Below are 420,278 nucleotides of genomic sequence, written 5' to 3'. Positions count from 1 at the left end.
TCACACACACACACTCAATAAGAAAACGGCACTCTCGCACTTTGCACTCTCGTTCTGTTTCACACACAGTTCGGTCTCTCTGCTAGGAAACAAATGTTTTATTTTGCTTTTCCTTGCATATTTGACATTCGCTCTGTCTCTCTCATTGCCGCTCCTTCCGTAAATTTCATTTATTTTACATTTCTCAGGCATGCACAGACACACACACACCACTACTACTTTCCCGTCATCATCATACACACCTTTCGTTTTTCTTCTTCTTCTCGCTGTTTTTTTTTTTGCTCACAGAGATTGTTTGCTGCTTTTAATTTTTCATAATCTATTTTTTTTTTGTTGTAATGTGAGGAAAAAATGCACACACTTTTCTTGGTTTTTATTTGAAAAAAAAATGTTGACTTTTCACTTCACTTGCTTGAACTTGATGTATTGTGTTTTTTTTCTGGGATTTTTGTTTTTCCTATTTCTTTTTTTTGCACTGCCAGACGACAAGAACAAGAAAATAAACTTTGCTGCTTCCTTGCTAAAGTTCAATTCACACAAATTTTTTTCTCGCTCGCTTGCTAGCAGCACAACGCACAACACGACGAATTGGACGACTTGACGAATACGAATAGACTAAACAGAAAAAGAAAAATGGATGGAAGAGTGGATTCGTACGAATACGAATAGAGTTGGGTAGTTGCGGAACGAACTAGTTCATTGGAACTATTCCGAGAAAGGAACGAACGGAACTAGTTCCAAAGACATACAATCGTAAAGATATGACAAGACGCATTTTCCAATATTAGTGTCAAATTTGTGCTATAGAGGGCTACACATTTTAATGGAAAATGCACTTTTTGATGTTCTCTCACCAAAAAATACTTAACAGCAATGTTAATTATTTTGAAAAATATGGTAACCAAAGCGAAGTTTGAGATTGTTTGAAATGAAATTATTATTTTTTTCGTGCTTTTTTTTGAAGAATTTAAATCAATTGCCGTCTTCCCCTGCCACAGTTCATCTTTAACAGTCGTGGCCCCGTTGTCATGGGTGTAATGGTCGAAAATGGTATTGTGAAAATTGGTACACCGATTTGTGTGCCGAGCAAGGAGTTTGTCGATATATTGGCATTGTCACCTCAATCGAATCAAAGAGATTTGGGTTAAAATTGAACCCACATACCCGGTGAATCACCAAAAATGATTGGCCTTCATTTTGAAGCTGATAAGTTGGCCAAGGTCTCGATGCTTGCTAGGATTACTTCCGTGATGATTTAATTAAGGCTGATTGGGCTCTAATGGTTGAACTGAAGAAACTTTTCCAAAATTTTATAAATTGTTTATACAGTTTTAATTTGTTTGCAATATGTTTATTTCCTGTTGATGTGGATGCCTAAAGATTATGATGCGGATTCAAATAAGGATCCATGAATACAAAAACAATAATGCTTTCAGGGTCAGGGTATTATAGCTTTGTGCACCCTCAAGCGTTTGTAACACCGAGAAATGTTGGTCCTAGACCCACCCTTAAGTATACCGATCGTCATATTTCGACTAACTGAGTCGATCTAGACATGTGTGGCCGTCCGACTGTCCATTATTATTTGTAAACACGATACAGGCCACAGTTATGGACCAATCTTTACGAAATTTTGCATGTAGGATGGGTTCCTCTGGCCAATGAAGATCCCTATGGTTTTTGGTAAAGATCAGTTGATATTAAGGGGATGCAATGGACCAAATACTTTATTTTTGACGTTTTTCTGGTCGCTCAAGAGGCCGCAATTCTGACCCAAACATGCCAGTTTTGATAAAGATCGGTCAATATTTAGCGGATCAAATAGACCCTGACTTTTGTTATATTATATCAATTATATTTTCGTATGTACCCGGATGCGGTAGTTACACTTAAGTATGAACAGGTGTTTAGGTATTCAAATATTATTTAGTAAACCATTACCACACTTGAGGGTGGAAATATAGCAGTGATCGCTTTGAAATGTTCCATGAGGTTCCAGTTATGGCCAAGGACAACGCCTATAATTTTCGGTGATGATCAGATAATAATTTTGGGCTGAAGTGGACCGAAAACATAATTTTTTGTGCTTTTTACGAGTCGATCTATAGGCCACAGCCCGAACAGCACAGCACAACCCACGGTGAAGGTAATCTGGACAAGCAATTAGAAGGGCTGTACTGAATATTTGTAATATTTGTTGACCTCTAGTCGGTCAAGAGGGTACTAAAAATATAGAACTACAGCAAGTCAAATTTTCGTAGAAGTTGTGTAGAGTATCATATGGTCGGCCCCGTTCGACTATACTGCTCCGCTCACTGGTTTATTAATCTATCTTTTTACTTATACATAAAATATCCTCCGTCACATCAAAGTTTTTATTTCCTCCTCAAAACAAAATCTTCCAAAAAATAAAAACACACAAAATTAGTAAGTGATTGAAAAAAAAAACTCATTTATGGTAATAAATAAATAATTATATAACAACAAAAAAGTCTTAAAAAATGTTTTATTATTATTAATTTGGTACTAACAAAACGATTGGATTATTAGTTTATGAGCTATCGTGCTCGCCATTCGCGAAACACGGCTTCGAGAAAAATGCATTAAAAGTTTGAGAATCACTCTTGCCGTCACTTGATGCTGACATAATAAATCGGCTATATCTTCAAGAGTAGATTCGAATTAACTAAAAAAAAGTTTGACACCGAGAATGGGGGACTTTGGTGCACCTTTTACATAGAATCTGACAAAACTATATATGAGAGCTATATCTAAATCTGAAGCGATTTTCACGAAACTTAGCACATATCATTCTAGACACAATTCAGTACCCTGTGCAAAATTTCGTGTAAATCGAAAGTTATATAGGGACTTTGGTACACCATTTACATAAAATACGACTAAAACGTATACGGGAGCTATATCTAAATCTGAACCGATTTTCTTCAATTTCAATAGGGTTCGTCCTTGGACCAAATGAGTGAGCTGTGCCAAATGTCATCCAAATCGGATCATAAATGCGACCTGTACTTTGTTTACAATTTAATATAAATAGACGGACGGATGGACGGACATGCATAAACAGACATAGAGAGTGATTCTATGCATACTCTCAAAAGGAACCATGTGTCTATCTCGTTTCCTTTTGCCTGTTACAAACATATGCACAAGGACATAATACCCTGTACCACAGTGTGGTGAAGGGTATAATTAGAGAGAGAACAACGTTGTTCAAATGCCCGCCAGAACATGGTATAAGACTATATGCGTATATTTGAAGCATTTGAGATCCGTATTACAACATATAGTCATATTTATATTGTGCACTAATTTTTCCAAGGACTCTTCATAGTATCCAGATTTTTATTAAGTTCATTGAAATAAGTAGTGAATATAGATTCCCTTCTTACGTTTACAAATCGAAATGCTTTTTCGCGGTCTTTCACTATTTACATAGTGTTTTCATTGCATCGGGGGTTTACAATAATCACACAACAACAACACCACATGTGTATACAAAGTTCAATAAGTTGTCGTTTAAAACGATTCTAATATTACAAAAATTACTAAAAACCTAAAATACTGTGTTATTTTTGGTTATATATAATAATAATTATATATCATATGCACATACTCTGTTCTTATTGTATATTTAATACATTTCTGTAGCAGCGACAAAAATTCGTCGTGCACATTGCTGAACACATCATATATATTTGTAGAATGTTGCCAGCCATATAAATTGTTTTTAAACTCTCTAGTTTTTTTCTGTCATTATTCCATTGCATTTCAGAGAGTAAAAAATTTAGTTCTCTTTGTAATTAACAGAAAATGTTGTTACGATATCGTAACAACAGAGCAAAAGCCATCTAACGGCCAACTTGGAAATTCAATTGTCCTATCTTTATACTTTTATGTCTTTGATAATTCCTTTCTCTGATCCAGTTCCTTTTTTGAACTATTTGAAGCAAAGGAACTGTATGGAGCAAAGGAACTATATATGGAAAAACGAAAAAAAAAAAATAATAAAAGAGAGAGAGAGAGAGAGATTCAAAAGAACTGTGGGAAGCCTCCAAGACTCCAGCCTTCATAAAATTCGCTTGTTAATCGTCGTTCTGCCAAGACTCAAGCGACGTCGTACGCAAACCTTCGCCAACAAATGGTTGGTATGTTCCAGTACTTTTTATACCCTCCACCATAGTATGGAGGGTATATTAATTTTGTCATTCCGTTTGTAACTCATCGAAATATTCATTTCCGACCCTATAAAGTATATATATATTCTTGATCAGGGTAAAATTCTAAGACGATCTAGCCATGTCCGTCCGTCCGTCTGTTGTATTCACGCTATCTTCTGAAGGAATTGAGGAGATAGGGTGCTGAAATTTTGCATAGGATTGTCTTTTGTCTGCAGGCAGGTCAAGTTCGAAGATATATCGGTCCACGTTTAGGCATAGCCCCCATATAAGGGTACCCCACCAATTTTCGGTATTTTGGGGTTCTTGAGCGCGTTTTTCAACCAAATACGCTGAAATTTGGTACATTGGGTTCTTATTGGGTACTAAATGTCCCCATAAAAAATTATACATATAGGTCCACTTTCGGATATCCCCCATATAAGGGTACCCCCCAAATTTTCGGTATTTTGGGGTTCTTGAGCGCGTTTTTCAACCGAATACGCTGAAATTTGGTACATTGGGTTCTTAATAGGTTTCAAATCCCTCCACAAAAAATTATGAATATAGGTCTATTTTTTCGGATAGCCAACATATAAGGGTACCCCCAATTTTCGGTATTTTGGGGTTCTTGAGCGCGCTTTTCAACCGAATTCGCTGCAATTTTGTACATTGGGTTCATATTGCGTACCAAATATCTCTACTAAAAATTATAAATATCGGCCCACTTTTTCTGGTAGCCCCCATATAAGGGCACCCCAAATTTTCGGTATTTTGAGGTTCTTAAGCGCGATTTTCAACCGAATTCGCTGAAATTTGGTACAGTGCGTTCATATTGGGTACCAATTATCTCTATTTAAAATTATAAATATCGGTCCACTTTTTCATTTCAAATACCTGTCAGTATACCTGTGATGGAGGGTATCCAAAAGTTCGGCCCGGCCGAACTTAACGCTTTTTCACTTGTTTAATAGTAAAGCTAGTAAAAGGGAAACATTTCAAGTCTCAGAGTACAAAATAATTTGAAAAGTTCGGGAACGCAAATCTAGTAAATATGCCAAAATTAGATGGCAATACTTCAAAATCAACATAACAGCCAATCAGAAGTAGGCATTCCTGTTTACCATTTTTACTCGGCTAAATTTCTCGAGTAAAAAGTTTACAAAGAGAAAGCCATTTTGTTTTGTGCTCTCTTAAATTTGATTCAATGCTTTACCAGTTTTATGGGTTCAGGAACGGTTTTCGAGTAAAAAGTTGCAAAACTTGTAAAATTAGTAGATTCTTTTAGGTTTTGGAACGGAGCTAAAATAAAAACGACGACTGAAAAAATTGAAAAACGTTCCACCTGCTAACGACGAATGGGAGGAGAAGACAAAATGGCCGATAAAGATGAACTCAAAATGGTATAACCGAAAGTTTACGAATGAGGTGGGATAGAGACTAAATGGAAACCGTGTTGTTTACGAATGAGGTTTAGGCAAATTATGATTAGGGATAAGTAAATCGACTTTCGATTAATCGACTTTTTGTATTGAAAAGTCTAATGCCATGTACGGACGAGCGTTGTTCCCTCTCTCATTCGTGGTTCGAGTCTTAATTATGAAGTAATTACATAGTTGAAAGGAACTACATTGAGGAACTAGTTCCTTTTTAAAAAAGAAACGAGAATGATCGATCCGCTACGTGAACTAGATTGCCCAACTCTAGAATACGAATAGACTAAACAGAAAAATGGATGGATGGAGCAAAGAACAGATACAAAAATGTAGGGTTAACTTAATCGATTTGTTGGACTAATCGTGTAATCGATTTGTGGGAGAAACAACACTGGCGTTAGACTGTGAAATTTTCATTGAAAGAAAATTTAATAGAAAAATCGTAAATAAATAAAAAACGAATAGGAATGGTAAAAGAGGATAAAAGAGAAATGATAAAATAATAAGTCGTTTAGATATAACATCAAACAATGCAGCTATCGAAATACAAAGGTTAGGCGGCTTAAGTCTAGTTCTTGCGGAAATTGGTATTTCCAGAGATATGGGCCTCCAAAGTTCCGCTAGGACCCTTGTATTTTCTCATAATTTTTTAAAATTCACTAAGGCAATATGGGTATCATTTCAAAGCATTTGAAGCCCTGATTACAAAAATTTTATAGGAGAAGGTCTTTCTGTCCAAAGGAGAAAGTCTTAAATCCCCGGCAGGCTACCCACAAACACTATTTTAATTAAAAGAAGATTCTTTCGCGTAGCCGGTGTTGCCATCTGTCCATAGGAGAAGGTCTATAATCTCCGGCCGAAGGCCGCCTACCCACAAACACTATTTTAATTAAAAGGTGATTCTGTGGCTTAGCCGGTGTTGCCATCTGTCCATAGGAGAAAGTCTTAAATCCCCGGCCGAAGGCCGGCTACCCCCAAACACTATTCTAATTAAATGGAGATTCTGTCGCGTAGCCGGTGTTGCCATCTGTCCATAGGATAATGTCTTAAATCCCCGGCCGAAGGCCGTCTACCCACAAACATTATTCTAATTAAAATGAGATTCTGTCGCGTAGCCAGAGTAGCCGGCTACCCCCAAACACTATTCTAATTAAAAGGAGATTCTGTCGGTGTTGCCATCTGTTCATAGGAGAAAGTCTTAAATCCCCGGCCGAAGCCCGGCTACCCACAAACACTATTCTAATTAAAAGGAGGTTCTGTCGCGTAGCCGGTGTTGCCATCTATCCATAGGAGAATGTCTTAATCACCGGCCGAAGGCCGGCTACCCACGAACACTATTCTAATTAAAAGGAGATTCTGTCGCGTAGCCGTATTTACATGTTTGCAATTTGTGATTCAGCCGCTTTTAATTGATACCCATATTGCTTTTTCAGTAGGATCGCGCGGATTTTTGGAGACCCATATCTCAGATAGTATAGACTTATTTGATGTGAATATTATATTTTTGTAATCAAGGCTTCAAATGCTTTAAAATGATCCGCATATTGCCTTAGTAGATTTTAAAAATTTATGAGAAAACGCAAGGGTCCCAACGGAACTTTGGAGGCCCATATCTCCGGAAATACCGATTTCCGCAAGAAAAAAAATATACTGTTATAATCAGGGCCCCAAGGACTACATGTGGTAAGAATTTCAAAACGATCCGGTAGGGGGCCCTAAACTAGGTTTGTTCCATTTAAGCTACTTGAGCTGAATTTACCAAGGTCTATTAATAAGGTCACACAGGTAGACCAGACTTCACATTATGAAGACTAAATAACGTCCACATTTTTGACATTTAACTTTAGAAATAACAGCTGTTTTCCGATTTCGATTGCTACCTAGGAATTTACCACGATTTATCATGCAAATTTAGATCCACTCATTATACCGATTTCACAAATTTCATCGATTTCAAATTTTACTTTGCTCGATTCAGAAGTCCCCATAGAGATTTTTGATCGAGCTGTTTGTTATGGATGGAAATCCTGTCCATTTGGAGCTCACGATGAAGATCGTGCGGATAAGTTCTTTCGGAATATAGAGTCCTATAAAGCACGAAAAATGTCTGATGTCTTCGGATTCTACGATGCGGAGTCATCTAGGCATCTGACTAGATAATAAAGAGGTCTCTAAAGGGCATTTTAAGAAATGTTGTTCTATTTCACGTTTACAAGGTATGTAGAGGTCTGATTAGATCAGATGATATAGATTTGAGGTTAGATAAGGTGATGAGAAGACTTCTTGAGGTCCAATTTAGTACGGATTATGTCTTTGGATTAGATGATGCAGAATCATTTAGAGTCTGATTAGGAAGTCCTTATAGGGCCGATTAGGTATTGAAAATCCGATTAAGCCATGACTTTTTTACTAGTAATCGGATTCCACGATGCGGAGTCTCTAAAGGTCCACTTAGGAAATGTTGATCAATTTCATGCTTACAATTGGTCTGTTCCCGTACTGCAAGAATCTACTAATTTTTACTATTTTTTCCGATATCATAAAGGAAAATTTGTTATCGTAGTAAAAAATTGCACATTCTTGCAGGTTCTGGAACAGACCAAATATGTGTAGAGGTCTGATTAGATCAGGTGATATAGATTTGAGGTTCGGTAAGGTGATGATGAGGTCTTTAGAGGTTCTATAAAGTACGTAGAATGTTTCTAGTCTTCGGATTAGGCGGAATCATCTAGTGGTCTGATTAGGAAGTATTGAACATCCGATTAAGCAATGACGTTATTACTCGTGATCGGATTTTATGATGCAGAGTCTTTTGGAGGCCTGACTAGATAATAAAGAGGTTTCAAAAGCCCCTCTTGTGGTTCCATTGTATGCTAATGAGGTATGTAGAGGTCTGGTTAATTCAGATGATAAAAATTTGAGGATCGATAATGTTATGAGGTTCGATTCCATTATGCGAACTCATCTATAGGTTTGACTAAATTATAAAGAAGTCTATAAAAATCCGAGTAATGTAAATTATTCAATGAGATTAGTTCCGGTGAGAGGACATTTAAGCTTCGATATGGTTATAAGAAGGCTTCTAGAGGTCCTATTAGGTACGGAAAATGCCTTTAGTCTCCGAATTAGTTGATGCTGAATTATCTAGAAGTATGTTTAGCAAGTCGTTTAAGATCCGTTTATGATTAAAGTCCCATTAGGCAATAACATTATTACTAGTGATCGGACTTCATGTTGCGGGGTCATCTAAAGGTCTGACTAGTTAATAAAGATGCCTATGAGTTCCGGTTAATGATACCCCGGAGTGGTAGATTTTTTCCCGAAAATTGCATATATGTCGATTCTAAAAAATTGTATATGATATATCTGATTTTATTTATGGAAAGAAGACCTTTCAAAGGGCTACCTGCACATCGAAACGTTTCAATGCACCTTTTATGACCTGAGAATTTTTAATTGAATTTTTTCTTAAAAAATGAAAATCCCGAATCTTAAGTGATATAGGATATATCTGATTTTATTTATTAACGGAGGAGATCAATAATTTGTTAAAGGTGCCTGGCGACTAGACGCTCTTACGAATCGATGAGGATTTGTGGTGAATTAAAAATGGCCGTAAATAAGGAGGTCCCTGGATTTTTACAGAAAGGTGCATATTTTTCGAAGCTGAAAAGTTATACAATAAGATGATACCTGGTTTTTTTTTGTAAAGTGCTTATATCACGATCCTGAAAAGACGTAGAATATATCTGATTTTAAACATTGAAATTCTTGGAAATTTCCCAGTCACTATAGATACACATTTTCATTTCATTTAGATTATATATGTCATATAAGAAATAATTTCAAGTTAAATATCTTATTTAATATATTTTATAATAGTTATAAACCAAATTTACTAATTTTACATATCAAAATTTAGAAATAGAACAATTTTCTTTTAAATTTAAATCAACAATTGAATTTTATTGTCAACTGCCATATTAACGTTGCGTTAAAATAAAGGTGGAAACACAATGTCATTTGTGGGGTATGTTCAGTGTTATGCGAATGTTTCACAGCAGTGAGCTTCTGTATGGCTGTCATAATAAAACAGACAATTTATTTTGCAATTGTTAAAAGAAAATAATTTATATTTTTATAATTTTCTTTAATTTTTATTGATAGAAAATATATTATTAAATATCAATTGTGTTAATTGGTGAATAAATTAATGGAAATTGGCTATTAACAAAGGTGAGTGTGTGTTTTTGTGTGGTTGGAGCAATGAATGTGTGCTTTGATTTGACATGTCCACATGATGGCCGTTGGTTCCACGTTCTTCCCAATATTGATGGGACTTGGCCTGTGCTTTTAAACATTTATTTGCCTTTTATTCCATTTTATATTTTCTTTAAATTCGTTTTTCTTTTTAAAATTCGTGAAAAAGAAGTGTTGCCACTTTCTGTCTATTTTATTTTGATGTTAATCGATTATAATTTGTGAAACAATTCGATCTTCTGTCATCGATTGCACAACCATGTCGATTAATCTCATGTCTCGTATCAGTTCCTTTTTTAACGCGAACGAAGACAGACGGTGACGGTCATAATGGGAATGCTGCTGGGAAGTTCAATTGAAACAATGAACCGATCAATAATAATCATCATTAAATTACAATAAATAAACAAAAAAGAAAAACAACAACAACACCAGATAACTTCAAAATGGAAATAGCTTATCGTAAAAAACAACAATAAAAAGAAAAAAAAAATTGTCTAGACAAACGGAAAGAAGGAACATAGAAGAGAACGAACACAAAAAAATATTAATTAAAGAAGAAAAAAAAAACAATACCAAAAAGTACAGTGTATGTGGTAATATATTGTGGATTTAAGTAGAAGAAGAAGAAGAAGCAGCACCAGCATAGCAGACACATAAAGTAGAGAAAGAAGGAAAAACCAACCAAACGGCGCAACACACACACACTCACTAAAAAGTTAGAGAAAACGGCAACAATCAGAAGAAGAAAAAAAAAATAAAATAAAATAAAAACGGCAGGCAACAAAGCATGGAAATAAAATGTGAAAAGATAATCAAATGTGTGAATGAAGAAGAAGAAGCAGATGATGAGAAGTGTTTAGTGGTGGGGATGATGATGATGAAGGTGGTGAATGTGTGTTTGTGTCTGTGAATAGAAGAAACAAGTGAAATAATACAACAAAAACAAAGAAATAAAACAAAAACACACACATGACATCCCCGTAGTGCATGTCTGAAACAAAAGGAAAAAATAATTAGAAATAAAATAAACAAAAAAAAAATTAAATTATCCACAAAAACGAATTAAATCAAAGATACTAGAAAAATAAGAAGCATCAATTTATGATGTTTAGAAATTAAATGTCATAGGCCAGTGAGAGAGTGTGTGTTTTTTTGTTGAGTACAAGAACCCCCCATAACAAACTGGGTTTGATTGAGAGAGAGTGTGTAACCACTACAAAGAGAGAGAGCCAAATAATATGATTGGCGTACGTGATGTACATGTTTTTATTTGTGACGGAGACGCAAACGGAATACAACGGCCGCCGCCGACATTGTGTGGTGTAGTGTGTTCAGTGAGTGCATGAAAAAGTTATATATTTAACGAGTGTGAACAACCTACCAACAAAAAAATAATAAATACCTAAAAAATAGAGGCTGAGAGAATCACTAGAATCACTGCATACATAGTGTGTGTGTGAGAGAGAGAAAATTAAAGAGTGAAGAAGAAGAAGAAGTGTTCAACCAACCAACAAGAATAATCAGTAGCCGCAGCAGCAGCAAAATAATAATAAGAAGAAGAGCAACATAAAAAAGAGGTGTGTATTTTTATTATCAAATGAATGAACCCTTCAAAAAATCATGGTCTAAAAACGCTAAAAAACATGATCGAGAGTGAAATAAATTGTATATAAAAGTTGTAATAAAAGAAAATGCTATAAGATATTAAAGAATTTAATGAAAAATCCAAACTAAAAGAAACCCAAAACAAAAAAAAAATTAAAATTGTGTGTCTATATTAAAATCCATAAAAGTTTTTTTTGTTGTTGCCTCAAACAAAGCAGCCAAACACATCACGGAGACGAGGAAGAAGAAGCAAAATAAAATAAGAATTTCAATGTAAAGCAAAATTAGAGACAAAATGAGACAAACGACGACGATGAGAAGACCACAACGAGTGTGCAAAAAATAAATGTGAATTGTTGAGACAAAGCAACAACAAAATATATTACAGACACATGCACGCACGCTTTAAGTTTATAAATATATGTACTACATACATATATAAAAGAAATATAACTTAATTGGCAATAATATAAAAAATATAATAAAATTTTAGAAGAGTACAACAACAAAAAAAGCATGGAAAAAAAAACAATAAAAAACATGAAAATAATGCAAAAATACAGTAATAAATAAATTATTATTATAAAACATTTAGAATTTAATGAATGCAAACAAAATGTCTCTTGCAAAAAGCAATTGTGTTGTTATTGCTGTTATGGCTGTCTTTGATGTGAAACTTAGAGACAGGGCTTTTAAAGAGAAATCGCCTTGCCATGAAAAAAAATATTGAAAATATTTAATTTAAAGGTTTAAATTAACAAAAAAAAACTAAATTTATATAAAAAGTGAGTGCAAAGTAGTAGTATTTTATTTAATTTAAATATTTTTTCTTTATGAACATTTTTTTTATAAATTATTTATGGGAGTTTCCCTCCCATTAAATTTGTCTATCAACAAATTAGAAGTGTTGCCATCTTCGTTGTGTCTCAACAGCAAAAAATGAGGGTAAACAGTGTTGTGCAAAAAATTGTGTGCTAATATTTTGACAAAAAAAAAAAAAAAAAAAAAAAAAATGTGATTAAAATTTTGATAAATTTTAATTTTTTTTTAGAAAAAAATTAAAAACAAAATTATTTTATAATTCTAATAAGAAAAAAATTGTTTTTGAGAAATATGAAAAATTGGACAAGGTTGTTAGTGACAGACCCTGAAGTGTTCCAAAGATTTTGTTTTATGAGGGACTATACAACCTTTTTGAAGAAAATTTTTTTTTTAGATTAAGGATACATTATGAATATTGCGAATATATTTTTTTGAGATTTTTAAAAAATACAAAATCGGCTTGGGAACACATTAGCGCAAGTAATTCGAAGAATTTAATTTGTGATTTCAATATTTAAATTTGCAAATCTTTGTTTGTGATTTCACCAATTTAAATTTCGAACATTATGAAAATTGTTTACAATTAATATTCTTTAATTTAAAATATACAGTTTTTTGTTCTATTTAAAAAAAAATCGGAACTACACATCTGAAATTCGAGTTAATTTTTATTGGTATTATTATTTTTAATTCCAAAAATATTCAAGTACATTTCGATTTTACTACTATTTTTTTTAATTTATTTTTTCTAAATACAATTTCAAATTCGAAATACATAATAAAATTAAATGTCGAATTTTCATTTCAAAATTTAAAAATAGGGGTTTCAATTTATTTTTTGTAATTAAAAAAAAATTTTTAGTAGGTATTTGGATTTTTATTTATTAATGAAATTACAATTTTTTTAGTAAAAAGTTTCGAATTTAACAATTGATACTTGAATTATGAAATTCACAAATGTTTTGGAAATTAAATAAAAACCGAAATAATTAGAATTAAAAATGGACAACTTCTAAATTTAAACGAGCCGGACATGGATAATTTTGTAGAATTTACAAATTATTAAATTTTATTCAAAATTATTAGAAATTCAAATAACTTCTTAACTTACTTCTCAAAATACTCCATATTGTAAATTTTAAATTTAATTAAAAAAATATAAAAAGTCCAAATCATTAAAATTTCATTTCCAAATGAAAAAAAATCTTTAGTTGAGGTCTGGTTGCTGATCCTTTTGATTACAGTCCTGGAGGCCCTGATTACCTTAAAAAATATTCTCTAAAAATCCACGTCTTATAGTAGGCCCTGAAAAAATATTCTTTAAAAAATTCACTCCATATAGTAGGACCTAAAAGAATATTCTTTAAAAAATCCACACCCTGAAAATTTTTTCTTTACAAAATCCACGCCCTGAAAAAATATTCTTTAAAAAATCCACGCCCTGAAAAAAATATTCTTTAAAAAATCCACGCCCTGAAAAAAAATATTCTTTAAAAAATCCACGTCCTGAAAAAATATTCTTTAAGAAATCAATTACAGTCCTAGAAGCCCTGATTACCCTAAAAATATTCTCTAAAAATCCACGTAGGACCTGAAAAAATATTCTATAAAAAATCCAGCCCCTGAAAAAATTTTCTTTACAAAATCCACGCCTTGAAAAAATATTCTTTAAAAAATTCACTCTCTGAAAAAAATATTCTTTACAAAATCCACGCCCTGAAAATATTCTTTAATTTTTTTTTTACAAAATCCACGCCCTGAAAAATATTCTTTAATTTTTTTACAAAATCCACAATCTTTAAAAAATCCACGTCCTGAAAAAAAGCTTCAAAAATCCACGCCTTATAGTAGGCCCTGAAAAAATATTCCTTAAAAAATCCACGTCTTATAGTAGGCCCTGAAAAAATATTCTTTATAGTAGGCCCTAAAAAAATATTCCTTAAAAACTCCACGCCCTTTAGTAAGCCCTGAATAAATATTCTTTATAGTAGGCCCTGAAAAAAATATTCTATAAAAAATCTACGCCTTATAGTAGGCCCTGAAAAAAATATTCTATAAAAAATCTACGCCTTATAGTAGGACCTGAAAAAATGTTCTTTAAAAAATCCAGGCATTATAGTAGGATCTGAAAAATATTCTATAAAAAATCCAGGCCTTATAGTAGGATCTGAAAAATATTCTATAAAAAATCTACGCCTTATAGTAGGCCCTGAAAAAATATTCTTTAAAAAATCCAGGCCTTATAGTAGGATCTGAAAAATATTCTATAAAAAATCTACGCCTTATAGTAGGCCCTGAAAAAATATTCTTTAAAAAATTCACGCCTTATATGAGATTATGAAAAAATATTCTTTAAAAAATCCACGACTTATAGTAGGACCTGAAAAAATATTCTTTAAAAAATCCAGGCCTTATAGTAGGCCCTGAAAAAATATTCTTCAAAAAATCCACTCCCTGAAAAAATATTCTTCAAAAAAATCCACGCCCTAAAAATATTCTTTAAAAAATCCTCGCCTTATAGTAGGCCCTGAAAATATATACTTTAAAAATTTCACGCCTATAGTCGGCCCTGAAAATGTATACTTTAAAAAATCCATGCCAATCCAGGTCCTGAAATATATTTTATAAAAAATCCGCTCCTTATAGTAGGCAATGAAAAATAATCTTTAAAAAATCTACGTCGTGTAGTAGGCCCTGAAAAATATTCTTTAAATATCCGCGCCTTATAGTAGGCCCTGAAAATGTATGTTTTAAAAAATCCACGCCAATCCAGGCCCTGAAATATATTTTATAAAAAATCCACGCCTTATAGGCCCTGAAAATATATACTTTAAAAATTTCACGCCTATAGTCGGCCCTGAAAATGTATACTTTAAAAAATCCATGCCAATCCAGGTCCTGAAATATATTTTATAAAAAATCCGCTCCTTATAGTAGGCACTGAAAAATAATCTTTCAAAAAATCTACGTCGTGTAGTAGGCCCTGAAAAAATATTCTTTAAAAATCCACGCCTTATAGAGGGCCCTGAAAAAATATTCTTCAAAAAATCCATGTAATAGTAAGGCCCAAATAGTAGGCCCTAAAAAAATATTCTTTAATTAAAAAATCCCCTCCTTACAGAAAGCCCCGAAAAAACATTCATTAACAAAAATCCACGCCTTATAGAACTTTTGATGCTCATATTTCCGGAAGTACGAATTTTTCACAAATCTTTATATTAACGTGTATATCTCAAAACGTGCTCCTATACTGATAATTTCGACAAATATATGTTTCCGGTCCCAAGAAGCCGGAGTGCCATATTACAGCTCTTTCGGTACTGTATACATTTTCAAAATAACGAAAATGGAAAGAATATACATTACGATCCCTATGACTCTACATCTGTTATTTTTGAAATATCAGAGAGGTAGGCGTTCAACAGTTCCGGAGAAATCACCCCAACCGGGGAAATTCACTGACTATACGGGTCTTCGACTTTCTGTTTCTGAATTCCATACAGAATGGGCTTTCACAAATTTAGTTGATTATCTGATGATATGTAAAAGGTTTTTATTTCGAAAAAACTGAAACCGGTTCTAGAATCGAACAATCTAACAACTATTTGAAATTAGAAGGTGCTTTTTAAAATGTATACTCCGTGAATTTTATTTCCGACTATGTATTTGATGCTGATGATGATGTAAACTCCCACTATTCTCTCTGGGCTTGGCCAACTACTTTTTTTCTTCTGTCTGTCAACTCAAGTTAAACATGATGTAAGATATCATTAATCAAACAATGCAACACACATACAAACCTTTCAAAAGTAACTGACTGACATTATGGCAGTTAATTTTTTGTCATATAGTCGAAGGCTGTTTCGAAAGGACGTATGTAGATGTATGTAGATTTGTATAAAGTTATAAATTTATTTTGTATATACGATACGTATTTAATTATTCAACTATAAGTCCTTTTTGTACCATTAATCATCGATTTTCTATTTTGTATGTGTTTTTTTTCTTTTTTTGGTATGGAGAATAATTGATTTTATGCCATTTGTGTACGGAAATTGTACAATAATTGCCTCTGTCAGGCTATTTAAACTAGGGGGAGGTAATTTAAAGTGGAAGGTCAGTGACCTTTTTCAAAATTACGTTTTTTGAGTTTTTCTATTTCTATAGTAGACCGCCAGGGGTCTTAAATAGAAGTATGAAACAACTTGTATAGAACTCTTATGATCACACTATTTTCGAGAGATATCCATCCGAGCAGAATCCATTTGCAGACAGCGAAGCTTCTAATCTCTACGAAACATAGAAGAATACTTCTATGTTTTGTGGAGATCATCCAATGGTAGCAAATGCTCTTGAGATCTAATATAAGAATTGATGGCTTCCAAAATTTCATATAATGAACACCTCTACAGATCAGCCATAATTGGAATACCTTCTAGATATGTTCAATGAATAGAAGACCTTCAATGAATAATTTACCGTCTGAATTATTTATATAGATGAATTGAAGGCAGAAATGAAGGATGTCGTCGATATGACGATATGAAGTCAGGGTGTCTATTTATTATTAAATTTGCTGATGGCTGGAATTCTATCTATAGAGGGTCAGAAGAGAGGGATTCTATCGATAGACGATCTGGTAGCTAGGATAATATATAGAATTTGTGAAGGGAGTTGAATTCCATGCCGGATTCTCAGGAGGTGCTGTATGCTGGGAATCTATCTATAGAGGGACTGAATACACGGAGTCTATCTATAGACTAACTGGAGACATCAATCGATTATGAATTTCTGAAGGCCACCAATGGCAATACGTCTATACAAACATTCTGATACATTCTGGAGTCTATCCATAGACGATCTGAGTGTATGGAAGGCAGACTAACTAAAGAAATGACAAACTCAAGAGGAAGAAAAAATTAGTTAGTTTTGTTTTTCCGTTTGTAACGTATCGAAATAATCATTTCCGACACTATATGACGATTTAAGCATGTTCGTCTGTTGTAATCACTCTAGCGTCTAAACGAATTGAGGTAGATCGTCAAAATTTTGCATTGAGTCGTCTTTTGTCTACAGGCAGGTCAAGTTCGAAGATGGGCTATATCGGTCCACGTTTAGGCATAGCTCCCATATAGCTCCCATTCAAGGGTACCCCCAAATTTTCAGTATTTTGAGGTTCTTGAGTGCGTAGTTCAGCCGAATTCGCTGAAATTTGGTACTTTGAGTTCTTATTGGGTAGCAAATCCACCTACTAAAAATTATAAATCTATATCCATTTTTTCGGATAGCCTCCATAATAAGGGTACTCCCCAATTTTTGGGTATTTTGGGGTTCTTGAGCGCGTTTTTCAACCAAATTCGCTGAAATTTGGTACATTGGATTCTTTTTTGGTGTCAAATATCTAAACTAAAAATTTTCCTGGCAGCCCCCCTATATAACGGTACACCCAATTTTCAGTATATTGGGGGTTTTGAGCGCATTTTTTCACCGCATTGGCTGTTATTTAATACTTTGAGTTCTTATTGAGTACCAAATCTCTCCACTAAAAATTCTAATTATAGGTCAATTTTTTTCTGGTAGTCCCCATATAAAGATACCCCCAATTTTCGGTATTTTGAGGTTCTTGAGGCCGTTTTTCAACCAAATTCGCTATAATTTGGTATTTTGTAGTCGTATATGGTAACAAATCTCCCTACCAAAAATTATTAATTTTTACCCCCTATTTAGTCCCCATATAACCCCCTTTTTATAGCCTCCACCATATTATGGAGGGTATATTAATTTTGTTTTTCCGTTAGTAATGCATCGAAATAATCATTTCCGATCCTATAAAGTACATATATATTCTTGATTAGCGTAAAATTCTATGACGATTTATGCCTGTCCGACTGATCTGATTAAATCCTCTATAGATAAATGAAAGGAGTCTCAATATAAGAACTGCTGCTATTTTATGTAGATAATATGCAGACTTATCGAGCTGAAAGCGGCGTTCTCTATAGAATATATTTCTAGGGCAAAATGAGGTCCACAGTGGAATTGACAAAAAAAATTACCCCAGCAGAAGTGAGAAATTTGAAAGATTCAGAAGATTCGAATATATGTCAAAGGAGGTCCCATTAAGAAGAAAAGCCTTCCCGAGGTATTTTTTATAGTTAGAAGGAATTTAAGGGCGAGAAGTATTAGGATTAGATGATTTAATTGTAACATATGATCTTCTAGAGATCCCCCCTATATAAGAGAAAACCTTTCCGATTTGTTTTTATAGTCAGAAGAGATTAAAGTTATCCAACCAAATTAGCCTATAGAAGAATTCTATTAATAGAGGAATTTCTGTCACTTTTTACTTTACTGATAGAAGTCTGCCTACTGATGTCCGCAAGCTGAAACATTGGAAAAAAAATTCTCTCTGAAATAGTCCACTAGAAACCCTTTATTTGTAGAAACCTTTTAGTATGAAGAATTTACTGGGGAATGGTATTCCCGGACAATTCTATGAACCTTCGGAAGACCTGGGTACTTCTATTGAAGGACGACTTTATGGAGAATTTCTGTAAATCAGAGTCTTTTAAAGAAACTTTTCAGAATATATATTCTTAACTGGACATCTTTTATCGTTTTAGTTCTGCAAAGGGAATTTTATCTAAAGAAGACATCTATAAAATATATTTTTTACGGAAGTCCTTGTGAAAGGTATGTAGAAGGTATTTTGTATATATAATTTACAGAAGTATGGTATTTCCGGAAGCATCCAGAGGCCTTCTGGAGACCCGGACACTTCTATAGAAGAAAGGATTGCCCAGAGCATTATTTTAATGCAGGTAATTTTAAATGTCTTCTAAAAGAAGAGTTCTGTGCTATAGATTGGAATACCCTCTGGAGGTATCTGGAAATCGGACAAAAATGGCAAAAAAATTATTTTTATAAAAGTCCTCTAAAATCTCTTCTATTTGTGGAAGAACATTAGAAAGCATTTAGTATATAGAATTTATTTTTGGATACTTCCAAGTGCCTTCTGCAGAATTTTATAGAAGGATAACTTTCTAGAGGTTTTCTGTAAACTGAATTTCTTCTTGAGGTCTGCTTAAGGCAGAATAAGTTATCTACGTATCCGCACATCTGGACTGTTTCCGGAAGAAATAATATATTATATAGAACTAGCATATGCCCGCTACTGCAAAGGCAAATGTGGGAATTATTAAAAAACCAATATTGACCATAATTTAAATTTTAGTACAATTTTAGAACCAATGTTCTCTTATAGTACCCATTTCCAAAACTTCCTCCATATCTCAACATTACACACCAATTCTGACGGCAACAGGAATCAAGTTCTATACTATACTATTCTCCGAAAAATGTCAAATTTCAAATATAGGTTCACCCAAATCCAAATTTAGTACCAGTTAGTACACATTAATATAAAATTCCATAACTACCTACCTTAACAATCATATGTACGAAGTTCCAAAACTTCCCACATAATTTAATCTTATTTCCAAATTTCCGTATCCCAGCTCTATCGGTTCAACCAAATGCAAACAGTACCAAATTTAGTACCAATTTTGTATACATTAGTAGAAATTTCCAAAATTTCCTAACATACCCCAATCCTACACCCCAATAGTGATCCTAACTCCAAATTTCAGGTTACCAGCCCTATCGGTTCACCAAAATGCAATTTGTACCAAATTAAGTACCATTTAGTACACATTAGTAGAAATTTTCAAATTTTCCTACCATACCCCAATCCTACACCACAATAGTGATCCTAACTCCAAATTTCAGGATTCCAGATCTATCGGTTCATCGAAAATTCAAATTGTACCAAATTTAGTACCATATAGTACTTTTGGTACACATAAGAACGAATTACCAAAACTATCTACATACCTCAATTCTACAATGCAGTAGTAACATTATTTCCTGATTTCTGTCCTTCAGTTCTATCGGTACATCCAAAATTCAAACTGTACCAAATATAGTACCATATAGTAGTTTTCGTACACATATGTACACATTTTCAAAACAACCTACATATGTCAATTCTATACTCTATAAATTTTCAAAACTTCCTACATAACCCAATCCTACATCCCAACAGTGATCCTAACTCCAAATTTCAGAATTCCAGCTCTATCGGTTTATACAAAATTCAAATTGTACCAAATTTATTACCATATAGTACTTTTGGTACACATAAGTATGAATTACCAAAACTACCTACATATCTCAATTCTACAATGCAGTAGTAACATTATTTCCAGATTTCCGTCCTTCAGTTCTATCGATACACCCAAATTCAAACTGTACCAAATATAGTACCATGTAGTACTTTTCGCACACATAAGTACATATTTCCAAAACAACCTACATATATCTCAATTCTATACTCCGACGTTAATGTTAATTTCCAATTTTCCGAATTCCAGCTTCATCCGTTACTTCAAATTCAAATTGTACCAAATTTAGTACGATTTAATACTTTTCGTATACATGAGTACATCGTTCCAAAACCACCTTCTTATATCGAACCCTACTCCGCAACTCTGATTCGTATTCCATATTTCAAATTTTTAGTTTTTAGTTTTAGTTCAAGTTTCACATGTTACGTAATTGTACCAAATTTGGTACATTTTAGTACTTATCGGATGTTTATAGTTCGCAAAAAAAAAAACTGTTAATACATCTATCCTGCACCACCTCAGTAACCCTCATTCTAAGTTTAAGAGTTCTACCTTTACCGGCTCGCCAAATACAAATGGTACCACATTTAGTACTTTTCGTGCCATTTTAGTACGAATTTCCAAAAAACCCAGCCTTATCCTGACACCTTCGGACTAAGAGTGATCCTCACCCAAAATGTCATACAGATATAGATTTACTGGGATATCGTATTTCCGAGCGCTTCTAGGGGTTATCTGCAGACAGACTTCTCTATAGAAGCACGACTTTCATTTTAAAAATCTGCCATAAGAAAAATTTCTTCTAGAGATGTTCTATAGGCAGGATAACTTCTGAAGGCATATCTTTCCCCAAAGAAAATATATCCCGTGTTCCGAAGACCACAACCTGCGGGGAGTAGCAGCCAACGGGACACATATGTGGACTAATTTGTTTGGTGGTTTTGAATATCTATTGGACGTGTATTCCTCCACGTTACTCTTTTACTAATATAGATTTACTGGGGTATGGTATTTCCGAACCCTTCTAGGGGTTCTCTGCAGACAGACTTCTATAGAAGAACGACTTTCCTTTTAAAAATCTGCCATAAGAAAAATTTCTTCTAGAGATGTGCTATAACTTCTGAAGGCATCTCTTTATCCAAAGAAAAGATATCCTGTGTTCCGAAGACCACAACCTCCGTGGAGTAACAGCCAACGGGACACATATGGACTAATTTGTTTGTTTGGCAGGATAACTTCTGAAGGCATATCTTTCCCCAAAGAAAATATATCCCGTGTTCCGAAGACCACAACCTCCGGGGAGTAACAGCCAACGGGACACATATGGACTAATTTGTTTGATGGTTTTGTATATCTATTGGACGTGTGTTCCTCCTTGGTCGTGTGGAGCTATTTGTTGTGCGGTGCCATTATCATCATCTGGTGCTGTTAGTGTTGGTTTTTTTTTTGTTGTTGTTGTTAAAGTCATTTGAAAATATTTGGCCCCAAAGACTCCTTTTCATCGCCATTGCCTTGCCGTCGTCTTCCAACTGCATTAAGGTTTCAACACAGCCAACACTTTTCCATGTGTCTCTGTGTGTGAGTGTGAGTGTGAATGTGTTTTGGGGCCGCCATTACAACAACGGGCAATGGGGCAATAGCAGCAACATCCAGCCATAGATACAATAGACAAAACAGCAACCCATATAGACCAAGCAATCCGACTGACGGATCCGTTCCTCCGACCGAACGACAGTCCGCCCGTCCATGCTAGCATAGTTCATAGACGCCGTGGTAGATGATGTTGGTTGCTGTTGGCCGCCTAACTGCGAGATGGTTGCTGCAGCAGAGCCATTCATTGGTGGGTACTTGCGCATTCGTGCGTTACTTTTTCATATCGTTGTTGTCGTCATCGTTGTTGTTGCTGCCTGTTTTTCTTCCAGTGCAAAAACACATTCAAGTTATAAATTTTCCTTTTTGCCAAGAGGACTTACACTTGACGTGTGCTGAGGTGGTGGTGGAGGAAGGAGATGTTGTAGTTTGTTTTTTTCGGAATAGATATGCCACAGCACAAAATCCAATTTTCCTATCTCTCTAACGTTGAGGTTTCGTTTCGTTTTTTCTCCTTCATATCTTTTTTGTTTTGTTCACTAACACAGCAGCAGCAATAACAACAACAATGGAGGAACGTTGTAATGTTTTGGATTTTTCTATTTTTTTTCATACCCAGCTCCATTGCTTTGTTGTTGTTATTGTTGCTGGCATAGCTCAGATCAGCTCAACTTTGTTTATGGTTATTATTTTCGGAATTTATTTCTTGTAATCTTTTGAGGCAATTTCTTTTCATTTTTTTTTTCTCTCTTTATTTTGCTGCTACTTCTACTTCAATATTTGCTTTGGTCTTTGCCAGCTTTAATAAAAATGATAAACAGACAGTTGGAGCAGTGGCAGCGGCATCGGAGGAGAATGCATGAATATTGGATTTAAATCTAATGTTCGAGGGATAAATAATCTAGATGAACGGTCAGGGAAATTAAATTGAATTCTGCAAGTCAATTTAATGCGGAATATGTAAAGGGATATCGATTAAAGGATCTAGAAGGCCTTTAGTGGGACCTTCAACCTCAAATTACATATAAGAGGTTTAGACAATTTCCTATATATATGAAGACCTGAAGGGATATCGATTAAAGGATCTAGAAGGCCTTTAGTAGGACCTTCAACCTCAAATTACATATAAAAGATTTAGAGAAGTTCCTCGATATATGAAGACCTGAAACACCTCTATATATGAAGAAGTACAGTGCAGATTTTCAACCTTCCAGGTCAGGGAGTTCCTATAGAAACAACAGAACTTCATAAAATCTCTGTAGATGAACTGAAGGCAGAGAGTTTATTTATAGACCTGCAGAATTGAGTCTTAATAGGAGAGTTGAAGGCAGGGAGGTTCTATAAGTGAACGAAAGTCAGGAAGCCTATAGACGAACTGGCAGAGACTATATCTAGGCGATCTGAATTTACTGAGTCTATATGTTGATGAACTAGGGAACCAAAGTTCTGGTATCTATATCGACAAGCTGTTTAGATTAGAAAGCTTGACAACCTGTAGACAAGATGAAGCAGAACTTCAGAAAATCTCTGTAGATGAACTGAAGGCAGAGAGTTTATTTATAGACCTGCAGAATTGAGTCTTAATAGGAGAGTTGAAGGCAGGGAGGTTCTATAAGTGAACGAAAGTCAGGAAGTCTATAGACGAACTGACAGAGACTATATCTAGGCGATCTGAATTTACAGAGTCTATATGTTGATGAACTAAGGAACCGAAGTTCTGGTATCTATATCGACAAGCTGTTTAGATTAGAAAGCTTGAGAACCTGTAGACAAGATGAAGGTTCGAAGTCTTTATGGGCAAGCTGAAATGTCCAGAAAATCCAGTAGCACCACAAGAAACACACTTCTTAGTGTCATTGTCCTGTGGAACACCTTCAGGTTATGTTGTGATCATCGAAGGCATCCCATAAGCTTAGAATAAGGTTCATGGAAGACCTTTAGTATAAACAGAGAGGACTCCATGTCCGAGTCCAAATTTGTCATCAATAGGTTAGCTGTTGTGGCATTTAAAACTGAAGGTATCAAGGGAACCACAGATGTGGTCGAAGGTTTTTTTGTTTTGTTTTGGGGGGCTTTTGTTTAAAGTTTTCTGAGTTCATACGTCATCGTTTAGTGGAGGACATTAGGCCGACCATTTCATAGGCTTTTTACCACTGCAAACAATTGGTAACTAAACCTAGTGCTTGTTGAGGCGCCCAGGTATCAAGCAGGCTCCATTCTAAAAAAATCCGCAACCTTACGGCATACTATTTAACATTGATATGCACAAGGCCGCTTAATAACCCAGCGTTAGGAAGTCACCTTCAGTGAAAAAGAGACCGACAACCTCCTTAACTGACGAGGCGTCAATAGTCGCTTTGTCAGTCCAAACGTCATTGGAACTCGGTATTTTCTTCGAGACTCTCCCTTACATCTGCTGGCTGTCGTTTTATTTATTTTTTTGGGCCAGCAGTGGAGGTCTCCGATAGCTTTCACACAGACAGATTTTACTCTGATTACACCCTATCAATGTAGTGCTGAATTATATCTGCAAATAAAAAATACGATGGTGTTATCTACCTAAAACTTGTAGAAGGTCTTTGGACTATTGTACCCTCATTTTAGAGGGATTTTTTAAAAGGAATTCTGTCTATAGAAGACCTTGAGAAGGTTTCGTGTTTCTAGAAGAGCCTCCAAAGGTCTTCCGTCTCTAAAGAAACCCCTTCCGAATGACTTGTGACTGTAGAAGACCTTTAAGAGTCATTTTGTATATAAAATAAATAAAATACATGGCCTTCTAACTTAAAATACATGGCCTTCTAACTTTAGAGAATACATTCAAAACGTCTCTTGGTCTGATATGTAGGAGATTTTTGTGCATTGAAAACATTTTGAAGTCTCATTAGATGTCGTCTGGACATTTCGAATGCCTGTATGTATATGGAGGAACATTTTAGTATGTCTTTGGACTGTGTACGACATCTAAAAGTTTCTCTTTTTACGTAAAACTTTTGGAAATTCTTCTGTTTAGAGGACCCTTTAGGGTGACTTCTGGAGGCCTAAAAAGGGGTTAGCTATCTATAAAAGGGTAATATTCAGACAACTGAATATTCTGGTTATTTGGCTGTAGAGCACCATTAGAAGGCCCTTTGGAGGATTTTTGAATGCCTTCAGTCTGTAGAAACATGTTTAAGGACTTTGGAGCTATAAAGTTACTTTCGAAAGACTTATGTATATGGAAGACTCTTTTTAATAGGTCGTCGTACTCAGGAAGGCCTCTTTCTATGGGAGATCTTTAGAAGTTATTCTGTTTATAGAAGACCTTCTAGGAAGATCTCTGGAATGTCCAAAAAAGAACATTTCTGTCTGTAGAAGATCATTATAGGACTTCTATCTATTAAAGAGCTTTGTAGGTCCTTATATATCTAAAATGCCTTTCGAATTACTTTGTGAAAGACCCCTTTGAAAGGTCTGCGGAATATTGGAGGCCTTCTAAATTCTCTCTGTTTACTTACGTCCTTTAGAAGTTATTCTGTCTAAAGAAGACCCGTTTGTAGGAAGACCTCTAGAGAGCCTCAAAATGATAATCAATCCATAAAAGGAAATCTTCTAGTCTACAGAATACCTATTGTTAAGCTCTTCTCTCTATAGAATAACATTAGAAGTCTTTTCTGTTTATTGAATAACTTGGAAAAGTCTTCTCTCCGCAGAAAGCTTTTTTAGACCTTTGAAGAACTTTTTAAGAACTTTTTAAGAACTTTTTAAGAACTTTTGTATATGGAAGACTCTTTTTGGTATGTCTTTGTACTGAGGATGGAGGACTTGGGAAGACCCTGTGTCTGTCAAAAATTTTTGGGTATGGGAGACCCTTTTAGGTATGTCTTCGTACTGAGGAAGGCCTGAAAATGCCTTCTGTTAATGGGAAACTTAATGTGAATGTACTTCTGCCTATAGAAGGTCCCTCAAATAGATAATCTTTCTACAAGGGAAGTTTTCTAGTCCACAGAATACTTAAAGAGGGTCTTTCGCCAGTAGAACACCATTAGTAGGCCGCCTGGGGGACCTTGGAAGGCCGCTTTTGGTAGATCTTGTATATATAAAATTCCTTTCGCAGGATTTTTTTTATATGGAAGGCGCATTAATACGTCTTCCAACTGTGGAGTACCCCTACATTTGCTATAATAGTAGAGGAATGCCTAAAAAGAATACCTATAGAGGGACTTCTGCCTGAGGAAAACCAAAAGACTCTGCATCTGTCTATAAAAAACTTTTGAGAGCCCTTGTATCTATAAAATTTCATTCGAATGGTTTTTTTTTATATGGAAGACCCTTTAAATATGTCTTCGGGCTATTAATTACCTCTAAAATTTCATCTGACTCTGGAAGACCTTTAGAAGTTGTTCTGTCTATAGAAGACCCCGTGTGGGGAGACCTCCAGAAGACATAAAAAGCATTATCTGCCTTATCATTGGACAACTTTTAGAAGAACCTCTTTCTTAGGACTTTGTAAGGTCTTAAAATTCTTCTTGAAGAGTTTATTTTTTAAATGGGGGACCATTGTTAGTAGGTCTTTAGGCTTTCCTTTCAGTGGGAGACCTTTTAAGTAGGTTTTGGGCTATGAAATATCTCTAAAAATTTCCTCTGTCTACGGAAGACCTTTAGAAGTTGTTCTGTCTATAGAGGACCTTTTGTAGGGAGACCTCTAGAAGACATAAAAACGATTATCTCTCTGTAAAAGGTAGTCTGCCAGTCTGTAGAAGGCCTTCCCTCTATTGGAAAACTTTGGAATACCTTAAAATTCCTCCCGAAGGATTTTTTTTTTAATGGAGGACCCTTTTTAGTAGATCTTCAGGCTTTCATTTCCATGGAAGTCCATTTGAAGTTCTTCTGTCTATAGAAAGTCTTCTGGGGAAACATTTAAAAGATCTACAGTGTGTAGAGGAGACATTTAGAAGTCTTCTGTCAATAGAAGACTTTTAGAAGGAATTTTCGCAATGACTCCTGTTTTGGTCTATAGAATGTTTGTTTTGTTATTCTACCTAAAAAAAAGTTCCTTATGAGGTCTTCCGTCTATAGAGGACTTTTGGGATATTTTCGATATGTATTTGGGAGTTAATTTGTCCCGACATTCAGCAGGGCTTTTGTCTATGGAAAACCTTTTGCGTTTGTCTCCTTATAGACGCAATTAGAGGTACCAGGTTTTCTATACGAAGGTTTTCTATCCGAGAAGTTATTCTATATCCTCAATATCGAAAATGCCAATAGCTGCTATGAGGATAAGTCAAGACGTTTAGGATGTCTTCAAAACATAAAATATTTTTGGGAGTTAATTTGTCCTGACTCACTGCAGGGCTTTTGTCTATAGAAGCCCTTTATTATATTATAGCTCGGCAGCCCATGTGGCGTATACGTATTGACGTAATGTATACGCACAGATGTACATCAATTCATTAGATTATATTTGTATTGGGGAAATATAAACCATAAAAAGTGAAAGGTCCTTTGTGAGAATAAAATGAAGTACGGAACACTAATGTTTACTCAGTAAGGGATTTATATTTCAAATTCGTTAATGTGTATGTCCTGAAATAAAAACCATTTTTGAGCTCAAAAAAGTATCACTGAATAACATGGCTTTCTTCCCTTATAGAATTAAAAATATCTATGAAGAGCAAATGAAACTGTGAGAAATTTAAAATGTTGTTAGGGTTCCATAAAAATATTTATTGGCCTTCTGGAGTTCTTTTGAATACCCACCCTCGTCCAGAAAAAGCAAAATCTTCATTTGATATTTAGATAATTTAAATATCATACAGAGCACTTTAGGTATTGGAGTGCTTTTTGGTGTAGTTTATTGGGTATTTGAACCATACTTTTTGTAAAATGATCGTAACTGTTGAGTCGATTTTTCATCACCCGATTTTTGATCACCTCTACACTACAGCTGATCAGCTCTATACTACAGCTGATCAGCTCTACACTACAGCTGATCAGCTCTACACTACAGCTGATCAGCTCTACACTACAGCTGATCAGCTCTACACTACACCTGATCAGCTCTACACTACAGCTATTCGCCTTCAATTACAGCTGATCAGCTCTACATTAAAGCTGATTAGCTCTACACTACAGCTGATCAGCTCTACACTACAGCTGATCAGCTCTATACTACAGCTGATCAGCTCTACACTACAGCTGATCAGCTCTACACTACAGCTGATCAGCTCTACACTACAGCTGATCAGCTCTACACTACAGCTGATCAGCTCTACACTACAGCTGATCAGCTCTACACTACAGCTGATCAGCTCTACACTACAGCTGATCAGCTCTTCACTACAGCTGATCAGCTCTACACTACAGCTGATCAGCCCTACACAACAGCTGATCAGCTCTACACTACAGCTGATCAGCTCTACACTACAGCTGATCAGCTCTACACTACAGCTGATCAGCTCTACACTACAGCTGATCAGCTCTACACTACAGCTGATCAGCTCTACACTACAGCTGATCAGCTCTTCACTACAGCTGATCAGCTCTACACTACAGCTGATCAGCCCTACACAACAGCTGATCAGCTCTACACTACAGCTGATCAGCTCTACACTAGAGCTGATCAGCTCTACACTACAGCTATTCGCCTTCAACTACAGCTGATCAGCATCAAATACGCCTATTTCCAGTTCCAATTTCAGCTGATATGAACTCAAACTTAAAACGAATGCAGAGCGTATGAGTTATGCCAATACTTATACGTCTGCTGTATTTAATGCATATACTTATTGTTGGTACTTATACGCTCCATATATTAATTTTTTAATTTCAAAATAACTGATTTAAATATTTGTTTTCGAGTTGTATTGTTTTAATTTGAATTCCACTGAGAAAAATATTGAAATATTTGTTTTTGTTGGTTTTCAACAATTCGATACTGATATTCCTCTCAACAAAATGTGACGGTAGAAGGAACATCCTTCCTATGGAGCTTCTCTAGAACAGTATTCCTCTAAAACAGGATATCTATTCTAAAGTGCTAGTGTTTCTCTGACAATAAAACCCCCTCTAGAAGTTTTTCTATGTCAAAAGTTGACCTCTGATTTTCCAAATAAAAAACAACAACAAAAATCTTAACTTAAAATTGTCGAATTTAAATTTCATTGGAAGAAATCAAAAAATTAATCAAAAACAACAACAACTGAAAATTATATATTTTTGTTTTTGATGATTGTTGGTTCTGACAGTTGAATGAACTTCAACTCTCTTCAAAAGCAGACACACACACACACCACACATACATACAAACAAACCAACAAAAAAAGATTGGACGTTGTTTTCAAAAGAGTTTCATAGCTTGGCCTGGACTGCTGCTAGAGTAAAAGAAACAAATTGAAAATGAATAGCTGAAGAATGACGCACACTTTTCACGAAATGCACTGACAGACGGACAGACAGCACCACCACTGACGTCCTCCATTCTTTTTCTTGGTCTTGGCTGTTATTTCGGTACTGAACACACATTCACTCTCATTTGATAATTGGTTTTTTGGGATTTTGTTTTAGAAAAAAAAGGCTATGAGAAACCGAAAAACATGTTGCCAAAGAGCAGCAGCAGCAACAACAACTAACAACAAAGAAAACAGACAAAAACATATCCGCCGTTTGAACGATGGATAAATGGTTCGGATGAATGGAGTAACCACAATCATTAAGGGGGGGCCCAAGACGTATGCAGACAGCCGTCGAACTTTGAAGGCAATCATTTTAAAAATAACTCCATATTTAGAATCTATAATCAGATGGAAGAACGAAAATAAACGAAATGTGGATAATGAAGAAGAAGAAGTAGAGAAGAATGGAAGAAAATTTATTATTGATGATCAAAGACGTTTTCTTATTATGGATTTCTATAGATAGTTAAACGGTATATTTTTTATTCTCTGTCTACAGAATACCTTTAGGGAACCTAAATAGGGCCTTCAATCTACAATAGGTTTCATATCGTCACACCAAGGAAGACTTCTATAAGATCTCCTGACAATGAAATAGTTTTTTTAGATCTTTCCTATATAAAATGACTTTAGAACCTTTAGATGGTTCGGTAGACAAAAATTCCCTATATGGAACCCTCATATAATGATAACCAAAGGCACATAGAAGGATATTATGTATACAAAAAATATCAAGGCCCCTCAATGTGAAGACCATTTTCTTTAGGTAAATTCGTTTAAGGGGACCCCCCCTTCCCATTCTCGGTGTCAAACAATTTTATTTAGTTTTTCGAATCTACACTAATTCAAGAATGTCCCTACAAAATCTCAAGAACTTTTGAAGATATAGTCGATTTATTGTGCCAGCCTCAAGTGATGGCAACAACGATTCTCAAACTTTAAATGCATTTTTCTCGAATCAGTATTTTTTGAATGGCGGGCACGATAACTCAAAACATAATAACCCAATCGATTTCAAATTTTGGAACGTTTCTCTGTGAGTGTAGCTATTGTATGAACTAGTATAAAGACAATCGGTGAAGATCTTCCTTATTTTGTTAACTTAGTTTGTGGTCAAAAATAGGCGATTTTCCATTTTTCTTTTTTTCAAAGTTTCGCCGTTTTGTTAATTGTTATGCGAAGTCATACGAGAGCCAGACATGTACTCTTTCTAACTCCGTTGAAATTTTCGGATTCCGATGTTCCAGTAAGGAGATGAAATGGAAAGTAGACTCACTAACCTAACCAACGATCCCCATGAGGGACCAAAAATCTCCAAATTATTAAAAATATTCATGAGACCATCTAAAGCCTTAGGAATACTTTTGAGCGCCTTATAAGGAGCCTCAATAGCCTTAGAGACCTTCGAGAGCCCTATAGCGACCTTCCAGAGCATTCGAAATACATATGAACTTTTTTTGTTGGTGGTAAAATGTTTTTCTATTGATGATTAGAGGATAACATCGAGAGCCTTATAAGAACCTTCGAGAGCTTTATAACAACCTTACAAAGCCTTAGAGACCTTGAAGAGCCTTAGGTGAACTTTCCAAAGCCTTAGAGACCTTCGAGAGCCTTATAGCGACTTTCCATAGCATTAGACATACCTACTAACTTTTTTGTTGGCGGTAAAATGTTTTAAGGATGATATCCGAATGGATTGTATCGAAGACATTTGAGTTGCTTCTGTTGATTAGACGAGACCGGAAAGTACTTTTTAACGTTAAAAATAGTCATGGGACCATCTAGAGCCTTAGGAATATCTTCGAGAGCCATAGGAATACCTTCGAGTGCCTTTGAGACCTTCGACATTCCACAGCTTTAAAAATACCTTCGAACTTTTTTTGTTAACATGTTTTTGAGGATGACTACTGATATCCGCATGGTTTGAATCGAAGACATTCGAGTTCCTCCTGTTGATGATTAGAAGTAACAGGAAGGTACTTTATAACCTTAAAGCTATTCATGAGAACTTCTAGAGCCTTAGGATTAACTTCGAGAGCCTTATAAGAACCTTTAAAAACTTTAGAGACCTTCAAAAGCCCTATAGCGACCTTCCAGAGCGTTAGAAATACCTTCGAACTTTTTTTTTGACGCTAATGTTTTAAGGAGGACTGTTGATATCGAAAACATTCCAGTTCCTTCTGTTGATGATTAGAAAAGTCAGGAAGGTACTTTATAACCTTAAAAATATTCAGGAGACTTTCTAGGCCTTAGGAATACCTTCGAGAGCCTTATAGCGACCTTTTAGAGTCTTAAATATACCTTCGAACTTCTTTAGTTGAGGCTAAAATGCTTTCAATAAAGACTACTGATATCCGAATAGATTGTAATAAACAGAGGCACCTCAAGGGTTTATTTTCGCATCTTCTACCTTCCAGGGCATTATAGAGACCTTCGGGAGCTTTATACAGGTCTTCCAGATATAATAAAAAATTAAAGAACCAGGAAGGTATTCTATAGCCCTATACTCATGAACTATTACATAGATTTTCGAGGGTCTTTCAGAGGAATACATTCGAGAGAATTATAAGGACCTTCCATAGCCTAAGAGACCTTCGAGAGCCTTAGAGATACCTTCGAACTTTTTTTGTTAATGATAACATGTCTTGAGGAAGACTACTGATATCCGAATGGATTGTATCAACCAGAGGCATCCCAAGGGGTTATATTTGCTTTTACAAAATTTCTAAGACTATTATTAATATTTGAATATATTATTTTAGAAAGAGCCGAAGGTATTCTACAACCCTATACTCATGAACTATTACATAAATTCTCGAGGGTCTTATGAATACCTTCCAGAACATTATAGAGAACTTCTGGAGCTTTATACAGTCCTTCCAGATATAAAAAAATTGTGAGCATTTCGATCCCTTTAAAGATACTATACTCATGAACTATTGCATCGATTTTCGAGTATCTTTTGCATATCTTTCAGATTAATATCTTCGAGAGAATTATAAGGACCTTCCAGAGCCCAAGAAACCCTCGAGAGAACCTTCTAGAGCCTTAGAGATACCTTCGAACTTCTTTGTTGATGGTAACATGTCTTTAAGGAGGACTACTGATATCCGAATGGATTGTATTAATCAGAGGCATCTCATGGAGTTATAGCTGATTCTAATAGATTTGCAAGTCTGCTATTAATATTTGAATATATTATTTTAGAAAGAGCCACGATGGTATTCTATAGCCCTAAAAATACTCATGAACTATTCCAGAGCCTTATATACCTTTGAGAGTATTCGGGAGCTTTACACATACCTTTTAGATATAAAATAAATTGTCAGTATTTCGATCCCTTTAACTGTCACTGATGACTATAGGAAAAATAAAGAGGTTGGCTTCTGATAGAGAATGACCCTGGTTCTCTCCCTCAGCTATATGGTTGTCTGTGCCGACTGTTGCGTGGAGAGGGATTTTAACGTTCCCTCCTCTCTTCAGTTTGCTGTGTGGGTAGTCGGCAGAGTTGAGTGGGGTTTTAACGTTCCCTCGGCTCTCTGACTCGAGCCGTAGAACTTTGCATGCTGCCGCCAAGCTTCAAGGACCGTCATCGTGCTGCCGCCAACGTTGGGGATAGTCGGCAGAGTTGAGTGAAGTTTTAACGTTTCTCGGCTCTCTGATTCGAGCCGTTGATCTTTTGCGTTTACGTGCTTCAAGGACCGTTAAATTGAAAAAAACATGTCGTCACAATTGATCACAAGTAACATGTATAATTTCTCCAATCGAGCTCGGTGTACACAAAAGTGTTCTCCTTGGAAGGAAGGGCCCTTCAGACAAAAACCATGGCTAACAACATATCTTCATAAGGGAATAGAGTCAGATATAGTTTGAAATATAATCTTACGTTTCTTTAAATTTTCAAGGTCTTTCTCTTGCCAGCATTTAATAAATCTGCAGATAAAGAAAATTTATGACAATCTCAATTTAATGGAAACCTTCTCCTCCTATATTGCTCTACAATTTCAAATATAATAATAATGACAGACAGCTACAACAATAAAAAGAACTTAATTTAATTTATAGTGTGTACAGTGTGTACAATATTTCTACTGAAATCTGCCATTCTACACTAAACCAGGTGTGGCCCACAAAATCCAACAAATATTCACCTCTTAGTCTTCTTTAATCTTACTTTAGCTCGAAGAACAGAATAAAAAAACACCAAAGCAACAGCGAACAAAAAAATGGAAAACATTTTTCACTGGAATCTCTGGATAAGGATATTAAAGTTTTTTTTTTCGATTTAATTTTTCCTACCCGTATTGTCATTGTCCTGACGTTATACGAACAATTTTCTCTAACACCAAAAAAGAACTGTTACACATGCCCAAAGATGGAATGACTTGGTTGTCCTGACTGCCTGCTCCTTTAGTTCGTTTGCCTTTAAAGGGACATTGAAAGAAGAAAGAAAAACCCCAGCAGTAACCTTATGCTGCAAAATTCAGCAGTAACTTATTTCTCCAGCTATTCTTCTACACCCAGGCCAAAGGAACGAAAAAATTGGTTGTTTTCCTTTAGTAGTTTTTTTTTTTCCATTTAAAAGGAAAAAAATAGAAAGTAACAAAAACTTTTTGGGGGCATTATATAAATAACAATAGGCCAGGGAGGAAGGAGTTCTTCCGACATTTTTGGGTGGCTTTTGTGGGCAGAACTTCATTTCTCTAAGAAACATGGAAAAACATATTTGTTGCCTGGGCTGAGGCACAAAATGTTGCTTTGGATGAACATTTGGGGAGGCATTGTTGAAAATTTCCGAACAAAAACAGAAGGATAACCACAAGGAGTAGCACCAGAAATAAATTGCCAACAGCATCAGTTCTTCGTCCTCATGTACCCTCCGTCCTCTCTCTCTCTCTGTATTTTGCTACTCGATTCGAACCTAACCTAACCCAAGTGTCATATATCATAATCTGTGGAAAAATGTGAAAAACTGTTTTTGTGTGGAGTTTTTCTTGATTGAATTTATTTTATTTAAAGATTATGCGGTCCTTTCCAGCTTCTACTAAAATAGAGAAAGAAAAGAGGGAGATAAATGAAAAATTGCTGTCAAATGCAAAGCAAGGATATATTCTATGGGTTTTTTTTGTAGAGGCGAGTTTTTGTTTGTATGGAAAAATTTAAATGGAGACAAGGAGACCTTTATTTGCCAACAGATTACTTTAAGGTTCCTTTAAAATTTTCTGAGATTGCAGGATATATCTGAAATTCATTGGAAGAATTAGCTATGTCCAACATAATGTCTTCAAAACTATTGGATATAACATTTAGAAGGCTTTCTCAAATAGTTATGCACTGCATAATAAGCATATAGAGCTACTAGGCTCTGTGGAAGACCTTCAGAGGTCAATTAAAGTCTTACAGACTTTTAGGGCTACCAGAAATACTCCCTAGGTATATACCGTTCAATGAAAGACCACAGAAGTTTGATTAAAAATTATCTTCTATGATAAATAATCCTTAAGAAGTATTCCATAGATTCTAATAGACTTTGGAGGGTATTCTTATAACTTTGGAGGTCTTGAGTGTTTAATGTGAGACCATCGCAGCACTTAATGACCAATAGTAGACTGTATAGAACCTTAACTGGTTTCATATTTCCCAAATATCATCCATAATCTTGATATACATTTGTGGATAGGTTTTTGGTGGCATATGAAGAACCTCGCATGGGTTTTGTAATCAAACTGGGTTTTGTATTATTTTTATAATTTTAGAAGCCTTCGTAGGACTTCTTGCCAGAACTCGGAGGCTTTAAAAGGTCAAAAGAAATTCTTAGAAAACAATTCTAGACCATGAACAACACTTGCATACTTTTATTATTCCTGACTTTGAAGGAAAATCTCTGATGGATTTCAGGTCAAAAGACTCAATGGATGTTATGAATATAGAAACTAATTTCCAAATGGAATGGCGCCATCCAGAGGAAAATGACAACAGTAAATATCCAAGGACACCAACCACGGCACAAAACATAAAGGAGGCGTTATTTCCAGTCGACGATAGGTGGCAGCCCCATCATCTAGGACGGGCTACAGCAGACCAATCATCTACTTAGGTGGAATAAAAACAATGAAATTATTAAACAAACTATATATGCTCTCAATAGTCTTCGGAGGATTTTGTCGCTTTAAAACAAATCCTAGACAATTTTCCAAATGTTATTTGAAATGTAGAAAATGTCATCTGCAATTGTTGGAAAGGACCTCCGAAGGTGTTTTTTTGTAATCAATATGGATTTTGAACGACTTTTATTGATTTTAGATGAAATCCATCCAAATAACACAGGCATTTTTATAACCACAAATGAGGATAACATAAAATAGAAATGGCGCCATCTAGATGAAAATGGCAAGACTAAAAAGCAAGGACACCAACCAATGCACAAAAATTCAATGAAGTGTTTTTCCTAGCCAACGATAGATGGCAGCCCCATCACCTAAGACAATTATTAACGAAACTGACACAAGGACTATAATCGAATTAGATGATGATATTTTGTGGAAGCCCTGTCCTCCCAAGATGAGTAAGGTCCTTCCACTGATTTCCAGTTCCGTTGATAAAGGTCTTTCAAGGCCTTCGGTTACACATAAAATTTTTGAAAATTTTTCTATTGATTCTATGAGACATTCGCAGGTACTATATTGCGCTTTGTCAATTTTCTATTGTACACCAAATGCCTGTAAAGGGTTTCCAATGACCTTCAAACACCTGTAAAAATTTTATTTTACAACTGAAGTGCCTCGAAAATCCTCTTCTATATATACTATACATATAAGGTCTTCGAGAACCTCATAGGTATATCCGAAGATCTTCTGCAAACTTTCTACAACCTTCAAATACATAAAAGTACAGTAACAGAATTTCTGTGGTCCTCCTTCGAACATTGAAGGTCTTTGTTAGAAAAACATAGATTTAGTCACCTGCGAGATTTCTTAAAAGTGTTCCCAAGAACATCGTAAAGTGTTTATTAGAGCTTCATAATAAATCTATTTGACATAGAAGATTGCCAACTTTTGATAAACGAAAATATCCGAAGACGAGTTTTGAACGAGAATTTTCGGCGAATTGAAGATGAAGAGGTCGTCAACTAACAACCTATTACGCCTTAGAGAGCTTAGAGGTCACTGCGAATTCAATTGAAGGCCAAAGGTTTCCGAACGATTGAATTGTTACGAAGCATACCCATTTTGTGAAATTATATTAAAACCGAATTGTTTTGAAGGCTTGTGAGGAATTTCTAAAAAAAAATGTATGTCTGTAGGAAGCTGGCCTATAAAATATTGAAGAAATTCTACTGTTTACAATTGCTGTGATTGACAACTACCCACTAATCACCTATTAGAGGTTTCTATGAGTCCAAAGACCACCAGTTAGACCTTTAAGAGCCCACAAACCACCTATTAGACTCTTGAGATCCTTTTATGAGTCCAAAGACTCTTCGATGAGGTTGCCGACTATCCACTTACTACTTATTAGACATTTGGTAGCCTCTTATAGGTCCAAAGACCCTCCGATGTGGTTGGAAACTATCCACTAACCACCTTTCAGACCTTATGGACGTTTTCTAAGTCCAAAGATCCTCCAATGAGATTGGCACCTACCCACTAACTACGTATTACACTTCTGAGAGCCTTTTATGAGTCCGATGAGGTTGGCAACTACCCATTAACCATCTATTAGGCCTTTGAGAGCCTTTTATGAGTCCAAAGACCATCCGATGACATTGCAAACTACCCATTAACGACCTCTTAGGCCTTTGAGATCTTACACATCTTCGATGTGATTGGAAACTACCCACTAACCACCTATTAGATCTTTGAGATCCTTTTATGAGTCCAAATACCCTCCGATGATATTAGCAACTACCCACTAACAACCTATTAGAACTTTGGGAACATTTTATGAGTACACAAAACCTCCACCTATGAGACTTTTAAGAGCCTTTTTTGAGTCCAAAGACCCTCCGATGACATTGCAAACTACCCATTAACGACCTATTAGGCCTTTGAGATCTTATTATGAGTCCAAAGACCGATGTGATTGGCAACTACCCACTAACCACCTATTAGATCTTTGAGATCCTTTTATGAGTCCAAATACCCTCCGATGATATCAGCAAATACCCACTAACAACCTATTAGAACTTTGGGAACATTTTATGAGTACACAAAACCTCCGATGAGATTGGCAACTACCCACTAACCACCTATGAGACTTTTAAGAGCCTTTTTTGAGTCCAAAGACCCTTCGATGAGATTGGCAACTACCCATTAACCACTTATTAGACCTTTGAGATCTTACGAGTCCAAAGACCTTCCGATTAGATTGGCATTAATCACCTTATGAACCTTTGAGAGCCTTCTGTGAGTACAAAGACCCTTAGATGAGATTGGCAACTACCCAGTAACCACCTATTAGGCCTCCGAAAGCCTTCTATGAGTCCAAAGACCCTCCGATGAGATTTGCAACCACCCTTTAACCACCTATTATGCGTTTGAGAACCTTCTATGAGTCCAAAGACCTTCCAATGTGGTTGGCAACTACCCACTAACCACCTGTTAGACTTTTGTGATCCTTTTATGGGTCCAAATACCCTCCCATGTGGTTGGTAACTATCCACTAACCACCTATTAGTTCTTTGAGATCCTTTTATGAGCCCGATGAGATTGGCAACTACCCACTAATAACCTTTTAGAACTTTGATAGCAGGTTATGAGTGCACAGAACCTCCGATGAGATTGGCCGACAATTCACCTATAAGGATACTTTTTGTTCCGAAGGATGCTCTTTTCACAGGTTGGAACTCAAGATGTAGTCTTTTGGTTCCAGAATATTCTGCATTGATAATCGAAGATCTAGGATAGGCCTTTTGAATTTTAAAGACGTTTGAATGATAATTTAGTTTGTGATGTTTAATCTATCCTTAAAATATTAAGCTCCTCCCTTTTCTCCTCTCTAAAAATCCTCCCAAAAATGTCTTAACCGAAAAATCTCCAATCTTTCTTCCAATCTTTCCAACCAACATTTGTCAATCGAACGTAAATCCCATTTATTCCAAATCATCAATATTTCGATGAATTCCAATTTTCGATGATGGTGTGGAGGAGGGGGAGGAGGAGGTGGCGCAGAATTAGAAAATAAGCCCTTTAAAATGACACAGCAGCCATGCGGAGAGGTATTGTCATTTTCGGCAAAATAGGATTTGTAGATGTCTAGAATTGACCCGAAATAAATAACTAAAAAAAAACGAAAAATAAAACAGCACACGATGAAGTGCCCATTTTTATTAAAGACTTCAAGCGAATGAGGTAGAGAACTGGGGCGGCGAAGTAAAGGGAAAGCGACAGCGCGTAACGAGGACAACGCTTTTTTTGTGCGATGTAATTTTTGTTGCTGATGCCGACCTGCCTGCCTGCGTGCATAGGTTTTCATTCTACATTTTCTTTAAATTGACACAACATCAGCCAGCCAGCTATATAGACTAGATTTATCAGAGGGTCAAGAGAGCGGGAGGGAGGAGAAGCAAATAAACCGAAAATATGGCAACATACACAAAATAAATTCCAATTTCTGTTAAAATGGCACGAACAAACTTCATTCATTCCACATGGTGGCCTGGGCCTATCTCAAGCTTCCAACCACCCACCTTTCCACCTCCCTCTCAGTACCTCCCACCCAGTCTCCTGGAGCCAAGATGGTGGCTCTATTATTATTCTTTGTCTGTTGAGGGGATTTGTGTTTTTTTTTTTTCCTTCTAACCGAAAAAATGTTGTGGAGGTAATGATGGTGGTAGCATGGTGGAGTAGTAGTAGAGCCGAGGTACCACCATTATTTTTTCCCATTTTGTCTATCTGGTTTTCCTTTAATTTATCAGAAGCAAAAAATAACCAACAACAAAACAAGGAAAACTGGCAAAAACAGCAGCAGAGCATTAAAGCCATGTCATAGAATATATGCATGAATGATGTGGCTGGCTGGTTGGCTGAGCGACGACGGTTGTTTTGTCGGTCGGATACCACATCTGTTATAAAAGACCCATTTCATGTGAACACCCTCACCCGGGAGACCGACCCACTCACCCAGCCTTTTTTGTTTTGTTTTTTTTTGGTTCAGGCATTCAACTAAAAGTTGCACACAAAAAAAATTCTCAGTTGCCGCTTAACCCTCCCGAACCCCAACGACCCCATTTAAATAGATGACGATAATGGTGGCTGGCGGTGTATGGAGCACATACACACCTTCATCGTCATCTGCACCACAGAAATATTATTAAAAACCATAGTTTGGCTATGGCTTAGCACGGTGTGTGCAGGAGGGAGGCTGACACATGCAGCAGCAATCAAGCCACAAACAATAGAGCTGTGCGGCCGATACCAACGTCAGCGTCCAAATAATTCCCAGCATCCCATTGCGCCATAGATGTCGCTGCCACAGACTTGTCGTTTCTTTTTCATGTTGTTTACTCTCTGCCTCTCCTTTATAAACAAAACAATGTCCTCTCTCTCTCTCTCTCTGCCTCACTCCTTGCAGAGCCATCTGAGAATCTGCATCGCAATCCACTTTACCACCCTCTGACCTGATGCTAACGTTGACTGCCCGCCAGCATTTAGAAACAACTAGGCAACCTACATAAACGTCAACATCGATGTCGACGCCGTCATTCTCAACAACAGCAACGTCGTCGGCGGCTACGTTTTCTTCATAACGCAAACTCAGTGTTGCCAACCCATTTACCGGGTTGATGTGATGTGAGCGAATGACAGCGGCATCTCTGTTGTTTTTGTTTGCATGGTTGGGTGGCGAGTGGCGCCCGTATGCTTTTTGAGAGACTCAGATAGGATGAGAGAGGGTGTGAGAGAGCAAAAGTGCTAAAATAAATCTATGATGAAAAGTTAAAGTGAAATTCCTAGAATACACAGTGAGAAAATTAAATCATTGAATCCGTTGTTTGGTGTCCAAGGAAATTGACACATTTTTTTAAAGGAATTGACATTCGAACACCGAACACAAATGGCATGAGGAAATTGTCATTTCGAGTGACATTTGATGTTTTATTTATTTAAAACATTCATTTCATTTCTAAATGACTATCAGAATGTGAACGATGTCCTGTATATCACGGATATGAGGAAACGGCAATATTTGAGCATAGAATAGATTTAAGGACTTCAATCCAGGAAATAGAACATCTATGCAGAGCTTCTTTACAGAACGAAAGGTCTTCATTAATCTTTAGAAAGATTAACCAAAGAAACCAAAGAAGTTCTGAAGATTACTAGAGAACTCTGACATCTTGAAAATTATCATGAGGAGGCACAAGGAGGTTCTGTGCGACCCTTTAGTTATTGGTAGCCAATGAAGAGGATACAGAAAGCTCGACATAGATCTCATGTGATTACTTGGAAACCTACTTAAATATGTTTAATATTGAATAGGACAGATATCCGAAAATCTAGCTGCAACAATTATTTACGCTTGAAAATCTCCCAAGGCATTAAAAGAAATTTGAAAATCTTCTATAAAGAATAACAGATGTCGTCTACTTATGAAATTGAAGACAAAATGGCTACATATCTAATGGTGTTTATCCGGTGGACGCCCTTTGCATTGTGGGCAAATCGTACAGTATTTCCTACTATTTTTTCATTGAATATTACTAGAACCCAAAAATCTTTATTTCCTCTTCGAATAATGTATTAATTCAATATTTTCCTTTCTATTTTTAGGTAAGTCCATATAGATGGGTCATAAAAAGTCTGCGCCCACATTTTTGTTGGTAAGTTTAGTTTATTTTGTTTAACATTCACTTCGTATCGATGACTAGCGACTCTTGTATCGCTGACCAGCGAGGCTGAGACTTGCATCGCTGACCAGCGAGACTTTTAGGTATCGCTGACCAGCGAAACAAAAATCGCGGACCAGCAAGACTTGTATCGCGCTCTAGCGACTCTTGTATCGCTGACCAGCGAGGCTTGCATTGCTGACCAGCAAGACTTGTGTCGCTGACAAGCGAGACATGAATTGCAGACTAGCGAGATATGTATCGCGGACTTGTGACACCTGTATCGCTGACTACCGAGACTTGAATCACGGACTAGCGAAATCGGTATCGCTGACTACCGAGACTTATGTCGCTGATCAACGAGACTTATATCGCTGACTGGCGGGACTTGTAGCGCTGACTAACGAGACTTGAATCCCTGATTAGTAAGAATTGTATCCATGATTAGTAGATTTGTATCGCTGACTAGCGACTCTTGTATCGCTGACCAGACTTGTATCACTGACTTACGAGGCTTGTATCCCTGACTAGCAAGACTTCTATCGCTGACTAGCGAGACTTGTATCACATTCAGCCTTCGAGAAGCAGAGCTGAATGCTGCCACAGGTTGCGGATAGTGGAAAGCCCAATACTATGCATTGGGTAACTGTGAATACTAAATAAATAGTCGCGGACAATCAGCGGGTTCTGGAGGAGAGTCTCGGAGGAAATGACCGAGTGCCTATGATCCCTGAGCTGACGTGGCGAGAATGGCGCCCCAAAGGTCTGGGTCACTACCTATTAAAATAACCCCCCTAACGCTGGGGTGCCATGCGACCTTGTGCCCATCAGTGTTTTATGGTTTGCAGTCAGGGTCACAAGGACGGAGCCTTGTTGATAGCTGGGCGCCTCAACAAGATCATTCAGGCTTAGTTGCAGAGCCCTTGCCATGTTAAGAAGCTATACCATGGTCGATCTCAATCCCTCACTAAAATCATTTTGTATGGAGCCGAATTTTTATAGGAAGCTGGTGGTTGAGAAGTCGAAGCCCTCAGTACCCCTCAAGGGTGAACTGAGACGAAGACGGAGGGTAAGGATTGTCGAAGTCAGCCCGACGGAGAGCCCGTAAAAAGCCTCCAAGAAGAGCCCGTAAAAAGGCCTCCATCCTCTGCCGAAATGTCGAAACCAATATCCAAGGTTATGACAATTGGACAATTGTTGCTGGATGCTCCAAAGGTAGCGAGCGCAAAGCAGATTCCTGTGTCGGCTGGGCCTATCTCTGCAGCAATTGTGACTACGGGAGCCCAATCTCGAACACAGCCCACAGCTGTGAAGAGAATGAGGTCCTCGGACGAAGAACAACCTGCTGCCAAGAGACACACGCAGTCTTCAGTTGCACAAAGTTCTGCTTCGTTCGCGTCGGTAGTGTCGATGGGGAAACCTACTAAGAGTGGTGAGGGGGTGGTGAAAGCCAAGCCCGCTGTCTCGAAGCAGCTAGCCCAGAAATCTTACAACGGCGCCTAGCAACTCTGCTGATCCACAGGAGGTACTGGATGATCTGCGAATAGCAATCATGGATCGAGCTGACCCTGACGAGATTATCAGTGAAGATAAATGGTTGCTAGTCGACAGCTATTTGAAAGACCTATTCCTATCCGACTGTACTGTACAGATTAAAAGACGTTTTTCTGATGTGGGGGTAGTGAAAGCCAAACCCGCTGCCTCGAAGCTGCTAGCCCAGAAACCTACAACGACGCCTAGCGACTCTGCTGCTCCACAAGAGGTACTGGATGATCTGCGAGTAGCAATCATGGATCGAGCTGATCCTGACGAGATTATCAGTGAAGATAAATGGTTGCTAGTCGACAGCTATTTGAAGGACCTCTTCCTATCCGATTGTACTGTACAGATTGAAAGACGTTTTTCTGATGAGGGGGTGTTGAAAGCCAAACTCGCTGTCTCGAAGCTGCTAGCCCAGAAACCTTACAACGGCGCCTAGCAACTCTGCTGATCCACAGGAGGTACTGGATGATCAGCGAATAGCAATCATGGATCGAGCTGACCCTGACGGAATTATCCGTAAAGATAAATGGTTGCTAGTCGACAGCTATTTGAAGGACCTCTTCCTATCCGACTGTACTGTACAGATTGAAAGAAGTTTTTCTGATGTGGGGGTGGTGAAAGCCAAACCCGCTGTCTCGAAGCAGCTAGCCCAGAAACCTTACAATGACGCCTAGCTACTCTGCTGATCCACAAGAGGTACTGGATGATCTGCGAGTAGCAATCATGGATCGAGCTGATCCTGACGAGATTATCAGTGAAGATAAATGGTTGCTAGTCGACAGCTATTTGAAGGACCTCTTCCTATCCGACTGTACTGTACAGATTGAAAGACGTTTTTCTGATGTTTTGGTATAACGTATAACCTATGTAAATCCTTTATAGGCCTTCTATGGGCTTTCATATATCAAGAGCAAATCTTCGGACGAGTTATATGGACATTGACAGACCTTCAAAGAAAATCATTGAGAGGAATTTAATGGCATATTGAAGGCCTTTATGGAACTTCTTTGAGCACTAAATTTGGCCAGTGGACGATATATTTGGCTAAAAAAGTCTTATAATCTTCAGAGAACCTCTGTGGTGGGAATAGAAGAGTGTTCGAGAGCGTTTGAGCTCTATCTAAGGGTATAACTCACTGACCCATATAAATACTTCAGAGGCTTTCTGAGGGCCTTCAGATGTCAACAGTAAATCTTCGGGAGTGAAAGATCTTAAAATTTCTTCAAGTGACATTTGTGTCCAAAAGAAATCGTGGCGAAGTCTGTAATGATTTATTGAAGACCACAAGTGGACTCCTGCGAGGAATAACCTATTTCATGTTCGATGGAGGACAACTTATATTGCTAAAATAATGTCCTTTAATTTTTAGAGAATTTCTATGATGTCAATAGAAAAGTGTTGTTCACGAAAGGAATATTTTTGAAATAAACCTCTATCCATTAGAATTGTTATTATCGTATTCCTGTTTAAACAAAACGCCATGTGTGATGCATACTTTCAGGCGTTTCATTATTACAGCTGAGCTCTTAAATTCACCACCGCCTTTGATATTCAAAGTTGTCTTGGGTCAGTTCGGCAGAATCAAAAAATTTAATTTCTTAAAGCTTATTTAACGATGCCATAAAAATCGAATAATTTAAAGACAGCTGAACATAGTATCTGTTTGCTAAATTGCCTTTCTGCCTGCTGTCCCCATGTACACAGACACACCACACCCCTGTATACACTCACCGCACAAGTCCACCTCCCACTCACCCAAAAAGTTCTCATTCAATTCAATATATTGTTGTGAAAAGAGAAATGTGAAAAATTAGGTAAAAACTTTAAAGCCGGTTTTGTTCGGTTCTGTTCTGCGCGGTCTGTCAGTCAGTCAGCAAAAATTTAAAGCCTCAAATTGCTGTTCTCTGTATGTGTGTGTGCGCCATAAGCCAATGAACAATACACCAATACATATATATGTATGTATGTATAAGAGTCTTTGAAAAATCCATTAAAACTGGGTGGGACACTACTAAAATAAATTGTGGGTGGTGGCTGGCAGCTTGGCCCACCGACCGGCCGGTTTGTTGGCCAGGAAACACAAAACCATTAGCAGGAGGAGATATGGTAGTGGCGGTATGGTTAGGAAAATGCCAAAGGAAGTATTTACAAGTTGTTTCGCATTTTTTGCTTATATACTATACCATGTACATAGCCTCTTATGTACATAAACAATAACAGTACAGGATAAGTTGGGTATATACCACACAGCAACAACTGCAACAACATCGACATCATGAAAAACAAAATTACATTGTTTTCATATAAAGGAAGGTAAAACTAAAGAGCAAAAAGAAAGCTGAGGGGGGGTAACAGGCGAGGAGGTTAGAGGAGCCATGTAAAACTTTGGGTTATTTTGTTGTAATCTGTAATGGCAGCCTAGAATTGTAGGGAGTCGCTCTCTCTCTCACACTCTCTCTCGCATTTTCCTAGATGGTTTTCGGTATAGCAACAACAATTTTTGTAATTCATTCTCATGTGACATGAACCATGAGCTTAGATGGAGAGGAGAGTAAAATCTGAGGAGAGAAGAGAACCGACATGAACATAAAAGTGCCACCATCTCTGACAGAATGAAAGAAAAATCGATAAAATCAAGGGCAGACAATATACCAAATTAACAACTACAACAACGATAGCAACAACAACAACATCGACGATAGATGGCAGCATCATGAAACGACAACAACGAAAAAGAACAAGCATTTAAACACGATAGAACATAGCGGTAAGTAAACACCACGTGGTGGGACGGCAGAAGAGAAAATCAAAACAATTGCCGTCAGAGTTGCACAGCTAAAGGAGGGGGCTCAAAGGGAAAGAGAGCGGCAAAGGCTCCAATGAAAACACACATAAGCATTGAGGGAGTTTTAGGGAGCTATATATAGAGAGATTCATAATGAGAGAGAGAAGGAGAGTACCTTGGAGAATACATTAAAACTGTTAGCTATTGAGCAAGTTGTCTGAAAACTGTTTTTAAATTGAACTTTAAAAATTTAAGAGATTTTCAAGCAATTTACAAAAACGAAGTGAATTTAAAGTCTACTTTTAAGGTGTTTTATGAAAAAAGTACCTGAAAGGAAGTCCTTTTAGGAAGTTCTAGTTTTTAAATCACCCATAAAATGCAAGTAGAATGTAAATTTTTATAGATGGTATTTTAAAAGATTAACGTTTCGAAAAGTCCACTATAGGTCCGATATATAGACATATGTCAACATTTTCCAGGTTAAAACTGCGGTTAACATCTACAGAAAACTGAGTGTCAATAACCAGCGATACTATAATCGCGCTAACCAGCAGCTCTATATTCTCGCTAACCAGCGAGATTGCTAATCAGCGATACAAGTCTTACCAGTCAGCGGTACAAGTCTCACTAGTCAGAGGTACAAGTCTTGGTAGTCAGCGACGAAATTCTCGCTACCCCACGATACATTTTTCGGCAATGAGCAAGATAAATCTCTTTGGTCAGTGGCTAGCGACACTTGTATCGCTGGCTAGCGACACTTGTATCGCTGGCTAGCGAGACTTGTGTCGCCGAATACCGAGACTTGTGTTGCAGACTGGGTGACGAGGGAGAATAGTATCGCTGATTTGTGAGAATTGTATCCCTGACTACCGAGACTTGTAACGCTCATTTACGAGACTTGTATCGCCAACTTGCGAGAATTGAACCCCTGACTAGCGAGACTTGTATCTCTGACTAGCGTGAATTAAGTCGCTGACTAGCGAGACTTGTATCGCTTCCTAGCGAGACTTGAATCGCTTCCTATCGAGACTTGTATCGCTTCCTATCGAGACTTGTATCGCTGGCTAGCGAGACTTGTATCGCTGGCTAGCGAGACTTGTATCGCTGGCTAGCGAGACTTGTATCGCTGGCTAGCGAGACTTGTATCGCTGGCTAGCGAGATTTGTATCGCTGGCTAGCGAGACTTGTATCGCTGTCTAGCGAGACTTGTATCGCTGGCTAGCGAGATTTGTATCGCTGGCTAGCGAGACTTGTATCGCTGGCTAGCGAGATTTGTATCGCTGGCTAGCGAGACTTGTATCGCTGGCTAGCGAGATTTGTATCGCTGGCTAGCGAGACTTGTATCGCTGTCTAGCGAGACTTGTATCGCTGTCTAGCGAGACTTGTATCGCTGTCTAGCGAGACTTGTATCGCTGTCTAGCGAGACTTGTATCGCTGTCTAGCGAGACTTGTATCGCTGTCTAGCGAGACTTGTATCGCTGTCTAGCGAGACTTGTATCGCTGGCTAGCGAGACTTGTATCGCTGGCTAGCGAGACTTGTATCGCTGGCTAGCGAGACTTGTATCGCTGGCTAGCGAGACTTGAATCGCTGGCTTGCGAGACTTGAATCGCTGGCTAGCGAGACTTGTATCGCTGACTTGCGAGACTTGTGTTGCCGACTGGGTGACGAGGGAACCTCGTATCGCTGACATGCGAGACTTGTTTCCCTGACTTGCGAGACATGTATTGCTGACTTGCGAGACATGTATCGCTGACTTGAGAGACTTGTATCGCTGACGAGGGAGATTTGTATCGCTGACTAGCGAGGCTTGTATCGCTGATTTGCGAGACTCGAATCGCTGGCTAGCGAGACTTGTATCTCTGGCTAGTATCCCTGACTACCGAGACTTGTATCGCTGACTAGCGTGAATTAAGTCGCTGGCTAGCGAGACTTGTATCCCTGACTAGCGTGAATTATATCGCTGCCTAGCGATACTTTTATCACTGACTACCGAGACTTGTATCTCTGACAAGCGAGACTTGTATCGCTGGCTAGTACCCCTGACTACCGAGACTTGTATCGCTGACTAGCGTGAATTAAGTCGCTGGCTAGCGAGACTTGTATCCCTGGCTAGCGATACTTTTATCGCTGACTACCGAGACATGTATCTTTGACAAGCGAGACTTGTGTTGCCGACTGGGTGACGAGGGAACCTCGTATCGCTGACTTGCGAGACTTGTTTCCCTGACTTGCGAGACATGTATCGCTGACTTGAGAGACTTGTATCGCTGACGAGGGAAACTTGTATCGCTGACGAGGGAGATTTGTATCGCTGACTAGCGAGACTTGTATCGCTGATTTGCGAGACTCGAATCGCTGGCTAGCGAGACTTGTATCGCTGGCTAGTACCCCTGACTACCGAGACTTGTATCGCTGACTAGCGTGAATTAAGTCGCTGGCTAGCGAGACTTGTATCCCTGGCTGGCGAAACTTTTATCGCTGACTACCGAGACATGTATCTTTGACAAGCGAGACTTGTGTTGCCGACTGTGTGACGAGGGAACCTCGTATCGCTGACTTGCGAGACTTGTTTCCCTGACTTGCGAGACATGTATTGCTGACTTGCGAGACATGTATCGTTGACTTGAGAGACTTGTATCGCTGACGAGGGAGATTTGTATCGCTGGCTAGCGAGACTTGTATCGCTGGCTAGTATCCCTGACTACCGAGACTTGTATCGCTGACTAGCGTGAATTAAATCGCTGGCTAGCGAGACTTGTATCGCTGACTAGCGTGAATTAAGTCGCTGGCTAGCGAGACTTGTATCCCTGACTAGCGTGAATTATATCGCTGCCTAGCGATACTTTTATCACTGACTACCGAGACTTGTATCTCTGACAAGTGAGACTTGTGTTGCCGACTGGGTAACTAGGGAGACTTGTATCGCTGACTTGCGAGAATTGTTTCCCTGACTTGTGAGACATGAATTGCTGACTTGCGAGACATGTATCGCTGACTAGCGAGACCTGTATCGCTGACTAGCGAGACTTGTATCGCTAACTAGCGAGACTTGTATCGCTGACTAGCGAGACTTGTATCGCTAACTAGCGAGACTTGTATCGCTGTCTAGCGAGACTTGTATCGCTGAATAGCGAGACTTGTATCGCTGAATAGCGAGCCTTGTGTCGCTGAATAGCGAGACTTGTATCGCTGAATAGCGAGACTTGTGTCGCTGAATAGCGAGACTTGTATCGCTGACTAGCGAGACTTGTATCGCTGAATAGCGAGACTTGTATCGCTGACTAGCGAGACTTGTATCGCTGACTTAGGAGTCTTGTATATATGACTAACAAGACTGGCACCGTTATCTTGCGAGATTTTGTATCCCTGACTTTTGTCTCTGAAAAGCGAGTATTGTGTCACTGACTAGCAAGACTTGTGTCTCTGTCTAGCGAGACTTGTGTCGCCGATTTCCTAGGCGAGCATCCCTCTCTTTTGGGGCTTAAGACTGCCGGAACTTAATCAAGGTTTCCCTTACTACCAAGACTTGTGTTGCTGACCCGCGAAACGTAAGTCCCTGAATAGCAAGACTGTATGTCTTTCTCTTTTCAGAGTTTTTTTCTGACATCTCTTCCAATAAATTGCCATTCAAATCCAAAAATATCCCTTTCGCTTTAATTCTTCTTCAATGAAAATCTTTTGTCCTATTTAATATTGTTTAAAGAGCATCAAATGCTTTAATTCTGCTTTAAGCTAAATAAATATTTAAATTTAAGAATGAATGTGATTACACAGAGTTATGTGTATATACCAGCAGTCATGCACACATTTATATATATTTTTATGTACACATAGAATACATTGCTATGTATTTTGATGACATTTATTATATACTACCTACCTACCATCTTCCCCCTTGTTTCTCCAAACTTTGCTCGTGTCTATGTACATAACAACATCCTTTCTCTCTTTCGTACGTTTATATATAAATTCAGCATCCATCTGCCCTACCTTTGCCCCAAATGCCCTAATACCTTGCCACAATGTGGTGTGGCGTTGGTTTCCTTCTACATCACGAGCAGAAGCAGCTGCTGCTGCTGTTGTCATTACTGCTGCGTTTTGGGGCTGAACTCTGCTGCAGATGTCCCTTTTGTTGTTGATCTCCGAAGTGGAATGGTTTTCCTTTTGGGCATTGTCGTTATTCTCCTGCGTCCTCCTGGGTTCACATTTATTATTAAAATTCCACCAACAGTTCTTTATTCTTTGTTGGTCCTTTTGCTTTTCTTAAGGGGGCTTTCCTTTTTTGCCATTTCTTTTGTTTTTCTTCGTTCTGTTTTTTCTTTAAACATAAAATTACGTTATTAAAATTATTCGGCACAAATAGAATACGAAATGACGGCAACAAAAACATCAACTTCAATACGATTTTGTTGTTGGCTGCTTGTGTGTGGAATGGAAAGGATGTCTGATGTTTTCGAGTTGGATGAGGTAGAGGACCTGGCAATTTTGAAAAATAACTGAAAGGATAATTTAGTTTTTGTTGTCGTTCGTTCATTTATTTGATTGTCCGTTTGGATTGTGGATTTGAATGAAAGCTGATGTAGCAGCATCAGGAAAAACAAAAAACAGCAAATGTTCTTCATATATCTTTTTAATTTATTGTCTGACAAGCAGACTGTAATTAATGTTTCAGAGATTTATCATCGCTTATTTGTGAGGGGAAAACCAAAAACAAAAAAGAAGCATTGAATTTTAAATTCAATTTCTCTTGTCTTTAAAAGTTTAAAGAGTAAAACTTTTCAAATACTGACCTTATACAAGATGAAGCTCCATAGGATATCAACAAAGACAGTCAATGAGACTTTGGCTAGCAAGACGTATGCCGCTGACGAACGAGTCTTGTATCACTGACTAGCGAGACTTGTATCGCTGGCAAGCGACTCTTGTATCGCTAACTAGCGAGACTTGTATCGCTGACTAGCGAGACTTGTTTCGCTGACTAGCGAGACTTGTATCGCTGACTAGCGAGACTTGTATCGCTGACTAGCGAGACTTGTATCGCTGACTAGCGAGACTTGTATCGCTGACTAGCTAGACTTGTATCGCTGACTAGCTAGACTTGTATCGCTGACCAGCGAGACTTGTATCGCTGGCTAGCGACACTTGTATCGCTGACCAGAGAGAATTGTATCGCTGACCAGCGAGACTTGTATCGCAGACCAGCGAGACTTGTATCGCAGACCAGCGAGACTTGTATCGCTGACCAGCGAGACTTGCGCTGACCAGCGAGACTTGTTTCGCTGACTAGCGAGACTTGTTTCGCTGACTAGCGAGACTTGTTTCGCTGGCAAGCGACTCTTGTATCGCTGACTAGCGAGACTTGTATCGCTGACTAGCGAGACTTGTTTCGCTGACTAGCGAGACTTGTTTCGCCGACTAGCGAGACTTGTATCGCTGACTAGCGAGACTTGTATCGCTGACTAGCGAGACTTGTATCGCTGACTAGCTAGACTTGTTTCGCTGACTAGCTAGACATGTTTCGCTGACTAGCGAGACTTGTTTCGCTGACTAGCGAGACTTGTATCGCTGACTAGCGAGACTTGTATCGCTGACTAGCGAGACTTGTATCGCTGACTAGCGAGACTTGTATCGCTGACTAGCGAGACTTGTATCGCTGACTAGCGAGACTTGTATCGCTGACTAGCGAGACTTGTATCGCTGACTAGCGAGACTTGTATCGCTGACTAGCGAGACTTGTATCGCTGACTAGCGAGACTTGTATCGCTGACTAGGGAGACTTGTATCGCTGACCAGCGAGACTTGTATTGCTGACCAGCGAGACTTGTATTGCTGACCAGCGAGACTTGTATTGCTGACCACCGAGACTTGTATTGCTGACCACCGAGACTTGTATTGCTGACCAGCGAGACTTGTATTGCTGACCAGCGAGACTTGTATTGCTGACCAGCGAGACTTGTATTGCTGACCAGCGAGACTTGTATTGCTGACCAGCGAGACTTGTATTGCTGACCAGCGAGACTTGTATTGCTGACCAGCGAGACTTGTATTGCTGACCAGCGAGACTTGTATTGCTGACCAGCGAGACTTGTATCGCTGTCTAGCGAGACTTGTATCGCTGACTAGCGAGATTGCGAGACTTGTATCGCTGTCTAGCGAGACTTGTATCGCTGTCTAGCGAGACTTGTATCGCTGACTAGCGAGACTTGTATCGCTGACTAGCGAGACTTGTATCGCTGACTAGCGAGACTTGTATCGCTGTCTAGCGAGACTTGTATCGCTGTCTAGCGAGACTTGTATCGCTGACTAGCGAGACTTGTATCGCTGACTAGCGAGACTTGTATCGCTGACTAGCGAGACTTGTATCGCTGTCCAGCGAGACTTGTATCGCTGACTAGCGAGACTTGTATCGCTGACTAGCGAGACTTGTATCGCTGACTAGCGAGGCTTGTATTGCTGACTAGCGAGGCTTGTATCACTTACTAGCGAGACTTGTATCGCTGACTAGCGAGACTTGTATCGCTGACTAGCGAGGCTTTTATTGCTGACTAGCGAGGCTTGTATCGCTGACTAGCGAGGCTTGTATCGCTGACTAGCGAGGCTTGTATCACTTACTAGCGAGACTTGTATCGCTGACTACCGAGACTAGTATCGATAACTAGTGAGATTAAAAATATCACTGCCTCGCCAGATTTGTGCCGGTGTTTAGCGAAGCTAGAGTCTCAAATTCATTCAACTTCTTTATTGTGAAAATGTCTTTAAAGTCAATATAATTTCCAATTGAATTGACATTGTATATTTACGAATATTTTCTGGTTCATAAAACATTAAATTTTAATTTAAGGCAGCATTCTTTGGCATTTTCAATGGAAAAAGCTTCTCTAATATAAAACGTTAAGATAAAAACGTTGAGGACTATGAACGACACGAGCACAAGACACACCAATAGTCACAACATTTCGAAGAGATACGTAGGGGAGGAAAGGACGCAGGATATTTCATCTACATCTAAAGGATGGAAAAAATATAAGAAATTGCCAACAAATGTATATAAATATGTACGTATTTTTTATATACATAGGGAATGTCAGTTTGTAGTTTGTGTTGCTAAAAGTATTTTTGTGTTCATGTCGTTTTTGTTGAGATCCTTAATGGCAGAAGCCAAAGTAGAAGAAGAAGATGATGATGATGATAAAGTAAATAACAATTTTTCCCAACTAAAGTAGAGCACAGAGCCATGGCTACAGACACACAAATACTAGGAACTTTTTGTTGCCTTTTTTTTTCTTTTTTAAGTCTGAAGTAAAATAGTATTAAAGCGGGGCGAAGACGGCAATGTGGATGTATCCTTAACGACAACATAAATCCTGAAAAATACCACCCACACGCGCCAAGTTTTACTGCAAGGAAAGCAAAAGCCATTAACACTGAAGCTCGTCTGCACACTTTCTCCCCCTCTTTCTCGCTCTCCCCCTTTTTTATCAAGAAAATTGCAAAAGTTAAAAAGAAGGAAATAAGAAACCGGTCGATAGTGACTTGGGATGTATGTACAGCTATTAATTTTCTTCATTTACTCCCACCAAATGGGAGGAAATTGTCGAAACTATATAAACTCTCATACGTTTTTCATTATTACTTAATTGAGGAAAATAGAGGAACAAAATTGGCAGTATGAAATGAAAATGTAGATGAGTAACTGAAACTTGACAACGTGACCTATCTTTACATTTTTTTGATTGTTATCGTCGCCCTCGAAGGACCAAAGAACAAGTCAAAATATAATGTCCCAAGGAAGTATGTTGGTAGAGATACGAGCTTGAATAGCCAGCGATACAGGTGGCGCTAGCCAGTGATACCGGTGACACTAGCCAGCAATACTGGTGTCGCTAGTCGGAGATACAAGTCTGGCTAATCAGCGATACATGTCCCGATAGTCAGTGAAACATGTCTCGCTAGCCATCGACACTAGTCCCGCTAGCCATCGACACTAGTCTCGTTAGCCATCGACACTAGTCTCGCTAGCCATCGACACTAGTCTCGCTAGCCATCGACACTAGTCTCGCTAGCCATCGACACTAGTCTCGCTAGCCATCGACACTAGTTTCGCTAGCCATCGACACTAGTCTCGCTAGCCATCGACACTAGTTTCGCTAGCCATCGACACTAGTCTCGTTAGCCATCGACACTAGTCCCGCTAGCCATCGACACTAGTCTCGTTAGCCATCGACACTAGTCTCGCTAGCCATCGACACTAGTCTCGCTAGCCATCGACACTAGTCTCGCTAGCCATCGACACTAGTCTCGCTAGCCATCGACACTAGTTTCGCTAGCCATCGACACTAGTCTCGCTAGCCATCGGCACTAGTCTCGCTAGCCATCGAGCCAGTCTCGCAAGCCATCGACACTAGTCTCGCTAGCCATCGACACTAGTCTCGCTAGCCATCGACACTAGTCTCGCTAGCCATCGACACTAGTCTGGCTAGCCATCGACACTAGTCTGGCTAGCCATCGACACTAGTCTCGCTAGCCATCGATACTAGTCTCGCTAGCCATCGATACTAGTCTCGCTAGCCATCGACACTAGTCTCGCTAGCCATCGACACTAGTCTCGCTAGCCATCGACACTAGTCTCGCTAGCCATCGACACTAGTCTCGCTAGCCATCGACACTAGTCTCGCTAGCCATCGACACTAGTCTCGCTAGCCATCGACACTAGTCTCGCTAGCCATCGACACTAGTCTCGCTAGCCATCGACAATAGTCTCGCTAGCCATCGACACTAGTCTCGCTAGCCATCGACACTAGTCTCGCTAGCCATCGACACTAGTCTCGCTAGACATCGACACTAGTCTCGCTAGCCATCGACAGTAGTCTCGCTAGCCATCGACACTAGTCTCCCTAGCCATCGACACTAGTCTCGCTAGCCATCGATACTAGTCTCGCTAGCCATCGATACTAGTCTCGCTAGCCATCGACACTAGTCTCGCTAGCCATCGACACTAGTCTCGCTAGCCATCGACACTAGTCTCGCTAGCCATCGACACTAGTCTCGCTAGCCATCGACACTAGTCTCGCTAGCCATCGACACTAGTCTCGCTAGCCATCGACACTAGTCTCGCTAGCCATCGACACTAGTCTCGCTAGCCATCGACACTAGTCTCGCTAGCCATCGACACTAGTCTCGCTAGCCATCGACACTAGTCTCGCTAGCCATCGACACTAGTCTCGCTAGCCATCGACACTAGTCTCGCTAGCCATCGACACTAGTCTCGCTAGCCATCGACACTAGTCTCGCTAGCCATCGACACTAGTCTCGCTAGCCATCGACACTAGTCTCGCTAGCCATCGACACTAGTCTCGCTAGCCATCGACACTAGTCTCGCTAGCCATCGACACTAGTCTCGCTAGCCATCGACACTAGTCTCGCTAGCCATCGACACTAGTCTCGCTAGCCATCGACACTAGTCTCGCTAGCCATCGACACTAGTCTCGCTAGCCATCGACACTAGTCTCGCTAGCCATCGACACTAGTCTCGCTAGCCATCGACACTAGTCTCGCTAGCCATCGACACTAGTCTCGCTAGCCATCGACACTAGTCTCGCTAGCCATCGACACTAGTCTCGCTAGCCATCGACACTAGTCTCGCTAGCCATCGACACTAGTCTCGCTAGCCATCGACACTAGTCTCGCTAGCCATCGACACTAGTCTCGCTAGCCATCGACACTAGTCTCGCTAGCCATCGACACTAGTCTCGCTAGCCATCGACACTAGTCTCGCTAGCCATCGACACTAGTCTCGCTAGCCATCGACAATAGTCTCGCTAGCCATCGACACTAGTCTCGCTAGCCATCGACACTAGTCTCGCTAGACATCGACACTAGTCTCGCTAGGAAGCTTTCAGTAACCATACCCACATTGAAATACTAATTTTTAACCTAGTTTTCTGCTCCGTTTTTCTTTCATTTCCCAGTAACTACTTGACCTGAACTCCGGGTTACTGCAAAACTCTCTCCCCTCTCTTTCTTTTGACTATTATGAACCCTTTTTGACCCAAATTTATGACCACATAAAACAACAGCAACAACTACAAAAAAGCAAATTAACAACAACGTTTGCATAAATTATGCAAATATAGGTTAAAAGCGCATACACGATAAGCATGAATATGCATGCTTGCTCTTTTTTCCTTTTTGCATGTATGAATGAACACATGAGATATCCTTTTGTCCTAGTAAATAAGGATTTTTAAGGTTTTCGCTGACCCAATTTTTCCATTACTTTGCATTTCGCATTAACCGCTGTAATGGTCAGCCTCAGGTCACCACCTAGCCAGAAGGCCGTTTAAACGTTGACACGTGGTGGGTCAACTTCATGTAGTTCTATTTCGCAAATGAAACTCATTAACCAATATTTCATCCTGGATTAGCTGTGCAACATAACGTAGGTCACGCTTGACGAACACTCAGACACATTTTACTGTTTGCTGAGAGTGCCGCAGGTTCACATCAAGTTCAAATTAAATCTTTAAATTGCGTGTCCAGTCATGATTAGAATCAACTGTTTTCCCCATATTGCCATATTTAATGAGCACCACCACGCAGATCACACTAACACCGTCATTAACGTTTCCTTAGAAATAGAAGAAAAAGAAAAAAACTAAACTTCCACGGGACAAAACTTGGACATGACCATAGTTCATGAGCAAAAGGAAAAAATTAAATAAAATTTAATGTTCAAAACCAAGTGACGACTTGTCTTCCTCTAACCCTCGTGGATTTTGACCAACAGAAAAAAAAATAAATAAAAGAACACGACACGCACCTGTAGATTTTTTGTGTTGTTATTCTTACAATGCTGAAAACATGTCGTCACGACAGTTGTTCAAATGAAATTCGAAGGACGTCGCTTAACGGGACTCTTGTTATTGGAATGTTAACGGCAAAGCAACAATTGTACCTGTGGAAGGGTGGGAAATTATAACTTAAAATATTCAATGATGATGTCGGGATATATTTTATAAAAACGCCCAAGTTAAAATTCTGTGAGTTCGTCTATAAAATTGGTTTTCCAGCGATTTTTCTATAGAAAATATTGGTAACTGCTGGACACCCAGTTACCAATTATCCATAGTCTCGCTAGCCTTCGACACTAGCCTCGCTAACCAGCGACACTAGACTCCCTAACCAGCGACTCTAGTCTCGCTAGCCATCGACACTAGTCTGCTAGTGGCACTAGTCTTTAGCCATCGACACTAGTCTCGCTAGTCAGCGACTCTAGTCTCGCTAGTCAGCGACCCAAGTCTCGCTAGTCAGCGACCCAAGTCTCGCTAGTCAGCGACCCAAGTCTCGCTAGTCAGCGACCCAAGTCTCGCTAGTCAGCGACCCAAGTCTCGCTAGTCAGCGACCCAAGTCTCGCTAGTCAGCGACCCAAGTCTCGCTAGTCAGCGACCCAAGTCTCGCTAGTCAGCGACCCAAGTCTCGCTAGTCAGCGACCCAAGTCTCGCCAGTTAGCGACTCTAGTCTCGCTAGCGACACTAGTCTCGCTAGTGAGCGACGCTAATCTCGATAGTCAGCGACCCTAGTTTCGCAAGTCAGCGACGCTAGTCTCGCTAGTCAGCGACGCTAGTCTCGCTAGTCAACGAAACTAGTCTCGCTAGTCAACGACCCTAGTCTCGCTAGTCAGCGACCCTAGTCAGCGACGCTAGTCTCGCTAGTCAGCGACCCTAGTCAGCGACGCTAGTCTCGCTAGTCAGCGACCCTAGTCACCGTCGCTAGTCTCCCTAGTCAGCGCCACTAGTCTCCCTAGTCAGCGTCGCTAGTCTCCCTAGTCAGCGCCGCTAGTCTCCCTAGTCAGCGTCGCTAGTCTCCCTAGTCAGCGACACTAGTCTCCCTAGTCAGCGACACTAGTCTCCCTAGTCAGCGACACAAGTCTCGCTAGCCAGCGATACGCGATATTGGTAACTGCTGGAACTCCAGTTACCAATTATCCCCAGTCTCGCCAGCCTTCGACACTAGCCTTGCTCACCAGCGACACTAGACTGCCTAACAAGCGACTCTAGTCTCGCTAGCCATCGACACTAGTCTACTAGTGGCACTAGTCTTTAGCCATCGACACTAGTCTCGCTAGTCAGCGACGCTAGTTTCGCTAGTTAACGAAACTAGTCTCGCTAGTCAACGAAACTAGTCTCGCTTGTCAACGACCCTAGTCTCGCTAGTCAGCGACCCTAGTCACCGTCGCTAGTCTCCCTAGTCAGCGCCGCTAGTCTCCCTAGTCAGCGTCGCTAGTCTCCCTAGTCAGCGCCGCTAGTCTTCCTAGTCAGCGTCGCTAGTCTCCCCAGTCAGCGCCGCTAGTCTCCCTAGTCAGCGTCGCTAGTCTCCCTAGTCAGCGACACTAGTCTCCCTAGTCAGCGACACTAGTCTCCCTAGTCAGCGACACTAGCCTCCCTAGTCAGCGACACTAGTCTTCCTAGTCAGCGAAACTAGTCTCCCTAGTCAGCGACACTAGTCTCCCTAGTCAGCGACACTAGTCTCCCTAGTCAGCGACACAAGTCTCGCTAGCCAGCGATACGACCCTAGTCTCGCTAGCCATCGACACTAGTCTACTAGTGGCACTAGTCTTTAGCCATCGACACTAGTCTCGCTAGTCAGCGACTCTAGTCTCGCTAGTCAGCGACCCAAGTCTCGCTAGTCAGCGACCCAAGTCTCGCTAGTCAGCGACCCAAGTCTCGATAGTCAGCGACCCAAGTCTCGCCAGTTAGCGACTCTAGTCTCGCTAGCGACACTAGTCTCGCTAGTGAGCGACGCTAATCTCGATAGTCAGCGACCCTAGTTTCGCAAGTCAGCGACGCTAGTCTCGCTAGTCAACGAAACTAGTCTCGCTAGTCAACGAAACTAGTCTCGCTAGTCAACGACCCTAGTCTCGCTAGTCAGCGACCCTAGTCAGCGACGCTAGTCTCGCTAGTCAGCGACCCTAGTCACCGTCGCTAGTCTCCCTAGTCAGCGCCGCTAGTCTCCCTAGTCAGCGTCGCTAGTCTCCCTAGTCAGCGACACTAGTCTCCCTAGTCAGCGACACTAGTCTCCCCAGTCAGCGACACTAGCCTCCCTAGTCAGCGACACTAGTCTTCCTAGTCAGCGAAACTAGTCTCGCTAGTCAGCGACCCTAGTCACCGTCGCTAGTCTCCCTAGTCAGCGCCGCTAGTCTCCCTAGTCAGCGTCGCTAGTCTCCCTAGTCAGCGCCGCTAGTCTTCCTAGTCAGCGTCGCTAGTCTCCCCAGTCAGCGCCGCTAGTCTCCCTAGTCAGCGACACTAGCCTCCCTAGTCAGCGACACTAGTCTTCCTAGTCAGCGAAACTAGTCTCCCTAGTCAGCGACACTAGTCTCCCTAGTCAGCGACACTAGTCTCCCTAGTCAGCGACACAAGTCTCGCTAGCCAGCGATACGACCCTCGTCTCGCTAGCCATCGATACGGACCTAGTCTCGCTAGCCAGCGATACGACCCTAGTCTCGCCAGTCAGCGAAGTTCTTTTAATTTTTCTAGGATCAGTGGGGTTCGGGTTTTTGTTCTAAGCATGTAATATCCTAGTCAGCGACCCTAGTCTCGTTAGTCAGCGACCCTAGTCTTGCTAGTCAGCGACGCTAGTCTTCCTAGTCAACGACACTAGTCACCCTAGCCAGCGACACTAGTCTCCATAGACAGCGTCGCTAGTCACCCTAGTCAGCGACACTAGTCTCCCTAGTCAGCGACACTAGTCTCCCTAGTCAGCGACACTAGTCTCCCTAGTCAGCGACACTAATCTCCCTAGTCAGCGACACTAGTCTCCCTAGTCAGCGACACTAGTCTCCCTAGTCAGCGACACAAGTCTCGCTAGCCAGCGACACTAGTCTCTCTAGTCAGCGACACTAGTCTCCCTAGTCAGCGACACTAGTCTCCCTAGTCAGCGACACTGGTCTCCCTAGTCAGCGACACTAGTCTCCCTAGTCAGCGACACTAATCTCCCTAGTCAGCGACACTAGTCGCCCTAGTCAGCGACACTAGTCTCCCTAGTCAGCGACACTAGTCTCCCTAGTCAGCGACACTAGTCTCCCTAGTCAGCGACACTAATCTCCCTAGTCAGCGACACTAGTCGCCCTAGTCAGCGACAATATTCTCGCTAGTCAGCCATACCACCCTAGTCTCGCTAGACAGCGATACGACCCTAATCTCGCTAGACAGCGATACGACCCTGGTCTCGCTAGTCAGCGAGGTTCTTTTAATTTTCAGTGGGGTTCGGGTTTTTGTTCTAAACATGTAACCATTTACGCAACCATAACCTACTCAACATCTTTCACCAATTTCCCTTTGTAACGGAAATAATAAAATATCTGGGCAGATTTAATAAACCAACAACAACAATTTCATTAAAATTGTATTGCCTTTAATGTCGGGAAGAGCTCAATGACACCGAACGAATTCAACGGTTCATCCTTTTGTGGAGAATAAATAAACCTCAAAGTAAATTATGGAGAAGGGCTTCGAAGGAAGACGAGAGGGGGGTATCATAAATGTTTCTCCCCTCCGCTATCTCATTTTCTACTTCAAAAAGGTGGTAATAAAAATACTGACAGCCATATTTTATGGGCACACGACACAAAATGCCATGTGTCGGCATTGGTGACGCTGATGCGCACGAGTTGGGACTGGTCTGGTTGGGTTCTGCTGGTTCTCTGGCACAGGCAGGCTGGCTGCCTGGCAGACAAACTCCAATTCTTGTCTGGGGGAAAAAAGGGCAAAGGATTACAAAAAACAGGTCTAATCGCAACAATAGTCAGTCGACGTCGTCTGGAGGATGAGAGATGTATGGCTAAGGAGGAAAGGGAAGAGGATAAGGTGTTCCTCCTCTTCCTTTCAGCATAGAATAAACAAAAGTAGCGAACAAATGAAATAATGAAACAATGTTGCGACATAGATATACGTGGAAGATATTAGCGGAAGATGGGTCTGTATGGTATATCCAAGAATAGAGTTGTTGTTGTTGTCGTTGCATGTTCGCCAATGTCGTTGTACGACCCAACATCTCTTTACGTTTCCCCCTTTTCTTTCCACATTTAAAAAAAATTACTAGATATTGAAAAGTTCTTACTTTATTACCCTGAGGTGTGGTGAGATTCACACTGCTGTTATAAGTTCGCGTGCAGACACAACGACACAGGTATTGGCCCAGCTCTCGATGGCTAACATTTTTATATAGAACTCCTGGCAAAATGGACGGGTTTTTAAGCCTAGGCAAAGGCCTTCTCCGATAATAGAAAAAATTCGCAGAACCGCAGTTCTGATTTTTTTTTTCTATAGAAAAAATTCGCAGAACCTCAGTTCGTATTTTTTTCCTATAGAAAAAAATTCGCAGAACCTTAGTTCCGATTTTTTTCTATAAAAAATTCGCAGAACCTTAGTTCCGATTTTTTTCTATAGAAAAAAATTCGCTGGAACCTCAGTTCCGACTTTTTTTCTATAGAAAAAAAAAATCGCCGGGATATCAGTTCCGATTTTTTTCAATAGAAAAAAATCGCCGGAACCTCAGTTCCGATTTTTTTCACTAGAAAAAATATCGCCGGAACCTCAGTTCCGATTTTTTTCTAAGAAAAAAAATCGCCGGAACCTCAGTTCTGATTTTTTTTCTATAGAAAAAATTCGCAGAACCTCAGTTCTGAATTTTTTTCTATAGAAAAAATTCGCAGAACCTCAGTTCTGAATTTTTTTCTATAGAAAAAAATTCGCTGGAACCTCAGTTCCGACTTTTTTTCCATAGAAAAAAATTCGCTGGAACCTCAGTTCCGATTTTTTTCCATAGAAAAAAATTCGCTGGAACCTCAGTTCCGACTTTTTTCCATAGAAAAAAATTCGCTGGAACCTCAGTTCCGACTTTTTTCCATAGAAAAAAATTCGCTGGAACCTCAGTTCCGACTTTTTTTTCCATAGAAAAAAATTCGCTGGAACCTCAGTTCCGATTTTTTTCCATAGAAAAAAATTCGCTGGAACCTCAGATCCGATTTTTTTCCATAGAAAAAAATTCGCTGGAACCTCAGTTCCGACTTTTTTTCTATAGAAAAAAATTCGCTGGAACCTCAGTTCCGACTTTTTTTCTATAGAAAAAAATTCGCTGGAACCTCAGTTCCGACTTTTTTTCTATAGAAAAAAATTCGCTGGAACCTCAGTTCCGACTTTTTTTCTATAGAAAAAAATTCGCTGGAACCTCAGTTCCGACTTTTTTTCTATAGAAAAAAATCGCCGGGACATCAGTTCCGACTTTTTTTCTATAGAAAAAAATCGCCGGGACATCAGTTCCGACTTTTTTTCTATAGAAAAAAATCGCCGGGACATCAGTTCCGATTTTTTTCTATAGAAAAAAATCGCCGGGACATCAGTTCCGATTTTTTTCAATAGAAACAAAAATTGCCGGAACCTCGGTTCCGATTTTTTTCAATAGAAAAAAATTGCCGGAACCTCAGTTCCGATTTTTTCAATAGAAAAAATCGCCGGAACCTCAGTTCTGATTTTTTTTTAATAGAAAAAAATTGCCGGAACCTCAGTTCCGATTTTTTTCAATAGAAAAAAAATCACCGGAACCTCATTTCCGATTTTTTTCAATAGACAAAAAAATCGCCGGAACCTCATTTCCGATTTTTTTTCAATAGAAAAAAAATCGCCGGAACCTCTGTTCCGATTTTTTTCAATAGAAAAAAAATCGCCGGAACCTCTGTTCCGATTTTTTTCAATAGAAAAAATTTCGCTGGTACCTCAGTTCCGATTTTTTCTATAGAAAAAACTTCGCTGGAACCTCAGATCCGATTTTTTTCTATAGAAAAAAATTTGCTGGAACCTCAGTTCCGATTTTTTCTTTTTGTATAGAAAAAAATTCGCTGGAACCTCAGATCCGATTTTTTTTTTCTATAGAAAAAAATTCGCCGGAACCTCAGTTCGTATTTTTTTCCTTTAGAAAAAATTGAGAGCCCTTAATTTAAGGCCTTAATTTTTAAAGTTCTGCCCTTTCCGAACGAAGTATGTTTTTGTGTGTAGAACAACAAAGCACAGTAATGGCCAACGACCTTAGAAAATATTGGTCGTCGTGTTTAGTTGTTTATATTTTCTCTTGTGCCTGTTTATTACTTTTCTTTGTTGTCTCGTAGAGGCCGTCCACCGTTCCTTCTTCCCGTCTCCTCAGTCCTTTCTCCCATATCTCCCATCGTGTCTTTCCTTGGAAGGTGTAATTTCAATTTTCGAAGTTCTCCCCAGTGGAATTAAATATACAGAACACGTCGGCCGATGAGAAGGCCTTAACATATTATTTTGTGAATATTATTTTTGTTGTTGTTGTGCCCCAACAACAACAAAGAAGAAGAGGCCAAAAAGGTTTCACTTGATTACTACGAAGTGGATGGATGATGGTGTGCGGTTGGGATTGTCTGTTTGTGGAAATAAAACTTTTAGACGTCATTATTATTTTTACTCGTCACACGCACACTCCGACACACACACATATATTGCCATATAATTTAAGGACCCCTATAGACCACAGTCAGTCAGACAAACTCTTTAACTTTTAACTGCTGCCTGCCAGTCATTGTTCGATTCTCATGCCATTGTCTTCGGTCCGGTCTTCTTCCAACTCCTGTGGTTTTGTGACTAAATTATGGCCCTATTATAGAGGTTGGTCATAGATCCCAGGAAGGTTGGCAGTCAGCCTGCCTGCCAGTCAGTCAGTCAATCCTGTCATACCTTAAGGCTAGACTACCCAGAATTTGGTTATAAATAAATTATTGTCTGAACGACAATTACATGCATAAATTCTAGTTGTTGTTGTTGTTGTGATTTTCGATTGAATGAAGACAGCTGGGTGGGTGGTGGTTGGTTGGCATGACATGGATTAAAGAGAAGGAAACAAAAGTCATGTAATTTAATAAATTTCGAAGCAGAGAATAGAATTTCGAATGAGGTAATTTAAGTAATTTTCTTGAAATGATAGCAATCGGAACTGTTTTAGAAAAAAATCCGATCTTAAGGTTCTGACGAATTTTTTTCTACAGAAAAAAAATCCGAACCTGAGGTTCTGACGAATTTTTTTCTATAGAAAAAAAATCGGAACTGCGGTTCAAGCGAATTTTTTTCTATAGAAAAAAATCGGAACTGCGGTTCAAGCGAATTTTTTTCTATAGAAAAAAATCGGAACTGCGGTTCAAGCGAATTTTTTTCTATAGAAAAAAATCGGAACTGCGGTTCAAGCGAATTTTTTTCTATAGAAAAAAATCGGAACTGAGGTTCTAGCGAATGTTTTTCTATAGAAAAAAATCGGAACTGCGGTTCAAGCGAATTTTTTTCTATAGAAAAAAATCGGAACTGCGGTTCTATAGAAAAAAATCGGAACTGAGGTTCCAGCGAATTTTTTTCTATAGAAAAAATCGGAACTGAGGTTCCAGCGAATTTTTTTCTATAGAAAAAAATCGGAACTGAGGTTCCAGCGAATTTTTTTCTATAGAAAAAAATCGGAACTGAGGTTCCAGCGAATTTTTTTCTATAGAAAAAAATCGGAACTGAGGTTCCAGCGAATTTTTTTCTATAGAAAAAAATCGGAACTGAGGTTCCAGCGAATTTTTTTCTATAGAAAAAAATCGGAACTGAGGTTCCAGCGAATTTTTTTCTATAGAAAAAAATCGGAACTGAGGTTCCAGCGAATTTTTTTCTATAGAAAAAAATCGGAACTGAGGTTCCAGCGAATTTTTTTCTATAGAAAAAAATCGGAACTGAGCTTCCAGAGAATTTTTTTCTATAGAAAAAAATCGGAACTGAGGTTCCAGCGAATTTTTTTCTATAGAAAAAAATCGGAACTGAGGTTCCAGCGAATTTTTTTCTATAGAAAAAAATCGGAACTGAGGTTCCAGCGAATTTTTTTCTATAGAATTTTTTTCTATAGAAAAAATCGAACCTGAGGTTCTGTGAAAAAATCCGAACCTGAGGTTCTGTGATTTTTTTTTCTATTGAAAAAAATCCAATTTCAAAAGTTTTCATATTCCTCTCTCACTCTCTCCATGGTTCAACGTTTCAAAAGTCATTGGCTTTGTGTCCGACTGGCAGGCTAATTAGCATGAAAACGATTATAAATAACAAAAAACGAATAACAATACCTACATGGAGGAGATTTTATAAATGACTTGTTAAAGTCTGAAGTTGACTAACCTTTCCGAACAACAAAACAAAATTTTAAATTTCAATCACAAAAAGTGAATCATTCAATTCTCAATTTAAAAAAATGGAAATTACAGTTATTTCTGATTAAAAATAAAAAACAAAGGTTCTTTAAGTGGACGCCTCTCTTAATCTCCTCTGGGCAACCTAACCGTTCTTTACTCTGGACAGAGGAGGAGGAGTACCATATTAATGGCAAATAAATTTTTACTTTTATTGATAAAAGAATTTTTTGTGAGTTGTTTTGTTTTTGTTTTCAATTTCTGTTTCTGAGTGCAGACAACAGAGACAGAATATAAATTTGACACTTGACAGTTTTATGACAAAGTTGTCCTCGTCCCGTTCTTTGTTTGTTTTTTATTTTTAGCCAATGTAGGCGCATTTTGACTTTGTAGGCCCTCTTCGTCTTCCTCTTCTCCTTCGTCGTCGTATTCATTTGACTTTAATAACAAAGAAGGAAAACAAAAATTCCTCTGACCAAACCCATTTAGGCCTTATCTTCTACACCATCATTTTATTCGGGAGGCTTTCATAAAATCGCGTGTCCAAGTGACATAAATTTTGTGTCAACAAACTTAAAGACACTTTTTTTGGTCACGAAATGTCAACAAAATTGAAGAGAGGAGGAATTAGTGAAAAAAAAGGAAAAAACTGACCTGAGGGTCTTTGATTTCTTTCCTATAGAAAAAAAACGGAACTGATTGTCTGTAATTTTTTTCCTATAGAAAAAAATAGGACCTGATGGTCCTTGCGAATTTTTTTCTATAGAAAAAAATAGGACCTGATGGTCCTTGCGAATTTTTTTCTATAGAAAAAAATAGGACCTGATGGTCCATGCGAATTTTTTTCTATAGAAAAAAATCGGACCTGATGGTCCTTTCGAATTTTTTTCTATAGAAAAAAATAGGACCTGAGGGTCCTTGCGAAAAATAGGACCTGAGGGTCCTTGCGAATTTTTTTCTATAGAAAAAAATTGGACCTGAGGGACTGAGGATTTTTTTCTATAGAAAAAAATTGGACCTGAGGGTCTGTGGATTTTTTTTCTATAAAAAAAAAATTGGACCTGAGGGTCTGTGGATTTTTTTCTATAGAAAAAAATTGACCTAAGGTCCTTGCGAATTTTTTTCTATAGAAAAAAATTAACCTAAGGTCCTTGCGAATTTTTTTCTATAAAAAAAATAGACCTAAGGTCCTTGCGAATTTTTTTCTATAGAAAAAAATGGACCTAAGGTCCTTGCGAATTTTTTTCTATAGAAAAAAATGGACCTAAGGTCCTTGCGAATTTTTTTCTATAGAAAAAAATGGACCTAAGGTCCTTGCGAATTTTTTTCTATAGAAAAAATAGGACCTGATGGTCCTTGCGAATTTTTTTCTATAGAAAAAAAATGGACCTAAGGTCCCTGCGAATTTTTTTCTATAGAAAAAAATAGGACCTGACGGTCCTTGCGAATTTTTTTCTATAGAAAAAATAGGACCTGATGGTCCTTGCGAATTTTTTTCTATAGAAAAAAATTGGACCTGAGGGTCTGTGGGATTTTTTTTATAGAAAAAATTGGACCTGAGGGTCTGTGGATTTTTTTCTATAGAAAAAAAATGGACCTGAGGGTCTGTGTATTTTTTTCTATAGAAAAAAATTGGACCTAAGGGTCTGTGTATTTTTTTCTTTAGAAAAAAATTGGACCTGAGGGTCTGTGTATTTTTTTCTATAGAAAAAAAATTGGACCTGAGGGTCTGTGGATTTTTTTTTCTATAGAAAAAAATTGGACCTGAGGGTCTGTGGATTTTACCTGACGGTCTGTGAATTTTTTTCTATAAAAAAATGGACTTGAGGGACTTTGGATTTTTTTTCTATAGAAAAAAATTGGACCTTAGGTTCTGTGGATTTTTTCTATAGAAAAAATTGGACCTGGGGGTCTGTGGTTTTTTTTTTAGAAAAAAATTGGACCTGAGGGTCTATGATTTTTTTTTTTGTTTTTTGAAAAAAAGGACCTGAGGATCTGTAATTTTTTTTATAGAAAAAAATAGGACCTGAAGGGCTGTAAATTGTTTTTCTATAGAAAAAAATAGAACCTGTGGTCCTTGCGATTTTTTTTTCAATAGATTAATGATTTTTTTTTATAGAAAAAAGGACCAGAATCCTTGAAATTTTTTTCTATAGGAAAAAAATGGATCAAAGATCTTCGCGATTTTTTTTCTTTAGGAAAAAATGGACCTGAGGTCCTCCGATTTTTTGTTGTATAGGCGTCCTCAGAATTGTTTCTCTTCCCAAAGGGGTCTTATCGAAGAACTGGGCGTCTTCTTATAGAAAACCTGGAGCTCTTCTTATCGAAGACCTTGAACTTTTCTTATCGACCACCTGGAACTCTTCTTATCGAAGATCTGGAGGAATTCTTATCAAAGACCTGGAGCTTTTCTTATCGAAGACCTGGAGGTCTTCTTATGGAAGAGCTTAAACTATTATTAGAGAAGTGCTAGAGCTCCTCTTATCGATGACCCGCAACTCTTCCTATAGCAGAACTGGAGGTCTTTTTTTCTATAAAAAATTAAATCGATTTTTTTCTCTACAAAAAATTAAGACCTGAGGTTATCCAAATTTGTTCTCTACAAAAAATTAAGACCTGAGGTTCTCCGAATTTTTTCTAAGGAAAAAAATGAAGACCTGCGGTTCTCCGAATATAATATAATAAAACTGAGTCCCTTAGAATTTTTCTTCGACCATTGGGAGAGCATCAGGGGACCTTTTCGATTATTTGAAGACTATTGGGACCTACTCAGATTAAAAAGAGACCATCAGAGGCCTTCTTTGGCCAATTCCTAAAATTGCACACAGATCATTAGATCGAAGTCCTTCCAAACATTTTTTAATTTTAAATTTAATAAGCGGCCATTAGGAGCCTTCTCTGGTTAATGGGAATCCTCAGAGGAGGCCTTCGCTTGTTAATTGGAGAGAAGGCTTCTGTGCTTAATAGGCTACTATCAGATACATTTCTTCTGTGTAAAAGAACCCTTTGATTAATGGGTTATTCTTAAGAATCTTTCTATGGTATCTGGTTATCGGGAAATCATCAGAAGCCTCCTTTTTATGTGGAGAGGTCTTCTTTGGTTGTAGGGTTACCTTTAGTTGCCTCAGAGACATTCTCAGGTTGATAGAAGTCCTTATGAGGCCTCCTCTAATTACTGGGATACCTTCAGTAACTTTATAGTCTATCCAGATTAATATGAAACCGTCAGATGTATTATTTGGTTATCTGATTCGAGGGCCTCTTCGATTTAAGTGATGCGAACAGAAAAGTAGAAGTTAATAGAAGTTATAAAACGCCTTCTCACTCTGTGGTGGTCCTCAGTCATTGGAAGATCATCAGAAGCTTTGTCAGCATTACAAAAGAAAAAAACAATTTTAAGGTCTTTTTAATACCATCAGATGTCTTTTCTGTTCCATGGAAAACCAACAGAAATGCGGATGTTAAGAATATTTCTGTCTTCGGAGGGCCTCTGGTTATTAGGCGGTCATCAGAGAACTTATCATTAGATCGGCATTATTTGTTTCTCTAGAAATAATTCGCAGAGCCTCAGGTTGGTTTTTATGTGGGACCATCAGGGGACTTTGGTTAAAGGGCTATCATTAGATGCCCCATTTGTTTAATAAAAGTCCTTAAGAGGATTCCTCTGGTTTCATCAGGTTGATGGAAGACTTCTACGGTTGTTAGAAGTCCTTAAGAGGCCTCCTCTAATTACTGGACTACCATTACAGATCTGATCCGTGTAATATTATAAATCTTTATTATATCTACCCTGATTAGTGGCGTCTTTTTAGAATCTTTCTCTCTGTTCTCTGGTTACCGGAGGACCGTTCTTAAATAATTGTAAGGTAATTTGGACATTTTTGTACGTTGGACCATCTGTCATATCTTTAATAGGAGCTTTTAAGAGGCTTCCTATACCTCAGAGACCTTCTCAGGTTGATAGCAAGTCCTTAAGAGACCCTTTTTCTAACTAATGGTATACATTCAGAACCTTCATGGTGTTTCCGATTATTAGAAGATTAACAGAGAACTTCATCGCACTTCGTTACATCGACATTTGCAGAGCCTCAGGTCGGCTATTTTCCTTTGAGTTTTTTCGAAATATTCTGGCCCGAGGTTCTTTTATAGATTCTTTGTAAATAGAAGACATTTCAAACAGCTCAAATTCCAGTGATAAAAACATGCGAGTGAGAAAAGCTCTTTAAAACAACAACGAAAATAATAACAGACCGAATATTCATATTTATTGTGGTTGCTGCCACAATATTTATGTATGTTATTGCTTTTGTTGTTGCTGTTGTTTTTATTATTTTCACTGTTGTTGTTTTTGTGGAGATATATGCATAATATTGAGAGCGAGTTTTATGACCTTTTCAGCAAAACAAAAAACAACCGTATTTGTTGGCTGCCATGTTGCCAAACTTCATTTCACTTGCACACAGCAAAACACCGCCACAACACAACAAAACAGACTTGCAAACATACATACACACACACACCGACCGCACACCAAACATACACAGTCCTCCATACATACATATTTTACACACAAAATCAAACTAACAAACAAACCCACCGACCGACCAACCAACCAGACTAACAAAAAATAATGAAAAACATTCAAACATACCCACTGGCTCATAACACAGAGCCATACAGTCAGTCCTGTCTGTCCGCCAGGCAGCCAGCCAGTCGTTCGGCCAAGCATACATGCTGCTGCTTGCCTGCCAACCAGCCTCGCATGCAAGCCTTGTCGTAGACTTCACACAACATTGCGGCGCATACATATTTGCCACAGGTCTCCCTCTTCTCACTCTTCTTCTTCTTAAACACTCGGCAGGGGAATTTCATAGATACTTTTTTGTTTTTGTTGCAAACATGCACATGGATGAGTGTGCGTGCGTGTGTGTGTTCGCGCGTATGTGTGAATGAAGTAAATGGACCCTGTAGGGAAATGAACCAATTTTAAACTAACTTTAAACTAATTTTAAAATAGTCACTACTAGTCCATTTATCGATTATTTTTCTTTGGACCAACTGACTATTTTTACATGGCGATGATCGCGGTAGTAGTCAGTAACATTTCAACTGCTTACAAACTAGCTATTTTTGACCGATTTATAGCTAGATTAAAAAATGCAGATAGTCATCGGTCTAAAAGAAATTAATTTGTATGTAGAATTTTCGAAATGACTATTAATTGGTATATGTTAATATAACAATTTACTAACTTAACTTGGCTAATTTGTAATTATACCAATACTGCAATGTTTGAATCTATGAAATAACGTTAGACAATATACAATTTCAGTTTAGAATTCAATATATTTTATTATAAATAGTTGGAAAGTTATATACATACATAAAATATGTCAAATAAATAATTCATCACAGAAAATTAATATAAATGACTGACTTATAGTTGTTTTTTTTTTTTTTTTGTATGCATATGTTGTGAAAGTGGCGTTTTTTTAATAATATGCAATGTTTTTTGGAGCTCTTTCTCTGGATCGACTCGAAGTGATCTCAGGGCGTCCATAAGGCACTCGAAAACATTTTGGAAATCTTTTAGGTAGGCTGATGAACATCTGAAATATAGTGAAATTAAAATTCGAATTAGACTAGTTGGTTTTAATTTATATAATAAATTACTTACTTAAATTCATGCTGAGGCGTTTCACTGATTTTAGCGGGGACTCCATGTTTTTATTGGATGACTTTGTTAGAAATTTTACAAATATTCTATATGCGCTACAAATTAAAAAAAATGTATCTATGTTTACAGATTCTTATCTTTGCTTTTTACATAATTTTCTACGATGTGACTTGCTAGGTAACATTTCAATTATATTATTAAAACACTTACCAATGTATTTTTAATTTCACACTTAAAGAGCACAATTACAATTAATTACAATCTACACGTCTTCACTCTCCGAACTTTCAAACAGAATGATTTTTCTTCATCTTTGCATTCGGTGTTGTTGGGTGGAATGCAATTCTAACGGTTTCTTGTTTTGCGTGTGTTATGTTTTTGTAGACATGAACATATTTTTGGTTTCAATGTGGTTGAGTCTTAGATGACTTTCTAGCTAATTTATAATCAGTTGATTAATAATTTCTTTATAACTAAACATTTTGTAAACTAGTTGATGAAAGTCCTACAGGGGAGTATGTTTGTAGCAATATTTGTTGTATTGTTAGACAAGGACTTTTTGCCGCCGCTCTTTTGAAATATTTTTGTTTTCCACTCTTTCTCTCTCTCCCTCTCTTTTCATATGCTCTGCTGTTGTTGATGATACTGCTTCTTCTTATACGCCAAAATAAAACATTCATTTGTTGGAAATCTCTGTTATTAACAAGGATTTATGTATGTTTCTATGTAATCATGGTGTGTGTGTATGTGTGTCTATCGCTCTGCGAAAGTGTTTATATTTCAATGTTTGTTTGTTTATATTTATGTGTATGCATGGTTGGTTGGATTGGATTGTTTTGTTGTTGCAGTTGTTGTTGCCACTCCACCGATTTGAAAATGCAAAAGAGAAACCAAAAACTTCAATTTCATATCACATGTTTTTGATGTTACAAACAAATGTCAATCATTAATACAGTGATGGTTAAAAGTTTGTGATTGGCATTAATTATTTTACTCGAAACCGATTGGGAATTTATTTAATAAACTATTTTTAAAATTAATTAAATATTTTTAAAATTAATTAAATAAATAAAAATAATATTTATTAATAAAAATTATTTTCTTTTTTCATTTTAGGTAAGTTCCAAGTGAAGATGACGAGAGAAGAATCGACTTTTCGTAATGGGTACGTAGAGATGAAAATTTAACTTAAAATGTAAAAATATGCAGAATGGTATCCCGGAGGTCTTTTGGCAATAAAAGACCTGTAGAGCATATATTCTGCCTACACGAAAGAAAGACTAGAAAGAAGACATTCAATGGATTTTTTGAAAAAAAAATCTATGACCCAGGAACAAGGTTAATAGAGGACCATCGCAGGAGTATCATCAGACACCTAATATTGATAATAGAATATCTTAATTTGTGTTCTCAGGTTATCGCGAGGCCTTCTCTATTTAGTGAGAGACCATTGGGAGCTTTCTTAGGTTAATAAGAGACCACCTTAGGCTCTTTCTGATTAATAAGATGTGATTAAAGACTTTTGGTTAATAAAAGTCCCTGAAAGGCCTACTCTAAATACATAATGAGATGTCATCATGATCATCAAAAGTCTTGTCAGTTCAACATATTTTTCAAGGTCTAATAATAACAAATACCATCAGAGGGGTCCTCTGAAACACATCAGAATCTTTCTGTGGTCTCCGGAGACAATCAGAGGTATTCTCCGTATTTTTTGGACATAATTGATCCTACTATGGTTAATAAGGACCGTCAGACGCCTTTCTCTGATTAAAAGAAAGCAATTAGAAGAGCCCCTCTGATTTATGGACTACCATCAGATGCCTCCTCTGATAAATGGCATAATTTCAGAATCATTATTAGGTCGCCTCTAAATAATGTCATGTTTTCAGAACATTTTTGTGGTCTCCGGAGATGATCAGAGGTATTCTTCGAATTTTCGAACATAATATATTTTCACATCAGGAGCCTGCCCTGGTTAACAATGACATTTAAACGCCTTTTCTTTCTAAAATAAGACCATCAGAGGCCTTTTCAGGTTTATGGACTATCATCAGATGCCTCTTCTGATAAATGATATACTTTCAGAATCTTTCTGTGACCTCCTGTTATCAGATGGCTTACCTTCTGAGACCTTCTCAGTTTAATGCAAGTCCTCAGAAGATATCACCTGATTAATGGGATACATTCAAAATCTATTTTTGACCTCCTGTTATCGGGAGACCATCTGAGTTCTCCGTTTATTTGGGGTCTTGTTGTGTTAATAAAAATTCGTCAGATGCATTCTTTGATTAATGAAATATCATTCGAAGCCTCCTTAGAGACATCTGGTCAGTAGAAGTCTTAGAAGGCTTCCTCTAAATAATTTAATGTCTTTCTGTGATGATCCTGGACCATTCGGAGATCATCAGAAACTTTTTCAGATTTTTTTAAAATATTTTTAAGGTCTAGTAAATACTTTCGGAGACTTTTTCTGTTCCATGGAAGACCATCAGAAGCCTTCCCTATTTAATGAAACATCAACAAATGATCAGATGTTAATAATATTTCTATTTCTCTGGAGCTCGTCAGAGGTCTTTTTCAGTTAAAGAATGAAAATTAGGAGAAATTTTCAGGTTAATAAGGGTTCTTCCATAGGAATCCTTCTCTGGTTAATGGGAGGAAAAATTAGAGGTCTTCTCTGGCTAAAGGAAGACCATAGAATGCTTCCTATGATTAATGAGATGTTTTCAGAATATTTCTGTAGTGGTATCCGGTTATCGGCAGACCATCCGGTCTTCCCCGTTTATTTAGATGCCATTTGGGACCTTATCTTCTTAATGAAAGACCTTCAGAGGCCTTCTCTGATTAATGGGACAAGTTTAGAATCTTTCTATGGTCTCATGACATCGGAGATCATCATAGATGTTCTCCGGATTCTGAGAGATAATTGGACCTTTCCCGATTGTTAAAAAAAAATACACCAAAAGCCTAATCGGGCTAACGAGGAACTTTCTAAAACCTTCTTTGGTTAATGATAGACGGTTCGAGGTCTTCTCTGGATAATGATATACTAATAGAGGCTTCCTCTGATTAATAAGGGGTCATCTTCAGTCTTTGGTCGTCCATTTAGGGGATTTCAGGTTAATGAGGGATCATCAGGGACCCTTTCTCGTTAATGGAATACCACCAGAGGTCTCCCCCTGGTTATTAGAATGTCAGATGTCTCCCCAGTTTAATATAAGTTATTCATAGGTCTCCTCAAATGTTTTCTATGGCCACAAAACCTCTTCTATGGCAAATCGAGAGTTTTTAGAGGTCTCCAGTTGTCATTTTGGTCATCCGTAGGCCTTCAGATGCCTTCTTTGGCTAATCGAAGGTCTTCACAGTTCGTGTGTGGCATATCGAGGTATCTAGTGGTTTCTATAGCTTATCGAAGGCCTTCAGAAGACGTATATGGCAAATCAACATAAATATTTCTCCTCTAATTAATGTGGTATTATTGGGAACCTTCACAGGTTAATAAAATGAGATGAGAGACCATCAGAGGCCTTTCTGGTTAATGTAAGACCCATCAGAGGTGTTCTTTAGTGAATGGACTATCATCTGAAGCCTCCTCTGTACAATAGGGGGCTACTCTGATTAATTCGATACTATCAGACCATCAGAGGTTGTCCCGGATATTGATAAATCACCCAGAGATCTTCCATGACTATTTGAAGGTCTTCAGAGAACTTCTAGAGGCATCCAGAGCCATTCTATAACACATCGTTGGTCTACAGAGTCTTCTATGGTCAAACAATGGCCTTTATAGGTCTAATTGATTGGGCTCCAGATAACTTCTATGGCCAAACGAAGGCCTCCAGAGCCATCGTGGGTCTTAAGAGGCTTTTATGATCAAACCGTCCAGAGTTCTACTATGCCTAATTGGGGATCTAATTGGGAAGGCCTCCAGGTTGTTCAGAAGTCTACTACGGCCAAGTGATACCCTCCACAGGCTAATTGAGTATGAGTTCTGAGGTATTCTATGGCTAAACAAAGGCCTTCTATGGCAAATCAAAATTTCTTAGTAGGTCTCCTCGGATAATTGTCGAAACTTCATAGGTCAATAAGGGACCATCATAAGCTCTGGTTAATGAAAGGCCATAAGAAGACATAACCAACAGATGCCTTCTCTGGGTAATTAGAATCTATCTTTGGTCTACGGTTATCGGCAGACAATCAGAGGCCTTATTCGGTCATTGGGAGACCATTGGGTTCATAAGACACATCAGTTGACTGCTCTGGCTAATGAGGGACCATGAAAGATTCTCTCTGATTAATGGTAAACCATAAGAGGCCTTCTATACTTAATAGGATACGAATATAGACCTTCTCTAGTTAGTAAAGGTACTTAAGAGACCTAAAAAATTAAATAATTTCCAAACCCGACCGTTTTTAAAAAGTATTGGGTATGTGGAAGATTCCCACTTTCACATCTATTTCCTTACCTCACTCCACCCTAAGACCTTGTAAATTATACAAAACTTAAAATTATTTTACATTGTCTGCCGTTTGTTTTACATAGACAGCCTTTCATTAACCAGCAAAACATGTGCCGGAATTCTCACACAGGTTGCTTGACGTCCCAGCCGGCAATTGGTCGTTCGACCGTTTTTTTCTGCTTCTGTAATTTGCATAACATTTTGTTGTTGTTGTTGTTGTTTCAACAATTATAATTTGTTCACCTCAATTTATAATTCATTTTCAATGAATTAAATTATCTTTGCTGTTTTTTTTTTCGCTGCAATTTTGATCTACGATACGTCAGACTGGTAGCAAAGGAATGCTATGTGAGGAAATGTTTGTGTGTGTGGGCCGCGTTTCATTCATTCATTCATTGAATATTGCGGCTGACCAGGTTTGTTGGTTGGTGGGCTTTTGCATAAATTTAAATGAAATTTGTGTGGGCAATTTGGGGTTAGGGATTTTTGCGTAGCGGATTTGTGGAAGAATGTCATGGAACTCTAGAAGGCTACTTTGTGAAAAAAAATCTTTAAAGGTCCTTTATTAATAAAAGGGACATTCAGAGGTTAGAGTCAATTACGACCCAAAAAAGGTATCCAGAATAATTCTATGACCGGTCGAAGGACTCCAAAGGTTTTGTATTTTTAATGCCAGGTATACAGTGGGCTTTTATGGTCATCCAAAGGCCTCCAGAGGCGCTCTATGACTAATTGAGTTTTTTCATTGGTCTTCTATGGACACACGAAGGCCCATTGTGAATTTTTAAAAGTTTTTTTTTTATGGACAAACAAAGGCTTCCAGTCGTCTTCTATATCTAATTGAGAAACCTAAGTCTTTTCAATGACTAAATGAAGCCATCCAGAACACTTCAATGGCTAATTGAGGTCTTTAGAAGCTTCCAGCAAACGAAGGCCTCCAGAGCACTTAATGACGCATCGTGGGTCTTCAGAGGTCGTCTGTGGCCAAACGAAGGTCTCCAGAGCCCTTCCATGGCTAACAGAGGTATTCTGTCAAATTGAGGAACTTCAGAAGACTTCTATGGCCAAACGAAAGGGTCCCGAGGTCTTCTATGACATATCGTGGGTCTTCAGAGGCTTTTATGATCAATGGCTAATTGAGGTCTTTAGAAGCCTCCAGAGCACTTTATGACGCATCGTGGGTCTTCAAAAGTCCTCTATGGCCAAACGAAGCCCTCCAGAGCGCTTTTATTACGCATCGTGGGTCTTCAGAGGTCGTCTGTGGCCAAACGAAGGTCTCCAGAGCCCTTCCATGGCTAACAGAGGTATTCTGTCTAATTGAGGATCTTCAAAGGACTTCTATGGCCAAACGAAAGGGTCCGGAGGTCTTCTATGACATATCGTGGGTCTCCAGAGGCTTTTATGGTCAAACAAAGTCCTCCAGAGGTCTTCTATGTCTAATTGAGAGTCTTCAGAGGTCTTCTATGGCCAAACAAAATCCTCCAGAGGTTTTATATGGCTAATTGAGAGTCTTCAGAGGTCTTCTATAGCCAAACGAAGGCATCCACAGGGTTTCTATGGTTGATTGATTGTTTTCAGAGGTCTTCTATGACACATCGTGGATCTTCAGAGGCTTTTATTGTCAAACAAAAGCCTTAGAGGTCTGCTATGGCTAATTGAGGGTCTTCAGAGGTCTTCTATGGCCAAACAAAGTGCTCCAAAGGTCTTCTATGGCTAATTGAGGGTCTTCAGAGCCAAAGAAGGCATCAACAGCCCTTCTATGGCTAATTGAGGGTCTTCAGAAGACTGCTATGGCCAAAGAAGACCTCCACAGCCCTTCTATGGCTAAATGAGGGTCTTCAGAGGTCTTCTATGACCAAACGAAGGCCTCCAGAGGTCTTTAATGGCTAGTTGAGGGTCTTCAGAGGTATTCTATTGCCAAACGAAAGCCTCCAGTGCCCTTCTATGGCTACTTGATGGTCTTCTGAGGTAATTTATGACCATCCTAAGACCTCTCCATGTTTTTTATGGCCAATAGAAGGTGGTCTTCTACGATCAATCCAAGTCTTCAGAGGTCTCCTATGGCCAAAGAAGGCCTCAACAGCCCTTCTATGGCTAATTGAGGGTCTGAATAGGTCTTCTATGGCCAAAGAAGGCCTCAAAAGACCTTCTATGGCTAATTGAGGGTCTTCAGATGTCTTCTATGGCCAAAGAAGGCTTCCACAGCCCTTCTATGGCTAAATGAGTTCCCAATATAGAACTTTCAGAAATTTCCGGTCAATAAAAGACCATCTGGATAATAGGAGATAATTTTATGGAAGACAGCCATAGGATTTCTATGTTGAAACACCTTCGGTGTTTAAAGAAGATCTTCCAATTTCTTAAAGGGCAATTATTGGGCCTTTATAGGTCTCTACGACTGTCGGAGATACTTTTGAAGTCTTATTTTTTCGATTTGCAAATCATTAGGAATCTTCTGGTCAGTAAAAACCCCCTTTAGAAACCCTACCATTGTCAATAGAAAAAAATCGGATTACTTTAGAATCTTTTTGCGGCCAATAAAGGCCTTGGGAGTTCTCAGAGGACCTACAGAATTTTTCTATGGTCAGTAGTAGACCTTGATAGGTCGTTCAATATCAATCGAAGGCTATCGGATTCCCTTTCATGGTGCATATGAGCTTTCATGGTGAAGCTTCTAGAGAATATGAAAGACTTTACAAGATCTTCGCAATAATGTCGCTTACAGAGACCTTCCTTTGGGAGTATATTTCCCTCATCACTTTGGTGACACTTTTGCTTCAGATGTCGTTTAGAAATCACTAGAAGATAATCGAATCTCAATAGAATCCCATCGAAGATCTTCGATTGCCAAGCCAAGTATTGAAGTCGTCCTATATTATGAGGGTGGACCTTTAGAGATCTTCAGCGGTCAATAGAAAAAAATATGGAACCTCATTCTATGATCAATGGAATACCATCACAGCAATAATGTGGACAATACAAATGCCTCTTAGATCATCTATGATCGATTAAAGATATTGCGTGGTCAATATGTGTCTGTCGTAGCCTTTATGAGGTTAATGGAAGCTTTAAAAAGATCCAGAAGATTTTCTATGGCCAGATATATTTAATATTGCATGGAAAGCCTATTCAAGATCTTCAATAGACAATGCCAGAGGCTATAGAGGTCATGAAAGGCTGTGGTTTGCTTAAAATCTCCTCAGAGGTCTCCTTTACTTCTTTACTTTCGAAAGAAGTCACCTGAGATTTTATGTTGCCTAAAGGGCTAAATGAGCTTATTTGGTTCCTGAACCCTGAAAAATATACCTGGTACTCCTTCAATCACAAAAGACTTTCATTCAACTTATTTTCCAATTTCGCTCACAATAATTCTCCAATATTTTACAGAAATCTAAAAAAAGGCAATTAAAATACCTGTCCAAGCCAAGTTAAGAAGAACAACACCTGTCAACCGCGCCAATGTTATTCTCCATTTCTGAACTGAAAAATTTGTAACTTTTTAATTACAATTCTTGCCATAGTTGTTGTTGTTGCTGCTACTAATTTTTTCCTCTATTACAAAATCTTCCGTTCTCAGCTAATGCAAAGAAATAGAATAAAATAAGGAGGGGGGCAAAGAAATACAAACGCACATAGATAGCTACTTACCATCCATTCGGTCATACCCTCTAATAAGCGAAACCGACAAAACTTGTTTTCCTGCCACTTCGAAGAGAGACAGCAGCAGCAAACTAGTTTTTGAATTAAATTATTTTTATTGTTGTTTTTGTTTTCTTTTTCTTGCTTTTTTTTTGCCAAAACACAAACATGAGCAATGTGTAATGGCCAAAACAACAAAAATATCTACTCCTCCAAATGAATTCTTCTCTCCACCTCATAGCGGACACAACGGGCCCAACTAAAGCCCGATTGACTGGCTGGTTAGATGGCAAAACTGGTTGGCTGGTTAGCTGGTTTTTTTTTTGGAGGTTTTGTTTTTATTTTCTTCTTCTCGTCTTCTTGTTTGCTCTATGAAATCTTCTTAATTCCGCAAAGAAAGAAAAACAAGAAACAACAACTAGAAACAAATCTTGCCTGGCTTGTTTGTAACAGAAACGTGTTTGGCGTTTTCATTTACTTTTTACTTTAAATAGTTTCTATTACTGTTTTTTGTTTGCTTTGCTATTTTTCTTGTTCTTCTACTTCTTCTCTATCTATGGTATTCTACGAGGGATGTTTTCTTTAAAAACGAAATAAAATTAACTTTAAATGCAAATACGCCAAGCAAATGAGAAATGTAACTAAATTCCCATTTGACAGCAATCAGCTGTTTAGAGTGAGTACAAACAATGTTAACATTTTAGCGTTTAAAATTGATTTTGACGATTTTCTCTAAAACAAAATTTTGGTTTAAATCTTTTTAAAATCAACCTCTTTAAATGACCGCTGCTTAAAAATAGTTACTAGAGTTGTCTTCTCGTGATTTTCTGTGCGTAATTTCAGCAAAACAAAAATGCCTTCAATGTTACATCGGAATAATAGAAGTTGAGCAAAGTGAAACCAGTTTTTTTCTTCATTAGAGCAGATTGTTTAGATCGTTGGCAAATATTTGTTGTGTTCAGGTCAGTAGTTTTTTTTTATAATTTTGTTCAAAAATGTTTGTAGTTTATTTTGTAATAATTTTTTTTTCTATTTACTTGATTTGTTCACTGGTATGCCTTAATTTTGGCGTGTGGCGGTAACATGTATCACTTGACAATTATTTGTGGCATTTTATATCAAATGAACTGAACACTCCATTTGTGAAAATTAAATTTTATTTTTTTTTTTTATTTTTTCAGTTAGTAAATCATTATAGTGGATAAAACATGTTCTGTAAATTGACATCTGTCGAAAGAAGCCGATTATTTGTGGATTCTTTAAATGGAAATTGTTCGGAGCCGTTCTTTATCATACATACATTAGTAGTGTCGATCTGAAGTATGCATTTTGGCAAATAGAACTAGAAGGAGAATACAAATATTACGTAATTCACCCTGACACCTGGTCTGCTGTTATTAAAATTTCGAGTAATGCCGTTTGGTCTATGCAATGCAAAACAAACTATTAGCACACAAAGGGTCTTCAGAGCTCATTAATAATAGAAGATATTATAAAGATAGTTGTACTTACTTCGGGTGATGCCGTTTGGTCTGTTTAATGCAAAACAAAATAGATCCAAAAGGACTTTCAATAAACGTAATTTACTTCTTTGACATTAGAAGATCAGAAGATCCCTGATAGTGAGTCTTCCCACAACATTAAACGAGCTTAAAAATCACTTTATTTATTTACAATAATGCCCTTCCCTTGTTAAAATATTTGTTTTTGAATTTTTTATGAATAATGCAAAAGCTGAACTATAAAAATGAAATGTCTATTATATATAAAATTACACCTATGTTAATCCTGCAGACAAGCCTAAAGCTTCGCAGGACACATGAATTGTTATTTTTTTATAAATCAATAAAGAAAATCTTAATTAAAAAAAAAATATATATATATAGACTCACTGGCCCGTCAGCTCGTCTATATAGACTCACTGGCCCGTCAGCTCGTCTATATAGACTCACTGGCCCGTCAGCTCGTCTATATAGACTCACTGGCCCGTCAGCTCGTCTATATAGACTCACTGGCCCGTCAGCTCGTCTATATAGACTCACTGGCCCGTCAGCTCGTCTATATAGACTCACTGGCCAGTCAGCTCGTCTATATAGACTCACTGGCCCGTCAGCTCGTCTATATAGACTCACTGGCCCGTCAGCTCGTCTATATAGACTCACTGGCCCGTCAGCTCGTCTATATAGACTCACTGGCCCGTCAGCTCGTCTATATAGACTCACTGGCCCGTCAGCTCGTCTATATAGACTCACTGGCCCGTCAGCTCGTCTATATAGACTCACTGGCCCGTCAGCTCGTCTATATAGACTCACTGGCCCGTCAGCTCGTCTATATAGACTCACTGGCCCGTCAGCTCGTCTATGTAGACTCACTGGCCCGTCAGCTCGTCTATGTAGACTCACTGGCCCGTCAGCTCGTCTATATAGACTCACTGGCCCGTCAGCTCGTCTATATAGACTCACTGGCCCGTCAGCTCGTCTATATAGACTCACTGGCCCGTCAGCTCGTCTATATAGACTCACTGGCCCGTCAGCTCGTCTATATAGACTCAATGGCCCGTCAGCTCGTCTATATAGACTCACTGGCCCGTCAGCCCGTCTATATAGGATCATTTATCCTTCAGATCGTCTACATAGAAAAAAAGTACTCGTAAGGACTTAGATTCCCTTGGTACCTGGTCTGTGTACAGGTTTAAAGTTTCGGTTAGGTTGAAGAAAAAGCAATCCATTTTTTATAGTTCGTATAGTTCGACTTCATTTAACATGCTTCGGAATGTCCGATTTGGTCCAAATATGCACCGTTTTGTTGTATGATTTGTTGTCATTTCAAAGGTAACTTCATAATGCCTCTCTCAAGTCCTGATCTCTATTTGCAAAAAAATGCTCTCTATTTTGCAATGCAAAAAAAGATGATAATCGCTTGGTGCCAAGTCCGGACTGTATAGCGGATGCATTAAAACTTCCTAACCAAGATCCCGTAGTCTCTGGCGAGTCACTGTTGAGGTGTGTGGCCTGGCGCAGTCCTGGTCGTTTATGGTCAATTGCTATTTTCAAACGGTCCAGTTGTTGACAGTAGAGATCAGAATTTAGCGTTTGGCCATATGGAAGCAACTCATACCCCACCAAATGCATAGCAGAACCTTCTTGGCCGTTAGTCCTAGTATGGCCACCATTTGAGGTGCTTCACGGCTCTCTGACAACGATCGTTTTCGAAAAGGGTTATCGTATGTGATCCATTTTTCCGTTTGGTCAAGGCTTCGCAGATGGAAACTCGATCCATCCTATTTTTTCTGTTAATTGGTGTAGCACCCAAACATCGAGCTTCTTTTTGAATCCAGCTTTGTGTAAATGGTTTTAAACTGTTATATGGTCGATTTTTAGCTCCTGGGCAATTTTACGACTGCTAAAATGCTGGTCAATTTCTATATTTCTTTGGTTTATCGAAATTTTCCACGACCGACCTAATGGATTTCTTTTTCCCCAACTTAATAGAAAGACATAGAAAGGGCTCGTAACATGTACCTATTCTGCCGATAAACAAATTTCCAATAAAGCCGTTTGGTCTTTGTTATGTAAAAATATGATATATTTTCTGTATCTGATATGCAGCATAACTTATTTCGGCTTACGCGGTTTTGCCTATTCAATGCAAAATAAAATAGTATCTGATATATAGCTAAATTTATTTCGCTTAATACCCTGTAGTTCTTGTAATACAAAAAACTGCTGAGGTTTTTGAAAGATCTCCGATAGACTTTCTATAACCGTAAAATATTTCAGAGGGCATTCGTTGGCTTTTCAGATCCTCCTAAGATCATCTATTGATTTTAGATGTGGTCCGAAAGTCTCGTAGTGACCTTCAGAAGACTTTTGTCGTGAATAATAGTCCTACAATGGTATTCTACTATCAAACAATGAATTTAAAGCTGTCCCGTTGGTCAATAGAAGTTCGCTTCATGAATGACTTATAAAATACCTTCAACATTCTTCCATAATCAAAAAGAAGGACATCGAAGTTTTTCTATATCCAATAAAATAACACAAAAATGGTTATAGGATTGGTCGACGATAAACGACGATTTCGATTATCGCCAGAAAGCCTTCAGAGGTCATGTATTGTTGATAAATAGATCTTTTCAGAGATCTTTTTTGGCCAGTGCTCGACGTCCGAATAATCGCCGAAAACCTGTAAATACCTATAAGACCACTGGAAGACATCTACTGAGCCATAGAAGATTTTCGAGGGTTCTCTATTGAGTTCAGAAGACATTGATTTTTTTAATATTAAATCTTTCAAAATATATTCAAGTCAACCGACTTTAGAAGACTCTGGTGACTTATGAAGACATCAGAATGGCTTCAATTGATAATAGAAATCCAATGTGTACACCTCTTTCCGACACGGAAGATGTCTTGATATTTTGGTGACCCTAGAGTCCTTAAAATATGAAAGTGGTTTGACCTATGGTTAACAGGGCCATTTTTAACCTCTATTGACAGTAAGAGACCTGCCCCATTCTTCATATTTAACCTGCATTGATAAAAGTATACCTATCACGACAGTAGACAGCCTCTGATGTTTTTTGACAGCAGAAAAGGTTTCTTAGTCTTCTGACGATTTTTAGGGTATACGAAGTTATGTGAATGTTGTTTTGATCGTGGCATGTCTTTTTGATCACAGAGGATCTCAACATGTATGTACATATGTATTTATCATAGATGAACAATATATGGCGTCTGATATGCATTAGAAATATTTGGAGGTCAGTATTAGATAATTAAAATCTATAAATACCTATAAGACCTCTGGAAGTTGTCTATGACCATAGACGATTGGATTCAAGTCTACTGACTCTAAAAACATTGGCCTCAATAGACAATAGAAATCTAATTTATGAAAACTTGTGTGACATATGGTCAGCAGACCCTTTTTAGCCTGCATTGACAAAAGGAGACTTCTTCTATTCCTCTCTTGGTCACAAAACTCCTGTTTTGGGTTTCCATTCACAGAAGAAAATCTCTGAAGTACCTTTTTTGACAACAGTAAAGGCTTCCTAGTCTTCTGAAGACAATGAAAACGTTGGAACATGTCATGTTCCACTGGACAGCCTTTTCAAGCATCCGAACCCAATTCTTAGGAAATGCCAATTTTGCAACAGGCCTCTCACAGGCTTAAGTGTATGTTCTACTACTGGACATGCGAACAACCCCTGCTTTCATCCTAACTAACCTAGTCTTCTGAAGGCATTTTTAGTGTATACAGAAGTTATGTGAATGTTTTAATCATGGCATGTCTTGCTGATCCCAGAGGATCTCGGAATGTACATATATATTTATCATAGATTATCTGTAAAGATTGATTTGATCATCACAAGGTCCCTATTAGACAAGGCGGACTTCTTCTGCCCTCAGAATATAATTTATATAATGATAGTTTCGGAAAGCTTACTATTGATCAAAGAAGGTCTCTGAAAGATCTTTTTGATAAAGATAGGCCTTAATGTATTTCCCATAAAAAGTCTGTCACGGTCGTAGTAATGCTTCCCGTTTGTCGCATGCGAACTTTGGATGATGAAAAACCCCGTCTTGTCTTCCTAAAGCCCTAGAAGTTCTCTGAACTTTGTAGTTTGTCGTAGAGAGGACCGTTGATGGTATTCTTTTGATCATAGAACATTTAGTATAATTATCTACCGGTCGTAGATTTTGAAGTGACCTTAGCTATCATGCATTGAAAGCCTCTGTAGTTCTTCTACAGGATATTGGAGGGTCTTCCATAAAAAATGTCTTTCATGGCCGTCTATTGACAAGGGAAAATCAACTCGCTGAAAAAATTCGATATGTTGCATCTGAATTCTTTCTGAGAAAGGGCCTCTGTCGGTCTTCTGTGAAGAACTTTTTTTGAATCTATAAATATGTTTTGACCATAGAACTCCTATGAGAATGTTAAAGAACTTTTCAAGTTTTCACTGAAGTCGTCTGGTGACCCCATATCGGCCATTCACTGATTTTCTAGGATCACGGTTGACGTCTGAAATCGATTTGAGAACCTAAAAATACCATTGCTACTATCCGCTTTGCCATAGAAATCCTCTGAATATAAAATCCCTGATTGACTTATGTTAGCCTTATAAGACCTCAGCCGTCTCCATAGTCTACAGATCACAGAATATCAACCTTCATTAACCATGAGAAGGCCTGTGAATACACCCGGATAACTTTTGTTGGCAAACGATCTGTGGTAGCTCTCCATTCTGCATTAAAAATACATTTGACAGACTTTTTCTCTAGTATCGAAGTTGGCTTCTATTGAAGATTATGAACTCTAAAGATATTTTGTAAAGTTAAAAAACCTCGATCGTTATTCGCTCTCGGTCTTAGAATATATCTGAGGATGTTTAATTCTAACATTTAATACCATTACTGGATTATTTTGATCCTATAATACGTCGGCTGTACATTTTAACATAATTCGAAGCTTCAGATTGTCTGTCAGTCGATCAGGTCTCTCAAGAATATGTATTGGTCATTAAAGACCCCTGTTGTTTTTCATACAAGCTCTTCGAAGAATCCCTGTTGACCACAGATTTGCTCTGAATGTATGACGCTGACCTCTGGCAGTCTTCTTTATTATATATTTGACAACTGACGATTTTTTTTTAAAACAAGCCTCCGAAAATCGTTCGAAGCTTCAGATTGTCTGTCAGTCGATCAGGTCTCTCAAGAATATGTATTGATCATTAAAGTCCCTTGTAATTTTTCATACAAGCTCTTCGAAGAATCCCTGTTGACCATCGATTTGATCTGAATGTATGACGCCTACCTCTGACAGTCTTCTTTATTATATATTTGACAACTGACGAATTTCTATTAAAATAAGCCTCAGAAAATCGTCTATATTGCATGCTGTAAGGAAACTCTTTTGAAATTAGGTCTCTGAGGGTCTACTACGGATCATAATCGACCTTTGAATGTTTTAATCGAAAATCTTCTGATGGATTTCTTTTGGCTCCTCAGGCCTTTAGTCAAGTCTCTTTGAAAACGGATAGCATGTGAAGGATTATCTTCTTAAACTTTAGTTGATCTATTGAAAAAAGAAGGCCTCTGTAGTTTCTCCGATATTGCCTCCTCTACGGAAATTCTTTGGAAATTAGGTCTCTGAGGGTTTACTGCGGATCATAATCGACCTTTGAATGTTTTCATTTTATAACGAAAATCCACTGATGGATCTCATTTGGCTCCTGGGACCTTTGGTCAAGCTTCTTTGAAAGCGGATAGCCTGAGAAGGATGATCTTCTTAAGATTTAGGTTGAATTCAAAGGTTTAGGTTGAATTTCTAAGACTTCGACTATCCCATGCTTTTTTTATAATCCTCAGATGATCCCCCATAACTTCTTTTGAAATCCCATCTTGTCATTTACTCAGCTGTTATTTTTGTGTCATTGTTGTTGTTGTATTTTTTTATAAAATTAATGTGCTATAATGCCATCTATCTAACCACCATCTTTCAAATATAAGACCGGAAATTATTTAGGTTTATTTTGAGTCTTTTTTTGTGTGTCTTCCATCTCCCTACGTCTTTTTTTCTGTTTGTCTACCATCATTTCAGATAGAAATTCAATCTATCTCTCAACGTCGTTCGCATTAAATCCTTGCTGCAAGGAATAACAACAACAAAAACCCAACGGGAAGAACAAAAACAATGTCGCCGCAAACCAATTTTTATCATTCATCTGTTCGGTAGTTCGATGCGTTCTTTCGTTCCTCAATTTTGGCATCTATCCCAAGTAGGATCTCGTTTAGATGGTTGAAGAAGAAGAAAAGAATAACACACACTCATACTAATGCACAGCAAAAAAATATTATCCTTTCGAGTAGAGGATATTGTCTGTCTGACGATGGTATATAGAGGAGCCCAAAGCCCTATATGTGTGTCTTCTTTTGATATTCTTCTTACCCTGCCCTGCTCTCCCTTTCGACCTGTGATTTGAAATGTCCTAAGAGTTAATGATAAAATCCACCTCCACTCTCTCCGTTTGTCGTCTCCCCTTTACTCCTCCTTTTCTAAGGACATATTACTTTTTAGTGTTATATACTCGCATATATTCATTCTGAATGAGGATTCCAAAGGATGCTTCTTCGGCTGCTGCTGCTGCTGATGATGGCAGCTTGCTTTATTTCCCATATTTTAAAATGTTTTCTTTTCCTATTCTTTTGAATTTTTGCACAAAAAATTCCTTCATGCTCATCAGTGTATATTTGATTGACAGAGACGACGGAGCGGGTTCGGTCGCGGGTGGGTTTCTAAAGATTGTTGCATTCCACATTCATGGATGCTGCTCTGCAATAATAAAAACAGACATCCAAGGCAGCAGTAGCATCAACAAGAACATTTCGTTTATGTTTACTTCTCATCCAGGAAGGAAATGTTGCAGAACTCACCCGTTCATTTACTGCTGCAGCTTCGGGTGGCATGGGTGTGCGGAATTGCAAGGTTTTTTCCACTCTCTGGGCTTTAATGTTTGTTTATATTGTATTCCGACACAAGACTGACTGACTGAGTGACGCTGTGCCGACCTGACTGCTGCATGCCTGGCTGACTGCCTTCCTTCTATGGCTGTCTGTCTGTCTCCCTGTTCGACCGTCTGTCTCTCTATTTATGCTGTGCTGGCATTCTCGTTCTCTGGTGTCGATGACGGCGGCGACGTCGACTATAATCCAAACAACTCAAATATGGAAACTTGACAACATTGCTTTGGAAAATTGTCAACAGCATTTTCCTCGAATAGATAACAGCAGGAGCAGCAGCAAACCGAACAACAGCAAAAAATGTAGACAGATGTCTATTTGGTAATTCTCTCGACTAGTTCCAGTTATGGCTTAAAGTCAATGGATGGATGGTTTGATATACTAACTGCAATAACAACAAAAAATAGAATTTATCTATTTTTTTGTTTTGTTGAAGTCTTTAAAGCCATTCGGAAGTACGATGCTTTAAATAGGAAGAATTTTCAGAAAATCGAAGTTTTAAGTTCAATATATAGTACATGAGGCTTAGAGATCTTTTTTTCGTGGGTATCTCAATGATTTCAGTGCTGGAGATAAGTCTTAAATAGCTTACAGATGGCCATAAGAGGTTCTTAGGGACCTATGAAGGGTCAACCAAAGACTTCAAGGGTCTTCTATGGTCTAAGGTCAATAGAAAACACTCAGAGGTCTTCTATGGTACTTCAGAAAACATTCAGAAGCCTTCCACAGCCAATAGAGGTACTTCAGAGGTCTTATATACTCGATAGATCATCGAAAAAAGTGTTCTTTGGCCAACAGAGGACCATCAGAGGTATTCTATATAGGGTGTCTGCAATTGCAGTGTTAGAGATATGCCTTAAATAGCTTTTAGAAGGTCGTAACAGGTTCTCGTTGACCTGTAAGTGTCAACCAAAAACCTTTCAGGGATCTTCTATGGCTAAAATAAACTCATCGGATATCAGTCAAAAATATTTGAAGGGCTTCCATAGACATTCGACGATCCTCGGAGGTTGTATATGATCGGTATATAATCGTAAAAATTATCCTTTGACCAACAGACCATCAGAGTTTTTCATTGACCAATGATAAACATTATAGGGTTCCAAGAGGATTTGAATGACCACCAGAATATTTGTATGGATCTTACAGATCTTCTATAGGGTCTCAATAATTTTATTGTCTTAGAAATATGTCTTAAATAGCTTTCAATAGAGCTCCTCCTCACCCTTACAAACCTCTACAGAGCTACTCTTCAATCATTCAGACTTTTATAGGGATCCTCCCCACCCATAAGGACCTTTACTGAGGTACTTCCCAACCAAACGATCCTCTATGAGGATCTTCCCCACCCATACGGACCTCTATAGAGATCCTCCTCACCAATACGGGCCTTTATAGAGCTCCTCCTTGCCCATACGGATCTCCTCCTTGCTCATTCGGACCTCTATAGATCTCTTTCTCAAATATGCCGGTTTCCATAGAACTCCTCCTCACTCATACGGGCCTCTACAGACTTCCTCATCACCCATACGGGCCTCTACAGACTTCCTCCCCACCCATACGGACCTCTACAGAGGTACTTCTCAACCATACGAACCTCTATGGAGATCCTCCCCACCCATACAGACCTCTATAGAGCTTCTTCTTACCAATACAGACGTCTACACAGCTCCTCCTCACCCTAACGGACTTCTGTAGCGCACCTTCTCATCCATACGAACCTATATAGAACATCTCAAATATACCGGCTTCTATAGAGTTATTCCTTGACATTACGGATCTCCATAGAGCTACTCCTCACCAATACGGGCCTTTATAGAGCTCCTCCTTACCCATACGGATCTCCTCCTTGCTCATTCGGACCTCTATAGATCTCTTTCTCAAATATGCCGGTTTCCATAGAACTCCTCCTCACTCATACGGGCCTCTACAGACTTCCTCATCACCCATACGGGCCTCTACAGACTTCCTCATCACCCATACGGGCCTCTACAGACTTCCTCCCCACCCATACGGACCTCTACAGAGGTACTTCTCAACCATACGAACCTCTATGGAGATCCTCCCCACCCATACAGACCTCTATAGAGCTTCTTCTTACCAATACAGACGCCTACACAGCTCCTCTTCACCCTAAAGGTCTTCTGTAGCGCACCTTCTCATCCATACGAACCTCTATATAGAACTTCTCAAATATCCCGGCTTCTATAGAGTTATTTCTTGACCTTACGGGCCTCTATAGAGCTACTACCTCACCAATACGGTCCTCTATAGAGCTCCTCCTTACCCATACGGATCTCCTCCTTGCTCATACGGACCTCTATAGATCTCCTTCTCAAATATGCCGGTTTCCATAGAACTCCTCCTCATTCATACGGACCTCTACAGATTTCCTCATCACCCATACGGGCCTCTACAGACTTCCTCATCACCCATACGGGCCTCTAAAGACTTCCTCCCCACCCATACGGACCTCTACAGAGGTACTTCTCAACTATACGAACCTCTATGGAGATCCTCCCCACCCATACAGACCTCTATAGAACTCCTTCTTACCAATACGAACGTCTATACAGCTCCTCCTCACCCTAACGGACTTCTGTAGCGCACCTTCTCATCTATATAGAACTTCTCAAATATCCCGGCTTCTATAGAGTTTTTTCTTGACCTTACGGACCTCTATAGTGCTCCTCCTTACCCATACGGACCTCCTCCTTGCTCATACGGACCTCTATAGATCTTCTCAAATATGCCATAGAGCTCCTCCTCACTCATACGGACCTCTACAGATTTCCTCATCACTAGACTTCCTCTCACAGATGTCGTATATGATAGGTGATAATCGAAAAAATGATTACTTGGTCAACAGAAGACCATCGAATGTTTTCAATATCCAAAGATAAAAGGGCTCCAAGAGGCTATGAATGACACCAGTAGATTTTTATAGATCCTACAGTTCTTCTATATGGTCTCAATAATTGCAGTGTTAGATATGTGTCTTAAATACCTGATAGAAGGCCGTAATAAGCTCTCGGTGACATGTAAGGGCTAACCAAGGACTTCCAGGAACTTTCTATGCCTAAAAACAAACCAAACGGATGCCAGTCAAAAATATTTGAAAGCCTTCCATAAACATTAGAGGAACCTCAGAGGTCGTAAATGATCGATAGATAATCGAAAATATCATTCCTTGGCCAAAAGAAGACCGTCAGAATTTTTCTATGATCAAGAGGGCTCCAAGGGACTCTGTGAATGACCAACGATTTTTATGGTCATTGAAGCGTGCTTGGGATCATCTAAGGTTGTGATAATAACTCCGCGGAGGTCAGTAGAAAACATTGCCATATATTCAATAGTAAACAGAGGTGCTTCAGAGGTCGTATATGATTGGTGATAATTGTAAAAAAAAATATTCTTTGGCCAACAGAAGACCATCAGATGTATTCCGAAGATAAACTTTAGATGGCTTCCAGAGGCTGTGAATTACCACCAGGTCTTAGAGATCTTCCCTTAGGTTTCAATGATTTCAGTGGTAGAGATATGTCTTCCAGAAACTGTGAATGACCACCAGATCTTCCCTAAGGTCTCAATGATTGCAGTGTAAGATATGTCTTAAATAGCTTATAGAAGGTATAATAGATACTCGGTGACCTCCAAAGATCAACAAACTACTTTTAGGACCTTCTACGACTAAACTAAACCCATCGCAGGCCCTAAGAAAACATCCAAGGCATTTCATAATTAGAGAAACCTCCCAGGTCGTATATGATCGACAGATAATCGAAACAGTTATTCTTTGACCATCAGAGTTGTTCTATGGCCAAGGATAAACTTTAGTGGGCTCTAAGGGACTCTGAATGACCAAAGATTTTTCATTGAAACATGTTTGGAATCATCTGAGGTTGTGAAAATAACATAGCGGAGGTTAGTAAAAAACAACTGAGGTCTTCTTCAACCGTCCAGAGAGATACTTTAATATGATCGGTAAAAGTCGAACAAATTGTTATTTGGCCAACAGAAGGCCCATCAAGGAGGTTTGCAATGACCAAAAATAAACTTTAGAGGTCTCCATTAGGCTCTGAATGATCACCAGAACATTTTTATGGATCCTACAGATTTTCTATATGGTCTCAATAAATGCAGCGTTGGAAGTAAGGCTTAAATAGCTTATAGAAGACCGTACAATGTTCTCGGCGACCTCTAAGGGTCAACCAAAGACCTTCAGGTACCTGAAACCTACTGGATGTCAGTCAAATACATGCAAAGGCCTTCCAAAGTCATTGGAGTTACTTCACGATGGGTTTTAGGTCGCAAAAGCTATTATTACATCTATTGAAGGAATAATAACTTTTACGACCTAAAATCCATCATGAAGTACCTCCATCGGAGGTTTTCAATGGCCAAGTATAGAGTGAGTATGGAACTTTTAACAGGAAGAATTTTAGAAGTAGAAGTTCTATCTTCGAGATTTTTTATACCGCCACAATAATTGCAGTGGTAGAGGTATGTCTTAAATTACATGTATAAGGCCTTAATAAGATCTTAATGACCTCCAAAGGTTAACAAAAGACCTTCGAGACATTCTGTGACTAAAACAACCCCCTCCATAGACATAAGGGGTACTTCAGAGGTCGTAGATGATCGGTAGAAAATCTAACAACTTATCCTTTGGTCAACAGAAACCATCACAGTTTTTCTATGATCAAGCAGAACCTTCAGGAGCATCGGAGGTTCTGTGGATGATCACCAACAATTTGTATAACAAAGAAACACTTTTGGAATCTTCTGAGGAATCCTCCTCATGTGTCTTCTCTGGTATAAAGAAACCAATTAAAGGTCAATAGAAAACATATAGTTACTGCAGAGGTCTTTAGAGGTCTCCACGGGGCCTCTGGACTACCATCAGCAGAATATTAGTACCAATTAAATATTTTGGGGACTTGCTTAGGATATATGAGCTAATCTGAAAGGCTTTCCCCAAAGAAAGGCAAATTTGAGAGGACCATCAGAGGTCTATCTGAGACCTTATTTGACCCTTAGAGACTTATAGTGTCCTAAGTCGACCAGCAAAGGCTATTTATTACTAATAAAATATACTTGCACTATCCTAACATCAAATACAATTATTAATATTAAATTTTTACCATCTCTTTCTCTTTTCAGAATATTCGAATAAATTAAAAAAATATATATCTAAACCGTCAAAGCCTTCAATTGTGGATTATTTTATACAACAACAACAACAACAAAATATTTGGAATAATTAAACAAATTTAACCCGAAAAAAGTCACGGATATATAAAACAAAATCGATTTTTTGTACAATTGGAAACAGTTTTTTGGATTAATACAACAGCAACAACAAAATTTAACAACAAAGGTGAGAATTACAAATTAAAAAATTTTTACAAATTAAAAATTTGTAAAATTATTTATTATTTTATTTGGGAATAAATTAATGTTAGTGTTCAAAATACTTTGAACAGAATTCTGTGTTACAGAAGATTTGATCGTTGGAGTGTTTTAAGATAAGAGTCTAAAAGAGTTGTTTAAGTAGAACCTAAGGATAAATATTTTAAAATAAAATTAGTGCCTTACAACCACTCAAACTGTACGGTCGGGAGCACCGTGTCGTGTCTTTATTTATTATACAGACAAGCTGCGGCTGTCTGTATATTTTCCACAGTTAGGTTAATATTAAATTCTTCAAGCAAATAATTTTTGAATTTAAAAAAATATATATTAAAATCAAAAAATATATATGACCAAAAACACCACAAGAGGTCATTTGGCAATTGAACTCTGAAGATTGCTATTAGCAACCGACAATACAGAATATCTACTGTGGTCAACACAAGGTGTATTCTGTGATTGTTATTAGGGTATTACAAGGTTTATAGGATACTTCATGTTTAAAAGGGCAGGCCAGGAGGTCTTCAAACGTCTACTATTCTCACTGCACTCCTACTATTCAACGGCCTACACCAGGGGGTCTAAATTACGAAAATATAATTATTTCTAAAGAGAAGAGTTTATTCTTACGTGCTTCTATGCACGTATACAGTCTTATGTGCATGTCTCCCCACCCATACAGTAACATCTATAAAGCTGCTCTTCACCCATACAAATCTCAATAGAGCTCCTACAAACATCTTCGGACCTCTATAGAGTTCCTTCTTACCTCACGTACCTCTCTATACAGCTCTTTTTTACCTCACGAAGCTCTATAATGTTTCTTCTCACATATTCGTACCGCAATAGAACTCCTCGCTACCTAACCGACATCTATAGTGCTCCTCCTCATCCACTCGAACGTCTTTAGAGTTCTTCCTCACACATACAGACCTCTACAGTGCTCCTTCTCACATATTCCGACTTTAATAGACCTTCTCCTCACACATACGGAACTTTACAGAGTTGCTTTTCAATCATACGTACCCCTATAAAGCTCCTTCCCACCCATATGGGCTTCTTTAGAGCTCCTCCTCACCCATACGGACCTCTATAGAGCACCTGCTCGCCCATGCGGACCTCTACGGAGCTCCTCCTTGCCCGTACGTACCTCCATAGAGCTACTCCTAACCAATACGTACCTCTATATAACTCCTCCTCAACCATACAGACCTCTATAGCGCACCTCCTCCATACCTCCATACGAACATATATATAGCTTCTCAAATATTCCAGAATCTCCTCACCCATATGAACCTATATTGGGCTCCGCCTTGATCATCTCAAATATACCGGCTTCTATAGAGCTCCCCCTCACCCATACAGACCTCCACAGAGCTCCTCCTTACCCATACTGAGCTACGGAACTCTATAGATTTCCCCTTCACCCATACGGGTCTCTATAGTGCATCTCCTCACCCATATGAAACTGTATTGGGCTTCTCCTCACCCATACGGACCTCTACAGACTTCCTTCTCACCTGTACAGCGCTCATTCTCACCCATACGAACTTTCTCTCAAGTATTCCGGCTTTATAGAGCTACTCCTCAACCATACGGACCTCTATGAAGCCCCTCCTCACCCATACGGGCCTCTACAGACTTCCTCCTAACCCATACGGACCTGAACAGAGCTCATCCTCACAAATATTCCGGCTTTATGCAGTTAGGACATCTATAGAGCAACTCCTCAACCTCACGGAGTTCTACAGAGCTTCTCCTTACCCGTACGGACTTGTATAGAGCTCCTTCTAGAGCTCATACTCACTCATTCGGCATACTTCAGAGTTCCTCCTCACATATACGGTACGCTAAAGTGCCACTCCTCACATACGAATTTTTAAATTGCTTTCCCTTAAATATATACCGATATAGAATCGCCCTTAACTGCATTATTTAGGAGCTTCTCAACTGTACGAACATTCCCCGAGCTCATTCTCGCCTATATGCCCCTCTAAAGAAACGCCCCTTAACTGTACGGACCTTGTATCGCCATAAACAACGTTACATAAGAGCACCTCTCATGTACAAACTTTTGCAGAACTCCTCCACACCTGTGCGGACCTCTAAAGAGCAGTTCCTCACGTATACGAACCTTTACAGTGATTTCCCTAACCTATACAATCCTCTTATTGCCCTAAACTGCGTTATTTTAGAGTTTGTCAACTGTACGAACATTTACAAAGCGTCTTCCTTACCTATACAGACCCCCAAGGTGCACCTGCTCATCTGTACGAACTTTACAGGGCTTTTCCTCACCTGAATGGACCTATTGTCTTATCACCATAAACTGCGCTATTTAAGAGCTCCTCGCCTATAGGGACCTCTAAGGAGCCACTTCTCACAGGTACGAACCTTTACAGTGTTTTTCTTTTCCTATGCGGGTTAATTATCGTCCTAAATTTTGTTATTTGAGAGCTTATCAATTGTACGAACATATACAAAAAATCTCCCTACATATACGACTCTCCAAAGAGACACACCGAAACTGTACGATCATTTACAGAGCTTCCTCCTTATACATATACGGACCTCTATGTGCCACTTCTCACGTGTGCGAGCCACTTATCGTCCTAAATTGTGCTATTTGAGAACTTTACGAACATTTACAGAGTACCTCCCTACCTATACGACTTTCCAATGGCTCGCTTTCCACCTGTACCAAATTTCACAGAACTATTTCTAACCAGTACAGACCACGTATAGTCCTTTACCGCGTAATTTAAGGCTGCGAAATTGTAGGAACATTTACAGAGCTCCCCCCTACCTATACGGTCTCTTTACCAGCGGCTCTTTAGGCGCTACTCACCAGTAAAAATCTTTACAGGGCTTCTCCTCATCAGTATAGTCCACTTACAGCCCTAAACTTTGTTATTTACGAACTCCTCGACTGTAAGAACTTGTAGATAGCATCATCCTCAACATATACAGAAAATCTCCCTACATATACGACACTCCAAAGAGACGCACCGCAACTGTACGGACCTCTAAGTACCACTTCTCACCTGTGCGAGCCAAGTATCGTCCTAAAGTATGCTATTTGAGAACTTTGCGAACATTTCCACAGGACATCCCTACCTATACGACTTTCCAACGGCTTTTTCTAACCTGTACGAACCTCCCATAGCCCTAAACTGCGTAATTTAAGTGCTGCGAAATTGTACGAACATTTACAGAGCTTCCCCCTACCTGTACGGTCTCCTTACCAGCTGCTCTTTAGGCGCTACTCACCAGTACAAAACTTTACAGAGCTTCTCCTCACCTGTACAGACCTCTTTTAGCCCTAAACATTGTTATTTACGAACTTCTCGACTGTAAGAACATGTAGAGAGCATCATCCTCAACTATACGAACCTCTAAAGGGTCGCTTCTTATCAGCTCGAACCACCTGTATAGACCTCTTATAGCCCTAAACTTTGTTATTTACGAACTCCTCGACTGTAAGAACATGTCGAGAGCATCATCCTCAACTATACGACCCTCTAAAAGGTCGCTTCTTATCAGTTCGAACCTTTACAAAGCTTTATTCGGAACTTGTATCGCCCTAAGCTGCGTTATTTAATTCCTAATCAACGATTATTTAAAGAACTCCTTCTCACCTATCCTCCGATCTTCCTAAGATCCGCTCCTTATTTTCACCTTCTTGATTTCCACCTCTCCTATTTACTTTTTATAAATAGATCCTGAAAATCTCTACATTTATTAGAGCAACCTATTTTTATGCTATCATATATTCGGATTGTTCGTCTAGAGAATTACAATATTTCTCAAATTTAGTTACTCGATGCTTACAAATCCCAACAATTTTATTTTAAAGGGTTATTCACATCTACGGTCCTGTCAGGAACCGCTTTTCAACTTTGGAAAACTTTTCAGAGCTTTTTCTCAGCTGTACGTACTTCTTGTCGCCTAGAGTTTCGATCCTTCACAGATCCACTATTCAGATTCCTCATTATAAATTTGCAATTCCCGGATCCCACCATTTTCGGTATTTTGAAGGTTTAAGACGCATTTTCCTACCTCGGTGGATACAAAAAAAATCTTTACAAAAAAATTAAATTTGGGTCCATGTTTTGGCATAGCCATCACACCTCACCTCAATGTTTCCAACCGCAGTGTCTGTAATTTGGCATTCGACATTCTCGGAGGATAAAACAGAGGTACAAAGTGAGATGCCGAACGATTTTAGACATCTCATGCTGGAAGGTATAAAAATCAGTTTGAATTTCCATTGCTAGCATGAAATATGTGTCTCATACATTTTGTTTAAATAGGAAAATCCCGTTACTCTTTAATTCGCAATGGTCGATAGTTCCCTTTCATTTTAGCTCTTCTATCTTTATCCATCCTCCTCTCTCTCTCTTAATTAATATGCTTAATGTGTCTCTCACTCTGCTGTTCGATTAAGTCGCTTTATTTAATGAAGAATTTCATTTCACATAATCATTATTATTTTACTTTATTTATTTTTTGTTATGATTATTTATTCACATCTCACACTACTACTTTCATTAGTAGTGTCAAATAATAATGAAAATTGTTTCTATTCTCCCCTCCCCCTCGCTCTCTCCCATTGTCGCTGGGCAAACTGAGCTGGCTCTGGCTCTCATTCATATTTATTTACATTCACTGGCAGTAGCAACAACAACGTTAGAGGGGGCTTCAAAACACATTTCAATTTCGGCCTTGTGCTAAAAAAAGAAGAAGACGACGACGAACAAAAGCAAAAAATATAAAACCCGAGAACTAAATTAAGCTGCTGCCGCAATTGTTTGTTTGTGTTATTTGTGCCTCTGCTCTGTCAGCACAAAAAAATACAAACTTTGCTTTTAATGGGATTGCTTGCTTGCTGCTGGCCTGGCTTGGCTCAGGTTTTTTTCTGACTGTTCTTGATGTACATACATACATATATACTATATGGAATATTTGTTGTTGTCATCAACTATTCAGTTTTTGTGTTCTCCCTCCTCTCCCTCTCTTCCACATTCTCACATCTTATATATTCCATTTAATACTGTGCAAATCCCTAACGGTGGCTCGCTCTCCTCAACCACCATACTTTTTTTGCCTCCAATGTAATCATTTTGTTAGTCTTCTCCTTCGTCTCTTTGATTCTCCTCTCTATGTAATATGAGTAGTGTTGAAGGCGGCAGGAAAGAGAAGTGGGGAATTTGATTTGCATAAATTCCCAGTACACAAACTATGACGGTGGCGGCGGTTGGCGACGACAAGCCCACATTTCATATGCAACACAGCACAGAAAAACACAAACTAACAACAGAGAGAATCAAAACAACAACAACAACAACCGTTCTCCATTTACGAAAAATCGATAAAAGCAATTAATGCGAAAGGCACCCTTAACACACACACCCACGCACACTGTTACATTCATGTTTAAACAAAGTTTTTTTTTCTCCACTGTAATATAGAAAAAAAATATTCAGCAGAATCTATATGTATGTAGGTATATAAGATTTGTTGGTGTTGTTGTAGTTGTTGTAGTTGTCTATACGCATATCAACAGCGGTCGGCCGACCTGTATAGTGCAATAATAACAACAACAACAACATGATGAACAAAGTTTGTGTAATTTGCAAACGTCATCATTAAATTCTTTCCGCCAACGTCATTATTTACTTTGTGCTAAATTATTATTGTTATTTATTATTATACAATGGCATAGGGTTGCCATGTACACACACACACATATATTAGGATTAGGAGGGAGGGTATATTTAAATTAAAGTACGATTTAATTTAATAGAATTCCACAGGAATCTCAGGCGCTTTTATTTATTTGATGCTTTCACTAATCATATGGCGGGTAGGGATTTCTAGATCGATTTATGGCAAACATTAAGGGATTCTTAGATGGGTTTTATTTGTAATAGAAATTAATGGTAATATAAATTAGCTTAATAAGGAAGAAAATATTGTGAAATGGGGGTTTTTATTTTTTTTTGTTTTGAGGCAAAAAACAGGGTTGCCATATTGGTATAAATAAAAAAATTTTATTATATATTATAAAATGGCATAGGGTTGTCATGTACACACAGTACATAGATTGGAGGAGGGGATATATTTAAAGTTAAGGACTATTTAATTTAATCGAATCCCATGGGAATATTAGGCGCTTTTATTCATTAGTTGCTTTCACTAATCATATGGTGGGAAGGGAATTATAAATTGATTTATGGCAAACGTAAAAGGGATTCTTAGATGGGTTTTATTTTGTAATATAAATTAATGGTAATATAAATTAGCTTAATAATGAAGAAAATATTGTGAAATGGGGGTTTTTAATTTGTTTTGAGGCAAAATAATATAGGGTTGCCATATTGGTATAAATAAAAAATTGTTATTATATATTATAAAATGGCATAGGGTTGTCATGTACACACTGTACATAGATTGGGAGAAGGGATATATTTAAATTTAAGGACTATTTAATTTAATCGAATTCCATGGGAATATTAGGCGATGCCATAAATATATAAAGAGATGCCATAAATGATATAGGGTTGCCACATTGTTATAAATATTGGGGAAATTATTTCAATTTTTCATAAAATTTTCAAATATGTATTATTTTCATTATTTATTTCTCTTAAAATTAGACAATGACCTAGGGTTGCCAAGTACACAAAGTATGTATAATGGGCCAATGTCATCATTAAATTCTTTCTGCCATTGTCATTATTTACTTTGTGGTAAATAATTATTTTAATTTTGTTATATTTATTTATTATGCAATGACATAGGGTTGCCATGTACACACATTAGGATTTGGATTTTAGATTAAAATTAAATTTTATAGAATTCCATAGGAATCTCAGGCGCTTTTATTTACATATCACCTTGGGTTTCACTAATCATATGATGCGTAGGGATTTATAGATCGATTTATGGCAAATGTAAAGGGACACATAGATAGACTTTAAAATATTCATAATTTCAATATAAACTCACTAAAAATTGTATTTTAGAAGTTGAGGGTTTATAATTTATTGTTGCATTGACAGAGGGTTGCCACATTGATGTTTAAATTGAGGAAATTTTATCAAATCCCCATTAAATTAGTTTTTTTTATTAATATAATTTAATGACAATCCAAATTTAATTAAAGGGGGATTATTGTGAGATGAGAGTTTATTATGTTTTTAATGCAATGACTTGGAGTTGCCATATTGGTGTATATATTAAGGAAATTCTTTAAAGTTTTTTAACCAAAATTTTTTACATTACCGGTTTGTTGGTGAGGGCAAAAAACATATTCCCGATCATTTTCAAGAATTGATCCATATTTTGACATAAGCCCTGTCTAAAAATTCCGCACAATTTTAGGGTTTTTGTTGTTATTTGCCATTCGATATGGCTGTAATTTTCCATTTTCGGTTGTTTGTTGATAAAAAAAAACAATTCCTCGTAGAAAATTTTCCTAGGAAGACCGAAAAGCCTGATTTTGACATAACTCTGTTGAAATCAAAATAGAGCTCGCAATAGCTTTGTCATTTTTGCCACACTACTTGGATATTTGATATCGGTTGTGATAACGGAAACGTAAATTTTTCAGCATTTTTGAATTAATTATCGGCATTTCGAGCCGAATTTTTGATGTTACGGGTTCTTGGAGTGTGTTATTTGCCGATAACTTGATATATTTTGTCATAGGTCCAACTTTTCAATTTTAGGAATTATTGATTTTTGGCTCATTTTTTCCAATCGTTACGGCATTGTTGGCGGGTAAAAGACTTCCTCGTAGAAAATTTTTCGAGGAAAGATGGAGCTCGCAATAGCTTTGTACACTTCTAGGATGGCTGGTTTTGAAAAATGGTCCATATCGGTCCATACTGCAACCCTCATATAACGTAACCGGAAAATGTTCAGTATTTTCGGTCCGATTTTTTTTTTTTTTTTTTTTTGACAAACAGGATTATTTGATAATGAAAATCTTATTTCCCGAATACCTATATACAAATCCCGTTCAAGTTTATGTATTTTGTTGGTTTTAAGCTAATTTATCAACCGAAGTGGCTGCAATTAGACACTCGTAGGTCCACGTTTGGTATTTAGATGTTCCTAAAGCCAAACCGCCGTTTTCCAATCGAAGTAATTCCAATGTTGCTTAATTTTTTTACATATACCCCATAACGGAACTACATTGAAGGACCTACCCCACATTTCCAACCAGACTAATTTTATGTAATTGTAGGTCCACATTTTGACATAGAACCAATTTAGGGTCCTGAGCGATTTCAAATATTTTGCATATTTTTCAATATTTTTTAAGTTTTCTTCACTTCAATAATTGTCTATATAATAGCTCAATTGGCCAACCTATTTGGCGTCCTATGTTCTTTCATTGATAATAATATGCCGCCCAAAATTAAGTGGTAGTGTTATGTTGATAGAATACCACCTCTCTAGGTATACTCAAATTAAATTTTATATTAGGTCATACCTATTTTCTAAGCCAGAATTTTATTTTGATTTTCTTATAATATATTTTCTCTAACGTCTTCATTGAACTTCTACATCTCTAGTGTTACCGTTTGAAAATAAATTTTCGTAACGAAATGCGCGTAAATATGGACCAAAATCAGATTTTCGGACCAATAGAAAATTCAAACGGAATTCTACTAAATTATTAGTATAAATGGGTCGACAACGCCAATACAAATTTGACACCTGGCAATATTTCTTTTACTAAAACGGCTGTAAAGATCCCTACAAGAGTCCAATAATCCCTTAGACCCAATTATTTACAATTACCATCGATGTGTTTGTGCATTTACTTTCTTTTGAAATTTCTTCTTCTTTGATGTTGGCAGGTTATTTGGGATACTATTTGTATTTCAGCAAAAATTATTATGGCAACTCTCTAACAAATCCCACATTTAAACTGTGTATTATGTAGTATATCAGGTTGTGTGCACGTGTCCTTCATACATGCACACACTCCGTTACACATTAATTTAAATGCAAATATTTTGTTATAAAACTAATCTTCCATATATAAAAACAAAGTCCAACAAAAAGTTGCTGCTACTGCTGTGCGAACCACCCTAATATTTTACTTCAGCAAAACATTTCTCTCATCCGTTACAATTTTCCCATAGAAAAACTCACAGAGAGAGAATGAGTTCTGCAGCAGAGAAACAACAATTCAGTTATGTTTTGCTTGCACGTGTTTGTTTGCATGGTGTGTTCTGCTGCTGCTCCTACTCGGTAAGCCAAACGAGAGATGATTGTTTATTTTTTTAACTGCAGTCTTCTTCCTCTGCCAACTCTCACAGTGACGGCGACGACATAGTCATGAATTACAATCAAATCTGACGGCGTCATCAATTAATGGCGTCGCCGTCACTGAGTGCGTAACAGAAACCAACGGCGCTGCTTTCAATGTACCATCCGTTAGAGAGAGATAGCGGTGAGAGGGAGATTCAGTGTTTTTCTTCTTCGTGCATAAAAACCCTGATATTAGAGTTGTTGTTGCTAGGGAGGGATGCATATGGCTGTGCAAAAAAACACCAACATTGACGGCGTCGCCGTAATTGTCAACGCAGCCGACGTCGTCCTTTAATAATGTTGTTTTGACCGTAGTGTGGGGTAGAAGAAGAAGAAGCATTGTGATAATGATGATGTTGTTTTTGTTGTTGGTGCAGGCGGTGGGTGATGAGTTGGGTGCAATTTTTTCTTGTGGATTTTTCATTATTTGGTTTTGCTGAGTTGAGCTGCGTGAGAATGGGGTTGTTGCTGACTGCCTGGTCGGTATTTTTCATTATATTTTTTTTGCTGTAGTTTTATATGAAATATTTCATGTTTATGTGTGTGTGTGCTTTAATAACATCTTCTATAGGGTTGCCTTAAAAATTGGGTGGTTTTGTTGGGTGGCAAATTGTGTGGCTTTTTTGCTGCTTCTCATTTAATGTTGGCCCTTTTACTGTTGTTTTTCACCCAATACTTTGTTTTTTTGTACATAAAACCCATTTGTTTTTGTGTGTATTTTCCCCAATTCCTTTTTCTAACTTTAATTTTCATTAAATTTCGACGAGAACTGGGTATAGATACAATTTCATGTTTATTTTTGCCATCATCCGCCTCCTCCTGTTGTTTGTTTGTAGCTATCTATGTACATATGTATGATTCTCGTTTTCGTTATTGGCATTGCTGTTCAAAGTGTTCTTACTGTTGTTGTGTTGTACATAAGGCAGCAATAACGACCTATACTGACTGTTGTTGTTGTCAAAGCTCGGGGAGCTGCTGCTGCTTCTACTGCTGTTGTAACATTAAAACTTTAAGAATTTAAGGTCGTTTGGAAAATTACCCAAAAAATAAATTTAATTTGAAACAGCCAGCCAATACGGCCAACGATTTAAAGAGGGATGAAGTTTTATGACCTTTGAATAAATGTCTGTGTGTGAACCGCTTTATATCTCAATATGTGTGTGTGTTAGTCTGTGTGTCTTTTGGACAAATTTCAATTTTGTCCACATAAATTGGTTTTTTTTGGGAATTTTTAGAAATTTGGCTTCTTTGTTGATTAAAGAGAATTAAAAATTAAATTATTCAACTGCAGTAAAAAGGGAAATAATGGATTGTGCAAATGAATAATGTATGCGGCGAGGCCTTTGAAAAAAGGTTATATTTCTAAAAAGCCAATTATTTATTTATACATATTTTGGGAAATGGTATTGGGGATTTTAAATGGAGATTTGGATATTAAATTTAATTATATAAAGACAAAAACACATTTGAAAGAGGTATTCTAATGGAACTTGAATATTATTTTGGGAAGTATAAGACTTATTAATATGGAAGTTTATGACTTTTTAAATCGTATACGAATTTTTGAGCACTCCTTTTTTCAATATAAGACTTTTGGCGCTCTACTAATACCTATTTCCATTTAACCTGATATCTTCTATAGAAAATATAAGACTTCTTTATATGTTCTCTTGAAATATAAGACTAGCTTATGTTATGTTGGTTGCGTTTTCGAGACTTCTTAATGTCAAAATATAAGAAATCAAAATGTCTAATATTTTTAACACAATATTTTTATTAGGTGTATATTACTGAAATAAGACAAGTTGAGTTCTGTTGTGCCAATATAAGACTTTTTCATAACATAAGAACTCTGAACTAATTGCTAATATAAGACATTGTCAGCATAAAACCTCCGATGTTTTTAAAATGCAAATTTTACAACCTCTGAAATCTTCAAATGTGAATATAAGACTTCTGGCGTACTTCCTTGGTCATTATACGACTTTTCAATGCCTTCTATAGTAAATATAAACTATTTTGAGGTTTTATATTGTCAATATAAGACTCTTGAGGTATTTGTTTCTCAATATAAGACCTTTCAAAGTCATCTATATCTAACATTTTCTATTTTGAAGTCTTCTGTAGTCAGTATAAGTCATCGATTAGTCTTATATTTCCAATATAAGTCATTGTGAGGTCTTATTTTGCCAATATAAGACATTGTGAAGTCTTATATTGCAAATATAATATATTGTGCAGTCTTATATTGTCAATATAAGACATTCTGAGGTCTTATATTGACAATATAAGACATTGTGAGGTCTTATATAGCAAATATAAGACATTGCGAGTTTTTATATTGTCAATATAAGGTATTGTGAGGTCTTATATTGCCAATTTAAGACATTGTGAGGTATTATGTTGCCAATATAAGACATTGTAAAGCATTATATTGTCAGTATAAGACATTGTGATGTCTTATATTGCTAACATAAGACATTGCGAGTTCTTATATTGCTAATATAAGACATTGTGAGGTCTTATACTGTCAATATAAGACATTGTGAGGTCTTACAATGCCAATATATGACATTGTGAATTCTTATATTACCAATATAAGACATTGTGAGGTCTTATATTGCCAATATAAGACATTGTGAGGTCTTACATTGCCTATATAAGACATTATGAGGTCTTATATTGCCAATATAAGACATTGTGAGGTCTTGTATTGCCAATATAAGACATTGTGAGGTCTTATATTGCCAATATAAGACATTGTGATGTCCTATATTGCCTCTTATATTGGTAATATTAGTTTTTTGAGGTTTTATATTGTCAGTATAAGGTATTGTGAGGTCCTACTTTGGCAATGTAAGACATTCTGAGTTCTTATTTTACCAATATAAGACATCATGAGGTCTTACATTGTCAATATAAGGCATTGTGAGTTCTTATATTACCAATACAAGACATTGTGAAGTCTTATATTGCTAATATACAATATGTTGATGTCTTATATCGCCAATATAAGACGTTGTGTTCTATTATATTGCCAATACAAGACGTTGTGTAGTCTTATAGTGTCAATATACGACATGTAGAGGTATTATAAGACATTGTGTAGTCTTATATTGTCATTACAGCACATTGTGAGGTCATATATTGACAGTCTAAGTTTTCTGAAGGAGTTCGTTTGTCAATAGAAACATGTATGAGATGTTATAATGCCATCATAAGACTCATGGTAGAGATTTTGAGATCTTCTATAACCAATATTTGACAATATAAGATATTTGGTGGTCTTCTATAGTCAAGGTCTTATATTGCCAACATTAGATTAAGTGTGGACTTTGTTAGTCAATATTATAGCCTTTGAAGCATTCTATAACGTATAGAAATCTGTACCTTGAGGTAGTTTATAAAAAATATTTTTTTTAAATCGTTAAAAACTTATTTTTTAAAGTCTACGCCGTGTGTTTGTCTTTACAAAATTATTTTTTAAAGTCTACACCTTGTGTTTGTCTTTAAAAAATTATTTTTTAAAGTCTACGCCTTGTGTTTGTCTTTAAAAATTTCTTAAATTGCGAACTCCATATCAAACCATTATCTGCCAATATAACTCTCATATGACACAAAATCAGAACAACTTAGAAATGTCCCACTTTTTTAATTAAATTGATTTTTTAGAAAAGCCTTTTAATGTTTAAATCTCAACATCATCCACCAAAATGCTAATATCTTTGAAAGATTTCCCACCACCACAGTTCTTCTAATGAAAAACAAAAATTCACAACACGCCTGTGGGACCTGCTAAAAACGTGTTAAATTTCTCTGAAACTCCCAATGATGAAATGTAGAGGGTTGATTCTGATGCTGCTGCAGCAGCATATCTGTCCTTATTCTCTTACCCTGAAACACACACACATTGGTGTCAGTGACATAGTTACACGTTTTGGTGGCAGAATAAACAACGAAAGGTGGTTTTGTGTTAATTTAATTAAGTTGGACATTTTTTATATTTAATTGATGAATTTTGTGACAAAAAATGTAGTAAAATTAAATGTAAGTTGTTATTCATTCATTTTCAATTATTTTTTGTTAATTTTCTTTTATTTTGGTTAAGAATCCTTTAAAATTCGATAAATTATATCTTCTCCTTCAGTTAAATGCACTAAACCTAAGGGAGGTTCACACATTGTAATCTATCATTCGTCTAAGCTTATCAAAATGTCAACAAATGAACCACCTTATATGTAAGAGTAGAGACATTAATGAGAGTGTTTGACAAACACCACTCACACACAACAATGTCAACACAATTTGTGGCGCGAGACACATACGAAACGGAAGTTTATCGTTTTTATTAAATTAATAAAAAACGGGGGGAAATACATCATAAACAGTTAATAAAAGCTGGAAATAACATGATCGATATTTTTTATTGATGACGACACTCGTTCTCAATACATAAAATTATACAAAAACAACAACAAAACAACCATTAACAATGGCAATAATTTCCTTGAGGGAGAATACAGTCATCAATAGTGCAGCTTTTTTGAGTGCAAACACCTGTCCAAAGCATGGCTATCTCTCTCCCTCTCTCTCTCTCTCTTCCCCCCTCACTCAGTCTCTTGTGATCATACTTTAAAAGCAACAGTTTTAATAGCCTTGTTTATGGCAAGAAATGAAAAAAAAAAAAATTGGGGGAAAATATATGGCGGCAGTTTCTCATTGCTTGTCTGTCATGCCGCCACTGCTGCTGCTGCTGTCATTAATCACGAGCTAACCATGTTGTATCTGCTGTTTGAGGTAGAGTTATTGTTGCTTTGTTTGCAAAATATTTATGTTGTAGCCAAGTATGTAGTAGCACTTGTTGTTAAGTGAGGGCAGATCTCGACATGCATATTTTTGTTTCCCCCCAGCAGCACGATCAAAATGTTATTGCTGCTGCATGCATGATTGTTGTGACTTGTTGTTTGTTATGTGAGGTGAGAGAGGGGTATCTTCTCTCTCACTATTATCTCCCAATGTTTTGTTTTTGGTACGTGCCTGACTCAATTGCTGTTCTACTCTTTCTTCATGGTTGATCCCCATATCATTGTTGTATTTCTTCATGCCAACGTTAAGGTCAACGACGTTGATGATGGGGCTCCCTTTTAGAAACAAAAAAAAAAAATAAAGAAGAAGATACAGCAAAACCGGAAAGAAGACAAACAATAAAAAAACACTGAAATCGTGTTTTATCATAAAAATATGTTTGTCATGTACATTATAATAATTGTATATGTAGACAATTGTGCGTTATTGTTGTTGTTGCTTTTGTGTCTTGTGGTTTGGCAGAAAAAAACCTAGACCATCTGTCTTTTTTTTGCAAGGAATATGGTAATTTCATGACAAATGTCTGCATAAAATTTAATTTATAACCATTTGACATCTTCGAAAGACACAAAAAAAACATTTGGATGATGAGTACGAGAAATAGGTTGATGTGTGTCTGTGGTTTGTTGTCTAGCATATGGTGTCATAGTGGAGGGAACAAAAAAACGAATTTTAAATGTTTAACCTTGTGGTAGTTCTTCAACAAATATTTTTTAAAAAATCTATGCCTTGTGGTAGTTCTTAATAAATATATACAGTTGTGGTCAAAATAATAGCAGTGCACCATCTACCTTCAATGATTCTTGCTTGTTGTCCTAACGTGGGCTTATTAGGAATCCCATTACTGTGAGTGCAAAATAAAATCAATAAAAATTTTGAATTAGTACTTGCACGTGTTTTTGTATTATTCAATATTTTCAAACAGTCGACACATTGGTGCAGTCAAAAAAAAAAAAAAAAATAGCAGCATCTTATAAAAAATCAGAAAAACGTACAAAAAGGTACCAAATTTGTTCTGCCAAAATGATCAGAAACGCATTAATATATAAAGATTATATCGAAACTAGGGGTAGAAAGTCTGTAGTGTCAGAAAAAAACCAGACGGATATTAAAAAACGCAAGTACCAAATATCCGCCAGTGTCTGCGACAGAAATAAGAGGCAGTATTAGTCTATCTGTAAGTGTAGAAACTGTTCGCAGAGTATTATGCGAAGGCATACTGTATGCGCGGAGTCCCAGAAAGGTGACACTTTTGAAAAAACACACGTCACAAGGCGACGACAAGGCAAGGCGTTTTGCAAAAACACACATTGAATGGCCACTTCAAAAATGCAGAAACATACTATGGTCTGATGAGTCAAAAATTGTTTTATATGGTGGTACTGGGTCCCAACAGTATGTAAGGCTCCCACCAAATAAAGAATATGATCCCCGATATACAAATAAAACGGTTAAACATGTTAGATCAGATGTGATTGTTGTTTGGGCATGTTTCTCGTACTACGGAGTAGGGTCAATATATTGGATTAAGAATACTATGGATGCCACTCAATATATTGAAATACTGCAAAATATTATGCTTCCATATGCGGAATATGATATGCCTTTAAAATTAACATTTCAACAGGACAATGATCCGAAGCATACCAGCTGACAGCAAAACGGTAGTTTCAGGACAACAATATAGATCATATGGAATGCCCCGCGCAGCCACCGGATCTAAATCCAATTGAAAATTGGTGGTACGATATCATGAAGGAGGTGGCCATAGCTGAACCTAAAAATATTAATGAGCTATCGATTGCTGATTTTTTTTTTTAAATTCACGCTTTTTGTAGTTCATAAAAAATATTTTTAAACATTTTTCTAGAAATCCAATTTTTGTTTAAATCTCGCTTGAGCTAGTTTCCAAAAATGTTTGTTTTTTATCTACGCTTGTCTTTAAAAAATATTTTTTAAAAATCAAAAATTAACAGTTTTCCTATCAATAGGTCCCTATTTCATTTGACACCTCTGAATTCAATTACAACACGTCATTTTTATTGAAGAGCTTTATGAAAATATTTTAAACCGTGAAATATTTCAAACTCCCTTTTTAGAGTTCCTCACATTTGCCAAAATTCTTCCCGTAGATCTCTAATCGATTGAATTCCATTTGCAATTTTCTTCTCTCCATTTCCCCTCAATTGCAAAAACACTTTCCCATATCATTCAAAACCACATTTTGTTTTTGCAAATTTTCCCTTGTTGACAACAAACAGAAACATATGTTTCTTTAATGTCAAACATTATGTATGCCAGTCAAATGAAAATAAATAGCAACATAAAAACCAAGTGTAATAAAAATAATCAAATCAAAAAGAAAAAAACAAGTGGATCACAAAACAGACATTTGTTCCCCTTTTTATTTCGCTTGCCACACGTTTATGCATCATCATATAAAGGAGGTAGTAGTGTGAGTGTGTGTGATTGCGTGCAGGCATGCTTTGAAATATGCGGCAGCACAGATGTTTTTAGTTGACGCCGTTGTCTTCTTCATTTTTTTGCTTTTGTGTTGATGCCGCCGCCATCGACGTCATTGTTGATTTATGCAAATGTCACATGAATACATTGACCGCATAATTGAAGGAATTTTAGAAGAGAATAACAGATGCTATAATAAGATGGATAAAAGAGAGTGAATTGAGTTGTTTAAACATAAAAAAACATGAAATTTAGTTAATTAAAATGTAATTTAATTAATTGTGGAAGTGAAAGGAAGTGGGAATAGAGGTCAATTGTGGCTATTATAGGGTTATATATAACCAATATAATAGTCCGTTTACATTGCACTGCATTTTGTTAACCCAGTGGGTTTAAATTGTCAATTTGAATGCAAATATGCCAAGTAATTGTACGTTTACATTTAACCGGATTTCGTTAATCCAGTGGTTTTTAATTGTCAATTCCTTTCCATATATGTCAAATAAATCCTCATAAAGAAGGTGGACCCGTTAAAACGTTCTAATGTACATGCCGATTTAAGTTCCGCTATTGTAAAAAAATACATCTAATATTGAATTTATTTATTTTTTTTTATTATTTTTTAAACAAATTTCTAAAAATATCTGGGGAGAATTACAAATTCTGTATATCAGTCATCACAATACTATTTTTTCTTCTTCTTTCTCATCTTTTCTCATACACTTTCGCTTAAAGCTTTAAAAGTGTAATTTCCTACTTGCTCTAGTTTTCAATTCAATTTTTTTCTCTTCTGTTTTCGTGTTCTGTAGCAGCGAAATAATGAAAAAAAATGTTTTGTATTTTTCAACATTTGGATCACTTGATGAGAAGGAGCTCTTTTCAATGAGCTGAGCGGTAAAAGCAACCAAAATTCTAGCTAGCAAGCAGAGCAATTCATTGCATTTAATGCACTGACATCAAATGGGGAAAAATAAAATAAAAAAACTCAAAATAAGGCGCGGGTAGGTGGGAAGCGCGAGAGACGCGCTATCATCGGACGTAAAAGGAACATAAAGAGTCGTAACTTGCAAAAAAGGCCATTAATACGTGTGTTCCACTTTTTTTTTGAAATGTGTGTAGAAAAAAACTTGAATGCATAAGAAGAACAAGCAAAAAAATTGCTTTCATTTCAATTTCGCTGCCACATTCTACTCCCACAAGTTGTGTGCCATTTCCACCTGCCTCTAATCTGCAAAACTTTTCACATATATTCTCCACACGCGCCCATATATACATACATATTCGATAGAGCTGTTATTATTTCCTATGTAAGTATGGAATACATTTTTCGCAACTATATTACAATGTGGATGATGATAATGACGCTCCTCATCATAATGATGATGATTATGATGAAGATTGCCATGGAATTTTAACAGATTGTGTAGAGTGAGGTATAGTAGTAGGAGGAGGACTATCTGAGAACCACCATATGTGAACATATTTCACAAAAACGGATGCATATATCCATCCATATTTCCATTTGCCTGGAAAATTATTTTCGCCTCCCATTATTACATTTCTCACATTCTTGATTCCTCATGTGGCCAACAAGAAACATGGTTGCAACAGAACGGAACAAGAAGAAGAAAAAATTGCTACAAAATAGACAACATTACATTTACACAATTTCTGCAGCTGCACCCAGGCAACTTAATCTAGATTTTCAGGTCAAACAAGGCAAGGTATTAGGCGGCAAGTGACGCCTATGTCTTATCTCTGAGAAAACCAATGCAAGTAATATCGTCATGTATTTATTTTCCTTATGTGTATACTTCGATGAAATATTGATTTTTATTCTTTAGAACTTTTGGCGCCCAATTGATAACGACACTAAAATATTAACGGCGTGGATGTCAATGTCCAAAAATGACCCAGTTTTTTCATTTCTTTTGATGAATTGTTGTAGGAATTAACTTGAGAATTTCTTATGTCAACAAAAAGCTATTGTTTAGTTTAGATAAGACAATGTTTGCATTTCGTTCTCTTATCAGTTTTTTTCGTTGGCGGTAAGTTTTTTGTTTTTTATTTGAAAGCTTTTGTTTTGATTAGTTGATTTACTATTTACTCGTCAACACGAGTGACCCTCATAGGTGGTGTTCAGTTGGTTTTTAATTAGTGATTACTGAAATGACATTAAAGTAATATTTTTGAGCCTGTCAAGTATATTTCCATTTGTATACTTCCCATTCCTGATTCCAATTTCAATGTTAATAAACAATGCGATATTTTCGTAACTAGTGATCCCTGAAATGCCACTACAATAAAACATATGTTCCGATAAACATCTGTAAAATTTTTAAAAGTCCGATCTACATAATTTGATGTTATATTTTACCCCCTTGATTAGGTACAAATCAAATTGTGATTTATCATTAAACACGTTCGGTGTAAATGTACACTAAAGTAACCCATGATAGAATTGTAAATGAAAATAATTATGTATGGTATTTTTTAAAATGTATTTAAAAAGGTTCTAAATTCCCATCTCTGGCCAATGACCTATTTACCGCTATGTGTCACTCATCTTCCTATTCTTCTCTCTCTCCCTCTTACACATAACTGTGTTTAAGAATCACTGCCAATATGAGCATTAAAGTGATTCTTAAATTTACGCGTATGGCAAGGGTACACAAAATCGCATTTGGACATTAAAAAAAATATTGAAATTATCTTCAAAAATTGAATTTAATTCGTTCCATTTACCATATAAGTCGAGGTAATAAATATTATCAGAGTAAATATTTTCAAGATATAAGGTATAGTCTGAATGTGCTAAATTTTAATTCTTAAACGGCATTTACATTAGAGCTCTTTATTGGGTTAACTTACTCTATGAGGATTTATTTGACATGTATACAATGGAATTAACAATTGAAACCCACTGGGTTAACGAAATCCGGTACAATGTAAACGTACTATTGCTCTGGCTTTCCAAAGGAGAACATTTGCTATGGGCTACGGCAAATGATAGAAAAATATATTTAAAAAAATGATGATGTAAAGAAATTTTTGATGACTAATGACTAAATTTATATGAAAATCTGGGGAATTTTAGCAACCGTATCCCCAACACGAAAACAATTTATATTACATTTTTCATTGAAATTTGTAATTGGTGGAAAATCAAACTGAAATGATTCACAATAGTCACACATAGCTAAAAATTCCCGCCAAATGAATAATCCCATTCACTTGCATACAATTTTTTTTATTGTATTTATTCATTTATATAGTTTTTTTTATTTAATAATCTTATTAAGCCGTGTGCATACCTCATTCTATTTACATTTTTATTCCAACAACGTTGCTTTTATTTAATAATAATTACGAATGAAAAATAAACAACTCTTCTCTACTTCCTTATTGAAAATAATTAATAATTGTGCATTCGCCGCAACGTCATTGAAAATGATAAGCAAACAAAAAATGCACAGCAGCAGCAGATCACTTGCATAATTTTTATTTTTGTTGCCATACGGGGAGAATGTGCATTGCAAAAAAATAAATAAATAAAATGATAATTTATTATATGACCCTGTAAAAATAACTAGGAAAAAAAGCTTCGTTGCTCCCCCCGTCTCGTACATCACATAACACGTGTGTGTCTATTTCGATGCGTTGGTGTTTGTTTTTATTATTCAATTTTTTTTTTGTTTTGTTTAATTTAGTCATTGTGAATGTGTGGCATATTACAACAATATTTACAGTATTTTTTGTAGAGGAATTTCAATGTAATTGCAATATTTTGTTTACACACACTTTAGGTGGGCAAAAAATTCCCTCCTTTCTTCTATTATTGTGTCGGCATTTGTTGTAAATATATTTTTTTGTAAATATAGGTGTTGATAGCCTTGTTTCTGTTTTATATTTTTAAATTTTGAGTGTTATATTAATAATTAATTACAAAAAAATATTCAAAAAATAAAAACATTTAAATATGTTCCAATTATAAATCTCAAATTATGGCATTTAAAGTGGAACGCTTTTAAATTTGATTGTTCGCTTTCAAAGATGCCTGTAAATTCATATTCAATCAGCTGTTACGTTTTGTGAGGGTTTATAAAGTGGCTCCTAAAATGAATAAGTATGGCAAATATGCACTGCGAATCTTTGTAACGAAATTTGGATTGAAATTCATTATACAAATCGCAAAACTTAGAACATTTCAGTCTAGAAAATCTCTCAAGAGAAATTAAAGACCAAACTTCGACAAAGTTCTGTCTCACTTGATAAAAATTATCTTTTAATTACATGTTACAATATTAAAAGGTTTTTTTTTAATTTAGTCAGTGTGTGTGGCATATAACAACAATATTTACAGTTTTTGGTTTTTGTAGAAGAATTTCATTGTAATTGCAAATTTTGCTTACACACACTTTAGGTGGGCAAAATGTTCCTTCTTTCATTCTCTATTTTGTAGTTATTTATTGAAAATATAATTTGTAGGTGGGTTTTTACCTTGTTCCAGTTTTATATTTTTAATTGTTGATAGTTGTATTTAATGTGGAACGCTTTTAAATTTGATTTTTTGCTCTCAAAGATATTCAATCAGCTGACAAAAGGGCTCCTAAAATGAATACGTACGGCTAATATGCACTGTGACTTTTTTATAACGAAAACTGTATTGAAATGCAAATTTCAGGGAACAGCTAATGCCATTTTAATGAAAATTTCACTCTTAATTGCTTTTTCATTATACAAATAATATCAAATTGAAATTTTTTCAATTTAGAAAATTACTTAAGACATTTTTAATTATACCGGTAATAATACTCTTTTTTATTAAATCCTGAAAACATATTTGTTCTTTTCCAGTCCAGGGTAATAAAAGGGAAAAATGTCAAAATTGCTGCCAGAGTTTAAAATCATACGAAAACTACAAAAAAATACCAAAATTAGTGCAACAGTCAATCAAAATTAGGCATTCCTCTTTACCATTTTTACTCGGCCAAATTTCTCAAGTAAAAAGTTTACAAAGAGAAAACTATTTTGTTTTGTATTCTCTTAAATTTGGTTGAATATTTTACTAGTTTTGTGGGTTCGGGAATGGTTTTCGAGTAAAAAGTTGGAAAACATGGAAAAATAGTAGAATATTATAAGGTCTGGAACGGAACTATTGCCATAAAACCATATATTATGCCGTGTGACATTTTCGCATCTAGTGTGCCCTAATATAATGTGACAAATTATAACCGAAATCTCTATATTAATTTTTTACTACTTGTATTACATACTTCAATGATCTCTAATAAATGCAATATAATATTGAATTACAGAATTAAACAAACACATACACACCTGCATTATCGAGTACATGCTTATTGCTAAAAAATGCTTGCCGGCAGAGAATTATGTTTAAATACAAATAAATATTTGTATATTTGCTTTAACATGGTTTTCCACATTTGTCTGGTGTATTTAATTACTGAATTTTTGACCTTGACACAAAATCACAAGCAAAAGCGTTAAATATTTGCAAAAAAAAAAAAAAAAAAAAAAAAACAAGTATATATGGAACTAAATTGCGGCAAAACAAATATTACTTGTTATAATTAGAATTTCACATTTATACATATTTATGTATGTGTGTAATTATGTATAGCTGTATATATATGTGTTAAGTTGCTGTGAGAAATATGTTCCAAGTCGAAAGAAATAATTCCGCACTTGAATGCAAATTAATATTGATATTGAGAATAGCATTCTGTTGTTGCACACGTCTTGCTTTAAGTGTGACACAAATCCATGCTCCGCCACACGACATTTTAGCATCAACTGTCATTATTATGAAGTGTCATTATCTTTCCTTCTTCCTTTATTACTCATGCTTCTACAATTTTGATTGCATTGAATATAGTTTTGAATGAGACCATTTGAAGTTATGATGATTTCAAACATTTTCGCATCTATAGTTTGGAATATCCTCTGTATAAGACACACCAAACTATAGAACCCTTACTGTTTACATATTTATAACAAGTTTACAGCACGTTTAGACTACTAAATCCACTCGATCTCAAATGTCGTTTCCATAGCGTCACCTTACAAATCCTGTGGATTTTATTTGATGTATACGCTACCGAAATGATATTTGAAATCGAGCGGATTTTGTAAATCTAAACGCGTTTTCAGCTATATAACGCAAAGTACATTGGTTTATGACTAATAGTAAGATAAACAAATAATGGTCTATTTGGGAGCGGAATAGAGAAAAAAAGCAACAAAAAATTGTTTGTTTTTATTGTAGAAATTGAGTTGGTTGGTGTGTGTGTTCATTGCTTCAATTTTTTATTATTTTTAAATAGGTTATGCTAATTAAGAAAACACAACAGAAAAAAATGCAATCACGATTCTAAACAAAAATTCTTTGTCGTGATTTTTTTTATTTTTATTTACTTATTTGTTGTTGTTTTGTTTTTTGTTTATAAAAAACGAAAAGAGTTCAATGACATTGAATAATTGTGATTGAAAGTGATTTCTTATCAAAGAAGATATTGTTTTAAAATTAAAGACAATTTTACCTCAACGTATCATTTTTAAGAATAACAGCAAATTGTAAATTATAAAAATAGTATAGAATTTACGTTTTCAAACTATTAATTCAAAATAGAATATCAGCTGACGAGAGAATCAGCTGATGAATATTTTCAGAATAAAACCAACTAATTAATATTTTTGAAGGAATCAACTGATGAAATAGTTGTATTAACTATTATTTATAAAAAATATGAAAAAGTCAAATGTTTTATAAAAACAACAAAATGGGATTCAGCCTGAATATTTTTTAAAAAACAATTTTTTTTATAAATACAAAATTATGTCATTTAAAGTGGATCGCTTTAAAATTTGGTTGTTAGCTTTAAAATATGGCTGTAAATTAATATTCAATCAGCTGTTACGTTTTCTAAAGATTTATAAAGTGGCTCCTTAAATTTATACGTACGGCAAATATGCACTGTAACCTTTTTAACCTTAAACCCACGTTGCTGAAATTGACAACTTGTAAACTTATTTGCTCGCAATTGCTTTTTCTTTATACAAATTCCCAAATTTTCAGTCTAGAAAATAACTCAAGAAAAAATAAAGCACCAAACTATGGTAAAATTTTGTCTCATTTGATAACAAATTATCTGTTTATAATCAGGACACAATATTAAATGTTATTGAATTATTTTTTTATCCAGAATCAAACAATAAAAATACATATACATATATGGCCGATATATAAATCGGCCATGGGGTCGGCGAACGTGGTCGTTTTAAGCGATTTTAATAAAATATGGACGATATATGTTTTATATATTAATTTTTAGACATACATATATTTTGGATTTCGTCGTTATAAACGATTTCGACTGTACAATAAATCAGCTAATGAATATTTTGTGGGGAATCAGCTGATGAAACAGTTTCCTACTACAGAACATTTCAACAAGAAGTCTTATTTGGAATTAGCCGATTTTTAAAAGCTGTCACCTTTGAAAATTTCATTTTTTATATAAAAAAAATATTTTATTTATTGTTATTTAAAATATATTTAACTCGTTTTAATTGTTATCATAATTTCAATTTGCCAATTTTTTGCATACGCATGGATTTTTTTTTTTCAATTCCATGTAGCTTTCAATCAGATAAAATATACATATGCACTTAGAAAAATATTTGAACACTACCACAGTCCAGTGTTGTATTTGAAGTTCTATCGATTTCGCCCAGAAATTCCAAGAACTCGATGAGTTGATTCTATTTTTATGCTATATTGATGTAATTACAACTCGATTAAGCAAATAATTTAAGGTTATGCCTATTACCATGCTATTATTTTGCATTACATTATAGGACATTAAGAAAATACGTTTTCGTCATGATGGAATAACATTTCACATGGTTGGCAACATTGCACATCGAATTCAAGTAGAAATTACGCTCTTTTGCAGTTAATCGAGACATCAGCTGCTCTAAATGTACTACCTATTTATTGTGCCATGGTTTACGTTTTGGCCACTTGTCATACGTTAACATTAAAGTTGTACCGTAATAAGCTTTCCTCACAAATATCAGCTGTTATACGACATACTATTAGGGGATCTGGCCACAGACGAATTCAATAGACTATGGTTTGTTTAAAAATCATTCAATTAATGCAAATAATTACGCCGCATGAGTAGGGTGCATTTACACCAAACATATTTTACAGAAATCGTCATTTATCTGGCATATACACAAAGAGAACTTTAACGGCGATTAAATGATGATTTATCATAAAATGCAGTCAGTGTAAATATTAAAATATGATTACTTTTGAATAGAAAACATTTTAATAGCACGTGTGCTCATCAGCTTTTTCGGTTGACCTAATAAATGGATCTAGAAATATTATTTAGATCTGCGTACATTTGATTTTCGAATTATATATCTTCTAATAAAATTTTAAACGTTGATTTTTAATCATAATTATTTTTCTTATATATATTTTTTTTATTTTTGAAATTTGCAATTCAATATCATCCCAAGTACAACGATGGAAATAATAAAAACTATGCATATTAATTAAACTTAGACTTGACCTTGTCTATCACACAAAACAACAACAAAAACTACACCAACTATTACTCAGAATAACCATGATGATGGTGATGCCGATAATGAAGTGTATATTTTCATTCTCATTTCCATTTTGGTTGTTGTTGTTTTTTTATTATAAATTTATTATTCATTTTCTGGTTAATATTACTAAATATATATGTACACACATTGTTGTTGTTAGCAACAATTGTTTTCTTGTGGGTTTGGTTTTTAGTAGTTATTCTTATTGCCATTGTTATTCACACAGTGTGCTGTAATAATCATTAGAATGCCTGTGTAAATATACTAACAGAAAAATTAATATTAAACAAAAAAATATACACCTACAATGTAACATACATACGTGTATATAACAATTTGCGTGACCATGAATAAATTGCACAATGACGTTGGATAAATTACTACACTTTTTTTTTTTGCAAAAACAAAGCAACAAAAATATAGAATTCGATTTTTTTTTGCAAAATCTCTACACGAACATGATTTGTTTTCGCTGGTCAGATTAATGTCAGAAAATAGTTGTTTAGTGTCTATAAATAATTGCCGCAAATGTAAAAAAAACAACATGGAAGTATTTTGTACAATGCAAAAAAGGTGTGTATTTTTAACACATTTTTTTTTCGGAAAAAGTAGGTCAATTCGAATGTAGACGTAACGTCGTCATCACATTAAATAACATATCGTTTGTGAGATCAAATTATCAAATAAATAAAAAAATAGTTTTATTTTATATATTATGGTCAATTAAAACTTAATAGGTAATATAAATAATGATGAATCATTTTAATTAGCTTAGCAAGGGCAATAATTTCTACATTTTATAACACTTCACTATTGGCAGTATTTGTTGTCATTTGTCATACGTTACTATTAAAGATGATAATGATAAGGTTTTGTATCAGCTGTTCTACCATCATAATAATATTGTTAAAGGGTCTGGCCACACATCACTACAGTTTTTAATAAAACTAATTTAAAAACTCCATGCATTTAATTAAAAAGGGTATTTATAAAAAAAAAAAACTATTAAAAAATAATTTATCCTTTCGAATAAATGGGATTTAATATAAAACATAATGGATGAAATAAAACATGGTCAATGTAAACTTGTTTCAAATACCAGGTCATATGTCAAGTGGTTTAATTAAACTATTGAAACATTATTTCTATCAATTAAGTAAATTTCAATATATTATATTAAAAAAAAATATCTTAATTTTTAAGAAAGGGTTTGTGGGAATTTTATTTATAATATGTTTACAATTTATATATTTTGTATGGTTGGTTAATAAGCCTTTAATTATGAAATATTGAAATTCTTTTGAAAAATTTAAAAAAATGTGATGTGAAAAATAATGATCCTGTATCTAATGGAAGAAGTAGGAAGTCATGGCATAACATATATGTTGGTGTTTGCATGATTTTATTTACAACTTCATTCCATTATATTTCAGTTTTTTTTTTTTCACCATCAAAATTATTTACAAAATTTATTTTCAATTTTTTTCTTTAGTTTTAAATTTTAATTTTCTTTAATATACATATGTTTTTGACAATTCTTATTTATTTTTGACATTGTTCTCCCATTCTCTATTTTCTTGTTTCAGACTCTTTTTGTGCTCTTACATAACTACATAACAAATAAAATAACAACAACCGGGAAAACGTCAAATAAATTAAATTAAAATACACACAAAGGACACTATACAAATTTGAAAAACAAAAAATCATCATCAAAAACAACATTTTTTACACAAAATAATTTTTGGAAAAAATCATGATGATAATTATGAATTCGTGCGAAAATGTATCGCTATCTTAATGCCCAGCAGCAATATAAAAAACGAACAAAATTACGAAATTATCATCAGCTGTTATTATATTTCGTGTTTTCGTTAAGAATTTTAACGCCGTTACTAACATTTTTGTCGCCGCCGTCGTCATTGTCATCGCATTCGCCGTCATTGTTGTGACCCGTTATGAATTTAAAAATCAACATCTATTGTTTGTTTAATCGAAGATTTATTACGCAACAATTAATCTCTACAAAATTGCAATTATAACGTAGATGTTACAAAAATAATTCACATAACGCTTGTTCGCAGAAAAAAAGAAACGGAAGACATTAGAAGAAAATATAACAAACAAACAAAATCAACCCTGATAAACATAACCCTACTTTCTCCTGCCATCATTACGTAAAACTGATACAAATCATATTATTTTTTGTAAATTATTTTAAATTCTACTTCCACCACCACACCATTATTCATTTTATATAACGAAAAAACTATTATATAAATATATTTTGTGTTATATATTTCGTTATATTTTATTTTGCTAAACATTTGCCGTCGTCGTTGTCAACAAATGCAATAATAAATAATATAAAAAATAAACATTTCTCATATATATATATTGTGTTAAAATTCATTATAAATAATATTAGTATTATAACAATATTAATAATAAATAATAATAACAACAAAACAAAAAACGTAACAAAAAACTGCCTTTAACAACCCCAAAAACAAAACAACAAGCAACAAAATATCGAATCGCTAAGAAAAAGAAAAAAAACCAACAAAATAAGATCCTCAACTCTACTACAAAAATATAAAAAGATATACCCACCGATAATCTGGCGTCATACTCTTTTAACTTAACTGGAACGCTCTAATCTAAACAATTATTATCAATAATAACAAACAACAACATTAACAGCTGATTTGAAAAGGAAGCAGAAGAAGAAAAAAAGCCACTCACACACAGCCAAAACACCAAAGGATATTTTTTCCTAACAACGAACAAGCAGAAAAAGAAGAAGAGAACAACCCAGCCCATTAACCTATCATCTTTCGTTTTTAATTTGTTGTGTTTCTGAAGCGATCAACAACAAATCATCATCCAAAATTTCTTTGATCACACCCCACCCCACCTCCGTTACAGTAAGATATGGCAACACCTCAAGTCAAAGACTTGGTGTTGCGCTCGCCAGCTGGTTCATCTGAGGTCATAACATTCACCTGGCCACTGCAAGTCGGTACCGGTTCAGATCGTCATGACAATGGCATCGATATTATTGACACAATTAAATTTGTTTGCGATGAACTGCCCAGCATCTCGTCGGCATTCGAGGAGATTAATCTTAATCATATAGACACTGCCTGTTATAAGACTATGACAAATCTTGTCGATCGTTTTAATAAAGCTGTTGACAGTATTGTTGCATTGGTAAGTACCAAAGATCTTTACATTTAAAAATATATATTTTATAACTTTTTTTTATAAAAAAAGGATAGTCCAAAAAACGTGATGAAAAGTGCAATCAAATTTTATTTTACAGAATGCAAGAGATTATTATTTTGTAATAGGTTTTTATAAGAATTCTTTACCATTTGCCACACGTCATAGTTGAAGGTTTGCTAAACGCAAATTGACAAACGCACTAATTGAAGGATCAGTGTAAATGACATTTAAATAGCGTTTGCTATACGCCGCAATTAAAGGTACCAGCACTGTTGTCACGTAAATTGACACCACTCAGCCAAATTATTTTTTGCTAGGGAGATTTTGATACCCAATGCGAACAAAAAATATCAAATTGCAACCAATTCGATTGAAAAGCTTTACATTGTACTGGATTACATACGGTCTGTTCCCGTACTGCAAGAATCTACTATATTTTACTATTTTCTTCGATAACATAAAGGAAATTTCGTTATCGTAGTAAAAAGTAGTAGATTCTTGCAGTACGGGAACAGACCAATATATGTCAACTAATAGTACTTTTACATATAACCGGATTTCGTTAAACCAGTGGGTTTCAAATGTCAAAATTTTTTACCCACATTGAAGGCTCGTAGACAAAGTCGTCTACTTAATTGGTGGTGGCGCTGTTAATACTCGACCATCGGGAGGCGGGCCAACAACTTAAAACCAAAAAAAGTCAAATTTTGCATATACTATGTCAAATAAATCCTCATAAAGTAGGTTAACACGGAAAAAATTTCTAATGTAAATGTAAATGGAGATGCCGTTTTATTGGGGACTACCCAAAAATGACGAATATTGATATTTTTGGTAGGCAAATTTTGGTCAATTTGCCCAAAATACTGAATATTGGAATGTACCTATTCAGTATTTTGGGCAAATACTGAATATTGGAATGGGTTTTATCAAATCTTTTTCAGCGATGGTGGGGTCGTTTTGCAGATGTCTTTTTACGATACTGATTGCGTAGAGGTCTCACACCCTAAAAACCCCACTTCAGTTCTTTACAAAATTCCTTAAAAAAAATTTTAAAAAGAACCACCCGGAAATTTTCTTGAAGCAAATTACACTTCATTCCTTCTTTTCACACAGAAGGAAAATTGGTTGAGTATTCTCGCTCCATTTTTCGATCTGCATCATCCCCAGGGGTGGGGTTTATTAGAGTCACATTCGACCGATATTTTTTTTTCTGTAACAAACGTCATAGAAGTACTAGCAATATATGTGCAAAATTTTCAAATCTCTATCTTAAATATACTAATGTAAATGTCCCGATTTCAATAATATTCCGCTTCAATTATTTCCAATTTTAAAGTGACCTGTAATGATGCCTATGGTCAGTTTCAGGTCTTTCTTACCAAGGGAAATCAATAATTTGGCTCTACACCTTAAAATTGCCTTGTTTGGACAATCCTTTTTCTTTTGCCTATATGTACCTTGCATTGAGTGAGATATTATTATCAGTAACCTTTCCATTGTTCTTTTTTAATTTTGTTAGGTTAGATTCCTAAAAACTTGTTTGGACAATCCTTTTTTATGTCTCTGTCTAACCCTTTCTAATTTTGCTAACCCTCTTTTCTTGCATTTCATTTTTTTTTAGGAAAAAGGAACCTCACTGCCCGCCGAGCGTCTTAATAAATTCGCTCATCCCAGTCTGTTAAGACATATATTACAATTAGTTTACAATTTCGCCGTACTCGATCCGGATAAGTTGAACAATTATGAACCCTTTTCACCGGAGGTCTACGGCGAAACCTCCTACGAATTGGTTCTGCAAATGATAAAACATGTTAATGTTACCAATGATGATACGTTTATAGATTTGGGTTCCGGCGTGGGACAAGTTGTTCTACAAATGGCCGGTTCCTTTCCCCTAAAATCTTGCATTGGTATCGAAAAAGCCGATACACCCGCCCGTTATGCCGAACGTATGGATATGTTCTTTCGCCAATTTATGGCATGGTTTGGTAAACGTTTCTGCGAATATAAATTGCTAAAGGGCGATTTTCTTGTCGATGAACATCGCGAAAAGATAACCAGTTCGTCGTTGGTGTTTGTAAATAATTTTGCATTCGGACCGAATGTTGATCATCAGCTGAAGGAGAGATTTGCCGATTTGAGAGATGGTGCGCGAATTGTTTCATCGAAATCATTTTGTCCCTTGAATTTTCGTATAACCGATAGGTAAGTTGGGAACAACCAAGCAAAGGTCAATACAATACAAATTATGTAATGGACTCTTTTTATTGGTAAAAGTAAATCGATTATAAAATTGAATCTGCAATTTGTATTGTCCTGATTTTTTGTTGTGGTATTTTTTGTTTTCCTTTGAATTAATCAAATGTCTGTTTCGGTTCTTTTTTGCAGAAATCTCAGCGATATTGGCACAATAATGCATGTCAGCGAAATACCTCCCCTTAAGGGCTCCGTATCATGGACCTGCAAACCGGTTTCCTATTATCTCCATGTCATCGATCGTACAATATTAGAGCGTTATTTTCAACGGCTCAAAACTCAAAAAGGTGCTGAAAACGATCACGTGGGTAAGTTTGTGCGACGGGGCCATTGTCTTCTAAGGCCATCCACATCATGGGCTTGGAACATCGGTTTCCTATCATCATCAATCTTCAAAAAAAAAAAAAAACCCAAAACATATTGTGCTTCAATAACTAGGACAAATGAAACAAAAATAAACAATTAAAACCAGGCTAAAAACCGTACCTCTCTCATGCTGAAAATGCTGAAACACATCACCCCACAGACAGTGTATATTGCGTTCTGCGTTATATCCAACGATTGTGAATTATTTGTGCTAATTTTCGTTTCTACAAAAAAATTACTCTCCTCTAAATTCATATCCGCAAACAAAAATCATTTCGAAATTAGTTCATTTGTTTTAAATTGGATATTCACCTGTTTTCCTTTCATAATTTTTTTTTTTTGTTCATCTCTGTTTTTTTAGTTTGTTTTTCGAAACATATGCTTGTTTTCATATCGAAAAGAAATTGAATTTTTGTGTATCGATTTTCAATATAATTTTCGAAATCAAAACTAGTTTTTGTTTTGACTGAAGTATTCCATGTCAAATAATTGCGAATGAATGATTCGCCTATATTGTCTTAGTCGTTTTTTTTTACTAACTTGTTCGAAATAATTACAAATTTTTATTATATACATACCTATTTACGATTTTTGAAGGGTGTAGGGCTAATATACAAGTCTCAGGTGTTACCTTTTCGGAGGATTATGGTATGTTTCAGGTGGCTAGACCTTCAAATGTTGCAAAAATCCTTTGGAATTTTATACCGGGTACTTGATATATGTCCTTCGCCTTTATTATGTAATCTATATCCAAAGATGTATGTCACTTTGTTGTAATATGTAAATCCTATCCTTCTTTTGCATTAATAATCCTGGCGATAACTTCCCACGTATTTATTATAAATCCGCTAAAAATATTTAAATTGACTAGGCGCACTTTTTTAATACATCGATAGTCTTTGAAAAAAAAATCTTCCAGAAGAAAGAATGCAAATGTCTTTTTACTATACTTGAAGGCTCTGGTTGCGTAGAGATCTCAGACCCTAAAAAATCGCCACTTCAGTTCTTTACAAAATCCACGGCTCGGTTCCATCAAAGTCCACATCTCAGTGTCAAAAAAATCCACTTTTAGTCCTTGAAAATTTTAAAAAGAACCAAACGGTATAATTTCCTGTAAAACAACGCTTTAGTCCTAAAAATTTATTTTTAAATCGAAGCTTCTGTCCTTGCCTTTCCTTCAGTCCTTTCCAAGCTGGTTGCTATTCATCAGAGGACAGCATCTTCTTCCGCGATGGTGGTGTCGCATTCCAGAAGTCTTTTTACTATACATGAAGGCTATGGTTGTGTAGAGATCTCAGACCCTGAAAAATCCCCATTTCAGTTCTTTACAAAATGCACGGTTCGGTCCCATCAAAGTCCATATATCAGTATCAAAAAATCCACTCTTTAGATTTTGAAAAATTTAAAAAGAACCACCCGGAAATTTTTGGAAAAATCTACGCTTCAGTCCTTCAATATTTTTTTTTAAATCGAAGCTTCGGCCCTTGCCTTTCCTTCAGTCCTTTGGAAACTATTCATCAAAAAGAATCTATCAAAATCATCACATCTCAGTGTCAAAAAATCCTCTCTTTAGTCCTTGAAAATTTTAAAAATAACCACCCGGAGATTTTTTTGAAAAAAAAACTAAGCTTTAGTCCATTATTTTTTTTTAATCGGAGCTTCGATTCATCAGAGGACAGAAGGCTCTTGTTGAGTATAGATCTCTTGCTTCATTTTTCCATTTATATTTAGGCTTTTCAGATGCTTATTTACGAGCTCCTCACCTACCTTGTTTGTTGTTGTAGTAGCAGCCCTCGTTTCGGACCATATACCCCTCTGTCGTGGAAACGCGATAGTGCCATGCATGATGTCTTCAAGTGCAAAGGGCTATGGATTTGAAAAGAAATAGTCCGTGATACTTTTGGCGGTGTCAATTCCGACTCGACGATCTTGGGATCATAGACACACAGTCAATTCCTCTGAAAGGCTCCCTCAAAACCGCCGCCTATCATACTCAATGACTTTCCTTATCGAAAACCTGTAGACTCATCCGATAGCATTCAGATATTATCCCGTAGGCGGACAAAAAATGTTTTTTATCGGATCCAATGCAATGGATGTTACAATGTATTTTTTCACCAGTTAATATACCTGGAACTGTATTGTATCGATTCTCTGTGAGTAGGTGTGAATAGTGGAACCCCATAAAACGTCTTTGTAAAATACAATTATTTAATTATCATAAATAAAATTTCAAAAAAAATATATATAAACTTTAAGAAATCTAGCCAATAATCCACTAAATTCCCAATTCAATGAAAACAAAAATCCCAAATTACATTTATTTCCATATGTGACATATATACAAACCCCTCGACCATACTAATTCCAAACATTTTTCTTTCTTTTTTTTTGTATTTTTTTCTCCATTTCCATTGTAGGCGGTTCAACACGTACCACTCGAGATCGTGCCAAACGTGAAGCCAATAATCAGGCAAATTCACAAAATTCCAATTCATCGCTAACAGCTCGTACCAATTCTCCTGCTGCCCATGCCAAAGATACAAGCAATAGTAGTTCGAACAACAACAACAATAATTCCACCAACAATACTAGTAGCAACACAACGACAACAACTAGTAGTACAACAAAAACAAGACAACAGCAGCAACAACAACAGCAGCAGCAACAACAACGTGCAGCTGAAATGGAAACATCAACGGAAAGTGATGGTGAGGCTGCATCAACAACAAATGGTGGCAACAGCAATGGTAGTGGTGGACCTGTCACCCGTAAAACTTGGTCCGATTGGGCCAGTTCAAAGGGTAAAAGTTCCCAGTCGGATGAGGAGGAGAATAATAATCAAACTACCACAACATCTTCCACGCGCACTGTGCGCACAACAACACAAAAGAAACGTAAGAAATTAACGCGCAAAGCGGCAATTGCTAGCAAAAGTGCGGCAGCAGCGGCTCAACGCGAAGCTGCGGCCAAGGAGAGGGCGGAAGCTGCAGCAGCTGCCGCTAAAGACAACTCCTCAAATCAGGATGGTAGTAGTAGTGCTAAAGGCGGAGGAGCAGCTAGTGCAGGTGGAACATCTACAGTCGGTCGTAAGGGCCGACTAAAGAAGGGCGCCGTACGTGGCAAACGTTGTGCCAATATTGCAGGTTTGGAAATTTTGCACAAGCAAACCCTACTCTCCACTTCCATCGAGGCGATGAGCAAGAAGTTACCCCCGGCCCCTGGTTGTGTTGATCAACAGCTGACCTCATTGTTGACCGAAAATATGGCTCATCGTGAATTGGATATACCAACCCAACCGAATGACACCCCATATGCATTACAAATATTGCTGGATGTTTTCCGTTCCCAATATATGGCCATGATTGAACAAATGAAATCGAAATCATTTGTCCCCAACATCAAGAGGCAAATACAATTGGAACAGGAACGCAAGCAGCGCATTAAGAATCGTGCCTCCCAACTGGACAAACAAATAAAGGTGCTAATCGATGACAGTGTGGCCTTGTTGAAAGTTCGCATGAATGAATTGGGCATTAATGTCTCGTCGCCCAATGACTTGATTGCCAAGGCGAAGGAGATAGTGGGACGCCACAAGGAACTGCAGGGCGTGGCCAAGAAAATACAAAGTCAGGTTACGGCCTGCGAAATGGAACAACGCCGCCTGCTGAAGAAACATTTACAACACCTGCCGGAATACCAAATGCTCTATGGAGCCAATGGCAAGACGAAACTACATGACGTGCCGGGCGGCGGTGAATTGTCAGAGGCCGCAGCCCATGAATTGGTGTTGAAAGAAATAGCCAACACCTTGGCTCAGCGCAAGAAATTGGTTGCCCAAGTATCTAGTATTGAAAAGGAGGCGAAGAGTTTGGAAAAAGCTGCCGAAGAACGACGAGCCACGGCTGCTCTTCTGGCCCAGGGAACAAATATCATTGTAGCCAATAATAATTCCAGTAGCAACAGTAGTAGAGCTTCTTCTTCGTCCATGGCAATGGATATTTCGGCATCTTGCAATCAACCCTTGCAATTGACCACACATAATCATGTAAATACCACAACGATATCCATTAATCATGTCGCACAAACATCTTCCTCATCATCCTCCTCGTCATTGTCGTCTGTGGCGGGAGCTGTGGGATCAGCTGTACCAACTGCTGCTGTTGCTTCTACCACCAACACCAACTCCACCTCTACCTCTTTAGTGCCAAATAATGCTGCTATCATACAACCGTCTATAACTGTTACCAAAACAACCACCGGTAAATCGGGTAGAAAAGCCCGTGATCATCGATCGCGATCTCAAGAATGGCCGGATGTGCCAGATGTGGGTAAAATTGAGGAGAGTAATCCGGAAGTGTTGGCCCAAAAGATATTGGAAACGGGCCGGAAAATAGAGGCTGGCAAATTGGCCAAACAGCAGCAGCAACAACAACAGCAAATGCAGCAACATCATCAGCAGCAACAACAACCTTTGGCTCTCAATAATCATCACCACCACTATCAAATGCAGCAGCAGCAACACCTGCATCATTCTAATATTCACCAACAGCAGCATCAACATCAACATCCCCACCACCATCCGGAGGATAAACCTTATCGTAAGAAACACGAACGTTCGGCAAGTAACGAGCATTTACCCAGTCTGGGTTATGGTGCGCCCGGTGCAGCTCAATATCCAACACAACATCCAGATGCAGCCACGCTCATGCCTGCACCCAAGCAGCGATCTTCGGCGGGAGAACATCCCATAAATTTGAACAATGGTAATAACAACCCCATGCGTTCTATGAATGGACCCAGCAGTACCAGCATTCTGCCGAAATGTGATATGCCTGGTATGCGTAAAAACCATGCATCGTCGTCATCCTCCTCCTCCGCAGCAAATGCTTCGGCAGTGGTCAGCATTCAGGAATCACCAAAAGTAGCGAATTTCGAAGATCGCCTTAAGAGTATAATAACATCGGCCCTTAATGAAGATCAGGAACAACGCAAAGCTCAACAGGTAGTGAATCAAGTACAAGTGGATATAACACCCATACAACCATCGACAGTGGCGGCTGCTAAACGACAAAAACATGCGTCGGCTCCCCCACCACCACCACCTTCGCAAAGCAATCACAACTCGTTGAGTAATATTATCAATGTGGCTACGCATAGCATGACCCACCTGAATGCAACCACCACAATATCACCCATAAATACAGCATTGCCACCACCACAAGCTGGAGCCCATAATAAATATGCTCCTGGTGGCGTAGGATCAGCATCCAAGGCCATGTTGCATCCTTTAAATACCACGTCTTCCGCAGTCATGAACTCTGCAACATCAAAAGGAGCGTCATCATCCTCCAAATATCCTCCCCACAGTGGTCATCCGAATCATGTTGGCCCACCACCACATTTGAATAGCAGCGGCGGCAGCAGTGCGAATAATCATCCCTATGGACATCCTGCTGAACATAATAATATGATAAGGAGACGAAGTTCGATTAGTGCTGCCAGTTATGAACAGTATATGGCCCAGCAACAACAACAGCAGCAGCAACATCATCATTTGCATCAAAATCTGCATCACCACCACCATCATCAGCAGCAACAGCAGGCGCTACAACAACAACAGCAGCAACAGCAACAGCCATTAATGTTGAATGCAAATAGCCACAACAACATGGCATTGGAATTCAAACAACCACCCTTGGAAAATCATTTGTCACATCAACAGCGTTCCAGCAGCCGGGAAATGTTAATCGATGAACCACCCGTACGGTCCAGTTCAGCCAATTCTGATTCGGCATTATCATATTACCCACCCACCCGGGATCGTTTAATGTCCATGGAAAGAAGTAATAGTCGAGAATCTGCTGGACAAAATCATGGCCAGCCGACACAGCAGCCACCAAGCCGGCCAAGTTCGAATTCATCTCAGCCCGATTATACCCAGGTGTCACCGGCAAAAATGGCCCTAAGAAGACACCTGTCACAGGAGAAATTAAATCAACATATGCCACCGGGATCGTCGGGTGGTATGGCTTCCAAGACCATTGGCGATCTGGTAAATGGTGAAATTGAAAGGACATTGGAAATTACCCATCAATCGATTATTAATGCGGCCGTTAATATGTCCACCGTGGGAAATGCTTCGGGTGAACGTAATCCCTATCTATTGGAGCGTAGTATTTATGGTAGTGCTCATGATTTGCACCGTGAAAGGGATCGTTCCAATGAAAGAGAAAGAGAGCGAGAGAGAGAAAGGGAACGGGAACGTGAACGAGAAAGAGAGCGGGAACGCATGATTATTAATAATTGTGCCCAAAGGCCGGAACGTGTTCATGTTAAACATATGGATGAAGCCGGTTCTGCACCTCAACAACAACAACCTCCCAATCCTGCAACAGGTTATGCTGAAATATCTTCACGAAATTCCGTAGAACCCAAATCGGCCTATACCCATAATTTAGCCACATTGGCCAATGTTGCATATCAACACAAGACAATGGTTGGAACGAATAACGCAAATGCAACCAGTGGTCCAGCACCTGTCAATTCCTCTTCTACGTCGTCAGCCTCGTCGACATCATCGACCTCTAGACATTATAACAATCGTGAAAGAGATACCTCCTCGTATCATTCAGCAAATGCCAAAATGCCCACAAATATGGTAAATTCTTCAGTGGGGGCACCATCGTCTACAGCCAACAATAATCGGGATTATCAACCGGTAGCATTGCCCCGTGCCGAAATGAAACCGTGTATTGAAGCATATTTTCAGGATGAACAACAGCATCAGCAGCAACAACAACATCATTCGTCATCATCGCATTCACACAAGTCGAACAAAGATAAACATTCGAATCGCGGCAATCGTATGAATGGCACCAATCCTCCGCTGGAAGGTAAGTCTAGAATTTAAAGGGCAGTCTTAACAGAATTCGATTTTATAGGTATAGTCTTTATAGGGCTATGATCAGGGATGGTCCGTATGACGAATTTTTAGGTTTTCGACTGTCAAAAAGGTGTAAACGTCGAAAACGTCATATACCTGTATAAAATGTAGTAAATGTAGAAAACGTCATTTATTCGAATATTATTACCATATAAAGTTATTTTCAAAAATGCATATTATTTTTACATATATTTGTCTGTTCCTTACTAGAACTAATACAAAATTCTAAACTTTTTGGAGAATTTCTTTTTTGAAATTTTATATGGATTTCAGTAAAGCATACGTAATTTCCAAATTCATTAATGGAAATAGGCATTTTGTCAAAAACTTAATGGTTTTGGGTGGGTTTCCGAGTTTCTGACTATGTAATATACGTAAAATGTATGTCATGTAAATTTCTGACCTCTCTGGCTATGATGGTTTAATGTTAGACTTTTGTAGGTGAAAACCTCTTCTAATGGCCTATAGGAGATGGAAGGCCAATCCAAAGTCTGCTATTTAAAGAAGCCAATTTATTGATCTTCTAGATATAGAAGATAGGTCTTCTGAATCATGCAGACCAAGAGAAGGTCTGCGCTTAATGTTTAATTAAAAAAAGTGAAGTTTTGTTTAAAATGAGCAACAAAAAATATTGAATTTGAAAACTCTTAATTTGGGGGCTATACGTAATCAAAAAACAATTTTTGAGATCTTTTAAATTATTTTTCCAACAATTTTCCAGGTTTGGCTGCCTCTTTGATGGCCTCACGCAAATTTCGTGAGGAGCACGAGGAAAGGCAAAAACGGGCAGCAGCTGCTTCGTCAACAAGTGGTGGGATGAATGGGAACAATAATAATAATGGTGGCCATCATAGCGAACACAATGTCAATCACAATCAAATGCATCATTATGGTAGTAGCAACAGCAATACCAACAACAATGCATATGCTGGTCAACAGCAACAACATCCAACATCGACAAATCATAATAGCCATCACAATCAACACAATGGAACTCCCATGAAGGTGGAACGTAAGTTCTAAGGAATTGTTATTTTGCCTTGTGATTTATATAAATTTAATATTTCATCTTCTTCTTCTTCGGGAAATTTCAGTTGGTGTAAAACGTACTTCACCCATGACCAATCATCATCCCCGGCCATCGAAAATACCGCATTATTCAAATGATCAAATGTCGTCGGCAGTTGGCCAGGCAAATCCATATGCCAATACAAATGGCGGCCTCAATCATCATCACCAGCAACAACAACACCATGCATCTGGTGGTTATGCTCAACATTCACCATCATCTTCGTCGTCGTCTTCACAACATAGACGTGGTAATAAACTAACTGTGGAACCACTTATGAGTCCTGAAATTAATTCAATAATGGGCGGTGATAATGTACGAGCAATGGCCTCATCATCATCGGCCAGCAATGGTAGACCATCTGTTAATAATAGCCAACAACAACATCATCATCATCAGCAGCAGCAGAACCATCATCAGCATAACAAACAACATGGTCATGGTCATTATAATCATCTACAACAGCAGCATCAGAATCAGCAACAACACCAACACCAAAATAACAACCACCATTCCCATCATCAACAGCAGCAGCTGCAACATCATCATAATTCCCTAAACTCCTCCACAATGAACAACAACAGCAATAATAATATTCCCAACAGTCATCATCAACAACAACAACAACACCACCACCATCATCATCACCAGCAACAACAACAACATTTACCACATAACTCAACAAGCAATACCTCTGCTGCAGCAGTTTTGACAAATGCCAACCCTGTTGTGGGAGGTCGTGCCGCAGATGATGGTAAGCTTGATTTTTCCAATAATATTAGCACACAACAAAGCTTTCAACAGCAACAACAAAAACATGAACATCATCAGCAACAAGAACCACAAAACACCATAACCAATACACTTGACACTAAACACAAAATTAACAACAAGAAACATACTTCTATTGATACTCTAACCACAACTAAACATGAAAGACATAGTCCAAATAATACTCATGAAATTAGTTCATCCTCCATTATTAATTACTCTAACTCCTCCTCCTTATCATCATCATCATCTACCTCCACCACTACTTCCTATAGTAATTCTAAGATAATACAATATGCTAATCCAAACTCCTCCAATAATACTAATAATAACAACAACAATACTGATATTATAAATTCCACCACCAATGATATAACACCAACACCATCATCATCATCATTATCGTCGTCATCATCTACAACAATAACAGCATCATCATCACTATCCTCATCTTCATCAGCATCATCACCACCCGAACATTCACAAACTTTCTCATCAACATCATCACCTTCTCCCTCTCCCACCAGAGCCTATAATTTAGCCGTACCCAGAACCACAACAACCAATGACCACAAACAAATTCCATTTGCCGATGATCATGATCCTTGTTCTTCCCCAACTAGCGACGAATAACGTGGCGATTAAAGCAATCTCTCTCTATGACACAACAAACAACTAAAAAAGAAATGATAAAAACAAAAACAAAACTTTGACAATAATTTTGAATTTTGTTATATAATCATGTTATTATTATTAGCAGAATTATTAGACACGATAGCAATGTTACAACAATTTATTAATTATTAATTACTTTTTTTCTTTTATAACAAAATTTTTCTATTTTGATTTATATTTTTTAACTCAATTTTTATTTTTATTACTTATATACAAAATCATTTAATGTTGTTAAAAACCTAAACTTTTATTTTTTTATATATACATATTTTTTATTATAAAACACACACACTCAGCAATATAACTATTACTTTTTTATATATATACATTTTATTTTTTGTTTCATTAATAGAACCAAAAGCTCAAGCAACAAAATTTGATTTTCATTTGTTTTATTTTTTTTTATTATCCATGTTTTTTTTCTTTTCTTTTGTGTTTTGTATTAAAAATGCTGTTGTCCATTGTTGTCGTAAACGTGTTAAATGTTTGAAAGGAAAACAATGAAAACGCGGGGTTTTTTATACAGATTAGAATTAGATTGGTCTATATTTCAAGACATTACAAGGAATTGGTGTACTACTATTTCGGATATTTCGAAATAATTTGTTATATGAAGATATTTTTGTGGCTATAAATAACATAAAATAACATATATTTTTCAGACTTTTTTTGCATAGAGTCGTCTTTTGTCTGTAGGTAGGTTAAGTTCGAAGATCAGCCCACGTTTAGACATAGCTCCCATATAAAGGTACCATCCCAATTTTCTAAATTTTGGAACATAATAATAATGTTGGTCATCATAGCGAACACAATGTCAATCAGAATCAAATGGTAGTAGCAACAGCAATACCAACAACAATGCATATTGTGGTCAACAGCAGCAACAACAACCAACATCGACAAATCATAATAGCCATCATAATCAACACAATGCAACTCCCATGAAGGTGGAACGTAAGTTCTAAGGAATTGTCGTTTTTCCTTGTGATTTATACAAAATTTAATATTTCTTCTTCTTCTTTTCGCGAAATTTCAGTTGGGGTTCTTGAGCGTTTTTTTTTTTAATTCGCTGAAATTTGGTACATTTCTCCACAAAAATTTTAAATATTAAATATAGGTCCACACATACCGACCGGCACCCACCCCTGTGTTTAGTATTTTGGGCTTTGATCGTATTTTTCCACCGAATTGGCTGTAATATAGTACTTTGAGTTCTTATTGGGTATAGGTTTTTTGTTGTTGCTTTTACACAATGGGCTGAGCTGACAGACGCCTATACCTATATGCCCATTGTATAGGTATTTTGTTTTCGTATGTGGTAACAAATCTTCCTCTCAAAATTTTTTTATATTCGCCCCCATTTTCGGGGGTAGTCTCCACATAACCCCCGTTTTTTTATATTAAAAGAGTTATCTGATTTCTCTGGGTTTTGGGTTTGTTTCTAAGACTCTGTTGTAATCATTCTACCTGCGACGGACATCGAGATAAAAAAAAACTATATCGTAAGATTCGAGAATGAGCTTTTTGGTGTTTTTAGGAAAAAATCTCCACTAAAAAAAAATTTTTGACATTTGTATTTGGTGAGCATTATGGTATACATAAATCGGTTTGTAGAAATGTTGATAAATCTCACGATAGCTCTCGAAGGGAGTAACCGATTTCATCCAAATTTTGCACTTTCTACCAAGCTTCTTAGTTCAAATTCGAAGATGGGGGAATATCGGTCCACTCTTTTACGTACCTCCTCCTTCAAAATGGTCAAAATTGTGTTAAAAATTAATTTAATAATATCATGCGAACGGACTATTCGATTTTAACCAATCTTTGTATAACCTATATATTTTACAAAGCCTAGATCAAGTCCGTAGATGGGCCATATTGGTCTACCCGTTCTGGTGGTACCTCCCTCACAAAATGGTCAACATTTACAATATTTAAAAATCTCAATATCAGGCGAATGGAATGTCCAATTTCAACCAAATTTTGAAAATCCTTTTATCTTTACGAAGCCTAGATTAAGTCAGAATATTGGACCCATTGGTCCACTCTTTCTCCACGAATGATCAAACTGTTCAAATTTTATAAATCCAATATCAGGCGAATGGAATGTTTGATTTGAACCAAACTTTGCACAACCTATTATTTTTACCAAGCCTAAATCAAGTCCGAAGATGGGACCCATCTGCCCTGGTACCTTCCCCAAAAAGGGTCAGTATTATATAAATTTGTACATTTATCGTTAATTAAGCGAATTGAATAACCGATTTTATCAACGTTAAATCCGAATCCTCTTTCATATAAAAGAATAATAAAACCTGTGTGTAACTCTGAAGACTTCAGCAAAACATAGGCTGAGGGTATATATCTGTCGGCACTGACACTTTTTTACATTTTTATAAAAATACCAGACTTTTCAACAAAACCACCCCACCGTCTAAGGTTTTTATTTTGTTTGTTTGTAAAATGCTAGACTATTTTGAAAACGCTGTGCATACTTCAATAGTTAAAGTGTCTTTTGTAGGTCTCTATAGACCGTAGCGCTTAGGAAGTTAAGGCGGATAATTTACAGATCACCTATAAGTAATTACACTTTGAGAGTCCGATCCAAGTCTTTTTTTAGTCCAAACGTTTTTTACAGACCGTCTATAACAAGATTTATTCATAAGGTTAACCGGCAGGCGCCTTACTCTTTCCATGCTGTCAACTTTTTAATCGCGAAATACAAAACAGAACAGGATAAAAATTCGAAATATCTTTCAAAAAAGTGTATTGATAAGATTTTATGTTTATATATTCTTCAAACAATAAATTTGACAGTCAATGAAGACTTTGAATTCGCCTCCTTGTTAACCTTATTAATAATCCTTGGTCTATAGTAAGAATACTTACAGATTTTATGATGGACATAACCTCATTTTATTCTTAAAACTTCACATGAAACAGACAAACAATGTCTTTTATTTAAATTTGAAATATTTCAATACTGTAAAAACTGGTAATGGTTATAATAAATTAAATATTGGCTTAATCCTAATTTTCCATAACTTCGTTTGTGAAACAAAAACAAACAACTGTAAATTATTTAATTCCCAAAAAAAACATCTGTTCATACACACATTCATTTAAAAAATTGGTAATCATTTTCTCTTCTCCCTCTCTCTCTCTCGCTCTTTATTAAAATTTTCTTTACTAAATTTAAATTTTTCATGTAAATAAAATTACATAAATTTGCTCTTTCTCACTAATCAAATCCGAAAACAACAAATGAGAATACAACAACACCAACCATTGCCACCGCCACCTATAAAAGTGGATATTCAAAATTCAAAACAAATATATATATATATATATATATCAAAACTCTACTAGCCTATTTCTTCTGTAAATCCATTACGAACAAATTCGAATGATGTTGTTACTACCACATCTCAGGGGAATTTAGTTGCAACCCATACGAATTCAATCGTTTTGAATTTTACTGAACTAGGCTGAAATTTGTTTTTAATTTAAATTTGCCGTTTGTCTGTTTCTTCTTCTACTATTTTGATTTGTGTTTTCTTGTTCTTTATTTTTGTAACAGTTTTAAAATTGGAAATGACGACAACAGCAAATACTACAACTACGACTTTTATGAATACTTCTAAATGTAGTAATAATGATAATAGTTCAAATGCATTAGGAATTTACGATTATAGACGTAATAGTAATACGAAATCACAGCCACCACCACAATCAAATATTGTTGTTCCTCCTCCATCCCAACACAACCACCATAATAATAACAACAACAACAATTTATATTATCGTCAGCATCAAAATCAAGCAATTGGAATTATTGTCGGCGATAGTTGTACAGTCACAACAACAAAAGACTAAAGAGACAAAATTTGAAAGGAAAAAATTTTTGAAAATTGTCAACAACAATCACAAGAAAAAAAGACATAAATTAGTACAAAGTTAAAAAAAATATTCCTACTATTTATGTATTAAAAACAGAGAATAATAACCTAAATTTTAATTTTTATAATGCATAAGACAAAATTTTTCGTTTTTGTTTTTCTTTTGTAAACCTTTTTTTCTGTGAGGTAAGTTTTATTTTGTATTATTATTTTTTTCATTTTATTATTATTTTTTTGTTATAAATTAAATACTTTGTATTATGTTTTATAGTTTTTGTTACTAATTGATTATTATATTATTATTTTTTAGCATGTTTTATTCTGTTTATTATGTTATATTGTGTGTGTTTAAATGTTAACAGAAGCTCTTTAGGTAGAATTAATTGTAAAAACTGATATTTAGTGCAAATTCCGAATATGGTCCTTTCATCTATAGATGCAAAATTTTTCCTATATGGGACCCTTCCATAGACAAATGTTCTGCTCAGGTATTACAAATATATGAGTTATTTAACCATGTTCTATTGAAAAAAAAATGATGGGGAGATATTTAGTGTTGAAAAACATTTACAGCTCTTTTACTGTGCATTTAAAGACGACAATTTGTATAAGTATTCTACAGGATGAGATGAAAAAACTGCAACCAACTTCAGACTGCTGTCATTGCCACTTGTCCGAAAGCTTTTAAAAATTATTCCAGTGGTAGCTCATTATACTGCTTACAGGCATACAAATGCATTTTGCTGAGAATTTTCCAAAAAAAAAAATATATATATATATATATTCGTGATGGAATTCAATCGTCATAGTGTAATTTCTTTATATATGTGGCTGGAAAATTACAAATGGCTATCGTTAAAGCACTCCAGCAATTAAATGTGAATAAATCATTTGTCTTGTACCATCTCTGGTTGCCGTGGTACTTGTAGCGTAGCCTGACGTCAAGGAAGTGGACGGAAGAAAACAGCATCATAAGCAGAAATGGTTCGAAAAGAAGCGACTGAAAGAAGCGTGAGCTGAACACATCGCAATATTCGGCAAATATTAAAAAATGAGCTCGGGGTAATGCCATTGAAATTGCAAAAAGTGCAAGAACTTACACCACAACAGACAGAAAATAGACTCAAAAGAGCTAAAGAGTTGCTGCGATTAGCCGAAAGTGGTGAAGTGCCGAATTTGAGTTTCTCCGATGAGAAAACATTCGTTGTCCAGCATTTTTTAAACAAACAGCATGATCGTGTTTACTTGCCAAAGAGGTCAGCTGAAAATGTGCACCTTCGGTTGGCCACCAGAACTCAAGCGCCGGCCATGGTGATGGTGTGGGCCGGCATAACAGCTGATGGTCGACATTCCAACAGGTCTCAGTACCATCGCATTCAGCACGCGCCCCCAAGAATGGTTACAAAAATGAAGTTCCCCACTTCATTTTCAGCGCACAATGTCCAACAAAATCTCCGGATACCAATCCGTTATACTATTGTGTGTCTGGAGTATTTTGAAAAGGTGACCAATTCGAACAAATCTAAATTTATTCTAAAATTTTATGCTTTTTCCGACATTTTTTGCTTTCATTCGAACAAATTTTAAAAAGTGTAAACATTATGGCGTTTGACGTTGTTGCAGTTTTTTTTATCTCATCCTGTATAATAAATTAAAGATATTATATAGCTTTTCTGTTCGTCTATAAAAACCACAGAAAAAACCTCAATTAGATTTCTTAAAATTATCTTTTATAAAAGAGACCTCATGTTCTGTTCTGTCTATAAAAACCACAGGAAAAACTTCAATTAGATCACCCAACATTAATTTTTATAAAATAGACCTGTAAATAATCCCAAGTCCTATCTTGAACCATAAATATGTAAAATTCTAAACGTCCTTCGTTTTATAACTATGCTTGACAATATCTTGTAAATAAAAGACCTCTTCTCATTACAGGAGACATATATTAAGTTAAGGAAAAGGCTTATCGGATAATTGTTACATTTCCATAAATTAATTGCACGTTTTTAGTCACGTTATTTATATTTTTTAAAATTATTATTGTCGTATTAAAATTTTCTAAACAAATTTCAAACCTAACCTCATAAATTGTTTAATCTCCAAAAGTGACAAAGACACTTTCTGTTTCAGCATTTATGGATATTATATAGTTCATATATTTATAATTTTTTTTTTAATTTTGGTATTTACATTTTTTTCAAACTAACCTCAAAACATACCTAACCTTAAAATAAGTTTATATTGTCTTAATAAAAATAATAATCAAATGTGTATGTCAGCAAGATTTTCTTGGATAGGTTATGCTCAATTTGATTATTTATTAGTTAAATACAAACTACAGTTTTGAATGTTCGCCAGTCATTTTTATCTTAATTCTCTGGTGCCACATGCTCAAGACTCAATTTGTAAAACAGTAAATATGAAAACATATGTAAAATTATATATTTTTTGATAATTAAAAAAGGAAAATATTGATTTTCGGACCAATAAAGGCCAGTTAAATACAAAATTATTATTTTATTCATGAGAATGCTGTAAATGTTCTTTAGAAACTGATTAATGGCAGTATATGAAAATTACGCCTAAAAGTATGCTACGATAATTGCAATATTAAGCACATGTTAATTCGTTTCGTTGTACAAAAAAAATGTGATTATTAGAAAAACTTTTAATGCAATTTATAGTATTTTGAATTTTTTAGTTTTTTTAATATTTATTTTTTGTCTAGCTTTATGTTTAAATATAATTTATTCTGAATAACACTTTTGTACTAATTTATGAAAACTATTTGTCGATTTGTGACGTTTTTTATGAATTAGCAAAGAAATTCATTAAATTGGTAAATTTGGATTGATTAGTTATACCCCGTGAAATTACCGAAATATATCTTTCCAAATTACAAATTCACTGAATTTCAATAGTGGCTTCGTGACCAATAAAAATAACTATATTCCAATGGGGAATTAAAAAATGTATATCTATTCCAATCCCAAAAATCCTACATTTTCCCACAACCCTACAAAACATACACACCACCACCCATCATATACAAATCAATTATATTTAGAATATTACTAACATTTCGGGTTTAGAAAAAATGCATTAGTTCTAAATTAAAAATAAATATATACATTTTTTTATATACTGAAAAATATAACAATAAAAATATGTTTTTTTCTCTTCTTCTTTCCTTGCTCCTTGCACCAACCACAATTAATAATGTGAAATCGAATTCCAATAACTTTGGATAGATGACGTTATTGCAGCTGATGATGAAACCCATTGGCAGCATCGTGTCAGCTCGGGTTTTGATCGTCTGGTGGCATTTGCCTCCACCGAATTGGATAAAACTCGTCGCTCCATTGATACCGATACGGTGCCCTCATCGATTAGCTGTAATACTTCACCAGATTCGGGTATCACACACAGTAGTAGTAATTCGGAAGCGGCCCGTACCTTCCTTTCCACATCGTCAACATCGTCTCAGCTGGATTTACCCATCAGCAGTGGCAGTAGTACCTCATCAAGTGGTAACAGCAGTTTTATGAGTGGTGGTCACAATAATTTACATCATCACCATTCCTCGTCCTCGTCATCACATCCCGATCATTTAAGCGACAGCAGTATGAAATCTTCCCACTCGGCTGATATGATGAATTCGTTGCCGATCACCTTGAAGAATTGTTCATCGCCACAAGATGCGAGCAGTGCTATTGATAGTCCACCATTATCGGATATGGGTTTGCCACGTACACCCAGTCCCAGTGTCACTCTGAATACACCGCCTCCTGGTGGTTTGATGACACATCAGTTGGAACAAAGTGGTGGTATTGGCGTGGGTAACAGCTTAAAAATCCCCCTCAAATATCAACGCAAATCAAAAACATCTTTGGAAAAACATTACAAAAAGAAGTTTTGTGAACGTAATTGGGAATATGATTGTGATGAAATATTGGCCTATTCCAATTCATCATCCACAGCGGCTGCCGATGCTGCTGGGACCACCACAACAAATAGCAGCGGTACAAATCAAAACAGCCACAATGGGCCCTCATTGCTTGAAGGAGGCAACTCATCATCTGGGGTGGATCAAATTGATGGTTTGCCGTTAACAAATAATAATAACAACAATGATATGCAACAACAACAACTACAACAAAATGCCACGGCGGTGCAACAACAGCAGCATCATAAATCATCGAAATTTCGTCCCAAGGGCAAAGATTGGGATTGGTCAATGGACAGTAATAGCAGTAATATAAGTACGGGGCAAAAAACCCAGAAATCATCAAACTCCATGGATAATATGATGTTGTCGTCCAATAACAACAACAACATGATGACAACATCATCATCAGCATTAGGCAATAATAATAACAACAACAACAATTTATCCCTACATTCACAAAAAGCTTCAATAATTAATTAGAAAAGTGTTTATAATCGAATTCTTATATGAATTGTCTTTAATTAAATTTTTTTCTTTGTTTTCTTTTCTTATTAATTCATTTTTCTTTTGAAATAAAACTTTGTTTTTTTTTTCTGTTTTGTATTTAATTTTGTTTCAAATAATCTACAATATTATTATTATTTATATAAGTTTCTTTTTTTTTTTTTAAAATAGTTAATTAAAAATTAGTTTAAGTACAAAACAAAAATACAACTAATTATTAAATTGTTAATTTAACTTTATGTGTTTATTATTATATAATATTGAGTTTATATTTTTCATCTGTTCCATGTTCTTTTTTTGTTCAAAATAACTCTTCGTTTTTTTCTATTCTATTTTGTTTGTTTTTAATGTACATTTTTATTAGTAATAAATTAGTAACTTTTTTTCTAAAAAAAAATGAATTTGTTTTTTTTATTTCACTTTATTTGTTATGGTTTGTGGTAATATCTATGGGTATACTTAAAAAAATTTAAAAAAACATAACCTCAAAGTAAAGGAGTGTTGCAATAGGAAATTATGTCGGCTTTGTTTATTGAATTTTTTATGATTTAATAAATAATTAATTATATTGAAATATTAGTTTTTTTTAAATCATAACGACCCGATCAGTAAACACAGACCCCATTATTTCATATTGCAACACTGTTTTAATTTTGAGGTTATGATTTTTTTGTTATCTTTAAAAATTATATTAATTCTAACCTTAAAAAATTCAAATATTAAAGTTCAATTTTTGTAATTCTCTTTATTTGGCCCATCGTATTTTTTTTTACAATAAACTATTGATATTAACATATTTAGAAAACTCATAAATCTAACCTCAAAACTGTGAAAATTTGTGGTTAACACAATAAGGGGATATTTATTTCAAACAAAATGTGAATTTTCTATTTCCGAAATTTTTTTGCAAGACCAAAACAATAATTTTATTTTGAATTACATTATTTGATTGAAATTCTTTTTTTTTTTTTAATATCATAACATAACCTCAAAATTAAACGAGCAGTTTTGTATTATAATTAAGGGATGAGAGTTAAAAAAATGTGTCTATATAATTTTAAAAATTTTCAAATACCAATTCACATAACCTAACCTCAAAAAATATAATATTTTGTGTTAATGTCTAAAAAAACAAAGATTGGTATATTTTTATTTGAAAACGATGTATTTAGAAATATTCACCGGAAACCCCATAAAGTATCAGAAGGATCTTAATAAATATTTTGGCGATTTAACCAAGTTCGTCTAACAGTCCCTCTGTCTGTTGAAATGATTATATAGCTCGCAATATTTAAGGTAGAGTTTTGAAAATGTGCACATACATTGTCATCTACTTCTAGGATGTCGGGAATTAAAAATGAAATGAAATCACTCCACGTTTTGGTACAAACCCCATATAATGGTATCCGCAATATTGGAAGTTTTGTAAGATTTTGGCCACGCATTTGAACTGAATTTGCTCAAATTTGATATTTTTGGCTTTTATTTGTGTAGCAACTCTTCTTATCAAAAATATCAGTATTAGGCTACTTTTTAGGATAGCCCACACACAAGGGTATTTGCTAAATTTCGGTATTTTAACACATTTGTAACCCAAATTGTCTGTAATTTATATTTTGGGTTCTCATTGGATATAAATTCTCCCAGACAAAAAATATTCAGAGCATAGAACATTTTGGGCTCGTTTTTTAATCGAATTGATATTTTTGGGTTTTCAGTGGATGTGAAATCTTCGCAACAAAAACTATAAACATCGGTCAATGTCTTGGTATAGCTATCATATTATTTTAGATATTTGAAGATTTCATAGACATAGACAGCAGTGTTGCCAACCATGTGAAATATTATAAGGATAAATTTGACAGATGGTCGAGACAAAAACAAAGGTTTTTGTTTTAATACATCACTTTATTATTGCAACATGGGTGTACGGTATTAGAAGTTGTTCTGTACACTGATTTTGATTGGTTCGAAAAAGTGAGATTCGGTAATTGATTAAAAATCACCTTGTTTAGCTTTCAATTAGAATTTTAAATTTTTTAATGAATTATTTTACACAATTCGCGTCTATATAAATAAAAATAAAAACATTCATAAAAAAATTATTCGAACAAAATGTTTAGGCACGAATATAAGAATATAAGAAGTGAAAACGATATCGAACAAACTGATTAACATATACATACATATATAAAAATACATATATATTTAATGCCTTTAAATGTGCCAAACATTTGTATCCAGAATTTTGAGAAAAACAGTAAAAAATAATTATTTTTAATACTTTTTTAAATTAATTTTCTTTCGATTTTCAATTTTTCTTTAAATAATACTTAATAATTATTTATTTTTAAATAATAATTATTTTTTAAATAAAATATTTGTTTTTTTATGAATAAAAATTATACTTTTTATAAAAACAAAATCTAAAAAGAAAAAAAATAATACAAGAACAAGAGAAATTTAGCAAAATTTTAATTTTAGTATTATTGTAAATTTAACAAAAACAAAAAATAAACAAATAAATTATATAATTAAAAATAAAAAAGTATATGTAGTATATCTCAACAAAATATATATAATACAACAAACAAACACCAAGCAGTATTGAAATTTATAAAAAAATAAACAAAATAACAAAAAAATTTAGAGAATAACAAAATGAAACGGAAAATATATACAATATATATAAAAAAGATATAGAAAAAATAAAACTATGTTACACAGTGCTATAAAATCAATTTTTTAATAAAAATATAAAATGACATGAAATATTTCCACAGAAATGGTTATTGGTAATAACCGATTTGCGTAGAAGAAAATTTTATCGAAAATATTAGTTTTTATAGGAAAAAATAGGTATCTTTAGATACAATATGACTTAAAAGTGGCTCCATAACAACTTCTTGCTAATTTAAAATTAAAAAAATAACAATTATACTATTTATTTATAGAAAACTTGATCGGTAACAAAGAAAATTAATCGATAACAAGTGTATTTTGTTGGGGAATGATCTATAACTCATTTAAAAAGTGGATCGTTAACAAATGTTTCGTTAGAAAAGTTAATCGATAACAAAATTTTCTATAAAAAAAACTAATCGATAACAACTTCTTCGTTCTAATGACCTATAACTCATTTTTCGATTTAAAAGTTAATCGTTAACAAATGTTTCGTTAGAAAAGTTAATCGATAACAAAATTTTCTATAAAAAACCTAATCGATAACAACTTCTTCTTTCTAATTTAAAATTAAAAAAAAAAAACAATATATTGTTTATCTATAGAAAACTATATCGATAACAATTTTTTTTTCTAATTTAAAAAAAAAAAACCATAACAATTTTTTTCTGCAGAAACTTAATTCGATAACCACTGTCCTGTGTTGGGGAATGATCTATAACTCATTTTTCTATTTAAAAGTGGATCGTTAACAAATGTTTCTTTAGAAATGTTAATCGATAACAAAATTTTCTATAATAAAAATTAATCGATAAAATATTTGTCTATAGAAAACTTAATCCGATAACAAATGTTTTTCGTTGGTGATTTATGGATCGCTTTTCAATTGGAAACTGGATCGATAACAAATGTTTCTTTAGAAAAGTTAATCGATATCAACCTTTTCTATAAAAAAAATAATAATCGATAAAATATTTGTCCATAGAAAACATAATCGATAAGAACATTTTGCATGCAAATTTTGAGGATAATTTTTACCAAGATCTATTAATAAGGTCACCCAGTTCGCGAAAATCAGCTGTTTTTTCTCAAGTATAATGTCAAAGATTTGGACTTTGTTTACGTTTTCATAATGGAAGTCAAGTCACAAAAATGGATTTTGACAGCAAACTTGAGAGGTATCGATTATCAGCTATAAAAAATGTTAATAATAATATAAATAATAACAATATTGTCTATGTAGGAGTGAATTTGCTTCTAGAAATTTTGATTGTTAACATGTTATTCATAAAAAAAACATTGATCGATAACATATTTTGCTATATTCGAATGAATCGATAATAACGATTTTAATAGATAAGCTATTCGATAACAATATTTTCTCTAGAAATGTATACTATTTTTTTTCTAGAAAAGTTCTCACTTGTATTTATAACAAATGTAATCGATAACAATATTTTATTTCCCATTGAATTGCTAGCACTGTGTAATAAAAATTGAAAAATTCTAAAGAATTTTTGACACCTCAGCGAAATATTACAGAGAATATTTATTAATAATATATTATTAAATAAAATAGAAATAAAAACAAAAATTAAACAATTTTCCATAGAATTTCCTTTTTATTAAAATTTATTTTTTTCTAACAACAAAGCCCTATAACAAACAACCAACCAACCAACAACAAACGATAACAACATACTTTAACTTAAAAGCAAATAATACAAATCAGGTAATTTTGTTTTTAATAATAAAAAAATGGAATAAGGCACAATTTTTTATAAATAAAACTATGAAAAATTAAAAAAAAAAAACATTTTAATAATATAATAAAAAACAATATACGTAATAATTATATAATAATAACGACAAGAGAAAACATGAAATAATTGTAAAGGATTTCAAAATAAAGTAACCAACAACAACAAAAAGAACAATGTGCTATTAGATAATTAAATAAAAATACCCTCTAGAAATATCAAGAAAAAATAAAACAAACAAAAAACAACAACTTAATAAATAATATTATAAAGTGTAGTATTAATAACTGAATCTATGGGAAAAATAAATATAGACACGCCAACACACTCACACACACATCCACATCTATCAAACAAATAGAATGTATTATAAAAAATAATAATTTAACAACTTAAAAATAAAAATAACAAAGAATAAAATGAAAAAAAACAAATTTAGAAAACATAAGATTAACAATTAACACAAAATGTAGTTAATTTGAAAACAAAATACATTTTATATAAATATTTAAATATAAAATAAAAACGAAAAATAATAATTCATTGGAATGGAAATATAAAAAATAAATATTTGTTATTTTTTTTTAATTCAATTAACATTGTTAATATTTAGTATTTATTATATATAGTTGATATTTTTTTATTTTCCCCTTTAATTGTTCTTTGTAATTTTTATAATCTACTCCATCATGTTCCATTCCCACCCATAACATTGTGTAAATAATAATATAACAATATTTGTTCGTCACCAAAAAAAAAACAAACAAATTACACTGTAATTAAATTCATAATTATATATTAAATATATATACACACATACATACAATCTTACTTAATCTTATATACATAATATCAATGTATATTATTATAATTAATAATAATAGTAATATTAAATACCTAATTTTAACCCATAACAAGAAGAAAAAAAAAACAAATACAGAAACCCCTTTCAACCGAACACACAAAAAAAAACCGGCAACTTATAAATAATTATATATTCAAATAAATTTAAACAATTGATAACAATGATGTATTAAAAAAATGGAAATAAATTTAAAAGTAAATAAAAAATAAAAAGAAAACTCAAAAAAATACATATATAGTAATATGAAGGAAATATATAACAAATGATTAACCGATGTTTTATTTTATCACAAATCAAATTTGGTAAGATAGAAAAAAATCCACACCATAGGGTCCACTAGTATTGGTAAAACATTTGAATGGGTTCTGAAACACACGGCGAGTTTTTTACACTTCACACATGCGCTTCCCCTCAGAAGTTACCTCCTGTTCTGCTTCTCGTGTGCTTTGAAATTTTCGAAGTTCCACAAAAAAAAACTACAATAAACGTCAACATGGTACTCTGCAGAAATAGTGTTGCCATACAATATAAATTTAATTCATGTTTAACATTGTTTCTGTCATTTCTAGTAATTTCGTTAATTCTAACGATAAATACATTATTATTTTTTAATATGTATTTCATTATTCAAAACATAAATTATATATATGAAAGCATTTGTAATATCATTAATTATTTGACTAATTTAAGAGAAATATTTGGTAACACTATCTTGAACGATCATATTTCAAATCAGCTGTTTGTGTCAGGTGAGAGATTCATTCAGAATAAATGCAACACAATTGATTTATAATGGCGTTTCATCCTCATTTTGTGATTTTAAACAAATTATTCGCAATATTAACATATTAATATATAATCATGTACATTTTTTATTTCAAAAAAGATTTTCTTTTATATAGAAAAACATGAATACACCCGACTTTCTCTATTAAAATGTAAGTGTAAAGAATTCACTTCAAAAAGGTGTAAAATGTGTCGCAGAACAGATCGACGTGTGTTCGATACATTCCTACCGTTGCACTAAATGCCAGTACATACCCGATCCTTAAAAAATCTATGTCTATCGCCCATGTGCTGCATTTCGAGTTTGCTCGAATGTGAAATATTTTCCCACATTTGATGTGCTTCATTCCGAACACCCAAAAAAATATTGGGAATATAATTCGATCATATCTTGCTTTATGGATGGAAAAAGAAATCAGATTGTACGTACTTTTCTTAGCACATACACATTAAAAAAATGCACAGTTTATATTTAACTTGTTTTTACAACATTTTATTAAAAAAAATACAGTATTCAGATTAGGTTTTCTAGTAAAATTAAAAAAATACCACCGCATTTAACGAGAAAGATAACAACGTCGATGAGGATGTTCTGGATTTTTTCTGTGACGATGAGCCCGTTGCTGACATGGATGGTGAGGCCGACAAAATGGCCGTGAATGCTGTACTTGCTATCATTTTATCGGGGAATGTCTAATAACAGATTGTTGCCAAAGGCATTGTTATCCATACCCATTATACTGCCACCACCTCCGCCACCGTAATAATTGCTAGAATTTTGTGAACTCGATATGACAGACATTACAGATTATTTAAAAACAATCTAAACTTTCACTAATTCCAGCTGTCTAAGCCTTATTTGGCTTATGTCCATCTCATGTTTGACCTGTGGTGGTATCATCCACCCCTCATTTCAACCTAACCTAAAAACAATACATTCCTAATCGTTTACGATTTCCACAACCTTTTCAGGATTATAACGTGAGCAAACATTGAAATTCTTACACAGATTCCCTAAGGCGACGTCGTTTAACTCCTTCCAATATCATTAGCCCTCTTCTAGTAGAAACCAGGTCAATTATCAAGCCAGCAGACATTTTTTCTTATTTTTGTTGTGTTTATATGTTTTTGTTGATAGTTAGTGAACACAGTTCATAACAAATTGAACAAAGCTAATCTTTCGAGCCTCACTTTCGATCAAAATTGAACACACCATTTTCCACAAAATGGGAATTGGAAAAAGTATGGGAGTTCAAAAACTCTTGGAACATATCACATGGGCGTTTGTTGCTAATAATCAAATATATTCTCTAAAATCCATGCTTTCGATACGAATAGTCTTAGTAAAAACATCCATTAAAAGTCCACACCAAAGACTTGGCAAAAATATTTCTTAACAATCCATGCCTATGTTGCTAATAGTCCTGATAAAAATATTAATACTACTCTTGGTAATTAATATTCTATAAAAGTCCACACCAAAAGGTCCACAGGTCTTGTTAAAGAAATTCTTTAAAAAATCCACGTCTATGATATTACTAGTCTTGGTAAAAATGTTCTCCACACCAAAGAGTCTACTAATCATGGTAAAAATATTCTTAAAAAATCCATGTCTATGTTATTAATAGTCCTGGTAATAATATTCTTTAAAAATCCATGCCTCTGTTTCTAATAGCTCTTGTAAAACCATTGATTAAAAACTCACCGCCCTCGTAAAAATATTCTTATACAGCCTTATTCTGGATATTCGCTAGGGAAAAATCTCGCTTGTGAAAATTTTTTCGCTTTCACATTCTCGCCTTGCCTTGAATGAATAGGGAGAAGCAAAACATGCGAGATGCGTATTCGAATTTTCGAAAATGGTAGTTGAAAATAAGACTCGTGTTGCCATATTGTAATTTAAGTTGAATTTTTTTTCCCCCATTGTAATTTAATTTTGTAATATTTTTCAATATTTTATTTATTGATTTTTTTTAAATATTTGTTACTTTTTATTGCTTTGTAATTAAAAGATATTAATTAAAGTTTGAAAATATGGCAACATTCAACGGCATGTGAAACAACTGTTTATTGTTTTGATGCAATTTGGCGCTACAACTTTTATTTAATTTCGATATTTTATCTCTCCAAATTTTTAAGTGGCCAATTATTTTACGATATGCTCCTCCACCTTTATTTCGTCCTTTAAATAATGTACACGATAAATTTTCAAAAAATATATATATATATATATATATTTTATGTAGCTTCATTATTGTTCTTTCATAATTTTTATTTGAATTTTTCACTGTTAAGCGGCTTATCAGACAAAATTGGCTATGTGGTTTTTCGATAATTTTTCCTTTAAATTTGCTGGGTGACCTTGTTAATAGATCTTGGTTAGATCCATACAAAAGTAACGTTCCGTCTCTGATTCCCGACTTAAAAATGACAGAAAGTAACCTGGCTAGGGTAACATTTTGTCATTAAGGGGACCCCCCCATTCTCGGGGTCAAATTTTTTTTCGATTTAATTCGAATCTAGACTAATTCAAGAATGTCCCTACAAAATTTCAAGTGAAAATCTCAAGAACTCTTGAAGTTATAGCCGATTTATTGTGTCAGCATCAAGTGACGGCTAAAGGGCTTCTCAAACTTTAAACGCGTTTTTCTCTTTTGCGAATGGCGGGCACGATAACTCAAAAACTAATAACCCAATCGACTTCAAATTTTTACACGTTTCTCTGTGAGTGTATAGCTATCGTATGAACTAGGATAAAGCCAATCGGTGAAGATCTTCCTTATTTTTTAACTTTGTTTTTGGTCAAAAATCGGCGATTTTCCAAAAATATTTTTTCAAAGGTCCGCCATTTTGTTAATTTTAGATCGAAGTCAATAATCCTAGTTCATACGAGAGCCAGACATGCACTCTTTCTAACACCGTTGGAATTTTCGGATTCCGATGTTTCTGTGCGGAGTTATCATGCCCGCCATCAAAAATAAGGACTTTTCTTTAATCACAAAAAACAACAACAAGACAACAACAAAAATTTATATATAAAAGAGCTTAGTGTTAAGTGAATTGAGTGAGTGAGTGAGTGACTGACAGATCATCGCCCAGACGAAACGGCTAAAGCTAGAAGCTTGAAATTTTGAGTGTGGGTTGGTGTTGGTGTGTAGGCGTGAGATAAGGCTGGGTTTTTGGAAATTCGAACTAGAAGGGTACGAAAAGTACTAAAATGTACCAAATATGGTACCCTTTGTATTAGGCGAACGGGAAGAGCTAGAATTCTGAAATTTGGAATGTGGGTCACTGATGTAAAGTTAGGAAGATGTACAAAAGCGTTTTTGGAAATTCGTACTAGAACGGTACGAAAAGTACTAAAAAGTACTAAATGTGATACCATTTGTATTTGGCGAACCGGTAGAGCTAGAACTCTGAAATTTGGATTGGTGGTCTCTGAGTGTAGGATAGATGTACCAACGGGTTTTTGGAAATTCGAACTATAAATATCCGAAAAGTACTAAAATGTACTTAATTTTGTACAATTTCGTAGCATGTGAATTGATAGAGCTAAAAACATGAAATTTGGAATGCGAATTAGGGATGAGATGTAGAGTCCATTTAAGGAGATGGTTTTGGAAGCGTGTACTCATGTGTACGAAAAGTACTATATGGTACTATATTTGGTACAAATTTAATTTGGAGATACAAATCGAGCTGGAATCCTGAAATTTGAAATTAACATTACCGTCGGAGTGTAGGACTGGTAATGTACGTAGTTTTGGAATTTTTTACCAGTTTCAGTAATTTATATGGGTACTAAATGGTACTAAATTTGGTACAATTTGAATTTTATGCGAACCAATAGAGCTAGAATCATGAAATTTGGAGTCAGGATCACTGTTGGGGTGTAAGATCGAGATATGTAGGAAGTTTTAAAAATTTTTACTAATGTGTACTAAATTTGGTACAATTTGAATTGTGGGTGAACCGACAGAGTTGGAATCCTAAATCTTGGATTTAGGATCACTCTGGGGGTGAAAGTTTGGGTTAAGTGGGACGTTTTGGAAATTCGTACTACTGTGTACTAAATTTGGTACAATTTGAATTGTGAGTGAACCGAAAGAGTTGTAATTCTGAAACTTGGATTTAGCATCTCTGTTTTTGGTAAGTAAGAAGTTTTCGAAATTCGTACTACTGTGTACTAAATATCGTACAATTTGAACTGTAGGTGAACCGAAAGAGTTGGAATCCTAAAACTTGGATTTAGGATCACTGTGGGGGTGTAGGATTGGGGTATTTAGGAAGTTTTGGAAATTGGTACTACTATGTACTAAATTTGGTACAATTTGAATTGTGGGTGAACCGATAGAGCTGGAATCCTGAAACTTTGTGTTAGGATCACTGTGGTGGTGTAGGATTGGGGTATGTAGGAAGTTTTGGAAATTCGTACTACAGTGTACTAAATTTGGTACACATTGAATTGTGGATGAACCGATAGAGTTGGAATCCTGAAACTTGGATTTAGGATCACTGTGGGGGTGTAGGATTGGGGTATGTAGGAAGTTTTGGAAATTGGTACTACTATGTACTAAATTTTGTACAATTTGAATTGAGGGTGAACCGATGGAGTTGGAATCCTGAAACTTGGATATAGGATCACTGTGGGGGTGTAGGATTGGGGTCTGTAGGAAGTTTTGGAAATTCATACTACTGTGTACTAAATTTGGTACAATTTGAATTGAGGGTGAACCGATAGAGTTGGAATCCTGAAACTTGGATTTAGGATCACTGTGAGGGTGTAGGATTGGGGTCTGTAGGAAGTTTTGGAAATTCGTACTACAGTGTACTAAATTTGGTACAAATTGAATTGTGAGTGAACCGATAGAGTTGTAATCCTGAAACTTGGATTTAGAGACACTGTGGGGTTGTAGGGTTAGGGTAAGTTGGAGGTTTTGGAAATTCATACTACTGTGTACTAAATTTGGTACAATTTGGATTGTGAGTGAACCGATAGCGTTGGAATTCTGAAACTTGGAATTAGGATCACTTGGAGTGTAGGTTTAGGTTAAGTAGGAAGTTTTGGAAATTCGTACTACAGTGTACTAAATTTGGTACAAATTGAATTGTGGATGAACCGATAGAGTTGGAATTCTGAAACTTGGATTTAGGATAACTGTGGGGGTGTGGGTTTAGTAAGAAGTATTGGAAATTCGTACTACTCTGTACTAAATTTGGTACATTTAAATTTGAATTTGGAATCATTATGAGGGTGTAGGATCGAGGTATGCAGGAAGTTTTGTTGGAAGTAGAAGGGTACGAAAAGTACTAAAATGTACCAAATATGGTACCCTTTTTATTAGCGAACGTGAAGACCTAGAATTCTGAAATTTGGAATGTTGGTCACTAATGGAAAGTTAGAAAGATGTGCAAAAGGGTTTTTGGAAATTCGACCTATAAGTGTACTAAAGGTACTAAACTTTACTGAATTTAGTTCCTATTGTATATATATTGAACATATATAGCTGGAATCTTGACATTTTAAATGGAATACAGGTTGGGAAGTGGTGTTGATGTACGGAAATGGTTTAAGACATTCGTACTTATGTGTATAAAAGTGTAAAATGGTACTAAATTCCGTACTAAGTACTCTCAGTTGAGTGTGTAGAGATGGAATCGTGATAATCGGAATTAGCTTTAAAAAATCGTACTTATTTGTACGAAAAGTACTAAATGGTACTAAATTTGGTGGAAGTTGGATTTAGGTGAACAGATAGAGCTGAAGTCTTCAAATTGGGAATTAAAATGACTGTTGGAGTGTAGGACTGAGGTAGATTATGAAATTCGTACTTATTGGTACGAAAGGTATATGTGGTACTAAATTTAGTACAATTTGGATGTTGCTTGAAAGGATAGAACTGAAAACCTGAAATTTGGAATTAAGATTTCTGTTGAAGATTGAGCTATAGCGACATCTTTGGAAACTCGTATTTATGTGTACGAAAAGTACTAAACGGCACTAGATGGATTTGGGTGAACGGAGAGAGCTGGAAACCCATAATTTGGACTAATGGTTGATGTTTGAATACAGAATTGAGATATGGAAGCATATTACCTATGTGTACTAAATAGTACTATATTTGGTACAACTTGATTACGTGTGAACGGATAGAGCTGGACTCCCGAATTTTTTAATTAAAATTACTGTTGAAGTGTAGTATTGAGCTATGGAGACAACTTTGTAAACTCGAATTTATGTGTACCAATAGTAAATAGAATAGAAAATTCGCTAAATTTTGAATAATTTGAATTTTGGTAACGGAGAGAGCTGGAAACCTAAAATTTAGAATGTTGGTCATTGACAGAGAGTTAGAAAGAAGGACCAAAGGGTTTTTGGTACTAAATTTAGTGGAGGTGACGGTATAGAGGTAGTCTTGAAAATGTATAATTATGTGTTCGAAAAGTTCTAAATGGAATTAAATGTGGAACCTGTACGTTTTTGCTAATGTGTGGATTTCGGAAAATAGTGCTTATGTGTATGAAGAGTACTTAATGGTAATAAACTTGATATTAAATGTACGAATAGAGGTGGAATTCAGAACTATAGTACAACGATTTCCATATGAAATATTTTTTTATTCCTGTTCCGCATACGAAGTAGCGGGTACTTTGCTAGTTTATTTTATAAATGACCTTGGACCGGATAGTCCACCCTCGGCAAATCTTTTCGAATTAATAAATTGAGGAAGTAACATTTCTCAAGACGATACATACTTTATTGGATTTAAAATAATTTTTTAGATATGCTGCATATGAAAAAAAAACTAATGACATAACGTAAATAAATAATACAAAAAAAAAATAAATAGGTAAAAAATAATATTATTTTTTTTTAATAATAAAATATTTTTTGATTCAGGCTCGGATGACGAAGAACAGGTAGGACAAGAACAAGTAGATCCAATGCCCTCTAATTACAATTACATATTTTCAAAAACAAAAACAACATTTTAAATAAAGCACACATGGTGTGTAATTCTATATACATACATATGTAATTATGTATAGTATATATGTATATTTATAACTTACAACTAGAATTGACTAGGATCTATACCTAATTCCAATAACGTTTTATCTAAACGTTGACTAGCCTTTTTCAAATGTTCCAATATTTTCGTATTCTTCGCAATATTATCATATTGTGCTATGGATAATGGCTTTAGGTGGGCAGTGCATTGTTTCAAATGTTCCCGCAATGATCCCTCAAATATAATATCACATTCCAAGCATTGTACTTTGGTGGTGGCGAAGGGCATCTTAATGCGATGTATGAAATCCAAATGCTGCAGCATTCTCGATTTACTGGATTTCGTTTTCTGACACAGATTACATTTCAAATAGCTCTGATGTGGCATATGTTGAAAGTAGTGTCGTTGCAGGTCGACGTGTTTGGTAGTTTTTTGTACCTGATAACAGGATAAACAGAGATACGATGATGTCCTGGGCGCATTCAATGGATGGAACTTCGTTTTAATGGCATTGGCCAAATTGTGATCATCGAAAACGTGATTACGCCAATCGGGTTGATTGTCGAATTCCTTGAGACACTCCGGGCACAAGTAGTTAATGTATTTTTGCATTTCACGTCTTTGTAATTCGGCAATTGTGTTGTTGTTGCTGTCGTTCTCGTCGATTTTAAAACGTTTCTCGGGGCATTCATTTTCTTCGGGCAGTTCTTCAAACATTTCCAGGCAAATTGCTTCCAAATCGTTGTCATCGAATTCTTCATAGTTATTTACAATGGCAATTTCACTCTCCGCCTCCTCTTGTTCTTGTTCCAAATCTATACAACTTTCGGCTAAGGCTTTTTGTAAAATATCATTCACCCTGGTGGGTGCTATAGTTGTACAAAACGAAGACGACCTCTGTAGGTCGTTGACATCCGGTTTAGGAACTTTGGAATGTATTTTCCTTTCAATCACCTCTGGCCTCTCATCGGCCATAAAAATTTGTATTTGCCTCAATGTCATTGCCCTGGCCGGACCAGCCCATTCATTGGGTGGACATATGTATTTTTTATTTTTCAAAAATTCCCCTCTATGGTAACGAATGAAATGCAGGAATAAATCCGTTTTAAACGACTTTTGGGTGACACAAAATGCACACTGAAAGTATGCAGAGTAGGGTAGATGACTAAAGCGATGACGTCGCAGCTGATCCTTGGTGGGTCCATTCTTCAAAGTCAGCGAACAATCACTACAATAATAATCACGCGTGTGAATGATGCGATGCATATTAAGGGCTTCCGATGTGCCCACATGATCCATATCAATGTGTTCCAGCCACTCGTTGAAACGTTGAAATAATTTGCCACACTGTGGACAAATGAAACGCATAAAGAACTCTCGGTTGAATCGAGGATGTCGCAAGGTTATGGCCTGGCGCATTTTCTCCATTTTATATTCATTGTCCAGTTTATTCATCCGCTGACTGTGGCAACGAAACAAATGCACCGATAGCGCCCGTTTTTTGACATACGTCCCAGCACAATAACGACACTTGAACGGCCCACCATAACTCAAGTGTGAGAAACGATGATTCTGCAGCACCACCAACGAATGTAGACCATGAGTGAGACGTTTCAAGCAAATTTGGCATTCATGGTATTTATTGTCGATGATGCGGAAACCAAAATCCGTGGCTGTCTTATTATTGTAGTCATGCACGGTGTTTAGATGTTGACGCCATTCATGTTGACTATCTGTCGTTTGGCCACATTCGGGACAAACAAAAATCATATGGCGTTCCATGGCCAAGGTTTTGTCCACCGCACCAGCTGCTGTAGCAGCGGCAGCAATTGTTTTGGTTTCAGTCATTGCTGGAGATTGAAATTTTTGTTGTCGTTGTTGGTTTGACTTCTTTGGGAGTGATTTCTTTTTTTTAGGATACTCGGGATTTTGTTATTCCTCTGGGTTATGTTGCCTCTTACATGTTTACAAACAAACTGAAAAAGGATACTAACTTCTACTACGATGACAGCGGGTGGTGGACACCACCCTCCACCCCCTCTTTAGCAGAAAGCAAATGTCAATTGTTGTCATGTAACAACTAACTACCCCATAAATAACGGTAAGCGGCAAAATAAAAATAAGGGTTGCCATTTACACACATTACACTTTCTACGGGGTTGGAAATTGCAATCCAGTCACTTGCAATGTGCAATGACTCTATTTTTTATTATTTTGAAATTGTACTCAGTAATTTCAAGTGGTTCTTCAGTCCTTTGAGATTCAAATTTTTGGGAGTCAAGGGGACGTTACATCTTATATTTATAAGGTTTAGAGGCAGGGAACTTCAAAATATTTATAAATATAAATTAATTAGCAGTTTTTGTCACTGAACACATGATATGCGAACATTTCGAAGGAAAATATTTTCATTTAAATTTTGAAAGCTGAATACTGTCAATGGCAAATGTTTCCTTATAATATTTCACATGATTGACAACATTACACATCGAATTCAAGTAGAATTTACGCACTTTGACAGTTAATCGAGACATCAGCTGATCTAAATGGATTACCTATTCATTGTGCCATGGTTACATTCATACAAAAGTAACTTTCCGTCTCTGATTCCCGGCTTAAAAAATTCAGAAAGTTCTAGGGTTAACACTTGTCATTAAATATTTAGGCAAAATCCTCTCCAAAAATTCAAAAATCAGATATTTTTTTTCACTTTTCAAATGATGATCATCCCCTAGCAGTGTGCGGTCACTCAGCATATGTTTTTCATCCCCATTTGTAAGACTTCTAAACCATGGTAGCACACTCGCCCCAAATAAAATGACCATTACGTTTCAACCACCCTTAAGCAAATGCATGCCAGAAGCTTGACTTTTTAATTTTGGATGCAAAAAAAAAATGAAATACCCTCTACATTAAGATTCCATAAGGTTGAAGTTGGACTCTGCGGTTCTGAGTCCAACTTCAACCGTAGTCAAATAGTCAAATAGACTTGATGAATAGATTCTGCGAAAATTCAACCCATACACATATCATTCGGTAATTTTTAAATGTTTAAAGGGTTTACAAACGTATCCTTTAAAATAAACTGTCACATAAAAAGTTATATATTTTTGAACATACGAATGAATTTCGAAATAGCCGGACTTCTTACCTTCCATAAAACACCAATTTTATTACAATGCCTCCAGCAGTTCAAAAGTTATGGCACAAATACCAAAATATTCAATTTTTTCCCTTTCGCTATTTCAATCTACTGCAATAATAGATGGCGTCGATGTCGCCAAATTGTGTGGTCGTTACGAACTATGAATTTTGGAAGATTTAAACGGTTATGTGCAGCTTGGAATTTACTGATTGTCTGTGTGGTAAAATACATTTAAAATACCGATCATAATTTGGTAAATTTTGCTAAAAAAATAATACCAAAAATTATTAGAATGCTTTCTATGCACTTTGTGCAGACAAGCAAATTTTATATATAATTGATAGGATGGACGGATGGGCACCATCTTCGAACCTGATTCAAATAATACGACGATGAGCAGAGTTTGGGTCAATTTGGACATTCTATTCGCTTAATATTGGATTTATAAAAAATGTAATATTTTGACACTTTGTGGGGAATATACCAGAAGGAGAGAACCAATGGATTTCATTCCCATCCTCAGATGCAGGATTGATAAAAATATTGGATGGATGCATTTTAAAGAATAATAAAGGCATGAATTTTAAAAATATTTTTATCAAGACTAGTATAAAAACATTCCTAAATTATATTTATATATAGCTTCAAATTGCATTTATCGAAATAAATGAATACTAAAATAAGGATATAAATCACTTTTTGTATTTTTCAATTAAAAAAAAACGAAATAAATTTATTCTAAAAAAAAGTAATAAAAATTCACATACAATATTTATGCTATAGATTGGTGGCCGGCTTCCTTTAACATATTATCCAAACGCTCACTGGCCGTCTTTAAATGTTCCAATAATCGTTGATTTTCAGCAATATTACATTTCACCTTCGGCAAAGGTTTTAAATTTTTCGGGCACACACGACAGTGGGTGCGATAACGAGCCAACGTCGTATACGATTTATCACATTGTAGGCACGGATATTTCTTGGCAAGTTTTCTCATCTGCTCAGCATTCAGTTCTCGCCGGGCATGCATTAAATGTACATAGTCCATGTGTTGGACCATTTTCGGTTTACTCGATTTCGTTTTACTACAAATGATACATTTCAAATACGACTGAAAGGGCATATGTTGAAAATGATGACGTCGCAAATCGGCATGTTTGGATGTCTTCAGAATTTGATGGCACACCAGACATAAATACATTGTCTTCAGACTATTAAGTGGACGGAATTTCGCCTGTACAGCATTTATCAGATTGTGGGCCTCGTAGACGTGAGAACGCCAAGTGATTTGATCGTTGAATTCATTACCACACTCCGGGCATAGGTAGTGTATGTATTTTTGCATTTGTTTGGTCAGATTGAAATTATCCGTTAACAATCCGTTGGAATCTGGAATTTCTTCAAACATTTCCTGGCATATGGATTCCAAATCCTGTTCACTTATATCGGAAAATTGTATAGTCGTCGTTTTACTTCTATTGTTAGAGAGCGGTGTTCTGTTGTTATGGGGCACAACAATGCCAGAATTCAGACTTTGATCCAATGCCATTTCGTGATTAAATTTCGATGCATGATCAGAATTACCTTCATCCTCCAAGTTAATGTCAAGCAGGGCCTTCTGTAATATATCACTTTTGGGCTGAGCTTCTCCCAAGAGACGTTGAATTTCTGTTATGGTATTTCTATCCGCGCAACCACCCCATTCATCGGGTATAACAATGTACTTTTTATATTTAAAAAATTCCCTTGTGTGATATTTCATAAAATGGAGCAGTAACTCCGTTTTGTATTCCTTGCGGCTGTAACAAAATGCACACTGGAAGTAGGAGGGGTATGGTAAATGGCTAAAATGATGTCTTTGCAACTGGCTACGACTGGGGCCGTCCTTCAGGGTAAACGAACATGTACTACAATAATAATTATTCGTACCAGTTATACGATTCATTTTCAAGTCTACCGATGTACTGGGATGTGCTGAATCCAAATGTAACAACCAAATGTGATAACGTTCAAACAATTTGCCGCATAAGGGACACAGGAAACGTATGTAGAATTCCTTGTTTATGCATGGATCTCGCAAGGGATTTTTAATGTCATTTCCACTATTTGAGCTTTGCACAATTGCTCCCTTATTCACCAATGCCGCGTGGTTACGATGCAGATGATCAATCAGCGACCGTTTTCGATAAAATGACCCACGACAATGTTTACAGCGATAGATTTTTGGATATGGCAAATGATTGAAACGATGATACTGCAATACCGCAGGAGTTTGATGGCCATTGGGTATCCATTTGAGACAAATTTGACATTCATGATGATTGCTATCAATTTCTTTGAAATTAAAATCACTGGATGTTTTATGGGCATAGCCATGGATGTTGTTGATGTGTCTTCGCCATTCAACTTGTGTGGTACTATGTTTGCCACATTCCGGACACAGAAATATCATGTGTTTCTCCAAAGCGTTGTCGTTAAGTTGTGCGGCGGTGGCCATTTTGTAGTAAAAAATAATTTATTTTAATTATTTTGGCGTTTGATATAAACATTAATTAGTTCACAATGAAATTAATTGTCCACTAATCGAAATAAAAAACGTTCCAAATCAAACGAATAGCTATAATGGGTAGTAATACCGGATAAAGAATAAAATCACAACAAAATCACTGATATGCTTATTGTTTACAGCGAACGAGTGTGTGTGTGATGTAGAAAGGCTGAGAGTTGTATAGAAAGGGAAAAGGAAGAAATAGAAACCAGGTGATAGTCTTATGAATTCCAATCAGAACTAATTCCGCTCCACAATTTAATTGCCGGCCAGAGATGGGAAATTGAGAATAGCTATACAATATAATATACAATATATTGTTTCCCTGAATATGATAAATAACCTATTTCCACTCTTAATTACGATTTCCACAATCGACTTCTTCAGACAAATTCTGCGGCGCAATTTTTTCAAATGATTGGAACTTCGCCACAACGAGAGCATATGAAACTGTCGTCTTTAGACTACACTATCGTCTTTAGACCTACTCAACTGATGCTCCAATTTGTAAAGTGCCTACCCTTATAATAGCCAACTGCCTCAATTGGCCATAAATCGTAAAATAAATAAATCGTAATTGTAAATAGTAAAATTGTATGCAAAGGCTATCGAACTATACCCCATCAATTATATTTTGCAGATTTAGACGCGTTTACTAATCATACGACCATGATAGGAACTGCAATGTTCATATTTAACCCAATGGACATGCCTTTCGAAGGGTTAAATGACATACGGCGTTGGTGTAGATACGCCCTAAAAATGTTACCGTTCTTACATTTTCCGAAAAATATGCAACTCTGTTACTAAAAGTAACGGTACATTTGCACATTTTATTTGTTTATTTTATTGTGTGTCGTTTATTGAATTATTTTTTATTAAAATTATTATTTTTTATTTTAAATATTTCTTGTTTATGTAAAATTTATCGTTTTTAAAAAATGAACCCTGATACATACGATTTAAATGAAAATGCCATTACCACACTCATGATGATGCCAAATGAAAAGTCACCAAACCCCACCGGCGGTAAACGGGGCAAAGAAAAAGAATCTGACAAGAAGAAACTAACCCTGGTGCAGGGTATAAAACAAATTTATTTCGAATATTGTGCCAACACTTCCATACATGGTGTACAATATTTGGGTGAACGACGTCCCTGGAAGGAGAAACTGTTTTGGGTTTCGGTGTTCTTTGTTTCGATTTGCTGCTGCACAAATTTAATACAAAATATCTATGAGAAATGGACGGAGACACCGGTGATAGTGAGTTTTTCGGAAAAATCAACACCAGTCTGGAGTATACCATTTCCGGCGGTTACCATATGTTCGGAAACAAAGCGAACTGTGAGGAAAGATGGTAAGTGAACTCCTTTTCGATATTATGAACATTAATAAAATAATTATTTTTCGTAGTTCCAACCTATATGCAGCTGCTAAATAAATTAAAAACCGAAGGTAATGATTTTCGACCAAACATCAACTCAACTGAATTCCAAGAATTCCTTACCCTTTTGCACATTTGTAATACCCAAATAATTGATGATCGTATGCAACGTTTGTCACAAACCCCACTCGATTATATTGGTATACTAAATGAAATGCTACCGGAATTTAGTCGACATTATTTCTATTGTAAATGGTTTAGTCACTTTTGTGAATGTAATCAATTGTTTACCAAATCCTATACGGAGGAAGGAGTCTGCTATACCTTTAATGGTTTAAATGGTACAGATCTGTATCGTGAAAACACGGTACAATATCAACAAATGGGTTTGGAAAGTACGGTGAAATATTCGGATATTGTAAATCGTACACTGAGTTGGTCATTGGAACAGGGCTATTCGTTGAACAGTGGTCTACACACATATCCCGCCAGGGTGTTGAGTGCTGGTGCCCGTGCTGGGCTATTTATTGTTTTGCAAAGTTTTAAAGAAGAACTCGATTATGGTTGTCGTGGTCCCATACAGGGATTTAAAGTTTTACTCCATTCACCCGATGATGTACCCTTGGTATCCAAACAATTTGTACGCATACCAATGGGTAAGGAAATTTTAATTGCCGTCAAACCCAATATGATAACCACTTCAGCAGGTATTGCAGAATATGAACCGAATCGTCGTCAATGTTATATGACCAAAGAAAGATCGCTAAAATTCTTTAAAGTTTATTCCCAAAACAACTGTGAGCTGGAATGTTTGGCCAATTATACGCTGAAAAAATGTGGTTGTGTTAAATTTTCAATGCCACGTACACCCGACACCCCTGTCTGTGGTGAAGATAAAATCCATTGTTACGACCGTGCTGAGGATAGCCTTTTGCTAAAAGAATTCACCGAAGGTCTGAAGGACATTCTAATGGAAGATCGTTTGGAAACCGAATGCAATTGTATGCCAGCATGTACTGCCTTGGAATATAATACGGAAATTTCTCAGGCAAATTTTGATTTGTCCGATATGTTGGAGGCAACTGGAAATTTAGATTATTTGCAAGACAATCCTGGAGCACAAATGTCGCGGTTATCGATTTATTTTAAAGAAAATCAATTTATTACCTCAAAACGATCTGAGTTATATGGTGTAACGGATTTTCTTGCCAATTGTGGTGGTATTTTTGGTTTATTTATGGGATTTTCTATATTGAGTATGGTTGAAATGATTTATCACTTTTCATTGCGTTTATGGTCGAATATGAGGCATCAAAATAAATAGGGGTTTTATTAGTAAATATATTTATATAAAATTATGTTCTTTTATTTTTTTAAACAACTAATATATATTTTTAAATTTTGTCTATGTTAAATATTTAATTTTTTTAATTTTATAACAATTTATTATCATTTGATTTTATTGGTTATGTTTTACTATATTTATTTACTTATTACTTTTTTTGTTTTTTCTTTGTTACATATTTCTATATTACCATTGTTAAATATTTTTAAATTTAAAATTTTATTTTTTTATTAACAGAAATTTTTATAAAAAATTAAATTTGTGTTTTCTTGTGAAAACACTTTATTTAATTTTACACTTCAGAAAATTATATAAAAATTAAATGTTTGTTTTCTTGTGAAAATATTACCATTTTATTTGTTTTTTGTTTTATTTTATTTCGAAAATGTTATACTGTTGTAAATTTGTAATAAACCATATTTTTATATATAAGTGCACAAGCTTTGTAATCATATCTTTTTTAATATTTCTTGTTATATCAAATATATTTGTATGTAAAATAATTATGTTGTTTTATTCAGGATTCTTAAAAATAATTTTCTCAAGAACCACCACAAATATAGGCTAGCATTTTTTTACCCTTCACCACACTGTGGTACATTTATCATCCGATTTGGATGAAATTTGGAACAGCTCATATATTTGGCACAAGGACGAACCCTACTGAAATTGGGAAACATCGGTTCAGATTTAGATATAGCTCCCATATATAATTACGTCCGATTTATGGTAAATGGTGCAACAAAGTCCCTAAATATCTTTCGATATGCACGAAACTTTCGTGAAAATCGGTTCAGATTTAGATATACCTCCCATATATATAGGGGAGAGGGGGGCACCTTTGAACACTTTTTTCTTTCAAGCCTCATAAAATGTTTTTTTATAATTTTTGGTTTCTTATAAGTTTTAACTAATAGGTACATATGTACTGTTTTAATGGACGAACTCAAAGTGTTCAAAACTGCCCCCCCAGGGGGGCACCTTTGAACAAGGCTTGACATTTTTGAACGACATGGATTTTTACAGTGTTTATGTTCAAATATGTATGTATTTTATTAATACATATCAGAAATGCATTAATTCATTAAAAAATATATAAAAAATTTTCAAAATTTTAAAAATTTAGATCAAAAGTTATTAAAACATAAAATGACTTAAAAACAAAAATTAATATGGTGAAAAATACAGTTAATTTCGTAATCTTATTAACCGATTTGAAATTTTGAGAAATCGAAGCCAAAAGTTAAAAACTTATGTTTTTACTCGAGTTTAATGGGCATGTTCAAAGGTGCCCCACCCATGGCATTTTACGGAAATTTAAAATAACTTTTTTTGTAATAAATATATATGAAAGAAAATACATAAGTTATGTTTGAAATGATTGTTGGAATGCAAAAAATTTGTTTGACGAAAGAAAACTATCACATAATTCTTCCTGCGCCCTTACAACCAAATGAATAAAAGTTTACAATCACACTGAGAAAACATGGTCACCCATGCACAAATTTTCAACAACTGAAAAAGCAAGCCAAAGTGGTTTACGCATATAGAGAACAAGATTGCCATATACAAAAATGTGGTTGCAGGTCGGAAAAATATTAAACCAAGATTTTATGAGCGCTGTTCAAAGGTGCCCCACGTTCAAAGGTGCCCCCCTCTCCCCTATATATTTTCGTCCGATTTAATGTAAATGGTGCACCCTAAATATTTTTCGATATGCACGAAATTTGGCACAACGTATTGAATTAAGTCTGGAATGGTGTGTGTTAAGTTTCGTGAAAATCGGTTATGATTAAGATTAATTTTCGTCCGATTTAAGGTAAATGGTGCACCAAAGTCCCTAAATATCTTTCGATTTGCACGAAATTTGGCATAGCGTACTGAATTGAGTCAAAAATGATGTGTACTAAGTTTCGTGAAAGTTGGTTCAGATTTAGATATAGCTTCCATATATATTTTCGTCCGATTTAAGGTAAATGGTGCGCCAAAGACCCTAAATATCTTTCGATTTGCACTAAATTTGGCACAGCGTTTTTAATTAAGTCTGAAATGATGTGTGTTAAGTTTCGTGAAAATCGGTTCAGATTTAGATTAATTTTCGTCCGATTTAAGGTAAATGGTGCGCCAAAGTCCCTAAATATCTCTCGATTTGCACGAAATTCGGCATAGAGTACTGTATTTGGCCTAGAATGACGTACGTGAAGTTTCGTAAAAATCTGTTCAGATTTAGATATAGCTCCCAAACATATTTTCGTCCGATTTATATGTCTTTCGTTCAATTTCATGTCAATGTTCGTTTGAAAAGGCGACGTCTGTTAGGTGACTATGAAGAATATACACAAAGTGGTGAAGGTTATTGTCGGCCCATTCCGACTTTACTACTTTCCTTACCGATTTAAGAATATTTTTTCAGCACAATAGGCGTGGTTTTTTAAGGGAATATTTTATTAGGCACCATCACAACTACAGACTTGGATTTTTAAAGAATATTTTATTAGGAACCACCAGAAATATAGGCGTGGATTTTTTAAATATTTTCATGGGCACCACAAATAAATAGATGCGTGGATTTTTTAAAGAATATTTTATTAGGAACCTCCACAAATAAGGCGTGGAATGTTTAAAGAATATTTTATTATGAACCACCTCAAATATAGGCGTGGATTTCCTAAAGAATATTTTATTAGGAACCACCTCAAATATAGTCATGGATTTTTAAAGAATATTTCTCAGGAAAAAACCCCTAATATAAACGTGGAGTTTTTAAAGAAATCACCCCAAGAATAGGCTTGCATTTTTAAAGATTTTCTCATGAGCCACCACAAATATAAGCGTGGATTTTTTTAAGAATATTTTATTAGGAACCACCATTAATATAGGCGTAGAGTTTTTAAAGAATATTTTATTAGGAACCACCACAAATATAGGCGTATAGAACTTCTAAAGATGTTCAATAGACATATAATAAAATTCGCACCACATTAATTGCGTTTCTCTTTATTTGATAGAAAAATTATTCTCCATGGAGTCTGGTCTATTTTCTTAATTTCATTCTCTTGATTACAAAAACAATTCAACAAAAATGTACAAAACAACATTAGACGACTAGTAAATAAAACGGGTGCGGTGAATATTAGCTTTATTGCCAAATTATTGCAAATTCTATGATTAGTATTCTATTGTATTCCGAGCGTAACAGAATATAAGACCGTAAAAATATAATAAAATTGCAGATGTCGGATCTGATGGTATTCATTTCTGTGTTAAAGTTTTAAAAGTATATCGTGTTTCAAGGTAATTGTGAGAAAACATAATACAGATTCTAGACGAATTTTTGTAAAAAAAATATTGAATACAAATATGCTTATTGAATACAAATATGTGAAGTGTTCTGTATTGTACTCTACATGTGTCCAATATTAATGTAAACAATTCAATTAGCCATTAATCTAAGGGTAATAAAATTATAGAAAGTTTTTAATTGAGTATGACGTTTTGATATACCGTTCATCATAAGGTGGAGTTAAATTTGTCATTCCGTTAATAACATTTCGAAATATTCACCGTAGACCCCATAATCTTGATCAGAATAGAATTCTATATCCATATTGGCTCTAATTTAATATATTGGCTTATCAGTGGGTGTCAAAATTTCCTATCCAAACTTATAAATTTATGTCTGTTGTCGTTTTGGTATAGCCCCATATAACTGTACCCCTAATTTAAAATGTTAAGGATTTTGGTATTTGGTACAAAATGTGTACATAAATCATACTGAATTCAGAATAGGCGACAAAAATTGGTACAGAATGGCGTGTGTTTAGGTTCCGATGTATGTACATATAGTTTCCATACATAATTGAATACACCCTTTGAAAGGTCCTCTTAATAAATAAAAAATATTCTAATTAAATAATATTCTATTTTTAGATACATACTGTCAGTCAGTAACCTCAACTAATATGAATTCCAATGCTTCCAAACACCTTCCTCGGAATGGCAAATACAACGAAATGTCGCATTTGTCTCAGTTGGCTGCCCGAAAACAATCGTCATCTCAAACAAAACACAAGAAAACCTTACGTGAAGGTCTAATAGAAATCTACTATGAATATTGTGCGAATACCTCCGTACATGGTGTACAGTATTTAGGACAAAACCGACCCTGGAAGGAAATCATTTTTTGGTTGGGTATTTTTGCCATCTCAATTTATTATTGTGCGTACACAATAGCCCAAGTCTATCACAAATGGAATGATACACCAGTTATTGTTAGCTTTTCGGAGCGATCCATTCCTGTTTCGGATATTCCCTTTCCAGCCATAACTATTTGTCCAGAAATTAGAAGAAAAGTGGCAGATGATGATGGTAAGCTAAGACAACATAATTTTAAATTGAAAAGTATTCAAAATGTTCTCCTTCCAGGTCCCAGTTTCAGCGAATTACTTAGCAATTTAACATTTGGTTTGGGTATACCAGACAACTTAACACAAACGCAATTGGAAGAATTTCTAACGCTGTTACACACCTGTAACACAGATGTCTATTCCACGAATATTCCCCGACTTTCGAATACCACAATCGATTATATTCGCATCATAAATACCATGTCAATGGGTTTCGCAGAACAAGCTGTTGTTTGTAAATGGTTTGGTCTCGAAGACGAATGCAGTGATTTGTTAACCAAAACCTATACCGATAATGGTTTATGTTATACCTTTAATGGTTTCAATGGCACCGATTTGTATCGTGAAAATACAGTACAATATCAGCTAATGGGTCTCGAGAATCATGTCAACAAGTCTGCCAAACAACGCATTAATCGAACTTTAAATTGGTCACTCGAGGAGGGATATCCCAAAAATGCTCCCCTAAAAACATATCCTGCCAGAGTGGTGAGTGCCAGTACAAGGGCAGCATTCGAGGCGGGTCTTCGTGTACTCACCGATAATATCGATTATAGTTGCAGCCTTGGAACTGAAGGCTTTAAAATTGTCCTACACACCCCCAATGATGTACCGCTACTTTCCAAACGTTTTGTACGCATTTCACCACACAAAGAAGTGGCAATTACCGTTAAGCCGGTGATGTTAACCACATCGGATGGTGTTGCCAATTATTCACCCGAGAAACGTAAATGTTTCCTAAATCGTGAACGCTACCTGAAATTCTTTAAGGTTTACAGTGAACGGAATTGTGAAATGGAATGCCTCACCAATTATACCCTGCAACAATGCGGTTGTGTTAAATTCTCTATGCCACGTACTGCCGATATGCCCATATGCAGCGAGGATAAAATCCATTGTTACATTCAAGCCGAAGATAAAATGTTATTGGAGAATTTCGGTAATCGTGATAAGGATGCTTGCAATTGTATGCCATCGTGTACATCATTGGAATACGATGTGGAATTGGCACAATCGGATTTTAGTGAAAAACAAATATTTTCGGCATTTCGTATCGAAGATGTGGCAACGACAAAATGGTCACATTTAATTGTTCATTTTAAAGAAAATCAATTTATCACCTCGAAACGTTCGGTACTGTTTGGGTTCACTGATTTCCTGGGAAATTGTGGTGGAGTTTTGGGACTTTTTATGGGTTTTTCAATATTGAGTTTAATCGAATGGTTCTATCACATTACATTGCGTTTATGGTCGAATATGAGATCGAGAAAAAGACAAATTTAGATTAATTGAAAATAAAACGAACGATTTTTTAATTCAAAAACTATTGATTAAGGGATGTAAATTATAAATACATTTTGTGATAAATAAAAATAAATATTTATTTTAAAAATATCATAAAGGCTGTTTATTTATTAAATGAACGAAGTACATTCGATATATCGCCTGAAACGGCATTTAGGAATTTAGGTTGTAATAGGTTGTAATTCAGAATTGCATTTACAAAAAAATAAATAAATCAATTCAATTCAATATCTCGATTTGCTCAAATTCTATGCTAAATTGAGATAATTTCAAACCCTCCCCTTCAAAAAAAAAAAAGTTTTTAACCAAAAATTGCAATAAGCCTGTTTTTTAGCAAATGAATATGTAATAAAACAACGATCATGTAAGGATATCAGCTGCCTCTCAAGTTTGCTGTCAAAATCCATTATTGTGAATTGACTTCCATAATTTGAGAATGTAAACAAAATCCAATTTTGACCAGAACTAAAATCAACTGTTCTTTCTCAAGTCTAATGTCAAAAATGTAGACCATGATGCAATAATAAGGTGATGCATCACAACAAAAACCTTTGTTTTTGTCTCGATTATCTGTCAAATTTTTCCATATAATATTTTAAATGGTTTGACATTAGACATCGAATTCAAGTAGAAATTCTCTACCCACTTTGACAGTTAATCAGCTGACTGTCAACATTATTTCATTTTAATACCGGTCTAAACAGCTAGCTATTTTGACTACTTATTCATTGTGGCATTATTTAGATGTTTACAATTTTTATAATAAAATGAAAACTAAAAATTGTATGTATTTTTTTATTTAATTAACATTTATTAATATAAACATTGATAATCTACAATTCATTCCTTTATAGCCCTCCAATTAACCCATAATCACATGGTAAAATGAAGAGTATGTCAAAAATTAAACCGCGTTTGCATTTTTACAATGGAATTCAATTCACAATAATGGATTTTGACAGCAAACTTGAGAGACAGCTGATATTCAGCTGGTCTCTCTGGATGACTTGAGAAATAGCAGCTGATTTTTGCTAGCTGGGATCTTGTCTGCATACGTAAACAAATAATACTGATCTAAACAGCTAGGATTTTGTACCTCGATTTAAAAGGCATAGATAGCTGCGGATTATTTTTTATAATAAAATAAAAAATTTATGTATTTTTTTATTTAATTCAAATTTATTAATACACACATTGATAATTTACATTTTATTCCTTTTTAGCCTTCCAATTGGCCCATAGACGCATAGTAAAATGAAATATAATCTCAGCTATACTCAAGAGAGAGAAACCAATAAATAGACCACCAATACCACCACAATTTGATAGCAAATCATAAAAACTAAATAGCTTCGAACGTTTGGTGGCAATAAATTGGTTGTTCTTAAAATAAATCGAAATGAGAGACAATTCAATATCGGGCATAATATCCAACCAAGTGTCCATATTTAATAAAGCCATTAATGTCTTCTTCACATCCAAATGACCCTTCGAGATTTGCATATCATATTCCAGCGAAGTACAGGATGGTAGGCAATTACATTGTGTCACCAGTTTACCGTCATCCTGATTATCCTGATACGCCTTAAATTTATTGAACAACATTTCCTCTTCGGCTGTTTTATAACACTCAATTGCATCTAAATTACAAATAGGCATATCGGCAGTATGTGGCATTGAGAATCGAACACAATCGCATTTGTGGAGTGTGTAATTGGTCAGGCATTCCAATTCACAATTATCCGCATTATAGATTTTAAAGAATTTCAAGGGCCGTTCATGTTCGAAATAACATTGACGTTTTTGCGGCGAATAGATGGCAATATCGCTTGAGGTTTGCATTAGTTTTGGTTTCACTGCAATCGAAACTTCCTTACCCATATCGATGCGTACAAATCTCTTTGATACCGAAGGCACAGTATCGGGTGAATGTAATATCAGTTTGTAACCCTGGGTTGGGCCGCGACATGTGTAGTCATTATTTTCTTTTAGATTAAATAATGCAGATCTCAATCCAGCACTACTGCCACAGCTCACAACCCTGGCCGGGTATGTATTAAGTGGGCTATTAACAGCATAACCCTGTTCCAAAGACCATGCTAATGTACGATTTATTAGTTCGGTATTTTCAATGGAACTATGTAAACCCATTGTGCGATATTGCACTGTGCTCTCACGATATAAATCGGTGGCATTTAAACCATTAAATGTATAACAGACACCTTCTTCCGTATAGATTTTCGTATATAAATGTGTAATGTTCATTGGATTCGAGGACCAAAAGTGTCCTTCGTTATTCATACTCAAATCGGGCGCCATTTCACTAAGTATTGCCATATAATCGAGAGGGGGATATTGTAAATTGGTTAAATCGATTTCAACACTACCATCCGCCTTGCCATCATTGAGATAATCCAAATCACATACTTGGGCTAGTGTTAGAAAATCACGTAATTCTTTTGAGGTTATGTTGGAGTTGCCGGAAAATGCATCTATCGATTTGAGTTGTGAATATAAAGCATTAAAACTGGGTCCTAAAGGATTGGGGAGAGAATGAGAGGGGAGTTGGATTAAAAGTGGAAGTATTATATGACTGTGTTGGAAACAGATTCCGTAGTCTATGTCTTCTATTTGTAAAAAACGTAAAAAGTTTTCATCGTTTAAAACATACTCACCTTTATTCAATGGCCGCTTAGTTTCCGGACAAATGGTAACAGCTGGAAATGGTATTTTCGATATATCCACAGAACTTTCCGAAAAACTCACGATTACTGGACGATCTTTCCATTTTCCAAATGTCTGCATGACAGATGTCACACAATAGAAAAGGGATAAAAATATAACGCACAGCCAAAATATATTCTCCCGCAAAGGCCGTTGTTGGCTAAAATATGGAACTCCATGTAATGCGGTATTCCCCGAATATTCGATGAAAGTTTCCTTGAATGCTTGACACAATGGTTTTTTCTTGTTTGAATTTGATGTGTTGATATTTGATTCAGCATCGCGGTTAACTTGCATTAACTCTGTGGCGGTAGACATGTTGGTAGCTTGAAGCTTTAATAATAAGAGTGTAGAGAAGACATTGTTATTGTAATTATCCAAGATCATTTATCATATTTAAATACATACAGTTTTAGTTTTTATAAATGAAATTATTTAATCTTATATCAAATTCATTTGCATTTTATTAGCAACCCATTTGACCGTTTCAACTTGACGCTTCTTGTGCAAAATTTAAACTGAAGGATGTCTCTTTTTTGTTTCCATTGTCATCGACTGTTGGGAGAGTAAACACACACATATACGCTCATTGTGGAAAGTGATATTAATTTTTATTTACCGGTTAGATGGATCCCCATCCACATATGGCACTAATGCACAAAATAGTACGATAACGGCGATGGCTAGACCTGTTTTCTCTTTTGTCAGTAATTTTTGATTATTTTTCTCTCACTTACGCTCTCACACACTTACTCTCAATTTAGTTCTGTTCAACACTGACATATGGTCTCACACATACTTAGTCAGTTTGGTGTGTAGAGAGAGAGCGAGAGGACGAGAATGACGTTCTCTAGAGAATTACCGGTACAGGAGATCCCCAAATAAATTAGAAAATATCCCCAACCCCATGTTATCATAAAATAATATGTACATTCATTCGGATGTAGGGAGATAGAAGAAGTATTATATATACACAAATAATAACAACACAATATTTTACATTTACGTACAGAAAAATGGCACAACTATTTTAAATCGCAAAATACAACCAGATGATTTACTGATGATTTATCATTAAACACATTCGATCTAAATGAGCTTGATAATGGCTCATTTAGACCGATCAGCTGTTTCAAGATCTATTAATAAATCGATAACACCCTGCAAGCGAAAGTCAGCTGATTTTCTAATGTCAAAAATGTAGACTTTCTTTACAATGTCATAATAGAAGTCAATTCACAATAATGGGTTTTTACAGCAAACTTGAGAGGCAGGCATGGTACAATTATAAAAGGTAACAGCAAATCCCAGCTGATTTGATTCCATCGTAATACTAGTGTCAATATGAATTTGACAAATTATGTTTTAAAAAATCACCCAACAGGAAAATTGGGAATGCATACAATTTGAAATTGTTCTTTATTAAATGTGCTCCCGTATTCAATTTACTCAATCTGCCTCATGGGAAAGTTTCAGGAAGCAAATCTTTCTTCAAGGAATAACTCGCTATTCCCAGCATTTTCATATGTGTTACACATACATATATGTGGCAATGGCTCAATTATAGGAAAGATGTGGAAGCGATAGAAATATAAATTTGAAAGATTTTCATTCATGTTTTTCAATTTTTATTTTGAGGATTCGAAAATATTTAATTTTCAAAATAAAAATAGTTTGATGATAATTTGTTTGTTTGTTTACATTTTTCCGTCAAATGAGTTGACACTAGTAGAACTTACAACAACAATTTTCCATGTGGTTGTTGTATCGTTTTTTGTACAACAACACTTGCTGTTATCTTCTATTATTATACCATGAGAGGCAGGTGATATCCAGCTGGTCTGCCTGGATAGCCTTATTAATAGGGTTTGAGCTGTTTCTTAAATTTATTGTCTAAATCAAGATCTATGAATAACTGGATAGACTTGTAAGCAAAAGAGCAAAGTGGGTATACACTTCCGGAGGAACTGATACAAAATATAATCTTGACTGATGATGAACAGGACACCACGGGGATTCCGGCCCATAATACACCGGAAGATTGCTGTAGCTCCAACGAAGGAAGTTTACACCCTGTTGACAAACTGAATGCAATTCTGATTCAGTTGACCGCAACTGAATCGATGTCCGATGATCGGAACTACCCGAGAAGCATCCGATGCGAAACACTATAAACGTGCTGTATCGTATCTCCGCAAATTCGTAGGGCAAGATGCGAATTTGCTTCGTAAGGAAATTCGAAGGAACCTATCCGCACGGTTTTCATCGTGAGCTTCAGATGGAGAGGATCTTTCTCCCGAAACAAACAGTTGAGCGATCAAAAACCTCTAAGGAGATTTCTGAAACGAGCAATTTAGTAGAGCCGTGAAGCCCAAAGTCTTTGGCAAAGTTGTGGAGCTGACTTCTGATCCGAAGCCTAACCCTAGTCAAAAGGCAATGGAAAAGGTTGTTGAGTACACCCCGAAACCAACTGGCACCCATAAGGTTGATGAAGGACTCTGTCTTAAAGCCCGATTCTACGCCAATTAACATAAGATAAAACGGTTGGTAGCAAGGTTTTTGGTAGCACCACCGTTGGTCGGAACAGGAAGAAGGTCAAGTCAGCCAAGGAACCATCGTCTTCTGGAATATTGCCCCACAGCACAAATCTGTGAAGCGCATTCGCTCATCTGAAGGTCCACAACCTTTACCGAAAAATTCGATGACTTCGCGTCTGACTGACCCACAACCACGCATGCGGCTGCCGCTAAGCAACAAAATGCGGAGAAGAAACCGAGTACAGAAAAGGCATCAACCTCCTCTGGAAAAATTAACTCAAAGGTGCATGGTCAAAGGCACAAAAACCATACAACAGATCGACCACGGTAGCTGCTGACGAAGACTTTCAAGCGACAATCATCGATAAAACTGATCCTTTTGGTAGAATTAGTGACAGTCACTGTTTGCTTTTTGAAGCAGGCCATCGATCGGCTAACTCGTGAGAACGGTGGATGGCTTTGGCGCAATTTGGGAAGAGGCTAACCTTGCTGCCGTCTCCTTATCTGAGATCCCGTCCAGACGGATTCTCTCAGCCTGGGTCGCCCCACCATATGTGCACAAAGAACTCCTGCTGAAAATGATGACACTGCAAAATCCTAACCTCACTACTTCGAGTTGGGCTGTTATCATTCCAACACCATGTAACAAGGATGGAGGGATGGTTGCAAGAGTGGCAGTTGACACCCCCTGCGCAGCAAAGGCTGCGCATCCTGGAGATTAATCGGCATCACTGCAAAGCCACCGGCGCCGAACTACTCTTGTCCCTCACGAACTCTGAAGTGGGTATTGTCTTGGTTCAGGAACCATACATATATAAAAATGCGGTTTCTTGATTAAAAAATGCCAATTTCGACGTCGACATGAATCGTAAATCTTGATAAATGCATATTATCAATAGAATTTTCTAAATTTGATGCGATATAAATCAATTGGTATATAAATGTGTAATATTCGTTGGACCAACCTTCATCATGTATATATAGATCGGGCGCCATTTCACTGTCTTACAATCGAGAGTTGAATATTTTGTGCACTGAGGTTAGAAAATTTTGTAATTCAGTTGAGGTTAAAACTGAAACTATTAAAATAAGAGGATGGGGAGAAAAATTAATGAAGTTAATTTATGAAAGCGTTTGATACTTTAATTTTGTGCTACAATTTTTAGCAATAATTTTATTTCAAATTTCAAGATAGCATATAATTACATTTTAATCACCATACACAAATATCTATACATTTTCTTTGTTCTTGTTTCAAATTATTATTTATTTATTTATTTTTTTTTTTTTGGCAACACATACAATTATACTAAATGGTTTGTTTACTATTGTTGTTGCCGGCAGGCAACGGAGCATTCCAAACAAAAAAATCTATTAAGAGACTTAGGCAGTCCACACATCTCAAAATGCACACACGCACACAAGTGAATTTTCAATATACTAATTTTTAAGTGACTTCATCGAAATTTTGTTTTTTGTTTGTTTTTTTTTTTGCGGATGAGCAAAAAAAAAAGGGCAATACTTTTTAAAAGAAGATAATTGAATAACTGACACCAAAAACATCTTTAATCTCGAATCATGTGAATTAAATTATGTATTTGTTAAATATTTAAGTGTCATAATGTTCGTACGCATTATTGTGCTATAATTCTATCCACTACTGTGGGATTATTTTATACACAAAATATATGTCTATCGAGGGATTCTCTCCCGCTTTTTGATGAGTGTGTATGCGTGAGTGACATGAACTGACAACTCAATATTTTCGGTTTGCGATGCAAAAGAGCACCCAAATTCCATACCTCAGTATAGGATTTGGCGTCCAGACAGCAATTGTTAATTTGGAACAGCGCCTGTTTTAAAAAGGTTAATTAAATAATTAATTTCTTATAATTGCAAAAATTAAATGACAAATATATAACAAAATGTTAAGATTTTAAAATTTAAGTGCAGTACATGTCATTTGTAAATTAATCGCAAAAATATTAAGAGATAAATGAAAGGACAAAAAATAATAACCTGAAATGTCTCCTTTGAAAATTTTATAAACAATATCTTGGAAATTCAGTAAAAATTATAAATAAATAGTGAATACTAGATATACTCTAGACTTATGAAAAGTGTACACTTGAAATTCCCTTATAATTTGACATTTGTTTGCTTATTCGACAGACATTCAAATTAAAGGATCATTTAAATGATACCTTTTTTGAAAAAAAAACACCTCTTCATAATCTTTTAAAAAGTGGTACGGAAAATTATGCTCTTGTCAGTTTAAACAGCTGATTACAAAAGGAATATAAAAGTGCATTTAAAAATACGTTTTTAAATCGACTCGATTAACGAAATCCAGAAATACACCCTAATTGTTTACACATACCTTTAATCATGATTTAAATGTCAATCAGCTGATATTTGTTAGTATACATACAAAATTATTAAGTGGCGCCTAAAAAATTTGCTTGCAATTTGAAAAAGAAAAGAAAAATTACAACAATGGAGATGTTTTTCATGCTCTGATCGTTTGGAAAGTAAAAAAATCACCTAAAACCACAAAAATTCTATAAATAATTTTTGTTTTCCTTTAATTTTTCATTTTTGCATTTGGCAGGCGTTGAATATAAAAACAAACAACATGTAAAAACTGTTGCAAATTTTGGTACACTGTGAAAGAGTTGTATTTTTTTTCGTACAAAAACCGCGTTGCATCTCAGTAGTATTATGATTTCGATCATGATTTAAAATAAACCCTGCCGCACAATTATTTAATTTTGTATGGTAAACCTTGGTAAATGTAGCCTGATTAAAAGTACATTTACATATACGATTTTAAATCGACTCGATGAACAAACTCCAGAAATACACCCAAATTGTTTACACATAACGTTAATCATGATCTAAATGTCAATCAGCTGATGTTTGTTAGTATACATACAAAATTATTTATTTGCGCCAAAAAATATTTGTTTGCAAATTGAAAATTAAAAGAAGAATTGCAACAATTTCATTATTTTTGCAATAAAAAATACCTCGATTTAGCATACAAAACTAAATTCACTTAATATCTCGATTTGCTCCAAATCCTATGCAAAATCGAGATAATTCCGGAAGACTCATAAGAAATACGCATTTAAAAAGTTAATCACGCCTACAGGCTTAAAAATTACAAAATGGCGCTGTGTTAAGCAAATCGAGTCGATTTAGAAGTCATAATGCGTCATAAAACACTTTTATATAAATAATCATTAAGCAGATGACAAAGAAAGATGTTCTTTTTTCTTTCAGTTCAAACAGCTGATTACAAAAAAGCAAATAATTAGAGCGCGTTTAGGCTACTAAATCCATTCCATCTCAAACTCAAACCTCAATTCTATAGAATAGTGACGTAAAATCCTGTTCCCAAATCCAGTGGATAATTTTTGACGTATACGCTATGGAATTGACATTTGAGATCGAGTGGATTTCGTAAATCTAAACCATGATGCAATAATAAGGTCATCACCTCAAAACAAAAACATTTGTTTTTGTCTCGATTATCTGTCAAATTTTTCCTTATAATATTTCAAATGGTTGGCAACACTGCAAATCGAATTCAAGTAGAAATTACCCACTTTGACAGTTAATCGAGACATCAGCTGCGCTAAATGGACTACCTAGTCATTGTGACATGATCTAAAGGAACTTTAACTAAGACTCAGTTTAGATATACGAAATCCACTCAATCTCAAATGTCAATTCCATTGCATGTACGTCAAATATAATCCACTGAATTTGTGAACATGGTTAAGATGAGGTATACGCTATGGAATTGACGTTTGAGATCGAGGGGATTTAGTAGTCTAAATGTAGTTTAAAATGGCATTTACATCAGAACTTTTTACCGGGTTAACCTACTTAATGAGAATTTATTTGGCATATATTCAAATAATTGACAATTTAAAACCACTGGTTTAACGAAATCGAGAACAATGTAAACGTACTAAAATGTTCTTGTTCTTATAACTTATTTTCAGCACCTTCATTAATTCCAGCACATAACATTTACCCCCCATAATGGTAAATACCATAGAAGATCATTTGGAAATTATACCCCTCAATGGTATCGATTCGTCTGCACCACCATTATTACCCAAAAAATCCTACAATATATCTCCACCACCGGCTGTACCAAAACGTCAACACACCAAAAACTCCATATCATGTTTAAAATTTTGGAAACAACGATTTTTTGACTACTGTTCGAATACATCAATACACGGCATACAATATTTAGGAGAACGACGTCCCACCCTAGATCGTTTTATATGGTTGGCTTTAATTTTAATTTCGTTTTTCTTTTGTATTGATTCGATAACGGAAATCTATGAAAAATGGAATGATACACCGGTTATTGTCAGCTTTTCGGAGAAATCAACAGATATTTGGAGTATACCATTTCCAGCCATCACAATATGTGCGGAGAGTAAACGTTGGCATCGAGAAGGTAAGTTTGGTAAAGAACGAAAGAAATGTCTACTTTTATGGATGACGATTTGTTTTAAAAATATGTTTAAAACGACATATAGATTAGACATTTTTTGCCGGGTTAACCTTCTTTGTGAGGATTTATTTGACATACATACATACAGTTGAATTGACAATTGAAACCCACTGGATTAACGAAATCCGATAAAATATAAACGGCCTTTTACATGTTTAAAAAAAAAAATAATGCATGATGCAATAATAAGGTGATGTATCAAAACAAAAACCTTTGTTTTTGCCTCGATTATCTGTCAAAATTTTCCTTATATTATTTAAAATGGTTGGCAACACTGCTCATCGAATTCAAGTAAACTTACCCACTTTGACAGTTAATCGAGACATCAGCTGCGCTAAATGGACTACCCATGATGCAATAATAAGGTGATGTATACCAACAAAAACCTTTGTTTTTGTCTCGATTATCTGTCAAAATTTTCCATATAATATTTCAAATGGTTGGCAACACTGCACATCGAATTAAAGTAGAAATTACGCACATTGACAGTTAATCAAGGCATCAGCTGCGCTAAATAGGTAGTCCATTTAGCGCAGCTGATGTCTTCATTGTGCCATGGGACTACCTATTCATTGTGCCATGAGTAGCTGTCATATTTTTTTATTGTAGTACGTTTACATTGAACTGGTTTTCCAACTGGTACTTCAACTATTTTGAATTTTAACTAATTTTTAAGCATCATGAAATGATCATTTTTTGGTTCAAAATCAGAGTTGTATTTGAAATTATCTCGAAATCCTATGCTAAAGGCACGTTTAGACCATGAGTTCTAATCTATTCAATTTGTAAATAAATTTACAGAATTCTAACTGTTTATACTGATATTAGAGAGCTCGTTTAAACTACTAAATCCGCTTCATCTTCTCGATTCCTCCAGGTATGACCTATGATGAACGTCTTGACGATTTCATCAATGAACGTAAATCATTTACAACGAATCTAACAAACGAAATTGAAGAATTTCTAACAATGCTACATATTTGTTTAAATGATGCTGAAGATTTTGCAAATAACCCACCACTATCCTATCCACCTGTAGATTATATCGAAGTACTGGAGAAAATGTTACCACCATTCGGTGATAATTTTGTTCAGTGTAAATTGTTGGGCAACGACACCGATAATTGTATACAATATTTTCGTAAAACCTATACCGAAGAAGGTCTATGCTTTACATTTAATGGTCTAAATTCCCAAGATTTATATCGTGAGGATACTGTGCAATACCAAGATATGCAGCAAATGGAAATGAATACTAACAATTTTTCGGGTGGATTTTTAGGACGCAAATTGACATGGTCACTGGAGGAAGGTTATACGGCTGGAACGGAATTGGGTACATCTTATCCGGCTAGAGTTTTGAGTAGCGGCACAAAGGCTGGCGTTACGGCAATTCTACTCGATAATAAAACCAATATTGACTATGGTTGCCGTGAAGCATCACAGGGCTATAAGCTATTGTTACACTCACCCGATGATGTGCCGCAGGTGTCAAAACATTTCCTACACATACCCATGAACGAAGAGACCACAATTGCCGTTTTGCCGAGTATGATGACAACATCAAAAGCCATTGCAAAGTACTCGCCCGAGAAACGTCAATGTTATATGGCCAAGGAGCGGCAATTGCGTTTCTTTCAGGTTTACACAGAGAATAATTGTGAATTAGAGTGTTTAACGAATTTCACCCTCCACCGATGTGGGTGTGTTAAATTTTCCATGCCTCGGAACAGAGATATGCCATTATGTCGAGAACATCAAATACACTGCTATGAAAATGCCGAAGATGATTTAATGTTGGAACAATTTTCCGACAACCTTGACAATTGCCACTGTCTTCCGGCCTGTACATCACTGGATTATAATGTGGAAATATCACAAAGTTATTTTGATGTTGAGCGGACACTAAATGCCATGAGTGGTGGCCAGGAGCAGGAAGAGGAGCAGAAGATGCCAGAACAACAACAAATCTCCAATTATGAATATGCCTCATTCAGTATCTATTTTAAAGATAATCACTTTATTACAATCAAACGTTCCGAGTTGTATGGTCTATATGATTTCATTGCCAATTGTGGTGGTATATTGGGTTTATTTATGGGCGTTTCGATATTAAGTGTAATTGAAATTTTCTATCATCTCACCTTGCGTTTGTGGGCCAATTTGAAGCGGAAAATTAGTATTAAAATTATTACTTAAAAAATATAAATTTAAAAAATGAAAAAATATATATATTTTTAAATTTAATAATAAACTTATTTGTTGTTGAAATTAAATATGAAATGATTTGTTTTTCATAATTTGAATTGTATACCCTACACAAATATGTTTTCAGGGTGTTATAGCTTTGAATGTCCCCTCCTTTCAACATACCGATATATATCGACTGAGTCGATCTAGACAGGTGTGTCCATACCTTTGTTCATTACAATTTGTAAACAGAGTATAGTCCAATTTTGTGGACCAATCATCCAAAAATGTTGCATGTAAGTCTGCTTCGACCCATTGAAGACCCTATTGTGGTCATGAACCGTTACTTTTTAGGGCATGTTCTAGAGGCCACAAGCAGCTGATAATTTGGGATTGAAATGGACCGTAAACATTTTTGTCTGGTTTTCTAGTCGCTCTAGATTCCACTACCATTAGCTGGCCATCTCAAATGCTACACGGGTTTTGATAAAGATCGGCCAATATTTAAATGGGCTCAAATTAATTAAGATTTTTGTGTGTTTTAAAATAACAACATTTGAATCTTATGGGGTAAAAGTTTTCACTTCATTGTTGTATTTGATCGTACTAAATGTTATCGATTAGTGTATTATTTACAATGGATGTATTCATGATGTAATAATAAAGTGATGTATCAAAACAAAAAAACTTTGTTTTTTTTTCTCGACCATCTGTCAGCATCAACATAAGCATCCTGCGCACAACATAAGGTCCCCAAATTTCGGCAGCAATTTTTTTTTGTTAACCTCTACTGACGTGTCAATATTCCTAATCACGACAAAGTCTCCTTCCTTAAATACATTGAGTGTTCCACCCTTTTCCTTATGCGGTGTACACACTATCATTTTTGACTGTCAACTTTTTTATCGATTACTGACTGTCCAACAACCATAAATATTTTTGTGGTTGTCTGATGAATGACAAACATGTGAGGCCACACTATCAAACAAGCAAAATTTGGGCAAGAGTGCCATTCAAAAATGATAGTGTGTACACCGCATTAGACGGTTGTTTATAATATTTCTGCGTTTTCACGATAGCGGCCTGCCTTTTGCCTCTTATGTCCTTAATACCAGAGCTGTTGACTCTTCTGAGAGTACGGCAAGAATGGCTTCATTTTCCTTTTCATCATGGCCTATAAATAAGGTCACCAAGATAGCAATCGAAATCGGAAAACAGCCGTTTTTTTCTCAAGTCTAATGTCAAAAATTTCAACTTTGTTTACGTTTTCATAATGGACGTCAATTCACAATAATGCATTTTGACAGCAAACTTGAGAGGTATCGATAATCAGCTGGTCTACCTTGGTGACCTTATTTATAGGCCATGCTTTTCATCATGCTAATTACATTGTTGTATTTGATCGTACTAAATGCTATCAATGGACTATAAATAAGGTCACCCAGGGAGACCAGCTGGATATCTGTGCCACTCAAGTTTGCTGTCAAAATGCATTATTGTGAATTGACCCACATTATGAAAATGTAAACAGAGTCGACATTTTAACATTAGACTTGAGAAAAACAGCTGTTTTCCGATTTCGATTGCTACTTGGGTGACCTTATTTATAGATCATGTGCTATCGATAAGTGTTTTATTTACAATGGGAGCATGGCCTATAAATAAGGTCACCCAGGGAGACCAGCTGATAATCGATACCTCTCAAATTTGCTGTCAATATGCATTATTGTGAATTGACCTACATTATGAAAACGTAAACAGAGTCGAAATTTTTGACATTAGACTTGAGAAAAAAACAGCTGTTTTCCGATTTCGATTGCTATCTTGGTGACCTTATTATAATAGATCTTGAATGGGAGTGTTCATTTACTAAATGCTATCGATAAGTTTATCATTTACAATGGGTATGTTTGCAAATATCACAAAATATCGCCCAGGCTGGGAATATAGATCCGCAGAGTTATAATTCAGTGAACGGCCCCGTGTGGCTATATTGATAATATATTTACTTATTGCACGCTAGGGTTGTGCTATATTTTTGAGCAATGCTATATATATATATATATCCTCTCATACCGCCAATGATGAACGCTTGCATCACCATCATACAACCATATGTATTCTGTCCAAGAATTTACCATTGATTGTGAGTGTATGTGTGAGACTTGATTGAAATTTGCAAGAAAAAAACCCGAAATTTAGAAACTCATTTTTTTTACTAAAATTCTTTGTATGTGTGAGAGCAAAGTTTAGACTTGCGAATAAAAATACCAAGCAAACATATACAATATTCTCACATCGGATTTAGTTGTTTGCAAACAAGAGAACATTTAACATGGAACGGCAAACGTAACGGACATCTATTCCGATAATAATACTTAGTGGAAACAAAATACAAAAATTGGTAAATAATTGGATTGTAGAATTGTTTTAAAAGCACCCAAATTGTAAGTAGCTATGCATTACCATCAGATGTTTCAAGTAATAATTACAAAATTTTCAGAACCCCCAACCAAAAATGACCACCGATACAACAGAACCCCACACTTCCCTACTGCCACAAAAGAAATCCCTACGCCGTAGTGTTAAGGAGACATTTTTTGAATATTCTTCAAATACTTCAATACATGGTATTAAATTTTTGGGTGAAAATCGTTCATGGACCGAACGTATTATATGGATTTGTGTGTTCGTTGCTTCGTTATATTGGTGTATCGATGCCCTAAAAGAAATCGCCGAGAAATATCGTGAGACTCCAGTTATTGTTAGTATTTCGGAAAAATCAACCGATATATGGCGAATTCCATTTCCGGCTGTGACAATATGTTCGGAAACGAAGCGAGATCAAACCGAAGGTGTGTAGACAGAAAAAAAGTTTTTTTTTTTAATATAATTATAAGTTATTTTATTTTTGTATACACCAATTTATTCAAACGCGAAGCGGGAAGACACATACAAAGATTTCAGGCAACCTTCTTTAAGTTTAAGTATCTTGTGGGTTTTTTTTTAAGGAGAACGGCGACCAAACTCAGATGTTATTCTGATATCTAATAATAGGGGTGCGTTCAGCATGGCACAATAAGTACGAACTGCAATTAGCACAGCTGTCAAATTGCAATAAATATGTGGTCCGTTGAGCACAACTCAATATCTATTAATAAGGTCACCAAGATAGCAATCGAAATCGGAAAACAGCGGTTTTTCACAAGTCTAATGTCAAAAATTTCGACTTTGTTTACGTTTTCATAATGGAAGTCAATTCACAATAATGCATTTTGACAGCAAACTTGAGAGGTATCGATTATCAGCTGGTCTTCCTGGGTGACCTTATTTATAGGCCATGGCACAGCTGATGACTTGATTAACTGGCAAAGTGCGTAATTTCTACTTGGATTCCAACCATGTGAAATATTATACGAAACATTTGACAGATGATCGAGATAATGATGCAACAATAAAGCGATATATTAAAACAAGAACATTCGTTTTTGTCCCGATCATCTGTCAATTCTTTTCTAGGGAGAAGAAGATTAAGTTTTTATTTATTTTTTATAATTAAATTAAAAAATAATTTTTTATAAATCGAAATTTCGAAGTTGTTTACTAGTATGTAAAACCAAGCGGACTAGAAATCAGATGATTATCATGAACAATTTTTACGATGTACATTTTTCCTGTAAGAATTTGTTTTTTTTTAATTCTCTCATCTTTACTTTTATATTCGTTATTTTAATATAATATTTTATCTTTACACTCGTTTCGATTTGAACAGGTCCCTCATTTAGTGATCTTAGCAGCATGTACAATGAAAATCCCCACGAACTGACCAACAATTTATCAGCAACTGAACTCAAGCAATTTCTAGCAATGTTACAAATTTGTCCAGCAAGTGATCCGGATAACTCGGCAGAAATACCCTTATCAGAGAAAAGGCCTCTCGATTATTATCAAATACTCGATGAAATGGCGCCCGACTTCGAATTAACTTTTCCGTTTTGTCAATGGTTTTACAATCACAAAACTATAGATTGTGGAAAACTTCTAACTAAAACCTATACCGAAGAAGGTATCTGCTATACGTTTAATGGTTTAAATGCCACCGATTTATATCGCGAAAATACAATACAATACCAAAAAATGGGTTTGGAAAATCCCATTGATTCTATTAGAACTCTGAATAGGACATTGAGCTGGACTCTCGCCGATGGGTATGATGAAAATAGTCCTCTATTTACATATCCGGCAAGAATTCTGAAAAGTGGCGCAAAAACTGGTCTCAAAGTTATTGTACGTGATTTTAAATATGACACAGATTATGGTTGTAGTGGCCCAACAAAAGGTTTAAAAATTCTACTACATCCACCGGATGATGTGCAAATGGTATCGGAAAATTTCATACGTCTATCAATGCAGCGACAAGCTTCGATTGCTGTCAAGCCGGAAATGATGACAACATCAAAGGGAATTGAAAAATACACACCCAGTCAACGGCAATGTCAAATGTCCAATGAACGCTATTTGCGCTTTTTTCAAGTGTACACTGAGAAAAATTGTGAACTAGAATGTTTGACAAATTTCACGATGGCCCAGTGTGGTTGTGTACGGTTTTTTATGCCTCGTACCGTGGATATGCCTGTGTGTTCGGAAGCACAAATTAATTGCTACAATGAGGCGGCTAAAAATCTCTCGGCCATGTATTTCGCCAGTGATTTAAAGAAATCGAATAATAAATGCAACTGCCTGCCAGCCTGTACCTCCTTGGATTATGAAGTTGAAATATCTGAGGGTAATTTTAAATCTGAAGCCATAGGTGAAATATTCTCTGAAGATTTGGAATATGCTGCACTGCATGTCTATTTTAAGGATAATAAGTTTTTCACCACACATCGTTCGGAATTGTATGGCTATTATGATTTCATTGCCAATTGTGGTGGTATTTTTGGTTTATTTATGGGTTTATCACTGTTAAGTGTTTTCGAAATATTTTATCACCTAACATTGCGTTTGTGGAATAATTATAAAGTGAAGAAATATTGAAGTGTTTCCTATGAAGATTTAATTATACGATAATCATGTTAAAAACGGCATTTATATTATAACTTTATGAGAATTTATTTGAAATGTATAATATGGAATGACAATTTAAATCCACTGGATACAAACATGTTCATATGTATGTAAACGTACTATAGCCTGGTGAGATATTAATTTGCTGCCAAATGTTTATATATGTATATTTATTTGAAAAATAAATAAACAACTATTATATTTATGCGTAACAATGGATTTTTGATTTGCATGAAGAAACTTTTGGAACTATCTCCAAAAATGTGTGTTCGTACCAAACCAGTGTTGCATTTCATTAGTATTAATCATCGTAAAATAATAGGTATGTTCGTTTACTTTTCCAGTTACATTTACTCTGTAAGAATTCTCTGTGGGTAGAAACGAAAAAAAGAAAGAAGAGAGAAAATTGCAATCCAGTAAAAACGTTGTATCGATACAGCTTACAATAACAATAACAAAAAGTTTGGTACGAATGTGAAATGCGTACATTTTATTATAAAAGTGAACACAAGAGAAAATCAGTTATTTGTAATTTTTATTTCTACTTGCGCTTGCGCAAATACTCAATAACGCAACCGTCAAATTTTCTTTCTCAATATGCTTCTTTGGTGAACTTTTGCGTAAACGAACAGCATCCTGTAACACTTTGTACAAATTGTTTAGTAAACGAACATACCTAATACATGGTATGATAACTTCAGGTGAATAACAAAAATGCAACTATGTAGATAGTGGCTTCTTCTGTCAAATACAAAAAAGCAAAAAATACGCAAAAACTTATTGTGTTTATTTGATTTTTTTTCAACAGATAGCTATTTCTTCTCAACATTCAGTATGGAATAAAAGGTAATAGTAGTAATTTAAAAAAAAAGTATTTAATTTGGCATTCCCGGGTTTTGGAGGAAGTCATGCTTATTTTGATGTTTGTAGCAGCATTTCGGCAGAGGAATTTGACATTCAAGAATCCTTGTGAATAGAATACTTTTTTTTCCCCAAATATTGTTCAAATAAGGTCCACGTTTTATTTTATTTTCCAAGTGTTTTTTAGATCGACTTGATTACAGAAATCCAAAAGTACGTTTAGACTACTAATTCCACTCGATCTCAAATGTCAATTCCATTGTGTATGAGTCACGTCAATCCTATTCACAAATCCATTGGAATATTTTTGAGGTATACGCTATGGAATTGACATTTGATATCGAGTGGATTTCGTAAATCCAAACGTACGATAATTGTTTACACGTACCCATGGCACAATGAATAGGTAGTCCATTTAGAGCAGCTGATGTCTCGATTAACCGTCAAAGTGGACAATTTCTACTTGTATTCGATGTGCAATGTTGCCAATCATGTTAAATATTATATCGAAAAATTTGACAGATAATCGAGACAAAAACAAATGTTTTTGTTTTGTTACATCACCTTATTATTGCACCATGCACGTACCTAAATGTCGATCAGCTGATGTTTGTGAAAAACAGTTGCAAATTTTGGTACATTGTGAAAGAGTTATATTTTTTCGTAGAAAAGAAGCGTTGCATCTCAGTAGTATCATGATTTAAAATAAACCCTACCGCATGATGATTTAAATTTGTATGATAAATCATGGTAAATTCAGCCGGTTTAAGAAAATAAACAATGATTCAGCATTTAATCATGATTTAATGTTATATGTAAATTCACTTTAAGAAAATAAACCCTGATTCGGCCTTTAATTATGATTAAATATTATATATATAAATTCGCTGTCAGTTTTTCTGTACATGCGACATTATTTATGTATGTCAAAATTGTTACTTCACATACATTTTTGTTTAAATGCATATTAAATGTATCTTTATTTGTGAAATAATCAAAACGGCCGATTTATTTGGTTACAAATTACATATGTGTTGTCATATCGTTTTAACCCTTTGAGTCCTGAATTTTTTCCCCGTAATATGAGAACAAATTTCTGTTTACAGAATAATAAATTATTTGGTCTGTTTCAATACTTTGTTAATAGTAAATCTAGTAAAAGGGAAACCTTTCAAAATTGCTCTCAGAGTTACAAAATTTGAAAAGTTCGGGAGCGCAAATCTAGTAAATATGCCAAAATTAGATGCCAATACTTGAAAATCAACATAACAGTCAATCAGAAGTAGGCATTTACCATTTTACCATTTTTACTCGGCCAAATTTCTCGAGTAAAAAGTTTACAAAGAGAACGCCATGTTTTGTGCTCTCGTAAATTTGATTCAATGTTTTACCAGTTTTGTGGGTTGAGGAACGGTTTTCGAGTAAAATGTAGCAAAATACGTAAAATGAGTAGATTCTTTTAGGTTCTGGAACGGAACTATTCTCTATATTCATTTTTACAAGAATCAAAAATAATTCGAAGCGATTTATATAATTTGGATTGTATACACAAATTAGTACTGTACACAAAATTACCGTCTTCTCTATATCAAAAAAGCTCATAACTTTACCAAAATTTTGAATTTTTAGGATTTTTCTTTTGATCCTGACATATGAATTACGAATAATATGTATCTACTAGCTGCATATTAAATATAAGCTCTAAAACATTCTGTTGCCTGTGGGCCACAAAGGGTTAATAGATGAAATTTTTCGTGTGGGCAACACTGCGTGAACAGTACGACCCTATGTAAAATTTGACAGTACATATGACATTGATGGCTCGTGTAACAAAGGCTTTACTTTAATAATTGTACCTTGATATATACACACAAATTTCCATATATTTATTATAACATATTTTCATTTAAAAATATTAATTAATTTCCTTTTTCTGTCTCATTGCTGTTTTATCCCCAAAAACTGACATTTGCCATACGGCTTAATCAAAGACTAACCACCTTTTGCAATACTGATTACCACACACACACAAATTCCCTGACACAACAAAGTAACCATTCATGCTGTTTCAGCATGCATGCATGGAAATGTCATGCCAAAAAAGTACCAAATACTTATGGTTCTCAACGATTTAATTTAATTGGTTCTTTCATTTCATCGTCGTGTTGCGGAAGTTCGCGAGGCGGATAGCTTTTCTTTCTTTTTTTGTTTTGTGAAGAAAATAAATAATATATAGAAAAAAAGAACAAAATACAAAGGAAAAGATTCATATTTTCCAAGAAAAAAAAAGAAAGCAGGAGCAACACGAAAAATTCCCTCTTACTGGCTTTTGTTTTTTTGGATAAATTGCAACACGTAAAACGATTAGAAGAGGACGACGACAATACAACAACGAACCAACAACAAGGAGACAACGCTTTTTGTGAAACAAGGAAGAAAAAAATTAACTAACAATGGCTGCAGATCAATTCAATCAAATTTTAAATTCATTGCTTTCCACCGACAATGATGTGAGACAGCAGGCTGAGGTGTGTAATAAATAATTAAATGACAAATTAATATATTGTGAAATGAATAGTGGTTATTGCAAAAAAAAGAAGCCCTCCTCTCCTTCAAGTAGTGTGTGTGTGTGGTGTGTTGTAAGTTAAGGTATGAGACTAGAAGAAGAAACAAAAATTATATGACAAGGTTTTTGTTCTGGAAGGAATATTGTGTTATGTGGTGCTGACCCCTTCTCCATGTGTTGACTGTGCGAAGGAGGAAAGGTTATTTTTCCAGCAATATATATTATATATCAGTGAGTGTAACCGGGGAGGTGTTCTAATATCTTGCTGCGTTTTTCATTTTTTTGCACAAAGAAATTTCATGCCGACCGGACGAATAATAACGAAGGTGGTGGTGGTGGCATGCTAGCTTGTGTGGTGAATTTCGTTTGTAGCGCGAAACGTGTTTTTACGTTGTCTTTTCTGTGCTGCTATTCTTGGTATTTTTGTCGGTTTTGCATGGAAAAATGATTAAAAAAATAACAAATATGTGGAGAAATTTCTTGGAAATGTGATTACAAAGAAATCTCTTATTTTTTTAAAGAAAAAAGTTCATAGAAAAATATTTTTCCAAAGCAAAATAATATTATGACAGGCCCAACCTGCTGCTGCTGTGTGGTTAATAAATATATGATTCATGGAAACGGAAGCAAAACAGAGCCAACAATAGCTAAAAGAAAAACTGACACAAGACAAAGCAAAGCAGCCGTAATAGCAATAACGTCTGGCGGCTATTCTACTATGCATGGGCATATATTAATTTATTCTTCGTCGTTTTTTTTTAATTAATGTAATTAAAGCAATGATTCTTTTTTGGTATGTCGACTAATTTTCCCTCTTTCCTCCTCGTCGACATCATCCAATTTTGGCCATACAACCGAAAAAAATTCAACTCACGGCTGGGACGACCTCCCCGTCCCCCCTTCACAATGACAGATAATAGTAATGACGCATTTTCCTTATTCGAAGAAAATTCAAAACTGCATGTGGTTGCAAAAATAAATCTGGTGGCTTGGCAAGAGGCGGCAGGTTGAGAAACATGTGCCTGTTTCTCTATTGATTTCTATTTAAAACGAAAAACTGCTGCACCCAACACACCATCATCATCATCTAGCCAATGAAATAAGCTTCCCCAACTTAAAACAGGCGGCTGACCTTGTCATGTAATGCTGCCTGCCACCACCACCACAACAACCAACAGCTGAGAGGAGGAGGAACAACAGCAGCAGCAAGATGTTATTGTTACAATGTAAACAAGCTACTTGAAATCTAATCACAAACAATGAAAAGAAATAAAAAATGTACCCCGCCCACAATTTCCCTCCCCCACCGCCTCCATATTTTGTTTCTTAATTATTATTAATTGTTGTTTTCCTCCTTTTTCTTTATTTAACAGGATGCCTACAATAATGTACCACGCGAACTCAAGGTTACACATTTATTGGCCACCATACACAATGGCCAACAATCTGAAGAGGCTCGTCAAATGGCTGCTGTCTTATTGCGTCGTCTATTCTCATCTGAATTTTTAGAATTTTATAAAGAGGTGAGTAGTGAATTCCTTCCATCCTTCCACTATTTAATTTTATTAATTTCTAGTAGTTTTTGTGCGATTTTCTTTTTCATTTTCAATTTATATTCTTTCATATTACCTTACCTACCTGTATTATCTGGGTTTGTTGTTGGTGTTTTTCTCTCGCACATTATTATCATGGCATTGCCAGTTTTGTGTTCTGTTATAATTCTACAACAACAGCAACAACAAAAATTCCCTTTTTGCCAAATTGTGAAAGCTCATTTTTTTGCAATGGGGGAAAAATATAAACGATAGGCAGACACACGATAGAAGCAGCAGGTATCGAAGGCAATCACCATTCCATCTCATATATATGTTTTCATATTAATGCCTGTATGTATGTGTGTTTTGTTTTGATTTAATCTTCATATCTGCCAACAAACGGCTGCTGCTGCTGCAAAAAATACCAACCAAATCGGCCAAAACAAAAATGAGGTTATGTTGTGAGCCAATTTGTATGTTTATATATGTATATATACTGAATGTCCTAATTTTGTTGTTGCTATTTCGAATATAAAGAAAGGACATTAGCAGCTTACACATACAGATTCAAATACAATACAGTATTTATACATTATATTAAATTTCCATGGCAAATTACCCAAATTATGATGAGGAAGGTGCGTGTTGAGTATTTTATGTAGAAATATTATTAATTATAATTATTATTGGATTTGCAATTCTAATCTTAGAAATAGGCTTAGAACATAATATTTGAATTCAATAATTACAATTTAAGCTGAGAAAACTTAAAATGTCTGAAAAACAGAAAATGAAATCGTCCTGAATGAAGTCATAGGCAACGAATCGATTTAAAAAAGTCAGCCAAGAAAAAACGAAACGAAATGATATTTCCCTTCATTATTCCCCCAACACATCCACAAATTACATCGTCATCAGTGCTCTATTAATATCTAAATCAACCGATTTCAACAAAACTTGACACACATCAATCTAGACCTAATTCAGTAATCTGGCAAAATTTTGTCTAAATCGAACCAATATTGGCAGTTTGGTGAACCATTTACATAAAATCTAACGAAAGTATATATGAGAGCTATATCTAAATCTTAACCGATTTTTCCCAATTTAAGTAGGGCCAAATTAGAGACATGTGACAAATTTCATTCAAATCGGATAATAAATGCGACCTATACTTTGTTCACAAAAATACATGGACGGACGAACAGACTGACATGCATAAATCGTCTCAGAAGTGATTCTATGCATATTCTCAAAGGTCTATATCGATTCCTTTTGCCTGTTACAAACACAAAGACATAATACCCTGTACCACAGTGTGGTGAAGGGAATAAATATTAATGTCACGGGATGCCTTTGTGCATCTGTTGCCGATACCAGCGATTGATGTCATGTTTGAAGTTCATCATTTCGAGGAGTTGCGTATGAGTCTGTCAGTCTAATTTGTTTTGCTGTGGGCCGTGAGAAATTCATTACCGATGCCGGTGAGGTGAGCCACTCTGAGGGTGAAATGGCCGATGATGATACACAAACTTCATATTTTAATAATCATTTTGTAACATCATTTTAAGTTCTAATATGTCCAATGACAATCCCCAAACTTCGGGAAGCTATTTTATAAATCTTTGTCCTTAGTTATTGGCCATTTTGAAACGATTTTGAAAGTTCAAGATTGAACTTCATCGATATACATATTCCCACTTGATTTTAATTCAGATGAAGTTACTGCCTTTAAGGTTATGTGTCTATAAAAAATTCATTATGAATGATCATGCATTCATAACGAATTTGTTAACCATTAATATTTTCTAAGAATGAAAAATAAACATAACTCTGACAAACAAGCCGCTCCCTCCCTCCCATACCTCTCCTTGAACATGACATTCTTTTTCAAATTAATACAATTAACTATGGTTGTTGTACCCAAACTATTTTCTAAAAAAATAAAAATGTAGGGTGTGGTCAACAATAACAACAGCAATACTTAGATGATGCACTCATCATGATCATTACAAAAACTATTCTTATAATGATTAATGACATCGTAACACAACGCCTCAAGCATTAAATATTATCGCTATTAATTTCAGAATTTTCCTTTCAACCTCCTAACCAAATTCTTCATACTTTTAAATTCTCACAATTGTTTTCTTTTTCACTTTGCTTTCAGCTGCCGCAAGAGGGTCAGGGCCAGTTGCTACAACAAATACTTTTAGCCGTCCAACAAGATGTTACACCAAATTTACGTCGTAAGATCTGTGAAGTTGTTGCCGAAGCCGCACGCAATCTTATCGATGAAGATGGCAACAATCAATGGCCCGATTTCTTGCAATTTCTTTTCCAATGTGCCAATTCACCATCGGCCCAATTGCAAGAGTCCGCATTGCGTATCTTTGCCAGTGTACCATCGATCTTTGGCAATGACGAAGCTCAATATATGGATTTGATTAAGCAAATGTTGACCAAGAGCATGGAACCCACTGCTGATGTTGAGGTACGTTTCCAGGCTGTACGTGCTGTGGGCGCCTTCATTTTGCGCCACGACAAGGAAAAGGAGGCTGTCATCTATAAGCAATTTGCTGATTTGCTGCCACGCATGATTATGATCACCGCCGAGAGTATTGAGGCCCAAGATGATCAATCGCTATTGAAGTTGTTGATTGACATGACCGAGACTTGTCCCAAGTTTTTGCGTCCCCAATTGGAAGTTATCTTTGAGATTTGTATGAAGGTGAGTAAAAAAAGAAGCAACAAAAATAAAGAAATACCTATGTTTGTATATTTGTTGTTTGCTTTTTGATAGGTTTTCAGCTCCCAAGATGTTGAGGACAGCTGGCGCCATTTGGTCTTGGAAGTCATGGTCTCCCTCTCCGAAAATGCCCCAGCCATGGTACGCAAACGTGCCGAAAAATACATTGTCGCCTTGATCCCATTGGTCCTGCAAATGATGACCGACATGGAAGATGATGAAGATTGGGCTACTTCCGATTCGGTGACCGAAGATGACAACAGCGATAATAATGTCATTGCCGAGTCATCATTGGATCGTTTGGCATGTGGTTTGGGCGGCAAATGTGTATTGCCCAATGTCATGAACTCCTTACCCACCATGTTGGGTCACAGCGACTGGAAGCAACGTTACGCCGCCCTTATGGCCATTTCAGCCATTGGCGAAGGTTGCCACAAGCAAATGGAAGCCATGTTGGAACACATTATGGCTGCAGTTTTGAACTACTTGCGTGATCCCCATCCACGTGTTCGCTATGCTGCCTGTAATGCTATCGGTCAAATGTCCACCGATTTTGCACCCACATTCGAAAAGAAATTCCACGAACAAGTTGTGCCCGGCCTTTTGTCCTTGTTGGATGATGTGCAGAATCCCCGCGTGCAGGCTCATGCCGGTGCTGCCCTCGTCAACTTCTCCGAGGATTGCCCCAAAAATATTTTGACTCGCTACTTGGATGGCATTATGGGTAAATTGGAAGCTGTGTTGAATTCCAAGTTCAAGGAATTGGTCGAGAAGGGTAACAAATTGGTATTGGAACAGATTGTCACCACCATTGCTTCCGTGGCCGATACCTGTGAAAAGGAATTTGTCACCTACTACGATCGTTTGATGCCATGCCTGAAGTTCATCATTCAGAATGCTAATTCCGAGGAGTTGCGTATGTTGCGTGGCAAGACCATTGAGTGTGTCAGTCTAATTGGTTTGGCTGTGGGTCGTGAGAAGTTCATTACCGATGCCGGTGAGGTTATGGACATGTTGCTGAAGACCCACTCCGAGGGTGATATGGCCGATGATGATCCACAAACTTCGTATTTGATCACTGCTTGGGCCCGTATGTGCAAGATTCTGGGCAAACAATTCGAACAATACTTGCCCTTGGTTATGGGTCCTGTTATGCGCACAGCCGCCATGAAACCCGAGGTGGCTCTCTTGGACAACGATGAGGTCGAAGATATCGAGGGTGATGTCGATTGGTCCTTCATCAATTTGGGCGAACAGCAGAACTTTGCCATTCGCACCGCCGGCATGGAAGACAAGGCTTCGGCCTGTGAAATGTTGGTCTGCTATGCTCGTGAACTGAAGGAAGGTTTTGCCGACTATGCCGAGGAGGTGGTACGTCTAATGGTGCCCATGTTGAAATTCTATTTCCACGATGGTGTACGCACAGCCGCAGCTGAATCTTTGCCTTGTCTCTTGGATTGTGCTAAAATCAAGGGTCCCCAATATTTGGAAGGTATGTGGCTATACATTTGCCCCGAGCTGTTGAAGGTTATTGTCTCGGAACCGGAGGCTGATGTCCAAGCTGAACTATTGAACTCGTTGGCCAAGTGTATTGAGACCTTGGGACCCAACTGCTTGAATGATGATGCTATGAAACAAGTTTTGGAAATCATTGCTAAATACATGGAGGAACATTTCGAGCGTGCCGATAAACGTTTGCAGGCTCGCAACGAAGAGGATTACGATGATGGTGTTGAAGAGGAATTGGCCGAACAAGATGATACCGATACATATATTCTATCGAAAATTGTCGATATCCTACATGCTCTATTCTTGACCCATAAAGTACAGTTTTTGCCACATTTCGATCAGATAGCACAAAACTTTGTCAAACTATTGGATCCATCACGTTCATGGTCGGACAGACAGTGGGGTCTGTGCACATTTGATGATGTTATAGGTGAGCCAGTCAATCAAACGATTTTCTAATTGTGGTAATTAATAAAATCATTTTTTTTTCTTTATTTTAGAATTCTGTGGCCCCGCCTGTGCCGCCTATCAACAGTTCTTTACACCTGCCCTGTTGCAATATGTTACCGATAAATCGCCCGAGGTCCGTCAGGCTGCCACATATGGTTGCGGTGTGTTGGGTCAATTTGGTGGTGAACAATTTGCTGTAACCTGTGCACAAATCATTCCTCTCTTAGTACAAGTTGTGAACGACCCCAAGAGCCGCGAACCCGAAAACATCAATCCCACAGAAAATGCCATTTCGGCCGTAACAAAAATTCTGAAATATAACAAATCGGCATTGCCAAATGTTGATGAAATTATAAATATTTGGTAAGTAATTATTAAATGTTTTATTTTTTAATTTTGTCTATATATGTTTCATTAAGTAATACTAAAAACGCCAAGGCCAATGAACAGTATTTACAATTATAACATTATCCTAAACTAAAAAGCTGGAATTTTTGGGTTCGATTAAAAAAATGTATATATTTTTTTAATTTTTTTTTTTCGAACAAATACAGCTTTGGGGTTTCGTTAATATTTTTATATATTTTTTTATGTTTCCTTTTTCCTAATTGTTTATTTCTTGCAGGTTCTCTTGGTTACCCGTTACGGAAGACAGTGACGAAGCTCCTCACATCTATGGCTATTTGTGTGAATTGATCCAGGCCAATCATCCCATTATTTTGGGTGCTAACAACTGTAATCTACCACGTATTGTTTCCATTATTGCTCAAGCCTTTGCCAACAAAGTGGTTGCAGCCATCAGTGATGTTGGTTCACGGATGTTGGGCATTGTCAAACAAGTCGAGTCAAATCCCGAAGTCTTCCAAGCATGTGCCAGCCAATTGACACCAGAAATGCAACATGCTCTGCAAGAAGCCATTCGGGAATTGGCCTTGGCCTCAGCACAGGGTTAAAAACAAAACCACCACCACACATCAAAAAACACATACCAACAACTCACACACCAACCTTGCAACATACCAGAAAATTTGCAAAAAAGAAAAACACAAAAAAAAAGGATTTTTGCTTTATTTGAAAAAAACTTGCATTATTATATAAAATATATAACAAAAAAGCAGACCACAAAAAACAACAAAACGAAAAAATATATAAAATATACTGAGTATATATAATATACTTATACATTATTACCTATTTAATACATACTAAATAAATATATATAAACAAATATATATTCTGAACAACAACAACAATGTAATCACTTGAACTTAAAGCCCCTTTTTCTTCCACACTCCTCCCTACAAAACACAATCCACCCCAATCACTACCAAGAAAAAAATCAAAGACACACACACAACACAGTGACAAACATAAACTCGCATACACACATACAGATAAATATATATATGAATGAATAATTAAAAATTATCCACATATAACAAAAAACAGAAAAAAAGAGAGTTACATTAAGAAAACGAATTTTCACATTGCATTGTAAGTGTTTTTCTAACTTAACTTTTGTCGATTATTGGTAGTTGTTACCTTCAATGAATTCAATTTTGACTGTGTTTAGCTTGTGCTTTTTTTGCTAACATCAAACAAAAAAACTAAACTCAAAAAAAAATCAATGTGTATTTAAAAAAAAAATAATCTACATTTTTTAAGTCTTCTCAACTTGATGATTAACTATAAAAATTAATTCCATTTTTTTTAAATAGGAAAATAATATTTTTCTATAAATGTTTTTTTTTTCTTCTCTCTCATAAGAGTGTTATAATTTATTATTTTAAATTTCCTTAATTTTTTGATATATAAAAATATATTTTTTACTTGAAACTTTTTTCTTGTTGCTTACTTATATTCTTTTTTATAATTATAAGTTGTTTTTATGTATTTGGCAAAAACAACAACAACTTATATCAACTATATTATTTTTAAACCTTGAAATACATTTCCCTCTGTCTCTTTTTGAAGAAAATCATGTGCAGCGCAGAATAACAGCAACAACAACAATATCCACAAACTCAATTGTACGTTTTGACTTTATTATTTAATTGTTTATAAAAATCTTTTTAAATGAGTCCAAAAAAAACAACAAATAAGAAATCATAAAACTGCAAGTAACTTGAAAATAAATAAATATTAAAAAAAGAAAAATTAAAAAAAAAAACACTATTAAATAAAAATTACGAAAACGAAAAAAAAACAAACTCTTTGGTATATTTAATATTTTGGGAAGAAGAATAATTAAAAAAAATAAACATTTGCGGTTTGGCGTTTTTTAAATATATTTTTAAACTCTCATAGGTGTGGTGTCTTAATTTTCTTTTTGGAACCAACATAGGCGTGAATTTTTTGAATGTTTTTTTTTCAAGACAGCGCCTTCATGGATTTATTAGTTTGAACTTTTTTTTAATTTCCCCAAACGAACATAGGTGTATTTTTTTAAATATTTTTTTTCAAGCAAACATGAGTGCAATTTTGTATTTTTTTTTTAACAAATATGGGCGAGCATATTTTATAAATATTTTTCGAAGCCACAAGGCTTGAAATTTTTTTTAAACGTTTGTTTTGAACCAACATATTTTTGGAATCAAAACAGGAATGTATTTTTTAGAAATATTTTTTGAAACAAAATAGGTGTGGATTTCTTTAAAAAAATATTTTTTTAACCAAAGTAGGCAAGATATTTTTTTAAATTTCAAAACAACATAATCGTAGATTTTTGAAAATATTTTTTTGAACTAACATGGGCGTAGTTGTACCCTTCACCACACTGTGGTACAGGGTATTATGTCTTTGTGCATATGTTTGTAACAGGCAAAAGGAAACGATATAGAGAATATGCATAGCATCGATTTATGCATGTCCTTCCGTCCGTCTTTCCATGTTAAATTGTAAACAAAGGTCGCATTTTTGATTCGAATTGGATGAAATTTGGCACAGCCAATTTATTTGACCCAAGGACGAACCCTATTGAAATTGGGAAAAATCGGTTCAGATTTCGATATAGCTTCCATGTATATTTTGATCCGATTTTAGGTAAATTTTAAAACAAAAGTCCCTATATATCCTTCGATTTGCGTACTGAATTGAGTCTAGAATTATGAGTGGTGAGTTCGATTTACACAAAATTTGGCATAGCGTACTGAATTGAGCCTAGAATGATGTGTGTTAAATTTCGTGAAAATCTGTTCAGATTTCGATATAGCTTCCATATATATTTTCGTCCGATTTTAGGTAAATAGTGCACCAAAGTCCCTATATATCCTTCGATTTGCACGAAATTTGGCATATCGTACAGAATTGAGTCTAGAATGATGTGTGGTAAGTTTCGAGAAACGATTTTCACGATTTTCCCATATATATTTTCATCCGATTTTAGGTAGTGCACCAAAGTCCCTTTATATCCTTCAATTTGAACAAAAATTGGCATAGCGTTCTGAATTGAGTTGAGAATGATGAGTGGTGAGTTTTGGGAAAAACGTTTCGATATAGCTCCCATATATATTTTCGTCCGATTTTATGTAAATGATGCACCGAGCTCCCAATATTTGTCCGATTGGGAAACAATTTTGCACAGAGTACTGAATTAGGTCCAGACTGATGTCTGCGAAGTTTTGTTAAAATCGGTTCAGTTTTAGATATTGCTCCCATATATATTCGCTCCGATTTTATTTGAATGATACACCAAACTCCCAATATTTGTACGATTGGGACAACATTTTGCCCAGCGCACTGAATTTGGTACCGATTGATGTATGCGAAGTTTTGCTAATACCGATTCAGATTTCGATATAGCTCCCATATATAGTTTAATCGGATTTTATGTAAATGATGCACAAAACTCCCAATATTTGTCCGATTGAGCAAAATTTTATATAGTTGAAATCGGTTCAGATTTTGATATAGGTTGTATTTATATATTTTCGTTCGATTTTATGTAAGTGCTGTACCGAAGGGCCTACCACAAATAACTCATAAATAAATAAAAACACTTGCGATATTTTTTTAATACATTATACAATCGAAACTTTATTGTTGTTATATTTTTATTAATGCGTTTTGTTATTGTTGTTTTTCGGATAGGGTGTTAATGTAGTAGTGTCTTCGCTTCTTCAATAAAGTAAATATCGTTTTTTTTTCTCTTTTTGTTTAAAACAATTATACGTTTTTCGTTTTTTTGCTTAATGGAATTAGGGAAGTTGGTTAATAATGGACTTAATTTAAATCAAAAAAATATTTTCTTAAAAAATAGGAATGAAAAAAAGATTCAAAATAAAGGACAAAAAAGAAACATGATGAGATAGATTGCCACAACAAAATAAATGGTAAAGATAATTCGTGAGTATATAGAGGATTAAAAATAATTTTTATTATAAAATATACAATTGTTGTTTTTGGGTTTTGATTGAAAATAAATATAATACTAGGGATTAGGGACACATTTCGAAGGAAACACACACAAACAGAGAATGAATGAGAAGAATCACACGGGAAAGAAGTCATAGGAGTTTACAGAGTGGGGGTATTAAAGAGCGGAAACCGTTTCAAATAAATAAGGTGTCATATCCTCCCCTTTAATATTTTATTATTGGCTTCATATGTATGCTCTGTAGGCATTCCTGTATGATTGGCGATCTGGCTGTAGTTAAATATGTATAAATAATACTAAAAAATATTAAAAACAATAGAGCTGGGGGCTGAATTCGGGGCAGTTGAATAAAATAATTTAATATGAAATTAAGATGAACTGTGAGAATGAGAATTCTATGCTAATTTTATATAAAATTTGTTCGAGGAAGTTTGAATAGAAAAAAACCTTGCATGGTGAAAATGGGCTGTTTCGCGGTGTAGTTCGAAGGAGGTACCCCAAAGAAGTTGGATTTTATAATTTAGTTTTAGTGAAATCTAAATATTGAAGGAACTTTTAAAATCATGCTTTTCGAAAGGACCCATAAGTTATTTTTTAAGAATTCCGCAGGCGGGAATTTTTCTTAAAATAGGGAAGCATTTTTAAGGATCCTGGGTTTACTTTAAATTATTTTTTCAAGCAACCACCTTGTGAAACAGCACCATCCACTTATTTTTTTCACTTCCATTTTTAACCCAAAAGATATTGATCATCCGCTTCCACATTATCGGGATCGACTTCTTCAATTTCGGCTTCTGCCTCTAATAAATCAATATCAAGCATATTTTCTGGACATGGAGCATCATCATCTTCATCCTCATCGCCCACATCATCACCATCTCCACCTCCATCATCATCGTTTGCCACAACTACATCGTCATCCTCCTCCTCCTCACCACCGCCGCCGCCAAACGTCTGACCATCATCTTCATCTTCTCCCTCCAAATTGGTCACGTCATCCTCATAATTGACATCGGCACGCATTTTCGTCAGCATCTGGGGATGTTTATTCTTGAGATGTTCCTGCATATTGCTAATGTGGAAATAGCTCATCGAACAGAAACGACAATGCAAGTACGCTCCAAATGGCAAATGTTTAAATTTGTGGACCTGCAGGTCCCTCAGTTTACGACCGTTAACATGTTCATTGCATTCCAAACATAAATGCAATTTTGAGTTGATCTTGCGGAAATTCAAAACATTCCTACTGTTGAGGTTGTGTTCGATGTTAATGTGTTCACGCCAAGTGCGTGTCGATTCAAATTGCAGACCACACTGGGGACAGCTCAGTGTGAAACATCCCTGATTATCGGCCGTACTTTCGGTAAGAGATGGCGCGGCGGCCGGTAATGATGCCCTTGTTGGCCAAACACTCTTTCCAGCCGATGTACCAGCAGCCGAATGATTTGTTGTTGATTCATTCATAGAATTATCCTCATCAAATTGAGATTCATTTTGATCGGCGTCCTTGGCCGTCTCGGCCGTTTGCAGACCAGCGCATTTATTGGTGATTTTATCCAAATGCTTAAAGAACATTTGTTTGCGCACAAATTCACCCTTGCACACGGTGCAGTGGAATGACTTGTAGGGCAAATGACGAAATTTATGTGATTGCAATTGGCCAATGGCTCCCTTGGTGTGGGTGACAGTGACCCGTTTGTAGCACTGCAAACAGATATAGTGGTGATCGTCCAATTGGCGGAAATTCAGACCTTGTCGACTGTTCAGGTTGTGTTCATCGACAATGTGTTTACGCCAGAAGACATGCGAATCGAACGTTTGGGTACACGAGGGGCAATGATAGAAAATACTCTCATGATCGACAGCATTGTGATAGGAGATGACATCCTCGACTGTCTTCAGACCTGAGGGCCGATCTGAACTGGTAACATCAGATACATTTTTGCTGGCACTGCCGCCACCGTAAAATTGCCTGGGGGCATTGAATGCCGGTATCTGCTGTTTCTTGGCCTCGGCTGCCATGATGGAGTGTTGGGCCGGCTCAGCCTCCACAATGTTGTGCCTTTGCCTCAAATGACTGATCATGTTCGGCTTGTGGTTGTACGCCTGGCCGCACAGTAGGCATTTCAAATACTGCCTGTACTTGCAATGACGGAACTTGTGATCCTGTAAGCCCTTCAGTTTGGAACTTTGTACAACTTCATTGCATATCGTACATTGGAAGCGGAGTTTATCAATCATGCGGAAATCAAGCGACTCACGTTTATCGAAATTATGTTCGGAGTTGATGTGGCGGCGCCACAAGTGTCGCATTCGAAATTCTACACCACATTCGGGGCAAATGTAGATGAAATTACAATCCACCCCGGAATCGTCCGTATTGATGTCCGCAATGGAAGGCACCGCCGGTTCACGACTACTGGGTGTCAACAAGTCATCAACATCAATGGATTTATCTTCGCTGACAAAATCGTGTTCGGTTTTAATGTGATGCTGTAATGCCTGAGGATTTTTGAAGATGGAACCACAATCGACACAACGATAACGGGACATTTGTTCTAGGTTTGATTTGGCCAAGGGATAGGCTCGTTTGTTATACGAATGGGTCTCGGCTTTGTTATAATCATACGATTTTCTGCCAAAATCTCTCATAAAATCAACACCGCCGCTTCCGCTGCCGCCACCACCACCGAAATCCACATCATCATCTTCATCCAAAAAGCATATTTCATAGGTGTAATTATTGTGCCTCACAATCTCCTTGTACGGTGGTTGCTGTTTCGATTTGAAGGGCTTAGTGCTCGGACTACCGAAATTCGGTATAGGCGATGCGGAGTTGACATTCCTTGACGAAGGAACCCCAATGCCATGGGCATTTCTTAAATGTTTCGTCAAGCCCTTACGCTCCGTGTATTGTTTCCGGCAAATACGACAAATGGCAAACGATTTGTACTGCATATGCGTAATACGATGTTGTTGTGCATTCTGTATGCCATAGGCATTTGTGATAATCTTATCGCATTCTCGACATCTCAGCTGTAGTTCATTGATGACCTCAAAATTCAGCGTCTCCAAATCGCCCAGTTGATGTTGATCCACCATATGTTTACGCCATAATTTCTTATCCGTAAATTCTTTGCCGCACTGGGGACACAAATAGTTAATGTGTTGTTCAAATGTATCTCGTTCTTCGGATTTGGACATAGAATTACCATTGCCCCATGATGATGAATTCTTGGCATTATAATCGTCGGCACCAAAACCGAATGGTTCTTGACTATCTTCATCGTTATTGCTGTTCGTCGTGTTTTCCGAGACCAGATGATGTTTTTCGGCCAAATGACGTATCACCTCTTTGCTAATATCGAATTCGGTAAAACACAATTTACATGTTAGCCATTTCTTGTGCGGCAAGTGGGTGAACTTGTGCAATTGTAAATTTCGGATTGTATTATTCGTGATGGTCTGAAAGAGAGAAATTGAGAAAGAGAAAAAGGAAAATTGTGAAAATTTTGATTGAGTAAAGTATTGTTCCCGCTATTTTTATATCCTTTACCACACTGTGGTACAGGGTATTATGTCTTTGTGCATATGTTTGTAACAGGCAAAAGGAAACGAAATAGACACATGGTTCCTTTTGAGAATAAGCATAGAATCACTTTTTAAGTCGATTTATACATGTCAGTCCGTCCGTCCGTCTGTCCATGTTAAGTTGTAAACAAAGTACATGTCGCATTTTTGATTCGAATTGGATGAAATTTGGCACAGCTTTATTCGGCCCAAGGAAGAACCCTATTGAAATTGGAAAAAATCGGTTCAGATTTGGATATAGCTCCCATATATATTTTAGCCCGCTTTAAGGTAAATAGTGCACTAAAGAAACTATATATCCATCGATCGCACGAAAGTTGGCATAGCGTACTGAATTGAGTATAGAATGATGAGTGGTGAGTTTCGGGAAAATCGGTTCAGATTTAGATATAGCTCCCTTATATATTTCGTCCGATTTTATGTAAATGGTGCACGGAAGTCCCTAAATATCCTTCGATTTGCATGAAATTTTGCCCAGCGCACTTAATTGAGTCTAGAATGATGTGTATTAAGTTTTGGAAAAATGTGCCCATTACCCTCTTGTATGTACCTATAGTGGTGAAGGGTATCATATAGTCGGTCCCGTCCGACTTTTGAACTTTCATATCTGGTTATTTAAATCTAAATTAAAAAAATTACTGATGACAACATACCTGATTACATTCAATACATTGAGCTTGTCCTTGATTTATATCGCGTATATTCAGACCCTTTCGCGATGCCATATCATGTGCTTCTTCAATATGTTGATGCCATTCGCTGCGTGTTTCACATTCCGTTGCACACTGAGGACATGTAAATAACACGTATTCTTCCAGCGATTCATCGATGTCATCTAAAAGTTTTGATTTTAGTTGGCCACCTCCGCCAGCAGAACCATTTGTCGAACCATCATCGAGAAATGTGGAGATATCGCGAGCCGCACGCTTGGACGGCGGCTGTTGTAGTGAACTATCACCATCATCCTCATCCAAAACTTCATTGCGCACTTCAATGCCATCGGAGTTATTGTCGAAAATATCCAATGCACTCTCTTTAACCTGACCAATGGAAATATTTGAACGTGATGCTGTCGATGGTTTGCTTAAAATTGAACGTAAATTTTGATTTTGTTGCTGTTGTTGTGGTGGCGGTCGATTTTTATGTTCCTCCTTGGCCAGGGCAATTAATTCATCGCGATGTGCCATTTTTAGATGCACCATTAAATCCTGCCGATATTTATATTGACGCTTACAGATGAAACACTTGCAACAACGATACGGTAAATGGGTAAATTTGTGCTTCATCAAGTTCTCCATACTATGCATGGCTATACGTTTCTGACATTCCATACATTCATGATAGAGTTTGTCCAATTGAATGAAATTCAAACCCTCCCGAGTGTTGTAACTGTGAACGTTGTTGAGATGAGTTTTCCACGCATCTTGTGAACGGAATTCAGCAGCACACGATGGGCATATATAAACAATGGCATCTTCGTATCGCACCAATTTATGATAGTATTCATCCTCGGCTGAGAGGGGCGGAGGTGGTTCGTTGGTGGATTGTAATGGTGGTCTGCCGGGTGGGCGATTAGAATTGGAATTGTCAGCATAGAAATCGAAAAGAGATTCATCTGCGTGTTGTGGTGTATCCCGATCACTGTGCAATATCGAATGAAATGCAAAGGGACTATCGTCTTCGAAATTTTCCTCCATCGGTTCGGGAGGTTCTTCTTTTACTTGCATATCCTGTACAGGTGATGGTATGGTAAAGGGTACATTTTCTTCACCATCATCGACGTTCTCATCGTTATTCTCGTCATCGCCACCACCACCGCCGTCATCATCAGCATCGTCGTCGTTTTCCTCCTCACCAGCATTATCAGCAGCTTGTTCACTTGTAAACATATTCCACGGCTCTAATTCATCCATTTTGAAAAAAATCTTCCTTAAATAACCGCGACCCTAATCGTGTGTAGTTGTTTCTTTCTTAGCGTTTTCGCTTGTGCAAAAATTGTAAATTTCTTCTGCTTCTCTGCTTGTTTGCTTTTGTTCTGCTCTCTTGTTCTTCTTCTTCACTTTGTACTACTACTTTTGCCTGCTGCCCTGTCTGCGGCAATTTCGCCAATTTGTTCAATCAAAATCGGTTTTTTTCGTTCACTTTTGCATAGTTTTACATTGTCTTTTTTTATTCCGTTACACTTTTTTGTTTTATTTCACGTTGCGAACTAAATAATTTTATTAAATTGTAATTAATTTGCGCAAATAGTTTATGCAGATGCCAATTGTTTGCATCTGGCTTGGCTTTATAAAAAAAGTAGGGATCTATAAGTCGACTTTTGTTGTCGTTGCCAATCGTTTACCAAAGACATAAAGGTGGTTCACATCCATGATACAATAATACAAGTTAGGCTGTGTGTTGTGTTCCAGGGGATTGATAACTGGTAAAGTAATTTCGCGCCACTGTCACTTTACAAGAACACCAAAAATGACGATATCACTGATACTGATACAGAACTAATCGATGATGATGAGGATGATTGCGAATCGTCGCCTACTCTTGAACATTTCTACAAAATATCATTTTTGTAGAAAATTACTTCTTCCACAAGAGTCTTCCATAAGCCTTCTGTGAAGGGTCTTTATTCCGTGGTGTAATAACACATAGTAGGACAGCTTGAGGTGAATAACAAAAAACAACTATGTAGGTAGTTGCTTCTTCAGTCAAATATAAACAAACAAGAGGTTGTGTGTATTTGAAATTTTTTCAACATATAACAAAAAAACCCTAAAAATGAATGAAAGATTACAATTTATTTTCAAAATCCAGTAGGTAATATTATGAAATGTTTGTTTCATCCATAACAAAGTAATTTTTCCCTGGCGAACGCTGTAAAAATGGTTTTAATTTCAATTTGAGAACAAATTGTAATCAGTTGGTAGATAGGTCCTACCCAAGGCCTAGATCTTAGATAGACCTTGATCCTACCTTCTTATAATTATACCACGTTTTATTTTCTTCTTCTAACCAAATCCGACCGTTGTAATAATGACAATTTTTTTCAAATATGTTTTTAAATAATAATACTTTTTTCACTTTTTTCGTTTATTATTACAAAATCTCTTTCATGTTTCAAATGCATTGTGTTTGTACTTTCTTATCATTAAAAAATTTTGGAAAAAAACTAACGCAACATTTATGTAAAAAACTTAATTTAACAAATTAAATAAAAAAATACAAAACGGAACAAAAACCTAAACTATTTCGATGTGGGTATTGGCATCATTAGGAAACCACCACTTGAACCTAAAAGAAGAGAATGTGAAATTAAAAAAATAAGGAAATTAATTAAATATTTTTCCCATTATTACCAGTTTTCTTAGCCACCCAAGTGCCGCCTCCACCACGTGATGATGTCGAACCTCGTCCACCACGGCCAGTTGAACTACGTTTCCCCCGTGTTGATGGAGAGCCAAATACCTTTTTACTACCATATTTCCGGGAAGGACTAACGGCAGCGGCTGCACCACCCCAACTCGAGGAGGATCCTGCACCTTTACGTGATTTTTTGGCACTACCACCTTTTGAACGCCATGTACGTTTCCGTTTACCACCACGATAACTACCGCCGCCTCCTCCACTGTTGGCACTACCCTGGGAAGCAGCAGCTCGACTCCAATCACCCTCATTATCATCGCAACCATCACTGTCGTCATCATCATCGTAATCATTCATAAATCCTCCACCGCTACCACCCCCACCTACTCCTCCTCCGCCGCCACTTGCTGCCTTCTCCTGTTGTTGCATCTCTTCCAAATCCATTAAAATGCACAATTTCTCTGCCGCATAATTTCGGGTAATTTCCAATAGCTTGGCACCATATTTATCGAAATTGGCTTTAGTGACATGGGGTATGGAACACATTTCCGCTTCGGTTTCGGGTAATTGTTCAGCCATTGCCTTAATGGCTTGTATATTCATAATACTGGCCATGGTAACATTACGTTGAGCGGCAATTGTCCGACACAAATCCAATAGATCCGAGTAGCAACGATGATAGATATCGGTAAGCAATTCATTACTTTTCGAGGTAGATGACGAAGCCAATGTGCCCGATGCAGTTGATTTTGCAACGTTATCATTGGATGAGCCGGCCGTTGATAGCTGACCACGTCCCTGTTTACGTGTCAGGGCAAATTCCATTTTAACATTCTCCTTCATTAACTTCTCCACCTTTGGGCCCAAGTAAATATACGCCTGCGGTATATCTTTGGCAAATATCAGATCTTCACGTAAATACTCTTGGGTAACCATAACACGCAGCAGGCGTTGTATATCGGCTTTATCCCAATCCTTGAGTATGCCATGATGACGAGTTTTATTGTGATTGAATTCGACAATTTTTTTAATATTTGAACCCTTCAGGACGTCCGCTAAAATGTGGGTTGGTAGGGATATGTACACACAGGTTAATGAAAGATTTTATTATGGAAGCCTTTTTTTGCTTACCAATATGCAGCAGAGTAAATCTCGATCGTCCACTACATAGTTCCTTAATACAATGGGCAACTTTTCGACAATATTCCAAGGGATTTATTAGCTAAAAATAAAAATAAGAAAAATCTGTTTATTTGGAATGCGCCCCCCATATAATGGTAACTCCCAAATTTCACTTATGGGCATTAACTGTTTGCTTGCTGGCACCTATAGAGATCTGTTGCCTTGTTGATGGCTGCAATGAGCTTGTACTGTATTTTAAGTTACCCTTACGGACATCTAGTGTGTTGTAGATGGGCCCTAAAGATCTCTACTGTCTTGTAGATGACGCCGTATGTATTCTAGATCGGATTCTACTGTACAGAAAATGTCGCCTTTGGGGTATCTACTGTACTACAGATGTCGCTTTGGAGATCTGCTTCTCTAGCGTGTAGAATTTGTCTTCTATCTATCGAAGACTTCAACACTTTTATACAAATCTCCCTTTACCCGCCCTCTCTTCATACTTACGGAATATTGTTGTTGTTTAAGGCAATTATCACATGCCGTGGCACGATTCTTTAAACATTCATCGCGGGTAAAATGTTCACCGAAATAATCCAATTGTTGGGCACGACGGCAATCGGCTACATTTTCACAATAGCCAACAATGCGATTCAGATTTTCAATGTGGATATTTTTAACGGTTGCTGTCAGGGATTTGTCCACTGGAAAACAACATCAATAAAATATTATTTACGATATCATATGGTAAAAACAAAAGGACAACAACTTACTATCCATCATTTTACGATAACGCATCATATCACCATAATTATAATACAAAATACAATGGGCCAATTCACCATCACGTCCCGCTCTACCGGCTTCCTGATAATAGCCTTCAATGGACTTGGGCAGTGAATAATGCAATACAAATCGTACATCTGGTTTATCGATGCCCATACCAAATGCTATGGTCGCACAAATCACCCGATATTTATTTGTTATCCAATCTTTTTGTCGTGTTTCACGCACACTGTCGGACAGGCCAGCATGATAGGAACATGATTTAATACCCGATTTACACATACTCTGGGCGACATCATCACATTCCTTACGCGATAAACAATAGATAATACCACTATCTTTGGAGGGTCGTGATTGAATGAAATTTTTCATATCCTCCAGTGTGGAGGAGCCCTTTTTCGGCAGTACGGTATATTTTAGATTACTACGGTTGAAACTCGACAGGAACCATTTCGGTTTGGGTAAATTTAATTGTTTTAGAATATCCATACGGACGCGGGGTGTGGCAGTAGCCGTCAATGCCATTGTGGGGACATTGGGGAAACGTTTACGCAGTATACCCAAACGTTTGTAATCAGGACGAAAGTCGTGACCCCATTGGGAGACACAATGCGCCTCGTCTATTACAAAACGGGCTATATTATTTTTCGAATATAAACTATCTAATAAGTCTTGAAATTTGGCAGAGCTTGATATTTTTTCGGGGGTAACATAGAGGATTTTAATGCGCGGAGGTGAGGTTTCCAAATCACAGTAGATGGCGCGCTGTTCGGTTAGCGATTGATCACCGGAAAAGTTTTTGGCATATATCTGGAATGAGAGAGGGAATTTAATATTATTTCAGACCTCAAGCGCTCAAACAACTTACATCCAATGAGGCCAATTTATTGACTTGATCTGAAATCAACGACTTCAAAGGGCTAATAACAATTGTTACCCCCTCTGTCATTATGGCTGGCAGTTGATAACACAATGATTTACCTCCTCCGGTGGGCATTAGAACAAAACAATCATGACCCGTTAAGGCAGCATTGATGACTTGCAGCTGATTTGTACGAAAACTCTTCAGACCAAAATTGATACGTAACGCTTCCATAAGCCGTTTGGAATGGGGATAATTTGTACCATCAAATTCTCCTGTGATGCCATCATTTTGTACATTTGAATGAAAATTACCGGCAACCTTTTGTGCGGATGCCGTTAATGTGGGTCGGGTTGTTGTTGAAGATTTTGGTGTCTTCATTACATCGTTTAGCATTGAGGCACGACTACTCGTTGAGGGTGAATCGAAATCTTCAATGAGAATTGTTGATGTTGAACTACTATAACGTTTTGAGCTGTTGAGTACCGCTGCCGCTTGTGAATGCATTAATTCAAATTTCTCCGGGTCATAGATCTGAAAAAGAGAGAAGGAAATAAATTGAAAATAGGTTATGCCACGAATGGTAAATGAAAGATTTTAGATTATTTTTCTGGGGAATTAAGACCTTGAATTATATAAATTGTTTTTGGGGGATATAAAATATACAAATGAACCTTGAAACACAACATCAAAACCATACAACTCTACTCACCTCAAAGCCATCTTCATCCAATTCCACTGTGGCCTGTACACTGTTGTCATTTGTAGCTGGAAAGGTGATACGTCTAGCCGGTGATGGTTCACGTATTTTACCCTTATAATTTTCAATTTCACCATATGCATATTGATTATATTCGGAACGTCGACCCTTTAGCTCGGCATCCTGCTCGCGAATATCATTTAATAAATCATCCAATTCACAATCATCCTCATCATCATCGTCGTCGGGAATATTAACTGTGGATGTGTCATTTACGGTTTTGTTATTTAAACTGTCATCACAATCATCTAACATAATTGTTTCCTGTAAATATTTCGCCTGAGAATCTTCATAGTCAGTTTCATCGCCGTCATCATCATCGCATAAATTGTTAATTTTTTGTTTGAGATTTTGATAGTCTCTGGATACTGTGGTCGTGGCAGTGGTTGTGCTGGGTTTGTTGGATTTTAGCGGCACCAAGTCTTCGCCATCATCTGGCGCTCCATTGCAAATGATTTCTTGTTGCTGCTGTTCAGCTTGCATTTGCCGTTCCTCTTCCTCCATGGCATCGATATCAAAATCAGGTTCTGATTCGAAATGAATAGGTGGAAGACGTTTATTAGTAGTTTGCAGTTGTTGTTTTTGTATTTGATTCTCTACTAGATGGGTAGGTTTATTTGGTCCATTACTAATTTGTTTTTGTTCCATTTTCATTTGCCTTTCCTCCTCCTCCAGGGCATCTATATCATCATGACAATCGCTGGGTTCTTTACTGTAGAGATTTTTATTTTTCAAATTCTGTTGCCTTTCTTCGGCTTTCATTTGCCGTTCCTCCTCTTCCAATTGGTCGATATTGAGGATCTCATCCTGGATAATTTTATTTTTTGTACTAGGACCAGCCTTTTGTTCAACATTCGCCTGCTTCTGTTCCTGTTTCTCCAAGGTATTTTGTAATAATTTCGTTTTGGCCTTAAACTTCTGTCGCATAATTTTCAATTTCAAAAAGGTACCCGTCTCAAAGCCGCTTATACTGTTGAAATAATCTGCCGGTATTTGATCAACAATATTGCAATATTTTTCCATTAATTCGCTGTAGGTGGTTTTGAAAAATGCCAAACTGGCCTTCAAAACGTGGATATTATCCTGGAAAAGAAAAAGAAGAACGCAAAGGAAATTAATAAAAAATATTGAAAGGTAAGGACAAAAATCGGACTAGGCCGACTATGCGCTACCCTAGACCATTAAGGGTATGTACATTAGATACTTATATCCTGTCTATCGGACTGACGTAGCTTCAATGGCGCACCCATTTGTATCATTCAGCGATCGATGCAAAATTGCATGTCAATCGAATAGAGTTAGGAGTTCGGTGCATCATTTAGCTAAAATCGGAAGAAAATATATATGCGAGCTATGTCTATATCTGAACCGATTTCTGGAAAATTTAACACATGTTATTCCACACTCAATTCAATACGATATGCAAAATTCCATCTCAATCGGATAAACTTTGGGTGTTTCGTGCACAATTTACCTAAAATCGGCAGAAAATATATATGGAATCTATATCTAATTCTGAACCGATTTCTATAAAATTTAACACAAGTTATTCCACACTCAATGAAAATATATATGGGAGCTATATTTAAATCTGAATCGATTTCGTTAGAACTTATAAAACATCATTCAAAACTCAATTAAATACGCTGTGCAAAATTTCGTTGCAATCGAACGAACGTGGGGTGTATGGTGCATTATTTAGATGAAATCGGACGAAAATATATATGGGAGCTATATCTAAATCTAAACCAATTTCTATAAAATTTAGCACAAGTTATTCCACACTCAATTCAACACGATATGGAAAAATGAGTGTACTAAATCGGTTAAACTTTGTGTGTGAGGTGCATTATTTACCTAAAATCGGACGAAAATATATATGGGAGCTATATCTAACATTCCATATATAATTCGGCACGCTATGCAAAGTTTCATCTCAATCGGACAAACTTTGGATCTTGGAGCAAATTTTATCTGATTTCAACAGAACCGATACCATTATCATACCTCATTATTATTGGTTTTGAAATGGTGGCTTTGTGTGAGATCACACAAATAGGAATTTAGGCCATTTTCAAAAACCACACTAACATCTGATTTGCGGGGTTTCTTCTCTTCGGGTTTTGCCACGACGTCCGGCTTTTTTTCTTGCGGCGGTTGTTGTTCGTATATGGATGAGCTATTTTCTTTTACTGGACAACTTTCTTTTGCTTCGTCCAATGGACTTTTTCCTCCAGAATCATTCAATTTTTCTGTTTTTATTTCGATTTCATTGAATTTCTCTGACTTTTTTGTTTCTGCACCCTTAGGTTTATATGTCATATTGACCATATCATCGAAGCTATCCGTTGATATATCCAATTCTTTTTTTGATCTGGCGCCATCACCCGTTGTCAGCATGGAATTATTGTTTTTCTCCCTTTTATCCGGCGTTAGAGAATATTTACAACGTTCCCTGGAGGCCTTTTCCACCGTTGCGTTCAGATTTTTCATGGCATTTTGATATGACGATTCGATATCATCGAAATTTATTTTCATTGGTGATGGACTGTTCAGAGATACTACTCCCGTGGAAGCTGGTGCTGCTGGAGTATCAGGACTTTTTGTGATGACTTTTTTAATTTTGGCCGGGGCCAATGGTGATTTGGAATCATCTTCAAATAAATATTTCTTAATAAGTACACTTGTCCTGCTACTACTGCTGCTGCTAATGGTGGTGTTGTTGGCATTTTGATTTTCTTTGCTTTTTTGGGAATCACTACTTTTGGAAGTGGCATCATCTGTATCAATGTCATCTTCATCTGTGCCAGAATCGATGTAAATGGGATTTATTTTCTTGGCGGGTTTGGTTTTCACGATTTCCGTTTCTGAAACATAAAACAAAGTGTGGGGCATTGGAGACACTCTGACAAAAATCCATGCGTGCGTGACTTCTTACTTACCCTTTTTCTTCTGTGAACATCCCAGAAAGGAGCTCAATGACATTTGTTTGCTTTTGGAGCCAGTGCTGCTGGAGGAGGTTCGTTGTGAGAATGATATTTTACGCGACATGTTATTAATATTTACAAATAACAACACTATACCAGATTAAATTAATTTGTTTAATATAGACAACAACAACACACACGCACAAAATATAAACAAATTATCATCGGAGAGTCCGCGCAAATTTGTTTTAATTTGCGAGACGCCTGCCAAGCGAACACATTTATTATTAATTTAATTTAATTTAATGTTTGATGCTGTTGATGTTGATGCTGTCTAAATCCATTATTGTGAATTGACTTTCTTTATGAGAACGTAAAAAACGTCAAATTATTTGACATTCGACTTGAGAAAAAACTGCTGGCTTTCACTACCAGGGTTGTGAATTCTCCTCACAATCTGAAAACCTAAACAATGTCCACATTATTGTATTTAAATTTTAATTTAATTTTTAATTATTTAATTTGATTTAATTTAATGTTTGATGTTTGATGTGCTGTTGATGCTGGCTGAAGTGAAGCTGAGCTGAAGCTTTTTTTTTCTCCCGCCTTTTTCACCGACAGAAATATTGAAAAACGTTCCACCTGTTACGAATGGGATGGGAAAGTCAAAATGCCCGGTAAAGAAGAAGTCAAAGAAGAAGACGGAAAGTTACGAATGAGGTGGGATGGAGACTAAAAAGGAGTTGGTTTGTTTACGAATGAGGTTTAAGGAAAGGATGAGAGTTGTAGGGTAGTTCACATTCAGAGTTTGCTAATTACAACCCTATAAACCTGAGATGAAAGCAAACGAACCGAGGACCATCCTGGCGAAAGAAGTTGAAAGCAAACGTGACGAGGACAAACCTCGTGTTTACGAATGAGGTCAAAGCAAACGAGACGAGGACCAACCGTGGCGAATGAAAATCAAAACAAACGAGAGGAGGTCCAACCAACAGCTGATCACATATCTGATCAGCTGTTTCATAGACGACACCAATCGGAGTTATTACAAAGTAGATGACTTAAAGGGTTGCTCACATTCAAAGTTTGTAACAAGGCCTAAAGTCGTCCAGCGAGATCAGCAGGATATCAGCTGCCTCATAAGTTTGCTGTCAAAATCCATTATTGTGAATTGACTTCCAATATGAAAACGTAAACAAAAGCCAAATCTTTGACATTAGACTTGAGAAAAAACAGCTGACTTTCGCTAGCGGGGTGAATTTAAGAAAAAATATATTGGTTTTTAAATTAATGTGAGGTGAAAGCAAACGAGCCGATGACCAACCAACAGCAGATCTTGTTTTTCTTTTTCTGTGACGCCGCTTAATAAGCGTTCATCGAGCCAGAATGAGATTTTAGATTTTCGATAAATTGGAGGACCTTTTATATCAGCTGTTTGGTGGACCGTTTATATGTTTTTTATTTATATTTAATCCCTTTGCAATTTATATTTCATGGTTATATAGTATATTCTGTCTGTCTGGTCTACGGAGAATACCTGAGCACCACAGGATCTGGTGGTGCATCTGCTGCAACTCCCTCGTTGTGGTCAAGTTGTTAGTTGTATTTGTGTATTTAATGTACTTTGACTTTAGAAAGAAAATTGCCGAACTTGTGGCTTCAAAAATAAAACTTAATAAAATTCAAAACCTCTGTGTCGGTAGTGTCCTCATCGATGGCCAAGAGCAAACGAACTTTTCTTTACTTTTTATTTGGATTCCTTAGGGCGATTCCTTAGTCAGGACTTAGAAGACAATGTTATCACCCATGATGCAATAATAAGGTGATGTATCACAACAAAAACCTTTGTTTTTGTCTCGACCATCTGTCAAATTTTTCTTTATAATATTTCAAATGATTGGCAACACTGCACATCGAATTCAAGTAGGAATTGCCCACTTTGACAGTTAAACGAGACATCAACTGCGCTAAATGGACTACCTATTCATTGTACCATGGGACACCTATTTATTGTGTCGTTTTTTCGATTTATCGAAAATCGATAACATACATTCTTGGCCTGTTTTATAATAACCGGCCACGACCAGAGACGTCGACCGACATCCTTATCAGTTGGATTCCAATAAGAAAACATGACCTTTTTAATATCCACCTTGGGTCGCTGTTCCACCCGCCCAGCAACATTGCATCAAATTAACCGATTATGTAAAGCCAACTACTCAGTTGCTGCCACCGGACAGGAGGTGCTTGTGGAAAGGTTAACTGGCGAACAAAAAGGTATTACCGTTTTGGGATTAAATCGCCCAGAGGCCAAAAATGCCTTCAGTCGTGGATTGGTGCAAACCTTCTCGAATATCCTCAATGAAATTAAGCGGGACAATGGTTCTCGTGTTGTCGTCCTGAGAAGTCTTACACCGGGCATTTTTTGTGCCGGTGCTGATTTGAAGGAACGCAAAGGTATGACCGAGGAGGAGGTGAAGGAATTCGTCACGGGCCTCAGACAATTGTTGATTTCGATTGAACAGCTGCCAATGCCGGTTATTGCAGCTTTGGATGGTGCCGCCTTGGGTGGCGGTTTGGAAATGGCTTTGGCTTGTGATATACGCACGGCCGCCAATACAACCAAAATGGGTTTGGTTGAAACGAAATTGGCCATTATTCCCGGTGCTGGTGGTACTCAACGTTTGCCACGTATTCTGTCGCCATCCTTGGCAAAGGAATTGATATTCACCGCCAGGGTGTTCAATGGTGAGGAAGCCAAAGAAATGGGTATTGTTAATCATGTTGTACCGCAAAATGAAACCAAGGATGCTGCCTATCGCAAGGCTTTGACATTGGCTGAGGAAATTTTGCCCAATGGACCGGTTGGTGTACGCATGGCCAAGCTGGCAATTGATAAGGGTATGCAGGTGGATTTAAGCACTGGCTATTCCATTGAGGAGGTATGCTATGCCCAGGTTATTCCCACCAAAGATCGTTTGGAGGGTCTTAAAGCTTTTGCTGAGAAACGTAAACCTGTCTATAAGGGAGAATAAAAAAATTTTGATGAGAAAGAAGATTTAAAATTTTCTGAACAAAATAAAAGTGCATTTATTAATTGTTATTTATATTGAATATATTTTTGTTACAACGAATAAAATTCGTTGCTTATTTTTGGGTAAAATAAAACTATAATTATTACTACATATGTATTAAGTTTGTAATATTAGTTTATTTAAATCCCATGTGGATTAATTGCATTTATGGTAAATCTTCTTTTTGGCAGTCCAATTTTTAGAACATAACAAAAAGAGAGTATTTTTTCAGAAGAGAGAAAAAGAGAGATAACTAGTCTAAACATTATAATATAATAATTTTTGGCTTTAAAATTCATAGATGCTTTTCAGAGCATTGTGCTGGCTGGCTGGCTGCCTCTGTCTAAAGTTCCACAATTTTGGAATGCTATAAATGTAAGTCATTTGAATTTTGTTTAATGTCACTTTTCAATTGCGTATCACTCCAGCACCCACACCACCACTATGGGCACACATAGACGGCACAAATGACCAGATATCTGTCTCCGGATCATATACTTCAACGGTGGAGAGATTCGTCTCACCATCATAACCACCAATTGCCCACAATTTACCCATATTTGCAGCCAATGCTACACGACTACGTTTACAGTTCATCGATGTCACCAATGACCATGAATCCTTGATGGGGTCATATACTTCGACCGAACGTAAAAATGAATTACCATCATAACCACCACAGGCATATAGTTTGCCATTTAAGGCGGCCACCCCGAGACGACAACGACGATTAAGCATCGGTTTCATTTTTTGCCAGACATCATTAATCGGATCATAACGTTCAACGGAATCGAAAATGGATAGACCATCATGACCACCCAAGGCATAGACATATTTATCTAGGGCAGCAACACCACCGGCCGAACGATATTTCATCATGGAGGCAACCTGCAGAAGAAGGTACGAGAGGAGGTGACTTTTTAATGAAAACCAAAAATTCTTATTTTTTACTTACAGTCTTCCATTCATCGTTTTTGGGACAATAACACTCTACCGTATTAAGTGAGGTAACGCCATCATAACCACCACATACATAAATGCAATCATTGAGGGCAGCAACACCAACAGCACTAAAATGAAAGAAGGATTACGGAATTTTAGAAGATGATGTTCGTCTCTGTACTTACCTCCTTTTACATTTCATTGCACTACCTTGAGACCATTTATTTTCGCGGGGATCATAAACCTCCACGGTGGATAAACGTTCGGAACCATTGAAACCACCAAAGGCATACAATTTGCCATCCATTACGGCCACACCAACACGAGATCTGGAATTGTTGAATAATTCGAAATGTTAACAGCGGAACTTCTTCTGTAAGATAGGAGTCGATCTTCTTTATAATACACACTACAGTCTAAAAGAGTACTTGACGACAGATTGGAAGACTGTCCTTGTATGATATTAACGAACTCCTAAAAGTAGTACAGAGAAGAATTTTTCTGGCCGAGAAATCATATCCCGAAGTGTGTACTGCTTTTCATCTTACCTCATCATGGACATTTGTTCACCCATACGCCATTTTTGGGTAATTGGATCATAAATTTCCACTGTGCTCACAGATTCGCCATTACTGGCCAGACCACCAACAGCATAGATTTGGCCACATATAAATTCACCACGATGGCGGGTTCTACGGGAAAAAGAAAATAACTAATGACAATCAATAATAAACCTCTCTTGTTTCACACCCACCTAAAACTCTGCAGCAGACCCCTTCTTTCGGGCATTAAATGAAAATCTTTCGCCTCATCCAATAGATCACGACATTGATGCGATGAACGTATCAGTTCTTCACGTGCCACCCGATCGGCCAGAAATTGTGGTGTCAACAGTGGCAAGCGTACCTGTGACAGCACTTGCGGAAACAATTCCACACGTTTCGCTTCCGAGTATTTCACCCATTTCATACAGGCCTCAAATACCACCTCTTCCGATTTAACATTCAAATAATCACTCTTTATCAATTCTATTAATTCATCAAATTCCAAATTCAAAAACTCTTCGGATTGTGAGACTTTGGCGAAGTTCTGATCGATATATTTGTCGGCAGCTTTTATCAGATGCTGACAACTCATGGAATCGGCAAAATGCCGTATCCCCAAAACGTTGTGTGGATGAAAGCGGGATATCAAAAACTCCGCACAAGCCTTACGCACCTTTAGCAATTGAAGGAACGAGGCGCCCATCATGAGGCTTTGGACATTTTGATTATCGATGCGTACTTGACCGCTGTACGCAAAGTTGATCAAACTCTCCAAGGCCGATGGTTCGATTTCTTTCATGGTGATCTCTTTGATGCGACTCTCGGCCATGTTGTTGGTGAACATGGCATAGAAATAGGGTATGGTGGCGGCCAGTACAATGCGATGGGCCGAAAATGTTTGATCTTCCACCTTGAAATGAGAAAACAAAGAAGTAATATGATTTATTGTATTCAAAAAAAAAGTTGGAATATAAAAGGTGTATGCATGGGCATGTATATTATAACTCGCCTTCAATGTCACATCACATAATTTCCCCATACGTCGTATCTCCTTGAAAACGGGAAAACTTTCGCTGAACAATTCATCGTGTTTGTAAAGGATAAACTTTTGATCATCGTCAATAGCTTCACTCAGTGCCTCCTTTAACGCCATGAGTAAGCAGCAATTCTAAAATCTTCGGTTCGGTGTTTTTTCCAGCAGCTTTTTTAATTAGTCACTCTGATGAAAAAATACACTGTCCCTGTGTCCAGTCTAGCTAGTAAATTACAACCCTGTAAACTTTCCTTTCTCTGTGAACCTACCAAAATGAAAAACGTTCCATCTGCTAACAAATAGGCAGAACAAAAGGGGAATACCTGATAAAGAAGAAAGTCAAAGCAAAATGGTGGTAAAAGACCATTTGTTTACGAATGAGGTGTGATGTATATACCCCTTGTTTGCGAAAGGGACATAAGAGACAGCTCGTTAATGTCGATAGTATTCGTATCGTTATAATCGATAATTTTTTGTATTCTAATTGCCAGCTGTGACACAGTGGTACAAAACAAGTTTATTTTCTATATATGGGGAAAAATGGAAATTTGTATGTTTTTCTATCATCCAGAGTTATGGGGGCTCCAAAATGTCTGTTTTCGACTTTAAATTTAATCTAATTTTGAAATGATACAATCTGTTTGGACCGCATTGATCGCGGACGAAGATATTGTTATAGTGAAACTTATTTGGTGGTACAGTTTTGGTTTAGCTGCCTTGCATAATACATAAAATGTATTACAAATTATATTAGTAATACATTTTATGTTCTATGTTTGTAATTTGCAACCTCTGAATGTGAGCTACCCTTTATCTTGTCATCTGCTTTGTAATAACGCCACTTGGTGCCGTCTGTGAAACAGCTGATCGAATATGTGATGTCCTCGGCTCGTTTGTTTTGAACCTCATTCGCCACGGTTGGTCCTCGTCTCGTTCGCTTTGACCTCGTTCGTAAACATGATATTTGTCCTCGTCTCGTTTGCTTTCAATTTCATTCGCCACAGTTGGTTCTCTTCTCGTTTGTTTTAAGCTCTCTTTACAGAGTTGTAATTTGCAAACTAAAGAATGTGAGCTACCCTCAAACTCTGTGTAATCTTGCTGGCTGGTAGAGTTGTTCTATCTATTCTATCTATTCTATCTAATTCAGTTGGCTGATCGCTCTTTTTAGTTCAGCTCTTTTGACTGAACTAGTTCGGTCTTCTAGTTCAGTAGTTCAATCGTTCGCAATTAAGCTCTTTTATTCAACTGTCGTTTTACTTCGGTCATTCTTTTAATAGTTCATCGCTCTCCGATCCGTTCAGTTGATAGTTTGATTTCTTGTAAGATACTTTTGGACCTATATGGCGAGGATATTAAAATGAAGAAATAAGAACAGTTTACGGACCTATAAGGTGTGGATTTTTAAATAAATGTTTCAAAAGATTTAATGGACTATAGGGACTTATAGAATTGATGGACTTATAGAATAAAAAAATGTTCCAAAGAAAATAAGGCGTAGATTTTTAAAGAAAAGTTTTAGAACAATTGAAAAATTACTTGCCAACATATATATTTTTATTAGTGTTTACTAAATGGGGGCGCTGTAATATCACATGCAAAATAAAACTCGATCGGTGTCGCTTCCAAATCAATCTATGTCAGTAAAACGCTCACATCTGAACTAAAAGGAACGATTGCTCCAGTTCGTTCTTTTAATGAACTAAAAAGAACGAATTTGTAAGACCTAGTTCAATCGGTCTTTTAAGTGAATCGTTCATTTGAACTAGTTCGTTCGTGAACTGTACAACTCTACTGGCTGGGCTAAACAGAGGACGCATTGTTGATAAAAATGCGTATGTGAGTTCAATTATCCCCGAAAATCTTATAAATATCTTTTGAAACTGTTGCTAACCGTATATTTCTTTGTTCCCCAATTAGGCGTAGTAATTTTAAGAATCCTGATGATCCATCAGATGGTTCAGAGATTGACGAAGTCACCGACGCTGTACTGGAAGATGATGTCGAGTTAATGATCAATGCACGTGGTGTAGATTGGAGTGATGATGACGATGATATTGAAGACGCTGCAGAGGGTGATCCTGCCTATGATATCGGCGATGAAGATACCGATAGTGATGATAGTTCGGGATTTGATCCAATGGCCACAGATTCGGATGATTCCATGAGTGATGGTGAAACTGGCGGTGGTGGTGATAAACAAAACAATACCTCTGCAACAGCGGCGGCGGGAAGTAGTTCCACAACCAACAAAACTTCAAATCGTAATGAGGATGAAGGTGGTGGCGGTGGTGGTGAGGATGAAGAACCCAGATCTTCTGTCCTAGAATTAGATGAAAACGAGGAGGACGATGAAACAGTCAAAGCCATAATTGCAGCCATTAAAAAGCCGCGAACCTCTCCCCCCGAAATAAAACTAGAAGACTTTGTTACCGACATCTGTTTTCACCCGGAGCGGGATATTATTGCCATTGCCACTATCACCGGTGATGTGGCATTGTACGAGTATTCCAATGATGGCAATAAACATCTGCGAACCATTGAGGTACATGCCAAGGCTTGTCGTGATGTTGAATTTTCCACAGATGGCCGTAATGTGTTGACCTGTTCCAAAGATAAATCCATTATGATTACGGACATGGAAACGGAAAAACTAAAGAAATTCTATGAAAGTGCCCACGATGAGCCCATCAATAAGCTGCATGTTATTGACGAAAACATATTTGCCACTGGAGATGATAGTGGCACGGTGAAATTGTGGGATTTAAGAACCAAAAATGAAATATTTGCCCTGAAAGAGGTGGAAGACTACGTTACCCAAATGCTTACCAATGAGTCGGGCAAATTATTACTGGTCACCAGTGGTGATGGTTATTTGACGACAATAAATATTGGTGCCCGCAAGCTATATGTACAATCAGAACCCTACGAGGAGGAACTTACCTGCATGGGTACCTATAGAGGCGATTCAAAATTGGTTGTGGGTACATCAAAGGGTAATTTGTACACCTTTAATTGGGGACAATTTGGTTATCACAGCGATAAATTTCCCGGTGTCAAATCTTCAATGTCCGAAATGATACCCATCACGGATCGCATTGCCTGTGTCGCCGGTGAAGAGGGTATAATACGGGCTGTACATATTGCACCATTCAGGAATCTGGGTATTGTCGGTCAGCACAGTATGCCCGTTGAATCGTTGGATGTCAGCAACTCAGGAGAGCTTATAGCCTCGTCATCACACAATAATGATGTACGCTTTTGGAACGTGAAATATTTCGAAGAATTCGGTGATATTAAATACAATGAGAAACACAACAGCTACAAGGAGAAACGACACAATCTACCATCGTCAAAGTTTTCAAATGCATCGGATTTCTTTTCCGATTTGGCCAAGGAGGATAATGGTGGTGATGAATAGTTTATAAGGCTTAATTACTGTGTTGAACGTTGGGGAGGGAATAAGAATGTTCCACGTTGTAAAAATAAAAAAAAAACAATAACAAAAACAAACAGGATAAAAACTCTATTTATCACATTTTTTTACCCATGACCCCCTCTTTTAATTGTTTTCATTTGAAAAAAAGAATTAAAAAAAAAACTTGAAAAATAAAATCTAAAGATATTTAGAATGTAACAAATTGGGGAAGTTTTTTTCTTGCATAGAATAAATGTCGTCGATTACAGGTGGTGTTGTATAATGACATGTTTGGGGTCGTTTTTACGGTCGTCTTTAATAAATTTGGTGACTTTTTGTACCTCATAGAATTACGTTTATTATAAAAAATTCACCAAACTCCTTATGGTCGACAATAAAGACGACTTTCTGTTCGATATAAAGACTAAATTGAAATCATCTGCAAAGAATCATTTTGGAATATATAAAAATTGAATCATCTAAATGGCCACAGATTTAGATGATTCAATAATGCGTGATTATGAACAATAAGGACGGCACTAAGGCTATCGGTAAATGTCGTGTATAAAAATCTATAAAATGATTTTCAGTCGGTCTATAAAGATGACATTAATTGAGATCATATATATTTGGTCTGTAAAGGCAAAATTAATTGAGGTCCTATAAAGAAATCCGACTTAAAAATAATTTGAGGTTAGATTCACAGATATTTAAAAATAAATTATAGTATATCCCTATCCCTCAAATCATTATGAAAAAAATCCACACATTTACAATTTTTTGTACAAATTTCTTTATTAAATTTTCTTTAATCGTTTTAATGAAAATATTTGTTATATCTTTTTTTTATAGCAGAGCAAACAAGTACTTGATTTGAGTGTTTTAGCGATTTGGGGTTTCATTAAAAAATATTAATGGAAAGAAAATATATAAAAAGAAAAAGAAATTTAAATAAATTAATTACTTTTCGGGGAGGAGGGTTTTCATATAGGACGATTGTGTGTGTGCTGATATTAAATATTGCATGATCATACGTTAAATAATATTTGAACTCAACTGTACAAAATTACAGCCAATTCGGTTGAAAAAGTGGCACAAAATTTCCAAAATATGAAATATTTGGGATTACCGTTATATGGGGTCAATCCTCAAAAGTGAACCGATATCGATAATTTTTGGTAGGGAGATTTGCCACCCAGTGAGAACTCAATGTACCAAATTACAGCCAATTCGGTTAAAAAGTGGCACAAAATCTCCAAAATACGGAATATTTGGGGGTTGTGTTATATGGGAACCATCCTTAAAAGTGGATCGATAATTTTTGGTAGGGAGATTTGCTACCAAATACAGCCAATTCAGTAGAAAAACGTGCCACAATATTTGGCCTATACCAAAAGTGAACCGATATCGGTAATTTTTGGAGGACGTCGCAAAGGACTACTCTATTGAGGATCGGATTTTTTTTTTTTTTTTTTACAAAAATATGGGCTTTAGTTATCTTTTTTACAGAAACAGGACTCTACAGAAGGCCTCTTTAAGATATTCTATAAAAGTTCCAAGGGGTCCTAAAACTTTTCAAAGGTCTTCAATAGATAGAAGAATTTTCCCAAGGGTCTATAGATTTTAAAATATCGAAGAGGTCTCCGATACATACAAGACATGCTGCCGCAGGTCGTCTATGTGTAAAAGACATCCAAAAGATGTCATCTGGTCCAATAGACTTTTATAGATAGAATTCTTCTAAAAAAATTCTTCTATAAAAAAATCCTCTCAAAGGACTTCTGTTGATAAAATATTCCTTCCCAAGAACTATCTAACGAGATAAAGGACGTCCTGAAGAAACAAGCCTTTACAGAAGGCCTCCAAAAGATTTTCTATAGAAGTTATAAGGGGACCTAAAACTTTTCAAAGGTCTTAGATAGAAGACATCCCAAAGGTCTACAGATATAAAATTTCGAAGAGGTCTCCGATATATACAAGACATGCCACAGTTCGTCTATGTGTAAAAGTGTCTCTGGACCTCCACAGAAGTTTCCACGTGTAAGAGAACTTTTAATGGACTTTTATAGATAGAAGACCTCTTAAAATTCGTCTATAAAAAAATTCTCTCAAAGGACTTATGATTACAAACAAATATTCAAAAGATGTTCCAGAGATGAAGGACGTCCCAAAAGAACCACCCTATTGAGCATCGATTTATTTTTTTACAAGAATATTAGAAGTCATCCCAAAGGTCTAAAGATACAAAATCTCGAAGAGGTCTCCCATACATACAAGACATGTCGCAGTTCGTGTATATGTAGAAGATGTCCAACGTTGTCTTATGGACCTCCAAAAAGTGTTCATAGGTAGAAGACCTTTCAATGGTCTTTCGTAGACACAAGACACCTTAAATTTCTTTTATAAAATATTCCTCTCCAGGGACTTCTGATGATAAAAGACTCCTTCCAAAGAACTAGCCGAGATAAAGGACGTCCCAAAGGACTACTTCTATTGAGGATCGATTTGTTATTTCTTTTACAAAAATATGGGCTTTAGTTATCGTTTTATATATATATATATATATAAGATCCCTTTTATTTATATTTTTATTTAATTATGAAATCTTTTATCCCTCCCTGAAGATCTTCTAGAGAAAAATTTTCAAATTGGATCCACATTTTATATATATGTATATTCTGTATATGGAATTTATTTGAAGATCTGTTTCTAGGATTACAAAATATATGTATGTATATTACTTTTCAATTGTATAGGTATGATTGTAGGTGTTTTTTTTTTATATTTCATTAAATAAATATTTATAATAATAAATTATAACAAAACAATAATATTAATAATAAAGATATAAATTGCGACATCAATAAAAAAGGGGAAATAAATATTAGTATTGCAAAAGAAAAAATTATATTTTTTGAAATTTCAAATACATTTAATGTTATTTGCACTTGTTTGCATGGTGTTTTGTTTGTTTGATTTTTTAATACATATTGCTGTTAAAAATTTTATTCGATTTATATACAAGATTAATAGTTTATTTTATATATATATATTCTATACTAATAATAATATTATAATAATAATTATTAAAAAAAACTGTGTGCCGTTGCATGTATATGTAATTGTGTATGTGTATTTTGTGTTTCGTAAGGAGAGTACCTCCACTTGCTTCGTTATTGTATTCGTATTATTGTGTGTTTTTTTTTCAAATTTTTGTAGGAAGATACAAAGATTGTGTGGAAGTTAATAAGGCAACAGTAATATATAAAAATCCAACGAAATTTGTAAAACTGAATACAGCTATATTCAGAACATTTTGAGAAGAAATATATTGCTCAAAAAATTCAAAATTTAGTACCGTTTTTAATATTTAATAACGCTTTAATTTTTCGATTTTTAATTTACTAGAATTTTTTGAGAACCTTTTTTTCCCCATTTAGAACTGGGGTTGTTGCCTTGAGGTGGAGGAGTTTGAAAATATTAGATAAAATATTTAGTTATTGTGATTGACATGGAGGGAGGGGATAGCATCTTAGTAGGGAGGAAGAACAATAATCTATGGAAAGGACAATTTTAAAATTTTTGAAGTTAAAGAAAAGCCTATTTCTGTAAAAAAAAGTTGGAAACCTAGGATGGTCTAGAAGATAAAAAAACATCTAAAAAGGTAATCTAAAGATAGAATGCTTCCAAAAGATTTTCTATAGAAGTTATAATATATACAGAAGTCCTTCAATGGGGACTTCTGACAAATTATCAAAGGTTTCACAATAATCTATGGAAAGGACAATTTTAATATTTCCAAATAAGTTCAAAACCTAGGAAGGTCTAGAAGACAGAAGACCTCTTAAAAGATCATCTATATATCGAATGCTTCCACACGATTTTCTATTACAAAAGAAGTCCTTCAACATAACCCAAAAAAGAAGTCCTTCAAATGGGACTTCTGACAAATTTTCAAAGGAAGTGGTGCCAAAAGGTCTTCCTAAAAATCAATGATATTCAAAAGGTCTTCTATAGAGAGGAGATATATCTTCAAAAAAAAAAAAGATCTAAAATGAGATACAAGACCTGATAAATGGTCTTCTCTAAGAATAGAACCTACCAAGGATTATGTATATAAAGAAGATCTTCTATAGAAGTTCCTAAACATTTCGAAGAGGTCTCCCATACGTATAAGACATGTCACATGTGGCCTATATGTAGAAGACGTCCAAAAGGTGTCTTTTGGACCTTCACAGAAGTTTCCACGTGTAAGAGAAGAAGAGAGAACGGACCTCTTAAAATTCTTCTATAAAAAAATACTCTCAAAAGACTTCTGATGACAAACAAATATTCCAAAGATCTTCCAGAGATAATGGACGTCCCAAACGACTAATTCTATTGAGGATTTTTTTTAAAAAAAATATGGGCTTCAGTTTTCGATTTTTTTTCCTAAAACTTTTCCAAGGTCTTCAATAGATAGAAGACATCCCAAAGGTCTACAGATATTTCCTCGTGCAGGAGAACTTTCAATGGACTTTTATAAATAGAAGACCTCTTAAAATTCTTCTATAAATAAAAGTCCACTCAAAGGACTTCTGATGAAAATATCCTTTCAAAGAACTTCCAGAGATAAAGGTCGTCCATAATAACTACTTCTACTGTGATCGAATTGTTTTTTTTTTTTACAAAAAACATGGGCTTTAGTTTTCGACTTTTTTTACAGAAACAGGCCTCTATAGAAGATCTTCAAAAGATATTCAATATATGTTCTAAGGGGTCCTAAAACTTTTCAAAAGTCTTCAATATATAGAAGACATTCCAAAGGTTTACTACAATACACAAAATTTCGAAGATGTCTCCTATACAGACAAGACATGATTACATAAAGACGTCCAAAAGGTGTCTTCTGGACCTCCAAAATGTTTCCATATGTAGAAGTCCTTTGAATGGACTTTTATAGATAGAAGACCTCTTCAAATTCTCCTCTCAAAGGATATGATGATGATAAACAAATTTCCCAAAAGAACAACTTCTATAGAGGACCGATTGGTTTGTTTTTTTTTTACAAAAACATGGACTTTAGTTATCGTTTTTTTTTTTACAGAAACAGGCCTCTTTTGTGTTTTTTTCCTTTTGCTTGGCAAATAAATATACATTATATATACGTATGTATATAAAGATTAAATATATGTTCTTCTCGTTTTTTTAGAAAAAAAAAATTAATAAATAAATTACAAGCAGTAAAGATATTTTATATAAAGACCAAAGATTTGAAACAAACAAAAATGGAAATTCTTGGGAAATTTAAGAAAAAAGTAAATCTCCGGGTTAAAGAATAACAAATTATTTGACAATTTGTGTCTGTGTGTTTGTTTCGTGTCTCTGTGTATGTTAGGGTTTTTAAACGCTCAGCGTTTTCTTGTTTTTGTTTTTGTGTCGTTCGTGTTAACTTAAAAAAATGTTTATTATGTATGATAATTATTAGTGGTGGTAACACTAACACTACCATTGCCATTACTATTATTGCCATTAGATCCAATAACTCCATCGAATTTTGTTGTAGATGTTGCTACAATAACACTAGGCCCACCACCGCCGCCATTACTCGTGATCGCTGTAGCAGCCGCACCATTACTATATTCATATCCAACAGCTCCCGCTCCCGCTGCCATACTACTGCTAATACTATTATCATCGTCATTATCCCCGCCAATATTCACCACAGTGACACTACCACTGGTTATATTTGTTGGACTTGTGGTGCGACTGCGTGTAAATGTGTTATTCTGCGAATTCGATGCACTTCGGGTCATTGTAGTTGTGGGCGTTGTTGTTGTACTGGAAGCAGCTGCAACCACAACTGGTGTCATTACTGTTACGGAAGACGATGCGGCCGCCGAAGCTGTCCTAGATGCTGCAGCAGCAGCTTGTGCCTCTTGCAAGGCTTTCTGCTTGGCCCTTCGCGCCTTTTGCCGGGTATGTTCTATTTGAAAATCTTCGACACGTAAATTCAAGCGCTGCATATGATTTATAATGAAGTCTTCATCTAGCACATTATCGGGCGGACTTCGTAGCACTTCGAGGGTTTCGCACAGACCATTACATTGTTTGCGCACTTTATGGCTATTCAGCGAAGCACCTAATATCACCAGAGCTACTTTAAATATGACACGTATACCTTCGGCGAGGAAACAATCCCATACACGCAACAACGTTTCCCAGGGAAGCGTTCGGGTCATGGCACACAAAAACCAATCGGTCATATAGAGCAACGGTTCGACACGATGTTTTTGTAAATGACGATAGACGGGCGGACAGGTTTTCTTGAGGAGACCTTCTAAAATACCGGCATCATTTTGTAGGACCTCTAGGCCGGTAATAAAGTAATCTTCTAAATATCTGGAAAAATAATAACAAGAAAAGAATAAGTGGTTAGTTTTCTATATATAATGGGTCTTCCGGAAAAAATGAACTCTTATTAACGGTCGGTCATATAGACAAAAAATCCTGACAAAGGTCCAAAGGTAAAAAACTCAAAAGCCTTTAAACAAATCCATATCAAAGTTCTTCTAAGGAAGAAGAGGGAAGTTTTCGAAGGTCCTCCATAAATAGATGTAATGCCTAAAGGCATTTTCCAGAGAAATAATAACTTCCAAAGGTCTTCTGAATACCTCTCAAAATTCACCTAAGACAAAAAATCTCACAAAGTTCTTCTACAGCTAGAGTACCTCCCACAAATCTGTTTTAGATAGAAGGATCTACTAATAGTCTAACAAAGGTATTCCATAGGTGGTGGTCCACCACGAGGCTTCTATAGATAGTATTATCTTCTAAAAGTAAAGACTTCTATGGATAGAATGAGAAATTTCATTGGGAAATTTTTAATTCCGCCTGGCTGAATATAAATTCCAATGTGAAACTTTCCATTCAGCCTGGCTGAATAGAAATTTCAATAGGAAATTATTCATTCAGCCTTGGTGAATAGAAATTTCAATAGGAAATTTTTCATTCAGCCTGGCTGAATAGAAATTTCAATAGGAAATTTTTCATTCAGCCTGGCTGAATAGAAATTTCAATAGGAAATTTTTCATTCAGCCTGGCTGAATAGAAATTTCAATAGGAAATTTTTCATTCAGCCTGGCTGAATAGAAATTTCAATAGGAAATTTTTCATTCAGCCTGGCTGAATTGAAATTTCATTGAGAAAATTTTCATTCAGCCTGGCTGAATAAAAATTTCAAAGGCAAATTTTTCATTCAGCCTAGCTGAATAGAAATTTCAAAGGGAAATTTTTCATTCAGCCTGGCTGAATAGAAATTTCATTGTGAAATTGTTGATACAGCCTGGCTGAATAGAAATTTAATTTGGAAATTTTTGATACACCCTTGCCTGGCTGAATTTTCAAAAGAATTTTTTTATTTTTGTTGATACTTACACATCACATACGCTAACAAATACCCAAAATGCATCTTCCGCCGGCAAATGCATTAATAGGAAAGCTGCAATTGGTGCCTGTGCTTGACAGAATCCCACCTTCGGATTATATATGGAATAGGCTTTCAGAACATTAAACAATTCAATTTGGCCCACTTTATCCTCGTCCAAAAACATTTCATGAAATGGGAATTGTCGATGTTTGTCTTTTTTGATTTCCTCGATGACATGAGGATTTCCAGGCTTCTCCAGCAGTTCGGCATATAAATTGGGATTTTTCTTTTTCAGCAAATAGGCACCGGATAGAAAGAACCATGCTCGGGGTCTTATCGATTTGGGTATACCTTTGCGACAGCGGTCTCTTATCTGGAAGAAGAAGAGAAGTCTTTAATAAATATAATAGAGAAAAATTGGAAATACTGGTCCTACCTTTTTATAATTTTTAGACATATACAGTGACCAGTTATCCAACATGTATAACCATTTCTTTTCTCGTGCTATAATTTGTGCTTTCGATAGCGGCTCTTTGGGCTTATCTGTGCGTTGAAATCCACCATAGAAACCATTGCGATCCGGACAACTCGATACTGTGGAACATAATGATATTGTATCGGCGGAACGTGGTGAGGTGGCCATGGCAATCTAATGGGAATAACACAAAACAAATTAAGAAAATATAGTTCAAGTTTAAGTTTAGTTGGCGTAACGATGTGAACAAATTTATTAGCAATCATTTGGGGTTATAATTAATAAATAAATATATGGAAGTGTTAATTGATTGGATAAACGAGAAATAATTCAATTGGAATGTAAATATCAGTTAGATTTTATATGATCTTGAGAGGAGTTAGGATTTTTTTTTTTGGAAACTTGTATTCAGCCAGGCTGAATGACAAATTTCCTACGGAAACATGTATTCAGCTAGGCTGAATGACAATTTCCTACGGAAACATGTATTCAGCCAGGCTGAATGACAAATTTCTTACGGAAACATGTATTCAGCCAGGCAGAATGACAAATTTCCAGCGGAAACATGTATTCAGCCTGGCTGAATGACAAATTTCCTATGGAAATATGTATTCAGCCAGGCTGAATGACAAATTTCCTATGGAAACATGTATTCAGCCAGGTTGAATGACAAGTGTCCCATGAAAACTTCAATATAGCCAAGCTGAATGAAAAATTTCCTATGGAAACATGTATTCAGCCAAGCAGAAGGACAAATTCCTAATTGAATTTTGTATTCTGTAAGGCTGAATGACAACTTTTCTATGGAAACTTGTATTCAGCTGAGCTGAATTAATATATTTCCCTTGAAATTAAGTCTTTATTGAAACTTCTTGCATTTAGTGTACAATTTTTTTTTAAATCTTATCAGCCTAGATAAGATTAGGCAATATATTTTAGAATTTCTTGGCATAAATACTAAGCCGGTTAAGGTCACTGCTATAAATATTTGATAAAAAATAACAACAACAACCAAATTGTTTATAATCGCTATTACACAGCAAGCCAATGTGATTACACACTAAATTGCCAAAACGTAGGCCCAAAAAATAGTATTGGAAATTCGAATGCAAATGTCAATACGACATTACGTTGCGTTGTTTGTTTAGTCGGTGGTACTCCCCCTTCTACCCCACAAAACACTATTGCGGACACGAACCTTATTGGGAGAAATGTATGTATGTATGTGTGTGTGCGTGTTTCAGTGTATTGGCACATTTGTTTATTTTGAAAATAAAAAGACTGAAGAAAAAAATCAAAGTCATTAGAGGTATATTATTGGAGGGCGGATCGATTTTAATTTTATTAAACACAATATTATTATTACATATTAACAAATGGACGTGATGGACATTTATGGAAGCGAGTTATTTTATTTTCATTTCACTTGGAATATAAGTAAGAATTCTGGGAATTTTTCAACCTGATAGTGTCGAGGTCTTTAGGCTTTAGTTTAACACTTTTGTTTAAAGATCCAATCTTATCTTTGATATGATTTCAAAATAGGTATAAATTGTGTTTCCTTAACACCCCTACCACCCTACCTGGTATGCTGTTGATTATTTTAGATATTATTTTCTTATTCGACTCTATGTTCTTGGCAAAAATGAATCATCAGTCAAGACATTTCACACTAAGGTTTTATACAATAGATAGTGGCGTCTTTGCTTGACGTCTCTCTTTCTCTCGTGTGTCAATATCAGGTAGTTATTACTGATAGCAAAAAACATAGGGAGGAACAAAATAATGTTTACATAGAATACAATATCCAATCTTTTTGATAAAATATCATAATTGAGCCTGGCTGAATACATGTTTTCATAGGAAATTTGCTATTCAGCCTGGCTGAATACATGTTTCCATAGGAAATTTGCTATTCAGCCTGGCTGAATACATGTTTCCATAGGAAATTTGCTATTCAGCCTGGCTGAATACATGTTTCCATAGGAAATTTGCTATTCAGCCTGGCTGAATACATGTTTCCATAGGAAATTTGCTATTCAGCCTGGCTGAATACATGTTTCCATAGGAAATTTGCTATTCAGCCTGGCTGAATACATGTTTCCATGGGAAATTTGCTATTCAGCCTGGCTGAATACATGTTTCCACAGGAAATTTGCTATTCAGCCTGGCTGAATACAATGAATGATAAATTTCCTATTAAATTTGCTATTCAGCCTGGCTGAATACATGTTTCCATAGAAAATTTGCTATTCAGCCCGGCTGAGTACATGTTTCCATAAAAAATTTGATATTCAGCCTGGCTGAATACATGTTTCCATAGAAAATTTGCTATTCAGCCTGGCTGAATACATGTTTCCATAGGAAATTTGCTATTCAGCCTGGCTGAGTACATGTTTCCATAAAAAATTTGCTATTCAGCCTGGCTGAATACATGTTTCCATTGGAAATTTGCTATCCAGCCTGGATGAATACATGTTTCCATAGGCTGAATACATGTTTCCATAGGAAATTTGCTATTCAGCCTGGTTGAATGCATGTTTCCATAGGAAATTTGCTATTCAGCCAGGCTAAATACATGTTTCCATAGGAAATTTGCTATTCAGCCAGGCTGAATACATGATTCCATAGGAAATTTATCATTCAGCCTGGCTGAATAAATATTTCCATAGGAAATTTATCATTCAGCCTGGCTGAATACATATATCCATAGGAAATTTGTCATTCAGCCGGGCTGAACATAATTTTCTTTAAGATTTTTTTCATTCAGCCTAGCTGAATAGAATATTTTCTATTAAATTTCAATTTTTTGACATCTGTTTTCCTTTATTCTCGAAGAAAAATGGTTGGAGACATAAAACATAAATGAAAACAAAATTTCAATCATGTCAAAAAATTAACATATGAAGATGATGTATGTACTTGTCAGTAGCTGATGTTCAGCTGACACACAAAATGTGTGTTTGAGTATTTTTTTTTTGTATGGTTAAATTGTTTTACAACAACAACAATAATAATAATATGCTATGGAACCAGAAAATGATGACCGCACAAATTATTCATCAGTTCTAATTGAAGTACAAATTTGTTGTTTTATTCGACTACTGTGTGTATACGCTGCTTCGTCGCCTACCTTCGTCTGCTTCTTCGTTTCGTTTTCTTTATTTCACATTCTGGCACTTGTTGGGTACTTTTAATTTGTTTTTATCAGAGCTCTCTATTTATTTATTTTTTTGTTGGATATGTTCGGTTTTTTGTTGTTGTTTTTTTTAGTTCTGTAACACTTGCTGCCACACTGGGGCCAAGAGATGGTAAATGGAGGTTTTTTTTATTTATAAACATCTCAATAGGGGATGCTTGTTTGATTGATTGTCGTTATTGTTTGTGCAATAAAATGAATAGTGCATTTCTTAATTTCACCTTTTATGGCATGCAGTACCACATATGCCATTATATAATGAATTAATCACTAAAATTTAAATTCAGCTAGGGCTGAATGATAATTTTCCTAAGGAAACGTGTATTCAGCCGGGCTGAATGACAAATTTCCTATGGAAACATGTATTCAGCCGGGCTGAATGACAAATTTCCTATGGAAACATGTATTCAGCCGGGCTGAATGACAAATTTCCTATGAAAACATGTATTCAGCCGGGCTGAATGAAAAATTTCCTATGGAAACATGTATTCAGCCAGGCTGAATGACAAATTTCCTATGGAAACATGTATTCAGCCGGGCTGAAGGACAAATTTCCTATGGAAACATGTATTCAGCCGGGCTGAATGAACAAATTTCCTATGGAAACATGTATTCAGCCGGGCTGAATGAACAAATTTCCTATGGAAACATGTATTCAGCAGGGCTGAATGACAAATATCCTATGGAAATATGTATCCAGCCAGGCTGAATGACAAATTTCCTATGGAAACATGTATTCAGCGGGGCTGAGTGACAAATTTCCTATGGAAACATGTATTCAGCTAGGCTGAATGAACAAATTTCCTATTTGAAATCGTATTCAGTCATTTAAAATTACTATTTTCCTATTGGAAATTGTTTTTTCTATTACCCTCTTTTTCTCTCTTTCTTAGCTATTCTCTATACTTTTATGGTCGTAAGATGTAATCTTGTTTGAATATGCCCTTGTTAAGTCATTTATAACATTCATAATGTTAATGATTATTTTTTTATGTAGCCACTACCAGGGGTCATTAAACGTTGGCTCGAGCCTAATTAAGAAAAAAAAAAAAACAAATGATCTACCAAAAAAAGCGCCAAATATGGTTCAGACATTTGATGTTGCGTTCTTCTAACCTCCTTAGGGCAAAAGTTGATTTAAATAGAACGGACGGTAGAAATTAATGAATGGAATTCGGATCTTTGATGTTAAAAATAGATATAAAAGGATCGGTAATACAGGGCGTTCCAAAAAATAATAGTTGTAAGATTAGTATTCAATGAGAAATGTATTTTTTTTAAACAAATTCATAAAATTCGGGAAAGGCATATCAGCCAAATTGTAGAACACCAGTACTCATTTCAATATCCAAATTGATACACAAAAGCGACAAACTATGAGCCTGGATGACGCAACTTAGCAAAAGAAATAGAAATTTCCCGGATAAATGAAATTCAGCATTCAGATGCCAAGTTCTGTCGCCAATTAATCGAGCATTCATCTTCGGACAGTTATCCGTAGGTGCAAGCATCTGAAACGAGACTTGAATCCCCTATCATTCTCATCCATTGAGTTAATTATCTACAAAGCTAAGCCCTTGGTCCAGACGGCATCTCTGTGTTCATGTTAAAGAAGTTTTGGTGAAAAAGGTTTTCAAAAAAAAAAAAAAACTTCCAAGATTTCGAATGACTTTCTTCAGCGACGAACCCTAAAAGGACCATTGTGGACCCAAGGCATTCGATATAGTCCTAATATCCTACATAACGAATTCCACTCTTCCGAATGATGTCAAACAAAACCAGTATTGAAAGTAGTCATGTCGGACGGTGCCTACTATATGGGAACTATATCTAAATTTATGCTGTGCAAAATTTAGCGGCAATACGCCTAACTTTGGGTCTTTGGTGCACCATTTACTTAAAATCGGACGAATTTATATATGGGAAACATATCTAAATCTGAATCGATTTCAACAAAATCTCACACATCAATCTAGACCTAATTCAGTCAATGTCAATGATCCTAACTTTGGGTCTTTGGTGCACCATTTACTTGAAATCTGAAGAAACTTAATATGGGAACTATATCTAAATCTGAACCGATTTCAACAAAACTTCTCACACATCAATGTGGTCCTAATTTAGTACGCTGAGCAAAATTTTGTATCAATGGTCCTAACTTTGGGTCTTTGGTGGACCATTTATTTAAAATCGGACAAATATATATATATATATACCACAGTGTGATGAAGGGGGGTTCTAACTTCGAACCTAAAGGATAAGCTGCTCGACCACTGCATGTCAATGACCAAAGACTGAATGAAGTCTTTCTGACGAGACATAAAGAAGGAAACTTGAAATTTATCATCCCATTCATAAAACTTCGATACAACTGTCGAGGATGTGAAGAGTTCTAGCTGAAAAAAATCTTCAAAGAAAAATGTCAATATGAATCCATGTTGCGACATAGCCCCCATTTTAAGGTTCTGCTTCTAACCTCATTAAAAACGTATTCGTAGATATTTGTGCATATTTTGATACAGCCCCATATAAAGGTCCCGCTAAATTTTATATATTTTTATGGCCCTAGAAGTATTTTCTAAGCGATATGGCTTTACTTTGGCTTTCGGCATTCCCAGCGGATAAAAAACTTTACAATGTTCTATATAAGACAAAGTTTTAACATAGCTCCCTACAGTAGATATCGGATATAAGCACATCTCATATAAGAAAAAATCGCATATAAGAAAGATTATCAAAAACGCCGAGCTTATACTTTCTTATATCCGATAATTCCATATAAGAAAAAAACGCATATAAGAAAGAAATCTCCGGCTTTTTTTGAGTTTCTTATATCCGATATCTACTGTATATAGATATCGTTTCATGTATACTTACAAAAGGCCTATAAATATAAGTCCATGTTTCGCCTCATTTTAGCTATTTTTATGGTCCTAGACCCATATATTGTCATTGCTTCCTATTAATATTCCCCTGTGATTTGCTATTTCATTTTCTCAGTGGATAAAAAACATGTGGCAAGTAATTTAAAATATAGTTCCAGGTTATTTTGAATAACCTCCTCAGATGCCAGGACGTAAAAAACTTCAGCCCGTTCGAAGCCAACGACGTTCCTACATGCTACAGTAGATATCGGATATAAGAAACTCAAAAAAGCCGGAGATTTCTTTCTTATATGCTTTTTTTATATGGAATTATCGGATATAAGAAAGTATAAGCTCGTTGTTTTTGATAATCTTTCATATATGCGATTTTTTCTTATATGAGATGTGCTTATATCCGATATCTACATGGTATCAACATCTTCCACATTCCGATTTTCTTTGAAATCTTTTGAGATGACAAATCTCAGCTTTTTGTCAATTATTATTGAATATTTCAAATGCCTCTCTCCATCCAAGGGGAGTCCAAAAACAAAACGAAAGTGAATGTTTTTTTTATTTTTTAATTTCTGGAATATCAGGTTTCAAAAATAGTTGTTTTTTACGCTTTTATAAACGAAACATTCAAATTGAAATCAAAATTTCAATATAATTTTTTATGCAAGGTGCATCCATGTCTCCCACATGACGACGACGACGAAGAAGAAGAAACAAATTACGACGAGTGTTCACTATTCATCAATAAACCTTAATTTCATATTAATGGCGCACATGAACACAAACACGCATTCACACCGCAGCAAAATATTTATTTATTGAAACAAAAAAAAAAAAAACCCACACCAGCAATCGACGAAAACAACAACAATACAAGCAAAAATACCAAGACCTATACCACCAGTAGGTACCAAACAATAAATAAACTGTCGGAGCAACCTTAAGGTGTTGCTCTTTTTTTTTTTTTTTTTTTGGACGTGTGTGGGGGAGCAACATTTATATTGTTATTGTTGTTGTTATGATTACAATGCTTGCTTTTGTTGTTGTTATTATTGGTATTGTTTAGGAGGAAAGAAATAGAAAAATAAGTGAATGGGTCGGTCAATGGTTTTTATATGGAGTTCATGGTGGCCCTTAGGCAAATTATGGAGGAAGTGTGTGCATGTGTTTGTGCAAGAGAAGAAAGGGGAGCAGCATCATCAACACAATCAGATGAACCCACAAGGCACCATGGTTTTTGTGATAATTAATACAATATTATTTATTTCACTAAAACAAAAAATTAAAATGATGATGACAAATAATTAAAAGAAATATTTTCCAGCAAACTTACCTTTTGTGCGATATATTCGTTTCAATATTAAAAAATTATTCCAAATTAAACAATCTTTAGGAAGTAACTGCCTTTAATTGGAAAACAACAACAACAAGCCTCAATGATGGTATCCATTAAATATTTTGCAAAGGAACATTCCTTTTATTTGTTGGTTGTGTCTCTCCTCTCTCTCCTTCTCTTTCTCTCGTATTTTTTGTTTGTTTTGCTTTTTTTATTCACAAAGAGATGGGATCTTCCACTATGTTGTAGGAAAAAAATATAACAAAAATTTAGTTGAATTTATTCATTACTATTATTGATGTTGTTGCATTTTGTTATTGTTACTGCATTTATCATGCATGCACAAACACACATCGCTCGCACTCTCCCACTTTGACAAATCTCAAACACACACACACCTTTTATTTTGTTAAATACCACTTCATGCTCTTGTTATTTTTTTTCGTTTCTTTCTTTCCGATGGGCTTGGACACTTTCTAATTGGATTTTTTGTTTTCTTGCTAGAGATTTCGTTATAATTTCCTCTTCTTTCCGATTGTTCACATTTATTTAAATATATTGCAATTTATTTTTGTAGGTTGTTTTACTTTGTATTTTAATTACATCTTAATCGGTTAAATAAATATTTTAATAATTCGCAAATATTTTTTTTGTGTGTGGGGACGAATGAACGCACGAAACGACGTAGAAATAAATTTTGACACTTGAACGATATATTGGGCATACGATTAATCGATGGAAACAGAAAAAAAACTGTTATCGTTGAGTTGACTAATTTATCGAAAATGGTGTGGCATAATCAATTTGTTATAATGCCATGTTTTCACTCACACAGAAACGATAACCTGTTTATTGTAATGCCATGTTATGACAAAGACATAAAAGTATAAAGATAGGACAATTGAATTTCCAAAAGCCATGAGTTTTTTAATCACTTAATAATTTTGTGTGTTTTTATTTTTTTTTGGGAAGATTTTTTTTTTTTGAGCAGCAAATAAAAATTTTGAAGTGAGGAGGATATTTTAGGCATAACTAAAAAATATAGATTGAAAACCAGTGAGCCGAGCAGTTTAGTCGAACGGGGCCGATCATATGATACCCTACACAACTTCAACGAAAATTTGAATTCCTGTAGTTCTATATTCTGAGCTTGAGCAATATTTGAACCCTCTTGACCGACTAGAGGTCAACAAATATTACAAATATTCAGTACAGCCCTTCTAATTGCTTGTCCAAATTCCCTTCACCGTGGATTGCGTTGTGCTATTCGGCCTGTGGCCTATAGATCGACTCGTAAAAAACACAAAACATTTTTTTTTTGTGGTCGGTTTCAGCCCAAAATTATTATCTGATCATCACCGAAAATTATAGGCGCTGTCCTTGACCAGGGGTCTTCATTGGCCACAACCCATCCTACATGCAAAATTTCGTGAAGATTGGTCCATAACTGTGGCTTGTATCGTGTTTATAAATAATAATGGACAGACAGATGGACGGCCACACATGTCTAGATCGACTCAGCTTGGCGGGATATGACGATCGGAGACCAACATTTCGCGGCGTTACAAACTCTTGGGGCTGCACAAAGCTATAATACCCTGACAACATACTTGTGTAGGGTATAATGAAAGCATTGTTGTTGTTGTATTCATGGGTCATTATTTGAATCCGCATTATAATTTTGATGCATTCACATCAGCAGGAAATAAATATATTGCAAAAAATTAAAAATTTATAAACAATTTATAAAATTTGGAAAAGTTTCTTCAGTTCAAGCATTAGATCCCAATCAGCCTTAATTAAATCATCACGGAAGTAATCCTTGCAAGCATCGAGACCTTGACCAACATATCATCAGCTTCAAAAGGACGGCCAAACATTTTTGGTGATTCACCGGGTATGGGTTCAATTTTAACCCAAATCTCTTGACCTTTGCGAGCCGATTCCAATTTCTTGTGATTTGATTTGATTGAGGTGACAATGCCAATATATCTATAAACTCCTTGCTCGGCACACAAATCGGTGTACCAACATTCATAATACCATTTTCGACCAGGGGAAGACGGCAATTGATTTAAATTCTTTAAAAAAAACTCGAAAAAAATAATAATTTCATTTCATACAATCTCAAACTTCACTTTGGTTACCATATTTTTCAAAATAATTAACATTGCTGTTAAGTATTTTTTGGTGAGAGAACATCAAAAAATGAATTTTCTATTAAAATGTGTAGCCCTCTATAACACAAATTTGACACTAATATTGGAAAATGCGTCGAGTCTTTACGATTGTTGGTCTGTTCCCGTACTGCAAGAATCTACTACTTTTTACTACGATAATGAATTTTCCTTTATGATATCGAAGAAAATAGTAAAATCTAGTAGATTCTTGCAATACGGGAACAGACCATGTATGTCTTGAATATGCTCACATATGCGTTGTCATATCGTTCAAACATGGGCCACACGACATGTTCAATTCTTATATATGTAAAATTTGACAGTACATATGACATTGATGGCTCGTGTAACAAGGGCTTAAGTTATATGCTTTATTTATTATAATTTCGTATCTCGTGATACCTAACCACAATTCCGTAGTCAGCTGTTTATTAATTCAAAGTCGATTTTGCATAACCCTCTGACATTGTGCACATTTATTTTGTTTTGATTCTGCACGTTTATCGGCCATTTGTTTCTTGTCGTTGTCTTCTTGTTTTTCAAACGCGAACTCAAGCAGAACTGCAGCTGCACCAGCCTGGGAATGTTAAACAATTGCAGTGGGACAAATGGAGGCAATACCGAAGAGCAGCCAAACGACAGCGTTTGCCATTGGGATCCTACAGCCATTCTCAGCGAACCATATCTAGCTGGTGGACTCGGACACGGGTGTTTGGTGTTAAATCGTAATATCAAAAGTCCATCACATGTTGTTAAGGCCTTGTGGAATAATGGTTGGTTGGTAAACACAAACAAATCGTTGAGCGACAATTAAAATCAATCAAATCATTCATTCATTAAAACAAAGAATACGTTAGTGTTGTTATTATGTAAACCATTTTGTTGTTGTTTTTTATTTAATTGTAGCTTCCATAAGATGTTGTGTGGATGGCGGCACAAATAAATGGTTGAATTTTCTTAGAACGGAATTGAAAAATGACGATGACGATATTCAACTGCCAGACTTAATTACGGGTGATTTCGATTCAATATGCCGAGAAACGGAGGAATATTTCACGTCGCGGGGGGTCAGAAGAATACATACTCCCGATCAAAATAATACGGATTTTACAAAGGCTGTAGATGTTCTGAAACCTATGCTCAGGGAGAAACAGGTAATGTGGCGGGGTAGTTGATTCTGGAATTTGTATTAAATGTGTGTATGTTTGTTTTTCTTTTTCAGTTACGTGATATTATAGTACTACATGACACATCCGGTCGATTCGATCAAATTATGTCCAACATAAATACCCTCTATACCAGGAATGATGAATTCTGTAATATTTACTTATTCGGTTCCTGTTCCTTAACATGGCTGCTCAGGCCAGGCAAGCATTCCATTGTTATACCCACACATTTGGTTGAGGAACAAAGATGGTGTTCCCTATTACCAATTGGCCAGGAGGCTACAAATGTCACAACAAAGGGTTTGAAATGGAATTTAAGTAAGTTCATTTTCTAATTAGAATTCGTTTTCTTTTGGAAAAAAAAATAATATTTTTTTTTTTTTTAATTTTACAGCCCATGGCAAGACATTTTTTGGCGGCCTAGTTAGTACTTCAAATACCTATGCCTCAACGCTAATTGAAATAGAAACAAATTCGAGTCTGATCTGGTCTATGGGTGTATTTTATTTTGGCGATGATTAGAAGAAGACCCAAAAACAAAACTTTGCTTTGGGAACAAGTCTGATTAACGACCCGGTCGAGGAATTTCGGACAGTCGTATCCGTAAGAAATAAATTATATAGTTGCAATTAAGGTCTCTATTATTACTAATAGTAAAAATATTCAAAATGCTCCTCGAACGGGCTTTTATCTGGACATAAACTTAATTTTATTGCATTTTTTCCTTTTTATAAAAAATTATAATTAAGTTTTGTTGTCCTATTTACCTACCACCATCTTCAATAAGGTTTAGGGTTATGATTGACTTGATTACTTAGTAAATAAGTTTTAGTTCAATTCTGTTTATTAGATTTTTGTTTTTGCTTTGGTTTTTTTGTCTTTGAAAATGAAGATGGTGTGTAAAACTTAATTAAAAAAAATGTTTTTGGATTTTCTTTTTTTCGTGAAAATTACAGTTATAATAATTATTTATTGTTATAGAAAATATTGACTCAATAACCATGACTACAATCAATTAAACTGTAGCTCGAATCAATATTTTATGATCACTTTTTTATTGAAAAAAAATGAATTTAAAAATAGTTTTATTTTTTTAATGATCCTTAAATAGATATCCTCTTCAACTCCTTCACTGCTAAACAAATCCAAAAACATGACAAGTATTTTATTACTATTTTTCCTTTTAATTTTAGTATGTCGTTTTTATTTTTTTGAAAATTGTTATGGTACTTATTATGTGTTTATACCTACATCACATAAATTTGTATATATCTTACAGAAAAAAAATATTTGATTCAAAATTATAACATTTGTCTTTTTATTAAAGAAAATGAAAGTGTTTGTCTGTTCGGAAATAAAATAAATCTTATTTTTATAAAAAGAAGATAATAAACCTAAGAACATAAAAGGTCATAGTTATTTTCTAAAGAAAATCTCTATTGACATATGAATCGGAATATCCGAACACAATCTTTCATTGACTTATGTGGAAACACCAGCCCTCAATAAATTATTTAATTGACGTTTTATGGGGCCATTTTTAGGTTTTTTGTTTTATTATACCTTTATCAGTACCTAATGTCCTGATGGGTGTGTCGCAAATTCTTTAGAAGATTCTTCTTGTAAACAGGAACAGTTAATATCAACAGTTTTATCGGCCATCCATTGTCGATAATAATGATCATGAACAAACAGCTATCAAACTGTTATACTGAACTCTTCTATCCGAAATCTCTTCAATGCGGTGTAATTTTGTGTGCTCAAAACAATGTTATCGTCGGAGTAATTATCCCTAGTGTTTACCAAAACAGTTTTATCATTAGAATATACGTTCAAAATTCTTTTGTTCGATCACGTGTAAGAAAATAAATAAACAGTTGACTAATTTTGAGTGGATATTATGTTACCGACATAATTGTTCAAAACAACATTATCCTCGAAGTATCCCTAGTGGTTACCATAACCTTAAAAAAATTATTTCAAAATTCTTCAGATCTTAAATATATATTCGTAATTTTTATCTCGATCATGTGTAAAAAAAAACTACATTAACAGCTGATTTTAGTTGACATGTCACAATAAAGAACTTAAAATGTAAGCTATAAAATATATTTAAAGAAAATATTTTGATTTATTACAACCATATTTTTTTAATAATAAACACTTTTCTTCACTTAAAAAATTCCACATTAAATATTTTGTCGATAATGCTGTTAACATTTATTTACATCAGTTACGATACGTTACGTATTTGAATAATTGCATGCAACTAGAGCAACGCACAACACAGTAGTCACTGGTGGGCTTTTTTACATTAGTTACGATACGTTACGTATAATTGCACGAAACTAGTGCAACGCACAACACAGTAGTCACTGGTGAGCTTTTTCTTCTCTTTATCGTTCTAAATTTTAATATATGTTCTGCCGGAGCATGAAGAAGGTGGACTTTATTTATTTTTACATTTTTGTCATTTCAGAGATGCCATATCACAGTGTGGCATCTCTTTGACTACTAGAAATGACATGATATGCCAACGTTACGTTACATTACGTCAACTGACTAATTGCAACCAAAACCTGTTGTCATTTGTTTTGCAAATATAGACAATAAAAGAAAAAAAACAACAACAACAAAATAAATAAATACATTGTTTAATATTAAAAAAACCAATAACAACAACAATAACATACTTATTATTAATGTCTTATCTTTTTTTTTAAATTGAGCAAATGGTGTGAGATTGGCCGCCTCTCTCCAAAAATACAATGATTTGATCATTGGCACTGCCGCTCATTAAATCAAAAGAAGAAGACATTTCGTCTCAGTTGTTACCGGTAGTTGGGCTCAATCAGTTGCTGTATTGCGGTTTCTAGGTCCAATAATCTATTTTTCTAAATATATATAGTATCGAATTTAAGCTCTACGAAAATGTTTAAAGTTTTGAGTTCATCAGTGAAATTGGGTAAGTTGTTTGGTTGTTGTTGTTGCTGTCAACGATAAAAAAGGAAGTTGTGCCTACAGTCTACATATGGCCAAAGTCCATTATTAATAGTTGTTGTTTTTTCTCATTTGCATTTAGTTAGGATAAAAGGATTTAGGATTTAATCGATGCAAATAGTTTAAAGGATAGATGGTGGCAAAAGGATGCAAATAGTGTCATGATTTTTATTCTGTCTTAAAAAAAACTGCTGTGTAGAGTTTCTTTTCTCTATATATTTTTTTCCAATTATTACAACACATCTGCATATATATAAATATAAAAACAATTGTTGCTGTGGAACTACACAACACAGTGGAAATTTTCCATAGGTCATTTTTGTGGGATGTAACACTTTTCGTTAGAGTTGCAGATACAATTATAAACGTTGCAGATACAACTATTACAAACATGTCTTTCTTTTTTCCAAGGCACTATCAAATGCCCTGATTGTAAAATATCCTTCGATATTTTCTATTTTATGTGTTCACCTTACAAAGTTCCAGTCTTATAATTAGGTTCCATTGCTCAGGAACCTAGCTCCAATGTTTGCCAAACCAGGCCAGTTACGCAAGAAGTTTTCTATTATTTGTTGTTGTCGCCACTCAATCCGCATGCCATGCAAAAAATTAGTTGTCTTTCAGCACACATGTGTTGTTCGTTATCTTGTGGATCGCCCCCCAAAAAAATGGTATATCAAAAATTGAGTGGATATTTGATATGGATAAGAATATTGTTAATATATAATTGTGTTTGGAGTTTGAAGATCCTAGTTCCCGTGTGTGCTCTTCCGTGATTTTAGGCAAGCTGTTTTGTTGTTGTCATCATTAAAAAAAATTGTGTGGAAGTTTAATGGATAAAATTAAATTGGATGAATGCAAAAATTAACAATAATAAAAAAAAAAAATGGCGACCTCAAAACGCCATAAAAATGTATCCCAAGTTAATATGGGGCTGGAATAGGTTCCAACCTAAACAACTGTGAATTGGTAGAACTGATAGGAATGTTTGGTTTAAGTCTCCAGATATATGTTATCATATGTCATTAAGAGATATGGCGTATAAAGCATAGAAGTGTAGAAAATTGGAGAATTTATTGTAGAGTACATAATAGAGCCAAGAAGGTTATTGGGAGACTTAAAGCCGTAGCCCACAGAGATATGTTTGCCAATAAAAAACAAAAGATTTATGGGTGATTTTGAATAAGAGTGGAATATAAGAGAATGACAATGAAGTGGATAATGTAGATGTTGATCGACTGAATTTTGATTTTGTGTCTAATCAATCTGTTGATCCATTTGAGGTTTCGTGTGTTCCTGAGGGTGTTTATGATGGGTTTTCCTAATGTTGATTTTGTTGAAATTGGATTGTAGATGCGTTCAGTAAGATTAAGTCTTAAGCTGTAGGGTATAATGGTTTTCAGCTTAAGTTTCTGAAACTTGTGTTTCTTTTATTGAAACGTCATTTGTTGCATGTTGTAAATACCATTATACAAGTGTCTGTTTTTCCTATGGTTTGGAAGATAGCGAAAATTGTGCCTATACGTAAAAGTAATGATGCATGTAATAGAGTATAGACCGATATCGATAATGCCAATACTCTCAAAAATGGTTCAGCATGTTTTGAAAGAGCAAATTCTTGCGTATGTTAACCAGCGATCATTAAAGGGCTAAGCAGAATGCTCGCGTTGAGCCATCCGTCGCGTTATATGTTATCGAAAATACAACAAGGAAACGATAACACAAACGCATATCGTTTCCTTGTGTTTGTTGTATTTTCGATAAAATATAACGCGACGGATGGCTCAACGCGAGCATTTTGTTACCATGAAAATTGAGTTGATCATAAATTATTGGCCCTTGTGGATTTTTAAAGAATACTAGACAAAAATTCTATGTGGATTTAGTCATATTGTGTTCCACACAAAATTTTCTCTATAGAGAAAATAATGTGTTCCACCAAAATTTTCTCTCTATAGAAAATATTATGTTCCACACAAAATGTTCCTATTGGAAACTAATTTTGTTTTTATTTTGGTTATTGCTTTACAAATTTAGTGGATCACATAATTTTTTTTTTAATAGAAAATTTTGTGGATCTCATTGTTTACTTGTGGATTATAAATACATAAATCTATTTTTTCTTCTTATCGACCATAATAAGCGAACAAGATATAGAACATCTCAACACACGATTTCAATATTTTAATCAGATATAATTTATCAGCATAGTCTGTCCGTCAGTCGATCCATCCACCTTATCTGCGAACACTACTCGACTATAGAAAATGGATTATTTTTGTCTACTGTGGGCTGTTAATTAAAATCAGTATGTATGTACATACATGTGTGGAAATTTTCCTTAATTAAGAATGGTTATTATGCTGCTTATCATTTAATTGACACATTCGGTAAAAAAATAAACTCAACAATGAAGATGTTATGGAATGATAGTCGCTATAGATCCAATAGTTGTCTAGTCTCTAAAGTAAATATTGCCCAACACATTACATTCCAATAATATTTTTTATCATTTAATAATAATCTCTTATTCTTTTTTCTTTCACAGGTCTTCGTCGCCCATTACAGCAACAAATATGTAGCCGAAACATTGCCTGCCTCTCGGCCTTGCCCGAAACCCATCAAATGTTGCAAAAAACCTGTCGTGATTTTGCCAATTCCGAATTGGTACCCAATGCGGCCAAATGTGATCGTGAACATTTGTATCCCGAACAACAAATTAAGAAAATGGGTGAATTGGGTCTAATGGCTGTGGCCATACCCGAGGAATTGGGTAATGTCAATTACACATTTTTTAAAATTCTACAAATAATTTTAATATTTTTTCTCTATTTTTATAGGCGGTACTGGTCTCGATTACATGGCCTATGCCATTGCCATGGAAGAAATCTCAAGAGGCTGTGCCTCGGCCGGTGTCATTATGTCTGTCAACAACTCCCTGTATTTAGGACCAATCGATAACTTCGGCAATGCCAAACAAAAGGAACAATTCATTACCCCATACACAACTGGTGATATTGTCGGCTGTTTTGCTTTGTCCGAACCCGGTAATGGTTCTGATGCTGGTGCCGCCTCCACCACAGCCGTTGACAAGGGCGATCACTACGTTCTAAATGGCACAAAAGCTTGGATTACCAACGCCTACGAGGCCAAGGCAGCTGTTGTTTTCGCCACCACCGATAAATCCCTGAAACACAAAGGCATTTCCGCCTTCATTGTACCCAAAGATACCAAAGGTTTCTCGTTGGGCAAAAAAGAAGATTAGCTGGGTATACGCGGCTCGTCCACCTGTCAATTGATTTTCGAAGATTGTGTCATCCCCAAGGAGAACATTTTGGGCAAACCTGGTTATGGTTTTAAAATTGCCATGAAAACCTTGGATGCCGGTCGTATTGGTATTGCCAGTCAGGCTTTGGGTATTGCCCAAGCTTCGTTGGAACTCGCTGTAGATTACTCGCAAAAGAGAATTGCTTTCGGTAAACCCATTTCCAAATTGCAAGCCATTCAACAGAAAATTGCCGATATGGCTTTGAGAGTGGAATCGGCTCGTTTGTTGACATGGCGTGCTGCTTGGTTGAAGGACAACGACAAGCCATACACCAAAGAGGCTGCTATGGCCAAGTTGGCTGCCTCTGAAGCTGCCACTTTCTGCAGTCATCAATGTATTCAGGTATTGGGTGGTATGGGTTATGTCAGCGACATGGCCGCTGAACGTTATTATCGTGATGCTCGTATTACGGAAATCTATGAAGGTACCTCGGAGGTGCAACGTTTGGTAACAGCTGGTGCCATACTTAAAGAATATGCTGCCTAAAAAAGAAGGAGGAGGAGAAGAACAAGTAGTAATTCAAAATATCTGTCGATGTGCCTCATTGTGCAACAAATTGATGTTCCGTGAAATCATTGTAATTTTTTTTAAGGAGAACCCAGCGATTTTCAAATGCATTTATAAATGGATCTATCACCGAAAATTTATATTTTTTATTAGATTGTAAGATCAAAACAAATTGTAATTGTAAATAAATTTTTAAGATTGTTTTAAAAAATGTCGTCTTATAATATTCAATTGCCAAGCAAAATTTAGTAGCAAAAAAAATTTTAACAGAAAGAACGATAAACATTTGCAATAAAACAAATCGTTTATTAGAAAATTGTACCTATAATAATATTTCTTGAAGAAAACATTATCTAAAATTATATTTTTTATAGCAATTTTTATCGATAACAATGTTTTCCATATAGAAAATTGTCAATAACATTGGTCTGTTCCCGTACTGCAAGAATTTACAAATGTTTACTATTGTAAATGAAAAATTGTTATCGAAGTAAACATTTTACATTATTGCAGGTTCTGGAACGGACCAAGAATTTTCAATTAAAAACCTTGTCGATAACAATGGTTTTTCTATATAAAAAATGATCAAAAATTTTGTCAGTAAATAAATATTTGATTGGAAATGTTATCGAAAAGAATGTTTTCTATATACAAATGTATTTTTGATGGAAAATGTTATCGATGATATAATTTTCAACTACAAAAATTGTCCATATCTATAGTTTTGATAGGAAATGTTATCCATAACAATGTTTTCTATATCAATAGTTGTTGATAACTATATTTTCGAATGAAAATGTTGGTGAAAACAAAAATTTACAATGGAAACTCTTATCGAAAATTATATTTTTTTATAGAAAATATTATAGATTAACATGTTCTCTTCATAAATAGTTGTTGATAACTTTATATTAAATGAAAAATTATGTCGATAATATTATCTTCAACAGAAAACCTTTTCGATAACAATATTTTTGAACGAAAATTTTATCGATAACAATGTTCTCCACATAAAAAGTTGTTGATAACATTATATTCGATGAAAAATGTTGTCGATAATATTATCTTCAGTGGAAGACCTTGTCGATAATTATATTTATGATAGAAAATTTTATCGATAACAATGTCTCTATATACAAATTGTCGATAAAATTATATTCGATGGAAAATGTCGTCGATAATATTATCTTCAATAGAAAAACCTTGTCGATAACTATAGTTTTTATAGAAAATTTTATCGATAACAATTAGTTTTTGAGAGTTATCTATAACTGTAGTTTTTATGGAAACTACAACCATAATTTTGTAGAAAATTTTATCGATAACAATTTTACTTACATAAAAAGTTGTCTATAACTCTGGTTTTTTGATGGAAAATTTTTTCGATAACTATATTATCGATGGCAAATTTTGTCGATAATATAATTTTCAAAAGATAACCTTGTCGATAACTGTATTTTTGATAAAAAAATGTAATCGATTACACTGTTTTCAATAAAAAAGACTTCGATAACTATATTTTCGAAAGAAAATGCTGGCGAAAGCCTAATGTTCAGTGAAAAAAACTTTGTCAATAAATATATTATTGTTGGCAAATTAATCGATAACAATCTTAACTATATAAAAAGTTGTCTATAACTGTATTATTGATTGATAAAATATGTCGATAACAACATTTTCTATATCAAAAGTTTTCGATAACTATATTTTAGATGGAACATATTTTCGATAACATAATTTTCAATAGAACACCGATAACCATATTTTTTAAAGATATTACATCGAATTGATAACAAAAGTTTCTGTAGAAAATAATTTCAATGTTATATTTTACTCTTGAATATTAAACAAAATATATATCGATAATATTTTCTATCTTTAAAAAATACCCAATCGACTAATTTATGTTTCCACAATTGATCAATATTTCAATGTAAGTGGCAACTCCAAGCCTTTGATCATGTTAATTTCTTTTATGTTAATGTTAACCATTGTCGAAAGTCGACCTATATATCCCTAAATCTGTGTTATCAAACACACTGAAGATCGCTAAACCAATAGCTTGGAACTTTAATTGAAATTAAACATTAAATACGAAAAATATATAAAATGTTGAACCTTTTTAAAACATCTACAACTGTTGGTAAGTTTTAAATACAATTAAAATATTAAATTATGCTTTTTATAGTATAAAAATACAAAGTTCAGATGCTTGACATTAACATTGAAGAAATGAAATGTAAACACTTTGTATGGTGACCACACACGAACGCATATACACACATTTAAACATATTTACCATTTGCATAATTCTGGCAAACAAAAAAACACATTAATATTCAATAGATAAGTTAATTAAATGTAGCGATAAGAATTCGTTCTATAATTAGTTTAAAAAAATTTTGTTTTTGCTATTTCAAAAAATAAAAAAAGGATTTGTTAGGTATATTGTTTAACATTAAAAAAATATAACAAAGCGTCAGTTACATTGCCGTTACACTCCAAATTTTATAATTAGATGTTGCATTTTTCAATAGAGATTGTTGTTAACGATATGTGCACATGATTTTATATAGAATTTTCTATATAAAAAATTGTTATCAATATTATTTTCTATAGAAAATATTATTATCGCCTGCCTACATTTGCAATAGAAATTGTTATCGACAAAATTTCCAGTTAAAAATTTTGTTATCGACAATATTTTCAACTAAAAATTATGTTATCGACAATATTTTCAACTAAAAATTATGTTATCGACAATTTTTTAAAGAAAAAATTGTTATCGGCAACTTTTTCTATAGAAAAGATTGTTATCGACAGCTTTTTCTATAGAAAAGATTGTTATCGACAACTTTTTCTATTGAAAAGATTGTTATCGACAATTTTTTCTATATAAAATACAGTTAAAAAATAAAATATTGTTATCGACAATTTTCTTCTATATAAACATTTTCTATAGAAAATATTGTTATCGACAACATTTTCTATAGAAAATATTGTTATCGACAACTCTTTCTATATAAAATATTGTAATCGACAACTCTTTCTATATAAAATATTGTAATCACAACTCTTTCTATATAAAATATTGTTATCGACTAATTTTTCTACAGAAAATATTGCTATCGACTGCATTCTAAAGAAAACATTCTTATCGACAATTTTTTCTATATGAAACGTTGTTATCGACAACTTTTTGTACTGAAAATATTGTTATCGACAACTTTTTCTATTGAAAGCACTGTTATTGAGAGCATTTTCTATAACAAGTAATGTTATCGGAAATATTCGCTCTTTAAAAAAACTTGTTATCGACATGATTTTCAAATGTATGCTATTTCTTTAAACCTTTTCCATTCTTCAACAGGTCTTCGTCTTCAACGCCAGGCCGTGCAGCATTTGAAATCCCGCCACATTGCCTGCTTATCTGCCCTGCCGGAAACCTATCAAATGCTGCAGAAGACTTGTCGTGATTTTGCCGATGCCGAATTGGTGCCAGTTGCCGGTAAAATTGATAGGGAACGTTTGTATCCCGAAGAGCAGATTAAAAAAATGGGTGAATTGGGTGTTATGTCCGTTGCCGTGCCAGAGGAATTTGGTATGTCTATAATAACATAAAATGCCTCCAATTTGAATTAATTGGGATTTGTGTGTGTGTGTGTTTTTTTAATTTGTAGGTGGTCCCGGCTTAGATTATCTAGCATATGCCATTGCTATGGAAGAAATTTCAAGAGGTTCCGCCTCTGCTGGTGTTATTATGGCGGTAAATAATCTTTATTTGGGTTCGGTTATGGCCTTTGGCAGCAACGAACAAAAACACAAATATGTTACACCCTATACAACGGGTGAGAAGATCGCCTGCTTTCAATTATCCGAGCCCGGTAATGGTTCAGATGCTGGAGCAGCTACAACCACTGCCGTTGACAAGGGTGATCATTATGTGCTGAATGGTACTAAAGCTTGGATTACTAATGCCTATCAGGCTTCTGTGGCTGTGGTATTTGCCACCACCGATAAGTCACTCAAACATAAAGGCATTACAGCCTTCTTTGTACCAATGGATAGCGCGGGTATTGCCCGTGGAAAGAAGGAGGATAAAATGGGTATGGGTGGTTCATCGACAAGTCAGGTGATTTTTGAAGATGTCATTGTGCCGAAAGAGAATATATTGGGTGGTTTAGGTTCCGGCTTTAAAATTGCCATGAAATGTTTAGATGGTGGACGTATTGGTATTGCGGGACAATCTTTGGGTATTGCTCAAGCCGCTTTGGAATTAGCTGTGGACTATTCGCAAAAGAGAATTGCCTTTGGTAAACCCATCTCAAAATTGCAAGCTATACAACAAAAAATTGCCGATATGGCTTTGCGGGTGGAATCGGCTCGTTTGCTGACATGGCGTGCGGCTTGGTTAAAGGATAACGGTAAACCATATACCAAAGAAGCTTCGATGGCTAAATTAGCTGCATCGGAGACGGCCACCTATTGTAGTCATCAGTGTATTCAGGTTTTGGGCGGCATGGGTTATGTAAGCGATATGCCAGCTGAACGTTATTATCGTGATGCGCGTGTCACCGAAATCTATGAGGGTACATCGGAAATTCAGCGTTTGGTTATTGCCGGGCAAATTTTAAAGGAATATGCGGCATAAAAGTGTTTAGAATGAGGTATGTTTCCGCACTGCAATAATATACTACTTTTTTCGATATCATAAAGGAAAAATAAGTAGATTGGTGCAGTGTTGGAACATACCAAATGAAAAGAGTTTTATATTTTGACTGACCCTGTGAAATAATGTGCATTTAATATTTTCGAAACTATAAATCTGAATATTTGTACTTTCTTATATTTTTGGATAATTTTAATGTGTTTTTTTTTTTAGATTTTATGCTGTGTAACTAATATGTATTTGTTTTTTTTTTTCAATTTTTAAATGGTGTTGTATATAACAAATTAAAAATATATAAATAAATTATCTTGATAAATATAAGCTTCCGTAAAGCTGAACTTTTTACCGGAAATTCTTCAATCTAGGGCGGATCTTGTCATATAACTGTCTTATCAACCGATGACCCTTCTAGTTTAATTTTAAAGTCGCAAGTTAAGCGATCCCCACATATAGCAGATGTTGCCATGATATATACATTTTTTAATCAGTATTTGAATCGCTTTAAATTGATACCCATATTGCCTTAGTTAATTTTTCAAAAACAAGGGTCCTAGTACAACTTTTAGATCCATATTCCATAAAGAATTGACTTCTTCGATCAGATTATATTATATTTTTTGTAGTCAGTAATCGATATTGTTTATTTCACAGGTATTTTATTAGTTTTTTTGTTGTTGTTTTTACCAAAATATACCACGTATTTGAAAGTCCTGTATATGGCCTTTTGTCAGATTCAGAAAAATAAAATTTGAATTTCAAAACCAATCAAACGCGATAAACATCAACGGAAACATTGTTTCGCAGAAGAACAAAACCTCAACGTTATCACATTTCAGTGGTTTGCAACGGCGTCATCATTCTCCGGTGAATGACGTTTTTTTCGATTGTGTTTCATTTCGATTACTCCAAAAGTCAGTCGTCGTCGTCCTGCTAAAGAATAATGAAGAGTGTAAAAAATTGCATACAACCGTAGAAAAATGAAATAAGTGCCGAAAATGTGAATTAGAAAAATCCAAGGAATAAATTGCATTTCATCACTACCATTTATAAATATTCCATAAAAAGAAAATAAGGAGTGTAGTGTTGAAATTATTAATCTAAAGAAAATAGCAAAATACAAAACGAAAAAAGTAAAGAAACCAATCAACATTTTTTTCGTTTCGTTTCTCCATATCAATGGTAAAGGGAAAAAGGCAAAAAGAAATAGAAACAAAAAAAAAATAAAACATAAAAAGTGTAACAAAAAATATATAAAAGGAGAAGAAACCAAAAAAAAGTAATTATAAAAGTCTATAACAGAGAGAGTGCGAGCAGGCAGTGCAAGTGTACAACACAGAGAGAGAGAGAACACCGACTTGTCAGTGAGGGAAAATAACAGAGTAAGTGAGAGCAAGCCTTCTTTATTTATTAGAGGAGAAGTAAGCCGAAAAGAAAACAACAAATTAGAAGAAAAAAAAACCGAAACAAAATCAAGCCCAGTCAAGTTAAACAAAAATCGTATCGTCGTACAAAACAACAAGCAGTTAATGATATTAAGTTTATTTTGTTATATGCTTTGTTAGTGTTCACAAGTGGGGTTATTTTTCGTGTTGATGTTTTTTTTTTTTTGAATGTGACAAACAATTTACGCGTATACCGTTCGGTTGGTGGGTGAGTTGCAAATGTCAGTTGCAAAATAGTTTTCTTCTTATAAATACAAAAAGAGTGAAATGGTGATATTGATTATCTTAATGAATAGAAAATAAAAATTTTGTGTAAAAAAAAAATAAATGTATCTATATTATATATAAATTAATGAATAAAGGTATAATTAATAAGTGTCAATAATAAATAACCAAACACAATTGGAAATGTTCCATTTATTGTCCAATGACCGGTGTGTGTGTGTGTGAATGTGATGTGTTAGCCATGTTAGGGGGGCGTCTCTACAATGTATCAAAAACAAAAAATAATAATAAAGAAAACAAAAAACAAATACCAGATTTTGATTTTTTTGTTTTGTTGATTTCATAGGCCACCATTAGAGGATTACATTTTTTGTGTGTGTGTGTTTGATTTTTTTCCTCTCCTTTTTCATGGTGCCAATTTTTATTTTTTGTGTTAACTTACATTTTGTTATGGTTTTTCGTGGCAGTTTTGTGTGGCAATTTGCCTTAGTTTTATTTTTTTACTGTGTGCTTTGCCATAATTAACTCGTTTTAAAATTGTCCGTCCATTCATGCTCGTTTATTTCTGTGTCTGGCTCCAAAATTATATCACACTTGTTTCTAATGAAATCCAGTTGCTGGGATTTTGTAATCCTTGTCTGTATTTTTTGTTTCTTTTCCAAGTAAAATCTTGTCTTATCTTGTTACAGTTTAATTTTTGTTGTTGGCAATAAAAAAGGAAACAGCAAACAAAAACAAGATTTTAGTTAGTTTTGCTGTGTGTGTGCATGTTTATGATTTCGATGACATTTGACATCTTAGTTCTTTTTCTCCGTACTCACATTCTCTTTGATAATTGCTGTTGTCATTTTTTTAAAGGGGGAAAATGCAATGCATGAGTGCTATGTGTGTGTGTGTGTGTGAGCTTGATTGTTTGATGTGTGCTTGCTTGATCAAAAGTTCATTGTTTTCTTAACCCTTGACCTACCCCATCATATTTTTTTCTTTGTTGATTATTTGAAATGCCTAGACCCCCACCACCCACTTCTTCTTCTTTGGCAGTTGGTACTTTTTTCGTTTGCCTCTTATCAAAAAAACTGAACATACACTCACACAAACGACTTTGTGTTGACAAAGTCTTGTCGTTGCTGCTGCTGTTACAACAACTACTACTCTACTACTGGGTAATTACCGTTGATGCGTGAATGAACGTGTATGTAACGCGTCAAATAACTCCATAACTCAACTTGTTAATAGTTTTTTTCTTCATTCTGTTAAACATATTTCCCTTCCAAACTAGATTCCAACTTTGTCATTCCATTATTTCAGAAAGAAACCCATTAGGCCGTAAAAATTCCACAGCTGTAAATTGAAACATGTAAGTAGGTTTCTTCCGGTTTTTTTTTTAATGGAATGTTTGTTTTAAATATATTTTTTTAGGAAGAAAATTATTTTGCAAAATAATTGTTATAACTCGTTTTTTTAGATTTTGATATGTAGGTGTGTGTGTGTGGGTGTTTCTTTCTTGGATGTACATACATATTTCTTTGCCAAATCATTAGGCTTGACTCTAGTAAAAATGATCAGATTTTTTTTAAATGTTATCCAGATATAGATATATTTTTACCCTGATTATGGCGATACATTTTTTTTCTTGGGAGACGTACCTGTTTTTTTTTTTACTAGATATTGATATGTGGATCGTGGGTGTGTGAGACGTACCTGGTTACCCGGTTATTTCGCCCAGAGGTTCTGGTATGAGGTTATACCAGGTTTTACGGATACGATTAATACAAAATGTGATAATTTTAAAGTTTATATAAATACATTTCACGTACCGGGTTACTTGACCCGAAACTTCGTGTAAAAGTACCCGGTTATACCTGCTTCTACGGATGCGATTAGTACAATATGGGTGTCATTTTAAAGTTTACAGAAATACCTTTCAGAAGAGATGGACCTTAGAACCCTACAAAATCAAGGAAACTCTTTCTCGTAGCCGATGTTGGTATCTATCCATATGTGAAAATCCCGGCAGAAGGCCGCCCAACCAAAATATATTTTATTTAAAATGAGCGTCTGTCACGTAGCCAGTGTTGGTATCTGTCTATAGGAGAGTGGATTAAAAACAAGCCGAAGAACTGAAAAAAACAACCATTCCGGTTACAGGAGAGAATTTCCTTGTTTTTGTAGGATTCTATGACTAATATCTTGTGATCCATATTTGGAAAGGAACAAATTAAAACCCGTTTTTTGACTGTATCTCCCAAACGGTTTGAGATCGCAACATTACTTGGAAAATTAGGAAATTTCATTTGTGTAATCGGGTAGTTCCGCCAAGAAAAAAATATATATTCTCACAAATATATATCGGGTAGTTCCGCTAAGAAAAAAATATATCCTCACAAATATGGTAAAAATACCTACCTCTGGAAAAAGTTTCAAAAAAAATCTGATCCGTGTTCAAACCCCGATTTTTGACTGTATCTCCCAAACGGTTTGAGATAACTTCCGAGTCAAATAACCGGGTATTTCCCCCAAGAAAAAAATATATCCCCATAATTAGTGTTAGAGAAAACTACCGAGTAAAAAAAACCGGGTAATTTCAAAAGTTGTAAAGGAATCAAATAAAAATAAATAATCTGCTAGTTCCGCCAAGAAAAAACATATATCCTCGTAAATAGGGCCAAAATTGACACCCAATGCGAATAAAAAATACCAAATTATAGCCATTTCGGTTGAAAAGATTCCAAAATACCGAATACTTGGGGTTTTACGTGATATGGGGGCTTCCCTGAAACCTGGGTCAATATTAATAATAATTTTTAGTACGGAGATTGGTTATAAGAGAACTTGACCAACATTCCCAAAATACCGAATACTCGGTGGGTACCATTATATGGGGGCTACACCAAAACATAGACCGATATATCCCATTTGCAATATCAAACATGCTAGGTATACTAGAAGTTGCTGTGCAAAATTTCAGAGCTATATCTCAAATATTGTGATCTCTAACGTAATTTCAAAAGACAGACAGGCGGACATGCGTAATTCGACATAAAATTTTATTCTGATCAAGAATATACATAGTATATCCCCCTTGTGGGATTTCTGGTAAATATTGCTGGTGACAAATTTATTATACACTCCTCCCTATGGAGGGTATACTTTTGTATACCCTCCAAAAGTCAAAACTTTGACAATTTTGTGGGGAGGCACGAGTAGTAGCGCAACGACCCGTAGCCCCTATATTCGATCTAGATGTATGCCGAATAGAAATAGAGATTTAGTGTGCATCACTAGACGCATTGACGGACGGGTATTTCTGGTTCATAGACTTTGGAACATAAAACTTCATCTGCAGACATATTTAATTATCTTCCGCATTTCAGCTTTTACTTTAAATTGAAGTGGTAATTTTGGGTGTTTATTATCCACCATCATCAACGAAATTATATTTGAAGTTTAACAACGTCTACTTGCCATCCAGCAAAATCCATTAAGCTATACAACAACATCTCCTAATCATATTTGGCTTATAAGCCAATGTTAACAATTGTCCGATTTCGAATACATACTTGAATATTTAAAAATCACAAATCACCCATGGAATTGTTCTTCAAAATAACATTACCACTTATCTGGGTTGTTATATTTTTGTGATGTGTCCCCCCTCAAGTCAATTGAAAATTAACTTATGTTTACAAGCCTATAACACATTTCCGCCATATGCGGTCATTCCTTCGCTCTTGTTTGCTAGTATGTTTGTTTATTTTTTACAATAAAAAATAAAATCTGTTTAAAAAAATAGTTTCTTTGACAATTATCAAAAGTAATTTAAGAGGAATTTGTAATTCCAATGCAGCGTAGAGTGGTGGTGGCAACATTACTTGGTGGTGTGTGCTGAGTCGGATCGGACATACAAATAGTAAAGCTCTAGTTTCTTTTACATGACAACATACATCCATGTAGACATACATGATGTGTACATTGGAACCATGTCTCTCCTCTTTTAACATTATGTTTTTTTTTTCGCATTTTTTTTCTACTTCTTCTTCATCTGCTTTGTTATTCTCTGCTGGTCTTTTTTATACCCTTCACTACACTGTGGTATGTGGTGTTAGGTCTTTGTGCATATGTTTGTAACAGGCGAAAGGAAACGAGATAGACAAATGGTTCCTTTTGAGAATATGCATAGAATCACTTTCTGAGTCGATATATGCATGTCCGTCCGCCTGTCCGGCTGTTGATGCTAAATTGTAAACAAATTATAGGTCTCATTCATCATCCGATTTCGATGAAATTTGGCACAGCTCATTTATTTGGCCCAAGGACGAACCCTATTGAAAAATCGGTTCAGATTTAGATATAGCTTCCATATATAATTTCGTCCGATTTAAGATAAATGGTGCACCAATGTCCCTATATGTTTTTCGATTCGCACGAAATTTGGTTTAGAGCACTGAATTAAGACTAGAATGATGTGTGTTAAGTTTCGTGAAAATCGGTTCAGATTTGATATAGCTCCCATATATATTTTCGTCCGATTTAAGGTAAATGGCCCCTAGATATCTTTCGATTTGCACGAAATTTGGCATAGCGTACAGAATTATGCCTAGAATGACGTATATAAAGTTTCATGACAATCGGTTCAGATTTAGATATAGCTCCCATATATAATTTTGTCCGATTAACTGTAAATGGTGCACCAAAGTCCCTATATATCTTTCGATTTGCACGAAATTTGGCATAGCGTACTGAATTGAGTCTAGAATGATGTGTGTTAAGTTTCGTATATATCGGTTCAGACTTAGATATAGCTCTCATATATATTTCGTCCGATTTAATTGAAAAGGTGCACCAATGTTCTTAAATATATTTCGATATGCACGAAATTTGTCAAAGCGTACTAAATTGAGTCTATAATGATGTGTTCTAAGTTTCGTGAAAATCGGTTCAGATTTATATATAGCTCCCATATATATTTTCGTCCGATTTAAGGTAAATGGTGCGCCAAAGTCCCTAAATATCTTTCGTTCAATTCATGTCAATGTTTTATTCGAAAAGGCGATGTCTGTTAGGAGACATATTTAGTATATACCCAAAGTGGTGAAGGGTATCATATAGTCGACCCAGTCCGACTTTACTACTTTCCTTACTGGTTTCTATTTATTTTTTGATGTAACAATTTTCTTCTAACACATATACATACATATGTACATATTTAGGCATGACGAACAAACTATGCTATGGATGGTTGAGGGGGATAATTATAATGAGTTGGGTCGGAGAGAAGTAGGAATAAATACTGCTTAACTAGGCCGGTCCTCTGAAGTTGTTTGAAAATTCTAATATGTGGTGTAGACCCTTAAATCGGGCTATGTCTTTTGTTAATTCTGCTAGGCACTTAAATTACAGCCCCTAGGATAGTAAAATCTGGTCAAAACCTTTAACAATTCTGATAATGCTGCGATACCTTCTGCATTGGGTCTACATCCAAAACATCTTCGAGTAATAACAATTTATGGGCAAAAATGTTTCCCTCCCTCCAGGAGCCTCTTTAAAGAAAAATGAATCAATGTATCCCACTTTCAATACCAAACATCCTGGGAATAGTAGAAATGTTTGTGCACATTTTCACAGTTCAGTGCAATTCAAACAGGCAGATAGACGGGCATGGACATCGATACACATTTTATGGGGTCTCCGACCAATATATCGAGGTGGTGTTGCACATGGAATGACATACCTTATAATGGAAGTTATAAAATAAATCCACATAACATTTTTGTTGTTTGTTGTTATTACAATTGTGTGAACAGTTGTCAGTTGCACGTAGTGAAAGAAATGTCAACAATTGTTTTATGTTTGAACAGCATATGTTGCACTTACTCTCTCTCTCTCTCTCTCACACAACTCAACTCCACAACATCTGTTTACAACTCTCACATTCATTGCTAAGACAGAGAGATAGAGTGTGTGTGTGTGCTGTTGGCCCGATAAGTTGAGATTCTGTTACAATGTCCAATTGTTGTGTATGGTGGGAGCCCATGACGACGTCACATTATTGTATTGTGGGTGATGATGATGATGGTGCCAGGGATGGAACATGTAAACATGTTATCAGTTGATAGCATAGCAATCTATGGACTATAAGGTCTGTTTACCCATATCAAATCTCAAATTCGATAGTCTTTGTGTCAAGATCTGCATTAGCTTCTTCTGAAGTTCTTCGTCCGTAATAGATATCCTAAAGGTCCGGAAATTTTGAACCCAAAAAATAATCTTTATATGAAGATTTTTCTTGGTAGAGGATTTTTGAAGGATCTCCCTCCCTCAACTAAAGAATCCCCCTGAGATGTGTATCATTAAAAAAAAAAGTTTTCAAAATCTGCCTAAAGACCCCCTGAATTTTCCAGCTCTGCTTAGAAAAGGGCATTATAGGGAAAGTCAACCAACATGACAATGTTAACCCTGTTTTGTCTTGTCTTCATTTGTTATTGCTTCTTTGTTTATTGTATGTTTGTGTTTTTCTTTGTGCAGTTTCTTCTTGGCCAGAGAACTGGGTTTGCAAGGTGGTGTGGGGTGTAAATCTGGAAGCAGCAGCAGCGAGCGAGCGAATGAATGAATTGCTTTGACTTGATGTGAAAGACGAAGGGTATGATGGTATAATGGTGATGATGGTAACACAATTTTTGCCCTCTTGTTTCTTCAAGTCTATCTTAAAAAAAAAACAATAATTCTTTTCTTTCATTGTTTTACTGCTGAGGAGGAAGAAAACCCGAAAACGACGACAACAAAAACAACAACCATAGATCGACCACCATAGAGTGTCAACTATGTGGCTGGTTGGCTGGATAGCTGCTGACATGGTTTCACCATCAGCCAAATGTAATTTTATGCTACTGCCTTCCGTTCCCTTCTCTTTATCATGGAAACTTCTTCATAATTGGTTTCTTAGTTCGGTGTGCTTTTTTTCACACACACCACTCACACAACAATTGTTCAATTGTTTAAATGCTGTTATGCCCCCCTCCGGAAAAAAAATCGTCACAACGCCAGCGGCATAATATTCAAGCTCCCATTCTCAACTATCACCCAATTTGTGTGTATGTTTGAGTGTGTGGTAGATCTGGAATAATTATGCAGATGGGCTTTGTAAGATTGTCTGTCGCTGTTAAGCTCCCCTCCCCCTACGACGTCATCTCCCACCAAACAACCCACGAAAATAGGTTGCTTTTCTGGGTTTTTATTTTCTTTTGTTGTTTAAATTTTCTTTTTTTCTGAAGATGAATGACTGACTTTTTGCCTCTGTATTTCGTTTTGTTTACAATTTGGCTTCTCAGTCATTCATGTTTGATAATGATGATCGTTGAAACTTCATTTGGCTTTCTTCTTCTTCCGCATCAGCAATAAATTATTATGGCACCATGTCTGCTGCTGCTGATGATGATGAATGGTTGGTGGTTATGCTTTTTATTCTTTATTCTACCATCGGCTGTCATTTAATGGCGGTAATAGTTGGTTTCTCTCTCTCTCTCCCTCACCCACTTAATGATGTTGATGTTTGATAATGAGGGAGAGAGAGTAGTTAATTAAAATGGCGATATTACTGTTTCTCTCTCATACACATATGAAGATGGCACAGATGATTATCATCTGTCAATTTGATAGCTTTGAATAAAAGATCTTTCTCTCTCCATCACTCAATGTTGCAAGGGAGTTCATTGAGTGATTTATTATGTATGTTAAGCAAAGTTAATCCTGTTTATAGAGGTATAATAAAAAGTGATTTATTTCGTTAAATGAAATATTGAGTACTTCTCTATTTCTCATTCTTATGCATATTCATAAAAAACACATATCAAAATTGAATTAAATCGAATTACGACGCATCCACATTAATAAATTGCTGTTGAATATAAAAAATATAATCCCTTTTTACCTCAAATGAAAGTAATAATAGCTGTTTTTGGTATACAATTTCAGCCAAATGGCCAATACGAGCACGCTTTTAGGATCATTCCTTTTCATGAAAATTTGCATATCCAATTCTCAATGTGGCTGCAAATAAAATCTATATAAATTCGAAGACCGTATACATCATCAACATAGAAATGGGACTCAACAGTGATTTTTCCATGGAACCTATACTAATAAATGAGTAAAGTAATTGACTGACTGAACGATTCCTCAACAGCAATAAGAAATCCTGAAATTTGGGGTGGAGGCCACTCTTGGGCAAAAAGTGTCAGATAAGGCTTGGTTTTTTGGAAATTCGTTCTAGAATAGCACGAAGAGTACTAATTGTGATACCATTTGTATTTGGCGAACCGGCAGAGCTAGAACTCTGAAATTTGAACTGAGGGTCATTGATAGAGTGTAGGATAGATGTACCAAAGGGTTTTTGGAAATTCGAACTATAAGTATCCGAAAAATACTAAAATGTACTAAATTTGTAACAATTTCGTAGCATGTGAACCAATAGAGCTGGAATCCTGAAATTTGGAGTTAGGATCACTGTTGAGGTGTATGTAGGATGTTTTAGAAATGTCTAAAAAACATGGGCACAATTAGGATTTAGGTGAACCTATAGATCTGAACCACCGATATTTTGAAATAAAATTATTTTTAGAGTTTGGGATTGGGTTTATGTATGTAGTTTTATAAATTTGCACTTATGGTACTAAATTGTACTAAATATTAAACAATTTCGAATTACTTATGTCTACGAAAAGTAATAAATTTGATACAATATGGATTTAGGTGAAACGATAGAGCTGGAATACTAAATACTTGGAATTAATAATTTCGTCCGATTTAAGGTATATAGTGCACCAAAGTCCCTATATATCTTTCGATTTGCACCAAATTTGGCATAATGTACTGTATTGAGTCTATAATGATGTGTTCTAAGTTTCGTGAAAATCGGTTCAGATTTAGATATAGCTCCCATATTTATTTTCGGCCGATTTAAGGTAAATAGTGCACCGAAGTTCCTAAATATATTTCGATTTGCACGAAATTTGACATAGCGTACTGAATTAGGCCTAGAATGACGTACGTAATGCTTCGTGAAAATCGGTTCAGATTTAGATATAGCTCCCACATGTAACTTCGTCCGACTTAGGGTAAATGGTGCACCAAAGTCCCTATATATCTTTCGATTTGCACGAAATTTGGCATAACGCACTGAATTGAATCTATAATGTGTTCTATGTTTCGTGAAAATCGGTTCGGATTTAGATATAGCTCTCATATATATTTTCATCCGATTTAATAGAAATGGTGCACCAAAGTCCCTATATATCTTTCGATTTGCACGAAATTTGGCATAGCGTACTGAATTTAGTATATAATGATGTGTGTTAAGTTTCGTGAAAATCGGTTCAGATTTAGATATAGCTCCCATATATATTTCCGTCCGATTTAAGGTAAATGGTGCACCAAAGTATCTAAATATCTTTTGATTTGCACGGAATTTTGCATAGCGCACTGGATTAAGTCTATAGTAATGTGTTCTAAGTTACGTGATTATCGGTTCAGATTTAGATATAACTCCCATTTATATTTTCGTCCGATTTATTTATTTATTGAAATTCATAGGAATGCTGCACCAAGTTCTTTTATATCTCTCGTTCAATTCATGTCAATGTTCTTTCGAAAAGGCGACGTCTGTTAGGAGACACATTTAGAATACACCCAAAGTGGTGAAGGGTATCATATAGTCGACCCAGTCTGACTTCACTACTTTCCATACTGGTTCAATCTTGGGAAAGACATACTTTTTGGTACTACCCTTTAGTACAGTAGGGTATCAAAATAATCTGAGAAAGTTTTTCAAATAAAATATTCCACAATTGCATTCTCTGAAAACATCATCACCATCAGCATTATAACGGATAAATTGAATGTAATGAAATTTACGCTATTGAACCCTGGAATAGCAAACAACAAAAAAGTGAACAACAACAACCAACAAAAAAATTGACTTCAAATTAGCTTAATTAAAATGTTGCTTCGAAATATTATACTATTTTACTTTATTTTAATGCTGTTGTTGTAATTGTTTTACGCTGATGTTTTATTTATTACCTGGCCGTTGCCCACCTAACGGACTTCTCCACCTTTGCCAGTATCATTTTTGACTAGTTAAGCATTTTTGTCTGGCGCTGTGTAAAGTGGGGGCATAACAACCGATTTTTTTTTCGAGTACGTATTTCATTTGCTTTAATTGTTTTTGTTTTTGTCGTTTTTTGTGTAAAAGTAACAACAACAAAAATACCTTCACTTCAATGCTCGAAACACCCATCAACTATGAATTTAGCCAACTAAAGGAGATATAAATTTTATTTGTAGTCGACTTTTTTGTTGTTGCTGTTGTTTTGTCTAAACGCAATATTTCTATTCACGTTTGTGGTATATTTGGTTGTGGTAGATGTCTTTGCTGTTGTTGTTATTGTTGGGCTGATATTATCTTCAAGTCATTTGAAAAAGAAAGTGTTTCTGTGGTGTCTGTCTGCCTGCCAGTCAGTGAGCCAGCCAGTCTTTTCTTCTGTCAGTCCATTATTTTATTTTTTGCGCTTTGTTTGCGGTAACTAAACTTTTTTTGTAAAACTACAACGCCCCCCTTTTCACACACACAATGCCATGCCATGCCACCCATATCAAAATGTAATGGAGGGTGCCGATAGTTTACTTTTGGTGGCGCTCAAGCAGTTTACCTACCTACCTAACCATTGAATAGCATTGTAACACTTAAAACAATTATTACCAGTGGAGCCTTGTAATGATTTGGTGGAGAGTACGGGCGAAAGGGTTTAATTTGTTGGATGTTAAGAGAAGGATAGAGTAGGAGGAGACACATTTGATTTTTTTACCAAACTCCACAATATATAGTGGAGTGTTGTAAAGTTAGGACAAAATCGGAAATTTCCAAATTTTTGTGGGGGAGATAACGGAAAGAGTGGATCGACGGGTCCCATCTTCGGACATGATCTTGGTTTGATAAAAAGATTACGATCTGCAAAGTTTGGTTAACATCGGTCAATCCATTCGCTTGCTATTTGAATTAAATAAATTTCAAAATGTTGACTCTTTGTAGACGGACTGTGCGGACTTAATCTAGCCAATGTAAAACCAGTAAGGAAAGCAGTAAAGTCGGACGGGGCCGACTATATGATACCCTTCACCACTTTGGGTATAGTCAACAGATGAATCCTAATAGATGTCGCATTTTTAAAGGACCAACAAAATTAAATTGGATCCATAAACATGTCATTCTGCAACCTATGCTAATTTTTTCATTTGGTAAGATAAATAAGCTATATCTAAATCTGAACCTATTTTCACGAAACTTAAAACACATCATTCTAGACCTAATTCCAAATTTCGTGCAAATCGAAAAATATATAGGGACTTTGGTGCACCATTTACATTAAATCGGACGAAAATATATTTGGGAGCTATATCTAAATCTGAGCCGATTTTAAGGAAACTTAATACACATTATTCTAGACGTAATGACATATAGGGACATTTACATAAAATCGGACGAAACTATATATGGGAGCTATATCTAAATCTGAACCGATTTTCATGAAACTCAGCACACATCATTCTAGGCCTAATTCTTTACGCTGTGCCAAATTTCGTGCAAATCGAAAGATATATTGGGGCTTTGGTGCACCATTTACATTAAATCGGACGAGATATATATGGGAGCTACATCTAAATCTGAACCGATTTTCACCAAACTCAGCACACATCATTCTGCACTTAATACAGAACGCTCTGCCAAATTTCGAGCAAATCGAAAGATATATAGGGACTTTGGTGCACCATTTACGTAAAATCGGACGAAACTATATATGGGAGCTATATCTAAATCTGAACCGATTTTCACGAAACTTAGCACACATCATTCTAGATTTAATTGAATACGATATGCCAAATTTTGTGCAAATCGAAAGATATATAGGGACCTTTGTGGACCATTTACATTAAATCGGACGAAAATATATATGAGAGCTATATCTAAATCTGAACCGATTTTCACGAAACTTAACACACATCATTCTTTACTTCATTCATTACGCTGTGCCAAATTTCGTGCAAATCGAAGGATATATAGGGACTTTGGTGCATCATTTACATAGGTTAGGTTAGGGATGTGCGGCTGTTATGACAGCCGTCCACTCGGAAACTATGTCCATTGTGATCATCCTTTATGTATAGGTATACCTATAAAGAGAAGAAAAAAAAATAATAATAGAAGACTCTCAATTTTATAACATCCAAACTGTTTATGTCTTCTGCTGATCAGCGATGGACATTTGCAGAGGATGTCCTCAATTGTTTCCAGTTCTTCTTCGTCCTCACATAGACGACAGTAATCCTCTCCACTGGAGTCCCACTTAGAAGTGAGAAATCTAACTTTGCAGTGACCAGTAATAATCCCCACAACGATTTTGATCTCCCTCTTTGCTGTGATCCAGCAGCGAAGACGTTCTTTTACGAGAGAATTCTGGCCAGATAGATTTAGAGATTCTACAAGCAGGTTCCCTTAGCCATCTGTTACCGACTACCTCGCAATGGAACGCACGGATTCTGCCAATGAAATATCTAATGGGGGTTTCACAGATCTCTCAATCAGAAGACTGGACGACTGTGACCCCCCTCGAGCAAGCTCGTCGGCTATCTCATTCCCTTCAATATCGGTCTTACAATCATGAACTGCTTTCGAGTTTATAGTATGCGACTTCACCGCTTTCAGGGCCGCCTGACTATCTACATAAATAGTCACCGGTCCCGTAATGTGCGCATTAAGTGGTTTTACTATCTCAGCCGCTTTCGTGATTGCGAGTATCTCTGCTTGAAAAACGCTACGTCATTGGCTTAACCCTGTCAAATTTAGATGACTCAGTCATCAGCAATTGGAGAGTATCGGATGAATGCTCCTTTTGGGATCTTCTTCGAGATCTGTTTTGACGGAGGTTTACATAGGAAGAATTACAAACTGGAAGAAATACACGGGTCTAATGAGTTCCCAGCTGACTCTTACTACTAATTTAGAAAAAAAAAAAACTGAGTAGCTTAATGGAGCCGTGAACAATCTTACAGACGTCCTTCTCCGTTGCTGCCATAAGGAATCCAGTCCGCTGACATAACCTGGGAAGAAATCACAGCCACAGGTCACAGGAAAGTGACCAGACGACTGTACAACCGGGTGCATAAATCAAAATTCGATATTGACTGGAACTCTTATAAAGCAAGTTTCAACAAATCCAAGAGTGAGATTAAGCGTGCCAAGAAAAAGTCTTGGATAAATTTCTGTGAGTCAATAGAAGCATTCAACGACGCTGATAGGTTTCGAAAATTACTAGCCAAGAATTCCAAAATCCATCGCTTCTATCTAGAAACAATATGGAGCGTGGACGGACTTTGGTTCTGAGACTCTTTACCTCCTAGCACAGACACCCATTTCCCAGGTTGCAAAGATGTGGATACCATTAACAGTCAATGTGATGGCACTCAACTATCCAAGGATTCCAAAATCCATCGCTACTATCTAGAAACAATATGGAGCGTGGACGGACTTTGGTCCTGAGTCTCTTAACCTCCTAGCACAGAAACCCATTTAGGCACTTTAAAACACCCATTTCCCAAGTTGCAAAGATGTGGATACCATCAACAGTCAATGTGATGGCACTCAACCTCTTGCGACCATAGTAGAAAAAAAGATACGATGGCCAGTCAACACATTCAAACCATATAAATCACCAGGACCAGATGGTATTACACCGATGATGCTTCAATATGCCTCGCCATGTCTATACTTCATCCTTGAGAAGATCTATACGGCGTGTTTGACTCTCTGGTGCGTTCCGGGTCTATGGAAGGAGTTAATGGTTACTTACATTCCCAAAGCGGGTAAACCAAGTCACTCTGCACCGAAGGACTATAGACCCATTAAGATTATGAGTCGTGTATATACCACCTATCTTAGCAATTCGCAGCACGCATATATAAAAGGCAAGTCGGTGGAATCTGCACTGCAAGTTATATTGAGAAGAATATGGAAAACTCGAACTTTACGTTGGATGCCTTCTTAGTTATAGAACGGGGCTTAAACAACGTCAAACTTGAGTCCGTAAACCACTCACTTAAAAAAGTTAGGTTTCCTGAAACACCCTTACTTGTCGGATAGATAAAATGCTAAATAGCAGAATTATAAATTCAAAAATGTGGGGGATACAAAAATCAGGAAAACAGGAACTAGAGATGCGCACCCCTCAGGGCGAGGTTCTCTCACCGTTGCTATGGCTACTAGTAATTATAAATTCAAAGCAGAATTATAAATTCAAATGTGGGGGATACAAAAAATCAGAAAAACAGGAACTAGAGATGCACCCCTCAGGGCGAGGTTCTCTCATCGTTGCTATGGCTACTGGTAATCAATAACATACTGATGGAACTGGACGGTAAAAGTATCAAAGTCATAGCCTATGCGGGCGACGTTGTGATACTGATATCCGGAAAATTTCCGTCAACAATCTCGGAGCTTATGCAACGAGGCTTTTCGACTCTGTCACGCTGGGCTAAGGCTAACGGTCTTGGAGTAAACCCAACAAAGACATAACTGGTAATGTTCACTAGGAAACGAAAGCTCGGCGTCTTTGCTCAACAAACACTGGATGGAGTGCAGCTTCTCTCCCCATTTATTCTCCCCTACAGAACTCGTCATATCTTTCATGGGCGAACACAATGGACCAAGTGTTCTCAGAGTGCTGCAGTCATATTAGTAACTGCACATCCCTAAACCTAACCTTCCATTCGTTTAATATTGAATTAAAAAAAATTTAAAAATTTTGACACTTTGTGGGGAAGGTACCAGAAGGAGCGGATCGAGGGGGTCCCATCTGCGGACTGAATCTAGCCAAGGTAAAAATATTGTGATGTGCAAAGTTTGGATCACATCGGACATTGTATTTATTGAATATTGAATTAAGATATTTTCAAAATATTGACACTTTGTGGGGAAGATACCAGAAGGAGTGGATCGATGGGTCCCATCTTTGGACATGATCTAGACTTGGTAAAGATAACAGGATTTGTAATGTTGGGAACCAATAGGACACTCCATTCCTTAAATTTTGAATTAAAAAAAAAACATAATTTTGACACGTTGTGGGGATGTACCAGAAGCCGATGGACTTTATCTAGGCTTGGTAATGATAATAGAATGTGCAAATTTTGGTTCAAAACGGACATTCCATTCTAATAAGTCTAGTATTGAATTTATAATTATTGAAAAATTGTATCCTGGGAGAAGGACCAATCTTCCCCATCATCGAACTTGATTTAGAGTTGGTAAAAATACGACGATGTGCAGAGTTTGGATAAAATCCAACATTCCATAAGCCTAATAACCTATTTATAAATATTGAAAATGTTGACCCTATTGTGGTTGAGGTGCCAGAAGGAGGAGTGGACCAATGGGTGCCTAGGCTTGGTAAAGAAAATAGGTTTTGAAAAATTTAATTCGAATCGCATAATCCGTTTGCATGATATTACAAAAATAAATTTCAGAAAACTTAGACCATTCTGTGTGGGAGGTACGAGAAGGAGTGGACCGATATTCCTCATCTTCGGGTGCCAAATTTTTGCGGAATGTGCTTCTACGCCATTACATTTTAAACGTTTTAAACCTACAGATTTATACTTGTGATTATCCCTTATATTTAAATGTATTTTCATACATGCCACTTAAAAATTTAAAAACAAAAATTACGCCAAATACCCCAAGAGCACATAAAAACCGCACACCAAAATAAAACATACTGACTTCATAGAAATGAAAGAAATTTAATACTAAGCTTTTGTGTTATGCTACACAAAAATGGAAAAACACAAAACCAACAACAACAATATGAACATGAACATTTTGTGGTCATTAACTTTCCTTCTCTCTACCGTATAATTTTATTTTTGTTTTGCGGATAACATTTTAGCTACTTTTTTATTAATAAATTGCAAATGTTTATTTTGTTTGCTGGTAGACTTATTATTTTTAAAGCAGCTTAGGAATTACTAATTCAAATAGTGCATCATTTTAAATTTTAAAAAATTACTTTACTTTTAAACAAATTTGAAGTGGATTTATTGTTAAGTTCGATATGTTTGAACTTGTTACCCTCCATCATGGGAAGAGCATAAAACATAACGAGAATCGATGGGGATATTTATTTGAGGGCCTACGACATGGAAAATTACTGCTACCAAGGTACCGAAAAGCCAAATTATAGTTACTTCGTAATGCTAAAATATAGTAATTTCGTTTTGAGAATGCAGATTTTAGACGCATATCGACCCTTATTAGCTGGGCAATTTGCCAACTAACGTGGGTAGATATTGATAATTTTTGCTACAAACATTTGTCACCCAATGAGATCCTAAAATATCAAACTAAATCCAATTCGATTGAAAAATGTCTATTAAATCCTCAAAATATCGAAAAAGGGGGTGTCGTAAAAAGCTTTTTAAAAACCTGGTTGGTTTTTCATACTTTTTTGAAGAAAAATTTGTCACCCAATTCGAGTCCAACATATCAATTTAGAACCAATTGGGTGTAAAAAAGTTCCCCAAATACCGAAAATTGGGGTGTATCGTTATCTGGGGTCTATACCAAAACGTGATCGATATTGATAAATTTTAATTGGATGTTTTTACATCCAATAAGAACCCAAAATATCAAATTAAAGCCAATTCGAATGAAAAAGTTTCCAATATTTCGAATATTGAATCGTTGATATGGTATGATATATCTAATGTCTATACGAAAATGTGAATCGATTTCCATAATTTTTTGGTCCGTAGATTTTTGTCGCCCAATGAGAACCCATATCATATCAGAGCAACCTCAGTTAAAAAAAAAAACAAGTGAAAAAGCGTTAAGTTCGGCCGGGCCGAACTTTGGATACCCTCCACCATAGATATACTGGCAGGTACTTGAAATGAAAATATAGGGAACATACCAAAAAATGGACCTATACCGACATTTCTACAAACCGAGTGTGTTAGAACCAAACCCAAAACGCGGAAAAATCAGATAATTATTTTAATATAAAAAATGGGGTTATATGGGGACTACCCCTAAAAGGGGTTGACTATTAATAATTTTTGGTAAGGACCTCAAAATACCGAAATTTTGGGGGTACCTATATATGGGGGCTACTAGAAAAAATGGACTTATATTTAATTTTTTAGTAGAGATATTTGGTACCCAATAAGAACCCAATATACCAAATTTCTGCGAATACCGAAATTTGGGGGTACCCTTATATGGGAGCTACCAGAAAAAATGGACTTATATTTATAATTTTTGGTGAAGATATTTGGTACCCAATAAGAACCCAATGTACCAAATTTCAGAGAATTCGGTTGAAAAACGCACTCAAGAACCCCAAAATACCGAAAATTGGGGGTACCCTTATATGGGGGCTACCCGAAAAATGGGCCGATGTTAATAATTTTTTGTGGAGATATTTGGAACATATTAAGAACTTAAAATACTAAATTACAGACAATTCGGTGGAAAAATACGATCAAAACACCCAAAATACTAAAAATTGGTAGGTACCGTTATATGGGGGCTACCAGAAAAAGTGGACCTATATTTATATTTTTTTGTGGAGACATTTAGTACCCAATAAGAACTCAATGTACCAAATTTCAGCGTATTCGGTTGATAAACGTGCTGTTATATGGGAGCTATGCCTAAACGTGGACCGATATATCCCATCTTCGAACTTGACCTGCTTGCAGACAAAAGACAACCCTATGCAAAATTTCAGCACCCTATCTCAATCCCTTCAGAAGATAGCGTGATTACAACAGACGGACGGACAGACCGACGGACATGGCTAGAATCAAGAATATATATACTTTATAGGGTCGGAAATTAATATTTCGATGAGTTACAAACGGAATGACAAAATTAATATACCCTCCATACTATGGTGGAGGGTATAAAAAAAACTTCCCAAAAAGCCCAATATTGGGGTGTACCGTTACACCCCTAATATTCGGTTGCTCTGATGTGATATTATGGGTTCTCATATGGTTGGCTATAGTCTTTATAAAATCCTCAAAATATCGAAAAAGGTGGCAACCGTAATATAGATGGTGGCTGTATAAAAACTTGGATCAATTTTAAAAATTTTTGGTACAATGATTTACCACCCAATGAGAATCCAAAATATCAAATTTGAGACTAATCGGTTGAGAAAAAAGTTCCCAAAAACCAAATAATGGGGTGTGTCTTTGCATGGAGGTTATGCCAAAAAGTGAAACCGGATATTGATAATTTTTGATAGGAAGATTTTACATTTTTCCTAAATTTCAAATTAAATCCAATTTGTTTGAAAACTTTTCCCCAAATACTAAATTATGGAGTGTATTGTTATATGCGAGCTCACCCGAAAGATGGGTCAAGATTGATAATTTTTCGTAGGGAAAATGTATACTCAATGACAGTTCAAAATATAAAATTGTAGGCAATTAATTTGAAACAAAATATCAAAAATCCCCTAATCTACCGAAATTTTGAGACGTTCCTTCCTTTTATATGCTTTTTAAGCTGGATCAATATTGATAAAATCTGCTGGGAAGATTTGCTTGCTATGCGATGAGAACCGAATATAAAAGAGGTTTCGAATTTAATGTTGATCCAATCAGTTAGTCACTTATAAAATATTGACTCTATGGCGGGGGACGTTTCAGGGGGAGAAGTGTGTCCCACCTTCGGACTTGATCTATGCTTGGTAAAGATAATAGGTATACAACCTTGACACATAACACATCTTCTGTCTGATTCCTATAGCCATCGACCTTTATTCCTCTTTCATTTATTTATGTAAGCTTCTCAATTCCCCTTTATTTCCCTAATCTTCTCTCCCCTACAGATCTGTCTTTATCTCCTCTCTTCACTGTATCTCTTCTCGGTCTCAAAGTGCTGCAGCCACATAAGTGACTGCACATCCTCAAACCTAATTTGATTCATTTTTTATTGACATTTTTGACCATTTGTGGGGGAGATGCCACAAGGAGTGGACTAATGTGTTCCATCTTCAGACTTGATCATGATAATAGATTGCACAAAGTTTCATTCAAATCGGACAGTCCGATTTGCATTTGATCATTTTTTCGGGGAGTTACCAAAAGGAATGGACCGATATTCCCCATGGCCGAACTTTAACAATATCTATAATATAATTATTGATGCTGTGGTAATCCTTTAAAGGATATTATTTTTTTATTTTTAGCCATTTTAACTAATTCCAATTCATGTTCCCCCTATGAGAATTTAAGCGCCTAAAAGTATGCTTTAAATTTTCAAATAAGCTGCATTATGTGGATATTATCAAACACACACGATTCTTGGTTTGAAGTAAATAAAAATTACCTTAAATAACATAAAATAAAATCTATAAATTGTGCTCCTCATTTCCAAGCCCATTGGGTCCATCTAGATCTAATAAAAAAAAATAAATAATAAATCAATAAAATAAATAACCCCAAAAATATTGATTACTGACGATGATTAATGTTATCTCCTCTTTCCTTTAGATATATTATATATTCACACCTGAGCCTTTTTTTGTTGCTTTTGGGTCACCAGCAAAGGGCATTAAAGGCTTCACCGGCCTATATCGTGTGCCAATAGAATTCATTCATTTGTTATCTATCTAAACAATGACCGCTCAATATGATAATTGTATTTGTTGTTGTGATAATAATAATAATCGGATTTTGTCTTAGTGGCTTTCACTGCTTAAATACACACTTACTGATACCCTGATGATTTAATTAATCTTCTCCCTTATCTATTTTGTTTATTTTTAGAATACACAACATAAACAAAACGGCACAGACACACACACACACTCGGAAAAGAGCAGGCACACCGGCGACCACCTCAACAAATAAAGACAATGTCAGTGTTTGTCCTTAGATAAACGTTTATCAATGTGCTGTTAAGGGTCCTCGTGACGTGATAATAGAACGGCAGAAGCAGCAGAGTACAAAACGGCAGTAGTTATATTGAGGCAAATGAACAACAACAGCGCACCGCTCCAAAATATCGGATCTCAGCATAATTTAAACTATTTATCGGAGTGTGTGGTGCAGCAAGCACAAATCTCTGGTGCAGGTAATGCTCGCCCGGCATGAATTATCAAAAAATTGATTTTGGAAGGCACCACCACCAACTACTACGTCATTATCAAAGTTGTCGTTTGTCGTCATCGTCTTAGTTGGATATCTCTGCTGCACAATTCAATAACTTGGATCACTGCAACCACAACAGTCGTCTGGTGGCATTTACCGGCAACAGGCCCATTTGAATTTTAATCTTCTTCGTCGTCGTCGTACGGGAATAAAAGTGTCAATATATTAAAATACAACAACAACAACACTAGCCAACAACAAAAATGCTCCATCGCACACCCACATAAAGCGAACATCATACTCCATCCTTGCAACAGCAGTTTTATATAAAAATGAAATAAATTGCATTTTAGACTTGCCTCATCCGCCTCCTCTTCATCTTTATTTATGAAAGTGAAAAGTAACAAGAAAAAGGAAAAAAGAGGAAATTAAAAAAAAAGATTTAATCAACAACATTATAGAAAATAAAATAACAACATTTAAACCTTCAAGCAGTCATCCGAGTGCATGACTTCTTGTTCTGGCTGTCTTAATACGAAAGAGGAAACCTAAAAGGACAAACACCCACACACACACCAACCATCAAGACACTAGACGTAAACTAAGGTTCCATTGCTCCTTGCAAAAGAAAGAGAAAAGACAGAAATTATCAACACCGATTTTCCCTCCATTAAACAATTACCGTTTTGGTGGGAAGGGCTGCTGGCAATGTCGCCCGGTTCTTTAAATGGTGGAGCAGGAGCAGCCGCAGCAGCAGCAGGTTATATCGATAGTAGTAGCGCCACCTCCAATACATTTCAAATAGCCGCCAACGGTATCATGGATTCATCGAGAGTTTCAACATGCCTCATCTCGATGCTATTGATTGTCTATGGCAGTTTTCGCAGTCTCAATATAGAGCAGGAAGCCCGCGAGCGGGAGCTAAAGAAACGCAATGAATCGACAACGAATTTACTGACGGGCGAACCGGTACAACAGGAAACGAGTAAGTTTGAGGGAATTGCATATATTTTTGTTGTAATCTTTACTGATGGTGGAAAAAATCATCAAAGTATTAGAAAATATATCCACAGTAGGTGGTGAATAAATTATTCATAGAGGTGAATAAATTATTCATAGAGATGAATAAATTATCCACAGAGGTGAATACATAATTCAAAGAGGCAAATAAATTATACACAAAGGTGAATAAATTATACACAGAGGTGAACAAATTATTCATAGAGGTGAATAAATTATCCAAAGAGGGGGTTAAATTGTTCACAGAGGTGAATACCTTATTCACAGACGTGGAGAATTATCCACAGGGGTGAATACATTATTCACGGATGTGAATAAATTATACACAGAGGTGAATAAATTATAAACAGAGGTGAATAAATTATACACAGAAGTGAATAAATTATACACAGAGGTGAATAAATTATTCAAAGAGGTGAACAAATTATATACATAGGTGAATTATATTCATGTTTTCCAACCGAATTGGCTGTAATTTAATATTTTGTGTTCTATGATAGCAAATCTCCCTACATAAAATTAGGTATATATACCCTTTAGGTATAGACTCCATATAAAGGTAACCTCTAATTTCCAATATTTGGGTGTTATGGACACGTTTTCCAACCGAATTGGCTGTAATTTGATCCTTTGGGTTCTCATAGGATATCAAATCTCCCAACTAAAAATTGTCAATATTGGTCAACCTTTATGTATAGCCCCCATATAAATGTAATATCAAATTTTCCATATTTGGGTATTATGGACAAGTTTTCCAACCGAATTGGCTGTAATTTGATATTGTGGGTTCTTATTAGGTATCAATTCAACCTACCAACAAATTATCAATATTAGTCCAATTTTAGGTATAACCTTCATATAAAGGTAACCTCCAATGTTCGATATTTGGCTATTATGGACATGTTTTCCAACCGAATTGGATGTAATTCAATATTTTGTGTTCTCATAGGGTAGCTAATCTTCCAAAAAAAAATTATCAATATTGGGCCTATTTTAGGTATAACCCATATAAAGGTAACCTCAAATTGTTGGTATTTGGCTATTATGGACACGTTTTCCAACCGAATTGGCTGTATTTTAATATTTTGGGTTCTCATAGGGTAGCTAATCTCCCAACTAAAAATTATCAATATTGGCCCACTTTAAGGTATAGCACCCATATAAAGGCAACCTCCAATCTTCGATATTTGGCTATTATGGACACGTTTTCCAACCGAACTGGCTGTAATTTTATATTTTGAATTCTCATAGGATAGCAAATATCCAAACTAAAAATTATCAATATTGGCCCACTTTAAGGTATAGCACCCATATAAAGGCAACCTCCAATTTTCGATATTTTGCTGTTATGGACACGTTTTCTAATCAAATTGTCCTTAAATTAATATTTTGGTTCCTAAATGGGAAGAACATCTCCATACGAAAAATCATTAAGATCGACACACATTTAAGCCTAGCAACCATATGGTAATACCCCTAATTTTCGATATTTGAACTCATTTTCCCTTAGTTTTACATTTTGGATGACAAACCTACCGAAAATTATCAATATCGATCCACTTTTAGTTATAAATGGCATATGGGTCTAAAATCTGTTGGTTATCCCTTATCCTACGAGTAATTTTTCAAAACATTTTTGACCTCTTTATAAACCCCCATTTTGCATTCCTTTCTTTTTAATCATAACAATATGTTTACCCTCCCTTCTTTTTATTCTAGGTAAATTTGCCACATTGGATACAATGCATGCCCTCTGTTTGCCGTTGGGCGCCTCCATTTCACTTTTAATAATGTTCTTCTTTTTCGATTCAATGCAACTATTGTTTGCCGTCTGCACAGCAAGTAAGTAAAAGATTTCCACTTTCTGTTCTATTTTTGATTTTTAATAAACTGTTGTTTCCACTCTTCCTCCTTCCCTGTGACCAGTAATTGCAACAGTGGCTTTAGCCTTTCTACTCTTGCCCATGTGTCAGTATATAATACGCCCCTGCACTGATGGTACACGAATCTCATTTGGAGTCTGTGGACGTTTTACTGCCGCTGAACTATTTAGTTTTACTCTATCGGTGTCAATTGTTTGTGTGTGGGTGCTAACCGGTCATTGGCTGTTGATGGATGGTAAGACAAACAAAAATTGAAAAAAATAGAATATTGGAATTTCCATACTAATTGTAATTATTGCTATTTCTTTTTTTCTTCCTCAGCTATGGGCATGGGCCTCTGTGTGGCCTTCATCGCCTTTGTCCGTTTGCCCAGCCTTAAAGTATCCACCCTGCTGCTAACCGGCCTTCTAATCTACGATGTCTTTTGGGTCTTCTTCTCGTCGTATATATTTAGCACAAATGTTATGGTGAAAGTGGCAACACGTCCCGCCGACAACCCGGTGGGTATTGTTGCGCGAAAACTTAATTTGGGCAATATGGTGAAGGAGGCGCCAAAATTGAATTTACCGGGAAAACTGGTTTTTCCCAGCATACACAATACGGGACATTTTTCAATGTTGGGTCTGGGTGACATTGTAATGCCGGGACTGTTGTTGTGTTTTGTGCTGCGCTACGATGCCTATAAGAAGGCGCAAATTGTAACGAACGATCAAATGCTACCACCGCCAAAGGGTGTCGGCTCAAGGTTGACATATTTTCATTGTTCCTTATTGGGGTGAGTACAAATGCACATACACACTTTTTATCAAGAGTCGAAATCGGTCAAGAAACTGACGAAATTTATCCATTATCGTTATAAACGATATCAAGTAAAGGGCAGAACTTGTTCCGCCATTTTAACCCATATATGGTTAGAAATGATCTCGACTATTTTGGAAAATAAATGTTAAACGTGGAAAATAAAAATATATTTTCCTCCGATTGATTTTCTTTTATTATTTGAAAATCATTTTTTCTTATAAACGCATTCCTAATTTTTTCTCTTTTTTTCACAGTTACTTTTTGGGTCTACTTACCGCCACTGTAAGCTCTGAGGTCTTTAAAGCAGCGCAACCAGCTCTTCTCTATTTGGTTCCATTCACATTACTGCCTTTGTTGACAATGGCTTATCTGAAGGTAAGAATCCATCAATCCTTGAAAAAATCCACGCCTTGTCTAGGTCCTTGAAAAAATATTCTTTAACAAATCCACGCCTTGTCTAGGTCCTTGAAAAAATATTCTTTAATAAATCCACGCCTTGTCTAGGTCCTTGAAAAAATATTCTTTAATAAATCCACGCCTTGTCTAGGTCCTTGAAAAAATATTCTAGAAAAATATTCTTAATAAATCCACGCCTTGTCTAGGTCCTTGAAAAAATATTCTTAATAAATCCACGCCTTGTCTAGGTCCTTGAAAAAATATTCTTAATAAATCCACGCCTTGTCTAGGTCCTTGAAAAAATATTCTTTAATAAATCCACGCCTTGTTTTGGTCCTTAAAAAATATTCTTTAATAAATCCACGCCTTGTTTTGGTCCTTAAAAAATATTCTTTACTAAATCCACGCCTTGTTTTGGTCCTTAAAAATATTCTTTAATAAATCCACGCCTTGTTTTGGTCCTTAAAAAAATATTCTTTAATAAATCCACGCCTTGTTTTGGTCCTTGAAAAAATATTCTTTAACAAATCCACGCCTTGTTTTGGTCCTTAAAAAATATTCTTTAATAAATCCACGCCTTGTTTTGGTCCTTAAAAAATATTCTGTAAAAACCCACGCCTGTTTTTGGTCCTTAAAAAATATTCTTTAATAAATCCACGCCTTGTTTTGGTCCTTAAAAAATATTCTTTAATAAATCCACACCTTGTTTTGGTCCTTAAAAAATATTCTTTACTAAATCCACGCCTTGTTTTGGTCCTTAAAAAATATTCTTTAATAAATCCACGCCTTGTCTAGGTCCTTGAAAAAATATTCTTTAATAAATCCACGCCTTGTCTAGGTCCTTGAAAAAATATTCTTTAATAAATCCACGCCTTGTCTAGGTCCTTGAAAAAATATTCTTTAATAAATCCACGCCTTGTCTAGGTCCTTGAAAAAATATTCTTTAATAAATCCACGCCTTGTTTTGGTCCTTAAAAAATATTCTTTACTAAATCCACGCCTTGTTTTGGTCCTAGAAAAAATATTCTTTAATAAATACACGCCTTGCCTATGCCCTTGAAATATTCCCTAAAAAATGCTAAAATGTTGTGATTATTAATTTATTTTTCATTTCTCTTTTTGTTTTTAGGGCGATCTGCGTCGCATGTGGAGTGAACCATTTATTACCCAACAACCATCAAAACAACTGGAAGTCTGAGTGTTTTTCATCAAACGAAAATACTGTTTTTTTATTTTTATTTTAACACACTACTACTACTATAACTTAATGTATAAATTATAAGTTCAAAAACACGTTTTTTTTCAAAAACAACATTTTTTGGTTTTTTTAGTAATACGTTTTTTACAAACAACAAAAAATCTATATATAAAGAGAACAAAAACAAACAAAAAATAAGAAAGAAAAAACAATATATGGAATATGAACAAAAAAAAAGCATAGAATGAAAAAAAGAATTCAAAAAATAATAATAAAATTTTATTTATAAAAAAATAAGTTAGGTTAGTTTTTAAATTGCCTTTAAAATTATTATTATAATGTATTATTATTTCATTATTTTTTTTGTTTTATAAGTTTTAAGTTTCATTTATTTTTTTCCAATCATCTCTCAATTAACAATAAATCTCCCCCATCCCATCCCTCTCATTGTTAATTATCCTCATTCATCCACCGATCAAAAAAAGGCTTTGGATTAATTTTTTATATACATATATCCTATCTTTCCCTTCTCCCTTCCCCTTTCATATTGTTTCTTTCCCCGGAAACCCCCCAGTCGAATATAAAAATAATATTACAAAGATCAAGAGAATAAGAAGAAAAAAAAACACATTCTGTCACATTACTTACACATAGACATATTATGGAATACTAAAATAAAATACAAAAAAAGTATGATGGAAATAAAAATAATTTAAAATCAATAAAAAAAATAGCATCTATTATTATTAATAATAACAACAAGAAAAATTGTGCAAAAATAAAAACAAAACAAAAAAACTTTCTTGAAGTTATGAACAAAGTGAAAGATAAATAATTTTTCGAGGCTCATTTTTTATTATCTTATTTTAGGGGTTTGTGTCTGTTGTCATTGTTTTTTTGTCATCTCTTCAAATAATTCTCAACATTGTTCCAACTTTCTGGCAAGTCTATAAAATCTGCAATAAACTTTAAATTGTCATAGAAAAACATCTTTTAAACACACCTTTCTCTGGGTTAAAAAAAACATTATTTAAATAACACACGCTTGTTGAAGTTCTAGAAAAATAATATGTGTTTAAAAATTCAAAAACATTATTAATAAAGTCTCGCCTTTTAGAGGTCCCTGAAAAATATTCTTAAAAAATTCAGGCATTGTAGAGATTCTAGAAAAAATATTCTTTAAAAAATTCATGCCATGTATAGGCCTTTGGAAAAATATTCTTAAAAAATGCACGCCTTGAAGAGGCCCCTGACAAATATTCTTTAAAAAATGGACGCCTATATACATTCATTCATATGTATAATAATTATTCCATGTTTATTTTTGTTTTGTTCTTTTTCAAAAAATAATTTTACCACAAAAGGAAAAAACAAAATTACATTTATAGCTAAACAAATTCATAATAAAAATAATAATAATAATGAAGATTGTGCAACAAAAACCATCTTGAAAATACTGACATATTTCAATTATTATTATAAAAAACAATAAATAACATAACATGAAATAAAGACAAAGATATATAAGAAGAAAAAAAACAAACAAACAAAAATAATAATAGTATTTAAGTTATAAACTTGGTTAAACAAAAAATAAAAATAATAATTTTTAAATAAAAAAAAAACAACAACAAATGAAATATATCAGTTCTATTGAAACAAAAAATATAAAAACGACTATCTGTAATTTATTCCCATGTATATATATTACATAAGGAGGAGGGAAGGTCATTACAAGCAAAAACTCTTATTCAAACGGAAATTACAACATCTTACAAATCTCAAGGGGTAAACACAATATCAGTTGGGACTGTCAGCTTTGTTTTTAAAAAAATATACTGGCTGTTCAAGAATCATGAATAGTTTCGCGAATGTTCGATTATCCCTGAACGGGATAAATGTCAATGTCAACTTCCATTCAAAAACTAAAAAGTTCTAATGTAAAAGCCGTTTAACCCAATAATTGATCTATGGATTCTTACTTAGCTGGCTTGTGACAGAACACAATTGTTCCATACGCCGAGCTTAAAAAAGATTTACAGGTCGTGTGCGCATATCTTCAAATTTGAAAGTCCATGCTCCGAGATGTTGTCTACCAGTTGATCTTTTCATCGAATTCGTGGCCTTCCCCTTCTAGGTGATCATCAGTTGGCTCGGTTTTATGTGTCTTTTGAGTAGGGACATCCTCATCCATTCTCACAACATGACCTAGCCAACGTAGTCGCTACAGCTCGATACGTCTGACTGTGTTGATGTTCGAGAATAGATGGTATAGGATAGGATGGGACATCCTCATCCATTCTCACAACATGACCTAGCCAACGTAGTCGCTACAGCTCGATACGTCTATGTCGATGTTCGAGAATATTTGATATAGCTCATGGTTCATTCGACGACGATATTCACCGTCGACGCAGATTGGCCCATAGATTTTTTTCTGCATAGTTGTATTATTTTTGCAGGAATGCCGAACGCAGAATGCGGCTTTATAGTCGAAAAATAGGTGGAATTTGTCGATGTGTTTCTCAGTTTTTTTTCAGGATCTGATGCAAAGTGAGAATCTGGTCGATGTTGGATTTGCCAGGCCTTGAGCCGCATTAGTATGGTCCAATAATGTCATTGACCATTGGCTTCAGTCGTTTACACAGTACGCTATGCGTTGGGAAGGAGACTTATTCCTCTATAGTTGGTGCATATGGTATTGTCAATCATTGGACATGCATTCCTCTAGCCAAATTGTACGAATCAGCTGGTGCATGATCCTGACCAGCATCTCACCACCGACCTTGAATGATTCGGCTGGTAATCCATCGGCACCTGCTGCTTTATTGTTCTTCAGCCGATTAATTGCTACATTGACCTCATCTTGGCTAGGTGTTATACAAACTATATCAACTCTTATTGGTTCTGGGGTATCTTCTTCATCGTCACTAGTTTATGCCAGAAGCATGATGCAATAATAAGGTGATGTATCACAACAAAAACCTTTGTTTTTGTCTCGACCTTCTGTCAAATTTTCCCATATAATATTTCTCATGGTTGGCAACTCTGTACATCGAATTCAAGTAGAAATTACGGACTTTGAGACATCAGCTGAGCTAAATGGACTACCTATTTATTGTGCCATGGCCAGAAGCTTTGCAAAATACTCCTTCCAAATCCTCAACACGCTATCTGTATCTGTCATCAGGTTTCCGGAGTAGGCTTCTGGTATCAGTTGTGTTTGCAGATGCTACATAAGGACGAGTGCGAACCATGGCTGCTACAAGGTAGTGGTCTGAGTCGATATTCGCCCTCGGTTCGATTGAAAGCCTAAAACCATTCAGCATTCCGTCTATCACAACATGATCATGGATTGTAGCTATGCAATAAACTCTAATTATTATTTTATTTATTATAATTTTTCTTTACTGGATTATAAAGAGGAAATGTGTACACCGAATGTTTTTTATAATAAATTGACATTTAACCGCCATTTATTTAACAGTTACATATCTGGCCACATTGCACTCTTAATAATACCAGACCTGTCAATTTAGTGCATGACGTATCGTAACGTTTGAGTTAAGGTGATACTTCAATTACAACGTAAGCCAAAAAAATAAAACAAATTAATCTGCCGATTACACAATAGATGAAAGGGTTTTTTCTTCCATGGATTTGTTAAAAATCGATCTATGCACACATATTCTTTAAACGTACGACCATATAAAATGCAACAAATGGCTGTGGTTCCAGAACCTGCAAGAATGTATTTTTTTACATGGATTTTCAAAAAAGAGTAAAACTTAGTAGATTCTTGAAAAAAATACAATAAGAAATGACAGTGACAGTTAGTCAATCGAAAACAAACCAATTTTTGTTATCGATAGACTTGCTGTTATCGCCGTCTTGCATGCGATATCCCTAATCGGCACTTCTCCCCATGTCTCTTTCTCAACAACGTACAATTTTCCTTCCATTCCATTTTCAGTTCGATGTTTATCGGCCATTCTTTCTTCTCTTCAACAATATGTAGCAGTTGGAACGTTTTTAATTTCGACTAGGCATCATTCATACGACGATATAAACTATACTCCACAAGAATAGGCAAAAACAACGTGATACGGTGAAAAAATCATCCGAAAAAATATATTACGTGACGCGTGAAAATTTAAATAAACGCAATAATTTGTAACAACAATAACAATACTATGTAATAAAAAAAATTACAAATAAAACAAAACAAAGCTTGTCTGTGCAAAAAGTGAGAAAACAAGCAAAAGAAAGAGTATGTTAAAAATTTCTTTATAGTTGGGTGTGCGGCAACAGCAAAAGTTCAGTCAGCCACAAGTCAAGCCCAAAATACGAAAAAAAATAAAGAACGCAAGATATTTTTCTTTCTAATATTTTATGTATATATATAAATATATATATTTAAGCACGGAAATAATTGAAAAAATGTCGAGATTTTTTTCTCGCTCTCTAATCGATTTGTTGAAAAATGTGGAGTGATCTGTGAAAGATTACAACAACAACACCAACAAACAATAAGAATATTTTTTTTCTACTTCAGTTTTCATGGTTGATGTTTTGTTGTAGTAAGTAGATGGATGTGAGTGAGTGATTATGATGTTGATGATGATGATGTTGTTTTTGTAGAAGGAATCAACAGTGAAACAAATACAACAACACCATAGTGTGAAGATTTTTATGGTTGGGTTTAAGGTGTACCTACACGACAAAACAAGCACATCCTCAATATTAACGGCGGCAGTGACAGAGAAAGAGGTCGCATCAACAACAAAAACAACAACCGTAAATAGAGCTAAAATTTGTTTTTCTTCGCCCATAAAGAAGACAACGAACATTGAACGGTCTTGTCTGAGTCTTCTGCTAGATGGGTGTTCTCTGTGTACATAACATAGAGTGAGAGAGAAACGGTAATGAGCAAGAGCATAACTGCATTGTGTTCACATCGCATATTGTTGCATATGTTACAACAGAGGAGGCGCGCGCCTTTTATCCTCGCCGTTACACAAAGAGAGGAGATAGTGTGTGTGTGTGAGAACAGAGTGTTTTGTTGTTGTTTGTATTTATGCAATTACAAACCAACTGATGCCTAGGTCACTGTTGCTGCGCTGCTAAAACAAAGAAGTAGACAACATTACAAAAATAAAAAAAATAACAACAACGACAGAAGAAAAAAACAAAGCAGACAAATGGACGTTTTAGTTTTTAGTCAGTTTGGCTTAACTCTAGTTTAGTAAAAACGATCAGATTTTTCTGAAAATTTTTTCAGAGTTAGGTATTTTTACCCTAATTATGGGGATATCTTTTTTTCTTGGGGGACGTACCCGGTTACCCGGTTATTTGACCCGGAAGTTCGGGTACGGGTACCCGGTTATATCCGGTTCTACGGATCCGGTTAATATAATATGGGTATCATTTTAAAGGTTATAAAAATACCTTTCCATTGAGTGGTAATATGATGAGGTTATCTCAAACCATTTTAGAGATATAGTCAAAAATCTGGGTTTTGGTCCCCGATTTTTTTGAAAAACTCCCTAAAAGTCGAACTTGGGCCCATTATAGTACCTCTCTATCCCAAACTCAAATAATAGACCACAATTTGCCCTTTCCAAAATGGTGCGATATGTGGCTGTATCTGTTGTGGATCAAAAGATATGGGCCTTAGAACCCTACAAAAACAAGAAAATTCTGTCGCGTAGCCGGTGTTGGTATCTGTCCATAGGAGAAAGTCTTAAATCCCCGGCCGAAGGCCGGCTACACAAAAAATATTCTATTTAGAAGGATTTTCTGCCGCGTTAGCCGGTGTTGGCATCTGTCCATAGGAGAAAGTCTTAAATCCCCGGCCGAAGGCCGGTCACCCAAAAAAATATTCCATTTAACAAGAGATTCTGTCGCGTAGCCGGTGTTGGTAGCTGTCCATAGGAGAAAGTCTTAAATACCCGGCCGAAGGCCGGCTACACAAAAAAATATTCTATTTAGAAGGATTTTCTGCCGCGTTAGCCGGTGTTGGCATCTGTCCATAGGAGAAAGTCTTAAATCCCCGGCCGAAGGCCGGTCACCCAAAAAACACCATGCTATTTAAAAGGAGATTCTGTCATGTAGAAAGATTTTCCTTGTTTTATAGGGTTCTAAGGCCCATATCTTTTGATCCACAACAGATACAGCCACATATCGCACCATTTTGGAAAGGGCAAATTGTGGTCTATCATTTGGGTCCTGTTTGGAGAGGGACTATAATGGACCCAAGTTCGACTTTTAGGGAGTTTTTCAAAAAAATCGGGGACCAAAACCCAGTTTTTTGACTATATCCCCAAAATGGTTTGAGATAACCCCATCATATTACCACTCAATGGAAAGGTATTTTTATAACCTTTAAAATTATACCCATATTATATTAACCGGATCCGTAGAACCGGATATAACCGGGTACCCGTACCCGAACTTCCGGGTCAAATAACCGGGTAACCGGGTACGTCCCCCAAGAAAAAAAGATATCCCCATAATTAGGGTAAAAATACCTACCTCTGGAAAAAATTTCAGAAAAATTTGATCGTTTTTACTAAACTAGAGTTGTTCCGTCAGTTTTGTGAGTGTGCTGCTGATGTTGATAAACATCTAAAATAATTGTTAATACAATAACCACGATGTAAAAAGTTATAATAATAACAACAAAACAATACTAATCACAAAAAATACCAAGTAAAATTTTCAAGTGAATATAAAAAACAAAAAATATAAGTGAAATACATGTCAAATACCTTTTTTTTTCAAGCCAAAGCAAGTCAACAACAAATTAGCAACCAACCACAATTAGCATAACTAAGTGAAAAACAAAAATATTAAAAAAATATATATAATATAATAAAAAACAAACAGAAACAACAACATCCATACGTCAATCCAAAAGATAGTAAACAACGAACGCTGACGAAAACAGCCAGCCAGCAATAACCAGCAGCAGCCAGCCAACCATCCAGTCAGCAAGTGCAAGGTAATTTAAACCAATAAAAAACTATAGAAAAAATAATAATAAACAAAAACAAATACTACATTACTACACATTCATGACTGACAACACCAACAACAAAAAGTGTTTTATTTTTTTTTTATATGAAAACAACAACGAAAAGAAATATTATTTAGCTTATTAATGTGAGGTTTTACGGCGCAATAACGAAACAACACAACGACGATGGCGATGATGATGACGACGACGACGGTGAAGAAAAACAAATAAAAATGCCAAAAACAACAACAACAATAAGCAAACACTAAAATGCGTATATATTAAGAAAACAATATTCGCTATCACTTGAATGTTGTTGTTGTTTTTATGCTTGCCATTTTTTTGTCGTTTTTGTTCTTGTTTTCTTCATATGTTTACTTTTTTATTATTATTGTTTTTTTTTTTCTGTTCGTCTTCTTTTTCTATGCACACGAATCGACATACATACATACATAATAAATACATATATTAGACATTTATTTTATATTTGTATAATTATGTTGTTGTTTTTGCTATTATTTTACTATAATACCAACAAATCTATACTAAAAATGGGAGTGTATGTATGTAGTACATAAGTCACTCCTGTTGTTATTGTTGTTGTTCTCATTTTTAGTATGGCACAAAGAAAACACGCAATTAGTGTTTGTTTTTTTGCAAACACTACTCCCTGTCTCCCTCTCTCTCTCTCTGTTAGCACAACCCCACTATCACCATCATTTGTACACAATCTTGTTGTCGTTCTTCTTCTTCTTCATTATCATCATCTCATGAGAAATGTCAAATTCCTTTAATTAAAGGAACTCTCAGGCAATGTTGCCAGATCGATGAAATTTAACATTTACATGTTGAGAGTGAAATTGGATGTTGATTTTTCGAATTGGAAAAGGAATCGTGTATTTGTTTTACTCTCATTACTAATCTTGAAGAGAAGTAGAGCATTAAACGATTAAAAAGCCTATTCCAATAAAAATGCGTGTTTTTATATTCCCCCTATGGTTGGTTTTCTTGCTTTTAAGCTGAAAATGGATATTGATTTTTCTAATTGGAAAAATATGATTTGTTTTATTCTGATTATTAATCTTAAAGTAGATAGAGAGAGAGAGCCATCACTAAGGCAATTAGATATTTGAACTGACTTGTTAGATCAAATAAAAGGTCGTGTTTACATGTCCTCCCTTTATAATGGGAAACAGCTAAAATTTTTCGTTTCATTGGCAAAACCTCGTAATATTTGTCGGAGATCCCATAAATTATATATACACTTGATCGACATTAAATTCTGTGTCTGTCTCTCTGCTGAAATCGTCCAATTTTCGGTATTTACAAACCGATAGGCCTGAACTTTTTTTGCAAATTTTCAATAACTTTTATTTTATATGGCGGTTATAAAAAAGCCCTGTGTAATTTTCGGAATTTGGAAGATTTCAAACGCATTTCCTACCACATTTCTGGAGGGAGAATGTAAAAATATAGTGACGGTACAATGTAAAAATAGTGACAATATAAAGGCTCCGTCTCATTCTCCAGCATTTTTCAGTTCCAAAGCTCTGTAATTTGGTATTCCGTGATCGTGAGCTAGGCATCTCTGTCGAAAATGTTCAATATTGATTTTTTTTTTTTTGCGAAGATCTCTGATAAGATGAAGATTCTCTGACAATCGTCTGCCTTTGTATATTTTTAGCATCTGACAGGTACGATAACCCCGTATACAAATTTTGAAAAAGTTCGTTATAGTGTAAGTTCGTAATCAGTGTAAAAACGCCAATATTTTGGTCATTCGTTATGTCCCGTTTCGTTATATTATATTCATTAAACTGGTCTCTCCGTCGATTTCTAATATGCCGTGGCCTTGTGCGCATCTCCACCAATTTGGAAGACCACGTTCCAAGATGTTCTTTTCTACTTGGTCTCTCCATCTAATTCGTGGCCTTCTCCTTCTGCGGGAACCATCAGTAGGCTTTTATACGCCTCAGTAGGCTTTTATACGCCTTTTGAGCTGGGGCATTCTCATTCATTCGCGCAACATGGCCTAGCCACCGTAAGCGCTGCAGCTCAATACGACTGACTATGTCAAAGTCCGCTTATAAATTGTAAAGCTCGTGGTTCATTCGACGCCGATATTCACCGTCGACGCAGATCGGCCCGTAGATCTTTCGGAAATTTTTTCTTTTAAACACCCCAAGAGCTGCCTCAACTGCTTGTGCAATTACCCACGCTTCAGATCCATATAATAGCAAGGGTAGTATCAGCGTCTTGTAAAGTGTACGTTTGGTCTGGCGGGAGGTGGCCTTGCTTCTATACTGCTTACTTAGACCATAGTAGCATCTGTTGACCATCACAATCCTTCTCCGAATTTCAAAACGGATGTCATTCGTTTTATTTATGGCGTTACCAAGTTATATAAAATCTTTAACTACCTCGAAGCTGTAGTTCTGAAGTTCCACAGTTGGTCTCTCTTCTCTTCTTCTCTCCGTTTACTGCCAGGCCCACTTTGGCAGACTCCTTTTCAATTTGTTCAAAGGTGGCTGTTACCGCTCGCAATGTTCGACCCATTATATCGGTGTCATCGGCGTAGGCGAGTAACATGTGCCATTTCTGTCCACCTTTGCGTCTCGTATGACCTTTTCCAGCAGGATAATAAAAAGATCACAGACTAACTGTCATCTTGTCTAAATCCTCGTTCGGTATTGAGACTAAGGAGACTTATTCCTCTACAGTTGGCACATATCGTCTTGTCTCCATTTTTGTGCACGAGACACAGCCAAATTGTACTAATCGGCTGGTATATGCTCCTGACCAGCATCTGGCCACCAGTCTTGAATAGTTCGGCTGGTAACCCATCGGCTCCTGCTGCTTTATTGTTCTTGAGCCGATTAATTGATTTTATGTCCTCATCTTGGCTAGGCGGTATACACTCTATACCATCATCTATTATTAGTTCTGGGGTATCTTCTTCACCGCCACTGTTTGATACCAGAAGCTTTTCAAAATGCTCCTTCCAGATCCTCAACACGCTGTCTGTATCTCTCACCAAGTGTTGCTTTTTCTGCAGTTTGTAAGGAGTGGGCAATTCCTTGTCATATGCTGTTTCTAGGCGCTCGTAAAATATGTCTTTGGTCTGTTCATCTTTATCTTCGGTCGGAGCTTGGGCGCAAATGAGACTGATGTAGAAGGACTTCGCTTTTATACGGATTATAGCAAATCGCTCATCTACTGGAGTGAATCTGGAGACGAGGTCTTTTATTCTCCTGTTAACCATAAATCCGCAGCCAAATTCATGTATCGTTTCATGGCAGCTATAGTACAAGGCGTAATCATCTGATTTACTTACGCCAGACCCTTTCCATTGCATTTCCTGTAAGGCAATAATATCGGCTTTTAATTTCTTGAGTACATCCGCCAAAGCGAACACTGCGCCTGTTCTGTACAACGTGCGCACATTCCAAATGCAGATTCGCATATCGTGGTCCTTTATACGTTTGCGCGGTGGTCGTCAACATTAGGGGGGTTTGGGGTTTTTTTCTTTGTTTTTTCATAGTAGGTTGGGTTTTCCGAGAGTGGGCAACTAACCCGGGCGTCGACTGTAATTTTAAAAACAAAATAATTTTATTTTATTTTTTCATCCAAAATTCAATTTATTTATTACCTCAATTGCAAATAATCTGGCAACACTATTATTGTTATTATTAACACAAAAAGGAGCTTTGTCCATGAAAACAAGCAAGCATGCAAACTCTCTCATTGTGTTGTGTATTTCAAATTTGTTATGTTATGTAGTTTTCTCCTCTCTCTCCAACTTGAATTGACAAACATACAAGGTTAACAGTATTCCTACCCTCTGTCAGTTCTCTATTAATGTTGGTCCTTTTTCTGTTATGATCCTCTCATTTAATGTAGAATAAAATGCCGTTTGTTTTCTGTTTTTTTTCTCTGTTACTCAATAGAAGGGAGTAACGTGAAAAACTGAGAGAGTGCGAGAGTGCCGCCTACCCCGCAATGAAATTTTTGGTTGGGTTGTTTTTTTTCCTGTTGTAAGTAACAATTTCTATGTACTGTTTCAGCCTCTGCTTCGTCTTCTTATATTATAACTTTTTTTCAGAATCTCAAGGCTGCTGTTGAGTGCTTTCTACTTTTTTTTGTGTTTTTCTGCCCTAAATAATGCGACATGAGAAAGGCTGGCTGGATACTTGCCTGCCTGATTTTGTTGAAACACACACACACACACAATACAAACTGCCAAGGACAAAGGAATAATGGGCTTGATGTTTGTAACACACAAAATATGTGGGCGGAGGAGGGGAAATTCTTTATTTATTTATTTTTTTGGAGAGGAAGTAGGTGGGAATCGTGTTTTGTTTTTGATAATTGGAGTGGAATGCTGAGATTTAAAGAAAATCATGTAGAGCTTTTTTTGATAGATGATTCTTAAGGGTTCTTCAAAGGATTCTACTGAAGATATAAAATATAGGCAGGGAAATATTTTCAGTATGCAGAAACTACAAAGATTTTATCTATGGTGAGAGAGGTTATTCCGAAGGACAACATTCTGAAGTTCTTCTTTTTTGGGGACAGAATACCTCTTTAATACAGAAATCTTCTGCAGAGGAGAACCCCTTGGTTGAGACAACTCCAAAAGTTTTCGTTTGACTCTATTCTATCAGGAGACAATCTTCAGATGCAGTCTTCTGATGTAGCCAGAAACTCTTCAAAAGTCCTCTAATGCAGATAGAAACAATTTTTAAAAATATTCTACCGAAATATGAAATATTCCCTGTCTAAAACTCCTAGATTATAAATGTTAAGCCGCAACCACCCAACCAATATCATTGGGTGAATCTCCTTAAAAAATATTCACCCTTTGCCCCATTTTCTAATACACAGAAGAGATGGCCATTAATGATCGCCATTTATAGGAAGGAAACAGTTGCTTTCTCAATAATTATTAGCCCAAAATATTAGCCATAACCTATGGGTTTTGCAAAAAAAAAAAAAAACGACAAGAATCACGCAATATTCCAAAATATCTCGAAATAATACTACAAACACCAATAGTACAACAACAACAACAAAAATCTACAATAAAAAAACGTAAACAAAACAATACAAAATTTCAATTGTTATTTGTGTGTGTTCTGCTATTTATTTGTTTTATCAAACAATAACAACAACCATTCATACATGCGCCGTCTCGCAACAACAACAAAATAATAACGCAAAAAACATTCACTCATTCACTGACTTGCTTACTTTTGCTCGTTCACAGTCACAACAACAATAATAATAAACAACACCAACTACCAATAAACCATTACCACCAACAACAACAACGCATCAATAATAATAATAACACCAATAACAACAATCACAACACAACAAAAAGTAACAGCGCAGAACTTTCGGTGACTATCTAAAAAAAAACAAAAACTATAAATACCATAACACTGCATGCAGTACAGTGATTGAGAAAGAGAGTGAGAAAGAATCAACCAGTACATTGACGCCAACAATGATGACGACGGCGACCGACCAACCAACCGAACGAACGACATCTCTCCTTCCTCCCTAACACTGTCCGTTGCTAATAAATAAACAAATTAAAACATAAATAATGAAAAGTACAAATAAACAAGTGTCGCGTCTTCCCTGTGACTTGAATCACAAAATCAAAAACATCAAAAAAATAAAAATGGGTGGTTGGATTTGATTTGACAGTGGCGGCTAATATTGTGATGTGTGATACAAAGACGCAGAGAGCATACCGCGTGAGAGACGAAGTGTACATGATTATGACATAAAAAGGCAGTTCTATTGTCAAAGATTGGTGGCGAATTACAATGATAGTGCATATTTTGTTAAGTGATAAACAAGAAGGGGAAGAGAGCGGCAGAGAGAGAACAACCATCATTGCCGCCTCACATATGGTTTGGGGAAGTAGTTTATTTTATCTTCGTTTTGTTTTTTTTTCTATCTCAGGCAATGTTATTAACTAATTTCATCAGATTGTTTAAATGTGTTACAACAAATGCAAATGCCTTATTTAATGATGAAATAAAGAAGAAGAATTGCAAGAATTTAATTATAGTAAAAAGTTATTTATTAGAATCTGTAATGAAAAATCAATATAAGCTGCTCTCTTTCTTTCACCAAACAATTGACTGATCTCTCAGCAACAGAGACATATGACAAAGAGCCATCAAGGGCGTTTTTACATCAGTAAACCTCTCAGCAACAGAGACATATGACAAAGAGCCATCAAGGGCGTTTTTACATCTGTAAACCTAAAGCAGTCATATATTGCCGCCAAAAATGTGACATTTGATAATAAATGTAATGATCACATCCCACGACGTGCTGTTGCTAATGGGATGGAGATCGGGAGACTGTGCTGGCCGTATGTTGTTTTCTGCAAATCACTGTTTTGCAAGAGGACTGGTGTGCTTAGGATCATTGATCCTGTTGGAAAGTCCAAATCAAATGCATTTCATCCTCAGCATATGGATGTATTACTTCCTGTAATATTTTGACGTACAGGTGGCGATCCATGATATCTTTTATCCAGTATATTGGTCCAACTCCGTAGAAAGAAAAACATGCCCATATCATTACACGGGATCCTCCATGTTTTACAGTTTTTAACGTAAATTTTGGATTATATTCTGAATTAGGAGGCCGTCTTACGTAAGCTCATGAGCCTTTTCCGCCATATAGGACAATTTTTTACTCATCGGTCCACAAAATATTCTTCCATTTTTAAGTGGGCCAATCCACATGTTCCTTAGCAAATTTTAGTCGCTTACCTACATGCATTTTCTTCAACAACGGCACTTTTCGTGGGCTTCGCGCTGCCAAATTTGCATCTCGAAGACATTTGCGAATAGTTTCAACGCTAGCTTCAACAACAAGTTTGTCTTTTATTTCTGTAGCAGCAGCAAAGGGGTTTTGTTTTGAATACCTTACTATTTGTGCAACACATTTTTTTTAAAATGCTGGAGGACGGCCACGTGTTTCACTAGCGGGAGTGTATTTTATAGCATTGTGTACCATTGTCGGTGAGAAACCTATAATAATTTGCTCTTCTTTATAAGATTTACCCTTCGAAATCAGTTTTAACAATCGTTTTTTTACAGTACAAAATCTAAACAAAATATTTTTGAAAAATATACCTATTGCAATTAAAATAAATTATTTTTGCCTGTAAACACTGAAAACTAGTGTGTATGATAAAAAAAATCGGCCAAAGCCTGTCACCTCAGCCCATAGTGTAATAGCAAAAGGGCTGCTACAACAACAACAACCAAAAAGCAATAAAAGGCGTATTTACAAGCAAGAACGAAATAAAATGTACAAAAAGGCGTATTTACATTTACCTTACACTTGCTACTTAAAACGGCATTTACATTAGAACTTTTTGCAGGATTAACTTTATGAGGATTTATTTGACAAATAGACAATGGAATTGACAATTGAAACTCACTGGGTTAACTAAATCCGGTGTAATGTAAACGTACTATAACTCAGCTGGCGATAAATTTAATGAAGGTAAATTGTGGAACAAAACAAGTGCTATAGGAATTTATTTTAATTTTTTGAATGTCATATATTAGAGTTTGAAATGAAAATGATGGTAGTGTTAATTTGGAGGAATCTATGTAAAGTTCTCTCAATCACACACACACGCAAAACAATTGATTTAACAAACACTAAGGGCAAAGGGCTGTCAAAGGCGTAATACACCTGTTAATTAAAAAAAAAAAAAATACATTTGGCGATAAATGAAATAATGAAAAAACTAAATTTGAAAAGAAAAAAACACACCAAACAACGATATTTTCAGGATGTTAGGTCCTCTCTTCCATCACATGGGATTTCTCCGAACCTTAAATACGACAATTTTGTATATTAATTTAACCCGGAACTGTGAACACTTTGAATTCTTATCCAACTCGTACTTTAAATTCACCTTAGGTTCAAACCCTCTTGATTAGTCTCACAATAGAGAGTAAAGGCGTAATTACACATGTAACCTTAATCAAATTATACGGTGCTGCCAAAAAAACACAACACTGTTTTTGTCACATGTATACAAATATCAGCTGATTGAAAACCGGATATAATGTTAATGCTAATCTAAAAAGAACTCCTGCATAACCCTTTTCTTGTATTTTATTAACTCTCAACCAAAATCTCATTGCACATTATACAAAAAGCAATGACAGATGATCAACAGTTGTCAATTGATTATTCTTTCCTAAACTCTGTCAGTCAATAAACCATTTATCACACATCATCAGCAACAACAGCCTTAGTCGCCATCGTGTCACACACCAAAAAACGATTCGAACAAAATTTATTGTATTTTTATTTATATTTAATAGATATTTTGTTTTATTTTTAAATATTGTTGTTGTGGCGGCGAGCTAGTCTATGCTCTGTCATTCCTTTAGAATCGAAATAACAATGCGACAAAATGGCTATTTTTAAAAATTAGCATATGTGAGCTTTTGCTTTTACCAGTAGTGGTGGGAAAAAGGGGTACGTACGGTGGGGGATTTTGTGTCGAAATTTCTTGGTATTTTTGGTTTTTTCAAATGTACAGCATTGTATTATTGTTGTCGTTTTTGATTCTTAAATTCCCGTCTGTCGCACATGCACCGGCAAATTTTTGGTTTCTGTTGATTTTGAATAATAACAACAACAACTACTTACCATAGCATTTATTTTGGGGGTTTCGTTGTTGTTGCCGATGATTCATTCAATCAGTACTTGATGTTGGTAAGGAATTTGTATATATATATATATATATAGGGATGGCGGGTTGACAATACTTTTTTTGATATTATTGTCCAATTATAATTCAATATGCATCATATCATTGTCTGGGTAATTAATTATTTTATTATTATGATCATTATTTTGAAATACACTTTTGTGTTTTAATCCCAAAACAGAGCTAAAGCCTCTAGAAATGTTTGCGAGAAATAGAGGAACGTCAAGAACGTTCCCTATAAATGACGATTTCCGTTAAACATATTCGGTGTAAATGCGCCCTAGCACATATTTGGATAATGTCGCTTACAGTCGACAATTGACTACTTTAATAGGCTCTCATTTCAAACAACACCTTTTATCAAGAGGATAAGATGTCCGGAAGAGCATGGGCCCGGAGTGACCGAGTTTTCCAACCTGAACTTTAGTTCAAATTCTAGAGCAGCCGTTTTTCATTCTAATGTCATTGTGAATGAACACATTCTAAATTGCCGGCCTATATAGATACGCCCGAAGGTGCTTTATTTTTTTATTACTGAAAGTTTGCTTTAGACTCTATAGAATATCAGAAAAAATGAAAAACGACTTTGAGATTGTTGTATTACTACATTTTTTTATTGATATACATATGTTTGTATATGTGTTATTACACAAAAAACATGTTTTTGCAAATGGTTCATCATCAGTTGAACCATTTGCCATTCCCCAGCTAATTTTGTATAACGGCTGGACATCATTATCAGTCAGCCATGCATCGTTGTGACACGTTTGGTTTTGTATGGCGCCAATATTATTTTTTGCATTTCTCCAACGGCATCATCAATATTTGACAGATAAGACAATCGTAAATAAATCATGTTGACACTTTTTTTCTTGCTAAGATTATCAGAAAATTAATATTATATTTGTTCGTTATTCAAATTGTACAGAAGTGTCGAAATATTTCAACATTAAGAAGCATTCTAAAAACGAAACAAATTCACATCAGCTGACTTTTATTTTTAACTTACGATATTTTTTTCTGGCTTATAGACCATTTATTGATCATTTGGAAAATAGACAAATCAAGAAGAAAAGTATGATCTGTCATCAAACATGGTTACTGTGTGTAAATGTGGCCTTAGGTAATCTTTTATTATTGTAACATGAATGTAATCACGCCTTTTTATGTCCACAATGCCGTCAACGGCTTAGCAAATCCATTGTGAATGAATATTTTCTGGTCAGCAAACAGACGGTAGTTTTAAACACATATCAAACACATTATTGCAAATTCCAGTTGCATTTCTTAGTTGTTGTCTCATTTGTATTCCATTTGCAGTGAAAAGTCATATTTTTTTTGCGGCACGACCCGCTTGCTTTGTAAATACGCCTTAAACACTATGATAATGCCGTACTTTTGCATCATTGCCCTTTGTTTCATGTTCTTATTGCTGAGAGACCGTTTGTTATTTTCTAGCCTAGAGTATCCTATATTGATCATCGGGAGGAAGAGTATGTCATTCTTCTAGACCCTTTTTTTATAACATATATATATAAATGAAAAATTCATTGTTATAAATTATCTTACTATCTCATCATTACAAAAAAGAAATGGAAAGTATATTACATTTTTCTCATCCACTCTCTCTGCCGTATTCTCTTTCCAAACTAAGATTTTCCCCGTTATTAAACTCTGATCATTGTCATAATAGTTTTTATTTTCCTAGCCTATTGAACCCTATATGTGGCCGCAAATTTACTGTATATGTATTTTTTCTTATCAATATCATCAATTTTTGTAGCTTACATTTCTAATCGAAACTAGATTTCAATTCTTGGAATTATTTATGAATGAATAAGTCGTCTATGGATGGATGGCTGTGTGAGTGCGCGTTTGTCATTCACTATAATCAACACCTAACATACATATACAATTTTTTCCCAACACAATTTATGATTTGTTTACAAAAAAATTGACATATTTTTTTCGTAAATCTAATGAGCGACAGCCGGTCGATCGGGCTTCGTCGCCACGAATTGCATAGTTTTATAAATACCTTTTACATTACAAAACTATTTTTTCAATTGAAAACACACGCACTGTCACACACACACACCCAGTGATACATACATATGTGCATGCATTCATGCACACACAAGAATGTGTGTGTAAATGTCCAAGAAGAAGTCCTCATTCATTGTTGTGTTGTTGTTGTTGTTGCTGCTGTTTAGTGATGAGTAAACTCAGTTGACCACATTTCAAAGTGACGTTGACGCCGTCGACGTTGTCATCATTGCTGTTGATTCTTGACATTTTTCGACGCCGTTGTCTTTGCTGCCGCTGCCGACGTCGTCGCTGTTGTCATTGCCCGTTACAATTGTTGTTTTGCTTTCTGTTTTTGGAGGTGTCGGATTTCCGGTTTTTACAAATCGAACGACACACACACACACATGTGGGCTCATAAATTTTCTGTGTTGCTCATATGTTGTCGTCGTTTGTCTTCGTTTTAACACGAACCGCGCAAAACAAACAACAATAACAACAAAACCAAATATCGACATTTTAATGATGATCATATTTAGCGTATGTTTTTCCTTAATTGTTTTGTTTTGGTTTCTCGTTAATAAATGCTGTCACGGCTGCTGCTGCCGCCGCTCTGCTGTTACGGTTGTTTTTATTGTCGTTATTGTTGTTGTTTTGTATTGCGGTGTGAATTATGAGAGTAGTCTTCTATAATCGATGGTAATTGTTGGGTTTGTTGTTGTTGTTGTTATTCAATGGTGGTTAGGTTGTGCGGTGTTGTGCGGCGTATTGTTGCCAGATTTAGAAGAAAACCATGTGTGGAGGATTATTTATGATATTGGGGAAATGAACGTTGATGAAAAAGTATTTTAAGAACAACATTTTGAAAGGAAGTGTGTACGTACTTTATGTGATTTTTTTTATTCAAAAACACAAAATTTAATTGTGTAAAATTAATTTTTGATAGCAATTGGGGATAACTTCCGCTGAAGAATATAACATACAGCTAAATGGAATTCCTGGAAATAATTATGTGAACAAGTCGTTAAAGTTTTAGTCGTTTTTAAGAAGTTTCTATAAAACCCTCAAACCAAACACAGGTGAGGGTAAAAATATGGAAACAGTTATACTTAGGGAAAAAGCCCCCTTCCACCGATGTTATCGATAAATGATGATGGGAGGTACGTAAAATTGATAAATAGAGTTGGGTCCTTCCTGAACGATCTAGTTCACAGGATTAATTCATCGAAAGGAACGAACGGTACTATGTCCGGTTGTAGGCCTATTAATAAGGTCATCCAGGGAGATCAGTTGGATATCAGCTGCTTCTCAAGTTTGTTGTCAAAATCCATTATTAAGAATTGACTTCCATTATCAAACGTAAACAAAGTCCAAAATTTTCACATAAGACTTGATAATAAACAGTGATCTTGGTGCGCTAACTGAGCTAGAGAATCGTTGGGCCCCAGAAAGAAAAATTCATTATTTTCTCAAATTCAGAGTTCTAGTTATAGACAGAGTAGGGAATATTTTGTAGACGATCTGAAAATCTATTTTTTAGTTCATTTGAAGGCCAATGAGATTTTCAAAAGGCTGAAACAGAATTCTAAAATAGGTACATAGATTCGAAAAGTCAAATAACTGGAATGGGCTATTTGAAGGCCCCATGAAAGTGGAAAACATTGAAAAGCTAGTTTGAAAGAGGTGTAGAAAGGCAGTTAGCCCCTGTATAAAATATTGTATAGGAATTCAAGACCTTGGAATTCAAGATGACCTGAAATTGATTATCTGGAGGCCACTAAATAAGGCACGGTCTTTTTTTTTCAAATTTACTGGAAAAGTCGTCTATAAGCCGCAGAGTCTTAGTAGAATCAGTGACGAAGAACATAGAATTGGAACAGATTATTTTTAGCCATTGAAAAGTTAAAAGCCATGGAGTTAAATGCCAGGTCTTCTATGGAAGGCCATAGAGAAGCTGAAGGCGGCCCGAGTGTTTTCATAGACGAACTGAGTTCTGAAACTTGTTCATAGTGAATATGAGGCCCCGAGGGAATATTTCATAAATGATTTAAAAAGGGTTCATAGTCTTTTACTGAAACAGATAGCCTCTGAGTCTTTATAGACGAAATGAGATCAGAAAAATTGAAACAGATGATCTGAATGCCACTAAGTAATTCAGGAATTCTTTCATTGACTGGTTTCTGAAGCAGATGGTCAAAAATCACTTAATAGACTAAATGAACAAAACATTTCCATAGAGGGTTTCAGGTTAGAGAGTATTTCAAAGAGGATTTGAAGCTCAGGGAGTCGGTGAGTCTTTGTAAAAAAAGCCGGAGACAAGAGATCACATATATAGTTCCATTGACTGATTATCGAAACAGGTATAACAGCCACTGAGACTTCATAGACTCACAGGCAATGACCAGATAACAGAAACATGAGCACATGGGGATGATTTCACGGCAACAGAGTATAGGCAAATTGATAGTCATAATAGGTCACAGAGAAGCTGAGGCCGGCCGTTTTTTTTTTTTTTTTTTGTTTTTGCGATCTGTGTTCTGAAACCTTGGGTGTCTCTTAAAAAAGAGCTATGACTAGAAAGGTTTTCATAAAGCAGTTGAAGCCGAGAAAATCCTACAAGTCTTCGAGAATAAGTCTTTTAAAGGCGTCTGTAGGAGTCTTTGGCAAACAAACTGAAGGCAAAAAATCTGTCATTTAAAAGCTGAAGTCTGAAGCCTTACACTAAGGAGCTGAGGTAAAGGAGTTTTTTTCTGGAAGTATTTCGTTACGCAATTGAAGACAGGGAAGTCTTTAGTAGGGGAGTGATAGCTCAGAGAGCCATATATGAGTAGTTCAAATATATGAAGGAATCTTTCAAATTATTTTTCCGATTTTATGCGGATTTATTTGATATATTTAAAAAAAACCGGTACAATGTAAACATGTTATTATTTCCTTTCGTTAATTGTTCAATGATATTCCAGCATTTTTCATTTGTTCCCAGTCGCCATGTCGCTTATCCCCTTCAACAGTTAAACACAATCTGGCAACTCTCTTTGCTGGCTAATAAATCATGCACAACCAAATTAGACAGACACGAGTTCCGACCGAGAGAGAGAGAGTAATTGATTTATGATTGCCCTCGTGCTCTCCACACTATTTCCTCGTAAGAATACATTTGATGGGACACTTCATATTCGAAAGAAAGTGGACGAAAAAACGAAAATTATGAATGAATTTAAGAAATACTATTATTTTGTTACGAGTATTTTGAATTCATTTGTTGGTGGTTAGGAGGAAATAACACATAATTTGGCTGGCTGATTGGGTTATCATCTCTCTACCACCCCGTCCACACCATGTCAGACTAAAAAAAAATCCGTCTCTAATGCGGTGATATGGTGTAAAATTAGCGTAACTAATTGAAATTTATGTCACGTCATTTGTTTAGTTGGTTTGTGTGACTGTGTGTGCGCCCGATTTTATTATTTTGTTTTCTATTCTTATAAGAATTTTCTTTTCTTTGGCTATTTTCAGAGAATTTCTACATCACAATAAAATAACAAACACATCACGATTTCTCGGAAGACCCAAGGCAGACAATAATAATAAAAAAAGAAAAAGAATAAGAAAACAGATTTGTTTATTTTTTTTTTCTTGGGAGGCGCAGAAGAAACATCCAAGAGAAGAATAAGAAGAAGACGAAACAAAACCAATCACGACAAACAACTAACTAACTAATCCATCGGTGGAGGAGGGGGATGCTGCTCTGTCACTCTCTGCACTACTTGGCAGCTTAGAGAATTGTGTCAATATTCAAAAGGAATTTGATGTGTGGGAGTAGCATTGTCGCCACCAATAATAGCCAAAACAGAGAAAAAGAGACACCGAAGAAAACAAAACAACATCAGACCAGCAGACATCCATCAGCAAAGGTGACAAGAATAAGCAAGCAGCAGCAGATGAAAGCCAACATTTGTCAAGATTCCATCTTCAAAAACATAAACGATATTGGTCGAATATTTCAAAAAAGCAAAGAAAAGCCAATAAGCATTTACCTTTACGCACTTTATTTACTTAATAATTAAGTAAGAGAGTTAACAAAGAGAAAGAGAGTAAGACTTGTTTACATTTTGGCAAAAATAACTCTCTCTTCAATTGAATTTCCGTTAAGAAAAGAAAGAAAGGCAACAAAAAATCGCCAACATTCAAACAACACAGCAACAAAATACAATTTCAACAGCGGGAGACGGAGCCGAAGGAGCGGACGCATCATTACCACCAAACACCGGAACAGCAACCGCCACAATAACAGCAACATCAGCAACAAATATGGGTGGCAATAGCACGGCCGCCTTTAGTATTGGCGGCTATATGGGTGGCAGTGCCGGGAGTACGGGTAGTGCTGGTGGTGCTGTCGGTGGCGGTAATTCCGATTTAGTACCATCCAGCAGTGGCCCTGGTAGCGGTAGTGGCGGTGGCGGATCATCATCCACACCGGGTATACCCTATGCATGCGGCATTAGTTGGGATGAATTTACCGAGCGACATGCCCGTGTTGCTGCTGCAGATTTTGCCAAAGCTTGTATTTGTTTTATAAATGGTGGCCTGTCACCGGACGAGGCTCGTAATCTAACCTTTCGGAATTTTGGTCAAAAATTTATCGATTCATTTGCCGAACACTATGAAAAGGAGTTTCTGCGAAGAAGAAGTAATTTGAAGGTGAGGTGTTTGAGATCATTTTTTATTCGAAATTAATTAAAAAATAATAATTTTCATTTCAGGTCGGCAATGGCGTTTTAGAGGAACCCGAATATACCGAAGAACAACCAAAAATCTTTCCAAAAACATTCTTTCGACGATTGTCATTTAAGGGACTGAGAAAGGGCAAGGTTTGCTATCGTTATTGTATTAACACACACATTAGTATAATTCCGGCGCCAAAGAGAGCGTTGTTATTTATATTGAATGAGAAGAAAATGGGATTTTTCATACAAAAGCTGAGGCAGAGATTTCTCCATAAACTCTACTCCATATACTACTACTACGGGCCTCCTAAGACCAGAGGCCAAATGAAACAAATGATCAAGAAGCCGTCGAAGAATTTAATGTGTTAAATGTCAGATCCAGCCAGGTCTGGGTCACTCTTAAAGTAACCCCCTAACGCCGGGGTGTCATGCTATCTCGTGCCCATCAGCGTCAGGGTCCCGACAGTATTAGAACAACAAGTTTATTCAGGCTTAGTTGCCAAGTCCTTGCCATGGTAAGAGGCTATATGCCATGGTTGACCTCAATCCCTTTATGGAGCCGAATTCAAATGTCAGATCCAGCCAGGTCTTGGTCACTACCTCTTAAAGTGACCCCCTAACGCTGGGGTGTCATGCTATCTCGTGCCCATCAGCTTCAGGGTCCCGACAGTATTAGAACAACAAGTTTATTCAGGCTTAGTTGCCAAGTCCTTGTCATGGTAAGAGGCTATATGCCATGGTTGACCTCATTCCCTTTATGGAGCCGAATTTTAATAAGCAAAAACAACATGGTATGCGATTTTTCGACTGATGTTGCTGTCTTGGCGCCCAAAGTCATAACTCTACAAGGTCAGACTTCAATTAACCCCCACAAATGTTGACGACCCAAGCTAATTCCTTGGACTTCTGGTATGACTCAATTCCTGTTACTCTCGACGACGTGAACGAGAGCTTGGAGAGTAGACTGATCTTCTCCTCAACTTATTAGAGGTAACCGACTCCTTCCGCCTTAGTCAGGAGAGCATCCCGAATCAACTCTGGAATGACTCACCCTTGTCAGACGAGGAAGACATCATGGAAACTACTGTGATTAGCTCTACGGTGACGAAAACGCTAGCTATCCTGGTGTCTGCTCCCTCCGAAGCAAGGTGAGTCCTCGCAGATGATGAGTAGGGGTGCAAACCCTGGCGAGGTTGAGGATCCGCGATGCTGATGTAATGAAATGCGACAATTCCCCTGGTTCCATGGCACACTGCCGAGATCCGATGCCGGATTACAAAATGAAAATCAAGGCCATGTTTTCTATCTGGTGCGACAGAGTGAAACGCACAAGGGCGAACAGGTTTTAAAAACAAACATATTGTGAACTTTTAAACATTATCAAATTATACATCTATGGAGACCTTTAAAAAAATTGAAATATTAATTTCTTGTATTAGATTGTCTAAAGAATCAATTTTCATTCTTTATATATTCCCCATTATATAAATAACAACCCTCATAAAAATTCCAATTTTTTTCTTCTTATTTTCACACATCATTTTGTTTGGGGAACAGTCATTTAAAAACGTTTTATCATTAGAATTTTCTATTTTTACAGACCCTATCACTATTTCACAAAAGTTCCGACGAGGAGGAGGCAACCAAACACAATAAGAAATTTGCCAAAATATTGGTCGAGTGCAAAAAGGAGGGCACCGTCAATAATCTAACACCGGAAAGTTTAGATCAACCGACTGGCACACAGAAATGGGAAAAATGTCGACTGCGTTTGGTGAAGGCAGTTGGCGGATTTATGCTGGAATTTTACATACCACCCAAGGCGGCCAAGGTAAGCTAGCAGCCAATAACAAATTACCTGAAAAAAGTTATTAGTATTTAATCACAATTATTGCTTTGGTTCTAGCCTCGTTGCGGTGTCTTTTGTTTCCTAATCTCGGAGGCTCGCGAAACCACAGCCCTGGAAATGCCCGATCGAGAAAATACATTCGTTTTGAAGGCCGACAACAATATGGAGTATGTAATTGAAGCTCAAAATGCCGAAGATATGCGTGATTGGTTGGACACCATACGGCTGTGTATGCGTACACCACCCACACAACAACCTACCACAGATACCGAAGTAATGGCCGCTGCCATGCAAGCATCACCTATTATAATTAATCCACAGAGTGCAGTGGCCGCCGCCGGCGGTAACACAGCTGGTCTACTAAATGCCGTACAAAATCCCCAGTATCATCAACAGAATGCCATGGGCTCAAATGGTAATGTGGCGCCGAGTAGTTCACTTTCTGAAAATGCTCTCTCTTCCATTGCGGCAGCAAATGCGGCGGGTCTTGGAGGAGGTGATTCCATCAATGACATTGCCTGTAATCCTGCTGCACACAACATCTCCGATGTACCACATCGGCGTGGCGAACAACGTCTTTCCTCCTCCAGCAACATCGAACCATGCGACGATTTCGTAGACCCCGATGCGGATGTAAATATTGCCGATGTGAGTAATGAAATGCGACAATTCCCCTGGTTCCATGGCACACTGCCGAGATCCGATGCCGCCCGTATGGTATTACAGAATGAAGCTCAAGGTCATGGTTTCTATCTGGTGAGACAGAGTGAAACGCGCAAGGGCGACTTTGTTCTGACGTTCAACTTCAATGGACGTGCCAAACATTTACGCATGACACTCTCCGATGATGGCCAGTGTCGTGTACAACATTTATGGTTCCCATCAATACAGCAAATGTTGGAACATTTCCATGTCAAGCCAATACCATTGGAATCGGGTGGTACTTCAGATGTTACCCTTACCAAATTTATACATAATCAAGGAGTTCCTTATAATATGACGGCGACAGTATCATCACCAGCCATGGCACCTGATATTAACGGTGGTGGTGGTAATATAGCGCCATCAGCAATTGCGGAAACGGCAAATACAATAACAACAGGTTCCAGTTCATTACCTCCAACGCAGCCACAACAGCAACAACAACAGTCAACGCAACAACAATCGCAGCAGCAACAAACACAACAACAAGATCCATCACCGAGACATGTGAGATAGCCTAAATTTTGGAGTCAATTCAGTGTCAGTGATGATTTTTTATTTTTATTTTCATTTGTTTTTTTGTTATTTTTCTTTTGTTTTCAACGGCTAGATTTGAAGGGAGGAGGGAGGGTTTTTTTTGGGTAGGCGAGTAATTAGTTTGGAAGTATTTATTTGCGAATATCAAGGAGTCTTTATAGAATCTTTAAGATGAGCTGATGGTCAGAGCATTCTTATAAACAAGCTGAATGATAGGAAGTCCTTTGAAGCGAGAAAGGTTAAGAAATTTCTATAGATTTCTATAATTGAGCATACGGGATTGCCAAGGATTTTTTAGTAGTAGTAGTTCAAAGTCAGGAAGTCTCTCTATATGTGAGCTGAATTTCAGGGAGTCCCGATAGACGAGCTGATGGTCAGGCAATCTGTATCGAAAAACTACAGTTCAGAGAAGTTCTAGAACTGAACGTCAGGGGGATTATAAACAAAACAGAGAGGTCAGAAAGTCTATGCAGACGGGCTGAAGGTCAAGAAGTTTCTGTAGATAAGCTGCAGACCAATGAGTTTCTACAAGCCAGTCGAAGAACTAGTATTAAGGGCAGTAAATCTATATAGGCGAGTGCAAGAGCTGAAAAAAATTCTTTGTAGAGAGAGCTAATAAAGCTGCAGAACCCATCTAAGACGAGAAATTGAAATGTCTGGATAACTATATAGGAGTTGAAGGTCAGTTACTCGACCATTAGGTCCTCTCTTCCATTATAATTAGATTTTTATAAAGAGGACAATAAGGTCATTTTTGCTGAACCCCAGAATCCTATCCTATTAAATACAAAATTATCCAATAAGGGCACAAGATCGTATACAAGATCAGTAAATCTTGTAGAAGACCAGTAGATCTTCTCATGGAAGTATGCATCCGTATAAAAGACTAATACGTCTATGTGAAGAATACCAATGGATCTTTCGTAAAGAATACCAATAGGTCTTCATGGAAAAGGTCAATAAGTCTTCTAAAGAAGGCCAATAAGTCTCCGTAAAAAAGCCCAATAAATCTTCGTAATGAAGGTCAAAAGATATTCATATAGAATATCTGTAGATCTTCACATAGAAGACTTCGTATTCATATGGAAGATGAGTAGGTCTTCATATAGAAGAGTAGTAGGTCTTCATCTAGAACCAATAGGACTTCATATAGGTGAGTTCTTCGTATAGAAGACCATTAGGTCTTCATATAGAAGGCCATTATGTCTTCATATAGAAGGCCATTATGTTTTCATATATAAGACCATATGTCTTCATATAGAAGACCATTATGTCTTCATATAAAAGACCATTAGGTCTTCATATAGAAGACCATTAGGTCTTCATATAGAAGACCATTAGGTCTTCATATAGACGACCATTAGGTCTTCATATAGAAGACCATTAGGTCTTCATATAGAAGACCATTAGGTCTTCATATAAAATACCATTAGGTCTTCATATAGAAGACCATTAGGTCTTCATATAGAAGACCTAATGAGCTTCAATTACATACTCATATAGAAGGCCATTATGTCTTCATATAGAAGGCCATTATGTTTTCATATAGAAGACCATTAGGTCTTTATATAGAAGACCTTTAGGTCTTCATATAGAAGACCATTAGGTATTCATATAGAAGACCATTAGGTCTTCATATAGAAGACCATTAGGTCTTCATATAGAAGACCATTAGGTCTTCATATAGAAGACCATTAGGTCTTCATATAGAAGACCATTAGGTCTTCATATAGAAGACCATTAGGTCTTCATATAGAAGACCATTAGGTCTTCATATAAAATACCATTAGGTCTTCATATATAAGACCATTAGGTCTTCATATAGAAGACCTAATGAGCTTCAATTACATACTCATATAGAAGGCCATTATGTCTTCATATAGAAGGCCATTATGTTTTCATATAGAAGACCATTAGGTCTTTATATAGAAGACCTTTAGGTCTTCATATAGAAGACCATTAGGTATTCATATAGAAGACCATTAGGTCTTCATATAGAAGACCATTAGGTCTTCATATAGAAGACCATTAGGTCTTCATATAGAAGACCATTAGGTCTTCATATAGAAGACCATTAGGTCTTCATATAGAAGACCATTAGGTCTTCATATAGAAGACCATTAGGTCTTCATATAGAAGACCATTAGGTCTTCATATAAAATACCATTAGGTCTTCATATAGAAGACCATTAGGTCTTCATATAGAAGACCTAATGAGCTTCAATTACATACTCATATAGAAGGCCATTATGTCTTCATATAGAAGGCTATTATGTTTTCATATAGAAGACCATTAGGTCTTTATATAGAAGACCTTTAGGTCTTCATATAGAAGACCATTAGGTATTCATATAGAAGACCATTAGGTCTTCATATAGAAGACCATTAGGTCTTCATATAGAAGACCATTAGGTCTTCATATAGAAGACCATTAGGTCTTCATATAGAAGACCATTAGGTCTTCATATAGAAGACCATTAGGTCTTCATATAGAAGACCATTAGGTCTTCATATAGAAGACCATTAGGTCTTCATATAGAAGACCATTAGGTCTTCATATAGATGGCCATTATGTCTTCATATATAATACCATATGTCTTCATATATAAGACCATTATGTCTCAATTTGTGAGCTATATGGGTGATAAGGAGAATGAAGAGTTTTTAGATGTGATTAAGGGGAATGCTTAAAATTTAATCAACAGTCGGTATTTTTGCAGACGCCGAGGTGGTAGCCAAGGATTCTAAACGGATTAAGTTAGATTTATTCATTATTTTATTTCAAAATTTGAGATTTCTTTATCTTTGTTTTTTGTTTTTCTTCATTAAGTGGAAATTGCACTCTAAATAATACCATTCTAAATAAGTTTTGTTTTTGGTTAGTTTCCTTGGAATTTTGCGGCATGTTTTCTTAACGCGTGTGTTTGTGTGTGTGTGTATAGTAGTGTTTATTAGATCTTATCTACTATCCTTCTTAAACTTCCGCTACCAACAATTAGATATAACCTCATTTTCTTTTCTAAGTAGTTGAAATCAGATTCAAATTTGTTCTTCTTCGACACTTACATTTTTCCAACTTCCTTTTCAAAACTTCTTAACTAATGAAAATGTTGTTGTGTTTTTCCTCTTCTTCTTATAGTCACAGGATGTTATCTCCATGAATTGTAGTGTACGCTTAAAAACAAACGAAATTGATTTGGCATTATTATTGGCAGCCGGTGTGGCCACACGTCATTGTCAGCAGCAACATCACAATCATCCTCAACAGCAGCAGCAAAGCGCCGCCGCTATACAGCAGCAAGCATCAGCTGGAGCAGCGGCGGCAATAACATCATCGTCATCATCAAATGTTGCTACAACATATGTTGCAGCAGCAAACGCTGCAAAAACAACAACAACGACAATAATAACATCAACATCTAGTGGTACAACAACAACAATCAATCCTTCATCGGTTACATCACAAATGCATGCTGCTGCAAATACCATTCCAACCGCTGCCACAAACTCACCTAATGTTGCCACAACAACACAAAATCATCCTTCACAACATTACAATTTCGACTCTGATTCGATGCCATTTGCCGAACAGAATAATACGTTAATGGGTGGCGGCGGAGCCATTGTTAACCTACCACCCGAAAATATACGAGACTCAGCATCACCCACCCAAATGATGATGGGTGGCGGTGGTGGTGGTATGTCAAATGCGGCCGTGGCTGCTGCAGCCGATCTAAGTCAATATTTGAGAGCTTCAAGTGTTTCGCTACAATCACAGGCCACTATTGGTGGTAGCAGCGGCAGTGGCGGAGGAGGTGGTGGCATGGGCGCTGGATCTTCGGGCAGTGGTGGAAGCATGGGTAGCAGCAGTGGTCACCTAACCCACCAACAACGCCAATATCAACAACACATAACCGCCACCAGTCCATACAATGTGGATACATCAAATAGTCCAGCCCAAAGTACAACACCTCGAGCTGTTGATAATCAATATAGCTTTGTGTAAAAAAAAACTCGGCATCGCCACCCTGGATTCGATGTGGGAAGTTAGAATTAGTAGGCAAATGTGATGAGGAGGAAAAGATATACATATAGTTTGATTATGTATGTATTATTTTGGTTTAGTTTCTATAACCTAAAAGAAAAAAATAACTCAAATTTTATTTTAAAAAGGGGCTTGAAATTCCTACTGGACCCAGATATGAGAATTGCCTGGATTAAGGTTGGTTTAAATGTTAGGTATTTGAAGCAAGTTAATATATATTTGCCAATTATATTGTTTCCATTTTCCAATATTTCCAGCCATTTAAAAAAGTGAGGTTATAAAAAAATTGATTTTCAATGTTTCTAATGTATCCAGTCTTAAATATCCATTCAAAAGTGAGGTTATAAAATTTTTTTTTTTAATTCCTTTGGTTACCTCCGTTTTCACTGTTTTACCAATTCTATATTCGATCTAAATTAAATTTTTGGTTTAGAGTCTTAAGATCAAGGCTTTGGAATTTTGTCTCATAACCTCAAACCTTGAAATTCCAATTGGCGCCAGATATGAGAAATGCCTGGATATAGGTTGATTGAAGAACATTTTTTTTATTATTATTAAATCTTTATTTATTTTGCATTTGATTGCAGTAAATGTATATTTGCGGATTATATAGTTTACATTTTCCAATATTTCCAGCGATTTAAAAAAAGTGAGGTTATAAAAAAGTTTTATTTTTTTTTAATTCGTTTGAATACCACCCGGTTTCATTGTTTTGCCCATTCTTTCATAATGAGGTTTACAAAAGGGATGTTTGCGAAATTATCCAGGATTACATTTGTGGAGTAGACTACTAGAAAATTTTACGTTATGAAGGGAAAAACGTAATTTTTAAAGTGAGGTTATGAAATAAGATTCTTAAAAAATCGAATTTTAGAGTCTTAAAAAAATGCCTGGTGAGGTTATGAAAATATATATTTTTTATTTGTGAGGTTTACAAAGGGATTGAAATTTTGGGCCTACTACTAGAAATATGAAGGAAAAGAAGTTGATGAAACTCATTTTTATTTTAAGTGAGGTTCTATGTTTTTTTTAATAAAATACTAGCAAGAAATGCTTATAGCCCACTACAAGCATGGCTAGCCCATAAAAATGTATATCGATGAGTATTTACAAGTCGAAACATCAGAAAAGGCCTTGGAATGAAATCAGGAAACAGTCTATTTCAGGAAGCTTATAAAGTAAGTCTCAGCGAACATAAGGGAGTCTCAATAGACGAAAAAGAAGTTCAACTGAACAGCTGGAAAATAGCAAAAACTCTGGGACTCTGTGTGTTAAAGATCTGAAAATCTATATAGCCAAGCTAAAGGTCGGTGAGCTTAAGGTCACGGTGTCTATATAGGCGAACAGAAGATCAGAAAGGAGTATGAACGTATATACGAGCTGAAGTTCAGGTTGTATGTATAGACGTGCTGAATGTCAGGGAGTCGGTGCAGATTAGCTGAATATTAGGAAATGTGTATAGATTAGTTAAATATGAGGAAGTCTGTATAGGCGAGTCTTTATAGATGAGCTGACGACTGAAGGACACGGCGTCTATATAGACAAACTGATATTCGGAGAGCTGATATTCTTTATAGACGAGCTGAAGTTCAGAGTTCTGTATAGACGAGCTGAGATGACAGAGTGTCTGCATAGGCTATTTGAAGGTCAGAGACAAGAGGTGGATGTCGTAGTTTGTTGATACGAGCTGTACATCTGTATAGGCGAATCTTTATAGACGAGCTGACGATCTGGAAGTCCCCTCTTAGACAAATCTGAAGTTCAGGGAATCTTTATAGACGTGCTGAAGGTCAGAAAGTCTGTATAGACGACTGAAGGACACGGCGTCTATATAAACAAGCTGATGTTCGGAGAGCCTGTATAGGCGAATTCTTTATAGAGGAGCTGAAGTTCAGAGTTCTGTATAGACGAGCTGAGCTGACGGAGTGTCTGTATAGACTATCTGAAGGTTAGAGAGTTTGTATAGACGAGATGGATTTCGTAGTTTGTGGATAGGAGGTTTACGTCAATACAACTATTGTCTTAACAGTTTTGTTTAGAATTTTAGATAAATAACCAAAACCCCAAATTTTCAAAAAATATTTTGAAATTGTAAAATTTTTTTTACCAGTCTTTGCATAAAGTTAAAAACAAATTATTCTACACAATTATTGTAGTAACATATTTTATGATTTTCATAGACCATAACCTCACTTTTTTTAAATATCGATAAATTTTAATTTCTTTTTTTCACTCATGGAAATCAATAAAAAAAACTGTTGTTCTTTACTATTCTACAAACAGTTTGTTAAATTTTTCTAAAATTCAGAAAAAAACATTACTTTTTTTTATAAAAATATTTGTACAATTTTTTTAAAAGTCATGAAAAAATTAACACAACCTTTCCTTTTTTATAAAAAATATTTTTTCTTAAATTCCATTGTTTGGATGTATTTGTATTTATTTATTAGATTTTCCGAGAAAATTAAAAAAAAAATACCATAACCTCACTTTTTTTTTAAATATCGATAAATTTTAATTTCCAATTTTAATCATGAAATTTAATTAAAAAAGGTTTGTACTCTGCTATTGTATAAACAGTGTGTTTAATTTTTTTAATTCATAACCTAACTTTTTTCTATAAAAATATTTTTCCAAACCTACTTTTTTAAATGTATTTGTGGCTTTATACCCAAAATCTATTACTCTTGTTGTCTAAAATGCATAACATTTTACCACCACACACCAAAATCCATAATGCAGGTTTGCAGGGTCATTTAACATGAAATCCAACACCTCTAAATTTATCGGTGGAAATTATGTATTTTTATTTTCATCATCATCATAGCGATGACATAGACATATAAAAATAATTGTAAACTTTCATACCAAAATGATTGACCAAGTGTTCTTAGAATTCTTTTAATTATATAATTTGATTTTTTTTTCTTTTTTGATTTTAAATAGACTACCCAAATTTTGAGAGACTTTTATGTGCCATTTGTTGAAATATTTAAAAAAAATGAAAATAATATATTTTAATTATATATAGGATTATATATGTATTTTTATATTAGTTTCGTTTTTTTATTATTTTTCAACAAAACATTTTAATGCAATTCTTCCTCTTCCCTACAAGAAAAAAAGCAAACAAAAGTAACAAAAAAAATCAAAACTAAACAAAAAACTTATTAACATTGCGGGTTTTTTTTATAGCTTACAAATTACTCTATATAATGCTAATGAAATTTCAATGTAAATTATAGCTTCCATATATAAAAAAAAAAATAATGATATACAAATACAACAAAACTAAAAGGTAATATTTTCCTTTAGTAAAGCCAGCGCTTTGAGACTGTATAGATTTTGAAATCTTATCCCAAAATATTGTTTTGTAATTTCTTGCTAACAGACCTATTTGTGGGATGCTTTTCAAAATATTAACTCAATGTTCTTCATTATTGTGTGTTCAAATTAATAACAACAACAACAACAAAAGATATTGATTTTCAACGAAAACTTACATTATTGAAATATTCAATCAAGAGTTTATTTTTGTTTTCCTCTTGTGTAAATAATGCCCAATTACCTATCTTTTATTTTTCTCCATCTCACTCTTTTCGCAAAAATATATTTAATTTTTATATTTTGTGTAATATTTGCCACAAACAAAACCGAAAAGCAAAACAGAAAAAAATAAAAAAAGACAAAATAAAATCTATAAAAAATCAATAAATTATATCTAAAAAGTATAGATATTCAATATTTATTTAAGAAAGTATAACTTGTTCTTAAAATTATAAGGCTTTAAATACAACAACAAAAAAAAGAAGAAAATTAAGTAAACGAAAAAACAAACAATACACAACTTCTATTATACATTATCCTATATATATATTAATATTTAAAAAGTAATATAATTATTATTATTTAACTTACACATATAATGCATATATATACTATACATAAAATTATATATTAAACACGAGAATAATTTTTTTTTAATTATGCATAGATAAACAAAAAACTCTAAATTTAAATATTTATTTTTTTTTTTAATTTATAACTAAGTTATTATTTGTGTATTTATAATTATGTTATGTACATTTCCTAATAATAAAAATAATTCTAATTAAATGAAAATGTAATTTATATTTAAGATGAAAAGAAAAAAAAAAACAAAATATACGCCAAATTATAAATGGAAAAAGAAACAAAAACAATTGAAAATTGTCATATGTGGTATTTAATGAACTTTCTATAATTATAATCCAATTATAATACATATCGATGCCTCCGAACCATAGTATGCTAAGTCGACTTAGCATGTTTTAAAGTTCTTTACGTTTTTAGGTACTACGGTCCTTAATTTAAATTCTCTGAAATTTTGGTAATCATCGGCCAATCCAAACCAGAGTTATAAGCAAAAATGTACTTATCATGGCACGTACGATTTAAGAAATGTCCATACTTTGAGAGCTTCTGCTGTAAAACTCACTCTTCAAACTTAGCATACTATTCTTCGGAGGCGTCGATATATACAGAATTTATTTCGGAGCCAATATTTTCAACTGATTCCGACTGATTTTAAATGTAACGAAAATTCTTTAATTTCTATTACATTTAAGAGCTTGAGGTTTATAGACGAAGACTCTGAAGGGAACTTTTTATAGACGCGCTGAGGGGAGTATTTTTATAGGCGACCTGATAGAAGTCTTTTATTAGATGAGCTGAATCAGGGAGTTTTTCCTAGGAAGAAGTTTCTATTCAGCCCAATCGTCCAATTGTGGGAGAAATTCTATTCCTACGGAAAGCATTTCTCTCGAGAGAAAAATTCTCCAATCGTAAAAAATTTAGGAGTAAAATATATGGAATATGGCATCTCGTTTTAATAAACTGTGGGTCTTTTTCATACTTTGTGTACCCAAGGTGTATGCATCAGCTACAACAACGAACATTTTACAAAAACAACATTTTTGTTATAGAAATTAAATTGTCATGATGCTGACAATTAGTTTTTGTTATGAAAAAACAAATACAAATGAAATATTTTGACAAAAGTTGTTCAATTAACGAAAAATTATACTTCGAAAATTGAAAATAAATAACCTTAAATATGTCTACACTGGTCGGAAACTTATTTTTTTATTCAAACCGCCGAACTCCTGGTAACAACAGTCCATACTACCCGAAAATCGGCTGCCCTTCCAAATATAAAATTGAGGTGATTGGCCGGATCCTGGGGAGAACTTCACTTGGAAGCTGCCCATCTAAATATTAAGTTGAGGTGGTTAACCGGATCTCTTCATCACCGACAGATTCCAATACAAGATATGCAACTGAATTTCTATACAATAAAAATTACTTCTGCGTATTGTTTCCTAAATCTAAAGAAATAGATGTGAGTGGCAAACATTCGCCTGCAATTCAAGATGTTCGCCTTCGCAATAAATATCTTTTTTGTAGAAATGCTCTTGATGGTGAGCTGTGGGCTAAATTCTATTCAAAATAAAATTCCACACGGGCTATATCATGAGCAAAATATATATACTGTTGTAAATATTTGAAATAACCCGTGACGGGGCCTTAAATTTGGTTCTTTGGGAAGCTAAGAAATGGTACCTTCCCATTAATAAAAATCTTAGCTCCAAACTATTTATGTTCGCATTTGTTTATAAAGTTAACAAACATAAAAAAAATATTTCAAAAATGTGTTTGACAATTAGCTTCACAAACAAAAAAGAAAAAACTTTGAACCCATATGATTGTCACTTACACCTTATTTAATACACCTTGTGTGTACCCTTATTTGTTTGCGCAAATTTAAAGTATTTGTGTTGTACGAAATAATGAATTGAAACCAAAAAAAAAAAATGAATAGTATTATATTTAGAGCATATTTAGAGAATGTTGCTACTTCTCGAGAGCAACAAAGAACTTCTACAAGATTGTCAAGATGACAATTGCGAGATAGTTCCAATCCTCTTGAATTGCCACAATTATAGTAAGTGCATAAAAGTTACGTTTTTTTTTTTTTTTGATCAGAAGATGGATACCAAACTGGCGTTGGGAAGGATTCTGATGTTGGTATGGCACAATCAACATTTAATTTTATCCTCTCCGAGGTGGTGACTCACCTTTGTCCTAAGTGGATTAAATATTCGTTAAATATTCGCTACGCCTCTTCATCAGACTTAATTTAATTTCAATAAGATTATTTTTATTCTTCTTCTTCTTCGGTGTTTGATAATTTTTGCTCCTTGTTTGTGCCGTCTCCTGTTCCTGTTTTTTTTATTTTGACATAAATATTTTTTTTTTGTCAGCCCAAACCTATTTTAAGTAAATTCGAAGATTAAATGATTATTTTATGCAAAAGAAACCTTTTTCCATTCGGTGATGCTCTTATTTGGTGGTCCCAACGAATTGAGCTTATTTTCCGTTTTTTTTTTTCCAAAACCGAGTAAGAGACTCTTTGCTCCCTTTATAGAATCCACGTGCAATGTCAGGATGTAATTCCTGACACTAAATGCTGCAATTGGGTTTTATTTGTCTTTGACCTTCTATTTATATTTGAAAAACTATACATACATTTTTTATCTCCCTTCGATTTTCTTTTTTGGAAGATATTTTGAGATTAAAAACACAAATTGAACTTTCATATGATGGCTACTTTTTCTCCTTTCTCCCTTTAATTCCGCGCGGAATTTTCTTTACGATTGGGGTAAAGGGAGAAGAAAGAAATTCCGCACGGAATTATTTTTGACGATTGGGCTGATTATATACTCTAAATGTCTGAGAGTCTGTATAGGTGATCTGAAGGGGAGAAACTGAAGGTCAGCGAGATTTTCTTTAAGGCTTATTTGAATTGGGAGAATTCTGGGAAAATGCGCTCTCGATAAGAATTTAGAATCATAGTTTTCCTGAGTGGAACATGGAAGAAGCCAAACATTATCCGAAATAACCAAAAGTTATTAGATTTGTTACGAAACCAATAAGGTGTGGATTTTTTAAAAAAATATTTTTTATGCAGCCAACGGGTTGTGGATTTATTATTTTTAAATAGTTTATATTTAGCCCACATGACTGGGATTTTTTAAAACATGTGTACGGGGTAAATTTTTTCAAAATAATTCTACGGCGTATTTTTTTTTAAATAATTTTTATGCAGCAAACAAAGCATTGGTGGTCTTCCAAGACTGACGTGCTTGGTAATCTTTTTTAAGCTCGGCTTATGGAACAACCGTTCTGAAACAAGCAAGCTAAGTAAGTAATATTCGCTTTTCAAAGGGCGTGGATTTTTTAGATTTTTTGTATCTTTAAAAAAATACGACGTAAATTTTTTATATACATATTTCTTGGATTTTTAAAAAAATATTTTTTTTGACGTATTTTTTTTAATACGTTTTAATGCAGCCAGAAATGTGTGGATTTCTTAAGAAATATTTTTTACGGCGTAAATGTGAATTTATTTTTTACGGCTAATATTTAAAATATATATATATATATATATTTATGGCGTAAATTTTTATACCCTCCACCACACTGTGGTACAGGGTATTATGTCTTTGTGCATATGTTTGTAACAGACAAAAATAATCGAGATAGACCCATGGTTCCTTTTGAGAATATACATAGAATCAGTTTCTAAGTCGATTTATGCATGTCCGTCCGTCCGTCCGTCTGTCCATGTTAAATTGTAAACAAAGTGCAGGCCGCATTTATGATCCGAATTGGATGAAATTTGGCATAGGTCACTTATTCGGCCCAAGGACGAACCCTATTGAAATTGGGAAAAATCGGTTCAGATTTAGATATAGCTCCCATATATATATTTAACCGATTTAATGTAAACGGTCCCTATATATCTTTCGATTTGCACGAAATTTGGTACAGCCTAATCATTTAGGTCTAGAATGATGTATGCAAAGTTTCGTAAAAATCGGTCCAGATTTAGATATAGCTCCCATATATAGTTTCGTCCGATTTCGTGTAATTGGTGCCCCAAAGTCCCTATATATCTTTCGATTTGCACGAAATTTGGTATAACGTACTGAATTGAGCCTAGGATGATGTCTGCCGACTTTCGAGAAAATCGGTCCAGATTTAGATATAGCTCCCATATATAGTTTCGTCCGATTTCATGTAAATGGTGTACCAAAGTGCCTATATATCCTTCGATTTGCACGAAATTTGGCATAACGTACTTAATTGAGCCTAAAAAGATGTCTGCCAAGTTTCATGAAAATCGGTCCTGATTTAGATATATCTCCCATATATAGTTTCGTCCGATTTCATGTAAATGGTGCCCCAAAGTCCCTATATATCTTTCGATTTGCACGAAATTTGGTATAGCCTACTGAATTAGGTCAAGAATGATGTCTGTCAAGTTTCGTGAAAATCGGTCCAGATTTAGATAGATATAGCACCTTTTATTATAGATTGATTTTAAGTAATTGACGCACCATATATATTTTCGCCCGATTTCAAGTAAATTGGGTAATAAAACTCCTCATGTTAGTCAGATTGACATCAAAGTTTGCACATCGTATAAAATTGAGCATAAAATTATATAGTTGCGTTTTCTAGAAGTACAGACATAGCCCAACGGATGACCTATTTATATTTGTTTGAAGTCGATTTACATACTTGATTTACAGATCTAGGTAGATTCACATTTAGATTTCATCCAATTTCATGCTAATAGTCCTGTTTAATATACCCATAGTGGTGAAGGGTATCATATAGTCCGCCCCGTCGGAATTTACTACTTTCCTTACTGGTTATATTCTAAAAATATTTTTTGAAAGGTGTAAAAAATATTTGTTTGACTTTTTCATTTTTTCAAGTTTAAAAAATATATATATATTTTAAAAAATAAATAAAAAATATTTTTGATGGATTTAAAAAATATATGTATCTGTTTGAGACTATTTTTATCGAATTTCTGTCAGTTGGCACTTACCTCTGTATATTATAACACGCATCTAACCTCACTATTATCGAAATTTTATCATTAGAAATTAATTATGGTTATGTATTTAAGCGTATAAACGAATATTTTAAAAGGTTTTAAACGATTTTGAATTTAAAAAACAATATCCCCTAAATACTAAATATGACAATTTTCTTTTCTTTAACAATTTCCTCTACACTAAATGCAAACTAATGTTGTGTGTGTGTGTTTTTTAGTTTTGTTTTATATTTGAATCAATTTTTTTTTAGTTTAGCTTAAATTATACAAAATAAAAAAATTTTAATAAAAAACCAAAACGCTTTTTTCCTAATTTAAAAAAAAAGAAACGAAAATATTAAAAAATAACTATAATATATGCTTAGTAAAAAAATAAAAAGCTATGAGAAAGCTTTAAAAATTAAATTAAAATTAATGTATTTATTATTTATTTTCTATTAATGTAATTAATATTTACAAAACTATGATAATAATAATGCAACAACAACTACTACTACAACACATTTTATATATAACAAACTAATACTAAAGACAAGCAACATTTCCCATTATCATCATCATGATCATGTATACTATTATAAAACTTAGTTTTAATAAAAAAAAATTGCATAAAAAATAAAAAAAGAAAAATAAAAAAACAAAACAATTCATAATAAAAATGAAGAAAAACATATTTATTAAATATAAAATAATGGAGTGGATTTTATTGTTTTTATTAAATGACAAATGCCTTGGCGCAATTGGAACACTTTTTGGAAGCCAAGTACATTAAAGCGAGACTGAAGAAAGACAGGCGAACATTTGTATCGTATAATTTCGTCCGATCCAAGAGAACATTCAAAAGCAGAAAGAGAAGCAATATTGGAAACGCCTACTCCATGGCCATGCTATCGAGACCATTGAAGGTGGATGCTGATGATCTTCCCATTGAAACAATGGATGATTCATCAGAGAAATCCAACGTCAAGTGTGTCAATGCCAAGGATTTACCAAAGAGAGATAATCTTCTGCAACCGGTTCATACAGTGGGACAGTAATATTATAATTCAAAAATGTATCCCCTCAAATCAGAGTTCAGTTCAGAGTAGCCAATGTACGATTGGGAATCTCTAATCAATCAGAATCATCAAAGGGGGTCCTGAATGACGAGCGATCCTTGGCAACTTCTAGCAGTCCAAAGTAGCAGTATTTTGGTGCATAGAACCAAAAAAACCTAAAATGGGATTGAACCAGTCTATTTAATAAATCGGGACTTGGGTACAACATATTCCGCCAGGAAGTTTTGTATTCTCTTAGTAAACAAAATACCAAATTCAACGTCAAGAAGCAACATTGTCGAGTTTAGAACTAGGAAAAGAAATAAATAACGGTTGAAAATCTTCTCCATTCTCAGAGTGTGTCTGTTTAGTGAGGTTTATGGTCCGAAGCAAGATCTATTAATAAGGTCATCCAGCTAGCGAAAGTCAACTTCTAGCAGTCCAAAACAAGGTATTATGGTAGATAGAACCAAAATAACTAAAATGGGATTGGACCGGTCTATTTAAAACAAAAAAATCGGGACTTGGGCACAATATATTCCGCCAGGTAGTTTTGTATTCTCTGAGTAAACATAATACCAAATTCAACGTCAAGATGCAACATTGTCGAGTTTAGAACTAGGAAAAACATAAATAACGCTTGAAAATCCCCTCCATTCTCAGAGTGTGTCTATTTAGTGAGGTTTATGGTCCGAAGCAAGATCTATTAATAAGGTCATCCAGCTAGCGAAAGTCAGCTGTTTTCTCTCAAGTCTAATATAAACCAGTGAGCGGAACAGTATAGTCGAACGGGGCCGACCATACGATACCCGACACAACTATCATGGAACTCTAACTTTCTGCGAAGTTTTATTCCGAGCCTGAACAATAGTTCGTTAGAGTTGCACCCTCATTCCCGATAAGAGGCCAACAGCACCTCTTCCTTACACTGACATATTTTCCGAATATTTCTAATATTCAGTACAGTCCTTCTAACTACTTGTCTATATTCCCTTCACCGTGGGTTGTGTTGTAATGTCCGGCTTATAATTGTGGCCTATAGATCGACTACAAAAAAAAAAATATGTTTTTGGTCCACTTCATCCGAAAATTATTATCTGATCATCGTCGAAAATTATAGGCGTTGTCCTTGACCATGACCTCATGAAAAATTTCAAAGCGCTCAGTGTGGTAATGGGTTACTAAATAATATATGAGTACGTAAGCACCTGTAAATATTTAAGTGTAACTTCCACATCAATTACTATCAATTTCTTGGGTCTATGTCCTTCAGGAGTAAATATATACGCCATAGAATACAAATTTTGTCATTTTTCACACAAAAGTATGGGTCCATTTGACCCGCTAAATGTTGACCGATCTTTATCAGAACAGACATGCTTATTCTTTGGCCCGATCCCCCTCTCCATGCGATGTTTGGCCTCTGGTGGCTATTCAAGACCTTAAATATATAGTTCGTAAGGCTATACAGGCCACAGGGTACCCACTTTGCGATTTGGTGATCACAATTGGTCATCAATATCGTGATAATTAACACCTAACAACTCCTACCTTTTGGAGCCTTGTGAAAGATAAAGTCAACGTCAACTGACTAGCGACGATACAAAACCGTAAATATACAGCGCGTGAGGCTATGCAGGACACAGGGAACCTACTTTGCGATTTGCCTATGGTATAATATGATACCTTAAACGGCATTTACATTAGAACTTTTTACCGCGTTAAACTACTTCATGGGGATTTGTTAGCCATATATACAATGGAATTGACAATTTTAACCCACTTACTTACTTACTTAGCCGGCTTGTTGTTCAATAAACCGAACTTAAAAAAGATTTCCAAGCGTTTCGGTCTTGTAGACATCTCATCCATCGGATCCCTTAAAGATTATGTTCCGAAATGTTGTCTTCTACTCGATCTTTTAATCGGATTCGTGGTGTTCCCCTTCTGCATGAACCATCACTTTGACTCGTTTTTGTATGTCTTTTGAGCAGGGGGCATCTTCATCCATTCTCACAATATATCCTAGTCAACGTAGTCGCTGCAGCTCGATACGTCTGACTATGTCGATGTCCGAGAATATATGGTATCGTTCATGGTTCATTCGACGACGATATTCACCTCACCGTCGATGCAGATCGGCAATTTAAACCCACTGGATTAACGAAATCCGATAAACGTTCCATAACCTTCTTAATTTTTCCTCGCACCCCAATGTCATCAACCAGAATGCGAACGCTAGGAAATAATGTCCCCAACCTTCTGGCATGCACCTCCCGTGGGGAAGGAAACCATTATCTTGTGTATAAGGGCATGAATTAATGTCCCAAACCAACATCCTCCTGCAATTTCGAACAGTGAGAAGCTTCACTTTTAATTTTTTACCAATATTTTCAGAAAAGGGAACAAATCTAGTTTAGGGGCTCCACTCGGATCGCTTTGATATTTTTACCGTAAGTAGTCCTCGTTGAGCTGATTACAGTGATATATATTTTATGTGGGGGAAATGCATACTTCCCGAGATATGGGCCTTGAAAGTTCGGAGCATATCATGATTGAAATGGGCCGTTTTACTAATGCCACAAAGGCAATATGGGTATTATTTTAAAGCTTATAACGAGTACTTTCCCAAAAAAAACATAAACATAGCATGCCGAACATTTCTCGTGTTTCCAATTAAAGTAACCGGCAGCAGGCGCATACATGGCTACGCAATCCAAATCCTTTTTTAAGAGTAATTTAAAATAAAATTTAGAGTTTTTTGAGTAGCCGGCATTCGGCCGGGGCTTAAAACTTTCACCTATGAACAGGTGGATACATGGATACGCAATCCAAATCCTTTTTTAAGAGCAGTTTTAGAATCAAATTTAGGGTTTTTTGAGTAGCAGGCCTTCGGCCGGGGCTTAAGACTTTCACCTACGGACAGGCGCATACATGGCTACGCAATCCAAATCCTTTTGTAAGAGCAATTTCAGAATCAAATTTAGGATTTTTTAAGTAGCCGGCCTTCGGCCGGGGCTTAAGACTTTCGCCTATGGACAGGCACATACATGACTACGCAATCCAAATCCTTTTTTAAAACCAATTTCAGAATCAAAATTATGGTTTTAAAGTAGCCGGCCTTCGGCCGGTGCTTTAGATTTTGGCCTATGGACAAGCGCATACATGCCGACGAATCCAAATATTTTTATATTTTTTGGGAAAGTACTCGTTATACGCTTTAAAATGATACCCATATTGCCTTTGTGGCATTAGTATAACGACCGTTTTTAATCAAGATATGCCCCGAACTTTCAAGCCCCATATCTCGGGAAGTATCCATTTCCCACACATAAAATATATATCACTGTAATCAGCTCAACGAGGACTACTTACGGTAAAAATTCGACTACAGTTAATCTGTTACAACAAAAACTATTAATGAAAATAAAATTTCTAGTTCAATTTTAAATGGTTCTACCAGATTTTGAATAGAGCAATTGTCTTCCTTTAGAAAAAAACCTCGTAAACCTTCCATAACATCATAACCTCAAAGTCGAATCGAAACACTCTATTAGCATAACAAAATAACGGGTATTCATTGCTGAGTAACCACAACACTCATTTGTTTTTGTTTGTGATTGCCTATGCTTGTGTTGTTGAATTTGTTGTTGCTTTCTCAAACTTTCACTTGTTTGGGGCTGTCGGTCGGTCGGCCTCTCACACAATTGCTGTTCGGTTTGTACGGCTGCAGAGGAAATGTGAGTTTGATTAGCAACTTCTTTAATAAACGAAAAAAAAAAATCAAAGCGTACTTGAAGACAACAAAACAAAATACGCTATGCTATGGAGAAGAAAATAGTTCAGTTACTAGTAGCACGATAACAACACGTAGACAAGTTGCGCGATCACGGAACGAACGGCATTGCAGTACATTGCGACGGCACATTCATTGTTTGTACATAGACGGTAGGCATTTCAAGCATCAGCAAATTTTCTTCATTTGAATCAACATCACCACCCCCACCACCTCCCACCAGCAACATTCCAACACACAGCGTACGAAATGTCTTTAAGGCAGCGCACAACTAATGGCAACAACAATAATAACAATGTGGATGCAGCATCCACGGACAACACCCACGATTCCAATAAGAAAAATGGGGACCAGCAACAGGAACGCACGAATCCCATGGTGTATATAGTATTCATATCCCTTCTATTTGATTTGTTGGCATTTACCATCATCTTACCGTTGCTGCCATCGCTCTTGGAATATTTTAAAAATAATGACAGTTCCGGTTTATATGCAGTGCTAACGGATCGCATCAAATGGTTTCAAGAACTACTGGGGGCACCCGAACGTTACAACTCGGTATTGTTTGGTGGCCTATTGGGCTCGATGTTTAGTTTTTGCAGTTTTGTGGCCAGTCCCATTGTGGGTGGACTGTCGGATTATTATGGTCGTAAACCGGTTATTATACTGTGTGCGGTAAGTAAAATTTTGATTTTTTTTTTATTATTTATGATCATATTTGTATTTATTCCTTTCTCTTTCTTGTTTGTTTCTTTGATTTTAATAATTGTAGGCCGGCATCGCTTTATCATATTTGCTATGGGCCTTTTCTCGTAACTTTGCTGTCTTTGTTTTGGCCCGTTTTGTTGGCGGCTTAAGTAAGGGCAACATCTCGTTGAGCATGTCTATTATTACGGATGTCTCCAGTGGCAAGACTCGAGGTCGTGGTATGGCTTTGGTGGGAGTGGCATTTTCATTGGGCTTCATTGTTGGTCCCATGATTGGTGCCTTATTTGCCATCTTCTCAAATAAATCTACGGGTCCATGGTTTGTTTTACCTTCTCTGCTGGCGTTGGCATTGGCTTTGGGTGATTTGCTGATTTTGGTCTTTTGTTTAAAGGAAACTTTACCAAAGGTAAGTGGAGACTTATAAATAGTTAACTTTTCAAAATAATGGGTTCCAAAACTCGAAGAATGTTTAAATAAAGATTCCCAGTCTTCATAAACGAATTGATGAAGGAGTCCTTTTAGCTCGTCTATAGAGGTGAAGGGAGTCTTTATAGACTTCCTGAAAGGAGTTTTTTAAGACGTACGGAAGGTAGTCTTTGTAGACGAGCGGAAGGTATATATAGACGAGCGAAAAGTGAGTCTTTATAGACGAGCGAAAGGCAGTCTTTATAGATGAGCGAATAAGAGTCTTGAAAATAGAGCGGAGGGGAGTCTTTATAAACGAGCGGAGGGGAGTCTTTATAGACGAGCGGAAAGCAGTCTTTGTAGACGAGCGGAAGGGAGTATTTGTCTTTATAGATGAGCGAAAAGGAGTCTTGAAATAGTCTTTATAGACGAGCGGAAGGGAGTCTTAAGAAGGGAGTCTTTATAGACGAGGTGAAGAGAATTTTTCATAGAGGAACTGAAGGAAGTTTTATAGACGAGCTGATGGGAGGTCTATAGACATATTCAAGGGAGTATTTAGAACTGAAAGTAGTCTTTAGCGTCGAGCTAGGGACTTCATAGACGAGTGGAAGAGAGTCTCTATAGACCATCAGAAGGTCAGGGAATCTATATAAATTAATTGAAGGACAGTTAGTCTTTAAAAGGTCACCTTTTGGCTATCTGAAGAAGTGTTAATAGACGAGTTAAAGGTTATCTTTTTAGCCGATCTGATAGCACAAGTAAAGATATGCGAGTTAAATCGGGTCTTTTTAAGATGTTCTTGTAATTTTTGAAACGGCCTTTCTAAGTAATCACGGCCTATTTAAAAAATTCACAAGTTTCCAAGGTATCAAGAGCAGTATGAAGAGCATTAGGGAGCTTTCTATGTACTTTGAAACTATTTGGGGACATTAACTAATTTTTCAGACAATTTTTTAAGTCACCTTTTTAGGAAAATATAATCTAAAGACTATAGATTATTATTTTAATTATTGTAGCGGCTTTCGTCTTACAAAGTATACTGTAAGACGAAAGCCGCTACAATAATTAAAAAAAAAACAGTCTAAGCATAGGTTACTCATAACTGGAATATAAAATGTGTGCGCACATAACCTCTAAAAAATATTTTTTTTTTAATAAATCTGTGAATAGAAATATTTGGTCAGTTTTCTGGTTATAGAAGACCTGTCGGAGACTCTCTAAATATTAGAAAAAATTAAAACTGAACTATTAAAACTGAAAGAGAAATTTTTGGAAACATAACCTCAATTTTACTAGAATATAAAAATCACTGTGTTAAGGGGGTAAATATATGTATAAGCGATTTTCTTAATATAGAAGGCAACTTGGGGACATTCTCTAAGCAGAGGTGATTAATTAAAACTGAAACATAAATCTTGTGAACATACACTCCAAAAAAATATTTTTTTTATAAATTTATTAAAACAGTTATTTCAGCTGTTTGCTGGTTATAGAAGACCGAAATCTCCTTTTTTTAGTTGATCCAATTAAATAATCTATTTTATTTTATTTTTTTATTCAGGAAAAACGGGTCAAGGAAATTTCCTCATCCATGTCTTATGCTTTCCAATTGATCAATGTTTCCTCTATATTTAGGTGAGTATCATAGACATACATTAATCATGAATCATTTTAATTTAAAATTATCAATAATGCCAGGTGTGTATCACATTCTCAAATGGATTTTTGACTATCTCTGCCTTGCCACCTGTTATCTTGCGAACCTACTTTTAAAGCAGCAACAATATTCAATTTGAACTTTTGCCTTAATGTTGTTGATTTCATTAAATTTATCTTTATTTAAATTATTGATTACGAAAAAAATCCATGATAGGCCACAAAGAAAAATAAAATGGAATTTCTTTAAAGTTCCGGTTATGTTTATTATATGAGTCGCTACTTTTTTAATAATTTTTTACTTTGCCACCAAATATTTGTATTGCTTATTTGCCTCTTTTTAATTTTATTAAGCTAATAATCTAATTGATTTTTTTTAATTTGTCAATCATTTTAAAGACAAATTGATTTATAACTTAGCCATTCCGTTGTATGTCAATTTTTTTTCTTTGCTTGAAACAAATATGACAAGCATTTTTTAATTATGAGTAGATTGCAACTACTTCTATTAGCCGGTGATGAGCTTCATAGCATATCATATAAATAACTTTATACTGGCATAATAAAACACACGAAGCGTAACGATATTGATTGTAATTTAATGCCACAATTGAATTTATTATTTTCCATTCCACTTAATTTTTCGTTTTTCGTTTCTTCTTTCTTTACAGATTTGCGTCCATCAAAAATGTCCCACAAAAACAAATCAAGTCATTGCAAACCATTGGTATTATTTATTTTGTCTATTTATTCCTGTATTCGGCATTGGAATTTACAGTTACATTTTTAATGTATCATAAATTTGGTTATACCTCCATGGATCAGGCGAAAATGTTTTTGACCACGGGTAAAACCAAAAATACAAATAAATTCAAAATTTGAAAACACCTTTAAATTGAAATTCCATTAATTTCCAGGTATCATCATGACCATTTTGCAAGGATCTGTTGTTAGACGTCTACCCGAAAAGGATATTAAAAATTATGCAGTATTGAGTTTATATTTGCTAATACCTGCCTTTGCCATTGTTGGCATTGCCAATGGAACATGTCTGCTATATATTGGCATGATCTTGTATGCCATATGTAAGTACCCTTATTCATTATACAATAAATGTTTCCCCATAAAATATTATTTTTTTCTTCCCCCCTCTTAGCCACTGCCTTTACTGTCACCTGTCTCACTACGCTCGTCTCCAAATATGGCAATGATGATCAGAAAGGTTCCGTTTTGGGTATCTTCCGTTCATTGGGCGCCTTGGCTCGTGCCCTGGGGCCCGTTGTTGGCTGCATAGCATTTTGGTGTATTGGCTCTCGTATGACATATGTCGTTGGTGGCTTTTTGCTACTAATACCCTCATATGTTTTGCAAAAAACTCAACTGGCATAAATATTAAATTTGAATTTGCATAATGCATTCGTATTGCTTCCAGGTTGTAAACATGAAACAATTTTCTGTATTATATACAAACACACATACACACAATATTTAAATGTATTACTTAGTACTTATAATATATACATATTTATATAACCATTCAATGCCTTTTTTTATATATATACTCATATGCAGTTTTTTATGTATAGAAATTATTTTTTATATAAATAAATATATTTATTAAAACAATTCTGATTTTTTTATTTATTTTTTTTTAAATAAAATTAATCAAATATTTAAAAAGCAGGATTTTCCGAATGTTATCCCTCAATAGAGTATATAAAAGCCTATCTACAGAATATATAAACTAATTATATTTAAAAAGTTGACTTTTTTGGTAAAATCCTCCGTACGAGGGCAGTTCGGAATGTTCTTAGCCTAGCACAAAAAGCGCAGTATAAACTGAAAAAAGTTAAGTGTTTTGGAAACTGTCGTCACTGTTCTGAACTAATTTTAAATTTTGTCTCGATCTGGCAACTCCTGTATATAGAAACAGGTGCTCAAAAAAGACACATCCGCAATATTTTACAATGGAAAAATTAGAAATGCGTGTTTTCATTGTAAAAAAAATTGTGGATGCGTCTTTTTTGAACATTTTCTATATCGTTAGTTAAAATGCAAAAACAAAAAATTGAAAATTGACTTTTTGAATGAATATTGTGAATGTCAATAAACTACATGTGTTGACATTCAAAAAGTCAATTTTTTGTTAGTTACGCCTTTTTGCATTTTAGCTAACGATATGAAGGAGTTGCCAGATCGAAACAAAATTTAAAATTAAAATTAGTTCATAACAGAGATGGAAGTTTCCAAAACTCTTAACTTTTTTGCTTTTTGTGCTAGGCTAAGAACTTTACGAACTGCCCTCGTAATTAGGAATGGATCTTTCATTAACAAAACTCATAGATATATTTCTGATTATTACAGATCTCTAAAATTCGTAATAAATAATAGAAACATAAGGGGGTATCTCCACATCAACATGATTAGTATTAAAAATTCCCCAAAAAAAATGGTGGGTTTAAATACTTTATGAGGATTTATTTCACCTATATGCTATGGAATTGACAACTTACACCCACTGGATTAACGAAATTCATTAGAATTTAAACGTACTGTAATAATGTGTACATAACCTCAATTTATAAAATAAATAATATACTCTGCAGCATGAGACATCCATAGTTTGGTTTGAAACGAGATTGACACTCGAACCTTGTTCTACGATATAGGTCCCATTAACGTTAACAGCTTTGTCAAAAAACTGCCGCACATAACCTCAAACCCAACCAGTTCTTAACCTTGTCTCTACCTAATCTTTTTTTTGTTCTCTTTTCAAGTCAATTGGGCTTCGAGGAAAGCGACCTTAGGGGTTATAAAGTTTTGTCCTGGGTGATTAAGGACATATAAAAATAATCCATTATTCCAACGAAAAGTCATTTTGATTGATGTGACCACATTTCCACCACCTCAGCGGGTAAAAAGTAAAATTGCCGCATCTGATGATCGGAAAACCTTCAAAGTGTGGTGTTTGGTGCGGTTTATGCTCCGACGGCACCTTATTTTTTCGAAAATGAACTGTGCGATGATTAATAGTTTTTATGGTCGGAGTAGGATGGTATTAGTATTTTTTATGATCGGAGTAGGATGGTATTAGTATGGAAAAAGTTGGAATTTTTAACAAGGTGACTCTACGTTATATACAAGCAACGAAACCATTGCTATTTTTTTTTAGGGGAAAGGTATTAAGGTATTAAATATAGAATTCGGAAACTATCAAGGGCAACCACTACTTCAGTTTGTCTAATGCTGTCTATTAAAAACTCCGGTATTCTATAATTAATGTCTTTTTTATAATGTTCCTCTATAAAGACTCGCTTTAGTTCGTCTATAAATACTCCCCTCAGCTCGTCTATATCGACTCCATTGATCTCTGCTTTAATCTTTAAACTCCCTTCATATTGCCTGTAAAAACTTCCAGATCTATAAAGATTTGAAGAGAATCTTTATAGACGGGCTGCTATAAAGATTCTCTTCAACTCTTCTATATTGACCTTCTGCTCGTCGTTAAAAACTCAGAGACATTCAAATCATCTTCTATAAAGATACCCTTTCAGAAAAAAACTCCCTGCTACAGCTCATCTATAAAGACTTCCTTCAGCTCGTCTATAAAAACTCACTTCAGGTCGCTTATAAAGAATCCCCTGCCTCCATTCAGAGACTCCCTTCGTCTATAAAGAATCCCCTTTTCAGCTCGTCAATAAGGTCTACATTCAGGTCTTCCGCTGATATTTCCCTCATCTCTCTATTAAGGTAGCCCGGTAGCTCGGCTATAAAAACTCACTTAGAATTATTAAAAAATAAATCCCTTATTACTTTTTATATAAACATAACCTTTAACCCATATTTAAACCCTCGCTTAATTTTCAATATTATATAAATTTTATTATAAAAAAGTTATTATTATTTTTTTTTATAAAAAATAATTCACATATATTTTTTTTAATTTTCAACGGTTACCCATAACCGCTCAACCAGCATTTCCATCTCTGCCACCAGAATACCAACTAAACTACAATAATTTCCAACTCTGAGTTGGTGTGACACAGCAATGCAACACTGTGATGACAGCAACGACCAAATACGACAACGACGAGACGAGAACTTGTACAGCAGAGAAACGAATTTTTCTGGTGGTCGTCGCGAAAAAGTCAAGTCGCAAAAACTTTAAAGGCAAAGAAAGAAAAAAAGGTGATTAATTCATCAATTCACGTAGGAATACATTCAAGTTTTTCAATTAAAAGAGAAAAAGAAATCGAATTAACCAATAAGAATAAAAAACGAAAATTGTTGCGTACATTATTTGTTGGAATTGTTGCTGAAGAAAGAAAGAAAAAAAGTGTTCTCTTAGTTGTGTAAATGTAACAAGAAAATAAAGAAAAAAAACGGGATAAAAAGAAGCGAAAAACAAAGAAAATACAATTTTTAGTTTCATATTTTTTGTATTATTTTTTGGATTTGCAAAAGAAGAAAGTAGAGTGTGTGAGATTGTTGCAAACAAAGAAGAAATGGAAAAAAAGTAACCGCCCCGTATTCTTGTTCAACTTTTTTTTTGTCGATTCTCGTTCACACCGTGTGTGTGTGCGGTTTGGTTTTTTTAATAACAACAAAAAAATTAACGTAGCAATTTTTTCTCCCTTCTTTCTTTTTTTGTTCTTCAATTCTTTGACGGAATTTTTTTGGTACAATTTGTCTGTGCGGTTGTGGCGATGACGTTGTGATGGTGGTCGGTCGTTAATGTTTAATCATTGACTTCATCATCACTGCTTGCTCTCGTCTGTCATTGATGACAATTGTTATTGTACGCTGTTCATTTTTTTTGTTTAATTATAATATAAATTATTATTAAATATATATTTTTATTAATTCGGGGCTGCTGCTGCACTTGTAATTAAAACTAACTACGCAAAATACCAAAATTCCCAACAACAACAAAAAACGACGACAACCAACGAATCTACAATAATATAACAAACAACAACAACATCATCAACGACGGCGACGACGTCGTACTATATTGCTGCTTCTCTTGTTTGTGCCTGATTCCCTTTGTTGTGCTCGTCTTTTTGTACTGCTGCTGCTGGTTGCCTGCCTGACTGTGCTTGCTGGTACTACAACTGCCGCTGCTGCTGGTACTTTGTAATGGTGTTGGTTGGTGTGTGAGTTGTGATTTGGATTTTCTGGTTTTTTTAAATATTTTTTTTGCGTTCACATCAACAACGAATTGAAACTGCATTGCATTTTCTCGTGTAATATTTCCTCTTTTGTGCTACAAAAGAAGAATAATCAATCCAGAAAGGGGCGAGATAAACAAATAGTAAAAGAGAGAAAAACATAAGGATTTTTTATATAAAATACAGAATTTAAACGAAGATTAAACTTTAAGAAATCTTCGAAAACCAAAACAGAAAGTAAAACAAAAAGAAACACCGACAACAAGAACACACAACAAAATGGGCACAAGGGAAGATGAGTACGATTATTTATTTAAAGGTAAATATAATTCATTATTTTTTCTTCTATTATTTGTATAAAAAAGAAGAAACATACAAAGTTTTCGTTAGTGAAAATGTGACTTATCTATTGTTGCTTCTTCTTCCTCCTATATATTTTTTTTTTCGTTCATATTTAATCATCATTACTCATATTTTCTCTTTTCGTGTTTGTTCATTGAATTTCTAATGCAAAAAAGGTGAAAAAAAGCATTCCAGCAAATGGGTATTGACGTACGGCTGGCTATCAGTACGTAGTGTTGCCACATGGATTTGTTTATGTTTTGGGGGGAAACCATTTGAAATATGGGTATAAAGCAAAAACAACGGCCTTCTGCTCGGACTTTAAGACATTTGCCAAATTTTGGCTATTTAATTTCAATTTTTGATACCATTTCCGTAGAAACGGGAAACCGGGTACTACGCCCAAGAAAAAAAATATACCCCATAATTAGGGTAAAAATAGCTACCTCTGAAAAACTAAAAAAAAAATCAGATCGTTTTTACTAAAGTCAATACATCCTGAATTCCTAAAGTTCCGCTGAATCTCTTGTATTTTCCCCATCAGTCTAAGACAATATGGGTATTTGAAGTTGACGAAGTCCTGATGTAATTATTTTGTTGGTGAAGACTGAAGAGAATTTTAATAGACAAAGGGCAAAGACTGAATTTTTCATAGATAGGAGTTTTTCTAGGATAGAGCTTTCATATGGTAGACTTAATATACAGCAGGTTGAAGAAAAATGTGCACATTTTGTTGATAGATGTGCAGAAAAAAAACTTTTTTGAAAGAACAAGAAGCAGGGCGTTTTTATAGACAAGGGAATTGGCACGAAATCAAGAAGTCGCAAGGTGTGAAATTACAAGTGTGAAATTACAAAAGACCAAGCTGATTGGTGGCCCAAAATTTTCTGTAAAAGAGCAATGATCCTCACGTACAGTGCCTAACTCTTTTCTGTAACAGATCAATGACCTCACGTAACTCTCAACCAAGGCGAGAGTATAGTAAACCCCCTGTATAGTATCAATACATGGTCCAAACATATGATTGATGACAGGAATTGTGCAAGCGTCATCATCGGCGACTCAAGTGGAAGCTGTTCTGACTAAGATTCAATTTGTCCTCAACACTGGTAGCCGTGAAGAGGATATGATCGACGGAGGAACAGCAATCGAAAACGAATATATATATATATTTTCTTAACAAAAACAGCTCATTCTGTGGGCTCGCATGTTTCGGTAGTAACCAGAAACGACAGTCGGTCCTATTGAGAAGTCTTCAAAAGCGGTTTCAGTAGAGGTCAAGAAAGGAAATGGGAAGACGACTACCACGGAAAAGAGGAAGAGCGGACCTTATGGAAAGTCCTCATAGAAACCTTCGTGGCCCTCGACGACTTAAGCAATAAGTCGACGAATGATACCAAATGACCAGAGAGTATCCATTATACGAAAAAGACGAAATTTTGACCTATTGAGATGTCTTCGCCAGAACCTCCAGGTTGTCCTCCAAAGGCGTTTTCAGTAGAGGACAAGAAAGGAATTGGGAAGGAGGCTGGCTGTCACGGAAATACGAAATATCGATATAGTTAAAGTCTTCCCAAAAACCTTAGTAGCAATCGACGACAGGTCGACTGATCATCATTACGAGAAAGACGTTAGTCGGACCTATTGGGAAGTCTTCACAGTAACTTCCAGGTTCTGCTCCAAAGGCTGTTTCAGTTGAGGCCAAGTAAAGAAAATATATGGAGGCTATCACGGAAAGACGAAAGTACGACATAGTGGAAAGTCCACACAAAAACCTTTGTAGCAATCGACAACAGAGTAGCCAAAGCTGACCCTGATGTAAGGATCAGTAGAAGTCATTGGTCACCACCCGATCCTCATCTAACCAAAGCAAAGCATCGTCAACCATTTGTGGAATTAAATATTAAATAATTCCTGTTCTGGCGCCATACGCAGTATATGCGGAAGTAACAATCGGCCGATTTCATGTATTGTCTTTGATTCCAAGATCCACCGATCGTCATGTCTCCACTAGGGATAAGTAAAATGTCCGACTTTCAACTAATCGACTTCTTGTTTTGAAAAGTCTAATATTCGAAGTCGACTTTTATCTTTTAGGAAATCGAAAAGTCGACTTTTCAAGATTGACTTTTTCTCCATAAAAACCTTGTTTATTATCACAAAGCCCAAATTGCCCAAAAATTACACATTCCGGATTTTTTTAATTCATATAAAAAATTAAATTTTTAGCCAATTTTGCATTAGTCGTTAAAAGTCAAAAATCGATTTTGAACTGGTTTCATAAAATCGAAAAGTCGATTTTTTAGTTAAAGGCAAAAATCAAAAAGTCTAAAAGTCGACTTTTACGCTCGACTATTTGTCCCTAGTCTCCACTAGCTGAATCGATTTAATAATGTGTGTCCGTCCCTCTGTCCATTATAACTTGTAATCAAATTGCAGACCATTTTCTCAGTTCTGGTCAAAGATCGGGAATGGAGTAAAAACATAGTTCAGTTTTCAAGATGTTCTTTGGAGCCAAAACTATGACCACGAAATTTTATACCGAGCAGTTGATCTGGTGAACAAATATGCAAGGAATTTTCATAAACGGTCAATATTTAGCAGGTCAAATAGACTTAGATTTGTATATTATAATTTAAATTTTAATCCTATGGGTAAATGTTTGCTCCTGATTATTTTTTCACTTTTCACTCATTTCACTTCGTGGACATTTCATGGACCTTTGTTCCCCACTTTCATTCAAATGCTTATGCAAATTATATTATGATGGCAACACCGTTCAGTTTAGGGTTTATTTAGAGTACGATGACGTACATTTTTTCGTGTTTGCGTTTCTCTCCACTATAGCTCGCACCGACTGACTGTTGGTCGTTCCGTTCTTTCCCAAATAAAAAGCAAAAAAAAAAAAAAAAAAAACAGAAAACAGTAAATTTAATTGTTAAAGTCATTAGCCAATTTATTAGTTGTTCTTTGTTGTTGTCGTATTCAAATATGAGTAGTAGTAGTTGTAGTATACTCATATATGACCCCACCATTTTGCATTTTCTCTACAATGACTTTATTCTTCACTACTACTTGTGTTCCATGGAGGAAGACTTTAATTATTTGCGAATTCTGTGCATTTCTGTTTTGTGTTGTGTTTTATTGATAAAAATCCCTTTTAATTCTAGTTACACCCACACTCTGACCCCGTCTCTCTTTTTCTCATTGACATCTGTGTTTTTCTCTTTTTCCCCTCTTTTTGTACATTTTTGTGTGTTGTTGTACAACTTCACATCATTTGTGATTAGAAGGTTCTTTTTTATTGTTATTATTATGAGTTATAGTTTTTTTATGACACGTTGCATAAACTCGTTTTTATTCTTTTGGCTGGCTTCTCCGTCTAACTGGGCTGTGTTTGCCTGTCATTCAGAGTTACTGCTACTCAGCTGATTTCTGTGTTGGTTCTTCTTTTTTTTCGTTTAACTATTGATGTTTTATTTTGCCATCTGTCATTCACTCAATGACTGACTGGTTTGTGTGTTGTTCAATACAAATGTGTTGGTGACTCTGAGAGTACAACGACGACGATAACGATGATGATGGGGGCTTTGCTTTTACTAACTCCCCATGTGAAATTGTACTTTCTTTTCTGTTTGCTTCGTCTCTTTGAAGAGTGCACAGCCAGCCCCTATAGTATGCTCTTGTTACTGATTTTGGACATTGTGAACCATTATTTTTTATCTTTTATTATTTACTTATTGATTAGATTTAAAAATTAAATCAATGTTTTCTATAAATCTACCAATTAATGGTGAGATTGTATAATTTTTTCAGTCATGCTCCTTTCCCTTACCTTGGATTTTAAATGTTCGAAAAAGATTAGCAGCCTGTCGGTTAAGAAATATTTGTTGTTGGTTTTTAGTTTGGCATGACCGGAGAACGTTGCATCAATTTCAATGAAAGATGCCATAATGTATTTAACCCATATTTGGTTTGTCCTAGAAAATAATAAGGTGACTCACGTAATGTATCTCAGTCTTTTTTTTTAATGTCGGAACATATGAGGATACAAGGAATAAATAATGGATTTTAATTTTTTACAACTTCCATATGTCTGTGTTGCTACTATTCATATGATATTTAATCATGTTCACTTTTTTGTATAGATTCCATATAATGGAAATGCCCTATTACCGGTATTTTGAAGGGTTTTGATTGTCGTATTTTTCCAACAGAAAGGGTTGAAAGTTGCACAATATCATCAATATAGGTCCATGTTTGAACACAGTCATCATATATAAGTCCCGCTCCATTTTTGATTTTTTGATGTTTTAGCCACATTTTCCAAACGCAGTAACTATAATTTGAAATATCCGTATAATTGATATATGTTCATGTTTGGTCAATATCATCAATTGCATATTTTTATTTTTATGGGTCCATTTTGTGTATTTTCCAAATCGTAGGTGCTTTTCCAACATAATTTGGCATTCCGGTCTTTTAGAGGCTCTAAACAGAAAATAATCAAATTTGAATGTATTCCCCATTTAAAGATCCGGATCATTTTTAGTATTTCGAGTGTTTTCGGTGCATTTTTCAATCGAAGAAACTTAGTTTGGTATTTCTAGTTCTTGGAGGGTGTTATATGACTTTTTAGAAAAAAAGGACCGGTACCAAAAGTACCGGTAATTAGTATTCGGGGTTCTTGGTGGGTCTTAGCCGACTTTACCAAACCGGCTAGCTAAATGTAAGTACCACACAAATCCTCCTGGTTGACAATTCATATATGGGACCCTTATATATAAATTGTCAATCAGGAACTATAATTTTAATGCGCAGGTCATGCTGGAGGGTATAAAAAATCGGTCGAGTTTAACCATTACTTCAAAAGTTAATGAGGTCTGCAAGCTGTAGAAAGCTCTTGGTACAAATATGATCTTCTATTTAAAGAAGGCTCTTGAACCGTACTAGATATGTAAGAGGTGTTCCACATATATAAAAACTTGGTCTTCTCTATGTAAGTCTGCATAGAAAGTTTCCCACCCAAAAAAGGTCTTCAATTTATACCAGACCCCTAATTCATTGAAGGTTTTCTACCAATTATATCCTCTACCTATAAATATTGTTTGGGGGTTTCCAAACCTTGCTGCCGTACAGTCCTCTCGGATGTCTGCCGGTTGGATTTTTAAGGAGTAAAATTATGGAGACTTGTTTTATTGAGAGTCACATATCGTTGAAAAATCTGGGATATATTGCTCTGAATTATAATCATTCGTCGTTATTGTTGGCAGTAGTAAGATATATTTATTCAAAGGTCTACACATTAGCTTTTAAAGTTTTCTTGAGGTTAGGGTTAGTGGTAATTTAGTCATTCTTCAATGTCATTTTAAGTACATTTGCGTCTAAAAACTGTGTCGCTAATTAAAAAAAATGATGAATCATTCAACTAAAAACCAAATTAAATTTATTCATTTTGTTAGTGCATTTTGTTGTGGTTATTTTCAACTCATATCATTAGCTTCGCCGATAAGCATATTACGCATGTGATACCGAATTACTCCTATATGGGTCATAAAGATATTTTTACTTATCAAATAGATTTATTTTGGATATAATACGAATAATATTTATTATCCAGGTGAAATCCTCAGTTCACCACGTAAATGAACGTTATTCGGTATAACATTTTTCGCTGTATTTTGGGACCGTTAGAAACCCCAATATTTATATGATGGAGCCCTTAACAAGTTTTTATTTGTTTTTGTTGTTATAGCAGCCCTATTATTTTTACCCAATGGGATGAGGTGACAGACGTTGACCGAGTAAGACTCAGTTCGTTTCGGATCGTGAAAACGTTTTTATTGCTTTTACTGAAAAAATCAATTATTCCCTCAAGACTGCATTAATTTGCTTTATTTGGTATCAGCTGATCCCCAATGGGAAAATGAGGAGAGAGAGAGAGAGTGGAAATATGTTTTGACAGCAGCCTATGATAATGCATATGATTAAAACGGCTTTGCATTGTTGATGTTTTTTGTGTTTCTTGTGATCACCCTGTTATTGTGTAATGACAATTACTTTAATTGCTGTCAGAGAAGATTCATGTGAGAGGGAGACATGTTATTGTGACTTGTCATTTATTGCAAATTTGATCATTTTTTGCAAGTAAATATTTTTTAAATAATTATATGAAAACAAATTTATTAATTAATAAAATAAATAAATTATATATATTATATATATTTTTCTTGCAAAAATGAAGATGGAGTATCTTTGAATACTTCCTCTTCACGAACTACAATGCAAAAGGAAGGAGGAGTCGGTTGAGTGAATGTCGTATCCGCGGTGGAAATAGACTGTAGCTTCAACTATTGTTCCATAAGCCGAGCTTAAAAAAGATTTCCAGGCGCGTCGGTCTTTTGCGCCGTTTTCCAGTTTGAAATATCATATTCGGCAATGTTGTCTTCCATTTAATACTTCCACCTCATTCAGCAGTTATGGAAGCTATTTATTTGGACTTATATTGAGACCTGGCATATTTTGCAACAGAATAGTTTTGATATTTTGGCAAACAAGTGGTCTTTGCGTATTATAGCAAGTTTTGCGGCTGAGGCATTTTAAAATCGTTAGAAGAGAATGCAGCTCTGGTCACACAGTCTGCAAGAATGAGCTTCAGATGGTCTGATATAGAGCCTCCCCCTCTAAAAAGTGTGTTTGTTGACTTCTGAGAAAGCAGAAAAATATAAACAGGGCACTTCGAAATTTGATTTAATTGTGCTTAATTTTTGTTTTGAAAAGCATTTGAAAATAATTTAAAATTTGAAAAAAATGTACTTTAGCGTATAATACAGATTACATTTAAATTATCAAATTTCATTGGTCATTGAATGTATACAGTTATAGAAGTGTGACAAAAAGCTTGTGCTTCGTCACACATTTTTGTCTTGTTGTGGTTTTTCTCTCCAGAAGTTTCGTATAACACAACACATTTGGAATTATTAATGCATATGGTATTCCAATGAGTTCACTGCTCTTATAACATTTTAAATACAGTATGTTTTTTGTTATTGTTTGTTTCATGAATTCTAATTGCAATTAATTTTGTTAACTCAAACATACATTTATTTGCGAATTTTCGGCATGAGACCATTGCCACATATCATTTGTTTTTCGTCATTTGTTTTATGACATTCCAACTTGGAATGATTGGTTGGCTGAAAGGCTTGCTATTTGGTTGGTTAGTTGGTGGTTTGGTTTTGATAAACCACCACAAATATTGTTGTTATCGTCGTCATCATCATTATTGCTTGCCAGTCATTGTCATCATATTCCATCTACATTCTTCTACTGATATGCAGATGCTTTTGTATTAAAAAAAATTCAACGAACGAATAGTTACCAACCGACCCAGTATTTACTAATAACTGGAATATATTTCACACTTGCTTTTCGTTTCAAGTTTGAAATGACTCATATATATTTTTTAATGTGGGTACATTTTTTTATTCTCTGCTGCTTATCCATGCGATATATTTTTAATCGAATAATGATTAATAGTATTTAAAAATATATTGAAGATTCATCTTGAAGAACCTTGTCCAGCGTTATATATACGAGTATGTGGGTTAACAAGTCACTGTGCTTGTTGTAACATCAACGAGCCATGCTATCATTTTGCCTACATTCATCCTCTCTATGTGTGTGACATAATTTCCAACCAATCCGTTTAGATTTTTAAGAATGAATAGCATGCATTGTTTATAGCATTTTTATGTTTTTATTTTATTTGATTTGTGTCAAGTAGGTTTCAAATGAATGATAAATTTGATAAAAACAAAATAAAAACACGAGACAATGGAACATAATCCAGATATTACTGCCGCGTATTTTGTTTTTAAATACATTCATTGTTTATGACAAAAAAATTGGGCGTTTAGTTGCTGACTATTATCTATCTCTTTTTTAAGATATTTTTCATATCTACGATTAATTTTTGTTATTATTGTTATTTTTTTATTTATTATGAATACCTCCGTAGATAGATGCTCGTTGTGGAATTTTTTCAAAGGGTCATCTAGTAATAAAATGACTTGTATTTATATCCGGCACATTCGGAAGATGTTTTTCGAGTCATTTTTAGTGATAATAACTCTTTCTTACTTAGCTGGCTTGTAACAGAACTGTCGTTCCATAAGCCGAGCTTAAAAAAGATTTCCAGGCCCGTCGGTCTTTTGCGCAGTTTTACCCATTTGAAAAACCATATTCGACAATGTTGTCTTCCACTTAATTTTTTCATTTATTTGTGGCCTTCCCCTTCTGCGTGAACCATCAGCTGGTTCGCTTTTATATGCCTTTTGACTGGGACATCTTCAGTCATTCTCACAACATGACCTAGCCAACGTAGTCGCTGCAGATCAATACGTCTAAAAATGCCGATGTCCGAGAATAGCTGGTACAAATTCGATCGGTACATAGATCTTTCGGAGAAATTTTCTCTCAAAGACTCCAAGAGCTACCTTATCTGCTTGCGTAAGTACCCATGCTTCAGATCCATATAAAAGAACGGGTAGAATCAGCGTCTTTGTAGAGTGTGAGTTGGGTCTAGCGGGAGGTGGCCTAGCTTTTGTGTTGCTCAGACCATAGTAGCACCTGTTGGCCAACACTATCCTTCTCTGAATTTCAAAACGGATGTCATTAGTTTTATTTATGGTGGTATCAAGGTATATAAAATCTTTGACTAGCTGTAGTTCTCAAGTTCCCACAGTTGGTCCGAGTCTACAGGATGTCTTGCGCGTTGATACCATCAGCTTGGTCTTCTCGCCGTTTACTGCCAGACCCACTTTGGCAGATTCCTCAATTTGTTCAAAAGTGGCTGTTACGGCTCTCAATGTTCGACCCATTATGTCGATGTCATCGGCGTAGGCGAGTAACATGTGTTGTTTGGTGTACGGAGTGCCATTTCTGTTCACCTTTGCCTATCGTATGACCTTTTCCAGCAGGATGTTAAAAAGGTCGAATGCGGCTTTATAGTTCACGAATAGGTGGAATGTGTTTTGTGGGTTTTCACCAGGATTTGACGCAGAGTGAAAATCTGATCAACGGTGGATTTGGCAGGTCTGAAGCCGCATAGGTATGGTCCAATAATGTCATTGACTTCAGTCTTTCACACAGCACGATGGATAACACTTTATATGCGATAGGAAGGAGACTTATCGTAGGTGGTATACACTCTATACCGTCATATATTATGTTGTTGTTGTAGCAGCCCTATTGCTTTTACACAACGGGCTGAGGTGACAGACGTTGGCCGAGTAAGACTCGGGTCGTTTCGGATCGTAGACCCCTCTGTCGTGGAAACGTCATCTATTATTGGTTCTAGGGTATCCTCTACAGCTCTACTACTTGATACCAAAATATTTTCAAATTGGTTTCAATTATAGATATGTTTAAAATTACACTTTGTTTTCTCCAAAATTAAAGGGGTCAGCCATTGCAACAAACTCTTCGTTCTCTGAATGTCACATTATGGAACAAACAGTGAACCTGTCTCATTAACTAGTGTATTTTCCATGAACACATAATTATACATATTTACCAACATTCACACAGTCCTATATTTTGGGTGGCATCTTCTATTTAATTAACCATTGTACCCGCACAGTCAGCCTGACAGCAGCACCACTGTCGCTGCTTGTTGTTGATGAGAACACAAATCCAATGATGACGATGATGATAGTTGACAGTTGTTGTGATCGTGTAACGAACAACAGAACCACGAACAACAATACAATTTCTTTTGTTATCCACTATAAAAGTTGTAATAGTTACTCCCCTCAATTCGGATTTTTTTTCACAAATTATCTACATTGTATTGTGTAGCTTTTTTTGTATAATTTCTTTTATGCATGCCATCACCATCACCCATGATGATGTATCGGAAGGGGGAATCCGTTCCAAGTTGACTCTCTCTGTATCTCTATATGCATATACATACAAAGACAGTAATTAAATTCTTTGTATTTTGTTCATTTCCTGTACAACAAAATCATACTTACATTACTATTCTGGCTTGCATTATTAGGTCGGAATTTTAACATAAGCTTTAGTTGTTGCGGTTCGTTGAGTGGGAATTGTGCATCATTATGACGTTACTATTCGTGGTTTAAGAGGTAATTTCTCATTTTATATCTAAGTTAAATGAAATATATTGCGGAAAGTTTTAATGGAAGATTTTTCCGTTCCTCTGATACACAAATATCTTAAAATTTAGGAAAGAAAATCAATGCGGGCCTCTATATTGCTGCTTTGATGATAATAGCTTTGTTTTGTCTTGCCATAACATGCATCAGCTGTTATCAAAACAATGATGATGTGTTCACTCATTTCATATGGGAAAGAGAGAGAATGAGAATGCAATTGACAATTTGATGACACCTGTTATTTATGCGTTTTTGCTAATTAATAAGGCAGCTTTACACTATGTGATTTGTTGTTGTTTGGTCATTCAAACAAACCAAAATAGAAATCAGGATATGTTAATGAGAGAGAGTGAGTATATATGGGAGAATTTTCAAATAAACATGTTAAGGGATTATACTGTGTCAAATGATATTGTTCAATTAAACAAAAAAAAAAAAAAATAGGTTTTCTAGGATAGAGAGTGAGAGTTCCAATATGATTAAAGAGAGTTTCTAAACCGTTAAACCTGGTTTACATTATGTGATTTAAAAGGAATTTTTATTTTCAATTAACGTAAATATTATTTTTAAAATTAATAGAAAATTATAATAAAAATAAAATAATTAAAGAGAAAATACTTTTTTCGTGTATGTGATAGGTAGGAGGTTTATCATTGACCATATATAATAGAACCCCCAAATAAAGTTCTGCTGAAGAGAGAAGTACTTCTTCTATGGACTGTGACGAAATTCCTTATATATGTCATCTATAGACATACAGTTGAAAACCTACTGTACTTCAATATATATAATATCTTCTACATATATCCTATATAAATAAGGTATTTACAAGTCTTCTTTAGATAGAAAATTTTTACATGTCTTCTATAGTCAAAAGACCTATAGACCTTCAGTAGATATACTACGTGGGTTACTATATATTTATTTTTTACATTCAATAATTAATCTTCCGGTCTAATAATTAGAAATTGAATATTTATAATTAAAAATTATGTTATTGAAAATTTTGGTGCAGTTCCCATTAATGGTACCGCCCAAAATAGTCGAGACGTCGAGTTTTTCATACAATTTTCTTTTTCAATCGAAATTGCTGTATTTTGATATCTAGAATTCACATTTGGTGCACTGTTTGGTATAACTCCCATCAACGTTACGAAAAATAATTGGTAATTTAAAGACTTCCAGGCACGTTTTTCAACCGATGATGCTAATTTGATAATTTTTTGTTTCTTATCCTATCGAAAATTATTCATATCGGTCCATGATTGTTTCGCTATTTTGAGGATTTCAGAATTAAATTGAATTAGCTGCAATTTGATATTTTGAGTTCTTCTTGGATGGGAAGAAAAAAAATGTGCAACCTAATTTTCTTTTTTGGAAAATATGAAACTGCAATATGAATTAACGTATTAGTTATAATTTGATAATTTAAGTTCTTATTGGGTGGTAATTGTTTCTACAAAAAATTGTCAATATTGGTCCCCACAACATTGTTGTAGCCCCCCATATAACGTTTCCCTCCTATAATGGGTATATTGCAGATTCTAGATATGTTTTTCAAGCGATTTTGTTTTATTTTGAGTTCCCCAAAAGGTTCAGATTCTGTATAGCTATGTTAATGGTTCTAGACGAAGTGTATATATTTTTTGGATATTACAAAATTTAGCATTTTCGGGATCTTGGTATATAAACAAGTTTCTACCTAGACTCCCTATAAATTTCATGCGTCATTTTCGGTATGTTCAAGGTTCTAGACCAAAATTTCCAAATTTAGTTTCTTTAGTTCTTTTTGTTATTTTACTCCTCCTGGCAGCATTTGAAGATATATTGAATGTCCACCTCATGTTGAAAGATGGTTATATAAAATTCGATCCGGCCGAACATAAAGTTTTTTTGTTTATTTAATATCCATATCTCCTTTATTTTGAAGGCTGTCCTCATAGTTAAACACCCCATAAAGCCAAAAAAAAAAAAAATGCTAATAAATTGTTGTTAATATCGTTATCTCGAAGGTCCTCTTTTGTGGACAAAAACAAACAATTGTACAAAATTTCAAAAATAGTTCCCTTGAGGCAAATAATTGTAATTTTATGTTGTGTGTGCTGCCGCCATGTAATAAAGTTTAATTTCCTAAGGGCCCAGGATTATTATTTCATGAGGTAAAATTAACATGAAAAATGGTGTCGACATAATTTGGGGGCCTAAATTTCACAATGAAGGACAGTTTGGTAGTCATAGGAATTAAAATAAAATGGGTTTTATTGCATTCTAGAAATATGAAGAGTTTCGAAAAAGAAGAAGGCAACTCTGCTACAATTTGGGAGAAACCCCAATGAAATTAGATTTTAAATATATAACATTTTGAAATTGTTTTTTAAATTTAAATCGCCATCACCTTCATAACAATAACATACATTTCCTCTGACCTTGCCAACTCATAAACACCTTTTTTGTTTTCTTTTGTTTTGCATATTCCATCCTTTCACCCCCTCATTCATTTAATTAATTGATCAATTTCCACTTGCAATCATTTTCTTTTTGTTTTTCTTTGTATAAAACATTTAACTAATTTGATTTTTGTACTTCCAGTTGTTCTAATTGGCGATTCTGGTGTCGGCAAAAGTAATTTACTTTCACGTTTCACGCGCAATGAATTCAATTTGGAATCGAAATCAACGATTGGCGTGGAGTTCGCCACACGTAGCATAGAGGTAAGTAACAGTGGCAAGCAAATATATACACAAAAAAATAGATGTGAATAACAAGGAGAAAAAAAGGAGGAGCAAAAAGAAAACAAAAATCTTCTCATGTGGACAAAAGAAAGTATTAAGCAGCAGCAAAGGCTGCGAACAAAAGAATGGCATCAGCGAAAAAAGCAAACAATGATTGCTGCACAAGGAACACTAACAGTGTATTCCTCCATTGAAGCGGTAGAAGGTTATTTGGGGAACTACGCCAGCACATAACTTGTGGGTGGGTGGGTGGTCTGTACTGTATGAAAGGTCAGTGGGTTGTGTAGGGAGATTTTTATTGATTTTTTGTCAACAGAATAAAACACACATTCACATAAATGATCGAAATGTAAATTTACAACAACCACAACAAAATTGTTACATCGAAATTGTAGTTCAATGTTTCAATTTCCATATACACAACCCACTAAGTCATCTACACACCCACCACCCACCAATCATTCTCTCACACACATAAAAAAATAAACTCCTAACAAAAGGTTAAATAAAATTGTTTAGGTCAGGGATATATTAGAAAAAAAAAAAAAAACAAACAAAAAAGGAAAGAATGACAACATAAAGGTTTTACCTACTAGCGCCACTTGGCAACAACCTCTCCTTTAACATGTATGTATAAATGACAAATGCAATGGGATATAATGATGGAACACAGGACTACAGAATTCACGAAATCTAAAAAATTCAAAATTCACGAAATCCAAAAAATTCCACAAAAAAGTTCTTCTCTGCTCTCATCGTGTTCTTTAAAAGATATGCCTTATAGAAAATATAATCGATAACTATGTTTTCTTCACAATATTTTCTATACAAAATGAATCGATAAAGTTATATTTTCAAAGAAAACTTTATCGATAACAATATTTCCTATACAAAATATAATCGATAATGTTATATTTTCAAAGAAAACTTTATCGTTAACAAAATTTTCTAAAGAAAATGTCGTCGACGACAACAATTTCAGTTGAAAATACTATGGTTTGCAATTTTTTCTATTGAAAATAAAATCGATAACAACAATTATCCTTGAAAATGTGATCGATAACAACAATTTCTATAGAAAATATAGTTTTTCTATAGAATATATTGTCGATAGCAAAATTTTCTATAAAACATATAGTCGATTTCTACAATTTCCATGGAAAATGTTTTCGATAACAACGATTTCTGTAGGAAATGTTGTCGATGAGAACAATTTCTATAAAAAATGTTGTCGATAACAATATTTTGTATAACAAATAGTGCCGACAAGGTTCGATATTAAAAAATTATGTTGAAAATTTTGCGGATAACACTATTTTCTATAGAAAATGTTGTCGATAACACTATTTTCTATAGAAAATGTTGTCGATAACACTATTTTCTATAGAAAATGTTGTCGATAACACTATTTTCTATAGAAAATGTTGTCGATAACAATATTTTCTATAGAAAATGTTGTCGATAACACTGGATTCTATAGAAAATGTTGTCGATAACACTGGATTCTATCCAGAATTCATCGATAACAATGTTTTCTATATCAAATAGTGTCAATAACAATATTTTCTCTGGCAAAATGTGTCCATAAAAACAATTTCGATAGAAAATGTTATCGATAACACTATAATCTATTAAAAATCTTATCGTTATCAATATTTTCTATAGTAAATAGTGTCGATAACACTATTTTGTATGATTTTTATATTATAAATACTGTCGGTAATAATATTTTCTAAAGCAAACAGTGTCGATAACAAAATTTTCTACGAAATATGTTGACAATAACAAATGTTTCTACGAAAGTTATTGTTGATAACTCTATTTTTAATTGAAAATAGTAACGATAATCCTATTGTCTGTAGAAAACAGTATCGGAATTTTATAGAAAAATTCTATCGATAAACAGTATTTTCAATAATATGTTTCGGTAACACATTTCACTATAAAAAATAATATTGACAACACTATTTTCCATCGAAAATAGTATCGATAACACAATTATCTATAGAAATTTTTATTTATAACTCTATTTTATATATAAAATAGAGCTGAAAACAAAGTTTTATATAGACAATAATACCGATAACACAATTTTATATAGAAATATTTATCGGAAACCCCTTTTTCCATTGAAAATAGTATCGATAACAGAATTTAGTATTGAAATTTGTACACACAATTTGAATTTGAACACAATTTTGTATAGAAATCGATAATTCAATTATTACCGAAAACAGTAACCATAACACAAACTCTATTTTTTTAGGCATTGGTATCGATAACTTTATTTTCTATAGAAAAAAGTACCGATAATACAATTTTTATGTAGAAAACCGTACCGATAACAAAATTTTATATAGAAATTAATATTGTTAGTTCTATTTTTAATTGAAAATAGTACCGATAACACAATTTTAAACAAATTGATATCGATAACACAATTTTCTAAAGAAAATATTATCGGTAACACAAGTTTCTATTATTAATAGCATCCATAATAGAAGTTTCTATAAAAAAATTCTTACCGATAACAACTTATTTAATAGAAAATAAAATCGATAATAATATTTTCTACAGACAATTTTACGGTCTAAATCGATCTTTATTAAATATATCTTCGATATTAACGGTATATATATATATATATAATGTTTTCGATAACAATATGTTTCTTTTGAAAACATTACCGATAACAGCATTTTTTATAGAAAACTGTATCGTTAGCCATATTATCGATAACATATTATATACACATATTATCCATTACATTTACATATACCTGATAAGTTTGAGGTTTACAATTTCTTTTCTTAACGAGATATTTAGAATTTTTCTTCTCATTTTTTTTTTGTTCACCAGTGTAAAAACATTTACTTTGAAATATAATGGGTTTTTTTATTATGGAAAAATGACACCATCGACCTTTATTTTTTTGCTCTTTTCTCTGGACGTTTCCTTTTAATTTTCATAAAAGCTTTAAAGTTATTTTTTTTGTGTGTGTGTTTAAGAAAACCAACACAAATGTGGCAAACATGTGTGGTAATGGTACATATGTATGTATATGGCTAACACGCCTTACATACAAATTTACTATTACTAAACATGACAACACCTTAAAAATGTTACTAATTTTGATATATTTCTTCTCTCTCTTCCTTTTTCCTTTTTCTTTTCTACAAAAACATATAAAAAATTCTACCCCCTACCCACACATCCACACGTACACTCATATATTGCTGCTGACCCTCTCATACAGGTTGATGGTAAAACAATTAAAGCTCAGATCTGGGACACAGCCGGCCAGGAGCGTTATCGTGCTATTACATCGGCCTATTATCGTGGAGCTGTTGGTGCTTTGTTGGTCTACGATATTGCAAAACATTTGACATATGAAAATGTTGAAAGATGGTTGCGGGAATTGCGTGATCATGCCGATCAAAATATTGTCATTATGTTGGTGGGTAATAAGTCCGATTTGAGACATTTGCGGTCAGTACCAACGGATGAGGCTAAACTATTTGCCGAACGTAATGGCTTGAGTTTCATTGAAACATCAGCGTTAGATTCTACTAATGTTGAAACTGCATTCCAGAATATACTCACAGGTAATGAAGTCAATTTTCATTCAATTCTTTTTAATTTATAAAAAATTAATTTGTTGTTTTGTTTTCTTTGTTGTCTTTTTGTAGAAATCTACCGTATTGTTTCGCAAAAGCAAATACGTGATCCACCAGAGGGTGATGTTATTCGTCCTGGCAATGATGTACCCATTGATATTAAGCCGACTGTTACTAATAATGTACCCAAACAATGCTGTCAGTGACCGCCTTATAGCTGCCCCTCAATCCTACAACAACAACAACAACAAAAACAAAACCAACAACTATTACACCTTTATTCAAGAACACGCTAAAAGCCCATGTTATAATTTTTCTTCTTATTCCTTTCTGTTTTTGTTTGTGTAACATCTCTTATTTCCTCCTTTTTTCCATATTTCTATTCTTTAAGAAGCGTTAATTAGTGCAAACAAACAACAACAACAAGCAGTTAAAATAACAAAAACTACAAAAACAACAACAAAAGAAATTATTATTATTATTCGTATTATAATTGTATTGGAAAGAAGAAATAAAGCAGCAATTTCCATCGTGTTTGCTTTTTTTATATGTCCACTTCATTAAACACGAAGAATCGAACTTTTTAATTATTAGCTTCATTCCATTTTTTTGTTTAGCCATGAATAGTAGTTTTCCATTGTTTCCTCTTTTCTCTTCAGTTTTGCTATGCCAATTTTTCCTTTTGGTTCTATATTTCCACTTGTGTTTCTTTTTACTTCTCCTTAAATTTGCAAACCGACGACCGAGACACACAAATAGTCCACTTGAAGGAATAGGAAAAAAATCAAAATTATTGCAAGAAGAAAAACGCAAAAATAATACGATTTTTAAAAAAACCTAACATCTCGTTTGCCATTCAAACGAGTCAAAAAAAAACGTTTATCAATTAAAAACAACAACAACAAGAAAATTATTACGTAAAATTACTATAAACAAATAACAACAACAACTATTTCTTCTTAGTTTAGCTAGATTTGTTCTATTTCTCTTCTACGATTTCTTCTTTTTAAATTGAAAATGCCGCCGAGAATTCCCTGGTTCTTTTCCTGATACTCCCCTCCGCCCCCTAAACTTAATTGTCTGTCAGTATATATTATGTTTTGCATTCAAAATTTATTATTTTTTTTTTCGAAAGACTTCTATTTAAGTTTTGCCTCTTAATAATTTTTTTATATATATATAAAAATTTAATATTTTTACATTTTAAATTTATAAACAACAACAACAAAAAACGTGAACATGAAAAATTTAAAAGCAAAAATATATATAATATTAATTAAAAAATATTTGAAAAAAAAGTAAATATATATATTTGCGCGTAATTTAAAAAGTAAAAACAACAACAACAAATAAAATTTAAATATAATTTCAAATGAAATAAAAATAACAGAAATAAACTTTTGTTTTTTTTTTTTTAATATGGGATTGGAATAAAAGAGGTTAAATAATTTTGTCAGAAAATTCAGATAAGGTCAATAGGCGAATTTTCTCGAGAGAAATATTTATCGATAGCAATACTTTATAAAGAAAATATCATCGAAAAAAATGTTTTCATAGGGAATTTAATCGATAACAATAATTTATATATAAAATATGATCGATAACAGCTTTTTGTAGAAAATATTATCGATATCAAGATTTTGTATAGATAATATTTTCGATAACACGTTCTCCTAACGTAAATAGTGTCGATAACATGATTTTCGATAGAAAACATAATCGATAACAAGATTTCCTATATAAAATATAATCGATAACAATATTTTCTATAGAAAATTTGAATAACAAAATTTTCTAAAGAAAATATCACCGATAACAAGATTTTCTACAGAAAATATTATCGATAAAAAAAATTTCTAGAAAATATAATCGATAGCAATATTCTCTAAAGAAGATATCATCGATAGCAAGACTTTCTTTAGAAAATATTATCGATAACTATTGTTTCTGAAGAAAATATAATCGATAGGAAGACTTTCTTTAGAAAATATCGACAAAAAAAATTTCTAAAGTATATAAAAGTATTCTATTGAAAATATCGATAGCAATATTTTCTATAGAGAAATGAATCGATAACAATATTTTCTAAAGAACAATCGATAACAATATTTTTTTAAAGAGAGCTTTATCGATAACTAAATTTTCCATAGAAAATATCTTTGATAACGATATATTCTACAGAAAAAATGTTTGTAAACAATATTTTCTATAGAAAATATCTTCGATAACAATATTTTCTATAGATAATATCTTCGATAACAATATTTTCTATAGAAAATACCTTCGATAACAAATTTTCTTTAAAAAATACCTTCGATAACGATATTTTCTATAGAAAATATCTTCGATAACAATATTTTCTATAGAAAATATCTTCGATAACAATATTTTCTATAGAAAATATCTTCGATAACAATATTTTCTATAGAAAATATCTTCGATAACAATATTTTCTATAGAAAATATCTTCGATAACAATAGTTTCTATAGAAAATATCTTCGATAACAATATTTTCTATAGAAAATATCTTCGATAACAATAGTTTCTATAGAAAATATCTTCGATAACAATATTTTCTATAGAAAATATCTTCGATAACAATATTTTCTATAGAAAATATCTTCGATAACAATATTTTCTATAGAAAATATCTTCGATAACAATATTTTCCATAGAAAATATCTTCGATAACAAATTTTTCTATAGAAAACATGATCGATTACAAATTTGTTTGAAAAAAAAATATTATCGATATAAAGATTTTGTATGGAAAATATTTTCGATAACACGTTCTCCTAACAAACATTGTGTCTTGGCCAGATTTCGATAGAAAATATACACAAAACAACACATCTATAATAAAATTTCCTATATAAAACATAATCGATAACAATATTTTCTATAGAAAATATGAATAACAAAGTTTCCTAAAGAAAATATCACCGATAACAAGATTTTCTACAGAAAATATAATCGATAACAAAATAACATAGCAAATATAATCGATAGCAATATTCTCTAAAGAAAATATCATCGATAGCAAGACTTTCTTTAGAAAATATTATCGATAACAATAGTTTCTAAAGAAAATATATTCGATAACAAAAATGTCAACAGCAAATATCATCGGTGAAAATTATTCTATAGTAAATATCATCGATAACAATATTTTCTACTGTAACGGTAACAATATTTTCTATAAAACAATATCGATAATTTTTTTCTAAAGGTAACACTATCGATAACAATAATTTCTGAAGAAAATACCATCGATAATATTTTCTAAAGAAAACTATATCGATAACAATATTTTCTGAAGAATATGCCATCGATAACAATATCTCACGTAGACGTAATAGTCGATAACTAAATTTTCTATTGAAAAATGTCTTCGATAACAATATTTTCTAAAGAACACATTATCAAAACTGTATCGATAACAATATTTTCTAAATAAACTGTATCGATAACAATGTTTTCTGTAGAAAATGCTATCGGTTATAACATTGTTTTCAAAATAATAGTTTCGATAGCAAAATATTATAAAAAATTTACTATCGATTACATGTTTTTCTATATAAAAAATCTCGATAACAGAACTTTCTTTAAGAAAATGGCATTGATTCTATTGTAAGCAGATTATACAACAATCCTTTATAAAGAAATAATTTACAAAGTGAAAAGCGAAATATTGATTAATTGAAAAATAAATCTCTATAAAATATCGATAACAAAATACCATTAAAACTACTTATTTTCATCTGTAAAATATATATAAAACATATTTTTTTATTATTTTACAAAATAATTTTCAATACAGTAACGTAATTTTTTTTCCAAATATAAACCAATTCTGCAAATTATTTTCCTCTACATATCTTCCACACTATATTGATAGGCTTCATCTTGTCTAGCTCTGCGTTCATTTTGTTTATCGAACCAACGTTTTTCATAGCCATTGGAACGATCGACACCATCCCAACGATAACCGGGACGTATACCAAAACGATTTTCCGGAAATGGACCCTCATAGACAGGCTTCTGCGGCTCATTGGAGGCTTTCTGTTTTTCTTTGCGTTTTTGGCGCATATATTGCAACATAGGATCCTCAGCTCGTTCCTGCTCCTTTAGGTAGCGTTCCAAATCTTCATCGTTGGCATGACGTGCCAATGGTTTACTTGCCTCATGAGCCATTTCGGCTTGACGATTTTTAAAGTCTTCAATTTGTTTGAGACCCTTACCCAATCGTTCGTAGTGCTCCTTACGTTTCTGTTGACGTTCCTCTTTAAGACGTCGTTCTTCGGGATCTTCTTCGCGAGCCTCACGTGCTCGCCGACCTTCACGGCCAATTTTACGTACACGAATTTCAGCATCACGACCCGACACATCCGAAGACATTTTATCGAAAAGCAAATCCTCTTGTTGGCGACGCTTGAGTGTCTCCTCCTTAAGGGCTTTGGCATCTTGTAGACCCGCCTTTTTACCATCTAAGGTTTTTGTGACTTTGGGTTTATGTGTGGGCGGTGGTGAGTTACTGTCACGGGAATCCTCTTTTTCCCAACGTGACTTTCTTTGTGCAGGCGGAGGTGATGGAGATGAGGGTTCCACAGATTGTTTTTCTCGTTTTATATTACGTGGAGGTGTCGAGTCCCTATCTTTACGTCGACGATCAGGTGATGATCGATTGTTGTTGTAGGTACTTGTTTGTGGAGGTGAGAAATCTTTTCTTCGCCTTGGCGGTGATTGATCTGAGTCTCTTCTACTACGACCTTTTCTTGGTGGTGATTGATCCGATGAATCTCGCCTTCCTTTTCTAGGAGGAGATTGATCGGAATCTCTTCGCCGTCTTGGGGGAGATTGGTCTGGTGACCGTTTTCTTCCTCTTCTCGGGGGAGATTGATCGGAATCTCTTCGTCCCTTTCTAGGAGGCGATTGATCGGAATCTCTTCGCCCCTTTCGTGGAGGTGATTGATCGGATCCCCTTCTACGTCTTGGAGGAGAGGGATCTGGAGTTCGCTTTGTACCTTTTCTAGGAGGTGATTGGTCGGAGTTCCTTCTACGCCTTGGTGGAGATTGATCTGGTGTTCCTTTATTCCTTCTTGGAGGTGATTTATCGGAATCCCTTCTCTTACGCTGTGGCGACTGATCAGAATCTTGTCTTCTTCGTCGTACAGGAGAATCTCTTCCTTTGCGTGGAGGAGATTGATCTGAGTCTCTTCTTCGACGTGGTGAAGGTGACCTTTTACTCTTTCTAGGTGGTGATTGGTCGGAATTTCTTCTCTGCCGTGATGGTGATTGTTTTTCATTTTTTCTCGGCGGCGTTTGGCGCTCTCTCTTAATATCCCTACTATTTCTGGGTGGGCTTTGATCCAAAGATCTGGAACGTCTACCATTACTTGGAGACCGATTGAATCTTGATTTCCTAGCAGGTGATGGACTTCTTTTACGTCTGGTTGGTGGTGATTCATCCTTTCTTCGCCGGGGTGGCGATGGAGATGCATGTCTTTTCCTTGGTGGTGATTCGCTTGGACTACGTTTTGAACGTTTCTTCTTTTCTTTCTTGCGTGTGGGGGAATTGTCTGGTGTTCTTTTCTCTTTCTTTATTTCAATTTCTTGTTTGATTTTAATTTCCGATGCCTTCTTACCCCATAAATCTTCCTCACGAATGGTTGCCGCTCTTTCATTGTCTTCCGGTTCATCTTTAATCACAATACTTTTCCACTTGGGAATATTCTTGACAGCACCATGTATCTCCTCCGTGTATTCTCCAACAATTTGGGGAGCATCTTCCCCGGTCAATAGTAGCTCCTCGTCGATTTTTATGCCATCAGTTTCAACGAAATCATCATCGATAATTTTCACCGTAGCTCCACTAGTTTCCTTGTGTCCTTTCTTATGTTTATCCTTCTTCTTTTTCTTTTTAACTTTATCACCGGACAAATAACGTTTTAGATATTCCTTTTGGTCGATTTTAGTTGCCGAATGTGAGGACATTACTCTGTTGTTTTGGAGCGGCGGGGATTAGGGCATGCGTTGCTCCTAAACGTACACTAATAGTTCAAATGAATAATTCTGTGAAATGAACGCATGGAACTATGAACAAATGATGTGTATATTGTGAATAGGAGGGTGTAGTTGTGTTTACGAATGATTGTGCATGATTACAACAAACAGGAACAGTTCATGATATTAAATAAATACAACAAGTCATTTAAGATTGCTCTGTTATATGTTGGGATATCAAGGAAAATCTTTTGGGTATGTTTAGTTGATGAAATCTTTAGAGGGTATGTTTAGTCGATGAACAACACTAGAGTGTATGTTTAATCAAATACGGTCTTTAGGGTAGGTTAAATCAATGCTATTCTAATGAGTATGTTCAATGTATGTCAATCTCTTATTGGGTATGTTTAATGAATGACAGAGCCAAACAGTGATGTATAACGAGTATTAATGGAATTTATTCATAATTTTAACGGATTTGAGGCATACAAATGTTGATAATAGAGTATAATATAATTATATTTAATTATATGTTTATTTGATGAAATCTTTGAGGGTATGTTTAATAGATAGAGTGTATGTTTAGTCAAATACAGCCTTTAGGCTAATGATTATGTTCAATGTTTGGCAATCTCTCATGGGGTATGTTTAATGGAGAACAGAGACAACTAGTGTTGTATTTCGAGTATTAACGGAAAATATTTATAATTTTTAACGGATTTTAAGCCAATTTTTATATAAATTTGAATAATTGAATATATTAGAATTACAGTTAAATATATAGCAGGACTCACAAATTTCTAAATAAAAAGTCGAAAACAATTTCGATCATTAGAAGATTCGCCTGTAAAATAAAGTAAAAACTTCATGTATATTCATATGAAAGTGAAATAAAAACTTTAAATGAGAACCATGGTACAATCATACAAGTTAGTCTATAAAAACTTTCAAATAACGTCTAATTGTGGCTTGTTATGTCAAAGCCATATACAAAATGTGTAAATGTATGGGTAATGTTTTCAAAAATATAAAAAATATTTTATATTTATTTCGTTTGAAATATGCATTTTGCAAGGTCCTTAGGGAAGAAATTTAAAATTTATTCTGAACAAGAATCTGTATACTTTATCGGGTATCCGGCGATTATTTCACGGTGTTGTAAATGTAACGACAAATTTAATAAAGATTCCAACTTATGATTCAGGAACACAAAAACCCTCGTCAACATATTATGTTTTCGATTTTGCAGCTTCCTTGGAAATATCACATTCATAACACACATCAATCCAATTGTTAACCATGCTTTTAAGAAGTGGTTCATGTAGGTTTCTGAGACCTCACGATCATCACATAAAACCACAAATGCCGTTAATATGCACCTCTGTGGTTAGCGGAATCAGCAACATGCTGGAAAAGTATATCATCAAAATGAAAAAAAAACAAACTCTTTATAATGTGAATACTTTTTCTCCTCAACTTCGTTTCCTCTTTGGTGTTGGCATTTTCACGCTCACCGCTCGAAGTATATATTTGTTTTGTGGATGGATGGCACGCATGGAGCCCCATGTCATGGCAAAATGCATCACAAAACGTATGGCTAACAAGTCAATGAATAAAAAACAGGTTCAGTTGTGAAGGAAAGGAGCACAATATATGCTTACTGACTGGCCTGTCATTACGCACAGCAAATAAACATAGGCGAACACAAAAACCAGTATTGAACAAATAAAAGCGAGATAATTAATATTTAAGTGGAAAATCGCCGCGGAAAGTCAAAATAAATGTTAAGTGAGGAAATTATATAACAACGATGAGATATGCGAGGAAGGAAAAACGATGATACTGATGAAATATTACACTAGCGATATTCAAACAAGTTGGATAATTTCATATCCATGCCTGACAGTTTAAATCGAGTGTGAAAGATACAGATCTAATAACAGATATCATGAAAACTGGTTCATCACTTTAAATATAGCTTAAATGATGAAGAAGAGGAACGACAACAAGTTATGTTCTCTGTGATAACTGCTGGACGTTATTACATATTTGTAAAATCGCAGGATGAAATTACAGCGTTGTATTTGACATTGATAATTATGGGTTTGTTTGTTTTCTAGCATCGGACTAGTTAAATGTGAGCAAATTAATGATTACCACTGTCCAAAGAACTAAAAAGTCGTTAAGTTCGGTCGGCACGAACTTTTCATACCCTCCATCATGGCTCAATAAATATGTACTCCCATGATGCAATAATAAAGTGATGTATCAAAACAAAAACTCTTGCTTTTGTCTCGACGATCTGTCAAAATTTTCCTTATAATATTTCACATGGTTGGCAACATTGCACATCGAATTCAAGCAGAAAGTACGAACTTTGACATTTACTCGAGTCATCAGCAGCGCTAAACAAAAAAACGAGTGACTTTGAATGTGCGCACATTGTACAGAACTGGCGCAGTTATTGCTTTGGCGGATGTACTCAGGAAGTGCAAAACCGATATTTTTGCCTTACAGGAAATGCAATGGAAAGGGACTGGAGTAAGTAAATCAGATGATTACGTCCTGTATTATAACTGCTACGCAACGATACAGGAATTTGGAGAATGAAAGACCTCGTCTTCAGATTCACTCCAGTCGATGAGCGAAACAAAGACGAGATGAGCGCTTAGAAACACCATATGGCGTCTGCCCTGGTCATGACATTAAAATTCGGAAGGGAAAATGAATTTGGCCCCCCTGTCGGAAAATTTAGTCTCCATGAACAAACATCTGACAACGGCATGAGGTCGATTTACTTTTCGGCAGCAAAAAAACATGGCGGTTAGGAGCAGCAGATTCAAGTATCTCGATATACACAAGGCCACCTGGATTTGTTCCGATCAAATAACGACAAATAAAATTGATACGGAAGGCAACCATCCAGTGTTTTAACCCTTCGATCGATCTGAGGAGCGAATATCGATTCGAACCATTACCTTGTAGCAGCCAAGGTTCGCACTTCGTCTTAATGTAGCAGCAAGGATGCGATCTAATGTAACACAAAAACTTGACATCAAAAAGGCTGCAAACACAACAGTTAGCAGAAGGCTATTCCGCTCAACTTATCCACTTGCTAGTCGAAAGCACTCCTTGTCCCGATTATAACATAGAAGCAAAATAGCAAAGAATTGCCTATTCCCTACAAACTCCAGCAAAAACAACAATTGAGTACCAAAGACCATCATCAAGAAACCCATGCCATGGTACGATCAGGAGTGTCGTAATGCTAATGTGGTGAAAAATGGCACGTATGGGCAACCCTGCAAACAGTAGCAAAATTAAATGCGAGAGAGAATTATGAGGAGAATGAGAGAGAGGAGAAACTTATTTTCCGTGAGCAAATCGAGATGTACAGGAGTCAGAATGAAGTTCAGAAATTTTGCCGATGTGTAAAATACCAAACACTTTGGTGCCGGCACATCCTTCTGTAGAGATGAAGATGGAAGCCTTGGACAGATACAGATAGCATTTTGAGGATCTGAAAGCAGCATTTTGCAAAGCTTTTGGTATCATGTAGTAACGGTGAAGAAGATACCCCAGAACCCGTTAGAGATGATGGTATAGATTGTATAACACCTTGCCAAGATTAGGTGAGAATAGCAATTAGTCCGCTAAAGAATAATAAAGCAGCAGGTGCCGACGGATTGCCAGCCGAACTATTCAAGACCAGTGGTCAGACGCTGTGTCCCGTGTACTAAAAAGGCAGAAAATACGACATGTGTCAACAATAGAGTAATTAACCTCCTTCTTATCGCATATAAAGTGTTATCCAGCGCAAATCCTGGAAAAGACCCACGAAAACTCATCGACACATTTCACCTATTCGTCCACTAAAAAGCCGCATTCCACAGACCAATCCACTCAGTGGTATTTAATGCCATGTCTGCGTTCGGCTTTCCTGCAAAATTAATACGGCTATGCTGGATAACTTTAACTGGTAGGAAAGGACCTCTCGGAGCCCTTCAATACCGAACGAGGATTCAGACCAGGTGGCAGTTTGTCATATGACCTGTTTAATATCCTGCTGGAAAAGGTCATACGAAATGTAAATGTGAACAGCAATGGCACTCTGCACACCAACCAGCATATGTTACTCGCCTACGCCGATGACATCGATATAACGGGTCGAACATAGCGAGCGATAACAGCCACTTTTGAACAAATTGAAAAGGAGTCTGCCAAAGTGGGTCTGGCAGTAAACGGCGAGAAGACCAAGCTGATGGTATCAACGCGCAAGACGTCCAGTAGACTCGGACCAACTGTGGAACTTGAGAACTACAGCTTCGAGGTAGTTAAAGACTTTATATACCTTGGTACCGCCATAAATAAAACGAATGACATCAGTTTTGAAATTCGGAGAAGGATTGTGATGGGCAACTGATGCTACTATGGTCTTAATAAGCAGTTTAGAAACAAGGCCACCTCCCGCCAGACCAAACTCACACTTTACAAGATGCTGATACTACCCGTGCTATTATATGGATCTGAACAGTGTTGCCGAAAGTGGGCATAAAAAATGTAAAATTTATGACTTGGGCGGATTTTGGGCATTTTTTATTTTCATCAAATTGATATTTTTATATTTGTTTTCTCGATGTTGTGAGTTATATTATAGGCCCAAGAATTAATAAAGACGTAATATTGCTCCTTAAAGTATACCGATATATCTTGACCGTCTGCTCATTATAATTTGTAATTATGGATCCTACGTCATTTGCATGTATGTTCTGCACAAAGACGGCACCTATCGGTTAGGTCAATGATCGGTAAATATTTGGGCGATAAAATGGACCAACTAATTTATTTTTGGCTTTTTTCTGGCCCATCTAGAGATTGGTGTTTCCGACAGATATATACCCTTATACCCTTGGTGGATATTTTTTTTTTAAGTTGTGACTGTTTGTGGGAGAGGTATTACAGATGATGGTAGCCGATAATTGTCCTAAATTTGCCTTGTTTAAATCGGCTAATATTGGGTTTATATATAATGACAATTTGGACACTTTGTGAGGATGTATCAGAAGAATTGAACCGATGCATGCCATCGTCAACATCATCAACATTTTTGTGTCGGAGGTATCAGAAGGAGTGGTTTGATATTCCCCATCTTTGAACTTAAACTAAGTTTAGAAGAAATATTAGGATTATTCCCTTCGAGAGTTATCGTGCGCACCAGCCAGAAATATTTATAAATCCAATATCGGGCTAATGAACTGTCAGATTTGAACCAAACTGTGCACAACCTATTACCTCTACCAAGCCTAGATCAAGTTTGAAGATGGGACCCATTGGCCCACTCCTTCTGTTACCTCCCCCCAAAAAGGTAAAAATTTTCAATATTTATAAATCCAATATCAGGCGATTGGAATGCCCGATTTGAACCAAACTTTGCACAACCTATTATATTTACCAAGCCTAGATCAAGTTATAAGGTGGGACAAGTCTGCCCTCTCTTCTGGTACATCCTACAAAAGAAAAAAATCCGAAACATCTTTAATTAAACATATACCTTTTTTAAAATGAGTAATAAATCACCATAGGGTGAGGGTATATATCTCACACAACGCCACACAATGACACTTTTTTACTTGTTAATATATAACGTCAGGGTATACTTTTTCAAATCTTGATTTTTTGGGCATAAATTGTTCATTTTGGCACTTTTTAGGGGAAATTTTGGGCGGAAAAAAATCTTCGAACGGCAACACTGGATCTGAAGCATGGGTACTTGCGCAAGCAGATGAGGCAGCTCTTGGGGTGTTTGAGAGAAAATTTCTCCGAAAGATCTACGGGCCGATCTGCGTCGACGGTGAATATCACGAATGAACCACGAGCTTTACAATTTATACGCGGACATCGACATAGTCAGTCGTATTGAGCTGCAGCGACTACGGTGGCTAGGCCATGTTGTGCGGATGAATGAAAATGTCCCAGCTCAAAAGGCATATAAAAGCGAGCCTACTGATGGTTCCCGTAGAAGGCGAAGGCCACGAATTAGATGGAAAGACCAAGTAGAAAACAACATCTTGGAACGTGGTCTTCCAAATTGATGGACTTGCGCACAAGATCGACGCGCTTGGAAATCTTTTATAAGCTCGGCTTATGGAACAACTGTTCTGTAAGAAGCCAGCTAAGTAAGTAGTAAGTATGTTGCGCCAAAACCTCCAACAAATATTGGAATGCTGGTTTGCCTACCCGGTAGTATTTTTTGAATCTTTTGGGAAGTACGCCGGAGAGGATAGAACTAAATTTTGATTGTGCCATACCAACATCAGAATCCTTCCCAACGCCAGTTTGATATCCATCTTCAGATCAAAAAACGTAACTTTTATGCACTTACTATGATTGTGGCAATTCAAGAGGTTTGGAACTATCTCGCAATTGTCTTCTTGACAATCTTGTAGAAGTTCTTTGTTGCTCTCTGGAAGTAGCAACATCCTCTAAATAGGCTCTATGTATAAACCTATTAATTTTTCTGGTTTCAATTCTTTATTTCTTTTTAATTATTTCGAACAACACACACAAATTTGCGCAAACAAATAAGGGTACACAAAGTACGAAAAGGACCCACAGTTGATTAAAAAGAGGTGCCATATTCCAAAAAATTTACTCCCATATTTTCCACGATTGGAGGATTTTTCTCTCAAGAGAAAAGCTTTCCGTGGGAATAGAATTTCCCCAAATTTCGGCGATTGGGCTGATAAAGAAATCATTCTATGACGCTTGAATTTCATTACGAATAATTTTTTTTCTGGAAAATTCTCACCAAAATACTTTTGTACGCTTATAAACAATATAATGAGCTGTCACTAGAATAATTTTAACAGCTGTCCGACGTGTGGCTTAGAAATGACAGCAGTCTGCAGCAGTTGGTTGCATTTTTTTCAAAACATATGTTTATATGAAAAGAATATGTTTTAATCTAAGTTAATAATCGATTATAGATAGTCTCTGCAAAATCCTCACTAATGGGAAATCATTGAAAAACATTGAAAAAAAATCATAGCTTATAGATTTTCATTGAAAACTATTTTTTAATCATGTTTATATCCATACACATCTATGTATGTGTAAATATCATCGGCAAGGACATGCTATGACTTTTTATTAACAGACAACAACAAAAATAGATTCTGTTGCCAAGAAGAAAATCTCACACATATATACACACAATGGCACTTGAATGTAGGTCGTGTGATAACTTCCCCAAAGGGATATTCATATCACGAAAGAATTACTTTTTTTGTTTGTCACTTGTCGTCGTGATGTTCACTTCACTTGGCTAGGGAGACAAAGAATTTGCATGAAAAAATATGAAATGTGAATTTTGAAACACACACACTCACACAAAATGACAAAACACAGTGAATAGAAATTTGACATTCCTTGGAGAACAGTCGAACCGAAGCTGTCCTAACGTCAGAACCATTGAAAGCTGCGATTGTTTGTTTTAGATAAGGATTATTCTACAAAAAAATAGATAGGAAAAGTGAATCAATATTCATACACACATACATGTATGTATGTGTGTCTGTCAACTTGGATTGTTATTGCTGTCATGACGAATATCCTGTGAAATGCCTGTCAACATTAAGGACAATATTCTAACAATGGATGAAGGAATTTTTGATACATAGTATATAGAGGAGGGTCCTCTCACAATGAAAAGATGTGTAAACTCTTATATAGTATAAGAGTTTACGGTTTCATAGATAGAATAATGAACTGTTATAGAAGAGGAGACTTTATTTTCCCATAAATATTTGACCTTTGTTTCCCTCAAATCGACATAATTTTCAATTTCCTCCGAATTTTCTAATTTTTAAGTCTCCGACAAAAATGTTGGAGACTTCGTTTTAAAATATGTATGTAGTGGGGAGTAACAAAGTATACACAATAAAAACTAATTTAAAAAAGCTTTTAACAGTCCTCCATTCCATTTACATACATGACCGGTCGGTCCACTCTCCCATCCAATCATCCAGCCATTAGAAGGGCATCATCATATCCGTCTTTTGTTTGAATGTGACCTGCCATTTGTCCATTCCGCACATGTAGATGATGATTACCTTTGTTATTTTAATTCTGTACTCATTCAACATTCGCTCAATACAGAATATTCAAATGTACACTTAGAGAAATTAGAGAAAAAATATTGAAAATTTTCTATTGAAAATTCCATTCAGCCTGGTTGAATAGGAAATTTTCTATTGAAAATCATATTCAGCCAGGCAATTTTCTATTGAAAATATTTATTCAGCCATGGCTGAATAGGAAATTTTCTATTGAAAATATCTATTCAGCCATGGCTGAATATGAAATTTTCTTTAAAAAATATCTATTCAGCCATGGCTGAATAGGAAATTTTCTATCGAAAATATCTATTCAGCCATGGCTGAATAGGAAATTTTCTATCGAAAATATCTATTCAGCCATGGCTGAATAGGAAATTTTCTATCGAAAATATCTATTCAGCCATGGCTGAATAGGAAATTTTCTATTGAAAATATATCTATTCAGCCAGGTTAAATAGGAAATTTTCTATTGAAAATATATATTCAGCCATGGCTGAATAGGAAATTTTCTATTGAAAATATCTATTCAGCCAGGCTGAATATGAAATTTTCTATTGAAAATATCTATTCAGCCAGGCTGAATATGAAATTTTCTATTGAAAATATCTATTCAGCCAGGCTGAATATGAAATTTTCTATTGAAAATATCTATTCAGCCATGGCTGAATAGGAAATTTTCTATCGAAAATATCTATTCAGTCATGACTGATTTGGAAATTTTGTAAGGAAAATATCTATTCAGCCATGGCTGAATGGGAAATTTTCATGGCTGAATAGGAAATTTTCTATTGAAAATATATCTATTCAGCCAGGCTGAATAGGAAATTTTCTATTGAAAATATATCTATTCAGCCAGGCTGAATAGGAAATTTTCTATTGAAAATATATCTATTCAGCCAGGCTGAAAATATCTATTCAGCCATTGCTGAATAGGAAATTTTCTATTGAAAATATCTATTCAGCCATTGCTGAATAGGAAAATTTCTATTGAAAATATCTATTCCGCTATTGCTGAATAGGAAATTTTCTATTGAAAATATCTATTCAGCCATGGTTGAATAGGAAATTTTCTATTGAAAATATCTATTCAGCCATGGCTGAATAGGAAATTTTCTATTGAAAATATCTATTCAGCCATGGCTGAATAGGAAATTTTCTATTGAAAATATCTATTCAGCCATGGCTGAATAGGAAATTTTCTATTGAAAATATCTATTCAGCCATGGCTGAATAGGAAATTTTCTATTGAAAATATCTATTCAGCCATGGCTGAATAGGAAATTTTCTATTGAAAATACAATTCAGCTGAATGTAATATATTTTTCACAGTGTCTTTCCTCACATAAATCATTCCCGTTTCGTGTTGATTTTTTTTATTACATTTTGATTGTCTTCAATGAGGTCAGAAGACAAAACAAAGGCTATTCCCATTTCCTGCGACTGCGCAAAAAAAAAGTGATAAGTTGAGGAGCAATGTTGTTGTTGTCGTATTCAAATCATGTTTACATTTGTTTGTTACCTGGCATACGGTTGTTGTCTTTTTATTTGTAATTAAATTATTTTCAGTATTTCGCGAGAAAAATGTTACCGAAGTGATGACCATTTTTTTAGATAAGAAATTGTTGTTGATGTCCTGAAATGTTGAAATTAATAATTAATGGTTGGGGAATTAAATTGATTTTCAATGTTATCATAAGAAATTGTTTGTTTTTAAACAATTATCTACATACATACGAATATACTATTTGTGTGTGTGTGTGTGTGTGTGGATGTGAAAGATGCTGGAAAATTTTGGATTTCTTAAGAAAATACGATTTTTTTGTCTGTACCTTGTCGTCATATAGGTCTAACAGGATAATAATTACAAATGTCTGTAATTTTGTATACATACGATTGGAAATATATTTTAATTTGTTTGAATAAAACCTATCGGTTTTCTAATGTAAATTACAAATGATTTTATTCGAGCATTTCGAAGAAATCCCTGGGCTTTCTGGATATTTTCTCATGGAGAAGATGAATATCTTCTGCCTAACTAAAACTGTGTAATATATTTTTTTTTAATTACCAAGAAAAATCGACTGAAAAGGTCCAACATTTATTGGCATTTTGAAATTTTTTTTTTTTTTTTTTTTTTTAATTAAGATTGCATTTTAGGTATTCCTATACATTACTGATAACAACTACAAATGTAGTTTAATTCGGTCGGGCTGAACTTTTTATACCCTCCACCATGTGGTATGTATTCAAAATATGTTAAAGAGATCGGAAGTTTTATATGGAATGTTGTTTATAATCTAAAATTTATTAAATGCCAAATTACAGGCACTCAGGATAAAATTAAGCGGTAACAATATGTTGGGCGCCATTTAAATCTATTGAACAATGTCTGATAAGAAGTTTTTTTTTGTGACCGGGAACAGATATGAAATGATGTTCGGGGAACTTTGTGTCCTATGCCAATATATTGGAGTAGGAACTTCAACATATCAAAAATTAAGCGGTTGCCCTTATGTTGGGCGCCATTTAAAACATTTTATGTAAGACTTTTTTGATCGGGAAAAAGTACTAAGTAATGTTGTCGGAATTTTGTGGCAAAAATTCCATGATCATATAATGAAAAATACGGAAACTTGGTCTGGCATATATATAAGGGATATGGATTTGTATACGCTCATCTTTGTGGCTAATGAGGGTAAAAACACTTTGTTCCTCATCGAAAAATTGGTTCAATGTTCTTTTGGACCACATCCGTTTCAGACAAATGTCCGTCCTTCTGGCTGACCGGCTGGTGCACACGATAACTCTCATAGGGAGTAACCAATTTAATTAAACATTTGCACATCACAATAGTTATTTAAAACTTAGATTAAGTTCGTAGATGGAGGATATCGGTCCACTCCTTCTGGTACCCCACAAAATGATCAAAATTTTGTTGAAAATTAAAATATCATGCGAACGACTATCCGATTTGATAGTCGTTCGTCTATAGAGCCGCCCAAAACTGTGCACAACCTTATATTATAACTATGACTGAATACTGTTGAAAGATGTCATTCATCGGTCCACTCCTTCTAGAATCTCCCCCACAAAAGGTCAAAAATTGTACATGTTTCATCGAAGCTTTGCACAAAGTAATATTTTTTACCGTACTTATATTTGTCCCGAGAATGGGACCCGTCGGTCTACACCTTCTGGTGCCTACCACCCAGTTTCAAAATTGTTTAAATCTGTTAATCTTGATATTGGATTGAATTTCCGATTAAATCCGAAATTTTCAAATTGTAATATGAATTCGGAATGCCGGAATAAAATTTTCGAAGTACCGAAAATAGGACGGGACATGTATATGGAAGCAATGTTAATAAAGGGAGCTTTTTAAAAATTGTCAATGGTGTTTTTCACTCTCCAAAATCCCGTAATGCCAAATTACAGCCACTATATAGAGAAATGCAAAATTACAATGAGAAAAATTCAGTTAAAACCATTAAGATTCCAAAAAGGCTTTGCCCTCCAAAATCCTGAATTCTCAGAATGTCAAAATGTGGACCTTTATCAACATTTTTCTGTAAGACCCGGAATGCCAAATTACTATCACTTCGATGGAAAAAGTCGGTTAAAACTAAACGAACCGATTAAAATACTGGGTTCTTTATATGGGAGATATGTCAAATCAGGAACATATATCGAACAATTTCTGAAAATATGTTTCCCAAATTCAAGATGGTATGTGTGAATTTGTAATGATTATTAAAAACATTTCCATATGAAGAACTCTATAAGTTCTCCAATTTTTTCATATTTCTCGAAATCTGATCATTTGATCTTCTATGGAAGACTATGAATCAATGTTGGGACCAGCTCATGTATGAAACACTGGCTTCAGCTATACTAGGAGAACTTCGTATACCCATAAAGGGAGTACTTTTTGTTCGACTAAGAAAGACGACTGACAATAATCTTTTTTTTTTTGTAAATGACTACCTTCGGTTCTTCTATAAAGGCTTCCATATAGCTCATAAGGCTCCTCACAATAAGTTCATTAACTCGTCTAAAAATATTCCCCTCAGACCTGGAAGATTTCATATCGAATCAATACATCTGTTTGTCTACACAGACTACATTCAGCTAGTCTATAAAGAGTGTAACAAGCTCTTCCTCGTCTATAAAAGCTCACCAACTAATCGTCTACGATTGCCTCGTCTATATATACTTCCTTCAGTTCATCTATAAAGATTGCCCGTAGCTTTTTTCTATATATGGACTCCATTCAGACACCAGCAGCACGGAATCTGTAACGGCTTCCCCAACTTCTCTGAATATTGCCTGCAGCTCGTTTATAGAGAATTCCTTACAATTAAGTCAATAAAGACTCCTTCAGCTTATATAATAAAGACTCCCTTCACTCCGTCCATGAAGGATTTCTTCCAACTCGTCTATGAAAGACTTATAGTGGCTCACTTTAGTTCGTTCACTAAGACCTTAACTTTTTTGTGAGTATTTCACCTACCTCGACCATAGGGTGAAGAGAGTCTTTATTTAAACTTCAACTCATATCTAGAAGCTCACTTCCCGCTCGTCTGCGAACGACTCCCTCTATATTTTTATTAAGCCTATGGTATGTAAATGACAGGAAATAATTGAATAAAAGAATTTAAAACCATATTATCACGATGACTAATAGAATACGTTTTTTTAAATAAATATTTACGCATTTTTTACAATTACCGCTAAATTTGCGAAAATTTTACAATTTTCAAAATCTAGTCAGCATCTCTTTTTTGCAAATATTAAATGATAAAAAACCTACACAGAGTAAAAGAGCATCCGACACTGGACCACGGTCCGCTGTTGGAATGCGCAAAAAAAAAAAATGCTGAGGGATGCTGCATGCGGTTACTGTTCTGTGGGTCTGCCATCCAATCTTCATCAAATAGACGTGGATGGTGTCACGTCACTGAATTACTGTTTAAATAAACAATGTCCGCTGGGTTGGATTTTTTTACTGTTGCAAAAACGACGGAATGCGACATCATTTGCAAGTAAAACAAACAATGAAATTAAATATAAACATCAAAAAGGCAACAACAAAAATAATAATCTATATATATATATATATAAATAAAAAATAAAATTGACAATAAAATTTCAAAGAATTTCCAGACAGTCAGAGTAGTAGATTCTCAAGTGGATCACGGCAAGCGGTCATAATAACGTTTATTGTCATTTGAGTAATGACGGTCACGATTCATATTTGCATACCTTTTCAAGTGGTCCCAGCCAACCTCCCCTTCTACACCAACACTTCCGTTTTCTTCGTTGGTCAGGGATGTGAACATATTTCCAGCCATGCAATTTTAGTTCTGGCCTCCAAAAATAAAATTAAACAGGATAAAGGCGCAGATGGCTACATATACACATTTCAACTCATCGATAAAGAAACTTTTTGATTGTTTTTCAATTCGCCTTCAGAGACTCACTTCCCCTTCAGTTCGCTTAAAAAGCCCATAAACGGCTTGTCTATAAAGACATCCTTTCGCTCGTTCATAAATATTTCCTCCACCGTGAAGATACATGAAGATTTGTCCAGTTTGTCTGAAAAGATATTCTGCCTTTATGGAAACAATCCTTTCTTCAACGTATCTTCAAGAACTTCTTTCAGATTCGTCCTTAAATTCGTCTTTAAAACTGTCCCTCAGCTCATCAATAAAGTCTGTCCTTGAGCTCGTCAAGTAGTAGTTGTTTGTAGTTTCTTGAGCTCGTCAATAGACAACCTCGTCAGCTCGTGAACAGATAATACCTTCAGCTCATCTATGGAAACTCCAATCAGTTCATCTATAGAGACTCTCATCATCAGAGACTCTCATATCTCTTCAGTTCTTCTACAAAAACTACCTTGAGCTCTTCTGTAGAGCTTTCCTTCAGTTTTTCTATAGAACTGGCTTAATGCTCGACTAGAGGTTCACAGTAGAGAAGGAATTCAACTATGGAGACCCTTCTGCTCGTCTATAGAGACTCCCTTGAGCTCGTCTATAGAGCCGCGCTTCAGCTCGTCTATAGAGCCGCGCTTCAGCTCGTCTATAGAGACTGCCTTGAGCTCGTCTATAGAGACTGCCTTGAGCTCGTCTATAGAGACTCCCTTGAGCTCGTCTATAGAGACTCCCTTGAGCTCGTCTATAGAGACTCCCTTGAGCTCGTCTATAGAGCCGACCTACCGCTCGTCTATAGAGCCGGGCTTCAGCTCGTCTATAGAGACTCTCTTCAGCTCGCCTATAGAAACTCCCTTCAGCTCGTCTATAGAGCCGATCTTCAGCTCTACTATAGAACCGCCCTTCAGCTCGTCCGAAGAGCCGCCCTTCAGCTCGTCTATAGAGCCGCCCTTCAGCTCGTCTATAGAGCCGGGCTTCAGCTCGTCTATAGAGCCGGGCTTCAGCTCGTCTATAGATCCGCGCTTCAGCTCGTCTATAGAGCCGGGCTTCAGCTCGTCTATAGAGCCGCGCTTCAACTCGTCTATAGAGCCGCGCTTCAGCTCGTCTATAGAGCCGCGCTTCAGCTCGTCTATAGAGCCGCCCTTCAGCTCGTCTATAGAGCCGGGCTTCAGCTCGTCTATAGAGCCGGGCTTCAGCTCGTCTATAGAGCCGGGCTTCAGCTCGTCTATAGAGCCGGGCTTCAGCTCGTCTATAGAGCCGGGCTTCAGCTCGTCTATAGAGCCGGGCTTCAGCTCGTCTATAGAGCCGGGCTTCAGCTCGTCTATAGAGCCGGGCTTCAGCTCGTCTATAGAGCCGGGCTTCAGCTCGTCTATAGAGCCGGGCTTCAGCTTGTCTATAGAGCCGGGCTTCAGCTCGTCTATAGAGCCGGGCTTCAGCTCGTCTATAGAGCCGGGCTTCAGCTCGTCTATAGAGCCGCGCTTCAGCTCGTCTATAGAGCCGCGCTTCAGCTCGTCTATAGAGCCGGGCTTCAGCTCGTCTATAGAGCCGCGCTTCAGCTCGTCTATAGAGCCGCGCTTCAGCTCGTCTATAGAGCCGCGCTTCAGCTCGCCTATAGAGCCGCGCTTCAGCTCGCCTATAGAGCCGCGCTTCAGCTCGCCTATAGAGCCGCGCTTCAGCTCGTCTATAGAGCCGCGCTTCAGCTCGTCTATAGAGCCGCGCTTCAGCTCGTCTATAGAGCCGCGCTTCAGCTCGTCTATAGAGCCGCGCTTCAGCTCGTCTATAGAGCCGCGCTTCAGCTCGTCTATAGAGACTCCCTTGAGCTCGTCTATAGAGACTCCCTTGAACTCGTCTATAGAGCCGACCTACAGCTCGTCTATAGAGCCGACCTACAGCTCGTCTATAGAGCCAACCTACAGCTCGTCTATAGGTCCGACCTACATCTCGTCTATAGAGCCGATCTACAGCTCGTCTATAGAGACTCCCTTGAGCTCGTCTATAGAGACTGCCTTGAGCTCGTCTATAGAGACTCCCTTGAGCTCGTCTATAGAGCCGCCCTTCAGCTCGACTATAGAGACTCCCTTCAGCTCGTCTATAAAGCCGATCTTCAGCTCTACTATAGAACCGCCCTTCAGCTCGTCTATAGAGACTCCCTTGAGCTCGTCTATAGAGACTCCCTTGAGCTCGTCTATAGAGACTCCCTTGAGCTCGTCTATAGAGACTCCCTTGAGCTCGTCTATAGAGACTCCCTTGAGCTCGTCTATAGAGACTCCCTTGAGCTCGTCTATAGAGACTCCCTTCAGCTCGTCTATAGAGACTCCCTTCAGCTCGTCTATAGAGACTCCCTTCAGCTCGTCTATAGAGACTCCCTTGAGCTCGTCTATAGAGACTCCCTTGAGCTCGTCTATAGAGACTCCCTTGAGCTCGTCTATAGAGACTCCCTTGAGCTCGTCTATAGAGACTCCCTTGAGCTCGTCTATAGAGACTCCCTACAGCTCGTCTATAGAGCCGACCTACAGCTCGTCTATAGAGCCGACCTACAGCTCGTCTATAGAACCAACCTACAGGTCGTCTATAGAGCCGACCTACAGCTCGTCTATAGAGCCGCCCTTCAGCTCGTCTATAGAGCCGCCCTTCAGCTCGTCTATAGAGCCGCGCTTCAGCTCGTCTATAGAGACTCCCCATGTTCGTCTATAGAGCCGCCCTTCAGCTCGTCTATAGAGCCGGGTTTCAGCTCGTCTATAGAGCCGGGCTTCAGCTCGTCTATAGAGCCGCGCTTCAGCTCGTCTATAGAGACTCCCTTGAGCTCGTCTATAGAGACTCCCTTGAGCTCGTCTATAGAGACTCCCTTGAGCTCGTCTATAGAGACTCCCTTGAGCTCGTCTATAGAGCCGACCTACCGTTCGTCTATAGAGCCGACCTACAGCTCGTCTATAGAGCCGCCCTTCAGCTCGACTATAGAGACTCCCTTCAGCTCGTCTATAAAGCCGATCTTCAGCTCTACTATAGAACCGCCCTTCAGCTCGTCTATAGAGCCGCCCTTCAGCTCGTCTATAGAGCCGCCCTTCAGCTCGTCTATAGAGCCGCCCTTCAGCTCGTCTATAGAGCCGCGCTTCAGCTCGTCTATAGAGCCGCGCTTCAGCTCGTCTATAGAGCCGCGCTTCAGCTCGTCTATAGAGCCGCGCTTCAGCTCGTCTATAGAGCCGCGCTTCAGCTCGTCTATAGAGCCGCGCTTCAGCTCGTCTATAGAGCCGCGCTTCAGCTCGTCTATAGAGCCGCGCTTCAGCTCGTCTATAGAGCCGCCCTTCAGCTCGTCTATAGAGCCGCGCTTCAGCTCGTCTATAGAGCCGGGCTTCAGCTCGTCTATAGAGCCGGGCTTCAGCTCGTCTATAGAGCCGGGCTTCAGCTCGTCTATAGAGCCGGGCTTCAGCTCGTCTATAGAGCCGCGCTTCAGCTCGTCTATAGAGCCGGGCTTCAGCTCGTCTATAGAGCCGGGCTTCAGCTCGTCTATAGAGCCGGGCTTCAGCTCGTCTATAGAGCCGGGCTTCAGCTCGTCTATAGAGCCGGGCTTCAGCTCGTCTATAGAGCCGGGCTTCAGCTCGTCTATAGAGCCGGGCTTCAGCTCGTCTATAGAGCCGCGATTCAGCTCGTCTATAGAGCCGCGATTCAGCTCGTCTATAGAGCCGCGATTCAGCTCGTCTATAGAGCCGCGCTTCAGCTCGTCTATAGAGCCGGGCTTCAGCTCGTCTATAGAGCCGCGCTTCAGCTCGTCTATAGAGCCGACCTACAGCTCGTCTATAGAGATTCCCTTCAGGTCGTCTATGGAGAATCCCTTCAGTCCTGCTGCTTGTTTATGAAAAAAATCCTTAAGTTCGTTTCCTGACCTTCTGCTCATCTGTAAGGATTTCGATCCTCCAGCTCTTCCATAGACACTTTGTAACCTTGAGTTTATCTTTAAAGACAACCTAGCCTTCAGCTTGCCTACATAGCTTACATATCCTCCAATTATCCTTAAGGAGACTCCCTTTCTACCGGACCTTTCTCTCATCCATTATATAATCTCCCCTCCCTATATCCACTAATTTTATGGGTCATCCGAATTTGGCAACAATTAATTAATGTTATAATTAAAACCATTCAGTCGATTATCACTCCATTGCAAACAAAGTGAATAACATTCCCCCCTACCCCCCACTCCAGTCCTCTGCCAGCAAATGCAATTATCTTCAGATAATCATTGGAGCATATTGACAGTTCAGTCTGTTCGCCTCTTTTCGATGGTCCTCTTAATTTTGTCTATTTGTGAGTGAATTAGTTCTTGCAAAGAATTGCCACTTGATTTTGGCCCACAACAACGACAACAACTCTCGACTTTAGTCAGTTCCACAAGTTCGTCAGTTTGTCTGTTGCGATTTTTTTCGCATTTAATTTTCTGGCGGTCGGTTCGCTCGGTAGCCCGAAAATGAAAAGCAATCAGAATATATAATAAATAATAAAAACAACAGCAGCAACAACAACAACAACCACACATGGCATAGAGAGGCCATAGCGTAAGAAGAGTAGTAAGTAGCAACAAAAACAACAAGAGGCCACTTAAGCGAACAATTAAATTTTTGAAATGAAAAAGAGCAGCCAACGACTAAGCCATTCCAGGTTGGAGAACATCGGCGAACATCATCAGCAACAATTATAACAACAACATGAACCGCGGTATGTTTAAGAACAGCTAACAGCGAGTGGGAAAGGCGGATTCCGAACATTCATCCTGCCAACAAACCAGCTAAAAAGGACAATTGAAATGAAATGAATAATAAATGTAGTGCGGCCGAAGTAAAGAAAACTGAAAAACAGAACTAAACTTCAAATACGGCCCATAGCACTTTATCTCTCTTCACCGCAGCTTCATTTTTCATTCCTCTATTTTGTTTTCTTTTGTTTTCGTTCTCATCGAGCTTGTTTGGATGAGCCTTGTTGTGATTTGGATTCTTGTTGACTTTTGGGTAGTCCATAGTTTTATTATGGTTGTGGGGTTGCAACCGTTGATGCAATGAATTTGTTGCAGACTTTTGTTTCTTTTCATTGCGAACAGGGTTACCAGCTTTCAGGGCCATCTATTTCACTTGGGGCATCACATGTTCACTGTTTCAGATTGCTTATTAAGGTCCTCTAATTTAGATATTTTCCAATCTTCTATAGAAACTCCCGTCCGATCGTCTACACAGACACCCTAGAACACTTCTGTAGAGACTCTCTGCGGACAATATAGAGAATTATTTACAGTCATATTGGAACTCACATTCATTAGTCTGTAGAGGCCTTCCGATCGTCTAAAGAGACTCCCTCCCGATCCTTTATAGATACTCAAATCTGATCATCTATTAAGACTCATTTTCGGTCTCATATATAAACTTGGGGACTCCATTCTGATCTTCTAAAGAGACTTCCTACCGTTCTGATTCTTTTCGATCGTCTAAAGGATATATACTCCACTCTGATCATATATTAAGACTCATTTTCAATGATAGACTCCATTGCGTTCCGATCATTTATGGGGATACCCTTTCTCGAATATGGGTATTCATTTCAGGACGTCTATAGAGACTACCCTCAAAACGACTATGAAGTCTCCCTGGCCTTTAGTTCCTTTATAAAAGACTTCCTTGTCAGGTCTATAACGACATCCTGACTTGCAGTTCCTCGATAGAGACTTTCTGGCCTTTAGCAGTTTTATAAAGGCTACAATGACTTCAGATTGTCTATAGAGACCCACAGACCCTTAGCTCATCTACAGAGATATGCTGGGCTTTAGTTTGTCTGTAGTAGAGCTTGACAATACAGACTGCTTTGAACTCAGATCGACTTCAGAGACACCCAATTCTTCAGCTTGTCTACAGAGACTAGGTCTACAGTTCGACTATAGAGGCTGCTATGACCTCAGATTGTAGCTAGAGACTACCAGCTCGTATGCGATGACTCCCTGACATTCAGCTCTTCTATAGACATTCCCTTCCCTTCTATGGAGACGCCATTCAGAGACTCCTTTCCGATCGTTTATAGATACTCCATTTCGATGTTCGATAGAGGCACCTTTCCGATCGTCTATAGAGGCTGAATTCCGATCGTTTATAGAGACTAACTTCCGATCGCCTATAGAGACTCGCTTCCGATCATTTATAGAGACTCCCTTCCGATCGTCTAAAGAAACTTCATTCCGACCTTCTATAAAGACTCATTTCGAAAGACTCCCTCCCTATCGCCTTGAGAGATCGTATATTGAGAATATCTTCCGATCGTCTATACAGAATCCCTTTCGATATTCTATAAAGATTCCTTTTCGATCGTATATTGAGAATATCTTCCGATCGTCTAAAGAAAATCCCTCCCGATCGTTCATATATTCTGATTTTGTATAATACCTCATTTCCGATCGTCTATAGCCTATAAAGTCACCCGACTTTCACTTCCCTAAGTTCTTCTTGGCTTTCATATGGTTATATAAAGACTCATTTTTGATCGTCTAAATAGCCTTGGGGACTCCATTCTGATCTTCTAAAGAGACTTCCTACCGATCGTCTGAAGGCAATTCTTTTCGATCGTCTAAAGAGACTCCCTCCCGATCCTTTATAGATACTCCACTCTGATCATATATTAAGACTCATTTTCGGTCTCATATATAAACTTCCTTCCAATATCTAAAGAGGTTCCCCTACGATCGCCTAAAGAGACTTCCTCCCGATCGTCTATACAGACTTCATTCTGATCTTCTATGAATGCTTCTTTCCGATCGTCTATAGTGACTTCCTTCCGAACTTCTTTGGACAATCCCTTTCTATCATCTGTGGAGACTCCCTTCCGATCATCTATAAAGCCTCCTTTCCAATCTTCTATAGAAACTCCCGTCCGATCGTCTACACAGACGCCCTAGAACACTTCTGTAGAGACTCTCTGCGGATCGACTATAGAGACTCCTTTCTGATCGAATATAGAGAATTATTTACAGTCATATTGGAACTCACTTTCATTCGTCTGTAGAGGCCTTCCGATCGTCTAAAGAGACTCCCTCCCGATCCTTTATAGATACACAAATCTGATAATCTATTAAGACTCATTTTCGGTCTCATATATAAACTTCCTTCCAATATCTAACGAGTAATAATGCTGCATCAATGAAGAGACTGCCTCCCGATCGTCTATACAGACTTCATTCTGATCTTCTATAAATGCTTCCTTCCGATCGTCTATAGTGACTTCCTTCCGAACTTCTTTGGACAATCCCTTCCTATCATCTGTTTAGACTCCCTTCCGATCATCTATAAAGCCTCCTTTCCAATCTTCTATAGAAACTCCCGTCCGATCGTCTACACAGACACCCTTTAACACTTCTGTAGAGACTCTCTGCGGATCGACTATAGAGACTCCTTTCCGATCGAATATAGAGAATTCCTTACGATCATATTGGAAATCACTTCCATTCGTCTGTAGAGGCCTCCTTCAGCTAGCAGATCCTTGCAGATCGTCTATGAAGACTCACTTCCGATCTCCTATACAGACTCCCTGCCGATCGTTTTTAGAGACTCCCTTCCGCTCGTCTGTAGTTACTCCGTAAAACACTCTATATGGGCTCCCTTCAGTTCATCTATACAGACTCGTTGCCATTCCGTTTAATGGACACTTCCCGCAGCTAATGTGTGTACGACAAACTTGGCAACCCTGCAAAAAACCCACACTGCCACCATTCCATCGCTTCAGATTTCATTTGGCGGAAACAAACATTTGAAAAGTCATTTCAAAATTAACAACTACTGTGGATGCCACAACTCCACGGATGCAACATTTGCAGTTTTTGCTTAGTTTCGATTATTGGGTCTGCAATAGCCTTCAGATTCTTCTCGCGGTGAGTGTTTGCGTGTGCATTCCGCAAAATTGTAATTAAACCTGTTGGGGTGTTGAATGTTTTCGCATTGATTTTTAGTTGTTGTCCTCCTTTTTTTGCTTCGCTGTTCTGTTCTTGTTACAAAATAGGATAAGCCGAATGTAGGTCCATCCAATAATGCTGAACTGCGGTAATTCCTGAGGATACCGCGGATGAGAATTCATATTTTGGTTTTGCTTTGTTCTTTTTATTTGCCTCCAGTAATAATGGTGGCATCGATGATGAACGCGAACGCTGTCCAGTGATGCAGTGGTGTGGACATGAGGAAATACATGTGTGTGTGTATGAGCCAATATGCTGAGCTATGCTCTTAACATCGGCGATATGATAAAGAACGTGTCTACATGTACGGAAGAAGAAGACGAATATTATTGCTGATACAAACATTCAGATAGAATATGGTATTGCAGATGGAATATGACAGTGGACCGAGAAGGAAGAGGAAGAGTGAGTGGTTCGAATGGACCGACATCGGGCATATGCCGCCAATGGCAAATGAAATATTTGGCGCGAAAAAAAGGATGTTAAAGAGTGAACTGATGGATATTATCGATGATTTGACTGACGATTATTTGGGGTGATACAGGGGGCCGGATCGAATGTAATTTATAAATTGGGAATGAGGCAGGTAAACAGTAACACGAGAGAGGGAGAAATAATTAGAGAGGAGGGCCTAAAGGGAGTCTATATAGACAACATGAAGGGTGTTTTTATAGACGAACTGAAGGAAGTCTCTATAGACGAGCTGAAGGGAGTCTCTATAGACGAGCTGAAGGGAGTCTCTATAGACGAGCTGAAGGGAGTCTCTATAGACGAGCTGAAGAAGGGAATCTCTATAGATGAGCTGAAGAAGGGAGTCTCTATAGACGAGCTGAAGAAGGGAGTCTCTATAGACGAGCTGAAGAAGGGAGTCTCTATAGACGAGCTGAAGAAGGGAGTCTCTATAGACGGGCTGAAGAAGGGAGTCTCTATAGACGAGCTGAAGATGGAGTCTCTATAGACGAGCTGAAGATGGAGTCTCCATGGACGAGCTGAAGATGGAGTCTCTATAGACGAGCTGAAGATGGAGTCTCTATAGACGAGCTGAAGATGGATTCTCTATAGACGAGCTGAAGATGTAGTCTCTATGGACGAGCTGAAGATGGAGTCTCTATAGACGAGCTGAAGATGGAGTCTCTATAGACGAGCTGAAGAAGGGAGTCTCTATAGACGAGCTGAAGAAGGGAGTCTCTATAGACGAGCTGAAGAAGGGAGTCTCTATAGACGAGCTGAAGAAGGGAGTCTCTATAGACGAGCTGAAGAAGGGAGTCTCTATAGACGAGCTGAAGAAGGGAGTCTCTATAGACGAGCTGAAGAAGGGAGTCTCTATAGACGAGCTGAAGAAGGGAGTCTCTATAGACGAGCTGAAGATGGAGTCTCTATAGACGAGCTGAAGATGGAGTCTCTATAGACGTGCTGAAGATGGAGTCTCTATAGACGAGCTGATGATGGAGTCTTTATAGACGAGCTGAAGATGGAGTCTCTATAGACGAGCTGAAGATGGAGTCTCTATAGACGAGCTGAAGAAGGGAGTCTCTATAGACGAGCTGAAGAAGGGAGTCTCTATGGACGAGCTGAAGAAGGGAGTCTCTATAGACGAGCTGAAGAAGGGAGTCTCTATAGACGAGCTGAAGAAGGGAGTCTCTATAGACGAGCTGAAGAAGGGAGTCTCTATAGACGAGCTGAAGAAGGGAGTCTCTATAGACGAGCTGAAGAAGGGAGTCTCTATAGACGAGCTGAAGAAGGGAGTCTCTATAGACGAGCTGAAGAAGGGAGTCTCTATAGACGAGCTGAAGAAGGGAGTCTCTATAGACGAGCTGAAGAAGGGAGTCTCTATAGACGAGCTGAAGGGAATCTCTATAGACGAGCTGAAGGGAGTTTCTATAGACGAGCTGAAGGGAGTCTCTATAGACGAGCTGAAGGGAGTCTCTATTGACGAGCTGAAGGGAGTGTCTATTGACGAGCTGATGGGAGGCTCTATAGAAGAGCTGAAGGGAGTCTCTAATGACGAGCTGAAGATGGAGTCTCTATAGACGACACTGACCTTATCTCAAATAAAAAACCCCACTTATGTTCTGCTCCATATTCACCTTTGTGATATGAAAATATTGTTGAATATTTGTTTTTGTTCGACCACTTGTTTTTGTTTTGTTTTCACAACATTCAGATGCTTCCTTTGTTTGTCCAGCCTAAAAATGGAAGTGTATTATCGAACGGAACAAAGGTCGGTCAGGAGCCACACTCATAAACAAAAACTAAAAACCACTTCAGAATCACACATCCATGCAGATATTCAAACATTCACCCAACCACACATCCATCCATTCCCGTACATACTTGTATATCAATATTATTCCAACAAAAACAACAACACCAAAAGGTTGGCATAAAGCTTTTGTATGATGACTGAACAAGTTGAGTGTTGACCAGGCGATGTATTAAAGGTCGTCCGAAGCTTTAATCACACAAAGAGGCTATCCCCTCATGCCTCCCTTCATAGAATGTTATATTACTCCCCAATCATCACACCCTTGCCTCTGTTTATTCAGACACACATACATATGCGTATCCTTCAATAATAATGGAGTTGGAAATAAAAAAAAAAAATAACAACAAATTTCATCTACTCGACCTAATGAAGTAACCCATTTATCCCGCATCCCATAACCTACCACCAAAGTTCAAAAGTTGAATGCCAAAAAGCGGGGAAGGAGGTCTTTGGCTGGCCTTTAAAGGACCGCATGGCTACTTTTTAATGAAATGCTAATTACCATTAAGGATAATTCTGTACACTGACCCCAGAATTAATTTTTGTAAGCATTCTAGTCATCAGGCCTAATCAAATTACTACCCAATGACAACAACATTACAAGGCGATGTTTTTGTCTCAAAACGAAAAAAAATCTCTGTTTGGGATCAAAAGCTTTTATAAAGTCATGTCATTTTGTGACAAAATTGTTCGCAGCTATTTTAATGGCTTTTGTCGGAAAGTCGAGAGTTAATTTTTGGTTGGCATTTTCCATTTTCACAAAATTTTTAAGTGGAAGCCAGAAATTATTTTTTTATAAGGATCTCAAATCAGATAGCCTATAAAGGCTGACCTTCTGCTCGTCTATATTCCCTTCAGTTCATCTAGAGACACCCTTCCTCTCGCCTATATAGATTCCCATCAGTTCATCTATAGAGACTTCCTTCTTCAGTTCGCCTATAGAGACTCTCTTCAGCTAGTCCATAGAGATTCCTTTAAGCTCGTCTATAGAGATTTTTTTAAGCTCGTCTATATACACTCCCTTCCTCTGGCCAATATAGACTCCCTTCTTCAGCTCGTCTATAGAGACATCCTTCTTTAGCTCTTCTATAGAGACTTCCTACTTCAGCTCGTCTATAGAGACATCCTTCTTCAGCTCGTCTATAGAGGCATCCTTCTTCAGCTCGTCTATAGAGACTCCCTTCAGCTCGTCTATAGAGACTCCCTTCAGCTCGTCTATAGAGACTCCCTTCAGCTCGTCTATAGAGACTCCCTTCAGCTCGTCTATAGAGACTCCCTTCAGCTCGTCTATAGAGACTCCCTTCAGCTCGTCTATAGAGACTCCCTTCAGCTCGTCTATAGAGACTCCCTTCAGCTCGTCTATAGATTACAAGGGGCCTTTTTTACAAGGCCATAATGATGCGTGGTTCCGGCCACCTCAAATTATGCTGACACAAGACAATCAAAAATAGTTGGTCATAAGGCAGAGATTGAATTGAATAGGATTTGAGGACGTAGCCGAAATGCAATGACAGAATATTTCTGACTATAATGACATCAAGAATGGGGATATGCTAATCTGTCTCTCTCAATTCTCGAGCAAAGAAATTGCTGGAACCTTGAGGCAGATGTTTGATTTTGGTAAAGACACATACTTACTTAGCTGGCTTGTGACAGAACTTTCGTTCCATAAGCCGAGCTTAGAAAAGATTTCCAGGCGCGTCGGTCTTTTGCGCAGTTTTTCCAATTTGAAAGACCGTTTTCGGCAATGTTGTCTTCGATCTTTCCATCGTATTCGTGGCCTTTATCTTCTGCTTGAATCATCAGCTAGTTCGCTTTTATATGCCTTCTGCGCTGGGGTATCTTCATCCATTCTCACAGCTCAATACGTCTAACAATGTCGATGTCCGAGAATAGCTGGTACAACTCATGATTCATTCGACGGTGATATTCACCGCCAACGCAGATCGGCCCATAGATCTTTCGGAGAAGTTTTTTCTCCAACACCCCAAGAGAGCTGTCACATCTGCTTGCGCATGTACCCATGCTTCAGATCCATATAACAGCACGGGTAGTATCAGCGTCTTGTAGAGTGTGAGTTTGGTCTGGCGGCCTTGCTTTTGAGTTGTTTGCCATAGTAGCATCGGTTGGCCATCACTATCCTTCTCCGAATTTCAAAACTGATGTCATTCATTTTATTTATGGCGGTACCAAGGTATATAAAATCTTTGACTACCTCGAAGCTGTAGTTGTCAAGTTCCACAGTTGGTCCGAATATACTGGACGTCTTGCCTGTTGATACCATCAGCTTGGTTTTCTCGCCGTTTACTGCCAGACCCACTTTGGCGGACTCTTTCTCAGTTTGTTCAAAGGTGGCTGTTACCGTTCGCAATGTTCGACCCATTATGTCTATGTCATCGGCGTAGGCGAGTAACATGTGTTGTTTGGTGTACAGAGTGCCATATCTGTTCAACTTTGCGTCTCGTATACCTTTTCCAGCAGGATGTCAAAAAGGTTACACGACAAACTATCACCTTTTTTGAATCCTCGTTCGGTATTAAAAAGGCTCCGATAGCTGCTTTCCGACTTTAACTGCTCATCTTGTGCCTGTTAAAGTTATCCAGCATAGCCGAATTAATTTTGCAGGAATGCCAAACGCTTTATACACCTCTGGCTTTATACACCTCTGAACGGATAGGGCTGTCGAATGCGGCTTTATATTCGACGAATAGGTGGAATGTGTCGATGTGTTTTTCGTGTTTTTTTTCTAGGATTTGGCGCAGAGTGAAAATCTGGTCATTCGTGGATTTGTCAGGTTTGAAGCTACATTGGTATGGAGCGAATTTGGCGCAGAGTGAAAATCTGGTCAATTGAGTATTTGCCAGGTCTGAAGCCACAGTGGTATGGTCCAATAATATCATTGACCATTGGCTTCAGCCGTTCACACATTACGCTGGATAACACTTTATATTCGATGGGATGCATTCTTCTAGCCAAATTGTACTAATCAGCTGGTGTATGCTCCTCACCAGCATCTGACCACCAGTCTTGAAAAGTTCGGCTTGTAGCCCATCGGCACATGCTGCTTTATTATTCTTCAGCCGATTGATTGCCGATTGGTATACACTCTATACCGTCATCTATTATTTGTTCTGGGGTTCTTATATTATCTATTATTGGTTCTGGGGTTCTTCACTGCTACTATTTGATACCAGAAGTTTTTCAAAATGCTCCTTCTAGATTCTCAGCCCGCTGTCTGTATCTGTCACCAGGTTTCCTTCTTTATCTCTACAGTAGGTTGTGCCTGCACCAAAGCATTCAGTTTGGTGTTTTACCCATTGGGTAGAATTTTCGGACTTCATTCTGACTCCTGTACATTTCGATTTGATCACGTTTTTCTAGATCTTTCTTCTTTTTTCTGAAAATACGTTTCTCCTCTCTCATTTTCTCCCGATAGTTCTCCATCGCATTACGTGTAGCTACTGTCCCCAGGGTTGCCCTATACGCTGCGTTTTTCATATCAGTAGCATTGGCAGAAATGCAATGGCAGAAATGCAATGGCAGATAATCCTGACTATAACGACATTAAGTATGGGGATATCTTGTCCAGCCTCTCCCAATTCTCGAGCAAAGAAGTTGCTGGAACCCTGAGGCAAATATTTGATTTTGATAAAGGCAACCCATTCATTTATGGCTTCCCATACAGGAAAAGGATTTTGGATAAGAAACAATTTTGGTGGAGGCTTGTTTACAAATCCTTAAAGGATCTGAAGGAATTGAAAATTCCTCTGCCAATTGGTTATACAAATCGATATTTTGGTGGACGAGAAACTAAAAATGGTTTTGAGAAAAATTTCTAGACCTTGACTTCAAGAATTTTTGGTTACGAAAATTGGCCGCACACCAACGATATAAGCCGGGGGAAACCGGATCACAACTTCAAGGGCTCCTCGAGATTCTCAGGTTGTGCGAATCTCGAGGGTTGTGAGAATCTCGAGGTGTATTTCGTTATGAATTTCGTAATCAAGAGAAATCTTTGGAGGTTGACAAGGAGACGAAATGTTTGCCAAAGAAGGGAAGGGATGTCCTTAAAAATATATTTTTCTTTCTGTATTCTGAGATCGTGTGGAACACATGGCCAACTGCCCAGTTCTATGTGCCCCAAACGTATCAATGATTCGGAAATTAAACCACACAACCTACTAAATCACACAACCTGAGAATCTCGAGGAGGTATATTTCGTTATCAAGAGAAATCTTTGGAGTTGACAAGGAGGCGAAATGTTTGCCAAAGAAAAAAATCTGAAGGGAGGTCCTTAAAAATATATTTTTCTTTCTGTATTCTTAGATCGTGTGGAACACATGGTTGACTTGCAATATCTTTTCAATCAGCTCGTCTCTAGAGACTCTCTTCAGATATAAGTACCCTCATCAGCTCGCCTATAAAGACGGTTATTCTATAGAGACTCCCTTCAACTCGTCGATTTTGTATCTAAGTGTGAGTTCTTTGGCAAATTCATATTTTGCTTTGTTCCATCCTGCAATTTGTCTCCCCTTACAATCTCTAACATTTTGGGCACGTGTCTAATTTATTGCTGTTTTACGGATTACGGTGTTTAAAATTCTGAAAAACAAATTTTGCCAACCGCCTCAATTCACGAAGAAATAATAATTTTCATTTTGAATAAATTCAAATCAAAGAGCGATTTATTATTGCGAATCGTTTGTGCCCTCCTCACCTCTGTCCCTTTAAATGTGTTTTTGTTTATTTTAAAAGAAAAAAAAAAAATAATGGGATTTAATAATCTGTCAGGATATGCGGCAGTGTAAACAACTGAATTTCATAGCGAATAATGAATGCTGGGCAGACGTTAGTCGTCTGCATTAGCATCGGCATCGAACACACTTCTGGCTGGGTAGCAGACATGTGTGTATTTTATAGTTGTTATCCTCCCTTCCACTAAATGTTAAGTTTGGTCGACAATGAGGGTGGTGGTTGGGTGCATGCGTACATTCTTCATTGAGGTTTCAATGGTCGTAACAAGCGACGCCACCGCCGCCGAACTTCATAGTTGACACCTTTAAAGCGTATTAAACCGTTCATCATAATGTCAAACGGAATGGAAGAAGAATGGACACCGCAATTATTTCCATCACTGACATACGCCCAAAAACAACAACAACGACTAGTCGAATTGCCACCCATTATGCCCACTGTTGCTGTTGTGTTGTGACATATTGTCGTTGTAATCACTGCCGATTTTCTGTTGCTGACAAATCCTTCTTTTATTTTTCTGAGGGTTTCTTTTTCGTCCAGAAGTTTGGCCACCAGCTAACTTCTCTAGCTGACCCTTGGCTGCTGCATTTTTTCCGCGTCATTTCTCAACATCGCAACGTAGTAGACTTTTCGGCTTTTTGTCAGGCGTTGTTAGGCCTTTAATCTTTGCGAAAGGCCACAACAGTCAAATGTCCACATAGAGAGGATGATTTCATAAGGACACTTGCATTGAGGAGAATTTAATCTATACTAATAAAAGAGTAAAGTGATTGACTGACTGACTGATTGACTGACTGATTTAACGATTCATCAACGCCCAGACGAAACGGCTGAAGCTAGAATCTTGAAATTTTGGGTGAGGGTCACTCTTGGCCCAAATGTGACAGATAAGGCTGGGTTTTTGGATATTCGTACTAGAAGGGTACGAAAAGTACTAAAAAGTACTAAATATAATATCATTTGTATTTGGCGAACCAGTAGAGCTAGAACTCTGAAATTTGGATTGAGGGTCACTGATGGAGTGTAGGATAGATGTACCAAAGGGTTTTTGGAAATTCGAACTACAACTATCCGAAATGTACGAAAATGTACTAAATTTGGTACAATTCTGTAGCATGAGAACGGATAGAGCTAAAAACTTGAAATTTGGAATGCGAATTAGGGTTGGGAAGTAGGGTCGATATAAGGAGATGGTTTTGAAACCGTGTACTCATGTGTACGAATAGTACTATATGGTACTATATTTGGTACAAATTTGATTTGGAGGTACAAATGGAGCTAGAATACTGAAAATTGAAAGTAACATTACCGTCGGAGTATAGGATTGTGACATGTACGTAGTTTTGGAAATTTGTTACTTATGTGTACGAAAAGTACTAAATCGTACTATAATTGGTACAATTTGGATTTGGGTGAACCGATAGAGCGGAAACAATAAAATTTGGAGTCAGGATCACTGTAGGGGTGTAGGATTGGGGTCAGGACTCAGTTTAAGACATTATTACTTATGGGTACTAAATGGTACTAAATTTGGTACAATTTGAATTTTAGGTGAACAAATTGAGCTAGAATCATGAAATTTGGAGACAGGATCATTGTTGAGGTGTAAGATTGAGATATGTAGGGAGTTCTAAAAATTTATACTAATGTGTACTAAATTTGGTACAATTTAATTTGTGGGTGAACCGATGGAATTGGAATCCTGAAACTTGGATTTAGGGTCACTGTGGGGGTGTTGGTTTGAGTTAAGTAGGAAGTTGTGGAAATTCGTACCACTGTGTACTAAATTTGGTACAATTTGAATTGTGGGTGAACCGATAGAGTTGGAATCCTGAAATTTAGATTTTAGAGCACTGTGGGGGTGTTGGTTTGGGTTAAGTTGGAAGTTTTTGAAATTCGTACTAAATGGTACTAAATTTGGTACAATTTGAATTTTAGGTGAACCAATTGAGCTAGAATCATGAAATTTGGAGTCAGGATCATTGTTGAGGTTTAAGATTGAGATATGTAGGGAGCTTTAAAAAGTTGTACTAATGTGTACTAAATTTGGTACAATTTAAATAGTGGGTGAACCGATAGAGTTGGAATCCTGAAACTTGTATTTAGGATCAGTGTGGGGGGTAGGATAGGGGTATGCAAGAAGTTTGGGAATTAGTACTACTGTGTACTAAATTTGGTACAATTTGAATTGTGAGTGAACTGATAGAGTTTGAATCCTAAAACATGGATTTAGCATCACTGTGGGGGTGTAGGACCGGGGTATGTAGGAAGTGTTGAAATTTTGTATTACTTTGTACTAAATTTTGTACAGTTTGAATTGTGGGCGAACCGGTAGTTTTAAAAATTCGTACAAATGTGTACTAAATTTTGTACAATTTAAATTTTTGGTGCACCAATACAGCTGGAATCCTGAAATTTGGAGTTAGGGTTACAGTTTCAAAATAGTACCAAAAGTGGATTTGAGTAAACCGACAGAGCTAGAATCTTGAAATTTGAAGTTAGGATCACTGTCGGGGTGTAGTATTGAGCTATGTAGAAAGTTTTGGACATTCGTAATAATGTTTACTAAATGGTACCAAATGGTGGTTAGGATCACTGTTGGGGGGTTCGAATGGGGTATGTAGGAAGTTTTGGAAATGTGTACTAAATGGCACTAGATTTGGCACAGTTTGGATTAAAAGTTAACCGATAGAGCTGAAATCTTGAAATTGAGTAATAAGGTTTTCATTGGATTGCATGATGTAGGTAGTAATGCAAATTTGTACCTATGTGTATTAAATGGCACTAAATTTGAAACAAATTGGATTTAGGCGAACCGATAGAATCCTGAAATTTGAAATTAAGATTGGGGTATGTGGGAAGTGTTGGAAATTCGTATGTTAATGTAGGAAGTTATGACAATTTATATATTTATGTTTACTAACTGGTACTTAATTTGGATTTGGGTGAAGCTATATTTGAAATTTGGAAATTTAACTAAATGACACAAAATGTTGTATAGTGCTTGATTTATTTTGCGGTCAGAATTTGTGTGTAGGGTTGAGTACTATAAGAGAACATTGGTACCAAACGGTTTTAAAAGTGTTAATATTGGTTGGTATTGGGTTTTAAATACTTCCCACATTCGCTGACGAAGTAGCGGGTATATGCTAGTGTGTAAATAATAAAATAGAATATGAAAGTGACCTTCTGCATATCTGTCGAAGTGTCATAAACATTATGACCATTACAATTGTAATGCGGAACAAAAATGTTCAAATACGTTTTTTTGTGTTAATGCAGGAAAAATATGCCACAGTGGTTGGGAATCGGTCGGGGAGCCTTTCATAGACTCAAACTTATATTCTCGGAGAACATTTATCATTTTATCAGAAATGAACTGAAAGGAGTCGTCTATAGACGTGCTGAAGGGAGTCGTCTATAGACGAGCTGAAGGGAGTCGTCAATAGACGAGCTGAAGGGAGTCTTTATAGACAAACTCAAGGAAGTCCCTATATGCGAACTGAGCTGAGACCTTTGTAGAAGAGCTGAATGGAGTTTCTATAGATGGGCTGAAGGGATTGATATTTCTTCCATAGTCTACATCCAGGGTGGCGTAGGGGATGATAAATACCAAGCAATGGCTCTGATTCTCTTTAACATGGCGAAGCTCAGTCTTATCTTGGTCCCTCTTTCATTTCAATTGTGGACACTGACCTCCCGCGGTGTCACCTGGGGTAGCTATTTTTATAATCCGTTGAAATTGTGAGCTGATATGTGCCACGAGTTCACTCATAAGAACTATAAAAAATGGGTTGATGCGTCGGGTTAGTTGCCCACACTCGGAAAACCCCTCCTAGTATGAAAAAGCAAAGAAAAAGATAACCAAACCCCCCTAATGTTGACGACACTCGCAAACGTATAAAGGACCACGATCTGCGAATCTGCACTTGGAATGTGCGCACTTTGTACAGAACAGGTGCACTTCTCGCTTTGGCGGATGTACTCAAGAAGTACAAATCCGATATTATTGCCTTACAGGAAATGCGATGGAAAGGGACAGGCCTAAGTAAATCAGACGATTACGCAGTGTATTATAGCTACCATGAAACGAGACATGAATTTGACTGCAGATTTATGGTCAACAGGACAATAAAAGACCTCGTCTCCAGATTCACTTCAGCAGAAGAGCGTATTGCTATAATCCGCATAAAAGTGAAGTTCTTCTACATCAGTCTTATTTGCGCCCATGGTCCGACGGAAGACAAAGATGAGCCGACCAAAGACATATATTACTTGAAACAGCATATGATCGCTGCCCTGGCCATGACATTAAAATTCTGCTAGGAGATTTGAATGCAAAAATTGGAAGGGAAAATATCTTTGGCCCCACTGTCGGAAAATTCAGCCTTAATGAAGAAACATCCGACAACGGCATGAGGTTGATTAACTTCGCGGCTGCAAAAAAACATGGTAGTTAGCAGTACCAGGTTCAAGCATCTCGATATACACAAGGCCACCTGGATTTCTCCTGATCAAGCAACGGAAACGGGAAATCAAATTAATCATGTTGTGATAGACGGAAGGCTTTCATCCAGTATAGCAGCCAAGGTTCGCACTCGTCTTAATGATGCAGCAAAGGTGCGATCTAACACAACACGGAAACACGATGTCGACAAACTGCAAACACAATAGGTAGCCGAGGCCTACTCCGCTCAACTTTCCCTTACTTGACGAAAGCACTTCTTGTCCCGATAATAGTATAGAATCACAATGGCAAAGAATTGCCCACTCCCTACAAACTGCAGTAAAAGCAACACTTGGGTACCCCTGTAGAGATGAAGAAGGAAACCTGGTGACAGATACAGACCGTTTTGAAGATCTGGAGGGAGCATTTTGAAAAACTTCAGGTATCAAATAGTGGCGATACCCCAGAACCAATAAGATATGATGGTATAGAGTGTATACCACCACCTAGCCAAGATGACGTCATAAAAGCAATTAATCGGCTCAAGAACAATAAAGCAGCATGAGCCGATGGGCTACCAGCCGATCTATTCAAGACTATTGGTCAGATGCTGGTCAGAAGCATGCACCAGCTGATTGGTACAATTTGGTTAGAGGAATGCATGCCCAATGATTGGAACCTCAGCATTCTGTGTTCCGTGCACAAAAAAGGAGACAAAACGATATGTGCTAACTATAGAGGAATCGGCCTCCTTTCCATCGCATGTAAATGCTATCCAGTGTGCTGTGAGAACGATTGAAGCCAATGGTCAATGACATTATTGGACCATACCAATGCACATTATTGGACCATGCCAATTATTGGATCATGCCTGGCAAATCCACCATTGATTTTCATCAGATTTTCAATCTTCGCCAAATCCTGGAAAAGACCCACGAAAAACACATCGACACATACCACCTATTCGTCGACTATAAAGCCCCATTCGACAGCCCTATCCGTTCAGAGGTGTTTAAAGCCATGTCTACGTTCGGCATTCCTGAAAAATTAATATGCCTATGCAGGATAACTTTAAGTGGCACAAGGTCAGCCGTTAAAGCCGGAACGGACCTATCGTAGCCCTTCAATACCGAACGAGGATTCAGACAAGGTGACAGTTTGTCGTGTAATCTTTTTAACATCCAGCTGGAAAAGGTCATACGAGACGCAAAGGTGAACAGAAATGACACTCTGTACACAAAACAACACATGTTACTCACCTACGCCGATGGCATCGATATAATGGGTCGAACATTGCTAGCGGTAACAGTCAACTGTGGAACTTGATAACTACAGCTTTGAGGTAGTTAAAGATTTTATGTACCTTGGTACCGCCATAAATAAAACAAATGACATCAGTTTTGAAATTCGGAGCAGGATAGTGAAGGCCAATAGATGCTACTATGGTCTAAGTAAGCAGTTTAGAAACAAGGCCACCTCCCGCCCGACCAAACTTACACTTTACAGGACGCTGATACTACCCGTGCTGTTATATGAATCTGAAGCATGGGTACTTGCACAAGCAGATGAGACAGCTCTTGGAGTGTTTGAGAGAAAAATTCTCCGAAAGATCTATGGGGCGATCTGCGTTGACGGTGAAAAACGGTGAATATCGAATGAACTACGAGCTTTACAATTTATACGCGGACATTGACATAGTCAGTCGCATTGAGCTGCAGCGACTACGATGGATAGGCCATGTTGTGCGAATGAATGAGAATGCCTCAACTCAAAAGGCGTATAAAAGCAGCCTTCCCTCTTGGAACGTGGTCTTTCAAATTGCAAGCAATGCGCACAAGACCGACGCCCTTGGAAATCTTTTTTTAAGCTCGTCTTATGGAACAACCGTTCTGTAACAGGTCAGCTAAGTAGGTAAGTCTACATCCATTACTGATGACCTCTTTCCGAACACTATGCCTCAGAATGTCATATTATTACCATTATAACAGAAACATAAAATATTAATACACATGCACACACATCATCCTTTGTATGCCAACACTTATGTCCAATATCCTGTTTTCCGATCCAACAATATTCCAAATATAATGACACTGACCCAAAGTGCGGTTCGGTTTGTAAATATTGATAACCTTTTATTGCTTTTTCAAATAAATTGCAACCTTTTTTTGTGTTGACGAAATTAAGTTGACAGCTTAGGAGAGTAACTGGTGTGTCCTTGTTTGAAATGTCCTTTGAAGGATTCACTAACGCTTTGGCTATTCTATTGTGGGCAGTTGGTGTTGTTGTTGCGGAAATGTTGGAAGAAAATCAAATATTTATGCAGAAATATGAGGTTAAGAATAAATAAGGACATGTGTGCTTGGGTCTGTGTGTGTGTGGGTGTATTTGACAAATAATAATATTCGTATGGGTCATTGTAGTAATCTTGAACACTCAATAACGCTTTAGTCCTTTTTCAAGGATCTTTTAAAAAATATATTTTTTTGAGCACTATTAAATTGCGTTGATTTTGTAAAAATATTTTTTTAAAGTAATTAAAATATTTTTTTCAATATACGTGGATTAAAAATATTTTTTCAAGGACTATTTTTAAGCGAGAATTTTCGAGTATTTTTATAAGCGTAGATTTTTTTTAAAGTATTTCTACGTACTTTATCAGAGGCGTGGATTTTTTAAATATATTTTTTGAAGACTTATCAGAGGCGTGGATTTTTTAAAGATATATTTTTCAAAGTTTGTCAGGGGCGTGGAGATGAGTGGATTTTTTTTAAATATATTTTTTCAAGGTTTGGCGGATGCATGAATTTTTATGCCCTTCACCACACTGTGTCTTTGTACATATGTTTGTAACAGGCAAAAGGAAACGAGGTAGACACATGGTTGCTTTTGAGAATATGCATAGAATCACTTTCTGAGTCGATTTATGCATGTCCGTCCGTCCGTCTGTCCATGTTAAATTGTAAACAAAGTACAGGTCGCATTTATGATCCGAATTGGATGAAATTTGGCACAGCTTATTTGTTTGGCCCAAGGATGAACCCTATCGAAATTGGGAAAAATCGGTTCAGGTATAGATATAGCTCCCATATATATTTTCGTCCGATTTAAGGTAAATTGTGTACCAAAGACCATGTATATTTTTCGATTTGCACGAAATTTGGCACAGCGTAATGAATAAGGTCTAGAATGATGTGTGCAAAATTTCGGTTCAGATTTAGATATAGCTCCCATATATATCTTCGTCCGATTTAAGGTAAATTGTGTACCAAAGACACTATATATGTTTTGATTTGCACAAAATTTGGCACAGCGTAATGAATAAGGTCTAGAATGATGTCTGTCAAGTTTCGTGAAAATCGGTTCAGATTTAGATATAGCTCCCATATACATCTTCGTCCGAATTAAGGTAAATTGTGTACCAAAGTCCCTATATATCTTTCGATTTGCACGAAATTTGGCATAGCGTACTAAATTAAGTCTAGAATGATTTGTGCAAAGTTTCGTGAAAATCGGTTCAGTTTTAGATATAGCTCCCATATATAGCTTCGCCAGATTTTAGATAAATAGTCCACTAAAATCCCTGGAAATCTTTCGATTTGCACGTATTTTGGCACAGCGTACTGAATTAAGTATAGAATGATGTGTGCTAAGTTTCGTGAAAATCGGTTCAGATTTAGATATAGTTCCAAATATATATTCGTCCGAATTATGGTAAATTGTGTACCAAAGTATATCTTCCTATATATCTTTCGATTTGCACGAAATTTGGCATAGCGTACTAAATTAAGTCTAGAATGATGTGTGCAAAGTTTCGTGAAAATCGGTTCAGTTTTAGATATAGCTCCCATATATAGTTTCGCCCGATTTTAGGTAACTGGTGCACCAAAGTCCCTGGAAATTTTTTCATTTGCACGAATTTTGGTACAGCGTACTGAATTAAGTCTAGAATGATGTGTGCAAAGTTTCGTGAAAATCGGTTATGATTTAGATATGGATCCTATATATATTTTCATCCGGTTTTAGGTAATTCGTGCACCAAAGTCTCTGAAAATCATTCGATTTGCACGAAATTTGTCATAGCATACTGAATTAAGGCTGGAATGACGTGTGTTAAGTTTCCTGAATATCGGTTCAGATTTAGATAGCTCCCATATATATTTTCGTCCGATTTTAGGTAAATGGTGCACCAAAGTCCCCATATATCTTTCGATTTGCACGAATTTTGGTATAGAGTACTGAAATAAAGTCGTGAAAAGATCCATAGCTAGGCCGATTGACACAACGTACTTAAGTAATATAAATTAGTCTATGGCAAGTTTTCCTGAAATCGGTTCAGATATAGATATATAATAAAAACTCGTCGTCTGTTAGGATACATATGTAGAATATACTCAAAGTGGTGAAGGGTATCATATAGTCGGCCCAGTCCAACTTAACTAATTTCCTTACTGGTTTAAAATCGGTTCAGATTTAGATATAGTTCCTATATATAGTTTCATCCGAATTTTTGATACACCAAACTCCCAATATTTGTCTGATTGAGTACAATTTTGCATAGCGAATGCTATTGAGAAAAAAATTATGAGTGGTAAGGTTTGTTGAAATCGGTTCAGATTTATATATTTTCGTTGGATTTTATTTTAGGGTATTCAATTGAATATAGAGTAAAAACAAAAACAAATGGTGTATGCAACGTTTGCTCAATTAGGTCCATGTGTTTATATATAGTCCGCATACATCATTTTACTCGATTTCATACAAATGGTATACCAAAGAATCCAAGTGTGTCATTGACTTCAGAATGGTATGTGTATGGGGTTTTTCAATTGGTTCAAATATCTATCTAGATAGCACATTTAATTTCGCCCGATTCCATCTCAATGGTCCTCCGAAGATTCTATGACCGTTTTATCTACAGGATATTGTAGATATTAAAATGTCTTGCATGTACCCAAAGTGGTGAAGGGTATCATATAGTCGGCTCCGTCCGACTTTTGAGCTTTCCTTACTGGTTTTATGTTATTAACAGGAGTCGATAAAAAATACTTCGTTCTCATAAAATGAATCTATACGACCTTCTAAAGGTAAATTCAATTTAAACCGGCATAAATTTCGGTCAAACAAACAATGAAATTATTCTCAACAAACGACCTTGCCGAAGGCCTTAGAATTTTCAATTTGAAAATTCCTTAAATCATAACATACTCTCGCCATTTATTCTGGTCAATTTACAAACAAAATATTTTCATAAGAATTTCCAAAGGAAAAAATCCAAATTAAATTGAAGCTTTCGAAATCATCGTTAGTAATCCTCTTAGTACCTTAGCAGACAAAGGTTACACACCGACTAATAAAACAAACAAATGTTAGGAAAATGTACAAATTGTCATATCTATAAGTAAAAACAAATATCCCTTGGGGGATGACTATTGCAGGATATTAATGATATAATGACAAATTTATTTGATACAACTTTACATTACTGTCCTTCATTCACTCCAGAAGGACCAGGCAAGTAGACTGGCCTTGAAAGAGAAACTCATACCCATACTTTGAATTTGACAATGTCCAAAAGTATGGACTTTGTCGCTGAAAATAATGAAAGAAAACCGAACAAAATGTGCAAATGAAAAGCATACAAAGAAGAAGAACAACAACGACGACAATAATGTATTGTGTACACAATAATAAAAAAAAAAAAAACATCAAAGTCACCAAATTTGATTAAATTTTTTTTCTTCTTCGCTTTTTTAATGGTCGGCAAGTGTTTTGTTTGTTTTACATCATCATCATCATCATCTGTAACAGCAACGACAAATAAAAACATAAACAATTTTCCTTTGTGAACAGCCAAAAAGATGACCTGGATGATGGGTAGAGCATCCTGGCCATCTACCGCCAAGATAGACACTGTTGAAAAAAAAAAAAAAAAAACAGTAAAGAAAGTAGTAAAGTCGGACTGGGCCGACTATATGATACCCTTCACCACTATGGGTGTATTAAAAAGATTCATCCTAACAGACATCACATTTTTAAAGGACCAGTAAAATGAAATTGGATCCATAAACATGTGATTCTGCAACCTATACTAAATAGAAGCTATATCTAAATCTAAATCGATTTTCATGAAATTTAGCGCACATCATTCTAGGCTTAATTCATTACGCTGTGCCAAATTTCGTGCAAATCGAAGGATATATAGGGACTTTGGTACACCATTTACATAGAATCGGGCGAAAATATATATGGGAGCTATATCTAAATCTGAGCCGATTATCACAAAACTTAGCATTCTACTCTTAATTCAGTACGCTGTGCCAAATTTCGTGAAAATCGAAGGATATGTAGGGACTTTGGTGCACCATTTACATTTAATCGGTCGAAAATATATATGGAAGCTATATCTAAATCGGAACGGATTTTCACGAAATTTAACACACATCATTCCAGACTTAATTCAGTACCCCATGCCAAATTTCGTGCAAATCGAAAGATCGGACAAAATATATATGGGAGCTATATCTAAATCTGGGCCGATTTTCGCGAAACTTAGCACACATTATTCTAGGCTTAATTCAATACGCTGTGCCAAATTTCGAAGGATATATGGGGACTTTGGTGCACCATTTACCTTAAATCGGACGAAGATATATATGGGACCTATATCTAAATCTGAACCGATTTTCACGAAACTTGGCAGACATCATTCTAGACTTAATTTAGTACCCCATGCCAAATTTCATGCAAATCGAAAGATATTTGGGGACTTCGGTACACCATTTACCTTAAATCGGTCGAAAATATATATGGGAGCTATATCTAAATCTGAAGTGATTTTCCCGAAACTTAGCACACATCATTCTAGGCTAAATTCAGTACGCTGTGCCAAATTTCGTGCAAATCGAAGGATATATAGGGCCTTTGGTACACCATTTACCTTAAATCGGACGAAAATATATATGGGAGCTATATCTAAATCTGAAAGTATTTTCACGAAACTTAGCACACATCATTGTAGAGTTAATTCAGTACGCTGTACCAAATTTCGTGTAAATCGGAAGATATTTAGGGCCTTTGATACACCATTTACCTTAAATCGGACGAAAATATATATAGGAGCCGATTTTCACGAAATTTAGCATACATCATTCTAGGCTTAAATAGTTCATTCTAGGCTGTACCAAATTTCGTGCAGATCAAAAGAAACATAGGGACTTTGGTGCACCATTAGTCTTAAATCGGACGAAAGTATATATGGGAGCTATATCTAAATCTGAACGGATTTTTAGATTTAGATAGACTTAATTCAGTACGCTGTGCCAAATTTCGTACAAATCGAAAGATATTTAGGGACTTTGGTGCACAATATACCTTAAATTGGACGAAAATATATATATAGGAGCTATATCTAAATCTGAACCGATTTTCAGGAAACTTAACACACATCATTCCAGACTTAATTCAGTACCCCATGCCAAATTTCATGCAAATCGAAAGATATTTGGGGACTTCGGTACACCATTTACATAAAATCGGTCGAACATATATATAGGAGCTATATCTAAATCGGAACCGATTTTCACGAAATTTTGTACACATCATTCCAGACTTAATTCAGTACCCCATGCCAAATTTCGTGCAAATAGAAAGATATTTAGAACCTTTTAGACACCATTTACCTTAAATCGGACGAAAATATATATGGGAGCTATATTTAAATCTAAACCGATTTTTCCCAATTTCAATAGGGTTCGTCCTTGGGCCAAATAAATGAGTTGTGCCAAATTTCATCCAATTCGAATCGTAAATGCCACCTGTACTTTGTTTACAATTTAACATGGACAGACAGACTGACGAACGGACATGCATAAGTCGGCTTAGAAAGTGATTCTATGCATATTGTCAAAAGAAACCATGTGTCTATCTCGTTTCCTATTGCCTGTTACAAAACTTATGCACAAAGACATAATACCCTGTACCACAGTGTGGTGAAGGGTATAAAAAACCAGTGAGCAGAGCAGTATGTTCGGACGGGGTCGACCATACGATACCCTACACAACTACCACGGAACTCAAACTTTCTGCTGGTGTTTATTACGAACCTGGACAATATTTCGTGATATTTGCACCCTCTTGCCCCATTAAAGGTCAACAGCATCTTTTCCCTACACTGACATATTTTCCGAATATTCCTAATATTCAGTCCTTCTAATTATTTGTCCATATTCCCTTCACCGTGGGTTGTGTTGTGATGTTCGGCTTTCATTTGTGGTCTATAGATCGACTCGATAATAACACAAAAAATTAAGTTTTCGGTCCACTTCATTCCAAAATTATTATCTGATCATCACCGAAAATTATAGGCGTTGTCCTTGACAATAACTGCAATCTCATGGAAAATTTCAAAGCAAGCAAGCGCTATAATTCCGCCCGTCTAGTGTGGTAATGGGTTACTAAATAATATCACAGTACGTAAGCACTCGTAAATATTTATGTGTAACTCACACATCCGAATACATACGACCATATAATTGGTATCAATTTAAAGGTCAACCACTCCTCTTGAACATACTATCAACTTCTCGGGGGTCTAGGACATTTAGGGGCAAATATATACGCCATAGAATATAAATTTTGTAATTTTTCACACAAAAATCAGGTCAGTCATTTGACCCGCTAAATATTGACCGATCTTTATAAAAACAGGCATATTTATTCTTTGGCCCAAACCTCTTCTCCATGCAAAAATTCGAGGTGTTTGGGCCATAATTGCGGCCTCTGGAGGGACCAGAAAAACCGACAAAAATAATGTTTTTGGTCCATTTCATCCCCCAAAATATTAACCGATCTTTTCCAAAAACAATAGGGGTCTTCATTGGCCCGAACCCATCCTACATGCAAAATTTCATGAATATTGGTCCATAACTGTGGCCTGTATCGTGTTTACAAATTATAATGGACAGACGGACACACATGTCTAGATCGACTCAACTAGTCGAGATATGACGATCGGTATACTTAAAGGTGGTTTAGGATTAATATTTCGCGGCGTTACATACTTTTGGGGCTGCACAAAGCTATAATACCCTGACAACATAGTTGTGTAGGGTAAAATAAAACATGAACTCCATTATTTTTTATACCCTTCACCACACTGTAGTACAGGGTATTATGTCTTTGTGCATATGTTTGTAACAGGCAAAAATAATCGAGATAGACCCATGGTTCCTTTTGAGAATATGCATAGAATCACTTTCTGAATCGATTTATGCATGTCCGTCCGTCTGTCCGTTTGTCCATGTTAAATTGTAAACAAAGTACAGGTCGCATTTATGATCCGATTTGGATGAAATTTGGCACAGCTCATTTGTTTGGACCCTGAAAATCTTTCGATTTGCACGAAATTTGGCATAGCGTACTGAATTGAGCCACGAAAGATGTGTGCCAAGTTTCGTGAAAATCGGTTCAGATTTATATATAGCTCCCATATATAGTTTCGCCCGATTTACGGACTTTAGACCCTGAAAATCTTTCGATTTGCACGAAATTTGGCATAGCGTACTGAATTGAGGCACGAAAGATGTGTGCCAAGTTTCGTGAAAATCGGTTCAGATTTAGATATAGCTCCCATATATAGTTTCGGCCGATTTTTGGTAAATGGTGTACCAAAGTCCCTATATATCTTTCGATTTGCACGAAATTTGGCATAGCGCACTGAATTAAGTCTAGAATGATGTGTGCAAAGTTTCGTGAAAATCGGTTCAGATTTAGATATAGCTCCCGTATATATCTTCCTCCGATTTAAGGTAAATGGTGTACCAAAGTCCTTATATATCTTTCGATTTGCATGAAATTTGGCATAACGTACTGAATTGAGGCTAGAATGATGTCTGCCCAGTTTCGCGAAAATCGGTCCAGATTTAGATATAGCTCCCATACATAGTTTCGTCCGATTTCATGTTAATGGTGCCCCAAAGTCCCTATATATCTTTCGATTTGCAGGAAATTTGGCATAACGTACTGAATTGAGCCTGGAATGATGTCTGCCCAGTTTCGAGAAAATCCGCCCAGATTCAGATATAGTTTCGTCCGATTTCATGTAAATGGTGCACCAAAGTCCCTATATATCCTTCGGTATATTTGGATAGAGCTTCCATATATATTTTCGACCGATTTTAAGTGAATTGGACATCAAACTCTTCATGCTAGTCAGGTTGACATCAAATTTTGCACAACGTACAAAATTGAGCATAGAATTACGTAGTTGCGTTTTCTAGAAGTACAGACATAGCCCAACAGATAACCTATTTATATTTGATTGAAGTCGATTGACATACTTTATGAATAGATCTAGGTAGATTCACATTTAGATAAATATCACATATTTTATTTCATCCAATTTCATGTTAATAGTCCTGTTTAATATATCCATAGTGGTGAAGGGTATCATATAGTCGGCCCCGTCCGACTTTACTACTTTCCTTACTGGTTTTTGGTAGGGAAACCGAGAAATACCCGGGAAAATGTAGTGGAATTTTAAATACATTCAGCGTTTTGAAAAAATATTTTTTAAAAAATCCAAGCCTCTACTTAAAAAAATGAAAAAATATCCTTTAAAAAATATTTAAAGAAAAATCCCCGCCTAATATTAATATTTTGAAAAAAATCCGATTCAGGATTAAATATATCAAAACTTTCTAATAACTGTTTTTCAATATCCCCCAGCACATTAGAAATGTCCTGCTTTTTGCCCACTCGCTACTATTTGTTTTACACATCAACGCCTTTTGCCATTCAGCAATGTTTGATTATTATCCCGACGCAATCCGCTTTTCATTTCCAAGAAATGAAAAAAGAAACGTATTGAACTTTTTTCGCAATTTCCCAAAAAGGACAACAATAACAACACCATGACAACCTAAAACAATAGTTGAAATCCATTGTGAATGGAGAAAAGAGACATCTAACCACACAAAACGCCAGGATTACTTGTATGCATGCCAACGAAGCCTGTGGAAATCCGCTAAACTAAAAAAAAAGAAACACCAATGAAACCAAAAAGGCAAAAGATCCATTGGAAAGGACAACAAATTGACGGCTTTGGTATAGTTTGTTAATCTTTTGAGAAGGCAGTGAGTAAAAAAAAAACAACAGCAACAACAACGATGACGAACAAGGATAATTAAAAAGGCTTTTGTGGAACAGAAACAAAAAAGTGGACACAATGCTGGCAACAACGACAAAGTCCGTTTTGGTGGTCATTGATGTACAATTTGAAATTAGAAATTAGTTGCATAATATTTAACAAGGACAACAACAACAAATACACACACACAAAAATAATTACAACAAAAATAGAAGACTAGCGCTTTGTTTTGCGGCGGCAAGTCTTAGAAATTTTTGTTGGTTTTTAATAATAAAAACGAAAAAGGACCCCATTTGGATGCATCTCAAAAGATGCATTGCGGTCTTTGTTGTTGTTATTTTTTGTTTGTTTTTCTTCTTTATAATTAATCAAAGCGTTTTCTCTAAATAATGTATGAGGGGAGAATGCAATTAAAATATTGAAATACTATTTTTCACTCAACAATCAAAGAAATGAGACCAAAATGTCCTAACCTTACTTTTTGTTTGGATGTAATTTCACATCAAAAGGAGGTTTCTGTTGGAATTTCTTTGACAATTATTGGGGTTATTATTAATTTTGTCAGTGTATTAGGGGGCCAAATACACAATTTTGATTTTTATACCCTTCACCACACTGTGGTACAGGGTATTATGTCTTTGTGCATATGTTTGTAACAGGCAAAAGGAAACGAGATAGACACATGGTTCCTTTTGAGAATATGCATAGAATCACTTTTTAAGTCGATTTATGCATGTCCGTCCGTCCGTCTGTCTGTCTGTCTGTGCATGTTAAATTGTAAACAAAGTACAGGTCGCATTTATGATCCGAATTGGTTGAAATTTGGCATAGGTCACTTATTCGGCCCAAGGACGAACCCTATTGAAATTGGGAAAAATCGGTTCAGATTTAGATATAGCTCCCATATATATATTTAACCGATTTAATGTAAACAGTCCCTATATATCTTTCGATTTGCACGAAATTTGGTACAGCCTAATCATTTAGGTCTAGAATTATGTCTGCCAAGTTTCGTGAAAATCGGTCCAGATTTAGATATAGCTTCCATATATAGTTTCGTCCGATTTCATGTAAATGGTGCACCAAAGTCCCTATATATCTTTCGATTTGCACGAAAGTTGGCATAACGTACTGAATTAAGCCTAGAGTGATGTCTGCCAAGTTTCGAGAAAATCGGTCCAGATTTAGATATAGCTCCCATATATAGTTTCGTCCAATTTCATGTAAATGGTGCACCAAAGTCGCTATATATCTTTCGATTTGCACGAAATTTGGCATAACGTACTGAATTAGGTCCAGAATGATGTGTGTTAAATTTCCTGAAAATCGGTTCAGGTTTAGATATAGCTCCCATACATATTTTCGTCCGATTTTAGGTAAATATTGCACGAAAGTCCCTATATATCGTTAGATTTGCACGAAATTTGGCATAGCGTACGGAATTAAGTCTAGAACGATGTGTGTAAAATTTCGTGAAAATCGGTTCAGATTTAGATATAGCTCCCATATATATTTTCGTCCGATTTTAGGTAAATAGTGCATCAATGTCCCTATATATCCTTCGATTTGCACGAAATTTGGCACAGAGTACTGAATTAAATCTGGAACGATGTGTGTTAAATTTCCTGAAAATAGGTTCAGATTTAGATATAGCTCCCATATATATTTTCGTCCAATTTAAGGTAAATGATCCGCCAAAGTCCCTAAATATCTTTCGATTTGCACGAAATTTGGAACAGCGTACTGAATTAAGCCTACAATGATGTGTGCTAATTTTGGTGAAAATCGGTTCAAATATAAATATAGCTCCCATATATATGTTCGTCCGATTTAAGACAAATGGTGCACCAAAGTCCCTAAATATCTTTCGATTTGCACGAAATTTGGCACAGCGTACTGAATACAGTCTAGAATGGTGTGCGTTAAATCGGTTCAGATTTAGATTTACCTCTCATATATAGTATCGCCTGATTTTAGGTAAATGGTGTACCAAAGTCCCTGAAAATCATTCGATTTGCACGAAATTTTGCATAGCGTACTGAATTGAGTCCAGAATGATGAGTGCTGAGTTACGAGAAAATCGGACCAAAGTCCCTATATACCTCTTGATTTCCATGAAATTTGGCACAGCGTACTGAATTGAGTCTAGAATGATGTGCTAAGTTTCGTAAAAATAGGTTCAGATTTTGATATAGCTCCCATATATATTTTCGACCGATTTAATGTAAATGATGCACAAAAATCCGAATATATTTTCCGATTTGCACGAAATTTGTCATAGCGTACTGATTTGAGTCTAGAATGATGTGTGCTAAGTTTCGTGAAGATCCATTCAGATTTAGATATATTTTTCAGACCTATTAGAGGCGTGGATTTGTTAAAAATATTTTTTCATGGCCTGTCGGTCTTTCAGATGCGTGGATTTAAAAAAAAATTTTTTCATGGCCTGTCGGTCTTTCAGAGGCGTGGATTTTTATACCCTAAACAACTATGTTGTCAGGGTATTATAGCTTTGTGCAGCCCCAAAAGTTTGTAACGCCGCGAAATATTGGTCCCAGACCCATCTTTAAGTATACCGATCGTCATATCTCGACTAGCTGGGTCCATCTAGACATGTGTGTCCGTCCGTCCGTCTGTCCATTATAATTTGTAAACACGATACAGGCCACAGTTATGTACCAATCTTCACGAAATTTTGCATGTAGGATGGGTAATGGCCAATGAAGACCCCTATTGTTTATGGTAAAGATCGGTGAATATTTAGGGGATGAAATGGACCAAATACTTAATTATTGACGATTTTTCTGGTCGTTCCAGAGGCCGCAATTATGACCCAAACACCGCGAATTTTTACATGGAGAAGGGGATCGGGTCAAAGAATAAACATGCCTGTTTTGATAAAGATCGGTCAATAAAGATCAAATGGACCCTGACTTTTGTGTGAAAAATGAGACAATTTGGATTTTACAGCATATATATTTAACCCTGAAGGACCTCGGCCCGAGAAGTTGATAGTATATCCAAGAGGAGTGGTTGACCTTTAAATTGAAATTACACGTAAATATTTACAGCTACTTACGTTTTCATATATTATTTAGTAACCCATTAGCACACTAGATGGCGAAAATATAGCGCTGATCGCTTAGTATGATCAAGGACAACTCCTATAATTTTCGGTGATGATCAGATAATAATATTGGGATGAAATGGAGAGAAAACTTATTTTTTTGTGTTTTTTAGGTCGATCTATAGGCCACAATTGAGGCCACCACAATCCACGGTGTACTGAGTATTAGTAATATTTGTTGACCTCTAGACGGTCAAGAGGATGTAAATATCACCATATTGCCAAGCTCAGAATACAGAAAGATATATTTTCGTGAAATTTGTGTAGGGTATCATATGGTCGGCCCCGACTATACTGCTCCGCTCACTGGTTTTAAATATTTTTTAAGAACTATTTTTAAAAATGTTTTTGAAGGTCCGTCAGTGGCGTAGACTTTTTAAAAACATTTGTTCCAGGCCTTCCAGAAGCGTGGATTTTTTTTTTCAAGAAAAAATATTGCCGTGGATTAAGGTCTGAAAGAGTCGTGGATTTTTTTAAATATTTTTTCAAAACCCGTCAGAGTCGTGAATTTAAAAAATGTTAAGGCTTGTAAGAATCGTAGATCATTTTTTAAGGCCTGTAAGAGTCGTGGATTTTTTTTAAATGTTTTTTTTTAAACTGCCAGAGTTTAGGATTAAAAAAAGATAAGGCATGGGTGAGCTGTGGATTTTTTTAAAACCTGCCAGAATTGTGGATTTAAAGGCGTGTAAGAGTCTTGGATTTTTACACCCTTCACCACATTGTGGTACATGGTATTATGTCTTTGTGCATATGTTTGTAACAGGCAAAAGGAAACGAGATAGGCACATGGTTTCTTTTGAGAATATGCATAGAATCACTTTCTAAGTCGATTTATGCATGTCCGTCTGTCCGTCCGTCTGTCTGTCCAAGTTAAATTGTAAACAAAGTACAGGTCGCATTTATGATCCGATTTGGATGAAAGTTGGCATGCGTAACTTATTTGGCCCAAGGACGAACCCTATTGAAATTGGGAAAAATCGGTTCAGATTTACATATAGCTCCCATATATATTTTCGTCCGATTTAAGGTAAATGATCCACCAAAATTTCGTGAAAATCGGTTCAGATTTAAATATATAGTTTCGTCCGATTTAAGGTAAATGGTGCACCAAAGTCTCTATAAAACTTTCGATTTGCACGACATTTTGCACAGCGAACTGAATTAGGAGTAGAATGATGTGTGTTAAGTTTCGTGAAAATTGGTTCAGATTTAGATATAACTGCCATATATAATTTCGTCCTATTAAATGTAAATGGTGCACCAAAGTCCATATATATCTTTCGATTTGTAAAAAAATTTGGCACAGAATAATGAATTAGGTCTAGAATGATGTGTGCTATGTGAATAATACCTGCAGCTCTTTCATAGGAGGAATATCTGCAGCTTTTTCACAGGAAGAAGAATACCTGCAGCTCTTCCACAGGGGGAAAAATACCAGCAGCTCTTCCATAGGAAGTTAAATTCCTGCAGCTCTTCCACAGGAAGAAGAATACTTGCAGCTCTCCTATAGGAAAAAGAATACCTTGGGCTTTTTCAAAGAAAGCAGAATATCTGCAGCACTTCCAACGGAAAAAATACCTTGAACTCTTCCACAGGAAGAAGAATACCTCCAGATATGTTTATGTTTTCATGACCTGTCGGTCTCTCAGAGGCGTGGATTTAAAAAAAAATTCATGGCCTGTCGGTCTTTCAGAGGCGTCGATTTTTTAAAAATATTTTCTCATGGCCTGTCGGTTTTTCAGAGGCGTGGATTTTTTAAAAATATTTTCTCATGGCCTGTCGGTCTTTCAGAGGCGTGGATTTTTTAAAAATATTTTTTCATGGCCTGTCAGTCTTTCAGAGGCGTGGATTTTCTAAAAATATTTTTTCATGGCCTGTCGGTCTTTCAGAGGCGTGGATTTTTTAAAAATATCTTTTCATGGCCTGTCGGTCTTTCAGAAGCGTGGATTTTTTTAAAAATATTTTTTCATGGCCTTTCGGTCTTTCAGAGGAGTGGATTTTTTTTTTAAATATGTTTTAATGGCCTGTCGGTCCTTCAGAGGCGTGGATTTTTTTAAAAATATTTTTCCATGGCCTGTCGGTCTTTCATATTTTGTTCATGTCCTGTCGGTCTTTCAGAGGCGTGGATTTTTTAAAAATATTTTTTCATGGCCTTTCGGTCTTTCAGAGGCGTGGATTTTTTAAAAATATTTTTTTCATGGCCTTTCGGTCTTTCAGAGGCGTGGATTTTTTAAAAATATTTTTCCATGGCCTGTCGGTCTTTCATATTTTTTTCATGGCCTTTCGGTCTTTCAGAGGCGTGGATTTTTTAAAAATATTTTTCCATGGCCTTTCGGTCTTTCAGAGGCGTGGATTTTTTAAAAATATTTTTTCATGGCCTTTCGGTCTTTCAGAGGCGTGGATTTTTTAAAAATATTTTTTTCATGGCCTTTCGGTCCTTCAGAGGCGTGGATTTTTTTAAAAATATTTTTCCATGGCCTGTCGGTCTTTCATATTTTTTTCATGGCCTTTCGGTCTTTCAGAGGCGTGGATTTTTTAAAAATATTTTTCCATGGCCTTTCGGTCTTTCAGAGGCGTGGATTTTTTAAAAATATTTTTTTCATGGCCTTTCGGTCTTTCAGAGGCGTGGATTTTTTAAAAGTACTTTTTCATGGCCTTTCGGTCTTTCAGAGGCATGGATTTTTTAAAAATATTTGTTCATGTCCTGTCGGTCTTTCAGAGGCGTGGATTTTTTAAAAATATTTTTTCATGGTCTGTCGGTCTTTCAGAGGCGTGGATTTTTTAAAAATATTTTTTCATTGCCTGTCGGTCTTTCAGAGGCGTGGATTTTTTAAAAATATTTTGTTATGGCCTGTCGGTCTTTCATATTTTTTTCATGTCCTGTCGATCTTTCAGAGGCTTGGATTTTTTAAAAATATTTTTTCATAGCCTGTCGGTCTTTCAGAGGGGTGGATTTTTTAATTTTTTTTTCATGGCCTGTCGGTCTTTCAGAGGCGTGGATTTTTTAAAAATATTTGTTCATGGCCTGTCGGTCCTCCAGAGGCGTGGATTTTTTAAAAATATTTTTTCATTGCCTGTCGGTCTTTCATATTTTTTTCATGTCCTGTCGATCTTTCAGAGGCTTGGATTTTTTAAAAATATTTTTTCATAGCCTGTCGGTCTTTCAGAGGGGTGGATTTTTTAAAAATATTTGTTCATGTCCTGTCGGTCTTTCAGAGGCGTGGATTTTTTAAAAATATTTTGTCATGGCCTGTCGGTCTTTCATATTTTTTTCATGTCCTGTCGATCTTTCAGAGGCTTGGATTTTTTAAAAATATTTTTTCATAGCCTGTCGGTCTTTCAGAGGGGTGGATTTTTTAAAAATATGTTTTCATGGCCTGTCGGTCCTTCAGAGGCGTTGATGTCTTAAAAATATTTTTCATGGTCTGTCGGTCTTTCAGAGGCGTGGATTTTTTTAAAATATTTTTTCATTGCCTGTCGGTCTTTCAGAGGCGTAGATTTTTTAAAAATATTTTTTCATGGCGTGTCGGTCGGATTTTTTAAAAATATATCTTTTTAGACCTATTAGAGACGAGGATTATTTAAAAATATTTTTTTCATGTCCTGTCGGTCTTCATATTTTTTTCATGTCCTGTTGATCTTTCATAGTTTTTTCATGTCCTGTCGGTCTTTCATATTTTGTTCATGTCCTGTCGGTCTTTCGGAGGCGTGGATTTTTTAAAAATATGTTTTCAAGGCTTCTCAAATGAGTGTATTTAAAAAAAAAAATTACGAGTTGTCTGAGGAGTGGATCTTTTAAAAATGCTTTTGAATAGCCTATCAGAGGCGTGGGTCTTATAAAAATATTTTGAAATTACCTCTATCTATCAAATGCGTGGATTTTTTAACATATTTTTTCAAGACCTCTCAGAGGTTTCGACTTTTTAAAAATCCTTTTCAAACATAGTTACAGGAGTGGATTTTTGAAAAAATATTTTCCATCGAAAATGCAATATGTTTTCCCATGTTAAGTTTAAGGTGTGAATTTTTTGAAAATATTTCTACAAGAAGTAGACCCCGCGATCTGTTCTTTATTCATAAAAATGTTGTATATTTATTTTAACAGATCTTCAACGACTGCAAATAGCCTTTGGCATTGTCTAACCAAACTGCATCATTCATCGCATATTAACTTCAAGCGAAAAGGGAATACAAAAGATTCCCGTCAATATGAGGAGGAGGAGGATACTTGTGGTGTGTTCTTAACACTAAAATTACCTTCGTTTATACCTGTTTGTATTGCAGCAAAACGAGATAGCCAGTTGATAGCTGGTTGATTCCTGATTATATTCCCTCTGCTGCATGCCATGAGTGGATGTGTGAGTGTGTGTGTGTGGGTTTGCGGAGGCAGGGTATGGGGTAAATTATACCACAAGGGCCGTTTTTCAACACCATATTGTGCTCCAACTGTATAATTAGTTTCATAATTATGGGTATATTTCACGCGCTTTTTGATCTTTTCTCGCGCCGTTCGACCGTTCGCCTGAACATCAACGTCAGGTCTGGCCAGGAAACCCAAGCACAAGAATTGAAAATAATTATCATATTAAATGACGACGGGTATTTTCAATGCTAACATAACACCTTGTTAGAAAATAACACCTTTATAACAAATAACAAGAAAAGAATGGAAGAACGAAAAAGAAACATTACAATAAATATAGGTCTGACGGACGGAACTATTGAACTGAGAATGATGGAAGTGTTGGGTGTTAGGGAGGGTGTTGGTTGAAAAACAGCAGGGTTATAATGTCCTATTAACCATGTGTTTTTTGGCTTGTTAAGGATAACACATTAGCTGGATGCCCCCTTTAGTGCTGCTCACTCTATCGCTCTCCTTCGCCACCCGATTCTTTGTATTCGACTGTCATGATAATCGTCCAATTAGCCAAACACAAAAAAACCCAGGCCATAATACACATCCGGTTACTAATCAAATATACTACTTGGCGTGACACATTATGAATATGCCATTTGACACGCTCCGCCCCCCCTCAGAGTCAATTACAGCCATTAAGCCGGTAATCGAAAGTCAAGTCGGAATGAAATGAAATGAAGCTAAGCCAAGGTGTTCCACAGACACACACCTTGTGCTGTTTTTTGTTTGTATTGAAGTGTTTGACCTGACCTGAATATAACCACCAAACCAGCCAGCCTGGTCATCATCCATCCATTCCATCCATGATAATTTCAACCTGTCACATAAAGAGTGACATTATTGATCAATAAATTACCAACAATAATAATTCAGGGGCCAGGATAACAAGAAGGATGCGTGTTATTGGGTCATATTTTGAAATTGAAATGATGGTTACATTGTCTTCTTTTGTGTGTGTGTGTTTAATGTCAGTCCCGACAATAATTTGTTGACATGTGCCAACTTTTTGACACTTTATGTGACACTTGCTCAGCCAGGTGCCTGATTTTTTTCCGTTTTTCAAATGTGACATCAAAACAAATTGGCCAACCTCAAAACGAAGGTGTAACGAGGTAATTGTGTATGCAAATTTCAATAATTTTAATAAGGAAATTACAATTATTTGAAATAATTCTTGTGACATATAAAATTTGACAGTGGGAACCCCTCTCCTAAAGGCACCAAATGGTCCTTTAAAATATGACCAGAATTTCTCTTCCTATGGCAGGAACAAGGATTTTGTTCAAAAAGATCAAACATTTTTTTTTTTATTTATTTTCCTATAGAATATCAGAAGTTCCTCGCGTAGGAGAACAAAAGGCTATTCTTATAGGAGTCCACAATGTCTTCTTATATAAAAAGTTAAGGCCTTCTAATAGAGATCGTTAAATTACTTCCAATTCCCTCAGAACATTTTATACCCTATGCATGACCGTTCGTCCGTCCGTCTGTCGATGTTAAATTGTAAACAAAGTACAGGTCGCATTTATAATCCGAATTGGATGAAATTTGGCATAGGTCACTTATTTGGCTCAAGGACGAACCCTATTGAAATTGGGAAAAATCGGTTCAGATTTAGATATAGCTCCCATATATATTTTCGTGCGATTTAATGTAAAAGGTCCCTATATATCTTTCGATTTGCACGAAATTTGGTACAGCGTAATGAATTAGGTCTAGAATGATGTGTGCAAAGTTTCGTGAAAATCGGTTCAAATTTGGATATAGCTCCCATATATATTTTCGTCCGATTTAAGGTAAATGGTGTACCAAAGTCCCTCTATGTCTTTCGATTTGCACGAAATTTGGCATAGCGTAATGAATTAGGTCTAGAATGATGTGTATTAAGTTTCGTGAAAATCGGTTCAGATTTGGATATAGCTCCCATAAATATTTTCGTCCGATTTTATCAAAATAGTGCACCAAAGTCCCTTTATAAGCTTTGATTTGCACAAAATTTGGCTTAGCGTACTAAGTTGAGTCAAGAATGATGAGTGGTGAGTTTCGGGAAAATCGGTCAATATTTCGATATAGCTCCCATATCGTCCGATTTTATGTAAATGATGCACCAATGTCCCTATATATCTTTCGATTTGCACGAAATTTGGTACAGCGTAATGAATTAGGTCTAGAATGATGTGTGCAAAGTTTCGTGAAAATCGGTTCAAATTTGGATATAGCTCCCATATATATTTTCGTCCGATTTAAGGTAAATGGTGTACCAAAGTCCCTCTATGTCTTTCGATTTGCACGAAATTTGGCATAGCGTAATGAATTAGGTCTAGAATGATGTGTATTAAGTTTCGTAAAAATCGGTTCAGATTTGGATATAGCTCCCATATATATTTTCGTCCGATTTTATCAAAATAGTGCACCAAAGTCCCTTTATAAGCTTCGATTTACACAAAATTTGGCTTAGCGTACTAAGTTGAGTCAAGAATGATGAGTGGTGAGTTTCGGGAAAATCGGTCAATATTTCGATATAGCTCCCATATCGTCCGATTTTATGTAAATGATGCACCAATGTCCCTATATATCCTTCGATTTGCACGAAATTTGGCACAGCGTACTGAATTAAGTCTAAAACGATGTATGTTAAATTTCGTGGATATCGGTTCAGATTTAGATATAGTTCTTATATATATTTTCGTCCGATTTTCGATAAATAGTGCACCAAAGTCCCTTTGTATCCTTCGATTTGCACGAAATTTCGCATAGCTTGCTAAATTAAGTCTAGAACGATGTGTGTTAAATTTCGTGAAAATCGGTTCAAATTTAGATATAGCTCCCACATATAGATTATATTTTTAACAACGCGGCGTACCGAATAGCGTGTATCAATTTTGCTATAAATCGTTTTCCATAAATTTTCCCCATGTTACGGAGGCGGCTCTAAATCTGCTCGAATGAAATTAAAGTTAGGATAGGTTGGATAAAGAGGAAACATAGACATGCAATTGTTAGGATACATATGTACAGTATACCCAAAGTGGTGAAGGGTATCATATAGTCGGCCCAGTCCGACTTTACTACTTTGCTTATTGGTCATTTATGATTTTTCAATACCCATTCGTGCATATCCTGTAAATAGAACACCATTTCACTGCGTCCGGTGATTTGTTTGAAGTGGTCTGGATGGAAAACAAAATACGACAAAGTAAATAAAATTGCCATTAAATCGATAAGCCATCCCTGAACTTCTATTGGAAAGGTACGAATATGAAGAATAAAATGAATTATTAAAATCAACCACTTTATTGCTTCATCGAATAAATATATTTTTGTTTCGGCAATTTGTCGTATTTTTTCGTTCAATTCTAAACTTAAGATTGCGGAGGCACAGTGTTATGAAATCAATAAAATTTGAGGATTTGATATTTTCTATTTATAGATAGGCTACAGGAGGTCCTTTTGCAATGGTAGAGCCTTCAAGCTATAGAAAATAAAGTGTAGGTATATCAGCTATAGAAGGAGCGACAAAGGGTTCGATAGCAATTAAAAATCGTCAACATGTATTCTGACTTTAGAAGAGCGACTTGAGATATCTAAACTATATAACAACGATAGGATGACTTCTACCCTATAGATACAGCTACATATACAGAATAGTTAAAGGATGTATTTTAGATTTGAAAAAAGTGACAGAAGGTCCTCAGGCTATAGACGAACAACAGTGGGTCTTCTAGCTATAGAAAAGCGACTGGGGACCTTCTATATATAGAAGAGCGATAGATGCCTCAAGGCTGTAGACGAGCGACTGGGGATCTTCAAGAGAGGTAGAAGGTCCTCTAGCTATAGGAGATCAACAAGTGATATTCTAGGTATAGACGAGCGGCAGTAGATCCCTTAGCTATAGAAAAGCAACATCACATGACTATAGAAGAGCAGACAGGAGGACTTCTAGGTACAACTAGAGGACCTAGCTATAGAAAAGCAACAGGAGGTCTATTGGCTACAGAAGAGCGACCGAAGGTCTTCTAGCTATAGACGAGCAACAAGAGGTCTTTCGGCAATAGAATAGCGGCAGGTGGTCTTCTGGCTATAGAAGGGCGACAGGAGGTTTTTCGGCTGTAAAAGCAGGAGGTCACCTGACTATAGAACAGCGACATGGGTCCTTCTGGCTATAGAAGAGGAACTGGATGTCTTTCGGTTATACAAGAGGAACTGGAGTTTTTTTTTTGGCTGTAGAAGAACGCCAGGAGGTGTTATGACTATAGATGAGTGGTAGGGGATCTTCAAGAGAGTTACAAGATCCTCCAGCTATAGAAGAGCAACAGGTGATATTCTAGGTACAGAAGAGCGGCAGTAGATCCCCTAGTTACATAGAAACTATATCACATGACTATAGAAGAGCAGACAGGAGGACTTCTAGGTACAGCTAGAGGACCTAGCTGTGGAAAAGCAACAGGAGGTCTTCTGGCTAAAGAAGAGTGACCGAAGGTCTTCTAGCTATAGACGAGCAATAATATGTATTTCGGCAATAAAAGACCGCAGGAAATCTTCTGGCTACAGAAGAGCGGCAGGAGATCTTCTGGATGTAGAAAAACGACAGGAGATTTTCCGGCTATAAAAGAGTTGCAGGAGGTCATCTGGCTATAGAACAACGACATGGGTCTTTCTGGCTATAGAAGAGGAACTGGAGGACTTTTGGCTATAGAAGAACGCCAGGAATTGTTATGACTATAGATGAGTGGTGGGGGATCTTCAAGAGAGTTAGAAGGTCCTCTAGCAATAGAAGAGCAACAGGTGATGTAGGAACAGAAGACCGGCAGTAGATACTTTAGCTATAGAGAATCAACATCACATCACTATAGAAGAGAAGACAGGAGGAGGTACAGCTAGAGGACCTAGCTATAGGAAAGCCAAAGGAGGTCTTCTGGCTACAGAAGTTATTGACGAGCAACAAGAGGTCTTTCGGCATGGTCTTATGGCTATAGAAGGGCGACAGGAGATTTTCATCAGGCTATAGAACAACGACATGGGTTCTTCTAGCTATAAAAGAATAACTAGATGTCTTCCGGCTATAGAAGAGGAACTGGAGGTCTTCTGGCTATTGAAGAGCGCCGGGAGGTATTCTGCCTATAGATGAGCGGCAGGTGGTCTTCTGGCTATAGGAGGGTGACAGGAGATCTTCTGGATTTAGAAAAACGACGGGAGGTTTTCCGGCTATAAAGAGTTGAAGAAGGTCTTCTAGCTACAGAAGAGCGACATGGGGTCTTCTGGCTATAGAAGAGGAACTGGAGATCTTCTGGATATAGAAGAGCGAAAGTAGGTCTTCTGGTTACAGAAGAGCGACCGAAGCTCATCTAGCTATAGACGAGCAACAAGAGGGGTTTCGGCAATAGAAGAGCGGCACGTGGTCTTTTGGAGATTTTCTGGATATTGAAAAGCAACAGGAGGTTTTCCGTCTATAAAACAGTTGCAGGAGGTCATCTGGCTATATAACAGTGACATGGGTCCTTCTGGCTATAGGGGAGGAACTGGAGGTCTTTTGGTCTTTAGAAGAACGCTAGGAGGTGTTATGACTATAGTTGAGTGGTAGGGCGGCCTTTTGGCTATACAAGAACAAATGTAGCACTTCTGGTTACAGAAGAGCGACCGAAGGTCTTCTAGCTATAGACGAGCAACACGAGGTCTTTCGGCAATAGAAGAGAGGCAGGTGGTCTTCTGGCTTTGATTTCTGACCTGCTATAAGAAGACCTGGTCTTTTTCAAGAAGATATTTTTGAAACTGTAAGGAGATTTTCTGGTCTTTTTTTAAAAATACCTTCTGGTTTTCCTTCGAAAGACCTTCTGGTCTCCAATCAGAGAGCCTTCCGGCTTTCCTTCGAAAGACCTTCTGGACTCCTTTTATATGAATCCTTGAGTCTCCTATAATAAACCCTTTTGGTCTTTTATGAGAAGACCTTCTGGTCTTCTGTCAGGAGGCCTTCGAACGGAAAACCTTCAGGTCTTCCCTCAGAAGAATTTTTGGTCTGCTACAAGAAGATCTGCTCTTTTATGAAGAGACCATTTGGTCTCCTCATAAAAGAAAAAAACAAAACTTTCTGGCCTTCTATAAAAACACATCAGAGACCAGAAGGTCTGTATCCTATCAGAAACCTTCCGGTTCTCTATACGAAGGCCTTCTGGTCTTTTATCAGATGACCTTTTGGCCTTCTATCAGATGATCATCTAGGCATTTATGAAAAGGCCTTCTAATTTTCCATCAGAAAACCTTCTGGACCTTCCTCAGAGGATTTTCTGGTCTACTATCAGAAAGATCTTCTTGTATCTTATCAGTAGACGGTCGCCTATAAGAAGACTTTCTGCTTTTCTATAGGAATACCTTTGGTCTTCAATCAGAAGATTTTCTGGTCTTCTATAAGAAGACCTTCTGTTTTTCTATGAGATGACCTATTCAATTTCTATCTCAAGTACTTATAGCCTTCTTCTGGTCTTCTGTAAGTGAACTTTTTGGACTTCTATAAGAAGGCCTTTTCGTCGTCGAAATGATGATCGTTTCGTTTTGGCCCTCTTGTTGTTAAGAAGATCATTTGATCCTCTGTGAGAACCCTTTGGTTTTCTTGTCTTCTCGAAATAGACCTGCCCATATGATGTAAAATTACCTTTTAGACTTCTATAAGACAAAATGGTGCTCTTCTATAAAAAATGCTAGTTTTCTATAAGAAGGTCTTCTTATCTCCTATTAGTAAACCTTCTAATTTTCTATAAAAAAAAACTTCAGGTCTCCTACAGGAAACCCTTTTAAATTCCCATTTTGACCAGAAGGAATAGCCGGGCTCTCTCAGTTAAATTGACTACATCCAACTTACTGTGCCAATTTCCAATTTTATACGAATAATTCACAAGGACTTCCACATTCCTTCCTCCCATATTGCCAAATATGCTATCATATAGCAGCATCTCTATTCTTTGAGAAACGTTCATGAAACTCCGATACGTGATGAACTCACAATGATATTTATTTCAAGAAAGGGAACAGCCACCATCACCACTACCCTGCCCTCATCTCTGCTCATTTTACAATTTATTCAAACGAAGGTGCGTGGACACGTTCGTTCCTTTCCCTCACCAAACTGAAGAACAACAACATCGCCTTTCTTATTGTTTTTATTGTCTATGGGGTCCTTTTGTTGTGTGTGTGGAATGTACAAAACAAAAACAATGCATATCCTTTTATTGTTGTTGAGAACAATATTGAATTTTCAATATTTATTTTTACAAGGATATTCGTTTTTTTTGCAAAATACACGCACGAAGGATATCCATACCACTCATACACCCTCCTACCTCATTTGCCATTAAGACATATTTGCCGAAACAACTCCCAAACAAGAGTTAATGGAAAAGGATAAAAGAAGAAACAATAACAAATCGAGACCAATAATTCAAAATAAATTGAGCAAATACTGGAAGAGAGTGAAAGAGAGAGAGAGCGGGAGGGAGTGAACAAATGAAATGTTGCCTAACAAATGGAAACGAAATTTCCTTTTATTTGGAGGTTATATAACCTCAAAATTAGTTAACACTATATGAGGCATTACCAGAAGTAATAGAAGAAATGCGGTTCATAATGGGCCCTCAATAAAAAGCAAAATAAATCCATGTTGTATTATTACTGTTTACACCTCAAGCCACATTTTGCCTTTGGCTCTGCTCCGCATTGACTTCCATTTGGCGTGGGCCAGGATGATGCTTGCGAAATCCGTGTGGCATATTTGTAAATTAAAAATCACTTTTAATTATCGTGCGATGTCGACTTTATGCCACATACAGTGCGGCCATCATGTTGGCGCACGTGTCATGCCAAATCCATTTCATGGTTTTTCTGTGGTCCACTTTGTGATGCTTTGGTTAGGCGGAAAATGTTTACGGTTATGTTTGGGAAGACAAATCTGTTTGTTGTGGCCCATAATTTGATTTATGCTGCATAAAGTGCGTCCGTATGCCTGTCAAAATTCGTGGATAATTGAAACATACGCCAACATTTGCAGCACTTTGTACTCCCATATAAATCCCATAGAGAATCCATAGAAGATACGCAGAAGGTATTTCAGTTAATGAAGAGGTACGGAAAGTCTTCTAAATATAGAAGATCTCAGGAAGGCCATCTAACTATACGGTAATAGCAGGAGGGCTTATAGATACGGAAGAGCTGCAAGAGGTATTCTATTTATAGAAAAAATATCTTCTATATATTGAAGGACTCCTGAAGGTCCTGTATTAAAATATATCAACGGAAGGTCTACGTGTATAGAAAGGCTGCAGGAGATGTTCTATCAATAAAAGGGCTGTATTCCATCTATGGAAATGCTAAACCAGTCTTCCTACCTACAGAAGGTCCCATGGGAGATGCAGGAGATTTTCTATCTACTGAAGGTTGATATTCTATTTGCAGAAGATACAAAATAAAAGTAACTGCAGGAGGGCTTCTGGCCATATATGTTAGCCATTAGACTCCTATGTATAGAGACCTTATAGGCAAATACCCTTTTTTGAAGAGTGACATGAATTATTCTAGGTCTAGATAGACTTCGGATGGACATCTAGCAATAGCTATGACTATATATGAAGAAATCTTCTCTTCTCTACAGAAGAACTGAAAATTGTTTTCAAATTAAAAGAGGATGGCGGGAATATTTTCTCTATATAATAACGGCAGAAGACCTTCTGTCTATAGAAGAGGGACAAAAATAACTGCCTGAGATATTTTATTTAAAGAAGACCTATAGGAGTCTGCTCTCTACAGAAAATATATAAAATTATAGAAAAGCGACAGGAGGTCGTCTAGTTACAAGTGAAGATTATATCTACTGAAGAAGAAGGTCTTTTAACTATAGAAGATGGACATAATGTTTAACATTGGTCCTATCTTCTGTCGACTGAAGGATGATATAAATTTCACTTACTGTCTGTGTGTCAATATAAGGTATTTTATACATAAAAAATCGGGATTCCTTACAGAAGAGATGCAAGAGGTCTACTAGATATAGAAAAGGGAAAAGAGATCTTTAACTCTGGAAAGGGGCATAAGGACTTGTATTTATTGAAGATCTTCTATCTACAGGGGTTTTCTCTCTAAAAAGGAGAACGACTGGACTTTTTCTAGGTATAGAAAAAGATAGAAGCTCTTCAAGCTAAGCTAGATCTGGTATTTTATATACCGAAGAGCTCCCGCAGGTCTGTTATTTACAGAAGAATGACAGAAACGGGATGCAGGAGGTCTTCTATGATGGTTCTATCAACAGAAAAACTATCAGGAGTATTCTATCCATGACTTGATGTGGATGTAGGACCTCAATTTGTTTCTAGCCATACATGGGCGACAGTAAGACTTTTACGTATAGATTTTAGAAGAGAGGTATCCTAACCGCCGGAAATGTAGCTAAAGAAGAGCGACTGGAGCTCTTTTACCCCTGTAATAATCTCGGAAAGTCCTCTATAAATAGAAAATCGTAGAAGAGTAGAAAGAAATAGAAAATCGAAGATCTCCTGGAGATATTCTATTGATAGAAATAGAATATCTCCAGGAGACCCACCATATATATCTATCTGCAGGGAACTTCTATTAAACTGCGCAGGCTATTCTATCCCATACTTGAGATGGATGAAGAATCTCAATATATTTATACATATGGAAGTCTAATATGAAGGGCAATTGAAAGTCTTTTAGCTTCAGAAGATCTGCAGATATGTATTCGGTATTCTATCTATAGCGGCAGAAAGCGTTATATTTTCAGAAATGCTACAGAATAGCTTCCATTTATAGTGGATCTGAAGGAATCGTATGTCTATTTTTACGATCATGTTTATAGATGGGCCGACTCCAAATTGCTTAAAACGGATTTGGTCCACAAAAACATACATACCAATATTTCGATTAGGCATATTTTTGCCGTAGCAAAGTGTATATACCCTCATTAGGATTAGAGTCAAAATATAGAAGAGTACCCTGCGATCTTTTATTTATAGGAGACCTATAAGGAGAGTAGTCATTCTATAAATGAAAGATCGAGTCTTCTGCTGACATAACACAACATGTAGCTATAGTACATATCGAATGGGCCTATATAATTTTTAGAGTTAGAAAAACTTCTCCTGGTAGAGATCCTAATAATAAAAATAGGTATTCGCCCTTTTTTGATTCGAATGCTGTTTTTGATTCTTTAATAGATAGGAGAACCCATGCCGTCCTTCTGAGGCAACACGACCTTCTATCGGCAAGCAGGGACGTACGCAGGGGTGGCGGACCGGGGGGCCCTGGCCCCCTCGAAATGAATTTTTTTCACAGTAAATTTTTGTTTGCAACAGCGAATTTTTTATTTTGTACTTTAAAAAATTCACGCCTAACGCCCTAATAAAGGCTCTCAAAATTTCTTTAAAAAATCCACGCCTAACGCCCTAATAAAGGCTCTCAAAATTTCTTTAAAAAATCCACGCCTAACGCCCTAATAAGGGCTCTCAAAATTTCTTTAAAAAATCCACGCCTAACGCCCTAATAAGGGCTCTCAAAATTTCTTTAAAAAATCCACGCCTAACGCCTTAATAAGGGCTCTCAAAATTTCCTTAAAAAATCCACGCCTAACGCCTTAATAAGGGCTCTCAAAATTTCCTTAAAAAATCCACGCCTAACGCCCTAATAAGGGCTCTCAAAATTTCTGTAAAAAATCTACGCCTAACGTCCTAATAGTGGCCCTCAAAATTTCTTTAAAAAATCCACGCCTAACGCCTTAATAAGGGCTCTCAAAATTTCTTTAAAAAATCCACGCCTAACGTCCTAATAAGGGCTCTCAAAATTTCTTTAAAAAATCCACGCCTAACGTCCTAATAAGGGCTCTTAAAATTTCTTTAAAAAATCCACGCCTAACGCCCTAATGGTGGCTCTCAAAATTTCTTTAAAAAATCCACGCCTAACGCCCTAATAACGGCACTCAAAATTTCTTTAAAAAATCCACGCCTAACGCCTTAATAAGGGCTCTCAAAATTTCTTTAAAAAATCCACGCCTAACGCCCTAATGGTGGCTCTCAAAATTTCTTTAAAAAATCCACGCCTAACGCCCTAATAACGGCACTCAAAATTTCTTTAAAAAATCCACGCCTAACGCCTTAATAAGGGCTCTCAAAATTTCTTTAAAAAATCCACGCCTAACGCCCTAATGGTGGCTCTCAAAATTTCTTTAAAAAATCCACGCCTAACGCCCTAATAACGGCACTCAAAATTTCTTTAAAAAATCCACGCCTAACGCCTTAATAAGGGCTCTCAAAATTTCTTTAAAAAATCCACGCCTAACGCCCTAATGGTGGCTCTCAAAATTTCTTTAAAAAATCCACGCCTAACGCCCTAATAACGGCACTCAAAATTTCTTTAAAAAATCCACGCCTAACGCCTTAATAAGGGCTCTCAAAATTTCTTTAAAAAATCCAGGCCTAATGCCCTAATAAGGGCTCTCAAAATTTCCTTAAAAAATCCACGCCTAACATCCTAATAAGGGCTCTCAAAATTTCCTTAAAAAATTCACGCCTAACGCCCTAATAAGGGCTCTCAAAATTTCTTTAAAAAATCCACGCCTAACGCCCCAATAAGGGCTCTCAAAATTTCCTTAAAAAATCCACGCCTAACGCCCTAAGAAGGGCTCTCAAAATTTCCTTAAAAAATCCACGCCTAACGCCCTAATAAGGGCTCTCAAAATTTCTTTAAAAAATCCACGCCTAACGTCCTAATAAGGGCTCTCAAAATTTCTTTAAAAAATCCACGCCTAACGTCCTAATAAGGGCTCTCAAAATTTCTTTAAAAAATCCACGCCTAACGCCCTAATGGTGGCTCTCAAAATTTCTTTAAAAAATCCACGCCTAACGCCCTAATAACGGCACTCAAAATTTCTTTAAAAAATCCACGCCTAACGCCTTAATAAGGGCTCTCAAAATTTCCTTAAAAAATCCACGCCTAACGCCCTAATAAGGGCTCTCAAAATTTCTTTAAAAAATCCACGCCTAACGCCCTAATAAGGGCTCTCAAAATTTCTTTAAAAAATCCAGGCCTAATGCCCTAATAAGGGCTTTCAAAATTTCTTTAAAAAAAATCCACGCCTAACATCCTAATAAGGGCTCTCAAAATTTCTTTAAAAAATCCACGCCTAACATCCTAATAAGGGCTCTCAAAATTTCTTTAAAAATTTCTTTAAAAAATCCACGCCTAACATCCTAATAAGGGCTCTAAAAATTTCTTTAAAAAATCCACGCCTAACATCCTAATAAGGGCTCTCAAAATTTCTTTAAAAATTTCTTTAAAAAATCCACGCCTAACATCCTAATAAGGGCTCTCAACATTTCTTTAAAAAATCCACGCCTAACATCCTAATAAGGGCTCTAAAAATTTCTTTAAAAAATCCACGCCTAACATCCTAATAAGGGCTCTCAAAATTTCTTTAAAAAATCCACGCCTAAAATCCTAATAAGGGCTCTCAAAATTTCTTTAAAAAATCCACGCCTAACGCCCTAATAAGGGCTCTCAAATTTTCTTTAAAAAATCCACGCCTAACGCCTTAATAGTGGCTCCCAAAATTTCTTTAAAAAAATTACGCCCAATGGTCTAATAGTGGCCCTCAAAATTTCTTTAAAAAATCCACGCCTAACGCCTTAATAAGGGCTCTCAATTTTTTTACAAAAATCCATTTCCTACAGGTACAAATTCTAGAGGCCCTTGGGGTCAAGTTTTTCTATCGACAAAAAATTATCTGTAATGGCGAAGAGGATTAGGTCTCCGGAAGAGCAAAAAAAAAACCTTGCTACATCACATTAAAGCTTGCATGTAAGGCATATCTGCCAATTCAGATATAAAATTCTCTTTCCGCCCGTCCGCTAAAAATATATTGGGTTATGATACACTTCGACATACCTCTTGAAGCAATAATGAATTAGAATCTACTTCATCATACTGAACTAAGAGCTAAGAAACAAATATTTTGCTCCTTTGTTGTTGTTATTGTTTTCGGTTATTATTAGTTTTAAATCCACAAAACGTGTGAAAAGGGGGGCAGTAAACATACACGAAATTATAGGGCAACGCTACGCAACATGCGAAAGCGAAATCCCATCAGGCGTTGCTGAATTGAATTCTGTTAGAAAAACGTATTCTATATATTTCATCCGCGATTTCTAGCATTATTGAATGTAATCTGGAATTCTGAACAGGATTATTTATGAACAGGTAAGCACTATTTATAAATATTGAAGATGCTGACCCTTTGTGGGAGAGGTACCTGGAGTGGACAAATGGGTCCCATTTTCCTACATGATGAAGGCTTGGTTAAGATAATAGGTTGTACAAAGTTTGATTCAAATAATTTTTTCACAGTTTTGATCATTTTGTGTGGGAGGTGCTAGAATTTTTTACTTTATTCTTTTAAGGTCAAAAAGTCGGAACCGTTTGAAAACAGAAGTCCATTGAATTTCAATTTTCAAATCAATTTAACCTATTCGTTATTGTCAATAAATAATACATGTTCCATTCCCTCATTCGATTCCATGGAAGGTGTAGAAAAGAACATTTAGCTTCTGACTATCAAATACCTAATGTACACGATGAATAATAAAATATTATAAAAATTCGAATATTTCATGTCCTAACCTCAAAATGAACTGTTTAAATATGTTTTGGAAAACAAAACAACAACAAAAAATCATTTATCATCGTTCGCTTAAACTGGCAGAGAAAAGCAAATGGTGTTGGATTTGTTGGTGCAGCAGGTCATCAACAGAAGAAAGCCGAAAAAATGAAAAACCTATAACCAGACTTTGTTAATTATGTTTTTTTTTTTTGTTGTTGGATCGACTGCAGCTATTATCGTTTGTTCGCCTGCTAAGTGTAGAAACAGCAGCTTAAAATTTGGTACGTAAATCTTGTTGTTATTTTTCTGTTCAGGCATATGGCTGCAGAAGAATGTGTGCGGATGGATGGATGGTTGGATGTTCGATGGCTGGCTGGCTGGATGGATATATCTTTTCATAAATTTGTGAAATATGTTTGTTTAGGATGATGGGTAGATGCTTACCGCCATAATTGGCAAGTGGTTGGCTTGGTTATGAGCTTCGGCATTCTTTAAATAAACAAAGTTCCACGCACCCGATATGGCATGCCATCTTCAGGCATACATACACACACACACATATATATATATACTCCAGCTTGGTGTATGCCTTCCCAGAGGCATTGTGGCTGTGTTTATTTAAAATCACCTAAATCTTTGCACCAAAAATTCGCAGAATTCAATTCAGCAACGCCTGATGGGATTTCGCTTTCGCATGTTGCGTTGTGTTGCGTTGCCCTATAATTTCGTGTGTGTTTACTGCCCCCTTTTTCACACGTTTTGTGGATTTAAAACTAATAATAACCGAAAACAATAACAAAAACACGAACAACAACAAAGGAGCAAAATATTTGTTTCTTAGCTCTTAGTTCAGTATGATGAAGTAGATTCTAATTCATTATTGCTTCAAGAGGTATGTCGAAGTGTATCATAACCCAATATATTTTTAGCGAAAGGGTGTAAGGGAATTATGTATCTGAATTGGCAGATATGCCTTACATGCAAGCTTTAATGTGATGTAGCAAGGTTTTTTTTTTGCTCTTCCGGAGA

At 35.9% G+C, this 420,278-nt stretch overlaps 23 protein-coding genes and 1 long non-coding RNA gene across 24 annotated transcripts; 16 read left to right on the top strand and 8 right to left on the bottom strand.

Moving 5' to 3' along the window:
* Positions 1-120,830: 120,830 nt before the first annotated feature.
* Positions 120,831-154,654, top strand: LOC133329196 (histone-lysine N-methyltransferase, H3 lysine-79 specific). Its single transcript, XM_061537689.1, is given in 13 exon segments — positions 120,831-121,109; positions 122,749-123,332; positions 123,516-123,691; positions 126,170-127,862; positions 128,007-128,166; positions 128,169-128,264; positions 128,266-128,413; positions 128,450-129,367; positions 129,425-130,645; positions 131,417-131,707; positions 131,790-132,518; positions 140,364-141,374; positions 154,560-154,654. Coding segments are annotated over 13 exon segments (7,401 nt in total).
* Positions 154,655-154,734: 80 nt separating this feature from the next.
* LOC133329194 (zinc finger protein 184-like) lies at positions 154,735-156,469 on the bottom strand. The gene has a single exon (XM_061537688.1). The coding sequence runs from the start codon at positions 156,451-156,453 to the stop codon at positions 154,735-154,737; it is 1,719 nt and encodes a 572-aa protein (XP_061393672.1). The 5' UTR covers positions 156,454-156,469.
* Positions 156,470-158,588: 2,119 nt separating this feature from the next.
* LOC133329193 (zinc finger protein Xfin-like) lies at positions 158,589-160,313 on the bottom strand. The gene has a single exon (XM_061537687.1). The coding sequence runs from the start codon at positions 160,311-160,313 to the stop codon at positions 158,589-158,591; it is 1,725 nt and encodes a 574-aa protein (XP_061393671.1).
* Positions 160,314-161,305: 992 nt separating this feature from the next.
* On the top strand, positions 161,306-163,074 carry LOC133329192 (pickpocket protein 28-like). The gene is given in 2 exon segments (XM_061537686.1): positions 161,306-161,732; positions 161,783-163,074. Coding segments are annotated over 2 exon segments (1,719 nt in total).
* A 3,983-nt stretch (positions 163,075-167,057) lies between these two features.
* On the top strand, positions 167,058-168,785 carry LOC133329191 (pickpocket protein 28-like). Its single transcript, XM_061537685.1, has 3 exons — positions 167,058-167,286; positions 167,329-167,463; positions 167,521-168,785. Exons 1-3 carry the CDS (start codon positions 167,058-167,060, stop codon positions 168,783-168,785), a joined length of 1,629 nt encoding a protein of 542 aa, XP_061393669.1.
* A 1,230-nt stretch (positions 168,786-170,015) lies between these two features.
* LOC133329190 (pickpocket protein 28-like) lies at positions 170,016-171,848 on the bottom strand. Its single transcript, XM_061537684.1, has 2 exons — positions 171,482-171,848; positions 170,016-171,340 (listed from the first exon to the last, which is right to left on the bottom strand). Exons 1-2 carry the CDS (start codon positions 171,846-171,848, stop codon positions 170,016-170,018), a joined length of 1,692 nt encoding a protein of 563 aa, XP_061393668.1.
* Positions 171,849-178,120: 6,272 nt separating this feature from the next.
* On the top strand, positions 178,121-180,806 carry LOC133329189 (pickpocket protein 28-like). Its single transcript, XM_061537683.1, has 2 exons — positions 178,121-178,550; positions 179,485-180,806. Exons 1-2 carry the CDS (start codon positions 178,121-178,123, stop codon positions 180,804-180,806), a joined length of 1,752 nt encoding a protein of 583 aa, XP_061393667.1.
* A 2,509-nt stretch (positions 180,807-183,315) lies between these two features.
* Positions 183,316-185,834, top strand: LOC133329188 (pickpocket protein 28-like). The gene is made up of 2 exons (XM_061537682.1): positions 183,316-183,652; positions 184,570-185,834. Exons 1-2 carry the CDS (start codon positions 183,316-183,318, stop codon positions 185,832-185,834), a joined length of 1,602 nt encoding a protein of 533 aa, XP_061393666.1.
* Positions 185,835-189,147: 3,313 nt separating this feature from the next.
* On the top strand, positions 189,148-196,495 carry LOC133329173 (importin-5). The gene is made up of 6 exons (XM_061537666.1): positions 189,148-189,253; positions 190,665-190,814; positions 192,997-193,557; positions 193,630-195,514; positions 195,585-195,897; positions 196,160-196,495. Exons 1-6 carry the CDS (start codon positions 189,179-189,181, stop codon positions 196,485-196,487), a joined length of 3,312 nt encoding a protein of 1,103 aa, XP_061393650.1. The 5' UTR covers positions 189,148-189,178; the 3' UTR covers positions 196,488-196,495.
* Positions 196,496-200,638: 4,143 nt separating this feature from the next.
* LOC133329187 (zinc finger protein 423) lies at positions 200,639-205,413 on the bottom strand. The gene is made up of 3 exons (XM_061537680.1): positions 204,154-205,413; positions 201,446-203,374; positions 200,639-201,382 (listed from the first exon to the last, which is right to left on the bottom strand). Exons 1-3 carry the CDS (start codon positions 205,411-205,413, stop codon positions 200,639-200,641), a joined length of 3,933 nt encoding a protein of 1,310 aa, XP_061393664.1.
* Positions 205,414-206,741: 1,328 nt separating this feature from the next.
* LOC133329186 (recQ-like DNA helicase Blm) lies at positions 206,742-213,441 on the bottom strand. Its single transcript, XM_061537679.1, has 10 exons — positions 213,333-213,441; positions 213,153-213,257; positions 212,398-213,104; positions 210,343-211,473; positions 209,637-210,164; positions 208,756-209,578; positions 208,490-208,686; positions 207,992-208,082; positions 206,854-207,915; positions 206,742-206,788 (listed from the first exon to the last, which is right to left on the bottom strand). Exons 1-10 carry the CDS (start codon positions 213,439-213,441, stop codon positions 206,742-206,744), a joined length of 4,800 nt encoding a protein of 1,599 aa, XP_061393663.1.
* Positions 213,442-215,449: 2,008 nt separating this feature from the next.
* Positions 215,450-216,352, top strand: LOC133329185 (methylglutaconyl-CoA hydratase, mitochondrial). The gene has a single exon (XM_061537678.1). It carries the CDS (start codon positions 215,450-215,452, stop codon positions 216,350-216,352), a length of 903 nt encoding a protein of 300 aa, XP_061393662.1.
* A 447-nt stretch (positions 216,353-216,799) lies between these two features.
* Positions 216,800-219,031, bottom strand: LOC133329183 (kelch-like protein 18). Its single transcript, XM_061537677.1, has 6 exons — positions 218,888-219,031; positions 218,088-218,788; positions 217,882-218,025; positions 217,519-217,662; positions 217,347-217,461; positions 216,800-217,279 (listed from the first exon to the last, which is right to left on the bottom strand). The coding sequence occupies exons 1-6, from the start codon at positions 219,029-219,031 to the stop codon at positions 216,800-216,802; spliced, it is 1,728 nt and encodes a 575-aa protein (XP_061393661.1).
* A 1,711-nt stretch (positions 219,032-220,742) lies between these two features.
* On the top strand, positions 220,743-222,329 carry LOC133329197 (WD repeat-containing protein 55 homolog). Its single transcript, XM_061537690.1, has 3 exons — positions 220,743-220,747; positions 220,829-221,097; positions 221,131-222,329. Coding segments are annotated over exons 1-3 (1,470 nt in total). The 5' UTR covers positions 220,743-220,745.
* Positions 222,330-227,773: 5,444 nt separating this feature from the next.
* Positions 227,774-230,385, bottom strand: LOC133329182 (TBC1 domain family member whacked). The gene is made up of 3 exons (XM_061537676.1): positions 230,171-230,385; positions 229,743-230,107; positions 227,774-228,707 (listed from the first exon to the last, which is right to left on the bottom strand). The coding sequence occupies exons 1-3, from the start codon at positions 230,375-230,377 to the stop codon at positions 227,774-227,776; spliced, it is 1,506 nt and encodes a 501-aa protein (XP_061393660.1). The 5' UTR covers positions 230,378-230,385.
* A 10,001-nt stretch (positions 230,386-240,386) lies between these two features.
* Positions 240,387-241,491, top strand: LOC133329181 (thiamin pyrophosphokinase 1). The gene is made up of 4 exons (XM_061537675.1): positions 240,387-240,576; positions 240,710-240,957; positions 241,026-241,287; positions 241,364-241,491. Exons 1-4 carry the CDS (start codon positions 240,387-240,389, stop codon positions 241,489-241,491), a joined length of 828 nt encoding a protein of 275 aa, XP_061393659.1.
* Positions 241,492-246,524: 5,033 nt separating this feature from the next.
* On the top strand, positions 246,525-247,784 carry LOC133329175 (short-chain specific acyl-CoA dehydrogenase, mitochondrial). Its single transcript, XM_061537668.1, is given in 2 exon segments — positions 246,525-246,742; positions 246,810-247,784. Coding segments are annotated over 2 exon segments (1,122 nt in total). The 5' UTR covers positions 246,525-246,594; the 3' UTR covers position 247,784.
* Positions 247,785-251,242: 3,458 nt separating this feature from the next.
* Positions 251,243-406,509, top strand: LOC133329178 (short-chain specific acyl-CoA dehydrogenase, mitochondrial-like). Its single transcript, XM_061537672.1, has 3 exons — positions 251,243-251,405; positions 251,485-252,457; positions 406,491-406,509. The coding sequence occupies exons 1-2, from the start codon at positions 251,258-251,260 to the stop codon at positions 252,453-252,455; spliced, it is 1,119 nt and encodes a 372-aa protein (XP_061393656.1). The 5' UTR covers positions 251,243-251,257; the 3' UTR covers positions 252,456-252,457; positions 406,491-406,509.
* On the top strand, positions 275,060-279,681 carry LOC133329177 (signal peptide peptidase-like 3). Its single transcript, XM_061537671.1, has 6 exons — positions 275,060-275,336; positions 277,091-277,213; positions 277,298-277,489; positions 277,576-278,029; positions 278,310-278,430; positions 279,581-279,681. The coding sequence occupies exons 1-6, from the start codon at positions 275,060-275,062 to the stop codon at positions 279,647-279,649; spliced, it is 1,236 nt and encodes a 411-aa protein (XP_061393655.1). The 3' UTR covers positions 279,650-279,681.
* LOC133329179 (SH2B adapter protein 2) lies at positions 301,759-305,134 on the top strand. Its single transcript, XM_061537673.1, has 5 exons — positions 301,759-302,163; positions 302,226-302,333; positions 303,790-304,020; positions 304,096-305,046; positions 305,099-305,134. Exons 1-5 carry the CDS (start codon positions 301,774-301,776, stop codon positions 305,132-305,134), a joined length of 1,716 nt encoding a protein of 571 aa, XP_061393657.1. The 5' UTR covers positions 301,759-301,773.
* LOC133329198 (uncharacterized) lies at positions 305,168-308,485 on the top strand. Its single transcript, XR_009754303.1, has 2 exons — positions 305,168-305,280; positions 308,417-308,485. It is a non-coding gene; the product is annotated as an uncharacterized LOC133329198 (long non-coding RNA).
* On the top strand, positions 323,355-327,263 carry LOC133329171 (major facilitator superfamily domain-containing protein 10). The gene is made up of 6 exons (XM_061537665.1): positions 323,355-323,780; positions 323,878-324,219; positions 325,780-325,853; positions 326,546-326,721; positions 326,792-326,959; positions 327,031-327,263. The coding sequence occupies exons 1-6, from the start codon at positions 323,355-323,357 to the stop codon at positions 327,261-327,263; spliced, it is 1,419 nt and encodes a 472-aa protein (XP_061393649.1).
* On the top strand, positions 331,268-348,145 carry LOC133329176 (ras-related protein Rab-11A). The gene is made up of 4 exons (XM_061537670.1): positions 331,268-331,364; positions 344,158-344,279; positions 347,557-347,905; positions 347,990-348,145. Exons 1-4 carry the CDS (start codon positions 331,325-331,327, stop codon positions 348,121-348,123), a joined length of 645 nt encoding a protein of 214 aa, XP_061393654.1. The 5' UTR covers positions 331,268-331,324; the 3' UTR covers positions 348,124-348,145.
* Positions 351,786-353,912, bottom strand: LOC133329174 (BUD13 homolog). The gene is made up of 3 exons (XM_061537667.1): positions 353,407-353,912; positions 353,091-353,313; positions 351,786-353,060 (listed from the first exon to the last, which is right to left on the bottom strand). The coding sequence occupies exons 1-3, from the start codon at positions 353,910-353,912 to the stop codon at positions 351,789-351,791; spliced, it is 2,001 nt and encodes a 666-aa protein (XP_061393651.1). The 3' UTR covers positions 351,786-351,788.
* Positions 406,510-420,278: the final 13,769 nt, after the last annotated feature.

Source organism: Musca vetustissima, unplaced genomic scaffold (assembly GCF_032173495.1).
Source record: "Musca vetustissima isolate MV318-11 ecotype Yass unplaced genomic scaffold, APGP_CSIRO_Mvet_v1 utg61680, whole genome shotgun sequence".
NCBI lineage: Eukaryota > Metazoa > Arthropoda > Insecta > Diptera > Muscidae > Musca > Musca vetustissima.
The sequence above is the reverse complement of the archived record's forward strand: the minus strand, read 5'-3'. Positions and strand labels throughout refer to the sequence as shown.

What these genes read in the sequence shown, in the direction of transcription:
- LOC133329194 (XM_061537688.1), bottom strand. Translation starts at nt 156,453, where the DNA reads ATGGAACGCCATATGATTTTTGTTTGTCCCGAATGTGGCCAAACGACA.
- LOC133329193 (XM_061537687.1), bottom strand. Translation starts at nt 160,313, where the DNA reads ATGGCCACCGCCGCACAACTTAACGACAACGCTTTGGAGAAACACATG.
- LOC133329191 (XM_061537685.1), top strand. Translation starts at nt 167,058, where the DNA reads ATGAATTCCAATGCTTCCAAACACCTTCCTCGGAATGGCAAATACAAC. An exon ending in GGAAATCATTTTTTGGTTGG is followed by an intron (nt 167,287 to 167,328) that starts GTATTTTTGCCA and finishes CGTACACAATAG; the next exon opens with CCCAAGTCTATCACAAATGG. An exon ending in AAAAGTGGCAGATGATGATG is followed by an intron (nt 167,464 to 167,520) that starts GTAAGCTAAGAC and finishes TTCTCCTTCCAG; the next exon opens with GTCCCAGTTTCAGCGAATTA.
- LOC133329190 (XM_061537684.1), bottom strand. Translation starts at nt 171,848, where the DNA reads ATGTCTACCGCCACAGAGTTAATGCAAGTTAACCGCGATGCTGAATCA. An exon ending in TAAGCGGCCATTGAATAAAG is followed by an intron (nt 171,341 to 171,481) that starts GTGAGTATGTTT and finishes CCAATCCTTTAG; the next exon opens with GACCCAGTTTTAATGCTTTA.
- LOC133329189 (XM_061537683.1), top strand. Translation starts at nt 178,121, where the DNA reads ATGGTAAATACCATAGAAGATCATTTGGAAATTATACCCCTCAATGGT. An exon ending in TAAACGTTGGCATCGAGAAG is followed by an intron (nt 178,551 to 179,484) that starts GTAAGTTTGGTA and finishes CGATTCCTCCAG; the next exon opens with GTATGACCTATGATGAACGT.
- LOC133329188 (XM_061537682.1), top strand. Translation starts at nt 183,316, where the DNA reads ATGACCACCGATACAACAGAACCCCACACTTCCCTACTGCCACAAAAG. An exon ending in GAAGCGAGATCAAACCGAAG is followed by an intron (nt 183,653 to 184,569) that starts GTGTGTAGACAG and finishes CGATTTGAACAG; the next exon opens with GTCCCTCATTTAGTGATCTT.
- LOC133329173 (XM_061537666.1), top strand. Translation starts at nt 189,179, where the DNA reads ATGGCTGCAGATCAATTCAATCAAATTTTAAATTCATTGCTTTCCACC. An exon ending in TCTTTGAGATTTGTATGAAG is followed by an intron (nt 193,558 to 193,629) that starts GTGAGTAAAAAA and finishes GCTTTTTGATAG; the next exon opens with GTTTTCAGCTCCCAAGATGT. An exon ending in CACATTTGATGATGTTATAG is followed by an intron (nt 195,515 to 195,584) that starts GTGAGCCAGTCA and finishes TCTTTATTTTAG; the next exon opens with AATTCTGTGGCCCCGCCTGT.
- LOC133329187 (XM_061537680.1), bottom strand. Translation starts at nt 205,413, where the DNA reads ATGGATGAATTAGAGCCGTGGAATATGTTTACAAGTGAACAAGCTGCT. An exon ending in AATGTATTGAATGTAATCAG is followed by an intron (nt 203,375 to 204,153) that starts GTATGTTGTCAT and finishes TCTCTCTTTCAG; the next exon opens with ACCATCACGAATAATACAAT. An exon ending in ATAAAATCACCAATAAATGC is followed by an intron (nt 201,383 to 201,445) that starts GCTGGTCTGCAA and finishes CAATTTGATGAG; the next exon opens with GATAATTCTATGAATGAATC.
- LOC133329186 (XM_061537679.1), bottom strand. Translation starts at nt 213,441, where the DNA reads ATGTCGCGTAAAATATCATTCTCACAACGAACCTCCTCCAGCAGCACT. An exon ending in ATGTTCACAGAAGAAAAAGG is followed by an intron (nt 213,258 to 213,332) that starts GTAAGTAAGAAG and finishes TTTATGTTTCAG; the next exon opens with AAACGGAAATCGTGAAAACC. An exon ending in TTATCGTAAAATGATGGATA is followed by an intron (nt 208,687 to 208,755) that starts GTAAGTTGTTGT and finishes GTTGTTTTCCAG; the next exon opens with TGGACAAATCCCTGACAGCA.
- LOC133329185 (XM_061537678.1), top strand. Translation starts at nt 215,450, where the DNA reads ATGACCTTTTTAATATCCACCTTGGGTCGCTGTTCCACCCGCCCAGCA.
- LOC133329183 (XM_061537677.1), bottom strand. Translation starts at nt 219,031, where the DNA reads ATGGCGTTAAAGGAGGCACTGAGTGAAGCTATTGACGATGATCAAAAG. An exon ending in TATGTGATGTGACATTGAAG is followed by an intron (nt 218,789 to 218,887) that starts GCGAGTTATAAT and finishes TCTCATTTCAAG; the next exon opens with GTGGAAGATCAAACATTTTC. An exon ending in GAACAAATGTCCATGATGAG is followed by an intron (nt 217,663 to 217,881) that starts GTAAGATGAAAA and finishes CAACAATTCCAG; the next exon opens with ATCTCGTGTTGGTGTGGCCG.
- LOC133329197 (XM_061537690.1), top strand. An exon ending in TGATGGTGAAACTGGCGGTG is followed by an intron (nt 221,098 to 221,130) that starts GTGGTGATAAAC and finishes CCTCTGCAACAG; the next exon opens with CGGCGGCGGGAAGTAGTTCC.
- LOC133329182 (XM_061537676.1), bottom strand. Translation starts at nt 230,377, where the DNA reads ATGGCCACCTCACCACGTTCCGCCGATACAATATCATTATGTTCCACA. An exon ending in TGTCTAAAAATTATAAAAAG is followed by an intron (nt 230,108 to 230,170) that starts GTAGGACCAGTA and finishes TTCTTCTTCCAG; the next exon opens with ATAAGAGACCGCTGTCGCAA. An exon ending in TTTGTTAGCGTATGTGATGT is followed by an intron (nt 228,708 to 229,742) that starts GTAAGTATCAAC and finishes TTATTTTTCCAG; the next exon opens with ATATTTAGAAGATTACTTTA.
- LOC133329181 (XM_061537675.1), top strand. Translation starts at nt 240,387, where the DNA reads ATGTTAAACAATTGCAGTGGGACAAATGGAGGCAATACCGAAGAGCAG. An exon ending in TAAGGCCTTGTGGAATAATG is followed by an intron (nt 240,577 to 240,709) that starts GTTGGTTGGTAA and finishes ATTTAATTGTAG; the next exon opens with CTTCCATAAGATGTTGTGTG. An exon ending in CTATGCTCAGGGAGAAACAG is followed by an intron (nt 240,958 to 241,025) that starts GTAATGTGGCGG and finishes TTTCTTTTTCAG; the next exon opens with TTACGTGATATTATAGTACT.
- LOC133329178 (XM_061537672.1), top strand. Translation starts at nt 251,258, where the DNA reads ATGCTGCAGAAGACTTGTCGTGATTTTGCCGATGCCGAATTGGTGCCA. An exon ending in TGCCGTGCCAGAGGAATTTG is followed by an intron (nt 251,406 to 251,484) that starts GTATGTCTATAA and finishes TTTAATTTGTAG; the next exon opens with GTGGTCCCGGCTTAGATTAT.
- LOC133329177 (XM_061537671.1), top strand. Translation starts at nt 275,060, where the DNA reads ATGTCGCCCGGTTCTTTAAATGGTGGAGCAGGAGCAGCCGCAGCAGCA. An exon ending in GTTTGCCGTCTGCACAGCAA is followed by an intron (nt 277,214 to 277,297) that starts GTAAGTAAAAGA and finishes CCCTGTGACCAG; the next exon opens with TAATTGCAACAGTGGCTTTA. An exon ending in TGACAATGGCTTATCTGAAG is followed by an intron (nt 278,431 to 279,580) that starts GTAAGAATCCAT and finishes TTTTGTTTTTAG; the next exon opens with GGCGATCTGCGTCGCATGTG.
- LOC133329179 (XM_061537673.1), top strand. Translation starts at nt 301,774, where the DNA reads ATGGGTGGCAATAGCACGGCCGCCTTTAGTATTGGCGGCTATATGGGT. An exon ending in AGGGACTGAGAAAGGGCAAG is followed by an intron (nt 302,334 to 303,789) that starts GTTTGCTATCGT and finishes CTATTTTTACAG; the next exon opens with ACCCTATCACTATTTCACAA. An exon ending in TACCACCCAAGGCGGCCAAG is followed by an intron (nt 304,021 to 304,095) that starts GTAAGCTAGCAG and finishes CTTTGGTTCTAG; the next exon opens with CCTCGTTGCGGTGTCTTTTG.
- LOC133329171 (XM_061537665.1), top strand. Translation starts at nt 323,355, where the DNA reads ATGTCTTTAAGGCAGCGCACAACTAATGGCAACAACAATAATAACAAT. An exon ending in CGGTTATTATACTGTGTGCG is followed by an intron (nt 323,781 to 323,877) that starts GTAAGTAAAATT and finishes TAATAATTGTAG; the next exon opens with GCCGGCATCGCTTTATCATA. An exon ending in AATGTTTCCTCTATATTTAG is followed by an intron (nt 325,854 to 326,545) that starts GTGAGTATCATA and finishes CTTTCTTTACAG; the next exon opens with ATTTGCGTCCATCAAAAATG.
- LOC133329176 (XM_061537670.1), top strand. Translation starts at nt 331,325, where the DNA reads ATGGGCACAAGGGAAGATGAGTACGATTATTTATTTAAAG. An exon ending in TCGCCACACGTAGCATAGAG is followed by an intron (nt 344,280 to 347,556) that starts GTAAGTAACAGT and finishes CCTCTCATACAG; the next exon opens with GTTGATGGTAAAACAATTAA. An exon ending in ATTCCAGAATATACTCACAG is followed by an intron (nt 347,906 to 347,989) that starts GTAATGAAGTCA and finishes GTCTTTTTGTAG; the next exon opens with AAATCTACCGTATTGTTTCG.
- LOC133329174 (XM_061537667.1), bottom strand. Translation starts at nt 353,912, where the DNA reads ATGTCCTCACATTCGGCAACTAAAATCGACCAAAAGGAATATCTAAAA. An exon ending in AAAAGACATGCATCTCCATC is followed by an intron (nt 353,314 to 353,406) that starts GCCACCCCGGCG and finishes TCGGTCTCCAAG; the next exon opens with TAATGGTAGACGTTCCAGAT. An exon ending in GCAAAGGAAGAGATTCTCCT is followed by an intron (nt 353,061 to 353,090) that starts GTACGACGAAGA and finishes GATTCTGATCAG; the next exon opens with TCGCCACAGCGTAAGAGAAG.